Source organism: Eretmochelys imbricata, chromosome 19, assembly GCF_965152235.1.
Source record: "Eretmochelys imbricata isolate rEreImb1 chromosome 19, rEreImb1.hap1, whole genome shotgun sequence".
NCBI classification, from domain to species: domain Eukaryota; kingdom Metazoa; phylum Chordata; order Testudines; family Cheloniidae; genus Eretmochelys; species Eretmochelys imbricata.
The window spans coordinates 7,375,407-7,943,340 of record NC_135590.1 but is presented as its reverse complement, the minus strand read 5'-3'; the positions used below and the strand labels follow the sequence as shown (position 1 = coordinate 7,943,340).

Sequence of the window (567,934 nt, the reverse complement as noted above, 5' to 3'; positions counted from 1 at the left end):
CCGAGGACAGGCTCTTCTAGGCCATAACCTCAGTACCGCTGGGCTTGTGTAAGTTGTAATATACATACAGGCCCAGGGACTGTCTCTTCTTTCATTCACACCCTTGTAACTTCAGCAGGGTTTCTCCCAGTTTGCACCTAAGTGAGGGGAGAATCAGGATCTGCAGCCAACTGACATAAGAAAGGCCAGACTGGGTCAGACCAATGGTCCAGGTAGCCCCATGTCCCATCCTCTGACAGTGGCCAAGGCCAGGTGCTTCAGAGGGAATGAACAGACAAGGTGACCATCCAGGTGGGAGAACCCAGGATGGTGAGGGAGATAGTTCTGAAAACTTCCAAACTTTCTTTTAAGGGTGGGGTTCTTTCTGACACAGACTACAAATGAAAACAATGGTTCCTTCAGTTCTTCTTACCTTGGCTACGGCCTATGGAATTGAAAGTTTGGATGAATCCAGAAACTCAGACTTAATCTTAAATGGATATTTAACATTTCAATGCAAACCAAAGGGAAAGGCCTCCAGGCATCTAACAAACTACAACACAATAGCGGCATGCTCCACAAAGGCAGATACTTCAGTGATGGGGCCACCTAAGTACCTAGATATAAAAAGGATTGAGTATGGCACTGAATGCCCGGCAGTCCTGAGTTCTAATCCCTTCTCTACCACTGATACAGTGGGTAGCCTTGGGCATATCAGTTAACTGTTCCCTTTTATCTGTACAAAGGGGATATTAATACTTACCTGTTTCCAAGGGGGTTAGTTGCTCTCTGAAGAGAGGACACTGCTATGAAGTGTCCCATTTTAGTAAGACTCTTTGGCTTTGAATATTTTTATGTATTTTATCTCCAGAGCAGCTCTTTCCACCTTGTGCACCTGCTGCAATGGTTTGGCTCAATGGAAGGTCCCAGGTGCAATTGTTGGGGGGGGGGGGAATTAGTGATCCCAGGTGGAACAGAAGCAGTGATAGTGGATTGGTTTGGAGTGATTTAATTTATTATCAGTGATAGTTGTCTCACCTGCAGTTGGTCGGGTCAGGGCTAGGTAGGGGTTTCATGCCTGTACTAGGAAGTACTGGTGAGCCCTCACCTGTAAGAGGATATGACATAGGGAACAAAGAAGCCTGGGAAATTTTAGGGAAAGCTTTCTCTTGATGCTGTACTGTCTGTCTGACTCCGAGGGACAATTTGCGTGAGTGCAGATTCTGAGGACTGGTTTCAGAGTAGCAGCCGTGTTAGTCTGTATCCGCAAAAAGAAAAGGAGGACTTAGAGACTAACAAATTTATTTGAGCATAAGCTTTTGTGAGCTACAGCTCACTTCATCAGATGCATTCAGTGGAAAATACAGTGAGGAGATTTATATACATAGAGAACATGAAACAATGGGTGTTACCATACAGACTGTAACCAGAGTGATCACTTAAGGTGAGCTATGACCAGCAGGAGAAGGGGGAGGGGGGAACCTTTTGTAGTGATAATCAAGGTGGGCCATTTCCAGCAGTTGACAAGAATGTCTGAGGAACAGTGGGGGGGAGGGGGGAAATAAACATGGGGAAATAGTTTTACTTTGTGTAATGACCCATCCACTCCCAGTCTCTATTCAAGCCTAAGTTAATTGTATCCAGTTTGCAAATTAATTACAATTCAGCAGTCTCTCCTTGGAGTCTGTTTCTGAAGTTTTTTTTGTTGAAGAATTGCAACTTTTAGGTCTGTAATCGAGTGACCAAAGAGAGTGAACTGTTCTCCAATTGGTTTTTGAATGTTATAATTCTTGACGTCTGATTTGTGTCCATTTATTCTTTTACGTAGAGACTGTCCAGTTTGACCAATGGACATGGCAGAGGGGCATTGCTGGCACATGATGGCATAGATCACATAGGTAGATGTGCAGGTGAATGAGCCTCTGATAGTGTGGCTGATGTGATTAGGCCCTATGATGGTGTCCCCTGAACACATATGTGGACACAGTTGGCAACAGGCTTTGTTGCAAGGATAGGTTCCTGGGTTAGTGGTTCTGTTGTGTGATGTGTGGTTGCTGGTGAGTATTCGCTTCAAGTTGGGGGGCTGTCTGTAAGCAAGGACTGGCCTGTCTCCCAAGGTCTGTGAGAGTGATGGGTCGTCTTTCAGGATAAGTTGTAGATCCTTGATGATGCGTTGGAGAGGTTTTAGTTGGGGGCTGAAGGTGAGGGCTAGTGGCGTTCTGTTGTTTTCTTTGTTGGGCCTGTCCCGTAGTAGGTGACTTCTGGGTACTCTTCTGGCTCTGTCAATTTGTTTCTTCATTTCAGCAGGTGGGTATTGTAGTTGTAAGAATGCTTGATAGAGATGTTGTAGGTGTTTGGCTCTGTCTGAGGGGTTGGAGCAAATGCAGTTGTATCATAGAGCTTGGCTGTAAACAATGGATCGTGTGGTGTGGTCTGGATGAATGCTGGACGCATGTAGGTAGGAATAGTGGTCAGTAGGTTTCCGGTATAGGGTGGTGTTTATGTGACCATCGCTCATTAGCACCATAGTGTCCAGGAAGTGGATTTTTTGTGTGGACTGGTCCAGGCTGAGGTTGATGGTGGGCCCATCTGCTCTGCTCACCTGTCTTATCTATCTTAGCAAGTGAACTGCATCCATGGGCAAGCAAACACTGCAATCGCATGTTGCATTTGAGAGCTTTTTCACATGTCAGATGAGCCAGACCTTCTTTAAGGCCTAATGTATGATCCACCCTTTTGCACAAGCCTTCTTTCAGTGACCAAGGCAGAAGCACAGAGTCTGTGGAGGTTTACGATAGACCAACGGCAGCAAGGTAAGTAACGGGCTAAAACAGGACATGCTAGAGAGTGGGTGACCTTTGCACATGGAATAAGGCAATTCTCCTTTCTGACCTTGGAGCCTAGATGTTATACGGATGATGCTTGAGAAATACCTAGGACGAGACTCTCTGATCTGTCCAAATGTTCTGCAATCCTCAGTCCTAACAGCTGCTCACTCTTCCTCCCATGTGAATGGATTATGGAATGGATTATTCCCATTTTGCTGGTGAGTACAATGAGGCATTAAGTGACTTTCACATGGAATCAGTGTGGCAGAATCAGGAATAGAATCTAGGAGTATCGGATTCCTAGTCCACCCCCTTCTCTAACCACCAGATCCCACGCCTGCTCCAACAAGCCGGGAATAGAACCCTAGGGTCCTGGCTTCTAGTCCCCTTCTCTAACCACCAGATCCCATGCCTCCTCCCACAACCCAGGAATAGAACCCTGGAGTCCTGGCTTCTAGTCCTTTTCTCTAACCACCAGCCAACGCACACACTAGATCTCACAAATGCATTGACTATGTCTACACAGCTTTCTTTTTTACTCAGAAGAATCCCAATGTCAAAAACTAGGGATTTTAAGCATTAACTCCTTTAGGAATATTTCCGCTAAAATACCCATGACATCCGGTTTCCCCTTCTTTCCTTCTCAGTGAGGCTACAGCCCAATTGTACATAGGAATTTGGAGAACCATTTCTGGGAAAGGGGTAGAACGTGACTTTGTAACAACCCCAGGCATTACTGCTCGGCCACCGCCGATCACATTCCGTGCTCTGAGCACCTGTCAAGGGTTAGCAGGTGGCTCCTGGGAGGTTCATCTTTCTGTCTTTTAGCTCTGCAAAGCTAGAATTTCCACTTGACGTCAGCCAATGACTGTGCCCTCATCCCCCGCAGTTGTTCTATTGAAGACCTGACCAGAATGTTCCACCAGAAAATATGGAGTTTCCTCCAAATGCCTGTTAGTTTCACTTGAAATTCTGCTTTTAACTGCAGTGAAGCCTAGATTTTTGTGCCAAATGCTTCTTTTATTGTGGTCATCGTGCATAAGTGGGATTCTTTTTTGGAAGGGTGACGGGATAAGGAGAGACAGGGCAGGAACGGGAGGGGATCTGAAAATACTTAAATTCAAATTCTTTATTCTCTGCGATGAAATGCTCCTGCCACTTCCTAGTTCAGAACACATCAGCCTGTGACAACCATGAATGACAGTGAGATTTCAGTTACCCAAGACAGCACAGAATGACGTGGGCTGTGTTCTATTTAGCAATCTAGGAAATGAGCCCATTTCAGAGGGAAGTGAAAATGGATGATGTAATAATATCTAGCTCTTTATAGAGCACTTTTCATCACTAGATCTTACAAAGGTGATACTGTTATCTCCATTTTACCGATGGGGAAACTGAGGCACAGAGCTGAAATGAGTTGCCTAAGGTCACCCAGCAGGCCAGTGGCAGAGCCAGGAATAAAACCTAGGTCTCCTGAATCCCAGTCCAGTGCTTTACTCACTAGGCCACACTGCCTGAAACCTGTTTGTATGCCCATGTCCCTGCAGAGCCCGGGCAGTGGGGGCATTTGGTACATACACCTGAGTTTAACCTCATTTCCACTCATCTCGAAGGGCTGGTCTGCAGACATATGCTTTCACATGGCTTCAGCTGATATCCCACAGTGCGGAAATGTCACCCTGTGGGCTGGGTGGGTCGTGACCGCCGAGGCCTCAGTGAGATCAAACCTCCTGGAAATATTGCCTTCTTCATTTGTTGGTACCGTGTGCATCTATCTGTCCTAATTCAGGAAACATAATTGGCCCAAACGTCAGCCCAGACTCTGAACCTGAAATGTTTACAATGTTCAGATTAGTTTGAAGAAAGACTCTCTCTTCTCCCTGACTTTCCACATGGCTCTGACCCTTCCCTAGACCTGTTCAGCAAGCTTTTGGCTTTCTCTGGACCCTCTCACGCCCTTCCCAGCATAAGATCCCTCCCTGGTCCCCCCCAGTGAGCCTCATGTTCCTTCAAGCCTACTTGCAGGTGAAGATCCCACCTCTAGTGGCCTCTGAAGGGTGCGGTGCACAAAGCTTGAGTTCTGGGCTAGCTGGGAGTCTGCCAGAACTACCATGTCCTGCAGAGAACTAATTAAAGGTAGGAGAGGCCTGTGTGGAAGGGAAGGAAAGCTCTATGGACCCGTTGATAGGTTGTGCATTGGGAAGAGCTGGGACTTGTTTGTGGGATGGGAAGGAAGCTGAAGGCATATTGGAGGATCACACCCGAGGAGGGGGCTGGGGCAGGGGGTCCATTAGAGAAGGAACGGAAAGGGGCCCAGGAGCTTCATGAGGAATAAGGGTCCAGCTTTAGAGCCACAGCCGAACTTTTGTCCACTAAGCTTACTGGAAGCAACACAAGTCTCATGAGCGTCCCCCTTTGTCACTAGTTCACACAGCAGATCATGAGGCTTAGTCACCAAACCTATCTAGGAGCCATCAGCTTCGTTCTTGTTGGTGAGGAGCCAGAGGAAATCACCGTGACTGGCGCCCAGTTACAAGAGCAAAGAAAACCTGTGAACTCCTTCAGGCTGAGATCTGGCCACGTTGCACTGGGGTCTTCCTCAGCAGCAACCGCACTCACTCAGCCGACCTGCTGCTGCAGGGGCCCTCAAGGCTTCAACTGGAGACTCTGGTGTGCTTAGAAAATAGCCCACATGCAGCATAACAGGTGGAAGGTCAACTGCAGGGTTCAGCACAGCCGGGCTGAGGTCAAGCTCCAGGACAGTCCAATTGCCCATGTTCCTTTTATAGTCCACAAGAAGGTCCAAGGTTTGCCTCAGCCACAGGCCCGCAGTGACCGAAGAAGAAGATGGTGACGCTCATCGTGCAGCCTGCAACAGAGAGATGTGCTCCCTCTAGCTTCCAGTTCTTCCTCCTTCTCAGCACCCTTCCTCTAGACTGGCATCCCCTGTCCCGCCAAAGAGACTCATCAGCACACCTGATGGAGACACCTGCCCAACCAGCCATTGCTGGCATTTGGCCGTTGACATCTATAGCCCCAGGATCAAACTTCCTTTCAGCAAAATATACGGGTGGGAGGAAGAGAAGTTTTGACACCCTCCCCACCCCCCACTCCTTTCCAGAATCTGCCTGGGGTCCTAACAACTTGCTGCTCTCTGTGCTGTTGTCACGTGTTGTTGCGGCCATTCCGGGGAACCATTGGGCTGTTGTACGGCCTTTTTTAGCACAGTGGCCGTGGCTCTCCCGCAGCATTCCAGCGAGGATACAGTTTCTGAGTTGTGAGAACTCAGCTGATAGAAAGCATGCCGCTGGGAAGAAAACTTCCTCTCGCTCCCCCCCCCCCCCCCCACCGGCACACATGGAGCTTTTGTTTCAATGAGGCTCAAGGATTTATTTTTCAAGTCAACTGGGGATTACGTCCCTTCTCTTATCATGGTGATTTCCCAGGGTTTAAACCCAGCTTGGCTCAGTTTCCATGCTGATCTCATTTCCAAGAGATGGATGGACTGACTGACCAGCGAGGGTGCACGTGTGTCCAGGGGCCCCTCTGAAATAGGCCGGGGGAAAATCCCTAGCTTGTTGGATGTCAAAGGAGGGTGATGGTAGAATTCCTGTGCTTGTGAAAGGCTCTGGTGGCAGTCGTGCCTTAGAACCCGCGTCTGCGCTGTGATGCCTGCCAGCGGACCCTGGTCCATGGGGGATCCAAGCGGGCCCATCACATTGCAGGATCAGGGCCTTAGACTGTAATCTCTGCAGGGCAGGGGCTGCTTCTTCCCTTGTGCATGTACAGAGTTGAGTATAATGGGTCCCTGTTCTGGTCTAGGGCTTTGGGCGCTACGGCAGTAGAAATGACGTAACATTAATACTGACTGGGCCAGACTGGTTGAAGTCTCCATTTCATCCCTAGAGCGGGGATGGCACAAGCCGTGGCATTGCAGACTCCTTCACACTGCCCCTCTTGTGCGTCATCCCTGGTCTGCAGAGACTCCTCTAGGGCTGAGTGGGGAGTTCTGTCTCCATGGCCTTAGGCCTCTCTGCTGAGTTATGCAACGAGGGGAGCCGTGAATGCTAACTGGGATGGTGCAATTTGGGAGGTGGGGTTGGCCTCTGAGAACCGGGCTGAGACGCACCAAACTCATGTCACGCAGGCCCCCCCTGCCATCAGAGGGTAAGGGCTTGAGGTAAAAAGGCTCTTCGGAGCCTTTTGTCTGGAAGGATCGTGTGTATGTGTGTGCAAATGTGAATGGGTGGGTGCACTTGTGGGTCTGGAGCCTGTGTGTGTTTGTGAGTACGGACTGTCTGAATGTAGAAAAAGGACCCCAGGACAGACTGGGGTGGTGCGGGACACAGGTTGGGATGGGCTAGTGCTGGGCATGGCAGTCGCCATCTGGGGTGACCAGATGTCCCAATATTAGGGGCTTTGTCTTCTATATGCAGCTATATCCTACACCCCGAAAAAGAAGGTGTCCTGATTTTTCACACTTGCTATCTGCTCACCCTATAGCTGGGACAGGATTCCTAGTGCCTTCCTTTTCGCTGCTGCGTTTTGTACCTGGGAACATTGTCTCTCCACCCGGCTATGTGCTCCTTTCTCCTCCTGATAGGACTCCCCCAGCCTGCAGGCTTGGAGCACGGACCCCCTCTTTCCAGCTCCTGTCCCAGCATCAGCCCCATAGTGCTGGCAGCTGACAGCCCCGCAGGGTCTCTTGCCTAGGCTGAAGGGCTGGGATGCTTGACGCTGGACTATCCAAGCATGGTGGTTGTTTGGATGCAGTCGCACCTGCAGGACTGGCCTGTGACTGGGCCCCATTTGTGCCGGGCGCTGCACAGCGAGAGACAGTCTGTGCCCAAAGAGCTCCCAGGAAGCATTTCTAATGCACCCTTCCTGGGGTACCTGGGCTTCAGTTGGAAGCCCCCTGACCTGATGTCCAGAGGCATAAGCTCCTTCCGCCCCCGAGCCGTTCCCAAGTGGTGCTGGCTCTGGGAACGAGAAGACGCAACGCTGGCCCCTGTCAATAGAGAATTTGCTTGTGTTTAGATAGTTCTGAATGGCTTACGGTTTGGACAAAGGGGGCTGCGGGAGGGCCAGCAGAGAGTTGCTGGGAACCCACTTCAGAGCCTACCTTATCACGCTACCCTCCCTTGACACGGGGACGCTGCCCTTTGTCCTTCCACCTGTCCCAGATGGCCATGTGTACAGTGAACCGCATGGTTTGTCTCTGGTGAGATCGTGCAGCGATTTGTTGATCAACCAGCCAGGTATTTGTGTGGAAGCTCCTGCTGCTGTCTTAACCCTGTGTCAGGAGGTGGAAGCTTTGCCACGCCGAGCCATGATAATCAAACTCTGCTCAGCTCAGGCCACCGGAGTCCAAAGATCCCAGCTTCTGATTTGCTGAAGATTTGTTAGTGTAACGCTGGTAGCGGGGGGGGCAAAGACCAGCCTGGGCTTTGTGTGTCAAAGATGCATTCACCTAGTAGGTCAAAGTCAAGCTCCTGAAGGCTCAAATCTCCCTGTGGGATCTAAAATACCCTCTAATAATGTGCTGGAGCCCTGGAGAGGCAGAGGGTCGAGTGGAGGGGAAGGCAACACTCTGGGGCTGGTTGGGTGATGAGTAGGAATGGAAGCTTGCTGAGATCTGGCCAGCTTGCAGAGTGCTATGAAGACTCTTGTCCCAGCAGTAGGGTGGGTGAGGGTGGGATTCCCTGTGGCCTAAGCCGTAGGTCATAGGTGTAGCTTGACTTCTACATCTGGGGGGGGGGCAGCTCCAGCCAGGCCAACAGGATTGCATGTGGGAGGCAAATTCTGCACCTGCCCAAGGCTTGCACTTTGGGGGGAGCAACACCCAACCCCCATGCCCCTCCCCAACTACACCCATGCCGTAGGTGTATGCTTGTGTGCTCATCCTCACCTCTAACCATGGACATAGGCCAAGAGCTCTCCCTGGCATTAGCCATGGGCATAGGCAACATCTCGCTCTTGCCCTAACTCAAGAATATGCCAGGAGAGACTAAGTCTTGCTCCTCCCCATGGTTGGATGCCCATGGGGCTTCATACAACATGGCCAACCTTTTCGGAAGCAGCCACTGATTTTGCAAGCCCGACTCAGGGTGCTTTGTACTGCAGTAGTATTTACAAACTCCAGCCAAGAGCAGGGCCTCGTTGTGCTGGGTGCTACAGAGACGGTCCCTGCCCCAACGAGCATCCAGTCCTGGCTCCAGAGTCAGGAGCAGTAGACCAATCCTCTGTACAGAGCACTTTACAAACCCCGAGCAGTTAACCCTCGCAGCACTGTCCTGCGTGGTTAGGTAGATAGCACCCCTACTTTACAGATGGGGAAACCGAGGCACAGCATGCAAAAGGGATCAGGAAGAGAAGTCCGGCATTCTAGTGTCCAATCCTAATGTCCAGGGACCAGAACGTGCTGTTAAAAGTAAATTGCTTTATCATTCTGAACTTTCTTTTCCCTCTGCTGACCCCACCTCCTCCGCTCTTGTGGTTCCATGCGCTGTGTTAACAGAGGAAGCATGCGTTAGCCGTTAAAGCACAAGTCAGCAGCTTCCACTGGTCTTGGCCCAGCTACCGATTTCCTGTGTGACCTTGGGCAAGCCATTTAACTGCTCAGCCCCTCAGTGGCACTGGCTGTGGAAAGAGGATGAGCCAATACACGGGGGGTGTTATGATACTTAACTGAATTGGAATTAATCTGCAAATTGGATACAATTAATTTAGGCTTGAATAGAGACTGGGAGTGGTTGAGTCATTACACAAAGTAAAACTATTTCCCCTTGTTTATTCCCCCCCCCCCCCACACACACTGTTCCTCAGATGTTCTTGTCAACTGCTGGAAATGGCCCACCTTGATTATCACTACAAAGCATTCCCCCCCCCGCACCCCTCCTGCTGGTAATAGCTCATCTTAAGTGATCACTCTCCTTACTGTGTGCATGATAAACACCGATTTTTTCATGTTCTGTGTGTATATAAATCTCCTCACTGTATTTTCCACTGAATGCATCCAATGAAGTGAGCCTTAGCTCATGAAAGCTTATGCTCAAATAAATTGGTTAGTCTCTAAGGTGCCACAAGTCCTCCTTTTCTTTTAACTCCTCAACGTTGCTCTGAGATCTTCTGATGGATGGTGCAATAGGCCGGAGAGGTATCGACAATGTTGTATCATTCCTGCAAAAGGTCGAGGTTAGAATTCTGCATCCCTCTCATTGCCCTGGAAGCAAACTTAGCTCAAGGCCTGCTAGCTCCCAGTGCTTCAATAGGGAAAGCACCTTTGAGGAGCTGGCTGAATAACTTGAGAGGCCCAAGCTGCACAATGGATGAAATTAACACCCAGTTGGAAACCTCTTTTTGTATGTTTAATAATTAGACCGTAAACAAGTGTAAGAAGTTGAACTGCCTCTTGCGACCTTCACCGGGCTTGGATTGCGCCATTCATTAATGACACCCAGGCTGCTGGAACAGTTGACGGCGAGCACAAAACCCGAGATCTCTGCATCTACAAACTTACACATGTGAACAGCAGCAGCTGCTCCCAATTCTATCACTTTCATCCCAAAGGATCCCAAAGCACTAAGGTCTTTAATGATCAGTGTAGACAGCACCTCCATCAATAGGAAGTGTTGTACCTTTATCTCAGTACTAAGTTGTTATCTTGTTTCAATATAATGTTGTTGTGTTTGATGGGGGAGAGGGTTAATAAGGAGCTTTAGTCCTGCCTGTGAGTGCTGGAGTTGATACTGGCAGTGTCCTGTTAATTCCTTGATGTTTATGAGCAAGTATTACAGATTTCTTCACTCACTACTTCTTGGGTGAAGCAAAGCAGCTGTCTGTGTGATTAGAACTAGTGAGTGGGAGCCAGGACTCCTGGGTTCTTTTCCTGGCTCTGGTACTGACCTTTGGCAAATCACTTAACCTCCACGGCTCATTTCTTTCTTTCCTTAGTTCCAGTCCTGGCTCTAGCACTGATCTTGATTGGAGTCCTTGGACAAGTGCCATAATCAACTTGTGCCTCGGTTTTCCCATCTATAAAGCAGTGATAATGAGACTGGAGAGCAGTGAGGGAACAACCGGTTAGTGTTTGCACAGCACTTTGTGAGCACTGGATGGAAGGTGCTGCAGAAAGATCAAATATCCTTTGTGTTAGGGTACTCATTTTATTTGCACTCATTGTTACTCCTGCGATTCCCGTGTCACATAGACTCGTCAGCTCCTGATAGTGCTCTTAGCTTCATTTATTAATATTGAGCCCCCACAGTGCAAAGAACCAGCCCCTTAGGTTAATGTATCTGCAACTGCATCAGATCTAATCTATAAAGGGATAGAAACGTCCCTGCTTCAGGAAATAAACCAACCACTAAATGCATGGGATTAGAAAGTAACTTCTCTCTTGGGTCTGCTGTTGCATAAATGCCTATTGAAGGGGTTTCACACCTGAGTCTGAAGCAGCTGGTGCTGATGCTCCTTCAGAGATTGAACTTGATGGTTCCCCGGTCTGATCCAGTCTGGTCATACCTATGTTCCCAAGAGAACAAGCAGAGGAGGAATAGGCCTAACCATAGGCCCATGCTCAGATCTGGAGGCAAAATTCCCCCCATAGTTCAGAGGAGCTGGGGGTCCTGAGCCATTATGAAGCCAGGTGACAGCCACTTAATTTGGATTCAGATCCTGATCTGATTATCCCCATAAGTCAAGGGCTCAGTTTTGCAGATCCCAAGAAATCAAAAATCATGACTCACAAATAACATACGGTGGGTTCCTTTTATTTTCTGAACAGGTAGGGCCCTGTTCTCAAGCTTTTCTTTGCAACTACAAAGCCTAGAAGCTTTTTGGTTTGAACTGAAAGATGAGAGTCCCATCCAATCACATGCCTCCAGGAGCTGGGGCTTGAAAACAAACCCCAAATACTGTGAGAGTTGGCAACACTGGGGGAGGGGTGCCCTTTTGACCTAGGCCGAAGGCAGCCAGGAGACACGGGGATTGGTATGAGCTGGAGGTGGTGAGGTCCTTTCTGAGGGGCTCCAAGACAGCCGCAGTGCTGAAAGGGAGGATTTGGAGAAAGAGGAGGAGGTGGTTTGGTGCATGGGACTTGTCCACAGCACAGTGTGGCTGTGGAAGGGTTAAGATCCCTTCTAGTCTTTCCACAGCCCTGTGGTTAAATGCTCCCCGCACCCTCCTGACTCCACCCAGGGAGACGGGGCGGACTAGGATTGGCTCCCCTGAGGGGATCATCTCCATACCAAACATAGACAGGGCAGGGAGCAGACACAGGGCAGGTGCTCAGAGGCCAGGGAATGTGCTGCTAGGCTGGGTTTGGGTGGAGGTGGCTCTTTGCCGGGGTGATGGGGAAATGACAAACGCAATTCCCCTGACCAGCTCCCTCCTCCCCAGCTCTGCACACTAAGGACATTTATTCTGCTTTCTGCAGCGGAAGTGGGGGCATGTTTACCTGCCCTGGGGGCCTGTTTCTTGGTGGGCCGCATTATCCACAGCAGAGCCGAGCCCAGATTCTCTGGCCTGGGCAGGCTGCACTTGATGCAGGGAGCAGAGAGGGCGCAAAGGTAGCCCTAGGTCAATCCTAGCACCGTCTGGGTGCCAGGCTGGTCCTTGGCATAAAGCAGAGCTGCCTCAGGGCTTCTCTGTTCAACACTTGGCTGCCTTTGCCCGCAAGGGGTCGTTCTAGGAGCTGGGATCATCAGAGGCAGGGACACCTATCGACACCTGTCTTTCCTCCAGCCGCACACCCTGGAAGGTTTCTGTATGGCGGGAGAATCCTCCCCCGGCCTTCTAAGGCTGTTTTGCACCATCAGCAAAGTGCAAAGCAACCCTCACGGGCCGGCCAACGGAGCCCTGCTCCCCCGTGAAATCTGTGTGCAGCCGGTGGCTCCCCTGCGTCCCAAGGCAGAGCTGCCATTGCGTACAGTCAGCTCGGTTCGAGGGTACCTTATTGGCTTGCCAAGCTACGCGTGCATTGGGCAGGCAGCGCAGGTACCTGTCAGAGGCAGGTGCGGTATATGCCCCCGTCTCCATTTGTTAACACTGGCCAAGTCTGATCCAGCGGCAGATGTCCTGCGAGACCCTCTCGGCAGCTTCCTCCCGTCCCCTCGGGTTAGGCACAACCCGGTCCCCTAAGTCTTTGGCCTGGAAAGTCTCCTCGCACTTCCGGTAGGATGAATGACTAGCGCTGGATCTTCGATAGGGGAAAGCACGCACCTGAGAACGCTGAGCGCTGTCCTGAATCAGGACCAGAGGGGAGCTTTCACCCCAGAAGCTCAGACCGCTGCGGCTGCTTTGGGTCTGTGCAACGTGCCTTAGGTGGCACCTGACCAAGGTTCCTCACCGAATTTGATCCGCTGGTTGGATCATTAGCTTGCCCGGGCCGGGTGCTGACAGGGAGCGCGACGTGACTGCTGAGCCATGCCCCCCGGGGAGCTGGTGCGGAGAGGCAAAGCAGCTTGCCCAACGTCCCACCGTAGCAGAGCGGGGAGTAGAACCCGGGTTTGCTGGATTGCTTAGGGCAGGGGCGGCTCTTCAGAGGTTAATCTGCGGCTCCTTGTCGAGGCACCGACTCCGGGGCTGGAGCTGCAGGTGCCAACTTCCCAATGTGCCGGGGGTGGGGCTCACCGCTCAACCCCTGGCTCTGCCCCAGGCCCTGCCCCCACCCCACCCCTTCCTGCCCCCTCCCCTGAGCCTGCCGTGCCCTCGCTCCCCCCCCCACCCCAAGCCTCCTGCATGCCACGAACCAGCTGATCGGGAGGTGCGGGGAGGGAGGGGGAGGCGCTGATCGGCGGGGCTGCCAGCGGGCAGGAGGCACTGGGAACGGGGGGTAATGGGGGGCTGCTGACCAGGCGGCAGCGAGGCCAGGCAGCGGTTTGGCTTGGGAAAGCAGCCCGGCTGGCTGCTCCCTAGCAATCGATGGTGTGATCCAGCCAATACTGTGGCTTTTTGGCAATGTACACTGATAAATTCTGGCTCCTTCTCAGGCTCAGGTTGGCCACCCCGACTTAGGGGTTCCGGTCGTGGCCAGACCCCATTTGGGCACATCCGGGAACTGCAGGGCGGAGGGTCGGTGCAGTCTTTGCTGAAGACCCTGCACCTCCCACATGTATTTGTGTCTCTTTCATTCATCCATTTGCCTGTGGTGGCTTTCCTCCGCTTCCAGGCTCCGGCGAGGAGGCTGGTTGCAGGAAGTGTCAGGCCAGCGCACAAGCAGAGGTGAGGCAGCTGTGACTGTACAAGAAACCAGACAGCTCTGTTGGCAGCCCCGGAGGGATGGGTCGTGCGCAGGCCAGGGGAAGTGAATAATGAGTAGAGCTGGGTGGGAAAAGGCTTTCCTGACCCATGAGAGCTTGCAAGATTTTGAAACATTTTCCTGTCCCGAATAGGGATAAAAAGTCAAAAACCTCAACGTTTTCACGAACGGATGAAAAATGGCATCCGACTGAGCAAAACTTTTGTTTCAATTTCAACCTTTTTTTAAAAAAATACTTTTTTTTTTAGTATAAATTAACTAAAAGTTCAAAACAAAGTTGCTTTGCACAGAAAAAAAAACCCCAAGAAACTTTTCACTTAGAAAACGCCCAGTTTTTCTTCTTTTTTTTTTTGGAATCGGGAGATTCGTTAGAACCGGCCCTTTTCTGCGAACGGTTCTGGAGTCGACGAATCAGCGTTTTCTGATTGGGGAAAAAAACCTTTCATCGGAAAATTCCCAGCCAGCCCCGTTAATGAGCAAAGGGTTCTGGGGCAAAAAAAAACCAGGCGGCAGCTAGGTCAGGCAGCGGGTTGGCTTGGGAAAGCAGCACGGCTGGCTGCTCCCGAGCAATCGATGGTGTGATCCAGCCAACACGCCTGCATCCTGGCTGCTGAACTGGTTGACCAGCAGAGTCCGACTCTGATACATGAAAGTAAAAGTTAAAGAAGTCGCTTGGCAACGGAATCATTGTTATAAGTAATAACGTTAATCCGAAGTATTACCTATATGGCACCTTGGCAGCATGCTAGGTGCCATAAACACAGGTCCCTGCCTCAGAGAGCTTCCAGTCAGTCACTTCAAGGCAGTTACTCTTGATTTACACCAGTGTAACCTCCATCAGGATCTGGCCCGAGATGTTTCATTCTTCTACCCTGTGTCCAGTTTAAAAATCAAAGACAACCTGCCTTCCTTGCTCCTTTTGTTTGGTGATTTCTAGGAGGTCATTCCTGCCCCCTTGCCTCCCAACTGCCCGATGGATTGTAGCCCCAGACCCATGGTTATATAGACCCAGATTGAAAAGGGATCATTTTCCTTTCTTGCCCTTTCCTAATCACAGTGTAGCTTGAGTTTTGCTTTTAACTCTTTCCTGTGTAATTAATATTTTCTTCCCTATGTAGCTAATGTTTTCTTTTTTCATTAATAATTTGTTACCTTTTCCCTCTTTTTTTTTTTTTTTTTTAACATTTCCTAACATTTGCCAATTTGTTAGCCCTTTCTCGGTAAGATTTTTCGTTTTTCTTGTCTCACCCCCTTTACTTTTAGTGCTGGTTCCGACATCACCTCCCCCGCTTCCTTCCTGTTGGTTCTGCTCTGTCTTCCACCATAGTCAAGGCGACTTCCATTGACTTCAGTGGGAGCTGGATGGCTTCCTACGTGGATGCTGCATGATCCAGTGAAAATGGGCCCAACCATTGTCCTAGCTCCTTCCCTCTTAAGTCAAGTGGAACTTTGCACGTCTAGGCCTGTGGGTTCAAGGTGGCCGAGCACATTCGTGACTGACCCTCATCCCCCTTTGGTAGGGGTGGGGGGGCCGGTGTGAATTAAGATCTCAGTCTGGTTCTCTGTGGGGGCAGGCGTGTCTGCACTGCAAAAACCAGCCCCACCGGTGGCACTAAATGGCCCCATTTTAGCAGCCTCAGCAAAGAGACCCCAGGGCTGAATGAACCCTGAAGGCTTAACCCCAGACCACTATTTAGACACGTTGCTGGAGTAACTTCCCCGTGGGGCTGGGGGCGCGGAGGGCGACAAAAGAAGTACCCAACAGAGGGGATAAGAATGCACCTGAAGGGGATCCCCTCCTACTTTATACTACACCCGCTGTGGCCCCCTGCCATAAATTACATGCCCTCAGACTTCCTCCTGGCTACACATGGTATCTCACACCCTCACCTCTGGAGTTAGTATTAGACGCTTGTGCTGTCCCTCCTATCCCTGCCCTGGAGTCTGCAGGGGGATGGGTTGTAACCTTTTCTCTTACACAACAAGAATAATGTGAAGAAACCCCAGGAACGCAGTTGGGTCCCAAAGAACCGGGTTTACTAGCTAGTCACAAACACGCCATGTCTAGCCATGCGCACACCGAGTGGCTCTGACTGGTTTCGGGAGGCTTCCAAAATATAGAACACAGTCAAAGTCTAGCCCCCCACCACCACCCACCCACCCCGTGCTCTGGCGGGTTTCTGACAGCTTCTAAGGCGTAGCACACAGACCGCGCCATTAGAGGGCTCACAAACTATTTAAAGGGTTACTACCCTTTTCTGATGCACTCCAGGATGTCCGCACGAAACGTCAAAGGAAAAACGTCTGTCCCGCTGCCTGTTGTTTTCCGTCATTTAAACGGCGCGAGTCATGGGGTCTATAGTACTGGGCGTTGAGGGACAGGGAGTTTGCTTTGCCGTAGAAGGGAAGTAGAAAGTGTGAAGGGGGGAAGCGGTGTTGATGCCGATTGCTGTCCCAGACCCTCCCGGCTCAGGCTGGGAGCAGAAAGATGCTGGGTAGACTGTACGGAGGATCCATCGTGTCTACCCAAGGTAGGGTGACCAGAGAGCAAGTGTGAAAAATCAGGACCGGGTGTGGGGAATAACAATGGGACATTTGGTCATCCTAATGCCAGGGCTAAAGTCCAGATGCCTCCGGAGTTCCTGGCGCTTGTCCTGGGCGGTGTTTGTTTTGGTGGCTAAGGACCCCTCCCTGGGACATCATGCTGGAATGCTTGGTTATAGCCAGAGTAAATAATTCAGTCTGTGGTGCAATTTTTTCTGGGAAAGCATCATTTCCTGCACCAATCGGGGCCTGGGCATGTAGGTCATGGAGCCCTTCTCCCCACTAATGTCCAATGACAATTGAAAGAGTTTTCTCTCCTCCTGGCTTGTTGGACCAGCTATTTCCAGGCAGCCCCAGGGGCCTTCCTGGAACATGCTGCCTGGGTCATTGTGTCCGGGGAGCTGTGTGTCCGGGGGTCTGGCAGAGGACGCTGTAGGTAAGGAATGCAGGCCACCCTCTTCCAGTCCTATTGCAGAGAGCGGAACGGTCTACCTCTCTGGGTGGTTGGCTGGTCTTGTTAAGGCACCAGACTGGGGATCGGAAAATGTGAGCACAGTTCCTGGGTCTGCCGCTGACTCCCTGTGTGGCAAGTCAGTTAAACTTCTCTGGGCCTGGGTTTCCTCTCTGTAGAATGGGGATCTGGATAGTTCCTTACCTCCCAGGGGCCATGTGACAGATTTATCAGTTTGTGAGTTGCTCAGCACTGTGGCAATGGGGGGGCCCCTATGAGCAATGTAGATAGATTCCACGCTGCCCCCCAAATACCTGCCACTGTCACGACCTAGCTGGGCTGGCTTTAAATCAGCACCAGGGCTAGAGGCAGCTGCCCCCAACTCCAGTTCCCTGTATTTTACCCTATCTATCTAAAAATAGCCCTTAGCTGCCATGTTCCAATACAGATCCCAGCTTTCCCCATATTTGAGGGTGCTGGGAGTTGTGCCCCCCTCCCAATAAAGCTGGATCAGGATGTGAACCTTCCCAAAGTTTGGAGGGCCAACTCTGGGGTCCTGCTTTGAGCCTATCTTTAAGCACACCAGGGCTGGGGTCTGTGATGTAGCCGTTTATGGCCTGAGCTCGTGCTGCTCTGTGGGATGGATCTGACAGACAGGAGCTAAAAAAACCTGTTTCATAGCCTGTGAAATTGGCTGCATCTGTCACCGTCCTTAACAAAGTGGTGAGACACCAGAGCGGGTCTTGTGATCAAGGTGTAAAGAGCAATGCATGGGCCCGGAGCTGCCCCTACTCCCATCCCAGCGCGTGACAGCTGTGATGTGGGATGGGCCCCGAAAGGGACAGCGGCCAGAGAGCCCCTCTGCCAGGTGAATGAGCCAAAGGGAGAAAAGGGGGCCTGGCAGATGGGATGAGTGAGCGGTGTAGGGAGAAGCAGCATGTCAGGGGAGGGATAGAGGCAGCAGTGGGAGAATTGTACAGTACCAAGCAGAGGCTCCAAAGTCCCTCCAGACTGTCAGCCACCTTCCAAAGGGCACCGGGAAATGTTCAGCGCTCAGAGAAGACGTATCGTGTAATAGCTCTAGCTCCCGGGGCCTGGCGGGACACTGGGCTAACGAAGCCGCCTCGCCTCCTATGCAAATCCTGGCACAAAAAGCCCCAAATGAAATGGATTTAATGGGCATGTCCTACCCTAGCATCCTCAAGGCTAACGCTCTCCAGCCTCCCTGTCCTTCCCTAGCACAGAGCTGGCTGGGTGCACCCTGGCCTGGAAGAGTGGAGGGGCTTCAGCTCCAGCACTGGGGGCCCCAGCAGAGCTGCACAAGGGGCTCAGGTTGGCCTAGCAAATAGGGTTGCAGGGCAGGGGTCAGGGGCAGGGCATGGGGAGGCCCAGTCGGGACCAGCAAGGGACGCGGCAGGTCAGGACTGAGCTGCCTTGAGGGAGCTTGTGCTGAGCCTACCGGAGGCCGGTCCTACTTGACCCTTCCTCCTCCCTGCACTTTTCACTGCTGCTGTCCTTGTCCCTACTGCGGCTGTTTCTCCGGGGTCACGCGGCTCGACCTCCCACTCCTGTTAGCTGAGCTCTTTAGAGATGCCAGTGCTATTGAAGGGGGAGAGACCTGTGCCAAGAACTGGCCCTGAGCCACCCCAGCCTGTGAGCTGGAGAGGAAACGCTGAGCCAGCTGCTCCCAAATCCTGCCGGGACGATCAATCAGCAGAGGCAGAAGCTGGTCACTGAGGACCCTTGGAATCTCCATGCCAACCCAACTCCATGCCTAGGCCGGTGTCCTGCCGGACAGCCGCCAACCCCGGACGGGCACTCCCGGGAGTGAAGACTTCTGGGTTCCATGCCCGGCTCGGCCGCCATCTTGCTGTGTGACCTGGGGCGAATCACACCTGGAGGATCCATTAACCAATGTTTGCAAAGCCTGCCGAGTGCTCTGCAAACAGGCAAATGCTCCTCACTGCACTGAGTGGGAAGCTCTCTGGGCGGAGGTTTGAAAGAGCTCTGAGAGGCTGGGGGTTGCTTTGAAGTAGCTGCTTGATCCCCTGGCGGATGCTTCGGCACCTTCAAAGCATTCCAGGGCCTGGCACAAGTGTTCAGAGAGCTCCTCCTGCCCAGCTCTGGGCTGGGGGGACACACCCCGAGGAAGGCATCCCAGAGGACTATTCCACACAGTCCCCAAGGTCTTTGATGGGCTGGGGATGAAGGAAGCAGAACTGATAGCAACAATAACGCTAATCATTAATTGTACTTCTAAAGTCTCTGCCCAGAGCCCATGGGGTGCTAGACTGGCAAGGAGAAGGAAAACCCAGGAGTAAGTAAATAGCACGCGCTCCAAACTCTAGATGCTGGCAGAATCTCAGCACTGCAAAGCAGCAGCCTCCTCTGGGAAGGGGGGGAAGGGGAACATTTCTGTCTCCGTCGCCCATTCGCTCCTTGACCCCCCTGCTCTGGGGGCAGATGAGCCCGCCTGCCAATTGTCACCACACCTGGGCTGATACCCCCTGATGGCCGCTCACGGGGGGGGGGGGGGGGCGGCGTTTTCATTCACTGCTAGTATTGACCTGGCCTGGATTAGAACCACCTGCAAGGGAAAGGTTCTGGGATGCACGTTGCTGAGAGAGGGTGGTTGTATGGTGCAGGCCAGGCCTGGGAGTCAGGAAACTGCGTTCAGTTCCTGCCTCTGCCACACTGTGACCTTAGGCAAATTCCTTAATCTGTTTGTGCTTCTCTTCCCCATGGGCCGAATAGGGATGCTCCTTCACTTCTCCCACTCTCAGGCTATTTAGGCTCTCAGCTTTTCAGGGCAGGGACCGGCTCTTCTGAGAATTTATGATGGATCTGTGCAGCACCTCCTAGCACAATTGGGTCATGCTCAGAGTCCGGGGCAATGCAAGTAATGAAGACTCTAAAATCAGTCCCATTCTCAGGCTACGTGGGGCGGTCAGTCCCTCTGAGCCAGTGTTTAATACCTAAGCAAAGTCTTTACTCTTTCAGCTGTCGGGGGCTGTCATTGCCGTGGCAGGATGGAAACTGACCCTGGGCTTGAGGACGGCTGGAGTGTCAGGGAAAGGTTCAGGGGTGAGGTTTTCTTCTGATGTTATTTGAGCCCATCTCTCCTTTGGCTCCTCAGCAGAATCTGCTACAGGTTAGGCAGATCATAGAACTGTATGTAACCAGTGGCTGGTACAGTTTAGGCATGGAATAATTCTGCTGGACAGACCCCTAACATAGCAGCTCTTTGGCTGGTTGACAGCAGCTCATTCCCTTCAGTCAGCGGCTGGCTAGCTCTGTGTTTCTCTGATCACATGGCCCTGCGTGTGTTGTTGTGTCATTGTTCCCTATCTCCCTAGACACATCATCACACAACTTGCCAAAGGTTACGTTGCTCTCTGCCCACTGACCTGTTTCCTTTTTCAAAGACCGGGGACGGGATTCCTGGGACAAACCTGGAGAGTTTGTTTAGCCTGGGCCCCTGTCCCAGCCAGAGAAGCGTGCAGCCCAAAGCCTGGCCCTGGGAGTGCAAACAGCCTCGCGCTCCTGCTCAGCCTCCTGTCTTTTCAGGGCTGCACAGCAACCAAGGAGCAGGTCAAACGGGGCTGCGGAAAGCAGCGTGGCCGCTCCTTGGGTTTGCTTTCAGCCAGAGCCTCTCGGCTACTGGAGATGGCCACAAGGTTCATTTAAAGGGGACCTGGGAAGGGAAGGAAAACGAGGCTTGTGTCCTTCTTCAAGGCTTCTTTGTCGTGGCTAAAGAAGGGCCTGAAGATTTTTCATACACACGCTCTCACACTCACTCACTCTCTCAGAGGCAGGGATGCATTTTGTCAATTTTCGCTGAAGTTCTCCTTGGAGGACCTAGAGAAGTGGACTGGGAGATTTCACAGGCCTTAAATGATGGGCAGGACTTTGAATCTTTAACAAAGAGCTTCCCTGCCCAGTATCTGTTTGACATTTGAGTTAAATACAGTAGAACCCTATTTATCCAGCCCTGCATTATCGGGCTCTCTGTGTTAACCGAACAGCCAGTGCATACAGGATCGTTACAAAGCATGAAAACATCCCCCCTTCTTTACTGACAGCACACACGTGCCATTGTTTTGAGTAAAGCACCTGTCCTTAAAAATGCAGAAATGATAAGCTCGAGCAACTCAAAACTAGACCCGTATTGCGGTTGTTGCCACTTCAAATGATCATTTCTGCATTTTTAAAGGGGGTGGGGTGTGTGTGTGTGTGTGTGTGTGTGTTAGGAAGTCTTTTACCTGCACGAATGTGGGGGCGGTGGGGGAGAAGGGATAGCTCAGTGGTTTGAGCATTGGCCTGCTAAACCCAGGGTTGTGAGTTCAATCCTTGAGGGGGCCATTTAGGGATCTGGGGTCAAAATTGGGGATTGGTCCTGCTTTGAGCTGAGGTCCCTTCCAACCCTGAGATTCTATGAATCTGGCAGGGAGGTTTGGGGCCAAGATTGTCAAGAGTGGCCACTGATCATTAGGGCCTCCCTGTCTGAGAGCCCATCTTGAGACCCCTTAAGGGACCTAGTTCTCAGAAGCACGGAGCACTTCCACTGACACCAACTTCTGCAAATCAGGCCTCTCTAAGGTGTCACAAGCTGAGCCCCCAAAATCTGAGGCCAGTTCTACACTTACAAGGCTTTGCTGGTAGAGCTACACTGGTGTACTATACTGGCTAAGCAACGCACACCCAGTGTGGACGCAATTTATACCAGCCAAACTGTGCTGCTTCCAGTATTCCAGCCCCTCCCAGTGGCCTAAGACAGACTGGCAAAACTGCAGTTTTGCTGGTATAACTGTGTCTACACTAGGGATTTCTACCGGCCCAGTTATGTCAGTCAGGGACCCCACCTCTTCATACCCCAACTGACACAGCTGTGCCAGCAGAAGTTTGCCATGTAGTCCTGGCCTGAGGCACCCAAAGGTGAGTAGAAACTAGATAATTTCAACCTTCGGCCCAGATCCTCTCAGGTGTTTTGGTGCCTAACTCAAATTGATTTCAAAGGGACGTAGGCACCTAAGTATCTTTGAGAATCTGGGCCCAAATAACTTGTTAGAGGCTCCAGAAGGAGCAGCAGGGTTGGAGCCAGGATTAGAATTTAGGATCTCCTGGCTCCCAAGCTTATGGTCAGCCCACTGGGCCACCCTTAACCACAGCCAGGGGATTTCATTGTACACAGCTAAACTGAGGTGGAGAAAGCGCCAAGAGGGGTGTGTTCAAACCCAGGCCATTCTAAATATAGTCCTGACCGTAACAGGAGAGATGGCACCTCAATCAGGGACGTCATATCAGATTTTCTCTGATGGGGGTGGGGCAACTTTAACCATGTTTCCAGGGGCTACTTACGCACCTGAAAACTCAAGGGGTTTTTTTGTTTTGTTTTTTTTCAGATAACTTAGAAATTAGCTGACAGGAGCATTGTATCTAATTCCTATATAAAGAGAGAATTAAATAAATATTAGACCCACTCAGCTCTAATATTAACATGTTCTCACATCTTGTGCCAAGTCACTTAAGGGACACTGGTTAGGTTTAAAATTTTAATGTATATTCTTACTTTGTTACTAGCTCTCGAATACGACTGTAGAAAAAATCTAGATGACTTTCTATCACTTTTTTCCAGTTCACTGAGCTTGGACTAGATCATTTAACTTTGGAAACACCCTACTAGGGCAAGGCCCTGTGAGATTTCCCCTGCACCTGCCTGGGTTCTAGGTGTGTTACCTCACGATAAATGATAGACTAGAAACTGACCTTCAACAAGAGTGAAACTGAGGACTTGTGGCACCTTAGAGACTAACCAATTTATTTGAGCATAAGCTTTCGTGAGCTACAGCTCACTTCATCGGATGTATTCAGTGGGACTAACAAATTTATTTGAGCATAAGCTTTTGTGAGCTACAGCTCACTTCATCGGATGTATTCAGTGGTATTTTCCACTGCATGCATCCGATGAAGTGAGCTGTAGCTCAGGAAAGCTTATGCTCAGATAAATTTGTTAGTCTCTAAGGTGCCACAAGTACTCCTTTTCTTTTCTCCTCTCCCCCTAGGGGTTCCTCTTTTACAGCCTAGACTTCCAGATCCTTAATTTAATCACCAGCCCTTTCTCATCTTAATCACCTCGCCTCTGTTTGTAAACAAAACATTGCCTCCCTGCCCCAGGGACATCTCTCCTCTGCAGAACTTACCTTTCTCACTAATGCTGGGCTGTAGTTAAGAGATCCCCCTGGGAGCTCCCACACCTCCTGTAGGAAACTTGGGGGAGGCGGTGGGAAGGCTTTGTCTGTAAACTTTTTGGGGCAGAGACCATCTTTTGGATCAATGTTTGTCCAGCCCCTAGCACCAGGGAGTCTTGGTCCTTGGCCAGGGGTCCTGGGTGCTACAATAATGCACATCATAAATCATCATCACGTCTCTGGCAGCGACTTCCTGCCTTTTGCCTGCTCAGGGGAGCTCCTATTAATACTCATCATGAGGACTCTGCCCGGTGCTTAATTTGTAATGAAAGAGGCATCAGGGCTCAAGCAAGTCTTCTACACTCCTAACCGATGCAGCAAGTGCCGGGGCTACGAACTGCCAAGCCTAGAGGTGCCGGGGCTTCGGCCTGGCACAAATTAAGCCCTGACTCTGCACCCTGCACGTTGAGGACCTCAAAGCGTTTGACAAGCAGCAGGAGATAGGATGTCTCAGCAGCTGTTAGGGGTGGGGAGGGGCTCATCATGTCATTAGCCCCGGAAAGCTTCAAATAAAAGCACCTCCTGGTGAACTCAGTGTGCACGAGAAGTGAGCGGCTTTTTACCCTGCATCGCCTCCTAGTGGCCAAGTACATGAACTAACTTCAACCGCCTCTTCATACTCTGCAAGGTCATGCTGGCTAAACTTTCCTGGAGCGCTCTCTGCTTGCACGGGGCCTCTGCTTTCGGGAGTCCAACCTGAGGCACCTAGGCCCAGATCCTCAAAGATATTTAGGTGTCTACCTCCCATCTTGGAGGATCTGGACCCTACTGCCTGGCATTTGGCATGGCCCACGACCTGCGGCTCCCCGTCCTCAGCCAGGCAGGGTGGGTATCAGGTGCAAGAGGCCAGCTTGTCAAGTTTCCCCACCTGTAATTGATGCTCATCCCCCACCAGCTTCACTACAGCCAGCTTCTTTGAAAATCTGGCCCAGTGTCCGAAATGGGGCATCCCAGAATCAGTGATCACCTCTGGACATGGAGTTGTAAGCAAATGTGGTACCTTCCTCCCCAACAAACCCGCACCCAGGCTGGATTCAGAGCCACATCTCCTGAGAGTAGGGACTATGGTGAATGTTTCTTGCTCTTTGCTCCTTTGAGCCCTGCAGACCAACAAAGGGAGACGAGAGTGAATTGGAGCCAGATCCTCAAAAGTATTTCGGTGCCTCACTCTCATTGAAATCAGTGGGAATCTGGGCCTCGGAGGAGCCTATGCCTTCTTGTGCAGCATCAAGCAAATTGCTGACAAAGTTCCGGTCACCGGGCTAACCTGATCCACCTGCGCTGTCCGTGAAGGGGCCGTACAGCTGTAAACAAGCCAGGATTTGGGGAGCAGAATCTCTAGAACTGGTGATGATGAGTAAGGAGGAAAGAATCCAGCTTCATTCTCCAGCGGGAGGGGGAATTGTGTTATTTGCAAGCAGAGCGGGTGTGATTGGGAGTCCCTGAGAGACACGCAGCCCAGGTCCCTTCAGAGGCGGTTTTGCAGAGTCACTGAGGAGCAGAGCTGTGTTTTGATTTAGAACGTGGAATCAAAGGCAAAAGAGGAAGAGCGCTGAGGGAGGAGGCCTGGCTGTATGGAAGAGACAGGTACAGTTAGAGTTCCCATCATTTCAGTGGCTCTGGGACACTTTTAATAGTGGGGGTGTTGAAAGCAGTTTTTACTTTTTGCCTCCTGCCCCTCCTTATTCCTGGGTCCAGGAGCAGGGTTGTGTCTCCAGGGGGACCAGGACAGGGGTAAGGGGGCTGAGGCTGGGGATCGGCACAGGGCCAGGAGTGGAGCCCTGGGTGCAGGGCTGGTGACTGGGACCCTGGGAGTGGAGCCCCAGCTGCAGGGCCGGGAGCGAAGCCCTGGGAGCAGGGGACTGGTGCAGGGCCCTGGGAGCAGAACCCCAGGAGCAGGGCGCCGGACTAGGAGCGGGGCCCCAGGCACAGGGCCAGCAGTCGGGGAGCGGGGCTGGGGCCCCAGGATCGGGGGCCCAGGAGCAGAGCCCCAGCTGCGGAACTGGGAGCAGGGTGCTGGGCACTGAGTCCCAGGCATAGGGTCAGTGGATGGGGAGTGGGGCGTGGGGCTGGTGACCAGGGCCCAGTGTAAAACCTGCAGCACCCCCCGCATCCCTAGTTTCCATGCCTTTGCATCATTTAAATAATGATGGTGTATAATCGAACAATAAGAGAGTTCAAAGGAATTCTGTTCCCTGCATATAATAGGTCTCTGCTCCCAGGATTGCTGTCCTAACTGCTAGACAACACTTCCTATTTATGGAGATAGTTCCTCCTGCTGACTGCAGCACGGGGAACCAAACAGGTATGGTGATTTGAAATATCACAGGCCAGATTGTCTGTGAGACTTTCAGAAGCTTTGTATCGCATTGCAATAAAAAAGAAATTAAATGCATTTTGCATGGGTTTTTTTTTTTTTAAATAAAACGAACAGGATCCACTTTTTTTGTAGATGGTCTGTATCTTTAGATGCAAAGGCGGTGTCCTGTACAGCTTAGGAGCCTGGGAGCCAGGACTCCTGGGTTCTATTCCCAGCTCCTGGGGTCATTGATTCTGTGAATCTGGGCAAGTCACTTAACTCTGTGCCTCAGTTTCCCCATTGATAAGGTGGGTTATACTCATGCTCTTGCAGGGATGCTGGAAGGACTGAGGTTGCAAAGTGCTTTGAGATCTTCCAATGAGGCGTGGGATAATGTGATAATACTGCCTAGCCGTCAGGCAGGCTGCCAGACCCCGGCCTGTTCTCTCACTGCGTGCTAGGACTGCTCACGTTCTCCACCTAAGAGTTTGATGCCGGTGTGTTTGAGGTGGCTGTTCTAGGCTGCGGCTGCTGCCTGTCTGATTCTTGTTGTAACGTCTGCTCTTTCCACAGGGTGCCAGCAGGTGGCATGTCTCCCTCGCAAGTCGGCCAGCTCTGGCGAACTGGGCAACAGCCAGGGGTTGACACCAGTGGCCTGGGTTGTTTGGGGGCCTGTGTGAGCCTGAAGCCTTCTGCTCTTATCCACCCCGTGTCTCTAGCTCCTAGCTCGCACTTTTCATCGGCAAGGCAGCATGCTTCACAACAGACATCAGTGTCATCATCCCCATCCCGCAGAGGGGGAAACTGAGGCGCAGAGGGGGACTTGACTAAGGTCACCCGGCAAAGCAGTAGCAGAGCTGAGAATTGACTCCAGGTCTCCTGATTCCCAGTGTGGTGTCCTATCCATTACCATGGTACCTCCCCAGGCTGGGCTGGAAGGACTCAGCCCGGTAGGCCTCACTGACACTCAACCTGTTCTGCTCCAGTACGGCAGGGGACAGCCTGATACCTCCGAGAACAAGCACCTCTAAGCTCTACTCTACACGCTGTGGGCTGCAGCTCTGCTCAGCCCAAAACTCTGCCCCAGAGCCCAGTGCCATCTTCCTCCTGCCGCTTGAGATGCCTCTAGGTCACGATTGATCTTTTCCCCCTCCAGGGTAAAGAAGCAGTTTGACTTGCTGCTCACCCCTGCACAGCTCGGCGCACTGCTGCCCTGGCAGCTGCCGGCTGGAATCCAGACCCGATCGGCCGAGTGAAACAGCTGCAGCGGGAATAGCAAAGGGGCTGGCGAAGTGGTGGAGCTAAATCTCAACTGCGCGGACTAAGCAACGGGGGGAGAGTGCTCTCAGAGGCCTCTGTGAGGGACGGGATGCTGCGGGGGAGAAGCTGTAGGAGTCCCTGGAGCTGCATGGTCAACTCTCCGCCCTTCATCCTGCTGAGTAGGGAGATAACCCTGCAGAGCCAGGGCCCCACGCTGTGGACAATGGGGCCATGGGCTGCATTTCAGCAGCACTGTCTGTAGGGAGGGGGCCGATCCTGAGCCCAGCGGAGGTTTTGCCCTTGACTCTGGTGGGATCAGGATGGGGCCCAAAGGTTGTAAGGTGCAGTGGGAGACAGATGTTAAGTGGCCTCTGTTATTTGTCAGTCTACACATCTGTCTGGGCTAGTGGTCGTGGGGGGCGCGGAGCTCGTGTATCTCGCTCGTGCATTTGGGGCAGGGCAAGGTGGGGGGGCGGGTGTCATCCCTTTGACTCCTTGTTAGTGCGAGACATGCTGACTGCCTCACAGGCTGCCAAGGACAGTTGGCCAGAACATCAGGCTGGATTCTGCCCTGCCCCCGTGTAACGTGGCTGGTGGCCATGGCGTCCCGCCTGGTTCTCATCAGCTGAACTGGGTCCAGCGCCTTTCTGTTTTCACACCGCCCCTTGCTCTAGGCAGGGCTCTGTGCTTCCTAGAGCGAGGGGGGGCTTTGTTATCCCCTGGCCTGTGCTGGAGGGGGTCTCTCTGCACCCACAAACTGTTCTTTTTTGGAGCCCTTATAGCCAGTAAATGGAACCATGTCTGGGGTTCAGGCCAGGGCGCCAGGCAGGCCAAGTGGCATGCATCTGGGCGCTGCTGACTGGGCTGCCTCCCTCTGCCGAGAGATCTGTCCTGGGGAGGTTGGGGGTGGGGTGGGAGAGAAATCGGGGAGTGGTGCTGAGCTGGAAGCGTCTGCCCAGGTGGGAGAGGGCCAGTCGTCCCGCTTGGGTCCCAAGACAACATAATTTTTGCTTTAATATCCAGCACACCCTGCCTGAGCAGAAACCAGGGCTGCTGGATTGGTGGACCTAAGCGCCGACCTGGCCTGATCCAGCTCAAGCTGCAGCAATGAGAGAGCCCCTGTCCTCTCCCTGGGGCCTTGACCTGCGCCCATCTCTCCGGGAGTCTCCAGCAGGGCCCGAGCCCCGCATTCCTCTGGTCTCCTGCCCTTCCTCCCTGATGGATGGGACAGGCAGGGGGAGGGGCAGGGGGAACAGCCCCTCTTCCTTCATGTGCCATTGTTGGTTCCCTTTTCTCCAGCCAGCAATCTGCTCCCTGCATGCCAGCAGACAAAGGCTCTAGCTTCAGGGCTCTTCACTCCCCCTATTGTGCCCTGGGGAAGGCATTTGGCCATAAAGATTTACCGTTTGCATCTCAATGCAGCCTCCTTCCCCACCCTCCACCTCCCACCACAGATCCTGAGACGCAAACCCCCAAGATGGGCCTGCAGCCCAGGGGAACCCCAGCAGGAGGGTCCTTTTCCATGGAATCAGGACCCTGCGGCATGGAACAAGCCCAGACTCAACCCGCTGTGCCCAGGAGGTTGTGGGTGGGCTGGGTCATCAGCATGGACTTTGCCAGCTATGAACCCCCCAGATCCTAAGGGATCAGTACAGGGGAGTCTTGTGAGCCGTGTTTCTGCTTGACAGAAGAGCTTGAACTGAAGTTCACCTGCTTTGAAACCGCTGAGAGTCAGTGTTGCTGAGCTGTTAGTTCTGTCTGTGTGCGCAGGGCCGGGGATAAGGGGAGGAAAATTCAGGGGGCCTTGGTCAATATTTCCCCTCTGCCTAACGTTGGACAAGGTGCGGTGTGCCTGTTGACTTTCAGCCGCCCCGCCCCAGAGCTGGCTGCATTTCAGTGGTGCTGTCCGTAGGTTGCGAAGTGCTTTGGGATCTTTCGGGATGAGAGGCACAATAGAAGTGTGTGGAGAGGGTGGGGGCAGGGGAGAGACCAAACGTTCAGCTCATTACAACACATAGTGACAAGCTACAAACTTCGGGACAGGAGCCAGGCGTTCCCCCAACGTTTGGAGGGGAAGGGGATTGGATCGGGGGGATGGATTGGTTTGGCCCACCTTTAATATTGATCTGTTTGTATATTTCGTGTGTGTGTACGCATGTGTAGATTGGAGTGTGTGTTTGTGCTGGGGGGGTGTTTATACTGGGGGGCTGAAAGGCTCATGTCTTTGTTCTTCCCGGTCGGTTGAAATACAATCTTAACCTTGTCGGCCTTGACAGCTCCCCCTCGGTTTCTTTTTGAGCCCTTCAGTTTCAGTCTTGCTGGGAGGCTGCTGTTCACGGATCCCACTAAAAACCAAGTGGATTAGGGCCATGCCTGCCTGGGCCACCCCTCGACCCCCGTGTTCTCAGAGCTCCCAGGGGGAACCACACTGCATCCTGGGAGTGCACGGTCTGCAATATGTTGGGGCTTGTTTTAGGCAACATTGCTGCTCAGGGACCCCGAACTCCATGGCTCTGCCACTGAATGGTCCCTGGGCACCGCGTTGACAGTGGGCGTGGTCACAGCCTGCTTCCATTTCGGAGCACAGACGGACCTAGCCACACTGAAAGGTGTTTTCAACAGGGCCAAAGCCTTGGTTGTCGCCCAGGTCTCGCTCTCTGCACAGTTCAGGGAGCACGGTTAAGGTGTCTATGGGTCTGTGCTGTAGTTGCTTGTGGACCGTTGCAAGAGTGGGGCCACTTATTCACAACCACCAGCTTCTCCATGAAGTTTAAACCTTCAGTGCTCCCAGATTGTCCTGTCCATGCTCAGACCGTGATTCTCATCAACGTGCTTGTTGTCTCTGGTGGGACGGTCGCACAGTTCAGACTACGGGCGACTTGCGGACTGGTGGGGGTGTCTGTTCCTTGGAGGAGTCAAGCCTCACCATTGTGTGTGGTTTGCCTGTGTTTCTGTCCTCTGATGGGATGATGTAACCTTTTGAAACAGAAGGAAGATCTGCTGAGACAACCGGATTTTATTCTCTCAGGGAGAGGAGTAATGGAGGGAGGTGATGCGAGACTCGGGTGGTGGGGGCAGGATAAGTAGCTAGATAACAGGTAATTAACCATGCACATGAGATTTTCTTTTCTCAAGAAATTATTTGCCTCTGTGGATTTAAAACCCCTTGGAATCTTCCCTGACACAGACACAGACGCACACACAGATGCCACTGAAAGGTTTATTTGTTAGACTTCACACTCCCCCGCCCTCGTTGCTTTCACACAAAATAACTGCATGTGTCTTTACATGCCTAGTTCTATGCATGAAGGATACTCAGTGGTCTCACAGCTGTATCTCTTCTTTGAATAATTATCTCAGTGCTGGGGGTCTGGCTGGGGGTTTTGCAGACCTGCTATGTTCAGGATCCCACCCTATTTGCTAAGGGATTGCTTGAATTGTTGGTCCCTATCAGTCACCTACCATCATTACTGCAGGTACTTCAGTAGTTTGTTCGCCTAGGAATTTATATTACACCCATCAGTGAGGAATCCGAGTGCTTTCCAAAGGGACTAGAGCGTATGCATGATAATAATTAGCACAATTTTGCAAAGGGGGTAGTCACATCTCTTTGGCGCTATGCTTTTGGCCAGGGAGAGCTGGGAACCGGCTGGGTGTGAAGCTGTCCATGCCATGCACAGCAATTGCTCTTTCACTTCTCTCCCTTTTCTGTTACATCAGCTCTGCTGGCAGGGTGGCAGTGAATCACTCATAGTTGCATCATGGTTTGCTTTCACTCAGTACAGATCAGCTTGGGCTCCATGCTCTGCTCAGCCAGCTGTTCAGAAAGCGTGAGCGAAAGGGATTGTGAATAACATCTCCAAGAGAATGCGGGGTGGAGTGGTGGGGGGTGGTTTGATTCAAAAGCATATTTGCAAATACCGGGGGCAGCATTCACCCACCTCAGTGATAAGTATAGTGTGGATGGGCCCTTGACTTCACTGTGCCTCAGTTTACCCATCTGTGAGGACAGCTAACAATTCACGAAATCGCTCTTGAGATGGTTCTCCCTGATTTGGAAGGCTGGGTTTGAGCTACTGCCATCCCCAGGGCCTTTGTCAGTCTGCTGAAAAGCCCTTATGTTATCGCCTAGACACACAACTATTTTAGTGTAGTAAATAAATCCCTCCTCCCCCTCCCTTTGCTCTCTTCACCAGTGAATTGCCAGTCGGAGTGGATTTTACAGGCCCTGAAAGTGATGGGGTTGTAAACTGACTCCCAGCTGGTGAGAAGGAAGAGTTTCCCCTTGATTATGCAGTACACAATTGGATGCATTATAGCAGGGCTGGTCCTTTCCTTTTTAAGGGACACTGTCAAATTAAAAATGACACATCTGACTGAATATTTAACTCCTGTTGTTCCAAGGAACCCCTGTGATCTTTCCAGAACAGTGATTTTTGATCAGTTTGTTTCCTTTGTGCATTTGACAGCACTTTGCCTGCTGTCAATTTCACTGTATTCCCCTGTCTGGTCAGTTACTTTCCCTAGTTTGTGTGGGTCTTTCGCACAGTCATAGGGGATAGTAAAAACCATTTAAAAACAGGATGGTGTGATTGCAAAACCACAAAAATTGGCTAGGAGGACTTGGGGCAGGTGAAAAATTTGCGACTACTTTCAACTTTCTTTTCTTTTTTCCCGACTAACCATTAAATTGATGGTTTCCCTTTAAACCATCCAGTGCTGGTGGGTGGGTCGTTGTCAGAGACAGAATACCAGATCAGAGAGACAATTGCTCTCTCCCAGCTGGCCAATTTTATGGCTTTAAAGAAACAAACATTAAATGCAGATATGTAAAGCCGGTAAATGATCAGAAGATCAGTTGAAGGTCAGAGTGTCTTGGTCTCCCACCCACCTTGGTCACCCAGCCAGAGCCCAGCAGGCCTGGCCAGCTTTAATAAGCTGCCAAAAGTTACATTTAGAAATGCCTATGTTTGATTTAGATGTCAGGGAATGGGGGGTTTGTATTTCTAATCTGTAGGTGGATAGGTGAAAATACACCCATGCAAGGCCACGTGAGGTCTTTGAACCATTGTGAGCTTCAGTGTAGGTCTTACTTGGATTTAAGAAATACGTAGTGTATAAGCATCTTCTTTCTAAGGTAATTAACTTGGCTCCCGTAGAGCAGACAATCTGGTCATAGTATCAGATCGTGCTGTAGGTCTTTTCTAAGCTAGCTAGCTGCATGGGGATACAGACTGAATGAGACCTTTGTATTACAGCAGTAACCCTTCGTGATGGTTTTCGCACCGCTCGGCTTCCAGGTGGCTTTGCGGCTATGATCTAATAGCTCTATATCACCTTTATCCTACTCTGATTAAATGTAACCTAATGATCAGACATTTGTGTGTGAAGCAGATTGGTATGTGCCCTCACCTTTGATTGACCAAATATATCAGCAACTAGCTTTGTTTATTTGGAGGGGAGAAAATAAACCATGTGAACTTGGTACCCCTAGTCGCAATATTGTTTATGTTGTTGTTGTGCCTAGGAGCCGCATTGTGCTAGGTGCTGTAGAAACAGAGCAAAAAGACACTCTGTGCCCCAGAGAGCAATACGGGATTCCTTTCTCCCCTTCGTTCTGCCATGTTGAAAAGATCGGTCTTCTGTATCAGTGGTCTCCAAACTGCGGAGGGCGGGTGCGTGAAGTCTTCCGGTCTTCTTCCTTCGGCAGTGCATCTGCAGCTGGTCTTCTGGTCTTCACCCTGGGCGGTGCGCAAGCCAAAAAGTTCAGAGACCACTGTTCTCTATAGATGCTTTGTCACCTTCTGGAGGAGCAAGCATTATCACGGATGTATATGTCATTATTAATGAGCCCTGGCCTGGAGTGTTCTGGAGGGTTGCCGCACACCGTCTCCAGTTGCTGTGCTCCACCCCAGCAATGGTTGCATTTCAGAATCGGTCAGCGTCGTGGCCTCTGTTTGCATGAAAGGGCTGTAGTTCACTTTCATGTTCTGGAGACTTTCCGCCTGTATCATTCTAACTGTGACAAAGCCTGAACTGGTACTGACTGACATGGCATCTTCTTCCTGGATACAGTGCCTGTAATTTAAAACGATATCTTAGCAACAACTAGTGATTGAAAGAGGTATCCATGGTCTGTTCTTCTTGCTCCAGGTGGACTTTATAATCAGACCCTGTTTAATGCTCAGGATATAGTCATCATCATTAGCTCTCCTTGTGCATGAGGGTGAATCCCCTTTCTCTGTTTTCACAATAACCGTTACAGTCATTGGCCCCAGTCTGTCAAGAGGCTCCGCCCGGATGGACCCTGGCACCCACGCAGAGCAACCTGGGTTCACGTTGGGTGTGGCTTTGGCTCTCTGAGATGTGGTTAAACGTCAGTGCCTCTGGAGGCCAGGTTTCAGTAAATGAGCTGGGATTGGGGATGACACAGCTGCCACTGGCATTCCCATCTCCAGGTGCAAGCAGGATCCCAAGTGTTGGATGCAGGAGCGGGTTGCATTTAATTCCTCCCTCCCCACCTCAGCTTTACTGATAAAGGCCTGAAATGGACTCATCGTGGCTATGAGCTTATTTGCAAATGGACATCTCCTGTTGCATAACATGTGCCTAATGGGCCACGTGGGATTATTCTAATAGACGCATTCAGCTGCCAGTGTCATGGGGTCTTCAGACACCATGGCTAACTTACTACTCAGTCTCCCAGCTTGGTCTCTTGCGGCATCAGTGGCCAAAAATGGACTCTTGATACACCACCAGAAGAAGTGCGTGGAGTAGACAGAGCTCTGGCTGTTACAGCAGATGATCCTAGTTCCTGAGCCCTGTCAACACGAGCGCCTCCCCCCTCCCCCCGTTGTTACCAGCAGGGGTATATTGCGGTGCAGATTGTGAGCGAAGTAGGGGAAACAGTCTCAAATGTGCCCGTATTGGATCTCCCGGCTCCGGAGGATTTGTGGCTCACAGGTGTTTGACAGGAGGCTGAGGTGGTAAACTGGCCCATGTGGGTGGGTGGGCCAAGGGCCCTCAGGGCTTCGGCCGTAGGGTTTTGGTTTTTAACCCCGTGCCTAACTGAAGTCACAGGCAGCCCCTGAATGCAAGGTCCTGTGTTCCCAGGCTGCACCTGTGTGGCTCTCTGGATCCAGTTGGTCTTCTGTTCTGTACGTCAATAGACTCCATTGAGCTCCTGGCTATGGCCCATTATCCGTTTCTCCACTTGCCTGCCTGGGTATTCCCAGTAGCTACCTCCCTCCTGGCAGCTCAAGGTTCCCAAATGTGCATCCGATTCATGTTTCAGAGGGCCAGTTGTTACATTATCACTTACAGATGTGGCTCTCTTCTGTGGGGGACATGACGGGGTTCCACACGGTTCTCTCTGCTGCCCCCAAATGCCTCTCATCACGGCAACCCCTCACATGGCTAAGGCTCATCCCCATGGGGAAATGTACCATCATGGCTAGATCAGTATAATTACCCTGACCACAGATTCTCCTCTCTGCCCTACCTGACACCACCTGGGGATACAGGTAAGAGCCCCCCACCCCCATGGACTCTTGTAACAGAATAAGAGTACTTTATTCCAGTGGTTTGTCACTTTGTAAGTGGTATAAGCTGAATCAGAAAAAGGCCCTCTTATTCCAGAACAAGTGTGTCCACACGGGGGGTGTCACCAGCATTGCCATGTTGATATAATTATACTGGTATAGCTAGTCAATTTCCGCACTTAGACAAGCCCTAAGAAGAGCTGCTGGCTGTTAAACCAGAGCCCATTGAGGCAATTACGCCTAGGCTAAGGGGGGAAACTAAAGAGCAACGTGATGTTACTGCTCCTCGCCGAGCTGGGAGATCTGCCCATGTGGTTCTGTTGGCCCCTATCAGCCTGGAATACTTGGAACAATGTCCAGGCCCCAAGACAGCGGCGGTGCCTGGAGGACATGCTCTCCTCTAACCTTGATCTGCCCTCCCCGCCCTGAGACCACGAAGTCCAACTGTCCAGCCCCTGGGACCATGCAGTCTGGCTGGACCCTACAGAGGCAGCCTTGAGAATGCAGAACCCTGGACCTGCTAACTCTGAAGAATTATGAATGGGCCAAGTCGCACCGTGGCACCTCCCCTTTGTAGTTGCACGGAAACTGGTTATTCGTGGAGCTAATTAGCAGGCTAATGGGAACTGACAAAGGAACAGTCCATCCAGTCCTGATCCTCGCTCCAACAACCACCAGCCTTCAGCGGAAGGCAAGGCAGTGACACTGTGTAGGGCCATAGATGGAGGAGGTGGGGGATTCCCACCCCATGTCCTGAGGCTTTCTTAGCCCAGCTCGGGTTCAAGCAGCTGTTCCTAGAAATATTGCTTTTCTATCTGACTCTCTAAGGCCTTGTCTGCACCAGGGGAATTCTCAATAAACCTTCCCACCATTCAATTCCACTGCGCCTAACAACGGTAAGAGCCTTGCTGGGGTTGGGCCCCTGGTTTCCTCTGCTGCGTGCCCACGCGACCTGCTTTGAGCAGTGTTATGAGGGGTGGTGTTCAGGGCAAGCCGTCTGTCAGGCCTAGAGTCCCCAGCATTGCTTGGACGGGTGCCACTGGACTGGGGTTAGCAATGGAGGGCTTCAGTGTCCCCTCTCCCCTAGGAAATCCGCTTGTTACAACTGCTCCCCTCCCCCATTACAGGCTCCAACCAACGTTCTTCTGTAGGGATCTCAGGCAACAACTCCTTCTCTCCGCCAGTCGCCAGGCCTCAAGATCTGGGGACTGATCCAAAACCATTGAAGTCCATGGCAAGGCTCCCGCTGACTCCACAGGGCTTTGAATCAAGCTGTCTATGCAGTACTAGATCTTACTTTCCCTTCCCAGGCCTGTGATCAGTGTTGTTCCTTCCTTCCTTCAAAACTGTGTCCAGTTTTGGGCCCCACACTACAAGAAGGATGTGGATAAATTGGAGAGAGTCCAGCGAAGGGCAACAAAAATGATTAGGGGTCTGGAACACATGACTTATGAGGAGAGGCTGAGGGAACTGGGATTGTTTAGTCTGCAGAAGAGAAGAATGAGGGGGGATTTGATAGCTGCTTTCAACTACCTGAGAGGTGGTTCCAGAGAGGATGGTTCTAGACTATTCTCAGTGGTAGAAGAGGACAGGACAAGGAGTAATGGTCTCAAGTTGCAGTGGGGGAGGTTTAGGTTGGATATTAGGAAAAACTTTTTCACTAGGAGGGTGGTGAAATACTGGAATGCGTTACCTAGGGAGGTGGTAGAATCTGCTTCCTTAGAAGTTTTTAAGGTCAGGCTTGACAAAGCCCTGGCTGGGATGATTTAATTGGGGATTGGTCCTGCTTTGAGCAGGGGGTTGGACTAGATGACCTCCTGAGGTCCCTTCCAACCCTGATATTCTATGATTCTATGATTCCTCCTGGCCCCCAGCTTTCCCTCGGTGCCTCCCCAATATCTGCCACTGCTCCTGGCAATAACAGCAAGTCACGTTCACTTGGGTGGATCAGCAGCAAGAAAGTTACCGTCGGCCTTCAAGCTGTCACCTCAGCCTTTACTGAGATGAGTGGGTGCACGTCACACTTCCCGGAGCTCTTGTGTCAGGGTGTCTCCAGCCGGCAGGGTTTATCTCCACAGCCAGAACAACAACTTTTAAAATAAAATACATTCTGCAGAAACGGATGGGAGCTGAGGTCGTCCAAACCCCCAGCATAGCACTGTCCCGGTGAAGAAGGCCAGTCATTATGACTGGTGCAGGTAGCGATGCCTGGAGTTGAAGAAGCCTGACACTTTCCATTGCAAGATCCTGTTTTCAGATCCTTGATTGTAGTCTTGTGCATTCCCAAGCATTAGCGTAGTCTTTGATGGTGTGAAATTTACCAGATGATGCTGGTGAGTGAATCTCTGCCAACTGCTCTCTCATATGGGCCTCCCCAGGAACACCACCGGCAGCTCATAAATTATAAATCACCCTGATGCTTCTGGTAGGGGATGTTGCCTGGAGGCCTGTCTTCTCCTGCTAAACTGTTCTGCTTATAAAGGTGAAGCCATTCAAATGAAGACTCCCCATTCCAGACCTTGAGGAAGCAATTAAGGAGCAATGATGCAAATATTTGTGCTGCAGTCGGAGGGGTTGGCTAATTGCCTCCCCTTAAATCTGTTATCCCAGGCTTTTGTCCTGGAGTCAAATTAACTCTTTGCACTCCCAGCCCCCTCCTGTTAATGAATAAAGAGGAAATTGTGGCGCAAATGATGGAAAGATTTGAAAGAGATAGAGGCTGCCCTGCATTTGCTAGCTAGACCTGGTCTGCAGCACTCCTGCAACACCGATGCTAGGATGTAGTCAGGAGGACCATCGGTGTCCTCTCTCTGTGGTCTAGATGAGCCTAGGGCCAGATCCTCAGCTGCTGTAAACGGATGTAGCTTTATTGAATTAAGTGGAGCTGTCAGGATCTCACCCACAGTGGTTAAAATACTGGAGTCCTGCCTGTAACAGCACTCCCACCATCCCCTACTGCGCCAATGGGAAAGTTGAAGAAAAATGCCAATTGTAGGCAAAGCCAAAGTAGGTTTAGTTCCTATTTTGTGACAATGTTATGAGCTTCCTCAGGGAGACTTGCTGATATATTGAATTGCAACACTTAACATTTGAACCCCCAAATGCAATGCCAGTCTCCTTCCTACCGAAAATCCTCAATGAAGGTAATTTTACTGATGACGTTATTTAATCTCAAAGGGCTTTTACCTTCCATGTTGGCTCACAATCACTTTCTTTAAGCTTTAAATATTCCTCAATTTCTTGCGACTGTTTAATCTGCCTAACTTGAAACTTCTCATTGCTTAGATACTACGCCGATGGATAGATATAAATACTGCCAACTGTCAAGACAATGAATGAGACAATGCCCCTGATAAAAATGTAACACAGTATTAGATAATAAACAGTATTAGATAATAATGGTCCCAAATGCTTCCTATTATATTGTGGTGATCTGGGGCTAGAACACTGGAGGGTTTTTTTAAATAGAAATATGGGCCTTGAATGAATTTGGCCTAATGTGCTAATTCAGATTAAGATCTTTCTGGTATGGCTCAGCCTTCACTTTCCAGAGCGTGTCAGTTGAGGGCCTGCCAGTTTGAGACTTTAACGTTCCATGTTCTGTCTGCTGTCCCTGGATGTTTAAAAATCTCTTGGCAGTTTTCATATTTGTAGCGGTTTGTCCAATATTTACCAAAACATTTCCCTCCTACTCCTGTTCTGTAGGGTGTTCGTGTCAGTTGATCTCCTGGTTGGTGCACTCCAGAAGTGGGCAGCCGTTCGGGGTGGTTTCCTCAAGTCCCTGTCCACTTTGGGGGTCCAGAAGCTAGAAAGCGGCTATGTTTATTTAAACTAAAAATCTTATTTACCTCTCCAATTAAGTTTCTTTTTCTCTTTCCCCTTCTTTCTCTTGTCAATGTTATTCCTTCAACCAACAGGGAGTTTCCATCCCATCTCAACCTAACTTTTAGAATTAACTGAAAATAGTTCTTTGGTAACATCCACTTCCTTTTTTGTGTGACCAACTTTTTAATTAACCTTATGTAACTTCAGTTACAAAAGAGGAACCTTTTGGGGGGTGCCATTTCAGCTACTTGCCAGGTGGTGGCGCGTCTTAATACTGTAGTCCTGTCTGGGATAAATCAGAGATGCTGATCCAGTAAGACGTTTGGGGGGGGTGGTGGGTATTGGTGGGATTTGTTCATTACGTTGTATTCCATGTAGATTTGATTGTAAATTGGTTCTGGATTCAGTGTGGGGTCTTGATCTGGCACGGTCCATTTTAGTACCTGCCTGTTGCTCTGTGAAAAATAATGGAAGTGGGATTAGCTTGAAGTGTCCCCTATACAGCAATGTGCGTTGTTCAATATAAAGTAGCTGAGATCAGCTGCGGGCAGTACCCACGCTCTGTATTCCCTTGAGTAGGTGATCATTTTTCTGGCTGTCTTAGGAACAGGTTTATATGGCCCCTCTTATCAGCGTATCTGAGCGCTTTATGAACTTTTAAAATATTTGATCCCCACAGTACCCCTGAGAGGTAGGGATTATTGCCATGTTGCCAATAAAGAATTGAGGGACAGAGGGTATGTCCACACGGGGATAAAAGCCTCGGAACCCGAGTTAGCTGACTCAGAGCAGCTGCCGGATTTTTATCCCCATGATGATGTAGACATACCCCGAGAGGCTCAGGCTCAGAAACCAGTGGGAGCTAGATGCCAACACGCCTTTGAGGATCTGGGGTCATGCATAGCGCTCTAACCGCTGCACCATCCTCCTTTCACCTCCCACTCCGGAAGCACTGAGAGTTCTTGGACCCTAGTTCATCTTCATGACAGGACATTAGCTGCATTTGAGAAGAAATTTAGTTCTTTAGTGGAAATAAGAGTATTCTCTGGAAGGATGAATGGACGTAAAGCAGAAGGCTTCCAAGCATGTGTCAGTCCAAAACTGAATGGGGAAGAGGGTGCAAATGACAGCTGGAGCGTGTTGCCTGAGTTTAAAACAAGACAGGGAAGTACCAAAGTGTTCTTTAGTATTTAAAGGTTTCAGAGTAACAGCCGTGTTAGTCTGTATTCGCAAAAAGAAAAGGAGTACTTGTGGCACCTTAGAGACTAACCAATTTATTTGAGCATAAGCTTTCGTGAGCTACAGCTCACTTCATCGGATGCATGAAAGCTTATGATCAAATAAATTGATTAGTCTCTAAGGTGCCACAAGTCCTCCTTTTCTTTTAGTATTTAAAGAACAAATCAATATATGCTCCATGCACAGCATTCCACCAAGAGATTTGCCTGGGAATTTGCAAACTCCATCTTTGTATTAATGGGAGAAACTTCATGCCTTGAACAGGCCTTTCCTCTCTAACTACTGTAATCCTATGTGTTTGTTTCTTAAATGACATGCTACATCCAACAGCCTCTGATATTCAACCAACCAACCACACACCATGCAAATTTAAACCTTTTTACAAAAACAAATACACATGATGACACAAATAGTCAAAAAATATTAAAATAGTGTCATTTGCAAGCTCTATTGCGACATCATAGGCTCTGCGGTGTAGACATAGGCGTAATAAGTGTCCCTTGACTATGCTGCCCTAGAAATTTATTCTGCCACTGTGGGAACGCCGCCTCCCTGAACACAGTTAGCTAGGCCTACAGTGCTCTTCTGTCTGCGGAGCTGCGTCTACCCTGGGGGCTTTGTCAGCATGGTTATATTGGGCAGGGGGGTTTTGTTTTTATATCCCAGCCTGACAGAGGCTCTGTAGTAGACATAGGCTATGTACAGCCCCGTGCACAACAGTGCCCAGCTCTCAGCTGGGACCTCTCAGTACAATATAAACAATCAACTCATGAGTAAGTCAGGCAACTAACTTTGCAGAAAAGTGAGTATACACCGAACACACCACTCTGAGGCAGGATCCACCGCTCCCACAGCATCAGCCGCTGAACTACAGGCTAAAAGTCTCTGAAACGCTTGCTTTTACTTTGTAGGCCTTCAGCGCTCCTTAGATCGCCAAGTGTTTTGTTTGTTTTTTTTTGAAGCAAAGCAAAGCTAGCCTTGTTTGTAGGGAGGGGAAAAGGAGTCACAGACAGGTCAAGCCCGAGTCGGTACCAGAGCTGGAGAAGAGGACTCAGGGCTCTTTCATCCACAGCTGCCCTAAATCTGCTAGGGCTGAAAGATTAGCCAGGGGGGTTGTATCAGCGTTGGGGGCGGGGGGGTCACTTCGGGCGTGTTTCTAGTGCAGGGAAGAGTCAATTGCTCTTTCAGTGCCGGCGAGTAAACGCTCCCTGACGCTGCCCCCGGGAAGTGGGCTGCGGTGGGACCCCCAGGGCCGGCCAGGGCTTGGGGCAGTCGGCTGCTCCGCCGTGCCGCGGCCGGGGCCGGGAGGGAGCTGCCGCCGGAACAGCTGAGCTGGGCGGCGCGCCGCGGTGATTTACACGGGCGCGCCCCGCCCATTATGCAAATCCCAGCCCCCTGGTTGGGGGTCCGCTTGCCGGTGGCTGGGCCAGCCGCTGCAGACGGGATATAAGGCGGTGGGGGAACAATACATCCGAGTCCCCGCTCGGCCGCTGTGATTGCGGGAGGCGGCCCCGGGGGTGCAGGCTGCAGCCAGAGCGAGCCGCCCGCTTGGAGCCACCGCAGGACGCCGCTGGGGAAAGGTGACTCCAGGGGGTGGGCCCTGGGGCTGGGCCCCCCCCCGCTCAGGGGCTGTAGTTTGGTGACCCTAGGAAACTTGGAGGCAGCGCGGCTTCCCCCCCCCCCAGCGCCTCTGCCTTGCTCCAAGCCGGGCAGCAGGGACCGACCTGCTTGTCACTTACCCGCCCCACGTGCGTGGGGGGCCGCTGGGCGGCGGGTGGGTGGGAGCAGCTCCGCGCGTGGGGGTGCGCAATGGTCTCCATGGGGGGGGTGTGACTCCGGTTTAGGGCTTTGGGGTCTCTTGTGGGCGCGGTCAGCTTCCCCGGTGGGTGGGTGGGTGGGGGATTGGGACCCCCTTGGTGGCTGCCTTCAATGGGGACGTGATGACACACGGGAAGATGCCGCGAACGCCCCGTCATTACAGATTGGGGGGTGGCCACGCTACAGTGGCTGATGTTGGGGTGTTTCCCTGCCTGGCTTGGGGTGGGGGCTTACCCCCCCCCCCCCCGGGTTAGGAGCGTGCCCTTGCCTGCATGATGCTGACCCTGCGCTTTGGGATCCCCAGGCGTCCCGCTCCCGAGATGGAGTTCGACTCTTACCAGCATTACTTCTACGACCACGACTCGGAGGAGGATTTCTACCGATCCACCGCCCCCAGCGAAGACATCTGGAAGAAATTCGAGCTGGTGCCCACTCCCCCCACGTCGCCTCTGTGCAGCGCGGCGGGGAAAGCCTGTTGCCCCGGGGCAGAGGAGAGGTCAGACTGGCTCTCCCACTGCTGCCTGGCCGGGGAGGAGCCGGAGTATCTGATCGGCACCGGGGAGATCTTCGGGAACCTGAGCGCCTTCGTCCTCCAGGATTGCATGTGGAGCGGCTTCTCCGCCCGGGAGAGACTGGAGAAAGTTATGACCGAGAAACTCTCCACGGGCACGCAAAGGGTTAATCCGCCCAAGCCCTCCTTTGCCCAGGAGTTCGGGTTCAACAACTCGGTGAGCGAGTGCGTGGATCCTGCTGCCGTCTTCCCCTGCCCCTTGGCCGAGAACAAACCCCCCCCCGCCGCCGCCCCCGGGGCCGAGAGGCGCTGTGATTCTGGTAAGGGAGTAGCAGAACAACCCACGCGTTCCCTTGCTCCAAATCAGGGTGTGGGCTGGTCCCAGCAACCCAGTGAACTTCCCGCTTTCTCCAGCATTGCAAAACCGCTCTCCCGTTCACACACGGGTGTTGGTAAACAGTCTGGGACCGGCGCTCTGGAAGCCCAGCCCCCTTTTGTGGGGACTCCAAGCTAGCGTAAAGCCCACGGACAAGAACAAAGGGAAGCTGAACCGTCTTTTTCCCGCTAGGATTTTTGCTGGGGAAACCCCTGCCCTTTGCAGGGCGGGGGTGGCCCTGGAGGGACCCCGGATTCCAGATTTCTGCTGCTTTAAAAAAAAAAATCTTTCCCTCCTGCTGCGAGACAGCGCTGGGGAACGCGCTCTGAGCCTGGAAGCTCGCTGCCTGGGGAAGTTTGCAGCTCGCTTTAGATCCTGTTGCAATGCTTTCCATCGCAGCCATATTGCTGTTCTTTCGGCTTGATTTGGAGCACCCAGCCTGAGGTGCTCCCCCATGACTAGGTTTCAGCTGATCAGGCCGCTCCCCTTTGCAGCCTGGCAAGGAAAGTCTGTCTCTGAGGGCCTCCTAGGTCAAAAGGCAAAATCTGTTTGTGGGCTTTGGCCGTCACAAAACAATTGTTCACGTCTCTGGGGTCATCCCACGTACTGGTATGTGGGGGGAGGCAAGCGACTAGATGCATCTCCTAATTCTTCGTAGCACCCTAGCGCTTCCTCTGCAAAAGGGTCCTGTCTCCTTGGCCCTGTCCAGTCTCCCAATCTAGGAAAACTGGTCTAAATACTAGACTGAGGCTTGAAGGTGAAAAGTGATAAAGGAAATGGTGTGTCAAGCCACCAAAACTAAGTCTGAACCTTGATCTGTAGGGGTGGAAGTTTCATGCATGCAATTCTTTAATTTTTTTTTTTTTTTTAAAAAAAAGCCCTTGTTTTAAATTTGTTGCTTAATGGTAGGCAAAAATCCTCCCAAATCAGCAATTTTTTTTCTGCTCCTTCTAGAAATGAACAGTTGGCGGTGGTGTGATTTCAATACACCTAAACTTGGGGCAAGATTTAAATGACTGCCCTCTGAAACGAAGGGGGTATGGTGGAAGTGCTGACACAATCTTGGGGGTGCAGGGCTAGACACCTCATTATCTTGACCCTAATACTAGTCTGACTGATGAATCAGGGATGAGTAATTTGGTTATGACTCATTCCAGGGATGAGGATAGCTGGGCCAAGAAGCACCTTTAGGACTAAGATTTAATTACATTAGGATGATGGAGATAGTAAGGAGGCTGCGGGCTCTAAAGGGCTTAATCTCAATTAGTGGGGGGGACGGACGGATGACTGAATTCATTATTTCTACTTTCATCTTGCTACTTTGCTGACCTGCTCTTTACCTGATCTGAATCCAGGGCCCTTGTGCACATGCTCCTGTCCACATGGTCCCAGAACAAAAAGCAACAGATTGTAGCAAACAATGAGGGGGGCCCTCAGTGAGTGACTCAGGCATTGGCCAATGAGGGGTGGGTAGCTTTGCAGTAGCAACATTCCAACTGCCTGCTGAGGCAGCCAATGGCCACCTGGCTGGGAGGTGGGGCCCAGCCCGTCAGATTTTTATTAATGGAGAAATGATACTATTGTCTGCACAATGGAAGTTTGTGACAAAAGAAGGGCATAAAAAGTGCACCGTACAAAGCAACCAGGAAATAGCATTGAATATCAGGAGGGGTGGGGGGGTGTGTGTTCTAAAACAATAAAACCACAGTAGCAAATTCTAGACTGCTGATCACCAAGTGGTGCAAGACCTCTGAAGGATAATCTCTCTAGCATTAGGGGCACATGGGAGACGATGCGGTCTAATGCATAGAGCAGAGGATTGGGAGTCAAGAGCCCTGGGTGCCTCTCCTCTGATTTAACAATAATCTGTTGGCATGATGAGTATTGGCAAAATGCAAAAAGACAGACCTCCACTATCTGCTAGGCTAGAGCTTCACTCTGTGTTGAGGGTCTTATTCCCTGATGAGCTGCGTGACCGTGGGCAAGTATATTAAACAGCTCTGCCTCCGTTTCCCCAACTGTGAAATGAAGGCAATACCCATCTCAGTGAAGTGTTTTGACCGAGTGAAAGGCATTGCTAATGCAATGTATTACTAAGCCAGTTGGAATGCCATGCGCAAGGGATATGTGCTTTCTTTTGAGCTTCACAATCTCTTTGGGAAAGACCAAGTGACTTTGGGAAGTGGCGGGGAGTGAATTTATAGTAGCTGCTGTAATTCATGGATGGCTAGAGTGGAGTTTTAAAGAGTTGGGTCTGTTCCTCTGTTTACAGCTTTGATAACCTTTCCCCTCCAACCCTTTCTTTAAGGTTGAACATGTTTAGAGGTGGTGAGGGGAGGAATGTTAAATGGTGGATGGCTTAGAGGTTCATTGAGCTGATGGCAAAATGTCCCCCCTCCCCACTGTGTAAGAGGGGAGGATTGTCTCCCTCTTCTCTCTTTTCCCCTCCTCTCCCCATTCAGCTGGAGGGGGGGAATACCAGGGTGGGGGATGAATAGGATTTATAACTTGTGAAAAGTAACAAAAAGTCACTAAAGTGCGAAACTGCAGTGAACAGGAACAAAGGGCAACTCAGCCCCCAGATCCCTCATTTACAATTCCAATGGGCCATGAAAGAGCCCGACAATCAGGAGCGGGCGGGGTGGGGGGGGGAGATCTTCAACTCTGTCCCCAGCCACTAAGGCTCTTGCTCCCCTCCTTTCTGCTGGGGGAGGTGAGGACTGGTGCAGCAGTGGGAGCTGGGGGTGCAGGAATTTCTTGCCTGTTGGGTCTTTGCTTTTAATAAGTGTTGCCCATAGTGTGTAAGGGAAACAGTAAAAAAAAAATCCACATCCCATTTCCTGGGACACGGAGCCTGAAGCTAAGGAGAGAAATCTCAGTCCTATGACTGGGATTAGGTGATGTGGGATCGACCATTTCAATCATCCTTCTGGGAGCAGAATTGTTTTGTCCAATGCACTGCGGGATCCATGCAATATGATCCTCTTCCTGATAAGTTTAACCTAATCTCCAGAACATAAAAAGGTACTGGAGATCCAGGCATGGTGCTGCACCATGGTCTCTTCCTTGGGCATGTCGCTGCGCCATTCTAAGAGGCTGGGCCAAGGGGTAGCTGAAGGGAATAGTTGAATGATTTCCAAGTGATGGGTTGTTTTGCTTGCATCTGTTTTGAACAGAGGGTGAAGAGATTGATGTGGTGACAGTAGAGAAGAGACAATCGCTCAGCATGAGGAAGCCGGTCACCATCACGGTGCGAGCCGACCCCCTGGACCCCTGCATGAAACACTTCCACATCTCCATCCATCAGCAACAGCACAACTATGCTGCCCGCTCTCCACCAGACGCCTGCTCCCAGGAGGAGGCCTCGGAGAAGGAGATCAAGGAGGAGCCCCTGAGCAGCCCAGAGCAAGCCACAGAGAGTTCATCGCCTGAGCCTTGCCTGCTGAAAACCGGGAGCGCCCCGAGCTCAGATAGCGAGGACATGGCCAAGAGGAAAAACCACAACTACTTAGAACGCAAGAGGCGAAACGATCTGCGCTCACGCTTCCTGGCACTGAGGGATCAGGTCCCCGGTCTGGCTAACTGTCCCAAAACCCCCAAAGTGGTGATCCTGAGCAAAGCTTCAGAGTACCTGCAGTCGCTAGTTAGTGCAGAGAGGAGGATGGCTGCAGAGAAAAGGCAGCTGAAGTTGAGACAGCATCAGCTGCTGAAACGAATCGCCCATCTCAAGGGACGTTAGCTACCAAAAACTCGACACCTTTCCAATATTGATTTGCACATTTTTGGTTATTGTGAAACCTCCAAACTACATATCCCGGAATGCACTGCAGCCAGCGCACACAAATATGGCTTGCGTTCTAGGAAATTTAAACTGTGTGTGCGGGGGGTGGGTTCTTTGTCTCCCTTATCCACGTCTGGTCTTGGGTTCCTCCTTTAACAGAGCAGGGAGTTGCCAGCTGTGGGCTGAGTTAACTCTTAGCCTTTGGGGATGCTGGTATGTTGGCACCGGAGTAATGTAGACACTGGATTTTGCAAGACCCTTGGGCTGAAATTTTCAAAAGTGACCATTGAGTTTTGGGTGTCTCATTTTGAGGGTGTCCAGCTTGAAGCACCTGGGCCCTGACTTCCAGAGATGCTGAGCATCTGAACAGAGATGTGGAACAATGCCTGCTGAGGCCTACAGGAGGTGCCTCTGAACTTCAGGCCTCAGATGCCTGAAATTGGGCACTCAAAAATTGAGGCCATTTTCCAAAATAAGGGCCCGAGTGGACGACCTAACCTAGAGATGGCAGGATCCTCCTTCAGACAGATAGGACCTGTCACTGAATCCAACTATTCTGTGAATTTACTTTCATACACACAATTTTGGGTGGATCACTAACATGGCCGTTGCTGCCATGCACCTAGTAAGTTTGATTCCACTCCTGTCATTCAACCCAACCCCAGCACCGGTTCCCCTGATGCGGTACTCTTCCACCATCCCTTCCCTAACCCACCCTCGGTGTCTGTACTGGTCCGCCTCCCCAGTCACTAGCCGGCACAACATCCCACATCCGATTCTACATCAGGGGGGACTGAGAACATGTGCCCAACACATCCCCTCCAGAAGAAGTCATTACATTCTCAAGTGGCTCCCACTCCACTGCACCTGGGTAGAGAGAATCTAGGCCAGGGTGTTCGGATCCAGAATGCAAGGGGGTTGCAATCCAGTGGTTCAGTTTGGGTCCATCTCTCTAGAAGCAGTGACAGTTAGGGACTGCCTAGAGGTGGGTTGGGGCCAGGGCTGCTGTTAAAGACCCTTTTTCTCCCAGGGGTGGGTGGATGCATGGATAAACGCCTATCACTGGAGAAGAACCAAGACCAGCTTGACATGGGCTATACCTCACTTTCTTACCACTTTACACAGTAGCTCGTCTTGAGGTTTGTGTTCTAGAAGCTGCTGCTGTAACTGCCTGAGTCTTGTACTGGAGGACCTTTTTTTTAATACTGTATTTTTGTACAACTTTTTGGAAGAGTATTGTTAAAGATTTGTCTCTTTTGTAAACCTTTTTTTGGGGGGAGTGTGTGCATTGTCCCTGCTGCAGCGTGGAGAGTATGTGTTTGGGGGACAGGGAGTGTTCCTGATGCCTTTCTAGGGGAGTCCAAGAAGGGTCCTATGTTCTGATTTACTCTTTGGAATTTAAGTGAGAGATTCCTCATGGGATGATGTTAGCTGGGGCCCAGCTCCTCAAGCAGTACAATGGGCTATTGAATGGGGTTTCTCTCTCTCTTGCAATGAGGGTGAAAATTATCCTGTTTGCCTGACTTTCACATATTCCCCAAAAGCAGGCTCTTAGGAGCTGTGCTGCCGAAGATCCCAGGTGTAGCCCAGGACTGACAGCAAGGGCTGATCTAATTGCTGCCTGGAGTTACTTTGTCTTTACTAGGTGGGTAGGCACCACCTCTTTGGAGGGATCTGATCAGACCTTAACCTCTTTTTTGTTTGCTGACCTGCAGCTATACTCCCTGAAATAGCATTTGTTCAGCTGGCCAAGTGTTGCCTTCTCTCCTCCCCACAAGTCTCCCTCTGATGTGAATACTAACCAGTTGACTCAGGGACTGGGGGGAGAGGAGTAGGACCAGTGGCCTTCGTCTCCCTTGGGCCTGGTGGGGCTGACCCTCTACTTTGCAGCAGAGATGCACAGAGCAGCCAGTGAGCTGTCTGGCTCCTAACTGACCTATTGAGAAACTTTAGAGTTAACACTGTGGTCGGATTTAGCACTTTCTTCATTACCTCACACTTCATAAATAAATAAGTTACAAAGACAGACTGGATTGGCTTCTTCCGTAGAGTTGTTCTAGGGGGGATAACTGCCACTTGCAGCTGCCCTAACTAACTTACTTGCCCAGCGTTGAGTCTTCTCGGGGCCCTGGAGAAGGGAACAGTGGGGTTGTTATTGCATGAGCGGTTGAGATGAGCTATAAGCAATGCACAAAGCTAAGGAGGGCTGCTGTGACCCAGCTCCCTTTGTGTGGACAGTCTCACAAAATTTAAAATGTGGAATGGCTACAGCAGAAGGTCCTGGGAAACATCACCTGGAGTAATTTCTCTTTAAGTGGTTTTATTGAGGAAGAGGGGCTGAGAGCTGAGTTCCTCTAATGAGGGACTCAATGTAATTTTAAACTCTTCTAATGGCACTACAGAACAGTCAGCATGTGGAATTCACTGCCCCTGAAGGTCATCAAGATGAATATGATGATGAATTGTCAGTGAGTAACTAGAGGAAAGCTTAGATGGGGAATGAAATTGCTTGCTGGGGTGGGAGGGGGGTGAGACTTCCCTTTAGGGGCTACTAAAGAATTCCCTACATCCCCATATGCAGAGTTTCAAATATTTTTTTACCTTAATTTGAAGCATGTTTATTACTCATGAACAATCCCAGGTTATTGGTTTTAACTCCTGGAGGCAAAATCCTGTACTAAATGCAATGGAGCGCAGGCATCATGTTACTGTTAAGGCAGAGTCTAGAATGGGGCTAAAATGCCATTTCAAGAGAGGTTTAGTTGTCTGAATGAAGGAAGTCTTTTAAAGAATGATTAATCAATCAAGAGCTTAAAATGCTCCTTTTGGTTCCTGAAATAGCTGTCATGTTTTACACTTCTATTGTGTGTTGCATCAGATGAGGTCAAAGCATTGTACAGACACGAGAGTTCAACTTTCCGTACTCTGCCGTGACTTGCTAATGGTTACATAGCAAAACTGGGAGTCAAACTCAGGTGTTCTGACTCCTAATCCCTTGCTCTCACCTCTCCACAAAACACTATGGTAAATAATATAGGTTCAAAGTGTCTAGATTTATTTCTACAGGAGTGTTCCAAGGGGCAGGGTGGGAAGGAATAGATGCAAAAAGAACAGGAGTACTTGTGGCACTTTAGAGACTAATAAATTTATTAGAGCATAAGCTTTCGTGGGCTTCAGCCCACTTCATCAGATGCATAGAACTGAACATACAGTAAGAAGTGTGTGTGTGTTTATATATATACACACACATACATACATACAGAGAAGGTGAAAGTTGCCATAAAACTGTAAGAGGCTAATTAATTTAGATGAGCTATTATCAGCAGGAGAAAAAAACGTTTGTAGTGATAATCAAGATGCACTCTTCAATGAAGCAGTAGTGGGTTGAGTTGATCCTCTTATTCATACAGAGTCTGCTTGTCCCAGAGCATGACAAGAAAAAGATGGAAGGTGGGATTTTTACATGAATCTTTGTGAGTTAGCACAAGTTTAATTGAAAGTCAATGGGGACTTGTGCTGCTAAGCCATTTAGGCATCTAACTCTGATTGATTTCAGTAACAGTTAGGAGTCTAAATACCTTTGAGGATCTGGGGTTTTAAATGCTTTGGAAATCTCACCCAGAGACTCCATTTAGTTCAGTTTAGCAGTTGGATCGTACACAGGCAAAAACCAACTTCTGGAGACAGCATCTCTGTAAAGTTGTGCACTGAGTTGGCTTGGAAGCATAAGTGCTGGAACTAAGGGTGCTGGGGGGTACTGTCGCACATTCTGGCTTGAAGTAGAAGTAACAAGCCAAATACATGGTTTCTGCCTTCAGCACCCCCAGTATAAAAATGATTTCAGCACCATTGCTCGGAAGGCTACAAAAGTACTGGACGGTAATTAGATGAGACAGCACTGTAAGACCACAGCAGTGGGGTCAGGATAACTTTTAAACCAAAGTGCAAAAGCCTGTAGAGATATAGAAATTCATTATATGCCTGTTTAGAGGGAGAACAGCTGAGCTAGATCTGGCTAGGGATAAGTCTGAGCATATTACAAAAATATTAGGGTTGCATAAAACACTCAGACATCAAATCACAACCCACTGTTGAAGAGGATGGTTAGTGGAGTAAGCATCATGTTTGAAATAGACCCACTGGAAGCACAGGTTAAAAATACATCAGGATTAACTAAACCTGACATCTACTCAGAGCAGACAAACCAAATAAAGTGTGCATGGATGAGTGGGTCTCTTGAATGAAGCTTTCTGTGTACACATTAAAGATGCCAGAGTATTTGTATAAGGATGGTGTTTCGCTCTGTTAAAATTACCTACAGAGAGGTTTTTAAAGGGGTTTCTGGGTTTTTTTTTGGGGGGGGGGCAGAGGCTTAATGACAGAAGGCATGAAAGATATTTAAATGAAACAAACGAGCTGTTTGTGTTTGGAAGTTACAAGTTGTTCTGGGATCAGTCAATTTGAAATCTAGTCAATTTCAAAACCAAGTTTAAAAGTAAATGTAGATGTTAGACCTGTCCCTGAATCTTCCTGCCATTTTTGTCGGTTTTCAAGTACAGCTTCCTACCCTTAAAAATGCTTTTCCTAGTATTACTACATGAAGGACCCATGGCAACTGACATTAGAAGGTAAATATGGAAACTGACTATACACACAGTGCTGCCAAAAGCCCATAATAAACAAAGGGAGAGCATATTTCCCCCTATAATCTCCTTCAGCAATCAGACTCTCGGGTGTTAACTGTAATAATAGTAAACTGTTACAGACAAAAGCCAAATTTTTAAGTTCACATTGTCCTGTTAACACCAAGCCTTTTAGGGGGTCACCCCAATTCATATTGCATGTATTCTACCATTCCCTGGACCATGCTTTTCTCTGCAGCTGTAACTGGTTTACTACTCTTGCAAAATTCTTCTTGTACAGGGTGAGTAATTTGTTCTGGGTGAGTAAAGAATCATGTTTTTTTCCATGCTTATCATGCTGAAGGGTGGCGTGTGGGGGTTTGCGCCTGGGTTGGTAAAGTTTGTGACAGTGGGGCAAACCTGCTATAATCTCATCTCCTCCAATGACACGTCTCCTTGCTGCCTCTTGCTTTCCCTGTTGCTATGCCAAAAGATGTATGTTGCTAGGATAAGAGCCATTTCCGCTCCCTCTTCCATATCTGTTGCTGCAGTAGAAGTCACAAAACCCCCTCTGTTACCTTGGTAACAGTCTCCTCCTACTATTTCCCTGGTAACAGTCTCCCCATCTTTCTCTTCCTTCTTCTCTCTGTTGCTACAGTAACAGTTGCCTGCTCCCCATCTCTCCCTGTTGCCTGTGTTGCAGCTTTAGCTCTTTATCCCTCTGTAGGGCCTGCACTCAGTCACCAGGGTAACATTTCCTCTGTTGCTATGGTAACATTCTCCCACTCTCCCCCCAGTCCGCTTCTCACCTTCCCTTCTACCTCTCCGCTTCCCTGGTGCTAGACTGCCAGTGCCCCTCCCCCCCCGCCCCATAACTTAGCCTAAAGGGAGACCCCTGTAGGGGCTTCGTGCTCTCACTGCCAGGGAGGAGGGTCATGCTCCGGCCCGGGTGCTGGTCTCTCGGGATGGGACATGTCTGGGGGATGGTTACCCGGGGTGCGGTCGGGCGCTGGTCTCTAGGGATGGGACATGTCTGGGGGATGGTTACCCGGGGTGCGGTCGGGCGCTGGTCTCTAGGGATGGGACATGTCTGGGGGATGGTTACCCGGGGTGCGGTCGGGCGCTGGTCTCTAGGGATGGGACATGTCTGGGGGATGGTTACCCGGGGTATGGTCGGGCGCTGGTCTCTAGGGATGGGACATGTCTGGGGGATGGTTACCCGGGGTATGGTCGGGCGCTGGTCTCTAGGGATGGGACATGTCTGGGGGATGGTTACCCGGGGTACGGTCGGGCGCTGGGTCTAGGGATGGGACATGTCTGGGGGATGGTTGCCCGGGGTACGGTCGGGCGCTGGTCTCTAGAGATGGGACATGTCCGGGGGATGGTTAGCTGGGGTGCGGTCGGGCGCTGGTCTCTAGGGATGGGACATGTCTGGGGGATGGTTACCCGGGGTATGGTCGGACGCTGGTCTCTAGGGATGGGACATGTCTGGGGGATGGTTACCCGGGGTGCAGTCGGGCGCTGGGTCTAGGGATGGGACATGTCCGGGGGATGGTTACCCAGGGTGTGGTCGGGCGCTGGGTCTAGGGATGGGACATGTCTGGGGGATGGTTGCCAGGGGTGCGGTCGGACGCTGGTCTCTGGGGATGGGACATGTCTGGGGGATGGTTACCCGGGGTGCGGTCGGGCTCTGGTCTCTAGGGATGGGACATGTCTGGGGGATGGTTACCCGGGGTACAGTCGGGCGCTGGGTCTAGGGATGGGACATGTCTGGGGGATGGTTACCCGGGGTACGGTCGGGCGCTGAGTCTAGCGATGGGACATGTCCGGGGGATGGTTACCCGGGGTGCGGTCGGGCGCTGGTCTCTAGGGATGGGACATGTCTGGGGGATGGTTACCCGGGGTGCGGTCGGGCGCTGGTCTCTAGGGATGGGACATGTCTGGGGGATGGTTAGCTGGGGTGTGGTCGGGCGCTGGTCTCTAGGGATGGGACATGTCTGGGGGATGGTTACCCGGGGTACGGTCGGGCGCTGGTCTCTAGGGATGGGACATGTCTGGGGGATGGTTACCCGGGGTACGGTCGGACGCTGGGTCTAGGGATGGGACATGTCTGGGGGATGGTTACCCGGGGTATGGTCGGACGCTGGTCTCTAGGGATGGGACATGTCTGGGGGATGGTTAGCCGGGGTATGGTCGGGCGCTGGTCTCTAGGGATGGGACATGTCTGGGGGATGGTTAGCCGGGGTATGGTCGGGCACTGGTCTCTAGGGATGGGACGTGTCTGGGGGATGGTTACCCGGGGTGCGGTTGGGCGCTGGGTCTAGGGATGGGACATGTCTGGGGGATGGTTGCCAGGGGTGCGGTCGGGTGCTGGTCTCTGGGGATGGGACATGTCCGGGGGATGGTTACCCGGGGTGCGGTCGGGCGCTGGTCTCTGGGGATGGGACATGTCCGGGGGATGGTTACCCGGGGTGCGGTCGGGCGCTGGTCTCTGGGGATGGGACATGTCCGGGGCATGGTTACCCGGGGTGCGGTCGGACGCTGGTCTCTGGGGATGGGACATGTCCGGGGTATGGTTACCCGGGGTGCGGTCGGGCGCTGGTCTCTAGGGATGGGACATGTCCGGGGGATGGTTACCCGGGGTGCGGTCGGGCGCTGGTCTCTAGGGATGGGACATGTCCGGGGGATGGTTACCCGGCGTACGGTCGGACGCTGGTCTCTGGGGATGGGACATGTCCGGGGGATGGTTACCCAGGGTGCGGTCGGGCGCTGGGTCTAGGGATGGGACATGTCTGGGGGATGGTTGCCAGGGGTGCGGTCGGGCGCTGGTCTCTGGGGATGGGACATGTCCGGGGGATGGTTACCCGGGGTGCGGTCGGGCGCTGGTCTCTGGGGATGCGACATGTCCGTGGGATGGTTAGCTGGGGTGCGGTCGGGCGCTGGTCTCTAGGGATGGGACATGTCTGGGGGATGGTTACCCGGGGTACGGTCGGGCGCTGGTCTCTAGAGATGGGACATGTCCGGGGGATGGTTACCCGGGGTACGGTCGGGCGCTGGGTCTAGGGATGGGACATGTCTGGGGGATGGTTAGCTGGGGTGCGGTCGGGTGCTGGTCTCTAGAGATGGGACATGTCTGGGGATGGTTGCCCGGGGTACGGTCGGGTGCTGGTCTCTAGAGATGGGACATGTCTGGGGGATGGTTACCCGGGGTACGGTCGGGCGCTGGGTCTAGGGATGGGACATGTCCGGGGGATGGTTACCCGGGGTGCGGTCGGGCGCTGGTCTCTAGGGATGGGACATGTCCGGGGGATGGTTACCCGGCGTACGGTCGGACGCTGGTCTCTGGGGATGGGACATGTCCGGGGGATGGTTATCCGGGGTACGGTTGGGCGCTGGGTCTAGGGATGGGACATGTCTGGGGGATGGTTGCCAGGGGTGCGGTCGGGCGCTGGTCTCTGGGGATGGGACATGTCCGGGGGATGGTTACCCGGGGTGCGGTCGGGCGCTGGTCGCTAGGGATGGGACATGTCTGGGGGATGGTTAGCTGGGGTGCGGTCGGGCGCTGGTCTCTAGGGATGGGACATGTCTGGGGGATGGTTAGCCGGGGTACGGTCAGACGCTGGTCTCTAGGGATGGGACATGTCCGGGGGATGGTTACCCGGGGTATGGTCGGACGCTGGTCTCTAGGGATGGGACATGTCTGGGGGATGGTTAGCCGGGGTACGGTCGGGCGCTGGTCTCTAGGGATGGGACATGTCTGGGGGATGGTTAGCCGGGGTACGGTCGGGCGCTGGTCTCTAGGGATGGGACATGTCTGGGGGATGGTTACCCGGGGTACGGTCGGGCGCTGGTCTCTAGAGATGGGACATGTCTGGGGGATGGTTACCCGGGGTGTGGTCGGGCGCTGGGTCTAGGGATGGGACATGTCCGGGGGATGGTTACCCGGGGTACGGTCGGGCGCTGGGTCTAGGGATGGGACATGTCTGGGGGATGGTTACCCGGGGTGCGGTCGGGCTCTGGTCTCTAGGGATGGGACATGTCTGGGGGATGGTTACCCGGGGTACAGTCGGACGCTGGGTCTAGGGATGGGACATGTCTGGGGGATGGTTACCCGGGGTACGGTCGGGCGCTGAGTCTAGCGATGGGACATGTCCGGGGGATGGTTAGCTGGGGTGTGGTCGGGCGCTGGTCTCTAGGGATGGGACATGTCTGGGGGATGGTTACCCGGGGTACGGTCGGGCGCTGGTCTCTAGGGATGGGACATGTCTGGGGGATGGTTACCCGGGGTACGGTCGGACGCTGGGTCTAGGGATGGGACATGTCTGGGGGATGGTTACCCGGGGTATGGTCGGACGCTGGTCTCTAGGGATGGGACATGTCTGGGGGATGGTTAGCCGGGGTATGGTCGGGCGCTGGTCTCTAGGGATGGGACATGTCTGGGGGATGGTTAGCCGGGGTATGGTCGGGCGCTGGTCTCTAGGGATGGGACATGTCTGGGGGATGGTTACCCGGGGTGCGGTCGGGCGCTGGGTCTAGGGATGGGACATGTCTGGGGGATGGTTGCCAGGGGTGCGGTCGGGCGCTGGTCTCTGGGGATGGGACATGTCCGGGGGATGGTTACCCGGGGTGCGGTCGGGCGCTGGTCTCTGGGGATGGGACATGTCCGGGGCATGGTTACCCGGGGTGCGGTCGGATGCTGGTCTCTGGGGATGGGACATGTCCGGGGTATGGTTACCCGGGGTGCGGTCGGGCGCTGGTCTCTGGGGATGGGACATGTCTGGGGGATGGTTACCCGGGGTGCGGTCAGGCGCTGGTCTCTGGGGATGGGACATGTCCGTGGGATGGTTAGCTGGGGTGCGGTCGGGCGCTGGTCTCTAGGGATGGGACATGTCTGGGGGATGGTTAGCTGGGGTGCGGTCGGGCGCTGGTCTCTAGGGATGGGACATGACTGGGGGATGGTTACCCGGGGTACGGTCAGGCGCTGGTCTCTAGAGATGGGACATGTCCGGGGGATGGTTACCCGGGGTACGGTCGGGCGCTGGGTCTAGGGATGGGACATGTCTGGGGGATGGTTAGCTGGGGTGCGGTCGGGCGCTGGTCTCTAGAGATGGGACATGTCTGGGGATGGTTGCCCGGGGTACGGTCGGGTGCTGGTCTCTAGAGATGGGACATGTCTGGGGGATGGTTACCCGGGGTACGGTCGGGCGCTGGGTCTAGGGATGGGACATGTCCGGGGGATGGTTACCCGGGGTGCGGTCGGGCGCTGGTCTCTAGGGATGGGACATGTCCGGGGGATGGTTACCCGGCGTACGGTCGGACGCTGGTCTCTGGGGATGGGACATGTCCGGGGGATGGTTACCCGGGGTACGGTTGGGCGCTGGGTCTAGGGATGGGACATGTCCGGGGGATGGTTACCCAGGGTGCGGTCGGGCGCTGGGTCTAGGGATGGGACATGTCTGGGGGATGGTTGCCAGGGGTGCGGTCGGGCGCTGGTCTCTGGGGATGGGACATGTCCGGGGGATGGTTGCCCGGGGTGCGGTCGGGCGCTGGGTCTAGGGATGGGACATGTCCGGGGGATGGTTGCCCGGGGTGCGGTCGGGCGCTGGGTCTAGGGATGGGGCATGTCTGGGGGATGGTTACGCGGGGTGCGGTCGGGCGCTGGTCTCTAGAGATGGGACATGGCCGGGGGATGGTTGCCCGGGGTGCGGTCGGGCGCTGGGTCTAGGGATGGGACATGTCCGGGGGATGGTTGCCCGGGGTGCGGTCGGGCGCTGGGTCTAGAGATGGGACATGTCTGGGGAATGGTTACGCGGGGTACGGTCGGGCGCTGGTCTCTGGGGATGGGACATGTCGGGGGATGGTTACCCGGGGTACGGTCGGGCCCACGCTGGGCCCCCCTCGCGCGGGGCTCTGCACAAGCCCATAGAAACAGGGCCCTGCCCCGCAGCGCGGAGGACGCCATTGAATCATAGACTATCCGGCTGGGAAGGGCCCGCCGGAGCTCATCTAGTCCAGTCCCCTGTCCGAAGCAGGACCAATCCCTCCTTTTTGCCCCCGATCCCTAAACGGCCCCCTCAAGGATCGAACGCACGAGCCGGGGTCTAGCAGGCCACGCTCACGCCACGGAGCTCCCCCTCCGCCCCAGCTTAAGGTCCCCAGCCGCCCAAGGGGCCCCCTCTTAATTATGAGTGGGGGGGGGGATATTCCTGTGTGGGGCTCAGCCCGGGAGCGGGCAGCGAGGGGGGGGCCCGGTGGGGAAAGGGCCTGGCTTGGCTGGGAGAGCCCGCCCCGGGCTCCAGCTCTTCCCCACCCGCGAGGCCCAGGGGCGCAGCCCTGCCCCCTCCCCCTCCGGCCCTCCCCTTCTCCCGCCCCCCCACAGCCCGCCATGGCCGCGGCCGCCGCCGCCGCGCGCTCCCTCTCCGGGCCCGGCCGCCGGGCGCTGCCGCTGGTGGTGATCCTGGGAGCCACGGGCACCGGCAAGTCCGACCTGGCGCTGCAGCTGGGCCTGCGGCTGGGCGGCGAGATCGTGGGCGCCGACTCCATGCAGGTAGCGCCGGGGGGAGGCCGGGAGGGGGGCTCGGAAGGGATCGGGGCCTGGCCGGCGTGGGGGCGGGGAGAAGGGGAGCGATGAAGGCCTGCGGAGCCGGGGCCTCCCGCAGGACGAGGGGCCGGGAGAGCCGGGGCCCCGTGAGGGGATGGGGGAGGTGGGGGGGGGAAGGAGCGAGCTAACTGACGCTGCATCGCGGAGGGGAGCCAGGAGACCCCCAGCTACTGCCCCCGCCCCTACCTTGGTTCTGGTTCTCGGCTTTGTGGGGTGAACTCGGGCAGGCCCCCCAAAGACCCACTGCAGGTGCGGGGGGGGGGGGTTGCTCTCGCTCCGCAGCTCCTAGTTCTCCCCGCCGCTGGGGCCCCTTATTGTTTGTTAAGTACCGTACATGCCACGCTTCACTCTGGTTTGCAGCCGGGAGACCCTGGTATGGCTTCCCCTAACTCACCGAGGTGGGTGCAACACCCCCCCGCCCCCAGTTACACACACACCAGAGGGAAATAATCCCACCAGGCTGACTGGACCGTGTAATTGCAGTTTTTTTTTTCTAAGAGCCGACACTTGCTTACTTAAGATGTGCTAGGTGAAACAACCTGGAGAGCTTTCTGTTCAATCAAATGAAATTTCCCTGTCTGTGAAATATACGGCAAGTGTCTTTTTAAAAAAATGAACTTGCCTGCTGAATAGAGGCTCTGGGTTAATGTTTACAAGCTGGGAAAGCTTCAGCCTCCAGTGGCTGCCCAGATGTGCTCTTGAGAATGACCCCTGGCCTAGCCCAAAACAGGGCCTGGAAACTCTTAGGATAGGAGTCAACACATAACTTTAAAACTGTTTGGGACGTCTTTGTTCTTTGTTCACCGGATCTTGGTGCGATCTCTAAAAACAAGCCAAGTTTGACTTTTCTACCCTCTGCAGTTTTTTGAGTGACTAAGATTTCTCATCAAGATCCTGGGGGAGGGGGAGTGCGAGCTGTTTCTTTGTTTTTTAACACATGCATACTCAAAAATGGTGGGACTGATTTTGTTCAATTCCCGCCCCGCCAAAAATAATTTCACCTTTGGAATGAGACTGGGCCTGGACAGTTGAAACCCAAAAGGAATCAGTATGAGAAGTAATGAGCTCAGGGAATGCAGAATGGAAGTTGAACCTCACATGAGCTGTAGCTCAGGAAAGCTTATGCTCAAATAAATTGGTTAGTCTCTAAGGTGCCACAAGTACTCCTTTTCTTTTTGCGAATACAGACTAACACGGCTGTTACTCTGAAACCTGTCATGCTTGCTCTTATAAGCACTGCTTCCAATCAGGATCCGCTAGCATGGACTCTTGGGCGTTTGTTGTGTCTCATCGAAGTGAATAAGGCTCTGCAGAGCACGTGAGACCTCCTTAAGTGAATCCCAGTGCAAGGTCAGGGTCTTACAATGTTAAATAAAACAGGATAGTAGCTCAAGGCCCTGTTCCTGCACTGAGCTCTGTGTAGGTGGTCTCCTGCATTTGCATGGAGCCCTGTTACTCTGTGGGGGGGTGGGGTCTGTCACTGGAGAGGTCATTGTAGGAGGAGGGTCCAAATGCAGATAATGATCTAATCTGGAAGCTCAGTCGGTGGGCTTCTATCACTGCTTATTAAAGGGACTGGCTGGATAAATAGGCTTGGCAGAATTCAAATGTTATATTTTTATAATTTTGACAGATAATGTGCGTATTTTAAGCAGTTTTTCTATTTTCATCTATTTGCATTTTCATATTGCAGAAAATTATAGGTTTTAAGTAATTTTATTTTCAATTTTTATCAATTTAAATTTTCACATACATTTTTTGAGGGAGGGTCAGACAATAATTATTTAATATCAGTAGATGTTGAGATTCAAAAAGTTAAAGTTTATAACTGTTAAAACACACATTGCCAACATCACATGTCAAATTCTACAAAGTAAATATCCTTAAATCAAACTCTGACAAGTGTTTAAGCAGCATTTTTCTTCTTTTGCCTATCTGAAAATTTCTGTTATCATTGGAAATACTTTTTTGTGTGTGTGTGTGTGTGTGTGTGTGTGGTAAAATCAGTGTTTACTGACATTTACCAACAAAAGACGAGTCCTTTTTAGCCTAAAGATAAATAATATTAAAAACAATTCCTTATTAGTCGCTAATGACACCAGAGATCATGAAAGGGACAATGTCATCTTAAAAATCCCATGTAAGCAAATTCATTTTTTTAGCTATCTTACTTATAACATCTTAGTTTATTACAAATGAAAGATGTTAATGCTTCCATTGTACCTGTCACTGTGTTTTATTTACTTTTTGGATTTCTGTTAGCTTGTACAAGGAAAATCAATGAAGTAAGTTTTGCTTTAGTTTAGAGTCTCTTTCACTGAGGTTCGTAGTGTTGTGATGTTTGGATTTAAAACACTGCTTTAAATTACTTTAAATTTTTTCATTGTTTTGTATTAAATTGTGGCAATATTCTGATAAGCTTCTTTTTTACAGTATTTTAATTTGGTGCCAAATTTAAGGTGTTGGTTTTTACCTTTTAATCCTGAAATAATTTTTTAAAACTGTGAATGTGTTTCCCTCCCATCTTTGCTATTGTTTGTTGTCTTTTTGCACCTCACACAGTTTAGATGTTGAAACTGGACTTGTTGTTTTTACTTTCTGGTTCTTGTGTATTAGCTCACGGCTGCTGTTTGGGTTCTGAACACGGAAGGGGGGATAGTCTAGAAACTCTTTCTACTGAATTTAAAACAAATAATGAAAACGCTTTTGCTCATATGGGAGTTTTTAAAACGCAGGGAGGTGGGGCTGGGGAGTCTTAGGCCTGAACTAAGTTGGCATGACCAAATGAACGTAACACTTGTGAAGCTTTGTGCAGCATGTCATGGTGTCTTTGAGCTACCATCAATTCAAGCGCTTGACCTAGCTATGTTAGAAAGCCACATGGGTGTGGAAATATCTGCTGGAGTTACAAGGTGACTTAGAACAGTTTTTAGGAGGCCAAGCATATTCCTGGTGAATGGTCTGCTAGTCCTTTAGAACGGTTGTTATAACATTTGGGGTTCTGACTCCATGGTAGATCGTAGAGGGAGGAGGTAACCTATTTTCTCTGGAATCTAAGGCCCTGTCTAGGTTAGTGCAAGTTAAGTTATTGGGGATAAATCTCTCTAGTATAGTGTCTTCATTAGGGGTTTCTACGAGTGTCACAAAGGCTACGTTTCCACCATGAGCCAGGGGTTTGATTCCTCTGCCCGCATACACCTACTTGCGCTAGTTCTCATTGGGCTAGTAGGAGTATAAATAGCAGCATAGCTGCGGTAGCCTGGCTGGTCCAGGTAGCTCTGCCGTGACTTCTGCAGTCTTGGCTACACTGCGATTTGTGCTCAGGCTAGCTTGCTGGGTGCTCGCTCGGGTATGTGTAGACGTAGTGTATACGGATGTCGTTGCACTAGTACAAATGTTTCCAGTCTAAACAAGCCCGGAGCTCTCACTGGAATGATTCTAGCCCAGCTAGCCATGAGGAAAGCTTTACAAGGGTAACGTGCAATGATCAAATGAATGTGCGCTGGATGTGAATGCCGATTTAGGGCACAGTGAACTTGAACGAGCTATTGGGTCCTGGGACTTGTTTTGGCCGGCGTAGCAGAAATGAGTCTGAGTCATGGGGGTCACAGGAGGAAAACTGAGTGTTGTGGGAGGGGGAAACCATTGGCACCCCTGTTTTAGGAATACGGCAGGTTTTTTATGGCCAAGGCGAGATGTTTCTGCTCATGGAAGTCAATGGGAAAACAAGAGATCCTGGCTCTGTCTTGACTTCTCTGTTTCTCTGCAGAATTGGCTGGGACTGGCTGCCACAGTTTGAGGCTTCTAGATGTTCTGGGACCTAAACTATAGTTTGTGCTCTGGTTATCTCCGTTGCCCCTGTGGGAATGGGTCTACTCGGAAAATTCTGACGCCAGGCAGCCAGTGGAATCCAGGCGCTCGCTGTCGGCCTGCTTTCCTTTGAACCTCATCCTAGCAGGACTACGGAGGGAGAGCGGAGCAGCTCTGCTGCTTTTATCCTGTAATGCGGCCTGCTCTCCGCGTGGCCCCTTGAGGCTGCCAGACACCGGGGCAAAGGGTGCGTCTTGGAGGTACTGGGCAGCCTGAAGGCATAGTGTTGATTGGACCTTGTGTCCCACACGGCATGGTGGCTCTCGTAGGCATTAGCAGTTGGAAGGATGCGTCTCCCTTCTTTCTGGTATTGTTCCTGTGGCACGTGCCTCCCCGCTGGGTGTCCCAGAGCTGGCTGTAGCATTCAGGCTGAAGGATCCTGGTGAGTTGCTGCTTAGGGCTGAGTTTGGGTTTCTCTGTCCCCGTCCCTCGTTCCTAATTGACAGCCACACATTAACGCGTCTATCCAGTCACGGAAGGCACCCAGCAAACATCTAACGAATGCTGCCAGTGTTTAGGCAGCTGTTTGAGTCAAAGCAGTGCCCCGAGACCACCTGCTCTGGTGATAGTGTGGCCAAGGCCTGGCTCACAGGGACCCTTGTATTTCCCAAGTGTTCTTGGTGCCTGTGGATCCTGGTAGCTGAGTTATGGATTCACAGCCCCCTCTTTGCGTGGCTCAGGATGTCAGGATCATCTAAAGGGGCTTTTACTTTTTTCATTCTGTGTTGTCATTTCCCTTGGTTTTATAATCCTAATGAACCTTCTTTAAGAGTAACGGCAGCTCTCTACGGTTGCCCCGGAGAAAACAGACAGACACCTACCAGGTGCTTTGCGAAGGGTGTGCTTTGTTGTAACCCTGTTTGCGGTGCCAGCTAATGGGAGACAGCTGAAGAAACAAGTGGACCTTTCACATCAGGCTGCTGAGTATCCTCTTTCCCCGTACCACATGTGGGGAAAATTCCCAGCCAAAAACTTCATGCCCCTCTTCAGAATTGTATCTATCTTAGGTACTCAGATGGCCCTGTTACCATGGGGTCTGAGCAAGCACCTCCCAATCTGTAACTTTATCCTCACACACCCTGCTGAAGTAGGGAAGTGCTCTTTTCCCCATTGTACAGATGGGGAAGAAGGAGGCTGGGGCCCAGCTTCCACTGAAATCAGTGGAAGTTACACCCCTAAATACCTTTGAGGATCTGGGCCTAAGTGACTTGTCCATCGTCACCTATGAAATCTGGGGTGGAGCAGGGACTTGAACCCAGATCTTATGAATTCCAGGCGATAGTGCAAACCACTGGACCATCCTTCCTTTCATAATGCCAACAATCTCATAGAGGCTAGGCCGCTGTTGAGTTGTGCCCACCACTCCTGATAGGCTAGAAATGGCACACGTCCTGTTATTGTGTTACCCCATCACCCCCACCCTGATGTGCCCATTGTGAGGTCTTATCTTCTAGACTGGAAGCCCTTTGGGACAGGGATTGTCATTTACTGTGTGTTTTTAATAGTGATTGGCATGATGACTTTCACATCAGCTCTCTTTGCCTCAGTTTCCCCACCTCGTTACTCTCCCATCTCTTTAAGATCTAGGGATGAATCTATCTAGGTATTTACGTGGCCCCCAGCTGAGTGCTCTAGCAGTATTGTTCTTCCTGGTGTTGCACACAGAGGGCTGGTGCTCCAGGCTGCTGCTAATCTGTTTTGGGGCCTTAGACAGTAACAAAGTCTTATCTGAAACCTTGCAGAAAATAGACAGGAGTCTACAGTGCGAGGATATCTCAGCTGCGAGGCCCTGAAGCCAGCCAGCTGGTGGAATCTTTCTTTTCTCTTTTCTCTGTGTGTGTAAAAGGCTCCCTTTGTTCCGCTCCCAGCCCACACACTGACACCACATTCCTCCTCCTCTTGTTTCCAGATATCTAGGGAGCCTCTCCCTCCGTGTTTATTCTCAGGAGAACCTTGAAGGATTGAGCATGGCCTGAAAATCCCAGCTCTGCCCATGTAGGGCGCTGGGGCTCCAGCCGCCTCCCTGCAGCTAGTCAAGTCCTGCCATTAGCAAGAGATTTGTGTGTATCGCTATGATTTCGGGGAAACAGGTGTGAACCAGGGGAGCTGAAAGGCTGATGGGCCTTGCCTGGGCAGGGCATCTTTCCATCGGCTTTGTATCAAGCCACAGCAGGCCTGAATTGCACCAAGCAATTACCTCCTCTGGGTCTGACTGTATTAGATAATGGAAGGTAATCAATAGGCTGCAGCCAGCCATGGGGTTTGCCGGCAGGGAGCTGGCTCCTGGGTATCTCCTTCTGTCTGCTCAGAGCCCTGTTTGTGTTTGTGCTCAGAGCTGGCTGCATTTCCATCCCTTTCCTCGGGCACAGCTTTGTCACCCTCCTGCCCCTTCCTCCCCTACAGAGACTGCCTGCAGGCAGCCGCTACCTTCTTGATGCTGTTAAGGGGGTGCCAGTGGGTGGCTGGGGAGGGGCCTGGTGCTTTCAAAGCATGGCCCCCAAGGGGCAAATTAAACAAGCAAATGAATCTTGTTTCTCTCTGCAGCTTCCCTGAGATGTGATATGACACTAGAAGGACCACAATCCCCCCTCTCCCCGTCATGGGGTCCAGTGGAGGAATGAGGCCCAAAGAATTCAGTAAATATTGGCAATGGTCCTTCCCAATGTGCTGACTGTCTTGCAGGGGCCAACATAAATTCCTTCTTCCTCCCTGCCCTCCATCTCCTGAGCATCCCATGTCATTCCAGGGGATTATTATTAGGAGACCACCTCAGAAGCCCAGCTGAGATCAGGCCCCTCACTGTGCCTGGTGCTGCACAAACAGATGATTGCTGCCCTGAAGAGCTAGTGATCTAAATGGACCAACACAGGGTTAAGGGAGAAGGGCTGTAACACAGGAGCAAGGGTGACAGATGGTACCTGTCAAGTTAGTGCCATGGTTTGGTGGTTTTGTTTTGAATTGTTTGGGTGTGGTTGTCCTGGGAGGAGAATTAGCTAATTAGAGACTGGGGGGCGAGGGGGGCTAAGGAGAATAGGGGAAAGGAAAAGAAGGGGTGCGGGGAGGACAGATGGAATGAGCTTGAGCCAAAGAAGCTGTGGAGGGTGTTGGAGCAAACGGCCAATCAGCTCAGGGAGAGAATGGCCAGAGTCAAAAGGAGCGGAAAAAGCGACCGGGCACAGCTTACCTCGCCAGAGTCCGCAGGTCCTGCCACAGCTGCTTGTCTGTGCTCCCACCGGCTGAGGCCAGGGCTGCACAATGCAAGGTTTGCTGGGGCGGTTATACCTGTATAACTCCGCCGGCAAACTCTCCGCATGGAGACCCAGCTTATCCCCGTGTCACTTATCGCTTGAATGAGCGATACCAGCAAAAGGACTCTTGTGCTGGTCGAACTGTAACCACGCTAGGGCTTTTGCCCTACAGACGTGTTGCAAAAAGTCACCTCCCTACCTGCCATTGCTATACCGCCAAGGTTTCCAGGGTAGACGTGGCCTGAGTCTCTGGGCAGCCCTTCCCTGAGCTGGCGTGGTTGGGGGACAGGGCGGGCCTTCCTTCCTTTCTCCCTGTTGTGTGCTCTGGGAGTTGCTCCAGGGCCCACTCTGCAGGAAAGCAGCACATCTACAAACTAGAGGGAGGCCCCAGGCTGAAGGTGTGCAGGTTGGCTTTCTGCAAGCCGGGGAGGGAGATGTTTTGCTCCAGTAACCTCACATTGTTCTTCTCCATGGCCCTCCACCTCTCCCTAGCAAGTCACCAACGCGATCCATTGAGCATCACTTGCAGGAGACTGGTGGGCGGGGGGGCTGAACGGTTGGCAGCTAGCAGAAGTAAAGTGGGAATGAATCTGGCTCTGTGAGTCTGGCTCTCCAGTGTTACAGGCTGCTCTCGCCTCACCAAGCCAGGCTGACAGGGCCTTATTCCAGCGCAGACTCTAACCTGAGGCCTGGCATGTGCAGAAAACTCCAGCCTGCGCCGTGCTCAGTGCATCCTCCCAGGGGCTGAACCCCGTGGTTACAAAGCAGGGCCTCAGTGGGTGTCTCACACAAAGAAGGCACAGTCCCCCTTAAAGCGTTGAAATCTGATTTCCGAACAGAGGGGCTGCTTTATGAGCAGTGTCTTCGCCCACGCCCACAGCGCTGAGCGTCCTGGGGGAGCGCTGGGCTATAGAACCCGACTCTGATCGGGGTTTGTTTGCAGGCTCTTTAGAGCAGTGGCCCAGCTGCTTCTCAGCACGGGCTGCCAACAGCATCCGAGGCTCTTTGTGCCGTGCCAGGCCAGTGCCAGGTCCGTGGGCATACATCACCGAAGAGACTTGTATTTGCACAGTGCCCGTGAAGCATGCAAGGGACACACCCACCGATGTAACAACACGCTCTTCTGAAAGAGCTCTCCTCAGGGGACCCTCCTAATTCCTTAGATCCGGAGCTCGAAATCGTAAGTAAGGCTCTGATATTTACACTGGGTAGTTCCTTAGTTTTGGCCATGACTGGGTATTTACACACCCCAGATGGTGGATCCTGGGTATGACCTTGATGTTTGTGCTGCCTGGATGCAGAGCGTGGCGATTTACAAAGAGCCCTGCAGAAGGGTTGGCCTGTTTTTAAAAAAACTCTGTTCCTAAATCAAGGAATGCGATCCAGCGGCTAGTCACCAGCCCGGGAGCCAGGCTATCTCCCTTGCTGCTCCCTTGCTGTGTGATGGGCAGGTCCCTCCTGAGTTCCTCCATTTCACTAGGGAGTACTCCTCTAGCTCACAGGGGATGTAATGACGTGAGGTGCTTTGAGATCTTCACATGAAAAGTGCCCTGAAGTCTGTTTCCTGGTTCCGCAAGGAAGGAGTAGGAGAAGAGGGGGGATTGAATAGCCCAGCGATACTAGACTGCCTAGCTGAGGGATGTTCTTATCAGGGGCTTAGAAAATAATCAGATCCAATAGTGCCATCTGCACAGTGAGTTTGATGACTGTGGTAGCACGGTTTTTGCTGTTCCTGAAGGGGTGTGGTGCATTGGGTTTGATCGGTGATTGTGCATTTTCTTTCGGTAACTACCCAAAACACAGATCTTCCAGGGTGCACCGTGCACTGTATTACATCACTGCAGGAAAGGATACAGGTAAGTCTGTACGTCCACTCAGCTGCAGGAGCAGCTGCAGACGGTATGTGCAGAGGTGCGTGTGTGTGTGTGTGTTAAAGACACATCCGCAGAGATCAGTGTGGTATCACCCGATCAGCACGTGGGCTTGACATGACTGGGATGCTCTTCTCTGCGCTGATAATCCAGGGCATTGGTGGATTTGGTCTCTGAAGCATCCAGGGAGCTGAATTGCTACCTCAGTGTATGTTTCTGCCATGTGAAGTGTTGTCAGCTGGGACTCTGAGCTGGGGTGGGGGAGGGCTGACGCTTACGCAGGGTGGAAAAGAGCAGCTGCAGCCATAGTGGAGAATTTCTTACTCCTGATTGTCTTCTGTCTTTTTCTCTACCTTGCCAGCTTTTTTGATCAGATTTCCACTGTAGGCCTGCAGCCCTTTTAGACCGGGGAGATAAACTCTGATATGGGATCACTCCAAAGAGAACGCAGCAGTCAGAGCAGCTGGCTCTGGATAATCTCATGTTCCTTTTGTATTAGACAGAATATAATAATTTGTCCACCCTTTGCAGTGCCTTCCACCTGAAAAGATTGGTGTGCTTTACAAAAGTTGGGAGGCACTGTCTGCGTTTTACAGGGAAATAGGCATGAAGATGCAAAGTAACTTGCCCAAAGGTCACCCAGCAAGTCAGTGGCACGGCTAGGAATGGGACCCAGGAGTCCTGACCCCCAGTCCCATGATAGGAAACATTACAAAGCTGACAGGAATGGGTCATATGCAAACACCCAAAGCTCCCCGAGTTGGACTTTCTGGTCAAACGTTTATTTCTGCCAAAGGCCCCTTGAATTTTCAGCAAACATTGAAAACCGAAGGGCCCCAGCTGAAGGTGAGGAACCCAGTGTGTCTTTGATCTTCCCAGAATAACAATCTGGTGCAGGTGCTTTGCCCTTCCTGTACACAGGCAGGATTTTCTCTTCCCCAGGGGCTACCCACCCTTGCTAGCTTAGCCCTGCGGGGCATAGGCACTGCATATTCCAAACACCCATTATGCCTCACTCATTAGGTACTAGGAGGTAGGGGAGTATTGTCCCTGATTTCACTGATGGGGATACTGAGGTGAAGGGGACTTGTCCAAGGCCACGCACAGGGTCAGAGTCATGAGTTCCTGGCTCCCAGTCCTGTGCTTTAGACCCTGTCTCCCCTCCAAAGGGAACTGTGTATCTTTTTAGAATTGGGGAGCTAACTGATCAGGCACTACACTGGGCCAGAGAAGACCTGAGTTCTATTCCCAGCTCTGCCACTGACCTGCTGGCTGACTGTGGGCAAGTCACGCCAGTGCATTGTGCCTCAGTTTCCGCAGCTGTGAAGTGGGGAGGATACTGACCATCTGCTGTAAAATATTTTGAAATCTGCTGATGAAAAGTGGGGTTTCCTGTTAACATGATTGTAGCCTAGACTAAGGATGGCCGTGTGGTCACTGGTCTACTTTACAATTTACAATTGTGTTCAAATGTGATTGGGGATCCTAGTGTAAGCAAAATCTCAGCCTCCAGCTCTCTGGTCATTTCCTCTGTGCCGCTCCCTTACTGCTCTCCCCTCCCTTGTTGTCCTCTCACTGGTTCTTGGGGCTTGCACTCGGGACCCTTTGAAATCCAGAATTCCCATTGTCTGGGTGCTGAGATTTGGTAAATAATCAGTTTACCAGTAAATCTAGAGTTTTTGATTCTATTATAAAGGCCTGTAATCCTGTGGCAGAACTAATTCAACTCCAGGGAGTGGCTGTTTCCTCTCTTTGGGGGTTGTTGACCTGGGCTGATGTATAACTTTTTTCCTTCGGGTACCTGGAGGGACGTGTCACCGAGCAGGGGAAAGGGGTGATAAGCTCAGCTTTTACTGGGTGTGAGAGCTCCGACTGTCACGGGGCTCCATGGTGTTTGCAGAAGGATCTCCTCCCCAAACAAGACTTTGTGCTCTGTTAGGGACCCTGCATTTGGACAGAGCTGCACCTGAACGTTTACCAGCAGAAGTGCCCGGTGGGGTTCATGAAAACAGGCTGTTGTCTGAGGGCTGCAGTTTGGAGCTGGACTCGGCGAGGTTACCCTGATCAGTGGCTCTGCCCTGGCTCTCCGATCACTGGGTCATTGGAACACGCTTGTGTCAGCAACGCACGTGGGGCTGTATTTGGCCCCAGCACAAGCAGATGCTGCCCTGATTGGCGAGTCCGCTTACGCCAGGGCTGAAGCTGGCCTTCCTTCGCATGGCCTGTGTCCTGTCTCTGCCTGGTCAGAGGGAAGAAGGGGATGTCTCCAGAGTATGAAGGATTAGCTGAAGTGGTCTGTGGTCATGGGGCTGAGGAGGGAGAGCAAATTCCTCCCTTCTCCTATGTGGCGGGGGTGGGGACAGCTCTGTGATTAACGAGCGGGGATTCGGACTCTTATCTCCTGCTCTCTGTGTCCCAGGTGTACAAGGGGCTGGACATCATCACAAACAAGATCTCTCCCCAGGAGCAGGCTTTGTGCAGACACCACATGATCAGCTTTGTGGATCCCTTGGTCTCTAACTACACTGTGGTGGACTTCCGGAACAAAGCAGCGGCCCTGATATCCTTTCACAGAGCAGCCCGACTGGCCAGACAAATACACACCGGGCTCTTCTGTTCTCTCCCTGGCCCCTTCCCTGGGCCCGGGCCATTGCCTGGATCAGCCATTCGTTGTCTTCCAGGAGTGACTTCCTTAAAAACTGGAGCTGGTGAGAGAATGTTAAAGGCGGTGGGAAGTTGAGCTAATGCTGTACGAGAAGCATTAGCTTGTCCAAACCCCTCTTTGTCCATGTGTGGACGTCTGGGCGTCGTGTGTCAGGCCAGACTCCGTAGCCAGCAAGAGGAGCAGCTCGGAAACCAGCCTTTGATGAAGGCAGTGCTGCTGGCGTGATCAAAGCCACTCGAATTTGGGGTTCCCCGGGCAGCTGTCGGGTAGAGCCCTCTACCTCGCTGCATGCCACCTGCAGCATTAGTGTCTGGGGCGGACGTGGCTAGTGGGGAGAAGTGGAGAGGGGGATGATGATCTAATCCAGGGGTGGGCAAACGACGGCCCGCGAGCCGTTTTAAGCCGTCCCGCGAGCTCCCGGTCTGGGGCGGCTCCATGTGTAGGAGCTGGAGAAGGGACATGCCGCTGCTTCCAGGAGTTGCTTGAGGTAAGCGCTGCTCGGAACCTGCACCCCTGAGCCTCTCCCCATGCCCCTGCCCCGATCCCCCTCTCCAAACCCCTCGATCCCAGCACGGAGCACCCTCCTGTATCCCAAACCTCTCATCTTCTTCCCCACCCCAGAGCCTGCACTCCCAGCCAGAACCTGCACCCCTTCCCGCACCCCTCATCCCCCTCCAGCCCTCCGAACCCCTCGGTCCCACCCCAGAGCCCGCACCCGCAACAAGAGCCCTCACCCGCTCCTGTGCTCCAACCCCAATTTTGTGAGCATTCGTGGCCCGCCATACAATTTCTATTCCCCGAGGTGGCCCTCAGGCCAAAAAGTTTGCCCACCCGTGATATAATCCCAAACCCAAGATGGTCAGGTTTGAAATAGATCAGTGAAATCATGCCGGGAGCCCAGGAGTGAGAGTAGGTGCTGGTCTGCTTTATACCCAGGTACATCAAGAGACGCAGTCAGAGCGCTGTTGTCCGTTGTCAGATTAAAGAATAAGTTTAGTTTGTACTGCAGAGAGGCTCGAACGAATGTATCGGTGTCCCTGAGACCTGCTATGACCCAGTAGGAGCAGGGCTCCGGCTCAGCCTGGTTCAGTCCTGTCTACGCTACGAGACCAGACTGGATTTCAGGAGACGTGTGGGTAGCAGCAAGACACGGTTGTTTCCATGGTGTAGATGGCCTGTGAGAAGCTCCCTTTCCCTCCATCGAATGCTGAGATTTTGCAGAGCTTTCTAGGCCCCTCTGTGTCTCGCCTCGCGCTCCTTAACCGTGCACATTGAAGATATATTTGCTCGAGAGAAGATCCCAATCGTTGTGGGAGGCACCAACTATTACATCGAGTCCCTGCTCTGGAAGGTCCTTGTCGATACCAAGGTAGGAGCTCTGGGGGGCAGCAATTCCTGGGCGAGGCAGGTCCCCTCCTCACGGCTGGGCTTGCTGTGATTGGAAGCAAATTCGCCTTCCTCCCTTGGATGCTACACTAGGCCTGTGTAACCCCCTTCTTGCAGAGCAACATACCAAGTGCATCCAGGTAATGCCCTCCCTCGGGAGCAGCCTAAGGCACTCGCCGAGAGGTGAGGACATGCTTTCCTTGCATTAGCGGCTTGTTAGCTGAGTCAGCACCAAGCAGGTGCCTGGAGGCAGATTACCGGTGCTGTGGGTGTTACTCTATCCGATGAAGTGAGCTGTAGCTCAGGAAAGCTTATGCTCAAATAGATTTGTTGGTCTCTAAGGTGCCACAAGTCCTCCTGTTCTTTCTATTGCAGAAGGCTCTTGCGGCAATCCCTAGCCAATGGCGGGGAGCTGGTGCCCCGTGCGAGGTGGTAGACTTGTGAGTCCTTTGGTACGCTCGTAGGCAGCAGCTCTGCTTGAAGCTGGGCCTGAGACATGACGTTTGGGTCTGGCTCTGCACTGCCCCAGAGCTCGGGGAGATTTGGGCTGCCTGGTTTTGATTTGGGCTCCTTTCTGATCCATCCCACCATCCTCAGGGAGCGGAGGGTCCCAGATGCAGCAGGTTTGAGCGGGGTCTTGCTTTGTCCTGCAGGAACATTCGCAGAGGTTTGACTTGGGCGGGCTGATCTGTGCCCCACAGGAGAAGACCAGCCCTTCCCCTGGGCGAGCAGCCGACCGGAAGGTGGAACTGGAGCAGCTGGATGGCCGTGAGCTCCATTGCCGGCTGAGCCACGTGGACCCGGAGATGGCTGCCAAGCTGCATCCCCATGATAAGCGCAAAGTAGCCAGGTGAGCTTGTCTAGCTGGAGAGCGCTGACCTCGGGGGCGCTGCGGCCGCTGTAGACGGTCGCCTCGTGCCGTTTGCGGCCTCTCTTGCCATTGCAGTTAGAGTCCAGCTGAGGTTTGTGCCTCTCTGCAGATCTGCCATGGTTGGGCCCCTCGCGGGGAAGTGGACACAGTCGCCTCTTGTCTGCCACCCGATGAACAAACTTCGCTGGCCTCTCGTCGGTTTCCATTGCCACTCACTAGACTAGCACCAGGTCACATGTGGAGGCTGGACAGAGAAGGGAGAGGAGTGTGAGGGGCAGGGCTTGCATGGAGTGACATTGCAGACAGGGAGGAGGAATTGGATCTGACCTCTTGGTTCCAGCTGATGCAGAGAGATTGTGGGGTGCCGGAGGAGGGTGTTTTCATCTCTCTGCCATTGGATGAAGAGCAGTCTCTGGTTCTTGGAGTCTGTCAGATCAGCAAAAGGCTGGGTGGTTCGTGAGGGTCGAATACCAATATCCAGAGAGACGGGGCAGAGCCATTCTTTGAAAGGCCCTGATCTCTGCTCTGGGCTGTGTGGAAGTGATCTGACAGGGAGCGGGAGTGAAAGTGACTCACGTGCTTTCCCAGCTGCTCCCTGTGACACCAGGGCATCCAGCTAGTGGGTGCAATTCCTCGGGGCGGTTTGCGTTTATTTGGGGGCTTATGAAACACGCTGCTCAGTCGGCAGGGAGACATCTGGAAACAGGCAATAGAAGCGACTTGCTGCCCAAAGCCAGAGCGAGCAGGCTCCCGTTCCCCACCCCTGAGTGGCTGGAGAGACCTAGCACTATGCCTTGGACATCACCCAGCTCGGGCTCTGAAGGGACCAATATGAGAGCCGAAGCCCAGGCCCTCTGCAGTGAAGGCCCAGCCCTGACTTGCAAACCTAGGGCCTGTTAGCAGGAGCATCCCTGCTGCAATCAGAGGCATCAGCGAGGGTGGCCAGGACCCAGCCTGGCGATCGTCGTTCACGCCTCCGGCGGCCCTGAATAGGGTGGCCTTTGGCAACCGGTAAAATGCTGCCCACGGGCCCACAGCGCGCTGCCGGCTCAACCTGGGGAGCCCACGCAGGCCGGGAGAGCAGCAGCAGCTTCGCTGGAGCGATTTAAAAAGAAAGCTGCCGTGCTGGCTGAGTAACATACCGCGGAGCTGTGGGAACGGGGCGCGGCGAGATTGGACTTGTCGCCTCGAACAGACTCTCCCAACCCAGCCCTGCCCGCAGGTTAAGCGGGGCAACGCCCACCCCGTTCGCACGGGAGAGACGCAGTCATTGTTCTGCCGGCTGCTTCTGTTGCTCTGTGACCTTTCTGATCCGTGGTACCAACCCCTTCCCTGCAGGGACTCTAGACGGGAAGAGGCAGGAGGCATGCCAGCACCTCTCCCCTAGCCCCATAGGGGCTGTCTCAGCGTCATTAGTGGGGGGTGGTTCTTATGGTCAGCCAGCTAGGTGCTCCATGTCTTACACCCACCCCCTGGCCTCTTCCCCCAGGAGCTGGTAGTCGGCTCTGGGCATACTCAGTACATCATGCTCCTGAAAGGGGCAGATGCTTTTTCCCCAGGTGGGAGGGTTGGGTTTTCCTGTGCGTTCATGGTTCCCTCTGGCTGTATCCGCGAGGGCACTGGGCAGATGGAAATCTGCTCCGAACCCGGCTTCTGAGCTGTCTCTGTCCATCTGTTGTACAGGAGCCTGCAAGTATTTGAAGAAACTGGGATCCCCCATAGCGAGTTCCTGCATTGGCAGCGAGAGGAGGAAGGCGGGGGCCCGTTGGGGGGGCCCCTGAAGTACCCAAACTCCTGTATCCTGTGGCTTTATGCAGACCAGGCAGGTAAAGAGAGGGTTCTGACCAGGGGCCGTCTGGCTGAATGGGCAGAGCCGTCCTGGGGCGAAACGTAGGCAGGGCCTCTCTCGTCCCAAATGCAGTCTCCTCATTGAGCGGTGCCTGGTCTGAGCCTGGGAGGGGTCCTCAGCAAGGAGAGACCCCAGCTGAGCAGCGTGTTCAGTGTGGTGTTAATGTGAGCCCCCCCGCCCCGATTGTCATGGTGCCCTCCCTTTAGCCCTGGCAAGTCCCACTCGTACCCTCCAAAGCAATCCTCTTTCCTTGGGGTTCACCCCCTCGTGCCCTGGGTCACGCCCATGGGCCCAGCAGAATAGGAGTCCTGCACCGTCAGAATCCCAAGAGTTCTTAGTGCATCACCCAACAGGAGGCCGGATCCGTCAAAAATGATCGGAGTTTTGCCTTTAGCTTTAATGAGAGCAGGATCTGCCCATTACTACCCTGTAATTCTTGTAACCTCCCGTCAGTAGAATTATTCCAATTTTACAGATGGGGAAACTGAGGCAGGGAGAAGTGAAGTGGCTTGTCTAGGATCATACAGTGGGATTGTGGCGACATTGGGAATAGAACCCAGGAATCCTGTCCCCAGCTCCTGTCCATTGGCCTAGCCCTTGGCAAGCGTGGAATGGCCCAGTGCTGCCCTCCAGGGATCAGAGCGCGAGTTCAGTGCTCAGGTCCTTGGTTGCCAGTCCCTCTTCAGGAGCTTTGTGAATGGTGCTCCATGCTCCAGCAGGGAGGGGGCATTCGAGGTGGGAGTCACACAGTGAGAGGGGCAGCAGGTTTGTGAGTATGGAGATGTCTGGGGTGGAGTGTAGGGCTTGCACTACCCCTCCTCCCCCGCAAGGATTTAGGGTGCCTGGCGATGGAGCCATTCGCATGGTCCTCGGGAGGTCCGGGATGCAGCCTGCTACCGTGGGTGTATGTGGCTGGGAAGCCATGCGCTCTCGGTGCCAGGACTCTCCATCCTGCGAATGCGGCTCGGGGTGTTTGAATCGCTGTTATGATCTCTGCCAGCTCTAGATGAGCGGCTGGACAAGCGGGTGGATGACATGGTAGCAGCGGGGCTCCTGGAGGAGCTGCGGGACTTCCACCGGCGTTACAACCAGGAGAAGGTGGCTGAGAACTGGTGAGTGTTCGGCTGGCTGCTTCGCACTCAATCAATCCCCTGTTGTTGCAGGGGCCTTGGGCGTTGGAGCACCTCAATCCTCCTGTTCACTGCCTGTGGCCTGTAATACGTGAGTCCCCCTGAGAGCTGAGTCCTTGGGCCGATTGTGGCTGAAAGGCTTGGTGTGGGGGTAGTTAGAGGGTGTTTAGTGGCCTGTGACATCCAGGATTGGGCTGGTGTGATGGTACCTCCCAGGTGTAACCTCTGATGCCAAGCTCCTCGTGTGGGCACCTGGAAATCCCCCGCCCCACCCCACTGATCCAGGACATTGCTGGGGTCGCTCCCATGTGGCTGGCGATGGCTTTGCTGTTCTAAACACATGGGAGCTGATGTTGTGGGGACACAGCACAGAGGGGGGCAGCTCCTTGCTGCAACCAACAGGTGTTGACCTGCTGTCTGACCTTCTCTAGCCAGGATTATCAGCACGGCATTTTCCAATCTATTGGCTTCAAGGAGTTCCACGAGTACCTTATCACGGAGGGGAACTGCCCTCAGGAGACCAGCGCCTTGCTGCTGGAGAAAGGTGGGAATGGCATGCCCAGGAGGCTGTCACTTGCTCACACCTGGTAGCCCATGAAGGGGAGTCTCGTGTCTACCCCTAGCAGCACTGTGCAATGGCCCAGGAGGTCCCAGCCACCCATGCCTGACAAGCCTTGCAACTCGGGAGGTGCTGGTGTCACTTGGCAGAGCCTTGAGCAGGGTCTGGTGCCCCTTGGCCAGCTGAACCAGGCTGTCTCCCTGGGGAAGGGCTCCTTGGAGCTGGGCTGCAGAGTGTCTCCCATGCTTAGAGATTGAGGGAGATGGAGACTCCTTTACCCTTGCTTGGTGAGCCAGGGATTTGCTCACTTGTCCCTTAGTTGGATCCAAAGATGGAGAAGATCTGTTGAGGCCTCCAGTCCATCCCCTTGGAACCCTCTGTAGGATCGTCCCTAGAGTCTGTTCCTCAGGGCTTGGCCCAGTTGAGTTTTAACTGTCCCCCATGATGGTGTTTCCATCACTTCCCTTTGGAGACTCCTCCCCCTGCTGAGAGACCTCCCTGATCTTCAGCCTAGTGGTCACCCTCCCGTTAGTCCGGCCACCCCCCCTCCTCCCTTGGGGTTCGCACCTTCCCACATCCTGCCCCACTTAGTTCCCACTGGCTTCTTTAACATCCATGGAGTCTAATTCACAGGTGCTTTGTTACCTTAATTTGAAAGGGATCCAGGCCCTGAAACTAGTGACAAAGAGATACGCCCGGAAGCAGAACAAGTGGGTCCGAAACCGCTTCTTGAGACGTAAGTGTTTATACCCCTTCTTCGCCCCACCCCCAGCTGCCCTGGGAGCATCCCCTCCCCTCTCATCCCTCCGCCCCATTCACGCCCCACTCCCGGATCTGCTCTGGGGAGTGTCCCAGCCCTCCGCTTTCTCCTCCATCCCTCGGAGCAGTGTCCTCTGCCCTCCTGACTGGAGAAGGGAACCTGGCTGCCATTGGTGGCCAGGCGAACTCTGGTTTGTCAGGTGCTGTCCAGCCCGTGGGGGGCTCCGAGTTCTCCCAAGGGGGGGTGAGTTGCGTACAGGGCACGCTCTGACCCTGCTCCCTGCAGTCCCCTCTCCCTGTGAAGAGCTCTCCTTTGCCATTGTGGCTCTACGGCCAAGGCAGCCCTCTGGAGGGAGGGGGCCGTACACGATGGGGCAGCTGGATAAATAGCAACGTCTCCGGGCGCAGGCCATATCCAAGGACAGTTATGTAACACGGCTCTCCAAGGGCCACCGAGGGAACCGTTCCCGTGTGAATTCCCTCTGCTGAGTCACGTGGACATTCTCCGCCTGAGTTTGAGGCCGCCCGCCCCCCAAATTACCGGGATCTGTCCAGCAGCCTCTTCAGTGAATAACCTTTGGGTGTGTCCTGTCTTCAGGCTGCCGAGAGGGCTGGGCACATCGGGACGTGCTGTTCCTGCTTTTCTCCCGGCCCATCAGGACCAGGCCTGCACAAGACCTTGCTGCCCCGGCCTTGTCTGTGCTCATTCCCCCTCCCACCTGAAGTGGACGTTCCTGAGCTCCCTTCCCAGGCCCTCTTCGGTGTGCTTGCTCCCTAATTGTCCAGCTGTGACAGGGAAGTCTCCACCCCTCCCAGGAAAAGCTCCCTCCTTGCTGGCTAAAATCCCAGCAGAACAAAGCCCCACGCGCCACCTATCCCTCCATACGTCCCCTCCTCCTGCACTAGCTGTTGCTGGCAGTCAGATCCCTGGCTGCCTACAGGCCAGCTCTTTCCTGAAAGGGGCTACAGGGGATCTGCCCATCGTGTTTACCTCTCCCCATGAGCCCACACGCGCGCCGGGCTGGAGCGAAAAGCCCAACGGACAGCTGCCCTCCAGATTAGGAGCTGCAGCCGATTGGTTGTTACAGGCCTGCCGTGGACACCACGATGGCAAGAAGCCAATGGGACTTCCCTCGCCCTGGAGCAGGGCCAGGATCAGCAGCTGGGAGCCGAGCATTTGTTGAAAGGTGGCTGGTAGGGGCAAGAAAAAGAAAAAGAAACCCAACCAGGCCAAAAGACTGGCTTTGAACTGGGTGCAGGGCTTTCCCGGGGCCAGGTGCGCAGCATCCGCGTCTCACCTTTCTGCCGAGCAGCAGATGGGACAGGTGTGCCTTCGATCGGCCTCTTAAGAGCCTTCTTTGTGGCTGGAGCAATAAAAGGCAGCACCTGCCGGATGCCGCAGCCTTTGATGACTTTGTCTGAGTGATTAGGCGCTCGCTCTGCCGGCTGGCAGGTGAGCGACATCGCTGGGGAGTGTGCGCTGTCTGGCTTGCAGACATCTCTGCGCTCTGAGTGCCGGCTGGGCCTCTGGAAGCACCAAACGCCCTCACGTTGGCTTAAGGAGGCAGATGGGTTGGTTTTAAAATAGTCCCACACCAAATGCAGGTGTTCAGATAAAGCACACCCATTGCTACGTGCGCGTCCACCTCTTGTCCTTCCGTGACAGCTGTAAATAAAGCAACCAGGCTGAGACCCTCAAAAGCAAATACCCGATCCAAGCACCAGGCTCGAGTCTCCCTAGAAGAACAGCTGCACCTCACGTAATTGCTGTGTGCTGAAGCCATCTGGGTCTCCGTCTGACTCTTCCGCTGGCTGAGTGAGCCTGGACCTTTCCAGTGGACCGGGCAGGTGGGAAGTGGGTTCTTGTTATGTTGGGAGCACAATTTGCTTGGCTCTTGCCAAGCTCTAGATGTTGGGTTTCTTTCCTGCCCCTGGATTGCAAACTGCCCTGCTGGACGCTGGGATTGAGGATGTGCAGTTCCTAGCAAACCAAGGGCTCCGGTAATCCTGTCTCAGGACCACTCTGTCTCGGAATATCTGTCTCGGAAGGACAAGCTGGTGAGGATAATGTGGGACGTCTCCCAGGGATGTTAGGGTCCTGCAGCCACACCGCTCAGGAGTAACGTGACTGGCTAGGATACTGCTGGCAGCTAATTGCTTCTGCTCTGTGTTTCTCCCCAGGCCCTGGACCCAATGTGCCCCCAGTGTATGGTTTGGAGGTGTCTGATCTCTCACGGTGGGATGAGAATGTATTGAAACCTGCCCTTCAGATTGTGGAGAGCGTCATCCAGGTGAGCTTCATCCATGGGCCTGTGTGAGCAGTTGCTTAGGAGCCACTTATTTTGGTGTGTGTCTGATCTCTCTGTCCTGCCCTGGGTGGGGACTTTTGCCAGAACTGCAGCCTGTCCCTTCCACAAGCTGCCACTGTCGCTAGAGATCTTCTCCCCAGAGCTCCACCCAGGGAGATTGCGGTCTCCATGCTTCTAAACTAGAGCTCCCTCTCTCCCTACTCCTCTAGCCTCCAGGCTTGCCCCTCTCAGGCTGGCCAAGGGTTATTGCTATGTCTCTAACTCCAGGTTTCCGATTGTGTCCCGCTGTTACTGAGGAACCCCCAAACACACAGCATGCCCCTTGTCTCATACTGGGAGGAGACTGACTCTGTAGCTCTGACCCTCGAAGGTCAGTAGGAAAGCCTACAAATCCCGTGGCAGTGGCAGTGACGAGAGAAACCTCGCTGAATAGAAACTGACCTGACACCTTTTTAACCTCAGGGGCAGCAGCCATCGGCAGACCCTGTAAAGATGGAGAGTGAGATAAATGAGGACAAACGGAGTCATCACATGTGTGAGCTCTGCAACAGAGTCATCATTGGGGACAGAGAATGGGCAGGTAGGATCCAGAGGGGGGGGAAATATATATGGGATAACTTCAATGTGGAATTGCAGTTTGTGTCAAGGGAACAAAATGAGTCCATAGATACCTGCTCTTGGTCATATGACCTTCATTACATGATCTCAGGCTTCCTAGGACTGTTTACAGCCCTCTGATAAAAGCAGCCGCTTGCAAGCCTGGAGGGGTGTAAGCCATGCCACAGTAGCCATCTGTCAGCTCTTACCACCGGGCTTGGGGGAGGGAAACAGGAAAACTCATGTTCTCTTCTGGCACTGGGTGGTGGGAGCCCTCTCGGTCAAAACACTCTTCTTAGCGCATCACTTCTGAATTTCCATGTTCGTTCTGAGCTGCTGGTTCTTGTTAGCAATTCAGGAGGGTTAGCGAACCAGCACCGAGAATCTTGTTTCTCTTACAATCTATTTTTTTTCTTTAAAACAAACAATAATATATCCTGGAAAGTTTTTAAAAAGTTGGGTTTGCGCCAACATTTAGGTTTTGTAAAACTAAAGCTTTTCCCAGATCTAATGTTGACAGGAACATTTCCATGAGTTTGAAAATTGAATTTTAATCCCATTGGAATCAAAATATTTTAAAACAAATTAACATTTCCGGGAAGCTCAGAACCTCAAATTGAGATTGGCTAGAAACTGACTAGCAACAAACATGAAACTGACACGTCTATCTTCATTGTGCAAACTGAGTGAAATGCTGAAAGCAAATGCAGTATTAATAGCGAGAAGTAGATTTTAAAGATTCATTTAGTTTTATTGATCCAGGGAGCGGTTTATAACGTAGGTAGGGAAGTTGGTGTTTTGCATTAGTAATTCTCTTTAATATGCTTAGATCATAAAAGTAGTTATCTGGTTTTTAGTAGATCTGTGTATTGTACTAGTTTGAAAACATTTTAAAAGACATGCATACACACCAAGGAGAGAGAGTCTGAAAGATTTGAGAGCTCACTCCATGCTGCTAGGGCACAGGAAGCATTATGACCAAGAGTGGTCCTTTTGTAAGGTACGGTTACGGGGCAATAGATTCCTTTCCTGGGGGTGTCGCCCAAGTTCCCAGTTGTTAATATTTATTTATCCTAGATCAATGCTGCATCCCCTATATCCAGCCATACTTGGCATGAACCCATAAATGGTGCAAGAGCAGTGTTAGGGGGAGGGAGGGCGCATGTAGAACTGAACTGAAATGTTGCCATTAAATGCAACCTTAAAGCTACAAATTTAAACACATGAGGCAGGAAATGAAAACACCGGGGGCCCAGAGTCAACTTGAAATCTAGTCAGTTTCTAAAGATGAGTTAGAAATAGTTTCAGAAACTGCTCCTGGCCCTGATGGTCCTCTCAGTTTTTGTGGTTTTTTTTTTTTTTTTTACAATTGCACTTTCATGTTGTTTAAAACGAAAGACTCTCACAAATGACAGGAGAGATGTGTACTGTTTCAGTTAAACTTTGGTATCACTTGTAACAAAATTTCAGAGAACTGTGATTTCATTGCAACCTGATGGTGTTCCAATAACACTGCGATAAAGTACCAAATGTGCATATAATTTTCTTTCAAAGGAGGCCAAAGGAAAAAAAGTCTGGAAAACGTCCTAGGGCCCCCATCCTGCAAACACATATGCACATGCTTAGCGAAGGCCTTGTCTACACTGAAGTATTGCTGTCGTAACTATGCCGGCATGGCTAGGGCTGCGAAAACCCCCTAGTGTGGAGGCTGTTATACCGGGATAAAAGTGCTTATACGGCCGTTGCTATTCTGGTTCGGTGAATCACCTCACACCGATATAACTGCATGTACACTGCTGCTTTGTAACTGTGTTGTAAATTAATCATACCTCGTACGGACCTAGTAATGCCAGTAAAACTTTGCGCGTAGGCCAGGCCTAAGCAACGGGACTGCTTGTGTGCTTAAAGGAAAGCACAAGCGTGAGTGTTTGCAGGATCAGGGCCTACCTGTGCTTTTGCACAACTCCGTAGGTGTTAACTTCATCCAGTCTATAGACCCACAAAACACCCAGCTATGGCATATTGCATGTAAAGACACATTTTTGGCACCGCTTCGTGGTGCTGCAGACAATTGTCCAACTTCACGACGTAACGAGATACGAAAACCGGTTTGTGATATGAGGCTCACAGCAGCTGTTCCTCACTGAGGGCTAGACTCGTCAGCAATGTAGAGGTCACCCATTTGTGAGTCTTTAGGCACAAAAATGGTTTTGCATCTCTCTTTACAGGGCAGTGTGCGTGTGTATAATATGATATAATGTTTATCCATCTGGATTATTCGAGTAGGTGGCAGGATTTTAAACAAACCGAGGCCTTTCCCTCTAGTGCTAAGAATGAGTGTGAATTGGTTTGGCCTGAAAGGAATACTTCTATGAGTGACTGGAACAGGGGCTGCTGGATCCTACGAGGTAATGAACATCCTCATCCCCCCCATAGTAGTGAATGGGAGTTGAGGGTGCTCAGCACATCACAGGATTGGATGAGTTGGGTATTTGAGTCGCATGCTCTGTTTGTCTTTGCCCTCAGCTCACACAAAGTCGAAGTCCCATCTGCACCACCTGAAGAAAAGACGGAAGCTGCACGCGAAGCTTAGTGCTGTGGAAAGCCAAGTTAATGTCACAGGGACTCAAGGAGATAGTGACGGGACACAGAACTTGGGACAGGACAGAACGTAGGCTCAGTTCTGCATCCCCCAGCCAGCTGGGGAGCAGGGTCAGCAGTTGTTCTGCCCCCAGTGGAATCAAGACAGAACGGAGCAGAGCGCAGGAAGGATCTGGGGATAAGCTGGGTGTCTTGCTTTCAGCATCCTGCTGCAGGCAAGAGCGTATCTTCTTCACGCGGCACGAATGGGGTGAGGATCCCCAAACTTCTCCAGCCCAGCCTGAAAACGGCTGAACCTCCAAGCAAGCTCATCAGGAGCAACCAAGCTGAGTTGTGTTTTTAATTCTAGGCAGTGATGCAGCATCCCAGCCTTGGGATTTGATCTAGTTTGCTGGCATTTGAGCGAGGTGTTCTCAGGGACAGAAATACTGTGTCCATTCCAGCCTGGGCCAAAAGCATAGAGCCACACGCTAGGGAATTCTCGCTATCTTTATTTATTGTTTATGAAGGCGATTTTTTTTTTTTTTTTTAAACATCTAAATAAAGTAGAAACGTTGGCCCCCTCTTTCTGGTGAAAATGATTAGCCCTCTGGTTTGGTAGCTCCGATCTGTTCCAGGCTTCCCTGGACTGCCCGTGGGCCTGCATGTTACTCCAGGTCCAGCCCTTTTCTCCAGAGCCTCAGTCTCCACCTGGCCTTTGTATGCGGTGGGCAGAAGGTAGTCTTATCTCTCTGCATACTGCTGGCAGTGAAAGCTCCAGCACCTGTTAGAGAGCACCTTTGAAATGATCTTGACAATGGGCTAGAACTAAGTTCCCTGGAGTTGACAACAGGTGATTCTATCCTAGCTAAACCCTGATTCCCAGGGGTTTATACTGTGGTTTGAGGTCCATTGATGCCTGGGGATGAGTGCCGTACTCGGAGCAGATGTACTCCTGTGGGTTTCTATGTGGTAACGAATGCCTCTGAGCTTCATTCTGATGGATCACAGAGAGATCCAGCTACGCTGCCTTATTTCCCTGTGTAAAAACCATTCTGGGCTTGTGGGATTCTTGTTGCAAAGGGAGCAGCCTTTATTTTGGCTAAGGTTTCTCCCATGGGGCTTCTAACCTTCAAAGTGCAAGGTGTTCCTGCAGCTGCCACAGAATCACTTAATGTGGCCGAGATGAGATGAACGCCCCAGGGCTCTGCCCATTTGGGAATGGATTGAGTTACTAAAAAAGTATCTCTGGACAGATTCCCTATCGCAGGCTCTGGGGATGGATCTTTGGTTGGGGATTAGGTTGAATTGCCGGGACATGCTCTCTGGGTCCCCCTATGTTTAATTGTTTCTGTAATACCCTGAAAAGCAGTATCATTGATTTGTTTGACCCACTGGGGGAAGCTCAGTCAAGATAAATCCAAGGAGAAGTTGCAAATAATGTGTCGCTCTTTTGCCCTGGAATCAGCAAGAGCTGGACGCTGGCTTTGAAACCTTCAGACGCTGCTGTTTTGTAAGGACTCTTCCCTCCCACTCTCCCTGTCTTCCCAGCCAGGGTTGGGATCCTTAGGGCAAACTCTGTGAATGAGGCAGGGATTACGGGGGGGGGGCATACAGTTTGCCTCACGGAGCATGTGCTGTCAGATGACCACACTGTTAAAAATGGATTTAATGGGCCTAATCGGTTTAATATTAACGCCCCATCTCCAAAGATTAACAGTGTTATGCGACCCAAATAGCGGCTGCTAGTCTGCATATTCCACTGACGATCCCATTAGCAATGGATGCTGAGCTGCAGGTGGGGACTGTGCCGGTGAAAGCTTTTTCCTTCTCCTCGATGTTGTGTTTGCGATGCTCAGACTTCCTCTCAGGCTCTCTCGTGGCAGGCGTCAGAGGATATGGCCCTCGTGACCGTAGGTTCTGTTTCACTATCTCATCCCTCCCGTGACAGAGCTGGGAAATGAATCCACTGGTGGAAATGCAAAGAGTCATAGATTCCTAGATTCCAAGGCCAGCAGGAACCATTGTGGTCATCTAGTGTGTCCTCCTGCATAGCCCACGCCAGAGACTGTCCCCAGAATAATTCCTGGAGCAGCTTTTTCCACTTGCAATTTTAAAATTTTCCGTGATGGAGAATCCACCTCGAGCCTGGGTAAATTTTTTTATTGCTCTCACCGTTAAAAATTGTTGTCTTATTTCCAGGATTAATTTTTAAGCTTCAACTTCCAGCCACTGGATCATATTAGACCTTTGTCTGCTACACTGAAGAGCCCCTGATTAAATATTTGCTCCCCGCGTGCATGCTACAGACTAAACTCAAGTCACTCTTTAACCTTCTCTTCATTAAGGGCTAAGCCTGAGAGATGCCCCCTTGATTCCTGGAGTAGAAAGGGCTCAGCATCTCGAAGGGTCAGGTGCAAGGTTCGTTTCCCTGTCACTGTTTGGCCCATGGAGGCCTCCCTGGAGCATCTTCCCTTGAGCAGATAGAAAACACCCCTCTTGTAGGTTCTGTACTGCCGCAGTATTTGAGCATCCTGCAAGTAAAGTCTCTAGTGAACTTCAGACTTTCAGGATCCTCACCAGGCTGCAGATTCAGCTGGGGCAGTGGAAATGCTCCATACACAGGGGAAAGTTCTGAGGCTGTCTTGGCTCTGGATTGCTAGTGTCCTTTTGGATGCTCTGAGTCTCGAATGGGGAGGAGTTAATACTTCTTTGATCTTCCTAGTTAGCTGTTGCCCTGAGAGGCCAGTGGGGAAACTGCGGGCAGCTCCTCACCGTTGAACTTAGCCAGCAAACAGCGCACGTTACCCCTAGGCATAAAAAAACACCATAGGGTATTTTTATTCCCCGCATTAGGTAAGTGCCAGCTTGCAGGCCTGGCATGAAGGCGGTTCTGGCGAGGACCTGAACGGGTTCCTGCTGCCATGTTGCGTGGCCTTTGTTCAGATTTCCCTCGCTTGGTTTTGTTGCTCCCGGCCCCCTCTCTGCCTCTTTCAGCTAAGAGCACAGTTAAAAATCAGCCTCCCTGAGAAAGTTGTTGTCGGTTTTGAGTGGAATGAGGATGAGGAATGCCACTTCGCTCCATCTGCCCTCCGCTAATCCCCAGACAAATGCAGCCTCCCCATCTGTGCTGCTGAGTCTCAGGGCCTATCACACCAGGCACTTTATCTAAATGACTTTGGCCAAAGATAAGGTAATTAATTACAGTGGGATTAGAAAACAGCCCAGGCCTGGCTTTGGCTATCAGTAAAAACCTATGCTAGGCTGGCCCTGACCCTGCACTAGAAGTGCAGGTCATTGTTGCCCAAAGAGAGAGGTTTGAGGAAATGCGCTGCCTGCCTTAGGGACAGTCCTCCCTTGGATGTATGAACGCCCTGATCATCAGCAATTAACACGGAGCTCCTGCATTGCTCCCGCTGCCCAGCTGTATCCTTCCATCACAGGGGCTGTTAGTGCTCAGGAGAGAGGCTAGCAGGAGGAGCCTGGAGAGTGAAGCCCCCGAAGAGAGAGCAGCTGTAAGAGTAAGGGGGAATTCATCCATCGTGCCCTGCTCAGTTCTTAATACCTCTGCTGAGGCCCCCAGCAAAGGGGTCATGCAAGTGCCAAGTGTGCTGGTGGTTCTGAGTTACTCACTGTGACTTGGACTGAGACCCACAGTGCTCGTTACATGGATGTCCCCATCCGTTCATTGGATTCCCGCTGTCTCCATGGTAAACAGTTTATATGAGTCAATCACAAATTATTGGGCTTGATGGATGAAATTTGATGACCTGTTATCCAGGGTCAGACTAGATAATTACAACGGTTGCTTCTAAAATGTCTGTCTCTGTCTCTTGCAATCTCTGAAACTCGTTGTATGTTTTATTTAAGTTGCCCCACACCCTGGGGAACCAGCTGACCTGGTGGCTCTTCCATCTCTCCGTGATATTTACCGTCCTGGCAGATCCTCCATCTTTACTCCTCTTTGGATTAAATTCCCTTTCCTTGTAAGGTTTCGCTTGTGCTCTTCCTCAGCATTGATCCCCTGTCCCCGTCAAGAGTTTCTTATTCACCCATACAAAGCTCTGTCACTGGGTTCAGCGTTCCTTTTGTCACCTCACATGTGTCATCTCAGCCTTTCTCGGCCCTGCAGATGTTTGTGACTCAGGGATTGCCAGGGTTGAGCCATCTCTGAGAACCTAAACGGGTGAAAGCTGATAGAAACCAGCCTGGTCACCTAGTTGTGGTCTGTGCAGTTAATCCCTTTGCTTTTGTGCTGTATCCATTTCATTGGTGTGAGCACTGAGGCATGGGGAAATGGCATGACTCGGGATGGCCACACAGTGAGTCAGTGGCAACATCGGGCATTCATCCCAGACTCTCAGCCCCGGGCTGATTCTCTAGATTGCAGCTGTCCCTTCAGTCTTTTTTTTTTTTTTTAATTGTTGTATCACCTGGTCACCTGCAAGAACCAGGTCTCTTTGCATTATTGCTAAGTTGCAAACTCCGAGGTGCCACATTTGATACTGTACGTGAAAGTGACCGGACGGAAATGCAGCCGGTACCTGCCCGTATGTGAACGAAGCGTCCGGAGAGGGCCCAGCTACGCTGCCAAAATGGGATCTGTGGTGCCATAATGCTGTACTCCTGCCCACTTTCTAATGGAGCTGTGTCGCTGGGGGGCGGAATTTGGCTGGGCTCTGCCAGGTTTGGGGCAGGCCTATTCCCCTGGGAAATCCCACCTCTCCTCCTGCTCCTGCCCCCCAACTGAGCAGTGGGGGGGGATTGCCATGGAGACCTCTTACCCCAGAGTCCCCTCCTGCAGGTTCCACTGAAGGGGATGAGCTGGGCCTTTGTTACAGAACATATAGTCCTGGCGTGTAGTTCTGACGGCCCCTCAGGCTACCCGTCGTCAGCAAAGCAGCCCGATCCATTCCAGCTCCATCCGGGCTGGGATCAGAACAGTGCCAGCATCCGCCTCGTTTACAGCTGGCCGCAGTCAGCAGGATGCTAGCATACTCTTCCCACCTCTGGTGGGCATGGCCCGGGTTATAAACCCACCCTGGACTGCAGCATAACCCTCAATGAGAGCGAGTTACAGAAACCACGGAGGGACTCGAACCCCAAGCAGGGAAATGGGGCTAGAGCCCAGCTCAGATGTCTGGACCAGTCTGATTGCGGCAGGGTGAGAGCCTGGTGCAGAAGTCAAGCCCACAGGTTTCTGTACAATAGCCATTCAGTCGAGCTGAGAACACAGCAGAGACCCCTCCTGTTGCTACTCCAACCTGTCCTCTCTCGCCTAAGGAAAAGACATCAGGTAACATTGTGGCAACAGGTGCTGGAGGAAAGAGGTCAAGAGATTGTGTTACATAAACCCAGCCAGAGCGCTGCTCCGGCAAAGAGCCTATGTGAAGAGAACATCAAGAAACTTAGAACAATGGAGAGGGACAACAGCTGGTAGCTCACTCCAAGACCACCTGTGGCTGGATTACCAGGTGGCCCTTGCCCCATGTAACGTGCACCTAGGTGAGGCAGGTGCTGCCGAAAGAGCCTCCGCGTTGATTATGGGGAAATGCCCACTTGCAATTCCTGTGCAAAGGGAAGGGAACCTTCTGCATAAATCGTTATAATTGAGCCTTTGCTGGTTTTAGTTTAAAGGGTGACACTGGTGTCATGTGGCTACAGCAGGGTTCTAATAGTCAGGATTCAACCACTTTGATCCCCTTCTCTGCCACTGACTTGCTAGGCAATCTTGGTCAAGTCACTTACCCTCTCTGTGCCTCTGTTTTCCAATCTGTAAAATGGGGCTAATGCCCACTGCGCCAGGGGGCGGTGAAACGTACAGGACTCTGTGGATTTTAAGGCCAGAAGAGACTGTTTATGAGCATCTAGTCTGACCTGTAGAACACAGACCATGGGACCCTACCCAGTGGTTTAGTATTTGCAAAGTACTTTGAGATTCTCCAACGGAAGGTGCTGGGGAAGTGACGCTATGTATAGGATTAGTTTTATTGAAAGCATCAGCTCCTGTTTTGAGAAGACATTCTGCAGGGTCTCCAATGCAGCTGCTGTGTTCATTGTACCACTGGCATCAGGCCTGTCTCATTCGCCAGGCCGGTAAGTTCTCCAGTTTGTTCCTCCTGAGGCGTGCAGGGAAATGTCTGCAGATGGGCACCCACCGTGGCGGACAGTTCTACATCCTGTGCGCTCTGGGGAACGAAGCCTCAGAGCAGTTGGAAGCGAGCGCTGGCTGCCTTTGCTGATTTCCCAGTAATCCTGCGCTGCTGATCGTCAAAGGGGAAATGTGGTGAGCCCGTATTTGCATGAGCCCTTGGGAAGGGGGTTTGGTGCGTCCATTGTGCTGTCTTTGAGCACCGTCTCCTGTCATGTGATCAAAGGGATTAGCAGCCAGGGGATCATTCTTCTTTGCTGCTGAAGGCCTTGATCTCTCTCTGCTGGCTGGAGAATGCCTCTCAGCCTGTGGCAGAGGGTGTGGGGATGGGCCTGGCTGGCCAGAAGCCTGGGTTTTGTCTTCAGGATGCTGTCCAATCTGCCTTGAATGTGGGTGGAAATAGCTTCTTTCCCCTTTGGTGTCATCATCTGGTGGTTGCGTGTGGGAGGGAAGAGGGGTGGAGGTTTGAGAGACGGCCCAATTCTGATCTCTCTAGGGCCAATCCCGCAGCAGTCAACGGAGAGAAGTCAGAAGAGGATCTAGTGCACAGGTGTTCATGGGACCAATCTTCAGCCTTCCTGACCCTTTAGCTCCCACTTGGCAGCTGCCTGGCGGTACAATGTGCCCTGCCTGGGGAGTGTTCCCACGCTGGTCCCTGGCCCAGGCAGACTCCGACCTGGCAGGAGGCTGTCTGGGGGATGGTGTCACCTGGGGATGCACATTTGTTGCAGACACATGGCAGCTGCAAGATACAAACTGAAACCGACTGTGGATTAGCAGCGCCGCTCGCTTGATCTTTAGTTCCCAAATTGGATTTTGGTGCAGCCGGGGACTGGGAGGAGATAGCACTGTTTCAGCTTCCCTTCTTACGCTTGGCATGCCCCTGCCCCGCCCATCCTGGAGAGCAGGGAAGCTATCGGTGCCTCCAAATCACGGGTGTCTCTTCTATTGCCACTCCGTTCCCCAACCCCACCACGCAGGCTGGTGTTGGTTTGTGCCTGTATCCAGCATGACCACGTTAATCCTCCTTATGCCAACTTGGGGAGGGGTCGGAAGGAGATGCCCTGTCTGTCTGGGTCTCTCCTGTTGGTGGATGGACTCCAAGTCGAGGGCTTTTGTGCAGATTTTCCATGTGGGTTGAGTCCCCACAGCTGAGACGGGAGCAACCGTGGACAGTAGAAAGCAGCCACTGGGGTGACCAGGCGGAGCTGAGGTTAGGCACCAGACCAGAATGTTCCTTGTAATAGTAACGTAGCCGGTGATAACTGCCTTTGCTTTCCAGTTAGGTCACTCCCTTGCAAACCCTAGGGCACCAGCGCTGAGGATTTCCCAGTGCTGGTTCCTGACCCCAGATCTCCTTTTCCAATCTGCTCCTGACTTGTGTGCTGAAAATAGCAACGCCCCAGAGCCAAGGGGCAACTAGCAGCCGTGCTCGCTCCCGCTCCTGCCATTGCATTGCGGGACTCGGGACAGGCTGCTCTTTGATGCACATGGGATCCTAGAATATCAGGGTTGGGAGAGACCTCAGGAGGTCATCTAGTCCAACCCCCTGCTCAAAGCAGGACCAATCCCCAACTAAATCATCCCAGCCAGGGCTTTGTCAAGCCGGGCCTTAAAAACTTCTAAGGAAGGAGATTCCACCACCTCCCTAGGTAACGCATTCCAGTGCTTCACCATCCTCCTAGTGAAATAGTGTTTCCTCATATCCAACCTAGACCTCCCCCACTGCAACTTGAGACCATTGCTCCTCATTCTGTCATCTGCTACCACTGAGAACAGCTGAGCTCCATCCTCTTTGGAACCCCCCCTTCAGGTAGTTGAAGGCTGCTATCAAATCCCCCCCCATTCTTCTCTTCTGCAGACTAAATAACCCCAGTTCCCTCAGCCTCTCCTCATAAGTCATAACTCCAGCCCCCTGATCATTTTCGTTGCCCTCCGCTGGACTCTCTCCAATTTGTCCACAACCCTTCTGTAGGGCGGGGACCAAAACTGGACGCAATACTCCAGACATGGCCTCACCAGCGCCAAATAGAGGGGAATAATCACTTCCCTTGATCTGCTGGCAAGGCTCCTACTTATACAGCCCAATATGCTGTTGGCCTTCCTGTCAACAAGGGCACACCGCTGACTCATATCCAGCTTCTTGTCCACTGTAACCCCTAGGTCCTTTTCTGCAGAACTGCTGCCGAGCCAGTCGGTCCCTAGTCTGTAGCGGTGCATGGGATTCTTCCTTCCTAAGTGCAGGACTCTGCCGCTCTTTGATAGACTAGTGATGATACTGCTTATACAAGGCTTTCCATCTTCAAAGTCCTCTGTCAGTATTCGCTCGTTGCCCACCTCAGGCGCTTTGTGGGGGTTCGGTGCATTGCTGTGAACCAGATGGGCAAACTGTGGCACAGAGGTGACATGTCCAAGGTCAGACAGTGAGTCAGTGGCAGAGCTGGGATTAGAACTCGGGTGCAGCCGGCTCCCAGTGCTGTGTTCGGACCTCTGTGTGCATAGACAGCCGCATCGAAACATGTCTGTGCGGGTTAGCGAGGGGGCCACCCTGCGGCTCGGGAGCCAAGCATCCCCAAACTTTGGGGAAGCTCTGGAGTCCTGTCAGGAAACTGGGATTTTATCTTTTTCATGGGCCCAGCCGATCTCTCAGATCTGAGCTTCCCAAACACTGGGCAAGTCTCAGTGCCCATCTGTTCTCATCACACCTCCTCGACCCCTTGTCCCTCGCCCAGCCAGAGCTGCCAGCTCCGCTCAGGGCTGGGACGCAATCCCTGCACTTCTTGCCTTGCACCGATTGTCCCGGAGCCGGGGCTTTGCCTCGGTTGCTAGGATTCGCGGCTGACTCAAGCCCCACCATGTGGGGGTGGAACAAGGAGTGAATTATAGAGAGCTCAGTCGCTCGCTGGGAGCCAGCAGCCAGTTCTCCCGCCAGAGCACAGAGCAAACAAAGGTGCGGCGGAAGCACTCCCTGCGTGCAGCTATTAGAGACGCTTTCTGAAGCTACAGCTGCAATTGCCGGCCCTCGGGTTGATTTGGGAAATGCACCAGTTGCTCGCTCTTGTCTCCTGCCACATCTTGTCCCATTTTCGTTGAGCCAGGGGGCAGTTCCCTGCATGCACCGTTCAGGCTGGAAGCAGAGGGGACACACCAGACTGGCAAGTGCATCTCAGGGGTGCAAAGCTCCCGGCGTGTAGGGATCACAAATCCTTGGCAAGCTGAAGACGGGACAGGGGATGGTGTAGGGGGAGGAAGGACAGTTTAGTGGGTAGGGCACTAGCCTGGGCCTTAAGGAGACCCAGGCTCAAGTCTCTGCTACACCATAGGGACCCTGTGTGACCTTACATGAGTCACTTCGGGCTTGTCTACACTGCGAGTTACTGCACCGCAAGCCTGGGAGTGAACCCGGTGTGCCGGCTCGCCGTGCAGTAACTCGCTGTGTAGACAGGCCCCCGGTTTCTGGGCCTTAGCTTCCTCTCTGTTCAGTGGGGATAACAGCATCTCCAAGCCTCCCAGAGGTGGTGTGAGGCCAAATACAGTAAGGACGGTGAGGTGCTCCCGTGCAGTGGGATGCGGCCATAGGAAGGACCTTAAAGCAATGGAAGTTTCACTCCTGCCAAGGGGCTGCGGGGGCAAGAGGAGCTCTCGGGCTCCATGGCCCATCTAGGGCCAGCTCTGGGGGCGATCCTTGGGACATGGAGGCCTGTCTGTTAGCAAGCAAGGACGTGGAGGCCTAGACTGTGTCCCAAGCAAACGCGCTTCCCAAAGGCCATGCCACCAAGCAGCTCCCAGACGGCATGGGGTGGCTCCCGGCAGCTACTGCCCTGGGCCTGATTGCAGCGAGTGACCGAGCTGCCAAAGTCTCTGGGTCCCTGCGAACAGTGGGCCTGGGGAGCAGGCTGAGGAACCTGCAACTGAGAGGCTGGCTTGGGTGGTCTCTGCTGGGCTGCTAGCTAGCTAATCATCTCTGCACTTAGCCGGCCCTGGGCTCTGTGGGATCTGAGCCTGCGCTCAAGTGACAGGGGAGAGGCACTCAGCAGGGGCAGCTCTTCCCGGGCACCTTTTAACCCTTTCTGCTCCTGCTCAGCCCTGATTCCTTTCCTATCGGGAGAGATTTTACAGCTTGTTGGGTCGAACAGGAGACCGGATTGCGGCTCCAGCACGGGTGGATTCCCCACGCCCACTTGTAATCTTTGCTGGGACTTTTCTAGCCTTGTGGGAATCGGCTTCCCCCAGGTGTTGGGGGTCGGGTGCTTCCTTTAGCGCTTGCTCCAAGTGCCGAGGGAGTCCCATGCCGTGGCAGTGAGCAGTGGCCGTGGGCTCTGCTGAGCGTGGGCGCTTGGTGTGGTTCTCGTGACTGTACTAAGGTTGTCTCCAGCGGGCAGAGAGCTGGGCCTGTTTCTGCTCAGCCATGCTCCAGACTGTCAGTGTCTGCGCCAGGATTTAGGACGGATGGGTAGAGCAGGGGCATGTAAGGAGGAGCAACTGCCTTCCCCCAAACCTGGCTGACATAGAGGGAACAAACAGGCTGTTTACATGATGCCTGGGAGTTTTCTGACCAGGTGCCAACTTCCCTGTTCAAAAAGTTCCTTCAAGTTGCTCTAAGGCTGGGTCATGAGAGCCGCATTTCCTCCTCGACGCAGTGTTTTGCCAACAGCTGTTGATCACCCAGGTTGCACCATGCACCCAGTGCCAGAGGCTGGTACGTTCGCCACACACCTGAGGCCGATGCGATTGCATTCAGCTACAGGTGCCCTTCTCAGTCCCAAGTGCAAACAGTGCAGGACACAAACCCACAGCCTTCAGGAGCCCCAACGCAGCTCAGCCACCTGCGTCCTCTCCCCCACGGCTGTGGGTCCCAGGGTATCTAGCACCATCAGCATCCGACACACCACAAGGCACCGGCTCTCCTTGGACTTACCGAGCCACAGGGAGCAGCAGCCCTGCGGATCTGCCAAGCGTTGGCTCTGTGGTCTGGTTGTGATGCCCAGAATGAGGCGTCTTCACCCCAGCTGCTGATGTCTCTGGTGCCTTCTCCCCAGGCTTCATTGCTACACGGGGTCTATCCCACAATGCTTTGCTTCGTAGTTGGAAATTACCTAGAAGCCCCGGATCCCGGCACCGTGTCTGGGCGCTAGATGTTCCAGAATGCACTGGGCCGGCCCCGGAGGCGTGGCACTCGTTCTGACACAAACGGCGGCCTGCCGCGGAACTGATGTGCCCGGGGCAGTCTCCTGCCGTCGCGTGCGGGGGCATCTGGGCAGGCCCTGTGCTCCAGGCAAGCGTCCCATGAATAGTGATGAATACCCAGCTGTTAGCTCGCACTTTTCATCCCTCGCTCTCGCCGCTGCTTTGCAAGGGGGGGTCGCTGCCATTCGCCCCGTTTCGCAGACGGGGAAACGGCGGCCCAGAGCGGGGAAGTGACTTGCCCAAGGTCACCCCGCGACAGGACCAGGATCAGAACCCAGGCCTCCTGAGGCCCCGCTCCTGTGCTCCACCCACTACAGCTATTGCCCCGGTCTCAGGAGCCCGAAGCCCCGACAGCAGTAACCCCACGGGGCCCAAAACAGGTCGGATGCAATCGGTACCGTCTGCCCGTTGCAGCATCCAGCCTCCTGAGGGCCAGGGCTGCGTCGCTGGGGAGGGAAGAGCCGCTCGGCCCCCCGCTCCCCTCCGGCAGGCTAGGGCAAGAGCAGAGTACGTTCTCCTGCACTTTCAGGCCATTAGATAAGCGTGTGGTTCCCACACTATAAAGCATTTGAAGCCAACTGTTTTCCCTGCAGGGGCGATAAGAGCTGGGGAGCGCCCTGCCTCCCCAAGGGCTACGGGCGGCTGATGTCCCTGTTATGTTACTGTGGGTGGGACAGATTTATAGATCCCTGGCAGAGCGGGAAACTGCCACTGGGTGAAACAGATACGGTTTGGCGGCAAAGCCCGGGTGTTGTTGTTTTTTTTGAGTGTGGAGAGAATTTAGAGAGACTCCCTGGATCCTGGCTGCAGGCCCAGTGAGCAGCAGTTCAGGGAATGCCAGTAACAAAGGAATTATTCTCTTCTCCCACCCGCCATTCTCTGCTCCTTCCCCTCCCCGGGCTGGTACTTTCCTAGGCAGCTGTTGGAAAGCATTGGCCTGCAGCAGGAGACTTCATCCCAGCCCCAACCCTCCCACCTGCTCTCACCCCAGGAATGGGGGGCTGTCCTCTTCCCGCCGGGTCCCCTTCTCCAGGCCAAAGCTGAGGCAGATCCGTTAGTCTCAGGGTCTGATAGGCCGTCGTGCCGCTGTGCAGAGCCGGTGTCGCGGTGTGGCTGGGTTGTACCCACGCCAGAGCACCATGTTGCCCCTGGATGCAGCCCTCTTTGGGCTTAGGGACAAGCGCTGAGCTCTGCCAGCTTTGCCCAGTGGATGCAGGGTTTTCCCTGGCCCCGCTGAGACACGTGGTGTCAGCGGGAAACCTGGCCTGGGCAGGCAGAGATTTGCTGGGATTCGTGGGCATCCTGCCTGGTTGTAGCTGCGATTCCGAAGGGGTCGCTAGCAGCTGCCTGACGTGGAGGGGCCCTTCCCTGTCTCCAGAGAGAGACTTTGCTTAACCACTTGCAGTCTATAACCCTTGTGTTGAGAATGACCCTGAGCTGGGCTCTGCTAGTTTCTCTGGGCTGGGCTGCTTCTTGACTGGGAAAATCAGTGGGGTTGGCACCTCTCACCTGCCGCCCACCAAAAGGAGGTGTCAGTTGGAGTGAATTGGGCCACTCTGTGACCCTCCCACCCCTTCCTCACATGAGCAATGAAATAGTTAACACTGGCAAACTTGCATCATTGCCCGGCTGTCCGAGTTAAGTCATGGAGATGACTGGGGCAGTTCACATGTCTCCAAGCTATTGAGCCGCTGTCTGCTTCCGTTCCACTCAAGTCACGTTTTTTGATTTTTTCTGTGCAATCGGCTCGGTCTGTCTTAACCAAAAAAAAAAAAAAAAAAGCAGAGATCCTGGAGAACGTGACAGTAACTTCAGGGCCGTTCCAAGGCCTGATTCTAGTTCCCAGGGGAAATACGCCACTTGAGAGGTCTGTGACATTCTTTCACGAGCCACAAACAGAGGCCAACATTTTCAAACCTAGGAGCCTACGCTTAAGGCTCGGCTCCCAAGTGCATATTTAGACGCTGAAGTACCAGTGGCCTGCAGAGCTGCTGAAGGCCCCTGGCCCCCAGCACAGTCCCGGGGGCTGCAGGAAGTTCACGTCTTTGGAAATCAAGCCTCCATGGATTCAGGAGCTACCCGTTCAGTCTGAGGATGCCTGCCGCAGTCCTTGAGTTGGACCACGGGACGCCCTTCAGGTCAGAGCCCCTTCTTTGTTGGATTCTTTCACCTGAGGATCTCCAAGCCCTTTACAAAGGTAGGTGAGCACCGGGGGTCCCCATTTTTCAGATGGAGAAGCTGAGCCACGGAGACATGACGTGACTTGCCTGAGGACCAGAGCCCATGACTCCTGGCTCCCAGCCCCTTCCTCTTGCCATTCGTCTCTCTAGCGGAGAAGTGGCTGAAGTGATGCAGAGGGAATGGCACACGGTGGGGGTCAGGGACATGGGGCGGGAGGATGTGCTGTATATTCCAGGCCCCCCCCAGAGAAACGCAGCTGGGGAAGCTGGAGAGCCTGAGCAGAAAGGCTCTTGCCAACAGCTCGTGCAGGGCAGAGGAATCAGAAAGTTGCCAAAGGGAGTGAGAGCTGCAGTTTGCGCCGGTTTGGATTGCTATGATCCGGCGGGCGGGGGAGGGAGGTAATCTGAGCGTCGCGGCGGGAAAGGCTCTGGGGCTTCGCGGCAAAACTGGCCGGGGGAAAGGCCTTTTCCACAATGAAAAACCTCTTGGAATTTGGACTCTTGCCCTGTGGCGCGAGAGTGGCGGTTGGGAGCGGAGCCGTTGGGTGACTGAGGGGGATTTGGCGGCAGGGTCCCTGGGAAAGCCGCCAGCATCTGCTGCCCAAGGTGTGTCCCTGCAGCAGGGGTGGCAGGGTTTGGGCAGGGCTCGGCTGTGCTTCCGTGCACCCAAGACTTGGTCCCCGCCTCTGTCAGAGCACCCTGGAGCACGGAGCATGTTACAAACATGACACTGAATTTTCAAGAGACAAGTGATTTTGGGGCTCCCCAGCAGGAAACATTGTCAAAGGGCCCAGATTGCCGGAAAATGCAGCTCCCCCTCACCCTGAATATCAGGCCTGTCTTGAGGGCCCCAAAGCTCTAGTCACCCAAGGTGTCTGAAGGCTTAACACCTAGGATTCCCAGGCCTTTGCTCTAACCACCAGATCCGCCCCCTCCAGGCCTATGAGGTTGGTTATTTGCTTTTGTTTTTTCCTTCCATTCAGGACTTTCCTTTGCGATTAACATAACCCACAGATGGCTTCTTATTTCCTGGAGTCCGGTGCCGTTTGCTGTCTTTGCAGCAGCTGGCGTGAGGTGCTGGGTCCACCTGGCAAACAAACCCACCAAAGGGTGAAGTCTGGGCCTGATCCTGCATTGCTGATGCCCTTGCAGCCAATGGGAGCTCTGCTTGGGCCGGTGTTGTAGGACAGGGCCCTTGGCAAACCATTTCAAAGCGTCCCAAACACGGGACTGGTGATTTGATAGGTAAGGTTCGTTTTAAGGCTCCCTCTCCTCCCCCCCCCCCCCACTTTTTTTCAATTTTGCAAAGTGCTTAGTTTGCTAGGTGACGCTTTCGCTGCATAAGGCAAGTTCGCTGCCCCGAGGAGTGTGCAGTGGAGGTGGGGCAGATACCCCAGTGTGCGCTGCGGGGGGCACTGGCAGAGCGAGGGGGGAAACGCTCCAGAGAGGGTTTCTGGGGTTGCACTCAGCTGGCCTGTCTTGCTGTGTGCGGTTTTATCAGTGCATTTCCACCTGGCGTTGAGCAGTGTGTGCGGGGGGGGGGGGGGGGGGCGATCAGCTAGGGAACGTGTGGGGGGGGGGGGCGCAAAGGGGAGGCTGTGCTGGTGCGGGGTGGTATGGAGCCCAGAGGGGCAGAGCGGAGGGCCCGGGAAGAGCAGCCGGAGGAAACGCGAGCTGAGATGCAGGTAGCAGCAGAGGCTCCAAAATGGGCGGGTGGGGGGGTGTTTTTTTGTCACTGGAGGGATGTGGCTGGGCTGGCGGTGAAGGACAGAGAGCCTGGCATGGCTAGAGAAGAGCAGGAGGAGGGAGGCCTTGTGGCGGGGGGTTAGCGGCGGGAATGGAGAGGAGACGCTGCATGGAGGAGCTTGTTGACGGGGGGTGGCCCCAAGGCTGGTGTGAACCGGGCGAGCGGGTTGTGGTCTGTGCTAGAGAAGAGTGGGGGGTGGGATGGGGCTAGTTGGGTTGGAGTTGGTGGATCATGGTGGGATGTCCTGCCTGAGGTACCGGAAAGGCAGCTGAGGAAGAGACCAAAGAAGTCGAGGTGGGAGTCATCGGTGGAGAGGCAGGAGCTGAAAGCAGCGGGGGCAGGTGGGAGGGGCACAGTCCTGTGGGCTGGGGGAGACGAGCCCCCCAGTGTGCTGATGACTGGGAGTCTGGTGCGGAAAGATAAATGGGTTGGGGGTTGAAGTCTGTACAAACCCTGATTCCCCCCACCGGGCCCTGCTGTACATCCAGAAATGATGGGGCAGGTTCCATTTCAACCAATGCGTCCGGGCGAGGAGTGTCCCCAGGGGGCCTTTTGGCTGCTGTCTCTGAGGGGCGCTGGGCTGAAGCGCGGTGCCCTGGGTCAGCTGCTAGGTCTGGCATGGCCTTCTGCCTGCCCTGGGCTCGCTGATTCTCGCTTTGCCGCTGCTGACTGGGGTCTGCGGGGTGGAAATTCCCACCCATTCGTCACCAGTGTCCAGGGCACTCATAGAATCATAGAATATCAGGATTGGAAGGGACCTCAGGAGGTCATCTAGGCCAAACCCCTGCTCAAAGCAGGGCCAGTCCCCAATTTTTGCCCCAGATCCCTAAATGGCCCCCTCAAGGATTGAACTCACAAGCCTGGGTTTAGCAGACCAATGCTCAAACCACTGAGCTATCCCTCCCGCACTGGTCCCCCATGGCTGGGTACCGAGTCACGGGAACGGCCCCATCCTAATGGCAGGCCTGTTCTTCTGCTTCTTTAATACAAACTTGCGCAGAGAATTCACGGCTTCAGCTCTGGGAGCTGCCTCTCATCAGGTGCCCCCAGGGCTTGGATTTCTCTGGCGCTGCTGAGGCCGAGCATCCGATCTGGGCTTGGGGCTCGGCTCCTGGGGCTCTGGGCTGGGAGCTTTTGGGCAAACGAGCCGAGAGGCAATTAACGGCCAGCTTCCGATAGTATCGTGGGGCCACCTGCTGGACAAGAGACGCAGAGCACACACCGGCTGAAAGGAGCCGGGCAACCTCAGTGAGCCAATGGGATCAGTGGCACGGGTCCAGTTTGTGTCCCCTGGCTGCAAATGGGCACCGCTCCCAGCTTCCCCTGCTGCAGGCCACCGGAGCGACTCCGGCCGTCGCCGGCACTGCTGCAGGGCCCAGCATTGCTACTCCGGTAGTAGCCTTTGGCAGGTGGAATCAGGAGTGGACAAAGGCCAGAGTGCTGGATCCTGGGCCCCCAAGTCCCCATGTTGGAGGGGACCCAGCTGCGACAGGAAGGCAGCGTCACAGGTGGAAGGGGTTAGGAAGATCAAGGACTCTGGCGTGAGGAAGACGGTGCCTCTCCGTGGGGGGCGAGGGGGTCAAGCCTGTTGGGAGCCCTCAACGTTTTGCAGTGAAAGGGGATGAAATACTGGTGGATCTTTATAGAGCATGGCCTGGCACTGCTAGATCGTAGGGAATGCTGTGTTGTCGCCCTCTCCCGGCAGCTAGCAGGGGAAGCAATGACCAGGGGGCGGTGGACAGCTGATTGCAGGGGGGGTTGCGCGTGACCCCTTTCCCCCGGTGGAGGAAGCCCCGGCGAGGCCAAGCAACAGAGACGGCGCCAGTCTGGCAATAAACAGATTAAATGTTATTTTATTTCACACAAAAATGTACAAAATAACAGGTGAGTGGCTTTTAATTGTTTTATATTAAAAATCTAAGAGGTGCACTGAGCTATTTTCAATGGACTCAGTGCGGGAGGGTTTCAAGATGATGTCTTTTTCTTCTTCTTCATCGTCGTCGTTGTCATCGTTGTCACAGTCGGACCCTTGGAGTGATTCACGCACATTATTTACATCTGTCAGGAGAGGCGGCTTCCTGCCGGCCATGCCCTGGACCCCTCCCTTCGCACTTGGGGGGGTGTAGTCCAGATAAAGTGACCCTACACTGTACCCCTGTGGGAACCATGGGACGCCCCCCTTGCTCCTGGGCTTCTATCCCCGAGCCCCCACCCCAAGCTCAGGCAGGCTAAGAACTGGGCATGTCACATCGCCACTGAGGGGGTGCTGGGGGTGGGAAACGGAACGGAGACGCACGGAGTGGGTGGCACGCAGCCTGCCAGAGTTGGACACTGATCTTCTCTGGAGGGAGGCGGGGGGCGTTGGGGAGGGCGGATTTGTGGGCTGCTTAGTTTGTTCTTGTATTTCTGCATTTTTATTTTTTAAAAACTTTTTTCCCTTTCTTTACAAAATGAGGACTATGATCATGGTTATTTATAGCAACATGGCAACATTTAAAATTTTCTGCTGACAGTTCTAAGTTAAGCCTCCAGGCCTCAGCTGCACAGATCTCCCCCACCCCACCGCTCTCGAGGCGCTCACTGCAACAGGGCCCGGATCTGCTTGGACGTGGTGTCGTCGTTGAGGTGCCGGGTGGTGTACCTGCAAATGGAGGAGGGGGATTTATGCTATTGAAGAGTCCACGTGGTGCTTTTCAAGCCATTAAGTCTCCTCTCTGTCTCCCAGAACCAACCGTCGTGACGAGCTCAGGCCAAACCATTTTGATCGCATTGTGGTGTTTATGCTGACTCCACATTTTAATCCTGTCCCACCAGGAAACCTCTGAACAGTGAATGCTCAGGACAAAGAAGGGAATGGCAAGGCACAGACAGGAATCTCAGGCAAGCAACGGAGCAGGAATTTACCACGCAAGGGAGGACTAATGCCCCTTATGAAGGAGCCATTTATCTTATGAAGTGGGATTTAGACTGAGAACCTGTGTGTGACAAGGGGTCTAATCCAAGGGTTGGGAATTGTGCTATATAACACAGAGGCCAGCCACAAGAAATGCGCCTCGAAGCACACCTGAACCCTGACCCTTTCCCCAGACACAAGGCCAGCAGCCTAGCTGCTTCAGGCATCAGATTCAAATATGCTGGAGACCAGCACTCCAAAGGATCTATCTAATGGGAGCAGATCCCAAGCACAGTTGAGATCAACCTAAACATCTGTCGGAGAACGCCTCCGAGTCCATGGGTGTGCTTCAGCTGACACTCAAAAGGAAGCTCGGTGGACCTGGAACCAAGAGTTTTAGCCCCGTGCATTTCGGATCCATGCCTCAGAGAGCAATGGGCACGCACCAGAAACACAATCTTTGCACTGGCTGATTCAGGGACTTGAAAGCATGATTACTATGGGTATTACTGCCGTGCCTGGGGGCCTTCACTGCGATTGTGTTAGGTGCTGCACATACGCATAGTAAGAGATGGTCTTTGCCTCATAGAGCTCAGTCTAAATAGACAAGACAGGTGAGAGAAAGGGCCGTATTATTACCCTCCTTTTACAGATGGGGAAACTAAGGCATAAAGTGACTAGTCTGGAGTTGGACAGGTTGTCAGCAGTAGAGGTGGGAGTGTGAACCTGGATCTCCTGAGGCCCATTCAGGGCCAAAACCAACCTGCCTGTCTGTAGAGACAAGGCGCCTTGAATCTGTAGGTCACTGGCTCACACCCAACCTAGCTCAGTAGCAATCTATAGGGGCTACCACCAGACAGCGGTTTGGTGACCTGTCTGAAATGAGTTGGAGAGTTCTCAGAGGGCAGGTGTCTCCACGACAGGAAAACATCCAGCACAGCTGATGGAAAATCAGCCTCCCTGTTGGCACTTTCTTCAGCAGAGTCAAGGACTGAACAAGCCATAAAGTCTGAGTTGCTCCCACCCTTCTGGGAGTTCGGGGGGCATCTGCTACTGGACTAGTCTTGTAGTGGAATGGATTTGAGCCCCCAGGTCTGTCAGCCTGGCACCTTGAAATGCCCAGGGAAACATTAAATCAAGGGAGAACCAAAGCCATTCTAGTTATTGCCGGTCTGTCTGCTGAATGCACTGTCTGATCTCAGCTTGGCTCCTGGAGGCTTTGAGCTGTATTCTGTGCAAGTGTTTTCGAGAAGAGAGTTCTCAGCAGGGGAGGAGATGGGGCAGACGAGCCTCTCTTACCAAAACAGTCACAGAGGGTGGACTTTATACTAATTCATAAAGAAGAGAACAAACGTGTGTGTGTGTGTGATCATCTGCTCTGACCTCTCGTCCATCACAGGCCAGAGAACTCCTCCAAAATAATTCCTAGAGCGGATCTTTTAGAAAAACATCCACTCTTGATTTTAAAATGGTCAGTGATGGGGACTCCATCACAATCCTGGGTAAATTGTTCCAATGGTTAATTACCCTCCTTGTGAAAAATGTATGCCTTATTTCCAGTCTGAGTATGTCTAGTGTCAACTTCCAGCCATTGGTTCATGTTAGACCTTTCTCTGAGAGATCGAATACACACGCACCCCAGTGAGCCGAGCTGACAAGGGGATGGAGCATGCGCCTACTCAGCAAGTGAAGCTGTGGTTGTAGCATGGGTCACGTCCCCGCTAGTTTTAACCTAGTTCATGTGGGCAACAATAGCAGTGAAAACATAGCAGCACAGACCCTGGCCAGCGACCTCAGGGTGTACCCAGAGTCCCCAGCAGGCTGGTGCTGGGGTCAGCAAGCCCATGTCACCATGTCTTCATGACCACCGGTCCCTGCACCAGCTGCATTTGCTAGGTATGCCAACCTGCACTATGATCACACTTTCATTTGCTGTGTAGATGTAACCAAAGACATATGACTCCCGTTGACGTTCCCCAGCTGGCCATGAAAATCTTGTCTCTCTCTGATACAGCTGCTGAAATCCCTGTCAGCACGGTGGAATTTCCACCTTCTCAGCATTACCGCTCGTATTAGCAATGCTGTTTCTGCACTGGGGATGTGTTTCCACCGGGAACTGGCGCCAAACCTGACCAGCTAGTCCCTGCCCTCGATTGTGATCTGAGCTGGCTCTGAGCGGGGAAGAAGAATCTTGAGGCTTTTTGGCAGCGAAGAAGGAAAGGAAAGGCATCTCATGTGACCACATCTCCTGTTTCGGCCCCACCCTCCTTCTCAGCGCGAAGGCAGCTGTTGGTCCGGTAGGACAGAGCTATACATACCTCAGTGCGTTCAGGAGCCCCTCTGTGCTGGTTGAAGGCTGATCTTTCAAGACTTTGATGCATCCTTTCATCTACCAGGATTAGAGAGAGAGAGCCAGGCGGGTCAGCGCTCAAATGAAAAGAGCACATGGCAGGTGGGAGCAGGGAATGGCAGCCCCCTGACCCACACCTTCTGAGGAAGGACTGAGTGTTCTCTCTTAGCCCGTCCTTCTCACACTTCCCAGCTGTGTCTTGGCTTCCCTGTCCCTCTCCTTTTTGGCTTTGTCGCCACCCAGCAGATGAAGGGGTGATTGTCGCATAGGTAGATACAAGCACCCTTGCCTCAGTCTAGCTAGCATGGTTAAGAACAGCTGGGAAGACGTGGTGGGCCAGCAACCTGAATGCGTACCGAGGATCCCCTGCCGGGCAGATTAAAGCACTGAAATCACACCTTCATTTGCTGTGTAGACATACCCTTTGTTTCTTAAAATGTCCCACCCCTGCTGCTATTGGTTGCAGCACTGCAGTGGTGGGAACTCCAGTGTAGACAAGGCCCCAGGTATATTAACCGCAATTCTAAGACCTCCTCTGAGAAGAGTTAAAATACCAGCCACTGACCACCTCTAGGTTTCTCACCAGTGCTATCCCCAGTGGAGCTGCATCCAGTGGTGGGAAATGTTTAGTCTTGAGACAGCCTTGCTTTCTTCCTCCATCTGTCTCTTTATCTCCAGTACTTCCTTCCTACCTTATTCATAAAATCTTGGACTGGGAATTATCCTGCACCCGCACTGCGTTCTAGGCTGACCGCTGAGTCTCTTAGCTGGCTGCCAGCTGCTCAAGTGCGGTGCCTGGAGGCCCCTGTCCTGCGGTGTGTCTCGTGCACATTACCGCAGATGGGAATCTAGCTGTGGTACGACTCCTGGTCTTTGGGCAACTAGGAAAGCCAAAAGTGAGCCGCCACCCAGGCTGGCTGGTAAGTGCTGTGCTAAGAGTGACTCTGCTGGATGTCACCCCTTGCGTATCTCACGCTGACCAAGACCTCATTGCTCAGAGGTAGGAGAGCAGGAGCGATTCTTGCTCGGCTACTTGTGATGGGCTCATCCAGCCCAGAAGAACCAACAGAACCTGGGTGGAGGTGAAGCAACTTCTCTCTGACTCTGCCCTGATCCAGGGGGTGGCTAGCAGGACCGCTCCTGCTAACCACCAAACCTATGCCTGTAGGCCCCATAGCACTCCCCATCTCTGGCTTCACTGCCTCGTGATTTTCTTCTCGTGCTCTTTTGCTGGGCAATGCACCATCTATTGAGACCAAGGTGTCACTCACGTCAATTTTGGAGGTCTTTGCGAAAGCCCCGACGGGGTGAACGTGATCGTAGAGGATAATGACTCCAACCATCACTCGCATGCAGAAGAGAAGAGTCTCAGTGTTGGTAAACCGGCTCCTGTATTCCCTGAAATCAAGAGCGGGGTCAAAGTGACAAGCCGAGGGAAGTCTGGCAGGGTCTGACTTAGTGTCCTTATTGCTGCTGGCAAGTGAAGGGAGATGAGAAGGAGCATCCCATGGGGGGGGTCACAGGTGGGAGAGCTTCTACCTGTACATTCCCCTTCTATATGGGTGCCTATATGTGTTTACAAGCTGGGCTTGGGGACCTGCAAGGATCTCTCAGCGCTCAGGAACTGCATGGATTCACTCCTGGTAGGGTGACTGCTTAGTCCCGGTCTTCCCAGTGTACGTTGATGGAATTCCCTCCCTTGGCTTCCTGCTGGCCTGTGATTTTAGAAGCCATCTGCCAGCCCGGGTTCCACGCCTAGGCACACGGGCCAGGATGAAATACTCACGGGGTCTCCAGCATCACCCTGCAGACACAGGCCATGGTGCTCAGACAGTCAGTTGTGTCCTCAATGGGGAGGGTCTTGTTCTGAAAGGAGAGAATGTGAGAGACACTAGATTTGCCTCCTGATCCCCTGTGCCCCTCGCTGGAGGGGAGGGATCAGTTAGGGACTGAATCACTTCATCGTATTGCTATTTCCCTAACCCCTGTTCAGTTGGTCTCCCTCTATAAACTCCTGTGCCTATGCTGCTATGGACAACACACCTGTTTCTTATGACAAAGGATGTCCATGACCACGGATGTTGGAAACGTGCTGAATTCGTGAAGGAATCCTTCCAAAGCTCGCATCCTGTTTTCTCTCATGGTGAATCATTGGGCCAAATTTACTGCTGGGCACAGCTTGATTGACTTCAATGGTGTCTCACTGGTTTACCCAACAGGTACATCTAGGCTATTGTCTATATTTCTCTCCTCCAGCCCCCCTCCCCTTCTCTCGGCTTTTGGTTTCTCTTTCTGTCTTTGGGGCTCACTCACCTCTGAAACAAACTTGGTTGTGGCGTTGCTTAGAGTTTTAAGCATAGGCGTGGCCTCTGCATAGAAGAGAGACATCCTGTTGGCCATTTCATTGTTAACGTCACTCTCGGCCTCCAACTGCAGGACATGAGATGCGAAAGACGGCTTGGTCACTAATCCCAACAGGACTGGGCAAATGCTGAAAATGTCTGAGCCCATCCTAATCTGCCCTGTTGGAATGTGCTGAACAGACCCAGACTATAACCTCACCAGCTCACACCTCCCAGTTCAGGTCTGGGTTTGCTGAACTTGGGGGCTCAACCCGGACCGCCTTCAGGTTTGTTCACCCCAAGCCTTGCTGGTGCGGCAGAGAGGCGAGGGGACCTAACGCAGCCGTCCTCCGGTTCATTCTGCGCATCACTTTATGAGAGGCCCACCTACTGCTTGTGTCCTCCACAGCTTGCTCCTCGAGATGTTTAGTTCTGCCAACCATCTGGTAGAGCATCGAGTGACAAGCACTGCCCCTGCAGGAATCTCTCATCTTACTTTTCTAGCAGTTTATGTAGAGTTCACCCCCAAAGCTTTTTACCCAGTGTTAACCCGGGCTAGCAGGGCTAAACAGACCTCCATATCCACGCTCATTCCACGCTCATTCCATCCCACACTGCTCTGACAAGGAACTCAAACCCTTTGGGAGGGGGACCGACCTCTTACCTGTAAATTGTTAATGCGATTTCGGCTGAGGGTTCTTCTGTAGTAGCTAAAATCATTCTGGATGGCAGGGTTGGTCATCTGCAGCAAACATGGACAGAGAAGATTGGAGGTCTGGTAAACTGCTCTTGGTAACGCTCCCATAGGGCAGAATGGGCCTTAGATCTGGATTTGTTAGACTGGGGGCCAGTTTCCAAGAGATGGTTGAAAGAGGAGTGGATAAACCTCTCAAAATCTAGCATAAGGGATGATACCCCAGTGGCGATTGGTGGGAATGGTCCAGAGGACCTAGTGTAGGCTAGTTCCACTGCCCGTTTGTCTGAGTGGTTCGTTTGGTTTACGCTTGCATGTCAAGTAAAGCAGAGCTAATTCACCAAGTCACAATTTAGCATTACAAGGAGGAACATGCCAGGGAATATTGACTCCCTGAAGAGCATGGCTTGTGTTGGGCTGTTACTGCGTCATGCAGCATTGGTTCTCTAAACCAACAGACCATCACTGGGAAAGCCGAGTTTCCGAGCTCCCGTGTTCTGTCTCCAGCGGGACATGCAAAGCTTCCCTACCTTGAACTCGTCGAAGCTGAGGGTGAAGTGTAGGATTTCTGCAAACTGCTTTGCTAGGGCTTGTTCTCTCTCAAGGTGCTGAGTCGGCGCATAGGGCGGGCTAGTCAGAGCTTCCAGCAAGCTGCGCAAAGCATTCTCTGGGAGCGGGAGGAGAGAAAAAGGTGTATTACAGGGTGGCATGTCACCCAGCGATTGCCAGCGCTCAGGCTTAACCCTCCCCCACCCCGCATGGAGCAGTTCAGCCTTAGCTGGCAGCAGATTTAACTGCAGGTTCTGGGCTATAACCTCCCCATCTCCCGCGCTCAGGGGCTTTTCTACCTCTCCTGACCCAGGGACACGCACCAGCGGTGTTTCCCCTCCCTGCAAGCTGCTGGAAGCAAATCTCTTCATTCTCGTTTAACAGCGGGGTTATTTCCTGGGTGAATCCCCTTGATCTCATTCCAAAGGTGAGCAGCCTCTGGATGGCTCAGCAAAGGAAGGGAGCTGGCCTATTTCAGCCACCCAATCACTTGATGTCACTGGAACAGAGCTGATAATCTGATCTGTTGTGTCCACTTCAGCCCCTTCCAGCCAATCTGCTTTTCAAATATTGGTGAATCTAGCCTCTTCTTCTCCCCACCCCAGTGAGTGAGATCTGTTTCGCAATCCCCATTTTACAGATGGGGAAACTGAGGCACAGAGTGTCACAGTGACTTGCCTTAGACACGCAAGTCAGTGGCAGAATCCGGACTTGAACCCAGGGCGGAGCCCCACTCCTGAGCCTTAACTACTAGACCATCCTCCCCTCTGAAGCCCAAGGCCAAATGCTGCAGTCCTTGCTGAGGCAACGCGCCGGTTGTTCTGAATGAAGGACAGGTGGGTGCGGCCCAGTGATAGCGTTTGGAGTGACATGCGGGGCAGGGAGCTGGATGTGGGCTGAGGGCAGCAGGTTTGTGCAGGTGTTCGGGGGACAGGAACGGAGATTGCGTTATTAATGGAGCTGGGGCTCACCCAGTCGAAGAGAGAACTCATAGAAGCGTTTCAGCTTTGCCACTAGAGGGCACACGGCGTTCCAGGCCTTCTCCTGTAGCTGGAGGTCATTGGGATTTTGGATTGCCTACAAGGAACCGAGATGGCAAGCTCATCGTTCGTGCCTGAATCCCTGCCCGTGTCCCCAGGCCAATGGCTGGAGGAGCTGAAGAGCTTTACCTCTCTGATCTCCAGCCCAGCCCCCGTGTAGGACTGCAGTTCAGCCAGGATTGTCTGTGCTTCCTCTAGCACGGCATTGACCTGGTTCCACACAGCTGTCTCGGCTTCCGTGGGCTGAGCATCTGCATCGGATCACCCCCCCCAAGAAAGCAACATTTCAGCGTGTGCGTCGGACAGCGAGAGTGAGGGCTCTTTGGCGGCCGGTCCCCGAGCAGTCTTAGACCCGGGGAAACGCACTGGCTTGTCTGGGGCGCAAGGGCAGACAGAGCGATTCCTCTGCCTAAGGCTGTGGAGAAAGTGCCGACGAAAGATGTGCGAAAGGGAAATTAGAAAACCTCCCACCAGTAGGGCCAGGCCCCGTCTAGTGCTAGGCCTCATCTATCCGCTAGTCAGATCTGAACCTTCTGGAGACCTGGCTCTCCTCTCCCCAGTGATCTAGTCACACACGCAGGCTCCCAACGGAAAAGAAACGTGTGCAAAGGAAACAACACAAAGCAAACCAAAGGGAAGAAACGTCTCCTGCTGAGAGAACAACCCAATTGGAATGAGATGCTTTGGAATATGACTCCCCTCCACGGGCTTGGTTCTGATCCCATAGCAAATCAGGAGTCAGTGGACCTACAGAAGCATCATACTGGTGTAGGGAGGGAATGGGGCCCTTTCTTTCCTGACTGGGCCAGATTCTGGGCTCAACTTCCAATCTTACTGCTCCTGAATGGGCCCATCAGATCCCTTCCTGCCTCACTTCGCACGGGAAAACAGCTCCCTGTTAACTAACATTGTCTCTCTGGAATAATGGGTGGGACTGAGAGGATTTACATGGCAGGTAAATGTTAAGAATTCAGGCTTCTGGCTGGGACCTGAATGCCTGGCTGAGCTTCTGGCTTTGGGTTATAATCAACAGAGCAGAAACCAGAAGGAGAAGATAACCTTACAGGGATGGGACAGGCACTAGGGATGGAGAGCTAAGCCCACCTCCAGCTCTGAAATGCCCCTACCAAAACCCTGAATGGCCTGACAGCCCTTTCTGCCGCCCCTTTGGAAACCAGCCTTTTAAATCCCCCAACATCTGGCAAGACCAGCTTCCTGAGAAATCGCCTACGGGAGACCAAGCGGGATGGTGAGTGGGGAAGAAATCGCTACAATTTCTGGAATGGGTACGATGCCATGGGAGATTAACTGAGACGACAACTTAAAATGACATGAATGTGGGGGGAAAAAAAATAAAAAATAAAATAAAAATCCCATCTCACGTTCAAAGTCAAGGAAAAAATTAGGGCCTTGTTCAAGGTCGTTATAAGTCAACACTTTAAGAAGGTTCCCCATGTGACACCTGCAAGAGAAGAGACAAGAGGAAAAAAATACGATGGGTAGTGAGGTGGCGTTCATGGAAGGAAGCAGTGGGAGCACTAGCCTGAGGGAAACATCTGGGCAGCAGGAAGAGCCCCTCGGGCATCAGAGCGTCAAGGGGTTTGGCCGGCTGTGTCACTCCGGAATCTTTGTGGCCGCACGTAAGAGGTGCCAGTTGTTGGCTCTTCGTAAGCAAGAGCCTAAGGGAGGCAAAGGCTATTGAGCCCAGCAACTTTGCAGCACGCGGCAATTCTAACCTTAAAGAGCCGTGCTGCTCAGTTAGAACGAGCTGAGGCTCATTAGAGACTCTCCCAAGATCTTGATGGCGACTGCAGCCATACGTGGCTCACGGGCGGGCGGCCCAGCAGCTGCTCCCAGCCCAATGAGCTGCAGCCTCTTCCTGCCCTCAGATGGAGATGAGCGTTGGCTGATGAGGGTGGTGACCAACAGTAACAAGCAAAGTGAGGGAGAGCCGCTGTTCTCCAGGAGGGAGAGGGGGGGGAATGGTCCCAGGGCTTCCTGGAGTCCCGCTGCATGGGGTGGGTATGTCTCATTTCATCTCCAAAGCCAATACCTGCCCCTTGAGTCTCAGGGAGGTAATTACCCAGCAGCGTGGAACATCCATCTACCCCACAGTTACAGCCAGCTCCGGGGACCCGGAGGCAACATGGTTCCGATGAGACTTTAACCTCCTGGCCCATACCCAGGCTGAAGCTTTGGACGTGTCCAGCCCTGGTCCCAGAACATGGGTCTGGGCCAGGCTCTGCTACAAATTGGCAGCTTGTTTGGAAGGGAATCTCCTGGCTTGCTCACAGTCAGGAGGTACCTGGGGCCCTGCTGGGGGAATTGCTCTTGTGACAACCAGGAAAGGTCCTTGAATGGGGCCTTAGGGCTGAGCCATCCCTCCTGGCCCCATCTCCAGCCTCACGCTGCAAGGGCCTCCCCAGTGCTGCAGAGCCAGAGGACTATTTTGGGCTCCCCCCGAGGCCTCTCTGAGCCAGACTCTGTGGTGAACAGAGCCCTTGCCTCTCAGCCCCCGCCGGGAGGCAGCGTGTGAGCTGTGCTCCCTTGCACTATTTTTACACCCCTCGGGTTTTCCTGAGTGCTGACTCTGAGCTGCTTCTCTGAGTGGACGAGGAGGGGCAGCCATGGGGGCTCTTGTCTCGCTGGTTTGCCCAGGTTAGTCAAAGGCAGGTGGGTTATTTTAGGAGTGACCCCAGCTTTCCGTCCTCCTTGTTCCCTTTCCTACCCACTTGGGAGCGCCGGACCCATCTTCAGCACTGGTGCAGCTTACAGAGCGAGCTCCAGCCTGGATGTGTTTTGACCATGGGGGCCTCTCACCCCACGGCGAGCAGTGGGGTGGCGTTGCCAGCGTGAACAAGTCTCTGTTTTAGTTCTCACTGTGCTGCTCCCTGATCCTCCAGCTCCAGGGGCTGGGGCCAAAGGGAGTTTGGCTCCCTGAAGCTGTTGGATGTTGCCTGCAGTACAATGAGGCAGCACAAATCCTTCCTTCCTCCTTCTGCGGCAGCATGTGACCAGCCATTACAGGCAGACGGGCTCTTTGGGGGCTTATTGGCCTTCCGGGAGGCTTATTAGCGGTCCAAGTCCTACAGGCTTGTGAGCAGCGAAGGGGATTCAGGCATCATGGGGCAGACCAGGCAGCTGCCTCGGGAGAGCGTGTTTGGGGCTGAGATCCTAGTGTGGACGGCAATGGCCTCTCTCTCTCCCAAATATCCTCTGGGGGAATGTCACCTCTCCTCCACGGCTGCCATAAATGAATTGCCCAGGTTGCTGGGAAGCCTCGCTCCATAGCAAATCTGTCTCGGCACCTGGATCCTAGAGCCATGGGTGCTGGATAAATAAAGAGAGCCAGTGGGCTGGGGCCTCTCCGTTCGGGCAGCGGCCGGGGAGCGGTGGGTGCTCCAGCGTGGAGGAACCTCCCCCCCCGTTAAGGATAAAACCAGGAAAGCCCCTGAGCTCTCCATTGGCATCTGCAGGGTGAGGCCGGAGCTGCTCGTTTGATGGGAGGACGTAAGATTTCCCTCCCCGGACCTGGCTGGCGATGGAGATGGGATGTGACAGGCGGCAGGGAAATCACATGGTGGTTTCACGTGGGAGAGAGTCTATTTAATGCCCCCACCCCATTCCCCTGCTCAGTGGCGACGCAGGGCCGGCCTTAGGGAAAATGGCGACCTGGGCAAAAATGTATTTTGGCGCCTCTGGTTCACGCTGCCTCCCTGGGCTCCAAACACATCGCCCCCATCCCCCCTGGTCCCTGCCACCTCCCCAGGCTCCAAACACATCACCCCCATCCCCCCTGGTCCCTGCCACCTCCCCAGGCTCCCAACCCATCCCCCACATCACCCCTGGGCCAGCAGCCTCCCCATCTATCCCCCCATCCCCTCTGGTCCCCACAGCCTCCCTGGGCTCTCCACCCATCGCCCATGGCACCCACCACCTTCCCAGGCTCCCAACCCATCCCCCCATCTCCTCTGGCTCCTGCTACCTCCCCGGGCTCCCTACCCACCCATCCGCCCTGGCTCCTGCTACCTCCCCAGGCTCCCCATCAACCCTGGCCCCCACTGCCTCCCCCAGGCTCCGCACCCATCCCTCTGGCTCCTGTTGCCTCTCCTGGCCCCCTCATCCATCACCCCTAGTGCTGCTGCCTCCCTGGGCTCCCCACTCATCACCCCAGGCCCTGCAACCTCCCCTCCCACCCATTGCCCTGAGCTCCCTTCTGCAGCCTCGCACCCCGGGCTTGCACCCACTCCTTGCCTCTCGACCCTGGTGCACCCCCCTGATCACGGTGCCCCGGGTGGTCGCCCACATTGCCCACCAGTAAGGCCGGCCCTGTGTCCACCTGTCCAGCCTAGCCTACGGGAGCTGCCAGTGCCAGCCTATCCCAAGCTAGGGAACTGTTTCCCACTGTTCGTTTGGCTGCGGCTGCCCTCGCTCAGAGAGGTCTCTAGGGATGTTACCAAACGTAATAAGGCCCATCAGTCAAGCCCATTGCAGGGACCAGTGTGAATGTATGGTCATCTTTAGAGAGCAGCGGCTTTTCCTCCTGCCAGGCACAGAAATCCCCCGGCCCTGAGCGCGGGACTTACTTTCAAAATCCAGGAAAAAATGAGGACAGTTTTCTAAATCTTTGCCCAATACCTTTATCAGGTTGCCCATGGCCAGCAGACCTGAGCGAGAGAAAGAACAGAATGGAACAGCACAAGCACTGAGAGCTACAGCATGCCACCGCCCGGAGCACGGCGCTCCTCCTCCCACCTGGCCCAGAGCCATCCACCCTCTTGCACCTCTCAGACGGCCCACGCCCGGCGGAGAGCCCCTGGCCAAAGGCTCCCTCGCAGTCATCCCCTCTTACCAGAGGGTGACACTACCAAGCCTGGGCCGACTTACCTGCCTGCGCCAGATACAGCTGGTATCGGCTCTGCAAATACAGGGGAGTCTCCCTCTGCCTCCCCACCTGGCTATGGACTTTGGGATGCAAGAGCAGGTGAGCGGCGGTGAAAGCTGGGCATGCTACTGTCCGCAGCACAGCCGTCTGCTCCACCTGCGTCCCTCTCCTGCTGGGTGTCTGCGTGAGGACGCGGAAACGCGACTGCTCTCCCCGCCACTTCTGTTTTTTCTATTTTTGAGGCCGGAGGGGAAGCGGAGAGCTTGTTCCGTGCCTCGAATTTCCTGTGTGAGCCTCTCGCATCTTCCCCTCCACCCGAGCTATTCTGCCTTTCAGGACTTCCTCCTAGCCCAGCAGAACGGCAGAGGCCCCCTGACTTCCCTAACGCTTGCTGCTGCTATTTCTTGGCGCCCCTTCAGCTGCACTGAGAACCTGTTCCCCTGACTGGCTGGGGTCAGAAGGCAGGAGCCCTTATTGGGCCCACCTAGCATCTGTCTGCCACTGAGGGCACTGGGATGGGAAAACACCCGTCCCCATAACACCACGACCCTTACACTTCCTTAAACGGAGCTGCAGGCAAACCAGTCCCTGTGAAGCTGCACGGGACAGTTCCACAAACGAATGGGAACAGGTCTCCCTGAGCACCAGTTTGCATGCGCCCCTTGGGTTTACATACTGCTACTTGAGAGGTCTGGGCTAAGGCCTGGCATGCTTCAGTTGTTCAGCTCTGGGCAGTTCACAATCATCATGAAGTCTCGTTATTCCCATTAAGCAGAGGGGGAACCTGAGCAGTGAAGTGACTTGCCCAGCATTGCACAGTGAGTCAGTGGCAGAGTAGGAATGGAAGCTGCATTTCCCAACTCCATGTCCAGTGCCCTACCCCCTGGGCAGTCTTGCTCCTTGTCTGTCCCACCACGAGACTCCACCACCTTCATGAATGACCCAGTCTGACCTGCCATCGAGGGGCACCAGAGCTCGGTGCTGGGGTCCCTGCTGTCAGTCCAGCACTGGTTTGCTTTGCAGTCCAGAAACACAGCGTAAGAATCCTTGTGCTGGAGTGGAACGCTGTGACCTGAAACCTCCATCTGCTGCTCTCCTAATGTGCTCTCCACTTGCTGCAGCCCATCAAGGACCCCTCATCCTCTCTCAATTGCAATTTTAAGATACACTAGCCCCCTCACAACCAGGGGTCTCTCAATCTTCTTCTCCAGTCTATTGCTGTCACTGATTGTCCCCCAGAGGATGGCTAGGGCAGGGGCAGTATCAACTCCAGGGGTCAAGGAGCCCAACTCCAGGGTACCAAGGCCCTAGTTGCTAGGGCTAACTTGATAACAGACATTGAGCAGAGGCCTAGGACAGCCTGGGTGACTATACGCTGTGTCTGTAAAAATGACTCCATCGGGGGGGCAGGGAGCACCAGGACCCCGGCTAGCAGAGCTCCTCTGCCATTAACTATCTGGCTGATGCTGGCAGGAGTCGGGGATGGAAGCTGTCCTCTTGCATAACTTCCTTCAGTGACTCCTGCTATAGCTAGGGTAGCTGGTTATTCCCCTTTTCACCCGCTCAGTACAGTGCCTCCTGTTGAAACTGAAGTGCTAGCCCCATGCCCATCCAGTGCCTGCTCGGGGAATTAGACTTAAACGGGTGCTCTTACATCCTGCTGAGAGGGGCTGGGCCTAGACTGTCTGTGAGCTCCCACTAGTAAACACTGCAACCTCCTCTCTAAGGTTGTAACCTCCTCCCAGTTGGGTCTGCTAGGAACAAGAAGAGATGATGGTCTTTACCTTGATTTCTGATGCTTCAGTGACCTCTATGGCAGGAACCGGGGCTGTGTATTGCTCATAAATCACTTCATCGGCTGGCAGAAATCTGCAGTGAGAAGGAGAGGGACGGAACATCACTGGAGGCTTCCAAATTTCAACCATCTTCATGAGTTAAGCAGTTCCCTATAAACCTGCTGATAGTGAGGGCCAGGTGTCCTTGTTGGAACCCAGGGAGTGACTACCTGAGCCCAGGCCTTGCCCATTCATCCAGGGAAAGCTACCAAGGAGCTCAGCAAAGGCCTACACAAAGGTCTCAGGAAAAACTGCCTGGAGTGGGTCATATGGAGGAAGCTATTAGGGTAACGCCAATTAAAATTCTGCCTCTGCAGGCCACATCATGGGGGTTTGCCCAGGGAGTGGACTCATTGGACACTTCATTCATTTGTACTCTGGCTCCCCCAGTTCAGATCACCACCTTGGATGTGTCTCCAAACATGATGTGTTCTCTGACAGTAAATGTTCCTGTGAATCAAAGCGGTGACCCTGTGGCTTGGGGCAAGTGTTTGCTCAGGAATTAAACCCAGGATCTGTAGCTGATGACAGCTAGCCATGACTCTGTCTCTTTCACAGGCTGGCTTAGATACCAGATTCATCCTCATCACATCGGGACCAACCCCATCACACCCTCCATTAACTCCTACTTTGGATCCTGCGCCTTCCTGGTCCTCAAGGCAGCATGGCCAATCTTTGTGACGGGGAGGGAATTCTGAGTGCGAGATCAAGTTGCAGTACAGACTCTGCATCTCTGCCTGGTTTCCATCTTGGTGCTGAGCTCTCCACATCGCTATGGCAACAGCTAAAATGTCTCCTTAAGACATCCTCCCCTAGCCCCATATCGAGTGCATAAGGGGCCTATTGCTCCTCTGTCTGTCGAGAGCAACAAGGGGTAAATGCCCAAGCAATTGGCCCTTTAAGATGACAACAGGGAGTTTCTAATCATGCCGTGACGTGTCTACAATCCAAACTTTCCTTTTCTCATCCAGGGCTGCATGGGATTTGAACTCATTTCATGATGCAATTTCCTATCGTTGGCCATTTCGTTTGCAAGATGCAAATGAAGAGGCATCCGTTACCGCTAGCCCAGGGAGAAGTCAAGCTATGGCAATTGATTACTGCCGCTCGGCAGAGATGAGTTATGGTTTCTGTACTGGGGATGAACTGCCTTCTGCAGATGTCTAAAACCTGTATGTCAATGAGAATGGCAGAGAGGCCCCTTCAACATCTCATAAAGTTGCAGGCTGAAGGTCTGCAGTGTTGTGGCATCCATCACTAAATATACAATGGGACCAAGAGTATTTTTGCCTCTGAGTCTGACCCTTATCTAAAGGTTAGAATGGAGCAGTGGTCAGGAAGGGTCTTTCCTCTTTGCATTTAGAATTAAGTTGCTTCCAAAGGATCTGTGTAATCTCTCTAAAATATTGTTAACAGGCCATCAGCAGTTCAGCACAGTATCTAGGCAATTAATAAATTATCATTAAGAATGGCTACATAGACAAACAGAAGTGGATGGTAATGGACCAGTTATCAGTAATGGACTATGCATGCTCTTTGACACTCCTTGATGTTACCATTCCAGTCTACCAAATAAATACCAGGCATCCCATAAATACCACTGCAATGCTCCCATGCACCCACGAAGCAGCCCAAAGCTTGGGCCAGTCAGCAGGAGAGGTGCAAAACTTTCTTTGGTTTTGGTTCACATGGGCTCAGAGTACAGTTGTGTGATTTAGGTTTGAATCTGCGCAAACACTCAGTGTGAAATGCCATCAGAGCCATCCCTTGAAACAGGAAACGTGTCAAGGGTAAGTTTTGAACAGAGCTGGTTCATGGCGGTATGACTTACCAGCACTGCACCAACCAAGGGCTGGTGGCATGATGGTTGCTTAAAAAAACAACCTCCTCTTCTGAATATGACCCAGTACAGGGCTGTCTTCCTGAGCCTACAGACAGAGTGAGTCATTAGCTTGAAGAGGTGTGAACTGGTTCCATTAATCTCTTACCTATTTACGATTGATCATTTGACCGAAACCTTTAGCCACACTGGGATTTGGCTAGTGTTGGGATTGTGGGCAGGACATTTTGCTAGTCTGCTTCTTCTCACATGATTCTCTCCTGAAACCATAATTCAGCCCAGGATCATATGAACCATAGCAAACTGAACAGAATTTTAGGATTGAAACCTAACTATGAACATATTGCAGAACTTCGCTCACTGAGTAAAGGATTTAAAATACCCTTTTACTTCTGTTTTCTCTTGTATTTATTTTCAGCACCATTTCAAGTTGTCAGGGAAGATTCCACACAATATGAACATAAGAAGAGCCACACTGGGTCCATCCAGCCCAGTATCCTGTCTTTGACAGTGACCAATGCCAGGTGCCCCAGAGGGAATGAACAGAACAGGGAATCATCAAGTGATCCATCCCCTGTCGCCCATTCCCAGCTTCTGGCAAACAGAGGCTAGGATACTTCAGAGCATGGTTTTGCATCCCGGCCCATCCTGGCTAATAACCATTGATGGACCTATCCTCCATGAATGTATCTAGTTCTTTTTTGAACTCTGTTATAGTCTTGGCCGTCACAACGTCCTCTGGCAAGGAGTTCCACAGGTATGGGTATGGATTTTACTATGTTTGCCCCTTAAAAACAAGAATATGCCCTGCTCTTTTCCTAAAGGAAACTTCCCAGTCCTGGGAAGCCACTTTGCCACAGGGCCACCTATTCTTCATTCTTGCACAGCTCGGAGGGGAGCGAAGTCTTGGAGATTCTTTAGCAATTTTGGGTGGCACAGAGGAAAAAGTACAAACAGATGGAGAAAGAAGAGCTAAGCTAGAGATCCTTGCCATCCCACCATCCTGAGCGAACAGCTGGGTAGTGATGCTTCAGCAACACTCTGTCTAATTTGAGGCGGAAATACTCTTTGCACGAGGTCAGTGAGATGCTAAGGCATAAAGAAACAGCTGTCATAAACCCCTCCGTTCTCTCCAGAGATCCAGTCTGCAACTAGCCGCAAACCATCGGGGAGTGTCACACTCTGAGCAAACGTGCTCTGGCTGAGTCCTTCAGTTTAAGGAACTGTATGCCACTATATGAGTGGTGAGCCCAAAAGTCATGACCATCGACTTCAGCAGCATCCTTTCAAAATGGAACCATACTCTCCCTTCTGGGCATGTGGGGGGAAAAAGTCCTCTCCCATAATCTAGACGCGAAAGGCTGGGTGGACTTGTGGTGAACGCACTGGCCTCAGTTCCTCGCCCTGCCACAGCCTCCCTTTACCTCTCAGTGTCTTAGTTCCCCAGCTGTAAAATGAAGGTCGTAGTATTTCCTTTCTCCCACCCTTTGTCTCCCTGGATTGTACATTTTTGGGGGCAGGGCCTATCTGATATTACGTTTGTGCAGCACCTACCATGAGGTGACCTCAAGTTCATATGCAGCCTCTAGTTGCTACTACAATGCAACTCACATTAAGCATTCCTACTCTTTTCACTTTGGAAAAGTCCAAGACACTTAAATTCATGGACTCCATTGTGAAGCGTGTGGCTTTCGTGATATTAACAGCAGCTTGGAAGCCACACCCATCTTTCCTCCTGCTTTTACTTTCTCTCCCCCCCCCCCCCCCCGTTCTCGGCTAGTCGTCCTTTTGCTAAGTTTTAACATTTCATAGTTAATATTAGGAGAGGAAATACAGCATGTATGAGAGTCGCTGCAGCTTCTTTCCGAAGGGAATCAGAATGTGATGACTAGATCTATCTTTCTTACAAATTGGTTTATTGCTTATAAAATCCATTTAAAAAAAAAAGTTCTGTGTTTGTACGTCGCCTAGCACACCAGGTACTGCAGTACAAATTCTCACTAGCATTCAGTGCAGCTTTTTTACTTAGCGCTGGCAAAAACGATGCCATTTATCTGTGGTGGGAATCCATTTTTTTTTTTAATTCTCTGTAAATTATTATTATTATTTTGACAAAACCCCAAAATTGTGAACGGGGAAAATGTTTGCTCTTGGAACCTGGTTTTTTGTTTTGTTTTTTAAAATCAGGTTTTGGGAGAAATGTTCAATTTCTGAAACCAAACTGTTTGACTGAAAACCTTTTATTTATTTTTTTTTACTGGAAACGGACCATTTTTATAAAAAGAAAAGCACTCCATGCCGGGTTTCCCTTTGAAAAACGGGAAACCTTTGACCAAAATGAAATGTTCTGCAAAAATGGCTGAGCTGAAAAGCAAATGTTTCAACAAAAACTGCCACCCCACTCTCGTTCGAATATGTTTCCTGATCAGAACCAATGTGGAATGTTGTAACTCCTGTTGACATCGATGGGACTTGGGCATTGTTAGCATCTCTCAGGCCCACACCTTGCCGGTGCAAATCTCAAAATGCAGGTATCAAATAAATGCCCAGTAATGTTAGGTGAACAGTACGCACAGATTCAGACCAGTCGCTGTCCGCATCTTCCACTGCATTCAGTCCCATTGCTTTCTGACCTTCACTCCTCTTTTACAAAGGTCACTACTTCCTCTGAGGTGCTCCGAGAGTTCAGTCCTGCTCTGAGAAATGACTCCGTGGGAGCAGCACTGTTGAGTCTGGGTTGGTCTCAGCAATTCTTTAGCAGTTTTCTTCAGCTTGCAGGTTCAAAAGACGTTTCTTTTTTCAGCTGCCAGCCCTGCCAACTCCCCCTGAGATCTGGGTTCTCTCAGTCTTTGTATCATCACCAGTAATAATCATTCTGCCACGGGGACTAGCTTAATAATTTTCTTGATGATGCATGAGCCAGGATTGCATCCAACTCGCTCTCCTCTAGCTGTACCCGCTCTGCAGGCTGAACGGGAATAAAAAGCACTAAAAGCATAGTTTTGTCACTAGGGTCAGCAGATCTGACTGTGATGACGCCTAGCTGAGAAAGAAGGTACCGTTTGTACGCAATCACCTTTTCTGTGACTACCCCTCGCTATACCGGGACATTAAATACCAAAATAAAGGCAACCACAGCTCAGTCCAGAGCCATAGAGCACGGAGATTGGGTGTTAGGCCCAGATCCTCAAAGATATGGAGATGCCTAGCTCTCATTGATTTTAGTGGGAGTTAAGTGCCTTTGAGGAGCTGGGGCCTGCATCCTGCAATACTGCCTGCTCTCAGTTTCTAATTTGTCTGATGTTATCCATACGGGCATTTGGTTCCTCCTAGCTGTGAGTGAGGACAACCTGCGCCTCTGTGCTCTGTGCCTTGAAGGTTCACCGTATTTGCCTCTATTAATTGTTTTTCCACCAGCAGTCAGTGGCTTTTCGAAGCCAGCCAGCCTTTCATGGAAGGAATCCGTTCTTTTTACTATCATCTCCTTCAGCTCTTCCAGCTGACATCTGAGCAGAATCCCCCCAGGAAAGGAATGAGCCCTGTGTTTGTTTAATAATACTGAGCCTTTACATAGCATTCAGAGCACCTCCTGGAAATGTTCTAGCTAATCCTCACAGCACCTCTGTGTGAGACAGGTGGCTGATCCCCATTTCTTAAGTGGCTACACTGAGCTTGGAAGGTGAAGTGACTTGCCCAGGCCCGTCCAGTGCATAAATTGTGGAGCTAGGATTAGCACTCGGGACCACCTGCTTCCTACCCATGGGCTTGGTCCCCTCAGACCACGCTGCTTTCCTGCAAGCATTGGGATGTGTCTACTCAAACGTCCTTCCAGGCAGGATGCTCACCTTTCAGCCTGGCTAGGGCGTTGGAAAGCTTGGTGACATGAAGCCAATGGAGGGACAACAGGAATGAATTTCGCCTATTTTTCTATGGGATTTTGTTTGCGATTTTCCTTGCCTCACAAGAAGCTCCCTGTGATGAAGTGGGGATTTTCCCTTGTTTTGTGGTATGTAAGCCTATGTGAGTCTTACCGTTTTGCATGAAGGCGGTGTGTGCCTCAGTTTCCCTATGTGTTGCACCAATATCTAGGTGGTGGGAATAAGCGTGTGTGATTTTTGCGGGGCCTGCTCCAGCTGCCTGCACATATGCTATGGCCGCCCCTTCGTAACCTGAGACCCAGGAGGAGATGCGACCAGGTGACCCTTGGCCTGGGAAGCGAGACAAAGGCCGGAGGAGGAGCAACGGGCAGGACAGGGGCCAGGCAGCATGAAGCGGAGTCAGTCTCGGCTGGCTTGGGGTGCAGGGGGAGGGCCAGAGCCCTGGCTCCCCTCCCCCCAAGATGGACTTGGCTGAAAGTCACTGATTTCTGTGCTAACGTTCTGTTCTACGCTGTGTTCCTGTCGACTAACAAACCTTCTGTTTTACCGGCTGGCTGAGAGTCACGTCTGACTGCGGAGTTGGGGTGCAGGGCCCTCTGGCTTCCCCAGGAGCCCTGCCTGGGCGGTCTCACTGTGGGAAGCACGCGGTGTGGAAGGGGCTGCTGAATGCTCCGAGGTCAGACCCAGGAAGGTGGAAGCTGTGTAAGCTTCTTGCCCGGGAGACAGTCTGCTCAGAGAGAGGAGGCTCCCGCAGAGTCCTGGCTGGCCTCATATGGCGTAGTTCCAGAGCATCGCTCCGGTGACTCCATGACACTCCCCTGGCTCTGGTATGTCAGCCCTGAACCAAACTACGGCTATTTCCACCACCAGCTCCCCGGATACCCCCGCAGTTAATATTTGATTGCTCATTTCCTGTGTTCTATATCCCAGGACAGCCTGAATTCCCCAGCTGGCTGCCATCGGCTACTGGTCTTTAACAAAACGTCCTCTCCAGCATGCTGTCATTTGCCACTGACCCAGGTGCAAAATGCCCTCCCTCCACCCAAAAATCAACCAGCGAAGGGTGAGTTTTATTTTTATGGGGTTTTTCATTTCTTTACAAAATAAGAATACAAAAAAAAAAAAAAAATCACTACATTGGGCCCAATTTGTCCCTGGTGTAACTCCACTGATATTGATACAGCGATGCGGGGGCAAATTTGGCCCAGTATCGATCTTAAGGTTCGGCTCCACCGCACAGTCCCTTCTGTGGCATGTCGGGTGCTTACACTGTGTGCCCCGGAGCGCAGGTGTAAATAGCAATGTCGATGGTGAGGCATTGTGTCGATGAGTCGCGTTAGGACAGACCTGAGTCCGGTGGGAGTGTAACCTGCACACCCAAGCAGTGCCTGGTCTACACTGCCATTTCAAACAGCGTGGCGTCCTGCTCCCACTCTGCTGCCAGAGCCTTTCCCCGCCACAGGGAAGGACTCCGGTAGCTCCCCACTGCTGAGCCTTTCCCCACTGCCGTCCCCCGCCAGAGCCTTTCCCCGACGCGCGTGTAGCTATGCACCACAGCGTGAAATCAGCCTGCTTTTCCCTGCGGGGGGTAGCTACGGCCTGCCGCAAGTGGTGTGCAGTCTTAGGTTCTTATATGGTCCCTGACACCATATTATCTGAGCTCTTCCCGGCACCCCTGTGAGGTAGGGAAGTACCAGTATCCCATGGGACAGATGGGGAACTAAGGTTCCAAGAGGCTAAGTGACTAGCCAAGGTCACACCGGATGTTTGTGGCAGAGCAGGGGCCTGAGCCCAGGTCCTAAGCTAGTGCTTGAACCACTGGACTGTCCTTCCCCTCTATCATTTACTAGAAAACTGATTGTAACTGGACTGTGTGAGACTGTTTATTTCCAGTGACATGGAACTAAATTTCCAAACACGTCTCCAAGTCATTGGTTTTCTGTGATTTATGCCTCTGTTAGGTAAGTTTTTCATCACCAGCAGTCCCCACAAGTCATCAGACCCAGAGGGGAGAATCTCTCGCCATCCAGAGATTGACGGCGGACGCTCGAGCCACAGCTAGTACACGGGATTGTTATTCTTTGCTATGCTATGCTAATGGGATTGTTATTCTTTGCTATTTTAAAGATGCATGTTTCCAGTGAGCAGGGCTGTCACGTAGGACCAGTGTGTCCCCTGGAAAATGGCATTTGGTAATGAGGAAACCAATGAAGAATCTGACATCGGAGTTGGCTTCAGAATACAGCCCAAGCAGCAACCAGGGTAAGGTCACCAGATTATTATAATTACTATTAATTTATATTGCAGTAGCAATCAAGAGCCTTAGTCATGGGCCAAGCCCCCCCCTTGTGCGAGGCACGGTACAGACACAGAACACAAAGACATTCCCTCCCCCAAAGAACTTACAGCCTACGTACAAGACAAGAGACAACTGGCGGAGACAGGAAACCATGGCTTCTCCTAGGGGGTCTCCCATAGCTGCTCCATTGACTTTAATGGGAGCAGTATTAGGTCCTGTGTCAGTAGCAAACCCTCTGCATAATCACCAACCTGCTAGTTGCTTGATGTAGATGGGGATGGGGATCAGTGATGTGCTGGTGGGGGCATTGGTTAAAATTCCACCACTGGGTTTTGTGGGGGTGAAATCCAGCCCCATTCCCACCCCTTGCTCCCATCCCTGTTTTTGATACATCATCCCTGCAGGCCAGGCTTGTCACTGGGGCCCACAGTCCCAATGGAACAGATTGCACCAAGCAGTAGGTAAGAAAAAAATCATCTCCAGGTTGGGGAGAGGAGGAACTTCCCTGCAAGCCAACACCTGGTTTGCTCAGCAAAAGACCACAGGGTGGGGCCTGGTCCTCTGAGTCAAATTCTGCTCTGAGGCACTGGTGTGAACCCATTGACTTCAGTGGTGTTCCTGCAGATTGGTGTAGCTGAGGGCAGACCAAAGCCCTCCCCTTACACCTCCCCCGGAGTTGCTTTCTCATTCATTCTTTCACTCGTGGGTAAGAGGCGGAGGAAGCATCAGCCCTGGGTTAGGGTTTTGTGTTTTTTTTCTCTCTTTGGGCCACACCCTTATTGAAAGCTAGATTTTGCATGTAACAGGCCAACTGCTCAGGTTTAATTAACGCGGGGGAAGATCTGAAAGGGAAAGGGCCTAGGGTTGATGATGCAATTTGCACCCAGGTCTCCATGGCGAATGATCCCTCTTGTGTGTTTGAGAAACACATTCAGGGAGGGGCTCTGCATGAATGCAAGGCAGCTGCTACCCCGCCAGAGAGCCAACCTCACTGAAACTCTCAGATGGCTGCAGTGTTCTCCAGGGCAAGAAGGGAGCTCTCAGCTTCTCACAAGGACCCTATTCTCACCTGGGTAAGAGGTGATGTTACACTATGCCAGTAGAGATGCCAGGCCGGAATTGTAATAGAACACAGTGCAAAGGGATTTGGCCTTATTTATAGTAAAGGCTACAAGGGTCTGACTCCTTATTCAAACAGCTCTCGCAAAATAAAACCTGGTTTCCTTTAGGACTAAATTACTTTTGTCCCTTCTGGGAATGTTGTGTTGCTGGAGAATTAAATGAGGTTTTGACAAAATCTTTAAGGTGAGGCAAATTATTCATTCGCCTAGACACTGCCACGTAGAGATAGTTCTCGTCTCTCCCTGCAGTAAGATACCAAACCTAATGCAGCCATCCCTCATCTCTGCATGTTCCCAGATGCTGCTGTAACACCCCAGGGCCAGATCCTCAAGTGGTGTAAATTGGCGTAGCTTCTCGGTTGATAAGCCAGTTTACACTAGCTGAGGAGCTGGCCCGAGATGTTAAGTTATGCTGTAGTAGATCCAAGGGGAGACAGATGTTTCCCAAAGCCAGAGCCCCATGGGTCCCATTCTGAAATACAAGGGGTCACTCCTGCTACATCTCAGTGCTTGTCTCTAATGCCAAGTGTTGAATAATTCTCTCTGGGACAGATCTTTGCCCTCAGCCTGGGGAGGCTGTGGGCAAAGATCTACAGTGCATCCTGGCACCTTCCCACTCCAAAGCACAAGAGAGCCCGGGCAAACGCCATCCCAGCCGTTTGTCTGGCCCCTCTCCATGCCAAGTTATCTCAGGCAGGCTGATTTCCCTTAGTCATTTGCCTTCCGAGCGGCATTACACAGTGCGGCGGGGGGAGCAGCGGAGTGGCGCTGTATGAGAATGGAGATGCTTGTTCCCAGGTTATCACTCTAGCCCCGTTTTTATTCTCAGCAGCCCACGGCTTCTTTCCTGTTCTGCCGTGAACAGGTTTCTGGGAGCCCTGTGGCGTCCAGCTCCGTATCCATTGCCACCGTCTCAACTCCAGCACAGTCGGTACCGTTGCTACCAGCGCCGTCAGCCTTCACGCAGGTATTCGCGCCTGCCGAACAATCAGCCACTCCGGCACGGCTGCCACTGCTTCCAGCCTCATGGGTCTCCTTGACCCCGGGATTAGCTCCGCCAAGACCAGCTCCCCGTGACAGGCGGTTCGACTGCAAGCCGCGCTTTTGAATGCCTTAATGAGCACCTCGCTGCCGCGGTGACAGGGCGCTCCGTAAGCTAATTAAATAAATAACAAATCGCCGGCAACGTGGCAGCTCCGCATAGATGCTTGTTAATTCAGGGCAGTTTGGAAAGTGCCGTTTTTGTGCACGGTTGTAGCTGGCAGGCCCGGTGAAGGAACCCCTGTGACAGCTGCTTTGGAGCCCCCTAACAGGACGTGGGCACTGTACCCGCCAGGGCTTTGGGCTGAAGGGGGGCAGCGTTCCCAATTGAGGGCACTGGGCCGTAGGCAGTCTGGAGCAGCTGCCCTCCACCATCTGGAAGAGCAATTCTGTGAAACAAACAGCTGTGAGGGTGACCTCGAATGAGGTTAAATCAAATTGACTCTGATTCTGTTTCCTCATCTTTGCGAATGGGGCAAGGGCACCAGCTGCCCCAACAGCCGGATTGCCACTGCTCCCAAACCAGCATAAACTTCCTCCTGGGCACCTCAACCACTCTCATCCTCCTTGCTGACACCGCCCCATCAGAGACAATAGCGTCACCCAGTTCCCACCACCACAACTGCCAACACTTCCATCACCATGATTATCAACTTGGGTACCGCCCATACCATAACCACGGTCAGTTACCCGAACAAACTGCCCATACCCAAGTGGGAAGGGACCTCTTCCACATGTGAAGACAGCCCAATAGCCTGGACACAGACACGCGACAGGAGAAATGAAGGAATTAAGTGGAGAAGCAGAGCGGATGGGGAGTAAAAATCCAGGCCAGCATTTTCACAGCTGGGCCCCTTAAGTTAGACACTTCCACCTGTGTTTAGACACGTAGATAATTTGATTTTCAGAGGTGTTGAGCACCAGCGGGAGCTGCCAATGTCCTGCGCTGCTGAGAATCAGGCCACTGATTCAGGTACTTGAATATAGATTTTGGTGCCTCTCGTTGTTTGTTTATGGGGGTGCCTGCAGTAGGGTAGGTGCTTTTCAAACACTAAAGAAGGACAGTCTCTGCTTCGAGGACAGACGGGTTAGACCATGGTTAGAGAAAGGGGAACAACAACAGGCAATGTTTATACCGGTCAGTTTGATTCACCATAAGCAGCACAGCCGAAGTGGGTCTTTAAGAGGGATTTAAATGTGGCCAGGGCAGGAGCTCCATGGATGAGTTCTATGCAAAGGGGGTCAGGTAGATCTAAGTTACGTCACCCAACTTTGAGAAGACTGGTGCTCTCTGTCCCTGTCTTTTCTTGCAAGGAGGAATACCTGAGGGGAGAGACTTTGGAGGGTGACCTTTAGTCATTGCAAAGCACTTAATTTCTTTGCAACCCTCCATGATACTTGGTTCCAAACGTTCCCCACACCCTGTTCCGTTAGGACTAAGAACCGGCCTGAACTGCAGCAGTCATATCCTGTCTGATTCGGATCAGGTCACTTGCTGAGAACGGTGCTTAACGAACCACCCTCCAATCAGCCAGTAGTCTCGACTCAGGAAAGTCTTTAGCCGGCCTTCTGCTTTTGCTTTCTGAATGGCAGACACCATGTAAACAAACCACAAGCGCAAGAAAAAGTGTGAGGTCTCTGTTTCGAAAGGGCTGCAAGGGAAGCTAGAAAAACAGCCCCGCTCTTTCCTGACGTCTGCAGGATGTTAACGGGCGGTTGGAAACAAATGATGCTCTTTGCACTCCCCGCCAACTAACCATTTCTAACCCGGGTAACTTCCAGTCGTGCCAGTGACACAGTATTCATACTTCAACTTTGAGACTGCAAACCAGATGCCAGGGTGAGGGGTGCCTTTTAAAACCATGATGGGTGGGTGGAGGTCCTCCATCGCTGCCAGTCTTGTCATCCTTTCTTCCTCTCTTTTCCATTCTCTCCCTTTCTTGCATCTCCTTGAATTGCAGTTCCAGGGGCACTTAAAAGTGCATGAGTGAGGAAGTTGCTTTAATTACTGTGCTCTGAATTACCAGCCAAATAGCTGCATCCCTCTAGCTCCCGCCAGACACCGGTATACCCCCAAATACCTAGGGAGCATGTCCTCAGGGCTGGCTTACAGATGTGTGAATCTCTCTACCAAGCAACATATGCCAGAACCCCATCTTTCCTGGGTATGGACTCCCCCAGTTGTGCATGCTTATGACACCTCTCCAGCAGCTTCTCTGTCTACACTAGGGTCGTCCCCACAACCTGATGTGGGGCTCTGCATCTTCTGGTAATGCCCCCACACCTTCCAACACATGGGTAGGGCAGCCAAGAGATCGGGCCAGTCTTTTCCAAACAGGGACTGATGGGACTCCAATCTCGATGGTGGCTAAGTAGCCCCCCAGCATTGATGGGTGTCTGGGTGGTTGGATCTGGGTGTGCCTGACTTTGGTTTTTCTCCCGGTTCAGGCACTGACTTCCTATTATTTTACGTCCTAACGTGAACTGGTCGTTTTTTCGGCTGATTGGGTCAGCCCTCCGTGGTTGATTCTTCCCACCGTGCGTCCCAGCCGTGTTATGGTAATCGCATGTCCTGGGAGCGCTCAGTGAATGTTTCCTGTGTGTCATCCTAGAGAAGAGATTCTCTGCAGCAGATTCCTGGGCAGCCAACGGGATGATGAGCAAATTCGACTGAGGAGCTTCCCGATCCAAAGCTCATTGTAGTTATTATCACGGATCCTAATCATCTTGCCTCTGAGACATGATCAGCCTCAGAGATGTAGCAGGGGCTAATGGGAAAGCAGATGATGAGCTGGCCACAGTGATCCATCAGAAATGGCCACACTGACCACAAAGCAACGCCAGCTGGTCCAGCTTTCAGCACTGCTGGTCACCAAGGCCCAGCGTCTCAAAAGCATTTAGACAGGTTTCAGAGTAGCAGCCATGTTAGTCTGTATCTGCAAAAAGCTCACAAAAGCTTATGCTCAAATAAATTTGTTAGTCTCTCAGGTGCCACAAGTACTCCTTTTCTAAAAGCATTTAGGTGCCCAGTTCTACTGGGAGTTAAGCACCCAAATACCTTGAACAATCTGGATCCAAGAGCCCACCCCTGCGCTTCCCTTGCTCTGCACTCTCCTCATGCAGAGGGGCATATTCACAATCCTGGCTTTTCTCATGAAGGCCACTCTGTGGTATCAGCCCTCCCTACCTAACATCTTTCACTCAGAGACCACATCCTCCCTTGACAGCTTCATTTCACAGCCACTATAAAGCTGCAGACCCCAGGCATTGAGCACATGAGCGATGGGGACATGTCTGTCTTGTGAGCAGGTCTGAAGCTGTGGGAACTCCCTTGGAGGAGGTGAGAGATGACCACAGATCTCAGCTCTCCCAATGAAGTGCAATGCTGGCTGCTGTGACCAAGCCTTCCAGGCAACACCTCCTGCAGAGGTGCTAAATACCATTTCAAAGCTTTTCCAGGTGCTCCTGGAGCAGGGAGGAATCTAGACCAGGTGGAGGACATTTCGTGCATGCAAATGTTGATTTGCACCGCACACGCGGATGCTGTGGGGAGGAGCATGGTATACACAGGTAGACAGATGTCACCAAATGGCTGTTGCACTATCCCTTGTCTGCTTGTTGGATCCACCTGTTGTCTCTCATCTTCGATTGCCAGCGCTTTGGGGTAAGGGCTGTATTTCTGTTATCTGCATGTACAGCACCTAGCGCAATGAGGCCTTATCCCTGTAGGTGCTACCACAATATGTGGTGATAACTTGCACTTCCTGCAGAATTGGGTTGGATTTGAACTAGCCACATAGGGGGAAGTTTCCATATCCCCCTCAGATCCCCTGAGCGCCATCTAGTTCCTCCATTTAGGGTCCTTTTTTGTCCACCCTTGCACAGCAATTAAGTTCTGTGAGCCTCTGCCTCAGGTTGCTATGACAAACTAACTTACCACCCCAGACGTGGTGTTTTTCTATCTGGGGCTCGCTACGGAGTTAAAATAACCTGAAAAAGAACAGCCGTCTCTTTGTCAAATTAGAAGCCAGTGCTGATATTCAGAAGCACTAAATTAATGGGAACCTTAAATCGCCAAGGGGCCCTGTTTTTTTTTGTTGTTTGTTACATCAGTACATCCACAGGCCCCGTAAACTATCTGACACTCCTCATTAAACCGTAATGCGGCAGCTGCTGCGGCATGTTCTGTCCCTGCCCAGGGCCGGGCCCTAAGCACTCTGTTTGAAGCTACAGGGGTGGGAAGGGTATTGCCCGCTCGTTTCTTCAGTCCCTGAGCAAGGGACAAGGGCTCAGCTCCTGCAGAACCAACACGTTTTATCCCATAAAGTGACAGAAGAAGCCCTGAGGGTAAATCCAGGCTTAGCGAAACTAGAGAGCTGGACAGCTTGGTTCCAAGCAGGTTTGTGGTGTCTGCACACGGCCTGCTGGATGGCTTTGGAGCGTGGGTAGGGGTGTGATGGGACTAGTGCCTTCTCTGCCGAGTTTTTTTTTTTTACATATGGATTGTTTCTTATTTCTCTGTTTAAAAAATATATAAAAACCCCAAACCGCTTCATTAAATAAGCCAGAAGCCCAGAAAGAATCCCCAACCCCGCCTGCTCAAGGAGATTTTAGTGCCCTGCTGACGCGGAGATGAATTCCCCATCTGGAATCTCTCTGCGCGGCTCTGGTCGCTTGCAGTGTGGGAACTGTAGGCGCAGGGCTGGGCTGCTGATTAAGGCCTGAGCAATTGTTGGAAGGGGCAGGGCTAACTCCGTTCTTACAAAGCCAACCTGTCCTCTGCCTCATTGAGAGCACTTGGGCCCGCCAAGCTTTTACCTATTTTATGCCAGGTGCTTTGGGTGCAGCCCTTTTCTCTCTCTTCCCATCCCAACATGTCCAGCTTTTAATGGGCTTTATGTGGCAGAAACCAGAGTTGAATAAATAACAAGCAAGGAATAATTTATAAACCATATTCAGCCTCTTTTATCCACCATCTGATGGCAATTCCCTCCAGCTGATTCCATTAAAGCCTCTTCAGTGGGTTTGCTTTCTGGACCAAATACAGAAAAGTCCAAATTCCAGCTCCGCCGGGATTGGTAAGAAAGGTCGCATGGGATTCTTTCTCTGCTCTGATTGGATCAGTGGGTGAATGGTTCTGTAGTGTATATGTGCACGTGCAAATTTAAAATCTGGTGTCTGCAGGTACTTGTGCACATGGCTTTGAAATGCCCTTTCCATGGACCACTTTTGCCAGTAAAATTGCTCAGATGTCTGCCTGAAAAAGGGGAGCAAATGCAGCTGAAGCAAATCCCTTTAAAGGTTCAAACAAGCATCCATGGAACCAAATGTCTGCAGTATCCCTCTCCCCGTAAGAGAGGCAAGGAGCGTTCTTGGAACGGGTGGATTTCTTGGAAACCCCAATCCATGCAAACCATCTATTGTTTATTGGCAGTCAGGCTGCATGACCAGAGTGGTCCCTTCTGGCCTTAAAAGCTAAAGTTGTTCTCAGCACTTTTTCCTAGTCCTCTGACCTGTGCAATGCTGCTTTGGCTTACTCGTTTCCCTCCTGGCAGCCTTTGGGCTTGAGTGTGTCCCTCCGCAGAGCGGCTAGGTGCCAATCATTTGAAGGGTGTTAGGAAGGAAGGTGCAGTGAATAGGAACAGCTTGGTGATACTCTGGCGGTTCTTATTCTGTGCAGGGCTGAGGGGAGAGGAGGGTAGGGGGGGACAATTGGACTGAGGCCTCAAGCTCAGTTGCCCCCCCAAAACGACTGTAACTGAGGTGAAATGGGAGGGGGTGATACCTCAGCCCCCAAATTTTTCTCAGCGGGCCTGTTTCTGTGGCTCTGCTGCATGCAATGCTAGGGCAGTGCGAAGAGATGAAACAGCAGCAAAAATGTTTTCCCCCTTTACCATTGAAATGTCTCTTCAGCTTCTAGCGGGCTCTGGTCTCTCCTCAGGACGTTGCTTGGTTGCCGTTCTTTGATTGAAGGCCACCAGAAACCAGAGCCTAGACTCAAAGGGATTTAGGCTCTGAACTGGTGGAAGTTAGGATCCTAAATACTTCTGACAATCTGCGCCCATGTGTCTATGTCCCACTCACTGGCTTTTACATATGCAGAGGGGTGCTGCAGGAATCCAGGTTCTAGCAAGATCCCCGATGTATAATTACAGTTTAAAAGGCAAAGGTGAGGGGGAAGAATGATCTCGTTTAACGGCCCTTCCACACTGCAGAGCAATGACTCGCCCTTGAATGATTTTAGGCCCAGTCAGTCTCTCCCGATTCCCGCAAGGCTCTGGAAGGAACCTGGGGCTCGCTCTCCAGAGCCTATATACAGTCTCCTCTGGCTCGGCTCTGCCTGCCATGGTGGAGTCCATTGCCGCCTGAGGAGGTTTAGTGGATTCATTGTCTCTTCTGAGAGTTCTGTCAGGCCGCCTCCAGAATGTCTGAGGTGGGAACTGAAGGAGATAAAGCTAGGAAGGCAGGGAGGGAAGATTCACCCCAATATTTGATCCTCAAGCACCAAAACCCCATGTCTTTTCCAGCGGAGTGTTGCAAGCTCAGGCAACCAACCTCAGCAAGGGTAGCGGAGAAGCTGGGGTCTGCCTGAGCAAAGTTCGTGGGGAAAGGTCAGTCGGGCTGGAGCGCCAGCTTCCACTCCAGATGCCCAAGTGCCCGGGGACGGCCGCAGAATAGGGCAAGTAGGCAGGAGAGCGCAGATAGGGCTGTGCGAAGCTGCTCTGCGCCCTCCCGCCATCCGTCCCCGGTTATCTTCAAAGGCTGTCTATGCTTCTGCTCTGTTGTCTGCCTTTGGGTCTCTGCTACATCCCAGAATCCTCCTGGCTGGCCGTCTCCTTTTGAAGCAGGGCAGCAGCCAGCGCTAGGTTCTGGGCACGGCAGGGGAGCGGAGGCTCCAGCTGCAGGTGACAGAGCAGAAGCCAGGAGGAAGGAGTGACCTATGGAGGGGATGGAGCTGTTTATGGAGCTGGGTGCCTGGGAGGGGCAGGAGGGGCCAGCCCTCTCTTTGGCCTGGATGCCAGGTAAGGCAGGTCCTGCTCCTGCTTTTATGGGTGGTAGGAATGTCTCTGATGGTAGTGGTGGGGGGTGTCTCTGCCTCTCGGAGAGGAGAATGAGACCCCCAAAGAGGGAGGGTTCTCGGGGCCTGTGGCACGCGGCTGTCAGCTGAACAGGTCTGCTCTGCTCTGCCCAGTAGGTGCTGCTCCCTGCGAGGGGATATAATACAGGGATGGGAGTGAATTGCTAGGTCAGGCACACAGTGTGCGGAGGACACTGTGGAAGGAAAAGTGCATTGGGCTAAATCTTTTTACAGGTCCCTGCCTCTGAAATCACCGCTTAATTTACTTCAGCGGTTGAGCTGAGGCTTTGCCATGTGTGGGGAACACTTCTCGGAATCAGAGTTGGGAGCTAGGACTCCTGGGTTCTGTTCCTGGCTTTGCCACTGACTTGCTGTGTGATCTCAGCCCAGTCACTTAATTTCTCTGTACCTCCATTTCCTCAGCTGTAAAATGGGTATGAAAATACTTACTGAGGGGTGCATCTCACAAGACTGCTGGGAGGTGTAATTAATTCATCCTTGCTAAGCACTTTGAGGCTCTCAGGGGAAAGGTAAGTAACACAAGCACCAGGCCTTGGTAATTAGCTACAGAACTGCATTATTTTGTAACTTATTTTCGGATCTAGATCTCACGAGTGTCCCACGGTTTGCACTGCTGGCTGATCACCAGCATGATGAACTGAAAACCTACCTTCTGGGTTGGTGGGGGCCCTGCTGTACCACCCGGTGCCCTTCTCTGTTCTCTCTGAAGGGAGAGCCTGTGATGTACCTTCCGTCTACAGAAAGGCACATGTATGGGGTTCACGTGGCTCCTCATTCCCCTTTGCACTGAGCTCATCTTTCTACCGGGCGCCTCTTGGGGCCTGTGTTAGTGAAGAAAGAACACGGCAGAGATGCCCTCGGGACGGGGGGTGGTCGGCACAAGAAACCGCACCCAGGAGCCTTGCTTGGAGAGGGCTCCCTGCAGACTGAGGATGCAGGAGCGGAACTCCCCAGAGGAAGAACAAAGTGGAGGGGGGGACGGGGAGGGGAGAGCAGATGGGGGGTGGTGCAAGAGAAGGAAAGTGAGGGAGGGAAGGGAGTAAGGCAGTGGGGAGGCAAAAGAGGAGAAAGCCGCAGAACCAGGGGATGGGGAAGGAAGAGGGTAAGGGCAGCGGGATGCAGGGGATGCTCTCCAAGGGGCGAGCGGGGCAGCTGAGCTGGGAGCATGCTCTCCTGTTTTGGCGGAGTTTCCAAACGCATCGTGTACAGCTCCCCCAGCTCTTCCTGGCCAGGTGCTTCACTCCAGCAGCCGTCCCACGCCCGGCCTTTGGATCCAGCGGCGAGGAAGCGGTGCTGCTGGTTTTGCCCCGTCGAGACACTCGCGTGGCATGAAGGGGCGATGGGAGGCGGCTCAGGTTCTCAGCATCCATTCTACGACCCGCTCCAGCCTGACGCGGAGCAGGCCCCGGGAACTGAGTGTATTGTCTCTGAGGTGAAACGTTTTAAATCCACGCATGCATATTTAATGCTGATTTGCACCCGAGAGACAGGCGAGGCGGTTTAAAGGAGACGCACGGACCTGCCCTTCAGTAACCACGCTGCGGCTTGTCTCCACAGGGCTTTCCAGGGAGCGAATCAACGCAGGCCCGAGCCGATGGGCTCAATTATAGGGCAAGAGGCGGACGGGTTCAACGGTGTCTGGGTGCAGCACACAATGGACAAAGCGGAGTGGAGACAGACTCACGGAGGTGCACCGGTGGTGGGGGTCAGAGCAGGCCAGTGCAGCCCCAGCGGAGTTGGGCAGATCAGAGCTGTACGACCGGAAGGCCGAGCAGGGGGATGTCAGTGCGGCCCCAGAACACGGCGCTAATTCAAGGGCAATGGTGACTGCAGAGGCGGGTCAGTGGCTAGCAGAGAGCCCCAGTCCAAGAGCAGTATGAATCAGAGGAGCTCTTCTATAGCAGTGTATGGACTCGACAGGACCAGCCCAAGGGCAATATCGACTTGGCAGGCTCAGTACAAGCGCACTCTGAGGTCCTATCCTTTGTACAGGTGAATTCAGTGCTGGTGAAAGGGGCTAGGCTGGCAGCCCCAGACTGCAGCATGGGAATTTCCAGCGGAAGCGTCACGGAGCTGACCTGCTAACGTGTCTCATCGGGTCAAAGCAGGGATGGCACAGGAACCGTTGAACTGCAGGCATCGGAAAGTGGCCAGGATCTAGGAGGGGCTGCATGGGGATCAGGTCAAGGGCAGTATGATGGTGGACCTACTAGAAAAACAGCTATTGCACGAACTGGAGGTGTCTAGACTCCATCGAGTACAGTCGAGGCTAGATGCAGCCAGCACTAACGCTGCCCAGTAAACACCTGCTCAGTGGAGACTTGCTTTCCCTTCCTGCTCCCTTCAGTGCACTGAATGTGTCTGACAGGAGCTGCGTACAAATATGGGGGAGGGGAACTGCCCAGCTTAGGGAAGGCTATGGCTGTGGGGGTGAGTGGGGAAGACCTATCGCCTGTTCCCCAAGGGGCTGTTCTGAGTAAGATCCTGAAGATGGAGGCATTTGGGGTATGATTCCCCTTCAAAGGGAAGCAGTGGGAGCCAAACTGAGTCTGGAGATGTTTTATCCAGCCACGCCGAGTCTTCCTCCCCCCACACCCTCGCCCCGCAATGCTCCAGGACCCAGGGAGCGCAGAGATGACAGAAGAGCAGATGCAAAGGATTTCAGTTTTTCAAGAGCACCCTGGGAGCTGCTGGTGGTGCCCCCCAGTCCTCCTCTCCCTCTGTACCCCTTTGAGCTCCAGGGAATGGGGCAGGGCACCCCAGCTGTACCCGTGAAGAGTGTGTGACCCTGCAAAGTGCAAAGGAGCAAGCTCAGCAGAGGAGCCCAAGAAGAGCCAGGAGGGCAGCATGTGAGCGACCCCCTTGCAGACAGAGTAAGCTCATTCTACATCAGATTGGAAGCAATTCCTAGATAGGCTACTTGGAACTCAGCTGACCTCCTTCCCTCTCCAGCCCACCCCTGGTCAGTCCCACTCCCTCCAGATCTGCTAGGGGAAACGGGGGCACTCAAGTGGATCCCTGCAAGCAACAAGGGCCTGGAGTCTACTGGGCTCACCCCACTTCTCTCGAGCAGAGCTGCAGCCATAGCTCACCCTCACTGGAGTTCTTGGAACTGCTTCTGGAATCCCTAAGGCTGCCAGCCCCTGCTACGTCCAACACTACCTCACCTAGGACCAGCCTCTGCCCAGGTGAGAGGTGGCAACAGCCCAGGGCTTCGTCTATAACAGGGGTGGCCAAACTGTGGCTCGTGAGCCGCAGGTGGCTATTTTACCATTAAAGTTGGGCTTGCGGAGCCTCACACGCCCTCCCATTCTTCACCTACCAGGCTGGTGGGGGAGGGAGCTCAGGATCTCTGCCTTGTAGCAGGGTGGTGTGGTAGGGGCTTCTGCCGAGCCAGGGAGGGGGGTCTTGGGGCATCAGCCCTGTGGGGCACACCTGCCAGGGTTCAGGGCTTCAGCAGGAGCAGGGCTCAGAGGGCCAGTAAGTTTGGCCACCCTGGTCTATAATATTCCATCATAGCACCCTGATGTGGACGAACCCTCCTTTCCTGGCAATCTTCATGTTCATTCATTGCTGGGCTGCACATCCACCCCCTGGACTGACCGCCCTGTCCCAAGGCCAGTGAGCACTGCTCCCTCAGTGGACCACCTCTGTCTGGAGAAACCCCTGTGCTGGGATGGGCCAGAAACACGACTATGTTCTTGTTCTTTAGGGATCCTGACTTAGCTGCGTGTAGTTTTGGTCTGTGTTGCTTTCTTGCTGACGCTCAGGGTAGGTGGTGCATTGAGCCTGAAAGCCTGCATCACTGAATTTGAATCCGACTCCCCTGTATCGTGCCAGAAAGCTAAGCCACGGAGGATACCTAGGTACCAGAATGCTGGCGTATTCCCACCAGACACAGCACAGAGAAGAGAATCTACAAGCCCCAAACCCACGGGAGAAGTGGAAGCTCCGAGTGGCCTGATCCCCTCCCCTATGCCCAATATCCCCCCACCCAGATCCCATCAAGGGCAGAGATAGATTAATACCTCCTCCTTCCCAGGTCTTGTTTTGCAGGAGATTAATAAACACTCCTTGGAAGGCAACCTGGGAATGAATTTCACTGCATTTCCTGAAATTCTCTCACCCCTCCCAGAAGCTGTCTCCATTGTCCTATTCTCCAGGCCAGCCAGGACCCAGGCACTGGCCCAGAAGAAGGCATCACAACAACAGCTGGAAGTCACCCTCACCAACAAGAAGCCCCTTTGATCAAGAGAAGGCAGCTACAGACCAAACATCTCCTGACACTTTGGGAGATGGACGCTGGGCTCTACTGGGGGGAAGTGGGGGGGGCATCTCTGGGTCCTGGGAGCTGTGATCTCTGGGAGATGCCAGAAGCAGGAGGTAAGGTAACAGGGATGGGCACGATGTCACCCCGTTCTCTTGTCCCCAAGCAGGCAGCTCCCACTTTGCTTGACAGCAGCACCCTGGTGGGTCTTGCTCTCCCTTGGCCAGAGCAGGTGAGGGGCCACGCTCCTCGCAGCCAGGCCGCTGGTGCCTCCATACAGCCTCCTTCCCAGCCCTTCTGGGAACTTGTGGCAAAGGCCACCATGGACCCCAGAGGAGCCGCTCGGGCCCCAGCACAGCTGGAGAGGGAGAGGGAAAGCTGGCCCCCAAGCCAGGGCGCTCAGCCTGCGCCTCAGTGCCAAGCCGGCCAGCAGCGCGCTCGCCTCTCTCATTGCCTGCTACTGCAGGAGAATTTACCGCAGGGGAGCTGAGGAGGGAGATGCAGCGCCCAGCTGCCGGCAGCGGGGGATGCACCGACCCCCAGCTTGCAGAGCGAGACCCCCCCCCCCTTGGAGGGGCCCGTTGTGTGCAGGGGGAGGAGGGGGACCCAGCTTGCCTGCAAAGAGCACGGACCTCCCCCCCCAACCCCTCCGTGCCTGGCATGGAGTCACCTTCAGCTCCCACCCAGCGCAGGGGCAGAGCAGTGCAAACAGGGCAGGCTGGGAGACGGCAAGCCTGGCATCGGTAGCCGTGGGGGAGCACAGAGACCCCCCCCCCCCCGTTGCAAAGAGACTTGAGGGGCTCCATGGAGGCAGGCGGCGGATTGCTGAATAGGGAGACCAGGGGAGCCCGCAGCGGGCAGCTTCCTGCGGGCTCTGCGCCCACCCCAGCCTTGCTGCTCCCCACCCCCAGCCCTGCTGCCCCCCACCCCTTGTCTCCTTCCCTGGCACTCACCGCTCGCCAGCCCGGTGCTCAGGGGGAGGCAGCCGCGAGGACAGAGGCTGGGTCCCAGGTCCCTGCAGAGCCCAGGAGGAGTGAGGCGCGGCTGGGGAGCTCAGCCGCCCCGGCCCCTGGGTGTGTGTGAGCGAGCGTGTGCCTCGCTGATGAAAGCAGGCTCAGTGCAGCAGCTGCTGCTATCAGTAGAAAATGCATCACAAAGACCACCATAGACCACTGCTCCCCCCCCCCCCCCCCCCAAGACAGCGGTGACGTCTAAAGTGCAGGGAAGCCAGGGCCGTTTAACCCTCTGCTCGCCGGGCTGCCCGTGCCTCGGGTCCCGCTGCGCCCTGGAGACCCTGGAGCGGGTGGGGGAGCCGCAGGGCATTAGGAGCCGGGAGACCCATTTCTCAGAGCTCTCCTGCCCCTGCTAGGGGTCTGCCAAGCTGGCTCGCTAGCTCACAGCTCGGGCTGCCTGACCCTTGTAGGGGGCCAGCTCTTTCTTTCCAAACCCCGGCTGTCAATTTGTCTGGCAACGGATCTAGTGGCTGGAGCACTAGCCTGGGAGCCAGGCATTCGCCTCCCAGCTCTGCCCCCGAGCTGCTGCGTCAGGCCAGGGGAGGCATGTCATCCGTGTGCCTCTGTTTCCCCTCTCGCCATGGGCCAATCCTGCTTAGCTCCATTGTAAGGGCTCCAGGGCAGAGGCTGCCTCTCACGCTGCTCCTGGTGCAATGGAGTTCCCACCCCCGCTGGAGCCCTGGACACTGCTCTGACAGAGACCATGATAATCCCGCTCACCACTAGAATACTGGCTAGCCCATGCAGCGAGCAGGCTATTTACCGCTTGTCCCCAGGGCTCCCTCTTGGCCAGAGGTGCTGGGGGTGCGGCCACACCCCCTGGCTTGAAGTGGTTCCCATCATATGCAGGGTTTACAGTTTGGTTCAGTGGCTCTGAGCACCCTCACCTCAGCACCAACTGTTCCAGCCCCCCTGCTCTTAGCCAGCCTGCCCTCACCCTGGCTGCTGTGTCCGTCCTGCATCTGGCAGGTGACAGGTTCTGCAGCTCGTGTGGCCCTGGGCTAAGAGCGGCTGGCTGGGAAATGATCACAAGGGAAGGCTGGCGTAGAGCAGACAGGCACTGGGGGAAGGAGAGAGAGGCCCCTCTCCGTCGGGAAGGGTGGGCCAAGGATACAGGCTGAGAAGCTGGACTATGGCGGGAGATGGGAGGACAGGAAGCCATGGAAACGTTCAAAGGATGAGATCTGCCGGGCGCGTGCATTGACTCCCAAGGGCAGTGGTTGAGGCGCCGTCCCAGTGGGGATTCTGGAGTGGAATAGATAAGACAGCAGAAGGAATGACGCGGGGGGCCTTGCTTCGTGGATGAAGCAGGTGGTCCCTTTTGGGCCAATTGCACTGCTGCAGCTATGGACTTGCCCACTCTGGCGGAGGTCTCAGAGTTGGGTTTGAAGGAACCTCCCTTCCTTCCCCCTTGCTACCAGGTCCTAACGTCTCCCCCACACTTCCTACAGCTCTGTGAAAACTCTTCCTCTCCTAGCAATCTGATGAGATTCCTGCCACCCAGTCCAGAGCCCGGCTGGTAAGATGCAAACCCACCTTCTTCTGCCTCTGTAGCAGTCTCCTCTCCACCTACCTGCCTCTTGCTACTCATCCTCCAAAGCTTTGCCCCCGCGCCATTTCCAGCCTTCTCCGTCTACACCTAGTCCCAATCCATCTCCCCCCACTTCTCGCCTTTGGCTTGCTCTTCGTCGGGCTTGGCTGCTGTCCGTTCTTGGGAGTCTCGCAGACGTGGTGCAGTCATATTAGAGTGGAGGATCTTGTATGTCCAGCTGTTTTAAGGGAGGCCACCCAGCCCTGGGTCAGTACAACAGCCCTCGCGGTTCCTAGATGCTGGGCTGTAACACGCTGGCTGGAACACAGTCATTTCTCAGCTCTGTAGGTTTCCAGATGTTGTGCTGTGAAACCGTGGAACTAATGCAGTCTCAGGGCTGGAAGTTCCCAGCTGTTCAGCTTGGCACTGCCATTCTGCAGACTAAGAACGAAGGACAGCGCGGGCCCCAGAAATGTGGCACATTTTCCATTGAAGGGAGTCTTCTTTGTTTTTGTGGCTAAACGCTGAGCATCACTACAGTCTGGACAGAGACCAGCTCCCTTCCCAGCCACAAGGTTAGTGCTGTGTGATCACAATGGCTGCCACTGAGGACTGGCAAAGAGGCTAGGAGGACTATGGGGTACGTGGCACAGATGCGGTGGCTGTGAGCCCTTGGACCCTCACTCAGATGGGCTAATGTCCTGAGACCTCGTGATGCCCTCTTATGGCAGGACTGTTCAAAAAGGGAAGCTGGGGTGAGTGGAGGAGGGGGCATGTCCTGTTTGCTCCAGGGCCTGATTCGGCTGCACCAATCCCCTGCACTAGATTCCTCCGCTCAGGAATGTGGCCCAGGGTGATTTTGATCAACTTTGACAAGCCGCCATCCTTCCACGCTCTGTCTCTGAACCCAGCCAGCGATGCGTGCGGCATGCCAGCCCCGATGGCAAAAGGAGGTAGGAAATACTCTCCAGGCCCTTCGCCCTGAGGGGTTCACATCAGGGGCCAGGGTAGCCGACTGAATCCAAGATGGCGGCTCCTGAGCAAGAGCCGGGACAACGGGTTTCTGGCAAATTGACCAATCTCCTCAGGTAAAGAAGCAATTTGGTTTTTCCACCCAGGAGCTCCCTAGGCTGGGAGCATGAGACAGTGGCCATGCTAGGTAGGTTAATCTGTTGGGCAGGAGAACTGGGGTGAGCGACAGAGGTGCCTGAGGCCGGGGCCTCGTCCACCCCACGTTATGCTCACATGGCACTGGGGAAACGTGTCAGGACTCTGTCCCCAGCCGCTTCCAATCACACCGGAGGAGGAGACCAAGACGGGCTGGCCGGTGTGTCACTCACAGATTCACCCACCAGTGGGAGCTCAAACCTCCTTGTATTTCCATAGAGACAGCCAATCACAGGGATATCTTCACCTCACGCTGGACAGGCCCCTCATTCATGGCTTAGGTGGTGGGAGACACCAAACCAATTGCTGCTCATCAGAACTAGGTTTCACTGTGTGGGGGGTGGGAGAGCCCCATACGACTGGGACAAAGAAGAGGGATTTCTCCTCACAGGGCATTGCTTCAGGAGGATCTCAGCTCTGGAGAGCACTGGGGTGCAGCTTCCCAGAGCCTAGAAAGGGCTGTTATTAGGGGTAGATGTGGTTAGGAGCGTGGGCGTTTTGCATTGCTACACCGCATAGATGGAAAAGGGCTTGCTGGTGATATGTGACTGTACAGCTCACGGTATTTGACTACGCAGAAGAGGAGGCTATCCTAGCACTATATTTAGCTGCACAGATGATATGGGGAGTTGACGTTTGTGATGTATATGTGCCTATGCACAATAGAAGGAGGAGTGATTGTGGCGATTCAGAATAGACTGCAAGAACGGGGTAGCTGGAGGATCTAGGTGACTTTCCAGAATATAAGACCAGGTGCTGTTGGGGATGCAGATAACTATACAGTATTAATATGGGTGTAGCTGGGGATCTATGTGGCTGTGCAGATAAGAACAAGTGGTGACTACACAACGTACTGTAATAAGTGTGTAGCTGGGGAAATCTGCAGCTATACAGTTCATATGAACAGGTAGGTGGAGCTTCAGGTGCTAGACAGAGTAGTAGAATAAGTTTAGATGAGCTTCACTTTGCTATAAAGTCATGGGACCTGTTCCAGCTCCCTCTGACCTCAGGGGAGTTTTGCCTTTGATGTGCCAGGGATCAGCATCAGGCCGGTGGAAATGGGAGGGTGGTTAATGGAATTATGACTTCCTGCGCTTGGCTCATGCTGGAAAGAGTTCCTGTTCTTTTATCAGAGGGTACGTTATAGGCTGGTTGTGTCGCTGACAGGTTTTGTAAAATGACACAAGCTGTTATAGAGGGAGAAGCAGGGCTGTACCCATTACTAGGTGTGTCTCCTTAAGGCTAGAGATCCAACCCCTCCAACTGTGACTTCCGGGGGCAGGTTGCCTTGATTTCCCGGTAGGGTTTTTTCCCATAAAGGTGCCGATGGTGGACGTAAGAATAGGAAGCTGGCAATGTCTCCTAGGGTAGGGGAGGATGGGTTGTTCTCAGAACATGATCATTCATGAAGGGGAACTCTGCGAGACCAAGCTTGAAGGTTCATTACATGACTCTCATCCTCTCTGGAGAGTGCTGACCCTTCGGGGCTGTTCTACAGGGGAAAGGACTGCCAGGGAAGAGTCATTAGGGAAGGGTTACTCCTCGGACAATAGAATTCAGGTCTCTTCCTTAGCAAGCAGCAGCAGATCCTACTGCATCATGCTGCATCCCATAGTTGTATGTATTTCATTTGAACATGTGCATGAAAACCCCTGGAAGGTCTTAGGGTACATGTACCCTGCAAAAGAAATGCCCAACAACCCACAGCAGTGAGTCTCAGAGCCTGGATCGACTGACTCGGGCTTGCAGGGATCACGCTACTGGGCTGAAAATAGCCAGGTAGATGTTCCCACTTGGGCCGGAGCTTGAGCTCTGCCTCCCCTTCTGCCTCCCCGCCAGGTTTCGGAGCCTGAGTGGGAACATCTTCACAGCTAATTTTTGCCCTATAGTGTGAGCCTGAGTCAGCCGACCTGGGCTCTGAGACTCGTTGCCGCAGGTTTGGTTTGGGTTTGTTCGGCAGCGTAGATGTGCCCTTTGAGGTCTCCGTGCTATTGATTTCTGAACTAGAACAAGGTTTGTTCATTTTCTGCCAGGGACAGCCCACAGACCAAGCGGGGCCCAAGGAGTAACCCACAATGCGCACTGCCATCAATCCGATTTTGTTAGAGCAGCTGAGTCCGGGACTCATTGGAGAGTTCAGGCCCGAGCAGTGCTTGATCTTGAGTGGAGGCCAGTGGAAGGTGTTGTAAAAGAGTGTAGTGTTACTAGTATTTAATGCACCAACCTTCCCTGACTGTCAGTATCTTGCTTAGCTCCAAAACTCCATCTCCAGTTCACCTCCGGGGTACTGAGCCTACCTGCAGAGTGGTCCAATGGTTAGGGCACTGCATTACGATTCATGCAACCTGGGTCCTATTCCTGGATTTGCCACTAACCTGCCCTTGGGCTAGTCATTTCTCCTCCCTATGACCCTTTGCCCTGTCTATTAAGATTTGTAAGCTTTTGGGGGTAGGGACTGTCTCTCACCATGTGTCTGCACGACACTGTTCACAGTAGGGCCCTGATCTCAGTTGTGGCCCCTGCATGGTAGTGTAATATAAATAATAAATCCTTATTGCGTCAATTGTGAATCTGGCCCATCATTTCTACATTGAACAACTTGCTTCCAATCTCAGCCTCTTTAGCTTCCTGTGAGACTGACTGGCTCATCGTGACACCTGCTCAAATCAGACACAGTCCTGTTCCGCGGATGGTCCATGTCACTGGGCTTGGAGTAGGAAAGAACATTCACGTTTGGTCCATTAATGTTGTTTGGAGTAGATCAAGGGTTGGCTGTTTCCACTGCTCTCATCGTTGCTGTATCTGATTGACCCGGTTGCAGTTTTCCTAGCTGCCCCGTGCTGAATGCCGCCTTCTTCCTGTGTTTGTCTGTGCACATGTTCTAATGAAATACCTTGGGCTATTCGATGCAGCAGCATGTAGAATCCAGTGCTGTTTGCCAAGGCAGAGATCTGAATTCCATTGTGCAGGGAGTAACCCTTCCCTAACGACTTCCCTGGCACTTTCTCCTTGTAGAGCTGTCCCAAAGAGTCTGCACCCTCCAGAGGGGGAGGTAGGTCAAATAATCAACTTACAAACCTGTTTTTGCAGAGTCCCCCCCCATGGCTAATTGTGTTGTGTTAACTCCCCATCTCATGCAAAGCGGCTCTTTGGTGGGATTAACGCAGGGTGCTAACCCTGGGCCTCCATACGGAGGAGGAGGAGATTACCTCTTGCTTGTGAACTAGCTGATTGTGCATAGCAAAGCTGCACAGTGACACAGAAAACTGTCCACCAGGGACCGCCCCCACCTCTGGTGTTGCAGCTGCGAACAGCTCGTCTCTCACTCTCTCTCTCCCATATATGGTCATAACTGCACTGAGCGAAGCTGTGTAAAAGCCGTGTTTGTGTGCAATGTATGCAGCCTATCAGGAACCCGGCTCCAAGGAAATCAGGTCAGATCCTGGCAGGGCATTTGCTGGAGAACGACCCCATGCTGAGGTATCAGCACTCCCGTCTAACCCCGGGCCTCATCCTGGGATAGCTACCCACGCCTCACCACTCGCCTTCTGTTCTGGGACGGAGGTGCAGGGCTGCTCACTTAAACAAATACTCGGAAGAGGAAAAAGGACCCGTTAAAGGAATAAAGTGCCTGGACCAGATGGGAAGCTGGCGAGACCATTTAAAGGGCAACCCTGATCCAGGGGACAGACCAATGAACAGGAATAAACTTCCCAGGCATCAAGTTTAAAAAAAAATCAATGTTCTGATAAAGAAGCCTCCCCAAATTAGTAATACACACACATATAGGTTCTCCGCAAGCCACCTGACCCTGTAGGTTACCTGTGTGAGAGGAACAGGGCCAGCTCCTCAGCTGCTGGAAATCCACTTCAATGGAGCTGTGCTGATCTACACCCCGAGAGAATCTAGCCCATAGGTGTCCTCCAAGAATCCCATTTTGATGCACCGAAGTGATTGGGAGTTTTCTTCCCTGTATGAATTTTCTCCCTTGTGCTTTATCCCGGGATAGCACCCTCCCCCCCCCTTGAGTTTGGCCCCCTAAGGGTCAGTTAGGAAGCTGCCTGTCTCGTCTCCCTGGCTGCACTGTGTTCTGGATCACTGGGAAGTCAAGATTCTCATTGTTTCATCAGCTGAGTCTCTCTTTGCCCCCCTTTCTCTGCTGATTTTCTTCTCGGGAAACCATTTTGCTCCTGACAGCTGCATTCCCTCAAAACAGTCAGTCAAAAAGCCAGCCTGGAGGGAGGGGCAGGTGCGAGGCTAGAGGTGTCCAGGAGGCTCTGTGCACTGGAGCTGAGGAGCATGAGTTTGTTGTGTTTGCAGAGAATACCTTGGACGCACGCCTGAGTGCATGTGGACATGCCGGAGGGGTTTCGGATTGAGGTGGCAAATAGCAATGCTCTGGTTGTAGATGTTTGAGAATGCGCCGAAATCTGTGCCTTGGAGGGGTGAGGGTGCCTGCCGGCATGTGCATGCATTGGTTGTGGACTTGGGAGGGTGCCTGGTTGCAACGGTGGGTGTGTGGCGGCATTGTGCGTGCTTAGAGGTGCATGCATGGTTTTGCGTGTGTTTTGTGGCCGAGCAGGCAATCGGTTCCTCCATCGGGGCATTCGTTCTTTACTGATTCGCTGCCCCACCCCACCTGGGACTGTCCCAGGTAATTTCCCAGGAGGGTGATGCTCTCTGCCTTCTGTGACAATGGCTGCCCTCTAAGCACATCCCGAGCTGCAGCACACACAAGCTGCAGAGGAGTAACCGGCTGAGCGAGCGACTGCAGAAGGGGCAGAGGAAGCAGGGAAGAAGAGAGAGGGCCGATGGGCTTGTAACGGAGGGAGAGAGGAAAGGAAGGGGGGGCGAGGGAGGGGCTGCAGGCCTGAGGGGAAGGTGGAGGTACCAACAGAGCCAGAGAACGAAGCAGCAGCTGGTGCAGGCAGTGATGCAGGGGTAATGCTCATTGGTCCAGTAGCCTGTGATGTGATGTGGGAATAGTCATGTTGCCAACCTGCACATAAGGAAGTGCTCCAGTCCCTTATCCCCATCCCATCCCTTGGCTGAGATGGGACAGGGCCGAGCGGAGGTCCTCCCAATCCTTTCCAAAAGGCAGGCTGGAGCCTCCCCATCTCCCCTCCAAGCTCCCCGGTCGGGGGAGGCCCAGACGGCTGCGGAGCTGCCGAAACAGCAGATTTCCCTGGGGCCAGGGAACTGCACACACGAGATCTGTAGCTCACGAAAGCTCATGCTCAAATAAATTGGTTAGTCTCTAAGGTGCCACAAGTACTCCTTTTCTTTTTGAGATCTAAAGAGCGGCTCAGAGGAGGAGTTGCGAGGAGGCCAGGACTTCCTTGGAATCAGGTTAGGTTATGCTGCACCTTGCAGAGCCTTTGCCAAGAGAGGGGTTTTCCCTGACTCCCCCCACCCCCACCCCTACCCCAAGGACAGGTGTTTAGCCTCAAGGACACCCCTCCAGGGAAACTGTGCTAGTCACAGGACTGGACCCAGTCTTTGTTTGGCAGAGGCTGAGGAGTGGAGCAGGAGAGGGGTTGCAGGTCAGGATTGAGGGGCAAAAGCTTACACAGTTCCTGCCTGATTTGTGTTTAGCACCAGCCAACGCTATTAGTTCCTTGTTTTCACCAGTGCTAAATTCACACGCATTTAAAAACAGAGGCACCCGTTTCTTACTTTCTTGTCCTGGACTGCTGTTGCTGTGTGCTGTTAAAGAGCAGCCTGTTCCACCTCAGAAGTGGCTGCTTTCCATGGTGGATAAAAGTGATCCCTCCAAACGTACTATGAGAGCCTTCGGGATGAGAGCTGCTACGTGATGGTAGGGTGATGTAATGAGAGGGAGCAAATTGTCAAGAGGGGTGCGTATGGCGTGATGACTTGTGTTTGTCAGAATTGGAGTTTAAATATTTCATGGTATTTTTTTTCAGTGCCTCGGGGAGCTATTTATAGAATCCAATTAATGTGAAATCTTTCCCCGGTGAGTGAAAAGACCAGGCTTTCTATTTCTGACTTCCTGAGGCACCAAACCCCAAACCAAAGGAGGATGTTGTGATCTTGAGGTTGATTTGGGTTCCCCTGGGAGCTGAATGCCCAGCACTGAGTGGCCAAGTCTTGGGTCCTGGCCAAGTCGCTGAACCTTGAAGGTGGCTCTTAAAAAAAGAGCCACTTATCTGCCCCGTGGAGCTGAGCAATGTGAGGAATTAAGGGGACACCCTGTGGCAAAGTGTGTGCCCCGATACCAGGGTGAAGGACGTTGTGTAGGAATAAAAGGGCTTGATCCCCAACATCCAGAGCTGGATCTGAACAGTTGGGAGGTGGGGTGTTGGATCCCAGAGGAGTTGGCTCAGGCCCCTGATCTCTCAGTACTAGTGACGGGCCAGTCCCGTGACTTGATGAGATTCAAGTTTTAGGCTGATAGAGGTGGCTGCGTAGATACAATATACATGGCCGATTGTAAGGTGTTTGCCTTAGTACCGCATGACATTCCGATGTTAAAATTAGCACTACGCGATATCCAGAGAGCACCCACTGAATGGGTTGAGAACTGGCTAACTAACTGTCCGGTCTCCAAAAGTCGTTGAAATGAATGAGGGTGTTTCGAAGGGGGCCCTGCAGGGAGTGTGACTAGTAAGCAGGCCCAATGCTATTCAACATGTCATCATTTGGTCTTCAAGTCCATACGAAATCACTGCTGATAAAATTTGCGGGTGACGCAAAAATTGGGGGACGGGTAAATGATGACGAGGACAGGGTTATCAGGGGATGGCTGGTCCCTTTAAGAGGGGGCAGAGATTCAGTGCCCCCATGATGGATTCCTGGCTGACCAACTGGGTTTGAGGGAAGGCCCCTGGGCCTTGCAAAAGAGGAAGCTGCAGCAAAGCGAAGCTGCAGAGAACAGATGGCTCCAGCTGCGTCTGAGGCTCCAGGACCCGGAAGATTCTTGCTAGATTGGGCTGTGAGTCCTTTCCTGGAAAACAGGGTCCGCTTCTGGGGCCCACATTTCAGGAAGGACGTTGAAAAGCTGAAGAGGGCGCAGAAAAGAATCACAAAAATTGTTGGCAGGGAGGAGAAAATGCCAGCAAACAGAGATTGAAGGAGCTCTGAGCTGTTTAGTTTACCAGAAAGAACATGGCGAGGTGGCTGGATTCCAGGGTATGGGCCCTTCCGTGGCAAGGGACGACCAGGTCCTCGAGGGCTCCTTAAGCGAATGGAGAAGGGCAGAACACAAGCCAGTGGCTGGAAGTTGACGCCAGACAAAGTCAAATGGGAAATAAGGCCAAATTTTGGACCAGTGAGGTTGGTTCACCATTGGAACAAACCATCAAGGGGAGGGGGGGCTTCTCCATCTCTTGATGTCTTCAGCCTCTGGCCTGGCTGGAAGGGGCGCAGTAGCCAAACGCAAAGTTGAATGGTCTGTGCTGACCAGGAGGTCAGACTAGACCTGCTGGCCTTAAACTCGAGGGGTACGTCTACACAGAAAACCAAACCTGCAGCAGCATGTCTCAGAGCCTGGATCGACTGACTGGGGCTTGCGCTATGGGACTAACCATAATCGTGTAGATATTGGGGCTGGAGCCCCAGCTCTGAGACCCACCCCCTGGCCAGGTTCCAGAGCCCAGGCTCCAGCCTGAGCCTAGACGAATACACCGAGTCAGTTGACCAGGGCTCCGAGACTGGCTGCTGCAGGGTTTTTTTCCTGCCGTGTAGTAGGGTGACCATATTTCCCTATGCTGAATACGGGGCACCTGGTAAAATTACTCATCTTCAAGTGAGTTCAACGGCAATCGATCAGAACTATGCAGTACAAATGTTCAAATTAACATCAAGTTGACTGAGCCCCTGTTAAAAAGAAATACCGTGTAGTTGGATTCTTTTTATTTACCTTCTTATCTTTAAGGCTTTAGGGAGAGATGACACACACACACACTTACATACACCATCTGACCTGACCCTCTCTGCCCAGTGCCCTCTGCCCTCCATGCCTAGCTGGGCCCCCGGGACAGACCTGGCTCTCCTGGTATCTGGCGCCATGTCTTCCTGAGGCAATGCTTGGGGAGGGAGGGCATGCAGGGTCACATTTCTGCCAGGGTTCACACCAGAGTGGGGCTAGGAGCAGCCTTTCGGCCCTGTGTGGGAGGGAAGGGATGAGAGCTGCTTCCAGCCGCAGGGGAAGGGGGAAGGGATGACCTGGCCTGTGTCTTTGCAGAGCTCATCTCTTCCCCCCCATCCTCCAGTGTGGCTGGAAGCAGCTTGTGCCTTCTTGCCCACACCGTGTGGAAAGGCAGCTAGCACCTCCGGGCTGCTGCTGGCCACAGCTGGCCTCCGGCTACAGCGCAGGCAGGAAGGGGTTAAGCCCCGAGGATGCATTGTGCACCAGGGCCCAGGGAACCCAGCCCGAGAGGTGGTTCAGCAGGGGATGGTGCCTAGAGGACGGAGCAGCCCCGCACTCCCTGGGGGCAGGACCCAGAGGTGCGGGGGTGAAGAGGGTGCTAAGCCCCTGCCCCAGGGGCTGCTGTGGAACCTGCAGGTTCCCACTCCAGAACTTCGCTGAGGGGCGGAGAAGCTTCCCCATGCCAGCGCTGTGCAGAGCTCGGCTCCTCCTGGCCAGCACCCTGGGCCGGAGGGCCTTGGGCTTTCCCCGGGGCGCTGGCCCCGCCAGAGGCAGTGAGGGAAGGAAGGAGCTGCAGCCAGGCTGTTGGTGAGCTGAGCTCTCCCCACAGCGCTGGGAGTGGGACACGTCCCACCACGGGGGATATGGAGGAGCAGCGGGACTAGGTCGGGAGTGAAGGGGCAAAGCAGGGAGCGGACGGTGAGGGGGGAGCATGGAGAGGGCTGATGGGTGGGCAGCAGAGGTGACGCGTAACCGGTCGCTGCCTGGTGCCTACCTGCACTTACCAGCCACTGCACGGGATGGGGGGGGGCAGCACGCAGCGGGGGCTGCGCTGATGGACCAGCAAGGGGAGGGGCCAGTCCCGCGTGCTGTATCTTCGCCCCGCCAACAGCCTTACACCCCCACCTCCATCATCGGCCACTGGACCCCCCCCCCACCACTGGTGGGCAGGGAGCTGGCGAGCAGGGATCTGGCCAGCAGCAGGACCTGCCAATACTTGGGGGGAGACAGAAAATATGGGACAATTTGCCCATTTTTAAGAAAAGGAGGGCTTAAATATGGGACTGTCCCTTTTAAAAACGGGACGTCTGGTCAGCGTACCGTGTCGACGCACCCTAGGACTCTATGAATGTTTATGTCTTTTACTCTCCTCACATCTTCTCTTTGCATTGCCTCACATAAAGGCCATGCCGTGGGTCTGGATCATTTCACGCACCCCAATTTGGGGCCAGTCACCCCACTTCTCCCCCTCTCCCCCAACAAGACCCAGTTCCCATCTGCTCTGCTTCTACCAGCAGGAGCAGACTTCCCCCTCTCTGATACCTGCCGCAGACAGACTGTGTGGGCCTTTTACAACGGCTTATTAACCCTCTCCTGGCCCCATTGCACTCCAGACACTGGGGATCATTCTCAGAACAGGCATGAGCCCCAACCAGTGTTGTGTGGGATGAGGCCAGGCTCCCAGGGACTGGGATAAAGGGTGTTCTCCCTAGGAGCTGCTCACACACCCTGCGTGAATCTGTACCGTCAGGATCTGTTCGTTCCCACACACCAGATCCATATGGCCCATACCAGATGTGAGTTCACACATGTACCCACACAACCTATGTATAGATATGAACATGAGCATATGTATGCTGTTCGAAATCACACAGCTCCCCGGCCTCATCGACCTGTCCCTGATCCCTTTGCCTTCTGGTCCCTATATTCTGACTCTCACTCTCTCTCTTTATGGCCTCTTCTCTGCCACCCTTTCTCCATTCCCTCAGTTTCCCCATGACTGAGTCTCTCAAGGAGAGCAGAGGCCTCTCTGATGCCAAGAACACTGTGCCGTGTTCCTCTGATCCTCTCTCTGGCTTCTTTCCTGCTCAGGGCTTCCTGTACAACAATTTCCTCATGTCCAGCAGCACTGAGGGGCGAGGTTCCATTCTGCTAACAGGTCTTGCAGTCAGACCCCAGGTTCAAGCCCAGCTGGACTCACTCCGTAATCGGCAAATTCACTGAATGGGTCTATAAGGAACATTGTGCCATATGCAGCCTTGGTCAGGCTCCTTAGGCCTGGAAATAGGCGTCGGTGCTCTTCATCTGTGTGTTTCCATCCTCTGCTTCTCAGAAAGGAACTGGGTCTGCTATGTCCAGCTGCAGGATGGAACAGGAACCAAAGGGCTGACAAGAGCTTGGTAGAGCTGGGCATCTCTCCGATGCTGCATTCAGAGCCGGATTTTCAAAGGCTCTCCGCTCCCGTGTGGGCGCCTAAATAAAAGCCAGATTCTTAAAGTGCCGGGTGCGTTGGGTGCAGAGATCCTGGGTGCAGGGGAGATGCCAAGGGAGATATTTGTGCCAACCTTCGGGCTCTGCTTGGAGATCTGATTTCTAGTAGTGATGGGCAGGATCTTCTGAGTTACTGCAGGGCCCCTCAGTCTTGATCTGTCTGTGGCCTGTGACACCCTTCCCCGCCAGCGCTGTCTCCCTCCATCCCCTTCCACTGCAACAGCAGGACAGCGATCTCCGCAACCCTGCAGGTGGCCACAAGGGGCAGCTGCAGCCTTTGCATTTGGCCAGACGAGCAGATATAAATGCAAGGAGGCCACAGGTCTCATCTGCCTTGGAAACAATTTCTAGAAGGGAGCAAGGATGGACTGCTAATGTGGGAATCCTTCAAGGGGACAACCCGTTCAGAGACACTAAGGTCCCAGGTTCAGCAGCACTTGGACAGCTGACGAGATAGCACTCCTGCTCCAAGATGCACTGGGGACAAACCCCGCGTGTGTCTGGAAGGGGATTCTGCATAATTCAGGCCCAGAGGTTCTGATAGTTCTGGGTGGCTTCTGTGTCCCCCCCCCACTTCCCACAGCTTCCCTGAATGCTCCAGCACCACAGCGAGCCAGCTGGCCTGCGGGGCTGCGCTCATTCTGCTCAGGAGCTGCTCTGAGACGCGGCCCGATCCTGCGGCTGAGCCTTCCCCGCTGCTGCAAGGCAGTGCTGTGGCTGCATGGCTGCTGCCTGGAGACTGCCCGTGGTCGCGAGCTCCTTAGGGCCTGCTCTTGCCCTGCCGTCCTGAGGCTTTTTGGACTAGGCCACTTTAGCCTGGCGTGGACTCTGCTGCTGCAGACTCCATGGGGCTGCTGCCCCCAGTGCTGCACGGACCCTGCTGCCCCGAAGGGCAGCTCCTGCTTCTCCGGCACTGCTGTCCCAAAGCTGTCTGACGCGGGGATGCCAGCGCCCCCCAGACGACGGATAACACCTCCTGGCGCTGTCCAAACACTGCAGCCCTGAAGCACTTGGACGGTCCCCTCCCTGTGCTGCACGGATGCTGGGGCCTCGGTATCCTCCAACCTGATCGAGTGCCGGTGTCTTAAAACTTCCGTGCTCCTTGTTCTTTGCAGCCTCTTGGCTGCACAGCTGCTGCTGAGCCAGTGACTGGAAGCCTGGACGTCGGAGGGGGTGGGCACCCATTGACTTCTGGTTGAGCTGTGGGCGCTCAGCACTTCTGAAAATCAGGGCCTACATCTCGAACCACAGTTGGCCCCTTTGTCAGCAAAGAGCCCAGGGAACAACAGGACCTGGACTCTGGTGGAAGCTCTCAGACCCGGAGAGGAGTGGGTGGTCCCGGCAGGTCAGGACAGAGGCACAAGGCCAGTGTGAAGGGGGAACTTTGCACTGCTGTGCTTGTTCTGTGTCTACACGGAGGCCTTCATTATCCAGGGCTGTCAGTCTAGCATAGGGTGACCACATGTCCCGATTTTATAGGGACAGTCCCGGTTTTGGGATCTTTTTCTTATATAGGCTCCTATTATCCCCCACCCCCATCCCAATTTTTCACATTTTCTGTCTGGTCACCTTAGTCTAGCACCTTTCACTAGCGGTGAATTCACATTAAAAATGCAATGGGCATTCCTGCAGTAACTATGCCTCTGAGTATTTAAATATGAAATATGTATGCCCTACTGTGCCCCCTGCTGGCAATGTACAGTGCATTACATCCCTAGCTACAAAAAGAAAAGGAGTACTTGTGGCACCTTAGAGACTAACCAATTTATTTGAGCATGAGCTTTCGTGAGCTACAGCTCACTTCATCAGATGCATACCGTGGAAACTGCACACGGTATGCATCTGATGAAGTGAGCTGTAGCTCACGAAAGCTCATGCTCAAATAAATTGGTTAGTCTCTAAGGTGCCACAAGTACTCCTTTTCTTTTTGCGAATACAGACTAACACGGCTGCTACTCTGATCCCTAGCTACGACATACTGTGCAATGTGCTACCTTTCAAACTCAGGAGACCCACCTGTTTTCAAACCCCCTTTTTGACACAAATCTCTACATTCACCTTGTCAGGGAGCCAGTCCTGGCTAGCAGCTATTCAGCCTTTCATGTCTGAGGAATCGGTTGTTATGGAAATGGCTGGACTGTCCTAAACAGACAAGTTAGACACCAGTCTGCAGTGGGGGGGTGGGGGGAAGAGGAATTCACAGGATGTTTGCACAATTGCAGACACGTACGGGGATTAAAAATCGTGGGCCCGATCCTCACCTGCTGTAAATGAACTAAGCTCCAATGACACCCCTGAAGCTGATTGCATTTGCACCAGCGAAGGACCTGGGCCCATATACATATAATTCCTTTGAGTTGCAAAGAGCATCAGAGTTTATTAAAACTGACATGTAAAAAACATTAGGGCCGGATTCACCACTGTATTACTCCAGCTTTAAAGCAGTTCAGTGCCCCAGAAATCAATAGAGTTGCAGTGGGTGTAAAACTGGAGTAATGTAGGGATCAGGCCCTTCATTCTTCATGCTGTTCGTGCAGAGCATCCATAGCTTCTGCCCCACGGGAGGTGTGACGGCTCAAGGTGGTGCTGTCAACATTTACATGCCACTATTCAGGGTGGCCACCAGGGGGCATATAGCAAGGCGGTGAGGATCTGTGTAAACAGAAAACAAAGTCTTACATTCGCCCCAACCATAGTGTCCTGGACTCTAATCTCTCCAGGGTGCCAGTGGTGGGATCGAATAAAAACCCAGCAGAACGGCCCTGGGAAAAGATGAGGAAAGGAAAACAGACAAGCAGTCTCTGGGGTCTTTGTAATCTGTACACTCAGCATCTTTGACAATCAGGCTCTCTGTTCCTAGCCAGCATCTTTCTCAAGTCCTGCATTCACTTGGGCTTTGTCTAGACTAGGATTTAAAGATGTGAGGTGAGATCTAATTAGATAGTTCAATCTAATCAATGCTTTCTAAAATTCTGGTCAAGACAATGCCTAGGGCTGCCCTCTAAGCTTTCCTTTGACCAGTTTAGCAGCAGGTGCTAAAATACAATTGCTTTGCCTTGATTTGAGTTTTTGGCTATGTCGTTCACTGCAGGAAGGGAGTGGGTTTTGCATGGTGACAGCTAGCTCAACGTATAATCCCAGGGGAGACAAGGCACAGGTAGTTTTTACCTTGATGTCACCAGTCCAAGTCTACACTATACCCCCTCACCTGGGGTTGACCTCAGCCAGCTACATGGAGGTAAAAACGACAGTGCCTTATCTCCACTAGGGCTTCACATGAAGTTGGCGTCTGCCGTTAGCTATTATTTAGCTACTACTTTTTGCAGCAAAGAGTTGTAGAAGAGTTTTGGGAGGAGGGATAGCTCAGTGGTTTGAGCATTGGCCTGCTAAACCCAGGGTTGTGAGTTCAATCCTTGAGGGGGCCGTTTAGGGACCGGGGGCAAAAATTGGGGATTGGTCCTGTTTTGAGCAGGGGGTTGGACTAGATGACCTCCTGAGGTCCCTTCCAACCCTAATATTCTATGATTCTATAAGATGCTAATTAGATTGAGCTAGTTAACCCAATCTAACATCACACCTTTAAATCATAGTCCAGACAAAGCCAAATAGAAAAAGTGCAACCTTGTAACGTCAAGACCCTTTGCCAGTGTCTAGACTGGGATTTAAGGTGTGTTGTCAGCATGTGCTAACTAACATATTATAATCTAGACGAGGAAGTGTGCCGTTAACAGTTACTAAACTGGTCAAGTTAAAGCCCTGACTCCCCTCTAGGCTGTGGTTTGACCAGTTTAACATGGTAAAGGCAGCGTACTGTGTCTAGACTCGACTTTTAAAACGTGGTAGCTAATACGTGCTAGCTACCATCACACTGTCAGACCCTAGTCACCTCAAGATCTTTGGGCTTGTTTACACTTGAAATGCTGCCGCATGTAGCCACCACCGGCACTTCTGCGGCGTAGGTAATCCACCTCCCCGAGAGGCAGCTGCTAGGTTGAGGGAAGAATTCTTCCATCAACCTACCGCTGTCTACACCAAGGGTTAGGTTGGCTTAACTACATCACAACTCAAGGGGTGTGGCTTTTTCACATCCCTGAGCTACATAGCTAGGTCAACTTAACCTTTTCGTGTAGACCAGGCCTTAGTTCCCTCTGGGTTCTGTTACTATATAAGGCACTACAGGGGTATTCCGGCTCAAAATACAGATTTAACAACTTGTTAATTAGTAACCCTCAGGTAACTAGAAATATTTCCATGATTTTTTTAGAAAAATTCAAACTGAAGGAGTTTTATACCTCTGTTTATTAATATAATCAATTTGTCAGTGTTACTGAGACCAGGTCTACACTACAAACTTTTGCTGGTGTAGCAATGTTGGTTAGGGGTGTGGTCTTTTTACAATATGTCTATACTGGCAAAATCCCTAGAATAGATGCACTTTTGCTGACATGAAAGTGCTTTTGCTGCTTTTGCTTATTTTGCTCACTGAATCCGGTATAAACTATACCCACAAAATCACTTTTTTTGCTGGTATAACCTGTGTTTACACTAGCAGAGTAGGGTTGTGCGAAACAGTTCACAAACGAGCACTGGATTTCCCCAATTTGTTTTCTGTCAAAAACAAAACAAAAAAGTCCCACACAAACCAAATGATTTGTTTCAATATTTTTTCCAAATGAAACGTTTGGACTCAAAAATGACGTTTTGGTTTGAATTTTCACTCAGTTTTGCTCTTTTTTTAAAGTTTTATAAAAACCCACCCCCCTCAAAACCAAAATGAAATCTCTCACTTTGGGTTGAACAAATGTTTTGTTCAGCCGGTTCCATGCCGCATGACTGCAGTACACACAGATGAGGGGTCTTTGCCCGCTGCAATGGGTTTTGCTAGGCAGGCACTGGACGGAGCTCACCAATGCTTCTCACATACGCTGCCAAAGAGCCAGCAGGTGGGAATGACCTTTATTTGAGCCACACCTGGGCTAGAGCGGGTGGGCTCCATATCACCTTAATCCCTCTCTTCCCAGGGGCTGGTGTACAGGCAGTGACAGGGGTCACAGCCCTGGTAGGCTCTGAGCACTCGGAAGACGTACTTCCTGGGATGCAAAAGCTGTGGTCAAAACGCTCCTTTTGGGTAGTGGGGGGAAGGGTCTGCTGTCTTTTCTCTGCTCTTGGATCCCTGACCAAACCTGCTGGGGAAGGACTGAACAGGTCACTTTAGAGATGCAGGTAAAGAACTGAGCCTGCAGCTTTAGTGGGGGTTAAGTTTGGAGGAAGGAGGCTCTGCTTGGGTAGAGAAGGAGAAGCCAAGAGAATGGGAAAGGGGGTGTAGTGGAAAGGGCGAGGTCTCAGTGCACTGAACGTAACCAGACCTCACTTTTCTATGGTGCTCTCCAGCTGAGGAGCTCACAGCATTTTCCAAATGCCAGTGCATTAACCCTCACAATGCCCCTGCCTCATTTTACAGGTAGGGAAACTGAGGCACCAGGTTATTTGTTCTACCTCGCAGGTAGCAGAGAGAGCCTAGAAAGACCGATGTCCACACCTGTGTGCTAACCACTAGTCATGCTACCTCCTTTGGATCTCTCTTGCAGGACTACAGGGTAACAAGCAAATTGTCGTCCAATTAAATTCATCATATGCTGGTCATCTAGCACCCTTGGGAGCTGGAAGTCACCCCTTTAACACATAGGCTTTTGTTCTCTCTAAAGGATGCAATACCAGAGATATTTCCATCCTGTGTATGTTGGATTTTTGGGCGGAGCTTGGGTTCTTCTGAGTGTTAATTTCCTTCCTGCATTGATTGGGCGGGTGGTGGGAGATTATAGGAATATCATTAAAGCCTAGTTATCCCAGTACAGTCACCCAGCGCAGCTGGTGTCGCTCCCTGGAGGTGACAGCCTCGGAGCACTACCAAGCTGTAGGCTCACTGTCTTGCTGGGTGGCTTTCACGTTATCCATAGATCTGCAGCTTCAATGACTGGGGGAATGTCAATTGCTAGGATGCAAAGGAGAAATATCAGTGTAGAATCGGGGAAATGGGGAGAAAGTGGACAAGGAAGTGAAAACGGAGAAGAGAAAGAGGAAGGAAAGATTTAAGGAGAAGAGCTCGAGTAATGAGGGAAGATGATTCTATGCGGAATCCTCTGATTTGGCCCAGAAAGGGGTTTACAGATTAAGCTTTAATTAAGATCCTGACAGATAACCAACTGCCCTAGAACTGTTCAGGAAGCACTAGGTTGTTTGGAGACAGTGTAATTCATTGATCTAACAAGGCATATCCAGATGTATCCACAGCAGCCCAGAGCTGGTTCTGATTAACACCGAGGCCATCTGACTGGGTGATTCTGAGTGATTGTCCAGCACATTAGCATCCTGCACCGTAGGATTTAAGCCCTGATCCTTAATCTAAATACACAGGGCCAGATTTCTAAAGGTACCTAGGCACCTAGTGGGATGGTCAAAAGCATCTGAGCAAGTTAGGCACCTGACACCCATTGATTTCAAAGCTGGCCTAGTGTCTGGAGGCAAATACCCAAGCAGCCTGGCTGGGGGCTGAGTTGCTTTCTCGCCTGTTGAGGGTGGCAGGCTGGCTCCAGGCATGAGGCTTTGCTTTGCTGCCTGTTCAGAAGTGTGCGGCATGTAAATAAATATGGAGCAGGGGGCAATAGATCCTATCCCGAAATCCACCCACTTCCAGCTCAGCAAGGAACTAGCCCAGTGCTGAAGTCCAGGCCCCTCTGCCCACAAGGGACCAGATTTTCAGAAGTGCTCAGCTGCTACTTAGCCACCAAAATATGGCCCAGATGCTTCTAATATGCTCAGCATGCAGCAGGACACATTCCTGCCAAGAGCATTACTGGCCAGGCACAAGAATTGCCAGCAGTTATTTAGGAGCAGAAGGCTGGCCCAGGGGTTAGGATGCTCACCTGTAACTTGCATGGCAGATGTTCAATTCCTAGCTCTGCCACACCTTGGTCAAGTCACTTAGGCTCAGATCCATAAACGTGCTTAGGCTCCTAACTTCCATTGAGGATCTGGGCCTTAGCCACTCTGTGCCTCAGTTTCCCAGCTGGGGTATTAGCCTAGCCCTGCCTCCCAGGGAGGCTCTGAGGTGCTCAGATATGGGGGCCACGCAAGTACCTAAGCTAGATAGTTGTCCATAACCCTAAATAACTAGGCTGAGGCCTCACTCTGCTTGGTTCATGCTCTTTGGGTGTGTAGCCAGGAGAATCTCGAGCAGGAGTAGAGAGGTTATTTTACCCCTGGATTTGGTGCTGATACAACCATTGCTGGAATACAATTCAAGAAGGATGTTGATAAACTGCAGAGGGTTCAGAGAAGAGCCAGGAGAATGACTAAAGGATAAGAATATGTGCGTTGCAAGGGTAGACTCAAGGAGCTCAATCCAGTTAGCCTTAACAAAGAGAAAGTTCAGGGGTCATTTGATCACAGTCTGTAATTATCTTCATGGGGAACAAATATTTGACAATGGGCTCTTAGATCTAGCAGAGGAAGGTATAACGGGATCCAATGGCTGGAAGATCAAGCTAGATAAATTCAGACTGGAAATAAGGTGTACATTTTTAACAGGGAGGGTAATGAACCATTGGAACAACTTCCCCAGGGTCGTGGTGGATTCTCCGTTACTGGTAGTTTTTAAATCAAGATCGGAGGTTTCTCTGAAAGCTCTTCTCTAGGAATTGTTTTGGGGACGTTCTCTGACCTGTACCATACAGGAGGTCAGACTAGATGATCCCGATGGTCCCTTCTGGCCTTAGAATCTACGAATCTCTGCTCGACATGCGCGGGAGGGATGGAAGGAAGCGGGCTCTGCGCGACGGCGGGTCTTTCTTTGGGACGCTCCCATTCCCCTCTCGTGGGAGGTGGTTCTGATGCCCAAGTGGCCGCCCCCGCAGATGCATGAAGTCCCCGGTGCCGGCCCAGGCTGTGCTGCTAATTGCCAGAGTTGTCAGAGGAGGATCCTGGCCTTGCTGTTGGTGGGAGTGGGGTACCGGTCTCCCCAGGGCTCAGCCATTACACGGTTTCAATTAATCGCTCATTAATTTTTCAGGCCCTTGAAGAATCCTTCGAGGGAGAGGAAAAAAGCGTGCTGTCTTTTTAATTGACGCCGCTTCTCTTTTTAAGTGGGCTGTAAATGGAAGAGGAATCGCTGCTGGGGGGAGAGGGGGGCATAGTTTTCCTCTCCTTTGGGGAGCGCTCGCAGTGGGAGGGCTCAGCTGTGCTGGGGGCGGGGGGAATGGCAGGGGGAGACCCAAGCCTGAGCATGGATTCTGACCTTTCTCCCCTCTGCCAGGAAAGAGGGTGCAGCTGTTTAGAGCAGGGGGAGGGGGCTTTGGGTAGAACCCCTCCCCCCAAACCTGGAGCCTGAACTCTCCCCTGGCCTCAAGGGAGATTCCCTAGTGAGACAATGTGGACAGCATGTACCATGCTGAAGGGATGAAGATCTGGATTCCTTTAAGGTGTAAGCCTCTAGCTGGTGGGGTGATCCTGTGCAACGTGAGCTTTTAGAGGGCAGAGGCGAAATCCTGGGGAGATGTGAATCCGTAGGTGGTGATGGGGGAGGGTCCCAGAATAGACGAGCCTCTAGCTGCTGGATAGGGGGATGCTGGGGAGGTGAGCCCCTAACCAGTAGGCTGTGGGGGGAGTTGAGCCCCTAGCTAGCGGGTTGGGGGGGTGGAGATGAGCCCCTAACCACCAGGGACACTGATTTCAGGCTAGACAGCAGTTCCTGCATGATGTGTTTCTGGAAGAGAAAACAGATCTTTTCCTGTTGGGTTTTGCTTTCTGGTTTTCCAGCCCTGTGTGGGACAGCTGGAATGATGGATGGATTCCTGTCCAGGCTCAGGATAAATTGCTTTCAGGATCTGTATCCTCCTTTGTAAACCATTTTCTTCCTTGGCTGGGTGCAATCTAGACGCTGCATCTGTAGATGCTTCGTTGTGGGCACAGGAACTAGGGGTGTGGGGGTGCTGCAGCTTCATTTCTTAAATACCCCAATGAACTGAACAGGGAAAGGCTGGGGTTAATGGGCCTCTTTCCCCAGAAGTGTCACTTCTTTGCATCAGCAGTGACTAGTCTGAACTCTAAAGGTGTTTAAACAGAAGGCATTTCAAAGCCACCATTCCACCTCATTAACCAGTGCAATGTCCCAAGCCTCTGGCTGGGGCTGTTCCCTAGAGGGGGTGAGAGAGTTCTCCAGCTTTGCAATAGGGGCGTTCAGGGCTGATTGCTAAAGTAAGCTACCTGTTTCAGTGGGACGCTTTCACACAAAAAGTCTCTCCCTGCCGGCGCAGTGATTAGGGCACTAGCTGGAGACCTGTGTTCAATTCTCTGGTCTGCCACAGCCTTCCTGTGTGATCTTGGGCAAGTTACTTAGTTGCTCTGTGCCTCAGTTTCCCCTCTGTACATGGGGATAACAGCACTGCTTTGCCTCACAAGGGTGCTGGGAGGCCGAACACATTAAAGACATAAGTACTTTAAACCCTTTTCTGAAGGGAAGGCCCCTTCAGAGCAGGGCTGGTGATCAGTGTGGGAGACCGAGCAACATCCCAGGAGAAAGCGGTACCCATCTGGTACCTTGTGTGAGCTCATGCCGCAAAGCAATGTGGGACACAGTAGGAAAAATGCACAAAATAAAGTTGTGTTGCATCACATACGCTGACCTCAGCTCAGCCACGCTGACCGTGCTTGCTGGCCGTGCTTGCTATGATCTTGGCTTCTTAGATGAAGAGCTCTGTCTGGGAAGCTTAGTCCCCCCTGACCCCGCCATCCTCCTAGACCATGGGCCACGTCAACTCAGCTCTGTACACTCCCAGGAAACTGCTCAAAGCATGGGCCACACCCTCAACTCCTTATAATGCAGAGACCCCTGGGACACTGGGACTTAGCCCTCCAGAGTCCCAGGACCCCATTTGTCCAGAGCAGTGGGCATATCCCCTATTTCTCCAGATGGTAGTGAGCTTCATTCGACACAGACCTAGCCTTGTGCCCCATCTGAGCAATGAGGGCATCTTCATCTCTCAGGAGCACCGAACAATGCCAGCCGGCTCCCCTGTTTTTTTCAACCCCTCAGTCCATCTCTAGTCCCTCGTACGAGACACCATCTGCCTCATTTCTGGGGGAAGAAGCTGCCCCCCAAGATGGATCCTCCCCACTGCCGTCTCCAGCCAGAAGCCTGTAGCGGTCTCCTCTCTCCGTGTCGTGTCTTGTGGGCAGGGTTGCCACCTGTCCAGGTTTTCCCCGGCTCGTCCCTTTTGTGAAGTAGCTGTCCTGGGAGATCTGCAAGGGGGAGCTCAATGCACCCTGTCAGCTGCCCCATTGTTTTGTACCCTACTTGTGGAAGGCACATTTCCGCGTGACAGGAATGATCTCCACGGGGTGGGGCCACCGAACCCAGCTGGCCGGAGCCTTTCCTCTCCCTGACAGGTGGAGCCGCTCCCCCGTGGCCACTGCAGCAGGGCCCTGTTAGATATGGGCTCGGCAGCCCTGGGGACACACAGCAGCATCTGAGAAGTAAGGACACCAGGAGACACATCCTCCTGTTGCTGGCAGTCACCATGGAAACCATTTGCCTTTGTTTCTGAAATCAGTTGGTCTCTCTCTGGTTTTTTTATCGGCTCTTCCCCACAAAAGCTCCTCTCTCGCCAGGGCATGAAAGGGGCAGGGCATGTTGTGGAGAACCGGTGTGCCCATCAAGACCTGGGCACAATCCTCCCCCTGCTAAGGAAATGCTGAGCTACCCACTGCCCTCTTAGCCTCCCCTCCTGGGAGCAGCATTTCAGCTCGGGGTGGCTTCCCCCTCACTCCCCGCCCTGCTCATCACTTTGGATCTTGAGCTCCTAGACCCAGCATGGCACCTCCTGGGCAGGGCAGAGCTCTGGGCTCAAACCAAGGAGATCTTGAACAATCCACCTTCACGTGTTAAAGACCAGCCCCCACCAGGCGGAAATTCCCACCGCAGCTGAATGGGGGGCTGGGCTGGCTGCAGCGAGATGCCACGGTTAGCATATGTCCTAGCACGGAGCAGTTGCCTTCAAAACTGGAATCCCAGCCTTCTACCCAGTAGTGCATTAAGGGGCCTGGGAAGAGGAGACTGTAACGTGACTGACTTCCCTGGTGCCTGAAAACAAATAATTCATATGCCCAGACTTCCCTTCTGCTGCCGGTGCTGTCTCCATCATACCCCAGGCTGAGGGGGTCCCTGGCACAGCCTGGCATAAGTGCCAATGATCTTATCTAAACCTCAGTCCCCTGGGAGAGTGCGGATTTCCCTGCACGGCACCTCCTTGTTCTGTGAGATGTCAGGATGGCTCAGAATCCATCTCTCTGTATCCAAAGGATGCTGTATTTATTATCATCAACCCAGCTTTATGGGTGGGCAGGACGCTTTACAGATCAGTGGAATATGACAGGCCCCAGCTCTGAACAAGCTCCAAGAACATGATTTGTAGGGGCTGAGCACCCACACCTCTCTCTGACCTCCAGGGTGCTTGGTGCAGGTCAGGATCACACACTAAATTAGCCCTAACTCACTCAAGGACAGAGTAGGGCAGAGCTGGTCCTAGCCCACTGGGGGCCCTAAGCAGGAATACTTTTTCCACCCCACCCCCCCAGTATTAAAACAGGCAAGTTCTTAGATTAAAAAGCAAATGGGGGGCCCCTTGAGCTGCTCAGGGGCCTATGCAATTGCTTAGGCTATGCCTACACTACAGACCTTCAGCTGCGCTGCTGTAAGGGCTCCTGTGTAGCCGCTCTATGCCGACGGGAGAGAACTCTCTGGTTGGCATAATTAAACCACCCCCAATGAGCAGCAGAAGCTATGTCACTGGGAGAGCGTCTCCTGGAAGAGACCTTGAGAGGTCATCTAGTCCAGTCCCCTGCACTCAAGGCAGGACTAAATATTATCTAGACTATCCCTGACAGGTGTGTGTCCAGCCTGCTCTTAAAAATCCCCCATGATGGACATTCCACCACCTCCCTAGGCAATTTATTCCAGTGCTTAACCACTCTGGCAGGGAGGAAGTTTTTCCTAATGTCCAACCTAAACCACCCTTGCTGCAATTTAAGCCCATTGCTTCTTGTCCCATCTTCAGAGGTTAAGAAGAACAATTTCTCTCCCTCCTCCTTGTAACAACCTTTTATGTACTTGACATAGTGCTGTCCACACCAGCGTTTCTGTCGGTGACACTTGTGTCGGTCGGCAGGGTGTGTGTGTTTTTTCACACCCTGAACGACAAAAGTTTTACTGACAAAAGTGCAAGGGTAGACATAGCCTCAGTCTTCTTATGCTGAGTGCCGGCTCTGCACTAGAGGAAGAGAGGATGAGGGCTGCGACAGCAAATGAGCAGGAGTTACGTTTGTTGTTATGCATTCCCCACTAGACCCCTGGCCAGGACTCTGGGGCAACACCCCTGAGACTCCATCGCAGACTTTATGCTGAATCCAGTGCATGAGGGGACAGGCCTTTGGGCACAGACACAGGAATGATCAATGAAGTTCAGCCATCTATCTTGCTAGCAAGGCTCCGTGACTTGATATAAGGAGCTGCCTGTAAGTAGGGCCACAGGTGGGCTCCGTGTCAGCCCCTCCTTGGAGTATTTACTGCCATGTACCTGGACTGCAGGCCGAGGTGAGGGAAGCGCCCTGACTCACCAAGGCCAGGAGAGCGCCAAGGCGAGCAGAACGGACAGCATGTCAGCGCCCACCCTGGGGCTGCTTTTGGCAGAGCCAGGGGAGCCGCCTGCTCCCCCCCCCGCAGCAGGGCAGCGCTTTGGGGCAGCCCTGGGTGGCATGGGATGCTGCAGTGGGGCGGGGCGGGGGGCAGGGGAAGGGGAAGGGAACAACCACCAGGTGTGGTGTCGCTGGCAGGAACCAGCTGCAGAAGAGCCCGGGGTGGGCTGGAAAGCTCGCCTCTCTCCCCCCAGAAGTTGGTCTAATGAAAGGTATCCCCCCCCCCCACCTTTGTCTCCCTATAATATCCTGCATCTCTCCCAGTCCCACCAGGCCCTTATCCGGGAGAAGACACAGCACAGGCCACCCCCTGTGAACCCGGGAGCAAACTCCCCGCGCCCCTGAGCAAAGCGGGCACGATTCAGCCCAGCGGCCAGGCAGCCCGGCAGCATGTCCCCAGCCCCAGCTGAAGCAGGCTCTGCTGACTGACACCCTCCTCTCCCAATCAGCCTGCCGGCGGGACCAATCCGGCGCCTCCCTTCCGAGCGGGGCGGGGCACATAGGGATACAAGAGAGAGGGAGCCGCAGCCCGCGGGCAGATCAGGTGGGGGAAAGCCGGGGCTCTCTTGAGTGCATGGGCAGGAGGCGTCCCCCCCTCTCCTGAGACACCGCCCCTGGGGCTGACACCTCGCTGGCCCAGAGGGACGACGGCCGCTTCCCCTGCATCCCAGCCCAGCTGCAAGGTAAGAGGCACCTGGGAGGGTGAGAAATGCCCCAGGGGCTCCTCTAGCCCCTGTGGGGTTGGGGGACAAAAGGGGGTTTGCTGGAAATAAAATGGAGGTTTAGCAATAGCTGATGATCACACGATGTGTTGTGATTCAAGTGGCGGGGATGGAGGTGGGGGGGGGGGGAGCAGTGGGTCTGCTCGGCCAGCTGGCCCTGTCATGTGGCCTGCTCTGCTTGCCCCCCTCTGCTTGCCCCCTTCTTCTGGCTCAGAGCCCCTCGCTGAGCGAGCTGTGTCTGGGGCATCGCAGGAGCTGGTCCCAGCCAGGTGCTGTACTGGTAGCATCTATTGCAAAGGGGTGGGGGGGGTGTGTGTGTTTGGGTCCTTGGCTCAAGTGCCCTATAGGCTCTGTCTCTGAGCTTGCCCCAGGCTGGCATCAACCCAGAACTCTTGCTGCTCCTTCTGCAAAGTTTCCCACCGCTCTGGCAGCGGGTTTAGTGCGTGCAGCGCCCGATCTAAAATCCCAGTGTGGCTGACAGGTGTGGGGAGCCCTTCCTTTGGGAAATGGAGGTGGGGTATGGGTTGGCTCTCAGGAGGGGGCTGTTCTGCAAATAAACCCAGGGGAGCCTCCAAACCCAACCTCAGTCAAAAGACCCTTACGAGCTTTGGGGAGACATGTGCACAGATGCCCCTCTCTACCCCATCCCTTTGTTTGTCTCCTACTAGGACAGTGTCGTGCCCCAGCAGTGTGATTTTATGAGTGTATGTGGGGGAGGTGGGCTGGGCTGGGGGGAGGTACTGTAAGGGTTGCTTTGATTTATGCTTTATTGTATGGGGGGGCAGTAAGGGGGTCATTCCTGCACATACACTAGTGCTAGTTAGTTCCTCTATGTACCAAAGCTTTAAATTCTCTCCCCCAACCATAAAAGCAGCCATCTTGTCATTGCCCTGGGAAAGCCCTGGTTTGGGAGGGGAATCTCAGTAAGAGGTATTGTAACTGGCCCGTGTAAGTGTGGCATTGCTATTCTGGAAGCCAGTGTCTCCAAAAAAACAGTCTCTGCAATCCAGAGCCCCATGTTTGGTCACAACAACAAGCCAGCTCACCAGGGTTTCAACCCACCAGGGTGCTTGCCATGGTTTTTTGTTTGTTTGTTTTTTCCTATTCCTCACGGCCTGCAGCAGGTACTGTGAGGAGCACGCAGGCAGCTGGTCACAGGGAGATTTGTTTTATCGAGGTCCTGTTATCTTTTCACCAATCCAAACTCTGGAGGCATGTGGGCTGGGTTCTCCTTATCTCGGAGAACCCTCAGAAAGTGCCATTGCATGACGGAGAACGAACAATGTAACACACGCTCCAGCCCGTGGAATGGAGGAGCCCTTTCCAAACTCAACCATGTGCCCGCATCTTTGGGTTGCACACGGTGTAATGTGTGTGTCTAGGCACGCACAGTGCCGATGTCCCCACAATGGAACGTACACAGCTCACAAACGATGTCTTGCATCAGTCCGTTGCTATGGTTTTTTAACTGTTTGTGCAGCAGCTTGCGTGGGGACACGATGATAAATTCTACAGCTCCTTTCATCCTGCACAGTCCCACAGGCAACCATGAATGTCTCCACGTAATCCCTTGTTCTAGTGATCAAGATGTAATTTCCTGCCTCTGGGGTTCACTCCCCTTCCCTGGACAAAATGGAATTATCCCAGCCTGGGATGGCTCTTTATTCCCTGGCTCTTAAAATTTGCATCAAATGGCAGCCTCAGAAATATGGCTTTAGTGTCCCTTCTCTACACATTCCCATCTTGTGTGTGTACACCCATGCACACAGCCCTTGTACGCTCCCCTCTACGCACACAATGGATATGAGTGCACAACTTGAACATACGCATTCTTTGTGTGTGTGTAACCTGGCTAGATATTACATACACAGGTGTGTTACACTCCTAACAGACCTACACATGAAATGTCTGCCTGCCCAAACCCACAGGGCTGATCACATGCTGCAATCTCCTGTCACCTCTTCCTGCTGCTCCCAGGGTGCTGGCTCTGCTCCTGCTGAATAGTGACCATGCAAATACCACCTGTACCCTGCGGCATTCCTCAAACAGGTCTCACTGTTCTTATGCAAAGTGTGCCCACTCCAGCCGACATAGGCATCTACTGGGAAGGATCGTCCTTCCTGTCTCTGCACACTGGAGGGAATCCCTCAAGCCCAGCCATCTCCCTTACTTTGAACCCACCTGCCCAGCAATTCTTCTGCCTTTGTTCATAGCAATGACTCTTGCACCAGGAAAACCCTGACTACTTTAGGAGCAAGAGGGTTAATTCTCTCAGTAGCAGAGCTGGCCTGTGCCTAGAATCAATCCAGAACTTGTGATGATCTGCAGAGAAACACGGTCCCACTAAACGGAAGGAAGGGGGACTCCAGGAGACCATCTGAGCCCCACAATCAGAGGGACTGGGGGGGGGGGGGGGGCAGAACAGCTGTATCTAAGGCCTTTCTCTGACATTCAGAATAATAAATCTCTGCAGCAAGATGGAAAACACAGAGAATGGAGAATTTCCATGCACCACGTGAGTCCAAAAGAATCACTCTTGTGCTTTGGCTTCCTGTGTCTAGCAAATACACTCACACCACATCTTTCAGCCCACAGCACTCTGCAGGCGTAAACTGATTTACTGGCTGTAGCTTGGGATCCTGTCACTTGGTGGCTGAAATACAGCCACTTCTGGGGTGGAGCATAGCTATTGTGAAAGGGCATAATTGCACCACAGTTTAGAAGGAAAACTGAGACAGGTAAGCGTCTTCCCATTTTGCAGATGGAGGACTCGGGAAGCACGGAGAGGTGACGTGACTTGCTCAAGGCAGCATGGCTGGAACGAGCACTGCCGTGTTCCTGGCTCCCAGACTTATGCTCTGGCCACTGCTCTCAATTAGCACTGCAGGGAGAACTAGAAGTGGGAAGAAAGGAATTGACCCAAGTCCAGTTTCAGCCAGGGCATGAGTTTAACGCTGATCTCTTCACACACACACCCCGCCCCCCCCCATCTCCTTTCCACCCCAAGAAACATACAGCCTTTAATAGTAACAAGGAATTGGGACTTTCTTGCAAACGGCATGTGACAGGTGGCATATCTCCCAGTAGCAGCACCAAGCTGGGATATGTGACCAGTTTTGGCTCAGAAGAATCCTCAACAGCACGTCCTGCACTCTGCTGTTCCTGGGAGATCTCCCATCCAAGTGGTACTGGCCCAGGCCAGTTCTGTTTAGCACACGTGACCCTGTTAGATTTCCCAGACCCAGGTCTGCAGGCTCGTTAAGCTTTCTGGAGAACAGATGCACTCCCCAAGGCAGTGGCTGTGACCCCCCCCCCCCCCCCCCCGTGAAATGAAGCTGGACTCTAAGATTGTTATGCAGGTCTTTAGGAAGACGGGTCTGTGAGCATGCAGCAGGGACTCACACGTTTTCCTGCTTTGAACTTCTCAGGCTGAGTCTTGGCATAAGAGTGGGGTGGGGAGGGGGGCACAGGGAGCTTCCCCTTGGCATGGACTTTTGTCCCCTCTGAAGCTGATGGTGCTGGCCATGGAGTGGCTGAGATCAAGCATTGCAGCATTTGATCTCCTTCATCAGGATCAAAGGATCCACCCCTTTAAAATATGGGGGCAGGTAGCCCTGAAGCGAAAGGTGCAGACCGCTTTACATGAGGGACCCAAAGATCTCGAAAGCCAGATGCTCTACTTCAAGTCTCGGGGGACAAGCACTGGTGAGGGATGTAGAAGGAACCTGATTTTGCTTTGACCTCCCAGTTGGGACCACTAGCCATGATTTCCCCACCCCCCCTTCTTGCTCCAAAGAGTGATTTAATCTTGTGGTTTTTGGCTGAAGCGCGAAGGTCTGTGGAAGTAAAAGGCACAGGGGGAAGAATTGGCTGGTAGCTTTGGGAATGCTGCTACTGTTGGCAACCATCTCTCCACAGCGGAGCTGTCGCCATGGCAACCTCCTCAGCACCAGCTCCTATATGTACCAGAGTAATGCGGAGATTGTCCCTGCCCCCCTTCAGCGTGAGCACAAACAGACCTGGGGGAAGGGGAGTGAAGGGGGTGGCTTGGCCTCCGTCCCCTTGCAGCTGCGCCTCCCTATGCTTGACCCGGGGAGGGATGTCGGAGACCAGGAATTTGGGCAGTGTCTGCCCCACTTGGGCCTGGAGACAGTCCAGTGCAGGGGAGGGTGTAGAGGTGGTTTTTTGGGAGGTGGGGGAAGCTGCATTGACATGCCCTTCCATTGTGTGTTGCTTCTGCAGTGGGTGAAGTTGCAGGGATGGGAAGTCGCTGGGGGGGGGGGGGGGAATTAGACAGAAAAGACCCAAGCTAGGGCAAGGCCAGGTCCTTCATGATGCTAAGTGCCCTCTGCTCCCATTGATGTCTGTGGCAGTCAAGGCACTTGGCTCGGGGATGCTGAGAAGGATTGAGTTTGGCTGCAGCTATTCTGGGGTGTGACAGGGTGGGGGCCATCAGTTGCCAGGCTTGAAAGGGGTGGGTGGGGGGCTCTAGGAAAGCAAAGCTTGGAATTTCGAAACGGGGGTTCTTGAAACATCCGAACTCTGCTTAGAGATCCTTCCACTTTGTCTAAGCCAAATGCCCATTGCCGAGCAAGAGCTCCAAGGCTGTGGCATCGTTCTAGCCCATTCGTGCAGTAAAGATTGGGGGGGCGTGAGGGGCCAGGCAGGATACAAACCCAAAACTCCACCTGCAGAATGGGGAGAGCAGTAACTGGGTGGCTTGGAGCATTTAGGCCCTCAGGGAGAGCTCCCCACCCCCCTCAGAGGAGATGAGGGAATCTGCATCATATGGTGTCATGACTGGGTCCCTGCCTGTCACTAACCCAGGTCTCATTTCAATCAGTAACTCTCTGGGATCAGCTCTGAGCTTGGTGATGAAGTGTCCGTACCAAGCACGCAGTTGCTGGTGTTCTGCCTTCTGTTCCCAGATGGTGCCACAGAGTCCCATGATAAAATCCCCTGGCCCACGTGTGTTGGAGCAAAATCCACCTCTGCTGAGACCCCTGCTGAGGTTCAAGGGGTGATTCCAAGACAAGGGCTGGGTAGAGCTTATGCTCTTCCAGGAGCCTGCTTCTCCCCATCCAGCAGTTCTCCACCATGCCTCATTGGGAGAGAGTGCAAAGCGGAGAGTGTGGGTTGAGCTAGGCGGCAGTTGATGTGAGATGGGGGGTGAACTTGGCCTAGTGTAATTGGGAAGTCCTCCTCTTGTTCAGCAATGGGGCAGCCCCTGTGCCATACTTGGGGGGAGGCATCAGAAATCAAAGGACCCAGTGACATCACTCCCAGGCCCTGAGCTCTCTGAAGGTTAAACTTGCAGATCTAGACTCCTACGTTTGTCTCCAATCGCTCAACAGCGAGAATCACTGGAGGAGAACACCGCAGCAGGGGACTAGATGCCTGACGCACCTTCTCTTGTGCAGGGTGGGACGGTCCCTCCGCCAGCCAGCCCTGCTTATAGGGAAAGCGCTCTTCCTGCATGCCTGATTGCACAGTATCCAGGACACAGAAATTAACATCCATACCAAGAGACTTAAACGACTGGCCTGTGATCCCAAACAAGGTTGGCTCAGCCTCTGATCTTCACTGAAATCAATGGCAAAACTTCTGATTGCACTGGGGCATTTATCCGCTCCGTCACTTCTGTAGACGGTTGCAGGTTCGAGACTTGGGCCGGGAAATGCCAATGGCACAGAGAAGCAGGAAGGAGTTTAGCTGCTGAGGTCTATGCTAGGAAGGAGCATCCCTTTTTTGACTAACCAATTTATTTGAGCATAAGCTTTCGTGAGCTACAGCTCACTTCATCCACAGTATGCATCCGATGAAGTGAGCTGTAGCTCACGAAAGCTTATGCTCAAATTGGTTAGTCTCTAAGGTGCCACAAGTCCTCCTTTTTCTTTTTGCGAATACAGACTAACACGGCTGTTACTCTGAAACATCCCTTTTTTGTGAGTATTTTGAGACTCGGTGACCATCTCTCGCTTATCTTGGGGCAAGGAACAAGATGTCCTGGGTTTCCCAGGACAGTACAGGAAGAGGCAGGCATAGAGGGGGAAGCTGGTTGGGGAGACAAAGGAGTGCCAAAGCGGATGTCTGTAAATCACTTGCACTTAAAGTGCCATATTTTGGAAGATGCATCAAACTGAGATCTGGGCTTGTCTGTTCCGGTCTGTCTCTTGGTGAATTTAAAGATCTAATTTTTTTTGAGCATATAAGGTAACACCAGTGTCCTCCTGGCCAACCATCTGCCATTCGATTAAACAGCAAATAATGACCCAGGATGTGTGGGAGCGGTTGCTGAAAGCTGGGCAGATTCTTTCTTTGCCTAGGCATTCCCTGATTTGCCAGTATTTTGCTTCTCTGTAGTGCTGTGGGAGAGCCTGAGGATGGAAGGAGCTGCCTGAAAGCTCGTGCCCTTTTATAAAGGGCTGACTGATGCAGAAAGGCAAATGTCAGAGCTGCCCCAACACACTTTTGAAATCCTGACATCCACAATACTGCAGCCTAGGGTAACACTTGCTAAATGGTGTCGCCCTCTGCTGGTTGGTACATGAGGGATGAGAGCTTACTACTTCTACTTGTTCATAGATTTACTCCATGTTTGCTCAAGTATCTGCTTTAGAATTGAAAGTCTTGGGCTGTGCCTTGGGACCTATGTCTGGGGTGGTTGTGCTAGGAATGACCTCTCTGGAGCACCTCTACCCCCTCCTTTGCTCTCTAGTTAACCGCCCACAGTGGGGGTTTGGTATCTATGGCTGGAATTCATTAGACACAGGTTCCCCACTCAGGAATTTGTCAAGCAGTAAATACTTTGCCCTTCTATTGCACCTGTAATATAAGAATCTCAAAGCATTTCCCAGGCACTGATTAAGACTAACAGTGCTCCACTTGGAGAGGTATAACAGCTGTTCTACAGATGGGGAAACTAAGGCACAAAGGCTGACCTGACTTGCCTGAGCTTGGAGAGCAATGCAGAGTCATGAATAGAAGTCGGAAATCCTGCCTCCCTGCTCTGACTACAGCAAACTGCACCAGATTATTATCCATGGCTACTCGGATATTTTGCTGCAGGCCTATTTGTTCCCTGAGCCCTTCCCTCCGGATCTAGTCTATTGACACTTGCATTGGGAGGAAAAAGCAGCCGGCCTTATGTGGAGAAGGAGGGTGTGTTCTGGGTGCGGCGATGTCTCAAATTCCTCCCTAGGTCCATGCTGGCGACGCCATTATCTGGAATTCTTAGATGTGGCCCAAGGGCACGCCTTTTGGACTAAAAGGTGGGTCGTTCTGTCTGAGCAAAGTAATGGGGGGGAGTGGGGGGAAGCTCAGGATTGCCAGCCCCAAACATTCAAAAATCACAGATTTTTGTCTTTAAACAAAAAACAAACCACACACAGGACTCTTTTCTCTAGTCTGTTTTTGGTGTTCTTGGTTCCGAGTTTCTTGGGATACTCATGTGACTTTTTTCCCCCCCCCAAGCTCTCCCTCTGCATCCATGAGGGCTAGAAACGTACTTTTAAAAAACCGTAAAAAGCAGAGCTCCTTCTGTACACGCGGGACTGCCGGCACCAGGGCTTCAAATTCAACCTCAAATAGCAGGAGTCTCGCAGTAAACCCAAGAGAGTAGTGGGCAAGGTCACACTGTTGCCAACTCTATCCTGAATGGGAACCTCACAGGTGAGACTGTTCCAAGAACATCCTCTTCTCCCTCCCTTGCCTCTCCCTGCCTTGGAAAGTTGGGGGTGACACCACCCCCAAAACACTGACAAGGGCTCCCCTGGGCTCTGCCCCACCCCTTTCATTTTCTCAATGAATACTAGTTTTATTTAACCCTTCATAACACAGACCACCAAATGCTCTGACTTCACAGCTTTGGCTTGTTCTTCTTTTTAAACATTTTCATGGAAAGCCTCCCCCCCCGCAACCCCTTGCTGCTGCAGGTACCACCAGCCACCCACCCCCCCCGCTCCCACTCCCCCATAGGCATTCTGGCCTTGCCCCAGCACTGGGGGGAAGCTGGCTCTCTTGGCCAAGAGACCTTCTAGCACTGTTAGAACCGACAGTGTTGGATGATTGCTGGAGGCTTCCTTACTGGGCAGATCTGATGCCTTCCTGACTCCATTCCCAGAGGTATGTGCCAGAGCGCACGGCATTAAGGTGCCCTGCTCTTTCTTCCAGCTAGAGGGAGGGTGTTCCGGCCACGTGGTGGCCGGTTTGGCCCTCAACAGCCATGGGGAAGAGAGGAAAAGGGTTCCCAGCTGCTACTTCAACTCCCTGGCAGTGAGACATGTCCTCAAAATTCCACCCAGTCGTGCTGCTTTTGGGGGCTTATGAAATCATCCCAGGAAAAACTCTGAACAAGATGATTCTTAACGGCCTTGCGATTCCAGCAGGAGTCCGATATTGTGAGCTTCTCAGCTGCTCCTAAAACCTATCTTACGCTGTGGCAGGTGCCATGAGACAGAGTCACTGGGTGCTGAGGTTTTACTGGCCATGAGGGCAGGTGCCATGACTGGCAGGTGAGGTGTTGGCTGAGGTCTCATGGTGTCCAGACAAGTTTTAGAATGATGTCAGATGGCACTCCTGGGATCAGCTGTCTAGTCTCTTCTCTGTAGGAGCCAGGGTGGCCCTAGTCACAAAACCAGCAACACTTGTAGTAGCATGAAGCATGGTTAGTATGGAAACATCCAAGCCCCAAACAACCCCACCGAGTGGTGGGGAGGGCAGGCAGGTCTTCTCAGGGCTTGAGTCACATTCATCAGTCACTGGCTTTTCCAGTAGTGTTTCTGTCTCCTCTGAAATGTTGGTCATGTTGATACTTGTTGCTTCCAGGACCTTTGACAACACCAGTGCTTTGTACCAAGCTTAACTTGCAAACCCTCCCATGCACACCCATGAGGCTGGTCAGCATGACAACCCTCACTTTGCAGAGAGGGAACTGGGGAAACTGGTACAGAGATGGAGATGTGGCAGAGTTGGGAAGGGAGCCCAAGAATGCCTGTCTCGCGGCCCTCTCCCCAACACGGTTAGTACTTCAGCATCTAAGAACTGCTGATCTTTCCAGAGTCCGTGATGGGAAAACACAACAGTAAGCTGGCCCCTGAGATGCTGGACGACCTGGTGAGAAGCACAGAGTTCAGTGAGCAAGAGCTAAAGCAGTGGTATAAGGGCTTCCTGAAGGACTGTCCCACCGGCATCCTCAACCTGGATGAATTCCAGCAGCTCTACATCAAGGTACAGGGGAGGGAAGAAGATGGTCAGTGTTGGGTGGATGGGGGCAGGCAGTGAGTAAGCTGCCAGGAAACATGGGGCTACAGCTGTTTAAAAGGCTGCATTTGGTAACTAGCTGAGACCACTAACTCACCTGGGTGACGGCAAAGCAAACGGGTAGTGCTAGACCAACTAGAAGTCCAGAGCACCACTGAACCGCCCCCTTCACTGCTGGTGCTGTCTGGGCCCAGGAGAGTTTTATGGTTAGGATGAAATTGGTACTTGTTGCTGGCCATGGCTGGCACAGCACAGCCTGAGGGATGGATTGTGGTTGCAAAGATCTAGTCGATCTCCCTCTGCTAGCAGGATCCTGGGCTGGAGCCACAGAACCCCTGACTGCTCTAAGCTACAGAATGTTTGATTGTTCCTTCCAAGTCCAGTCAGAGCCAGATCATAACCCCCTGCCCCTAAAACCTTCTGTGCTACCCTCTGTCTGCAGGCTGAGAGATGCCCTGAATTTGTCTCCTGAAGTGTGATTGCCCGGGTGTCTTTCCACACCCCTTTCTCTGCAGTGATAGAAAGTGGCCATATTTAGAGCTCAGATTCCTTTAAAAGTTAGATAAGCCTTTTACCATAGTGGCATACATCTGATGAAGTGAGCTGTAGCTCACGAAAGCTTATGCTGAAATAAATTTGTTAGTCTCTAAGGTGCCACAAGTACTCCAGTTCTTTTTGCAGATACAGACTAACACAGCTGCTACTCAGAAACTTACCATAGTGGTGGGGGCTAAAGAAGTCCTCTAAAGTTCTTGGTTCGGCCAGGCCTTCACAGATTTGTGCCTAGAATCAAATAGGTCCGACTCTTACTCCTTGTCCCCCGCAGCTATTCTCTCTAAGTTGATGATGCCCTCTATCTCTCTATACTAGAAATACAGATTCTGTGTAGCTCGGTCTCTAAGCAGCAATGAATCCCATATGCTCCCTTGCACTGCAGGTCCTCTATCTCTAGATCTCTTACTAGCCTCTTCTCACCCTGCAGTTTTTCCCATATGGAGATGCTTCCAAGTTTGCTCAGCACGCCTTCCGCACATTTGATAAGAACGGTGATGGGACGATCGACTTCCGGGAGTTCATCTGTGCCCTGTCAGTCACCTCCAGGGGAAGCTTTGAGCAGAAGCTGAACTGGGCCTTCGAGATGTATGACCTAGATGGAGATGGGAAGATAACGCGCTTGGAGATGCTAGAAATAATTGAGGTATCAGACTGCACCGGCCTCTCTGTCTCTGTGAAGACAGTGGGGTCAGACGCTGCAGTGGGCTCGTTCTGATCGTTCACCCCAGCACTGATGGGAGGTTGGAGAGCAGGACCAAGCAACTAGAATAGAAGGCCCCTTCAAAACATTGCAGCTCATGAGTGTTCAGACTCAAAAGCAGCTCCAGTGTGCCCTGAACCATAGGTAATAAACACTCCGGGGCCCCTAGCGGTAAATCCATATCCCCCAGAGCATTCGCCCTCCCCTCCAGGCTACTCTGACCTTCCTACATCCCTCCCAAGAACAAAGTCCCTATGCTCTGGCAATGAATGCCCTGCTTCAGGTGCAGACTGGGCCCTGAAGGCATGCCAGGCCAGATCTGCCGGTGTTAACTGATGTGGCTCTGTGCTGACTGGAATGGCACCAGGTGACATCAGCAGACAGTTTGGCCCACAATCACTCACCCGCCAGTCTCGTCTTCCCTGCTGCCGTATGTCTACACTGCAGCCTAGGGTGTAACTTTTGGCAAAGGTAGATCTAGCATATTGCAAAATAGCTGTGTAACCATGGCTACATGGGTGGTGGTACAGGGTTGCCACCTGATACCATCACACCTGTCCCCCAGTATCTACTTGCATGACTCTACTCTTTAAAGCACACTAGCTCAGTCCAAGCTGGAAGTTACCCATGGCTGCAGGTGCAGCCATAGACCTCGCCGGGGGGGGGGTCTCTACACTGCAGTCAGTAAGGTGTGACTGGAGCATGTGTCCACCTACCTGTGCTAGATCAAAGCTAGCTCAAGGAACAGCAGTCCTGAAGCTGCAGCAGCATGGGTGGGGGCCGTTCAAGTAGGTGGGTGGGCAGGGCTTCAGGTGAAGGGGTGGCTTGTAGCACAGGTAGGCCTAGCCTTTAATCCAGTTAGTGTGGCTAACAGTAGCTGTGTGGCTGTGGAGGCATGGGCTTGCAATCCAGTACAAGCCCATGCCTCCCTGTGCCATGCTATTGTTACTCGCGCTAGCTGGATTAAAGCTAGCGTGGGTACACCTGTCTGTGCTCCAACCACCCCTTCACTTGCTGTGTGGACCTACTCAGCCCTGCCCCTGCTAGCATGGTGTTACTGCCGTGCAGAAGGGGCCCTCTTCACTTCACCCTTCTTCCCTCTGTCCTTCATGCCTCAGGCTATTTACAAGATGGTGGGGACGGTCATCATGATGAGAATGAACCAGGACGGGCTGACGCCCCAGCAGCGGGTTGACAAGATCTTCACCAAGATGGACAAGGACAAGGATGACCAGATCACCCTGGAAGAGTTCAAGGAAGCTGCCAAGAGCGACCCCTCTATTGTCCTCCTCCTGCAGTGCGACATGCAGAAATAGCCTTTCCCCGCAGACTCCAGCTGGACTGTCCGAGGCCGCGTGCCCCAGCATACCGGTTACCGCCCTCCCCAGAACCATGCACCCAGCCCCTGCTTCCCAGAGCTGTGCACTTGGCTGCCTGGGGCAGAGTTCGTTCTGCTTGCAGCCTTCCACTTCCTCACCTCTACATCCCACCCCCAAAGGGACTGCCTGAGCCACATTAGAACCCCCCCACCCAACAATCCCTCCCCACAAAAATCCCTGGAGTGTGTTCAACCCCACAGCCCCTCCCCTATCAATCCATCCTGGGATCACACTGCCAGGAGCTCATCTGCTCTTCTTTTCCCACCTAGCCCCCAATACCAGTTTAAGCCTCCTCAGTACTTAAATTCCCCTGACCCCAGAGCCCTGAAGTGCACTGTCCAAGGCAGTGTTCACCCCATAACCAACATCAAGCCTTCTGGCTCCCCCAAAGTGCTGCTTTCTCATCCCTAGTTCCAGTTCCTACAGCCCCAGCTGGGTTATCCTGTCAGGGCCTATTTGAAACCAGCAAATTTCTCCCTCCCTCCCCCCTTCCCCAAACCTGATTCCTGGTGATGCCCCAAACTAGGCTGTTGCAGTACCCCTTGCTGCCAGTCCTGACTGTCTCTTCTCTCCCACACGACATACCCCAGTCCACGGAGCCCCAAATTGAACTAGCCCAAACTGGGCCCTGACAGAATAGAGCTCCCGAGCTCAGTGCCCTGGGCCCCAATCCTTAGCCTCACAATAGAGTTGCCGTCCTGCAGTCTCCACCTCCCTCCAGCACCCACCTTTCGGCCTCTCCTTTCACTGCAGCCAGCATTGGTTGCAGGGCTCCCATAGATGAGGCACTTGCGGCATTGTGAGACGTTTAGAAATAACTGATTTCTGCCTCCTCTTTCCATATGGTCTCGCTGTAAAATCCCAGAGTGCCGTGTTCTGTCTGGCTAACACGTAGCATTGCAGAGCCAGCAGCTTTTGGGTTCAGATGCATTTCCATGCACCCCTCTTTTCATCTTGAAATTAATCTGTATTTAAACTGCCCCCTCTGTTCCCCAGGCCAACCAGAAATCAAAGCAACCTTTGAATACAGGCCTTCTCAGTGGGCTAAGGAAGGAGCTATTGATACTGTATGCTCCCGTCAAAGACAGCCCTGAAATCAAGCCATTGCCCATCTAATCTCAAGGGTCCCTTTTCCTGTTGCCCTGGCATGTTGGGGCTGGTCCTGTGTTCAAATTGCTCTTGGGTCCGAGGGAGGCCAGAGCTGAGTAGACGTCTCGCTGTTCACATGAACGCTCACTGCGAATGTTAGTGCAGGTTCGTAGAAGTGAGTTCCTTGTGATTTGGGTGGGGTGGGTTTGTCATTAATGGTAAGTACAGGCTTGAGACCTCTGCTGAGGGTGGAATACAGAGATTCTGCCCATTGGTGGCATTGCTAGAGGTGGGTATCTTCTGCCTTTATCTCCTCGGGGCAGGAAGAGTCTTAGGCCAGTCTAGCTTAGTTGGAAGAGACTGGCTCGATTTTCTGTTTGAGTCCTGGGTGTTGCTTCTGCTCCTGAGCACAGCAGGGCAGAGGGACAACCTGCAGCGCAGGCCAGAGTACCAGGCGTTGCTCAGCACTTATGTGACCTTTGCAGCTGGGTGGTGGTGTTACCTCTCGGCAGCAGCATCCCACCTGGAGAGGGTATAAAGTGAGGGGGGAAGATAGAAGGGGCTGTCTGAAGCTGGGGGACAACAGCACAGGTGTGATGGGGTGAAATGTGGTGAGAGTCTGGGTCAGGGGTGTTCTCCAGGGAGAAGATTCCCACAGGCCGGGGGTTGGTGGTGGAGGGCAGAGAGACGCAGTGGCAGGTTGTGGGAGTGTCCTGGGGAGCAGCTGACTAGCTGGGATCAGGTGGTGGTTGTCTCCAAAGGACCTATCCAGCCAGGAGGCTGCGCTTCACAGAGTAGGTTTGAGGGCCTGGGAGTGATTTAATATGAGACCTTTTTAACAGCATCTCCCCTCCCCAGCCTGCTGCCTCCGCCCTTCTCCAACCCCAGGACAGTTGTTTGTTCACAGATGTGTATCTAGTCTGCTCATTGTGGTTTTGATTATTGTAATAACTGTTAGGAAGCCGTGGAGTTGTTTATATATTTTTTTAACTGAAAAATAAAATGTGTCCCACAAGGGTTTCCACGGAGCCGTTATTGGTAACGCCGGGGCAGCGTAACCGCCTGCTGCAATAATCACCAGCGTCCGCTTGGTTTCCCCTGTGGCTTTTTCTTCTCAGTGGTCAACAAAATTCTGACCACTGCACCGGCTCCATCCTGTTGCCCATTCCTGCCACGGGCCGTTCCACCTGGAGCGAGGCTGATGGAGGATTTGTGGAAAGGGCCAGCCCTGGGATGTTACGTGACTCCTCCTAGAATCCTTGCTGGGCTCTTGAGCCCCTGGGGAGCTGCAGCCAGCTACAGGCCTGAGGTGAGGAGGTAACTGAGAGGTGAGACTTCTTAACTTCTCCCAAGGGAGGGAGGTGGGCTGATGTGGGCAGCAAGAGTTCTCACTAGACCCACCCCCCCCCAAAAAAAAAACTCATCAAGGGGGGGGACCCAAAACACACACCATGATCAGCGTCTGCCTCTGAGACTTGAGTCTGGCCTGGGAATAACACTGAGCTCGCCCCTGCCCTGTGAGTAAGGTCCATGGCAGCTGAGTGAAGGGGGAAACGGTCTTTCCTCAGGCAACTTCACTCGGTTGGTTTGTTTGTGGGCGTTCTGAATGTGGGTACCCTGAATGTGGGGGTTGAAATGCCCCTGACAACTCTGAGCAAAAATTCCCCAAGGCTCCTGCATTTTCTCTGTCCCCACCAAAGCAGCACCCTGGCTTGGCTGTGGATGAACCTTATTTCCACGCTCTCTGGCAGAGTCCTGCCTGCTACGAAGCCAAATGTAGGGCCAGATCCTACCCCTTGCTCCATGTGCACGGTGGGCATAGAGCCTATTCCCCAAAGGGGATGTCTATAAAAACACCTCTGCACTGAGGGTCCAAGCTCAGGGCCATTTACACAGGCTCAGGCTTTGGGGCTAAACGTTGCCCTGTAGACGTTTTTGAGATTGGGGTGGAGTCTGGGCTGTGAGGCCCATCCCCCTCTGGGGGGGAGGGGGGGTCCCTAGAGTCCAGGCACCAGCCCAAGCCCAAATGTCTACATGGCAATGTTTAGACCCAAGCCCCGTGACCTCCAGCCTTTGCAGGGCTGTCCCATGGGTCCTTTAGGGCCGTGTACCTGTCCCTAAAGAGACTTTTGGGGTGCCAGCTGCTTCAGGGCATGCTCCAGAAGGGCCTGATCCCCTGAGCAGGGGGAGTGCACCTAGCCTCAAGGGCCCCTCAGGCCCTACTGTAATCAACATGATTAACAATTAAGGGCTGGGCTGTAGCCGCAGAACCCAAAATTCATAGAGCCACTACCCAAGCCCTCAGGGTAGGGGGTGAGGTGGGTGCAGGGGCTGCTAACATCACTGTAGCCGTGGGTTGCTGTGCATCTCTCTGCAGGGGTTGGAGTTCCTGGAGGGGGTGGGCATTTATATTCCCCAGCTTACCCCTGTACGAAGCCCATTCAGTCAGCCCTTCCGAAGGGGGCAGGGGGAAGGATGGATAGAACCTGGAGCTGCTTGGTGCTGGCTCAGGGCAGTTGCCCCAGCTGGAGCGGAAGCACCAGTTTCTTGGCTAGTTGCAGGGGGCTGGTGGCCCAGCCCAGAGCTCTTGCGGAACAATGCCTAGCATGCCCCTTAGCCGGCTTTCCTGCAGAGCTCACTAGAGCAGAGTGTCCAGGAGAGGGATAGTGATGGCCCAAAGGCCACTTGGTCACCTATTAAATTCCTGAAAGGGAAAAATGAGCAGAGCATCCAAGACATGGGGGGGGGAATAAGAGGCTTTAAAATAAGGTCTCTGAGCTTTTGAATGGAATTCATACTGTGCCCTGCTGTAGCACTATTGCCTAGCAGTCATATAGTCTGTTCTTGACATTTTAATTGTACAAAGTGAAACACAGGGAGCGTGGGAGTTGCCTAAAACCAGAGCATGAATCAGTGGCAGAGCTGGGCCTAGAACTCACCACTCGATCAATCGGCACTTCCTCTCCATGTCACCTCTGCTCGGCTCCATTTGTGTGAGCATCACTGGTAGAACTGTCCCAGATCTGCACTATAGACCTTAATGCTGGATTGTGCCTTGGCCCCCAGAGGCACCCACACTTTGCAGCACCAAGAGCTGTCCTGGCAGCTTGCAACCCCCCCCCCCAAGTGTCACACCCATATGCCATGTTCACAACACATACAGCTTGTGCCAAAGGATCACAAAGCTAGTTTTATCTGATTAAAGTCAGCACCTGGGCTTGGCTTTGCGCTGCTCCATCACCCAGACAGGAAGCTGTGTAGGTCTGGGTTCTCCTGAGCAAATCATGCGAGCAGCCCTTGGACTGTACCTGCCCCTGGCTCTTGCTTTTCTGTTCGGCAGCAAGGAATCCCCCTTCCCAAGCTGAAGATCCTAGAAAATAAGGAGATGCAATAACAAGCCTGGAGCAATGTGTGAAAATTCTTGCATTTTGTATTTGTTCCTCCCAGCTCACTCTGCGTGAGCAGTGATGGGACCAGACATGTCCCCAGATCCCTTGTTCCGAGGGGAAGGTGCAGCATCCTCCAGCTGGGAGATGTTTTGATGACCTCTTATAACCAACTAGTCCAAGAGGCCAGGGTATCACTACCACCTCCATATTTTGTTTCAGATGCCAGCGTGTTCTTACATAGCAAAGAATTAGGCAGAGGTAGTTCCTCCACTCATATATACCACCTGGCACAACAGCAGAGACAGAGAGCCCAAGAGCAGCCGTTGGCCTGGTTCCCTATGATTATTATTACAGTAGAGCCTAGGGACCACCCGGGAATGGAGTCCCATTGTGTTTGTAGAGTACCTAGCACAGGCTGAGAGATTTTACAGTCCCATGTGGGTCCAGGGCTGTACCTTGACTTCCCATGCCCTATCCCTCTCCCAGTCAATTTCTCCATGTAGACAATCCCTGAAACAGCTATTCCAGAATAGCTCCCTGTGTGGACACTCTACTCTGGAAGAAAAGTCACTTGATTCTGGAATAATTAGTGTCCCAAAGCAGAGTAATCATTGTGGAATAAAATCCCATTTATGCAGGGACAGAGCATCCACCCAAGGAGCTACTGCAAATTGTCTATTCCACAGTAGCTAGTGGGGTCAGTTTTCCCATGTGGCCAAACCTGGGTGCAGCTCCAGTTTGCTACGGCTTTAGCTCCTGCCTCTTCACCTCTCCACCTTCACCTCACCTGCCTCAGTGGCGCTCCAGTCACGCACGCTGCTCGAGGGAGCCGGCTGGGATAAGGAACCGCAACAGTGTCACGCAGCGGAGAACCTGGCTTGTTTTCCAGTCCTGGCCTTGCTCCCTTCACTGACTTTCCCTGTAAAAGAGAGGCCAGGGGAAAGGCTCCCTGCTGCCCACCCCCAAAACTGGATGCGAATTACTTTAGAGGAGGGAGGGAATGTAATTCTTATGGGAGAGGGCAGTTGTCCATTATAAATGGGGAGTGGCAACCACAACAGGCAAGGTCAAGCGAAGGGCAAGCTGACGTGCACTCCTGCGTTTCTGTCTGCAAGGAATTGATGACAGATGCTGATGTGATCGGAGACAGGGCTGACTGCAGCCCAAGACACCACTGAAGGGCCCATGCTGCTCTGCTCATTGAGCTCAGCCGGTATAACAAATCCAAGACAGGCAAAGGAGCCCCAGCACGTTGCCACTAATGTGCGGCTAGCAGGACGTGGCTCAAAATATCTACCAAAGAGGATAACTGGGCTGTTGAGAGTGGTGGAAGCCTCACCCCCACCTCTGGGAGGTAGGTGAGTATCAGCCCCATTTCACACATGGCAAAACTGAGGCCCAGAGAGGTTAACGGCCTTGTCTGAGGTGAGGCAGGGTTGGGATGCAACCCCGCCCCCCAGCAGCCGTGACTCCCTGCTCTAACCACTTAACGGCGCTTTCTTCCTGAAAGAAAACGCAAACTCGTAGCAAGGACCGAGGGCGCCGGGGGCAAATGCACTGAGCCTTCTGATGGGAGCGGCCTGTTTTAATACCCCCGCTCCTGTGGAAGGAACCCCTCGGTCATTTGCTGCTCGGTCACAGGACCTGCGCATGGGACTCTTGTTCCACTAGAGGGCAGTGGAACACCCAGGCACAGAAGGAGCTTTCTGAGTCCCGCTGCCAGGCGGCCTGCAGCCCACTCCTCTCGGGCTGGGCCAGCTTCTCGCTGTGTCATTCCCTTTCGCTCTCCTCCGGCTTTTAGCTTGCAATGAATTTAGGGCTCATGGGAGTTGTCAGACAGCTCCGGGGCCAGAGATGATGCCAGTCTCATCGTCATGTGCCCACCCCCCCCCCAAGGCAGGAAGGGCCCCAGCACAGGCATTCTGCTGAGCTTGCTAGGAGTGGGCCGGTTGTCCTTGGGCCCCTGGGAACTGGATGGAGACCCAGCAAACTCCTCTCCCAGGGGGGCTACCAGACTGCCACTGCATGATACCAGCACCCAGTCATTGCTAACCTGGGCTGGAGAACAGTGCTCTTGTATGTACAGCGCCTAGCACAGCAGGGCCTGGACTCTACCTGGGACTCCTAGGCACGACTACACTATAAATAGCTATAAGCGACGGTGGGGGAAGACTTCATTGCTCATTGGTGAGCCATCCCCAGGCTCTGCAGTTCTTCTCCCCCCCCCCCCCGCCTTTTTTTTTCCCTTCCTTCTTTTCAGTCTCCTTCCCTTGGCTGCCTCATTCTTCCTTCTGTTTTGATCTCTTCTTTCCCCCATTTCCCCCCCCCCCATCACATACTTGTTAAGATAATGACTGAGCCCCAGTTGCTAGGGAACTCTTGTTGTATTAGCATCTTAAAAGACTTTTATTTTTTTTAAAAAAAAGGTCCTGGCACGTCTTCAGCAGCGAAGTGCCCACAGGGTTCCCCGCAGCGTGGGTGCTCAGCCACGCTTTGAGGCGCTGAGGCAGGCTGACTTGGCAAACCCCGCTCTCCCCCGACTGCCGCCCTCCTTTCTTGCTCAGTTCCAACAGCGTGTGCGGGGCTGGGCGACGAAGGGCTGATCCTGAGAGGGGTTGAGTTGCTGCCCCGGGGCACGTACAGTCGAAGAAGAGAGACGGCCAAGCCTGGGCGCCAGTGGTATTTTTTCAGGAACTCTCCAGTTATTCCACTGGCAGTAGTGCAGCTGGCCGCCCTAGTGTAGATGGGACTCCGGCGCCTTTCCCACCGTCACCTAGACGGGAGTTAGATCCATTGTTTTTCAAGCTGTGATGCGTGAACCCTGGGGATCTGCACACTATGCCTAAGATTTCCAAAGGGGGCCGCAGGCTGCTTGCAGGTCACAGTGGGTGCCTTCGCCCGGCCAGTTGTCTGGGTCACGGGTGAGCTGCAGTTACAAAAGCTTTGGGCATGAATACGAGTCGGGGACGGGGTCAGGGGAACTTGAAAGCTTTGCCCCAACAAAATAGTCTCCTGAGCATAGCGGGGGATGAGGTCAGTTAGATGGGGTTGCCTTGAACTTTCCATGCGGGGGTAGCTCTGCAAGTGTCTGGGGAAGGAGAAACTATACAGATCACACAACCGTATTATTCTGTGTGCAAGCCCCAGACCTTGATCCTGGTAATGAGCCAGAGATGCTATTAGAAAGGGCAGTAACTTAAGCCTTGGCCTGGAATAGCTGGATCTGTTCCAGGAGGGATGGTGAAGTAGCTTCTTCTCTCAGTGGCCACCCTCCCACTCCTGCACTGGTGTAGTTGCTGTGTATGGAGACTAGCAAAGCACTTCCTGAGGTCCTTTGTCAAGGGCAAACTGTTACCAAACGGAGAGGATTTCCAAGCAGTTCAGGATCAACACAGCACGGGAGCCAGCTCTGAAGCCAGTGATGTTCTCCAGCAGCACCCTGTGCAGCACCATTGTCCCCAGCCTTAGGTGCCAGTTAGAACATGAGATGCAACAGTGTCTTGGGTTTTGTCCATTCCCTGGTGCTTCTAGCTCACAAGAAGAGAGCAGGCACCTGCTGGTCTGATTAGCCCCTGGGCAATCAGCTCTGAAAATGAACCCTTAATTGCTCGATGAAATATTGTGCAAAATGCATATCTAAGGACCTTGTTGCATCTCACAGGCAGAAAGGGTGAGTCCTGGCACTAGGACAGTGCCCCATTCTAAGGGAGAGGATGGGATCCTTGACAACAGTCCCTTGCTACACTCAAAGTCCATGAGTGGGGGTCCAGACTAAAATTCCTCATGGCTGCCAAAGTGTAAATAGGCCAACACCCTCAGGGTCCTGTCAGAGACCAATACAATTCACCCAGCATGGCGCTGCCCACGGGGTTGGGGGCCTTATCCGCTGGGTCTATTTGTCACCATAGCCCATTTTGACTGATCCAGTAGCAGGTTGCTGTGTGGTGGGGTGTTGTCTCTCATCCTCGTGCCTTCCTGCCAGGGTTGTGCTTTGTGATGTTCAGTTTCCATCCCTAATGGACGGGCCCTGATTCTGTATTTGGTTTGAGTTCTACACATTTCACTGTGATGAGGCTGCTGGGCCATCCAGGTGTCCCTAACAGCCTGGTTTGTTGGTTTTGATCTGTTCTTCCCAGTGACTCATATACGGTTGTTTCACAGGTCTTGATCTAGCGCCTTGAGGATCATTTAGTTTAGGGGGAGGTTGTTGACTCCCTTGGTCTGAAGTGGACTTGGGCAGAAAATGGGATTTCTGTCCCGTGGAAAATTCTGACCTTTTGAAATTTGTTTTGTCCCAAATCTGGACAAAAGGTTGAACTATTCACAGAAGGGAAGAGTCTGAAGCATTTTGATTTAGAAACCTTGAAACAACTGTTGAAATGAAATGTTACAGCATAATATAGAATGTTATATATGATGACGATCCAATAATAAATAGTGTAAATGCGGAAGTTGAAATGAAACACTCCACTTTGATTTTGAAACTTTTCTAATGGTTCACCAAAGTCGACAGGTGCCTGGGAAACATTTTGATTTCAGGGAAACAGCATTTTCCTATGGAAAACTTCCATCTGAATTTTTCTGACCAGCTCTAGTCTGAAGGTTCAGCTCAGCAGAGCCTTTGCAGTGACCCTCTCCAGGGGCGGGTTAGGGTGTGGCTCGGTTCCAGGCTTTGCAATAAAGGGGCATTTGCCGTTTCAGATAACGTTGAAGCAGAAGCTGCTTTCTTTTATCGTGTGTTCAGTGAGAGGGGGGGTCAGCCTCCTGCTGCTCTGCAGCCCGGATTCAGTGGGTTCTGGGCTTTGCATTTAGGGCAAAGAGTTTCCTTTTACAGTTTGTCCCAAAAGGTGTTTTTAGCAGTTACAGTTGGGCCTCCAACGTCACTCAGAGGGGCTGGGTTATACAAATGAATCCACTTGGGAGATGATTTATTAGCTAATGAGTAAGATTAATAATTCCATTCACTAATGCACAGCTATGGTCCCCCCTGCAGGGACTCAGAGGACGAGTGGGTGAATCCTGCTGAGTGCACTGCAGTGTCTCCATCTCAGGCTGCCAAGCCATGGATCTGTTTGTCCCCGAGTAGCCTGCTGGAGGATGATGGACTTACGCCGTTCCCACCGGGGTTTCAAGTCTCCCTGACATTTACCCAGCACTGGGTTTGCAGCAACTACTCTGGGTAATTTGCAGCCCCTTGCAGTCCACCAGCAGGACTAAACCTGCCATTCATCAGCTTATCTAAACGTGGGCAGGTCTCCGTCACTGCCAAGAACTCCATCACCCTCCCTGGCCCCCAGCTTCACAATGTGGGGTTCCTCTCTGCTGCCCCCAGATAGACCCTTGCCAAATTCTAGTTTCCTGCCTCATCCATCCTCTAGATTCCAATCTTTCCTCTCTCCACCCCTTATGCCTTGACTAGCACAACCTGCCTGCATCTCATCTCCCCAAAATATCACTGCTTAGCTCATCTTCCTCTCCCAGGGCTCCAACCCTGGCAGTCCTTGCACCAACACCCTCTCTGCTGCAGCACCCAATGGAAGCTCCTCTTCTCTTGCAGGGCTTTGCATAACTCCACCCTAAATGGTTAAGGCCATATCCCAGCACTTGGCAGGCTCAGGTGCAATTCCTAGCTCTGCCACAGATGTCCTGTGTGACTTTGGGCAAGTCACTTAGCCTCTCTGGGTCTCAGTTCCCTGTTTGCACATCAGGGATAACCCTCCTGCTCACAGGGGTTGTGTGAAGATAAATACATTAAAGATGGTGAAGCATTGGGGGATCGACTGACGACAAGCACTATACAGAGTTAGGTTTTATTATTACCATTTCATCCCTCCTGCTCCTTTGTACCCCCTCTTCTATCCCTTCCCTTTGCCTCCTTCCCCCACTCTCAGCTTTGAGCCATCTTTCCTGCCATCCTCGATTTTGGGAGCACCCTCCTATCCCCAGGCACCCTTCCTCTCTTACTCGGGATCTTTCCTTAAAACGCACTCCATTTGCCAAACCTCCTGCACTGATCTGCAGCCTCTGAGTTAGCTCCTCGGGGCAGGGGCCTTGGCTTAGATCTTCAAAGGTTAATTAGGCTCCTAACTCCCATTGACTCCAGTAGAGGTTAGAAGCCCGAATACCTTTGCAGATCTCGGGGGGTATGTCTTTTCTTAGAGCCCCGACTACCCTTGCACCCCTCTCCCTTGAACAGCATCTATGTCCCAGATAAAAAGAAGGGCAAAGTTATTGCTGTAGCCCCCCAGGGGCTCCGACAGGGATCAAGACCCCAGGGGCCTAGGTGCGGTGCATACACATAATAAAAGAGTCCCTGGGCTTACGGTCTAAAGCAGCCATACTCGGACCTCAGGGGTTCAGGAGCCAAATCAGCGATCAGCATTACCCCAAAGGGCCCCCCCAGTGGTGTGAATTCATGGCTTCAGATACTCGAGTGCCAGATACCCACTCAAGGGCCTTTGAATACCGTGTGCTGCGAAGAGCCGCAGGAGACCCATTAAAGCGCTTGCAAAGCCTTAGCCTGAGTACCGCGGATCTCAAGAGGGGAAACAGAGGCACGGGCAGCAGGTGACTGGCCCGAGGTCACACCGGGGCGGACCCAGCCGGGGAACCCAGGCGGCCTGAGTCCCAGCCAGGTGCCCTGCCCGGGGCGCCGAAGGACGAGCCGGGGGGGGCCCTGCCTGGGTCTGCAGCGCCGGTCCCCCGAGGCGCAGCCCGGCCCGGCGCTGGGCTTGCGGGGCAGGGCCGGGCTGGGCGGGAAGAGCCCGGCAGGCTCCAGCGCCGCACGGGTTAAGCCAGCTGGCCCCTGCGATCTCGGCGCAGGGCGGGCGGCCCCTATAAAGCGCCCCCGCCCAGCCGAGCGGCGCGCGCCGCGTCCCGGGGAGACCCAGCAGCGCAGCCGCTCGCGCTCCGGGCCGGCGAGATGGAGCCGGCCGCCGCTGGGGAGGGCTCGTCCGCGGGCGGCCAGGAGGCCGGGACGCCGCAGCGCTGGGAGGAAGCCAAGACTTTCTATGACAGCCTGACCCCTAGAAAGAAACCCAAACCAGTAAGAGCCTTTCCTTTCCGGCTGGGGCTGGGGCTGGGACCTGGGGGGCTGGGGCAGCAAACCCTCCCCGTGCCGGGAGCAGGGGCCAACCCCCAGGATTTGAGCCACCTGGGCACCCCCACCTTCCCCCCGACCTGTTGCATCGATCCGCTGCGATGCCTTTGCAGGCTGGCTTGCCGGGGCCCCACCTGCCTGGGCCCTGGGAGGACGGGACCCTGAGCTAGGTTGCTCCTGCCCCGCTCCCTGGCCGCAGGGGAGCGGCTGGACGCGTGCCAGGTCCCCTGGGTGCCTGTCACAGGCAGAGCACGCCCGATATGCCATCGTAGCCAAGGCAGGAGATGCCCAGCCCAGGCCCAAGCTCCGTCTGTGACCCACCTTCTCGTCCCTGTTGCTGGAGTGTGGGCGCCCACGTAAAAGGGGGTGGGTTGAGGATGGGTGAGGCTGAATCTCCTGGCAGCTCCAGTCGGGCAGCTAATGTCATTTGAACTTGGCTGCTCCTGTTCAGTCTCATTGGCCCGTGCCCTTCGGCTAAGAGCCCTGTGTTATCTAATGGGCACTGAGCTGTAAACCCCTCCGGCACAAGTTTAATAATAGAAACTCCCACAACCAGCAGAACCTCCACAGGAACCGTGGGCTGGAAAACAAGGTGTAGAAACCCGCCTGCCTCCAGTTACCTGTGGTCGGGAATAAACTTCCCTGCCGGCTGCTTGTTTGTTAAATGCTCCTTCTGGGGTTCTTACGCCTGCCTCTGGAGCATTAGCTACTGGCCACTGACTGAGAGAGACAAGGTCCTGGAGCCAATGGACCCCCCGCCCCCCTCCCGGCCGCCCCGCCGTCTGGTCCAGTCTGGAAATTCCTGTGTTCATGGTGCTGCAGGCCTGCCCCGTGATAAGCCCGGAGCGCATGTCCTAGCGGCTCCCAGTTAACACTTCTGTCTCACACCTGTAACCTCAGGTGTGAACTCAGACAGAGAGAGACTTGGCAGGCTGTAGTTCTGTGGAGCCCTGCCAGCCCTGGGCATCGTCTCCGGCAGACACATTCCTTGCGTGGAAATCTTGTTTGGCTCCTTGAATCCTGCAAATGGATGATGGTCGCTGGCTTTAGCCTTCACAGCTGTAGTGGGAACTGAGAGGGGATAAGCTAGCCTGGGTTATAACAATGATCCTCTGCCCCCTTTCATGCCAGGCTCTCAGACAGCTTCAGCCATTAATGCGGCCTCTCAACACCCTCAGAAGTGAGTAATCAGTATTATCATCTCCATTTGACAGATGGGGAAACTGAGGCATGGAGCAGTTAAGTGAGTTGCCCACAGTCAGTGGCAGAGCTGGGACCAAAAGCCAGGCATCCTGATTCCTAGTCCTGGGGTCTGGAAAACACACCCTCTCTCTGACCACATTGCCAGGAATCTTCTCTGTGGGATCTGCCATGACTCCATGCCCAGCTCACACTCCTGCCCCAGGGGCTGGCTTCCTGCAGGCTGTGAGGAGCAGGCGCCAAAGCCATGCAGAGAGCTCCCATTGCAGCTCCGTTGCACTCAGACACAGCTGGGCACGCCCTGAGAGGCAGCTGTCACAGCCCATGATGAATGGGTGCAAGGCATTTCCCTGTCTTATTTATACAGTGTTTTGAAAACCCATAAACATCCCAGCCATTGCAGTGAACTTTAATCTGACCCCCGAGTGCTTGGGGGGGGGGCAGGGATTTGTGGTCTGTTTAACAGATATTTCTAGGTATCTGTCTGTCATCTGTTCTGTCCCTCCATCTGGCCGCTGCCTTTGCAGGCCCAGGGGACATGCCTGTCCTCTCTGCTGGGAGCGGTCTCCATGTCCAAGCTGGGATCCTGGAATGACGCCAGCTGACCCCACAGCTCTGCTGCTTGTTGGATACAAGACCAGGCGAGAGAGACGGGTGAAGAGACTTGGGGGCTTCTTACAGTCCCAGGAGCAGGTTGTGGGGGCGCAGGTGGGGAGGGGGCTGATGATGCTTATAGTAAGCCCTTGATTTCCATAGCCTCGGAAGTGAATGCGGAGTAGGTAGGAAGAGGGTGACGTCGTGGGGCTGTAAACCGCTAACGGGGGTCACGGGTGCATTAAATTGGGCCCAGAGGCACCTAGGCTTTGAGGCACCATTCCGTCCAGCCCCGCCACTTCTTCCAGGCCCCATCTAGTCTCTTCCTCCCAAATCCACTCCTTTTTAGTGCTCTTCCCAGTGGGCCCCTGTCAGCCCCCACTCCCCACGGCAGTGATGGTTCTCACTGCTGCCTTGGGTCTCCCTCCAACCACTAGGGCTGGGTCAGGAATTAGACCCATCATTCCATGATGCTTACAATGCCTTTTAATGGCCTCATAACCCTCTCCAGTGACCAAGGGGCAAAAATTATCCATCTGTAAATAGCGTACAGAACCAAGGCAGTCCCTGGGGAAAATGAGTTTTCCCTTCAGGTGCTGCTCCCTTCCCCTCTCTCCTTAGCAGAGTCCCACCTCTGCCACCAAGTATAACTGTCCCCTTGCCCAAAGTCACACCGCTCCGGCCTTTCCCTGAAGAATAAATCCTCTTCACCCTCCTCAGAGGGCTGACCCCTTGTCCATGTCTCCAAAGGATCTGAACCCATTTGTCTTTGCTACCACCTGGTGCTGATGCTGCCTGCCCCCCGTCCCCCCCGCCGCCCCCGCCCCGGTTGGCATACAACTGGTCCCAAGACAGGACCCTGGAACTAAATCCTCCTTGGATTTAGTTGGAGAAGGAGCTGGAATCCAGAGCTGGACTGGATCCAGATTTCACACCGGATCCCTATCCCTCTAATGGACCAAACCAAAATGCCAGATTCAGGCATCTCTGAACTTGCAGGGAGGGGAGGGTCTGAATCCAGATCAACGTCTCAGTTGTGTTGGTCAGGCCCTTCGTTACACAGAAGCCTTTGAGAACTACTCTGCAGGGATTGATGGGTGCAAAGCGTCTGGAGATGGGAAAGAAACAAGCTCCAGCAGTCTGGGGGCCCCTGCTGAGAAGAAGAGTCAGTAAGAGTCACTCACAGCTATGCAGTGGTGGTCCTGTTACAGCTTGTGGCTTGGCTCGGGGCAGCTGTCCCCCAACTCCTGCAACTGACATCCCAGAGAGAGGGTTTTCTTGAGGGTGCATTTGCATTCCTCAGAGTGACACTGGCACAGCTGGGCTCCAGCCTCAGGTCGTATTAATTTTTCATCATTTTTGTGTTCATAAATATAGGCCCAGATTCTCAGCTGGGGTAAATTGGATATTGTGACAGCCCAGTTCTGGCCGACACGCCAATGACTGAACCGCCAATCTCTTGAGCTAAAAGCGTGAGCTGCTACGGCTTGAGCTAAAGCTTTCTAAGGGGCATTATCACAGATTAATTTTCCCTGTGGATCAGACACAGCCCTGGGCCCTGGAACGCACGCTCATCGGTGTTGCGTCACACCAGCTGAGGCTCTGGCCCACAGCATATAAATAAAAAACACGTTAATTTAGTAGTAACAATAAATGACTGTGACCCTAACACTGGTTTAAAAGAGCACGTTTTCATTCCCCTGGGGAATACAGTGTTCAGTTCTGCACCCCTGGTGATCAGAAGGTTATTGACAAACTGGAGGGACTTCAGAGAAGAGCAAGAGAAATGATCCGAGAGGTTAAGGCACTTGCGAGGAAAGCATGGAAATGCCTATTGTGGTGATGGCCCCCAGTGGGGAGACAAGTTTGCAACTATTTGAGAGGAGGATGAGGGATGACATAGGCTGGCATGAAGGGTAGAACCAGGGGAAGTTGGGTGGGGTGGGGGGGGGGGGGGGAAGGGGATGAATTAAGAAAGGGAAAATGTAGGGTGAATGCCCAGAGAAACTTCCTGACAGTGAGACGATGGAATCGGGTCCCGGAGGAAGGGAAGAATGCCCCATTGCTTGGAACAGTTAAAACAAGACTGGACAATGTACTAGTCATTAGGTGCTAGGGAACGGACATACCCCAGCTGGAAGGACCTTATGGGTTTTGTCCTATCGGTGAACAGCCTATCGGTGCCAATTCAGATCGGGCTGCCCGCTCCTGAGCTGTCTGGGAGATGCCAGGCTGGACACCTGCAGGCTCTCTCAGGAGCTGCCCAAGGCCATGGCAGCTGCCCACTGAGTGGCAAACACAAGTCCTATCTGGAGATACCAAGTCAGGGCAGTGCTTTGTGCTACAATGCTCCATTTTCCCAGGATGTCGTCTGCCTGCTTCTCAATTCGTCACCTTCAGCCTTGCCTGCTCCTTGCCTATGTTCAAGGCTCTGTCTGGCTGTATGGGACGTGTCTCCCACGAGTTGGGATTTCCCCTCAGTTCCTGTAAAGTTCAGGGATCTCTGCACGTTCCTTGGTGCCCTCATGGGAGCCAGCACCATATATGCTCCAAACTCCTGTATTGACTGGAAGTCATATCTCCGGTCTGGGTTTTCGGTGGCATCCGGGATTTCCGGGGCTTGGCCATCAACTCTTGGCAGGGTAGTTAGGAATTGTAACCACAGCAGCTCTCGTGTAACAGGATTAGGTGACCGGATTAGAGGAGTGCCATCTGGTGCAATGTTTGAAGCTGCCTTTGCTGGAAGGGATCACTTGCAGTTATAAGTATCAAGGTTGAAATACATAGACTCCCTGGAAATCCTGGCAGAATTGTCTCAGCCCTTCATCCTTTGGAGGAGGATAAAGCTGTGCTGGGTCTTTCAGATGAAACCTTTGTTCTGCCTGTCCTTGGAGGATGTTAATGCTCCCTTGGTGCTTTTTTTAAGAGCATGTGCCCCCTTCCCCCTCTCTGGGATCCTGGCCAAAATTCCTGTTCTGTGTGCCGCTGGCTATCGTTCTCCACCCCAGAGTTGGCTGCATTTCAGCGGTACTGAGTATACATCATCTGTGAAGTGCTGTGGGATGAGAGGTGCTTAACATACAATATTATAGTTTTAATAATTCCCCCTATCATTTCTCCATTTTTTTTCTGTATTTGAAGGGTTTTTATGTTAACATAGCTCTGTTTAGGGATTCAAGCTTGTCTAAGAAAATACAGACTGCGTGGGAGGGTAGGGGCGACTGGTAAGCAATTATGGGAGCTGTTGGCTAACACTGGGATAGTGGCTTAAAGGCAGCAGGTACTTTCCAGACCGCTAGCCCAATGACTGCTTGGGAGGAGGATTAGACCTACGTCTGCAGTTCCCAAAGGTTTAAATCCCCTTTTAGCATCTCCCTGCATTGCACTGTTTGCTGATGGCTAGTGCTTCCTACCTGGTTGCCCTTCTGTCCTTGTCTTAAGATGCTGAGTCCAGACATGAACAGAACCCTAGAAGACAGCTCCATCTTCCCCTTCACTATCCTCCTATAATATTTCTGTTAAGCTCTTTATTAATCCTCTGCTGAAAGGGGCTAGATGGAGCCTTTGGTCTGATCCTCCAATGGCAAAGGAAGAGGATAGAACAGCTGACCTATTTTTTTAAAATTCCAAAATGCAGAATTCAGTTTGATTCAGCTCAGCAAAGCCCTCGAGCTGCTTTCCAGACACTGTTTGATGACCAGCATTAACTGACCTTGAGGATAAACAGTGTTTGTTCTGAACTATCCAGTCTCCTGGCCCCAAGGATCCCCACTCGGCTGATGGTCACGCTGGGGTGGGATGCTGCGTAGGGTCCCATGTGGTCTGACAGCGAATATGAAGTGTGGCTAGGAGGTCACTAAAGAAGACAACTGTTTGTTAGGAGGAGAAGAAGCGCAGTCTAGTGGTTAAAGCACAGGAATGGGAGTGTGCGCTCCTGGGTTCTTTTCTTGCTTCTGCCCCAGGATTGCCATATGACTGTAGGCAAATATCTTGCTCTCCAAGCCTTGGTTGCCCATTTGTAAAGTAGAGATAAGAGCTGACTTCCCCCAGACGGAAAGGTTGTAAATAGAGCAGGTAAAAAATAATCAATGGAACAATTTTATATTAAAAAGGCAGTTTTATCATATTCAAAATGTGTCTTGGGGGGTGGGCTGATTTTGTGACACTTCTTGATGGGGGCGGGGGGGAAGTTGAAACATGTCAATAGTGCCCCTTTGATTTAATTTGGACTTGTATTAAAATGTGAATTTAAATATTCTGTTAATGTGATGTGTATAGCGGTCACTTAATATTGCAATATAAAAGTTGCATTGAGGTGACTTATTGAAACATTTAGTTTTTTTGCTCCCAAAATCAAAATTTTGGGCCTATTTGTCTTGTGGGGACTTCAAAATTTCTGACTTTGCTCCGAATTGGAACAAAAATGTAACGGTTGGCATTTCCTACAGAAGGGGGAATTCCGTGAAGTGACCAGCCCGAATTGTGACGCTTAATTCATGAACATGTACAGTCCTCCTGCAGAAAGTGGTCTAGAGGTGCACAGTATTTAGCAGGCGTGAACAGGATTCGACAGGTGATATGTTCCCAGATGGTGGAAGAGGGATGATGCCGGACAGCTCTGCCTGCCCACTGACGCGCTACAAAACAGCAGGGACTATGTCAGAAATGTAGGGTGGGATACAACTCAGTATCTGGCTTAATGATCCATTTCTTGCTGCGCTTATTACCTCTGAAATTTACCTTTGGGGGGGGCCTGTACCTTTAAATGGCAAGGAGCGAACCGGGAGCATCTTGTAAATAGCTACACAAGACGAGGGCGTAATTGGCGCATAGACCTACAGGCAAGGTGTGGGCAGCACAGAGATCCATGCATGTATGAAAGCACAGCCAGATTTCTCTGTGCCATACCACGCCAATCCCAGTGTCTTTGAAAAGGCATGTGGAATGGCTTTCCAGAGCCCCCTGAGTTTGTCTGATCAAACTAAGTGGTTGTGACATTCACAACACTGACCCAGTTTCATCTTGCAGGAAATTCTTAAACAGCTATAAGTGGAGGATGCATTTCCCTGCTGTCCGTCATGTACCAGGAAGCGGATACAAATGTCCTATAGCCCATCTTGGTTTACCCAGAAAACTAATTTAGGTAATAGCAGCTGTGCCCATGAACTGGATTAACTGCCAAAGGCTAGTGACGAACTGACTTGGGATCTCTAATAGTTATTAATTAATGTCTTCGCTCATAAATGACCCATGACACTGGAGTTATTAATGCAAATTAGAGTTAAGAGCTGGCCCATGACTAGTTAATAACTGACTAAGGCCCCCTGGGTAACCGATCTTAAAATGGTAAATTTGCTACTATTTGCCACATGTGAATTATGTATTTGGTGTGCTATGCTACTAGGCCAAAATCCTGGGCTAGTGGGAGTGAATGAATTCTCCCCTCTATCTTACATTCTGTTGTGGTCCCCCATGACCGTAATATCTGCGGTCCTAGATAGCCACGCCAGCAAAGCCCAGGAAAAGTCATTTTAGGGAACAACAGTCCATGCGCATCCCTGCAGAACAATCCCGAATCCTCTCTGGTGCATCTGTGAAGCTCGGTGGAGTGCTGGAGAGGAGAATTTTGTCCCATTGTTTCAGCTATATGGAGAGGGTCCTGTTGGTTTCAGATAACTGTCCTGGTGCATGAACACTGCTTAGGGACACTTTCAGTGTTTATTGTCTGCAAGGCGGTTTTCTGGGCTGTATAATTAGCCTGGCAGCATCTGCCTAAATCGCTCTGTTAGCTGGCCTTGATCCTACTGAGAGAGGAGTAGGTGGATTGTGCAAATGCACGGAGGCAGGTGACTCTTCATCCCAGCTGGCTGCAAGGGAGGTGGGAGTGACTCTCTCGGGGTGGTAGAGGATCAGGGCTGAGCAGGCTGGAGAGAAGGCCCAAGCCTTCAGAGCAGCCGAGCCTGCAGAGAATCGTTGAGCTAATCTCTGTTCTCGTGTTGCTGTTTTTAATAAAGCCAAATGCTGGGGGGTGAGTTTGGACTTTGCAGAGCATGTGGACTGTGTTCGTATAGCAGGCTGGGAAAGACACCAGCTTACCTACCTATACCAACAGCAAAATAACAATACTGGCCAGGACAACCTAGTAAACAGGAAGTCTAGAAATCGGAGCTGAAATAAACCAAGAGGAACATTGAAAATCTCGCACTTAGGTACTTTTGAAAAAAGTCTTTAAGCACCTAAGTGCCTAAATCCCATTGGAAATCTTGCTAGGTGCCAGTCTGCATTGCTAGATGCCTGAATCTCTTTGAAAATCTGACCCTTAAGCACGTCAGTTCCTAAACTCCATTGACTTTCAATGGGACCGGCTCTTAAGTGCCCAAATGACATCTGAAAATGGGACTGAGGCACTTAAATCACTTAGGCACGTTGGCAAATTTTGCCCCTATTGGGGTTGGTCCCATCTAACACACTGTTCCGTACTGTCTGGTTTCTAGTTTTCACTGTCTCCGTGTAATAACCCACACCCTAAGATACCCCCCCCCCCCAAAAAATCTTAACCTCTTGCCATAGGTTTTCATCCAGGTTCAGCTCCCCGCTCCCAAACCTCTTTACATGAAATCACGGGAAACCTCAAATCTGACATGTATGCTGCAGTTCACTGAACACACACACACTCGCATTTCAAATCGGCTCTGATAACAATGCACCCAGCCCCCTTAGCTGGTGCCTCGAGATGAACGATAAGACGGTTGTAGCCCGGCCATGTCATCTCTCTAATATTGATTTAAGCTAAAAATTCCTAAACAAAGAGTGGGATCAGTCAAGCCAATGCACTCAGCATAATGCATCAGTAATACCCTGCAATCAGCTAAGCTGCTGTGTCCCAGAGCATAAAAATCCCTTACCCTACGTCTCTGTATGTGCCCGAGATGTCACATTCAGATTTTGGGGCCGTTTTGAAAGCCCAGTGGGCCTGATTCTGCTCTCAGCTATGCCGCTGCAACTCCACTGGTGAAATTGGGAGCAGGGTTTGGCCCAGTCTTTCTCAGGACAAAGGAACACAAGAAGGTAGATTGTTCCCCAGCGTCAACCTGATTTATTGCATTGGGTTTGTTTCCAAGGAGTGGGCCAGAGAAATCCATGGCAGCATTGTTCAGCTGTTGTCTGACCTAGGATTCAGAGATTCTCTGCCAGTTCTGGCCCTCTCCCCCTGTAGACGGTCTCTGATGTGCCGGAGGGAACTCTGAAAGTGGCAGGGGGGTGTCTCATTTAAAATTTCCCCACCAAATGAAAGAGGCCAGGCTGGTTTCCCTGTCTCAGGTGGAGTTCTCTTCCTCCTCCTCCTGGACACTGCTAAACCATGAGTGGTAGGGATGACTTATTCCTGGAGGCCATAAAAATACTGCCCAGGAGCCAGGCTTTGCTTTCTCTGCAAGTGCCTCTCTTTTTCTCTCCCCCCGCTCCCAATACTGTCACAGGCTTTACTGCAGGCAAGGAGGGATCGGCTTTGTTAGATTCTTGGCAGCACATCGCTGGGGTGTCTGCAGAAGAGTCACCGTTCAGGCTTCGCTTCCAATTATTTTGTCAACCAGCGAGTTGCCGCGGAGAAGCCATTTTGCTTTTGAGAAGCCACAAGCCCATCACAACTTCGCCTCCGTGGCTGGCGTGAGATTAATATCCTCTCGCCGACTCAGAGCTGAGAGTGTAAACTCCTCTGGGGGAGATGGTGTCTTCATCCCCTCTGCAAGATGCCAATGCCACTTCCAGCACAATAGACATGTCAGGGCCCAAGCCACGCCTAATGGAAATCCATGAAAAGCCTCTTCTTGATTTCTTCCGTGGGCTGTAGATCAAGTCTTTAAAGATTAATAACAATTGCTAATCAATGGTGGTTTGGCTCACCCTGGGCTTGTAATACCTGTTCACTGCCTTCCAGCCAGACACAACAGCCTTTCTCAGGCACTTTCCAGGCATCGCCGGCACTGGTTGGTTTTGATGCCTGGGACACAGTCTTTATAATAGCTCAGTTCTGGCTGAACTGGCATGGTCTGTAATGGTTTCTTCCCAGTGTTGATGGGAAGCCCCAAGCATTGCTAATGCACTGTGTCAAGTAGTTTTCCTGACTCCCTTCCCAACGCAGTGCTTAGTGTTTTAAAATTACCCAGAAGCCCCTGTTTGCAGCACCGTGAATGCCAGGTGCCCCGTGAATGCCAGAATGAGGGGGAGGGATACTTCTATCTGTTGAAGTTTTGCAGCGTCCCAGGAGACAACCAGCTATTCTGTTCATTTGATGCCCCTGCCATAACTTCATAATTTGGTATAGAGACACCCTAGGGAACAAATTATGCTTGTTGTAATCAGGTGCCATGCATGGTCTTCAGCTGAGTTGCACTCATGGACACCAGGTCTGAATTTGGCCTTTAACGTCAAAGGACACTAGATGCTGCATGAAACCAGGAGGCAAAAACCCATCACATTCTATGTGAGATGGCCCCCAGAGTTTCTTCAACTGGAAACATGGAGAGGTTTTTCAACAGTTGGGTGGGTGCCAAGTGACCGCTGATGAAGAGTGCAGGGAATGGAAATGTCTCCACTCAGAGGGGCCATGGGACTGAGGATGCTGATCCTAGAAATCTCTTGGCTCAGAGAAGCCCCAGAATGCAAGGAATGGAAATGTTCCAGCTCAGAATGAACTCTGGGGTGAAGTGCTGACAAGCATTGGCTCCCTGCCTATAACCTTAAAGCAAGCAATATAGATTTGTGTGTGATTCCCAGCACACAGTCGCCCCCCCCCCACCCAAGTGAAATGGAAGCAATCTGTGTATGTGAATCTTGGGCCCAGAGGGCTATGCTAGATGGAGTTTAATCGGAAGTGAGAAGATTGGGATGGGTTTGTTTTTAATAGATACATGCCCAATCCCTACATTCTGATCTAGAGAACGATCCAGAACTGATGTTCCTCGACTTTGGAGAGGGGTGGACTTGGTGCTCCATTTCTGGCCTGGCATTTGATGATACCCCTGCATGCTGGAACTGGGTCCATAATCATGTGACCATTGATGGAAAATAAGTATTAGTGATGCAATTTCTGTCTTTCTCTGTCATGCAGCCAAAGCCTGAGAATGCAATAACAATCGCAGTCTCCTCGCGGGCTCTGTTTCGCATGGAGGAAGAGCAGAAGATTTACACAGAGCATGGGGTGGAGGCATATGTGAAATACCAGCTGGACCATGAGAATGAACCCTTCCTACCTGGCGCTGCCTTCCCATTTGTCAAGGTGAGCAACATTGCTCCAGCTCCCTGAGATCCTCTGCCTTTCCAAGCTCCCCCACCACCAGAGCAAGGCACAAGGACTTAGGCTCATGGTGTCCTGGATAAAACTGAGGGTAAACACCAACCTTAGAGAATTCTGCTCTCATCACTGTGTTATCAATCCAGAATGGGAACTGCTCTGGATTCCCACTGGTGTAAGAGAGAGAGCAGAATTCAGTTCAAAGAATCTAGAAAACCTTGGGAGAGAAGGAAAATACTCTGAGAAAACTTTAAGGGTAATGGCTTCCACTGAACAGCACGGATTAGAACTGAAAAATTCATCTTGGGTAAAAATCTTCCCAGCGGCCAGCTTTTTAGATGTGCCCAAGGAGTCATGGGCTGTACTTGTTTTGTGTCATGTAGAAGATTTGATTAGACCCTTCCTCTGCCTTTTGAAGGCCATGGAGGAAGGAGATATGGATGCTCTTCTGGCAGGGCTGTCTTCTCTGAAAGCACCTGAGCATCCGTATTTCAGAGAGAAAGCAATGGAGTTAGTGGATGGATGGATGGAGTATGGGGAAGATGGGGCAGAAGCAGGAGTAGCTAATACTGTCGAATTTATTTTTAAAAGATGAGAACTTAGGAGACACATACATCATGGGGAAACAAATTGCTAACTCCCCTTGAGGGACAGACCTAAATGGGTTCCTTCCAACCTTTGGTATCCTCTGTTCATGGACACGCAGATAGTAGTAGAGGGCAGATAGGAACACGTTGACTATAAGCAGACAGAGCCACATGTAAATCAGTGGGCATCAGGTTTCAGCTCGTCCACTTCTCTTGTTAAGGAGCATGTGCATGAGCTGGTGGCTAGATCACTCTTCCCTCTTTCTTTGGACTTGTAGGCCCTTGAAGCTGTCAACACTCAGTTGCGAGAGCTCTACCCCGACGGTGAAGAACTCTTTGATATTGTCCTCATGACTAATAACCACGCCCAGGTCGGGGTCCGCCTGATCAACAGCATCAATCATCACGGTAAGCACCGAATGACCCTGAGCCGGAACCATTTAAATGACCTGGGAGCTGGTGGCCACTGGGTCTTAGGTTAGTGGCTGTGATGATGGAGAAACTGGAGGGCAAAGCTTTATCTTCTGTCCCCCGCGCTATTCCGTTAAACCACCCAGCAAGCCCCAGTCTCCTGTGGCTTAGGCTAAAGATGGTTGTAGACTAACCCTCTCCAGTCTTCAAGGGTACCAATAAAATGTGATCCAGCTCTGAATCAACCTTGCTTCTGGTTTGGTAAATGGGGGTTTGGCAACATCTGCCCCATTTTGGGCCATCTCTTCTTGGGACGATTAAGCCAAAATCAGAACAGCGTATGCAGTTCCTGGGCACTTGGATGGAATGAGACCTGGATCAAACCACACCTGGGTACTTTCCAGGGTCAAAAGCCATCTGATGAGTTTCTGCCAAACTCAAACCAACCTTGATTTTGCCATCTCCCTAGTTTAGATCTGAGTTCTTGGTGTGAATAACCCTGGGAACGGAAGGAATGATAGGAGGGTAGAGAAGCAGTATAATAATAATTAGCTCTTGTCTAGCACTTTGCATCGGTAGAGCTCAAAATGCTTTACAAGCAGGTCAGTGACATTATCCCCATTTTACATATGGGGAAACTGAGGCAAGGGGCAGTGAAGTGATTTGCCCAAAGTCACTCCACAGGCTAGTGGCAGAGCTGGGATTAGCGCCCAGGCCTCCTGAGTCACAGCCTATTCTTCTAGCCACTAGGCCGCCCTGTCTCTATAGATGTCAATATTGAAATAATACCATGTGCCCCTTTGGGGCTTTCCTGGGTCTGGGAGGAGGATGGCTCACAGGAGGACACTGCTAAGTGTAGTGTGGTGCAGGGGCTCGGTGAAGGGGTTATTGACAGGTGTCGGGAAACCAGTGTCAACAGCTGCTAGGTATGAGGCGTTGTGTCCAAGCGGAACTACTGCGTCAGTATCTGTGACAGGGCTGGCCTGGGCATCACCGTTGCCAGCAGTCACAGGGCCCCCACCCTTCTGGTGGCCAGGCTGCCCTGTGCCCATTTGCCGTCTCTTTCCTCTGGCCTGGCATCAGAGGGGGAGCAAATCCCCACTCTGGTTCACTCCCCCACCAATGGCAGCTGCTGGGGCCCCCTGCACGCCATAGGGCTGGATAGCTGTCTGGGCCCTCGCTGGGCCATGCCAGCTAATCTGGTGCATCCGGCCATCCTCAGATCTGTTCATCGAGAGGTTCTGCATGACGGGAGGGAACAGCCCCACTTGCTACCTGAAGGCCTATCACACCAACCTGTACCTCTCCTCTGATGCCGAGAAAGTGAGTGAGGCCATTGAACAGGGTGAGTCTGCCGGTCAAACCCTGGGTGGCAGCGGGTGGGGGGCACCGCCCACATCCCATTGCTCTAGGAGAGCGGTGTAAGGACCAGCAGCCCCGGGATCTCCATCCAGCGGGGTAGCGGAGGCGTCCCACACCCTGCCTCCATCACACCCCTGCCCTTGCTGAGGCGACGTGGGCCCTCTCGTTTCCATGGAAACGGCAGCATTCGCTGACATCTATAGCTTCTCAAAGTGCAGGTGGGCTGCTCTCCTCAGCTGGCTGCTGGATGGATTCTGACTCCTTCCGTGCTGGTGGGAACAGCTGAGGAGCTGAAAGCACCTATAAGATACGCAGAGACAAATGCTGGAAACCCATGTACGTTCTGCAATCTTTGCTCCCCCCGGCCGCCCCCAAATCCCCACTAAATACATGGAGGGAGGCTGGCACCTAAACAGAACACTAGACCCTTTATCCAGAGGCTCACGTCTTCACCTAGGTATCTAAGTGCCTCTGGCTTTCCTAAATGCTGATGTGAAGGTCCAGATGCAAGTGTCCAACGTAAGGACTGGTGTTGGAGTGTCTCTGCTCTGTAAAAACAACGAGGAGTCCTTGTGGCACCTTAGAGACTCGCAGATGTATTTGGGCGTAAGCTGCTCTGTGTGTGTGTCCAGTTCTGTTGCTCGGCTCCGCAGTAGGAGGACCTGGGAAGCGCAGTCGGGAGGAGCCTTGCCGCCTGCCACGTTTTTCTCTCTCGTTCCCTCCCCCAAGGAATCGCCGCAGCCACCATGTTCAGCCCCAGCAAAGACGTGAAAGTGTCGGACAGCCAGCTGCGGGTGGCGTTCGACGGGGACGCCGTCCTCTTCTCGGACGAGTCAGAGCAGATTGTGAAGGCGCACGGCCTCGACATGTTTTTTGAACATGAAAAGGCTTATGAGAACAAGCCGCTGGCCCAGGTACGGCCGATCGCCCCCCGACCCGCCAGCCCCAGGAACCAGGTCTGGGACAGGCAGCGCTGGGAATGGGCTGACGGCTCCAGCAATTCCCACTCCATTAGCCCTGAGCACAAGCCGAGGGGCCAGAGCGGGATGAGGCTGATGCTGGGTTTCTGAGGCGATGGCTTCGAAAGACAGGGGAGCTCAATGGGAGTTAGGTGCCTAAATAGCTCTGAGGATCTGGGCCTTGGTTCCTATACGCTTGGCTAGAGGATTCTCACAGCAGGGTTAGGGCCTTTCCCAAAGCATGGGGAGTGGGGAAGGGATGAAGGTAGCTGTGAATGACCGTGTCCCTTTGCTTGGGTAGGGGCCACTGAAGGGCTTTCTGGAATCCCTGGGGAAGCTGCAGAAGAAGTTCTACTCCAAGGGGCTGAGACTGGAGTGTCCGATTCGCACCTACCTGGTCACTGCCCGGAGCGCTGCCAGCTCTGGGGCTCGTGCCCTAAAGACTCTCCGCAGCTGGGGACTAGAAACAGACGAAGCCCTGTTCCTGGCCGGAGCCCCCAAGGGTCCGCTGCTGGAGAAGATCCGTCCACACATCTTCTTCGACGACCAGATGTTCCAGGTGGAGGGGGCGAAGGAGAGTGGCACCATTGCGGCCCACGTCCCGTACGGTGTAGCCCAGAAGCAGAGGCGGATGGCTCAAGAGAAACAAACCAAGAACAGCAAGTAGCCGTAGCTGGCGGTGGCAACTGTGACTGTAGGTGCTCGCTGACCAGGGCACCGCTTGCGGATTGATATCCGGGTCTGAGCGTCTTTGATTAGTATTGAAGTTGCAGCTGCCTTGTCTGGGTGGGTTGAAGGAAAGGTTTCCTTTTGCCTTTGTGTTGCACTTTATTGACTGTCTCTGTCCCGCCAGCCCCGCATCACCACCCATGCCCCATGCATAAAGGTCAGAAGGGTCAACCAATGCCTGAACCCAACTCTGCTACCTTTGCTCCTGTGTCTCCGAATCAGCCATTGCTGACTTGTGCCCCATCGGCTGTCGCCTCTCTGCCCTCGTGCCTAAACCAGCACCAGCCATTCTGATCCTGCTATGCCTCCCCTGTGTTTCAGGGGCCCATAGAAACCCAGAGGAGCTCACACTTAAGTTCTGCACCAGATGTTGACCACAAAGCTTGGAGAACTTAAACCGAAACCCAGCCAGACTCGAGAAGCCCACAGGAGGGGGGACCTTGCGTTGGACAGGATCTGTGAGAACAGGGCTCTCCTTCTGGGGAACTCATATGCCAGCCCAATTTAAACTTTTGGTGCTCATTAAAAAAAACAAACAGGGAAATTCCCAATCCAAGAACTTTGATATATTAAAAAAAAAAAAAGTCAAGGCTGACAATGTTTCAATGGAATCCAGCTTACGCGCAGAAACAATGTTACAATATTGTTACAAACCACTTACAGGTTTAAACATTAAATGGTCTGGAAATGAGGTTAAAAGATGCAGCCAATTTCCCACCGCTGTTGCTGCACCCACCCAAACTTAAGTTTGTCTGTGAACGTTTGGGGAAATAGAAAGACTGGTCAACGCTAGATAAGAAAATCTCAAGCCCTATTTCCTAGTCAGTGTTTTGGGCCAATATGTTATGGCCCAAATTCGGGTGCTACTATTAGATACCTAAATCCATAAGGTTGCAGAGGGGTAGCTGTGTTAGTCTGTATCAGCAAAAACAACAAGGAGTCCTTGTGGCACCTTAGAGATGAGAAAAATTTATTTGGGCCCAAGCTTCCATGGGCTAAAACCCACTTCATTAGATGCATGGAGTGGAAAATACAGTAGGAAGGTATAAATACACAGCACATGAATATACACATGTACATGTGCTGTGTATTTATACCTCCCTACTGTATTTTCCACTGCATGCATCTGATGAAGTGGGTTTTAGCCCACGGAAGCTTAGGCCCAAATAAATTTTTTTCATCTCTAAGGTGCCACAAGGACTCCTTGTTGTTTTTGCTAAACGCATAAGTATCGCCTGGAAAAAAGGCATCTCAAGTTGAGCATCTGAAAATTGAGCCACACAAAGTCAGAAGCCACTTTTCAATATGTGGTTTCCCGGCCTCTGGACCTAGGCTGGGCATTTGTGTAAGTTGAAAGACAGTCCTAACCTATGGGGGGGGGGGGGAGACACACTTTCTCGAAATCGACAATTACATCAGCTGAGAATATGAGCCTGAGTGTTTCGTTAGCCATAGCAAAATTCAAGTTTCATTCAACCTGAGGCTACTGGGCAATTGATAACCCTGCTCCTGGCACTTTCCTAAGACCTGTGGTGACTCCTGCAATTGAAAGATGCTGCTAACACAATGGGAAAGAATTAAATCCCCAATTCAGAAAGGAATCCGAGAGCTGTTCTGAAGCCATGTATGGAATTCATTCAACAACATTCTTACTTGAAGGTGCAGCCTGGAGGAACAATAGAAGGTTAAAGATCATTTTAAAAAATACTCCTTCCCCGTTGGTGTGTTCTAGGTAGCACAAGTAGCAATGCCCATGGTTAAGATTGCCTGGCTCTTACCGTTATAAGACCACGTTTTCAATTGCTTAGAACTTAGACCGTTTCATTTGGGCTGAAATTTTCCACGTGAGGTGGCTGCCTCTGGCTGACTTTTTTTTTGCACATTTTCAGTTACAATGGTTTGGCCATTTCCAAGGATGAGGGTTCTTATATATCAACTGAAATAATATTAACAATCAACCGCACGCTTCGCCACCAATCCTGTATGTTTGTTCCGTGCACTAAATCCTGCTTGGACAATGAAAGCACTGGTAAGTTTTAGCTTGTTTCTCTGGTCAGTTTCCCGTTGAGATCCACTCTGCTGCCCTGCTGGGGTTGCAGACACCTCGGGGAAGATTTTAAATCCAAACCAAGAAGCTTTAAAGAAATGAACTATCACGAAACCATTTCTATTAATATTCAGTTTTATCAAAAGTAGGAGGCGGTTGGGGACGAAACTGTCTGACAGGGACCCTTCCAACCAGCCTGTCGGGATACGTGCAGGGCTTTCATGTGAACATCCAAGGTGCTTCCTGTAGATTGGCATTGACTGACATCTGTGGAAGTTCTGCCAAGTGCAAGCAGTCCAAGTCAGATCGTCGCCCAAGTCTAGAAAGTGACCTTGCAACAGGAACTTCAAGTTGTAATGAAGACCAGAACAGTCAGCTAACACTTATGAAATTGTATTTCTCTGGGTCTGGGACTTGTTGAAATATTGGCATGGGGACAGGGGGAGTGTGTGAGTGAGCATAGCCATCTGCGTGTGTATATGGGAGAGTGATTGTAACGGGTGGTCTTGAGAGTGTGTGTTTGAAAGAGAGAGATTGTACATGGATGCGTGTGAGTGTGTGTGAGAGAGAGATTGTACATGGATGCAGGTATCTGATTGTGCATGTGCACGATAGTGTTACTTGCGGGGGGTGAGTGAGTGAGAGAGATTATTTAAAAACAGCACTCTGGGGTCGAGAGAGCTTGCCGCTCTCAAAAGAAACCCCAGGCGCCGGGGTTTGACCTGCTTGGCAAGCAGAGCTCGGGTCTAAGGTGCCTCTAGCTCAGGGAAAGAGCCTGTGCCCCAGTTCTGGTGGAGACAGGGGAAGCACGCGGCCGTCAGAGTGCTGCGTGACTTGCACTTTAATTTTGTTTCCAACGCTTAAGACAAACAAAAGAGAGAGAGAAATGCAGAGGGCCGGGAACAAGTGTATTGGGCAACTCCTGCGTTGCCTCTTCTCATTCGCTGTCAGCACGAGGCAAGTAGACCCAGAACTCGCTTCCCGGCTTGTATTGGGGGGAGGCCCCAGGGGACTCCCCCGAGAAATGAGGATTCCCCACTGTAGTGTGTGGATCCTGCCTGCATTGAATGGGTTTATTGCCCTACTCATGTTTGACAGCCACCATTCAGGTTTATCCATACTGCTTTCTATGGTGCACCATCGTTGGCTGAATTGGATTTCACTGCTTTTGTGGCTTGCTTGCTTGTGTCCATCTGTCATCTCCTGGTTCGGGATGGATTTTCCGTCCTGCCAGCAGCCCCCTTGAAATGTCTCTTAGCTCATCGCACACTTGGATGGCTTGGTGGCGTTTCTTGCATCGAACCAGCGGCTACTGGGCCCTCCTGGCTGTTGTAGTGTTGTGTGCGTTTCACTCCTGTGTCCTCTGATGGTTTTATCTGTGAATGAACTGGTGTAGCAAGGGAAATTCCTATGCGTGTTTGTCTGTAATAAACTACAGCTGGTCCTACTTCCTTGTCTCCTGCTGGAATTCTTTTTTTTGGGGGGGGGCAGGGAATGACAGGCCGCAGAAGTTCTATTTGGTGGCCAGCAAGGAAGGAGTTAACCCCCTGCTTAGGATCCCCAGCCCTGGGATCCCCAGCCCTATAAGCCACCCAGAGGGAAGGTGGGAACTGGTTTAAAGCAGCATTCTGGGCGCTGTAGAAGCATTGGGAAGAGCTGAGGCTCTCCAGACAGTGACTGGAGAAGTGGTGTGTAACCCAAGGTGTCTGGCTCTGTCTGAGCAGCCATCTCCTGTTGTAATTTAGACTCATGCCTCAAGCCCTGGATAAAAATAGCACTTGGCAAAAGACTTCTGTCGAGCAGACCCTCTACCAGTCACTAGAGGGGGATGGGGAGAAAAGGCCTTTTGGGAGGAGATTCGTTTAGAAGCACCAGATTCGTCTAAACAGCACCGTTGTAGTTAATGTGAGCACCACCTACCGCTTCCCCCTGCCCAAGTACAGTATCGTCAGCATTGGTCAGCCTAAAGCAAATGGGAGATTAGTGGAAAGCATTCTTATGTACGTTTGTTTTTAGTGCTATTCCTTTCACGCATCCCTCCCCGGCCCTGCGTATTCTCATACCAACCATCTGAAGCTAATTAAACTACACAACTGGGAGTGTTCAGAGTGCACTAGCAAAGATACAGCCGACGTCCCTGCCTGTGTTCAAGATCTTCCGGTCTCAACCTCCAGCCTTGGAAACTCCAATGTGCAGGTGGACACCGCCACTCAGACAGAGCTCCACTGAGCGCAGCATGCAGGAGCGGGGCCCAACTGGACAACGGCCTGACGAAGCCTGGGAGTGAATGGGATGCAATGGCAGGCATGTGACTGAGCAGTGACGTTAACTGCCACTAGACCCATGGTTTTGTGTGCAGAGGGTTAATCGTTAGTCCGCTGCCTGTTTCTCACCTTTCTTTAGAGCACCAGAATTCAAGGGGGTTTTGCAACAAACCTATTTTAAAAAGGGATTCTGCAGAAGACCGGGTGGGTGGGGGGGAGCAGATTGATGATTATGCTGTCAGCCATACCCTGTCAGAACCGATGTTAACAAGGTAATCGGTTCTTAGCGTGTGAATAGGCTAAACAACAAGCCGCCCGCGGTGCTGAGACTGGAACTGAAGGTCAAGGTTCTGGTGAGGCTCATTTCCCCTAGAGTGAAACACCACCAATGTCCACGAGGCAGTCGGAGTACAGGCCCGGGCCTGGTCTCGTAGTTCCAGTCCTGGCTCTGCCACTGGCTTGGTTAACATACAGGCAAACTGAGGGGAATATTTACCTGCCTCCAGGTGGGCTGGGGGCATAGATGTGATGTTTGTAAAGCACTTGGAGATCCTCCTGTGAGAGGTGGTGCATAAACCAAGAGAGAGAGACATGTAACCTGTCTGTTCTTTGTATCCCTGTAGCACCTCAAACCCCAGTCCTGGCTCAGGACCCCCTTGTGCAAGGTGCAGTGCAAATACTGAATGACAAGGTGAGCCCTGCCCCATGGAGCTCACCATGTACGTAATGGAACTTCTGTCTTCACAAGCGCCCAGTGACCTGTGGTTCTGTTCCACAGCCGCTTGCCGGTGTAACAACACGCCCTTAGGTGAGCGAAAGCTTTCGTGAGCTACTGCTCACTTCATCGGATGCATGAAGTGAGCTGTAGCTCACGAAAGCTTATGCTTAAATAAATTGGTTCGTCTCTAAGGTGCCACAAGTCCTCCTGTTCTTTTTGCGAATACAGACTAACACGGCTGCTACTCTGAAACCTTAGGTGAGCGGTCAGCTGTAGGACATCTGACCTAAAAGTGCAGCCCTCTACGGGCCTGAACGAAAGGGTCCCCCTTTGTTAGCTCATTGCCCATAGCAAAGCCCCAAACCTCTGTGTGCAGTTCAGGCCTGGAGGGGGCCGAGAGCCAGACAGCGAGCGTGGGTTACACCAGGTGCGCTGTGCTATCAGAGGGCAGGTCCACGTCCTCAAACCCACCTTACATCCCTCTGCCCTCTGGGCAGCAAATGTGGGGAGGGGAGCATGTGCATTGCAGCAGTCTCTAATGCAACCACCCGGATTAGCGGGGAAAGGCCATTGATTGATTGAAGGAACCCCAGGGATGTCTCTGTGGTCAGAGACCAGGCCGCGGGCACCAGCTTTCAGCACGAGCAGGGCTGCTGCCGGTATCCAGACAGCCTGGCCATCTCGTTCCTTTGATACGGCTATTTATAGCTGTGCTTGCTGATGCCTCTGTCAGGGGAGCCCGCAAATGGTTTCTCAGCCCAAGCTCGGGCGGGCTGGGCTGGGGGTGGGGTACGGGAGGGGGCTGTCTGTGGAGCCAGGTCACAACAGAGCACGTGTGGAACTGCTTCGTGCCGCTGACGCAGGAAACCAGTTTCTCCCGCTCCAAGGGTCGGCTCCGTGGTGAGTCCAGCTCCAAAGGAGGATTTACCACCATCCTGTAACCAGCTTCCTCCCTAGTGCCCTCGGGAGAGAGCCAGGGGGGTGGACGAACCTGTGACCATCCTGTGGGCGGGGTGATCGTGTTTGTGAACAGTTGGTTTAGACAGCGTCAAGCTGACCATGACTTAGCCAGCGGTGTAGACCGGGGTGGGTTGTGTACAGCCTGGTGTCCACACCATTAGATAATCACCCTTTAGCTACCAAACTGAAATCAAACATGGTTTGTTTTTTTTTTCTTGTCCTCTCACCTTTGCTTCAGGGCATTGCTTGGAAGCTGGGCAGAGTGCCAGCATGCTGTCTGAAGCTATGTTGTGATCACGGCCCGGGCATGCTGCTCTTATATGGCGCTAAAGCCAGGAGCCAGTGCAGCACTGAGTGTCCCTAAAGCAGTGCTCGATTAAGGCACTGTGGGGCCCTAGGCATGGGTCTGTAATGCCCTAGCCTTAAACCAGCCCTATCCTAAAGTCGAACTGAGGTGTCTGCCTTTTCGAAGGGTGGCTGATGGTACAGACCACTGGTTGTCTGAGATGAGGGGTAACATATAGGACAAAAAGAAAAACCCTTTTAGGCAGGAGGCATGATCATCATTCACCTTTGGTCAGAAACCAGAGAGATACTCGCGTCCCAAACTCGGCAGGGCTCAGATAATCTCACCCAGAGCAAACCTAACTGACTTCCTCCAGGTGACCAGAGATTTGCCTTTGTGGAAGTTTGTTTAATTCAACTGCAATCCAATGAGTGACAGAGATTTTTGTTCCTGGGAGTTTTATTCATGACTCGAGTGCAAGGTTTATCCCTTGGTGCCGGGCTTCGGTCTGGGGTTTGCGGCTTTCTTTAAAATCACTGACATTTCTAAGGTTTCAGAGTACCAGCTGTGTTAGTCTGTATCTGCAAAAAGAACAGGAGTACTTGTGGCACCTTAGAGACTAACAAATTTATTTGAGCATAAGCCCCTGAAAGCTTATGATCAAACAAATTTGTTAATCTCTAAGGTGCCACAAGTCCTCCTGTTCTTTTTGACATTTCTAAGGGTTGATTTTTGGAAGTTGGGAAATTACAACGGTGGCCACCAGGGGGACCTAGTGAGTCTCCAGAATGCAGGGAGAATGGCACAATAGGTTTTCAGATTCCTGAATGAAGGGCATCACTTGATGGTCGTAGTTTAAGTTCAAAAAGAAAATCCGTAAAGTGCTTGGAACAATCCTGCCCCTCCATGGTGCTTTCCCTCCCTCAGCCCACTGCATTCTTCTATTTCCTCTCTCCTGACAATCTCTCCTTGCTGATCCTTTTCTACAAAAAGGAACCCATAATTCAGCCCCTGGGGGGGTTCCATTTTTGCAGTTCTGGTGCAGCCCTGGGAGCTGAACTGTGTTAGCTACACTCCTCTTTAAATCCAGTTGTTGGTAGCACAGGGCCCTGGATCATTTTGGGTGTGGACTGTGAAAAGTCATACCAATAAACCTGGAATTTGTCTCAGCTCTGTTTGTTCCCCTTTTGCGGTCACTTTCCATAAGTATTCTACTCAACAAATTTACAGGCAGGAATGTTCATGGAAACAGTAAATATTAAGTGATGGTTACTGAATGTTCAGGGAAATGAATTCTGACCTTATAAGTGCAAGTAACAGCATCAGAAATCTGATTCTAAATTACACTTATCCAATCAGGGATTGGAAACATACCATGGGACTTGTTCCCAATCAAGTCAGTTTTAAAACCCTGCTCATAAGCAGTCTGTGGAGCATGATCATTCTGTAGATCAAGAAACATCCAGAGAAATTCTCTGGCAAATAATTTTGAACAAATTATAAATGAGAGAAAATTTAAACTGAGTGTTTCACAAATATAATGTGGCTTCATTTATTAAATGAGTGTGTATGTGTCATTTATGCATCTATTGCATATGTGATTCCTACACAAATACTGTGAAAGCCCTTTATAATGTTTATAGTGATGGGCACTCCAATATTAAAATAGAGGAACTAGGTATTATTATTGTTACTGTGAAAGTTTTGTTCCATTAGATGAGGTCACTCTCAGCAGAAGTTCATTATAATCAAATTACTATTTGCAGACTGCAGTGAGTGAAATTAACATGCGACTTTCACTTTACTTCACTCTAAACAGAGTTTCCAACTCTACACAACAAGCCCAAGCTGATCTCTGTTGTTGTGACCACCGGGATATTTGTGTGTCCTCTGCATGTGGCTGGGGAGAGGTGTGCCATTAGACATCCACCAGGAGGCATGAATCATTGCAGAGCTCTGAGTCCTCCTCCCTCAAAGGCTCTCTGCTGTCACTCAATGGGCAAGCCGGGAGAGGAAAACGGGAGAACAGTGGGAAAGGCCTAAACTCGTTTCTTTCACTCCCGCTGGTGGGTTCTTGTCCCCTGCCGGTGAGAATGGCAGCGCCCCAGGACAGAGCTCTAAAGCCGGTGCTCTGAGTGGGGCGGGAGCTTCGTGTTGTGTCCACTGCTCCCAATGGAAAATTCCTCCCTTCCCATGATCTGCCCCAGTGTGGGGCGCAATTGGGGAGGAGGCAGGCGGCTTGGCGTGGGGCACATGGGGCGGGGCAGCCGTCTCCCTGCTGGGCTCTGTGGCATGGTACCTTTGGGATAGGGGGACCAGACAGCAAATGTGAAAAATCGGGATGGGGGTGGGGGGTAATAGGAGCCTATATAAGAAAAAGAGTCAAAAATCGGGACTGTCCCTATAAAATCGGGACATCTGGTCACCCTACTTTGGGATGGCACCGGGACGAGCTCCACACAAGCTGTGTGTGCACCTGGGCGGCTGGCCGGAGAGTGGGGCCGTTGGGTTGGGGGGTTGTCTCTGGCGTGAGGCGCTTTGGAGAAGGGGCAGCTGCCCTGGCCATGGCTTGCGCTGGGTGCTGCATACGGGAGATGGTAGCTGGCTCGGCACCAGAGCATGTTGTAATGGGGATAGGGTGGCTGGGTCACCAACTGGCTCCGGCACGCCGGGCATTTGAGATGGGGCGACTCCGTCAATGGCTGCGCCGGGGAGGGGCTGCTCCTGCACCAAGAGCTTTTCCCATCCGTTTATAAATAGCCCCGGTTTCCTCCCCGGCCCTGTCAGCCCGGGCTGCCTCCTCCAGGTGCGGCTGGGAATGATTACCAGATTCTGCAGCGGCTGGCGGAGTGTGGGAACTGGAAGGGAAAGCTGGAGCGAGTCCCTCTTTCATCTCCCCCTCCCTCCTCCCCCCACAGCTGCCAGGCCTGGTTTCCTTTTGAATCCTTTCGTTTGTGCCAAACGTGGTGGGGGGGGGGGACCCACAAGAATGTGCCTGGGGATCTGGCTTCATTCAAACTGCTGGGCCGTGAATACCCGCCACTTCCAGCTCGGGGAGGAGGCCAGTGCCAGAGACACAGAGCAAACAAACAGGGAAACAGCCTTCGAGGCCGCGGCTCCGTTACCACAGTGACTGTCTGGAAGGAGGCCCCGGAGAAGAGTCCCCTACAGCGGGGGGCTGGGGAGTGTCACGGCATCCCCAGGGTGCGAGGAGGAAGGAAAGGGCCCGGCGGCTGGATGAAGCGAGGGCTCTGTTTCATCCTTGTGTGGGGGACATTGTGCGCAGACAGACGCCCTTGTGTCAGCCTGGCTAGGCACAAAGGTGACAGGGTCGCTCGGCGGGGGTCTTGTCTTTGGCCTTTCGGAACGATGGATTTTTGACTCGCTGCCGACTCTATCCCGGCCAATTAATTCTTTCCTCTTGCAGAGACAACGTCGCTCTGTGTGTGTGTCTTGGTGTCTCCCTCCCCCTCCCTGTGACACACACACACACACACGGGCCTGCTCCTTTCACAGCGAGCTTCCTCTTGCTCTCGCCCTCAGCTGGGCCACCAGCTGCACCTGACCAGCAAACTCAGCCCAGCTGGGACAGCTGCTGCCTGGCAGCTCGAGAGATTCGCACGGGGGTGGGGGCTGGCCTGAGCCTGCTGTCTGGTGAGCTAATGGTGCAAGGGCAGCGCAGGGCTGGGGGGCGGGGCGAGAACAGGGGATTCCAGGACGGCGCTTTGTTTTTAAATGTACTGAAGAGCGAGACTGCGGCAACGTCTAAAGTTGGCGAATTAACAGTTAACAGGCAAACCCACAGTTGTGTCTACGTGTCGCACACCAGTGCAGCCTTGCAGATACTCACAAGTTTGCACACTCTTGTGCAGCCATGCCACGTCCCCCTGCAGCCTTCCATGACATGCTTGCACCCACAGGCACGCAGTTGTGTATACAGACCACACACCAGCAGACGCTGGCATAGACTCACACATTTGCGCACAGTTGTGTATACCTGTTGCGTGCCAGAACACACTTGCTGATACTGATCCCTTGCACACGAACACAGTTGTGTGTACAGGCCACACGCTCACATCCAAGCACACAGTTGCATTTGCTCCACACAAGCATAATGGCATAAACAAGCACCCTCCCCACCACACACTTGTCGATGTGCATCCATCCATGCAGATGCAGGCTCATTCTGTTGCCTCTGGGGGCTGAAATGCAGTCCCGGCTGGCAGGCATCCACTGTCACCAGTCCACACTTTCACGCATAGATGTCCACAGTACCCAGCACTCTCTCTCCTGAGGTTGGACAGTGTCTGGCGATCCTCTGGGCATGCAGAGTCCTCTGCCAGCGCTGTATTCATTCCTTATTTATACCCTGGGACAGTGCTACAGGTGGGCAATTGTTCCAGCCAACAGAGTAGAATGCAAAGAAACAAGATTTAACTTCCTGCTATTCAATTAGAGAAAGTAGCCATTCATCACCAGCCACTGGCTGCTGGCAGAAGAGAGACCCACCCACCATGCTTAGCTCAGCTTGGCTCTGAGTCGCGGGCACTGAAGCTCCCAGCGCTGGGGTCTCAGCTGGCACTGGCAGGGCACTGCAAGGAGGAAGCTCACAGCGCCGGGGTCCCAGCTGGCACTGGCAGGGCACTGCAAGGAGGAAGCTCACAGCACTGGGGTCTCAGCTGGCAGGGCACTGCGAGGAGAAAGCTCACAGCACTGGGGTCCCAGCTGACACCGGCGGGGCACTGCAAGGAGGAAGCTCACAGCACTGGGGTCCCAGCTGACACTGGCGGTGCACTGCAAGGAGGAAGCTCACAGCACTGGGGTCCCAGCTGACACTGGCAGGGCACTGCAAGGAGGAAGCTCACAGCGCTGGGATCCCAGCTGGCAGGGCACTGCGAGGAGAAAGCTCACAGCACTGGGGTCCCAGCTGACATTGGCAGGGCACTGCAAGGAGGAAGCTCACAGCGCTGGGGTCCCAGCTGGCACTGGCAGGGCACTACAAGGAGGAAGCTCACAGCGCTGGGGTCCCAGCTGGCAGAGCACTGCGAGGAGAAAGCTCACAGCACTGGGGTCCCAGCTGACACTGGCAGGGCACTGCAAGGAGGAAGCTCACAGCACTGGGGTCCCAGCTGGCACTGGCAGGGCACTGCAAGGAGGAAGCTCACAGCACTGGGGTCCCAGCTGACACTGGTGGGGCACTGCAAGGAGTAAGCTCACAGCGCTGGGGTCCCAGCTGACACTGGCGGGGCACTGCAAGGAGTAAGCTCACAGCGCTGGGGTCCCAGCTGACACTGGCGGGGCACTGCAAGGAGGGAGCTCACAGTGCTGGGGTCCCAGCTGGCAGGGCACTGCGAGGAGAAAGCTCACAGCACTGGGGTCCCAGCTGACACTGGCGGGGCACTGCAAGGAGGAAGCTCACAGTGCTAAGGTCAGTTTTCCCCAGGAATTGAAATTACGGTGGGTGTTCAAATTTACAGGGCTGGGGAGGCAGGGACGATGAGGGGTGAGACCATGAGGGTGAAGGTGGGCTGTATGGCACCATAGTAAAAACTGAAAAATGTTTCATGACCATTTTATTAGATTTTAAAATCATCACACAAATTAAAGTTGGCTACTCAAGCCATCTATGAAGCACTACGTCTACATCCTTCTTGGTTTCTTGTTATAATTTTGCACGACTCCGTTAATGAACTTCTTGAATGCAATGTGTTCATCTTTGGTGGCTTCTCGTGTGTCCGGTACTTCCATCCACGGGGGGGAGGGATAGCTCAGTGGTGTGAGCACTGGCCTGCTAAACCCAGGTTTGTGAGTTCAATCCTTGAGGGGGCCATTTAGGGATCCGGGGAAAAAATCGGGGATTGGTCCTGCTTTGAGCAGGGGGTTGGACAAGATGACCTCCTGAAGTTCCTTCCAACCCTGATATTCTATGATTCCTTCAATTGATATGCTCATTAGTTCATTCACATGATCAGGCGGAAGGTGACTTCTTTCAAAACTCAAAATTCTATTCAATGTTTAAAAAGAACACTCTGCTGTAGCTGTGACTGGGAGTAGCAAGAGATGAATTCCTACTTCTTTCAGCCCAGGAAACAGAGCGTAAAGATCGGGTCAAGCCACTAGTGATGATAAAAGAGAAGTTGAAGTCAAATCTTCATTCATTCGTCAGATGATATTCCACTCTGTGTTCAAATTCTCTGTTCTGTCCTGAGCACATGGCAGCCCATTTGCTGGTAGTGCCTCACTCCACTCAACTGTCGTGTTTTATAAGACAGGGATCTGTAAAAGCTACGTAGAGGTTGAGTAGAATCTAGAAGTCGTTGTTGTAGATTTTTAAGAATCAAGTCTGTGCACTTTTTTAGTTGTCTTAACAAACACTTCTTGTCCTCTTCACTTAAGGATTCAATATAAATGCCTTCATTAGTCAACTTCTGGACTGAAGTCTTTGCTTCTTCCAGTACTTTTTCAGTGGATAGCTCTCGGATTGATCCAAATGTAGCTTCTATTGCTGGACAAAGATCTACTAGTGTTGTAGCAGATGCCTGGATGGCATTGTTTAGTGACCCAAGTGGTTTCAACAGTAGACTTACAAGAGAGAGAACGGCAATAGTCTTCTCTGAACGTAGTAGCAAAAGTAATCCACCAGCCTCGCTACTTAGATCCATCTTGGTAGATACTTTCCAAAGCCAGTAATAATGGCTGGAGTAATTTTAAGACAACAGCCAAGGATCGCTCTTAAGAAAGCCAGAGGGTTTTCCCAGGTTGGACTAATTTGAACTTCAGTCCCAGTGTATCTTCTATATTTTCCAAAATATTCCGGTTTTTTTGTACTCTTGCTGAAAAAGGAATATAATGAAGACATTAAATTTATAGCTTTTTTAATGTCTTTTGAAGAGTCTGCAGCTTGTACTAGCGCTGGTTGGAGTAGATGGCCTCTGCAGTGTGTATAGGAGAGACCAGGGTTACTCTTTTCTCTGAGCAAAGCTTGTGCTCCACCATGTCTTCCAGAGAAGTTTGCAGCTCCATCAAATGCACAAGCAGCCATCTGTTTGGGATCCAATTGACAAGCATTTAACTCTTCTAAGATGTGGATTGTCACAGATGCAGCCAATCTGTCTTCTATCACTTGAACATCTAGAAATGCATCTACTGGCCTACCCCTGATATCAACATACACAATGACTTAATACTTGATGACCATTTGCACTGGTGCACTCAGTGATTTCAGCTGTAGTGGTCACTTAACAAAACAAAGACTATCTAGGGAGCCAAATCAACTCTGTCTTTAAACAGTGGAGGGGGCAGGTCAAACAGTACTTGGGACTCAGGCAGACCATCAAGCAAAACACCTGTCCCCACCATCTCTCTTGATGCCCTCAATCAGCACAGGCTAAGGACAGTTCTACTGCCCTTTACTCCTACAATAAGAATAACAACATTTCATTCCCCCCTCCCCCATTCAAGTGATTTATAACCCAACCCCAGCCAAAATCTATCACTTGGGCAACAGTGCTCTGTTTGCTGGATACCTAGGTAGATTACGTGTGAATATAAATACAATCTGGTCCTGAAGCCTTTCCCCCCAGCTCATCACTGGCTGTCAGGGAGAGCTCATTTAGACTTTGCTTATAAATCATAATCTGAAATTATTAGGTTGGCCAATATCACCGAAATGAATGCACTGACATGTTCATAAAAACAACAGCTGTACAAGGAAGCTAAGAGACTAACCAATTTATTTGAGCATAAACTTTTGTGAGCTACAGCTGCATGCATCCGATGAAGTGAGCTGTAGCTCACGAAAGCTTCTGCTCAAATAAATTGGTTAGTCTCTAAGGTGCCACAAGTCCTCCTTTTCTTTTTGCGAATACAGACTAACACGGCTGCTACTCTGAAACAAGGAAGCTAGTCCATGTTCATACTTTTCAAATCTATTCTACTTTTTCAGATACACGTACTTTATCATACACTGTATATGCTTTTAAAGTGTGTATTAATGTTTCAATTTCAATTCAAATTTCCAAACAATCACTAAATTGGCAACACTGCATGTAACTAGTTCACAAAACTGGGGGGGGGTTGGGGAAATTCAGGGGAGGTAAAATCTGGGGGAGGTGTAGGGAAATCCCTGGCTGGGGTCCCAGTTGGCACTGGCAGGGCACTGCAGGAAGGAAGCTCACTAGGTAAGCCACTCCTCCCGTTCATACTCCTAACAGAGCCATGTATAGTTGACACTTTGACCTTAGGTCATATATGTTCTTTTTAAAATGGTGAACCATCCTGCTTAAAGCACTCAGGAGCCACCCATGCTTTGACAGGGACAGCCTGGTGGAGAGTAGCCATGGGTGGTAGGGGAGTGGCCATCTTCACAGGGACAGTATTGTCCTTTGAGCTCTGTTCACAGGGGTTAGAAGCCATGAGAAAGTCACAACGTGCATGGGGGGACCTCTGGCAAGGTAGCTTCTACCTGGGCCAGCTGAACTGTTTCAGATCAAACGAGAACTGACTTGAATCATAGAATAGCAGGGTTGGAAGGGACCTCAGGAGGTCATCTAGTCCAACCCCCTGCTCAAAGCAGGACCAATCCCCAATTTTTGCCCCAGATCCCTAAATGGCCCCCTCAAGGATTGAGCTCACAACCCTGAGTTTAGCAGGCTAATGCTCAAACCACTGAGCTATCCTTTCCCAGTCTGTGCCCTGACCTCACACTGAGCCCTGACCTCTTTGGCAAGGAACACCACGCCCTTGCCCGTGTCCAGCATATCACTGAGAGTCCCCAATTGGGGGCAGCATGACCTTCACCTGCTTCTCCTCCATTCTTCGCCACTCTGGCCTTCTGTTGTCAGACTTGCTGCTTCTGCCCAGTTGAGGTTCTTTCGGGAGGCTGATTTGTCTGGGCCCCTGGCTCCAGGTCTTAGTCATTAAACTTCAGCACAGCCTCCCCGGGCCTGCAACGGGCAGGGTATTTCGAAAAGCCCAGAGGAATGATGTGGCTCCTGCAGAACCTACTTTCTGATCGCTGCCCGTCTGGAATTGTGGACTCCTGTGTGCGCTGGAGGAGTGGAGACGCGTGAGGCGCTGTCAGGATGCCCCTTCTTTATGACACAGGGAGCCCAGAGCTTCCCTGCCCCCAGGCTCCCTTCCTCTGCGTTAGAGAGTTTCCAAATGTTCGTCTTTTGAAATCCCTCCACGCTGGTCCCACAACAAACGCAGCTGAGCCGGAGAGAAGCTGGTGGATTTGGGCCGCTGCGGGGAGGCGAATGTGGAGGGTGGGAGGAGACTACCTGGAAAGTATTAATTAAAGGCGGGGGGAGGGGGAGAGAAGGCCCCGTCCCCTCATTCCTTACGGAGAGCTGGAGTCACTGGCCAGGCCCAAGTTGCAGGTGCAGGTCCTGAGGAAACAGAAGCTCTCCCTGCTTCAGGGGAAAGCCACCTGGGCTCCCGAAAGAACCAACCTCACGTCAGTTATGGGCTGCCCCCATGAACACGCAGTGATCTCTGCTGATGAAACCCATCTCCACCTCTCCCGGTGCTGGAGCCCACACAATGGCTTGCTTTGGACCCTGCTTGGTGAAGCCCACCCCTTACCCGCGAAATCTCCACAACTCCCAGCTTGGCTTCCCAACCCCCTCATTGCAGTAGCGAGACCCCAAGCTTTTGAGGACCCTCTGGTGACTTCATTGCTTAGGGTCCCTAAGGGCGCTAGCTCTCTCTCTCCTTTCATCCCTTCAAGCCCCCTTCAATTCCAATCCAAGTCAAGGAAAAGATTCCCGGTGATTTCAGTGGGAGCTGGCTCTGCTTCTGGGACTCTTTCTCCTATTCGCTTTCCCCATATTGTGTAAGCCAGGTGCTGGGACAACGCTACAGTACTAAGTGTGTTCATTCAGCAGCTCCATGCTGTTGGTGTCTCTGTTAAAGCCGCCTTTCATGGCTCTTCGCTGGCTCGTTATCTTTAACCTCCTCTCGTCCCAGAGACTCGCACAGGCTTGGTCTTCCCAGCTGGCTTTGACCCCTCAGTGATGCAATTAGAATCAATGCTGTCTGCACAAACTCACCCACACACACTTGCTTCCTTTCCAAGTGCTGCGGTAATAGTTACTAGGGTATTGGGTAGTATTGATCCAAGCTCTGACTGTGACAAGAGTGTCACTTCGGTGTCCTCTGGATCAGGAATGCATATGATTATGTAGCATGTAGGAGCCCCACTCCCAGACCAGGCCTCCAGAGGGCTAGGTGCTGTAGAAACATGGAACAAGAAGACAGTCCCTGACCCAAATTGCTTATAGTCTAATGCTGTGACCACGACATTCGAAAGTGTCTCGACATTCTGGGTGCTCAGCTGAGGTTCCATTTGCTGAGCACTCAGCTTGGGGTCTCAAGGAAACTGAGATGCCCTCAGGGACGCTGGGGGTATAGCAGCTCCCCTCCCCCCCCCCAGCTTGAAGTGGTTTCCATCACATCCAGGGTTTACAGTTTTGTTCAATGGCTCTCAGCACCCCACACTATACACATTTTCCCAACGCCCCTGCATGCCCCAAATCGTGAGTCACTTCTGAGAAGCTTGGGCTGTGGGTCGTCTTTCGGGGAGGATGTGGGCAATAAAATACGTGGGTGCTCACGTGCACACCCTGTAAATGCACGTGCCCTCGTTACCTTTCCAACGCCATCTGGCCAGCAGCTACGCAACTAGGATCGGGGCTGGAGGCAGAAGAACGTTTTACCACTGAAAGTAATTAACCAAATAAATCCCTTTTTAAAACCCAGTAATTAAAAACAGCCCCAGCCTCTTTGTTTGCCGTTCAAGCTAAGCTGATGTTTACTAATTTGCTTTACAAAGTGGGCCTTCTTGTGACTTCAGAAGAAACAAAAGTTTGAAGTGGTCAGAGAAGAAAGGCTAGGGAATTGATGTGTTCCATCTGGGGTGGGATACCGCCTGTCTGTGTTTGCCTACACGCAAGATCTATGAATGCAAACTTAACAAGCGGTGAAACTGTCTACCAGGCTGAGCTCTTCCACAGCTAATGAGAGGGGACTGGAGAATTATCACTTGGGTAGGGAGGAGGGAACCATCCCTCTTGGATGGTTGGTATTTGGGGGCTGAGGTAGGTTCAGGGCAAACGCACACGTTCTGGCATTGTGTTCTCTGGAGTCCCTCAGGGCTGGCTCCAGAAGGGTGCCTAGGCCTTGTCTATACTAGACTTTTTTTCTGGCAGGGCAGTAATGGACACCTGCTGGCATTCGAACCAGTGAGCTCCGGTACAGCTTCCCAGGAGCCAGGTGGCTGAGCCCATTCTGCTCGCTGCGGGACTCATCTTCACCTGGAAAATCCTTATCCCACTGCCCTCCAGGGTCCCCCTGAGGCCCCATCATTACTGCTTGGCATGGTTCCCAGGTGAGGGAGGGGCAGCCCTGTTTCCACCCAGTAAGTTCCTTGGGGCAGGGACTGTCCGTTTGTTTTAGGTTTGCTCGATGCTCTCAGCTCACGCAGGGCCCTGAGCTCTTCTGGGGCCTTGGATGCTACTGTAACGCTAGTAATGGGGATCTTTCCTAGAATAATAATACTACCTAGCAATTTTCGTCAGCTCTCAGAGCACTTGACCGAGGAGGTCAGTATCATTACCCCAATCTAACAGCTAGGGAAACTGAGGCACCGAGAGGGGCAGTGACTCACCTAAGGTCACCCAGCAGGCCAGTGGCTGAGCTGGGACTAGAAACCAGGTCCTTCTGAGTCCCAGTCAGCTATCCACAAGGCCACACTGCCTCTATAGACAGTTTGGGGTGGAGCTTTGGGCTCATCCCACTGTTCTGTCTTGTATTACACCTCATCTGTGCGGTGCAGTGAGAGCTGCCAGCCGCTCCGTGTCAGGCAGTTTGGGCCAGTGCTGGTGACAGACACTTTGAAGTGGGTTCTAGACAGGCCCTGGGCGCTGGCTCTGAGGGGCAAGCGCTGTCTTATCAGGCAGAATTCCTCTCCCCGGTACCGTGATAACAGAACCTTCCACACTGCCCCCGCACGCCAGGGGGTGAGAGCCCGACAGGTGGAGTTTCACACTTCCTGTGCCAGGGGGCTTAGGGCTGATCGGCCTGACTGGTGATGCCAGGAGCAGGGATGTGCTCAGAAGCCAGACCCAGCCACGGTCACTGCCTGCAAGGACACATGCACACAACATGACAACACAGCCGTGCCGAAAGGAGAATGGCGCCAATCATTTCAGCTGTGTGCTCTGCAGCCACAGATCTTGGTAAGCATTCACCTTATGCTCAAATAAATTTGTTAGTCTCTAAGGTGCCACAAGTCCTCCTTTTCTTTTTGTGGCTACAGACTAACACGGCTGCTACTCCGAAACCTGTCACCTTGGGAAAGGTGATCTTGTGCACAGCTGTCTTAGGGGGTTTAATTTTCTCTCTTGTCTGTCTCTGATAGTTTACTGTGCCTTCTCCATACTGTGTTGGTGTGTGGGCCGTGGGAGTTTAACATTTTGAGCGTCCCTGGATCTGTGTCACTGTAAGCAATCTCCCTCTGGCAGTGTCCCAGACCTGACCAAACACAGAGATTAAATTTTGTCCATTCAAGAAAATTTTCATCCAAAAATCATCTAATAGCCTGTATGTTTCCTCTCAAAAACAACGAGGAGTCCGGTGGCACTCTAAAGACTAACAGATTTATTTGGGCATAAGCTTTCGTGGGTAAAAAACCCACTTCTTCAGATGACTTCTCTCAGCTCCCATGAAGGCCTGTTTAGCCACAGAACACGAATAGCACTGAATAAGAAAGTTTCCCCACCGTGATGCCATGCTTGCAGCCAGGAATCCTGTCCCAAAGACCCCTGTGAGGCCCCCACTCTTGACATTACAGCTGTTGATCTGGCAGTCCATGGTGGAACCTGAGGTTAGGAGTTGATGTTGACAGAAGATGTGTGGACAGGGTATTCCAGGCATGTACGGGGTTAAACCGGAGGTGTCGGTTCACCAGAAGGTAACAGATATGCTCTGCTTGCCCCCTCTTTTATTTCCATCAGCTCTGCCCTCACTCCCACATTCCAGCTGCTGCAGCTTTTCACAGCTGGCAGCTCTCTGGGGACATTTCCCAGAGCTGAAGGGGGGGAGGAGGGGAGGCAGGAATCCCAAAGCTATGGCTGGTTTGTTTGTCTAATTGTAGTGCCAGCGAAAGGTGCCAGCTTGAAAAGTCCTGGGGGTTGGAATCATTTACTTCTACTTCTCCAGCAAGTGGGGGGGTCATGCATCTTGGTGGCTTCTTCATTCCTTGGCATTCTGGCCTTGGAAATGGGCTTGCTATTTAGAGCCGGTTGTGATTGATGGGTAGATTCTATGCTGCTGCTACCCATCCCCTAGAAACTGAACTTACAATCAACAACTTGTTTCACCTTGGGCAACACTGACTGTTACTACCCACCTAATCCCAATATGCACTAGAGATAGCGGTGAAGGACTCCGTATTCCGTGGCCAGTTCCCTGAGACATTAAGTCCCCTAATAATGAGGGTTTTTCATGAGCAATTCTAACACTGGTCTCCCTTTACCTGTGAGGTCACTTGTATTGCTGTCTTGATGGACAATTAAAACCAAATTTTTTTTTGAGATGGTGACCCCGCAATGGTGGTCTTGGTGAGCCAATGCACATGGGACATTGCCACACAGCTGGGGGCGGGAGAGGCACAAGGTGGGGCCAGGGATCATATGGTGATGGGCACTCTAGAAACACCCGGGATAGGTTGTGAAATGAGGAAAGTCACTGGAGAGGGAAGAGCATTTAGGAAGGAGAAGTTCCTAAAAACATCAGGGGAAGCTGCTCCCATACCTGAAAGTTCAAAAGTTTGACGAGAGACCTGCCTGTCAGTGGGAATGAGCCAGGAAAACTCATTGCCTTGGTGACTGAGTTTCTTCTCTGGCAGGTTGTTGAAAACTCTGACTAATCTTCTATTCTGCTGGCGTATGGAGTTCTAAGAGCTTCGTAATGAGCTGCGCTGATCTCCTTTTGTCTACGGTCCTGTTGAACGTGGGAACGAGCTTCTCACAAATCCACTTCTCTTCTAGAGACACTGGGAACTCCAAGAGCTCGCGTTCCTTGAATACACCCTACTGCAGGCAAAGAGGTGGCAGGCCCCTATAGTGATGGATAAGAGCAGGTCAGTAGTGGTCGGAGGCATTTTTCATGATTTAGTGACTCGAACTAGCCATTTAATAGCAGCAAAAGACGTTTTGAGCCAGTGGATCCTTAGCCCCCAGGTGAGGAACAGTATGCAAAGCCAGATTTCTGTTCTCTTCTTAGCCTTGGTGGGAATCTTACCCAGCCTGGCTCAAAACAGCACAAAAGAAAGCACCGAAAGCACCGGGAGTGGACAACAAAATAAGTGTTTCACCTCAGACCCCTCACTGATTTCTCCGTGTGTCCAGTGTGTACATTTACACACACTCCCTAGCCAGACAAAGGAACAATAGTTATTTACACCTGCACCCCACTGTCCTGCAGCTAATTCCCCGTAATCTTTCCCTGTAGTCTCTATTGAACCCAGCTGTGAGTGGGCTCAGCACAGTATCTGTTTCCTGCTGTTCTACAGAGCGGCTAATCCTGGGGTGGCTCGGATCACTCTAACAATCCCCAACGATTTAGCAGGAGTGATTATAAATTACTCTCCAGGAGCACAGGCTAGACTAGGGATCTGATTACAAGAGAAGTGACTTTCATGGCCTCTGCTCCGTCCATAATGAAGAGTAATCCTAGAAGAACATGTTGCCAATTACTCTACGATTGAACCCAGATAATGATGCTTAGAGAAGGCCCAGGAATGAATGAGCATGGAGGGTGAATTCCCTTCTTACCCAGAAGGGAGGCCCTCCAAGGCAGGATGGGACACGCGGGTGCAGGACTGAATGAACAAGGGTGCTGAAATAACCCAACCTGTCTCTATAGCCCATTGAAATAGAAAGTAGGGCGTGAGACAGATTCCCCCGTATATCCTGGCACTAACCTAATTAGATATGGGATTGCCATGTAGACGACAGTAACTGAACTAGCGTTCAAAGCAGTAACACGATATCCATCCTAGGGCTGATATTCCTAGGAGTGAGAGGGTTGCAAATTGTTCCAACCACTGGTGACTGACATTTTCTTTTGCCATTACATCATTACTTGTGAGTGGGTAAATCATAAGTGAGTTATGCAGATGGACCCAAAGAAGGGGCAAGGGACCCTGTATGAGACAGCACACCCTTCTTCATTCTGTTTATGACATGCCTTTTATGTACAGCCTGGTTTGGAGAGTTTTGAAAAAGTTAGGTGCACTATTTTTCATAACCTTCTGCATAGAAATCCAAGGGCTGTAGTAACATGAGTCTAGATGCCCAAGCCTCAGGTAGAGAGAAAATGTACAACTAGAAACCTCATGAAAAGAGCTTTTCTGTAACTTGTGTCATGCTTTTAAGGGCCAATACCTCCCAATTTATCCTGTCTAGAAACAAATACTCTATCCCATTGGATAGTGGGGAATCCCAGCTCCTCTCTGTCGGAATGAAGCCCTGATTCCTCTTCTGAATGGTTCATGAGTTACCAAACCTTAAATCAGCCCTGAATGGAGCTGGTTGGGAATTTTTCCATAAAATGCTGTGGTTTTTTTCATCAGAAAATGCCAAATCATCAGAAATGAAGCGTTTTGCAGGTCAGTTGCAATGTATTGTTCTACTCAAAAAAAAAAAAAAGTTTTAAAATTGTTGACATGTTTCATTTTGACATTTTTAGAATGAAGCAGTCTGGCTTTCCAGTTTGAAACAGCTTATTGTTTTCAAATTTAAGCTAAAATATAGTTTTAAAAAGGGGGGGGGGTCAAAATTGAAAACACACCAGTTCAAAATTATTGAGGCAAAACATTTTGATTGACCCAAACTGTTGTTTTTTTTCCCCCCAGTGGCCAAAAATGTTTGAGATTTTGACTTTAGGTCCCAATTCAGGGTGGGAACAATTTCCAAAATATCAAAAACTTCCACGAGGGGGGAAAATAATCCCCCACCCAGCTCTGTGGAATGTGACACTGATCTGAGATGTATGCTGAGTAATTCTGGAGGAAAGGCCCCATTTGCAGGAAAGAAGGTAGAAATTAGTTGGCAGGTTTCTTTGCTTTAATAGCAGCTGCTTGGAAGCTGCTCAAGGATTTGAGAGGTTAGAGTGCGCAGGGTTAGAGGGCAGAGTGCAGGTGAGGTGGCCAAGAAGAGATGAAAAAAGCCATTTATCACAGGGGCCTGTGGTTTTTCACAAGAGAATACAAAGGGTAGGGAGCTAGGCTCTTAACTCCCAATGAGTGCAATGGAAATTAGGAACCTACGTACCTCTGAGGATCGGGGCCCCAGTGTCATGAAGGAAGAGCCGCAAGCCAAGAGAGGTGGGGCAGGGAGAGCGGGCTGGGAAGAATACCTGATCTGAACTGCAGCTAGATGGGGTTCGGAGTGTCTCAGCCCCAGAGGCTGCTGGAGCTCCAGTCCTGGGCACCTGACATGAGGGATGGCCGGGTGATTCCCTGTTCTGTTCACTCCCTCTGGGGCACCTGGCCTTGGCCGGTCAGAGGACAGGAGGCTGGGCTAGCTGGACCTTTGGTCTGACCCCGTCTGGCCCTTCTTATGTTCTTATGACCTGATTAGGACTGAAAGCACCAGCCCAGCCTCTGCCCTTTGAAAACCGCCCAGAGCTTAGGCCAAGCTGGTTTGCATCTGAATCCCAGGGCTCCGGACCCGCTGGAGCCCCGCCGACGGCTGTGCGTGAGGGGCGGGATGTTGATTTTTCCCTGCAACAAGCCAGGCCTTTATCAGGCCCATCGCTTTCCCACGGTTTTCTGTTGCCAGTGAGATCACTGGTCCCTTTAAACCGCGGCGGGGACCAATCACCGAGGCGGGCAGGGGGGCGAGGGGAAGGGGGGGGGGCCCGGGCCGGTTCACACGGGCTGCTCCTTTGACAGGAAGGCGGGGGCAGGGAGGGGAGTGGGAACCTGGGAAAGCCGGAGCAGCCGAGCGATCCGACGCTGCGGGGCGAGGGACGTGCCGGGCAGAGCGAGACGGGGCCGGACGGGAGCGGGCGGAGGAGCTGCCCGTAGGCGTCGGGGGCGATTTCCTCTTCCCAGCCCGGCGAGGGGGGGGGGGGCTTGGGTCTGTTCCCTTCCTACAGCCAGAAGGGGAGCAGGGCCGCGGAGACGGGACCGATCGCACAGCGCCCGGCCAGGGTGGGACAGCTCCCAACTCCCCTTTCCGCCCCCCCCCGACGGACCCTATCCACCCCCGCGGGTGCGGGACAGCCATTCCCCCCCCCATAGACCCCCGATCGCCCCCACGTGCGGGGAGGGTGCGGGACAACCTTCCCCCCATAGACCCCCGGTCGCCCTCACGGGTGCTGGACAGCCACTCCTCCCCATACACGTGCGGGGGACCCTCTAACCCCCCATAAACCCCCGATCGCCCCACGTGCGGGGAGGGTGCGGGATAGCCTCCCCCACATAGACCCCCCCGATCGCCCCACGTGCGGGGAGGGTGCGGGATAGCCTCCCCCCCATAGACCCCCGATCGCCCCACGTGCGGGACAACCCCCCCATAGACCCCAACGTGCGGGGAGGCTGTTTGCCCGCCGCTGTCTCGGAGGATGAAGCGGCTGAGCGAGGAGAGCTGGTCGGGCTCGGAGTCGGACGGGACCATAGACGTGGGCAAAGAGGAGGAATACAGGTAAGGAGGGACAGGTAAGGGCGCGGGGGGGGGGCTGGCATGGGGGTCAGGGTGCACTGGGGCAGGGAGGGCTGGAGCAATTTGCACAGTAGGGGGGCTGAGAGCCCCTGAACCAAACTGTAAACCCTGGAGATGATGGAGGCCACTTCCAGGGGGTGGGGGGCAGCCACCCCCCTAGTTCCAGCACCTAAGCACCGGGGAGGTGGGTTTAGAGCCCAGCAGGGTCCTTCCAGCAGCTCCAGAGCCAAGCACTGGGAGTTCCCATCTCAGCCAGGCCACCCACTTGGGGCCACAGGCTGACCCGCCTCTGTGAACTTGGGCTAATCCCAGAATGGCCAGGGAGGGTGTGAGGATGATTTGTGCAATGCTCTGGGGCTGGAAAGTGCGAATGACCAGGGTTAATCATCATCATAAACCTCACAGCTGGAAAGCAAGGGACAGAAACTCACCCCAGCCCCCAGTGAAGGGATAGTGAACTGCCAGCCTTGGAGGAAATGCCAAACTAAGGCTAATGCAACTGATTTCCCACTCTCCCATCATGGCTAAGGGAAAGGAATAATCTCACCTTCTTTAACCCGAGCTCCTAGCTCCCCAAGAGACAGCTATGTATGCTCCCCCAATGCAAGGGCCAGTATCTATAATCTGCAGCGCTGTTTATCTGAAACCTCCCAAAGAATTTTGGATGAGTGAGTTTGTCCTGTACTAGACACTCTGCCCGTGGAGTCATAATGCACCCATCGCCCAGTTAGGCCAAGGTTCATTTGCTCTTTATTGAATGCGGGAGGGATTGTGGTTTTCCCGCGGTACGAGTTTTTTACATTGTACAAACCAAATAATGTTAGCAATGGACATTACCCATTAAGGGAGCTGAGTTTCAGCACCTGGGCTCCTCTCAGGCTCGAGCACTCTGCAGCTTGGGAAGACGGTTAAAGGAAAGGAGCTGGCCCTGTGCGATTTCCCCCTCTACGGTGCTATTTTAATTCTTTGCAAGGTCCCTGATCACTGCAGTTCTGTATGTTAAGGGAGCCTTGCTGCTGTTCCTCAAAGCACTGTGTTCCCACGCTGTGTCATCTGTTTGCCAGCAGCCCAGGCACTGCCCGTGGAAACAGACAGAGGAGGAATGTGCAAAGCACTCTGAAACTTGTTTTCTTCTCTGTCTTATGCATCAGTTGCATGTGAACACTCATGTCTACAGCCCAGTATCCCCCAGTGCACCCGTAGAAATAAACCCTTCGCTGCTTGATAGCTTGAATACAGAAATCACCCATGGTCTCATTCTGTGAGCATCTCTTGCTAGGTGCCTCAGCGGGATATGCTCAGGTTCTCGCAGAATTAGGCCCTAAAGAACATTAGTACTTGCTGATATTAGCACTCAGCGTTACACGGCATCGTACAGGCAACAGAGAGCAATTTACCCAACACATAACACACGTTAGTGGCGTTAGACAAATACATAGCACACATGCATCCAGCGGTAACACAACTATGGAGTATATCTGTATATCATCCACCCTCCCAACGAACATGTCATATATCACATCACAGATCTATACAGCACAACGCCACAGTCTGTCTTACAACACACTGATGGACATAACAGTACGTAGTGGAACCGTCTCAATCATTTATGTCAGGGAACAACCATAGAGATAGGGTTGATCTCTGTTGCAATTGAAAATGTGTATTTCCAAAGCAAGATGTAAAACCTAACACTATGATTGTTATATTATTTATTATTCTGTGGGTGGTGTGTAGGGGCCCCATTGTGTTTGTACAGCACCCAGCACGTAACGAAAGGACAGTTCCTGCCCTGACAAGTTTACAACCTAAGTAATGTACTAGTGTAAGAAATGTAGCAGGCAAAGAGAAACACCGCCAAGTGGGGAGTGTTGCCTAGAGCTTGGAGTAATTTGGGACAGTAAGTCAGGAGTTTGGGGTTTGATTCCCAACTCCACCACTGATTTGCTGTGTGACTTTGGGGATAAGCTGCTGGCATTGCAAAGCATAATTAACTCGGGTTTGTAAACGGCAGAGATCCTGAGCTGAAGGTTGGTACAGATTGAAAGTGATTATTTTTGTTTATTAAATAGCCAGCTGAACAATACTACAAATGACAAAGTCAGACAACAAGAAATGTATCAGTCATAGTCCTCCAGAAACTTAGACCAAATCGCCTTAAATTCCTCAGTCAAATGGAAGAAACCCTTTTGAAGTAAGCCAAATCCATCCGTCCAGTGTCTGGAACTGCAGTTTGCAAAGAGCAATGCATTCAAACAAAATGGGACTTTCTACTTTCCTACAAATGGAGGTTCAGGGTATTCAAACTGACTGTTAGTGAGTTCTATTGGACACATACACCACACACCCATACTGCACATCAAATCACATCCCTGTACCATATATACACACACAATCCCACATACAACAGTACAAATAAGAGTAAATACTCCTTGCTGTGAGCACATGCAAATGCTCTCCCATGTCCACTCTCTCACCATGCACACACACAAACACAGTATACACATAGACACAGGGAAAACACGCAGCAGGCATGGAAAGACTACAAAAAATGGGGTATATGAGATGGTACTTAAGGTAAGAGTTTGTCATTATGTGTGATTTATGTGAAACATTGTTACTCGTACTGAGAGATCAACAAATCCATGTCCAGTAGCCTTTTGACGACATTCATTGTGTTAATCAATAACATATAACAGACGCACCATGTGAAGGTTGCCCTCTTGCCCCGGCTCACTAATGTGGACTTGGTTATTTGAATGTTGCTAATCACCTCTCTTGCCATATGGAAGAAGAATTATAGTGAATCAACTTCTGGAAACCCCCCACCTTGTGCCTAACAAAATGTACTTTTAATGGACCGTGCTCATTCTAGGTTTTGGCCTGTTATGCAGAACACACTCTGCCTACAGAGATTTATTTAACAGGTTCTGCCATTAAAATGCTCTGTCAAACTGAAAAATATTGTGGTTTGATGGAGTGAACCCAAACCCCTTTCCAGACGTATATTTCTTATTTGCTCTTCAGGTCCCTTGGGATGTCTGTACTGGAGAATGTTGTAAACTGTGTTTAGATTTTATCATCTTTGCTTCAAATGTCTCAAGAGGCAGGAACAGTCCAGCAGTTGGTCAGTTTCAGGAGCTGGGGTTGAGAGAAAAGTCTCCCAAGGACCACGGGAGATAAGTCAAGCAGAGGACTTTTGTAGCTTCTCTCTCAAACATACACATGGGTTCCACATCTGTGAAGTCCCCCATCTTCTAACTGTCTGTCCCTCTAAAGGATATGCTTCCTTTGAAATCCAAACATACCTATGTCCCATGCAAAGCTGCTCTTATCCTGCATTTATTTTCCTGCATTATACAGCAGAATTGTAACAGTGAGATGATGAAAATGTTGTTTATATTAAAGATTTGACCTCCCCTTGTATTGTGCTTCCTGCACCATTACTTTGGGTCTTTTGTCTCACCTTTGGGTCTCAGCTGATGAAAGGTCTGAAGAGCATTCTCCCCTAGTTTTTCCCATTCTAGATCTCTTTTTCCGGGGCTTCTACACTGCAGCTTGTGACATCTGGTTGGGGACAACAGCGCCTTCAGGGACTGTCTATTGGCAGGCAGTGATCACTGTGCTGAGTAATGTAACGAGGCATTTTCCACCTACTTCCGCCTTCACAGCTGAGCTCCATCTCTGTGGTGCTCCAGTCCCTCTAATTATGGGGAGCAACTGGTTTTGTCCGTTTAAAAGTTTACCTTTCAGCTGTTTGCTGTGTAACCAGATACTGCCCTGGGGAATCCGGGATAACTTTATGTCTGTCACAGGAGAAGCAAACATGCAGCTGCAAGAAGTGTTCTTCTCAGGGAAATAATTGCATGATCCAGGAAAGCTCTGACCAACCACATAAATGCTGTCACCAGGCCTGATCCTGAAGCATGAGTTCCCTAACTTCTCCTTACATCAGTGGGAGTTGTGGGTGCTCGGATCCATTATCACAATGATGGTATAAAATGCTGCAGGTTTATAAAAGAGATCTGAAATCTGGAAGAACAGAGAAAACCAGGGACTCTAAAGATCAGATCTTTGCTTTTGCAACAAGTCAGGAAGATGCTGTCTATTTTGATACTAAAAGACAATATATGCCTCTTAGCAGAACGGCCTGCCAGAAATCTCTTGCAGTCTGATGGGCACTTTCAGGGAGGAGAGATCCCAAGTCCCGCCCAGCTCCCCTTGCCACCTCCCGCTTTACTTAGCTCTAAGTAGACTGTGCTTAAAATGGTACAGAAATCTCAAGACTCCCTTCTACGTGGGAAATCCCATGTGGTGAGTGGGTGTAAAGTCTGTGTGTGTGGTTAACAAATAGACAGCAGCTGAAACACCTCCCCACTCCCTTTTTTTCTTCTTCTTCTTTCTATACAGCCAAGTATCCAGGGCTGTTTCTCCCACCACCACATCTCAGATACAAGCCAGGAAGAAGCGGAGAGGGGTGAGTAGCATTTATGCTACAAAACCTAACAGCCATATTGTGCCCATCAGTGGCATGCACAGATTGAGGACATGTGAATGCTGTAAGGTTTTTAATGCTCATTACCGAGTAAGCTATAGTTCAGCAAAGAAATGGGCCGTTGTAACCCTTCTGTCTCATGGATCTCTATTGTTAACGAAGGTGAGCTCCATATCCCAAGGGAGAAGCAGTGTTAGAACAGTATAGGAAAGAGGCTTCTATTTCCAACTCTACAACACCAGGGATGGGCTCTTCTGGTGGCTGGGCTCTTCTGTGGCCTGGAGAGGCTCCAGGCATAACTTAGCTTTGGTGGCCTAAGTCACAGCATCCTCCCTGAGCTGCCCTCTGGACCCTGCACTGGCTGGAATCTCCCTAGGGCTGCATGATGCTGCCCTGTGTCTAGCACGTCCCTTGTGATGGGGTCCTCTGAAGGTACAGCTTTTCCTCCACCCTGCCTTCACTGGGGAAATTGTCCTCAGTGGCAACTGGGGCTTGTCGGGCATGTTAATGCTGCTCTGGCCCTTTTATCCACCCTATAGGGGTTGGGATCCCACCCCAAGTGTTGTTGGGCAAGTCATTTAACTCCCCCCACCCCCATGCCTCAGTTTCTCCATTGGTAACACTGATTTATTTCATTTGATGAAAAGTGCCTATCTAAAATTGTAGATATTAAAAATGGGGGACAATCTGTACCCCATGGAGGGCTATGAGGCTCCATTAACCAGTGCTTGTTAAAGAATTTGAGATCCCTGGATGGAAGGCATTCTAGAAATGGGAGGTATAAGTCTAAAAATGATTATGGGATATGGGGCCCAGCTACGCTCCTCTGAATGGAATTATTTTGTAGATCATTGAGAAGCGGCGCCGTGACCGTATTAACAGCAGCCTGTCTGAACTGCGGCGTTTAGTCCCCACTGCCTTTGAGAAGCAGGTACGTGAAGAATGTTAGACGTGACCATTTTCCCCCCAGGGGCTTATAGTTTTAAGAAAGGCAATGGTGTCCCTAGCTTCTGTCTGCCAGAATCTGGGAATGAGCAACAGGGGATGGATCACTTGATGATGACCTGTTCTGTTCACTCCCTCTGGGGCACCTGGCATTGGCCAGAGTCAGAAGACAGGATACTGGGCTAGATGGACCCTTGATTTGGCCCAGTAGGGCCATTCTTTTATGTTCTTATGTTAAAGAAAAGACCTTCTGGTGCTTATGAACAAACATTCAGAGAGGGGTCATATCAGCAGAGTAAATTATCTTCAGGCAGCCCAAATCAGGGTTGTGGTTCAATGGTTGGGAGGCATCTTGCTTTTACAGCCATTTCACCCTAGGCATTAATTTAATTAGCTCTCATTAGCTGAGCAGGGTTTGGGTTGGACAGCGGTCAGAGCTTGGGTAGGAGATCTGAGGACCACCAGCTGGTGCTGCAGAAAGAGATGCTGGTGATGGAGTAGGTAGCATTCCTCTCTCTGAGTCGCCAATGCTGCCCTAATGCTTAAGCAGCTGCTGTCTTCTGGATGAGATCTAAAAACAAGGTCCTGCCCATTCTCTGTGAAAAGATCTCCTGAAATCCAAGTCACATGTCCGGCATATGTGATTGTTGTTTCTTTTTGTCCCCTGTTAACATCTGTTTATCTAAAGGCCCCAAACCTCTCAGGGTACTTTTCCCAGTTGGGGTGCTAAACCCAAGAGTCGTGCTCAGATTGTAACTTGGGTAATGCCATTCTGTTTACCTAAATTCCTTCTGCAACTACATTTGGAGATGTTATTCTTCATTGGTCCAGCTCCAAAGTGTTACGTAATGTCAACGGCGCACAATGACTGCTGCATTCCACCCCAGAGGTGTCTGCATTTCACTGATGGGTAATTGTTAAATACAGTCTGTAGATCCTGTTAGGATTCTTCAGGGTTGAAAACCCCATAAACGCTCTAAATTATTATCACCCAGAGGATAAGTAGGTGGTAAAATAGGGTGGTAATAAATCTTCCAGTAAACCTTATGGAGAATAAAAGACATTTAGCTGCAGCAGGGACGAACGGAAACAGAGATTTTCAGTTTGCCTCACAGCATCTTTTGAGGGGAGATCCATTTTCCTTACCACTTGATTCGAGATGAGTCTGAATCCAAACCCTGAATCTGTTCATCTGCCCATTTCTGGAAAGTTCAGGTCCCCTTGCTGATGGCTCCCTTAATGAGATGGAATCCTAGATTTTAAAACAGTGGATTGATAGTCTCTCTTTCTCTGCCCCTCCCTGCTTTCAATACACAGGGCTCCTCCAAGCTGGAGAAGGCAGAGATCCTGCAAATGACAGTGGACCATTTAAAAATGCTTCATGCCACTGGAGGAACAGGTGAGAACCGCTTCTGTAAACGTGTGTACTGAGGGTGAAATCCCGGCTGTATTAAAAGCAATGGCAAGACTCCCACTGACCCCCCCCAGGGGGACAGGATTTCTTTTGAGGGGAGGAAAATTCACCCTTGACTCTGAGAGCAGCGTCCCATTCTTATTGTCCGTTGTTTACTCCAGAAATCATTAACATGAAGGTTATAGAAATTATTTGGTGTTTGCTTTTGAAAGGAAGCGGCTCTCCCATGGGGAGACTTTCCACTTCCGGTGCTACTATTTGTTCTCCTGCATATGGGTCAGGGTCTCACATTTAGGCCTTGGCAGACTGAGGTGTGCCATATGGTGTGTCCCGTGTAACCACAGAAAAGGCAGCCAACTCCCAGAACAGCGACAGCTATGCACACAGACCCGGGCAAGGCTACACACTTAGTCATGCTTGCAAATGGACCTGGCTTCCAAACCAAAGTCTGCCTCCTCCACATCCCATTGGGATACATTTCCTGGCACTGCCTGGAGTCTGGTTAGTGACTCGGCATAGAAACATGCCTTTTTCCACCCCCCCATCTAACAGTTTGTAACACACAAGGGGATACACGTCGTCCGCAAGAGCAAAGTTCCCATTCTCCGCTTGCCCAGTGACTCTGGCGGGGATCTGAGTTTCAACACAGTAAACCTCTGACTCGATTAAAACACAGTTCTGTCTCGCTGGGTAGATGGGACTAGACTGTGGACTTTAGCAGAGTTACATCATGGTCTAGGAACATTGTTTAAATACTCAGCTTGACTATGCTACAAGGCTGAAACATGGTGTCAACAGGGTCCCCAAAATGTGAAGTGGTGCAGTATTTTGTCCATGCTGGTTGCGCTCTCTGGTTTATTGCCCATCCTCTCGGGAAGCCCAAGAAGGAAAGAGACTGAAGGAACAATTGGTAGTTTTATTGTGCCTCATTGATCGTCTCCACAATCCAAGGCTTTGGGCCCTCTAGAGCCAATAGTTTTGGGTCTGAGACTGTCTCGTATCCTCCAGTTGGACATCTGTTTAAATAAAATATGAGTAACAGAGTCAAACAGTTGTCTCTAAATGCAGGGAGGGGCCATTAAGCTGTCCATTGCGAAGTAGACACCACACAACCTGCTGGTCTAGGAATGGCCATACCAGAAGAGACCCAGCTAGTCCAGAATATTGCCTCCAGTAGCAGCCAGTGACAGAATTCAAAGGAAATTACTTCCTGATCCCGGCTGGTGATCAGTTTATGCCCTGAACCAAGAACATTGATGGCCCTGATCATTTTATCCTAGCTAGAGTAACTGCAGATGCTAGTCTTATTCATGTAAACATCAAATTCTTTTTTCAAGCTCACCCGGCTATTTGCTTCAATAATATCATGGGGTGGCAAATTCCTCAGGTTAAATGCACAATTACGTTAAAATTTGTAGTGAAATCAGTTGTCTGTGCTCTTGGTGGACATGCTGCTATATATGTCTTTTTCTCCCAGGGTTCTTAGATGCCCGAGCCCTGGCTGTGGATTACAGGAGTATTGGCTTCCGTGAATGCCTCACTGAAGTTGTCAGATACCTTGGTATCCTTGAGGGACAAAACGGTGCTGATCCTATCCGGCTACGACTCCTCTCCCACCTGAATAATTATGTTGCTGAAATGGAGCCTTCGCCTATGGCCACTTCCCTTCTGCCCTTTCAGATGTGGCCCTGGTCATTCCTCCACAATTCCACAGCCCCCGCCAATCAAGTACTAATACCCAGGAGGGAGGTTGTCCCGGGTCTAGCTGTCTTGACTGCTTCCCCCCTGGCTTATCCAAGTACCACCATGAGAAGGGCTCCCGTTCGCCGAATTCCTAGTGCCATCATGCCAGCCCGCCGAAACTTCCTGTCCAATAGGATGGCCTCTTCGTCCCGGAGGGCTAGACCCACAGTGACATCAACAACCCCATGTGCCATGTCCAGTGTGCCATCAGCAAGTGGTGCCCTGAGAGATGCCACCTCTAGGAGCAGCCAGATTGCAACGTTCCTGCTCTCCTCCACCTCTCCTGGAGTTCCCATACCACCTGCTTCTTACACAGCTCCTCCTGCTTTGAATGATTCTCCCCAGGGGCCAGGGACCAGAGGTGGAACTTCCAGACTCTGCCGCTCCTGGGCTACTGAAATTGGGGCTTTCTGATCCCTCCCTGACAAAATCCTAATGGAGACAAAAATCATCAGCAGCCACTGCTCAGAAAGCATGCTTCGATGAACAGCTTCTTTCCTGCTTTGCAGAAATAAAGGATCCTCTCCTCACCTTGCCATCCCTTCTTATTCCTCACGTCATCTTCCCTCCCTCCCCATCACACTGTCTCCCTCTTTTCCATTTCAGGTTTGCAGATTTTTTATTGAACTGAATGTATTTGTCTGTGTACAGCTCCACTAAAGGTTATGGGTGAGGTTTATACACAGATCCTAATTCAGATCTTTCCCTTCCCCAGCCCAGGCCCTGGTAGAGCTGACTGTTGCAGTCTGAAAAATGTACACCAGCCTTGGCACTGATTTGACTTTGCTGGAGACACAGAGCTCCCAAGCAGTGACACTTTCTAACACTTGTATGCAGTGGTGTTGTAGCCATGAAGGTCCCAGAATGTTAGCAAGACAATATGGGGGAGGGAATATCTTTTATTGGACCAACTTCTGTTGGTGACCAAGACAAGCTTTCCATCTTATACAGAGCTCTTCCTCAGGCCAGCCCTGAAGAAGAATTCTGTGTCAGCTCGAAAGCTTGTCTCTCTCACCAACAGAAGTTGGTCCAATAAAAGATATTCCCTCCTGCACCTTGACTTTCAAACATTGACTTCCTCCTAGCTTCAGCATGTTGTTTGACACGCTCTAAGTGAGGTGAGACATGTCGGCGAGTAATAGAGACAATCTACCACACGTACACAAACTGTCCTTTGATAACTGAACCCAACCCCCATCAGGATTGCCGTAAACAGTCAGGACACTTGGGAGGTTCCTCTCCGTTGGCCAGCCCCATTCTGTTGATCTCTAAAAATGGAGAGCTTGACATTATGCGTAACAAGCTGATTCAAAACCACAGAACCCTGAGGGACGACTTGGCTGAAAACGTAACAGTTCCCCATCTCCCTCTGAACTGACACCCTGTGATACCCAGTACGCATTCCTGCTGCAAAGAATTATCCCAGCACAGGACTTCCTGTACTTAAGACCTAAATACTATGTGCAGTCCACATTTTCATTTCCCGTCGCTCGGCTTTTACCTAAAACCAGGGCCTTCCCAAGTGTCACTAGTGAACTTGATTTACGGAAACATTTGCCTGATCCTGTGCTTAGATCAATGCAGTTATCAGAATGTTTTCAGGAGGGAGTATCAGACATTACTGTGCAAAATGCCTTTGCCAGCTGCTGTTTGGGATTCCCTATGTAGATAATTCAGATGTCTGTGAGAGAGACAGACCTTGCTCATCCAGTGAAGCATTACAGAGTAAGGGAGCAGGTTTCCGAAGTGACACCTGTCATGGAGGGGAGGACTTGGGAGCTGAACTACGAGGGAAAAGGATACCCTTCCTTCTCTCTTCCCCTCTTCAGCCATCAATCCTCCCTCCCCATATGAAAATACATTACCATAAAGGGAAGAGTGGAAGAAAGCATCCTTTACCCCAGGCTCCTCCTTTGTTTTCACCAACTTCCAGATCCTTAATTAAATTTTCTAGCCTGTTCCGCCAGGCCCACCTCTACTCTTTTTCTTTATCGCCATGTTCTCTGCATGGACTTGATCCCAAACCCACTGAAGTCAATGGCAGTCTTTCCACTGACTTAATGGGCTTTTGACCAGCCCCTAGAATGTCCTCTGTCTCTTGAAAGCTTTCTCTGCCTTTGTCTTCTCTCTGTGCGATCCTATATAAATGCCAAGGATGATGATTATTATTTGGTTCCTTCTGCAATCAGCTGAGAAGCGGCAGTAGTAAGAGAGTGCTCAGAAGTTGCCCGAATGGGTGTAGGAAATGCTGTTTATATAAAACAGAAGCATAGGAAGGGCAGTTGGTGTGATCTGGTGACCAGATGGCCATGGAGTCTATGAGAACCAGGGCCTGTTTCCACAGAAGGGGTTGGGAGACTAGAACAGTTCCTCCCAACCAAGACATCTGGCCACCCTAGCCACAGGCTGTCTATTGCCCCAGTGCACTTCTCCTGGCATTATTATTTTATATAACATATAAGAAGGCAGTATACCTCCACTTAAACCAACGCAAGACCCCTCTTCCCTGAACCAGTGTTTTTATTTTCTTGGATTTATGCAGAAGCTGGCATTGGTCCAGTTGAATACCCTCTAATTGCATCAACGTGACCCTTGCCTGAGTCAGTGGTGCCATGCCAGGAAGGGCAAAGCAGAGAAAGGAACAAAGGGGGAACAGTGAGTAGTGTCTTTTTATGTAACAGACCCTCCCCATCCCAGACGTCAAGCAAGTGGCCAGTTGGGTATTGAACTGGTGGCTCAGCAGTGGCATTGATACAGCTGTGTACTGACATACGTATGTTAAATGTATATGGGTCAGACAGACTTGTTTTGGAAGTGAGTCCCTCCTGATTGCTCTCAATACACATAAATGCCCCTGGCCCCCGGTACTTGTCCTCACTCATTTCCTGAGGTGGCAGAGTCAATCAGGAATGCAATATTCCAGCTCGGAGAAGTTCCCTGTGGACTGGTTGTTCCTGGAGCTAGTCTGTGCCTTAGAGCCCACCCTTAGCACTGCGCAGAGCTGTTAACATTGTGAGCTGTCAGACATCCAGCAAAAGGTGTCAAATAAAGTCTTCCAAACCCATGTCATGGTTGTGAAATGTGCTGTTGTGTCACAGTCTATTTTGCTGGAGATGTCACATGAGATCCCTTTGCAACTCTTCAGTCAGCTTTGGACTTGAAGATGATTCCAAATTACTGAAAATAGTTGAGTTTTGCCACCTCACTTTTCCAGATCATTTATGAATATGATGAACAGCACAGGTCCCAGTACAGATTCTTGGAGAACCCCGCTATTTATCTCTCTCCATTGTGAAAACTGACTATTTATTCCTACACCTTGTCTTCTATCTTTTACCCAGTTACTGATCCATGAGAGGACCTTCCCTCTTAACCCATGACAGCTTACTTTGCTTGAGAGCCTTTGGTAAGGGATCTTGTCAAAGGCTTTCAGAAAATCTACGTACACTATATCCACTGGATCACCCTTGTCCACATGTTTGTTGACCCCCTCAAGGAGTTCTAGTAGATTGGTGAGGCATGATTTCCCTTTACAAAAACCATGTTGACTCTTCCCCAACAAATCATGTTCATCTATGTATCTGTTCTTTGCTGTAGTTTCAATCAATTTGCCCGGAACTGAAGTTAGGCTTACTGGCCTGTAATTGGATAGCCTCTGGAGCATTTTTTAAAAATTGGTGTCACATTAGCTATCCTCCAGTCATCTGGTACAGAAGCTGATTTAAATGATAGGTTACATATAACAGACAAGAGACAAGGTGAATGAGGCAATATCTTTTATTGGACCAACTTCTGTTGGTGAGAGAGCCAAGCTTTTGAGCTATACAGAGCTCTTCCTCAAGACTGGGCAAGAGGAGACATTCGTTATATTGCAGATGCTCTGATTAGGGTTGCCAGTTTTGGTTGGAGGTTTCATCACATGACGTAATCTTTAATTATAGATTCATCTTTAATTCCTGGAGACTCCAGGACAATCCTGGAGGGCTAGCAATCCTAGCTCTGATTGTAAAGAGTAACTATATTTATTTGCCAAAGTTTCCGTGCGTGAATAATTTTGCCCACCTATGTTCTCCCGTTTTAAATGGATGAAATGATCGTCCCCATCTCCTGACCCTTCTTCCAGTCAAATGCAGGAGGAAGCACTTCTGCTTTTAATATGATTCAGGTCTGCCCCCTAATGGTAAAGCCAAAAAGTTAATGAGAAATCCTGACTCAGGCTCAGAGGATACAATAAGACATAGAGTCTATGGCTACCACTGATGAAATGTGACCTTCCAGCATCCAACTGAAAATTCATATTAAAAAAATAGCCTACCTCTTACCATAGTGTACAGTGCCAGTACTTAATGAAAAGGAGGATTTGTGGCACCTTTAGAGACTAACCAATTTATTTGAGCATGAGCTTTCGTGAGCTACAGCTCACTTCAATAAATTGGTTAGTCTCTAAGGTGCCACAAGCCCTCCTTTTCTTTTTGCGAATACAGACTAACATGGCTGCTACTCTGAAACCTGTACATAATGAATTACTTTTCAGAATCATGACAAATAAATGACCTTGGAAGACCACAGGGCAAAGGGTCTTGCACTGACCTGCCATCACTAGGAGCATACTCGGAGAATAAGGAATATTAAGAGAACATAATCAGAAACCTTTGCTCCAGCCACCTCTGAAGGCCTGAAGAGTGCAGATAGAGAAAGCTCTCTGGGATCCAGGCCCCACAGTCAGAGGGAGCCCGGAAGCATCTGGAATCAGCCAGATGATCTTCTGAGGTCCCTTCCAACTCTGATAGTCTATGAGTCTATGAGAGCAGTAGGATCCATTTGACTCACCAACTGTTTTGGGCACAGAAAGCAGAAGATGGATCTTGTGTGCCCTCCCCCCACCCCATGTCAATTCACTTTGTGATATAACCTTCACGTATAAGGAGACAGCATGTGGGAGTCATGTGACTCCAACTTCATGGAAGGGGACACAAAGTTATAATGAATATGCATCTAGAATAATCTTAATATACTCAAGCCCAGGGATCTGGATGCTCAAACAGCTAAAGCAAATGCTGCATTCAGAATGGTTTCCAAGGTACCAAGACCACTGCAGCCCTAGTTTTTGAGGATGTCTGGGCCATTTAAAACTGTATTCTTTCAAGAAAGTTTAATCAGGAGCACTAAACTCTGGGCCAAATTTTTCAAATAGAAATTGCAGGTTGACAGTGTTCTGATCCAGAGCAGGCAGGTGGGCAGTGTACAAACCTCAGAGTGAACATAATGGCAAGTGGAAAGGAAACAGACAATAACATTGTGTCAGGCTTTGCTACCCACTCCCAGGTGCCACCAGAGTCCAATGATCTTGTGAGGCGTTGGGAATCTGGCTGCTGAGTTGGGAGGACATGAGATCCGAAGCAGAAAATGCCAGAGGGCTGGAAAGGGGTTACAACCAAAAAATATTGTAAAACAAGATATTTTATTAATCCATTGATTCCTTTTACTCTTCCACTGTAAATTATTTACCATAGTGGAAGGATAGTTTACCAATAAATAGAAACAACGATTGGTTTTATCGAGGATTAAAGAAAATTAAATGTGCTGTATAACTGAAAAGCCATATTATAACCGCAACAAGACCCTGGAGGATATGTTAGGTTCTCTTAACTTGCACATCATTAATGCCCTGATGTGTCTAACTCTTATACTAAAGAGTCTGCGTAATTATGGATCTCCAGAGCATTGATTCTAGTGAGTCTGGAGTTGGGACATGTTTCAGCAGTTTTCTTCTCCATTCATTGCTGTTCAACCCTCACCCTTTTACTCACCTGGTGAATGGAGAATGACAACGGGCATCCATAGGGAGATGTTGAAGCACATTGGTCCTGCTCCAGGGCAACGTATGATGCGAACTGGCGTTTTCTTCAGGAACTAGCCCTTGTTCAAGGAAAAGTGATGTTCTAAATACTAGAAGGCAGATTGCTATGGGAACAACTCCAGCTACAGTCACTCCTGATCTCAGTGCTGTGAGGGTATCTCCAAAACCATAGCTAAGAGCCACGCACTTCCAGGGCAGTGAGATAGAATAGTCAGGCGCACACCCTGTCTTCAGGTGCATTTCACTGGCTGCTTTTCTTTCTCTGCTCCCCCTTTCTTCCTGACTCAGTTGGTTTCCTCCTTTTTCACCTCAGTTTCAATCCCATGACACTGTTCCTCTCCTGTGTTTCATCAGCTGCCTAGTAACCCTCTGTTCAATGATTGTCACAGCACCACAGAACATCTTCATTCCAGTCCCTTCATGGACTGAAGAGAGACCCTCATCGCAGTCCTCCTCTGCACTGTTTGCAGGGGAGAGGACAAGAATTTCTCTCAAGTGCCATTAAAAATAATCACCCCATATTGACCCAGACTCATGTCCTTATGACCCATTCCCAACTGCCCCTTCCAATGGCCCAACCCCAACTGCCATGGAATCTTCTGGCTCCAACATTTCCATCTCTTCACTGGCGAACGGGATGGCATCGCCTCCTGGCTACGAATTTATCTCAGTGCCATTACAAATATTCAGCTCCGCTTTCCCAATGCAGAAGCAACATGCTTTTGGTATAACTTGAGTGAAGGGGGGATTGGTATGGGGGGGTATATTTTGTTGCCATGCGGCTGACAGGAGGGTTGGAACGACTGTCAGGACTTGTGTGGTGGGTTGTCCTTAGCCCAGTGGAGGCATGGGGGAGGTTATTGGTAGGAGTTTGCCCCAGAATTGGCATGGGGGGTAGACTGACAGGATTTGAGGTGGGGATGGCCTTTGACAGTTGGAAGGAGGGCAAAAATGGCCAAGTTAAAGGGAGTTGCCAGGATTTGGGTGGGGTTTTGTAGGGGAAAAGTGAATGTCAGGACTTTGCCTGTGTGTTTTGTGGAGTGAAGGGGAAGGGTGTCAGAATTAGTCAGGGGATTTTCCCCTATTTGGTGTGGGAATGATAATCAGGAGATGAATGAAAGTGGCTTTGCCCTTGGACTTTTGAAGAAGTGGGAATGACAGAATGTGTACGCAGGGTGGGCAATGTTGTTCTGGGATTGTCAGGATTTTGGTGGGAAATTGTCCCCTGACTGCAGGGATCAGATTTTAGGAGCAGGTAGATTAGCAAGATTTTTTGGGGGGCAGGGGGTAGGAATTGACCTCTGTTGTCTGAGGGGTGGTGTCAAGATTTGGGATTTTGCCCCTGGACTGCTGGGGAAAGGGGGGGATGTCAGAATTTGGGGGCGGGATTTTACCTTCTGCATTGTTGGTGAGCAGTTCTTATCATTTGAGTGGGGTCATGTCCCTGGATTCTCAGGGATGCGCTGCTCAGGATTTGAGTGTAGGTGTTGCCCCTGGATTGGGGTGAGTGAGAGAGGGAGAGAGGGTTTGCCTGCTTTGTTGAAGAGAGTCAGGTTTTGGGGTGGCTGCCTGGATAGGTTACCCAGGATTGTTGGGGAAGAAGAATCCAAGTTTTTGGGGGGTGGGGTGGGGTTGATGTGTGCACGAAGGTTTGGGCATGAGGTCACCCCAGATTATTGGAGGAGGGAGTCAGGGTTTGAGGGGGCTACCCTGATGTGTTTGTGATGTTTGGGAGGGTCAACCTGGATTATTAGCAAGGAGGTCCTGATTTTGGGGGTCTGTCCTAAAGGTGTGTGAGGTTTGGATGGAGGGGGTTGCCCTGGATTATTGGAGAGAGGGTCCTGATTTGTGGGGCTGCCCAGATGTGTGGAGAGGTTGGGTGTGAGGTTACCCCCAGATTACTGGAGGGGCGGGCTCATGGTTTGGGGGTGCTGCCCATATGTGGGCGGTGAGGTTACCCCCATATTAGTGGAGGGGGGTTCATGATTTGGGGGTGCTGCCCAGATATGGGGGGTGAGGTTACCCCCAGATTACTGGAGGGGGGCTCATGATTTGGGGGGGCTGCCCAGATGTGGGGGGTTGAGTGTGAGGTTACCCCCAGATTACTGGAGGGGGGTTCATGATTTGGGGGTGCTGCCCAGATGTGGGGAGTGAGGTTACCCCCAGATTCCTGGAGGGGGGGGGCTCATGATTTGGGGGTGGCTGACCAGCTGCGGGGGGTTGGGCGTGAGGTGACCGGGGGGCTCATGATTTTGGGGGGCCTGCCCAGACTGGGGGGAGGCTGCCGTGTGGACTCCTTGCGGCGGTGCCCGCAGGGGCAGGGGCCGGGCGCGATCCCGGGCGGCTGGGAGCCGCTCCTGCCCCGGCAGGGGTCGCTGCAGCGGGCGGCCCAGGCCTGCGGGGCGGCGGCGGGTCGCTCCCCGCCGGCCCGTGTCCTCTCCGCGGCACGGCGGCCCTTTCACCCCGGGGAGCGGGCTATAAAGGGGGCTCCCCGGGCCCCGGGCCGCCTCTCTGCTCGCCTGGCCGCCGCGCGTGAGTCGGTGTCGGGCCCAGCCGCGCTCCCGCCGCCCCGCGGAAAAACAAAAAAAACCCCAAAAAAATCGCAAAAACCCGAGGAAAAAAAAAAAACGAGCCAGCGCCGGGGCGAGAGCGGCGCCCCCCGGTCCGCGTGTCGGTCCTGTCCGTGGGTCCGCCCGGCCCCTTCGCCCCCCCTCCCCGGTCCGTGTGTCCGTCCGGCTCCCCCCCCACTCTCCGGTCCGTGGGTCTGTCCGGCCCCTTCGCCCCCCCACTCGGTCCGTGGGTCCGTCCGGCTCCCCCCCCCCCCTCCCCGGTCCGTGGGTCCGTCCGGCTCCCCCCGCACTCTCCGGTCCGTGGGTCCGTCCGGCTCCCCCCCTCCTCCGGTCCGTGGGTCTGTCTGGCCCCTTAGCGCCCCCCCCCCCCCCAGGTCCGCGTGTCCGTCCGGCCCCTTCGCCCTCCGGTCCGTGTGTCTGTCCGGCTCCCCCCCCTCCGGTCCGTCCGGCCCCTTCGCCCCCCGGTCAGTCCGTGGGTCCGTCCGGCTCTCACCCCTCCCCCCCCCCGGTCCCTGTGTCCGTCGCCCCCGGTCCGTGGGTCTGTCCGGTTCCCTCCAGTCCGTGGGTCTGTTTGTCTGTCCGGGTCCCACGTTTCTCTCCCACCCGCCTATCGGGTGTGTCCGTCTCCCAGACCCGGGTCCGGCTGTCTGGCCCTTTGGCCCCTCGGTGTTTGTTCTCGGCCCCCGGACCCTTTCCCCGCCTCTGGCCCGCGGGTCCCCACCCTCGGCTGTCTGTCTGTCTGTCCGTCCGCTCCCTCTTCGCTCCACGTGGGTCTCTGCCCTTCCCCCCCCCTCCCGGGTGTGTGTCTGTCTGTCTGTCTGTGCCCTCCATCGCACCGCCTGTCCTCCCCTCGGGAAAGGAACTGCCCGTGCCGCCCTGCCTGGCTCCTCCAAACCGGTGTTTAGTGTTCTAGTCTGAGGAGCCGGGGTGTATTTTATATAAAAATAAGGACATATCCTTTTCCTTTTAAAGAAAAGGAGGGGGGGGAACCCCTATCACTATATATTGCAAAGTTTATTTTATTTTTGTCCAAGTTTTTTTTCTCAGAAAATAAAACAAAACAGTGGCCTCAGACTTTGGGTCTGAAGGATTTGGAAGAAGAAATAATAATATATTAAAAAAAAGAGAAATACTTTTTTTTTTTTAATTGGCACATTTTGCTTTTGGACACTAAGGCAAGGTGGAAAAACTCTACTGTGTGGTTTTGGTTGTTGGGTGGGTGGCGGGGTTTGGACTCCTTGCTTGTGGAAGTCTTAATTTTTTTGTGTGCCTATTTCTAGGCCTTTTCTCTATCCTGCTGCTTCCCCTCTTCCTCTCTCAGGGCCTGAGATCATCAAACACACCTCTTCCACACAGTTCTGTCTCCACCCCCCCCCCAATCCCCACAAGCTTCTCTTGCACTGGACTCCCAGCCTGCTGTTCTGACTTTCCAATCCCCAGAGCACTCTGATCTTATTCGGACTTCCCATTGGCCTCTACTTTCTTCTGCGACTCTTCTAGTCTTTTCTCCTGCCCTGAGTGGGACCCCCCCACCCCTTGTTCCCACTTCAGCTTCCGTTAGTCCAAAATTAGTGATTTTTAAAAAAATATATATAATTGTAAATACCCTGTTTTAGTTTCTAAAACTTTTGTTTGTTTAAAAAAAAAAACTTAAAAAACCAAATTAGTTTCTGGTGGGAGTGCGTGCTAGGTGGAAGATGAATACGGCTGCTAGTAGCTACCCGATGGCGTCATTGTATGTGGGCGACCTGCACCCTGATGTCACCGAGGCCATGTTATATGAGAAGTTCAGCCCTGCTGGGCCTGTACTCTCCATCCGAGTCTGCAGGGATATGATCACCCGTCGCTCCCTGGGATATGCCTATGTCAACTTCCAGCAGCCAGCTGATGGTAAGTTGGACATAAATGCCTTTTCTCTGAACTGTTTTGCTGTTTGTATAAGTCTCCATACAATCACCTAGCTGTGAATTACAATGGCAGGGGTAAGCAACTTCATGGCCACTCTGCTACTCCTTATGAAGTTGGAATGATATTAACCACTTCACATCTTCAGAGTCTTTTGCAATCATTAACTAATCTTCACAACACCTCTGGGAAGCAGTTAAGTAGTATTTCTGTTTGCCAAAAATCAGCTTCTATGGACTTGCTTTTTCTGACTCATTTGAGAATGAAATCTTCCTCAGCTTCCCTCCCTGAATTGTCCTGCGTTAAGCTGCGTGCCTGGGTCTTTATCCAATCAGTCACCTTGAAGGAAGCTGAAGGCTAGTCGGACCTTCACTCTGAATGACTGTAAAGGAGTCTTCCCACTCCCACCCTCTAAGTGAGACTTGGGCGGTGCAGTGAGCTGAGGATTGTAGTGTCTGGGGGTATATCTACACTGAGTTGTAAAACCATGGCAGCGAGACTGAGACTGGATCCTCAGACTGGGGCTCTTGCAACAGCACTATAAACAGCAGTGTAGATGTTTGGGCTCAGGCCCTGAAGCCCACCCCCTTCCCTGTCTCTAAGACGCTGTCACGGTTTTAAAATGCAGTATAGACATACTGTGGGTAAACTGTCTGTTGGCTGATCTAGTTTGCTATTGGTTGTGAAGTTGAAATGCAGCATTTACTGATGCCTTTTCTACCCTTTTAAAAAGGAATACACGCCCAGCTCACATGATGTGCTGATGGTGCCTTGCCTGGCTTAGGCTCTGTTCAAGGAGGTATCCTTGGCCCACAGCAGCCAGAGCTTTGAGAAGGATGGGGCAGAGGAGGTCAATGTTTAGTATGTCCATACCCAGAGAAAAAGCTGGGTCAGCATTTTCTGCCCTAGTTCCCACAGTCTTGCATTACAGACACCTAAGGGCTAAGTGTGGTCTGGTGCTGTGGCTTAGCAGCATCTTTACATGATGTAAGCCTCTAGGGTGGTGAACTTTTAACTTTCATCCAGAATTAATTTGCAACTGCACAAACTTCAGCTACATGTGAACTCTACTGTATCCTTAGATTCAGGTTTAAGAATACAGTCTTGTCGGTACACTAAGGAATACATGGTCCTTGAATCATGAGCTTTCTAATCTGTAATAAATAGAATAGTTACTACATAACAGATATATTCCTCTAAACCGATTGAGAAGCAGAGCCTATTGGGCTGAATTCTTGTCTAGAATAGTGAGGCCCTGATTTTATGCTGCCCTGGGTTTTCATCCTGTCTCCTGATACATGAGACCCCAGGGTAGCATCTTCGCCTTCTTCCCCAGTGGTGCTGATTGCTTTAAATGGCTCTTCTGCTCCTACCTATTGATGTTTTACTAAAAAGCTGCCTCATAGCCCAGTTATTTTTTTCATACATGGAGCCTTTGAAGTTGCTTTATACACAGGCCAAGCAATGTACGATGTGGTTTAAGACTTAACAGCAAGAAGGGATGGATTTGAGAGAGTCTGAGGTTGTACACATGGTTCTCTTCTTAGTCCTGTAACTTCCTGTGTTATTACCATTTATAGAACATTTTTGTGTTCACAGCACCTTGTAAACATTAACTGATCCTCATAAGCTGGGAGAGGTAGGTGTTATCTCCCCTCTCAGGGTTGGGGGAAAAGCGGGCAGTGGAAACAAGGCCAAGTGAGAGTCAGATTTGATGAACAGAGACATAGTCTGAGTATTCATTAGAAGAAAGGAAGAGATGCAGGAAAATGTAGCTATGTAAACCTTTTTCTCACTTTAGCTTCCCTAAAGCTGAGAAGGGGATAGAGCAGAGGACAATTTTAAAGCGGCCCTTGAGTACTATGAAAGTAGACATGAAACTATAAGGGGCAAAGTGTTGCTTTTTTAGAGCGTATATGAGTGATTAGTTATGTGTTCTCTTTGATCTATTAAAAAAAATGCCCTGTCATGCATAAAAAGTAGAAGACAGGTGGCTTTCCAATATACTTTAAGATCACTTTTCACTGCAATAAATAGGCAGGTATTTGAGGGTGGGGTTGCTTCATACTTGGCTCCCAGTGAGGCAGCAGGCATTCTAGAAAGTCTCTGCTGAAGTAATACTCTGGCACAGTAGAAGGTGTCTAGTTACTTCTAGGTTAAGGAGGCCAAATGACTAAAACATGGGAAGCCTAGTCACTGAGAAATGTATTGGAAGGAGAAACCCCCAAATCCCCATTGTTTCATGAAAAGGATCTCTTCTGAAGAGCTTTAAATTTCTGCTACTTGGTGATCCCCACTACACATGCTGTTTGGCTGCATGAGCAAGAGACAGCTACTCCATGAAACAGAATATTGTCACACACTTTGGAAAGACAAGGCCATTGGTGGCACATCACGATCTCTTTGTAACCAAGACTTGTCATGGAAGAGCAGAAAAAAAGTTCTTGTTTTCCCCTTTAAAGATGGCACCCACCGCACACTGCATGAAAGGACAAATTGGTGTCAGCACAGAGAAGGAAGGATGCTCATGTAGTACTGGCCACTTTGTTGCTGTAAGCGATCTCTGTTACGGTTTGAATATTATTGTAAGATGTTCCAGAGTAGCATTTTAGCACAAGGTAAAAGTATTTCACCAGAGTTATAGGGAGAACAGACTGCTTGTTTAGAAGTTGTATTCAAAGTACTTGCAGATGTTTTTTCAATGCATATGAAATAGTAATAAATAATTGAGGAAAGAATCTATAATAGTCCATAGCACCTTCCATTCAAGGATCAAAGTGCTTTACAGATACAGATCAATCATGCCTCTACCTCTCTGTGAGGAAAGTATTCTCATTTTGCAGGTCCAGAAGCTATGGCTCAGAAGTTGACTTGCCCAAGGTCATGTGGCAAGTCTTTATCAGAACAAGGAATCTGAGTCAGAACTCACTCTTGTGTGGTAATCACTAGCCCATGCTTCCTATACCCAGGACACTTGCATCTCAAGTGCAGACCTTCTGCTTTTTTACAGACTTTTTTGTTAGCTAGTTACATGGTACCAGGCAGTGGAATAGTGATCTTCTGTGTGGGCACTGTGTTAGCTGGGCAACATCAAAGATCTGCCTGTTGGAGAAGGGTTGTTCTTGGGGAAAGAGTAATACTGCCTTAGATTACACATCTCTATGGCATAGTAATGGGTGACTGTCGAATCCTGAGCATGTTGTACTGTGGTAGGTAGACTGACCAAGAGAATGCTCCAGTATTCTGGCTGGTGGTTAGGTTGGTTATATAACCATGGCCTTTCACTTGGTTCTTTTTCTGACTAAAACACTGAAGAAAATTCTTTCAGCTTCATAATTAGAAGAGGAATTGAATGTGTCATGTGTGTTTAGCTGTAGTTCAGCTTTCATAGTCTGTCATGGCCAGGGGCATTTTTTGTTTGTTTTAAAAACACATTAATAATTCAACAGACAAACTTTCATATGGACTTGTGTGTATAGCTAAGTTGTTACAGAAGCCCATGGGAAGAGAAATCATCCCCCCAAAGAATCTTAACGAAAAGTCAACAGATGGAATGCAGTGTGACCAGTCTGTTGACTTTTGGTTCTTATTGCTGAGACAGTGAGTGTATTTCCAGAAATCTCTGAAGGGAGGCTTTTCCAGAACTGTACAATGTGATCGGCTTGCAAAAGGTCCCAGGATATTAGGGAGTCAAGGTGGGTGAGGTAATATATTTTATTGCAAGTTGGTGCAATAAAAGCTATTACCTCACCTACTTTGTCTCTCTAATAAGAATGTAGGTACTCCACCTCCCTGACATGCTGTCTACGCTGGGAATTAGGTTGGTATAATTGTGTCACTCAGGGGTGTGGACTTCCACACCTCTGAGCAACGCAGTAATACCAATATAAGGCTATATCTACACTAGGCAGCTTTTAGCGACATGGCTGTGTTGATACAGCCGTGCTGCTAAAAGTCGTGCAGTGTAGCCGCTGTTTGTCGGCTCTCCTGCCGACAAGAAACTTCCACCTCCCACGAGTGGCCTTTGTGTTGTCGGCAGGAGCTCTTGCTGTTGACACTGGCACTTGTCGTGGCAAAACTTTTGTCTTTCAGGGGGTGGGGGTTTAACATCTCTGAAAGACAAAAGCTTTGTCATTCAATTGCCAGCGTAGACATAGCCTAACTTTGTAGTGTAGACCAGGGCTAAGAAAGCCTGGGGAAGTTTGTATGCAAAGGACTTCTTACCTCATTCAGTGTCCTCCTCTAACTGAGCCCCACCACCACTTGTCATGGGCCCCATGAATTATTCATGTCCAGTTATTCCTTCTCCTTCAGTGTCCCTGACAATACCCAACATTTTGTCTACAAAGAAATTCTTTTGCAAGCCTCCCCCATTAGGATGACCCAAACTGTATATGAAATCTTTCTTCAAGGACATTAAATGAAGAATCAATTCATTGACTTTCCAGAGTTTAACATATGAGCTGTGATCAAGGAACATACAGAAAAGCAGAGAGAATGAGCCTAACCAGTCTTAAACTCACCAATGGTAAATAAATCAGAGTGGATAAACTCTGGCTCTCTTTTTTTTTTTAGACATAGTGGTAATGAACAGGGACAAAAGGTCCCTGGGGCAGCTATCCTTACAGAGTAAAACTCTAGTACTGGCTTTCTGATGGCTGAAACTTTGCATTGTAGTTACCCACCTTTATGGGCCTTCATTACGGTAGCTAACTCCAGCATTGTTTCAGTACTTGAGCAGAGAGCGGGGAAGGGGGCATTACTGTGAAGTCTCAGGCAGGGAGTGTCTCAGTCGTTTTCACCAGGAACAGGCATGAAACAGAAAAGAGTGGTGGGTTAAGCAGTTAGAAAAGGGAGTGTGTACTGCAGCACTGTGTCAGCTGCAGCTGATTCTGCTGGAAGGATGCCAGGAATCAGTAGGAGAGAAACAGACACAGGGATTGAAATGGCTGAAGCTTTGGCCTAAATAGAAGTAAATGTGGAAGTGTTTTTCTAGATCAGGGAAAGGAATCAGAGGTAGGGTTTTTGGCAAATTCAAGCCACTCATGCCCATTCACTAAAATGGTGTGACTGTGCCTTGTCATATCCACGGATGGAGATGTAAACTTCCCTAAAGCACCGGGAGAATCTATTTTGGACCCTCACTGTAATGCTTACAATGGGTCTTTAAGCCGACTTCAAGCCGCAGACAGCGATACTGTGGCCTAATCTATTAACAGAGACAGCAGCACAATAAGTTCTGCTCCTAGCTACTAACAGTAGAAGAGCTGAAATAATGCGAATAGGGTCCTAACTAGTCTGTGGCTCAGTAATTGCCGTAGAGTTTCAGAATTCATTCTGATTGCATGCCTTTGCTTCAAACTGCTTGTCACCTTTCAACAAAAACCCTGTTTCAACTACAAATGGTATATACTATTAGTTTGTGTCCTTGCCAACACATGCCTCTGGAGGACCTCTCCCTGCTATAAATAAATGCTGGCAAATTCAACAAGCTGGACTGAGTTGCCTTTTGAAGTGCCCACTGGAAATGGACTGTGGTAAACTCCACATTGCCGAAAGGATGGCGTTGATTCAGACTGTAGCAGTTGAGGAATAAATTGAGGACACCAGTTGGTTCAATTTAACCCTTTTGACTAAACAAAGTTAGCCGAGCCCCTATGGCAAAGGTATTTTTCTCTCTTATACAGTTTTACATGTTCCCTTTCCTTTGCAAGCGTGTAGTTCAGGAGCAAGTGAGAGGGGAGTTTCAGCTGTGTGAGGAGAATGGGAGCCTGTGACATCATGCAAATAGAAAAGCCATTTCTGAGCAGATGGAAACTTCTCATTTAAGAAACATTTCTACAAATAGGAATTCAAACAGACTAATATTTCAAGGGGGTCTTGGTCACTTTTATTGCAAATTTTGTGGTGGTTGAGCTCCATGCAGACAAGAAGATAATCCATGAGATAATTTGTTGTATAGAAAATGTTGGATTCTCTAGATTCTCCTTCATCTGCAGCTAGAGATCAGTAAGCGGCATGTGTAGCCAGCAGACAATCAAAATCACATTTCTCTTGAATTTGCTGCTGCTACGGTTTAGCCAACAATTTTCACTTCTTTGAGGCCCTGAATCTAAATATGGAAAATCATCCATCAGAAAAAAACATGGAACCTCAAATCCAGTTCAGAGTTTTTTACTCTAGTATGTGGGTGAAGGTGGGCTGAGAGGAAGCCAAACAAACCTGGGAAAGTAGGTTTCTTATCTCATGAGTATTCTTTGATTTAATGCAGGTCCATCGTCTTTTTTCCCCCTGCCTCATACTGGGAATTAGTGTCCTCTTTCTCTTCCCCTGCATACTGTGGGAGTATTTTCTGGCATAGAAGTGTCCTGAGCATCTTAATTTTATGAACAAGATCCTGATGTGCATATGTAATGGTCCTTTTAATACACCAGTGGATAACAGAAATAGAATCTCGTAGGGGGGTTACAGTGGGTTAAAAGTCAATCTACACTGCTGAGGTTTTAGAATTTAGATGGATACGCTTCTCTATTTACAATATGCAGATTTATTTCTGATTTTTCTTATCCCTCTCTGATGCGATCTTTAGAATGGGTTGCTAAAGCACCATTTTTGCCCCATAGGCTACGTGGGCGTCTCAAACTTCCTTCCCAGCATATTACACATGTTTATGTACCTCTCCCTGTCCCTGCACCAACAAGAAGAACAATCCCTCTTCTCTTAGGCCTCGTTTACCCATAACAGGGTTTGCCAGCATAGATATACTGGTAGAACTATACCAGGAAATCCCCTTGTGAAAATACAGCTTCAACTGGCAAAGGAATTCTTTCTGGTAAAGCTTAAACTAGTTCCCCAAACAGAATAAACAATGCTAGCAAAAGGACTTTTTTGCTGGTATAACTGCAGCTACACTGGTATAGCAATGTTGGTTAGGGGTATGATTTTTTTGCAACATTTTTAAGTTGGCAGAAGTCCTAGTGTAGACTGTTATACTGGCAAAGTGCTTTTGTGGTAGGGTTTATTTCTTTGGGGGAGCTGGTATAAGCCATGCTGGCAGAAGCACTCTCAATGGTGTAAGCTGTGCCTTCGTATAGCTATACTGGCAAATCATTTCTAGTGTAAGCTAGGCCTTACAAGGCATTAGGAGGATTTTGTGCAGAGTATTGAATATTAGGGCTGTCAAGCAATTAAAAAAATTAACTGTGCGATTAAGCAGACTGTTAATAATGGAATACCATTTATTTAAATATTTTAGATGTTTTCTGCATTTTCAAATATATTGATTTCAATTACAACGAAACACAAAGTATGCACTTTATGTTTATTTTTTATTACAAGTATTTGCACTGTAAAAAACAAAAGAAATAGTATTTTTCAGTTCACCTAACACAAGTACTGTAGTGCAATCTCTTTATCATGAAAGTAGAACTTACAAATGTAGAATTATGTTCAAAATAACTGCATTCAAAAATAAAACAATGTAAAACTTTAGAGCCTATGAATCTACTCAGTCCTATTTCTTGTTCAGCCAATCGCTCAGACAAACAAGTTTGTTTACATTTGCAGGAGATAATGCTGCCGGCTTCTTGTTCACAATGTCACCTGAAAGTGAGAACAGGCATTTGCAAAGCACTGTTGCAGCCAGAGTTGCAAGATACTTTACATGCCAGATGAGCTAAAGATTCATATGTCCCTTCATCCACCATTCCAGGGGACATGCATCCATGCTGATGACAGGTTCTGCTCGATAACAATCCAAAGCCGTGCAGACCGACACATGTTCATTTTAATAATCTGAGTCAGATGCCACCAGCAGAAGGCTGATTTTCTTTTTTGGTGGTTCGGGTTCTGTAGTTTCCGCATCGGAGTGTTGCTCTTTTAAGATTTCTGAAAGGATGCTCCACACCTTGACCCTCTCAGATTTTGGAAGGCACTTCAGATTCTTAAACCTTGGCTCTGGTGCTGTAGCTATCTTTAGAAATCTCACACTGATACCCTCTTTGCTTTCTGTCAAATCTGCAGTGAAAGTGTTCTTAAAGTGAACAACATGCGCTGAGTCATCATCCAAGACTACTATAACATGAAATATATAGCAGAATTCGGGTAAAACAGAGCTGGAGACATACAGTTCTCCCCCAAGGAGTTCAGTCACAAATTTTAATTAATGCATTATCAGCATGGAATCATGTCCTCTGGAATGGTGGCTGAAGCATGAAGGGGCATACAAATGTTTGGCATATCTGGAACGTAAATACCATGCGAATGCCTGTTTTCACTTTCTGGTGATATTGTAAATAAGATGTGGGCAGCATTATCTCACATAAATGTAAACAAACTTGTTTGTCTTATCAGTTGGCTGAACAAGAAGTAGGACTTAGTGGACATGGAGGCTCTAAAGTTTGCATTGTTTTAGTTTTGAGTGCAGTTATGTAACCAAAAAAAATCTACATTTGTAAGTTGCATTTTCACGATAAAGAGGTTGCACTACAGTACTTGTATGAGGTGAATTGAAAAATGCTATTTCTTTTGTTTATCATTTTTACAGAGCAAATATTTGTAATCAAAAATAATAATATAAAGTGAGCAGTGTACACTTTGTATTCTGTGTTGTAATTGAAATCAATATATTTGTAAATGTAGAAAAAGATCCAAAAATATTTAATACATTTCAATTGGTGTTCTGTTTAACAGTGTAATTAAAACTGATTAATCACAATTCATTTTTTTGAGTTAATCATGTGAGTTAACTGTGATTAATCAACAGCCCTACTGAATATGTATAAATATTAAAGATGCATCATCCTGTCTGTCCACTTGGTCCCTACCACCATGCCTTCCCTCTCCCCCAGGAAAACAACTTCTCCCATCTGTCTCCATGTAGAAGAAAAAGACCTTCCTGATTCACTACGTCCTCACCCCTCCTTGTATTCATGACATGTTTCACCCCAGATATCAAAGCACTTTACAAAAGTGGGTAAATACCTGCATTTTGCGTAGAGAGACGCTAAGGCTCACAATTATTCAGTGAGTTAGTGGTAGAACAGTGGCCATGTCTAGACTAGGAAAACAGGCCTTTATTTTCAACCAAGTTAGCTCAAACTGGATTGACAAAAGAATTTTGTTTTTCCTAGGTGAGACAAGGCCAAGGTGTCTTGATTCCCAGTCCTGTCTTCTGATTGCTAAACCATGCTATCACTCTTGTGAAAAATAATCTGTACTAAACCCCTTGTAATGTAGTCTTGTAAACATGTCTAATGACCTAGCTGCAAAGACGTCAATTTAAAATAGGCAGTGGAGTCTCTTTTTTTTTTTTTTAATTTTTAAATGTCTAATCTTACAATAAAGGTCAGTTAGCTAATGGAATTACTGGCCAAAGGATATCACCTAGGCCTTGTCCCTTAAGTGTTCAGAAGGAGACGACATAAACTGAAAGTGATTCAAAGAAAGTTGTAGGACTAATGCAGCGGCGACCTTTCTCCTTTGTCATGCTGCAGAAGCTTGTTCTTCCTGACTTTCTTCTCTTCACAGCTGAGCGTGCTCTAGACACCATGAACTTTGATGTGATCAAAGGCAAACCCATCCGCATTATGTGGTCTCAGCGGGACCCCTCTCTGAGGAAGTCAGGGGTTGGGAATGTCTTCATCAAGAATCTGGACAAATCCATAGACAACAAGGCACTTTATGACACATTCTCAGCATTTGGGAATATCTTGTCCTGCAAGGTGAGACTTGGTACCTTCCCTGAACACCCATCTTTGTCTCAGAATCCACCTTCCATCGCCCTTACTTGACCCAATAAACACACACAACAAGGGATGGAAAGCGGGGATGTCCACCATGCTTGGGCAAGGGAATCTCCAAAAGCAGAACAGAAAAGGACATCACTGAGCAGAAGAGGGAGGATCATTAAAGTTAGATTTGATCTTGATCATCAAGGCACAAAGCTGTTCACAGCTTTGAAAGCCTCTTCTTAAAATGCCTTGCCAACTCTGTCCCTTGGCATGACTTGTTTTCCCTTGTTGACATGCCACTTGTGCAAACACAACAAATGGAAAAGCTTCTGTTCTCTGCAGTTGAAGAGACTAGCAAAAGCACAAGTTCCAGGCTGTGAAAGGGTGGGTTAATGTTTGGGTTGTAGCTGGCATATGATTTAAATCTGGGATTCTGGCTTTTGCATGTAGTACATCAGCAATACTAGGTCCGGGTTATCCTTGTGGAGAGCACTTCATTCACAGATATGAATGCTTCACAAGAGGGAATACGTATCAGCCTTCCTTCACAGAACAAAAAGCTGAGGAAGGAAGATGAAGTACCCTTGCTCAAAGTCACATAACAGCTAAGTGGCACATTGTGGACCAGAACCCAAGTCTCTTGACTCCTAGCCTAACTTCCTATCCACAGGACCATGCTTCTCTTCAGTATTTAGTCTTCGTTATTTATTTGTATTGTGCCAAGGAGCCCTAGTCAAGAACCAGGACCCCATTTTCTTATTCATACCTTCTGTGTAAATCAAGGGAAACAGAGGACGTCTCTGCTGTTATCCTGTAACTAATATTGTCTGTCTTAATGCAGAGCTGATGATCTGATCTGTTCCATCACTTGTAGGTGGTGTGTGATGAGAATGGCTCTAAGGGCTACGCATTTGTGCACTTTGAGACCCAGGATGCTGCAGACAGAGCCATCGAGAAGATGAATGGCATGCTGCTAAACGACCGCAAAGTGTGAGTGTCACAGCCAGAAGCAGCAACGATCGCATGAACCATGATGCATCTCGGTATTAACAGGGGACACACAAGGCTACTGGTTCTCCTGGCCCAAGCCTTGGCCTGCTACCTCTCCACTACAGGGCTGGTGAGTTTCCCTGCCCAAGCCATGGCCTGTTACCTCTCCATTACAGGGCTGGTGGATCTCCCTGGCCAAGCCTTGACCTGCTACCTCTCCACTAATGGGCTGGGTGGGTATCCTTGCCCTACACTCTCCACTGCAGAGCTGGGTGGGCACCTTTGGCCTGCCGCCTCTCTACCATAGGACAGTTGATTCTTCTGCTTGATCTCTGGCCTGCTACATCTTCCCCCAGCTCCTAGCAGACACTCATTTTTAGCCCACTGCAAATCACACATCCACCCTTGAAAATGAGTTTTTCTCACCAAGACTCCCGCTTTTTCTTTTCAGATTTGTTGGGAGATTCAAGTCACGTAAGGAGCGGGAGGCTGAGCTGGGAGCCAAAGCAAAGGAGTTCACCAATGTTTATATTAAAAATTTTGGGGATGACATGGATGATGAGAGACTAAAGGAGCTCTTCAGCAAATACGGTAAATACGCTCTTGCTGCAGCGGCAAACCTTGTACCCCCATCGTAATTCTCGGGGGCACTGCCAACCGCGGTGCTACTTCTGAGTCGCTCTGAGGGCAGAGAAGCAGGATAATCCCGAGAGAGTGGGCAGCTGTCAGGCAGGAGGCAGAGGCTGGGACACAGTGAATGACAGAAGGCCGGGCGCTATATGCGGCTTTAGTTTTGATTTTGAAAAGCTCTCCTGGAAACGTAGTGTAGCTAATGCCCTGCTAACTCTGTCCCTTGGCAACAGGCAAGACACTGAGTGTTAAGGTGATGACAGATCCCACTGGAAAGTCCAAAGGCTTTGGGTTTGTGAGCTTCGAAAAACATGAAGATGCCAACAAGGTACGAAACTGCTTTCATTCTAGTCAGGTGTTTATATGGAAATAAGGGTGGGAAGCCATCATCTAGAGTAGGGATGGAGAACACTGGTCCTCAGAAAAGCTTAGAGCTGAAAGTGTCCAGAGTTGGGTTGAACAGCTTCTGCACTTCACCAAGTTGGATATTCAAGGTTAAAGCCCACATTCCCCCCAGACTACTAGATCTGCACAGTATCCTGTTGGATCAATAGCAGGAATTTTATCTAATCAGGGACCATTACACCAGGAGACAAAGTGCGGGGAAGTTGGGGAGGTGTCTGGAGCTGGCATGGTGCTCAGAAATGCTCTTCCCTCAGAGTAGGTCTTACAAGATTTGGCCCTGTAGTCAAGGGTTGAATAATTGTCTGTAAGTTCACATATCTCTGCTGTGAGTCTAGAATTTAGAGTGAGCTGTGTGAGGATGGTTCCTGCTGACAACTTCAGTTTGTATTTTACCAGGCCTTTATTTAGATGCAACACAAATGTAATGGTACAGGAGAGGGGGATGGATTGTTGGCACTCAAACTGGTAGTAATAGGAGTAGCTGCCACTTTGTTTCACTATTTGACAGGAATTTTCTGTTTGAACCCCTGTCCAGGCAGTGGAAGAAATGAATGGAAAGGATATTAATGGAAAAATGGTATTTGTAGGCCGGGCACAGAAGAAAGTAGAGCGCCAGGCAGAGCTGAAACGGAAGTTTGAGCAGCTGAAACAAGAGAGAATCAGCCGGTACCAGGTAAGAGAGTGTGTGCGCTGGTTCTGGATGCAGGGACCCATCTTCAGGCAGAAGTGTACTGGTGGACTTAAAGGGAACATGCCTATGCTTATTCAATTGTCATCTTGCAATACTGACCTCTAGAGGTAAAGGCAGTCACCTAGTATTGGCAGAGGGAACTCCAAGGGTCAGAGCTATGGCAACAGATTGAAATTTTTAGTGGGATGTGAGAATAAAGTCTGGGTTTTGTAAGGACTATCAACATAAAGTCTCACGCATGTAGTCTCCTTGTAATGATGAAGACTGACACCTTACATGGATGACAAAAGGTAGCAGAGATCAGGCCACCTTCTGTGGTTGTGGTTTATGGTAAAGCTAGGTCAGGCTATAGTTTGCATCTAAATCTTTCCTGCTCCTTGCAGTGCAGTACAGGACTGGGGACACATGATGCTACAGCAAAGCAGAGGAAATCCAGACAGGCTCCTTTCCATTTGCTCTGGGACTGGTCTCTGCAACTCTGCAACATTTCATGCCCATAGTTATTAGGGGAGAGAGCTCTGGGTTTGGATCATTTCCACAGCTTAATGGGTTTGGCAGCTCAATGTGGTTGCTCAATATTCCCTAAATATGCAATTTCTTCATTGGTATGGCTGCCTTCCATATTGTTAGCCTCATGTATTAGTATTCTCTCTTTTAGGGCGTTAATCTGTACATTAAGAACCTAGATGACACTATTGATGATGAAAAACTGAGGAAGGAGTTTTCGCCTTTTGGGTCTATTACAAGTGCCAAGGTATTGTCAGGGTTTATAGATTCTTAGATTTCAAGGCCGTTATCTAATCTGGGCCTGGGGCTGAGGGTGATTCTTAGATCTGTGGTTCTCTTAAGCACTGAAAACATTTTGACCAGTCAAGATGTGGATTTCAGTGGGACTAAAATGTGTTTTAACTTGAGAATTGTATTGAATACTTGCTTCATCCCTAATGAGGTGAGGAGGTGGGAAATGGCAAACTCGCTTGTGTGTCAAGTGACTCCTGACCTATATGAGATGCCCAGGAATGCAGTGTTGAGTCATGCAGTTTAAAAGGTGCACCTGAATCTTTCCCATTCCTTGCAGTACAGTGTGGGCCTGGGGACACACGGTGCTAACAGCAAAGCAGAGTAAATCCAGACAGGTGGTTTTCCTCCCTCATTGAGGGCTTGTCTCTACAACTCTGCAACATTCCTCCTCTGACCGCAGGTTGTGGAGATTCACTAGGGTAAAACATACAGCTTCTCTTTATTGGCAGGGAATAGGAAGGAAGTAGAGGTTTCATTGAAAGTAGCAATAATTGACGCATTACTGGCTGACCCACTCCCTATAGACAGCAGTCCCTTCCTGTGTGATACACATGAAAGATCCCTGAGTACTTGAGTCCCCTGAATTGTGACTAGATTGCTATGACTCTAGCCAAGCCCTCATGACATGGACCTGCCTTCACAATGCTGCCACTCTGTCAATCCTCGTTTTAGGTGATGCTGGAGGATGGACGAAGCAAAGGGTTTGGCTTCGTCTGCTTTTCCTCTCCAGAAGAAGCTACCAAAGCTGTGACTGAGATGAATGGCCGTATCGTGGGCTCCAAGCCATTGTATGTTGCGCTGGCACAGAGGAAAGAGGAGCGAAAGGCCCACCTCACTAATCAGTATATGCAGCGTATTGCTGGAATGAGAGCCCTGCCTGCCAACACAATCATTAACCAGTTCCAGCCAGCTGCTGGGGGGTACTTCATGCCTGCTGTGCCCCAGGTAAGCCCAGCTGAGTAAGTCAGTGTGGCTTTATTACCAGCATCACCTGGCTTGGATCTCTGACACTGCAGCTGCAAGGACTCCACTGAGTCTTTCTGCTGTGCCTTTCGCCAGGCTGCAGCTCCCAGTGTTAGGTACCAAGTCCATGGGATTCGTTCTGTGGCTTCCCAGCTGCCTGCTATTGTCATGTGACTCTGGGGCACAGAGCACTGAGCTCAGGGTATCAAATCCAGTTGTAAACAACATTTTACATCACTGGCTTAGATATGGCTCCTTCATTGTCTGTTTTTGTCCTCCTTTCAGGCTCAGAGCAGACCAACTTACTATGCACCCAATCAGATGACGCAGATGAGACCTAACCCACGCTGGCAGCAAGGGGGGAGACCTCAAGGTGAGTGTGCTGGAAACAGAGCTGTGGCTTTAAGACACCTGTTTGTCTTACTCTCTGATTATCCTCCACACTACCTGTTGATCCTGTGTCTGATGCTCTTGTGTGCCACTAGACGTTGGAAGAAAAGTGTAATTGTTCCCCTGCAAAGAACAGACTAGACGTCATTCTTGGTCATAGCTGGGCTGCCCGGTGGCGAGGGACACCCACTCGTGCTGGTGACGGAAATCCCTGCTAGGCAATATCCACACACCTGATTACATCTGTTGTCAATCTGGGCTCTGCCATGCCAGTCCCTGAGAAATACCATGTGTCTCATCAGGGCATACTCTGTAGCCTCCTGTGTGTTCATACAAGTGTAGCCTGCTGGGGTTTCTAGAGCCACAATTCCCCCTCTCTTTCCAAAGTGGGCAAGGATGACAGCAACAACGAAGACTTCTCCATTGAATCCCCTTCCTTGACTCCCTCGTTCAAGACATGCGTGCACACGTCTCCCAGCTGGTGGGCCGGGAATTGCTAATCATTTTGTATTTTGAGAATTTCCTCTCATTGCCCTTCTCTCAGGATTCCAAGGAATGCCGAATGCCATGCGCCAGTCCGGACCGCGCCCCGCCCTGCGCCATCTGGCGCCTACTGGCAATGCTCAGGCCTCTCGTGGCCTTCCTGCTGCCCAGAGAGTTGGTAAGCAGTCCGGCTCTCACTTTCTTCTCCACGTCTGAGTGGAGAAGCAAGAGCTGCAGAGTCTCTCGTGTTTCTGAAGACTGATGCCGGATGTGGATGGCAAGAGGCAGCATGGAGCACACAGTTGAACTAGGGCCCCACATTAGGGTGGCATAAGTTAGGATAAAGAGAGCACCTCAATCTTTCCCATTCCTCGCGGTGCAGTGCCGGTCTGGGGACAGTTGGTGCTAAAACACAGCAGAGGAAATCCAGACAGGTTGCTTTGCACTTTAATTGGGACTTGTCTCTACAACTCTGCAACACTTGCTACCCTCTGTATGATTATGGAGGTTTCTCCAGAGTTAGAGGTCCAGCTCACTCTGTCGGAAGGGATGTAAGTAGAAAATAGTGTCACAAGCAGCATCTATCACTGGTTTAGGGTGCTGGAGAAAAGCCCCTTCCTAAGGTGGCCCAGTGCTTTCTGGGGTATAACTCTAGAGAGGTGATGATGGCTCTCTTCCACTGTAGTACAAAAGGAACTAATCTCTGACTGGGGCCCCGGGTTAGAAGCTGCAGGATGAAACACACGCAGCAGGATAATTAACCTCTTCCCCACCTGTGTCTAACACGGCAAACTGAATATTACACAGCTCGGAATAATTTGGCAGGTAAGGAGCCTGCTCAGCCGCTGGTTCTGTTGTGTTAGTGCAGCGCCTCACAAAATTTTAGTTCCAAGTGTGTGTATTATGAGGATGCACTGTGCAAAACAGGGCTGGGTCCAGCATGATCCAGAACTGAGCTCTAGCTTGGTACCACTGCCTCCTAGTCAATGAAGAAGACAGGTTCTGCACCAGTGTTTGGCTCTGCATTGAATGAACTCTGCTGCTGGAAGGTGGTGGTGCTTAGCTGTGGTTGTTCACAAATTCCACGCTGTTAGCATCAAGCTAGAAGCACAGTGGGCTTTAGACTTGTGTGCCACACTTCTGTGGACGTGTATAATCTGGTGTCCTATTCTTCCTTTGCAGGCGTTGCCACTGCAGCTCAGAATTTAGCTCCTCGTCCGCCTGTAACCGCCCCGGCTCCCAGAGCAGTTCCCCCTTATAAATATGCCTCAACTGTCCGCAGCCCACACCCAGCAGTACAGCCTTTGCAGGTAATACGAGGGGCTGTCTTGCAGTTAGCAATGGTAAAGTTAGACCGTAGTAGCTACAGGAGCAGCTTTTACAGCTAAACTTGACTGTAAAGTGGATTTTTTTTCTAGAAAGGCCAGATTACTTTGATAACAGAGATGGCAGAATTTGGGAAGCTGGCTGTACTCCGCCATGTACTTAGCTCTGCTTGTACAGCTCAAGCCAATCATCTTTAGCCTGGCAGGCCCTTTATTTGTTCGTTTTTTCCAGGGATGCTCTTGGGTCCTTGCCCCCAACTTTTGTCTCTGGCCTCAACTGCACCTCATTGTCTCTTAGCCAGGCTGGGTAGCGTACAGCCTTTGTCGAGGGATCCTTGAAGATGCAGCTAGACCCCTCTACAGAGGTCACCAGGCACATCTCTGCATTGTTGAACAGATTGTGAACTAAGTGCCACCCTGTCAGTCCTGCACTGAACCAGTCTTGTCCACAGGCCTTTCCAGCTGCACAGGCTCTGCCATGGACTTGTGTGTCCTTAAGAAGGACCTATGTATTCTCTTGCTGACTCTAAACAAAAAACCCAACCCTCCTCTTCTACACGTCACTACTGAATTCTCCTGTTGCTTCTTACAGGCACCTCAGCCTGCAGTACACGTACAGGGACAGGAGCCTTTAACTGCTTCCATGCTAGCTGCTGCTCCTCCCCAGGAGCAGAAACAGATGCTGGGTAAGTGACACTATAGTTCTTGAGGAAGAAAGGCCTCCAGGGCTGTAAGGAAGCTAAACACATTCCTTGTGAGCATATTCTAATTCAGGACACTTCACGGGAGTTGGAAAGCATCAGTCTTTCACAAACAAGGACACTCCAGCCAGTTTTGTGAGAGCAACTGGACACTTTTGTAGCTAAATCCCTTCTGTAACGTGTGTACAGATAATGGTTAAAAGTGCAGGGGGTGTAACGTTCATTTCATTGGAACCACCACTTCCAATTCCAGTAGCATTGCCTCAGCCCTGTTGAACTGCATTCAGTTTGTTTACATGGAGATCTTTCCAGTGTCTTGTCTGCTCTACATGGACGTTAAAGTTCCTTTGGCATTTCTGGGCCAAAATTTTCCACAGCCTTCACTGCTGTCTATCTGGTGGCTGCCCTTCTCTCTGAATTTGGCAGCATCCCACAGTGGTACTCTGTGCATATACTTGGTAAAGTTTTTGAGATGAGGTGCTACAGAAATGGAAAGTTAATGCTCTGGATTTACCTTCCCTCTTTGTCATAATTGCTGCAAAGCCCCTCAGAGCACTCTACAAAGACCATCTGTTTGACCTTTGCTTTCCTAGGAGAACGTTTATTCCCCCTGATCCAAGCTATGCACCCCAGCCTTGCGGGGAAGATCACAGGAATGCTACTAGAGATTGACAATTCAGAGCTACTGCACATGCTGGAGTCTCCAGAATCCCTCCGGTCAAAGGTAAATTCCCACGCTCTTCCTGGCAGGCTTGGCTGGAGAGTGATAATGGATCTTATTTGATCATTTGTCTACCCCAGGTGGAGGAGGCTGTTGCAGTGTTGCAGGCTCACCAAGCCAAGAAAGAAGCTGCCCAGAAGGTGGGCGTGGTTGCTGCTACCTCTTAAACCAGGAAGACTGGTGAGTGCATACCTGCTCTCCTCTTCAATCCGAAGCTTTCAGTATCAGAGTTACTAGAATATTGTTTGTAGGGAGTGCAGCCTGCCAAGAAGTGGGGTCAGGGCTCCAGCACAATGGCAGCAGAATTTCAGTCCACTCCTTGTAGATCAGTGCAGTTTTGCATACAGAAATTCCTGAGGATAAAAGCTTCAGAACTTCTCTTTTAGAGATCCAGTCACATTTAATCTTCAAACAGGTTTCTTGAGTTCCTGAAGTAGCTCCAGCAGCTAGTGTGTCAGGGAAGGATAAAATGAGATTTGTGAAGACCATTAAATTATTAACCCATGTCAAAGAATAGAATCCATCAGAATAAGAGCAAAGCCACAAGACATTTCAGTCATTTTTGGGCAGGGCAAAATGGAGACATATCACACCTAAATGCCCAGGTTTATCCAAGTTGACAAGTACCTTTACTTAAAATTACCTACTGTGTCTTCAATTCACGGTTGCCAGTGATTCTTGTCAATTAGCTGCTAAGTAAGGCGTTTAGTTTCTCTGAATGCCCCTGTGGATGGGTGGCTTAAACGCCATCTAGATTTACACATGCCTTTCCATAGCAGCTTCCCCTCATAAATTCCCTAATGTGGATTAGTCTGGAATTACTGTGGTCCAGTAAAAGATATTACCTCACCTACATTGTGTGTGTCATATCCTGGGACCAACTCGGCTATGACACTGACCATTAAGGCACTTTATCCTGTCAACTCCCTCGTATATCACCACTTCTGGCACTAAAGATTTATAGGAAATCTCTTTCGGGAGGCACTGTTGCTTTAAAATGACAACAACCAATCTGGCAATTCGTTATAAAGGACAAATGTAGTAGTAGTATGCAGATTAGATAGTAAATTTGCCCCTTAGGCTTTTTAATGGGTTGGTAATTTTGGATATTGGCACGCTGGGCTGGATTGAGCTATGTTCCCTGTAGACAGTTTAGTATTTTCTTAACCTTTTTTTCCCTCCCACAGGATGCAAAGAAGCCAAATAGCTCCTTCACAGACATCCGCTCAAGATGTTTGTAGATACCCTGTGCTGACCTGCGGATCTCAACACCATGCAACATATCACATAACTATACTGCATTTTGTAAATTAATCTTTAAAAATCTTGTTTCAAAAGTCAATTCCATGAAACTTTAGGTTTCCAAGACCAGGATTAAGTTTGCAAGCTTTTCCTTTGTGGCCAGGACAGAGCTAATCTTTGTCTTTTCTAAGCAGGACTTTGAGGATTTCTGATTGAAAGTTTTTTGTGGGTTTGGTTTTTAACTGAACAATCCAGTTTGCGAAGTCTGGAAAGAGTTTATCAATAAAGGAATAAAACCTTTCATTAAATGAGTCTTTTCTCCCGCCTATTGTGCCAAACCACATGAATTTCTTTTGCTTGTCGGAAGTAAACTGTTAAGCAATTGTCACATGATTTAAACACTTAAAGTTGTGATTCAATGGCACTATTCTCTCTCTCTCTCAACCTCAACATGACAATCCCTGCTATCAAGCAGCCATGCTAAAATACCACTTGACATTTTGACTTCAAACTGTGCAGTGTTGGGTCTGGTTGGTATTTGAAAGGCAGACCTTTAAAGAAAGCCCATTGTATTGGAAATGGTGTTGATTTCATAGGTGGGATGCAGCCCTCTAAAATGGTATTGAGAGACATTTTTCAGATGAAGGATAGAGAAGGGGTTCAGATTACGTTCCATATAAAAATCCCAGGGCACTCTGCAAGAGTGGAAAAGACCCAGCCATTCTTCACGCTGGATGACTACATACTGTGTCCCTCTGTTCCTCCTGCATATTCAACTGGATATTTTATTTCCCTTCCTTGTAACCATTGTATAGTGTCGTACTGTGCTAGTAAAACTATCCTGCACCTTAGAGATCCCTGCAGGTCAGTGGTTTTGATGTGTGCTTTACAGTGGTTTGGGGGCATTCTTTGGCGGGGAAGGTATTATATAAATGACTTAGAGGAACAGCCCAACAAGGTAGGGTTAGTACTATCAAAGGATTTAAGAGAATCTCACCTAAAGGAAAACCGCCAAGCTGGAAAGCACACTTCCGTTTCTCTGCAAAAGGAGGATGATGCCTACTTCACAGGGGAGGTAAACCTTACTACAGAATTGCAAAGCATTTTTAGATCCTTGGAAGAATGGTGCTAGAAAAGTATAAAGTGCTCTCTTGGCTTCTAGATTTAAATGCTACCTCGATTTTCCACTTTGCCAATTTGCCTTGTTTTTGAGAGCAGACCAAGGTATTGAAATATACAAGACTCTGAAATCTGGATTCTGGTCTATAACACTCAGTACCTAAACCCTAAGAGTAGAAGAAGCTAGGAGAGTGCAAGTGAAGAAATGCAGTGCCCTGCATCTCTTGAGGGCAAGTCACAAAGCAGAGAATTTTAATTCTAATGATATGGACTCCTTTGTATGGGGGATTGAACAATATATTGTAACAAGATCCTGAAAAGGCTTGTAGCTCTTAAAGGCTACATGTTGGACCTGTTATCTTAGCTGACCACTCTAATTCCGTTTCTGCTTCCCAGCTGCAGTACCAGATTTCATAAATTTAAAGCAGGAAAATGGTTACTTTGCAGTCTGGTGGTATGACACTTAGCACAGTAACTTACGGATTATTTGGAAATGCAGCTGTACCTTACTGAGCATCCCAGAGAGTCAGGGCAGGGGCCTATGAAACACAGGCAAAGGCAGCTGGCATTGGACTCCGACTCAAACAGCTCTTGCAAGCACCTTTAAGTTCTGTGATCACTGGACACCCGGCCGTTCAGGATCAGGGCTCCCGTGGGGTAAGTCTTATAACCCCATTTACATTGTATCCTCAGTCAGTTTGCATTAACTCCTATAGCTAAACCACATGTACATAAACTGCTGAACTACTGGCTGTAATGCTAGCTGCAGCCACAGAAACTCCTCAGAAGCTGCACTGTCACCATCCTGGTTTGCAATAGCAACTGGCTGATAAGGATGGTTGGAAAAAACAAACACCTCTAACTCAGGGGTTGCTTCAATAATCTTGGGTTTCAGAGTAGCAGTTATGTTAGTCTGTATCCGCAAAAAGAAAAGGACTTGTGGCACCTTCGAGACTAACCAATTTATTTGAGCATAAGCTTTCGTGAGCTACAGCTCACTTCATCGGATGCATTCAGTGGAAAATATAGTGGGGAGATTTATATATAGAGAGAACATGAAACAATGGGTGTTACCATACACACTGTAACCAGAGTGATCGCTTAAGGTGAGCTATGACCAGCAGGAGAGTGGGGAGGGGAAAGGGGGGAGCCTTTTGTAGTGATAATCAAGGTGGGCCATTTCCAGCAGTTGACAAGAATGTCTGAGGAACGGTGGGGGTGGGGGAAATAAACATGGGGAAATAGTTTTACTTTGTGTAATGACCCATCCACTCCCAGTCTTTATTCAAGCCTAAGTTAATTGTATCCAGTTTGCAAATTAATTCCAATTCAACAGTCTCTTGTTGGAGTCTCGTTTTGAAGTTTTTTTGTTGAAGAATTGCCACTTTTAGGTCTGCAATCAAGTGACCAAAGAGCGTGAAGTGTTCTCTAACTGGTTTTTGAATGTTATAATTCTTGACGTCTGATTTGTGTCCATTTATTCTTTTACGTAGAGACTGTCCAGTTTGACCAATGGACATGGCAAGGGGCATTGCTGGCACATGATGGCATATATCACATTGATGGATGTGCAGGTGAACGAGCCTCTGATAGTGTGGCTGATGTGATTAGGCCCTATGATGGTGTCCCCTGAATAGATATGTGGGCACAGTTGGCAACGGGCTTTGTTGCAAGGATAGGTTCCTGGGTTAGTGGTTCTGTTGTGTGGTATGTGGTTGCTGGTGAGTATTTGCTTCAGGTTGGGGAGCTGTCTGTAGGCAAGGACTGGCCTGTCTCCCAAGATCTGTGAGAGTGATGGGTCGTCCTTCAGGACAGGTTGTCGATCCTTGATGATGCATTGGAGAGGTTTTAGTTGGGGGCTGAAGGTGAGGGCTAGTGGCGTTCTGTTATTACCTCCCTCTCCTAGACGGAAGAGCCAAGTGTATCCCCCATGTAGGTCCTTTCAGCCGGCGATCAAGCCGCCCCTGTGTTAATCTGAACGGCTGGCGCTCCTTGCCACTCTCACGGCTGTTAACGAAGCCTTGTGCCTCTTGCTCCTGGGTCTAGGGGCAATTTTTGAATTGGACCCCCCCACACACACACACGAGCGGCAGCCCCCCCCCGGGCAGGCTTGTGAGTGAAACGACCTGCCTGGGGCAGCGGGAGCGCTCGCTGCTACCGGACCGGAGCGATTTCCAACCACTCGCACGGCAAACCCTGCACCCGGAGGCCGGGAAAGGGCCGGCGGCGGCCGCCGCCGCCTCCCGCAGCGGAGCAGCGCGGTGAGCGCCCGGCCCCGGGAACCAGCCGCGGCCGCGTGTCTCGGCGGGGGCGGGCCGGGCCGAGGGGCGGGCCGGGCGGAGGGCCGGGTGAGGTTCCGGGGCAAGGGCAGGGTTTGGGGCGGGAAGATGGCTTCCACCAAGAGGGTGCTGTACGTGGGTGAGTCGCGGCGGGAGCGGGGGTCTCGCAGCTCCCCAGGGCGGGGCGGGGCGGGGCGGGAGGGGGGGTAAAGCGCGCCACGCGTCCCCCCCCCCCCCCCGCAACCAGCGCGTCCCCCCGGGGAGTCCTGTGGCGAGAGCAGCCCTGTCCCGTCCCCCCCCGCTATCCCCGCCTTGCCCTGCGTCCCCCCCCGCCTTGCCCTGTGTCGTCCCCCCACCGCTATCCCCGCCTTGCCCTGCGTCCCCCCCCCCGCCTTGCCCTGTGTCGTCGTCGTCCCCCCCGCTATCCCCGCCTTGCCCTGCGTCCCCCCCCGCTATCCCCGCCTTGCCCTGCGTCCCCCCCCCCGCTATCCCCGCCTTGCCCTGCGTCCCCCCCCAGCTATCCCCGCCTTGCCCCGCGTCCCCCCCCGCCTTGCCCTGCTCCGCTCCGGGGCTGGCTTCTCCCTCCCGCGTCCTCTGGCGCTTGCCGGGTTGCGCAGGGCGCCTCTCCTGTTGCCTTGGCCCAGCGCGGGGAGAGGCTGGGGGGATTACAAACCCCACCCGAAATTATTGGGTTAAACGTCGTTATGGGGGCGGGGGGGGGGGCGTTGCGATTATCAAAGGCTCAAAGCCTGTTTAGCTTTAGGGTTCCCCGCTTGTCCCTGCAGGGCTGGAAACATGCTGGCTCTCCTTCTTGTTGAAGGGCTCCTGTTCTCAGACTCCCTGGAGTCCCGGAGCTGGGGCTTTTGGGATGACGCAAAAGAGCAGGAGACTCAGTAAAATGGGTCACACTCAGCTGAAGGGAAAACGAAATGGCACTTTAAGGTAGTCTCCTTCCTTTGACTAGTGGGAAGTGTGCACCTCTCATGCATGAACCGAATGGGATGAATGCCCGCTTAGGTCATAATGTTTTAACTCTGATGCCTAAACCCCTGTAGGCCTGGTCTTCAGGGGGGTTCCTGAGAGCAGCTGCTCTTACTTATGAAAAATCAGGCCTCTTATTATGGTGCCTAACTCCAGGCACCTGAGTTCAAGCACTCTGGCTGTACGCCATGTGTGTTTCCTGCCCGGGGAGGTCCTGTTCGCAGGTTGGGATGCGTACCCAAACAACTTGGCAGCTCAGATGTTACTCAATCCTTTGCCCAACTTTTTAATATCTGCTTGCTCTCCCCCTCAACCAAGCTGCAGGGCTCATGTATTCTTGCCCTCCCCTGACCTCCAAATGACTTGCTAAATTAATGTTGTCCCTGGTGCTTAGCTGCATCTGCACTGATCCATGGCACCTGTCTGCAGCAGGTGTGGAAGACTGAGACTTGGGGGGTGCTACTCCACTTCCTAGTGTCTGAGCTGCTCGTTTGTGCTGGGCAATGTGTGTTTGTGTAGCTGCTAGCTTGGGCAGGGCAAGTGCAGCTTGCAAAGGTCAGTTCATCTGACCCGCCAGCAGGAGCAGGTGATGCGATGGTTCTGGTCCACTTCCTCGTATGTGCCCTGTCAGCGTAGGCAAAGGTTCCCCCTTTTACCATGGAAATCTGCCTGCATTTCAGTTTCCAGCCAGGTCTCCATGTTACTGTATTTGGATCTATTCCTGAGCTAGCGGGTGAGTTGTACAGAGCTTGTAGTTCTCTCTCCCTTGTACGATTTCACGCCAAGATGGTGTTGGTGTGGGTAAGGTCAGGTTTGTGATACAACAAGTCTGATTAAAGTTTGTCTGATCAGACTCTGCCATGCGGTGCACAAAACCTTCCCTTTGGTCACTGTCTTTGGCTCAGTACATCTGGCAGGTCTGTTTTTGCTCATGTGCCTATCTGTTGCCATTTGGGGAGCTGAAGAATCTGGTCCTGGGATGGGATTAGCAGTTTGTTTGGTTTTTTGGGGGCGGGGTGTGTGTGTGTATTTGGTCCGAGCCAGATGTAGATTAAGAAGCAGAAAAGGAGCAGGAACTGGTTGTGAATTCAAGTGGTACCTGCATTCTTCATTTTTTCAAAAGGGTTTTTAAAAAGTTAGGGGGTTGGAATGGGTTCCCTTATTTAGGGTCCTTATTTGCTGATGGGGAGGGTGGTGTCTCTTATAGGGTCCTTATTTGCTGATGGGGAGGGTGGTGTCTCTCATACAGAAGGGATTTTCTTTGAGGCCACTGGAGGGTTTTGAAAACAGTGTAGAAGCCACTGGAGAAACTTCAGATCTTTCCCCAAACCGCTGGCCCCAATCCTGCATAGACCTAGCCACGTGTTTAATTCTAAGTGTGTGAGTATCCCCAGGACTAAGATAGGACTCAGGCTATAAGCCACTTTGTAGATCAAAACCAGCACTCTGAATAGCACCTGCACATGGCTTGGAAACCAGGGTGGTCTCTAGAGCACTGATTTGCTATGCTACTTGTGGGAAGCTCCGCTGAAAAAAAAAGCGACTGCATTCTGCGCTAGCTGTAAGTTTACAAGCTGTCTGTAATCAGCAGGCCATCCTTTCCTCTGCACTGAGGCCAAGTTTCTGCACTGGGCAGTCTTAGTGGGCAAACAGGCTGCACAGGTAGAGAACACTCTATGTGACTTGCAGGTGGACTTGCGGAAGAGGTGGATGAGAGAGTTCTTCATGCTGCCTTTATTCCCTTTGGAGATATCACTGATATTCAGATACCTCTGGACTATGAAACTGGTGAGTCCTGTTTTGGTCTGTCTTGTTTCTTGCCCTGTGTGGATCTCTGTGTCAGGAATCATGTCCAAGAATTCGAGAGAAGTGTCAAGTTGCCCTCTTCAGCTGCTCTGTCCTTGGGGTTTGCTGCTTCCCAAGAAACCATGGCTTGCGAGGCTCTCTTGAAGAGAGAACCCTGCATAATGATAACTGTAGAGGTTTGTGCTTCTGTAACATCAAAATCTGGGGGCAGCATTTTCCCAGTGCACCAGGACCACTGCGGTTCATAGTGCTCTGGATGTGCTGGGTAACATGCTGTCTTTGGAATGTGCAAAACTTTAGAGGCTTGAGTTTTCCAATGAACTTGACCAGTTTCTTAGCATCTTCTGAATCACACCGGGACAATTTACAATCCCGACCCTCAGAAATCACCTAGAAACCACTGTCCTCTCCCTGCTTCATAGCAAAGATTCAATAGCGGTTGCAGTCAGATCTGTTATTACTGAAAGTCCATTCTCTGACAACATATTCTCCAGGGCATGTGCTCGAACTCCCTGATATATTTGCGTGAACAATTAAAACTAAATTACAGTTTTCAAAATAGATGAACACCGTGTATTTTGCAATGTCTTCTTTAAATCATGTTTGTTTATTTATTTCATAAATAGCAACTTTCAGTACTTAGCAAAGGGATTTTCCTGTCATTACATGCTACTGTGTGCCTTTTCTCTATCTCGGTTGTGAACTAAAACTCCAAACCTGCAGTGATTTCCACATGCACAGACTTGACTTCAGTGAGTCTGCATGGATCCAGGTGCCCTGGAGCTTATTTCAGGATGACGGTGTAAAGCTAGCTCTTCTTTCTGTACAACAAATTGTTTAAATTCATTACTTGAGAATTACCTTGATGGAGATTTAGCTTTGTTAACATCAGAGCCATAAAGAACAGTTTAATGTTTCTGTACAACTTGAACTAATTAAAAATGGGCCATTTCGTAACCCCTGATGTTGCCAGTTCTTTGCACCAGCCTCTGAAAACATTAGTGTGTCTGAAACAAAGTCTGAATTCTCAAATGGGGAAGGAGCAGCAGAGAAATTAATTTCCCTTCGCAGCACGAGTGACTTGTTGTCAAATCTCTTGTTCTCTGGCTTTCCTGGCGGCTGTAACTGTTCGTTATCTTTCCACAGAAAAGCACCGGGGATTTGCTTTCATCGAATTTGAGTTGGCAGAGGTGAGAAAGGAGCAAATTTTAATACTGAGTTTGAAATCTCTTCCTCCTCCACCATTTTTCACCGAGTCCTGCTCCCACTGAAGTCATTGGTAGTTTTGCAGTTGACGTCAGTGGAAATCGGATCACACCCTTTGTTACTGACTCCTTCAAGGTTAACAGCCATGGCTACATACGGTTCTCCTTCGGCTGGAGTTGCTGTCCCACTTCTGGGTCCAGTTTTGCCATCTCTGTTTTTTCTGCTTTCTTTGGATGATCCATCTCCGTCTTGGAAAATCTTTGTGGTCCAAAATCTTGACCAGGGCTGTCTCAGTCCATGATGCCAGTGGTGGTTTTAGTTCAGTAGATACCATGTGCTGGCACCTCTTTGTGGCCCGACGACCCTATCGCAGGCGTCAAAAAATAAAAACCAGCATAACACGGGACCCAAATGGTGTGCAATTTGGAGGCATTAGCTGATTGGATCGATGGGGCGAAAACCAGGAATGCGTCTGCCCCTTTGTCTGAAAACACTTGTGAAGGTCCACGTGAGATGTGGCAAGAAGCTACAGGCTTTGCATTGAGGAGCAAGCCTTATTTTTGGGTTAGACCATTTCTGCCAGCCCAGGCTATGCATTGGTATGAAATCCTCGCAGCCTTCCATGCGTCTAGGGTGGGTTTGTTTTTTTTTTTTACATGAATAGAGGAGTAATGGCTGAATTAGCAATAACGTATTTTCTCTTGCTCTTCCCTTAGGACGCTGCAGCTGCTATTGACAATATGGTATGGATTACAATCCCCTTTACTGAACCTTCTTGGGGGAAGTGTTGCCCTTTCTCTATCCCCTGCATCATTTGGCTTTGCTCTGCTCCCAGTACGATGAGAGATGACCAAATGTCTCACCATTGTCTGGAGATTTCTGTTAATCTCTTATATCTAATGACCCTCATCCCCTTGACAGCTGATCATAGCTCCTAGGCCAAGAAAGGGAAACATGGATCTGATACCCTCTGGGGTGGGTGGTTTTTTTTAAGTAACTCGGTTCTGGATCCTCCCCGTATAACAGCGGTCGGGAATGGACACAAGTAGAGAGGAATCCCATCAGTGTGTTGCACTAGCTGCAGGTTCTTCGAGTGTAAAGGGAATTGCCGGCTAAAATGGGGGGTAGTGGCTGGTTTTGCATATCCTTGGAGGCGGGCCTTTGTTCCACCGTTAGGCCGCTGGTGTGTCAAGACCACTGCCTCTCGTGCTTGCCGATATTGTCTCCTCGTTGCCTCGTGCTCCTCCCTGTCTCCCTCTTTTTCTCTTGTCTCACGCTTCGTAAGCTCTTTGGGGCAGGGCTGTCTGTTTGTTCTGTGTTTGTCCATCACCTAGCCCTGGGGCGGCCAACCTGGGGCTCCGGAGCCACGGGCGGCTCTTCAGAGGTTAATATGCGGCTCCTTGTAAAGGCACCGACTCTGGGGCCGGAGGTACAGGTGCCAACTTCTTAATGTGCCGGGGGGGTGCTCACTGCTCAACCTCTGGCCCTGCCCCCGCTCCATCCCTTCCTGCCCCCTCCCCAGAGCCTGCCATGCCCTTGCTCCTCCCCCTCCCTCCCCAGAACCTCCTGCATGCCGCAAAGCAGCTGATCGGGAGGTGCTGATCGGTGGGGCCGCCGGTGGGCTGGGGGAGCTGATGCGGGGCCGCTGATGTGTTACTGTGGCTTTTTGGCAGGGCACATTGGTAAATTCTGACTCCTTCTCAGGCTCAGGTTGGCCACTCCTAACCTAGCCCAATGCGCTCTCGGTCCATGACTGGGGTTGCTATGGTAATTCAAATAATCAGTACTCTCAGATAGCGGGCGGGAAGGTCTGTGTTTCTCTTGACTCTCTCTCGGAGCCCGGCAGGGATTTGGAGAACGTAGGAATTTCTCAGCTTTTTCTCTTTCGTTCTCCTTAGAATGAATCTGAGCTTTTTGGCAGGACGATTCGTGTCAACTTGGCCAAGCCAATGCGGATTAAGGAAGGTTCTTCCAGACCCGGTGAGTCGGTGAATGAGAAGGCGGTGGGGGGGTACCTCAATGTCCTGCTGTCAGTACTGCCTGGCTGTGTCGGATTCTGTTTGCTTGCTGAATGTCTCCCTTCTCCATCGCTTTGCTGAGGGCCTGTGTCACACGTTACGTGGGCAGAGTAGCCATTAGGGAAGACTGAGTGGGCTGATTCTGTTGGTAATTTTAGAGAGCTGACTCTAATGGGAGGTTTTACTAGGCTGCAGATACTGACTCAGTGACCATCACTTTCTCATTCACCTGTGTAATGGGTCTAAATTCTCTATGCTGCGGGCTCTGTGTCCTTAGGGTTCTCCTACTGGGGACTGAGTGCTCCTGCACCTTCAATGTCTTAAAGCTGTCCTAGAACACACTGTGTTCAGACCTGGCTGCTCATGCCACAGAAGAACACGTGATTTGGTTTAGACCCTGTTCTGATCCCTTCTTCTCTCTGTCCCAGTCTGGTCGGATGATGACTGGTTGAAGAAGTTTTCGGGGAAGACGCTTGAGGAGAATGCAGAGGAAGAGGGAGCAGAGCCTTCCAAATCAGAGACGCAGGAGGTAAACGGCAGGACTCTCTCTCTTTCTGTGGGGAGAAGGAAGGAATCGAGCGATGGATTTGAATTGTTCCTTTTGTGTCGATGGAAAGGAGGAGTTGAACATGGTCAGGGTTTGGGGGAGTCGTCGGTTAAAACGCTGTCCGAGTTGCAGCAGGTCAGGCATGAGGGCAGGAGATGCATTAGTGCCACAATATTTTTGCAGCTTCAGAAATTCCTTTCAGATGCCACAGATACTGAAAAAGGCAAGTTCAAAGCTAGCTCGAGTCACGAGGGCAGCGTCCGTGGGCATGGGCTAGACTCCGGAGCCCAGCCCTGCCCGGCACCCCGGGTACGTTCTCAAGCAGCTAACTCAGGCTGTCTATGCTGTTGGAGCTTCGCTGCTATTGTTACTCGAGCTAGCTTACCTCTAGCTATATTAAAGCTAGCTCAGGTACGTCTACACGAGCAGCAGTCACGCCTCCTGATTGGTGTGTTGACGTTCCCTGTGTGAGGGGGAGCAGCCCCGGCCCCAGGTGGAATTGTCACAGCCTGCTGTCCCACTGAAGGCTGAGAACTCGGGGCTGGAGGCCTCTGTAAGAAGAACCTATGGGAACATCACTTTGTTTCTCTTCCCTAGGGTGAGCCTCCTGCTAAGAAATCCAGGGCCAATCCTCAGGTGTACATGGACATCAAGATTGGAAACAAGCCTGCTGGTCGAATCCAGATTCTCCTGCGCTCGGACATTGTGCCCATGACAGCAGGTGAGAGAGAGTGCCACGCCTCTAAGGCGCTTTCTAAGATGAACTTTAGCATATAGCGCCATTGCTGGCATTTTGAACTTTGATTTTGCTTTCTTTCCTCCCCTATCCCGCCCCGTCCTGCCCCCCCCCAACACACACAGAGAATTTCCGCTGCTTATGCACCCACGAAAAGAACTTTGGCTTCAAGGGAAGCAGTTTCCATCGCATCATCCCCCAGTTCATGTGTCAGGCTGGAGATTTCACCAACCACAACGGCACCGGAGGCAAATCGATCTATGGGAAGAAATTTGACGATGAAAACTTTATTCTGAAGCACACGGGACCAGGTAAGGCCAGATCCTGTGGGTGCAGGAGCAGGCTGGCTTAGTGGGGCAGCTCGGGCAAAGGTTGCTGCGACTGCATGGGGCAGATTGCTGGAATTTGGGACTTTTGGGGTGTGACTGAGTTCATTATCAGTAAATGGTGCTGGATTCTCAGCCTTTAAAGCTATGTCTACACTAGGGGTGGGCAAACTACAGCCTGCGGGATTGCCACCCCTGTGGCATGGCAGGGCTAAGGCAGGCTCCCCGCCTGCCCTGGCCCCGTGCCACTCCCGGAAGCGCCCAGCACCACATCCCTGCAGCCCCTGGGGGGAGGGGGCAGAGGGCTCCGTAGCCATAGGGTGAAGCTCTTGCGTCGGGCACAGATTGGGTACAGCTCCCCCCACATTGCACCACTGATGTGCTGCAAACTTGACTCGGAAAGAGCATCTCTACAAGTGGGAGAGGATTTCATTGTCCGTGGCCAGTTCAGCCCCTTGCTTCTTGGCTGAGCTTTTCAGCAAATGGAGACAGTGTTAACCCTGTGGGTGGGGTTTGTGATGTGGACACCTTTCCTCTAGGAAGTGACCTATGTCACCTACGTACGTTGTCAGGCCACTGATGTATTTTACACAGGCCAATAAGCAGCTGCCTAGTAGCCATCCGCTGATGGCAACAGTTGGTCCCAGCTGACGTAGGCTGGATTTGCAGTAGCGACCCAGAAGTAAGAGTTTGAGCGGGATGCTACGAGGGGTTGCTTGGGATAGCGGGACTGGAGCTGGTGACCCAAGAGGTCATTTCCAGTCCTGTGTCCCTAAGAGGCTCAATATCAGCCATTCGGCTCTCCCGCTGTCACTGAGCGTAGTCAATTTCGTACTTGTTGCGTTCAGAGCTCAGTGTCTGGTGCACTAATATGATGCTGGGTTGTAAACACAGTAGGGAATGTTGATTTGGATTTTTTATTTCCATTGGGTGGTAATATTACATGGGAGAGTTTCGATGGATCCTATATTTTATAAAAAATCTACACTCGTGTTTTACAACATCTAAACTTGCGACCAAATCTGGCCTGACGTTCTCCTTGTAATATGTATTGTTTCGATGCACGCGGTGGGAGGGTACATGATCGTATCGAACACTGTGGGGCAATGTGTAATGGGCGTACCATGAATGGGACGGATGAAGCCTGAGACAGGAGGAGAAAGGAAGCAGAGGGCAGCACTGTATTATAACCTGAAAACATACCAGCCAACAGACCGTCTCTCTCTGGGGGTGGGATAGCTCAGTGGTTTGAGCATTGGCCTGCTAAACCCAGGGCTGTGAGTTCAATCCTTGAGGGGCCATTTAGGGATCTGGGGCAAAAACTGGGGATTGGTCCTGCTTTGAACAGGGGGTTGGACTAGACGACCTCTTGAGGTCCCTTCCAACCCTGATATTCTATGAGTCTCTTGATCCTTGTGGCTGTCCTGTGATGACGGGGCTGCTGAAGGAGTATTTGTATTAGGCAGCCGATGTGGTGATGCGCTGAGCATAGAGCAGATCTATGATAAATGGCATACTGGTCACTCGTATTTGTCAGCTGTTTGGGGCAGGGACCATCCTGCAGCGCACCCAGCACAGTCGGGTCCTGCTCCGTGACTGGACCTCAGTACAATAATAATATTTTGTCCCCAGGGTTGTTATCGATGGCAAACTCTGGCCCAAACACCAACGGCTCCCAATTCTTCATTACTTGTGATAAAACGGACTGGCTGGATGGCAAGCATGTGGTCTTTGGAGAGGTGACGGAAGGGATTGAGGTGGTGCGGCAGATCGAGGTAGGAGTCTGGGGAGCAGACAACGGGATGTTTCCCCAGTTGTTTCTTTGGTCTGACTTGGAGATTTATCTTTACTTCTTGTTTCCTTTTTCTTAAGGCTCAAGGCAGCAAAGATGGGAAACCCAAGGAGAAAGTGATCATTTCAGACTGTGGGGAGTATGTGTGAGCCCGTCTGGATGGAGTGACCAGAGGAGCAGTGAAGGCTGGAAGTTGTTCTGGATGGGGAAAACAGAACTGGAGACTGCCAGGGAGAAAAGTCACCTTGTTACTCCACAAGTCCCACTTGCTGCATAGTTTCTTTAGAAACTACCATACAGGCTTGGGCTGAACAGTCTGGTCAGCAGACAGGACTAGGTCCATCAGCGGGTGCTTTTTCACCCGGCGGGTCACAGGAAGCATCCTTTAAAAAAGCCGTGCAAATAGTTTGACCAATCTGGAGTGGATCCTGTGTCCCTCCTCTGCGAGGCATCGCCAGTCCTGCCGGTGCCTTCCATAGAGAATTTTTTCTTGTTTAAAATAAACCAGAGCTTGTATAAAATACCGAAAATGTGTCCCTTACCTTGGAATTCTCACAATGTTGTGTTGTTTAGCACACAGATCATGGTAACATCTAGAGGTCAACGAAGTACAAACGTCGCCACCTGTTTCTTACAATCTAAGAAAGAGTTGTTGTCATGGGAAAGGTTTGAAGAAGCAGGAGTCTGCCTTGTGTTTTATGGAGTTACTTGTGGACCCTACTGTTCAGCCAGCTGCTTTGGGTTTGTGTGTTTAACAGCCAGCGGGTGAGTCTGTTTAACAGCCTTTCTAGCCGACCTTAGACTTTACCTCCCTATGCCTTGGTTTCCCCTTCTGTAAAATGGGTGTATTGAGCTGCATCGTAAAATGCTTTGAGATCTCTGGATGAAAAGAGCTAGGCAGTATCATCAGTTAGTTAATCTCATGCACAGCCATAGCAAAGGACTGTCCTCTGCACCAAAATCCCTACCAGCGTTTTGTCTAGTGTTGCACTCGTGCACCCCTTCAGTGCTGATGTGGTGCAGGCGGATTGGAGTTACAAACAGCGGGACAGTTGGCCTTTACGGTGATTGTGAATGGGTTTTAGGTCTTGAAAGGCCCTTTGAAAAGCTTCCCCTGACACTGATCATAGAATCATAGAATATCAGGGCTGGAAGGGACCTCAGGAGGTCATCTAGTCCAACCCCCTGCTCAAAGCAGGACCAATCCCCAATTTTTGCCCCAGATCCCAAATGGCCCCCTCAAGGATTGAACTCACAACCCTGGGTTTAGCAGGCCAATGCTCAAACCACTGAGCTATCCCTCTCCCCTGTCCATGTTTACGCTCTGCATCTGTGTTTGTTCGTTCCCGCCTGACGGCATCAGAGCAGCTCTCAGGAAAGCCTCGCTCGCAAATGGCCTTGGGCTCTGTTTTTGTGAAAATGCTCATCCTCCGAGAAACTGACCCCGCTAATTGCGCTAAGCGAGGGAACGTAACTGAGGTGTAAGTACTGGGGCCCATACGAAAGGTTACACCCAGAAAGGGACGCACCTCTGTAATTCCTGCAGCAAGGTGGCTGTGTCTAAGCACAAACATCCTGAATGTGCAGGATCCTGCTCTAGGCAATGTCCTAGTGTTTGCTCAAATAGCATTTAGCTGTTCATGTATGTCACAGGTCGTTATTAGTGGCTACCATTTGCATGACAGAGGAAAGGCACTTCAGTCTCGCCTTTGGTTCAGCGCTGAAATAATAGACACAAGAAGTCTAAGAGCACACAAAGCGAAGCTAGTGTCCTTAGCAGAAATAACATTTTCTGTAACCCCCATTTTGTTGTCATTCATTTTTTTTTAAATTATTTTTTGAATGTAAACATGAAATGAGAGAGTGCCCGTCGGGTTTGTGTGGGTTGGAGATCCCTCAGAATCTCGGCGGAGAGCTGATTTAAATACGGTTTGGAATGGCAGAATGAGAAGTCCTGTGTCTGAAAAAGGAGCTCCCGTTCACACTGGCAGGGGATGAATATGGGCAGAGCAGTAAGTGTGGCTTTGTCTCCAATTAGGGCCTAGCTTGTTTTGCCTTTAAATTCGAGGTAGTTGCTTTGATACTACTGAATAAATGTGGCATTGTCACTTACAAAAGTATCCTTACGGAGACTGCTCTGCTACAGCGTCTCAGGCGTGTTCTTCTTTTATAGTTTGCAGTGGGGTTGGTTGTAGCTGTGTGGGTCCCAGCACAGGACTCTCTGGCTTTAAGATTAAACTCGATAAGTTTATGGCGGAGATGGTATGATGGGATAACATGGTTTTGGCAATTAATTGATCTTTAACTATTCATGGTAAATAGGCCCAATGGCCTGTGATGGGATGTTAGATCGGGTGGGATCTGAGTTACTACAGAGAATTCTTTCCTGGGTGTCTGGCTGGTGAATCTTGCCCATATGCTCAAGGTTTAGCTGATCGCCATATTTGGGGTCAGGAAGGCATTTTCCTCCAGGGCAGATTGGAAGAGGCCCTGGAGGTTTTTCGCCTTCCTCTGTAGCATGGGGCATGGGTCACTTGCTGGAGGATTCTCTGCTCCTTGAAGTCTTTAAACCATGATTTGAGGATTTCAATAGCTCAGACATAGGTGAGAGGTTTATCACAGGAGTGGGTGGGTGAGAGAGATTCGGTGGCCTGCATTGTGCAGGAGGTCAGACTAGATGATCATAATGGTCCCTTCTGACCTTAATGTCTACGATGGAAGGTGCAAACGTTTGACCTACACAAAGTAGGTCTTTTATCTACAATAAAAGATATTCCCTCACCCACCGTATTTTTTTTTTGAGAGAGACAGACAGACAGACACAAGGCAGCTGTGGTGGTATTTTCTATTGGACCTGTTACACATGCATTTTTGCATTTATTTAGTGATTTACATATTTTAAAATGTACAGAACTGTTGATATTAGACACTGTACATGGTGTGGCATTTTACAAATATCCAGGTTGACCTCTTCATTTGCTGTGATCCTTCAGATGAAAAGTAGCTACGAATCTATTCTAAAAGTCAGGTGGTCTTTAGTATTGAGTGGCTGGTGTGTTAATCTAAAACCAGTAATACGTAGCTTTTATATGGCACTTTTAATCGGTAGATGTCAAAGCGTTTTATAAAGAGAGGGTTAGTATCATTATTCCTGTTTTACAGAGCGGGAAACTGAGGCACAGAGACTTGCCTAAAGTCACCCAGCAGGCCAGTGGTGGAAATAGAACCCAGGCCTCATAGTCCATCCACTAGGAACACCACCTCTCTGACTAAAAAAACCTGTCATTCTGATGAGCAGTAACCCCAAACGTTTGTAGTTACAGGCTATTGGCTTTGAAAAGTTTAGGACTGAAATAAATTGTTGGTGATCATTCAGTGAACCTTTGTTTCATGTCCTTCGAGGACCGCAGGCAGGGTTTTAATATGAAATGTGTTTAAGGGCTTTTTCCTTTATGTCACACTTCAAATTAATATGCACCTGTGGAGGCCCAGCAAAGAAGCTGTAATGAACGTGACATGGATGTAGAATATAGGAAGCACTAGCTGGGACTATTGCAGATCAAAACTGTAAGTATGTTGAAATGTTTTTTGCCTTTAATACTAGCTGCCATAGCATACACTGACAGTTGCCTAACTAGGCTTAAGTGTTTTGATCTGGAAAAAAATCACTTCTGTGTTTTTCTGTATTTATACTTCCATTATCTCAAATTTTTTCATTTGGGATCTGATCCTGTATTCATTGAAGCCACATTGACTTGGGTCATGTCCTCCTGGAATGCGTCTGTGATAGCTCATGCTATTTTTCAGTGCAAGTCTCCTCTGTCTTGGGCCTGGCTTGTGAGATTTCTCTTTGAGCTGCTGGTAAGGTCACTGAACAGGCCTTTGTCTCTCAAGGGACCTGACTAGCATAGCTTTTCTGGTATAACTTTTCCACAGTAACTCCACAGGTGGGAGTTATTCCAAAACAGCTATGGTAGTCAGTTTTAGCTCTGTGGAGTAATAGTTTAAGGCCAGCAGGGACCCTTGGATCAAGCTGGTCTGACAACCTACAGTTCCATGGTCCTTAATTTCATCCAGTTAAGTGTGTTTAGCTAACATTGCTAGTACCTACAGCACAAGGCCTTAGGGATCCTGGAGAGTTAAGTACAGAGTTAATCAGATAGGGGCTGCTTTCCAAAATACAGTCTCCTAGCTGAGCTGTTGTCACAGCACCATGCTGACAGGATCTCATTAGAGAAGACAGACTGTTCCTTATTCTAATAGTCCCCCTTCAGGTTCTGGAATAGGAATGATTGCGGCATTAAAACTTTACCCTCTTCTCCTAAGTGTGCAAAAAAAGGAGTTCTTGAAAAGCTGCAGTAGGTGTGAGTTTGCACAGCTTCCCCTTTCTGAATTCAATAAATCACAGTACACAATCGGGGCTTAAAATAAGGTGTGTTTTAATCTTTTCATTCCAGAATCAAGCATGACCACAATACTTTCCCTCACCCACCCTATAAAGATGACTGTTCTAAGCCTAATTTGGTAACTTGTTTTTCAAATGAAAGACTATGTAGTACTAAAAGCACCTAGCTGTTCCTCAGTTGATGATTTCTTACATCAGTTCTGTTTACTTACAATAATGGCTCACTTTTTCCAAGCAGTTATCACATTAACTGCCCTAGACACTAGGTGATCCCTTAGTCTTAGTTAATTGGGTTGTTTATGAAGCTTTGTAAGTGCCTATTTTCTCACTCAAATTTTGTGGAACATGAGAATAAAGCTTTAGGATCAGACCCTGAGGCCAGCTAATCCAATATCCTGTCTCTGATAGGAGCTGGTACTGGGTGCTCTAGAGAAAGTGGTTAGAATGAAGGATAATTTTAGGATTACAGGAGGAGAATATGTGCTCCAGCCCTGAAACAGGATGTCTAACAGGATTATTGGTTACAATTTATTTATAATGTTTATGGCAGGACCCTGGAGCAAGGGTGTTTTCCCACAGAGGAAGAGGTGTACTGCTGTTCTTCAGGTCAAATCATGCAGCCCTGTGGCTATACAAGCAGGAGCATTAGAGGCCCAGAGAATTCAGCATCTTTCAGAGTTCAGGACTGGGGGAGAAGGTGCAGGGCCATGGAGCAGACTTTCCATCTGCTAGCTGGCCAAGTCACGTTGGGGCTGCACGGAAGCATTCATGGGCAATTCCAGCAGCAGTTACTGCTGCTGGAATTGGTAGTAACCTCCAGTTCTGTTTCTGAGGGGAAAACTGGGGCAGCAGTAGGGAATACAACTGGAACAAGCACCTAGGCTGTTGTCACCTCCAGCTACCTCAACCCATCCCATACCCTGGTGTGGAGCCCTTATTCCATCAACCTCAAGGAGCAGAGCAACCAGAGAACCCCAAACTAGTCTGCTGTCATTTGACCCTTGAGGACTCTGTAGTGCCCCAGTTCCACCAGCAGAGGGCATTAAGTTCCTGTCCATTCAACACCTCATGTAAACCATCACCAGAACGCCTTAATGGAAACTTCAACCCAGCTACATTGTACTTTAAGGGGATCTCCATTCTCTGCCATTGGTACACATAGTAGGCTACCCATTCAGAGCTAAGCAAGTTCAAGGAGGAAAAAAAATGCAGAAACCACTGAGTGTTCAGGTAGCAAACATTATTATTAACATAATAGCCCCCTAAGCATCAACACTTTGACTGGCTAATGCTGCGTGTACTTCATAAAGGCATCCCCTTGGCTGTGCGAAGAGTGATGCTGTAACAGGGCACCTGGACAGCTCAGCCCCTAACTCTAGGCACTTCTGACCAAAAGTTGAAATCCTCCCATAATTCTGGGAGCTGGCACTTTAAGGAACAGCCCAGCTAGCATGAGACTTGCAGTAAAAAGCAGGACAATGGGCAACAGTCAGACTTCAGGGGGGATTGTGGGTTCTCAGCATTTGTCAGGCACTTTGACACATACCCTGAAGAATTAGTCTCTGACCTGCTGAGGAAATAGTGAACCAAAACCACCATCTACAGCGAGTGACCTAGGGTCCCTTAGACTACATGTTAACTTCTGCTAAACTAGCTGTTCGCCCTTGGAGTGAGCAGTGACCCGCTCAGTACCTTTCCCAGACCTGAGGAAGCGCTCGGTGTAGCTTGAAAGCTTGTCTCGGTCACCCACAGCACGTGGGCCAATAAATTATATTACTGCCTTCCCCCCCAAGTCTCTGAAATAAGATTGGCACATTCAATTTCCATGAAAAGGAGAGCTGGCGATCAAGGAACGCTTTCCCAGGTACGGGGAAAGCAGATTTCTAGGGGGAACATTCTAGCTCAGTATGCAAGTCCTGGGCTGGGAGTCGGTCCCTTTGAAGAGGCTGGCCAGTAAAGGTGGGAGTATAGCACAGGTAGGCGTACCCCAGGGAGCTTTAATCAACCTAGCACAGGTAACAATAGCAGCGAAGGCACAGACTTTGTCACGCCCTCTACTCCCTTGCCACCCTTCGGTGCTGCCACTGATGGCGGCACTGCCCTCAGAGCTGGGCGGCCGGAGAGCCGTGGCTGGGGCGTTCACGGGGTTTGCAGAGCGGGAGACTATTTTTTGAAAAATCCTGCACCTGCCCCATAATCTATTTTTATCCTGCTCATGGTAGTGGGACCCCAGTTTCTTGCACACCACTCGTTTAAGCAGTACACTGCCCCCTAGTGAGGATGCAGGAAAGCAAATGATATTACTTAATTCCTATATAGCACTTTTCATCTGTAGATCTCAAAGCACTTTACACCAAAAAAAAAAGGAGAGCATCATTATCCCCATTTTTACAGATGGGGAAACTGAGGCAGAGCTAAAAACTAGAACGTGGTCCCCATAGGATAAGGCAACATTAAAGGGATCCTTTCCTTAGAGCTCTCTTTTTTTACCCTGACACCCTCATTTAGCCGTCACCCCAAATGAATTAGCCCATAGAAAACAAATTGACATGAAGATGTCACACAATAATGGATTCTCCCCCCCCCCCCCTAGCAAATACTTACTAGGTACAATTTTAGCAGACCCCTGGGGCTTTCGCTGAGAAATAGCATCCATGCTGCTGGGTCATGACTTTTACTAAAAACAAACAGTAAATGTTTACTTTCCAAACTAGGGGGTTTATTTTATAACTGTGGCTTGACATTTTTTTTCCAATTGGATAAATTTTCAAGCTTTAAATGGGAGGGTAGGGGAGAGGAGAGCTAGCTAGCCAGCCAGCTCTAACTGGCTGACCGCGTATCATTTAGAGAACTAGAAGTGCTTGTTAAAACTATGATACTTGGCCATAAGTGAGTAGATACTGATAGATTTATAAGCAACTCAAGTCCTGCCTTCCTTGGCCTAGTCACTTGTGCAGTCTAAACTTCATCCAAGAATAATGAATAATCCAGGAGCCAGCTAGCCACAGTTCTATAACAAAACCCAATAGCCAGAAACACAACGTGTACTTAAGCAGCCCCCGATTTGCTCTCTCTAGTTTCATGAAGTATAGTAGGATAATAAAAGTTTTGTCTTATCTACAACTAGGTGTTTGACTCTTACGGACTTTGGCAACATAGATGGGATTCAGACCTGTTAAAATAGTTCTTTTTCCTCGCCAAGAAACCAGCGATCGCATTTCCTCAGGGGCTTCAGTGGCAGCCGCATGATTTCACCACCATGTTGCGGTGTTTTTTGAGGATCACATTGTTGTTGCTGTCATAATAGAGGACAGAGGTTGCGCTGAGCTTGGTTGGAGCACAACAGGCCTTGGGAACTGCCTCGGGTTTCATCAGATGGACCTGTAGAGGCAAACAAGCTAGTGTGAGAATTTTCATTTTTGACGAATGGCTGCTCCTCTGCAGGCTCCAGGCAGGATAAGGAATTTGTAGCGGGGAGTAACGAGCTATCTCAAGGTAAACATGTGGTTTTTCGATTTAGTGAAAAGAGAAAGCTTCAAAGAGAGCAGCTCTTACCTGTAAAAAGGCTCTGATTGAATGGGTAGATTATTTTCAGCTTTCATCCAAATATTTATTCTAAACTTTTTGGCAGCTCTGGCTGCAGTTTATATTGGACTCATTCTCATGGCTCCACTCCTGCAGGGCAACTCATCAGTTAAACTGAGATTTCTGTGCAGCGCCCTTGTCACGAAATATACTAACCTCAGTTAGAAAATACGCAGGAAAGAGAATGCAGCTTTAAAACTTTTTGTTTTTGTTACCCAGGAATAAAATATTTTGTTTAGATCAGCTTCTAGGAGCAAGTGGAACGTAGGCCCTCCCCCGTGGATATTCGGTGTCCAAACTGAAAATTAATGTTGTTCAAAAAGTACTAAGTACACAACCTTGTCTCCCTTCTGAAAGTGACACTGCCTTGACTCATTCTCCGGGTGACAAGGAATTCTTCCAGTAACTCCCCATATAATATAAGGCTAGTAGCCTGCAAGTCATTCTACACACACCCCACACGGGCCTGCCAAATACGTGCAATTAATTTATTTCAGCGCAATTCAGAATCTCCATTTACAGAAGCTGGTGTTTTGGTGTCATGCTGCATTATTTCAGGACAGAAGACTGGCTGGCACTGGGGCCCAGATTCTCAAAGGTATTGATTCTGAAATCAATGGGAGTTAGGAACCTAAATATCTCTGAGAATCTTGGCTTTGATTTTTTTTTTTTTATTATTTATTTATTTTTTTTTACTTCCGGTTCATTTTGCCCCTCACAACTGGATGCTATTCACATCAGTCCCCGGAAGGTCCAATCCTGAAGAGCAGTGGAACGGATACATTTCCACACACTTCAAGGGTTTGCTCTACATAATACGTTCCTGGAATTGTGGAAGATTTAAGTTTAAAGGCAAAGTATAAGGACATCCAGAACAGGAGGATCAGTCATACATTTTTTGGTGTTAGAAAACACAGGTGAAATCCTGGCCCCACTGAAAACACTACCATTGACTTCATTGAGGCAAGGATTTCCCTGTGTCTTTGTACTGTGGCCTGATCCTGAGTGGGGCTTCTGGATGCTCCCATATATGAATATTAACAAACAATAATATTTTGTATCACAAAACTGCACTCTCTCAGCCAAATGCAGTGGAGCAATCTGTCTACACCCTAAATGCTAAAATGAGAATCAATGCAACTCTAGCTTGAGAAATCAAGCACTCGCTAGTCAGGAAATCCCAGAAGTTAAAGCATGTCCTGCCACGTGTAGTGTGCTTGGGAAAATGTTGTATTAGAAAACCTTTCCGCTAGGAATTTCCTGCCTAGTGAGTGCTTTGGTTTCCGAACTATAATGGTGCATTAAATGTCTCAAGATTTTTTGTTAAATCCCCATGGTGCCTCCTAATCTTGGAAAAGATGTGTACTCTTATATGTGCACGTGGGCAAGAGGGTTATCTCCTATTGGGCATATGCATCAAGCAGCATTTTCAAGGTGTCCTAAAGGCAGAGACTGTTTTCAGTCTAACAAAGGCAACACACCTCCCTGAAGACTCGTTTCAGGTTTGCAAATGTTAACCATATTCTAGTTAACTGCTAGGTTGGGGGCGGGCAGGGCGGGGAATTAGCCAGAATAGGCAATTATCATTTTCACCACAGTTGGAAACTTTTAACCTTGAGAGATGATTTGTCTGAAAAATCAAGTGAAAAATGGAATCGGACCAGAAAGCATTTTGCAATGGGATAGCAGTTGCGAGTCTGCAAAGCACGTGAAGCTTAAAGCTGGCCAATCAGGTGTTCATTCCATTATTTCCTGTTGATTCCTTGATCTGCCCCTGTGGGCAAATCCTGACCAGATTAAAATAATTGTGTCATTAAAGGGGTTGGTGTGATGCAGATTTTTGATAGAAGAATCTGAGCTAGACTTCTGCATCCGAATGCCCTCAAACTTGTAAAAGGCCCAGATCCAGATCTGAATTTCAGGGACTGTCTATTTAAAAAAAACAAAACATCTCACCTCACTAGGGGGCCATGAAAAGATTCTTTTGTATCTAGTAGACCAGCCCTTGGACTGCATTTTTATCCTTCCATTGTGACCTGATTTATACACCACCAAGTTTCTGACAGCTACTTCAAATGTTAATGATCCTGTGCAGAGCCCAGGCCCCAACAAGCTATTAATGCACATACACATTAATAAACTACTGACTAGTGACTGCAGGATGGCGTGATTGGTTGCATTCATGCAGGAATCCAGAGGAAAGGCACATTCTCCTTCGCAGTAAAAAGCGGAATATCCTTGTGGTGCAATCACCCAATCCTGCAAAAGGAAAGATTTGTCGATAGTTAAGCTGCACGACTACACTTGTTCATTCAGTTCTCCGACATACACAGAAACAATCAGGCTACTCATAGTGGGGCGAGGGGAAATGTCAACAGTTAGGGTTTATTTTGATTTTTATATTGACTGGAGAGTTCCTCCTTCAGGGTCATTGATGGATTTCAGGTTGTATCAGTTCATGTTTTTCTTAGTAATGCCAATGATGTTGTTAAAGCAGGTTCCTGTGAAACCTCCCAGGTGAGATCAAAGTGAGGCAGAGTTCACATGCTCTAAATTGCCTTGTGTTTGTGAAGGAGTGGAGGGGAACCCCAAGGATGGGCTACTTTCACATTTTTCCCATTTAATTTTCTTGGGTATCAATTTACTGCTAAAGAAACAAGGGCAGGGGGTGGAATTACCAGCCATCCAAGGTCCTGAAAGCTGACATAGAGTTCATGCCTCCTGCAAACCTGTCTGCCTTCAGAGACATGAATGTCATCTAGAAAAAAAAAGGGGGGGGGAGGGAAGAGGGAGAGATGAGAAAATACCTGTCACTCAAAATAGCAAACAGAAAAACCTCACCGGTTACCCTATTTTATCCGAGTATTTGGTAGCACCAGTATAAGAAAGGCTGTTCCAAAAGAGCAACAGACGAATATTTAAAATCCCTCAGATTAGCCATATCCTTTGTCTTTGACATAGCCAGTGACAGGAGCTGTTTCTGCAACACCCTGACCCATTGGGACCTCTGATTCAAAGTCTTAGATACTGATGCTACGTCTAGGCTCACCCTGACCCAGATTCCTCTCAGTCTGGATTTAATAATTCAGCTGGAGGATTACTAGAGAAAGCACCGAAGGATTCCTAGGACCTCAGCGGGCTGCTGCTGCAGCCAGGAGCTCCTCACTGGGACACTGGTTCTGATTCCAGGAGTACCTGCCCAGCTTGCTGGATTCACCAACTCCGTGGCAAAAGCCAACAGTGTGAAACCTTCGAGCTTCAAAATCCTCTGGGGTCTCGGAACGTCTTTTGGCAACTCTAGCTATGCCTGACAATGAAGCCCCCCTGGCCTCAGAGCCCATCTCCTTAGTGAGAAGGCTTAAGAGTTTCTTTAGCTTTTAGACTCTTTCCACTTCTCACAGACGGTGGTGTGTGGGCATCTTGAAATAGTCTGAGCTCACTACCTAGCTGAGTTCCTAGATTGCCCCTCCTCACATCTCTACCCTACATTTCTGCATTTTTCAAAACTACATGCTTGCACAGAAAGCCTGGAGAAGCTACAGTCTCTAGAAACATTGGCTCCCTTGAAGAGTGGGGCCAGAAAACATTATCCCAGATTCTTTGGGTCACCCAAAGAAGTGAAGGCTTCAGACTGGATCTAGATGTATCACTCTGAGATCAAGAAACAGCGATTCAGCATGGAGAAATCTAACCCCAATCATTCAGGAATGGGCCCTAAATGACTCCCTAATCCCAGAAGGAATTTGAAAGAAGCATATCTGTGTGTTCCTAACCAACTCCTCTACTGATGCTTGGCCATGCATCAAAAGCATCTCAGGTTCATCGGGATGCCTTTCAGGGTCTCTTCCACTCTAAGGATGTTTTGAAGCGGATGCTATTATTAATAGCATACTTAAAGGGTTCAGTATTCAGATATACCACTACCTAGAAAGTCTAATAAAGCCCTTTCCTTCAGGAAGCCATTGCGGACAGTACAATCTCTTTGTTTTTTGGCTTCATAATCCACTTAACGGTCCCTATTCCAAAAGCTCTCTCAAACCCTAGTTCATCTGGAATTCACTTCAGAACACATCAGAGCCATATGTTTCAACCAGAACAGAAATTCCTGAAGGAGGGAGGGGCTAACAAAATATACCATGATTAGCGCAGCAGAGGAAAATGGTATTTTAGATAAAGATCATTTTCTTTACTGTAAGTACAGGCTTTGTGCTACCTCTAGCTAGCTGGGTCTCTAACCCAAAGCTCTTACCAAAAATCCCTGGAAGCTTGTTTGGATGCGGTAAGTCGTTCGTTTTCTTGGGCTGCCTCTTCTTCAGCTGCTTGACGGCTCGAGTGACTCGGACCGGATTTTGGCTTGCCCGGAAAAAAGTGACCATGAAAGGTTGCTTGGAGCGTGGCCCGCGCCGACCCAGCAGTCCTGCTAAGCCCGGATCGATGCTCTGCCCTACGATGGGCCGAAAACACAAGTTTGTTTCACCGCATATGCAAGTTAGGCTGTAAAACTAAGCTCTTTAGTCAAAGGGGGAGAAAAAACAAATCAGATGTACATTAAAAAAAAAAACAATAAAAACAAACCCCAATAAAGTCCAAGGATTTTTCTAGTGTAACATCTCCTTGCACCTTCACCAGTTGCTGCATTCTATTATTTCTACTCAGCCAGCATCTTCCCTCCCTCCCCCTCTGTGTTGTTCATAATCCACATTTTGGCATCAAGAGACAAGAGCACCCAGGGCTGCCAGGTGCTCCTTTGGTAGAGCCAGAGCAAATGAATGGGCCTCTTCATGCCTGGACTGGAAGTGCGACCTGCCTCCACACAACACATTAAAGAGACACTTCCGGTCATTGTCCAATCAGAGGACACGCTTTGTGAGCTAAATCGTTCTGCTCGGAAGACCAGACAAATGAGAGTAATCATTCTAATCCAGGATTGAAAGAGAGAAGCGATAATTGTGGGGAGGGTGAAACGGGGTAGAAAAGACAAGGAAATGAGAGATCCAAAGGAAATCCAAACAGCTGCGAGTTCCTCGAATTATTTCGAGTTTTTCAGTCTTTTCTAAGGAAGAGAACACTCTCCTCCGATCTCAAAGTTTCCCTGGTCCAGAATGTCACCATTACAGTCTTGGATTTTCTCCATAGAGCAAGTGAGGCGAAATGGCAGTGCTCCATTCAGTCCTAGGACTCCCTCCCACTTTGCATTCATAGAGCCTGGCTTCCAAACACGAACATCAGGTCAGAGGTGAAGTCTCATGCGCTCCTAAGTCACTTTTGAAAATGGGAATTAGGCTCCTAACTCACTCAGGCAGTTCTGGAAAAAATCTCCCCCCAGGACATGAGACCCTCTGCAAAGGAGGACAGTCTCACATGTAGGGATCCAGCTTTGGACAAGAGGGCACAAGAGAGGTTTCATTTGCAACAGGACTTCATTGCAACAGGATAGAATTTGCAAAAAGAAAAGGAGGACTTGTGGCACCTTAGAGACTAACCAATTTATTTGAGCATAAGCTTTCGTGAGCTACAGCTCACTTCATCGGATGCATACTGTGGAAAGTGTAGAAGATCTTTTTGTACACACAAAGCATGAAAAAATACCTCCCCCCACCCCACTCTCCTGCTGGTAATAGCTTATCTAAAGAGGACCACTCTCCTCTCCTTCTGCCCCTCCACCCTCACGAACATGATACAGTTCTGTGGTGACCTAGAATCCTATTTTCAATGTCTCCGACTCAAGGAATATTTCCAACGTACCTCTGAACAACATACTAATCCACAGAGACCTCCCTACCAACACTACAAAAAGAAGGATTCTAGGTGGACTCCTCCTGAAGGTCAAAACAGCAGACTGGAGTTCTACATAGAGTGCTTCCGCCGATGTGCACGGGCTGAAATTGTGGAAAAGCAGCATCACTTGCCCCATAACCTCAGCCGTGCGGAACGCAATGCCATCCACAGCCTCAAAAACAACTCTGACATCATAATAAAAAAGGCTGACAAAGGAGGTGCTGTTGTCATCATGAATAGGTCGGAATATGAACAAGAGGCTGCTTGGCAGCTCTCCAACACCACTTTCTACAAGCCATTACCCTCTGATCCCACTGAGAGTTACCAAAAGAAACTACAGCATTTGCTCAAGAAACTCCCTGAAAAAGCACAAGATCAAATCTGCACAGACACACCCCTGGAGCCCCAACCTGGGATATTCTATCTACTACCCAAGATCCATAAACCTGGAAATCCTGGGCGCCCCATCATCTCAGGCATTGGCACCCTGACAGCAGGATTGTCTGGCTATGTAGACTCCCTCCTCAGGCCTATGCTACCATCACTCCCAGCTATCTTCGAGACACCACTGACTTCCTGAGGAAACTACAATCCATCAGTGATCTTCCTGATAACACCATCTTGGCCACTATGGATGTAGAAGCCCTCTACACCAACATTCCACACAAAGATGGCCTACAAGCTGTCAAGAACACTATCCCCGATAATGTCACGGCTAACCTGGTGGCTGAACTTTGTGACTTTGTCCTTACCCATAACTATTTTACATTTGGGGACAATGTATACCTTCAAATCAGCGGCACTGCTATGGGTATCCACATGGCCCCACAGTATGCCAACATTTTAATGGCTGACTTAGAACAACGCTTTCTCAGCTCTCGTCCCCTAACGCCCCTACTCTACTTGCGCTATATTGATGACATCTTCATCATTTGGACCCATGGAAAAGAAGCCCTTGAGGAATTCCACCATGATTTCAACAATTTCCATCCCACCATCAACCTCAGCCTGGTCCAGTCCACACAAGAGATCCACTTTCTGGACACTACAGTGCTAATAAACGATGGTCACATAAACACCACCCTCTACCGGAAACCTACTGACCTCTATTCCTACCTACATGCCTCCAGCTTTCACCCTGACCACACCACACGATCCATCGTCTACAGCCAAGCTCTGCGATACAACCGCATTTGCTCCAACCCCTCAGACAGAGACAAACACCTACAAGATCTCTGTCAAGCATTCTTACAACTACAATACCCACCTGCGGAAGTGAAGAAACAGATTGATAGAGCCAGAAGAGTTCCCAGAAGTTACCTACTACAGGACAGGCCTAACAAAGAAAATAACAGAACGCCACTAGCCATCACCTTCAGCCCCCAACTAAAACCCCTCCAGTGCATTATTAAGGATCTACAACCTATCCTGAAGGATGACCCAACACTCTCACAAATCTTGGGAGACAGGCCAGTCCTTGCCTACAGACAGCCCCCCAACCTGAAGCAAATACTCACCAGCAACCACATACCACACAACAGAACCACTAACCCAGGAACCTATCCTTGCAACAAAGCCCATTGCCAACTGTGCCCACATATCTATTCAGGGAACACCATCACAGGGCCTAATAACATCAGCCACACTATCAGAGGCTCGTTCACCTGCACATCCACCAATGTGATATATGCCATCATGTGCCAGCAATGCCCCTTTGCCATGTACATTGGTCAAACTGGACAGTCTCTACGTAAAAGAATAAATGGACACAAATCAGACGTCAAGAATTATAACATTCATAAACCAGTCGGAGAACACTTCAATCTCTCTGGTCACGCGATTACAGACATGAAAGTTGCGATATTACAACAAAAAAACTTCAAATTCAGACTCCAGCGAGAGACTGTTGAATTGGAATTCATTTGCAAATTGAATACAATCAACTTAGGCTTGAATAGAGACTGGGAGTGGCTAAGTCATTATGCAAAGTAACCTATTTCCCCTTGTTTTTTCCTACCCTGCCCCCTTCAGACGTTCTTGTTAAACCCTGGATTTGTGCTGGAAATGGCCCACCTTGATTATCATACACATTGTAAGGAGAGTGATCACTTTAGATAAGCTATTACCAACAGGAGAGTGGGGTGGGGGGAGGTATTTTTTCATGCTTTGTGTGTATAAAAAGATCTTCTACACTTTCCACAGTATGCATCCAATGAAGTGAACTGTAGCTCACGAAAGCTTATGCTCAAATAAATTGGTTAGTCTCTAAGGTGCCACAAGTACTCCTTTTCTTTTTGCGAATAGAGACTAACACGGCTGTTACTCTGAAACCAGGATAGAATTTAAGCACATGCCTTGTTGAACGAGACTAACAGCCAAAGCATCAGTCGTCTGAGGAAGACCTGAGGGGAAGCATTTTCCTCCCTAAACTCCTGATCAGTTGGAAGGAGGATTTTTGAGGGATTTCCATTGCACATTAAATCCAAATTGGCTCAATCATTGGTCACCAACCTCAAAGGACAGGGAGCCCATCTGAGTCCTCATTCAGGAGAGCTCACTGGGGCTTCTGTCAATGCAGCGAAAATAAAATCAGGTATTGAGAGCAATTCAGCTAGCACCGTTACCTCAATAACCAAGCGTAACGGACCAGCTCATGAGTGACTGGCAAGGTGATCACAGTCTCAGATGGCAACTGGCGGCACAAAGGGAGTCCTCTGTGTTTTAAGAGGCCATGTTCTTGGTTAGCTGACAGAGACTATCCTTAAACTAAGAGCTATGCATATAAAATAACCCAGGAACATACGGGCTGAGCAGAAGGGCCATCTGCAAAGGGGAAAGGTAATTTACACAGCTCAGTATTGCGGTGATCAATCTTTACTGTCAGGCCATCCTCGGAACAGCACAGCTCAAAACCAACTCATCGCAGGAAAAGGACCACACGGTACGAGCAGTCGCTGCAGTGTCTCGGCTGTCCCTAGACCAGATCCTCAAAGGCACCTAGCTCCTATTGATTTGAATGGGAATTAGATGCTGAATACCTCTGAGGATCTGGGCCTGATATCGGACATCTGTTCTGCTGCTAGCGTGGGTAGTTAAAAGAGAGAAATCCTGTGATGCAGATTGTTTCAGGCTGACTGAAAAACAACAACAGGGGCCAGATCCTCAGCTAGCATAAGATGGCATAGTTCCACTGAAGTCACCAATTTACACCAGCTGTGGTTCTGGCCCTTGCTGTTTAGAGCTAGTGTTGATCTATCCACCCACCCACCCCGGGCAGTTTCCAGACAGAGGACACATTTACTCAAGGTTTTGTGCACCACCTCAAACCAAAATAGCCTAACCTTAGCAGCATGCTTATTGAAAGGGAAATATTGCGGAGAGAGGGGACCAACAAGCGCAATTATATTCCCCGAGCCTCAAGGACGATCTCTGAAGTACACCTTTCGAGGTAGCACTTGGAATGGATTTTATCCATGGGTGAAATTAGGAAAGGTTAATCCAGCGAAACACAGGTGAGAATCCCTTCAGGCGAGGATTACTTTAAACCTATCCTATTAGTATAGCCTTGTCAAGGTTCCCTCCCCACTCTGAACTCTGGGGTACAGATGTGAGGACCCACATGAAAGACCCCCTAAGCTTATTCCCACCAGTTTAGGTTAAAAACTTCCCCAAGGCAAAAATCCTTTCCTTGTCCTTGGACAGTATTGCTGCCACCACCAAGTGATTTAGACAAAGACTCAGGAAAAGGACCACTTGGAGTTCCCGTTTCCCCAAAATATCCCCCCAAGCCCCTTCACCCCCTTTCCTGGGGAGGCTTGAGAATAATCTACCAACCAATAGGTTAACAAAGTGAGCACAGACCAGACCCTTGGGTTTTTAGGACACTAAAAACTAATCAGGTTCTTAAAAGAAGAACTTTATTATAAAGAAAAAAGTAAAAGCAGCACCTCAGTAAAATCAGGATGGAAGGTTAATTTTACAGGGTAATAAAAGATTTAAAACACAGAGGATTCCCCCTCTGGGCTCAACTTCAAAATTACAAAAACAGGAATAAACCTCTCTCTTAGCATAGGGAAAATTCACAAGCTAAAACAAAAGATAATCTAATGCATTTCCTTGCTTTATTTACAATTTTTGTAATCTTAGTTGCTTATTTCAGGTAGGGTTTTAGGAGAGATTTTTTTCCTGCCTGGTCCCTCTTTCTGTCCCGAGAGAGCACAACAAAGAGAGCCCAAACAAACCCAACCCCCTCCCCAGATTTGAAAGTATCTTCTTTTCTTATTGGTCCTTTTGGTCAGGTGCCAACCAGTTTATTTGAGCTTCTTAACCCCTTACAGGTAAAGGAGGGATTTTATGCTACCCATAGCTGTATGTTTATGACAAGCCTACACTAGGAAGTGCATTAGCATCAATGCCTTTAAAAGGCCTAGAGGCGAACTTTATATTGGGATATTCTCCTTACACCCAGCTGCATCACACCAAGATCTAGCTAGATTTTTACAAGCAGCAGGAATTTTAAATCCTTCCAGTGCTTCAGTTAGTCTTACCGTCATCTGTCTCCACATAAAGTCTCAGGCCCAGGTTGTGTTTACGGTTTACTAACCAGTGATTACTGGCAGCTGTGACATCAAAAACCAACCAGCCTTCGGCCCCAGCCTGGAGCTCCTGAAGGTCTAACAGGAATAAGTCAGACTCCCTACAGAAACGGAAAAAATAGATAAGCAAAGTCAACTGAACGTAGATAATGCAAACTGCTTAGATTGTCTGCTCTCCGGGGCAGGGTTTGTCTTTTTGTTCTGTGTCTGTGTAGCACTGAGGACACGGGGGGTCTGATCGATGGGTAGGACTCCTAGCTGCTACTGCAGTATTAATTATTAATAATAATGGGTGGCATCATTTCTGACATTTGCTCTGAAAAAGCATGCTCCCCACTGTCGGAGAGTGAAAAAGCTTGACGGTGCCCTTGGTCCATATAGGACAGGTATACCCACTACCTATTAAATTACTACCACCTATTGAAATACATGGGAATGATTTTCCCACAGCTGAAAAAGTAGAATCAGAATTTCTCACGGTCCAAGTTGGACACAGGCTTGCACATAAACTGAACGTCGTGAAGCGAAAAAGCAGCATTTCAATTTTGGCTCGTAAGAACCCAGATTTGTGTCTCGTTCTACAGAAGAAAAAACCATTTGTTCTGTTTCCAGCTCAAAGGCACTGGTCGGTTTCGCCGCACCTGTTGGAATACTCCTTCATGATCTCATAGATGCTGATGTGAAGAGTTTTGTTGACATCACGAGTGAAACTTCGCAGCTTATAAATTCGGAATTCGGCAGCCGTTACAGATTCTCCAGTTGGAATCTGGGTCAGGTCAAATCGAAATTCCTTCCAGTAAGGCTTCTGGTAGAAGATGTCTCTGTCATGCTCAACTGGAAAATAAAGGATTGGGAAAAATGATACAAATGATTCCCCGAACATTTATCAATCTTACCAGCAGACCATTGTTACACCCCAGTCTGATGAGAAACATGCCCCAAAGCTACTGGGTTTTAATAGGATCCTCTAGAATTAATCTACCTTGCATTCAGTGACAAAAATCTCCCTAATATCTTGCTTTTTTAGCATTCTGTGTGAAATTGCTCATGAAGTGTTCCTGTTCTTAACTTATTGTTCGGGCTCTGTGTCTGTCACAGAGGTCGCGGAAGTCATGGATGCCGTGACTTTCCGCAAACCTCCATGACTTCTGCAGCGGCCCGAGCAGCGGTCCCTGGGGTGGCCAGAGCAGCCATTGCTCCAATGGCCCCAGGCAGCTGGAGCCACTGGCCCTGACCCCCCACCCCCAGCAACAGCCCCACAGGGCACCCACACACACACAGCAGTGGCCCCCCAGGGTGCACCCGCCCCCTGCCCACACACACACCCCAGCAGTTCACAGAAAAGCTGGAGTAGCTGCTGCTCTGGGCAGCCCCCAGCAGCTGGTGCCCCTGGCCCTGGCCCCCTGGGGCTCCCCTCCCCCTTCAGTAGCAGCCACCCCAAGATTTAGTCACGGGTATTTTTAGTAAAAGTTATGGACAGTTCACGGGCCGTGAATTTTTGTTTATTGCCCGTGAACTGTCCATGACTTTTACTAAAAATACCCGTGACTAAATCGTAACCTTACTTATTGTCACAGTGACTGCCCATTGGGGCAGGGACCATCTTTTTGTTCCATGTCTGCACAGTGCCTGACACAGTGGGTCTTGGCCCGTGACCAGAACTCCTGGGCGTTATGGTAATACAAATAGGAGATCATTAATCATAATAGATGACAGGGCTAGGTTCAGTGTTGCCAAATGTTTCTTGCCCTCATGCTTGCAGAGAAAAGCTTGAAAACATGACCCAAAGACTCAATCAGAAGGCAATTGAGGAGAACCCACCGTTAAAAACAAAAACAAAACACCACCACCACTAATGATTTTGGGGGGGCTGGATTCTCAATTTTTGAATGTTGTTGGGACTGTAAATTTAAAACCAGGATTAGCATTGGGAAGGCAGCGTGACCTCATGGCTAAAGCACTGGACTGAGACTTGGGAGACATGACTTCTATTCCCAGCTCTGCTGCTGGGTGTGTTTAGGCAAGTCACTTCATTTATCTCTGCCTTGGTTTCCCCATCTGTAAAATGGGGAGAATGATGCCGGCCTCTTTGGGAAAGTCCTTTGAGATCTACAGATGAAAAGCACGACACAAGATCTAGGGGTAAAAGTTTTATTTTGGGATTTTAAATTTAGCTGGGAAGAGGCAGTGTCGTCGATGTGGATCTTCATGGGCTTCCCATCTCTAGACGTGACACTTCTCTCTCTCCCCTCCCCTTCTCCTTCCCCTATTTCTTATTAAAAAAGTGCCCCTGCCTGCCAGTATCGGCCTGGAATACAGCTGCACATCAAAGAGAGTCCTCAAATGGTTTTGACTTTGCCTACATCATGCTGGGTGCCCCATCCAGGGAGGCCCCCGGCACAACAAGTATTCTCAGGGAGCTGTTTCCACCCCTTTCTTCAAGGTTCCTTTCTTCTTTGCAGGTAAGGTTCCCAGACCCCCTACAGTGGGTCTTCCCCTCTTTGCAGCCTGCTGGAGGCAGAACCAGACCCATCAGTCAAGGCAGGATGGGCAGGGCCACGTTCCTGAAGAATCTCCCAGTTTTTGTTCTACTTCCTTAGCTGTTGGCCAGCTTCCCCAGACTCTCCCTGCTACAGAGCAGCAGCTGAAAGCTAACAAACCCCAAAGCAGAGTGGGATGTTTGTTGCTTCTGATGTTCAGCTTCCTGGATCCTAAGCTTTCACTGAGCTGTTGGTTAGACTCTGGGGATCTACAGACACCTTCCTAGAAACCCCCTCTGCCGATCCTGAATGCTAACTGGCTCCCAGCCCAAAGGCACAGAGAATCGGGCAGAAGACATACCGCTGGCAGTCAAGGGAACTAAAACATGGCCATTGTAATATCGGAGATAAGCAAGCACCCTCTCTCTACAGCTGATTTGCATGCTACAGTGCTGTTGGCTGCAACGAGTCAGATAGGGGAGTGAGGCTGGACTTGTGTCAAGAATTCTCATTGAGAGATGTCTTGGCCTAGCTGTCCTTGCTTCGTGGCCTCATGCTAGCTCAGGTAGCACTGCTTGCCTCCCCCATGGCACTGCTGCCTTGGAGGCACTGCCCACCTACGTGGCACCATCAGGGAAACTGAGGCAGGAGTGCCGGGGTAGCCCTTAAGGCATGGGGACCTTGGGACTGGGCTCCTTCCTCCCCACTCACTTCAAGTAGCACCAGTCTCCCTAACAAACACACCCTTTCCCCCCCCACCCCAGGCCCATGCAAATTCTGTTTCCTCTTGCCCTCCCAAATCTCCACTTCCTCCCCCTCAGCTGTAATATTTCTACTTATCTGTTTGTCCTCTTCAAACACAACTCCCCTGCTCTTGACTGAGGCCATGAGCGAAAGATACTTTTTTAAAAAAAATGTATTGTGTATCAATGTAATTTAATCCGGGACCACAAACTCAAAACACATTAGTCCTAATTGTCTGCTTATTGGGTGGCTTCACTATGGGGCAGAGTTAAGGTTGCTAGGGTACCTTAACATCGTCAGATTTCTGTTAATTTTAACCTGAACTCTGACTTTCTGGATTTGTAATGCCCGTTTGTGGAATAATTGCAACATCCCTGTAATGTTATTTACCTTCATGCTACTGATAGGTCTCCCAACCTTAACTCCATTTTAACATAGTATTTTGCCTGGTTACGTCTGAAAGACGTGCCTATTTAAAAAGGCCGTGCGTTCTCATGGCAGGAATTGTTTCCTAAAAATACTGGTATGCTTTTGAGAGTCTAAGCTGTATTTAAAAGGCCAAATATTGCAAAGGTGGAAACACACTCACAATTGGTTTAAAAAAATCTCTTCAGATTAAGAGATTATGTAAAAGAAATTCTTCTTAATTAAAAATTATTGGATTTGGGGACCATTAAAAAGGGAGTCTTAAAGCTCTTTCAGCCATTCTCCCTCCGACAGAATTTGAGTCTACGAACTATTTGCAATGCATCTGCACCATCTACTGGATACTACAGGAATGCAACTCCAAAATCCAGACGGAGGCTAGTACATGATCACCAGATATATGGCTCGTAGCCAGTGAAATATGGATCGCCTAAACCCCTGGGATTTAGGCATAAAAGCCAAATGGCCACATGGTCTCTCTCTCTTTGATTTATTCACTTTCCTGTATAAATAAAGCACCCTGGAAGAAAGAGGTTGAAGACACTAACTCTGGAACCTGCTGTATGCCCTGCTGCAAAACTAAAAACCAACTGAATTTGTGCCCTCCTCCTCTCTGGACATCAAGCAGCAAAGTGCAGAGCAACCAATCCTGAACTTGCTCCAGCAAGTTACAAAGGCGCCAAAAGGACCCTAGTAAAACCACAGCAGATTATTCATGGATTAATGCATTCCACAGCCAGACAGGACCATTGTTTTTATTCATCCTGCTTTCCTGCATAACACAAGCCACAGAACTTCCCCCAGATAATTCCAGTTTGAACTAGAGTCTCCAATCTCAATTTCAAAATGGCCCGTGGTGGAGAATCCACCACGATCCTTGGTCAGTTGTTCCAATGGTTAATTACTCTCACAATTAAACATGTCCACCTTATTTCCGGTCTGAATGTGTCTAGCTCCAAAGTCCAGGCATTGGTTATTGTTATACCTTTTTCTGCTATATTGAAGAACCCCATCAAAATATTTGTTCGTCCTGTAGGTGCTTATAGACTGTTGTCAAGTCACCCGTGAACCATCTCTTTGTGAAGCTAAATAGATTGAGCTCTTTGTGTTGATCATTGTAAGGCAGATTTTCTAATCCTTGAATCATTCTCGTGGCTCTTCTTTGGACCCTCTCCAATTTATCAACATCCTTCTTGAACTGTGGACACCGGTAGAAATCCAGGAACCTCTAAAACAAGCAAGCAAGCAAGCAAGCAGTAACATCCCTTTAAACAAACAAGCAAACCTGCCACAGGACAACCTGCAATCAATGAGGTTATTGGTGAAAGTGTTAACTTTGTTAAATTGTGTTAAAATATACTTAAAGTTAATTAATTGGATCACTAAATTGTTAAATTAATAAGATTTGGGTCAGCCAGAGCCTGATCTCTGACTGAGGTGCTTCGTGTTACTGTAATAAAATAATAAGAATAATGATAAATCAAATATTGACCCATCTCCTCCTGTGAGCCCTGATAAACCTGGCAAAGAGCGGAAAGAAGAAATCCTGTTTAAACAAATTATTTGGTTTGATTTTTCAATAGAAGGTCTTGCATAGGACTGAAAACAACAGTCTCTTCCTTCTATTTTATGAAACATGTGTGGGAACGTCTATGTGGTTTTGAACCCAAGTTCTTTTGGGAGCACATATGGGAAGCCACCTGGGAGTTGAAAGTGGCCTGTTTCCCAGCCAGTCAGCTGCACTTTCAGTTTAATATTCGTGAGAAATTCTATCAACGCTCAGCTGATTGATTTGTGAGACAGGGTGGGTGAGGAAATATCTTTTATTGGATCAACTTCTGTTCTACCGGTTACCTGCGGAAGAGCTCCGTACGACTCAAAAGCTCATCTCTCTCACCAACAGAAACTGGTCCTATAAAAGTTATTACCCCACCCATCTCTCGAACATCCTGGGACCAACACAGCTACACCACCACCGCATACAATGTCAAACTGATCTGTTCTCATTTACTTTTATTATTGCCACACAACAATTTGGAAAAAATCAAAGAAAAACCTGATCTGTTCGTCCTTTTCTCCCCCAGCTGTATAACTTGTTTAGGACTGGTTGACATTTTCCCATTAAAACTGCTTTTTGAGAGAAAATTATGTTTTTGGCACAATGAACATTTTCACAGAAAGTGTCTGGTTTCTGTGGAAATGCAGCATTTTGTTGAAAAACCAAAAGACTTCCTGGTGTTTTGAGGAAAAGTCAAAAGTTTACACACACCCACACCCCCACCCCCACCCCCTGATCAGCTCTAATCTTAGCATATACGCTATCTGATCAAAAGATTCTCTTTTAACGGCTGGTTAGAAATGCCATGGTCGTAACGAAAGGATAGAATTAAATGATTAAAAACCAAAAAAGTCCTATTTCTGAAATACAAGTAACTTCTTACACAAACCCAGTGTTAAAATAGTGAGCAGTTCTTCTTGGAGTCAGCCAAAAAGGGGTGTTAAAATTAATTATTTATAAAAATCAAATAATAATAATACATTAAGCAAATTATTATTAAAACCAAAAACTATTAAACCAATCTAGTTTGCAGATTTCATTTTAAAACCTAGCTGGCATCCCAATATATTATTAATTTAGAAACCATTCTCACCTGCACATCCATAAACCACTTACAACACATCTCTCCAAGTCACTTCTAATTAACAAAGCGTTTAAATGAAACGTTCTAGAGCCATTAATATCTATTCAGTTTCAGTAATGAACAAATATGGTTTAAGGGTTAGATGGTTTTGAAAATTTTACCCTAAATGATCTAAGATCCTAAATCCCATTTTCAAAAACGAATTAGGCACTTGGGACTCTAAAGTCTAGCAAAGTCAAAATGCCTAAGTCACTTCTGAAAATAGAACATGCGGTCTCACTTAGCTGGTTTTGAAAATTTTATCCATAATCTTCATAACAGGCACTTGAATGTATGGTATCTCATTTATAAATCTGACATTATAAACAGGGAATATAAATATAACATAAGCAACTGAATATTGACAAAATGTACAAGTGCTAGAAGGCTAAATGCTAAGATGGGTGAACTAGAGTGCCTGGCATCATGGCAACTTGGAGGAATGAGGATAAATTGATGGGTCACGGTAATACCAGGATACAAGATATATAGGAATGACAGAGTAGGTCGTGCCAGTGGGGAAGTGGCACTGTATAGGAAAGAGAAAGCATAGAGTCAAATAAAGTAAGCATCTTAAATGAATCAAACTACCCTAGAATCTCAATGGATATTAATTCCACGCTTGACCAATGAGACTATAGCAGTAAGAATATACTAATGACCACCAGAGCAGGATGGTGACTGTGATTGTGAAATGCTCAGGGGGGTTAGAGAGGCTACAAAGGAAGAAAATGCAATAATAATGGGGGATTTCAACTATCTCATCTCTAGAAGGGATGCAGAGATAAAATTTCTAGACACCATAAATTACTGTCCTGGAACCCACAAGGGGAGAGGAAATTCTTAATTTAGTCCTAAGTGGAGCACAGGATCTGGTCCAAGAGGTGAATATAGCTGAACCACTAGGTAATAGCAACCATAATGAAATTAAATTTATCATCCTTGCAGGGGGAAACGTGCCAAAGAAACCCACCACAGTTGCATTTAATTTCAAAAAGGGAAACTTCACAAAAATGAAGAAGTTAGTTAAATGGAAATTAAAAGGAACCATCACGAGGGTGAAATGCCTACAAACCGCATGGAGACTATTTAAAAAACACAATAATTGGAGGTTCAAACTAAATGTATACCCCAATTTAAAAAAACAAAACACACACACACACACACACACACACACACAGAGTAAGAGGACCAAAGAAAGGGCACCATGGCTAACCAGCAGAGTAATGGAGGTGGTTAGAGGCAAAAAGGCATCTTTTAAAAATTGGAAGTCAAATACTAGTGAGAAAAATAGAAAGGAGCATAAACTCTGGCAAGTCAAGGCAAGTGTAGAAGTGTAACTGGGCAGGGTAGGCCAAGAAAGAATCACAAGACCAACTAGCTAAAGACACAAAAACTAATAGCAAATTTTTTTTAAAGTACATCAGAAGCAGGAAGCCTGCCAAACATCCACTGGGGCCACTCGACTACCGAGGTGCTAAAGAAGCAATCAGGGAAGACAAGGCCATTGCAAAGAAGCTAAAGGCAGTGAAGCCCAATGGAAAGAATTCAGATGAGGGGGAGATTCCCACAGCTGAATCAGTCTTTTTAGGTGACAAATCTCTATTGATACCTCCATCTGGACAATTCCTCAGGAGGTTTTGGAACAAATTGATAAATTAAACAGCAATAGCTCGCCAGGACCAGATGATATTCACCCAAGAGTTCTGAAGGAACTCAGATACAAAATTGCAGGACTGTGGTATGTAACCTATCACTTAAATTGGCCTCTCCCTTAGATGACTGGAGGGTAGCTAATGTAGCACCGATTTTTGGAAAAAAACAGCTCCAGAAGCGATCCTGGTAACAACAGGCTGGTAAGCCTAACCTCAGTACCAGGCAAATTGGTTGAAATGATAGTAAATAACAGAATGATCAGACACATAGATAAACACAATATGTTGGGGAAGAGTCAAAATGGCTTTTGTAAAGGGAAATCCTACCTCACCAATCTATTTGAATTCTTGAGTGTATCAACAAGCACGTGGACAAGGGTGATGCAGTAGAATTAGTGTACTTGGATTTTCAGAAAGCCTTTGACAAGATCCGTTACCTAAGGCTCTTAAGCAAAGTAATGAGTCATGGGATAAGAGGGAAGGTCCTCTTATGGATCAGTAACTAGGTAAAAGATAGGAGGCAAAGTGAAGGAATAAATAGTCAGTTTTCACAATAGAAAGAGAAATAGTGGGGTCCCCCAAGGATCTGTACTGGGAACTGTGCTGTTCATGATATTCATAAATGATCTGGAAAAGTGGGTGAACAGTGAGGTGGCAAAACTTGCAGATGACACCAAATTACTGAAAATAGTTAAGTCCATAGCCGACTGTGAGGAGTTGCAAAGAGATCCCATGTAAGTGGGCAACAAAATAGCAGATGAAATTCAATGTTTAATGAGGGCAGAGTAACGCACATTGGGGAAAAATAATCCTAACTGTACATACAAAATGATGGGGTCTAAATTAGCTGACACCGCTCAAGGAAGAGATTGTAGGGACATCATGGCTAGGTCTCTGAAAACATCTGCTCAATGTGCAACAATCAAAAAAGCGAACAGAGCGTTAGGAACCATTAGAAAAGGGATAGATAATAAAACAGAAAATATCACAATGCCACTCTACAAACCCCTGGTGCGCCCACACCTTGGTTGCCCCCCCTCTCAAAAAAGATCTACAAGGATTGGAAAAGGTACAGCGAAGGGTCTGGAACAGCTTCCATATGAGGAGAGATTTAAAAGACTGGGACTGTCCAGCTTTAAGAGGGGATCTGATCGAGGTCTATGAAATCCTGACTGGTGGGGAGAAAGTGAATAAGGAAGTGCTAGTTACCCCTTTACATAAGAACTAGGGGTTGCCCAATTAAATTAATAGGCAGCCGGTTTAAAAAAAAACATAAGGGAATACTTCTTCATACAATGCACAGTCAACCTGTGGAACTCCTTGCCAGGGGATGTTGTGAAGGCCAAAAGTATAACTGGATTTCAAAAAAGAATTAGGTAAGTTCCTGGAGGGTAGTTTTATCAGTGACTGGTAGCCAGGAAAATCAGGGTCGCAACCCCATACTCTGGGTGTCCCTAAATCTCCAGCTGCCAGAAGCTGGGACTGGATGACAGGGGAAGGATCACTAAATAATTGCCCTGTTATGTTCATTCCCGCTGAAGTGTCTGGCACTGGCCACTGTCGGAAGACAGGATACTGGGCTAGATGGACCATTGGTCTGACCCAGTCTGGCCCTTCTTAAGTTCTTAATATAAAACAGTGGGAAAATCTGCTAAGAGAATGTCCAAAGAATGTTTATATAAGGGGCGTGAACAGCAAAATGCACTTCTCCAAAACGAAACACTAAGATTTTAATTATCCATCCGTGTGTCTTTAAAAAATGTTCCCTCCAGCTACTGGGCTCACCACAAGCTACATTTTATAAAAAGCACCAGGCAAGGCCAGCCTGGGGCGGATGTGGAAAGCACTTCCTGTTCTCGTGGTGTGGGCCTGGCACCGAGGGATGGACAGCTGTGCTGTGGAAGGATGTTAAAGAATACATTTGGTGAGGAGAAACCTGCATTTTGATCTCGCCCTACAACAACACAAAACAAAAATCACCACCACGCGAACCTCTGCACACTTGCTCCAAAGCCGCGGGACTAATTTAAATTTTTTTTAAACCCATCCATGTCCATGACAAGGAGAGTCACGACTTGTCAAGAAGGAGTTCTGCATACAATGCTCAAAGCGCATGGGGGTCTTATAAAGCTGTTCTTAAACTTAGTCTACTCCCCCACCCCAATTAACAGAGAATGTTCTACTAGGACTGAATGCCTCATTTATAACAGCAGAGGGAGCGTCACGACAAAACGAACAAAGGCCTTTGATTTTGGTCCAGACAGCTTGCAGGGATCCATTTCTTTCCACTGACCAAGCATCCATGCTGAAAACATGGCCCTGAAAGCACTCTCACTGGCCCTGCCAAAGTGTGTTAAGGTCTGGTAGGTCTTTATTATGATCTGCTATTATATAATGCATCAACGTTCAGCTGTAGCAGTTGTCGGGCTTACAGCTGCTCAAATCGTGTTGGGATTAAAGTTAAGGAAGGAAGAAGCAAGACGATGCTCAGAATGATATGACTATAGTGTCCAATATCTAATGACCAGCCAAGTCTTATAGATAAACGGTGTATACCTTTGAAAAGCTGAAGTTCTCAGTTTTCCATTGGAATAAAGTATTTGTATCTGTCCTTAACAATTCACAAGATACTGGACTTTAAATAGGTCACTGACTCCTCCGCTTAGCGGTGTTTTTTTGGCAGAGAACAAGGATGGAGTATTGCAAGTCTTGGATCTCAAATCAATGTAGTTTTCATGCCCTGAGTTTATACCAAAATTTCTGCTAGTGAGGACTTGATATACCATTACTCTTAAGAAATCTATACATAGGAAATCTACCATGTGCTAGGTGGAGACAAGAGCTAGAATACACAAAATAAGACAGAAACCCACATGTATACATACATGTTTGAGTACATAGAAATCAATGCGAGATCTGATCATGTGATTGTATTTCTATCAAGAAAGTTATGTTGGACAGCAGTAAGATTTCTCTCTTTCCTCCTTTCATCTGTTGTTATTTATGGACACAGTGCTATGGAATACGGTTACTTTCCTCGTTCTCCAATACAGAAACAGACAAGAGATACAGGAACAGCATCAGCAACTTGCTAATAAAATCCATACTAACGACTTAGAAAACTATAAACAACTGTAATTCGAGGTTTTCCCAGAATACTTGAAATTTGTCATCTATCTGATGTATAAACATGCATTCAGGGAAGGGCAATAGGAATTCTTGTGGCAAAAATCAAGGAGGTTTGTCTGGTAACGTTACAAGGACGTGGCTAAATGTGAAATTTCTTCTGGGTGTTTTTCAGTGCTATAATTATTCCAAATTTGGTTTCGTTTAGTGCATTGCAGGGGATCGGACGAGTTATAAAGCAGAAGGGTTAGGGATGCTCAGCTTCATTGGAGAAGTCATCTCAGTTCCAGCTGATGTCTTATCATTTGTATGTAGTGGGGCACAAAGCTGTGGAAACTGGGCTTCACAAGTCTGGTCCCACTGAAGACATTGTTCGTGCCTTAGTTCATGCAGAAGAAGAGCTTCGTATAAGCTCGAAAGCTTGTCTCTCTCAACAAGAAGTTGCTCCAATAAAAGATATTCCCTCCCCCACCTTGTCCCGCTTAGTTCCTCCAGGGCATAAGCAATAGAAGGACATTATGAAGTGTGGCCCAGGGAGCCATGGAGCCCGTCCTGACCTGGAAACGTCTTTTATACACAACCAGGTGTGTGGATACCTATGCTGACCACGAAAAGCAGCATGTACCTGTCTGAGGGGTGGTTAGAGATTATTACACCACACTTTTCAGAATTTGTCTTGTGTCAGGTTTCAGAGTAACAGCCGTGTTAGTCTGTATTCGCAAAAAGAAAAGGAGTACTTGTGGCACCTTAGAGACTAACCAGTTTATTTGAGCATGAGCTTTCGTGAGCTACAGCTCACTTCATCAGATACATACCGTGGAAACTGCAGCAGACTTTATATATACACAGAGAATATGAAACAATACCTCCTCCGGGGTGGGAGGAGGTATTGTTTCATATTCTCTGTGTATATATAAAGTCTGCTGCAGTTTCCACGGTATGTATCTGATGAAGTGAGCTGTAGCTCACGAAAGCTCATGCTCAAATAAACTGGTTAGTCTCTAAGGTGCCACAAGTACTCCTTTTCTTTTTGTCTTGTGTCAGAGGCTCAACTCTCTTGCTGATTTCTATCTGTGATTGAGAGCGCGTTTGTGGGTGGATTTTCAAATCCCTGGGAACTGGCCATCCAAATCTTTTAGGCTGCATTTAAAAAAGAAATCTCAGTCCGAATCTGTGTCTGTCAGTGTGCATATAAGTATGTGTGTAAGCGCCATAGGATTATTAATTTTAAAGCACTGTGGTCAGACAAGGACTGATGCAGTGATGTGTCTGCTAGGGTATAGGGTTGTTTTTGTTAAATGGATGTCAAGCGACATTTTCCTATTTAAAGTTCTGTGGTTCAAAATTCTGCTTGGCTCCTTCCATCACTGGCTTCATCGTTACATATTCACCAACATTTAATCCATCTACCCAACTGCCATTCTTCACCCTGAGTGAAGTAGGACAGACCTGCTGCCTCTGTACAGCATCTAGAACAAGGGAGCCCTAGTCAAGGACCAGGACCCCCAAAGTGCTACAGTGACACAAATAAATAATAGTGTTCCAGTCTTCCCTCTTCTTAGGAGATTTTTAAACCTCTTCTCACCTCTTTTCCTCTCTTTGTTCTGTTCTAATCCCCCTGACTGAAATCTAATGAAGGGTTTCCAATGAAAGGAGGACAGCCATCCTCGCCTGTGTTGCTTTCATCGGGCGTCCTCCTGCCCAGGAACAGGCCCTCAACGAGCCTGTGCTCACTCACAGATAGGCGCAATTAACACAGCTGGTCTCTAGGTACCTTTTATGTTTATTTGCTGTAAAACTTAAAATAATGCTCCAAAAGCCCATGATTGGTTCCTCCCGGGGGGAAATGTGTAATGAGTATACTTGGCAGGCTGCTTTCATGCCGTGCATGGAAAACTAAACAACTTGCTAATCACCCACATGTGTTGGGTACATGTTTGCTGCATATAGGAGGATGGGAATCCCTATAAGCATAATCATCTAATTATAGCAGTTCTGAAAGACACCGATTCACTTAAGAAGTCTCCTTATGGCTTATGATAAAAAAATCTCAGGCTTTGACATTTATTTATTTGGTGTAGGCAATCCACTCAAGCAAAGCCACAGCATTCTTATCAACATCATTCAAGGCACGAAGACCTCCAGGAAGTTGAGTCATTTTGCAGTCCTCAACAATATGCGCCATGGTTTGTGGCTGTCCACATTGACAAAGGGGACAGTCTCTGAAATGCCACCGAAATTCAGCTGCAGCACAAATTCCAGGTCTGGTACAAAACCGGTTCAGAAGGCTCCATTGCCTTCGTGGTCAATCAGACCTGGGAGGATGTTGAATGGGGTCCAAGACAAGATTTGTCACTTTCTCTGCAGACGATGAAGCTCACCAAATGTCTTCTACCATAAATCTCCCACCCAGTAAACTTATCCACAAAAAGGCGATGTGAGGGCAGGCAAGGGCAGCTTTGACAATAATGGAGGAATCACCCATCCAGACAGTGGAAAGGATTGCTATGCTTAGCACGTACCTTATGGGTCAGTCAAGTCTTCTTCAGGGTCATAGTGTTCACACTTTTGAAAGGATTTGAGGTATCTGAGACATGTATCGGCTCATATTTTATAGGGGTTGAACCAAACAAAGATTTTGAAGTCATCAGGTACAGAAAGAAAAACCATGAGGATGTGAGACCAGTCTTCGAGAAGGAATACTAGTTCGAGGATTCCTAATGGCAGATATATTTAACCCTTTTCTTCAGTCTCCGGGAGAAGAAAAAGGCAACAGTGATGAGAAAGGTTTGGAAGTTGATATAGAAGATACTTTAATAAATGGAACCTGTCTCAGTCAGCTTTGCCTGATGATTTTCTTCTAAGTAATCTGGAAGAAGTAGTGAAGAAAATACAACTAGTCAGAATTTCTAGTTAATTACTAAGGACAAAGGGCCGTGTCAGAGGGCTGGAGAACGTAGACCTAGTCATCAAAAGGAGGCCAAAAGTTAATCTTGGAAACTCTGGACCCATTACCCTAAATTCAATACAGGGAAAACTAGTAGGGCACACTGAAATGAAAACATGGTGAACAGCAACACAGGTTTATGAGACAGATCATGGTAGGCAAATGTTGTTATGTTCTTCACTAATTTACAAATTGGGTGTGTCAGGGAAACGGACACTAAGCAGTAGATCTAGATTTTTATAAAGCCTTTGATAAGGCCACCCAAGAGAGCTGAAAAATTGACAGATTATCAATTTTAATTAAATCCTAGCGTAACAAGGAACCTGGCAATGGGAAAAGAGACATTGAACATGAGTTTACACAAACACAAACAGCCATTCTGGGTATGGTCTAGTCCAGAGGTTCTCAAACTGGTCTGTGGACCACCAGTGGCCCGTGAGCCCCATTCAGGTGGTCCACAGATAGTTCCCTTGAAGGTGTGCGCCTGGGTGGCCACACACGAGAGAATGAAGGGCCACCTACCTAATTAGTGGAGCTATGCAGGCATGCCTACACTAATTAGGTGCCTGGACCCTGGAGAAGATGCACATGGCCTTGGGGGTAATAGGGGGTAGTGGGGTCAGAAGAGGGGGTGAGAGTATTTGGGATGTGCAGGGCTGCGGTGGCCAGAGAAAAAGAGGCAACTTTCCTAAGCTCCAGGGTTGCGGCTGCCGGGGAAAGATGGCCCTCTACCCCAGCCCCAGCTCGGGAGCTGCTGCAGCAGGAAGGAGAGGGAGACGCCCCGCTCCTTCCCAGCCCCAGCTCGGGGGCCGCCATGGCAGGGGGAGAGGGCACATCCATCGCATTAGAAAGGTAAGACTACAGATATTAAAATATGAGTTGTGTGCTTTATCTGTAGAACAAAAATCGTTCCAAAGTGCTTTACAATAGTTAGCTGATGCGACAAACAACATTTGGAAAGATCATTAAGTGGTCTGCCAAGACCCTCAGCAATTTTCAAGTGGTCCGTGGAAAAAAAAAAAAAAAAAAAAAGCTTGAGAACCACTGCTCTAGTCAGTCGAGTAAGAGTCCAATAGTCAAGACTCCTGGGTTCAATTTAGAGTCTGCTACAGAATCTCTGTCTGAGACCTTGCTAAGTCATTTAACCTCTTTCCCAGTTGACTCATCTGGAAATTGTGTATAATACCTCCCCCTCCTGGGAGCGTTCCAAGCCTTTAAATAATGTTTGTAAAAATACACCGAGATCCTTGAATGAGAGATTTTTGAATGATAAGTCCAAATAATTACAATTATTGATTGGGTGGGAATGGCTGGCTTAGCTAAGCATCAGGCTGATAGTCCAGACTCCCAGGAACCATGGTTTTGATTTGACCAGACTAACAGGGCTGCATTTCTTTTCGGAGGTAAACTGCAAAAATAGCTGAGTTGTTTTGAGGTTTCTTTATTGAACGGCTGGATAAACATTTAAAGTCAGCCGTCCCGTTTGTTCAGTGTGGACATTAACAATCCTATGGCCATCTTCATAACATGAGGGGCTTTACCCTCATGTCCTTGGTCAAAAAATTTCCCTTTACTGTGCTGCCTTGTGCTATACATTGGTTGATGCTTCCCTGTAACACAGAGACAGCTCAAAGATAGGGCCCAATCCTGCGGCCACCTACTACTGGGAGTAGCGTTTACTACCCAGAGAGATACCATGGAGGTCAATGGCCAGCGCTCACATTTGTATCACTACATCTGGTAACAGAGGGTCTGTAGGATTTGGGAAATAGTCTTTGGGCATGACAGGCACCCTACACATGGAAAATAGAATCCTGTTAAGTATAGGGAGAGGGATCACTTGTGAAATCAGATAGCGGCTTGCTTTGTACATGCCCTTAGTAAAACCACATCTAGGGTTCTCTTTCCCGTTCTAGATGCCTCACTAGAGAAGGGGTCTGAATAATTCAGAGTTCAAGTCACACACAGACAGTTAAGATATGTCCTTATTAATATTTAACAAGTCCTTTGCTCTAAGTAGCTTGGCCATTTGCTTTTACACACCTCGTGAGCAAATTGCTTGAGAAACACGATGACCCCCAGCAGAAAGAGCTCTGGTGGTTGTTCTGTGCCACACCTTAACTGGCTAAGAAAGGAGAAGGAAATAAAAGACGAGATGCTGTTTCTCACGGACAGTGACACTGTTCAGACATCCCGGCAGCACTTAGACCAGGGGTAGGCAACCTGCGGCATGCAAGCGGATTTTCAGTGGTCCGGGGGGCTCTGCATTTTAATTTAATTTTAAATGAAGCTTCTTAAACATTTTAAAACCCTTATTTACTTGACATACAACAATAGCTTTGTGATACATTATAGACTTATAGAAAGAGACCTTCTAAAAACGTTAAAATGTATTCCCGGCACACGAAGCTTTAAATTAGAGTGAATAAATGAAGACTCGGCACACCCCTTCTGAAAGGTTGCCGACCCCTGATTTAGACTATATCTTCACTGCAGTCAGGGGGTATGATTCAGCTCGTGTAGACATGCCTGCACTAGTTTTCACATAGCCAGCTCAGGCTCTGGAGGAGGGAAGCCACGGCGGTGGGGACTAGCTGTCTGAGTCACACCGGGGGTTCTGGGCAGGCTTGGACAGAGGTTGAGAGAGAGTCACACTGCTGAACGCACCCCTTGGAGGTGTTCGGGTAGCGTGGTGCAAACGTGGTTTAAGAACCTATATACAACAGGCCAGAGGTGTCTCGGGGCTCTCTCTCTTCTCGTGCTGGACTGAACCCTTTACCAAATGATCCCAGCCAAACACTGGACCAGCACCACTCTCGTACCATCTCAGCACCTCCGAGTAAAGGCTAAGCTTGTGCGAGGAGGTGTTTAGTCTCTGGCAGGCCTGTTTTACAGCATGTAGAGCGGCAGCTTCCCTTGGGATCAAAATCCTTCTGCTCCTTTGCATGCCCTCTTCCCCCCGCCAACACCCCACTTTTATTTTTCAGGCTCACTCTGATTTTTAAAAGTCAATAGGTAAAAGGAAAAAAAAAAAAAAAAAAAAAAAAGACGGCCAGACTTGCTTAACTGAGCTTTTCAGAGATGCCTTTCATTTGTCACATGCTCGGTTATTTTAATTCGGGGAAGGGCAGACAGAGAGAGACCCTGGGGGAACAAAGTGAAGTTCAGTGTGAGAAAGCTGGGCTGCCGTTTTTCTCAAGCAGCTGCAGACGCAAGGAAGGGTTGAAATTGCCCCTTGTATCTAATAAAAGCACTTTCTGAAGGAGCCTCTCCCCATAGCGAAGCAAAGCACCAGACGTGCTAGTGGGTTCTCCTTGCTTCTCCAACCTCAGCACCTTACAGAGGGTAGAGGTGGGATCACGCAATCTCTACTGGTTCTTCCAGGCCGCCTTCTTAGCATTCTCACAGAATTCCAGTTTCTTTCTTTTTCAGTCCTTTCAACCCTCCTCCCAGCCAGAAATCTCCGCAATGCTGAAGAGCAGGTCTTCAAGTCTCTACTGTTTGCAAGATATTTTTAGGCACTTTTTTTTAATTGTAAAACTTTGTGTGTGCGCCATTTCTATAAACTACACATCAGTTGTAATTACTAGTCCTGGCTGCCTCCGAATGGGCCAGATGACCATTTCAGACCCTAAATTAGAAGGAGATGCCAGCATATTCAACCACATCAAGTATTCCGAGTCTTAAAATATATTTAAATGAGATGCAAGAAGGATGCTACCCTTCAGCTGAAACCAGGAAAAAATAAACTACAGAAGCTTTCCAAAGGGGAAAAAGGGATTTAGAAATACTCCCGAACACTGCAAACTGTGGCAGATAAGCAGCTGGGTTTGGCTCCTCATTTCCTAAACAATTCCTGGCTCCTTCTGTGGCAGACTTTAGGAGCAAAAGGCCATGGGATCCCTCCAATGGAGGCACCTATTCATTCACAATTGGATCTGAAATTCTGTTGCATTTGATCATAATGCCGTTTTGCTTGGATCCCTTAATTTCCAAGACACGTAACGTTACTGCAATTCCCAAACAAAAACTTTGTGAAGTTCAAAAGTATGTTTCAGTGGAGTCTGGCTAATATTTCCTTTATCCCCTCTCCAAAAAATTATACTTTCTTGATGAAAATTCTGCACATTTAAAGGAAGCAAGCAAGCACACACCCACCCTTCATCCAGTTTGGTGAGAAAGCTTTGCCACAAAATAAAACAATTACCCCAGTCCGTGTCTTGATCTATTGAGCCACTGTAGCTGAAATTCAACTGAGGAACTAGGGAGGGAGTCTGAGCCCTTAGAGAACGAAGGGAACAGCAGGAGTGGGAAAACAGCAGTTTTTAATATTGAAGGTAATTTGTCTTCACTAATAATTGGCCTCGAAGTAAAAACTTGCTGTACTGATGAAATACTCCATAGGTGGCAACATTGAGCGCTCAGACCTTGCATTTGGCTTTTGCTGTCAGCTGCTAAGAGGGAGCTGGGAACCAGTCAAGAACTCTGCCCTCAGTAAGTGACCAGGCTGAATGGAAATTCTTTCTGCTCACTTTTAGCAGCGGTCAGCTAAAGATCGCACATCAGTTTTTGTAAGGACTATAGCCAGCATCCCATCGCCCTGCAAGAGGACGTGAGAGATGCGCTGCAAGGCTGTCTAGAATCCGGAAGCACTCCGGGTTTCCTTTCATATCGAAGAGCGCTCTCTTAAAACCAAGTGCAGCGACGTCGGTCCCGAATGCTACTTGCAATCTCTTTGGTTAATGCGAGGTGATACTTAAGTCTCCCTAAGATTTCCCATCTCTCGGATATTAACTTTCCTTACATTAAGTGGCCACCTATGAAAAGCATTTCCAGCCACACACCAGACCCACCCAGCTGTTTCAGCTGCACTGCAGCTGACTTGCTAAAATGGTTGGAAGGGAAACTGCTCCACCCGGATTCGTAATCAGAGGCCAACAGCTCAAGCGCTGGGAGCCCTGGTGAGCTGGCTGGCCCAATATCAAATGGCCACCTGTTATAATGGCTGGAAAAAAACTTGGAGTCCTGAAGGTGGTTATTTCATTAAATGCTTTCAGTGTGGTACTTGGTCTGTGTTGTTAGTGTGCCAAACAACTGCATATAATTATAAAGATGGAAATGAGACACAAGAATATAGTGTGAAAATTGGAAAAATGGAACATTTTCTTGGTTGTATTGTGCAGTCTTGTAAAGGGACATTGCCAATTGGAGAAAAAAAATTCAGACACCTCACTTGAAAAAAACAAACACTTAACTCTGTTCGACACTGGTGAGGCCTCATCTGGAGTACTGTGTCCAGTTTTGGGCCCCACACTACAAGAAGGATGTGGAAAAATTGGAAAGAGTCCAGCTGTGGGCAACAAAAACAATTAGGGGGCTGGAGCAGATGATTTACGAGGAGAGGCTGAGGGAACTGGGCTTGTTTAGTCTGCGGAAGAGAAGAGTAAGGAGGGGGATTTGATAGCTGCTTTCAACTACCTGAAAGGGGGTTCCAAAGAGGATGGCTCTAGACTGTTCTCAGTGGTAGCAGATGACAGAATGAGGAGTAATGGTCTCAAGTTGCAGTGGGGCAGGTTTAGGTTGGATATTAGGAAAAACTTTTTCACAAAGAGGATGATGAAGCACTGGAATGTGTTACCCAGGGAGGTGGTGGAATCTCCTTTCTTAGAGGTTTTTAAGGTCAGGCTTGACAAAGCCCTGGCTGGGATGGTTTAGTTGGGGATTAGTCCTGCTTTGAGCAGGGGGTTGGACTAGATGACCTCCTGAGGTCCCTTCCAACCCTGATATTCTATGATTCTAACTCAATATTGTTGCACCTGGCATTTGAGAAACTGACGAAACGTGTTTAGTTTGCTCCATGTATCTGACAACACTTTGTACACAAGCAGGTTTACTGTCAGGGGAGTCTCTGGCCCTCACATTTAATTTGTGCAAGGCTCGCACATAGCAGTGGGGGAGATGAACACATTTTAGAACTAGGACAATGTTATTATAGACCCACAAAAAACCTCCTTTTTGAAACTGACTTGATTGTGCCCCTTACATGCCTTTCTGCAGGTGAGTTTACGGGGTAAACATGGAGGGTTCTGCTGTCTCCTCCTTTTGTGTGTGTTTGTAGTGAAATAGCTACACGGCTCAGAGAAGACATGTCTTCATTCTCTGGCTCTGCGGGGGGAGGAGGCATTTTCAGGCAGATTCATTCTACAACTGGCAGGTAGAAAAACCCCTCTTTAAAACAGTCAGAGCTGCAGAAGCCTCAGAAAGGGGCTGCATTTCTATTGTCAGAAAGTCATGTCCAGATCATTTTATAGAACATGCATCCAGGCCACCCTGTCTTGGTACTATGAATCCCAGTTTGTCCTAAAATGGCTCGACCCTTCACCACGTAACACTCTTGTTTGTGGAGTGACTACCCCAGACTGGTTCTTACTGACCGGGCTTACCCACTGAGTGTGACAAAAAAGAAAGAAAATATCCTTAGTAGGTACTGGGCTGCCCAGCTCAAATTCCTGGGTCATAAGTAAATCATTAAAATGGGTGGCTCCTCGTCTGTATTTCCCAAAATAACCGGAGTGGATAGTAACTCCCTGAAGGCTGCATCAGGTTCCTGCAGCTCCTCTTGGCTTCTGCTCTCGCTGGCTCTGTGGTTGGGAGCGTGAGGCAGCCTTTAGTTTCCTTTTGAAATGAAGGTGACTGGAATCTTAAATTAAAAGTTCTGAACATGCTGATTGTGCAATAAACCTCCTGGTCCTATAGCAAACAGTAGTAAAGCTGAGCTTGCCCTGCAGGCAGTGGGTGTGGAAGGTTTGTAAGGGAGGGACTAAAAGAAGGTGTGTCTGTTTTGATGTGTACAGGAGACAGGAGTTGGGGTGGGGTGTTACAGACAGGGGCATGCATTAATGCTGCTAAGGTTCTCTGACAGCCTCTCATTATACACGTCATTCTTCTACTAGTACAACTCCCATAACACACAAGTGCAGGGCTAGCATCTGTAATTTTTTTTTTCTTTAATTCTGACGGATATAAAGTACTTTCATTTTAAAACCAAGTCATTTTGCCGTGTATTAGCGAATCAGACCTTTCGTTATTTTTGTTTGTTAGTGAAATGGTTGGGTTACAACCATCTAAACCACAGATCACCGCACGTGCGTCCACCTATCCAGCAAACCCCGCCCCGGACACATCACAGCCAGGCTCTAGGTACCCCAGAATCTGCTCCGAAGTAGTAGTCCGGGGTACACACCTAAATGCATCTTCACTAAACAAGGACACGCCACCAGAGTAGATTGTGTCATAGAACAGGTCACCCAACTACCCCAGAAGAACCTGCTTCAGCACAGGGGGGAAAAACCCCACCCACTGTACCCCTCTAGTTGTCCCTGCCACCCCACCCTAGAACCCATATGGGTACCATCAAACAGTTACAACCTATACTTGATGGGGTCCACAGCCTGAAATAAATCTTTCACGAACCCACTCTTCTGGCCTTCAAACAACCCTCTCCCCCTGCCCCAAAATCTCACCCAGCTCCTCATCACCAGGACACAGCAATTCAAAGCGGCACCAGACCCTGCCAGAACAACAGATGTGAAACCTGCAGACATATCTCCCCTGCTACGATGATCCATATCCCTCACCCCCAACACAACTTTCACGATCCAGGGGTCCTACACAAGCCTAACATGACTAAGGCTAAGATTTAGTCATGCATATTTTTAGTAAACGTCACGGACAGGTCACGGGCAATAAAGAAAAATTCACGGAAGCCTGTGACCTGTCCGTGACGTTTACTAAAAATACGTGACACAAAATGACGAACTGTGGGGTCTCCATACCGTCTGCGGGGGGGGACCAGTTTGGAGCTGCGGGATCCCCGCACCTTGCATGGCTCAGAGCTGTGGGATCCCCTGCCACCCATGGCTCTAAGCTTCCGGGGGCCCTGCCGCCTGCAGCGGCCAGGAGTTGTGGGGTCCCCCGGCTGCCCACAGAAGGGCAGTGGAGGGACCCTGCAGGCAGCTCCCAAGCACTGGGGGCTCAAGTCATGGAGGTCTTTGGAAGTCACAGATTCCATGATATTCGCCTTCCTCTACGATGACAAAAATAGTAGCCTTAATCATGGCATATGGAGCACCTTGTCCAGCACATCAAATGCCCTCCCCACCCACCACCACCTGGGTGAAACCAGACAGTTGAATGAATGTCACAGACAAAAAACACCCTGTCACCCATGGGCAAACTTTTCACAAAACAATCAGTCCATAGCTGACCTCTCACAGAATCACAGGACTGGAAGGGACCTCGAGAGGTCGTCTAGTCCAGTCCCCTGTACTCATGGCAGGACTGAATATTATCTCTGTCATCATCCTGAAAGGAAACCTGTTCAAAACCTTCACAAGACCAGCCTGGGAACTTAAACTCATTACTCTGCTGGACACTAAAAACTATGGACTTGACAGAGACACTAGGTTGATGGCTTATTAGAATAATTTGTCACACACCTTACTGCAGAGGTCTCCAAACTGTGAGGCACACCTCCCTTAAGGGGACACAGAGGAACACTCAGGGGGGCCCAGGCCACCCCCCAGGGAGGTGCGGAGGGAGTGCCACCCAGCCCCACCCCGTCCCCAACCTCGGCACCCAACTCTGACCTGGCTGCAGCTCTGTTTCCAGCCCTGCCCTGGCTCCCAGCCCCAGCCTTGCCCCCAGCCTCAGCCTCCTTACTCCTGTCGGCGTCCCGTCCCCCCAACACAGGACTCATGTCCCTGTTCCTGGAGCAGGGGGGCACATCCCTGAAAAGTTTGGGGACCACTGTCTCATGATAAGCTTTAATCACCCACTTCATTTAAAGTGGTCTCTTATAGCACGTGTGAACCCGTTGTGCTTAAAACAATCTGTCCCACCTTGTATGTAGCTGGGACACTCTGGTTGCCTTCTCCAGACCTAAGAAAGAGCTCTGCAAAGCTCAAAGGCTTGTCCCTTCTACCAACTGAAGTTGGCCCAATAAGAAATATGACCTCATCCACCTTGTCCATCTAAAACCAACTAATTCTCCCCACCCACATATTGAAGTGGACGAATCAACATGGGCCCGATCCTTCAAGTTATTCCACAATACGCAGAACTCTAAACAGAACAGTTTACAGGATCAGCACGTCATACAATTAACCCAATTCATGGTCCAGGTGCACTTAATGCTGCCTCAGCAAGAGAGGAGGGACTAGATAAGAGAGGTCCCTTCCAGCCCTACATTTCTACTGATGCTATGAGAGATTCTCTCCTTCATATTTCCATACAGAGGCTAATTTTTCTAACCTGTGCAAATGTAACTGCTTGCACGGAAATGCATGCCCCGTTGTACATCTAATGGACGGCAAATAAAGAAGTGTAACTGCCCATGAGAGCACCAAATTACCCAATGTTCATGTACTACCAGGATAACGGCACAAGCAAATCAGGCAGCCAAATTAATGCAAATCTGCCCTCGGAAGCATTTAGTTAATGAGAAGTTGAATTTTTACAGGCAAAGCTGGAATTGGCGTAGGGGGCAGGTGGAGAGATTGGCACCTACCCCAAGCTGCCATCTTGTTCTCCAGAATCTGAGCTTTAGTTTTCTTTTTAAAGTCTCTAGCCTGGTTACAAAGAAAACCTTCACAATGTGAATCGAGTGTAACCAAGAGAGCAACTTCTGCCCGAGTCTGCAGAGAGCCTGAAACAATAGCTTGGAAAGGCGCAAGCTGCCCTCATTGGCCTCAGGGAGGCGATAACCCACATGCCCAATGCTGAGGCTTTAACCATTTCACTTCTGATGGAGCACATAAGAAAAAGACAGGCAGGAGAGAAAATCTGCACAATCTACTCATTTTGCTGTCTCAGGTTAGTGGAACTTATTTTGTGAGTGGGAGAGTTCCTCTGCCTTTTTGTCCCCAATTCAAGCCTTCTTTCCCACAGAGTATATTTTAATTTTTAAATGGTTCTCTCTTTCTCCAGGACTGTCTTTCTGCCAGCATTCAGCAGTAGGCACTAAACAATATATATTGCCATTGCTAAAGCACCTGGGTGCCTTACATCATTTATAGATGGCAACAAGACGCACCCGAATGCTAAGAGGGCAACAAAAATGTCCTACAATTAGTCAGCCTAGACGGATTTGCCTGATACGGTCTTGAAGCATGCAGAGCAGCTGGCTCTGATGGACTGAGCAGGTAACATTACAGTAGCGTGAGCACCTCAGTCCTTTACGTATTAATCCATCAGGTAGGGAACTACTCTAACCTCCATTGTACGGATGGGAAACCGAAGCAAAGCAAAGCTAAGTGACTTTCCCCAAGATCACATTGGAAGTCTATGGTGGAGCAGGAACTGAACCCTGGTCTCCAGCTTGCAACCTAACCACTGGGCCACCCTTCCTCTAAGATGCCCATCCCTTCCCCTTCACTGCTGAAGGCTCCAGGCCTGGGGAGTTGATTCTGACAGCAGTGCCTGGCCTTTCCTGGCACTGATTTCAGCACTAGCTTGAATGGAATTGTGCAGGGTGTGTTTCAGGTTGCGCAGGAGAAGAAAGCAGCCCTCAGATGCTCCACAGACATCAGGTGTCTTTGCAAGGCAGCTTTCCCCCTGCCCTTCTCGCTGTTACATGCCATTGGATGCAGTCCGGTGCATACAAAGGCCGAAAATGAGCCCTTGTTCCTGAGAAGTATCTCCAAGCCACGGATTCAAGCCATGCCTGGGATCTCTGAGGGCCAAGTCATCTCTGAATCAGGCCCGTCGACCACCATCTGCAATGCACTGTTCCACGCTAAGTAACTTGGGTCAGAATAATGTTCTCGAGGGGCCCTTCCCTCCCTCTGTTCCTCAGAACTCCTTTGTATTAAAGCATCATAGATAAAATAAATAACTGTCTTGAGAAAGCTCAGCCCAGGCTGGGGAGCTTTCAGCATTACTTAAAGAGGGGAGATGACTAGTGTCAAAGGCAGGACAAAGCCAGACAGCTCTTGCTTTCTCTCCATTTGCATATCTCGTTAGAGAGCGTTCAGGGCGTAATGGGGGCCCAGGTCCTCAAAGGTATTTAAGCTCCTAATGCCCACTGATTTCAATGGAAGTTAGGACGCTAAATACGTTTGAGGGCCATCTAGTCCAGCCCCTTGCGCTGAGGCAGGACCAAATAAACCTAGACCTTCCCGGATAGGAAAGTGTACAACCTGGTCTCAAAAACCTCCAGTAGTGGGATTCCACAACCTCCCTTGGAAGTCTATTCCAGAGCTTAACTATCCTTATATTGTAGTTAGAAAGTTTTTCCCGTTATCTAACCTAGATCTCCCTAGCTGCGGATTAAGCCCATTAATTCTCGTCCTACCTTCAGTGGACATGGAGAGCCACCATCCTCTTTATAACAGCCCTTAACATGCTTGAAGACTGCTCACCAGGGCGGAATAGAGCAGGATAATTACCTCCTGTGTCTTGCATACAACACTCCTGTTATTACACCCCAGAAAGATATTAGCCTTTTTCACAGCGACATCACAGTCTTGGCTCCGATTCAATTTGTGATTCAGTCTAACACCCAGATCCTTTTCAGCGGTAGCCAGTTAGTTTCCATTTTGTAATTGTACATTTGATTTTTCTTTCCTCAGTGAAGTACTTTGCACTTACCTTTATCGAATTTCATCTTCTTGATTTCAGACCAGTTCTCCAGTTTGTCAAGGACGTTTGGAATTCTAATCCTGTCGTCCAAAATGCTAGCAATCCCTCCCCGCTTGATATCAGCCACAGATTTCATAAGCATACTCTCCACTCTATCTAAGTCATTAATGAAAATACTGAAAAACAGCAGACCCAGGAGTGACCCTGTGGGACCCCACTAGATACATCCTCCCAGTTTGACAGCAAGCCATTGGTAACTACTCTTTGAGTACGGTCTTTCAACCAGTTTTGCACCCACCTTATAGTAATTTCATCTAGACCACATTTCCCTAGTTTTCTTATGAGAATGTCATGTAGGACTGTGCCCAAAGCCTTACTAAAAATCAAGATATATCACATCTACCACTTCCCCTCCCTCTCCCCATCCACTAGGCCAATAGGAAATTAGGTTGGTTTGCCATGGTTTGTTCTTGATAAATCCATGTTGGATATTACTTATAACCCTATTATCCTCTAAGACTTGTGCCCACTTACATCAGGGCAGATCTGGCCCTGTATTTTGAAGTCAGTTCTGATAAGGGTGAATTACTAATAAACTGCTGCTGAAAATTAGGTGATTTTATCATCATAGTCCGCTTCCACGACGCACAGACGCTGTCATGTATTGGAACAGATCTGAACCTGAATCCATCCTGCATCATCAGACATTACTCAGGGCACAAAAGGCCCTGTCTATCCTGGGCCAATCCTTGCACATCCTCTATGTTGTTACGTCCCGCAAGTGTTCCCTCTCTGGGTACGTCTACAATAAAAAAAACCCCACAGCACCAAGTCTCAGCACCTGGGTCAGTTAACTTGGGCACAGGCTGCGGGGCTAAAAATTACAGTGTCACATTCAAGCTTGGGCTAGACCCTCTCCCCTCGCAGGGTCTCAGAGGCCGGATGTCTACACCGCAACTTTGAGCCCCGCAGGCAGAGCCCAAGTCAGCTGACCTGGGCCGGTGGCAGCTGTGCCATGGCCCTTTTATTGCCATGTAGACGGCCTCTCTGAGCACTGTTCGACAGAGGAATTCTTTCAGCAGCCTCTTTTACATGTTCCTCCTCCAGCTGCTTAATGGCAGGCCTGCCACAGCAAACACTCAGTCTTCACTCTTAACGCACCTCCCCAATATTTCCACCTCCTTTTCTGCTGGATACATTTGGAGCTCACGGGTTGCTGAACTTGCCGACCGAAAGTCAGCATTTGTTATAAATCCATTCCATTTAATAGCCAGCCTTTCCCCGAGGCCGTTGCTTTTGAAGGCATTTGTCGCCGTTGGTGGCTTTCCACCTTTCCACATCCACATGTTAAGGTGGAAATCACTCTTGGCTTACAGTTTCACAACCTGGTCTTTAAACTGGAGATCATAGAAGAGACGAACTTGCTTAGACTCACCCAGGGCTGTCCCCAGCAGGGACCAAGTTACAGCCGAATTTGGGCCAAACAGGCATTTGCCGTGCTAGTTTCTCCCCCTCCACATCCCACCCCATTTTAGCAGGCTTCTCACTAACAACAATGCTAACAGGCTAACAACAATGTATTTATTTCCGGGACCACTGTGATACCTTTTGACACTGAAATAGAGTCTACACCATAGGAGGCCCTCTGACCCACGGGCCACCACAAGTCACTTGTGAAGTCAGCTTTATAAACAGGGGATAGCATCTGGAGGTACCGGCCAGCCTCCTAAAGGCTTTGTCTCACAAGGATGCTGACCAAGAGCCACATCTGTGTATAGGATGCCAGCAAGCTACTGGTAGAACTACTAGAATTAGCCAGCTCTTTATGTAGCTCTACAATAAAGCTGAGAGGTTTCCATTAGTCGCGAGGTTTGGTCTGTGGGGTTTAGGATGAAGTTAAATTTAGTAGCGAGGTTTCTGCTCCTGGGGAAGATCTGGTGCGTGGAGAGAGCAGCCCGGTACGGGAGGTGAAGCACATAGCGATAGTACACAAGTAACAAAGTGTACGGTTGTCGCAAGGATGCATCGTGGAACCTCCCAAGACCGACACAGTCGCATGGATTCAAATTATTTGTGTGTCCTAAACTCACACAGCGGCAGCCCTGCTAGATTTATGGACAGTAAAAGCGTAACCCTGGCAGAATAATGTCATTCTATCATCTCGCGAGTTTAGCCAGGCTACCTGCTGCTGCTTTTGTGATGCCATCCAGCCATGTTTTGCCTCCTGCATGCCTGGACACAGGCACACAGAACCGTTCAGGACCCTTGGCTAATGGGATCTTAGTGAGTTCTAGTAGGTTTAAATTAGTTTTAAGTTATACACCAGTCTAACAGTAAATAACCCTACCAGGTTATTATTGTGTTTCCCTGTGGGGTGCTGAGAATAAAGTTTTAGGATCACAGGAATTGCCAGATTGGATCAGACTCAAGATCCATTTAGTCCAGCTAATTCAGAGGAAGGTTCAAGAACCCGGCAGTAGGCAGATGTGGTGCAATCTGCCCCCCTCCCCCCACCACACACACACACATTAGGTCTCACCCTGATCTGCAACAGGGATTGGCTTATGTCCTGATGCATTAGGTTTAATATGCCTTCCACAAAATTTGTTTCAATTAATTATGATGATAACACTGGATCTTCCTATTATTCAGATGAAGGTCTAATTCCATTTTGTTAAACTTCTGGCCTCATTGACTTCCTGTGGCAATGAGTTCCAGAGTCTAATCGTTCTTGTCAGGTGTTATATAGCACTTTTCATCAGAAGGGCTCAACGCACTTGACAAAAGGAGGGTCATGATCATTGTTCCCATTTCACAGATGGGGAAACTGAGGCACAACGAAGGGACGTGACTTGCCCAAGGTCACCCAGCAGGCCAGCGATGAGCCAGGAAGAGACATATCTTTCCAATCCAGTGCTCTAGCCATTAGGCCATATATTAGATCTAGCACATTGCAGAGTCATGTAAGACTGGAAGCAGTCAACAGGCCCTTCATATCTACGATGGTTTGAGGACAAAGCTGTCATCTCCACATTACATCACCTTTGATATCACAAGTATCCAGAGGCTTAACAGACTACAGAGTAACCGGCAAGTAAGTCCATGCAAATCATCATAAACCAGACCTCATGTGAGGAAATAGCCAGGAGAGAAGCGTTGTTAGCTTAGCTTGAAATAAAGGGACAGAAATCTACCCGCAATCTGGGACAACAGGGAAAAACACTGGCCTTTAGAACCGGGCCCCAAGCTAAAGGTTGAGAGGTGGGTCCAACACAGATGAGAAGTAACAGGTGTCAAGGATTTGGGGGGTGGGGCTGTGCGGGGGCATAAGTGTCAGAAAAATAATTTGAAGGCACCCAACTTTGAAGGGAGGGAAATTAGAACAATGGGGGGGGGGGAAATGACAGAAAAGAGCCAGACCAATCAGCCAGGAGACCCGGCACCAATTTCAAGGCAATCTGAGGATTTTAGAGCCCCAAGGAGAGTTGTGATTTAAAGGCAAAGCTGCTCTAAAAACCTTAACCCCTGTATGGTAGAACTGCCCGTGCACTGGGGTGAAGAAAGCCCTGCAATCAGACAGCTGCTCGGGGGCATTTGGATACAGCCAGAGGGTGGCTGTTCCCTCTCAGAGCTGCGCTGGGAATTCCCTGGGGGAAGTTCTGTGCTATCCAGGGGCTCAGGCCAGGCCAGAGACTCCCAATGGTCCCCACTGGCCTGGGAACCGGTGAATCTAGTACCTGGAGCCTGTGGGTGGACCGAGATGAGGTGAAGAAAGTCCCCTGAGCAAATGGGGGCAGGTGCCCAAGCCCGGGCAGGCCCCACCCGCCCTCCGGGGTCCTTGTCTCTCCAGCCGCTTGGGCGCTCAGCACTTACCCATGTTGACAAAGCTCATGACCGTGTCCGCCCGGCTGATGACTCTTCCCAAAGGAGGCGCCTGGATGCTCAAGCTGGTTAGCACGGGCCGGGAGACCCCCCGGCCCCAGCCCACCTGATCTTCCTCTTCGTCCTCCTCCTCCTCCTCCCTGGCCATGGCGTGGTAAAGGTCCAGCATGAAGAGGGGAGCGGAGGAGGGCAGCTTGCCCCCGGCGGAGGCCTTGGGTCGGGGTCTGCCCGGCAGCCCGAGGATGGACAGGATCTCCCGCTGCATCTCCCGCTTCTCCCGGCCGCTTAGCCGGCGCTGCAGGAAGCTGGAGGCATGGAGATGGCTCCGGAGAAAGCTGCTGTTACCCAGGTCACACAAGAGCCCCAGGAGCCAGAGCAGAGCCCCGCAGAGCAGCCGCATCGCCTCTGCCGGCCGGGGCCGTGCGCTCCGCTCCCGGGGGCGCACGGGCTGCGCCGCGCCGCGCCGGCCTCACCAGCTGCCCATTGGCCGGCGCGCGTGGGAACGGGCGGCCGGGGCTTGGGATGGGTCGTGGCCAGACAAGCGCCAGGTGCGGGGCCTTGCGGGAGCCTCCTCTCCGAAGGCGGAAGCTGGAAAACGGAGCCAAGCCGCAGCAGCGCCTGGCTCAGGCTCTCCCCGCCGGGCCCGGGACGCGGAGCTGCCGCGGAGTCATTCAGCCCGCCCGGGGGAGCCCCGGCCAGCGAGGCGTCGACAGCAGGCGGGCACCCCTCTGCCCTGGGGCTTTACGCGGGGAGCTGTTGCTGGGTGTGCGCTTTAACCATCGCCAGCACCCGGAGCACGTGTTTGTACAGCAAAACCCTCGGCCCGCCCCCGGGCTAAAGGGGCCCCCGGCCGGGCGGCTGAGCGCAAGCGGAGGCGAGCTGGGGTAGCTCAGGGCGCAGCTCTCCAAACACCTGGGGAGGAGCGCGCCTGGCGCGCTGGAAATACCGAGCGAGGTGGCGCCCCGCAGCGCTCCCTCCCAGCCCAGCACCCCCGGGCTCCGCTCGGCCGCTGCCCTCCTCCTGCCTCCCAGGGGTTGGCTCTTGCGCTGGCCGCGCAGCTGTGCGGGATTTTCATCCCCCTCCCCCGCGCGAAGGGGCGCACAGAGAGGAGGGCTGCCGGGAGGCCAGCGGTTCTGCGGGCGCAGCGCTGGGCCCCGCCGAGCGAGCAGCGAGGGGCTGGCCCTGGCCCCGGCCCCGGCCCCGGCCCCAGTCTTTCGTCCACGGCAATCGGGGTTTCCAGCGAAACGCTGAGCCTCAGGGGCCAGTGCTCCGTGATCCGGCTTTCCCTGCGGCACAGGGCCCTGCTTCCCACCAAGGCAGCCGTGTCGGGACGGGGACGACAAAAGCCCATTTTGACCCCAGAACGTCTCTGCTCTGCCACCCCCTCCAGCCCCGCTCTGCTGCCGGCATGGCAATAAGCCCCACCCCGCGAAGGGGGGCTTTCCTGGGCCGGTCGGTCCGGGGTGAAGGTGGGCTGGGTGGGTTGGTATCCACTGCCCTCTCCTGGCTCGGCTCTTAACTAGGACACTTCGCCCTCCTGCCTGGAACTGGGGGTAGAGGCCCAGGGGATGCTGAGCGGAGACGTGTTTCTTATACCGACCTGCTATTGAAAGGGAGAGGCTGGGTGGGTCTGGACAATCTGCACAGCAGACAGGGAGGTAGGCAAACGTTTCTCCACCCCAGTTTCTTACAAAAATGCAGATTTCGAGCATACATTCATGCCCTCTCCCCTCCCTTTTAAAATCGAACCTGCTGTTCCCACGGTTTCCAAACGAAACATTTCATTTTTTTATTCAAAAGCGACTTGTTTAAAATTTTACTTTTTATTTAAATCTTAAAAACCTCAGAACCACAGCGAAACACTTCAGTAGAGGTGGAAATGAAGCTGGGCTCCTCCTGAACCAACTTAACAACAACAACTGGTGTGCTGAGTTTTGGGTTGAGCCAAAACAAAACTTATTTATTAGTGCAAGCCACCAAACGGAGAGGGGGAAATAGGGTTTGCTCAGGTCTATGTAGAATGTCATTCCCAAAGGCGAGAAAATGTGTAAATGAGACTACACCCTATAGGCAATACTGTACTTTTCAATTCTACCAGTGGGTTAGCCTAGGAGGAGTTCCTGGGAACCACTGGATTTCCATCCATGAATGTGTTTGGTTTACAATGCCCACACAGGACAATCTGAAATGATGGGGTGCAAGAACAGTGTTCAACAAGTGAAAACTGGAGTGTAGACTAGTGTTCAACAAGTGAAAACTGGATATATTCAAGATCAGAATCCATGGGCGTCTTAGCAAAGATAAGCACATTTTGAAATGAACTGCAGGCCCATTTTACAGCCTGGTTCTGCTGCAGTGACCTTTGCTTAAAGAAAGAGCTTTTAAAAATGTGTCACTAAACCGGGGCAGGTGCTAGTGACAAGTACTGCTCAATGCAACCACAATCAGTAGTCAAGGGACAACATTTAAGACCCTGACAATTTCAAATCACCCCATGTTTAAAAAACATTGCTTTGCTTGGAGGAGCGCTGACTCTCAGGAATGCAGAACTGTTTATGCTGTTGCACGGTGGTTAGGTACCTGAAGTGACCGAGACAGACACCAAATGCAGTTCTGAAAACAGGAAACTTGCAAAGCCATACCCGGTTCAGCTTGTATTGCATCAAGCCCATTGGCAACACTTCAACAACAACATTGAGGAAGCTAGGCTTTGAAGGGACAATGCTAGTACATCATCTGTGACGCGTGTGTATCACAGACACTTCAAAATGGATTTGTTACATAGATTAGAGGGAAGGGATAGCTCAGTGGTTTGAGCATTGGCCTGCTAAACCCAGGGTTGTGAGTTCAATCCTTGTGGGGGCCATTTAGGGATTTGGGGCAAAAATTGGGGATTGGCCCTGCTTTGAGCAGGGGGTTGGACTAGATGACGTCCCTTCCAATCCTGATATTCTATGATTAGAGGGTTAAGAGGAACTTGACCAGAAGAATTCTGCTCAGCAGCTGCAGACTTGTGTAGTCTAATGTACATTTTTACACACACTGACATCTGAAAAGCAGGTCCCCAAGGGTTGAATTTAGGGAATTATCAAGTTTTCTGACATCGATAGCCAAATGTATTAATATTTTACAGGGGCCATAAGTGTGCTCGGTGCCTCTCCGCTAACACTGAGCCACAACCCTGCCTCGGGGGCTTGCAATATAAATGATGGACCTGAGATTATACTTCAGATGAGAATGTCACTTTCATTAGGAAGCACATAGGTTACAGATACCACAGCGGATGTAGCAAACAACTTTGATGCAGATACGCTGAGTGTACAGTGAGCTCGGGGGGAGGATTTTGGAGTTCTCAGATATTCTCTTGAAAGAATTCACTTTAATTTTTTCCTTCAATGCATTTTCCCCCTTATATGATAAACCTTTCATGCAATCTTTCTGAGGCACAACACAGCACAGATTTACATTCAGGTAGACAGTCAATACATTCAAGTACAAATAAAACAACCATAGCTGTGGGAAGGAGAGTTGCAGTAAACAGAATGGCTCACGGAGTAGAATGCGTAGTCATTAGAGACAGGCCCTTCCAGGAAGGTTCAGGAATCAAGAGTTCCTTGTTCCTGTTTAGCTTAACCCGCTTTGAAAACGGGTTCAAATAAACAGGAACAAGTCACTTTTATTCCAGATTGAATGCCCGCATCTGGAATTAGTCAAGAATAGCTACTGCACTTTAAATTTACACCCTAGCTTAATCTATAACCACTTTCATGCAGAGACAAGCCCTTGAAATGAGATTTGACTCAAGGAAACAAATTAGCCTGAAGCAGGGGGCTGGGGTCAGATGTTAAAGGCAGCATTCACCACTTGTGAGGAGGAGAGAGAAGGAAGGAATCTGTTTTTGAGCACCACGTAACAGGAGCATTAGAGATACGTTCGGAGAAATATTGCCCTTTCTCCTTGCCTGCTAAATCCAGGGAAGGCCTTGAAGACTTTTGGACCAGATTCCGTATGAGAGGAAGCCAGGGAAGACTTGTGGGAAATAGGAGCAGCAAATTATACTATACTGAGCTCAAGAAACAAGCCAGTGTCTTGGAAAGTAGGAATTACTGGCATTGGGAGACTTCAGCATGAAGATACAATGGGGTGAGACAGGGTTAAAAGAAGTGAAAAGAGTTTTGAGTTGAGTGCACCTAAGCTCCTGCCACTAAGGGTAAATCTGGAATTGGGGGTGGGGTGGGAGTCAAGTTTGGGATGAAGATGGTTTGGTTACTAGAGACAGATTTACCCCTGGCATTAGTTAATGCCCAGGCTTGTAAGCAGCCACACGATCAGCTGCTGTGCACCTTACAAGCCAGGTGCACCACGTTCTCACTCCCCTCAGTGCAGACATAGGAAGAGGGAATGTGATAGGAAGGGGGCGAAAAAACTTGGGTTTTCCAAGTCAACTAGATCTAGATTTTAGTGCCTTGCTCCCCTAGGGCTAGTACTGACTTTACACAGCTTGGGCTAGAGGGACTTGAAAACCCAGTACATCCCACAGCAGGATACAAATTGCATTAATTTCCCTGGTCCCATGCAGCAGTATGGACAAGCTGGACTCTTGGCAATGACAGGCACCTTAAGACAACACATTGCTTTACTTCCCATAGTACAGCCGCATGCAGCTTTTAAACTGGAACAAGGTTTGGCTGGATCAGCTGTATAACCTTAGATTGCTCCCCGCTGTTCTTGTGCTTTGCAAGACAATTTCCCCCTGAGCTTTCACTTTCTATGGCTCACATTATTCACCTCCGTCTTTAACGACTGCACGTTCTTATGTATTGCTCCACTGTGGAACCGACCACTTATCTCTCCCCAGACAGTCCATCGTTACATCATACAGAAGATATTAGCATGCTTCCCTGGGATACACATGTAAAAAAAGGGAAAGAAACTAATAAGGATAGGAAAAGGAACTAATAAGGATCTCAAGACCATATTTTGCAAAGTAATTAAATAACCCAAACCATCAAACATCTCCCTACCTGGCAAGCAAGCAGCTCATTCCTCTTAAGTGTGGACCTTGCAGCAGTTATCCAGACCCTTGGTAGCTCCAGGCTAAATTAGTGCAATACACTTCACCTGGAGTTCACCCAGAAACTCTTGGCAGCACGGAGCACAGCTGCTTGCTTTCTGAGTGATGGAGGATGGTGTGAATTCATAACCTACACAAGTCTCTGCACCGATTTCTATTCACTTGATACCACTCAGTGGGTTGAGTGATTGTTAGAGTCCTGATGTCTTATGCAATAGTTATTGGAGAATCCACCACAGCACGTGGTTTGATTGTGAAATGCCTAGATGGCAAAGGAATAGGAAGCACAGGAATGAAAGAGCGGTGAACCATACATTCTAAGCAGGTCTCCCACATGTGCTCTCAAAGGCAACTTTTGCTGTCTTATAGATGCATTCAAAATACATTTTTATCCAGCCATGCTGCTTTTGCCTTGTAAGAAAACGCTGAAGCTTGAATACTTGTGTTTATAAAGCTCGCACTGTGGAATAAAAGACGAAGCAAGATTGTTATTACTGCAAGCAATTTTAATACAAAAAAACTGTTTTAAACAGTTCATTGGTTGAGCTTCAGTTTCTGCCTCAATTAAACCAATTGAGAGAATCACACAGCAATATGGTCAGAGCTGAAGAGGAACAATATTTAATAAATACAGGAAGTCCAGATAGCCCCTCCCCAGACCCACCCGCATGGTCACTTGGTCAGTTGTTTTTATCACAAAGAAAAGTCGCATACAAAAGCGAGATAGGACTTGCTAGCAAGTGCGCTGGTGAGACTCATTTAAAGGACAAGCAACGGTGCATGTAAGTCCCAGGTTTCTTCTAGGAGCAGAGGTGACGTAAATCTCAGTCTGGTTTGAAGTCGAATGACCAGTCAAATAATAAATAGGAAAAGAGGTGCAGATAAATAGCAATTCTGTAACAAACAACGTGAGTCAGTCTCTTATGCGAACTGACTGGGTGGCCATCCAGAAGAGTCTTCTAACGGGTAGGACAGGAAGTGACAGAAGCACCTTTCCGTCCCATCCTCTAAAGGACGTATCTGTAGGGTTGCCAACCCAGCGCTCTCTTCTGGACAGCTTTAAAGTTCTACCCCCCAAACCCATCACTATTATTTGCTCTTTAAAAGCATAAGTGCTGGGACAGTATTTTAAAGACAGCATTTGTAATGAACCCCATTACTGTAGCATGTGCAAATGTTATTAATTCAAACAAACTCCGATTTCTTCAGGTAAAATCACATAACCTTTAAAAAAATGGAAGCAGACGCCCCAAATCCCCTCACCTCATGTGTCTCTGTTTGAGGTATCCATGATTCACAAAAAAAGAGAGTTCCTTGAACACTGTAGGATTCCGGTTTTTTTGTTTTTTAAATATAATTTATCTCGCTGAGACAGCAAGTCAAGTTTATAAAGAGGCATTTAGGAACAATCCTAAAAGATAAAGCAGGTTCACACCCTGCACCGCGCAGAAATCCTATGTATAATTTTTTTCTTAACTTTTTTTTTTTTTTTTTTTTACACTTTCACATCTTGACTTTTTTTGCTTGCTTTCCCTCTCCCACATTTCAGTTTTCTGGGCCCCACTGTGAATAGGGGTGACCAGGAGGCAAATTTTATCTACATAAATATTCACATGAAAATAGTAACTTACAAAAAAGAAAAAAAACAAAACAAAACCCAAATAAGGCAGCTTCATAACACAATTATTCTTTTACACTTTTAACAATATAATTTTTCCCGTTTAGAATAAATATACATCCAATGTACGTGGCAGGGTTAAAAACTGGACACAGGTTTTTGTTTTGTTTTAGGGGGTCTTGGTACAGTATTATCTCTTGGGGCCTGGAGTTTTGGGGGTGGCAGTAGTAGTTTTCTTGGACATGGTTGGGATTTTGGAAGGTTTTGCCAACCCCCGTCGTGAACTGCCTTGACCCCCTGCCGCACTGCTTTCTGAAGTGTCTGAACAGGCTGACTGAGTTTCCAGAAGGTCAAAATCGGAGGCATCACTTCCCCGCCGGCTGCTGGCCCGACTCCCTGCCCGACTTCCAGCGCGACTTGTGGGACGACTGGCTGTTTTTTTAGGATCTGAAATTAAATCCAGGTATTTGTGACCCCGCTGAAACACCTCCCCCTTCTAACCCTTAGCAAATGGACCCCACCTCCCTTCAGTACCGCCACCAGTCTGCAGACCCAACAATAGCAGCAATGTTATTAGAAGACTGTGCAATCAATACAGGATCACTGATCGCTCTATGATCTACGATGACAGTGAGCAACTTTGCCTAAAACTTTAAGACTCGCTGGAGAATGTCACAGCTTGTTTCTGGCTGTTCTCACTCCAGGCTCTGGGAGACAGAGGGTCTGTGGTATGAAGCTTTTATTCTGAACACAATTTAAAGGAAACGCCTCTTAAAATGCATCCCAAACTACTCAGGGTCCATCTCTACTATAAGTGGATAAACAGACCAGCCTGTATAACCATGTCCTTTCGTTTATCCTAAGCTATTACAGATGGTCAGTATCTTATCCTTTCTCTCGACTGCAATCCATAGACAGGGACAGCTATGAAAGAAGATACCACATATTTTAGCATCCATTACAGGTAAAACGGTCGACCTAGCACTTACCAGCCCGATTGGTTCTGGCACCTGTAGAGACTGGAGAGGAACTATTACTGGTATCACCCGCAAGAGAAGTTCGACTAGAGTGAAAAGTTGGTCGCTTCAGCTTGCTGCCTGCAGACGGAGTCACCTTGGAATAAAGAACGCATCGAGAGTCTTTTAGACGTCATGGTATAATTCACTTTGTAATGGGTTAATATCAGAGGTAGATCTCGGCAACAGGATTCCAATATATAAATACCACCATCATCGTAAAGGTCAAGGAGAACACATACAGTAATTGTTTTATTGTTCCACCAAAGCCTCGTCCCTGAAAACATCATACCCATGGTGGCTTTGGGCCCTCAGGATAGCACTACATGCTAGTGCTTTTCCCTGCAAACCCATTGTTAATTATTTTGTTTAGTTTGACGTGTTTTTATATCTATATCGATCCATCTCTGACTAAGCTACAGATCTATTTCAAAATACCTGAAATCTGTCGTCCATCTTAAGGTCCAAGTACTGTTTTGGGTCAAAAGCCACACAAAAAGTCACATGAAATCCTGGGAAATTTCTAGTATTTAAAAAGTCCAGAACAATGATAAAGGTTAGTTATGTTTTGGTGAAAATATGCTGGGTTTTTTTTGGTGAAAGTGTGCCAAATTTCAGCCCCAAGTGACATAATAGGGCCAAGGGATTTCAGCCTAATGTATATAAATTGGGACAGACAACCAACAAAGAGAATTTTAAATATTTTTTTAAAAAAAATCCAAGACATTCGTTCAAGCACTAGTGGTGAATGAACACGGGAAATGCAGGCCAGAAGTTCTCCACCATAACTGAAAGCTTCTCAGTGAAGCTTTATATGCTACTCGCACTCTGTTTTCTGCTAAACAGTGTGCTCTGTGACCTTTACGATGTTGCAAATAAACACTAGAGGAAGCAACACACACAAAGCTTTCTCCCACTGTTACTTCTCTTGCCACAGAAATAGGAAGCCAAAGAAAGCATGACTGTAAGTCAGAATAACATCTCTGAAGAAGAGAGGACTCCTGAGTCCTATTGGAAAGAGCAGCTCCAAGTTTCTAAAATAAACCTAGTGCTGGTTTTAAGACAACATAAAATAATTGCAGGAAAACAGCCACCCAAGGTGTTACATCCAAGCCTGCAGGTACTGGGATTCTGGCATTTTACATAAGAAAAGCCATACTGGGTCAGACCAATGGTCCGTCTAGCCCAGTATCCTGCCTTCTGACAGTGGCCAATGCCAGGTGCTTCAGAGGGAATGAACAGAACAGGTAATCAAGTGATCCATCCCCTGTCGCCCATTCCCAGCTTCTGGCAAACAGAGGCTAGGGACACCATCCCTGCCCATCTTGGCTAATAGCCATTGATGGACCTATCCTCCATGAACTTGTCTAGTTCCTTTTGGAACCCTGTTATAGTCTTGGACTTCACAACATCCTCTGGCAATGAGTTCCACAGGTTGACTGTGCATTGTGTGAAGAAATATTTCCTTTTGTTTGTTTTTAAACTTGCTGCCTATTAATTTCATTTGGTGACCCCTAGTTCTTGTGTTATGATGAGTAAACAACACTTTCTCCACACCAGACCCTCTATCATATCCCCCCCTTGGTTGTCTCTTTTCCAAGCTGAAGAGTCCCAGTCTTATTAATCTCTCCTCACATGGAAGCTGTTCCAGGCCCCTTATCATTTTTGTTGCCCTTTTCTGAACCTTTTCCAATTCAAATATATCTTTTTTGAGATACGGTGACCACATCTGCATGCAGTATTCAAGATGCGGGTGTACCAAGGATTTATATAGAGGCAGTATGACATTTTCTGTCTTACTATCTATCCCTTTCCTAATGATTCCCAAAATTCTGTCGGCATTTTTGACGGCCGCTGCCCATTGAGTGGATGGTTTTCAGAGAACTCTCCACAATGACTCCGAGATCTCTTTCTTGAGTAGTAACAGCTAATTTAGACCTGATTGGTTTTTTACGTATAGGTGGGATTAGAGTTTTCGATGCATTTATCAGCGTTGAATTTCATCTGCCAAGTTGTTGCCCAGTCACCCAATTTTGTGAGTTTACCAGCACAATGGGCAGACTGATTCAGCAGCAGCTAGCTATCCTTTTACAATTTTCAGTTTGTGTCACCGTAAAAAGAAATGCCTTTTAATAGTTGGAGGGTCGCTTTGGAATAAATCTTCTGACAAACAGCTGGAGAGAGATTCTCCCAAACGCCCTCTGATGTGAACTGGAGAGATTTTAATTTCTTTTTGTCTCGTGAAGCTACAGCAAAGGGAGAGGAAGCAAAGGGAAAGTCAAGGAAGAGGACAGATGCCTCCTTGGATACATGGCAGTTAAGTTCCATTAACACATTTTAAAGTGCTGGACAAGCCTTTGAACAGGACCAAAAACAAACCGTGGAACGAGGTTTTAAGAAATTTGAAAGTAGCTCCCTCTACATGCATTTCTCTCTGGCACTTTTTTGTTTTGAGAGCGACTCTCCAACATTGTCAGTAAATCCTGGAGCTTTTGATCCTGGCCCTTGATCGTACTTTATAACAAAATGCAGTATCTTCCCAAAGTCTTTCTTATGGCAACATGTGGATCATTTCTTACATTTCAGGAACTACACCTGACTTTTTGATAACAAAACTTCGGAAACTATTTTCAAGAGAAGATCAAGAATGGGAGACATGACAAACTGCCGGTACGTTAAACCTCCAAAATCTACGTTAAAATTCTGAACCACCACCAATTCCCAGAGGTCAGAAAATTCTATGTTCAGGCTGGAACTTCAGCCTGAATTCACTCCGCTGTATGAAAGTATTGCAGAGGCCTCGCATCAGTGTGTGACGTTATAGGACACAGTAGATCTGCCGAAATACGCCGAGAGATATATGTACTGCAGAAACCTATGGTAAAAGTGGTTACTGGGCATGCGCTGTAGCTGATTTTCAAGTGCTAACTCGGTGATTTTATTCCTATTTTTAATATTAAGAGATCCCTAGTTTTCATTATGGTCTTTTTTTGAATGCTAAAAAAAAAAAAAAAAAAAAAAAGTGGCTAAAGCCAGGAAGTTACATTGAGTTTTGCAATCTGATAAATTACTTGTTTTAAAATTGCTCAAAAGGGGTAAAAATTGATTTCAGGCATCTTGTACATTGAGTTTCATTCTTGTGTGAATTTCTTTTTTGATCCGAGTTAGGAACGCCTGAAAAACGCCCACAGTCTTAGCGTTAGCTGTGCTAACAAGCGCTGCTATAATAAAAGAAAAGCATTCAGCAGGAAAAGGAAGCAGCCGCGTTCCTTCCTTTCAACAGGTCCTTTGACCAGCAGAGCCATACTCTACCTCGGAGCTGGACAGGTGGGAGTCGGAATTATCGAAGCCCCTGTGAGGGGTGCCAGCTTTACTGTTTACCAACCAGGGTTTGTCATAACAGCGAGAGAAGTGATGTGGAGTCTGTGAAATGGAAAATCCAAAGGAAGGGTAGGGAGAAAGGGGGGGAAAAGAGGTGAAAAGTGAGTGAAAATGGAACAGAAAAGTATCCGAAATGGGAATAACAAACAGAAAATACATAAATTCCAAAAGAAACAGACGACAAAATAAAATGCACATTGGCACAATGTGGTGAAAAGGAGACACAAAAAGGCAGCCACTTCCTCCTTCATGCTAGCCGGCTGCTCGTGTGAGCAGTGATGTCCAAGATAAGTCTGCTCCTATCGCACAGAGAGATGGCAGGGGAAATTCGGACTGGTGGAAGATAGGAGAATCAGGAATGGTCCCAAGAGTTACAATGTGAGAACGTAAAAATAAAAACAACCTCAATCGGCAACTCAGCCTTTCCTGAGACGTGTTTACGTTCTCTCTACGAATGGTCACCTACCTGCAGGTGTAGTGTATACAAAGCGGGAAGAAACTTGTGGCATGAATGATTTAAATATATCGACTGTGCAGTCAATGGGTTTATCCCTGCCTCAAGTATCAGTTTTAAGCCAAGTTCTGCCATTCAGGTGTCCACCAATGAAGCATACATTCGCCTATTTTCGGAGTCTCCCCGCAAAAACCTCTCCTACCTAATGCTTCAGCTCCTGGTCTCCTTGGAATGGGGTCTGAGTAGGCATGAGCATCAGGAAAGCAAAGGAGTATCAGCCTTACCTTGGCTCCACTCGCAGGCGTTGCTGGAGAGGACGGCACAGATGCGCAGCTGTGATTACTCTGGCTTGCACTAGAGCTGGAGCGCGTTGGGGAGGCAGCCCGGGAGGAGGGTTTCGACCTTCGACCCCGTGACCTGAAAGGCGTCATTCCCTGCGAGGCTCCCTCTGGTAAAATAAACTTCTCTCTAAGTTCGAGGTTGGTCCTTCCTCGTGCTGAAAGAGGAAACAAAGCATCTCCTGAAAAAAAACCACCCGAGGCGTTTCACCCAAGTCCTGCTTAGCCCCAGGAGGACATCCCTCAGACATCCACGAGACTCCATCTCTGACCTACAATGGACGTCTTGCTCTCATCCTGGCCACAGCAGAGCGAGACCAGTGCAGCATTCTCGCTCCGTTGCGACGATGTAACTTTGCTGATTGGTTTTTGAAGACTTGTGATAGGCGAAAGAACCCTAGAGGTCCAGGAGTTCAGACAGAATTATGCAACTTTTATGCATGTCCTGGGCCTATTATACAAGTCTAGTTAAAATTAGCACGAGCAGCTGATGACATTCTTAGGACAGGTTAAAAATACTGAATAGAACAGCTCGGAAAGGTCGTACTCCTGCTCTCACACCCAGCGCATGACTATGTGGAGCATGACCAATTTTCCAAGCTACAACTCCTCATATCAGACGGCAAATGTAAAATTTGGATCTGAAAGTCCCAGGAACTGGAGGGTCTCTCTGCAACTAGCAATGGGGTAACAATGCAGTTGGAAGTTTTACGTCCTGAGATACTAAGAAGATCAGCCTAGGCCAGTATCTCAGAAACTCACCAGGTATATAGACAGAAAATTCATTAAAGTAGGTAGGAGCAAGGCCATGCGCAAAGCCTTACAGGACAAAGGAGCAATATTAGATTCAATGTGTTAGACTTGAAAGACAAAGAAGCCACTGCAGGGTAGAAGCCTTGTTCTGTGATAACCTAGGGATGGGAAGAACCCTGGCACCCACACCCTAAAACACCCGTAGCAAAGCATTAACAGTAGAGACGAAGAAGCAGAGTTGCACTAGTAAATTCAAGAGCTTACAGAAAGCAAGCCGCACCGCTTCCGAATCATGCTGATTTCAGCAACAAGCCGCAGGTGACAGAAGCAAAGAATATTTAGCATGGGCTTCAAAAGATAATCAGAACCAATTAAAGTCTCAAAGTCTGTGTTGAGATAAAGGGACGTATTGACTACTACCAAACCTAAGCTGTTTCACGTAAGGAAGAGACTGTAGTGAGTAAGGACTGTTAAACATTTCCTTTTTTCTTTCTTCCAGAGGGCTGGGTGCGGGGAAAGACGGTTTCCAGTCCCAGACCCCTCACACAGACACACAGTTTACTCTCCCTGGCAAAGAAGTCCTTGTGTTGCAGTTGCTTTCCTTCCAGACAAAATGGGCTGGAAGCTTTTCTCCTCTGGAGTTCCTCAGCTTGGCAACATGCATCAGTCCCCGCTTCCCTTGGGAGAGGATTTCACATTCTAACAAGCTTTGTTCTTGGGAACTTGTTCTCGATACACACTCTCTATTCGCCTTTATATTTCTCCACTTGATTATGCCCTAAACAACCCTCCTCTCTGCTTGGTGCTTATATCTTCTAAGCAATGTACCTGCTTATTATGGCCCTTACTTAATCAAGATCTAGTTAAGCTATCTTATTTTGTTAATGCCTTTCCTCACAAGTCAATTCTTCCAGCCCTCTAATCATTTTTACTGCTCTTCTATGAACTCCTTCTGGTTGGCTGACATCTATCTAATACCGACATGCCCAGAACCACATGGAGTTATTACAGGTAGGCTCCTCCGTGGTGTATAGTGGAACTAACACACCCTTCTTCCAAGATATAATGTACCGCAGCCAAAAATATCAGTGGCTTTTTTTTGCTGCCATAGATTTATATGTTACAAAGGCCAGAAGGAACCATTGTGATTGTCTCGTCCGACCTCCTGTACAACACAGGCCATAGGACTTCCCTGAACTGATTCCTGTTTGAACTAGAGCAGGTCTTTTAGAGAAACATCCATTCTTGATTTAAACGTGGCCAGTGACGGAGAATCCATTGTTCCGTTGTTCCAATGGTTAATTACCCTCATTGTTAAACAAATGCAGGCTTGAATCCTAGTCTGAAATTACACACTCTCACTCAGTTGGGTGTGGCTCATTCCCCTTTCGGAGAATCCCAGCCGCTGAATGCTGGTTGTGGCCACGCTACACCATGGGCCTCTCTCACTCCCTGTACCGAGCTCTCCGGCAGAGGGAAAATGGAGAAAACCGTTCAAGTCCCACTAGAAGCAGGAGTACTGTCTTTTTAATGAAGCGTTAGCGACATGTATCTCAACTGTTGCTCTGCATGCTGTGGTTTCCAGTGCTACCGTGCGGACGTTCATTGCCATTAGAGGTCCTTTGTGGCATCTGAAAGCCACAAGCAAGAAACACAGCAGAGATTCCTTTAGTACACATGGGGAATTCTCCAGCTTATGGCAAAGAACACTAAGAAAAATAATGTAATGTGCCAAGGCAAAAAACACACCGACAACAAAAAGGCCCAGGTTGACCTTACACAGACCTGGCTGTTCAGCTATGAAATACAGGGGAGTCAGATTTTTGTCTTGAGGGAACATCCTTTATCCCTTGTAAAATTCTTCCTACCTTGAGGCTGGATTTAACACAACATTTTCATTAACAAATCCATCATATAAGATGGTTGGCACTGGACTGGGAGATTGAGAAGACCTGGGTTCTATTCCCAGCTCTGCCACTGACTTGCTGTGTGACCTTGGGCAAGTCACTTTTCCCCGGGCCTCTATTTCCACCCCCCTCCCCTTTGTTTTGTCTATTTAGATTTGGAACAAGGACTGTATCTTTATGCACTTGCATAGGACCTCGCAGGTAGGCGTTTCTAAGCACTCTTGTAATACAAATTATTTTTTAAAAGGAAGATGTCCAGAAATGGTCTGAAGAAACCACTCTCTGCAATTCACCTCAAGACAGGTAGCATCTGGCCATAGTATATTGTACAGCACAATCACAAGCTGCTTCACTGTCTGCACAGAATAGGAATACATGAGGTACAAGGCGAGCTTCCAGGCTGTCTACACAAGCACATGAAAACTAAACCCAAGACAACCAAGTGTTTTTGAAACTCACTGTGGAGTAGGTTTTTGAAACTCCAGCCTCATGTACCATCACCATAGTCTATTTTGACATCTAGAAACATCTAAAAAGGAATAATAGGAGCTGAAATACAGTATGACGGTGTCCAGGACTTGACGTGGGAACTTCTCTTATTTTATCAATAGAAATAAATATGTAAACTGAAGAACTGGGTTCATCTTATTAATTTCAAATGAAAGTCACACATCAAGCCCCAATGAACTCTCTCTGTATCAAGACGTCTGAGAAAGGGACCGACTGTGATTAACTCTGACCTTTTTCTACCACAGAAAAATACTGATCCAGGAGAATCTCACCGATGCAACATTTCAAAATCCAGAGAAAAATCACTGTCTCCAATTTTTCCATGCAGTACATGGTTCAGTATTCCAGTCATAAAAATTGTTAAGCTTCCCTTGTTTATTTCCAAATGTTTCTGATTAAAAAAATCAACTCTTTTCAGATAAACTGAAATAAGATCCCTGGGAGCTGAACTCAGTAAAAAAGGAAGGATGGTCCAGTGAGTAGGGCACTAGCTTTAGACATGGGAGAGCTGGGTTCAATTCTCAGTTCTGCCACAACTGCTCTGTGACACCTTGGTCAACTCAATTAATCCATCTGCCTCAGTTTCCCATCCGTAATTGGGACTACTACCACAATACCTCACAAGGAAATATATTAAGATTGTGAGGTATTCAGATACTGCGGTAATGGAGGCCAGATAAGTATCTAAGATATAGAAAGCACAATGATCCATATGTCTAACTATGAATCTGAGTTTGAACAGACATATAGTGCGTGTGTTTTTTCCGGTTTCTGACATGCCACTCAATTTTTGGAGAGTCGATTTAGTTAAAACCTGTTTAAAAATGTCTCGACTAGAATATTCTTGATATTATCAACACTGTCTCAGCATCACAAAGGCAGCAGATGTGGTGGGGCAGGCGGGCTGGTTAAGAAGCAAAGCCATTCTTAATGATGGGAGAGGGGGGGTGCTGGCAAGAGTGATAAAGCAAAAGTAACGCCAACCTATCGGAGACTGACTGGCAATCGAAGAGCTGGAATCAGAGCGCTTTATTTTACTTCCAGGGTGGTGAACTAGAACAAAGAAAAACACACACATACAAGGAAACTGAGAGCAGGAGAAAGCAGAAACTGGTCAAGAAAGAAATGCACAGTTGAAGGACAGTTCTTTTTCACCCCATGCAGCGCTGCCATTTTGAGAGGCGGGGAAGGAAGAGTTGGCAACCGCAATCTTGCAGGAAATTTTTTAGGCATACACACACAGAGCTTCTGGAAACAGCACCATTGTCCCTAAAAACACAATGTGAGGGTTTTCTTTCTGGAGGGTGCAGCACATTAGAATCACATTTATCAGCAAGAGAGATTATATTCTTGTCTAGAGGCTTCTTACACCTGATTTTACCTACATTTGTATGGAATTGGAACGGTTTTTATTAGATTTCTCTAACACACTGGTCATCTATCAGCACATTGGATTTGTAACAGTAACATTTACAGTGGAATCCACACTGACAACTGTTTGTTGTAAAAGACACACAAGTCCACGAAGGCAGGAGTTCTGCTGAATTCGGCACATGCCAGCAACGCAAAGGAAAACACACAGAAGACACCAGCTTTTGGCCATCGTCGAAGAGTGCAGACAACAAATCAAAATGAGGGGTTTGAACTACGAAAAAGAAATGGCCAGCAAATTTGTATGGAAAAAAAAAAGGATGTTAACAAAATAATTTTTAGTAAAAGGGATTTTCTTTTTATTCAGGGTAACTAATTTTAACTCCTTGATGCTCAAGGTTTGGATTTTCTGGAAGACCCTTTGCAAAGGGTTCATACTGCAATACTGCCATCCCCAGGTGCTCAAAAATTATGCAATTGGCTTAAAATCATGTGATTTTACACAAACAATACACAGAGGTTTTTTTTATTTGCTTTCTGATTTTTGAACTTTCAGGTGCACTCAGATCACATTTTCAAGCTTTTCTCAGCAACCAGGAGGGCGCCGAACTTGTTTGTTTCCTCTGAAATGAAAACTGAGATTCTCACCTATTCACATGACTCCAGAAGCTGGGGCTTTAAGAACACGACCAAATATTGAGAGACTTGCAATAAATAAGCTTGGGGTTTTTTTTAGTGCCCATTTTCTCCAGATCTTCCTTTATTTGCACAAGCCCACAGATTGATGAGATCTGCTTCAATGAAGCATCTTGTGCTACCTGGCAACTTCACAACTATTGTGGAGATGAAAGGTCCCTGAGAAACAGGTTCTTTCTTACCTCTGCAAGGGTCATTTTTCACTAAAAATTCATCCAGGGCCATCCATCCTCCTCCAACTCGAACCATGACAGTGCTGCGCAAAATACGGACCAGTCGCAACTGCTGGGAATCACCAAACTGTGGAACCAACAGAGAAGCAGTTCAAGCAATAGGGCTATAAAATGGAGACACTGCTCCTCTCCAAAACAGACTGCGTCAGGGTTAGTAATATAACTGCACTGGGGACTATTTGAAGTGCTACCTGTAACCCTAAACATTTTCAAAGCTCTTATTAATGTTTAAGGCTTCTCCAAATATATCAAAAGGCTATATGTTATGTGGGAATCAATTCACTTTGGTGTCAATTTATGAGAATTTTTTCATCTAAAGAAACTCAGGATAAGGCTACTAACAAGATTCTCTAGGGCTAATGCCAAAAAAAGAAAGCTGAGAAATTCAAATGCAGGTCAAAGGATGGCCAGGTAGCAAATGAGAGTTTCTAAATTTGATGTTTTGAGGGTTTTACCCAAAGAAACAGAATTTTATTGCTCTGCCTTTCATTTCATGAATAATAATAATAATAGCACTTAGCTCTTATGTAGTGCTTTCATTAGTAGATCTCAAAGCACTTTACAAAGTGGGAGGACATAGCACCATCGTCCCCATTTTACAGATGAGGACACTGAGGCACAGGGTGGGGAAGTGACTTGCCTCTGGTCATGTAGCAGGCCAGTGGCAGAGCCCAGAATAGAGCCCAGCCACCGGAGTCCCGCTCCCAGTGCTCTATCCATTAGACCACACTGCCCACCGACACTCCCGACACAGTCCGCTTTGAAAAGAGACATCTGACACGTCACTGAAGGCTGGCATAGCAAATGCTAGCAGTGCAGCATCAGCACTGTGAATGAAACCTCTTCACCAAGTCTGAGGTGTGAGCATTTCACCGAGCCTCAACCAGCCAGAGAACTCCCACAGGAGAGTCACCCAATTATAGTGAATCTAGAACGTAGAAATCTAAGGTTCGAGTCCCAGAATGCTTATTAGTGATTGTAATAAAAAGAAAAGGAGTACTAGTGGCACCTTAGAGACTAACCAACTTATTTGAGCATAAGCTTTCGTGAGCTACAGCTCACTTCATTGGATGCATCATCGGATGTACTCCTTTTCTTTTTGCGAATACAGACTAACACGGCTGCTACTCTGAAACCAGTGATTATAATGTTCATTAGGAATTTAAAATCTCCCCAATTTCAAACAATCATCAAGTGTGCCCCTGAATCAACAAAATCACACATCTCTTTCCAGTTCCCCCGTGCTACCGTTTATGAGACATTTTCATCCACCACCATGCACGTGCTTCTCTTCAGAGCCATCTTCTCCTAATATTTACATGGACATTCAGACATCTAGCAGAACCCCACCTGGACTACTGTGAACAGTACTGGTCCATGTACCACACAGGCTATCATAAAGAGCAGCAAAAATTCCACCCTGTCTTAGGAGCTGAAGCAATGAGGGAAAACGAAGGAGACTGGGTTGATTGCCTTTGAAAAGGGGGATACTTCAACATGATCTAATAGAGGATTTCAGAATTATGAAGGCATTGATAAATTAGACTCTCTTTTTAACATGGAGAAGGAATTAAAAAAACAGGAGACATAATGGAAACCTTAGGAAATGAGGAGTAACTAGGGGAAACTTGGGCAGAATTACTTCATGCAAATGATGCTAAACACTTACTGGGGAGGTAACTGAGGTAAAAAAAAATTACAGATGAGTTCAAGACACATCTAGATTGATTTCTGCAGAAAGAGAGTGCTAGGGGGTATTGGAATAAGGCAGGATTAAGGGTTCCTTTTCCTGTTCCAAACATCTCACATGCCCCCTACTCTCCTGAGACTACAACTCTCCCCTGTTCTGCACAGCCCTTTCTCAAAGAGTTTCATGCATGAGCCTCTTTTCAGATTTCCCCTTTGCTCTCAGGCTTGGGACTGAGCTATGGGCATCTCTAGGGCTCTCTTTCAATCTGTAGCTGCAGGCCGTGTCTGTTCATGAAGGGATCCTGCTTCCATGCTCTCCCCAGCAAGTGGAGGCTGGAGTTTAGTTAGTTTTAGAGCAGTAGGATTCTCAGTTCTGCTCTCTGGAGAACCAATGAGCCACAGAATGGAAGATCTTTAGTGCTAAGCAGTCAGGAGCTGGAGTGCTGGAAAGGTAGGCTGTCTGGCTTCAGAGACAATGATTTTTGGTCTCAAAGTTTCTAGGCTAAATTCTCAGCTGCACCCAGTGTGTGATGGGCACACCTGGGGCAACACACCTCTCCTGGCGCAGCTGCTACGCCAACTCGCTATAGCCAGAAAGAGCTATTTATGCCTGCTGAGGCTCACTGGAGGACAAGGGCTCTCTGGCTATGCCCCTTTGCTGCACTGGTTCTATACTAACTGAGTAATTCCTCCATGCTAGGGGAATCCTCAGTTAGCTGGATACACTAATTTTGTAGCCCCTTCACTCCAACATAGCAGAGTGGAGAATCTGCATAATTTGCTCCAGTCTTGTAACATTAATTAAAAATTTATTGTTAATAATCAGATACAGTTTTATAGTTCCCTTCAAAGATTTGTCTAGTCACCTAGCTAGAATAAACGGGGAACTGGTTTCTATCCTTTCCTTCACTCAAGAAATTCATTATTTATGAATATTTATTTTATCCTTATTTCATGGCACCACATTTAGAGTCCAGCTCTTCAAGTTAAAAATCCTCAGTAGTTAAAATAAATGGATTTCCTTCGTTGTTCAAACGGAGGCTGCATTTTTGTGATGAAACACATTACTCCAGTCCCTTTATCAATGGGGTTCCTGTGTTCTTGTCAGCCTTCAGTTACCATAATATTAATCACAGAACAGAATATAAGAGTAGGTACATGCAATTTTTCACGAACTTTCTTCCAGTTATGAGTTACTCAAAGTCGGTGAAGCAGGGGATGAGGGTTTAGTTATTGTTACCTAAGAGACTGATCATGTGAATGCAGCATTCTCATTCCATAGTGACTGCGTTATAGTCAAACCCATCCAGATCCTGGTATACAGTCTGTGTTCAGAAAATGTTAGCCTGGATAAATTTTGTGAAGAGTGTTACAATAGAATAATTAGTCCTGCCTTCAGTGCAGGGGACCGGACTAGATGACCTCTCAAGGTCCCTTCCAGTCCTATGATTCCTCTAGCAGTAGAGTTAGAAGCGTGAGACAATGTTCTTTGACAATTCCACCATGAGCACTGGGACCTTACACGTTCCCTTTCACATGAATGATGCCATAACCTCTAATACCACTGGGGCATCAGAGGAAGAAGCAATTTGGAGGCTAAATCTCTCCATCTTTGTAGATTTCTGATTTTCCCATTAAACATTTTAATTCTTTCCTCCAAGGAGTTTTGCCATTTGGTATCGCATTTTCAGGTAAACATCACTCTGTATACCATACTCTGCCAAGTAACACAACCAACTCTAACACACCATTCTTTAGATCACATCTTCCCACAGCAACAAGAGAAAGATTGGTATTATAAACACACACCAAGCCATGTTTGTTAAAAGAATGAGAGACAGCATTGCAAGGCACACTGTACCTGATTGCCGAGGAAGAACTACGGAGAGAAAGAATTTGGGTGGGGAGAAGATCAGATGGAGAAAAGAGGAAGAGGGGGAGAAAAACAAGAAAACATTTTATAGGATTTAACAATGCAACAATCATGAAAATCTTAGTTAACTACAGGTAGTTAAAAATCAGGGTACTTGATGTTATTTGACATGCTAACTGTTCTTTTCTGTCCCTACAGCAGAAGTTGTAATTCATCGCTTCAAAATTCACAAATAAGGGCTCGTTTACACAACCGTGTGACAAAGCCACCCCCCTCCCCCACAAGAGACGTAAGTTACATCGACCTAAGCGCTGTCCACACTGGCGCTATGTCGGTGGGAGACATAGCTTCTGCCTCTCATGGAGGAGTAATTATGCTGATTGGAGAGTGCTCACCGATCAGCATAGTGCGTCTTCACCAGACGCCCTGGTGCAGCTGCGCCGATGTAGCATGGTAGTGTAGACTTGCCCTAAGTCTGATATTTGAATGTGCACAAGTGTTGCTATTTTAACTCCTCGATGCCCAAAGCATGCAGGAAACCTGGATGGTTTGCTGCCGGTCCATCCCAGTGAATAATTTGAAATGAAAACATGAAGTACCTTAAAACAGATCCATTACACAAATATTTTGAATACCTTTTTAGAAATGAGCTACATGAAGTGAAGAAAACCATAGGTGTAAGGTACACACATAAAACTTTGAGGTAGTTATTGTCTACAGGTATCTACAGATACAACATCCCCGCCAGTGAGTGGGCTAAGCTCTCTCAGAACACTGCCACATCTATGTTTGTCTTGTTCTTGTGCTATTAGGCACATGCAAGATTTAATGCACCAGGAAAGCATGCTGACCCTTAGCCTTCCCTCTTCTCAAAAAGTCACAGGAGAATCTCACAGACCATCTATCATCATCTGTCCATGTATATCCTCTCCATTACACGCTCATGTGATAGAGAAACCACTTGCAAGCTCCCCACCAATAGGATCATACAGTTATGACTACTATCAAGGAATCAGTGTGCTCCATTAAGGGCATATTGCTGCAGTTTCCCCAGAAAGTCTCATCTCTAGAGACCCTCAGATCAACTTGGGGAAGAAGGAACTAGTCTCTAAACTCTTCATGTTATTCCCTCATCACAGAGCCCAAGATAAGTCTATGTCTCAGGTTCCTGAGTGCACGTTATTGGTCTAATCTCTGGACTTAACATCTCAGAAGGCAAGAGGTTAGCATAGGTAAAAATTCTGATTTAATCTTTTAAAAAGTAAGATCTCTATACAGTACGACAGAATCAGGTTGCTTCAGTAGAAGTTAAAATGGACACTTCTCCCTGGTAGGATCACACATGAGCTAGGAATTAGGAGAACTTGTGCTATTATGGCAAAGGTGGATGTCTTCCTCTTACCCGATACTTATTCTCTCCAATCTGCTCCACTTGAAACCTCTTTGCACACTTACACTGGGCCACCTGCCTTGTGACCTGTTGCAAACAAAAGGGGCAAAGGTCAGGGATCCGTAGTTTGCATCTCTTGTACTGGATACATGGGACACAACATATTGTGCACAAAATACAGATTATAACAACCTTCACTTTAAAATGTTTTGAATATCCAAATATTTGAACATTGATCTCAAGTCAGTACCACTGTGATTCTCTGGGTGCTCATCAAGGCACAAGTTTCCCCCTTTGGATAGGTATTTTGAGAAGTTGACACATTGAAAAACTGAAGCCCTACATAATGCCCACTAAAATACCAACTCTCCTTAGAATCTCCTTTACCTCATCCTCAATTTTGTCGGCATCTGTGGTTGGCCGGTAAGCATCTTTGTTAGGATGGAGAGCAGCCACAAACTCATAGTAATCAATATAGCCATCCCCATCCCGGTCAAAGATGTCAGCCACAGCAGTCATCTCTAACTTAGTGGTGGGGAATTCTGGAATGAAGAAGAAAAACAAATAACAGAGATGTATTACAGTCTGAGAATAGATAACTCCTTGTATCCTCTCACCATCTGTGCAAAGAGCATATACTCTATATCCCCCCTCCCCACACACACACACGCTTCCATACCTGGGGTCTCCACCACAATAGTCACAGGAAAGGAAACAGGCTACATGACTACTTGAGTTTCAAAGCATCCGATGAAGTGAGCTGTAGCTCACGAAAGCTTATGCTCTAATAAATTGGTTAGTCTCTAAGGTGCCACAAGTCCTCCTTTTCTTTTTGCAGATACAGACTAACAAAAGTATGGCTGCTACTCTGAAAAGTATAATATAGATTCCAGGCCTCAAGCAATGACAGCCTCTTGGCATATCGCTACAATAGCAAACATGTGGGGTGGGATTGCCAAGCTATCATTTCACAGCTGTCTTCTCCTGACAGAGGAGCAAGAAACGTGCCTTGCATTTGCCTCGTAAAGGGTGGGAGCAAACAAAGTTTCTCGGAGATGGGTTTATAGGGTTTTGCGGAAGGATGGGATGAAACAGATCGAGACTTACTAGATGCTAAGATTCCATCAATAAACTCCTGCCGGGTGATTTTTCCATCCTGATCTTTGTCAATACGCCGGAAGAAGTCCATCACCCGTGATTTCTTGTGATTCATCCAGCGCATGTATTTCTTTCTCCAGATGTCAAAATCAAAGTTCGCAAACTCCTTCAACTGGAAGAAGACCAATTAGAGTCAACGGGAATTGAAAGTACAGACAGAAAACATCCCCTGCTCTACAGAAGATCTTGCTGAGCTAAGATTTCAGCGACTAAGTCAAACTGTGCATAGCCTTTGGGGGCTGGCTGTCACTTTCTCAATATTCTACACCTCTTCAAAGCAATTCTTGGAAACAGAGGCATAATTAGGCCACTCCTCTTAAAACCATAGCCATGGGCACAGTTTCCATAACAGAACACGGCACACAATGCATCAGACAGCCACCATGTCGAATACATGTCACACACTCATAGACACAGAAAAAAGTGAAGTATCCTCCAAACTTTTAAACATACATGTATGCCGATATAACAGATTTACACACATACACACAGACGCATACAAAAATAGCATCTTTGCAGGCGTCTAAGAACACGGTTCTCTCCCCAGACTTGTCCTAAGGATGCCCTAGTTCCTTTATTTTTGAAACTCCATTTCCTTTCCCACTCTGCACATCTGCATTGTTCTCTCTCGCTTTTCGCCTAAGCAGCTGAGAACAGAGCTTCCTGCTTGGTTTTTTTGCAGGAAGGACAGCAGTTTCTCCTCTGAGATGGATAGCAATGTTGCTCCATGGATAAACTAACAAGTAATGCTTATTCAGCCGTCAGCCTGCCTTCTCCCCACACCAACTTGACTCTTGACACGACACCTCTGCGGACCTGGGCAGCAAGACCCCAAAATGCTTCCAAATTCAGTTCTCTGGAACTGCAGTGCCAAGACTATACCAATGGCCAAGACTAGCTTAAATCACTGCTCATGAGAAGACTGTTCAGTTAGTGAAGCACATTTAGGACGGATTTTCAGGAGCCCTTCAGCTAAGAAGAGCTCAGGGTGACTCAAAACAACGACATCTTAGTGCTTTTAAAAAAGCCCCCGAGTTAAAAGTCACAAAGAAAAACGTTCATACGGATAAACCAAACTGACCTACAGAAAAAGCAACAAAAAACAAACACACTCACTTCTGGGCATAGCTGCTTTGTTAAGCATAAACGAAAACAAAAATTACATTAGAGGTTTTGAAAAAAAATATACATCATAGCACTATATTTGCCAGACTATTATTATTGCTTCCAACCAGGTCTGACTTTCATTAGCAGCAGAACTGACTTCAGTAGCGCAGAGCAGTCAGGTTAACCTGCAGTTACTACGGAATATGGTTTTCAGCCGCACTATTTTAGTGGAGACTTTTCTGTTTGGCATTTTTAGGACAAGGGCAGTCAGAGCCCATGACATGCCCAACGCCGTTCAAAAGGCAGTTCTCCGCCCTTCTCTCTTGGGAGTACAGTAAACGACTCTTTTCCACCACAGACTACCCCTTGTGTACCAGCATCATGGGGTCATTACCTCCTCCAGCCTATCGAGAGCGTCATTGAGCTTCCGCTGGCGTTCCAATGCCAGCAGCCACACCTGCTGCCAGCGTGCGGAGAGCTGGTTAATCCGGGGGTTCTTTGTTTCCGACTGGGAGAGAACTGGCATGGGAGGAGGGGCAGGGTGACTCAAGGATTTCCCTAGAGAAAGACAAATATGCCACATGGGATATTGCAGGATGGGGGGTTTGGATGATCCAAGAAAAAAAAAGACAACAGCTTTGTTTGTTTCTCAAATAGAAAATCTCTCACAGGCTTTCCCATAAGGACTGAGCTGGCAGCTTTTAAAAAAAGAAAAGACGAGGTTAAGAACGTTCAGCACAACCGTCCTGGTGGTATTGCAGTTTTACAGACACCATTAATCTGTGGTCCCCACCCCCACCAACTCCTGTCTTCCTTGTCCCTTTGTTTTCATCTTCCTGAACTCGCGCCAGTAGGACTTTCTGCTGCAAGAATCAGACATGAGGAAACGGTCATGCGAGAGAAACTAGAATAGTAACCGGACCAGTTAAATACAGCACAAACTTTTCAGTACGCTTAAAATAGCAAAATCTCTGTAAACTCAAATCAGAGCCATCAGGAGTCTTCGGATGGCAGAAAGGCAAAGAATAATAAAGCTCCTGGCATATGTCAGACACTATTGCAAATGCCACCTCATTTCCCCCTTCTCATTCCCTGGCAATTCCCAGCCAATTTCAAGTGGTTGGCAAAGCAGGGTGTATTTCTAATTGAGAATTAGAGCCAGACTAATTAGTTTCCTGTGTGTTTTTCCCTCTCTCTCAGAATGCATTCCTGTAGAGGATGCACAGAGCAAGAACCTGCAAACATACTGTTGCTGCGGGATTTCTCAATGAAAGGTCCGTGAGCTGGTTCTGTGGCTTTCCTCTTGTACGTCTTAGTGACCCGGTCCACGTCCGGCTGTTTTTGTGTCATCTCCTCCATAAAGGACTGTTAAAGGCAAAAGGGAGAAGTGAACTGTAACATTTATCATCTTCTCAACTTCAGGCTGCTGCTGCTCTAGATTCTTGCTGAGAAACTCCAAGCCCGTAGCAGACACACAAGTACATACTGAATACTAGCTATGTGGCTTTGCGGTAAAACTATTCCACAGTTGTGGCTGTCATTTCCACTCCTGATATTTTCCTCCCTGGGCTGAGTGGAACACAGGTCCTAGACTTGTTTAAAAGTGACAGGTCTGGATGACTAACATGTGGCTGTAATAAGATCATAAAAGTAAACTCTTCTTCCCCAAAGGTGGTTGTTACAAAAAGTTCGGCCTCCCTGCTGCCTGTCAGACTCACAATCCCTGCCCCAGAAGCAGGGTAGACAGGAAGTTAACAGATCTCAGCAATGGAGTTACCTGGTGTTCAAAGATGAGGGCTTTGACCTGATCGATATTTTGTGGCATTGGTTCTTGATCCCGCTGGATCAGTGTGGTCTCAGCCCACTGAATCCACGCTAAGAGTTCCTCCAAGAGCTCCGCATTAGCCACCAATTCTGAAAGCGCAGTCTCGAGCCTCTGCTGGTGCTGCTTTGCCCAGGTCAGAACCTGATGGAAACATCCACAAGACTAGCCGTCAGCATGGGAAACAAAGGCACTTACTCTGTGACGTTTTCCCTCAGGAGAAGGAAAACAATACCCATAAGGAAAACAAGGCAGCCACCACTCTTGCTGGTTCACTGGCTGATGCACATTGACTTGTGAGAACTGATCCAAGTGGACAGGACTAGGACATCTATAGTTCAGGAGAGTAACCCATTTACATGTCCTGCTGCTTCATAGGTTCCAAGGAAGGAAGGTTCCACTGTGATCATCTTGTCCGACCGCCTGCATAATACAGGCTGGAGAACTTCCCCACAAAGAAAAGTCCAAAAGAAGAGATTGATCACTGATTCTATTACTGGCCCTATTTCCCGGCAGTGACGAGAAAGACCTTCCCTCTGCTCAAGTAGACCGGGTCCTCTGTGACTCACCTCCTCAAACCTGGCTCGGATGATGGTGATCCAGTGTTTAATTGTGGTAATGCAGTCTGGGTGGCATGCAGCTAGGATAACTTCTCCCATCCCCACCGCCGCGTTCACATCCACTCTCTTTTCCTCCACTTTCTTCATGAACTCCTAGACAGCAGGATTGCACAGAAACAACAACGGTTGTCATACCAACAGAGACAATCTGGTCCCTTTAACCTGACCCTAAAATCCCCTCATTTAAACTCAAAAATAAAGTGACTTGCGAGTTTTGGATTAAAGTTATTTTCATTCTAGGTTTATAGCGCACAAGTAATTTTCCCTACCCACCAGTGCCTGGTATTACAACTCCAGCCCAACTCAGGCCATGTAGCTATTTAACAAGATCTAAATCTCTTGTTTGGAAAAATCTCTTGCCCAAGTGTCTCACTCCTGCTGCCTAACAGTGAGACATTAGTTACTGCCCTTTGTTCCTGGCACACATCTTCTCATGAAGGGCTGCTCTGGATATGTCAGCACAGCAGTGTAAGCCCAGGGTTTGAACTCAGGCTCAAGCCTAACCCCCATTCCGGCGACACACAAATTGCACTAACCCAGAGCTTGGACCCAGGACCCAAGGGGGACGGGGAGTCCAAGCCTGAGTCAAGCTGGGACCCAGGGTTTAAGCCCTATTGCCCTGCAACACAGGCGTAGCCCCCACTGGACTCGTGATCTGGGAGTCTGCTTAAAATATCCCCCAAGCCCACGGACCGACTTTCTTTGTCCTCTGGACAGTCAAGTTTTCCCACGCTGCACCACAAACAGAGGCTAGAGCAGACACACCTTTGGGAAGTCTGGGACATGGGGGGGGGGGTTGGACTTGGGCCTGCATAATATTGGAGCCCCAGAAAGGGACCCAGGTTCAACAGTTCCTAACCTGGGGTTACAAATGAGTGTAGAAGACCAAGCCCTAAGCTAACAAAGGCAGGGTCTGCGAACTCGAAGTTCTGCTAACCCTGGCCTTGCACTGCAGTGTAGACACACCTGCTCAATCCATGTTTTCTCACATTCCTGAGTGACCGGTTACCTTGTGTATGTCGATGAGCGAGTGCAGCGCTTCAGCATCATCAGGCAGAGCTCCCCTAAAGCGCAGGGTCTGTTCTGCCTCGGAAAGCCACTCCAACAGCATGTGGACTGCAGTCCGGAATTCCTCTGCCTGAAACGGCACCAAGAGACAGATGCAATGAGTGACTCCTAGGGTCTCTGCCCGGCCTGAGTCTCTACCCACCACTCAAGAAGCAAGGCACAGCAGGGTCTCTAATAGGAACAGAGGCAATAAAAGACCAGACTGTCTTTGCTCTGTGTTTGTACAGCGCCTAGCACGATGAGATCCTGCTGCATGCCTGGGGCGTGTAGGTGCTGCAGTGACACAAATCAACAAAACAACTGAGTTGGTCAAGTAGCCTGTCCCCTTCCCTTTGAGTTCGCTGCACTGAAAAAGGGAACAAACTCCCTTTTAAAACCATTTGTGTACTCTGCTCAGTTTACCTTTGGTCATTTATTCCATATACTAACTACTATGTATCAAAATACCACCTTGGCATCTTTTATCCTTCCTAGGCTTACGTTTAGTCCACCCTCTCGTATTGTTCATATAGCTCTGAATAGTTTATCACCATTCCCTTCTGATTTGCCAAAACTGCATATCAACACGGCTCTCTCTTGAGATGGTAGGGATGTATTATCCCAATTTCACAAAAGCAGAACTGAGACAAAGATTAAGTGATTTGCCACAGGCCACACAAGGTGTCTGGCAGACCTGGGAATTGTATCTATATCTCCTGAGCCTTCGTCCAGGATCGTAACCACAGTGGGGCAGAGAGCGCGTCCCATAACATTTCCCCCCCAGGAAGATGGCAAATGCTTGTAAAGAGCTCCAGAACACAAATTTCTGGTTCATTTCTTGACAAGACTCACCCTTTAATTTGTACAGGTTCAGAGCTACATATAAAAGCCTGAAAGTGAAAGCGAACTTGGAAGCCTCTTTCTCCTTACCTGCTTCAAGGCCTGCTCCAGCCGGGTTTGTTTGGACACCGACAGCTTGCACACCGTGTCCCAACGATTGCTCAACTCTTGAAGCTGCCCTTTAACCCAGGTAGTATCATCCCGGCTGCTCTCGATGAGCTCTCGGCCTGAGCGTTTGAGCACCTGCACGGTGCCCGTCCGCTTCCCCAGTTCCTTCTGGAAAACCTACGAAGGGAGAAGAGAAAGGTCCATCACGGGTCTTCGTGCTGTGGGTTTTACTCTTGTTCTCTAGAGAAGGGGGGCAGCATAGGCTTGAAGTGTTTCAAGTCTGACAATAGGGGGTATATAAAGTTGAACTGGTGGTTTGCTTTCTTCCACCAAACCCCATTTGAAATGCTTCAGTTTCGGCATTTTTCCGCTAGTGTAATTTATTTTCCTTGACACAGAATTGGTTATATGTAGGTACATATTATAACCCACTGGTGAGCGTACGTTACAGATCCGCTCACAGTCAGGTTACACACGCACCAGTGGGTTACACTATAACACAGTCACACCATCAGCAGTACATCACACAAAGCTGGAGACAGCTGAGCTTGTTTTATTGAGACTGTCCACCTGGATACCAAAGTGGATATCCTGGATATCCTCTACTCTTTCTGAGAGCAGTATGGGAATCTTTAACTTGCATCTGGGCACCATCAGAGCATTGCAGAAGGAATCCTGGTTTAATTTCTCGCCCGAAGGATGGCATGTTCAATAGGACACCATCATTCATGCCAATGCAGTGGCTGTTTGGAACAGGAGCCCAAGTTCTAGCCTGGGATTTGAACCTCTGACCTAACCCAGAAGTGAAAGCACTTACATCTGAGACCTCCTGATGAATACTGCCGAAGTGGAGTTTACAGAAGGATAAAAACTTTACCCCCTCTCTCCCACTCCAAAAACAGAGAGATCTTTCTGATAAAAGCCAAGGTGGAACAAAGCAGAACTGAAGGTTTATGTGATAATTCCAAAATAGTGATACCATCTTTCAAATCAGTCTCCCAGGCATTTACTCAATGGAAATCAACCTGCACAGCAGGATATGCAGCTCAACAGCACACATCTTGCCAAGATGCTATAAGCCTGGTACGTCTGTTATGCAGTGGATGGGGAACTAAAGTTACTTTTGCTTCCCAAAGGGCAACTGGTAAACCCCCCACTCTTACCTTATGAGCATCCATCAAGTTCATGACCAGATCCAGATCACCATGGACTGGTTGGTCTTCAGCCAACTGGGGCTCCACCTTGTACAGCCAGTCCACCAAGGCCTGAAGCGCATCCATGAATTGACCAGAGAACAGCAGGGCTTCTTCCAGCTTGTGCTGCCTGCAAAGAGAGCATCAAAGGATGTTTGAACAAACTTTCCATCCAGAATATCAACGCTGCTTGCAGTTCAATTGGAAAGCGTTTCTTTTTCCACCCATCTTTCTGATGCTATCATCGTCATGACAAATCCCCAAAAGACATAGCCTCCTTGCAGATTGAGCATCACCCGGATCGATCTCCTTACGGAAGTCTGGCTGGACATTCAGTTTACATTTCTGATGCCATGCTTGGCATCATCTCTGCTCTGTGATCTACGTCCATATTCTCAACAGCACATTTACAGTGTGTGATATAAATCAAGCTCACAGGGTCATCCCATCTCCGGTCCTTCACTGTTGCAACAGTATTCTGCAACAAATGTTCCTCTCACCTTTCCACAGATTTGCCGCAGACTGTGTCCCACTTGTCCCGGACTTCTCCAAGGAGGTTGTCCAGTTTCTGAGTGTCATCTGGCAACACGGCTTTTTCTTTGAGGGCTCTGCCAGTCCGGATCGTGGTGTCGTAAACAGGCTGTTTTCCACCGAGGGTCTTTTGGAACTCCTGAATTTTACAACCAGAGAAGAGCACAAAGGAAATGTCTTTAGAATGCATAAAAACTTGTGAGTGAATAGCTTAGTGGGGATAAATGCCTCTCTCGTACAACTTTGTAACTATACTATTGTAACGTTAAACTAACGCGTGGAGTATGCCGTTCCTCTGATTGGATCATCTCTTCCCTCTGATTTTAGAAAAATGACTGTGTTGCACTGCTTTGACTGGAAGCAGATTTCTCTTCCTTTCCAACTAACCCACACTTGAGGGCATTAATCACAGCTGGAATGAAAACAAACCCTCTACCTTGTGCTTGGAGAGCTGCAATTTGATTTTGTCTGGATCGTTGGAAATCTCCAGCTCAGAGTCCAGGTGATTCTCTGCATCTTCCAGCCAATCAACCAGCTTTTTCCAAGCTTCGTGGAACTGAAATTGCACAAAAGGTGAGAGCAGTTAGAGCTTGGTGTTTGTGTCTTCCAGGCCTTCTGAAGGCTTGAGACACTTGGATTCTGAAAGCTAGAGAATAAGCAATATCGCCGGGTGCTCTACAACCATTTTCACATCCCTCACCTGTTTAGCCCGTTTCCTTGCATCATCAAGAGCTCGGCCTCTATCCACAGAACGCTGGACTACTTTCTCCCAGCGGGACTGGACACTGACCAAAAGGTTCTTTATCAAAACTACATCTTGCTTTTGACTGAGGAACTTCAGCTTGTTCCCTGTTTGATCCAGCTCAATGATCTGGTCCCGGTGAGCATTGACTTCATTGGCAAAAACCTAGAGTAACGAAGATTTACTCTCATTTAAAGAAAAAGCATGGAAATGTCTCCTAGTTTCTTCCAGACACAGAAAGCACTGAGCATGGCTTACAACAAACTTTTGCTTTGTAAAACAGAATCAGAGTGTTACCTTGTGTTCATCTATCTGAGACAGCACGGTATTTAGGATAAGGCTGGGTGGAGGTGCAATGTTTAAACTCTGCTCTGCGAGGGTCAGCCAGTTAATGAAGTCCTGTAGGGAATTCTGGAACTCTGTTGCCTGGTTGAGAGCGTCTTCCAGCTTCGACTGCATTTTAATAAGGGTGGCAGGGGGAGAGAAAACACAAGAGAGCACCAAGTTCACAATGTGAGGCTTTGCAGACAAAGACATGTATTGTAAGCTAAGATGAAATGAGCTCTCTAATGGGAACTCATCAATTCAGTCAAAGAACATGACTTGTTTACCAAGAAGAGGAGATTTCAGTGAAAGTGGCTGTTTCAGAATCAGTTTCTTCTGAAACAAACGGACAGGAATTGTACATGAAAGAGGAGACTGCTCAATAATCACCATCAGAGCTTCCTAGGAAACAAGCCTCCCTGAGACAAGCTGCTCTGCGGCAGGGAGACGACACTTCAGTGGGGACAGCTGCAGAACCAGAAATTCAGCCCGGGTAGAGGCCAGCTTCTCTGATTTCATGAGAGAACTTATTGCTGATCAAAGTACCAGCGCAACGGAGTTCGGTCAGCAGAGAATTTGGCCTGCTGTCTCTTAAAAAGCAGCAGTGTCTCTTTGCTTTTCAGAACTGGATAATGCTCTTCATACCTTCTTTTATTTCTTGTGTAACAGCCTCTCTCTTATGTTCACTCACATTTAATTTTACTTTAATTTTCTCTCTAAGATTTACCCTGCTCTGGTAACTTGCTGTACAGTTAACACTTTGATGTCAGACATCACTGATAACACCTATGTCAGAAGGCATGCTAAGCAGATGTAAACAGGAGAGAAATTATCTAAAAGAACTGATCTAAAAGCACTGATCTTGGATGTCTGAAGCACATGGCTGATTCTGCATATTGCAATCGACCTGCGTTCTGGAGAGAGCATTACCGCAGCAGGGAGCTAATGGCATTTTACTTTCAAGCCATGTCTTTCGTAGTAAACAGGGATCATATTTTAGCTCAACACATTACCTTCCTCTCCTCCATTTTGTTGCTGACCAGGTTCCATTTCTGTTCCAACAGAGTGACACTCTGCTCCGTCTTTGAGCCAGAGCCAGAGTCATCGCGGCTTAGCAGGATCAATCGCCCCTTGGCCAACAGCTGACTGTAGACCTCTTCGTTGGCTTTGAATTGGGCATACAGCTCCTACACCAAACCACCATCAAAATATTAGAGACAGAGACTGTATCGGGAATTTGCAGTTCACTAGACTCCATGTTTGTGGAGACACTGGGGTTAGGACTGACAGCAAACTGACAGTGAGATATTTATCATCATGCTATCAGTAGAGATAAGCAGTTCATTCATTAAGATAGTGGCAAATTCTGTCCACAGCCATCATCTGCAAACCTAATGTCCCCTGTAACCTTGGCGAGAGAGAAGTGACAAAAGAAACACTCATCCCATTCCCCATTAGACTTACACCATGTGGCACAGACATATTTCCGTGCTGACATTTCAGAGAGAAGTTAGTTGAATTAGAGGCATTTGAAATCTTTACCATATGGGCATTGAGTTGTTCACGGGCAGTTTCTGGCAAACCTCCTGTGGGTTTTGATGCAGACAGTTGGCTCTCCATTCTTGCTAGCCAGAGGAGGAAGTCTTCAATCTCCCCATGGAAACCCTGGGCCTGTTAAGGAACACAAAATCAGCCAGGGATCAGATGACAGCAGCAACCATTGCCTGGCTTTCAGGTTTAACACTGGGGTTCCTGACACGGTGGATAAGGAGGCAGAGAAGAGTTTTACAAAGACACTAAAAAGAGGGGGTGTATTGTCATTTATTTATTTATTTATTTATTAACAATATACCCATTTCAGCAAGTTCACACACACACAGTTGACTTCTCAAAGAGAAAAGGCTCGTCCTAAAGAGCAGGACTTCCCCTCGGAACAAATGCATCTCTGGTTTGGAAAGAAGTAACTTGCTATTTACAGACCATTTGTGCCTCCCGTCTATGGCCTGGTCTTCACTGCTGAAAAAGGTGTACTTCTTACTGGGATGGAGGTGGCGTAACTAATGTGTGAGAGTTCTCCCCAGATCAAAAGACAGTGAAGACAGGGTATTTTATAGTTTCATCATGAGGTAAACGAGGCGAGGTTAATCTCAGGTGGGGACATAGTGCTGTCCTCATCTAGTTTACCTCAAGGTAAAACTAAAGAGCCCTGTCATCTTACGACAGCTCACACAAGTCACTTACCCCGAGGTAGCAATACCTTTCCCAGCAGTGAAGACAACACTATACATCACCTCCTCTACCCTTCACCCGGGAAAGAGAGATGCCAAGCCAGCACTAGACACCCTCTGCAGATCTCTTCTGCAAGCACAAACGTTTCTGTCTCCAGAACAAGCTCATTGACCTGCTGAAGCGTTGACTGCAGCTGCTGCTCCCTCTCCTCCGTTTTCTGCAGGACAGACTCCCAGCACGAATTCAATTTCTCCAGGCGGTTCCGCAGGCTGCTTGCATCGTCTCCCGCACTGGATTCCAGGAGCTCATTGCCGGCTTTATTTACTGTCTCCACAGTTGCTTGGTGAGCCAACACATCGTTCTTCAGCACCTGCACAGGGTGGATTGGGTCACTTTAGACATTTGCCTCTACAATGTTTTGTTAACTCCAACCCTATCCCAAGGAAACAAATCAATGCAAATAACTTCCAGGGAGCCATTGTCCCCTTTAAGGCCAGACAAAAAGGCAGAACACAGAGTACGTACATGGTGTTTGGCAAGTTCTACTTCAATGACCCTTGGGTCGCCATTGATTGGTCTTTGTGCATCTAACAACTCTTCTGTATGGGTCAGCCAGGCCATCAGTTCTGCTAACGCATGCTGGAACTGACCAAGTGCCAGCAGAGCAGTTTCTAACTTGTGCTGTTCAAAGGTAGCAAAGAAAAACGTTAATCAGGAGGGAGCAGGAAGAGGAGGAGGATGCTGACGACTTACAGGTTTATTTTCAGCCCTGGGTTTTGGCAGCTCTCCTTCACCATACCTGTCTGTGAGCAATCTTCTCGCCCAAGTTCTCCCAGAGATGTTTCAGCTCTGTCAGCGGTTCCCTGATGATGTCTCTGTCTGTCTCATCCGTCGCTTTTTTTAGCATCAGTTCGCCTTGGTGATTAAGCTTCTCCATTTCAATCTGCTGCTGGTAAACCTCCATTTTAAACTCCTGCCAAAGCGTGGAGGGGGAAACAAAAAAAAAAACCACAAACAAACTGCAGAACTCTGCCTCCAACACAGAACAAGCCCTGAAGAACCGTGTCTAATGTAGCACGCTTACCTTCATCTCATTCAGCTGCTCCTTAACAGTGTTGAGGTCAGTGCCGACCGGTGGCATGTTGCACAGCTTAATCACGGTGTTATCCAGCCAATCAAACATTGCCTAAGAGGAACACATACATAACTAGGAAAACCAGACCTCCATGATCATTGGACAAGGAAAGCACACCCACTCCACAGGCCATCAGCAGAGCTTGGGGGCAGACTGTGCCATCCTTGGACCAATCAACAGAACTTCTCTTTCCAGGCAAACAGATGGGTAGTTTTCATGCACACTGCTTAGTGATCTCCTTCCTTCCACAGACTGCAGCATAAGCAGCAGACTAGGATCAGGCACATTTCCTCCATCCCTTGCCGCCCCCACCCCAAAGAGGGGTGTATTTGAGAAGGTGAACGCAGGCTGGGTCAATTTCAAATTGTCATCAGAGAAGCAGAAGAAATGCTGATTGAATGGACGGCATTCAGTGGGTCATTTGTACCCAGGGCCTACCTTAGATTGTCAGCTCTTTGGGGGCAGTGACTGTCTTTTTGTTCTCTGCTCATGCAGCGACAAGCACAATGGGCTGCTGGTCCACACAATACAAGTAACTACCGACAGCTGCCTCACCTGTAACGTATCCTGATACTGCACAGCAGACTGCATAGCGTCCTCGAGTTTCTCTAGCCTCTCCTTCCAGGTTTTGCTTAGGTTTTCCCATGCATTGTTCATCTGCAAAACACAGGATTGCCCCCAAATTCAGTAGACGATTCCATCTGAACCAACACTGCCCTTCACATGGCTTGTACCCCACCTCTGAGCTGCTGGTTTTCCTACCTCGTCAATGCTTTTCTTCACTTCTGGTTTCTCAGTTTCACCACAGGCCATAATTAATTCAGCTCCAAGCACACGAATAAACTCCAGTTCTTCATGCACGCCATCAGTTTCCTCTTTGATAGTCTAAATTCAGAGAGGGTGATAAATTAAAAAATAGGCTTGTTTAGTAAATGCTATTCCAAAACTCCATTTGACGGTGCATGCAGTGGGAGTTAGAGTATGGCGATTACACTGGCTAGCTAATGTTTTGCATTCTGGTTGAAGACTGAGATCAATGAGCCCTCAACCCAACAGGTGAACATCACATTAAGAAGCAGGTATGTGTTTTCAGGTAACTGAGTCCAATCCACACTTCTTCCATTGTCCGATGCATGGGATGCCATCACCATTTGCAAGCAGATGGGAATAACAAGGTAAAAACCGCATCTGCATTTGTCTGAACTGGAAAGATGGTGACCCCCATCTGCAAGTTATAGAGTTTTCAGAGAGTTTTACGAAACCAGGAATTAAACGGGTTGTCAGAGAGCCAGTATGTCTAAACCAAAGTCAGACTAGTTATAAAATGGGAGTGGCACATACAAGTAAACGGGGGTGAGATGAATACATATTAAAAAAAAAAAACCCTGAGTCAAACTAAAGTCAACTATGCAAACATCCAAAGCGGACTCTACCACATGATTTCAAATAGAGATAAGTGTTGCTGTCCATCCACTATTATCGTTTTATTCTACAGTAGCCTTAGGTCTAACTGGAATGTAATCTGCATCTCACAATCTGGACAGATCCAGCCCACATTGGGAGCAGAACCATGGTAACAATTATGCTCTAAACAGGGCAGCGGACAGCTCTGAACACTTGCTTGACAAGCGTTTCCCCAGCGTAGTTACAGCTAAGATGATTTTAGCACCATTTCAGGCTCTGGTACAGGCTGTTGTTTTTTCCACTTGAAACGAAACAATATCCTGAAATTCCGCGCCCCCAAACCACGGCTCTCCCATGGTTTCTAAATAAAATGAGAGCATGATTTGTAACCATGTTGGGTGCTCACAAAACTGGGGTACAACAACATTTGGCTGTATCTGCATTTGAGACCCAAACGTGGTTACAAGCTGTAGCACAGACAAGGCCAATGTGGAATGACATGTCCACAGTCCTTACCTCTGCGGCCTCCACCTGCTGCTTGATGATTGATGGGTCAATGCCTGGGCTCTCCAGGTCGTGAACAATATCCTGTGTCTCTTTGACAGTAGTCAGGAGTGTTGCCATTTCGTACCAGAATTTCTCTGCCAGCTCCAGGACATCAAGGAACTTACTTTCACGTCCCTCTGCCTGAGCCTTGATGTCTTCCCAGAAAAACACCATCTGATTCAGCTTATCCTGGATTTCTGGAGGGGGGGGGAGAAAAAACAAAACAAGTCAGGACTCTTTATTCTTCACCTGTTCTGACCCGCAATCTCCAGTTACTAATCAAAGCATCTGCATACAAATGTGATGATGAGAAAGGTTTACAGGTTTGTCTACACAGCAAAAAAAAAACCCTTCCACAACCTGCAGCACTGAGTCTCAGAGCCCAGATCTGCAGACTCAGGCTTTGGACGATGGGGACACTCACAGCCGTGGAGATTTGCAGGCTCAGGCTGGCCGAAGACGGGGGTGGGTTTCAGAGCCTGAGCGCCAGCCGAACCCCCAGCGTTTGCAGGGCTATATTTAGCACCGTAGCTTGAGCCTGAACCTGAAGACCTGGTCTCCAAGACTCGTGCCGCGGGGGCCTTTTTGCCGTGTAAACTTAACCTGAGGGAACCTTCAAATAAGAACTGAAGTGGCCAAGAGTGCCAGAAATATGAACGTAGAAAGAAGCTGGATGAATATGTGACAAACACCAAGATACAGAAATACAGTCTTTATTGATCCAGAGAACAGTTACAAACCTGCCCACGTGCCCACCCCACACCTGACCACCTCCCTCTGCTCATTCAGTCCATGGGCTTGTGTCCAAGACTGCCAACAAAGGTGCCAATCATATTGGTGGTTTTGTGATGTGGACATTTCCGCCCCCCCCTTCAGGGCCTGAACTGAAACCAAGTCACTGGGAATAGACCCCCCTGAGAGCTGCCACGGGGTAACAGTCTGCAGTTCCCTCTGAACGGGGCTGGATTTGGACCTATCACTGAGCAGTCAAATGCTCCTTATTGCTCTATCAATGCCAGTCCCCCGATAAACAAGATACATTTTGGTTATATGAGAAACTTGCCATCCTAGATACGCTAAATATAACAAACTGCCTCTCCGAGCAGACGTGAGATGTCTCCGGCACTTCCGTGCGGTACCTTTGGCTGCCAGGTCCTTGTCTGCCCCCTGCGATCGCCCGATCAGCTCTTCCCCACGGCGTTTCAGCGCTTCGAAGGTTGGCTGCAGTTTTTCCAGCTCCATGGTGGAATTTTTGTTTTCACTGATGCACTCCCTGATTTTATCAACTTCGGCTGGGATCACGGGCGGCATGCGCAGGCGGGAGGAAAGGTTCTCCAGCGTCTCCAGCATAGGCTCAATCTTATCGTGGAACTGAACAAAGGCAAGTCCATCAGGCAGGTTAGAGGACTGTACAGTACTGAATTACTCCAATGTATGCGGCATAATGTTCAGAGCATGCAAACTGCTCTCTTTTCTCAAAGAGAATTCATCTTCCCTAGAATGCCCATTACACCTGCAGCCTCCAATTTGATGTCTGTCACTGGTTTTGTCACTAACAACTGCATTCTGCAGCGGCTGCGGGAGTTAAACCAGATTGCAGTTAGCTAAGCCTACAGAGAGAGCACAGGAAACCGTGAACCAAATGCAGCAGCAGCTTGTTATTGTACCCAAACCCACAGAATTCAAGTCTGATTGACATCTCCTTCTCTCCAAAGGGACGTGCCACAGGGTGGGCATAGGAAAACTCAGTCACACTAGTCCTGACCCATGGGCCACCACATTAGCCGTAACCTGCATGTGTTTGGCGACGCAGGGGCCTCAGCTCAGGGGAGCCTGGCATAGAAACCACCTCAACTCCCAACCTGACTGCAACCACCGGGTGGAAAGCATGTGTGTATAGGAAAGAAGAGAGAATGGGACGCTGTGTTGCTTTGGCTTCAGGTTTCTGCTGTTGCTTTGGCTGATCTTACTGATAAAGGAAGGAGATTTGGCATTGTTAAAGTTAGCGTTAAAGATAATCTAGTATTTACAAGACAGAATGAAGGGCAATAAGGGAAAGTTATTCTAACTAGATGTCTGCTCATGGAACTGGACCTGCTACTCGCACAATAGGAGAGCCTCTTGTTTCCACTGAGTTTCACATTATAACGGCAGCGAAAAAGAAGGAAATAGGTCCTAGGTGCAAACTCTATCGTCACTAGACTGTCTTAAAACTAACAAACTTGGGTGAACCAACCAGTCCCTCCCGCTAAGGCAGAATATGCTTCAGCGTAGATCTCTTTTATAGCAGTAAAATGTTTTTTTTCCCTACGGAACACTTGAATTTCTAAGCAGAAGCTCACTACCAAAGTGGAACTTCAATTTGCACATTGCAATAAAACGAAAGAGTTAAGGACTTTAATTCTTCAACCGAAATGGAATTTCCCTGTGTCTGAGTTTGTTCTTAGCAGGTTCCATTGAACTGCATAAAGAGATATAATACAGTAGGAATCTGGGTATCAAATGAATTAAGACTCATCTAGCCCAAAGAATGAGAATGTAAACGAACGGCGAACGTGGTGAGGCTTACCTCTGAGATCTGCAATGGTGGGGCGCAGTCAACACAACAATGAAATGGGACCAGGTGGGGAAGACAGGAACAGGCAGCAACACACAAAGATAACACATTCCACAATGTGAGTGAGAGATGAGACGGAAGGAGTGTGTGTGTGGGGGGAAAAACTTGGAGTTAATACAAGTGCAAACCAAGAGAAGTGACTAAACAACGCAGGAATAAATAACCCAGACGTGACGACAAAACTGCTACAGTAAATATTAGCTGAAGTGAAACATAGCTACAAACACTAATCCCCGTTGCATGCAACGAAAGTTCTTCACATCCTTTCTTCACTTCAATTTGTACAATCTCTGCCCTTCCCTTCACATAGTTCTTCCCTTTTAGGACTCCTCCACAGAGCCTATATACAAGGGAAGATGATTACCTCTCCTATGTAAATGATCTTGTAGTTGTTCATTATACGTACAGTAGTTTCCTGCTTATCAGGAACAAGATCCAGTTCTCTAAGCGCTACTCACAGTCTTGCCAGACCCGTCCATCATGGGCAGATGCCAAAAAGCCCTTTTAATGAGGAACATTATTAAGTCTGTAAACATTTATTACCCTGTTTACATCAGGATTCAATCTCTTTCTGTACAGCTTTTGCAAATCTATCAGCACCAGCCTTCCCAGACGCCCCTGGACAGGCAAGCACTATGCAGATCAACCCACCACGCACCAGCCTGCCAGCAAATGGCTTCCTAGAACAGATCTGAACAGTAATGGGCATTTAGTTGTAAGCAACGGTACAGAAGTAAACTTCAGAGCCTGCCTTCCCCAGGGAGCTGTGATAAACACGAATACAAAACTGCAGCTTCTTTGTGCGCAAGGAGAAACGTACCTGAGTGGATTGTGAAACAGCCTCATCTAGTGCCAGAGCTCGCTGGCGCACCTCCTCTTTGATTCTGGCATACATGGCCTCTGTGGTCAAATATTTCTCCTGTACCATCGCCCCTTCCTCAAGGTTGAGCTCCTTCAGCTGCGGTCCAATTTTCAGCAGCTTGTCAATATGAGGCTTATGTTCAGCTATAGACTCTCTTAGTTGCTATAGGATGGAAAAAATAGATGTGTATTCAAATTCACAGCGTATTTACTTCACGCCATCGATTTCCTGGGCATCTCTTGGCCCAGCATGGGTCAGCTACATGGTGCCTGGGTATTTCTAACATGCCAATCCCCATTATAGTCAGCCATCATGCTTGATCTTTGTCCAGCCTGTTACGGGAAGGCTTCCCCACTGACCTCAGCAGTATTTCCCCACCTTCAACCCCCTGCCCCAAGAAGCTGATATTCCCACACCCTCCAGGTGATAACTCTGATAAAGAGCTGCTCTTTCTTTGCCCATCTGTTCTTTTAAGCAGAACGCACACACACCCTATGGCATCATCACACCCAGAGGACAAATACATAGACGATCCATCTCCCATGGGTTTACAATCAAAATTTCTATTTAAAATACAAACTCTTAGGGGTGTGACACCTGAGCTGGATTAGATTTCTACAGATGTCATTGTGACAGACAGGTGGAAACTCCAAAAAGTGGAGCGCTTAGATAGTTGCCTGCCACCTACTGGTCTGCAAACTACACTCGTGGGTAAGGCTAAGGTTTTGCCGAATCTGTGACTTCCAGAGACCTCCGTGACGTTTTCGCTTCAGCCCCAATGCAGTGGAGTTGGAGCTGTCAGCTGGAGGAGCCTCCCTGCAACTCCCAGCCGCTGCAGGAGCGGGGACCCCGGCAGCTCCCAGCTGCTGCCAGCGGGGACAAAATCGTAGCCTTATTCATCGGCCCTTTTACCTTGAAGCCTCCATTTTATACAGAGGGCGGAATCAGTTCTACCTGGTGTAAATGATACAAACACAAACCTCTCCCCCTTACCCTCATATCCTCTTGCTGCTGTTTGAGCTGCTCATGATCAATAGCTGGAGGGGGTAACTGTGCTAGAAGCACCTGTATTTCTTCAGTCCACGGGTTGAGCTCTTCATACGTCTCCCAGAACTGGCTCACCAAGGCCTGCGCACGCTCTAAGCACGCGTAGCGCTCGGAGTTGAGTTGGCTAACAGCATCGTACTGCTCCACAAGAGACTCCGTTTTCTCCTAGAGGGAATAGGAGGAGGGTGTGGAGTTGGTGACAGATGCAAGGGCAGAGAAAACGAGCCGGCCGCATGCCGTGAACGGAAACGATGGAGTCCCACGCCTGCACACTGTAACGCCAACCAAAATGGTATCTGAGATCCCTACAATTTTGCCTTTATAAACACTGCAACAAAACTAGAAAATTAATAAATGGGAAACGACCCCCGTGGGTACTATTGTTTGGCACAATTAGAGATGGAATAATTTTAAATCAAGGAGAAAGATACAAGGAAACAGACAGATGCAGGAAATGTGCACTCTACTTTTCTCCCTCCCGTATTTAATCCATTACTTGCCAGGAGGAGCTCTGCTGTGTAAGACTCTCTCATGAGGTCTTCATGTATCAAAGACATGGATTTACCTGTAGCATAGCTTTCTGTTCTTCTCCACATGTTCCAAAGATCTCATTACGCTGGCTGAACAGCTCATCCATAGAATCTTTGTGTCGAATGATGTCTATGGAGAAAGCCTGTAGGAAGGAAATGTTCAGAATGATCTCCAAGCCACAAAACTTCTTGTCTTCCCACAGTGCTTGTACTGGGGGGGGATGGAGTTCAGAAACTCTGCCAAAGTGGCCAGATGACTGGTGAAAATGACCACCAGGTGGTCGAGTAAATCAGAGACTGTAAACACTCAATCAAATATCCCCTGACATCCTCGTAATCTGACTTCACCTGCAGATTACTGCGTTTTCTTCTAAACTGTGTTTTGGAATTTCACTCTTAATAAATTAACATCTCTTTCAGAAGCCTGGAAAAAGCCAAGTGAAATTAAAGACTGGTTCAGACTTGGAGCATCAAGTTCATTTTTACTGCCCATGAACCCAGCCGCGCCTCACACCTTACACAGAAACTCCAGGGGGGCGATAGAACCCATCGCAATAGGCTGACCTTTGCACCCGACAGAAGAGTCAGGGAACTATTCCGAGTTCTGCCAGTAATTTGAGTGTGACTTTAGGCAAGTCACTTTCCTAGCTCTGTCCCTCAGTTTCCCCACCTGCCATGAGATACGACCACTGACCCACTTCACAGGGGTGTTGTGAGGCTGAATTACATTTCATACAAGTAAAGCACTCTGAGACAAGACTGTTGATGAAAGGTGCTGTAGGACAACTATAATTTATATTCCGAAGGGCCATATGATTAACAATAGACCCACAACAGCGGAAAGCCAAGCTGAGCTCAATTTAACATCACATGTGACAGTCCTCTCTTTATGATAACACGGATTCTTTTTTCTTTCCTTTTTTTGCAAAAGCCGATGAGACTTTCTATTTCTATTGCTGTCAAGTCTGGGAAAGGATACAAAACTCTTTATTTCAAGCTACACCTGAGACAGTTGTTATTAGCTTATTTATCAATGAAGTCTTTTTTCCTTTGCACTCTTTATTTGGCCTCAATTGTATTGTAGTGGTCAGCTCTTAACAACGATACAAAATCCAGGACATTTTTGTCCCAATTTTGGCCACCAGGAAGGAAAAAAGGACACCAAAGATGATTTTCCACTGAAGAGAGCAGTCAGTGATATGCAGATCTAAAATATGTACAGGTAGCCTCACTATTTGAAGTTCACTCTTCTCTAATGGCATTAACGTTGCAGCTTTTCATGACATTCGGACTTAGACTGCCCAGGTGGTTATGTCTATGCTAGAAGCCTCAAACTGACTTGTGTGTTGACAGAAGCCTAGAAGCCACCATGATCTAACCATGATTTTTAACGTTGGGCACCCAAAACCAAGTGGTTACTAAGATGTCTAAACACTCTGAACTCACAGCTCAGGGGTGTGAGCTGGCACCAGACTGACCATGTAAAATTGACAGTACATGGTATCAATTCCAGTAATAACTGCTATTAATGCAATACCATCTGGACTCTGAACATCACTGTTTCACAGAAAATCACTCCCTGAGGCTAAGCTAGATCCGAGAACGTGCAAAAGGAAAAAAACACCTATTCCGTGTTAAGGTCAGAAAATGTTTGCTAGCAAACCAGTGGAAGGGGATGGAAACTGGGCTACATACACCTACACAAACTAATTACAGATATGATTTAAGGTGGGTGACAAGGGAAGCTAATAAACCCGTGAAGGAAATGTGTGGAATATCATAGCTTCTAAGACATCTAAAAACATGGATGTCTAAACAACTGGAAATTAGCCTAAAGTGGAGCTGGAGTGCTGGCAGGCCTGCAGTTAGAGGGCTAGATACCTTTATACGAAGAGTTGTATGTCTGTCTAATTCAGCCACATTTTAAACCTGCAGGTCTTGTGGTATCTCGAAAATTCAGGTATATCTTGTCCTGGAGGGATCATTCTTAACTGACCACCTCAGTGACTCTATTACTTAAAAACCCAGCTGAATTGCTATTCTCTGGATAGGTCCATTCTCAGCTCTATAAAACTAACGTGCCTCCCTAGAGAAAGATCGTGCTTGTACCCTAACCAATAAACTCTCCATCCCTTCACACAAATGACTCACCCCCATGACTGAGCTTCACCCGTCCTACTCTAGCTCATCACAGCCACCCCCAGCTCAATCCTAGCTAATAAATTACCAACTTCCTTTCCTACATGATCAATGATTTGCCCTACTCCAGGCAAATGAATTAATATCACCCTGACATACCAATTAGCTGTTCCATTTCACTCACCACCTCTATTCAAGGAGCAATTTTCTTCTCCCCGCTGCTGCAGACAATGAGTAAGGTCTTGCCCATCCTTTCACCCAACAAGCAAAAGTAGTGCACGCATATTGCACGTACCTTTTGGACCTGCAGCTGGGCTGTTGTCTGGTCTTGCTCCAGACGAATTGGACCAAGTGCCATCAATTTCCGTTTGGTCTCAGCAACCCAGGCTAATTCTGCATCAGCAGCTTGCTCATACTAGCGGATAGGGAGAGGAGACCGAGCGCAACAAGTTAGCGACACACACAGAGCAAGGACAGCATTTACACAGATGCACAAACCAACACGACAGCAACAGCGACACACACAGAGAGAGAGACATCCTCTGAAGCAAGGACAATGGTCTCATAGATACATATCTCCATACTACAAACAGCAAGGTGGACTCACAACTGGAAAAAGAGAAATGTACAGCCATGTGCAAAGGTAATAGGCACAGACCGAGCAGGCCTGATGCTGGACAAAGCAACCCCAAGGAAGAGACAGCCAGACAATGAGATGCCGTCACATACGTACAAAGAAAGACATGGAAAAACAACATAACCTTAACGCCAACACACACCAGTAGGTCTTATTCCCACATTTGATTTGAGGAAAATTACCAGGTTGTTGTTGTTTTTTTTAAAAAGCTTCCCCCCCAAAATTGAAAACAATTGCAGTTCTACTCTGAGTAATGTGGCAATAATTGCTCAACAATCCTGAGGTAACGTTTCCACAGAGAGATGCCTAGGACGAGGCTTAGCAGAATTCACTTTTTTAATCATTTTGAGGGATAACATCTATGTTTATTTTTAAGCAATTATGGGGAAAGGGTCAGGCAATAATTACATAATGACCCGTGGAAGCTGAGATGCATAAAGTGAAAGATTTAAAACTTAAAACACAAACTGTCAACATCAAATACAGACAAAGTAAACAGCCTTAAATCTGCCTCTGACAAATTCCTAAGAAGATTTTTTCTTCCTTTGCTTATCTTAAATTTTGATGCTCATGGATGGAAATATTCTTCACCAGTTTGTGCGTAGGGTGAAATGGAAGTTTTCTGACATTTACCAATAAAAGCCGAATCCTTCCAAACCTACCTATGCAGCAGCAGACAGCTGTCCTAAAGGGACGCCATCCCTTTCAACAGCTATTTGCTTTTGCTCTGTGGAGACCCCAGGAGAGAACACACACTTTTTTACATGGTGAAAGTGAAACACAAGCTACATTTCCCCCTCTTTTAGCAAACATTTAAAGAGACAGTACCCCCTTCTGCAAGAGAAATAAAAACAGCCCTGGGTTTTATCCGCAGGACTCCTATGAAACAGGCCAACAGTGGAAAGAGCTAAACAGACACATATCTGAATCCTCATAGGATTTAAAGCAGACATGACCAACTTCGCTAACCATAGTCCAAAATGTTGGTCAGCATAGTCCATTACACGCTGGGTGTTTGATGAATAGCTGCCATCAGGTGACATAATTAACACATTGTTGCCTGGAAGAGGGTACTGGCTTCTTTAGCAGGTTTTAAAGCACAGAGCAGCACGGCAACTTGCAAGTTTAGCGCTACAGAGTATAACGAAGCAAGCCCCTTAAATGCCCTTTCTGTCCGCGGGGGAAGAGACTGCTCTTTCACACCGCAGGTTTGTCTGGGTGAGTTCTGCTTGTGTTACCTGGGCGCAAAGCTACTGGCGAAGAGTTTAGCTCCTCACTGTCCTCAGTCCCCAAAGAATAAGGTGTTAGAAAGATTCTTATTCTGAAATAAATCCCCGGGCTGTCAGAATTATGGATTACATTTCTGGGCCTGAGAGTCGCCCGCCATCAGTTTTAGACACAATCCACTCGTGCCGCAACCCAAAAGCCAGGAGCACTAAGTTAAAACAGAACTTCTCTAAGAGGCACCGAACTATCACCAAAACCATTATGAAGGCAGCCTGTTCAGAAACCAGCTAGACTCTGTCGCCAGTTCTACCACACAAACTCCCAAATCTGTTCATTTCTCAGCATTAGCTGGTGCTTCCCCATCATGCAATTCTCACGTCTATAGCTCAAGTTACGTTGCTACTTAGAGGGAAGCTGTGGTGAATCAGCTGGCATGCAGCCCCCGCCAAACCCCCTCCTGAGTGAGCCACAAGAGACTATAACGTTACCTGTTGTGACCTTTGTATAGCAGCATCTATCTCTTCCACTCTCTGCCGGACAGTGTCACTGACCATCTTGTACTGCTCGTTGGTATCTGACACGAGTTTGTCCAGCCCTTCACGGGCTCGCCAAGGCACCAGTCCCAAGAGGGCGCGGCTCACCTCATTCACAGTATCCAGAACAAGCCTGTGCTCCATAACCTCCTTCTTAAGCTCCTGAGGAAGACACGGAGCGAGAGCATATACAGTACATCTCAGTTAACATCCCCGATACATAGTTGGCAAGAGGCTGTTCCTACATTTGAATCGTAATGGTCTTGCGGCCAAGTTCCCTTCATTCTTTTCACCGGTACAAGATCCCCAGTGGAGCTGTTCACCGGTACAAGATCCCCAGTGGAGCTGTTCACCAGGTTATTGTTTAGCAGGACTGCCCGTTTGCCAGGTGCTGTTTGAACCCACAGGGGAAAGGAGAATAAGGCAGCATTCGTAAGAAGGCAGATACATGCACTAGCTAGGTGCACGTCTTGATGGGTCCAAGTAATTTGAAAGAGCGTTTTCAGCGAAAGGCTGGCATCCTTGGGGGAAACTGGCAGGGACAACACGATAAGAGACAAGTGTGGATGAGCAGGGAGGGGCAGCTGCGAAGGGCACTGAAGGCAAGGACTTGTAGCTTGAATTTGATGGGGTGAACACTGGGGAATCAGTCAATCAGAAGGATTCAAAGGGAGAGCAATGGGGTCAAAGTGAGGGAAGGGAAGATGAACTTGACAGCTGTATTTTCTATGGGGGGGGCCCGATGTGGATGATAGAGAGGCTATAAGTGAGGAGATTACAGGCAGCGTGTTACCTTCTGCTTTGTTAAGATAATTTTAATGTATTAACTGATCTTTAAGATTTCTGAGCTGCAGCCTCCCATAAGCCGGAAAAGGATGGTGCCTCATTGGCTTCTTAAAGCGAAACATTGTTGCTATTATTTGTATTCCCGTCGTGCCGACGAGCCCTCGTCACGGACCGAACGGATATTTTCCCTTCCGTTACCCCCTGCTTCTAGGCGTTGCACTCTTAAGAGCAAATTCTCTCTCAAAGAGAATAATAGCAACAATATGTCGCTTGAAGAAGCCACTGAGGCACCACCTCTGCGGTGCATTCTCAATGCAGTGCGCAAGCTCCCACAGCTCTCTGGCTCTGGTGCATTCCCAGCTTTTGACATTGAGCTCAGTATTTCAAAAGTTCTGACCTTCTGCCTCTGCTGGAATTGGGGTATCTGCTCTCCAATAGGCGACTGCCCCCCACTGGACATCAGCTCCTCCTCCACCTCACTCATCCAGCTGGTCAGTTCCTCATGCGTGGACTGGAACTTGGTGGCCAGCTGCCGAGCCTGCTCCAACGTCCTGAGAGCCTTAGAGCTAGTGGCTGTGATGTCCGAGTAACGAGTCTTGATGCCATCCAGCTTCTCCTGGATTAGCAACACCTCTTCCCCTGAGAGATGGAGACACAGTTAGTTATGCATGTCCAAAGTTGGTTTTCTTTTAAAGTAGCCTGTTTTCCTGCTTTCTGATTTAAATGGCTACTTTCAGAGTCCCTTTTCATCAAGTCAATGTAAGCAAGAAGCCGTTTTCACAACCATGGAGCTAATTTTGCAACTGATATTTTCCTTCCAGCCAGGGAAAATTCCTCCTTCTTCCCACCATTGAAATGAAACCTGCAACGAAGTCTTTTTTGCTTGCGGTTCCAATAAAACCCTGACCTTACCAGTACTTTGTTCTTGACTAACGCGTGACACCTCTGAGAAAGAGGGAGTCATTTCTCAGAGGACAGGAAACGGAGGAGCTGGTTTTTTGTTATATCAACTTTTCTAGAACATTTGTTCATAATGCAGACTACCTCTTAGTAAACAGACTGCCTTAAGCACCACCTCTCCTCCCACTCACAAACGGATGACATCCACATGGCAACTGCAGCAATGGCTTACATAGAAAGTAATATTAGGAAAATGCTTGGTGTATTTTTAGCCTCTTTTAATGTGATTTAGCAGCTGGAAAGAAGGCGTTGAGCCTGTGCTGGGTTGCAAGCCAGGTCTGTGGAGATCACCAAAAGGTGAACCACCCAGAACTCTATTCGGGAACTTCTGCTCGACAGCCGTCGGCATGTTCAAGGGGAGGGCACGTCTACTGCTCTGTGTTTGTTCAGTGCCTAGCACAGTGGGTTGACCCTTAGGCACCACCATAACAAACATATTAAATACTAACTCATGGCCTACCACACAGAATGAATGTGTGTGGAACACCATCCGGCTCAGCAGCGTCTTAAAAGAAGCCAACATCAACAGCCTACTCTGAACCAATTATTGCAATCAAGAACAACCAGGCTTCTCAGGTAGGCCAAAGCTTGGCTGCGGGGAAGTGTCTTTATCAGACCAGGCGTTGCAGTCTGTTCATCTCTTCCGGTACCTGTGGTTTGTTTCAGAAGTGCTTGCCCGTTTTTAATGGCTTGGTCCACATTCTTCTTTCTGTTCACGATCTCCTCGTTCAGGGCCTGAAGGGAAAGAACCAACAGCAGTTACCCTCTCCAAGAAGAGGCCCTTCAGCTGCGCAGGTGACCGAGTGCAGGAGAGAGAGGAGACGGACCCCAGGGAAAGCATAACTTTCTCTTTCTCTGTATTCCCCATGGATCAGAACCAGGTAGGTTGCATGTCCTTCCTGCTCCCCCACCACTACACTTCCCTGACAGGCTTAAGGTCTTGTAACTCAGGGCTAAGCACAGTTCTTTACCACCCTCCGCCTTTGGATCTGTATTCATGAAGCATCCACTCTTGTATTAGAAATTAACCAAAGACTAAATTTACTGTGCAAAGACTGGCATATGCTTAAAAACTTATACTGGCCTAGGTATGTTGCCCAGGAGTCTGGGAAAAAAACCACACCCCCCCAGCAACATAGCTATGCCTGATAAACCCCCTAGTGTAGACGCAGCTATGCCAACAGACGAGTGCTTCTGTCAGCATAGGTAATGTAATTCGGGGAGATGGTGTTACTACACTGGCAGACAAAACCCTGTCAGCATATGCTACATCTACACTGGAGGGTTATGCTGATATGGCCTATGTCTACACTACAGAGCCTATGAATGAGCGGAAACAGACCTTGCCTCTCAGAAGAGGTGTTCAATGCTGGACTATGGCACATTCCCATGCTCTTTAAATTCACTTATTGCAGGGAGAAAGACTGGAAGCTCTAAAGAAAAGTCCTGGCAGGTCTTGTTTATTTAGCCCAGGAGTTGGATGCAAAACGTCTGAATAATTTACAGTCTATGGGACACCAGGACACCCTTTTTATTTTTTTTGGGGTGGAGGGGGTGGGTAGGAAGGATTTGAGGGGAGGAGAGTTGTTTTTAATAAATGAAATAAGTTTATTTTATCCAACTTGAGAAAAGAGAGGCTTGTTTTGATGTTGGTTAAAATTAGAGTCAACAGAAACAAAAATGGATCAAAACAGTTGCTCTATAGCTAAATAAATAAATAAACAAACAAATAAATATGAAAAAATGGAAAATGGCAATACCAGCTGGTCGGCATGCTGCTTTTGCAGGACGTCCCGTTTATAATCCTTTACGAATACCAAGCTGAGCTTGTCCTCAACCTCGGCCAGCCAGTTGAGCACTTCCACCTCATCCTCCCCAAAGAGCCTAGCGTTGGACAACGCCTGATCAAGCAGGGCTGCCTTCCGGCAGCACCGATCTTGAATCTCGCTGTACCGGGCCTGCAGCGAGTCTAGCTTCTCTGCCAGCAAGCCCTGTTCAGCTACGCAACTCAGGGAGGTGAGAGACTGCCCAAGACTGACTGCCTGATTCACGTCAGCCGCGCGACTCTCTATGTCTTCCTCTAGTGCCTGAAAATCCAGGGTGACAAAATGGACAACAGACACAAATGATTGAAAATGGAATAAAATGGGGGAGAAAAACTAAAAGAATGAATTTAATTCATGATCAAACAAAGTAAAGACAAAACCCACCAAGAAGGGCACAAACTATAACAAATAAAAGGTTTAAGTTGGTTGCAAAGAGTAAAAGACACAACAGTTACATAGTTACATTATGACCAGAAGCAAACAAGGGGCCACCCATGTTGTGATTTCTCACATTCTCTATTTCAAAAGCCTGTAACAGCTGCCCCCATCACCATGCAGACAGCTTTCTGCACATCTATGTGTAACAATGGCCGACGTCTTCCATCAACAGTTTTGTGTTTGCTTGGGGACCATTTCCTACCTTGTGACGGGTGATCTGCTGCTGGATTTTAGCTGTCTGAGTACCAATGGGCTCAGAATTTGACAGTTTTTTCTCCGTCAAAGATAGCCAGTCTGAAATAGGCTCAGTGGTCTCATGGAATTGTTTAGCCAGAACCAGGATATCTTCCAGTTGTTTTTGCCTACATCAAGATAACCACAAAGCTGCTAATTAGGCGTTAGATCTTTTGTTAAAAAAAAAAAATCAGCAAAGTTAAGCAACTTAATGTTTGAGTGTCACCTTAACCATAAAGATTTTATTGCACTATGAAGCTTTTAACATGCTGCAGTGACTAGAGGTCTGAGTGCAAGGAAGAGAAACACCTCTCTTCAGTCCAGGTGTAACATCTTGTCAGGCAAACCGGAAATGAAAACACACAGGTTCCCTAGCAACTGCAGAACAAGGCCCTTTTCACTGATGTTGTGTAAGGGGCCAAGACAACTCCCACTGAAGTCAATAAAAAAGGCTTCCGTTCTACACGATTAGCTTTTCTGCCATCAACAGCACTGTCATAGAAATCTCCCGAAATGACAAGGGGTATTGCTAGAATCCTTAAATGTCAGGCTTGTAAGGTGCTGGTGAAAGGTTCCAGATTGACAGTCCTTGAGACCGCGGCCTATTGATTCAGCTGGAATTTCAAATACTGTAAACTGAGGTTGGCCCTTATGGGTGGCTCGACACATCATTATACTAACTAGACCATGCAGCAAACTGCATCTTGTAAATGAAATTTGTGCAGCAGAAAGGTGCAAGCAGTTCTCTGGAGCTGAAAGTCAAACTAGGAGGAATAAAAATAAACCCGCACCGCGAAGAGAATTAATTTCATTTAAGCATCTCCACAGCACTATAAAACTGTGCCATCTGTTTCACCCTCCCAACACACATTTTAGTTTGGCGTGTTTTCTGGTTGACACTTGCTGTTTCCAGGATAGTCCCGTAAAGGAATCTCACTGAACTTCCCAAGCGTTGCTATCTGATGATTACAAACAGCCCACAACAGCGGCCAGTGGATTAACACTGGCTGCAAACCCAAAGTGCTGTACTAGCAAGAACTATTCTAAAGATCTGATTAGCTGACTGCTGGATGGCCAACCAACGCACACTGAAAACAGTTTAAAAACACATGCACAAATGCTTCCGTCAGTCAGAAAGCAGCTTGTAAGTGTAGAGTGTAATACAAACAAACAATAATAAACTGGTCTTAGTCTAAAGTACCCAGGACAGCGAGCTCTGTAAACAATTCCAAAATACTGATCATTAATGGACATGGGAGAAATTGCCACTACACTTTGCCAATGCGTCAATAAGACGAGGAAACAGATCATTGCCAGACTGATAAGCAGTTTAAGGCAAACTCTGGGCCTTTTACATGACTTTACAATGAAGTAGGATATCCCAGCAAAATACAGATTCTAAGGCTGGAAGGACCACTGTGATCATCTAGTCTAGAGCAGAAAAGAAATTCAGAAGCTTTCCAGTGACAATATGTTTCATGCTTGTCCTCCACCCTTAAACAGGCAGCATATTCTACCAGATACATTGGTGGAAAGAACATGTTTCATGCTGGGCACAGAGGAATTTCTCCGCTTTCAAAGCTGAGACAAAATGAAGTCACTTCTTTCCCACTTCTCTTCCTTACCTGGCTGCTGCCTTGCCAAGCAGTCCTGCCCATCTATTTTCAAGACTCTCCAGCTGGCAAACAATCTTCTCTCGGTCCGTTGGCTCGGCCGACTGCGCTATCCTTCCGCCCTCTGCCTGAATCATCTCGACAGTGGCCTTGCGATCATCCAAGAGACGCTGGAGCAGCTTTTACATAAACATTAAAACAAAGAGGGATAAAAGTTACCAAATTGAGTCAGCAGAGCTACTTCTGCCTCCAAACACACCAACCCTCTAATTGTGTCTGAAAACTATTAATAAACACTGGGCTGCATCCAAACCCAGCTGAGCAAATCAACAACAACAAGATTTTTTTTTCCCTCCCAAACTCAAAAGACCATAAAAATGCCTCCAACAAATCCAACACACTTGATTCAACAGAGAAACTTGAAACTTGCTCCCCAAACTGTAAACGTTATGTTTTAACGTTCGCTCGAATCTCCTATTAAAAAAAATCTCACCGTACGTGATGAAGTTTTGTAGTTTTTTTAACTTTGTTTTACCATTATTAACATTTATGAACGTTCCATATGTTAACAAGTCTTATTCATAACCTGTATGTGTTACCTAAAGATAGGGTGACCAGCTAGCAAGTGTGAAAAATCGGGACAGGGGATAGGGGGTAATAGGCGCCTATATAAGACAAAGCCCCCAAAATCGGGACTGCAGCCGGTCACCCTACCTAAAGACCAATTTGTGTTTAGGCAACCCTCTTCTCTGTTTTTTTATTTTGTTCAAATTCCAAAACCGAAACCATACACTACAAAATCTATTTGATCCGGATATAAAATAGTTGTCAGCATGAGCAAAAACAAATGTGCTGTTGTTGAAGAAAAAGAAACAGGCAGCGAATTTCACGACAGTATGAAAGCAAAATAGTACTGGAGCTAGAGAGCCAATCTGCCTGTCCTTCATACAACTCTCATTATTAGCCTGTTAAGATGGCAGGCATGGGGAACAAGACCAGAACCCATACAGTATAATGGTAGAACGTGAGAAAGCCACAGCTGCGGAATGGCTGCCGTAAACTAGCAGAATTACATGAAATCACAGTTACCATTTATATTTTTAAAATGATGGAGCAGACACACTTGTTCGGCTACGAGCAGCCTCCTGGATGTGGTTTGGCGTTCACTATCTCCAGGTCACTTACCTTCTGCTCTTGGATCTGAGCTTTCACCACTTTGTATTCAGCAGAGGGAGGTTTCTGATTGGAGATGAGCTCCTCTGTGTCTACCAACCAGCTCAGCAATGGCTCCAAAGCGTCCTGAAACTTCCCACAATGCAACAGGGCCTCTTGTAGCTGTGTGATTCTCTGTGCCACCTGCATTGTACATACACACATGTCACTAGAGGAAAAGCGTCCTCAAGTTACACTAGGTGACAACAGAGCAACTGCTCATGGTCTTTGGCACTGTTACAGAATCAATGGCTCTGCTTCAACTCTAGATGCTGTTCCCTTTATGTCAGCTGGCTTACCTGAGCCAAGACAACGGCTTACTGCATTAAGCAACGAAGGCTCCTCTCTCCAGAGGTGCTTACCTTTTTGTTGAGAGTGTTCCAGCGGGCGTTGATCTCCTCCATGTCATGTTCCAATCCCTGTACGTCGCAATTTTTTCCTGCACTCTGGATGAGTCCCTGACCCAGTCCGTTTACTTGTTGCAGTTTTACCTGAATGGGATCCACTTGCTCCTTCTGAAACATCTGAACAAGAAGGGGGAATTGATTTATAACCTTCAGTTCCCTTACGCAGCACCGCCTCATCTGCTAATGGATACACTTTAGACTACAGTTCCCAACCTTCTCCAGAGAGCAAGCAGAACATTTTCCTTTCGCTTCTTCTGGTGCAGTTACTTATTTTTTTTAAAGGAGGTTTGTTTGTTAGTTTGTTTAAATCTTTCATCTGCCCATATCCAGTATAATCATAGAATCACAGGACTGGAAGGGACCTCGAGAGGCCATCTAGTCCAGTCCCCTGCACTCATGGCAGGACTAAGTATTATCTAGACCAGGGGTCTCAAACTCAAATGACCACGAGGGCCACATGAGGACTAGTACATTGGCCCGAGGGCCATACCACTGACCACCCACACCCCCGCTGCCCCAGCCCCACCCCTTCCCATCCCTTTCCCCATTCCAACCCCTTCCCTGAAATCCCCACCCCAACTCCACCCCCTCCCTACCCCCGGGGAGTGCAGGAGGGGTGCGGGGTGTGGCAGGGGGCTCAGGGCAGGGGGTTCGGCTGCAGGAACGATTTGGGGGGTGGATCCAGCCCACCGCGCACTGGAGACAGGGCAGGGGCCCTGCCTGCCTGCCCTGCCCCCGCGCAGTCCCAGCCGCTTCCCGGAGCGGTGCAGGGGCAGGGCAGGCAGGCAGGCAGGGAGGGAGGGAGCCTGCCCTGCCCCCGGTGCGCACCGAGCCAGAGCCGCTCTAGGTAAATGCTGGGGTGGCCGCGGGGAGCTGGTGGGCTGCAGAAAATAACCCTGCAGGCCGCGTGTTTGAGACCCCTGATCTAGACCATCCCTGACAGCTGTTTGTCTAACCTGCTCTTAAAAATCTCCAATGACGAGCACTTCAAGTATCTACAGGTCTCAGGCATAGATTATGTCTCAGACGCAGCCATACAGTCTTTTAAATCTGTAAATCCCATGGAGAAGCCCCACCTAGATAGCCAAGACCCAGTCGCTTATGTGACTTATACCAAGACCCAGTCAGATGCTCAATAACAGAAATCAAAGCAAATCTTATCATGGCAGCGTTGAATTGGGATGGGCTCTACACTATATGAGTTTTGTCAAACGATCGAAACTTTAGACACTGGGAAGCATACTGTATTTGTAAAGACCAAGGGAACAAGAGAAAGGCAATGGACGATTAATGTGTTAGCTGTTTATCTGAGATCATCCCATGTATTTGGCAGAATCCTAGTCTGCAAGTCCTGTGGGGAAAGCATTCCAACCAAAAAAGGGGTTTTGGAAATGAAGGAAGGAACCTTGCCGTTGGGAGGAAGAACAGCAGGGAAAATCCCATTTTTCAAGGAGATAAGTGCCCTTATCAAAGACTCAAATCTCCTGTAATTAGCTGATGATAAGCCAGACCCTAGCAGTGTGTATTCATTTCCTTTCCTCCACAATAGTGTCATTCAGTCTCAATGAGACAAGGCAGCCAACCAAGGCCACACTGTGCAGGAAACGCTGGAACATGAAAGGCAAATTCTGAGCAAAATTTGAGAGGTAGGACCAGCTCTGCTTCATCATAATGAATAATACAATCCAAAACAGGGATGGATACATTGTTCAAACAGGGCCTTGGGCTGCTAGCTAGAACAGATCATAGGTCAAACGCTGACAAATAGAAGAACAGGAAAGATTACAGTGCTCTCTCTGTACTCACAACCATCTTCCTCAGAGATAAATGCAGACAACCTCTCTTTCTTTTTCAAGTATGCTTGAAAAAAAACACCATGTACCCAAGGATATGGATATTGACAAAGTCTAAACATTCCATTTCAGATAGACTTGTGTCAAAAACTCCTGAGAAGCAAGCACTCGAGGAAGGTTTGGAAAAGGTCTCTGGTATCAGACAATTGCTTTATCTCCGAAGGGAAGAAAGTCAGTGACACACTGCCTATAAAGACAGCCTGCCTTCTGTTGCTTTGCCACATTTTCAAAGAAAAATCTTTTCCTCCCCAACTGAAGTTCAGCAGCTTGTCTACATCGTGGGACTATGCCAGGAATATTAACTCAAGAGTGCTGGAAGACACAGTCCAGAGCTATACGCTCGTGCAGAATTATTCTATGGTTATAAGAAGTGATGGTGACATGAAATAGCTAATTCTCCAAACACTTCTGTTACTGCTCTTATATGGAGCTGGCTGCCTTACATGAAAGGATCAGACTGATAAGTCAGGCATGCAAACATTTGACTGGAGCACTGTGCCTCTTCCAGTGTACTCTGACCTAAGCCTTTAATATAAAACTGGCCTTTTTTTTTTTTTTGGTAACTAGAAGCTTTAAAACATTTTTTTTTCCAGGATCCAAATGCACAGCTCCTGACACCCAGCAATGAATAACTGCAAGGTGTGTACGCACAATCCAGAAACCAAAGCCCATTTCATGAGGATCATTTAAAACGCAATCACATGCATAATCGCATTCAGAGCGAATACTTCTAACACATTTATTCTTCAAAGCCAATATGCATACACAAGATTCCAATGTTTTAATTTATTAAGCTTCACTGGGACTCAAATTTGAAACAAATATTTAATGTGCAATCTATCTTTTACATAGAAAAACATGATGAGTGAAGTTTCTGAGAAGCTGTATTTGGTTAACTGCATGGACTGACATTCTCGACTAAAGGCCCTGGATCTGTTCAGGTACGTCCCTCTCATTTTGAGAGCCACTTTCCAATGACTCTCTTTAAATTCTACTTTGTTCCTATCATGGATGACTGCATCCTGTGATCTCACTCCACTTCTTAACCCTTTTATTGCCGAACACAAAAACAGGCATTATTTGGTGATTTCCTGTAGGAGTGCCAGCACTCCCTCGGAACAAACATTTCAAAGGGAACATATGAGGATACGTGTTACAACATTGGGAGTACTTTTTTGCTTCACGCCCCTGGTACTTTAGCCATAACTCAGCTGGTTAATGCTAAGATACTCAAGGTACAGGGCATTTTCCTAATGCAAACCTAAACCTATCAATGGCTCGAGGCATCACTGGTTCCCAAGGGTTAATAACTAGAAACATTTAATGTAAAATACAGTCCCAATGGAGAAGCAACAATGAAACTGAAGCAGTAAATCCCAGATAATAGCCACATGAAGTCAGTACCTTGATGTCTCTCTTTCTTTCCTAATTTACTGACTGGAACTTGGTTTGGCAGTGAAGGCTGCACTTGAAGCAAAAACTCAGTATAAACTGATTGCCCTCTCCTTGGGTTCCCCTCCATTTCAAAGCAGTTCTCTGATGCTGAGGTGGCTGTGGGGTTTTTAAATGGGTGGCATAGTGCAAAGGATGAAGAATTGCCGGTGAATCAGGTTTATGGGCTGGGCAATTGGGAATGTCTTCCCAATACTTGTTCTTCTAACCTACATGGCTGATCAATTAGGGTTCAGATATGGGAATACCATGCATTAAAAAAACCCTGATACTCTTTATAGCATTTTTAAAATTTTCTTAATACAAATGTTGTTAGTAAAATACTGAAAAGAATTACACTTATTTTTCTCCTGATATTTCAGAACCTCTTTGCCCCTCTTTATCATTTAAGAAAACCTTAAATGAGCGCCTATTGTATAACATGTATGCATTGTTTTCACTCCATTTGCTTTACAAATTCTCTTTAGTAACAGAATTTTGTATTTGAAATGGTGCATCTAACTCCAGCAAGAAAAATCTTCCCGTAGCAATCTCTAATTTACTTTTGAGTAAGCATAATGTATTTGAATAAGTAAGTCACTTGAAAAGTTTAGGGAAAGAATTTTCATAATCTAACAATTGTCATAGTTTACTTCCCATGCTTGCAAAAGATATATATTTCCAACCCCCAAAGCATTGGCCTACAAAATTGAACTCTTTTTAATTGGGAAAAGACCTACCTCAAGGTTTACAATACAGAAAACTGATATGACAGAGGGGACAATCAGTGCAGTTTGTACCCCACAAAAAGTGTGAGCAAACTGTCAGCTAGGTAGGAGTCAGGACTTCTTCTCCCCACCCCCACAAATGAAGGGATTTCCTGTCTGACACACCCTGCGTAAGTAACTGAGTAACAAATACCTCATTATCTGGAACTAATCCATCTGTTACAGCAGGAGCCCCTTCCGCCACAAGAACTGTGATAGGACGCCCTTCTGTGTCCGTCACTGTGGTAGCCAACGCTTTCACTCCAGATGCTGTAGAAGATAGTTCTTTTGCTAGGAGGTTTAAGAGAGGAGGGGGGTCTTCCATTCCCAACGCTGCTGCAGGAAGCATCTGTGTGCTGTGCTCTGAGGCACATGATGCCCTGGGTGCCTGGCCAGAGGCAACAGGCTCCTCCAGCCCAGGTGATGCAGCAGCAAGCTCCTCCATGCTGAATGGCAAGGCCGTGGCCAGCTCTTCCATCTCTTGTGGGGACGCAGCATGCTCCTTTGTGCTGGACACTGCAGCAGCGTTAAGCTCTTCTGGTCTGGATGCTGCAAGGACGGGAAACCCTTCCACACCCAGAGTGTCAGTGGGAAGCTCCTCCATGCTGGATGGCATGGCAATAGTAGCATGTTCCTCGGTATCTGGCACTCCTAGTATAGGCTCCTCCGCAGCTGGCAATGCTGTGGGGAGCGTCTCTGTGCTGTCTAGATTGCGGGGGGCAAGCTGCTCTATGCTAAATGCGGCTGCAAGCTCCTCCTCAGAGGTGGCGACCATGGAAGGACGCTCCCCTGCGCCAGCACACGCGTGTTCCACGCAAACTGGAGAGCGAGTATTCCCACGTGCAAACTGTATACCAGCCACACAACTTATTAACTCATCTGCCCAGCTGGGTTCAAACAGCCAGGCCAGGTCTCCTGGTTCCCAGGTATCGGCCTCCCCTGTGGAAACATCCAGCATTACCTCTCCAACCATTCCTGGCACGTCCTCCTGAACAACATGGGCACTTGGGAACTCTTCACCAGGAGTAATCCCTTCCACATGCAGCAGCTGACCCAGAGGCACTATTTCTTCTGACTGCAGGTCCTCAGTGGACTCCACCCATGCCTCAGAGTCCTGCTCGGACATAGAATCACTTGGAAAAGTTGCTTGAGAAAAACAGTAAGTATCTAACTGTTCCGCTCCATGAATTTGGCCCTCCAATCGATCGCTCTCTCTGTCCAAGTCTGTGACTTCATCCTCAGAGGCCAGTTCTGAGACACCCCAGTTTGAGAATTCAGTCCTTTCAGACAGAGGGTGCTCCTTCTCTTCAGAACGATTAGCCCCCTCAGCACTGACCTCATCTTTCAGCCAGTAAAAATCCTGCTGGGAATGCAGTTCCTCCGCACTTGTGGCAGGAACTAATGGCTGACAGTGGAAGGAATGGCTTGAGGATGCTCTCCCTGTATACTCTTCAGAGGTCCTCTCTATTTTACCGTAGGTTTCCAATGAGGCTTGATCTCCTTGGGGCATTAACAAACCACCATTGGGATGGGGAAATGTTCCTTCACAACAGGGCATTTCCATTGTATTTGCCTCAGGAGACACTGTCGCTTCACAGCTCAGTATTGCTCCTACTACACAATCTTCCACTGGCTCTTGATCTGTCAGCAGGTCAGTTTCACATTCTTTAGCATCCTCTAAGTGACTTATTGGCAAGAGCTGCTGTGGCGATATTGTCTCCTCTGCAACCCTAGGACTGGGAACCCCCACTTCTTCAGAGTCTGTCTGGGTGACAGAGGAGGTTTCCTTTTCAGAGTAAGGCTCTGTAGTGGGTTCTATTGTACTCACCACCTGAGAACTGTATGTGACATCCAAGTCCTCGAGATCTGACACAATAGCAGAGTCTGCAGCACTGACTTCGAAAGGAGCGGTCTGCTGACACTCTTCCGTTTCAGCCTCTGCAAGCTTTTCTGATGAGTCTGTTTGTGAGTCCAGCCCTTCTGAGCACATCCCAGAGACCGGGCCCTCTAGATCTACTGAAGCAGCTCCATCTCCTTCTTCACTCAAACACTGCTTTTCTAGTTCCAGGAACATCTGCACAGAATCTGTGTCAGAGAACTGCTCTGGGACAACAGGACTGACACCGTGCTCTGGATTTGGAGTGAAGTCCTCAGCTTCAAATTGAACGGTTATGTCTTCAGTATGACACACGTTAGCTGTAAAAGCACAGTTTAAATCCTGGTATGTTTCCTGGGGAAAAGAAGCTGAGCAGTTATCCTGCAACTGTGAGTCATCACAGTGCACTGGATGGTGAACTGGGTGGTTAGAGGTCCCCAGGACACCAGCAGAAGAGTCTTCTGTCTCTACTGTCACTGCTGTAGCAGATAATTGTTCCCTTTCTTCAGAAATATCTGCCAAGCAACAGTTCCTTTTCTCATCTGTCAATAGAACAGTCTTTCCTCCCTCTGACAGCATCTCCTCCTCCCACTCCTCCTCAGCCTCCATCATTATCCATCTCTCATCCTCTTCAAATCGCAGCTCAGACTCCGTTTTTTCTCTAAGGCTGGGGGTGATGAGAATATTCATTCCTGAATCCAGCATCTCTTCACTGAGGCAGGGAGATAGCTGTACAGTTTCTACAGTGCAGTCTGCTTGGGGCGATTCCAATGTTTCATGATGCCCATCACTAAGGCTTCCTTTAATAACATTTCTTCTTGCTCTTGGCCATGTTGCACTTGAGAGTTTCTGGTCCCGTGTGATAACCATGGATGTTGCAGGTGTATCTTCTGGTTTCAGAAGGGGTTGGCATTCATCCTGGAAACAGTCATAGCAGTCTTCACTTAACTGTTTCGCCTCCTGAACTTCTGGAATGCCAGACGATTTGGAGACATGTTCCAAAGTTAGTGATTCTGACATCGGTTCCCTGTGGTCTGAATGTCCAGAGTTCTCAGCTAACATGGCACTTGACTCCCTTTTTTCTTGTAAAGAAGTATTTGATGCACCAGCTTCTGAGACCTCACTCAAGGAGGCCTCAATCCTTTCTGCAAATTCAGGGAAGTTTGGTGGCATAAAAGATTTCCACGATCTCCTGTTTACATTCTCTTTTCTTTCCGGGTTTGGCCTTCTTCTAGGTGGAGCTGGTGCTGACTTCGAGACATCGCTGCTGAGTTTCAGTGCATCAAAAATGACTCTTTCGTCTAACTTTTTACTTTCCGGCGCCCTTGATTCAAAGACATTGGATGCTCCTAAAGTCCCATTGCTAGACATAGTACTGGCATCCACCTTATCTATGGTGCTTTTGGAAGGCTGATTAAGTTTAGATCCCTGATCAATTTGTTCATTTATTCTCATTGTGTCATATATAGACCTCTGGGGGACATAGCAGTCCTCTATATACCCATCCTCTTCCTCACCTTTCCCCAGGCAAGCGGGATTCTGCCGTAAACAGTCTGGCCTGCTTAGTGGCTTGCCCATACTTCCTTAATTCAGGAAGAAACAATCTTGTTAACTTTTTATCCACAACAAAAAGAAATGCATTCTGTGTCAGTTAAAATCCCTTTCGATTTTAGACTGTAATCCTAAAAAGAACTCGGACACTGAAATTTGTATTCCACAGAAGTCAAATGGCAATCCGCACAGAAGCAAATCTCCATTGTAGTAAGGCTCCCACAAAGTCGCATTCCATAGCCCCTCCCGTAATCCTGGTGGTCCCAAGATGATAAACACATCTCTTAAAAAATCATTAGCCAAATAATTCCTTCTCGGGGTTGCTTTTAAGGTAAGGTTCCTTTCTCCTGGCAACTCTGTCAGCAAAAACCGTCCGAGTATGACAACTTCTATTCAATAAATACTCCCAATCATTATTTCCGGCAGAAGCTGCAGATGAGTTTGAAGCTGTTCATTTAATACTGAGGGTGGCCTTCTTTAATAACAAAGGCAAAGCTTCCCCAGCCTCTTCATGTATCGCAGTTCAGGCGCCTAGATGCCTCTCATTTTCTTCCCGGCTCTAGTCCTGTAAAGTCCAGCTGGTCTGAATTAGCCTCTCCCTCCACAGCACGAGTGTTTTCATTTGAACTGAGCTTGGGAGCGGATATTCCTGCAAGTTTAAACACAGGAAGTTCTTCCTTCAGGGCAAACTCAGGGTCTTCCTGTCTCAAAACCATGATGGCATTGCTGTTCCTTGTACCCAAGCGGGCCGATCAAGCCATAACGATCAGAATAAAAGAAAATGACCAAAAAAAACACCCCCCCCCCCCCAGCTTCTCGGTGAAACGTACAGGGCAGATTCCTTCATGGGCAGCTTTTTTTTTTTAATGGCTTTAAAACGCACCAGACACGGAGAGAGGGGGTGGGCTCAGCAGATCTGCAAAGATTTCCCAAGTTCCCGACAGCAACGGAGGAATATTTGTGGGGGGGAAAGCGAGCAGCAGAGAGGCCAGCGGGACTAACTTTCCCAGGTCCTGCCGATTGCAGCCCATTGCTTTCCCCGTTTCCACTCGGCTCCCGGAGAGACTCCCTTCGGTTTTGCCATGCTGCGTCCCCCCGGGGGGGGCTCTCTGAAGAGGAATCCCAGCTGCAGAGCCGCACAATCCCCTCCAGTGTCCCAGCTCCAGGGAGAAGGGGGGGGGCAGGACTTTCTCCCCCCAACCCCGAATGCAGGTGGCCGCTTCGGAGAGGGGGCTGCGGGCAAGTCTCCAGGAAGTTAGTTCCCTTTCCTCCCTCTCGCCTTTTGTGTGGCTCAGCTCCGGCTGGTGCGGCGGCGGCGGCCGGGCTGCGAGCGGAAAGCGCCCCGCCTCCCCCTCGGCGAGTCCCCGGCCAGCGCTGCTCCTCGCCGCCGCTCCGTGGGATGCATGTCAAGCAGCCGCCGCTATTCTCCTCCTCCTGCCGCCGTGCCCAGCGCGGAGGCTGCAGCTGTCAGGGGCCTTTGCGCACAAACTTCTTGCCGGGGGAACAAAAGGCTTCGCGGGAAGGCCGGGGCTCGCCGGCCGCCCCCACTCCGGCTCTCGGCTGGGGCTCAGGGAGCCATTCCCGCCCGCTGCCGGGGCAAAGCCGCGACCCCCCCCGCCGCCCCCGCGGACCCGGCCCCAGGCGCTGAGCCGGACCTGCCCGCTGCGCGGGGCTGGAGACGGCGCTGGAAGAGCGAGGCTCCCAGCAAGCTGCCAACTCTGGAGAGGGGGTCGGGGGCTGGCGGGGAAGGGAGGGCGGGGACCGGCGGGGTGGGAAGGACAGCCCGGGAGAAGGGGAGGGGCGAAGAGACGGGCAGGGGCCGGGAGACAAGGGAGGGCGGCCCCGGCGCGCCCCGGGCACGGGCAGGAGGGCGGCCCCGGCGCGCCCCGGGCATGGAGCGGGGGCGGCCCTTGCGCCTCCGCGGGGAAGAAAGAAACGCGGCTCAGCGGCTCGATAAAGGCACACCCTCCCCGCGGGGCTGGGGGTGAAGCTGCGGCCGCCCGCCTCCGCTCTTCACGGCTCCCGGGGCCACCGTGGGCTGAAGGAAACGCGAGGCCGGGGGCAAAGCGACACGGCGGGCTTCACGGCGGGTTTCGCGCCGGCTCCCGCGGGGGGGGGGCTGGAAATACCAGGCGCTGCGCTGCGCTTCCCTTCCCCCTGCCTTGTCTCGGGTAGCTCCTCCTCTCGGGGGGAGGGGGCAGAGTGCAAATCCCCCGACAAAGAGAAGCAACGCCCTGTCTCCCTGCCTGTGGCTGGGCTCGGGTATCCCCCCGTGCCCAGCCCCGGCGCGCAAGGCACCGTGCGCCCTGCCCGCCGCTCTCCCCCTCCGGCAAGGTGTCCTGCAAACAGCTGCACCAGGAGGGGGACAGGGCGGGGGGAGGATGGCTTGCTACCCCGTTGTGACTGCCATGAAACCCGAGCACAGAGCCACTCGTCAGTGTAAACGCGCGGGGTTACATTCGCACGGCTGCAGGAGTTTCCCGCACAGCCCACGGGTGCGGCCATCACCTCCCGGGACCACCACTCGCCGTCCCGGCCTCGGGGATTCCCTGGCCTGCCCCTAGCTGCTGAGCTTCTTTGCACCATTGCTTAGGAACGCCTCCTACACGCACCATGCAAGCACTGGAAACAACACACACACACACACAGTGCTGCACAGAACTGCCCTGGGAAGCTAGGCTAGGTGACCCACTGGGTCTTCTCTAATTCTACTTCCAGCATTGTCATGCTCTCCAGGGTCACACTCAGCCCGAGGGGGGTTCGTTCTCCTTTGATGGTAAGGTTTGCAACACACTTTGTTGCAGCCGGGGGAAGGATCCCTGGTCCAAGTAAATCTGTTGTACCCAGGGGTCCCTGCCATCTCCCCCCGCCCCCCGACCATTTTAAGGTTTTAATTGGGGACTGGAGGGAGTTTTGCAGAAGAGGACCACAGGATACATAATACTCTCACGAAAGCTCATGCTCAAATAAATTGGTTAGTCTCTAAGGTGCCACAAGTACTCCTTTTCTTTTTGCGAATACAGACTAACACGGCTGTTACTCTGAAACCTGTCATAATACTCTCACAGACTCCCTCCATAGTTTATTACAAGATGTCACTGGGGAATCTTGCAACCTAACTGTTCAATAAACTGCGGTGATATCTTGGCACAACATCCCAGAACCCACTTTTTGTTGACTGACATGCATTAAAAAAAATTCTATCAGCACATCTTCATTAACAACAAGAGACTAATCAGACTATATACTTCCCCATACTTATTTTATTAGTCACTTTAATATAAAGTTATAGTCATATTTTCATTTCAAGTTACCCTAAAACTGCATTCCTTTCCCAGCACTACTAGCTCTCATTCCAAAAACCTGGGAAGTTTGTCAGAAATGGGTTTAGGCTGCTTAATCCTAAAAGAAATAATGACACCATATGTTTTACCATTCTTTTTTCTCTTGAGACTGTGGATTCCTGCTCTGGAGATCCACTGCTCCACAACCTTTGCATCACATGTTGACCACACTCTCCCTCTTTGTTCTTTTTCATTTTCGATTTAAAATGGTTAAATGGGGCAAATTTAAAAAGTCCTCTGGGGGGCTGGAAGAGGGAGGTAAGCTGAATGTGTGACTCACTAAGGAGAGGGCTGCTAAGAGCCATGGTAGGCTTTGAGAGAAAACAGGAGGGTTCTGAAAAAGCTTCAGCACAGCTCCCAGTAACATCCAACAACCCAGCCAAGGCCTGACAACCCCACAAGACACACGTCCTCCTGGGTTTTATGGATGACTTAGAAAATGGCCTAGAAATTAGAACACGACAATACTAACAACAGGGGGCTGAGAGATACCAGTGCTACTAAATTATATTTTATATAGGTCTATTGCCATCTACTTACTTACTCCCATCACCATGGTATCAGAGCTTCACAAACATTCACATTCTCATAATGGCCTGGTGAGCAATCTCCATTTTACAGAGGAGAAACTGAAGCAAACGTTTTCAGAATTTCTGCACACCTACTAACAACCGAGATCAGACAGAGCTGCAGGTGTCCCGCTGACAACATCTAGACTTGCCCGAAGTCAAAGAGAGAGCTTGTGGCAGAGTTGTGAGTTGAACTCAGATCTCCAACCCCTGTGCTTTAAATGCACCTCCATCTTTCCACATTAACTGAGCAAGTCCACCCCCTCTTTTTGAGCAGATCCACATGTCTAACACTTGTCCTCGTCTCACAAGCAAAAGTCTATAAACAATCAGTAGCGTGAAGGCTAAATTACAGTGAACACCAACTGCATAAAACATCCTATACAACCATCCTTAAGAGCTTGTTCTCCTTCTGAAAAATGAAAACACATTTTCCAAGGGTAACTTTTCCACATTTATGAACATAAAAAACTTGTTAAATTTCCTATACTGTCCAGTTGAGTTGGGTAAAAATGAAAGAAGCCTTTGGGGAAAAAACGTTATTTCCATTAATAAAATAGGTATCATTCTGAGAAGAGGGGGAAAGAGACCTGACAGCCAAATCACGCCTGAGCCATGTGCAGCAAGACACCCTACTAATATGGATGTAGTTGGCAATCTGAATTAATCACCTGAGAGCTCCTTTAAGTAGCAGAATCTATCCTAGGCTGCACCTTTCACTGAAATATATCAACCCTCTGACATAGACCTCCAGAGGATTAATATGGTTGGCACACATCTTGTACCCAGCTTGGTCTGCCAGTATTTTCTCTCTCTCTCTCTCTCTCACACAAACACACACATTCCAAGACCAGTCTAGCCCATCTCTGGTTCTGTGCGTAAGCACAGATTTTACAGTTAAGGGAGAGCAGGAGTTTAATGGTTTACTTTAATAATTCAACACAGCTGAAACAACACAAGAAAGGCCAGCCCCACCGTTTCACCAATAAACCCACTTTCCTGCCCCCCCCCCCACACACACACCTTCACTGTGCAAACTCTCTCTGAGTGGGACTGTTAAATACTTTAGGGCCCCTTCTGCAGGAGGAATTCCAGGAATCCAGGCTGGGGGTGCTGAGGGTTTTTGTTCCATTATAAAGAATGATCTCGATGTGGAACTGCCAGCTTCAGAGCCAGAAATTCTTTTCCTATTTCCTCACCAAGTCACGTGCGGAGAGCAGGTCAGTTATCCTCCATCACATCCCCTATCTCTAAGACCATTAAAAAACCAGATGGTTATTAAAGCAGATGCAGCCGACTACAAACCCACGGTACTGGCCTTTCAACGGAGGTTTGGGCTCAAATATTATCAGGTCCTCAAAAGTCATAATCAGACTGCTCACGAAAAGACTCTAAAGCAAGGCTTGACAGGTTACTGGGTGTCATACAGTTGGGAGCAGTCCTGGGGTTGAAGAGTCCTAACTGAGAGCCATGCAGCGGTTCCTAACTCAAATGGCCCTCCTCCAATTTTATACTTGCTATGTGGTGTGTGAAGGGAGGGAGCCTATAGTCCTCTGTCTGAATTTTTGTCCTTTCAGATTTCTCTCAATGGTTTTGGTATGTGGAGGCTTGCCAGGAGCAATCTCTGTTACTGAAATAAACATCTGATAGAGCTTCCAGACTCTACCCCACAGCTCAAAAAAAAAAAAAAAGGGGGGGGGGAGCGGGGTGTTCATTTCACAGCTAGATGAGACCTATATCCTGGTTTTTAAAGAAAATGTAGCAGGGATGGACTGGGAGGAACCTGAAATGTGATGTTGATTTAATTCTCAAATCTGCTTTTATCTGCCCCATTAGGAACACACATCTTAGCCAATTACAAAATCAGTTCCCAGTCAGCAGGTGAACAAGAAGTATGTTCTTTGTGAATTCCTAGAGAGGAATGAGATGCCAACTCTCCCTTCAGTAACCCTGCTCTCAAAAGAAGAGCCAGCTGGGGCATATTAGCCCTCTTCTGCCAGCTCCCTGCGAAAAAGCCCAAAGGACATTACCCAACCCTACCCAAAGTCATAACAACTCTTGGTATGCCTGTACACAGCGCTGATATACAGAGCAATGCCAGTTCTCAGGCACTGATCAGCAGCTAAGAATTTATGTTAGAGGTTTGCTTTATTCTTAATTCTTCTCAAAAATTCTTGTCCTCCCCTTCAAGACCCTTTGCAACCAAGCTTCCAGCTACATGTCTGCCCATTTTCTCTTCCTCTCCTCACTCAGGATATTCCTCCCAATCTTCTCTTCATTGCTACTTTTCTCTCCTCCTTCTCTCATTCGACCTGTCCCCTGGGTTTGGATCAGTCTCACACTTCCTTCCCACCAAGTGTTCCCTTTTTCTTTCAAATCCCTCAAAGTCTATTCTATTTTTTAAATTATGTATGTTATGGTAGATATCTGGGAGCACCCAAGATGACAAGGTGCTGTAAAGACATACAGGAAGACGGCCCCCTGCTCTGAATTACCGCTTTTTCCTTACTGCTGAGCCCTCTTCCCGATTTTCCCTACCCACGTTGCTCTGTGCTTTGTCTAGTTTTTTATTAAATTGCAATGCTCTCTCGATATTCTGTGAAGCATCATGCATGCTGGCAGTGCTGTATAATGTTAATTTCCTACTAATAAACGATCTCTGCTAAAATTCATTCTGAGGGTTGTTTCAGACTTACCGAGAAACAGCTGTGTTTAAAAAAAAGCTTTGCCAAGAGACTCGTCTGAAGTGGGAGCACCTGCTTTTGGAACTTGAGGTCTGTGGTTCTCCAACCTTTCTAACACGGACTGCATTTTTCAGACAGTGATTGTCTCACGGACCACCTATCTTCTCGTTCACAATTGCATAAAATCCCTCTGGCAACTACAGAAATTGCTTATGTGGAAAAGTAACATTAGGAAGACATTTAATATATTTTTAGCTGTCTTTTAATGTAATTTAGCAGCTGGAAATAAAGAGTGCATCATATGACCAGCTAGCTTGCTGCAGGCCCCCAAGTTGGCTACCTATCAGCTTGTGACTGTCTGATCCAATGAGCCCGGAGTGCAGAGCAGGGTGATGACTGGATTAACTGAGGGAGAGGAATGAGCCAATGGATAGAGGATGGTCCAGTAGTCAGGGAACTAGCTGGGTATTTGGGAAACTTGGATTACATGTGACCCTCGGCAAGTTATCTAGCCTCTCTGTGCCTCAGTTCCCCATGTGTGCAATGGGGATAATAGCATTGCCCTACCTCCCAGGGATGTGGTGAAGGTACACACCTTACAGACTGTGAAAGGCACTCGGATACTACATTGATGGGGCCCCATAAGCGGGGGGGGGGGAAGGGCGGGAGAGAGAGAGAGCAAACAGCATTCCTAGTAAAGCCACCAGGCCTGGAAAGAGGGATACAGATTCAGAGAGGCAGGGAAGAAAGCAAAGTCAGGAGACCAAAATGCAAGTCTCCCTCCAGGATTGTGCAAACTTCCCATAACCTTCTTCCTGGAACTTGGCACTCTGTTGTTTTGAAATGCTTCATCTTTTTGTGGGTCTTATCCTGTCCCCGATGGACACACTTCATTCTCGAAATTTAGCAGCAAGAAATCTGGCCCCAAACCTGCAGTGGAGAATGCAAGTGCAACTCCTCCCACAGGTACTGGTAGCCGCACAACACTCGTGCATGATGGTCGGGAAGAGCTGTGGTCCCAGGAAAAAAGGGCTGTATAAATGAATTACACTATTTCCAACTTTACCCTAAGCTGCCGCTCTAGGTGTTGACAGGATTTTTATGGTGGGGTTTTTGTTTTTTTTTGGCTTCTTCACACCCCTCCCCCAGACCAAAATCCTAGGGGATTTAGTTATCTCTACTCCCTTGCTGCCTCTTTCCTCCTAGATTCACTGGTTTCCCCAAATCTTGGAAATTGACATTTCTGTGTGTTGCAAGGTTAGTAGCACTGTGTGGTTAAACCTCACGTTGTAGACAAAGGCTGTGGGGATAATCCTATCCAACTGTGCTGTGGTGGTGGTTCTTTTATCCACTTGGCTTACAGCGGACTTCAAACTGATTTCATGTCGGACCTCAGCCAGCATACAATCCCACTCTTCAAATCAGAAAAGCTGGTTCCATTTATAAAGCAGGGAGATGGTCCCACCAAAGCACCTATGCTAGAATGTACATCCCCCTGAGAATACAGCCTCCGACAGCTCTACATTTCCCACAAAAGTTTGCAAGTTCCATTTTAACTATTTATTTGCATGGCAGCTAACAAGGATCTCGCTAAATTCTTCTTTTTTAAAAAAACAATAAAGCCTATTGCCTACACACTATAGCAGCGATTAACACAGCTTTACACAACCTAATGTGCCAAATACCATGGCACTTCTGTGCTTAATCGTTGTGAGAACTGGCGCTCCCACAATGCACTATTAATCTTCCCCCCACAGAAGGAGGTGGAAGACACCCTGAAACAGGCGTAAGAATAAGCCTATTTCAGATGGTAGGTTCAAGGTAAAAATCCACCTGCTGGAATGGTATGTCTTGATGGCTGGGAGGGTGCTTATTTTATAAAAACTTGCCAACTGCCATTTTTTTATATAACAATTGCCCAGTTCCCCACAAAATCTCCTGCTCTGCTCACAGGGGATCTCTTTGTTCCAAAGAGCATACGCTGCATATAGGACTGAACAGAGATTTTAGTCTGTCTGATAAAACAACAACGAGACCTCTTCACTATAAACAACTCCCTGCTCCCAGCTGCTGACAGGGCCCATGCCATTCTCTAACACGCCCTGCAGGAAACCGCCCAAGCTAAACAGCTGATTGATTGTCACAGCAGGAGAGGCACGGCAGGGTGTGGTAGAAAACTGCGGCCAGGCAGCAATGAAGTATCCCACTTGTACAGACTAAGTTTAGGGAGATCTGAACAGTGTCCACTCTGGGGTCCCAAATCTAGACACAACAAAGGTCTTTTCGCCTGGAGATCTCAAATCACCTTAATAAATATGGAGACCTACAAGCACCCTGGAAGGTATATAGGTATTAACCCTATTTAGCCAATGGAGAAACTAAATTACTTGCTCAGTCACATAGTGAGTCAGCAACTTAGTAGGAGCCCCAAAGAGATGAGCACTATTAGCTGACAACAACTTTCTGGACTCTAGGAAGTGAGGTAACAGTATTATGGGGATCCTTTGGATGGAAGGAGGATTGGAAGGTCATTCGCTTTCTTTTAGTTAGGCAGAAGAGTGGTGGTCATTCTTTAAGTGCCAGGGACAAATCAACTAAAATATCATCAGCTGCTCTACAATACTGAATCTTCTACTGGCGACCGTCACCCACACCCTTTCCCTTGCAAGTCAAATAGTTACTACTGGTTTTTGAACCGTAAGATCACACAAAGTATTGTGGGAAAATGCAGTCAGAGACGGCATGATGAATACACACATGCATGTAACTAAGTAGATGCTCGATCTCACACTTCTCCATGCATCTGCACAGCGCTGGCAAACAGAGAAGCAAATCTATCCTTCAGACCAGCAATGCCCAACACCTTCCTTTTCTGCTCCGCCAGTTTTAGACAAACCTCATCCCCTCTCCCCTCCCTTCTTAAAGAGCCCAACATTCCTGGTATTAGAGGATGTTGGTATTTTTAGCACCGCCTGGATCAGAGATGGACCACGGATGCAGAGTATTTCATTTCAAGTATCAATACAACCAGGTTAGGAATATTCCTTTGAAAGGGAGACATTCCCATGGCAGTGGTTCCCAGAACAGGACAGCTGAGACCCAGCAAACCGATTCGTCTACACAGCATGTGTGAGTGGGAGGGTTTGGAACAGTGACCCAAGCTGACTCCCAAAAGGGACTCACTTTATTACTGAACCAACAAGCCAATTATGGCAAAACCACCTCAATATTACTTGATTACATCTCTCAGCAGCTTTCAGTTCAATTTACTCCACTCTGAGCTTTCACTTGCACATGATGTTCTGCTCAAGAGAGATGAAAATGCTTTCCTGACTTTCCACTGACCGGTCAAGGTCACCGCTATTCAGTTGTTTTTAGATGAACAATTGCGAGCCATTTCTGCTCCAAGTATCTCTAGAGGTCTGATCTATTTGCTCCTCCTCTGTTCATGAGGAATCAGAACACTGACCACCACAAGGGCCCCTAAGACTCAAGTGTCCCTCTGCAAACAGGTTTATTTACAATACTCTCAGACTACCAAATCAGAAGTACACAAGAGCTATGACACTCACACCAGTGACACTTCTCAGCTACCCTCCAGCACCTCAGCCAGGGCTGATCTTACTCCCCTCGTAAAGATTACCGTAGATTTGTAACCATCAGCTCTTACCTTTCATGTTGAAGCCTACAACATGCAATGCACGATGCTTATCTGAGCTTTCTTCCTAGTTTTCTTGTTCCTCAGTCTAATATCACTTCCCCTCAACAGGGACGTTGTGCCTTTAAGATGATTTAACAGCTGTGAAAGAGGAGGCATTTTTGCTTGTGTTGCTGGTGCTCAAAATACTAGCCAGCAACGCTTTAAGCAGGTCTGGAAAGTGTTCAACAAGGAGAAAGCATTGCTTCCCTCCCACCCCATTCCCATCCAGCTGCTCGGAGAAATACGACAGTAAGGAGCCACGTGCATTCCTTTGGGGTCACATAAGGGTTAAAAATACCACCAGCTGGACCGTGAGATCAGCCAAGGCAGGAGAACAAGAGACAGATTGTCCCCTCCCTGTTCCATTAAAGACACTGCATTCTGATGGGACATTCATACAGGAAGTTTACCTCCCCCCTTCCACCCACATCTCAAAGCCACCGACCAGCCAGGCACGCTACAACTTGAGCCCGAAGTTATGTTGGGGCTCCAGCAAATGATCAGGTGCTGAACCACCATCAAAACCGCTCAGAGACTAGCTCAGAAGGAGGCTCTGAGGTTGGGCTCTGGAGATGGTATCTTCAAGCACAGAAGCACGTTCATATATTGGGGCGTTGCTGCTAACAGGCTACCTCAAAATAATAGTCACAGTACGTTGCATAAATATTTTGACTCATCATCTAACAAACTCATTTCTGTTCTCGGGTTCCGACCTGCAATCCTGAAAGGGGTGTAGATTTTCCTTTCCAGTGCACAGGCATAAACCATCCTGGAGATAGGTGCTAAAACCAGCTCAAAGAACTAGAGAGCAAATCCTGCTGCTAATACTTAAGGGGTGAAGGAAGAGTGCAAGACATCATCCTTGTGAGTTGGCGACCCCTCTTCTGCATGCCTCCGTGAACAGGTATTCAATAAAGGTAATAATCAATAGTAGAATGGGCAATAGGTGTGAGGAAACACCAAGATTCAATCTTTCTGTAGGCCGTGTCACTGAAATGCTATTTTACACTGTTACTGAACGGTACTTACAATCAGTCAACTCCATCCATCTAGTCCCTTTCACTCTGTTCACCGTAACAGCAACTTTACTGGGTGACGAGTGTTTCCCCTCCCTCTTCCAAGCATGGCTTCCCTTTGCATTTATATGCACCTGATGCCATGTTGGTGCAGTCAGGTATGCAACAGGGCCTTTCTATTCAAAATGGTCACCCTTTCACACATTTCTATTTTGACAGTGGCATGCTTTCCGGCTATGGAGACATAGTGAGCTACTTTTTTGGAGACGGTCTTCCGTGTTGCACTTATTCTTCCTAGCCACATAGTGCAGTACTGGTTCTAAGACATCTAGAAAGCATCATAGTGACTTTTACCTGCAGCTTTCAGACAGGTGTCTTGGGCATGGACTACACTATAAAGTTTTGTCAGCAAAGCTGTCGGGTAGGAGTGCGGAAAAAAAATCAAACCCACAGCTGACATAGCTATGTTGGCACCCGCCCCCCCCCACCCCCACCCCCCCCGGTGTGTAGGCACAACTGTTACATCAGAAGAGTGCTTCTGCTGGCATAGCTAATGTCATCTGGAGAGGTGATGTAGCTATGCCAGCAGAAATCTGGCCTAAGTCTAGGGGGCTAGACCAGCAAAGGCTCTGTAGTGTTGACATGGCCTTGATCTACAGTAAATGCTAACTCCTTTGGGTGCCAAAATCCAAATTCCTAAACTTGCACGAGTCTCCTCTCTCTCTAAAACAGCATCGTCTTGGGCAGCGGTCCTCAAACGAAGACCTGCCGTACCACATCTAAAACTCAGAAAGTTCTAGGTAGGTCACCTTCCCGATTCTAATCGGTGCGGTTAGAATAGATTCCTCCTCCAATACTGCACTTTAATCCAATCTACATACCGCTTGGTCGTGGCTCTCATGCCACCAGTGCCACAGATTGAGAACCTCTGGTCTATGGCACCAAGCACAGGGCTAGAAAACAGACCCAGATTAGAATTCAGGCATGCTTGCTGGAGAATTCACTTAACCTCTATGTGGCTCTGCTACCTGGATTTTAAAATGAGGGGGTTGGGGGGAACTAAGGGAGCTATTCCTACTTATTCACTCCTGGGGGTGTCACAAGAGCTAGTAAATGTGTGTACTGCACTTGGAAAATGGAAAGTAGTATAAAAGTGCAAAATATTCTTATAAACAGTGGTACTGTTGACAGTGTCATGGAATCAGTCACCCTCCCAAAAAGTTGAGAGAATAATACAAAGAAAACAACCACTCTTTTCACCAAAAGAAGGTTTTGTGGAGTATTTTGGTGGGGGCGGGGGGGGGGGGTTCCTTGATGTGTTACAATGTCAGATTTGGTAAATATTTTGCAAAGGGCAAAGCGGAGGTATTAGAAAGAGCAGCCTCTGAATGAAAAGGTGACTAGAATGGTTTTATTCACTCCCTCTGAGTGCATCATGAATTCTTCTGGGGTTTTTACAGCCAGAGAGGGTGCCAGAGGCAAGAAGGATCTGTGAGCCCCTACTCTGTAAAATAAATTCAAGGTGTTGCTTAAGTTATTTCTGGCTAGGGATTTCTCTCGGTCTCTCACATGCTCAAGCTCAAAATCATTATTGGCCTGAAAAGTAAGTATTGCGTAAGTTAAAGAATACAGTACATTGGGAAACTCTGGTTTCAAATAACCCATCACAAGGATTTATTACATGAGGACAAAAGTCATAGAGAACGTTTTTAGGGATTTGCACAACAGTGTTTAGATTTACCTTAAAATATGGTTTGATTATTATAATTTTATCTACAAAATTTGAAAATAGGTGGCAGAAGTCCCACCCCTAATGCGCCACCAATTCAGAACTCAAGGGCTGCACTCTTGCCAGGATTGACAAGTGGCACGCACCAATGGCAGCATGTCATTTTTGGCTCTTTTTCCTTTGCTTTTCCCCCTCAGAGCTGAATATCTCTGGTGCTCACTAGGCCTTTACGGGGACTGCTCATGGCAGGCTGGCACTCCAGTCTGAGAATTCCTCCTTCTCCGCCATAATTTCTCAATAAACTAAGAAAGGGGAGGAATGTAGAGGTGGAAAGCCCTTTGCTGCAGCTGACCTTTGCTGGTTTGAAGTCACTGATTCAGTCAATATGTTTAAACCATCATATAGCAGAGATTTTTCAGCCCCTTTCCTCCCCAAACATATTTCTCTGGCAGAGGGATAGATGACAACTCCTTGGAAGAAGTGATGACCATCTTTAACGGGTCTTCTTGGAGGCCAGGGTCCAGTCAGTCTGGCCTTGGACGACATGGTTTGCCAACATGGGATTCTCTGTAACTAATCCTTTGTCTCAGTCACCTGACCCACTGCCCAATCTCATTCAAACGACCGTGGATCAATCTAGAGACCTTTGTCCTCATGGGTGAGACGGGGAAATTAGCAGTAACTAGTACGGAGCTTTTCCCACCATGTTAGGTTCCGGCCAGGAATTTCAATTCTTGGGCACATGAAAGAGTATGGATAAAGTCTTTGGTTTTGTAACAATCGAAACAGCGCCTGGCTTGTATGTGTTCCTTTCTTATTGTTCTGGACATTTTCAAGAAGATGCTGGACAAAATAAGGTCTTTAGCCATACTGGGGATGGGGGGTTCTAATATTCACTGCCCTTGGAGTGTAGAATGGGAAGGTGGTTCAGCTGTAACACATCTCCTAGCTATATGTCTCTTTACGTGGTTCCCCTTGTTTAAGTCTGTTGAATTAGCCTAATACCAGTCTCGGCATCCATATACGCCTCTCTTTAAGCCAGTTGGAAAAGCACCTTGAATACTAAGGCAATCAGTTTACTTTCGATTATAGCATCAGCAATTTAGATGCTTTCTGTTTCCCATTAAAATAATACAGATCTTCGGACTCTCCCAGACTTAATTTTTAAGGCTGCTCCTCAGCACAACTTTGAAAAAAAAGGGAGTCTGCCAAATTTTTGATCTAATCTTTCCATGAGAAGAAACTGCGATTCTCTCAATATGCAAAAACTCTGAAATGTTGTTTAGGAAAGGCCAAGGGAAAGGTGACTGGGGCTCCCAGGTGTTAGGATAATACAGATGAAGAGCAACAACAACAACATTATTTTGTAGAAAGGAGAAAAGACCTTTAATTCATGTAACAACTTTTGTGTAAAGACCTCAACGTACTTTGTCAAGTACCTTTTTCTGCTTTGCAGACGAGGAAACTAGGGAGCAGAGAGATTACATGACTTGCCCAAGGTCACACAATGAGTCAAATGGCAAAACCAAAACCAGGATCCAGGTCTCCCAACTCACAGTTCCCAGCTCTAACCACTAGGGAAGTGTCTAAATCACTTAGGCAAGGTACATTATGTGATGTATTTTGGAGATCTATAGAGCAGATGAAATTGCTGGCTTAGATTGAACTGGCGGCTCATCCATCTTCTTCGGAAGATATTTTAAAGAGGGATTCTAGATTGCAAGCTCTTTGAGGCAGGGACCATCTTTTTGTTCTGTGTTTGTACGGCGCCTAGCACAGTGGAGTCCTGGCCCACTGCTGGGGCTCTCAGACACCACCGCAATACTACAAAATAACAATAGGTCTATGTCCCCTTCATTTGCAGTCTTACACTAAAGATTAGGGTTTTTTGCATCAAATAATGTAGCTTTCAGCTTCTTTAATCTAAGCACATTGGTCTCTTGCCTAGTTTCTGGGTGGAAAGTTTGCAATTCAGGATCCTCTCAGTTTTGGACTGCTGGTGCCTGAGAGTGCACAAATAAAAACCCATTACCTGTTCAGTATGTTTCCTGCATCTCCAGTGTGCAAGTCTGGAAAGACTCGCCCCGAAGAGTCTGCTGCTTGTTAAGGCTTAGCTGGATTAGCTGTTCTGTTTATTGACGTTTTAACTGGAGCTTGTTTGAATTCAATCGTTAGCATTAATACTATGGAAAATTTCATCTGAGAAAACCGAGCTGACAGCAGAAAGAGCCAAGGAAATATGCCAATAACTGAAAGCTCATATGAGCAGCTGCCATTGGCGGATGTTTCCTGTCAATCTTCCTGTCGAAAGAGTGCAACCCATCAGTTTCACGCAGGTGGAACTGGAATGCAGAAAGGATATTAAATAGGTTGCAAAGTCTCTTCGTAATGAAGAAAATGGACTCCACAGAGAGGCTGGTGCGTGACTCTGCCAAGCAGGTCTGTCTTTCTCTAAAGTAGAATCATACACTGTGTGTTCCTAATGCTGTGCTCAAACCTTTTAGACAGGGCTGATGTTTGCTCTTTACAAGAAGGCCACAAACTTCCATCACGCTCATGTGCTAGACGCGATATAGTTATAATGATATTCCAGACGGATCAGCTGTGTCCATATGCTCACAGACTCGTTACACCATAGACCTGAAGACACAATTCTCTAAGCTAAGGGTAGGTCTTCACTGAAGCTGGATGGTGTCATTTCCAGCTCGAGCAGACATATCTGCACTAGCTCTGATTGAGCTGGAGCCTAAAAACAGGGTGTCGAAGTGGTGGCACGACTGGCTAGCTGCCCCAAGGACAGTCCCATCTGAAACCCTAGGCACACGCACCAGCAGCTAGCCCGTTCTGCCACCATGGCTACACTTCTAACTTTAGCATGCTGGCTGGATCAGAGCAACCGTCCCTTCAAGCTGGAAATTACGTCTCCGGCCGCAGAGTAGACATACCCCGAGTCTCCACTTTCTTCTTTAAAAGAAAGGCGGCCTCTTTGCATCTACCATCAAAGGATGCTAGTGGCACGAATAATTCAGAAAGTTGGGATATATGCACAAAGATGACCTTTGGTGCCTTCAGTCCTCTATTCCAATCTCCCTCCCTCACCCCCCCAAAAACACTTCTGCTGTAAACAGCAATTTCTTCGGTCAAGATCTGGCAGGTGTTTTTCAGCTTCTTCACTGGATTTAAAATAATCTGGAAATGTTGCACTCAGACCCATCTCTTCTAACTCCTGTGCCTGAGCTTGTGGTGTGAAACTGGCAAGGGATAGAACAAAATGGACAAGGAGCGTGGGGACTGGGAAACAGCAGTATTAGAAGGTTTTTTGCAGCTAGTTCTCTTTTTGAACAGGTTTGGTGGGTGTTTGTTGGGGGAAAAAAACCTTGGGAAGTGCCAGGTTCATTTGAATCACCTGTACGTAGTCTCTGAAAGTCCGATTTCAATATCTCTTGGTCCTTATGCAAACCACTCTAGCCCTGGAGACCACAGGCAGATGATTTACATAGTTGTTCGTAAAATTAGTGCATTAAGACATCGTATCTAGTTATACTTGTGTCTTCTGGACAGATAAATAAATAGGGCTTCTTGGTGCCCCAGCCATCAAATCCTGTAAGCGATCAGCTTTGTTCTCTACATACAGTTCCGAGGAGGAGCCATCTGGGGGAGGCATTATTTCATGATGCTAAAGGCTGCCTCTAGCCCCTAGGCCACACACTGTGCACCTCTCTGATCTCCAATCCAGTGGTGAGACACTGTTTTGATACTGTGCATTGAAAGATCGCAGCCAGTTTTAAGCACCAAAAAAAAAAAAAAAAAAAAAGTTTCCCAACTTGCACACACTCTTTTCTGGCTTCCACCAGAGCACCTCTAAGAGAACAGATGCCCCTGCAGTCAGACCAAAACTCACTGCTTTCCGTTTGTTAGAAGCTGTGGCAGCATAATGATGCGGGACCCCACCATGAAGCTCTGGGTGTGAGTGCAGATAAATCTGCCATGCACTTCACGTTGCATTTCAGCTCAGGAACTAAACTCTTGACCCATGGAAATGAACCAAAATATTGTTACTCGGTCTTGAGAACAGGGCCCAAAGAGATTTCCCTTCCCTGACCCTCTAGGGTGTAAATGTGGCTGACACACTCAGATTCTTTCCTTTCATTGTTTTAGCTTCCCATGAGCTCAGCAAAAGCTGGACCTGTAGATCACCCTTCCCCCACTGCAAAGTCTGGCTCCAAATCACAACAACATCAGCAAGCCATGAACTTTCAAAAGGTTTGCTAGTGCTGTAGAAGTTTCTAGTTTGGCTACACCACTCTCTCTCTCTCTCTCTGAAGGGAACATTCATGACTTCAGCTCGATTGTCTGTGCTGTTTTACAGATCAGCCGTGGGGCAGGCTTCCAGGTTCATTTCTTTCTGCTCAGTTCACATGGATTGGATCACAGGGCAGGGTGCGCGCTCTCTCAACGCCCCTGCCAAGTTCTGTAAAGCCTTGCGGGAGAAAGGACACTCAACACTGCAATGTGAACGGACAATTTATGACACATTTTCCTAAAAGCTTGCTCTGGACAACCTGATCCTCTCTTCCTAATTCCCATTAAGGTTGGACAAGCCAGGATGCGTCATTACTCACTCCGGTCGGTGCACGTTTAATGACCTAGAACAAGATGGTCACTATTTATGCCTGTGATATCATTCAGTGTCCAGGCTGACACATGGGACATCTCTTTTTCCTGAGAGGCAAACCATAAAATTAGGCTTGAAAGTGTCTTCTCTCTAGGAAAGTTTTACCAGTTACACAGGTACAGTTTTACCGGGTCTAACCTGCCTTATGGACATTCATTTCCAGGATACATGTAGCTCTCTTAGTTTTAGCTTAAATCCTTTCCCAAGTGCCATAAACCAAAAAGCCACTCTTACCCTGGAATAAAAGTGTCCACACAAGGGTTGTACCAGCATAACTAGATTGGTTTAAGTTCACACCTCAGGTTATACTGGAAAACGTTCTCATGTAGACAAGGCCTAGGGGGTTGAGAGGACCATGATACTGCGATGGTGTATCCGAGGTATTAACTATCTGAATGGGATCAATTAGCTGTGTGATGAAAAGTAAATGGCTCGCCCTCTTATTGCTAGTCTCCGAGCAGCAAGATGCAAATCAGACCAATCACTAGCAGTGGAGTGCCCCAGTAATGGAGGTTTCACAGCATCTCAGAATCTCTAAGCAGTACTAACGTAATTACTGTAGTGTAAGAGCATGGCCTGACACCATAATACTACATACAATTTAAACACCTTGAAAACCTTCGCTCTTTGGGCTCAGTTAAAAGTTTTGCACACATACCTTGATGGGCTCCAGTGTTTCTCCACTGGCAATGTGAAAATCCTTTAGCAAAAAACTGATAAGACAAAGGGAATGACATGCCCCCGCCAGCTGTAATAGTTTAATACTATCTATCATTTTATCCAAAACCCAGAAACTGGAATGAGGCATCAGAGTCCAAGGTTCCTGAAAGACAGCTGGGATTCTGGGGTTGGGCAGACAGGCCCACTTAGCAGATACACTGATGGATCTGCACTGGACATCTCAGGAGATGCTGAAAATCATGATTCAAATAAAGTCAAGGAGCCAAAACACCCCTCTTCCCTGAAAAATATTGTACCGAAAAAGCCAAGAGAAGTTCTGATAGACTAATATTGTGTGCACTATGGGGAGTCGCGGGTGGGGGAGACAAGGAACAAGCTTTTCAAACCTGACCATGAGAGTTATCAACTCTTCCTTCCAGGTAGTCAACTCTTAAATGGCAGAGACCATCTCTGTCTCAAACAGCACCAAGGTCTCTGGTGGCATTTCAGCGATAAAGTTATATGAATTCTGCAAGGAATGCACTGCTTCAGAATAGCACAAGAGATCAGGTCAAATTGCAGATGAACCTTTAACCAGCAAATGCCACTTAAAACAACCCGCATCAGGAGCGCTCACCTTGAAATCTGCCAACTGCTGTCTGATGGTTTCCACCTCAGTCCCTACAATCCACTGCAGCGCCTCATTCTCCTCCGCTGCACTGGCCATGTGATTCAGCTCCTTCAGTTTGTCGTAAAAGTCCTCGACTCGAGAGAGTGTCGTTTCTACTTGCTCTTGGCGATTTTTGCCCCTTTCCGTCAGCTTGCTGCACTGTTTATTTAGAGTCTCCAGTTCACGTTTCAGCCCTAACAAGTCAGGGCTTCCTTCATCCTCCAGCATGTGCCTGCACTCCTCTTCAGAAGCTTCAATGTCTGACTTCAGCCCCTGAAGTCTGCCCAGGAATGTACGAACATCCTCGGCTTGAGACTGGAGGCTGTCAATGTCTCTCCCGATGGCACCCATGCTATCAAGTTCATCATCTAGATCTGCCAGTTGAGAGAACATCTCCCGGACATGGTTATTAAACTGGCCGATTCCTTCAAGCTTGGTCTCCATCAGCGAACAGCATTCATTTACTCTTTGTTTCACTATTTTAAAGTCCTGCTGGGAATCCTCGGCTTGCCGTAAGAGCTGTGAGCAGTCAGACCCATCTGGAGCATCTTCCACCAGGCCTTGTGTGAAGTTCTTCAGATAATCCACCTGCGGCTCCAGGGCCTGGAGCACTTCTTGCTGAGCCCTCAACTTCTCCAAGTTCTTATTGCTGCAGGCTTGAGGTCCTAGAGCATCATAGATTTCTAGCTGATGCTTTGCCCCTTCCAGCTTCTTCTCAATGTTCTTAAAGTTTTCTTGGAACTCCTTTAGCCTTTGCGACAGTTCTTCAGTGGACCCAGTCTTGGTTTGCAGCTCTTCTGTAATGGCATCCATCTTCTGATTGATTCCGGCTTTCTCATCCCGAACCTCATCCTCATCAGTCTGACAAGCATCTATCAAGATGTCAGCTGCACTGTTCAGCATCTCCAGAAGGGAGCGGCGCTTCTCCACATCACTGAGCATAGCCTTTGACCTCAGAAGGCCTGCCTCCAACTGCACAGGGTCCAGAGTTACTTCCAACTCCGACATCTTCGCCCTGCAGTCCTCAACCCAAGGAAGGAGGTCTTCCATGTGCCGCTGGTATTTCTGGGCCTTCTGCAAACAGTCCTTGAGTCTGGAGTTTCTATCTGTGACCTGTTTGCTGAGCTCATCCCAATGTGTTTTGAGGCCAATCAGCTGGCTTTGCAGGGCAGTCTTCTCCTCCCCAGGTTGAACCGAGAGAAGCAGAGACTCTCCCTCAGCCACAATCATCTCATAGGAGCCACTATGCTGGTTGAGACTCTTCTGGAACTCTTCTTGCTCCTGGATTTGACACTGCAGCCTCTCCAGTTTAGCAGAAATAGGCCGGCTCTGGGCTTGCTGGCACAGTTTGTCATCCAGCCAGGTCCTAAGCTCGTCAAACATGTGCTGGAACTGCTGGGAGCTTGCGAGCGCAGTCTGCAGTCGATTCATCCGGTCGGCTGAAATGGAAATAAGATTAGAATGTAACAATTAAGCTGGAATCTAATAAACTAGGTGAAATTGTTTTTTAAAAAAATCTCGAATGCGCAAGCTGCATTCTGACTAACTGAAACGAATTCCTCCCCTTGCACGTCAGCACCTTTCGCTCGTCAGGTCATGAACAACTTCAGAACAGAGTTAGGAGACAGTAAACACAATGGAGAGGTTTTTTGGGCTACGAGGCCTCTATATGCAAACCACTTGGGGAGCGAAGATGCCCCTCAGATGCCCACTCTCCTCTTCCCTCTTCTCAGACAGGAGATTGGGGCCAGATTCTTGTCAGACTCTTAAAATCAGAGTGCATAGGGTGCTGAAGGGCGAAATGAGCCCTACCCTTGTAATGAACACAGTACCGCGTAACCCTTTGTTAAACAGGAGGCAGAGAAGGTGAACTCCACAATCAGGTGTTTCATGGCATCTCACCTGCGAGGTCTTCCAAGCCTTTGAGCGGGAGAGCCACCGTCTCCAGGCGCTTTCTCAGCTCATCCTTGAGGTACTGCTCCCCAATCAGAACAGACAGCTCATCACACAGAGTCTGAGCCTCCATGATCTCCTCTTCCAACTGCCCCAGGTCAGACCGAATCTCACTCGTTTCCTCCAGCTGCTGCTTCACGGCATCTGGCTGGGTGCTGACGGCAGATTGGCTGCTGAATCGCTGCCCAACTGCCTTTACCTTCTCAGACAAGTCCTGCAGCAGCTCTTGGTATTGGGTACTCTTGACAATGGCTTGGTCAATCTGACTGGAACGGGAGTTGAGTCTTTCAGTTAACTCGGTCCATTTCTGATTCACGCCTTGGAGCTCCTCCCGCACCTGGTTTGATGATGGAGAATCATCTCCAGGGCTGATCAGTATCCCCTGAGCTGCCTGGTTCAGCTGTTCCTGCTGCTGTCTGCGAGCTTCAAATTCTTTCAGCATAAACTGGAACAGAAATAACATATAAGTGTTTGTATAAGAGTGACAGCACCGAATACACATCGTCAAAACAAAACCAAGCTCCAGGAGCTTTAAACTATCCACAGAATCACTGGAAACAAACCAGGAAATCCCTGGGACAGGACTACCAGTAGACTGCAAAGATCTGTTTATGATACCATTTCAGCTTAAAAAAAATTGGAAGCATCTGTGATTACATCCATAAAGTATTTCGCTTCTCTCCCTTATTTGTCCTATTGGTGTTCAACACAATGTAAACCAGTGACACAAGGAGATAAAATATCCTGGTTAATATATTATATTTTGTGGTTTGGCTGGTTACAGACATGTCAGCAATCTGATTTGTAATGAGAGGGTAGGGAGGAGGTAGATAGGAAGGCTCTCATGCAGCATTAACAGGTCCTGCATAGTATTAACATAGGTCTTTGTAGAGAGTGGAATTTTTTTTTTTTTTTAAACAAAGGAGCCAATACTGGAACCCTGTGCACAGAACAGGGATCAAAAAATCACATCAGTTTCAGTTAGGTGGAGTACTAGCCACACCCAACCTCTTCTGACATCTCTGTGAGAAGAGGTGTTAGCCCAGTGCTGTTGTGCAATGTGGTGTGTGCAGGACATTTCTGCTACAAAAGAAATGAGTTTCAGACAAGGGCTTGTCTACATGAACATTTAGCCTGCAGCAAGCTGGGGTGTAAATCTACCCCAAACTAGCCTGCCTTGCACTAAGTGTCTGTGTGGACTCCACTGATGTGGATTAGCAGTTCCTTAGCGTGCTTTGATCTCCCCAGCTTTGAAACAGGACTAGATCAAAGCACCCTAAGGAATCATTAGTGCCTGTCAGCAAGGTCCACACGGACACTTACTGCATGGCACGCTAGCACAGGGTAGGTTTACAACCCAGCTTGTTTGGGCAGACAAGCCCTAAGGGAGCATGTTCTGTAGCAGGAGAGGATACACACAGACACACACACGCTCACTGTACAAACTATACACAAGTGGAGGGGAGGGATAGCTCAGTGGTTTGAACATTGGCCTGCTAAACCCAGGGCTGTGAGTTTAATCCTTGAGGGGGCCGTTTAGGGATCTGGGGCAAAAACTGGGGATTGGTCCTGCTTTGAGCAGGGAGTTGGACTAGATGACCTCCTGAGGTCCCTTCCAACCCTGATATTCTATGATTCTAAGAATTTATCAATCACAACAGGAGTTTTGCACAAACTGGAACTGCCCACTCCTCATTCTTTAACCTACAAAGGAGGCACAGATACAGCCCCTTTCTCACCTGGACCTGCTGCTTTTGCGCATTCAGCATGTTAGGGTCAATGGAAAGGGGTCCCAGCACGCTCATCATTAGCTCCTTCTCCATCAGCCATGGGCGCAGCTGGGCTTCAGCTGCCTGGAAGCTTGCCAGTTGGTTCGCTGATTTCTCCAGCTTCTGCTGGCGCTCTGCTGTCACCTGATTGGCTCTTGCCCACCTGGAGTCTGAAAACAGGAAATGAAATAGCCGGTAATTTTACTGTTATTAGGAAACCTGTCCTTTGATTTAGCAGTTGTTTTTTCGTTTTCTTATGTGATATAGCAGTGTAATGCTTGATACACAATCAGTCTAGTAATATATTTTCCATTTTTAACTACTATGGTACTGTGGTTAGGACAGGAAATGTGGAAGCAGCGATCTACATCTAGCGGCAATTGTCACAGACTTGCCTGACCCTTGGGCAAGTAATTTAAGTTCTCTCTGCTTCAGATTCCATCTTTCAAGCAAAAATAATATAATGTGTATCAATTTTTGTCAAGCACTTTGAGAGCTTTGGATGGAGAAACACTGTACGTGCACTTTGCTTCTAGCAAGTTTTGAAATTTTCTTTTTTAAATACACAAGCTCATTTAATCATTTAAGTATCTAAAGTATTCTAAGTAATCAGACTTTTACTTTGACCAATGAAGCTTTTACTCAAAAAAAAAGCAATCAACTGATTTTATTGCAGAGTATTTTTTTAAGGTAACTTAAGAAAGCAAAGTCTCTGAAACGTAGAACCATCATGCAGACTTCATTAACTGAACAATGCTCATCCTGAAAACATCCTAGCATGCCAGACAGCTTGAAGGTACGTTCTCTATTTCCTGAATTCAATTACAAGTAACTCTGCTCTACTCTGACTTTTGGAATTGTCCTGGAAACTGGAATCATCCTTAAGGGATGTTAGAAACATCTAAAAATCACGCTACATCCCTAGGGAACTTACTGAGATCATCCAGCATCTTCTGCCAGTTTGCTGCTTCTGGAGAGTCAGGACACTTCTCCAGCAAGCCAGAAAGTGCTTCCTTTACTTTCTGGATCTTCCCTGAATTCTGTTCCAACTCAGCCAGGAATGCCTAGGAAGAAGAAAATTTTGGACATGCTAAGACATACAAGAATTCAAGCACAAGAGCTATATTGAGATGGGCTACAGTTTGAAGGAAGAAAGTAGGTACACTTGGAGTTGCGTAAGGCTTCATCTTTGGCCTTTCATGGAATCATTTCATCCAGTTACTAATACTTCGAGCTCCCTTGGGCCTTAAGAATAGAAGAAATGAAAAGTTCATCTTTCTCAGTGTAACATTAAACTGTGTGTTGCTTACCCAATGAATTTGGAATGACCTGAGAATTGGTGCTAAACATTATCAGCTTTTTTCTCTGAGACAACTGCCTATAAAGGATAGGTCTAAAATATCTAAAAGGATGAAGCTCACCACAGATTCACAGAATCACAGAAAGTAGGTCTGGAAGTGACCTCAAGAGGTCATCTAGTCCATTCCCCCCACACTGAGGCAGGATTAAGAATACTAGATCACCTCTGACAGGCGTTTGTCTCACCTGTTCTTCAAAACCTCCAGTGCCTGGGATTCCACAACACCCCAGGTAACCCGTCCCAGGGCGTAGCTATCCTTATAGTTAGAATGTTCTTCTTTATATCCAACCTAAATCTTCCTTGCTGCAAACTAAGGGTGTGTCTACACTTAAAATGTTACAGCGGCACAGCTGCGCCACAGTAGCACCTCAGTGTGGACACTACTCACACCGACAGAATGGATTCTCCCATCAGCATAGGTAATCCACCTCCCTGAGAGGCAGTAGCTAGGCTGACGGAAGAATTCTTCCCTTGGCCTAGTGTTGTCTATATGGGGACGTAGGTCGGTTTTATGCCACTCAGGGGTATGGATTTTTCACTACCCTGAGTGACTTAGCTACGCTGTCCTAATTTTCTAGAGCAGACCAGGCCTTGGTCGCTTCCTTCTTGTCCTACCCTGGGTGGACATGGAGAACAACTGAGCACAGTTCTCTTCATAACAAAACCTTGACATATCTGAAGATGTATGTTCTCCTCAGTCTTCCCTACACCGTGCTTCTTCATGCTACATTTAACGACCAAAATGAAATACGCTCTTTAGAAACAGGCTATTGCTGGTTCCTCCCAACCTAGTGCAGTAAAGCATGTCTCAGAGAATGATCTAGTCACTATGACAAACTTGGTCCTTATTCCTGCTCAGAGAGACAAGTTACCTTGTTATGCTCAGCCTGGGCTCTCATGGTCTCCGTTTTTGTAGGTGAGGAAGACGCTTCGAGTGCTGACAAGGTCCGTTCCTTTGACTCCAGCCACTTCAACACTGAACTTGCCTCCTCTTGGACTTCTAGCATCTTCTCCAGCATGGCTGACAGCTGCTCCTGGCGTTCCCGCAAGGCCATGCCAAGTCCCTCGTACTGCTGGTTCACATCAGACATGTCACACTGGATCTCAGTCAAATCTAATGACAAAGAAACAAACGTGAGCGGAAGGACGGCAACACCACTCCTACCTGGGCTGCTGGCACTGAGAATTCTGGGCAACCCTCACGCAGGCTGAGAGTGTCAGGGTACCAGAGGCTAGAATCACTGTCCTTCCATCTACTGAAGACCCAAAGATGTCAGGTTATCACCACTTGTCCTGCCAGAGGCTTGCTCTGTTGCATCACATATGAAGTTTGACAGTTAGCCCAACAAAGCAAATCACGTCCCATCAAATCAGCCTCATGCATGTTGTGCTCCCATGTTAACAGTGTCATATTTAATCCACCTCTCACAGTTTGAGTTCAACTTTTTACATCTGTTATCTCATTGAACCAATGAGCTCACAGCAGCTAACAAGTCATTTAAGTAGTACTTAAAATTCCAGGGTAAGATGGTCTCAGAATCCTCAGAACTAATAATCTTCATTGCATTTCTTAAAACAATCTCCCACTTAACAGCTCTCTAACACTAGCTGATCAGGGGTCAAGTTGTTGTCAATTCTGGAAGCTGGATTCCCCTCCTGCCATTTCTGTCCTTCAGTCTGTCCTACATCCTACATCACAATCAGCTGCCCATCTCACGGCCCCATTCTGGTTACTACACGGCGCTGCAGAGAAATAGGGTTTGCTATAGGATTCCGACAATGTCACATTGCAGTGTTTATCTCCTGGGGGAACATCCATACAGACTGCTGTTATCATGCACTGATGGAAACGTAAATGAACACACAGACACCGCTTTCTATTGCAACATGGAGTTGGCGATCTCACCTTTGCAGGTGTGGTATCCATTTACGCTGCCTACTGACACTCCTAGAGCGGGCAGCACAGAACCTGAGCAAGGGACAGAGAGACAAACAAAGGACAAGACAAACATGTTAGGAATACAGACATATTACCAACAAACGTACGCACTCAGCACTGACCCAACCGTTTCCAGCTGTCCACTGTCGATGACGGACATCATGGCAAAAGAAAAAACAAATCCTGAGCATGAGCAAATTAACACAGCACAAGACAACAGAGCTCTCCACAAGACGAACCACGTCAGCCACCAAGCAAATAGATGTCATTTGGAAGTGGCTAATTCTCTTCATCCCGATAAATCCACAGACCCTCTTAATGCTTAACGCTAAGGGATCAACATCGGGAATTCCCCACTCCTCACATCTCAATGCCCAGCTGGGACTCCCAATCAATTTTGCTTTTCATCTGTTTATTTTACCTTACTCTCTTCTAATTCCAAGTAGCTGAAAACAGAATAGCTGTCACTCCCTGCAGCCAACATCCCCCTTTTCCATTCCTCCAGCCACTCCTATAGGGACAGTTTAGAAGTAGCGTAGACGTTTAGGAGTAGCTGTGAAGTTCCCCAGAGCCCACAACAGTAGCCCCGCTAGTGGGCACGAAGTAGATATCAGCTCCCCACCTCACACTGCAAGCCTGTGACCACTGTATACATTTTTGCATTCAGTGGAGGCACCAGCATTCCCACAGGAGAACTAATATCCATGAGAATCATATTTAGAATACAGACTGATATTGCAGGAGCCAAAAGACCTTCATTGAAGAGATTAACTTCCTTACGTTCTTCTTTTCTTACGGGATGAAGCTCTTAAAGAAACAGACCTAAAAAATAAGCATCTTTTCTATGCAACTGGGCCCTGAAAATTATTCCTCAGAAAATCCTTCTCTTGGACTTCATTTTGGGATGATCCCAAGTCAATCCACATTCAAACCCGAATGCCCTGGAGATGTTATAGATCAGGCTTCTCATTTTCTAAGCAGCCAGAAACAGTCAGCATCATAATCATTATAATGTCCATTTATTTAGGAGATTGCAACGTAAAAACCTCTCAAAACTTTCACCGGGTATGTACAAGGGACTGCTCTCCTATTGCTTACATTCAGCTACCCCTCAGGAGGAACGCAGTAGCTATTCTGTGTCAGCAACACTCTACAACATGTCTGGGGATGCGAAGCAAAGGTTAATTTCTCCAGATGAAACGCCCATCAAGGTGTTAGGTAATTACCAATTTAGAAGTTAGCCGGCAATTGGAGTTAAGTCCCCTAACTCTTGCCCTGGGTTCTTAAATGGTCAGAAAAGCAGTCAACACATCCAATGTACATCGTATCTGAAAGCGAGCATCCTCCAGTGTTATCCTAGCACCATGTTGATGAACTGATTCAGTACCGATTCTTGGGCTAGGTCTACACTATGAGCGAGGGGTGTATCAAACTAGTGCGAGTATAAATAGCAACACAGCGGCGGTAGCGGGCTAGCGGCAGTGGACAAACGGCCGAGCCATGCAGAGCATCAGCCCGCGTGAAACAGTGGGTATGTACTCGGCACAGCTGAGCCGGAGCTCCATGCTCACGGCCTGTGTTACTGCAGCTGCCCTGCTATTTAGACTCAATGAGAGTTAACGTAGGAACAGGGGAATCACACCCCTAGCTCACAGTGTAGATGTAGCCTTAGAGCACCACCTACAGAAGCATCAGGACTATAGCCTGTAGCCTCTTCCTAGATGTTCCTTGGAGGTTTCCCATCCAAACGCTAACCAGGCTAACCCTGCTTAGTTTAGGGGCTGCGATCGTGCGTGGGTGGCGGTTACGAAATGTTAACAGCATTTCCTCAACAGGAGTCCGTACTCACAAGTTGGAAAACAGCCGTTTGGTATCTATGTTCATTCCCATATAAGACAGACAAACAGACAATCTCTCCAGAGGCTGAGCCCTCAGCCCCTAAATGCCTTGGAGCAAGGCTAAGGTACACAGGCTATTGCTGGCTCCTTTCCTTTCGTTTTGTAACGAGTTTAAAGCCATTTTCTATTTGATGATGGTTTAAATAAAAATATACCTAAAGAACAACAAAAGCAAACAATAGTGCAGAAAATGACAGGGCTCCTCCTCCAAGGACACTCCAGGTGTCCTCTGGCAGCACGGTTGTAACTCACCTGTCTTTGACTGAGCATCAGGGGCTGTGATTTCTATAATCAAATTCTCTAATGCAGTCCCTTTGTGATTGATTTCCTCCACCTGGGCCCCCTTTCCTGTCCATTCTTCCAGGAGGACCTATTAAAAAACCAGGATCAGATACCAGCATCCTACATTATATATTTCCCACACCAGAGGGCCTATGATTGAAACAAACACATTCTGCAGCTGAGAACGACAGGTGTGTGTTTGTTGTCTAGGCACTGTGAGTACTCCTCTAATACGCATGTAGGATCCAGCTTTAGCATGCTCAGCTGTCTAGTTCACAGGATGGTTCACTGACTCCCACAGAATAAACTGAATTACTGTTAAACAGCAGATTAAGAGCGTATCTCTATATTATGTCAAAGAGGGCAGTTTCTTTATAATGAATCAGCTATAGAGCATCAATCAGCAAATTAATAACTAGTGGGTCTCTCTTCAAACTAAGGTTCTAGGACCCTCCTTCCTAGCCTATACACCTAGCCCCCTACAGTATCCAGCATGCTAAACTTGCCACGTGGACCTTGTATAAATCAGTAGCTCGGAGAGCTCCTATATTTCTGTCTGAGATAAGACAGCTACAGGTGAGAAAACAGGACGTTGCACTCTCTCTTAAATCACAGCCCTTGACATATCTTGATTTAAGGTGTCATTTACCCTAGAGAAGAAATAGAGCGCCCAAGTGACCGGATGTAACCCCTGATGTCCAGCAGAGGGAATTTCACTGAAGATATAGACTAGCACACAGGGGTCCCCCTCCCAAATTCCTCTGAAAAGCAGAGGAGCGGTCGGATTTCTTTTAAAAATTAATAAAAGACTGCATAGATTTCACTGTGCATTGAAAGTGTGAGCGGCTATAGCGAACAGTGATGTGTATGATTGCGAGCACTGTCTCTCGACAGTCCCACACAGACAGGGGCTTCAGACCATCAGTGGTGCTGTTTTCAGAGCAAGTAAAGGCTCACTTATGAGAATCCATTGCACGGACATACAGCACCGCACTTCTGTACTTAAGCACATGGAAGCCCAGGCGTAGCTGGATTATTACAAGCATAAAACAGTTCACAGTATACCATGTCCTGCAAGTCATTACATGCTCCTTTGGTTTCCACACCAACTCCTCAGAGCGTTTCCGCTTTCCCTGCCCACCTTGATTTGCCTCATGCGCTTCTCCAGTTCCTGGGTGCCCAGGGAGGTCTCTGCAGATGGCACATTCCCTTCGCTTTCTTTCAGCCACTTCTTGATAGCTCCAACCAACTTTCGGAACTCGTCCAATTGTTCCTGGCAAGATGATGCATCCTTTTCTCTACGAGTGAAAAGGTGGAGAGAGTTAGCAGCTCGTGCTTCGCTTTGCAATTACCATACCCTGAATTGAGCACACCATGGTCTCTGTGATCTTGTGGGGTTTTGTTGTTGTTGCTTAGCAACAGCACTCACTAGTGGCCAAAACTGTGGCTATAGCTATGGTAAAGCGTGCTCAGTGAATGACCTTGGTGCACAAGTTCAGTGTTATCTTGACCCCTAGAAACCCAGACTCACATTCTTGGCAAAGTCCAGGTTAGCAGTTCTGAAACCATGATCCACACAGAGCACTTGTTAGTGGTCTGTAGCGAGCTGGCAGGTCACAGGGTGAGTGGAGTCACTTCCTTGCTATTAACTACTTGGACAAGGGTTCAGGCTCATCATTGGAAAGAAGAGCCTGGATGTTTGTAAAAACAGCTGGAAAAAAGGAGGAAGAGTTTGCCTGTCTACTTCTACCAGCAGCCACCACTCCATAAGAGAATAAGGAGCAACACTCAACGACAGAGATACTAAGGAACAGCTACAAATAATCAAACACTTTGTGACACAAAGGCACCTTGGCAATGGGTGCACAGGTCTTTGAAACCACTCTCATCTCAGACCTGACAAACTCACTACATCAAATACATTGTTCACAGGGTATCTATGCATACTGGGTACCATGTAAGGTCTTTATTGAAAGCTTGCAATTTATCAACACTCATAATCATGGTGTGATGTGCGTACAGGTAACACTAAAGGAATAAGGTAGATATATTGATGTTTATTCCCTTAGGGTCTTAAAGTTAAGGGGAGTCACCAGAGATTAACTACCTGGTGGCAGTTTATTCATGCAGGAGGGAGTTGCTCTCTCTCCTTAGTTAGCCAGGGATGTCATGCAAGGTTCAATTGTCTCTCACTGCCCCATCACAGAACAATCAATGGAAAACCAAGGAAGACAAGTGCAAACAATTGAAACCACTTGGAGGTAAAAACAAGAACATTACAACAGGCAGGGTATTGCCCTATGAATAGAGACAACAGACTTTCAGTATAAACACAGGTTTCAGAGTAAGGGGCAAGAGGCCTCTGCATCCATTCACTCAGGAGACATCTTGTGGAGCAGGGGTATTTTCATGACAGTTTGGATCCTGGTTTCTGTGAAGCCAGCCGTCTCTGCAACAGACTGAAATTTTTTTGAGGGGGGAAAACTATTTTATTAGATAGGAAAAGGAACTATTAATAAGCGTAGGCCCTAGTTCAGGTTTTATGATTTTGTTTGCATCATTTGTTTTCACCGCACTCCCTTGTTTCTAGCTGAATCTCTATCCTTTCTTAAATAAACCTACTTCTTTCTTAATGTCAGCGCTCACAAGTGCTGTGCGATATACAGGAGTGGTGGTTTAAGGTAAAACTAGCAAACTGGAGTACCCGGCTCCTTTGGGGGCAGAGGCTCGGGGATTATTGTGAGTAGCCAGTGTCAGGGCTGGGAGTCACAGAGGAATAGTTCAAAGGGACTCAAGGGGCACCTCTTGGTAAGCAGCAAGGCAAAGACAGGGAGCTAACAGCCAGCTTACTACAGCCAAGTCTACTCTCACTACAGCCGGAGGGTAACAAGGTGACCCTCAGTCCTGGGTATCCCGAGACCTGGGTACCACATGCTTCCTTTAATATTTCTCTTCCACAATTGTGTCGTCACCATTGGCATGTTGCATGCTAATCATAGAATCATAGAATATCAGGGTTGGAAGGGATCTCAGGAGATCATCTAGTCCAGTCCCCTGCTCAAAGCAGGACCAATCCCCAACTAAATCAAAGGTCAAGAGCAATAGGAATGAGCTCCACATGAATGAGCTTCAATGGAAGGGCAGATAATCTCTGTGGTTAAATATGCCACATGATCATGAGTGGAAGAGGAGGCTGAGGAGAGAGACACTATTAATCTGTGGCCCACCCCATGACAATCCCTGGCATGGAGAAGTAGAGCTGTCAGGAAAGTGGAGCTCATTCATATTGCTCTTGACTTTGTGACAACCACTTCTTGCCCCACTCCTCCAAGAACCGCTCGCATTCAGGGAAAGCAGGGAAGCACGGCAGGCCAAGGGTACGTCTACATGGCAATCACGGGGCGTAACTAGCTCATACAGACAGACCTGAACTAGGCTGGATACTAGAGCGGTGAAGTCATGGCAGCATGGGCCGTACAAGCCCACTTGGAACCCTGGGTAATTATTCGGGCAGCTAGCCCGCACTGCTGCGGCTTCACTGCTCCAGTTCTCGAGCTAGTGACGTTCCAGCTAGCTCCGGTACGTTTACACAAGTGCCATCAGATTCCCCACGGCTGCAGCGAAGCCAGACCTTTCCCTTGCCTCCCCACGTCACCAGCGGGATTTCTGTGGGAGGCGGTTACAACAGCACGCCCTTGCAGTAGCTCCCGTATGTGCGGTGCTGCGTAACCCATGAAATTCGTTGCCTTCTTCGCTGCCCTTACGGCAGTTCCGAAATCACTGTGGAATTTGAAGACAGGAGACCTCCTCACCCTTCGGAACGCAGCTGAGGTTCCTGGGCGTGCTGCTATTCGGTCAGGCATCTGAACGGAAGGGATGCCGAGCTCTGGCAGAGGCTTACAACATCACGTAGCAGTTTATTCCCCCCATCTCGTCGCTCTCCGTCGCGAACGAGGTCTCACGAACCCTCTTTAACTTAACCCTGTTTTAATGCCGCCCGTTCTCTGTAGACAGACCCTGCACTGTGGCAACCCCCTCGAGCTAGGGAAAACGAAGAGGCTCCTTCTGCAGCTATTGTCTGTCACGCCTTCGCTGGCCAATGAACCTCTGCCACACAATGCCATGCAATACAGTGATCCGCTCCTGGGGGGAGCAGGAGTGGGTTTGATTCGTGGCAGCCCCTGCATGCTGAGAAAGCACGGCTCTTGCAGCACACACATTTTCACAACGCCTCCAGCCGTCCTTTTTTAAAATGTCAGTGAGAGATGACGGCATTAAGTTTTGCGGCGTAGGAGGACAGCAGAGGTAGAAGTTAACGTACGGTCCCCAAAGCAAAAATGAACCTTAGTCAGCTCTCTCCCAATTGCTAAGTAACTTCCACCATCAGTGAGAAGCACATCCGCCAATTTTTAAGAGCTGTCTCCACAATCCAGCCCCTGAAGGATGGGAACAGGTGATCTCAGGTCTTACCTCTCCTTTGCTGCCTTCTGCAGCTGCACAAAATCCTGTTTTAGACTGTGCACCTTCGCTTGGTGCTGAGAGGAGCCCACTGGGAAACCAAAGGAGCTCAGCTCTGTGGTCAGACCCTCTATAGTATCCAGGTCCTCTTGGTGCTGCCTCATTTCTAAATTCAGCTCCTGTCAGGATAAACAAGAGCAGGGATGAAGCTCCTGTGTTTGTTCAAACAGGAGAAATGAACAGACACAGCTCTTGATACTGACTAGGGCACACAGTGCCCTCTACAGGGAAATAAGATGAATTATCCATAAATCAGCATGAAATACTCACCAGCAACTACACACCACAGAAACACTAACCCAGGAACCAATCCCTTTAGCAAACCTTGTTGCCTACTCTATCCCCATATCTACCCTAGAGACACCATCAGAGGACCCAACCACATCAGCCGCACCAGCAGAGGCTCATTCACCTGCACGTCTACTAATGTGATATAAGCCATCATGTGCCAGCAATGCCCCTCTGACATGTACATTGGCCAAACCGGACAGTCCCTACGTAAAAGAATAATAATGGACACAACTTGGACATCAGGAATGGTAACATACAAAAGCCAGTGGGAGAACACTTCAATCTTCCTGGACATTCTATAACAGATTTGAAAGTAGCTATACTTGAACAAAAAAACCTCAGAAACAGACTTCAGAGAGAAACAGCAGAACTAAAATTTATTTGCAGATTTAACACCATTAATTTGGGCTTGAATAGGGACTGGAAGAGGCTGGCTCATTACAAAAACAGCTTTGCCTCTCCTGGAATTGACACCTCCTCCTCTATTATTGGGAGTGGACTACATCCACCCCGATCGAGTTGGCCCTGTTAACACTGGTTCTTCACTTGTGAGGTAACTCCCTTCTCTTCGTGTGTCAGTGTATTTATGTCTGCGTCTGTAATTTTCACTCCGTGCATCTGAAGAAGTGGGGTTTTTACCTATGAAAGCTTATGCTCAAATAAATCTGTTAGTCTTTAAGGTGCCACCGGACTCCTTGTTGTTTTTGTGGATACAGACTACCATAGCCTACCCCCGATACCTGTCACCATGAATCAGAGCAACTTCTGAAACTCCCGCACATCAGAATTGGTAGAAAGGCTACAGGGAGAATCTAGGGCAGATACTGTTCCCAGCTAGCAGGAACCATGGTCTCCATGAAACCACTATGATTTTGTCCCATCCAGTGCAATGGACCCAGTCCTATACCCTAAACCACTGTCCTAGGGTAGCGATTCTACTTACTGACACGTAGGCATTGTGCAGTATTAACAGATGGGATTTTTAGCCAGTGAGGTCTAGCTATATTTGCCCTGGGTCTAATCCAACTGTTCAGAGTTCACTCCTTTAGTTCTCTGCCCCCAGCCAGCTGGACTGGGCAGAATTGCCTTTCTAGTCTAGAACTGCTCCTAGACTGTTCACGCAGGGCAGTGAAACAGCAATGAGCTACAAAGCCCCCATCTCGTTCCCTTTCTCCAATGGCTGAGCAAACAGCTACTGTAACTGCAGGTCCCAATGGCCTGGGATGAATGCAGGGGGTTATTTACTCTGCACAAATCCCTCCACTCTGCCTGCAAAGGGCTCCTCACAAAAGCCTCATAGTCTGGGCCTCCTTTCTTCTTTAGGCACAAAACCCGCTTCTCACCTGGATCTGCTGGGAGAAGTGAGCGATGTCACGATCCGGCTGGTTTCCGGAAGCCAGCATGCGAGCTCTGCTCTCCGTGAACTGCTGCAGCTTCTCGGAGAGGTGCTCGTACTGTTCCACCTTCGGGAGGAGGTCCTTCAGCACGTTCTCCTTCTCCTGCTGCTGCCGGCACAGCTTGTTGAAATGCTCAGTCACCTCGGCCAACTTGCCCTGCAGGGCTGAGGCTGCGGAGCTGCTGGCCGTTTCCATGAATCGAGTCACCATTTCTCGGGTGGCTTCTAGGCTGCTCTTCTGCCGGGCGATGTCCTGCTTCAACTTCTGTTGTCAGAATAGACACCGAGAAAACCGAAGTGGCATGAGTTGGCCGGGGGGCCCTTTGGAACTAGAAATCTTAAAGCAAATGACATTTCTAGACAACATTCACGTGCATTATTTTCACCCCCAGTCCTCCCTGTGCCCTCCTTCCCCACTGTGTCTGACTTTGGCTTTTCCCTGCCTCTGCTCATGCTGAACTGTCAGTCTATCCTCATCCACTGCTTCTGGACAGGGATTTCCTCTCAAGACTATGTGAATGTCTCTAAACGCTGCTCATTAGTTGAGGAGGGAGGTAAACTGTTTCGGTGGCTCTATTTCCTAGTTCAGCGAATTCAGGTAAAGGATGGATTTAACGCTTCCTTTTTAAATGGGTTTACTGCATTTAAATGACTTGAACATGCAATACAATTAAAGCACAAAATGTTTTAAGATGTCTGCCCCATTCAGAGGTTGGCGAGAGGCAGAGGAACCGTCTACCTAATGCAGGCTCTTTCTGAAAGGCAGTTAAGTGAACATCTCACAGCGTTTGTGGCGAGTGACTCCTGGATGGAGAGAGACGAGAGGGAAGCCAGCTGCTCTCCTTCCAGGCTCTTCTCAATCTCAGCCATCGACTGCACAAGAGTCTCCAGTCCTTCTTGAACGCTCTGGGACTGGGCGATGGACTTCTGCAGCAGATCTGAGCGCTCTGCCATCTGACCAGAAAGGCTCTGAAAACGGCTCACGATGGAATCTGGGGAATTCAGCACAGGATAAAAATAAATGACCAAGAGGGGCGAGTGATTGTCACCTCTGAGATTATCCCCAACACAAATAACTAGCCAAATCACCCAGAGGAGCCGGAGCTGCGAAGGTTCGATTACTGAACTCGTTAGAGAGAACAGGAAAAACCTCACTGGGTGAAGAAAAGAGAGAGCAGCAGCGTAGGAACTGACCCACGGTCCATCTATCCCAGTGTCCTGTCTGCGACAGCGGCCCACGCCAGATGCTACACAGGAAGGTGTAGGAACCCTGCAGTAGCAGAGGTGGGGTAACCTGCTCCCACTCTAGAGGTAAGGCACGTGGGTATAGGCTAACCAGAAACATACACAAAAGCACAGAAACAGGACTATGATAAGACCATTTCAGTGGGGTCTATTGTATTGTCTCGACTTTAAAACCAACAGGTCTCTTTCACTACTTGAGGCAGAAGCTGCCTGTTGCTCAAGACGTCCCTCCCTCCTCCCTTGTTTTCTCAACATAAAGAGAAGTGTGGATCCTCCGAAGGAAACAAACAGCCTCCGGAGGTGTTTTGGGAAGATGGTGAACTGCCCTATTGGTGCGTATGTGTGCGCACACAGGGATTGTAGACAAGTTGCTCTTCTACTTTGATCCCGTGTTCTTCTGAACTCATCTGACTTGGGGGCTTGAGTTCCCTTTTTAATTGTGGTCTGTCTTCACACTCGCACATGCTAATGGACACGGCTGCTTTGCCCAGTACCTGTGGTTTCCTGAATGTGTCTGCGATCAGGGGCTGGTTCTCCTTCTATCTCCAGGAGGGAACGTGCTGCTTTCTGCAGCTTCTCCACGGGCACCTGATGCTCAGCAAGATCTCCCTGTAGTTGCTGCTCCAACACAAGACAAGACCACTAACGTCAGCAATAACATACACCAAAGAGACTGCGACACACTGGTGAACTGGTCTAGCAGGTTCCATCCTTAATTTAACAGCCCCCCAGGTAACCCATATGACAGGAGATCGAAATCAGGATTTTAGGGTGAGATGTCTGGCCCACGAGGGTCGTACACTCAGCCTGGAGAAAGACAGTCTAAAGATCCCTTACCTTGGCATTGGTGAGCTGCTTCTGCAGAACCGCTGAGTCTGAGGAAACTGTCTCAGAGAGGACTTTTGCTACGGCTGCTTCACTCTCCTGCAGCCACGTCCTGAGAGTTTCTGCCACTTCCTGGAATTGCTGGTAGCGATCCAGCAAGGCGTTCAGATGGGAACCAAGCTTGGCACACTACACAGGAAAATAAAATCCGAGACAAGGATATGAACCATCACGGTCCGCAGCCTGCTCTTCCATGCCCCCTTAATTTGAAGAAAGGGGGGAAAACTCACCGAGGGCTTGTCTACACCGCAGGTTAGCGCGTGGCAAGCAGAGGTGTGAATGTACAGAGCACTAGCCTGCCAGACACAAAGTCGCTACGTGGATGCTACCAGTGAAGGTTCCAGTTTCGAAGGGGAATATGTCAAAGTGCACTAGAGAATTGTCAGCGCATTACAGCGAGTTAGCGCACAGCAAGCTAGGGTGCTGTAAATTCACACCCTGGCCTGCCACGCACCAACTTACCATTGAGCCAAGCCCTGAGGAAGAACTCAGTTTTAGCATGGGTGGAAGAACCATATAACACAGTCCCTGCCCTCTTCTGAGCTCACACCTTTAAAATGTTTGAACAGTATAAGTGTTCCTGATGTAGGAAGGTGGAGAACGGTCAGAGAGAAGGTAACAGGGCAGATTTGACAGGTAAATTCCCAGTTACATGCAGTACCGGCTACCACCATCCCTACAGCGCTGCACAGAGGAAACTCCATAAAAGCTTTATCCTATGGAGCTGGAAAGGGTTTCCTGTACCTTCGAGTGGAGAGCAGTGTATCTTTTTGTTGCATCATCCAGTTTGCTCTTGACTAAGTTTCCTGTGGCTAATGGCTCAGGCCCCTCTTCCTTGGCTGCACTCTCTGCGTCCAGCACCTTCTGTCCTGACATGGTAACAAACCGCAAATCCCCCTTGTGGGAGATCACATCTTCCGAGAAGCTTCCCTGCCGGAGAAGCATTGGTCTCAGCGATTCAGGGTCGCTGTCCGCCTTGTGCATCCGCTCCAGCTCCTGTTCCGCCTGCTCTAGCCAGGCCTCAAACTCCCCGTGATCCCGCATAAATTTCTGCAGCTCGTCCCGCAGCACCTGCACTTGCTTCAGCTGCTTCTCCGACTGCGACAGGTTGGCTGCGTATTGCTCCTTCAGCTCTGCCAGCCTCCCCTGAAGCCTCTGCCTCTCCTCTGGTGCTAGGTTGTGGCCCTGTTTGTCCAGGAAGGCCTGTGCTGTCTGTGTAGCTAGAATGACATCTTGCTGCTGGGAGAGCAGCTCCTGATGGCGTGCCTGAAACACACACACACCAAACATGCTGCCTTGTGACCGATCTAATGTCTCTAAGGACTTACCTACCTGGGGGAAAAGCCCTCAGTAGCTGGTGTGCACTAGCGACTCCCCACTAACTCCCAGTGCGGACACTGGTCTGGGCACTGAGAACCCCTCTGTGCTCGCTGTTGTGTGCGTGTCAGCCCCAGGACACTGGAGAGACACGGTGGGTGAGGGAATCCCTTTTACTGGACTCGCGCTCGTCTCTCTCCCCGACAGAAGTCGGTCCGATAAAAGAGATTACTCGCCCACCTTGTCTGTGTGCGCATGACCTTCATGCGCTTTGGAAGCGTGCTAAGCTAAACTGCCTGGAGGCATTCACAGTGCGCAGTAAGAGTGTTCACATGGGGAGTGGGTGTGGAGTCAGGAGTGCGCTTTACATTTACTCCTAGCCCACTGTGCACGAACTTCCCCATGCAGACAAGCCCTCAGCACCAGAACTACTGACAGACCTCTCTTCACTGTGCTGGCAAACAACTAACCCCCCCGCGAGTTACCCTGACAGCATCATCTTGCGACCTGACTGTAAAGTACTCTGCATTACTGATCACACCGCTAATAAATTACAGCTGAGGCAGACAAAAAACCACGTCTCTCCACTTTCACATCTCTATGTCCTTCTGTCTGCTGTGCCAGGAGGATCCCACAAGTTCAGGGGTCTCCCCTCCTAGCGCACCAGAGCCTTGATGCCCAGTTACACGGGAACACAACTGCGTGGCATGGTGAACACATCCATGCATTCAACGCCACTTGCTGGTGGCAGGGTCGTCACCGTGCTTGGCAGCACTAACATCTAACGTAATATCAGCCAGGTAGGTCGGACATGGCGGCATTCTAACCTTCAGCCTCTCATACTGCCCATCAAGGCTCTCTTCCACTCGGTCCACTTCCACCAAGTGACCGTCGAGGATGTCCTGGGTGCTTTTCCCCTGGATTGCTCCCAGAGCTTGTTCCTTTGGGCGAGGTTTGTGCTCAGAGAGCTCCCCCGTCTGTTCTAATGATGTCACCCACTTTAGAAGCGACTCAATCTTACTCCTGTTCTCCTCCAATTCTTTGGCAGCTTTCACCTGAAAAAACAACAAATATTCCGGATGAGGAGGGCTGTTCTTTTTGTATTTGTATAAGCTGCTGTATCAGGAGAGGGAGAATCCTGGCATCTGACTGATTTTGTGATTCTCAGCCCAGCACAACACATAGTCCACAGTCTTACTCAGCCAACACACGCCCCAAACTGGGCTTCTGATACAGAGTGAGTGAGTGAGTGCACGAGCAGTGTGCGCACACGGGTGAACACATCCAAGTGGTTCCTTGAGGTACACCCCTGGGGCTTATCTGGGGAGGTTGAGACACTGTTAGATTTTCAGAGGCACCAAATTACTTCAAAAAGCTGCACTGGAAGTTTATTACCAAGTCCTGACATCAGAGCAAGGCTCCTTTACTCTGCCCTGGGCTGCTTTACATTCCAATGAATATTGTATTAGTATTATAAATACCTAGCATGTCTAATCCATAGCTCTCAAAGTGCTTTACAAGGGGAGTCAATACCAACGTTTTACAGATGGGGAAACCGAGGCACAGAGTGGAGACAAGGTCACCAAGCAAAAACAATTGCAGAGCCAGGAACAGAATTTCTCAACTCAACAGGTTTCTCAACTCCCCGGCCAGCGGCATACCCACTAGGCCAAGCTGCCTCCCCACATTAAAAGTCCCCCCTCCTTTTGTTCTTTGTGTGTTACCTTTTCCGTCTCCTGTTGCATTGCAGCCGTCACTGTGCTCTCCAGTTCTTTCTGGGCCACTTCAGTCCTCTCCTGCAGAGACTGGAACTGCTCCTTGGCGAGGCGGAGTTTCTCTTGCAGGGCTGCCAGCTCCCCGGGGTTCATCTTGGCCCTGTTCTCCTCTAAGAACTCTTCGGTTGCTTTCAAGACACCCACGAAAGAGGCAGCCCGGCTCTGAATGTTCCTCTGCAGGTCCTACGAGCATTGTGGAAGAATCATACAACTTTTCTGTGCCATCTGACATCTCTTTTGCCCCCTTCTTGCCCCCCACAACTATTCTAGCACTGACCTTAACGTCACTTTGCCTTTGCTGCAGCATAGGTAGGTCCCCTTCATTGGCTGCTCTCTGCTGGTCCCTCAGTGTGTTCTCCGCCTGGCCCAGCCAGGTGTGGAGCTCCTCCAGCTTCCGACTGCGCATTGCTTGCTGCTCCTGGAGAGTCTGTATTGAGGGGAAGAGAAGAGAGGAGGCCGTTTAAGACACATCGTTCATTCAATGCCACCATGTCTCTGAAAAGCAAGGCAGAAGAGTTACAGTCTGAGCACCTGATAGGATAGGAGGCAGCACAGAAAACACCTTTTGAAGCCCTCTGCTCTCAGCCAGGCTGCATGAACGTGTATCAGAGCCCAACAGTATTTGAAGGACGGGATCTCTTTAAATACACTTTTTTTTGTCATTCAAGCTGTCTTCTCTCCTTAGATGGGAGACCATTCCACAAATGTTTAATAATTTCATAGGGGCAACAATCAAAGCACAGCCCTCCTTGGTACAATTAACCAAATGTTGCTCTGGCTTTGTCCTTCCTCTCAACCTCAAGAAATTTAAAATATACCAGAAACCCGTGTAATGCCATCTCTAGACAGGCTGGCCACGCGTAACGCACTGGCATCATGCAGGGCTGCGGCTTTGGAACATTGGCTGACCCGAGTCAGGTTTATTTTCACACCGGGGTTGGCGTGAGAGCCAAGGGAGACAAAATGTTTCTGTAGCTGATCCAATTCCTAGGTTTTGCCACTACCGCACAATACAGAAGCGCCTATTTGAGCAATTGAGCATGATGTGTGACCCTGACAGTCCTCACAAAAAACTTCTCTTTGCTAGCAGGGAAAAAACGGTTTCTTCTGGTGCCGTAGCAACTAAACATACAAACTTGTGCAAAATGCTGTGGTCATTTCTTTCAATCTTTAAGATAAACAACAGAAGCAATTCAAAAGAGCGCTCTTAAGAGCTCTTCGGCTGCAAAGCGAGATCTTCCTGGGTTAGGATGGGTGCACACTGAATCTGAAAAAGCAAAGCAAACTGGTTAATACACACACAGAGATGGCACAGGCAGAGTGTTATTGAGAGCAACTGTTAATAAAAACATTACAGTATTAATAGTGTCTGGAGTGAAAAGGTCCATGCAATTATGTGGGCTGCGGGAACACAGCAGAGTATCAGGAGCTTGTGTGGGTGGCTGCTGTGTGACACGACATTTAGATATTATTCAAAGGGCTGTTCTCCTGTGTCTACAGACCATTAACTGTGCAAGGAAAATGAGAAACTAGCAACACTGGTTATCATTCGGGTTGAACAATGCCAGTTTGTGCCATCATTTTCTGGTGTGGACCTTATAGGAACTAGGTTGAGTCCACTAAACCAATGCACATATGATCTCAGCTAGACTCAGGCAGGTTTCCAGAGCTGAAAGCCAAAGGGACTGACCAGCTGTCCCATCTAGAGCCCTCAAGAGCTTGGTTAGTTTGAATAAGGGAAGGCAAAGAAACTCAGTCCCTTGAAAGATGGGATGGGTAGGGTAATAGAAAGGAGCAATCGACTCTTTTTAAGAAACTCCTGCTGTGCCATGAATCATTTCAAAGTCACACACCCAAAACCGGAACACAGAATGGCAAGTGTTTCACGGCATGTCCTTGAAAACATCTCAGTTAACAAAACACAACAGGCCTCACGACCTTCACCTCATCAGTCTGCTCCACTTGCCGGAGACAGACCTGCAGGACCTCCACCTGAGCTGCCACACGCTCGGAAAGGTCCCGGAAAGACTTCTGCAGTTCATTGAGCAGTCTCAGCAGCTGCCTGCTCTGTTGCGGGGTCAAGTCCTGGGCGTGCTCAGAGATAAAGAACTGAATGTCGAAAGCAGCTGCATCGAGCTCAGACTTGGTGTGAGCAAGGGGATGTTTCAACTCCTGAACAGAAGAGCGAAAAAGCTAGTCAGTGAAGTGAGTCTGGTTTGTGTGCACTTTCCTAAGCTGCTGTTTTTGGACATGATCCATGGGCAAAGAGAATCCTACGGCACAGAAGCAGAGAGATTTCAGCCAGATCTTCATCGAGAGAACAAGATATTTCAGGCACCCAGCGATACACGAAGAGCTTGTCTAAGTGAACACTTAGTTCGCGGCAAGCTGGGTTGTAAAACTACCCCGCACTAGCCTGCTGCAAACTAAGTGTCCAAGTGAAGCCACCTGCCAAGCACTAGAAGTTCTGTAATGTACTTTAATCTACTCCTGTTCCAAAGCAGCTTAGATCAAAGCACCCGGACAATTTTTAGCACGCGGCAGGAGGGTCCGCACACACACTTTGTAAGCGGCAGGCTAGTGCGAGGTAGATGCATACCCCAGCTTCCCACCAGTAAGTGTTTGTACAGAGAAGCCCTAACAGAAGCGCGTACAGCAGCACACGAGTAAGACGATGTGTGGAAAGCAGCGGTTTCTCCTCCTTTCTCTTTATACCAGACCTCCCAACACCTTTGGAAAAAACCCCTCCTGTCACTGGCATCCGAGTCAGAGCCAGTTTCTCGATGCGTGTGCGGTGCAGCGCTGGAGATGTACCCAGATTCAGAAGCGACTGTTTATACTCTATATGCCAATCGCCCTCCAGCTTCCTCACTCTGCAGATCGTGGTGTAGCAGCAAAAACCACTCCTGGAGCTACCTCTTCTTCCAACACCTTAGCCCCCTGCCCCGCACTGCTTGGGTCTCAAAAGCATAGCTCTGTGAGCCGTGAGGACAGCTTCCACTGACCAGTGTGAGCACCACTCCCAAGAGAGCGTGGCACTCAGTAAAGGCTCCAGGTCGTGCTATGGAGGAGATTGTGACTTCTTTTTTTTATTTATTTCCCTATGTTCTTTGAAGGGCTGAGCAGCAATAGGATGTTTTACTTGTTGCTGAGACAAAACAGGAGAAAAAAAAACCCTTGGCTCCTTTCACCTCTGCATGGCATCATTACTCAAGCTCCCAAGAGCACAAGGACTGAAAAACAGGCTAGAATACTGGCATCTCCTTGCACAATAATCGACAAAGGGAAAGCCACAAAGAATCAAGGAGGAAGGCTGGATTAAAAGCAACCCCTGGAGGAGGCCACAGTTTGATCAGTCAGGATTAGGGGTGTTGCTATGGCTACCTCATAGTGTTGCAGGCAGCAAGTCAAGCTGTTCCCTTCAGTTGCATGGTGGTAATCACTGCTGTCCAGAGATAATGCGGTATCGCAGACCCAGTTCTGCAGCTCTTCCAGTTTGCCCTCAAGCGTCTTATGCCGTGTTAAGACTTTAGCCTGAAAATGAAAAGTACTCTAATTAAAACCAGGCAACTAACGAAGGAATGAATGTAGAGATCTCTCAGTATAGGGTTGAAGCAGCAAAGGGAGGACAAAAGTCTGTTTGTGAGTTGTACCTTTTCAGTTTCTGCAGCACCACGCAGGTTTAGCAGCCAGGCCTCCAAGGCATCGCTCACTGAGCTAAAAGACTTCTGGAGGTTCTTGGCATCTTTCTCCAAGGCTTTCAGCAATTGTTCAGGGACTTCTTGGGGCTGGTTGGCCACAATCCACTTCACAGAGTCCAGCTCTTGATTCACTGGAGAGGACAGATCCTTCAGTTCCACATCCAGGACCTGAGGCAAGACAGTATCTTTAAGTCCAAGACACAATGATTTCATACGCTCACTGCCAGCATTCACAGGGTACGCCTACACTGGAAAAAAAAAAAAAAAAAAAAAGCCAATTCTTGGCACTGAGTCTCAGACCCTGGGTCAACTGACTCACGCAGCATAGCAGTGTAGTCATTGGGCTCAGGCTGAGTGAGGGGGAGGGTCTCAGAGCCCAGCACCGGTCCTAGCCCGAATGTCTGCACTATCTGAGTCAACTGACCCGGGCTTTGGGACTCTATACCATGGGTTTTTTCTTTGCGGTGTAGACATAGCCACAGTAAAACAAAGGCTGGAAGAAACTGGATTCAAACAATCTGTGTATCTGTTACAATGATTCATTACCATCCACCAATTCATCCTACTATTCTCATCTGGCCAGGTTACAGTAATTCATTCCAGACAGCAAACCTAACTGTGAATTAAATGAATTTATTGTCTAAACATGGACGAAGACCTGAGCCAGAAAGAAAGATATCTTTTAGATCCCAGACTAAAGTTCCTCATCGTGCTCACAAGAGACAGTTAGCAGCTGCTAAAGCCCAGTGAGCCCGTGCATAAACCGCCCTAAAAGAACTAACCCAGAGAGAAGAGCACTGGAGCTGGACTAATTTTAGTACAGTGCCCCACCCTGACCTCAGCCTGATGCAGCAGGTCTTGCAGCGCTTCTAAATTCAGCTCCGCCGGTTGAACCTGTTTAATTTTCATCTCAATATCTCGGAGCATGGACAGATAAGACACCAGTTTCTCATCATGTTCCAGACAAAGCTGCTTGCTGAACACAGTCTGCGGAGTCAAAAGACAAAACATACTTCAGATTTTGAGAGAAAAGTAAATCAGAATGAGATTATTTTAAAGAACTCTTAGCATTCTCTCTCTCAGCAATTTTCCACATTAGGGACTGCTCCCTTGCTAATCTTATCTACAAGATTTACTACGGAGAAATAAAATGTACTCTTTTTCCAACAAACCTTAAAAATAGCAACAAATCTGCAGTGTTATCATCCAACTGCCAAACAATGGGCTTATGTATCTGTCATTTATAAGTAATGTTCTCATAAAATATAACTGAGGTACAAATGTTTCCCCCAATACATCACAGTTTCATTTGCCAAATCAACTCCAGCTACTATCTTCTGGGGCTGCAACTCCCAATAGGTGCTCTACATTCACTACCTTTATCCTTCTTGCTGTCAACTTTGTCCTAAATCATGCTCATTTATATCAAATATACATAAATACCCGGGAATTTAAAAAAAACAACACAACATTTACCTTGGCTGGTTTTGTAGATTCTCTTGAAGGTTCTTGCCATCTCTCCCTGTCTGCCATAGTTAAGCGTGGTTCTTGATCACCGTTGCTGTCATCTCTGGTTATTTCCTGGGGTGTCTTTCCTTCTGATTTGAAGGCTGTAGAGGACCTTGCTTCATCCATGGTGAACTCTGTGGTTGTTTCTTTCAGAGTCTGTTTCTCTAGTTCAGGGATTACAGAAGATTCTAGATCACCTGTGGATTCCTCTCCGGTAATTAACTCTGGAATTTTTCTCTCTGCAATACACACTGTGGTGGATACCAGATCTCTGGTTTCCTCTTTGGTCATTGTTTGGGGTATCTTTTCCTCTGATTTATCTGTTACAGAAGTGTCCTTGCCATTTCTGATCTCTCCGATTGTCTCTTGGAGTGCATCTCTCTTTGGGGCAATGGTGAATTTCTGATCACCTTTGATATTCTCTTTCAGGCCCAAAGCGGTCGCTTCCTTTTCTCTTTCAGGAACCTGTTTCTTGCTAATCTCTGTTTGCTTTTGTTCAGCAATGCTGCTCAGCAACCCACCAGCTGTTTTCTTGGTGGTGGTTTCACACGCTGATTCCTGAATACTTGAGATCAATTCCTCCTTGATCTTCCTCATCAACGTTTCTTTGGAATCTGGGATAGGAAGGGACTGTTTTTCCTTGGAAGATTTCCCTAGTTTAGTGGTTTCTCCTGGGATACTGATCTGCTTTGGATTCTTTATCTCAGTTTTCTTCTTTCCCATGGGTTTTAGATCAGCCTCACTCAACATTTCTGGAGCACCAAGACTTCCGATCTCAAGAATTTTTGCCTCTGGTCTCTGTGGTGTAGTTTCAGCATGCTTCACTGGTATTTCATCTACAGGTTTGTCTTCAATATGCTTATCGCCAATTGCAAGCTTGAAGGGTTCCTTAGCGTTTATGTAGACTATTTCTTCCTCTCCTTGATCCACAGAAACTGATTCTTTTGATACTGCCTCTACTGCTTTTGACCCCTCCATTCTCTCATCTAAGTTTCTTTGATCTACTTCAGAAGCCATAGCTGCAGCTTCTGTCTTTCCCAGAACCCCATCTTTACTGAAAAAGGCTCTCTCTATTCCTTCTTTGTCCCCATCACTTTGAGACATCATTTCACCAGCAAATGATTGCTTTCTCCCTGCCTCCAGTCTCTCTCTTTTCTCTTCTATCTCCTCAGCTACTTCTTCCCTCTCCCTCAATTTCTCTTTCCAGGGTTCCTTTGATCTGTTTTTCCTAATCTCTCTTTTCTGGGTCTTAAATGCTGGAGATACAGGCATTGTGGCTAATACTAAGGGAGGTTCAGGGGACAATTCAGCCTCTCCTAAGAGTTGACCCACTACACCTTCCTCTGAAGTTTCAGGAGGAAGTGATTTCAGCACCTCTTTTTTCATTATACTCATTGTCTTATGTGATCGATCAGAATCAGCATCTCCAGCTGCACTGTAGCCCATTGCTTCGCATCTAGCTTTGTGTTCATCATCATCAGTCATCTCCGTAGCAGGACTATCCATGGCCACACTTTCCTCTTTGGGTGTTCCATTTTGCAGTAGCTGCTGGGAGTGGCATTTATATTCTCTCCACTCTTCAGGATCAGATTTGTCATTGAGTATCCAAATGCCTTCCTGAACAGCCACAGTTAATTTTTGGCTGATTAGTCCTCTTTCAACAGCTTCCTTTAAGCTCTCCCCTATATTAGTGTCAACAATCCCTCCAGCCATCATCTGGTTCGATGCAATGATTCTCACCATTTCTTCATCCACCACTTCCCGTTCCAAAGCAGACATCAGAGACAGTCTTTTGCCCGTAGCACCATCCACAATGCCACCAGTGTCTGCTTGAGCCTGCAGTACTCTCAAGGTGGGCAACAGGTCTATTTCCCCCAGCTTCACAGCCTGAGCACACGTCAGAGCGTTCCCTGTCACCTTGTCCTTGATTGCTCGGAAAGGAACAAGCTCCAGATACCTTTGTCCAGATTCAATGTCAATTTTACATTTCTTTATAAATTCCGAATAGGGAATGATCATACAGCTCTCAGGATCTACAATTCCATGTTTCATATCGGAAGACAACACTGCCTTTTCCATAACTGGCTCAGATAACAATCCTTCCTTTACAGCTTTAGACAAAGCCAGCCTCTGTCCAGAAACAGGGTCAATAACACTTCCACTCAAAGCCTGTACTTCTTGGATTTCAGCGTGACAGTCCAAGTTAATTAGCCCTAATGACACTGCCTTGGGTAAGGATACAAGCTCCTTTCTTTCTGGATGAACATACTGGTGCAGACACACACTTTCAGACTTTACCAGTTCTTTGCACAAGTCTTGATCAATCAATCCATGTTTCATTGCATTATTTACTGAAAGTCTCATTCCAGACATGTGGTGAATAATTCCTCCATCTGCTATCTGTTTGGTCAAGAGTTGAAGGGCTTTCCCTTTATTGAGAAGCCCTTTTTCAACCGACTGGACAATAGTTAACGGTTCTTTAGTTTTAGGATCCATAATTCCACATGTTTCAGCCTGTAATCCAATGAGTTTCTGTCTAGTTTCATCTTCAGCATCTTTTCCTTTAGAAGCTTTCTCTAACTTTATAAGTTCCTCTTGACTGGAGGGCTCGATCAAGCCAAGATTTAAAGCCAAAGTGACTGATATTTTTTTGCCTCGTTTCAAGTCAACAATTCCTCCAGTAACTACTTGTCCTTCTAAAATTCTCAATGCTGTTTCCTCATCCAGTAGGCCAACCTCAGCCGCACCCTTGACAGAGTAGACAATATTACTACATGGGTCGAGAACACCACTTATAGCTTTATCAGATGTGAGCACCTCATGCAGAAGTTTCTCATCCATCAGACCTTCACTAATGACTTCTTCGGTGGTTAACGATTCACATGTGTGAGAGTCGAAGAAGCCATTGAACATTTTCATTTTCTCCATCAGTTTAACAGCTGTGTGGCTGGACACTACACCACAAGCTACGGCTTCATTCAGAAGAAGATTCTTGCCCATCTGCTCATGGTATATACCCCCACCTTGGAGTTGCGCCACCAGATTTGTTAAAGTGCAGTCTTCTCCCACTTCCATGGAATGTTTGGGTAGCACAGAAGTTTCACGAATACTGAAATCAACTGATAAATCTTCCACATCCGTTTCTTCTACTTCCAATACTCTTGCGCTTTCAGTTTTTTCTGTTTCTCTTTCTTCCATTTGCTTCTCATCTCCAGTTTTAAGAGGCACGATTTCCTCTCTTTTCACTGATCTGTTCTTAGCTTTTTCCTTATTCAACAAATTCTTATCCGTAATAGCTTGTGTCTCTATTTCAGATTCTACCCTTCTCTGAGTTTTCTCTTGCATGATTTGTGGTTTCTCAGTATTCTCTGATTCATCCACAGATATGTAGGTTTCTTTTCTCACACCATCTCTTACCATTTCAGGTGCTCTATCTTTGACTTCATCTATTAAAAGTTTAGCACCACTGGAATCTATCCCCATCTCCACCAGCATTTCCTTTGCTTCTCTGGGCTTTATCTCAAAGCTGATTCTAATGGGGTCATTAGCAGATTCTGGCCTAGACAATTCTATTTGATTTCCACTCCTGGTTATAGTCAGCCTTTGTTCTCTTGCAGATTCAGCATCAATTTCACTCTGAATAGAAGTTTGCTTTGCAGAAATCTCTTCCTGTTCCTTCAGATTCAGAGTTTTTTCTTTATACTTTGATGGAAAACTTCCAATTTGTATCACTGGATTTTTATCATCTAGAGACGTATTTTCTGACACTTCCTTCTCTTCTTTCAAAGCGGTAAATTGAAACTCAAGTTGCTTCAAAGCCAAATCATTACAGGGCTCCCTTTCAGTAGTTGCACTCTCCCAGTCTCCTATCTCCTCAAGAACTTCCAGACCTTTGTAACCATCCTTGTTAACGTCCAACAGGTGAGTACTTGATCCATTTTCTTGAGCTTGTATAACGGCTTTAGTGAGATCATTTAACTCCCCATCGACTAGGAGCAGCTTGTGGCCATTGTGGATGTTGATATAGCTGTGGGTCATCAAATGGAATATCAGCCTATCATCATCACTCCTTAGTAGAGGGTGACTTTGGTCTTCATGACTCCCTCCTGCAGAGCCCACGCTCAGTTTGCTTCTGGCTGCAGAGCCTGCCAGCTGCATACTGGGCATCATGTCAGGTATGACGGTAGATTTTAGCTTCTTGGCAACATCTCTCTCCAAGATGCCATGCTCTGCTGCTTTCTTCCAGGTCAAGACCTCTGTGGTTTCTGGTATGAAGAGCGCCTTGATGAGTTGCCTGTTACTAAGAATCTTATGAGCCAATTCAGTGGACAGGATGCCCTGCTCTAGGGCATCTGCAACTGGGAGGATCTCGCCTGACTCGGGCCACAACAGCCCCATAAAGGACCAAAGGGATTCCAGGATCACCAGCGCAATCCTTGAGGCTACTAAATCTCTCTTTACTGCTTCATCTATTGTCAGTCTCTCTCCCGTGACAGTATCTATAATGCCACCTGTCTGAAGTTGTCGGATCAAGAGTGCACATGCCATATCCTGGTCAATCAAATTATGTCTCACTGCCTCGTCCACAGTCAGTCTGTGCCCCGTTCTGGGGTCTACAATGCCCCCAGCAAAAAGCTGGGCTTCCAACAGCCGCACAGTGACCTGCCTATCTATTAGCCCCTCCTGGACAGCACGGAAGATGCTCACTTTCCTACCTGATTTCAGGCTCACCATCCCACCTGCCAGCTGCTTGATGGGCAGCAATCTCAGGCCAGTCTCTTGGTGAATGATACATCGCTGCATTAGCTCAGTCAAGCTGATTTTCTTGGCTGTGTTGGGGTCAATCAAATTCCTGCAAGATCTCAGGCGAGAGGCCAGTTTTGAGTGAAGCTGAGTAGTTATGAGGCCTTCTTGAACAGCCTTTTCCAAGCTGATCCGGCCTTGACCTGAAGGGTCTAGAAAACCCCCTGTAACAAGGTGAACTTCTAAAATCTTCAGTCCAACATCCTCACTGATCTTTCCCTCTTCTACTGCAGAAACTGTGGGCAGAAACCGTTTTCCTTCCAAGCGAATTTGACGTATCAGAAGAAGGGTATCCTGCAGCTCCTGTAGCAGCTGGAGAGTCCTGGGATCGATGATGTCTCTTGCCAGGCCTTCTGCCAAAGAGAGCTTCTCGTTGGTCTCAGGAACGACTAGGCCAGACGTGATAACCTGAGCCTCCAGCAGTACAAGGCCTGTGTCCTGGTCTATGAGACCTTTCTGCATGGCACCAAAGATAGGGAATATTTCCACTGTGCCCAAGTCTATCACTCCCGCAACTGTGTCACATCCCTAAAAATGGAGAGAGAAAATAAAAATCAAATCAGAACCACAGAGGCTGCTAAAAGCAAACCATCATTTCGAGTAACTACAGTGCATCAAGTCCAGGGATGTCTCAGATTCCAGGACAAGGAAAAACAAAACAAAAAGCCTAAAAAGACTAGAGAGCAGATCCCAACGGGTATGACATGCAACGCCGAGTGCATCTGAGCGAGACGCTCATGTAAACAACTCTATATTTTCTAACTTGCGTGTTGTTTTAGAGCTCATCTAGGCTCCTGTGCGGCAGCACTGAGACATTTCGACACCCATCATTACAACAACACAGCAAAGTGGCAAGCGGCAAAAGCCCAGCTTTCTAACGTCCCACGGAACGACCAACAGATAGAGAGAGACAGACATTTAGACAGACATGCATTTTAGCCTTTCAACACTTCAATGCAAAAGGGGACGGACAATATGAACCCAGTTTTGTGCTCCCTATGAGGCAACAGGACAAAAGGAAAAGCACCTTCAGTGGTTCAGAAATCTCCCACTGGTGTAGTTGCTCCCATAGTGCCTGCCATGCAGATCTGCAGTGCCAGCCACCAACAGGAAAGAGGGAACCCCGTGGCAGATACCAGCTCACCAGCGACAGCAGACCAGCCATGCACCAAAGGGCAGGGGAGTCCCCTCTGCCCGTGCAAGCAGGCTCTAGTGCAGCATTCTCTGGCACTGCCATCACAACTTCCCTCCCTGGAGTATTTCAGAAATGACCAACTCTCCAGTAGCTCAGGCCAGGCCTCGGGGAAAACATAGCTCCAGACTACACTAGGTGCCAGGGTGGAAAGCACCATGATCAGGACTGAGGCTCCAAAAATAGCACCCGCCTCAAGTATTTCTGGAAGGTCTTTTTTCTTGGTGTTATGAGCACAAGCAGGGGAATGCTCAGGAGGGAGCAGGATTCTCAAAGATGACGAAATGGGAATGAGCATCCCCTATAGTATGTACACCAGAGCTCCTGCTTTCTACACTCCCGTTGCTCAGGTATGAGAGCCTGGGACACTGGGAGATACCCCAGAGGGAATCCCATGCAGAGGGGAAATACGGGAATCTGGATTTTGTGAATAATGCAATCAGTTCAGTTCATATCTTTAAGACGCTCAAATTTCTGTATGCAGACGTGTCCCCTTACAGTCCCATGAGAATGTTCAATAGGACGTGGCAGCTTGGATATGGTACCCACAAACACACCACTTCCAGCGAGTTGGTCTGGATTTACCCTCACGCTCTTTTTTACAGGGTGGATGGGGGGGAACTATTAGAAGGCTCTTAAACTCTCTAAGAGCACTGTCAGAACCCAGCATGCACATTCCATCCTCAACAAGCCACAGAAAGACAGAGGAAGAGAGAGAGGACATAAAAGGCTTTTACTTACCAGAGTTGCAGGGTGTGCCTTGAGCAGTTAAAGACAGAGCCTTATGGAGCAGCTCAGCCGTATCACACACACAGTGTAAAGCTTGGTGTTAGCGTCCAGCATGCGACCGTTTTGTTTTGCAAAAAAGAACCCCCCACGCAGGTCGTCCTCGTTCTGCTTTGTGTGGGGTGTGTGTTTAAGGTTCCAGAGGGTTAGTTAAACTTGTAAGCAAGGATGTCAGTTAATCGTAACAATACTTGACATGAAACACAAACTGTACAGGGACACATCATGCTCAATGTAGCGCGGGCTGCAGTTTTGCTTTGGTTTCCTCTTTTTAATTTGATACCCTTTCGCTGAATCTCGGCTCTTTCCAGCGAGCAAATGTTAAAACTTCTCCATGGGCTCCCTTCTACAATGAAGCAACCATACCATGAAGCAATGATAGCCCTAAAGATACTCCCTCATACGGGCCAAGTATCCATAAGAGAAGCCCTAAAGTGCCTCTTATAAATAGTTCTAATCCCATCCCACTTTTGGGCTTCACAGAGAGTGCCAATGACTGCTCTCCGTGCTAATCTTGGTTAGTCGGGAGGCCACAAATCTGGGGGCCTGTCATAATTAGGAAGCAAAGTACATCCCTTTCAGCAAAACAGAAATGTAAAAGGAAACTGACACCCCCCAAATGTTTTCATGCTGTATAAATAAAACACAGCAAACTGTAGGGAAGACTTTTGTATGAAAGCATTTTTCTTTCTGCGGGAGGAGCGAGGAAAGGAAAGAATCCGCATCCCACTCGCTTTGGACCTGCAGGGCCATTTTTAGCTTCTTTTCTGGCAGCAGTGAGGTAGGTGGGATTAATGACATGACAATTTAACTGGGGAGAGTGCTACCTCTGAGCTCGGAGTCATTGCTGAAATGGCAGCATGACTTTTCTGCTGCTAGCAAAGTAAAAAAAAAAAAAAAATCATCACTGGACCGAGACGTCTGAACCAGGATAGAAATACGTCTCTTTAGATAGAAATATGTGTGCTTCATTTTTATGCATACAGCACTGAAAGTGTGGGAGTTTAGATTTCCCATAAATAAACTCAATGGCCTTGCCATCCTTTTCACTTGATCTGCTGGACTGGGACTTCACTATCTCCCATTTCAGTTTTGGCTATCACAAAATCACGTCCAACTTGGCCAGTGCTTCAAAATACAGGGAGCTAGCAAGCAAACACACAGAGATATCCATTGGACACATATATATACATTTACATACACATACAGGTATATCCATGAATGACTGAAGACAGCTAACACCAATAACAGAGGTGATAGGAAGGAACTTCAAACCCTTCCCACCTAGCGCATGAGTGTAACATGAAACGGAGATTGACAGGAACATTATCGGATGCAAATGGGAGATGGACAGGGGTCCAGCTACTCAGTCAGTGAAGGTTTCTCAGATTAGCTGAGGGTCTATCAAGGGGATGATGCAGGGCTGCATTCCACACAGAGAGGAACTCAATTTCCTACTATTCAAGGCAAGTCTACTTCTTAGTAGTGAATTCCACAATTTATGCCTGGAGGTGTGAAAAAGGTTGCCCATACACCAGTCTCTATGCAGCCGATCTTCTGGCAAGAGACGTAATCAAAATGTCCTTGCAGGAAGTGCTTAATTTGTGCCAGGGCTGAGACCCGGCACCTCTGAGCTTGCTGCATCAGCTATGAATGTAAAAAAAATGCTGGAGCCCCAGCACCTAATTGCTTGAGCCCTGGCACCTCTCACTGCAAATTAAGCACCACTTGCAGGTCTCACCCAGGTCCTACATGACTGTACGCTCTCTATTTTAAAAGAACTGAAAGGACACCCCCATGGCCACTCTGTCTCCTTAATAGATCAGATGTCCACCTCCCTTCCTTCCCATTACAAGATTAAGTCAACTCTGTAGCCTGGGGATCAGCCCTGATTAACAACACTGCAGAGGAGACCCATCCCCTAACAACCTGGAACAGAATACGAAAACCTCTTCTACTCAGCCTCCAATGACCAACTCAGCCCGGACCCCCGAGTGCAATGTATGGGACAAAATGGAAGAGTGGCTGATCACGTGAGATTAAGGACAAAGCAAACAGGCTGTGAATGGCCGGTGGTCATGAGACACGCAACCAAGCAAAGCCTCTTTCATGCCCTGAGGAAAGGTAACTCAGATCTATGCGATAGACTGGATGGGAAAAGGTACCTTGTGCTCCGTCTCCTGGGCCAGATGGCTCTGAAGCTGTTGGAACTGTTCCGCAGAGTCGCTGCAGAGCTGATGGTAAGTGTCCTTTAGGGCACTGAGTTGGGTGGAAATTTGTTCGTTCTCCTGGTCAGAAAGCCTGCAAGATGGGACAGGAAATCTCTTCATGGAGTCCAAGAAAGTGACATGCAGCTCCATGTATTTCAGATTTTCTCCTCCGAATAAAAAATGGCAAGCACATAATGGAATCCCCTTCTCACACTGCTCATGCCTCAGCTGAAGGGTTAAGTGCATTGCCATGCCAGTCACACTCGGCTGAGCACAGGGACCGAATCAGGAATGAAACTAAGCAAAATAGCTGAGATTGTGAATTACCAGGATGGGGTGAAACCCTCGCAAGAGAATTCAATGGTTTTGCATTCCATTTCAAATGCACAACAATGGTTCCATTTGGGGGGGGGGGGGGGGAGTGACAGTATGTCGCTTTCCTATACAAAAAATGGGCCTATTTTCATTCACATGGTCCAATTTTCAAGCTAAAATCCCCTAAATTATCAAAGCTCCTCAATTCTGTTCCCACTGAGATGCATTTGTATATTTAAACACACAAGATTTGAATTTTTATGCTTCAGGGCAAAATGGGTCATTTTAGCCAAAAGCAAAGTTTCTGGGTTGTAAAATGGCCGGGAACAAAATTGGGAATCTCTATTGGGGCGAATTTTTTGATAAAGCTTGCCATTTTCACATACACCTGGTCACCATTCACAACCGTCACCTGGATTCGAAGAATACCTGCCCACCCATGGAATCTCATCAGTGTGTTCGAGTAATCTGGCCATTAGAATAACTTGAGGTTAATTTCCTTTGTATTTACCATCACCTTTTCTTCTGACAAAGAGGTGTACTACCCTTCCCCACTCTCCTTTCTTTATTCACCACTATTTGTATTGTACTCACTTGTGGCTATGTTTTGCAAGGAAGATCTGTGCAGTTTTGATGGCCTCTGAGACCTGCTCTTTCCTTGCAGCCAGCTCCTCATTTAGAGCCTGTTGAGAACAAGAGGAAAGCTAAATTCCAGGTTGGAAAGAAGGGAAGCAATTCCCCTGAGGTTACAGCACATGCTCAGTGTTACACAGGAAGCATTAAGGTTGCTTTCCTTCAGTGGTTTTGGAAAGCTCAGTTGGAAATAGCAGGATAATGTAGTTTTAGTATGTATAACAGCAGTATGAAAATGACTAAGTACAGGTACCATGCACATATCAGAGAGAGGGAGGGACACAGGTCTCCTGATTTACCTGCTGCTCCGAGATGGATTTCTCAATGTCTCCCAGCTCTTTGCTCTTGAGTGGACCGGTCCTGACTTGCGTGCTCTGTTTCAAACCAGAGACCCAGCCCAGGAGTTCTTTCACCTTGTCCACATGCTCCTGCTTCTCTTCCTCTACTGCTTTCTACACATGGGGGAGACAGGAAAATATCCTGCATTAATGTACAGAGGGGCCCAGAATTACTGCAGCCAGAGCCCAGCACCAATCAGGCATATAGCCATTTGGTGGAAGGAACTGAAATATGCTCTAACCAGGAAACGGGAAGGGGGTCTGAAGCAGAGAAAGAATCACTGGCAGAAAATGACCACTGGTCCTGGGAGTTCTGAATGTATTAATTATGACTTTAGAATCACAGAATCGTAGGGCTGGAAGGAACCTCAGGAGGTCTCTAGTCCGGTCCCCCACACTCACGGCAGGACTGAGTATTATCTAGATACTACCTGACAGGTGTTTGTCTAACCTGCTCTTAAAAATCTCCAATGATGGCAATTCTACAACCTCCCTAGGCAATTTATTCCAGTGCTTAACCACCCTGACAGTTTTTCCTAATGTCCAACCTAAACCTCCCTTCCTGCAATTGAAGCCCATTGCTTCTTGTCCGATCCTCAGAGGTTAAGAAGAACAATTTTTCTCCCTCCTCCATGTAACAACATTTTATGTACTTGAAAACTGCTCTCATGTCCCCCCTCGGTCTTCTCTCCTCCATACTCAACAAACCCCATTTTTTCAATCTTCCCTCATAGGTCACGTTTTCTAGACCTTTAATCATTTTTGTTGCTCTACTCTGGACTTTCTCCAATTTGTCCACATCCTTCCTGAAATGTGGCACCCAGAACTGGACACCATACTCCAACTGAGCCCTAATCAGCACAGAGTAGAGCGGAAGAATTATTTCTCCTGTCTTGCTTACAACACTCTTGCTCATACATCCCAGAATAATGTTTGCTTTTTTTTTTTTGCATCAGAATTACACTTTCACTCATCTTTAGCTTATGATCCACTATCACCTGCAGATCCCTTTCCGCAGTACTCCTTCCTAGGCAGTCATTTCCCATTTTGTACTCCACTGATTGTTCCTTCCTACGTGGAGCACTTTGCATTTGTCCTTATTGAATTTCATCCTATTTTCTTCAGACCATTTCTCCAATTTGTCCAGATCATTTTGAATGTTGATCCGATCCTCCAAAGCACCTGCAACCCCACCCAGCGTGGTAATGGCTGCAAACTTTATCATTGTACTCTCTATGCCATGATCTAAATCATTGATGAAGATATTGAACAGAACCGGACTCAGAACTGATCCCTGTGGGACTCCACTCGTTTTGTCCTTCCATCTTGACTGTGAATCACTGATAATTACTCTCTGGGAACGGTTTTCCAATCAGTTCTGCACCCACTGTATAGTAGCTCCATCTAGGTTGTATTTTCCTACTTTGTTTATGAGAAGGTCATGCGAGACAGTATCAAAAGACTTACTAAAGTCAAGATCTACCATATCTACCGCTTCCTCCCCATCCACAAGGCTTGTTACCATGTCAAAGAAAGCTATCACGTTGATTTGCCACGATTTGTTCTTGACAAATCCATGCTGACTGTTACTTATCACCTTATTGTCTTCTAGATGTTTGCAAATTGATTGCTTAATTATTTGTTTCATTATCTTTCCGGGTACTGAAATGAAGCAGACTGGTCTGTAATCCCCTGGCTATCAAATATCCTTACTTCCTCTTCTTCCAGCCGCCGGAGAGCATCACTGATGTACTTCACGTGCTGCGTGGTTAACGTTACCAACGCTGTATAGCGAGTCCGTAAATCCATGAACTAAAAATAACAAACAAAAAAACAAACCACCATGCGTCAGTCGGAACTCTGGCTTATACAACCACAGTACTTTACAGGGTGAGAAATGGATACAGAACCTCTCATTTGGAAAGATCCCCAAGCACTTCACAGACTAGATACGTTACAGTACCACTGAAATGCAGCAACTCTGAGACGGAGAGTGGCAGCCACCTGACGCACTGCATGCTGCACAACAGCGAGGGGGGAGGGGAAGTTTTGGTCGAGGACACTGGGGAAAACCTTCTACTCTTATAAAAAGACCATGGGATCTTTAATATCCACACGGAGCAGACAGGACCTTGGTTTTTAAAGGTCTCATCCAAAAGATCCACACACAGTATACTGCATGGTACTCTGTTTATTTACCTTGGAAGGATGAAGGGCTGAGTCGACCCTGTTGGGATTTGAACCTGTGGTTCCAAGGAGTCTAGGTATTTCATACCTGAAGCTTAGAGCACTAAGCCATCCTCTCTGGCTAATAAAAAAAACAGTGAGGGTGGAAATTTTTATATAAGAGTTCAGCAGAAAGGAGCTATTTTCACAGACAGGCCGCTCGTCTGTCTTCTAGGAGCAGAGGAACCTCTCCCCACTCCTCTCCCATGCAAGGCCAGGCAGGCAGGCAGGCTGCTTACCTCTTGAGTGATCGCATCCGAGGAGGAAAGCATGCGTCTGCGTTTCATGGGAGATTTCTGCTGTGATTCCACAAACGCCCTGTATGTCATGAGCTGCAGCTCATAGTCCTGGAAATAAAAGAAAGCGGGGTGTGGGGGGGGGAGGATTTTGAATTGTTACCTATTTATTCTAAGATTGGCATTTTCAATTCTCTCCACACACAGAGCCAGAACACCAAAGCCAACAATAGAGGAGTTTTGCCTCTCTCCTGGCTTAGGAGAACGGAATATGCAGGCAATGATTGTGCAGTTGACACCAAGCTCTCTGTTCGCCTCGGATTTAAGAAACATGTCATTACCTTGACAGCAGCAGAGTATTGCTGTGAGAATTTCTGACACTGGTCCAGCTTGGCTTGATTTCTGTCGATTACCACAACCAAAGCCTTTGACAAAAAAAGAAAAAAAAGAAAAAAAGATTTTTCCCCCCTGCCTTTTAAATGAAATTTTCCGCTTATTTCCTCTTTGACTCCTGACCACGTCACTTTCATATTGAACTTGTTCTCTAGAGTCCTCCAGCAACAGAACATTCCTGCCCTTCCATCTGCCTATACATTAAAGAGACACTATGCAAGGTTTGTGATCCTCTAAGTCTGACCTCCTGTATAACAGACCATAGAACTTCCCCAAAACAATTCCCCAAGCATGTCTTTTAGTAAAACAACTAGTCTTGATCTAACACTTGTCAGTGATGGAAAATCCACCTTGACCCTTGGTCAATTGTTTCAATAGTTAATTATATTCACTGCTAAAAATTTATACCTTATTTCCAGTTTGAATTTGTCTAATTTCAACTTCCATGTATTGAATCATGTGAGATCTTCCTCTGGTAGATCAAAGAGCCCATCATTAAATATTTGTTTCCCATGAAGATAGCTATAGACTGTCATCAAGTCACCTCTTAACCTTCTCTTGGTTAAGCTAAATAGATGGAGCTCTTTGAGTCTATTACTTTAAGGCATGCTTCTTACTCCTTTTAATCATTCTTCTGGCTCTTTTCTGAACCTTCTCCAATTTATCAACATCCTTCCTGAATTGCGGGCACCAAAACTGGATATAGTATTCCAGAAGCAGTCGCACCAGTGCCAAATACAGTTGTTAAAAAAACGCTCTTCTCCTACTCAAGATTCCCCTGTGTATGCATCCCAGGATCGCATTATCTTTTGGCCACAGCATCACATTGGGAGCTCACGTTCAGCTGATTGTCCACCATGATCCCCAAATCCTTTTCAGAGTCACTGCTTCCTAGGATAGAGTCCCCTATTCTGTGAGTATGGCCCACACTCTTTGCTCCTAGATGTACACATTTACATTTAACAGTCTTAAAACACGTATTGTTTGCTTTCACCACGTGATCCAGATCATTCTGAATCAATGACCTGTCCTCTTCTTTATTCACCTCTCCCCCACAAGTTTGTGCCCTTCGCACACTTCATCAGTGATGAATCTCTATAATCTGCATAAGCCCTCCTGATGCTTAAAGATTCTTTGCTATGATGAAGTGGCTTATATTTCTTGTTAAACAGCCATTTTAATTTCAGCTCTTTCAGTACAGAGAGGAAGACATCAGTGTTTGTCAAACAAGAAACACCCAATCAACAGGGGGAAAACATTGTCCTTTCTTTAAAGCCCATTCAGAGTATTTATTTTCTGCTCACGGAAGGAGCTGGACTAAGACCAGTGAAGACACACAACTTACTTACAGAACAGGTACAGGGGCACGCTTCTCCCACAACGTCCCACCATGCCTCAGCACTTCCAGGAGTGGAGAAGGTAGCTCAGCCTCTGTGGCCATTTTACGGAGATGAGAAGGGAGTATTATCTAGATCTCTCTCTTCCTTAGGTACTGTAGCATGAGCGCTTCACCATCTTTAATGCATTTATTCTCACCACACCCCTGTGAGGCAGAGCAGTGCTACTATCCCCATTGTGGGGATGCGGAACTGAGGCACAGAGAAGCTAAGGCCCAGATTTAAACCCCTAACTCCACTGAAATCAATGGAAGTTACGCACCTAAATACCTTCAAAAATCTGTCCCTGAGTGACTTGCCCAAGGTCACCCAGGCAATCTGTGGTGGAGCAGAGGCTTGTACCCAGGTCTCCCATGCCCCAGGCTAGCACCCTAACCACTAGCCCTTTGTTCCTCGGTGCCTCTGATGGAACCACTAGGCGCTACCAGGAGACCACAGGTGAATGAACTGCTGACAGTGGTAACATTCAGTTATTACCCTTCTGGGGGGCCAGCTGCTCTGGTAAGCTATAAATGAATGCACACACATTATTGCATATCCCGTGAGTCATTCAGCCCTTAAGAGAACAAAGATTTGAAGCTGACAAGACAAAAGATTTATTTAAAAAAACAATACTTGTCCAACTCCTTTCAGCAACCCTATTCCAGTTAGAAAAGCACCATTTTCTCTCTCACCGTCTGCTGGCTCAGCTGCTCAGAGAGCACTTTGCTGTCCTCTGCTTGCCCAGGTTTCATCAATTCCTGCTGGGCAGTGGTCTCCTCAATCCACTGGATCAGCTCTCCGTGACACTCCCTGTAATCCCCCAGCACCTCCTGGATACTCTCCAGATCTGAACAGCTGAAAGGACCAATGCAAAAAGGAAACCATCACCAAACTCAAATCATTGCATCAAAACAATGGCTCCAGGTCCAGCCACATGCAGAGAAACCGCTAAAGCCGATGCTTCCCCGGGGATATTTATAGAAGCCACAGGTACAGCTCTGCAGGACAGGGAGCATGAGGGGTGTTTCCAGCCAAGCTATGGTTTGTTAAGGGTTACAATGTCTCCAACCAGTAAAGATCCAGATCAGAACTGAAAGGGGTTCCACAGAATCAGCCTGGCAAAGGTTAGCAGCTGCTAAGGGAGCTGTAGGATAGGCTGGGGGTGTTAAAGCAGGGAAAGAGAGTCAAGAACTCAAAAGATGGAGTTGCAGAAGCAGAAGAGAGAAAGAGAACGAAGTCCTGCCATTCCCTCAGATGGGAATAGTTCCTATATTTAATGGTGGCATTTGCCACCCTGGCTGCGAGCAGAAGTTACAACTGGAAAAAGGCAACTGCTATTTCCAAGTCTGGCACAAGCTTCCATCAGAGGCACAGCCAGCAAAGCAGCAAGCACAAGAAGGGAGTGACTCACCGGGTTTCAATCTGAGAGCAAACTCTCTGCCAGCGATCCCACAGCTGGGCTCCCTTCTCCTGGTACCGCTCTAGGTCCATGCTGCGCTCTTGCTTCAGACGATACAGCTGCTCTCCCGTGATTTTAGCCTTTGCCACATCCTCTTCCAACGTCGAGAACACAGCGCTCTTGTTCTTCGCATCACCGAGCCATTGCTTTAACAAACAACAAGACAGCTAAATCCATATTACCACGACCAGAAAGTTTAGCTGCATTTGCTGTTGCGAATGTACAACATGGAATTCTCCAATCAAACGTAAGCAGCTAAATGTACAGAACAGTTAAGACAGGAGAAAGAAATATCTAGCTCTGCCTTGCGTTGCCCTGTGGAGTTTAGGAACAACGATCAGCTCCATCATCTCCACCATCTGGCTGGATCTAGGACCAGGAGGTGCAAAATGTAGGGATCTGTAGCCCAGCCCAGAGCAAGTCATAACGGTGCATTTGGCATCGCAGAGTTACGCACGCTGCGGCTGCCAAGTGCAGTTAGCACCAGCCGTGCAAAAAAGCCAAGGCAGCTGTTCTACCTACAGTTCACAAAGCAGTAAGGATTTTGTCGACTCAATTAAAGCCTCCAATCACTCACCAACGAGCAGGTGGGGTGGACCACAATGCAAATTCAGTAAGGAAAGGGGAGAGTGCCAGAGCTCAAGACTGGAGTGATGCTAGTTTCTACTGGATGCTATTGGAAGCATAATGTTACCAACCTGTAATGTAGCTCTGTGAGACTGAATAGCTGTTAGATCAGCAGGGACTGCCTCCTCTTGGCTCAGTTTAACTTCATATCCTTTGACCAGGGACTCTGCTCCTTGGGTACTACGAACAATAACATCCACCGTCTTTAACCTATCGTGTAAAGACAAGAAAGAAACGTGACTTCTCGAACTGAGGATATTCTGTATTGTAAAGTCATTTGGATCATAAGCTGCGGAGAGGAACAGAACAGCTCGCTCTGGATCATACCCAACATTCACATTTGAATAGCAGGAAGAGAGATCCATAATGGAATCTAGATTCTCAGGGGAGAAGCCAGTGAACACAAGCCCCTGTATATGCCCCTGAAATTCTAAAACACCTTCAAGTAAAACGGAAGGGATCAAACAGAACAGAACACAGAAGCAGCATAATCTAGTGGTCTGAGTTCTAGGACGAGAGACTGGAATACCAGCATTTAACCCCAGTTCTAACAGCAACTCCAAGTCACTTCATCTCAGCGTTCCCATCCCCAAAGTGGGAATAATTAGTTACTTTTGTACAACACTCTGAAAGGGAAAAGTGCTATATAAATGCTACGTGTACTTACTGCTTACCTCCCTCATGGGCTATCATGAGGATTAGTGCTTGGGAAGTACAAGCATAGTAGGGATACTATTGGCAAGCAAACTACAGATACCAGCTCTAAGGATCACCCTTAAAGTAAAGCCCAGTGCGAAGCAACCTCAATGTTCCCAGTACATATTGTCTGGCCTTCAATTAATAAGTTGCCAGAGAACCTGTTTTTGTTGGTGTTTTGGGAGGTGCCTTATTACAGTTTTCACGGTGTATCTCAGAACAAGAAATGCATGCTTGGCTGTGTCATGTTAGGGTCCTACAGCAGTGAGTCAGTGAGAACTCCTCCATCCTTCCCTATTCTTTGCTGGCCAATATTGTTTCATTGGTTCCTTGCACTCCCTCATCTGTCTGTCTGTATCCGTCAGTTGTCTCTTGTCTTATACCCAGCCTGTAAGCTCTTTGGGGCTGGAACCATATTTCTGTTTTGTTTCCATAGAGCCTAGCACAACGAGGTCTGGTCCATGCCTATGGCTACTAGGTGCTAAATAATAACAACTTCTTAGGCAGGGTCACCCTTGTCAACTGCCTGCTTTTTTCAGCTCTTGATTGTGCTGATGAGAAGTTTGGATGTAATAGCACTGAACATAGCAAGCTGTAATAGCAAGAGGTGTTCTGTACATTTTTCCCACCCAGCTCTGACAATGCACCTCAACCCTGACCTACAATGGCCCTGGGTATTCCAGCCCTGCACCAACTTCCACCCCCACGTACTATACCCCCAGCCACATAACACCTGATCACAGATTGTTCATCATGGTGAATTTTGCCAGACTGATAGCTCAACTTGAACCATTTCCCAGTTGAATGCTGTATCTGAAACCCAGCTGTCTGGAGCACTGAGTCACCTCAACACTAACACTTAAATATTCTGGAGCACCACTGCCTGGCACCCCTTGCAGCTCTTGAATTTGCAGCATCTCCTAGACATTCCTAAGCCCCATTCAGAAGCATGAGAGCAATTCCCACCCTCACCCAGTTTCAGAGAAGGGAGCCATGCAAATTCTGCCCATATAGAATTCTCTCAACTCCAGAAAATAGGCATGTTCTGACTCACTTATCCAGGTAGATGGAAGAAAGTCCATACACGTGATCCATCTTCTCTACCAGTAGATTGAGCTCAGAACGCAAGTGTGGGGCACTGGACCCAATTGGAGACTTGTGTAGGAAGCTGTCACATTTCTCAGAAACGTGCTGCAAGTCGGACTTCAAGTGCCGTAAATCCTCCTGCATACGCTGTGTGGAAACAGAGAATTAACATCAGAATAAAGTGCAGACACTCAGGAGACGGAAGCAAAAGTGAACAGGATAAGATGCAGGAGCGCCTGGTATCAGACATTTCCAGCTTAAAATTCTATTTAGCAGAATCATTTCAAGTCTAAATGGGCTTGTAAATTCTGCAGAATTCACCATTTTCTTCATTCCTTTCCATTATCAGATCAGGATGCTCTGGTCTCAGTGGGTGCAAAGGCCACCTGCAGTCAGTGCTTTGGAAACTGTTGCTTTTTATAACTTTTTAAAGAAGGAAGACTTTATGCAATGGATGTTTGCCCAGCCAGCCTATGAAAAAGGACATAAAAAGGAGAGAGATCTTTGCAGATTTCTTCCGGGGGTTTATATTTCTCCTCAAGTGGCCGCCCAGTGGACTGAGGGATAGGCCCAGGTTATATGACCACAGACATTTTCCCCTTGGGGATCTGAAGCGAGGAGACATCATGGGGTGGGTGAAGGTGTAAAATGCAAAAGGGCGGCGAGGCAAGAGAACAAAGATACCTTCATTGTCTTTCTGACCTAAGAGTAAAACGTTCCATCTACAAGATTGCTATGTGAAGCAGGCGAAGATGAGAGGGGAGTTCCCTATATGAAATTTATGCCAGGGTATCAATGACCTGTGAAGCAGTTCTCTTAAGACCAACAGTGGGTTCCCTCAAACACTACCTTCCTTCAGGAAGTACTGACCTCCTGCTCTGCAATGTGGAAGGTGTTTTCCTGGATAGCATCACCGTCTGTTCTGGTGCTGCTTGGAGCCTGGATTCGCCTCACTAGTCTCTGTTCACACTCCTCCAGGCGCAGACGGATGTTCTTTAGCTCAGAGAGATATGCCCTGGCAATGGTCTCATCTTTGTCCTCTGTTAAGTGACAAACATACCAAAAAAAAAAACAAACCACCTAGGATTAGTCTCTATTAGGAACTGTAGACCCAAGTGGCTGCATTCTTCTGCCCAGAGAGAAGCGAACACAGAGGTCTCTACTCAGATGGAAACCAATTTTGCCAAAGGCCTGTCAAGAGATGTGAGGACCTAATGTTTAACCACTAGCAGCAAAGCAAGGACCCCACTACCCAGATCTAATTGGCACCATTTGCCAGTGCTATTTCTCCCCAACAAAAGCCGCACATTCGAATGAACAGCAGAGAAGAGAACAGCCATTTGCAAAGCTAACACTCACAAGCTAGTCTAAAAATTAAGAGCACCTGTAAATCCCTTGTCTCTATCAGCCCCCACAGCTCCATGTCAGTCTATTAACCCTTCCAGCTCACCATTCTCCATGGACTCCAGCAGATGTTGGAAGTGCTCCTTGCAGGACTTAACTTCTTCCTCCAAGCATAGCTGATCAGCCCCAGAAAAGAGCTCTGAGTCCTGGCTGTCGTGCAAGAAGTCCTCATAGTGTGCCTGGAGGCTCTTCATGGCTTGCTGGCACTCTCCTTGGGCCAGAGATCTCAGCTGTGGAAAACCAAAGACTAACTAGAAGGAACCAGGCTCCAAACTGCCCTGACCAAGCTCCCAGTTACTGAAAATTACCCGGATGCTTCCCCCATTTCTCACACACAGCAGTAAACATTAATTCACACGCTCCTTTCCTAGCATGCATCTTTTCAAGGGTGACAATCACTGCCAGGCCACCCCTGGAGCCAGATACTAGTGAGTCCCCCCTTCTCGGACAGGACAGCTCTTCTTGTCACGCTATGCTGCAGCACGGCCTCTGCCTTGCCTGGGTTTTTATCTCGCTCCCCCGCACTACAATAATCTTTATTGCCTGAACAGAGCTCTCCCATGATTTCAAGGAAAGATATTATGAGGAGTTTGCTTTCCCTGGATCTTTCTTCTGCTTCCTCATTCCTCTCACCTCCACCTCTGTTCACTCCTAAGTAAAAAGGAGCATCCATCCTAGGACACCCTAGCTGATTATAGCTCAGGAGCAAACAGCTGATGCTACAGTCATTGCACCTTTCTCTCTTTGCTCTGAACGCCCCAGAGCTCAGACTGTCTTACACTATGCCCCTCAGGCTGACCCCTCAGTTGCCCTAACCCTTCACCCTTGAATCATCTCTTACTATTTTCCTTGTATTCCCTACCCAGGCGAGGAAGCCTTGGCATCATTTCCAACTCCAGCCAAGCGGCTGGGACTACACTTAATGCCAAAGCAAGTTAGCTTTCTACATTGCTGGAGAAGACCAGCCTACACTGCAGTGACATGGACACATGGATTTGTTGGGATGCTTTGTATGGTACCTTCTCCATATTCCAGCCTTGCACCAGGGCAATGTCCTTCCGCAGGTAGTTCCAGGAGATCAGGCTCTTCGTGTTCACATGGAGCTGGTGCCAGAGGGCCATCACCTTCTGGTACAGCTGTTCGACCCTACGACAGGACAGCAGTTCCATCACTACCCAGCTCCCCCAGCATGCTCAGTTACGCATGGAGCCAGGCCTGTGCTTATTCAAATTCAGCCTTTAACTTTTAGCTCATTAAGATAACAACCCAAGGTCGAGCCTAACCGAGTAGAACGAATAGGAAGGCTTGCAGAATGCCCTGATCAGAATCAGACGGAAACCTTATATCTCTCTCATTCACATGCATTAGATCCTCACTGGGGAATCCCCCCTCCTGCGTGTTGCCATCTCCAACCACCCAGAAATATTTCATCGCGTGTTCTTGTGGAGTTAGCAGCAGGAGCACTGGAAGAGCTGCCTCCTCTGCCAGGCAGGCCAGCCACACCCCGGGGGCCCCTGGCCCCTCTGCCAGGCAGGCCAGCCACACCCCGGGGGCCCCTGGCCCCTCTGCCAGGCAGGCCAGCCACACCCCGGGGGCCCCTGGCCCCTCTGCCAGGCAGGCCAGCCACACCCTGGAGGCCCCTGGCCCCTCTGCCAGGCAGGCCAGCCACACCCCGGAGGCCCCTGGCCCCTCTGCCAGGCAGGCCAGCCACACCCCGGAGGCCCCTGGCCCCTCTGCCAGGCAGGCCAGCCATGGGTGTTCAGCTTTTTTCCCATTCCCATTAATTTTATTGTTTGTGAAGTCACTAAAAAACACCTCCTCGTTAGCCACACAACAAGCAGGGCAAGGGAACCACCTTGCCCTCATGGCTCATCCCTACCTAGAGAGTAGCTCAGTTTCCAGACCCACTTAGACCTTGTCCACACTGGGGTTTTTGCACTGGTGTGGACAGCATTGGTGCAAACCCCTAGTGAGGAAAGGCTGCACCATGAGTTTGATCGTTTGAAGCCAAGATAAGCAGCACAAGTCATGCTTTATATTGGTGCAGGCGCATCTAACACCAGGGACTTGCACTAGTGCAAAAGGCTAGACAGTCTAGATGAGGCACCCTTGGTCTCCCTGCTGATACTGTCGCAAGGGAGTCGATCACAGGAACAGGTTTTGTGACACTGGTCCACTGGGAACTGAAACAGCAAACCCAACAGCCATCAGACTAAGTACTTCTGGGTACAGCTCACCAAGCCTGGATTTCAGCTCGTAACCAGAAGACTCCAAATCACCACCAATCCCCTGAACCCTCCCCATCACCTGCAACTGAGCCCCACCACATTAATGAGCTAGCCACCTGTTGCAATTAATATTAACAACATGAAGCCCCAACTCCCAGCAAAGATGGGGGGGGTTAAACTTTCCCCCAATCAAAACAGATCTGGATGGTCTCAGTATAAATAACCCAGAACATAACAAACAGCTAGAGGCATCTCTTGGTCATTCTAGCTTTGGAATTCCAACCCACAGCGAGCAGCAAGCAGTGAATTGCAGAGCTTAGTTACCTGTTAGCAATGTCAATTGCCTCTTTGTTAGGAGGGGGGATCAGGAAGCACACAGATGGTACCATGGCCTCATTGCCTGTGGGGCTGATCACCTTCCATTTGGTCCTCTGGGAATTATCTTCCAGCACACACTCATCGTTCTTACAGATGGTGATCTACGTAGGCAACAAAAATAAGATTGCATTCCAACACCTGACCCATCATTGCCTTCTGTTGTGGCCAGATCCCTTTCTGGGAGACTCCAGTAGGGCTACCTGAGGAAAGGAGGTTTTCAGCCAACTCACTTTAAAATCGAGCAAAAGCGAAGTAAATTGTGAATCACCTCAAAGAGCTGTCTAGAGAGGAAGGGAGGAGAAATTCAGTGATGCCAGGATGCTACCCCGGAAAGTCTTTAGCTAGAAGGTATCAATTCCACCCTCCTATGGGAATGGAACGTTTGCTACTGCTCAGAGAAAAACCAGGACCATTGGAGAAGCTATTTCAAAAGAGGCAATTGCGCTGCCCGCCTCCTTATACATCCCCTCCCTACCTCGCTGTTGTTTCTTACCGTCAAGTGCCATAGAAGTGGTCCAAGTTTCTCTGTTTCCTACTTCCCCACTATTCCCCCAACCCTCTGCACAAGCCTGGATTCTTCTCCTCCCTTCACTCCAAAGCCCGCAGGCTCCTTGCCGTCAGCTCACCTCGATTTGGCGATAGTCACAAACAGCCTTGACCGAGATGGTGCTCTTCAGGACATGGTCCGGATTTCTTGGCTTTAGCTGAACGATGGTTTTGGACCGCCCAACCAAGCTGGCAACAGAGCTCTTCGACTGAATAAGCTGCTCCTTTTCATCCTGGCAAGAATGAAAGTGTGTCTAGTGCAGGTGGCAAAAGAGAACCACTAAATCCCTTAGAGTTGTTGCAACAACCCTCTTGCCCCCTGAAAGGTGAGGGTTCTCCAGGGCTGGGCTGGGCTGGGCTCTCAAGAGCTGAATGGATATGCCAAGAGAGTCCCTCTCACCCCAGCTGTGGGGGAACACACCCCAAATCAGGGCTGGAATCTTTCCTTTCATTTTTGTGCCATTCCAGACAACTCACTTGCTTACCCCCACCCCACCAAGCTGCATGCAGAGCATTAATTTCTTTTGCTGCTAGAGACAAGAAAATAACAGTCTTCTACAAAATTTAAATTGCAGCGTGTATAAAACCGTGACCAGCAGGACACACCCTCATTGAGGAGGAATTTCTTTTTTGCTGCTTTGGGAAGGCTGCAGAACCCTGTTTAATTCCTCATTTTTATAAAGCAAGGAATGAAGGCACGTTTAAAAACAACACTCAGGATGTAGGTGCAAAGAGTTAAGAAGATAAAACATCCCAGAGAAATGGCTCAGAAACATATCTTCACTAAAGACTTTCCACTACGGTTAGTGGTGAAGCAATCAGAGTTATTAGATATTTTGATAGAAATTTGCCAGCTGGGGTAAATGATATTGCATAATTGGTTTCTGTCAGTCACTGCTGGTCTGATGCTCTGAGATCGCAGTGGTTCTCCATTTTCAGAGCATCCTCAAAAACAATCTACAGCCATTCCAGTGTAGAAGTGTGGGTAACATTACAGAAATCACAGCCTGAATAATTTATTATGGTCCAGCCCACTTTGACTTATGAAGTCAGAAAAACCATCCAACAGAGAACTTTAACACTCATGCTTTCCACTCTGAGCCCATTAAAGGGTCAATTAGTGCACTAGGAAGGGTGAACGGTCTGAGTTATTTAATGGTTAAAAAAAAAAGAATAAGTGCTTAAATAAACTACCTGTGCCTGTCCCAGGGAGCATGATTGGAAGAAATACAACTTTAACTCATTAGTTACCAAAGAATAATAGCACATGTCAGGGAGATAGCTGGACTTCACCGTTCCTGAGACGTCGGTTACTTTTCAAAACAAGGAGTGACCCACTATCATGCCAGAGTCCTAGTATTTGTGGATACAGTTCTAAGAACCTGCAGCTAGTACAGCTGGATTACAAAGGGCCTGACCACCTGAAACTGGGAGGAGGGAATGCGCCACACGGACCCTTAAGAAGAGAGGACAATGAGTCCAGAAGATTTATCCTACATGACTCCCCAATAACAGCACCCATGTTTTTTTGCTGCAGAACCTCTGGATCAAAGGAATCCCATAAGTAAGAGACTGAATATGGCAATGGGATTTCATGCATCTGAGTTTGTTAACCTCCACTAATACGTTAGTACTTAATCAGTCCAATCTGAACAAGTGTATAAATGTTAACATTTAAACTTTATCAGAGGATTAGCAATTAAATACTTAAGTAAGCCCGCACTAATTAGATATACCAAATCAGTAGCTGGTTGACAGTTCACTCCTTGTGTTTTATTATACCAATTTACACTGAGCGGTTATAAAGTTATCTTATTGTTTGGACTGCTCTATATTATTCCATTTGCATCAGGTCACGAGGCCTAAAGATTAATCTGCCAAAGAGCAGCCTGCTACTGATGTCTTGATTACTGAATATAAACATACACAATTACCCTTATGCTCACTGCTTTGATTTTATCGTTAGCAACTTTCTGGAACTGGCATAACAGATTAATGACAGATTTGATCTGGATTAAGAGTGAGCATTTCCCACCATCCTTCCCTGCACCGGCTAAACAACCAACTGGATGCAGCCTCCAGCTGCATTTGACCAGATCAGAGTAACCATCTTGGACAACAAAACTCACCCATCACCGTATTTCTACGCACAGAAAGATAGTGTGGTAGATGGTGATGGTGAAACATCTGGACTTCATTTTCCTGTGGTATAAAAGGTCTCTAACCAGCCTGTTTGCACAGCTGGCTCCTCTTCCCTTCAGCAAGGGTGCAAGGATACAGAGAGCCTTGTGCTCTATAAGAGTCCTTTACTGCAGTCACTGATCTTCCATTATAGCTATTAAATTAAAATCAGATTAGTGTAGACAGTGTTCAGTAAACAGAAAGCGGCACAGTTAAGGTCACACAGCCTGTACTCGGACAGACACACACAATCAAAATGCAAAGAGTGGCCTGAGACAGGATAGGCAAAGAACATTCAACTTAACTGTGCTGTTGTAGGAATAAACAAATATACCCATTTTCCCCTGTAACACAAAAGCCAGCAAGCAGTGCTGCTCCACAATACTGATTGTGTATTGCACCAAGCCCATGGTGTTGGGGCTTATACAGAACACCCACCATGGAATCCTGGAGCAGATCTTCCAGGCGGGTCAGGCTGGTGTTCTGGTCACAAGAATACTTCCGTTTGATAGAGTCCTGGAGACTCCGCAGGTACATTTCTGACTCTCGGGCGTCGCTGAAGAACTGCAAAGCCAAAAAGCATTACAGAAAGCTGTGCAATACAACACACCAAAGGCTATTCATTGCCACAGGCAACACTGAAAGGAACCAACCAAAAATCTCATTAGGCAAGTTTCTGCTGCATTTCTCTCCATCTTTGTGCTGTTGGAGCTGTAAGCACCACCACAGGCATGGCCTGGGCTATAGCGAGAAATCACATCCCACTATATAAAGTGCCCAGAGGACCCGGCAGAAGGGAAAGAAACACATGGGAACAAACTCAGAAGTCCTTCATTTAAAGCTGTGTTCAGGATAAAGCCTATACTGCCCTGCAAAAGGATAAGTGCGTTGTGGGGCTCAAACATCAGGGTCAGTTGATGCTATACCATAACCACGGTGCACAACCAGGTTTGGGTCTCTGAACCATAGATCAGGGACAGAAACGCAGGACTGTCCCTCCCTACTATACCTGGAAGTAAGCAGCATTCTCCTTCACGTGCTGGTCTACACATAAGCAGAGCTGTTTGATCCATTGCCACTGGGACTGGACAGCTGCACTATATGCCTGGAAAATACACACATACAAAGAAAACCACAAGTTACAACAACAAAGGAACAAGGTGCATCTGTCAACGAAGGGGCTTGAGTCAGTGTTCGGCTAGTTCACTCAACTAGCTTACAACGTTCACATAAGGAAGGAAGGATTTGGTTGTAATGAGATGTCGTGGGAAGTGCCCTGGAATAGAGACCAAAGGAAATAAATTAAAGAAAGGAGGCTCCTCAAGTGGCACTTCCAAGGTAGTTTCGCTCCATCCCCAGGAATTGGTGGAGGGGCTTGTCAGTAAAAAACCCTGCCCTAAGAACCCTTTGCTCCACAGACATGTTTGCTCCATCACTCTCATAACCATGAATAATTCAAAGCGAGCTCAGGGCCACTGGCTCTCTTATCTTACCACAGGACCTTGGGCCTGGGCCCGGTACACACAAACATTTATCTTTATTATCTTGGGAAGGGCACTGTGTAGAAGTGTCTCCCTTGTCCTCACAATAGGCAACCTTATAAATAAAGCTGTTTACGTCTACTTGGAGTTGATAAGAGCAGTTCAGGGTGGAGGTGGATATGTGGTGTGTCTACAGCATGTCTCCCAATAAGCTGGGTTCAATTGATATGGCTTGGCGTGACACTCTCCAACTCCCCAGCGTATCTGCCCTTCAAGTGATCAGTTACCTCTACGGTCTGTTTGGCCGGGTGATTCTCCAATGACAGCAGCTCCGCCGTATCTTGTAGAGACCGGAACACATCCTGTTTCTCTTCCAGTTCCATTGTCAGCTCCTGAGTAGCAGACACAAGCAAAGACTCAAATCAAAATCAATCGTACATTTCTGTGGAAGCTGTACTTGAGTCATTACATATCCAGGCCAGGCTGAAGAGGAGCAGGGATGTGGGGCAGGGTTAAAGCCGGTGTTGGGAACAGCACTGAACATTTCTTCAGTTCCTAGCATGTAGGTTTTGAATGGTAACACCTTATTAATATTGTCTTGAAGGGCAGTCTCCTTAACCTTAACTGAGAATTTCTGCCTTGGAATTTCCTTAATTTTGAATGGATACAGCTATAAATAAAACATTATTCAGGAAGTTATCGTTCAAAAACTAGATGCTAGGAGCTGAGGGAATTCGCAGCCAAGTTTTCAACTCCAGCTTTAACCCTGCCCCACCGGATATTTATTACATGCTCACAAAACTGGAAACCCTGCTGAACAGATTTAGCTGGTCCCTTTGCCTCCTACGCCAGCCACAGTTCGCCAGTGGTGATCGTGACTGCGGCAAGCGGAGGGCTGAGCTGTGGGAGCTCAGAATCCTGGGAAGCCTTAATTTGAGAGCTTGTAAGCCAGCTGGACATTTTACAGAAATTGAAAAGCAATACCAGTGTAATCAGCGGTGCTTGTAACTAGGCAGCCCTGTTCTGATGGGTGCCCTGTGCCTGCACTATACTCACTGAGAAGTAATTCCTTTTGGCAGCAATATTGGGGTTGTTGTCACTCCAGTCATACGCCAGCTCCTCTTCCTCCTTTTCATTCAGCCAGATTAACTCGGCAGTGGCTCGGGACACAAACCCGTACAGGCTCTGGAGATGCCGCAGTCGGAAGCTCGACATTTCCTGCATTCCATGAAATAACCCACTCATCTCATGATCCATAAATGGATGCTTCTCAGACTCTTCTCTCTTCCAGTGCCCCTGAAGGGGGCTGAGGACATACAGTTACAGTACTACGAAGATGTCTGAAAAGTGTGTAAGTGAAAACCACCACCCCCGAGATGATGACTCCAGCTGTGACGAGTTGCTCCAAACTGGGAAACATTTCTCATGTCATGTAAGTCAAGCAAATAAGGACAATGAGAACAGCTTAGGAAATTTGGATCCTTTGCCTTGGACACTCAGGGTTACAGGCTGAGTAAAGCCATGGCCTCCATAGCACACAGGCCAACCTTGCCAAAATAACCTGGTTTGCCATAAACAGGTTTCCTCTGAATTCTGAAGAAGACACTAACGTGTCTGCTCTTCTCTCAGCTCTCAATGATTACTGCTGTTCCCTCTCCCAATCCTCACCACCAGCAGAGTATAGATCCTGTATTCTGCATCCTGTGCCAGGGGAATATGGTGCTGGGTGGAGGGGTGGGACTCTCAGGCACCAGAGCATGCTGTGGACATGGATAATGCCTACTCACCATCAGCTTGCAGTACTGTGTCTCCAGCTTGCCGAGCGTTTCTGTGTAGCTAGTGCGGAAATTCTGAGACATTTTACCCTAAGAAGGAAAAAATGGTTCACGTTGCCAGTATATAGCTTCAATTTCAGAGCATCGCACCCCATACCAGCCACTTCCCCTGAGTTTTCCTTGAGCGGTAAGGACCAGAAGCGAGAATCCTAGCTGTGGCAAGTGGTCTCTTCTCTGAAGCAGGGGGTTGGGGGAGCGGGGGGGCAGAGGAGAGAAAGAGGAGAGGGAAATCAGGCGGTTTCCCTTAGTGAAGGAATAGGGCTCCAAGAGAAAATAAAAAGAACAATTTATGAGAAATTGGGCTTAAGACAACAAATCAATGAGGATCAAATCTGAACAGTAGCCGCAGCACTTAAGCCTCTTTGGTTTGAGCTTTGCCTGCAGAATAAGCTAATGGTGATACATTAAAATCCTGGTTCAATGGGACACACCTTAGATTCACAGATTCTAAGGGCAGAGGGGACCATACAGCACAGGTCACAGAACTTCCCCAAAGTAATTCCTAGAGCAGAGCTTTTGGAGACAGATCCAACCTTGATTTAACAATTGTCAGAGATGTGGAATTCACCATGACCCTTGGAAAATTACTCACACTGTTAACTACTCACACTGTTAAAACTACATTATTTCCAGACTGAATTTGTCGAGCTTCAATTTCCAGTCATTGGATCGTGTTAGCCCTTTCTCTGCTCCACTGAAGAGCCCATTATTAAATGTTTGCTCCCCATGTACATAGTTATGAACTTTATTTAAGTGACCCCTCTTTGTTAAACTCAATAGATTGAGCTCTTTGAGCCTATCGCTAGAAGGCAGGTTTTCTAATCCAATCATTCTTGGGGTTCTTCTCTGAACCTTCTTGAATTTATCAACACTCCTTGAATTGTGGGCATCAGAACTGGACACACCATTCTGGAAGGAGTCACACCAGTTCCAAATACAGAGATAACATAACCTCTCTACTCCTACCTTTAATGAGTCTTGATAGTTGAGAGTGCTGGTAGAGCTGGCTGCACCATATACCTTCAAAGATGCCTCACTGCAGCAGCTTCAAGTGTATTCACACTCAAAAGCCACCAAACACTCACAGGATCTGATGTCATGCCCCTCCTCATCACTCCTCCGAGCACTGGCAAACTCTAGTGCCCTCAGTTACACTATCAAGTCTGTGTCCCCTCACCTCGTACATCCTGGCCTCCTTCACACTGGCGCCCAGATCCTCCACGCTGGAGTGGACGTGCCGCTGTGTCTCCAGCTGAGATTCCACACTCGGCAAATCACTGCCCCACTCCGCCCGCTCCAGCTTCATCTGAAACAGCCACCAATAGGCCCAGTCAATGTTCGCCATCCCAAAGAGCATGCTCAAAAGCACAGGATCCTGGAGGTGACATCACCTCCTAGCTCACTATTGTAGCAACAGATGCAAAGCCCAGCCCCAGTGCAGTGTGCTCCTTAAGAGACTGACCCTAACAGCGCTCAGGTCAATGTCCAAACTCACACTGACTTCAGGGGCAGCTGGCTCAAGCCCTATGCTCACGTCAAACAGGAGGAGCTTGTCAGGCTGAATTAGTCTTGAGCCCTGCTTTGGAGACAGCCTTCCACTATTCCCTGCAAACAGCAGGAGCATCAATATGGGAAACCAAACCCAGCTCAGGGCAAGAGGGACTTCTCAGAAACAAGAGTATCTGGAAACCAACGGCATTCCCTGTGCCCCAGGGACCAGTTGCACCGTCACAACATTTGTGGTTTAAAGGAAAAAAAAAAAAAAAAAAGACAGAAACCCCCTCCACATTTTTCAGTTTCTGACTTTGTTTTAGTGTCAATGCATGCAGCTAAATCGGCCTGTAGAGCTAGTTAAAGCCCAGGGCACGCACGCACCTGCATCTCTTCCACCCAGGACAGCAGCTCGTACACAAATCGGAGGTTGCCTTCATCTTCAGAAGAGGAGATGGCCACCAGCTCCGCCCGGGTCATGGGCTTCCGGAACCAGGAGGTAGAGGAGGTGTGCGTGCCCTTTGTCAAGGGCTCTGCCTTCAGGTGTGTAGTGGTCAGGGTGGACGGCTGTACCAGCTCCAAGGTAGAGAAGTGACCCTTCCGGTACAGGTTAGTGCATTCCAGCCTCAGCGTGACCAGCTCATCTTGCAGCCGGACGATCCTGGAGCAGAGAGGGGGAGGGAAGACAGGAGCTGAGTTACCGATGTCTGGACTCCAGCAGATATATGGAATGACACCTGTTCTCCACAAGGATCCTGCTTATCAAGGGTTTGTCTATCTGCTGAAGGAATCCCACCTCACGGGAAGCCCACGGAGAGCATGACGCACTCAGCTGGGCACAGCCAAAACCACCAGGACTCGCATACCTTGCTGCTTAATGCAGCATATGAATGTGTTTCAGTCTATATCCCCCAGTCAGCGATGCTTCCTCATACACACAGCCCCTCACCTGAAGACCAGCTCCTCCAGCTGGTAGTAATTCTCATCTCGGAGGATCTGCACATCCACCTGCAGCTGCCGGATGAGCCCCTCGCATTCCTGCAGGTACATGACCACATCGGATTCGTACTGCACTGGCTGGCCAGACTCCAGGTGAGCAGCATCCTGCAGCGAGAGGTCAGAGTTACCAGGGGGATAGGTCATCCCCGCTGTACTGTAAGGGACATGCAAGGCAAGAGGGCTGTGTTCTGGTTCAACATTCAAAGGATTCGTAGATGTTGTGGCCAGAAGGGACCATTTATGATCATCTAGCCTGACCTCTGCGTAACACAAGCCAAAGAACCTCCCCTACTGGCTTGTGCATCAAGCCCATAACTTCTGTTTGAGCCAGTGCAACGTCTTTTAGGAAGACATCCAGTCTCGCTGTAAAGACTCCAAGTGGTGGAGAATCCACCCACCCCTAGACAAGTTATTCAAATATTTAGTTACCCTCCCTTTAAAACGTGCACCTTGTTTCCAGTCTGAATTTGTCTAGCTTCAACGACTGGCTCTGGTTACGTCATTCCCTGCTAGCTTAAAGGGCCGTCAACGATCAGAAATCATTTCCCCACATAGGTACCTCGATGCTTTAGGTACGTCTACGGTGCAATCGGGGCGTGACCGCAGCACGCGTAGACAAACCCGAGCTACGGCTGAACCAGCTCAAACAGCAGCGAGACCGCAGCAGGACAGGCGATACGACCAACCCAGGCCCTGCGCACGTCCTCCAGCGGCTAACCTGTGCTACCGCAGCTTCGCTGCTCTTGGCATTCAAGCTAGCTCGCCCAAAGCCAGCCTGGATCTCTCACACGTCTGACTGCCCTGTAGACTTGCCATAGCCAGTCACCTCAGAACCTTCTCTTGGATCACCAGAATAGATTGAACCTCTTAAGACTCATTATAAGGCATTCATTCCCAGACTGAATCATTCTCGTAGCTCTTTGCCGAACCCTTTCCAATTTTTCAGCATCCTTTTGGAAGCATGGACACCTGATTGGACACAAGGACTAGTAACTGTCTGACTGATGCCATATACCAAAGTAACACCACCTCCGTACTCTTACGTGATGCTCCCCCTGCTTATACATCCAACGATCGCATTCACCTTCTTAGCTAGCACAGTACTGGGCGCTCCCGTTCCACCACGAACCCCACGCCCTATTCAGAATAAGCTCAACATCCCAAGGGTGAGGTGCTGAGGTCTAAGCAGAAAGGCAGCTGCTCTGCCAGGCTATAGAGGCGAGTGAGGTGGGTTCGAGGGAAGGAACGAGGACAATAGACACAAAGCAGGAGGTGATCCTGGGAGACTAACACCAACACTCACGGCTTGCAGCGTGTTCCTTGCCAGAGTGAGTTTTTCTTCACAGCTCAGAGCACCATTCTGAATTTTGTTAGCGATTTGTAGCAGCAATTCCAGCCTGCGACAAAAGAAACAATCAGAGACATGAGCCTCTCCGGGACACCTTCAGCCACCATAGCGGTGGCAGAAGAGAATTCTCAACAGGGATCCAGCGAGCTCTGCCTTCCCACAGTTCAATACCAACCTCTCCACTGCTGGCCGCAACGACTTCTCGCGCTCCAGCATCTCTATGATCAGCTTGCCCCATTCCTCCTCCACGTCATTGGGGTGGTAACCTTGGGGCAGCTTGATGCGGCCGAATTCAATCCATACCTGGAAACATAGTAGTAGAACAGTGTCTCTTACCCCGCTGTATTACACCATTGACCGCATCTGAGTGACTTATTCCACTGACATCTCTTGGGAGAGGAGGGCACCAGTCTTCTTGGTTATAGCCCTGCATACCCCTAACCTGAATGTAGCTCCCCCTACACCACCTTGAGAGGGGCTGCCTCGGTCATCAGACCACTCTCTCTGCACCACGCCGCCAAGGGGCTAACACACTGCTGGGAGGTGCTAGGATACCACAGCGATCAGAGCAGCAGAACCACCCATGCCTCAGTCGGGTTGGCTCAGCGACGCTGCTGGCATTATAATAACCCTCAGGGTCATTTTTGTTTCTCTGTTTCAAAACAAATCCAGACTGAACGTACAGTAAATCTTGAAAAACCAAATGTTCCCAGCGACCAGTCACGCAGCTGAGAAGTCTCTTACCTCTAGTAGTTTATACAACTCCTCTATCCTCCCTTTTTCTTGTTCTTTTGTTGGGATTTCTGTTTCTTTGAAGTGTATGTACTGATTATAAAGTGCCTGCAACGGGAGACAGCTGTATCAGCACACAGCCCAAGGCACCATCTCACGCTACCACCAGTTAAGCCCAAAGCCACAACTGGCACCAGACACTCCAAGGAAACCCTTACCTTTAGCTCAACAGGGTTCTGGGGGAAGGATGTATCTGACATCAGTATCGTGTGCTGTTTGATCCACGGGATGAGGGAGTCCACGCGGTTCTGGTACTCTAGCCACCTTGAATCCACCTCCTGGGAGGAGAAGGGGGAGCCATTTGAAGTGCTAATGCTGGAAAGCAGCTACACAAAGCAACAGGCAAAATATCGCAGCTGGGCCCCAGTACGTTGCCAGCCAAAGCAGGGGAGAGAACAAACGGAACATGCATCCTTGCGACTCAGACCGGTGACATCTGCTGCCCAACCCCAGCTGAAAGTGCCTCCCCTCTTGTGATGCAGTTACACCGGCACAGAGGGAAAAGCAGGACCTTGCTATAAGCTGCTGTCTCCAGGGCACAACAGAGCTAGGTTACGCCGCTGCCCAGATCTGAGACTTCAGTGCACCGCCTCAGGCTGGTCACACGTACCCACGGAGAACCAAGTGACTTTGCATGGTGCACAGGAGAATTAAAGGGCAGCCCAACCTGACTGGGGAAACTGTAAATTGCCCCACACTGCTCCAGCAGCAGCAAGCTGACATGAGCTCCAACCCCCACTTCCCTCTCCTGATTCCAGTCTCCATGCTGGGAGAACCCTGCTAAACAGCACAAACTTCCACTGCCTTTTTTTTTTTTTTTTTGGAGACACCATCTTTTGTAGTTGGAGATGGAAGCCTCCAAACTTTTCTCCTGGAGACGAGGCAGACAACTCACACCACCCCCAGTCACGACACAAGGTGCTTACAGACCCGCCTTCCATAGAATTCAGGGTCAGAAGGTGTAAAAAGCAGCCGTTCTTACTATCGCACTGATCCCGTCTCCTCCCTCGGGGACCTTGGGAAAGGCATCGTAGATTGAAGACACATACGTTATCACAGACTTCTCATCTGGAGATGGGACATCCACATCTGGGGCAAGGGGACAAAGAAATCTAAGTCAGAGGGGGAAGAGGGGAAGAGGTAATCTTCTACCCAGATGGGCCAATCACCATAGTCTCTCACCTTCGGCATCCAGCAACCGGGTGACTCCAAGCCTCTCTGCAACCTCAAAGGCCTGTTCCAGATTCTCCCGGTTACTCTGTATCTGCACCCGCTCCATGTCCACCATATCCGGCCTGTAAGACACACCCAACAGCTCAGAGACAGCCACCGTCACACCTAGCCAAGGTGACACTCTGCTTCTGGTACAGCACCGTGCGTTCACAGCCAGATACCGCTAACCATACAAGATACACAGGTACATGGAGACCAAGGAGGAGGAGGGAGGCTCCTAACACTACAAAGGGGGTCACCAGTGATTCCCCCAACGTGCCAGGAGCAAGCACTGTTCATGCAAGCAGGTATGCAAAGTTACAATAGGACATAAAGTGCAAATGAGGATTAGGACCAGAAGATCTTCACGTTCAAGGCAAGAAAAGCAGAGATTTCCTGGCTAGTTCTTTGAATCTGCTACACCCAGCTCAGTGCTGGGGTACACACTGCTTAGGACTCCTAACCCCACAAACAGTTACTCCCTTGTTTTCCATCTTCCTTCTGCAGAGTGACTCATGACCCCACTCCTTTCCATTTAGGGGGTTGCCCGTGATCAGTCAGTCACAGCCTGACAAAGGGTAATCCAGGTGACAGATGCTGTCTGGAGACATCTGATGATGCTTTGACCTTACTGACAATTTTTGCTCATCTCCTTCACCCTCAACAGCGTGGTCTAGTGGTCAAAGCCAGGGGCGGGGGAGCAGGAGTCAGCCCTGCTGAGTTCTAATCCCAGCTCTGCCACCAACTCACTGTGCAGCCGGCAAGCGTCAGAGAGAGATAATACCACTTGCCTAGCTAGCTCACAAGGAGTTTTGTGAGCCGCTTAATTGCTGCTTCAAGAGAGCCTGGAGATGCTTAGATGGAAGGTGCCACTGAAGTGCTAAGTATTATTATTCACTGAGAGCAGAGCGGGAAATGACAACATTTACAGCACAGCAGCGCCTCCATAATCTGGTTTTAAAGCTTTTTTCCCCTTTGTTAAAAGGCCAACACTACTTGCAACTGTGTGCGTGCTCAGCTTCTTCTGCTACGCGGGGCCCGAAGCAGAACGCCCATCCTCCATTATTCTAGGTCGGGCAGAACTAGGATTTCAAGGTGCAGACTATTAAATGCAAAGAGAGAACAAAGAGCCTTAACCTCCCCCGTAGCCAAGCCAGACTCCTCTCTGCGTACCTGTATCTGTGAATGAGTGCATTGAACATCTTCCCGTCGCTCCAGCACGAAGAGAAGTTGGTGCACTTCACTCCCACGTAACCTGCAGTCACCTTCTGGGTCCACAGAAGCAGCTTCTCCTTCGCGGACATGTCCCCTGACTCCCCGCTGATGTAGATATCGGAGATCTGTAAAGACATGGTGTCGCTGGTGACACGGCACTTTGGAAGCGGGAAGAACCCTGTTGGGCAAGTTATGCAGATTTTATTTCGATACATACACACCGTATAAGGGCTCTCAGGAGCTAGTCTCATATGAAAAGTCCAAGCCAGGGATCCATGTCTAAAGACAGGTTATAGGCGTACAGCACCTCAATTTTTACTGCCACAATTGCTTGGATCGGTGCGGACTAAAATCAGCTGAAAGCTGAGGTCAGGGCAAATTCAGCGTAGCTGCACGTAACTCGGCTGAAGGCTTTTCAGAGCAAAGGACGTTTGGTTAAAGGGATACTATAGCCTGAGAGCTTTGAAAAGGACGAATATTGCATCCTGGGATGCACAAACAGGGGAACCTGGAGTAGGAGTGGAGAGGTTATTTTACCTCTGTATTTGGTGCTGGTGCAACTGCTGCTGAAATACTCTGCCCAGTTCTAGTGCCCACAATCCAAGAAGGAGGTTGACAAATTGGACATAGTTCAGAGAAGAGCCACGAGAACTATTAGAAAACCTGCCTTCTAGTGATAAATGAAATCGATGGAGTTCTTTGAGTCTAACAAAGAGAAGGTTAAGGGGTCACATGATTTTATCCTATAAGTACCTACATGGGGAACAACCATTTAATAATGGGCTCTTCAGTCTAGCAGAGAAACATCTAACATGATCCAATGGTTGGAAGTTGAAGCTAGACAAATTCAGACTGGAAATAAGGTGTACATTTTTGACAGTGAGAACACTGAACCATTGGAACAACTGACGAAGGATCATGGGGGATTCTCCATCACTGACACTTTTAAAATTATGGTTGGATGTTTCTCTAAACCGTACACTCTAGGAATTATTTGGGGGCAGTACCATTATTGCCTGTGCTATACAGGAGGTCAGGTCACCACAGTGGGCCCCTCTGGCCCTGCAATCTATGAATATCAAGCATTCCGATTTTTAACAACCCCCATCCCCTTCCCCTGTAAGTAGTCTCCCCTGAAATGCGTTCATGTCATTTTTTTTTTAATTCTAAAAAAAGCTAAAGGTTTTTTTGCTCCCCTGGTGAGATTTAGTGGGGTCTTCTGGGCAGCCCCATCAGGCACACTTGCTCATCCCCTTTCTCTGTACACACTCCTGCCTGCTGCTTCTGTTACAGGGGAAGGGTAAGCACCAACAACAGTGAAACGGACTACGCACAAAGCGCTGTCAAATGCAGGAAGCTAACAACATGAAAAAAAGCAAAGAAAAGATACCTTTCTTTAAGCTCTTTCAGTTATTGTGATTTTAGAGGCTACCTGTAACAATGGTAAGTGTGACATTTTCAGCTGGAAGTGCAATTTTTCCCTTTAATTCATCCAGCCAGTCAACACAGCCTACCTACAAGTCATCGTTTCTGCACTTCTCCCAGAGAGCATCACAAGAGAGCACAACCCAGATAATCACAGTGATGAGCGCTTTGGAAATACCTGAGACAGACAGACAGGGCAGTGGGGTGAAGGTGTTGGAAGACAGAGAGAAGAATGCCCTTCATTTGCCCCTGTGTTTAAGAGCCAGACCCCACACACTGTTAGCATGTCTTGGTGATTTACACTGAGCCGTTTGAAATGTATCTTTCTGCGGGATGTGCATGGAGAACAAGATACTCCAGAAAAACAAACAAATTCCAAGGCATCAGCAGCAGGTGGAGATGGGAGAAGCCGCTAAACCTGGTCTTAGAATGGTTTTCCTACAAGCACAAAGTCTTGCTTGGCTAGGTGGCTGTATACCAAGCCCAGCTACAGTCAGCATTGCAGATAACATCTTCCAACAGAGACTGCCAGTCAGAGCATCTCTACCTCCTATGATGACTACAGACAGATTATCAGAACAGCTTTTCCTCCCATGCTGAATTCAGAGAAGCAGCAAGAAATCGTGTCTGGCTGAGCACTCTGGGGTAAAGTACTGGGGCATGGACTGGATCCATCTACTGCCAGGAGACTGCAGAACTGGGCCTGTTCTTACAGTCTAGCTGCGCTCCCTCTGTGCTGCTGAAGACTCCCAGGCTCACTTCAGCATAAGATTCACCCAAGCTCTGACAGCAACGCCCTGCTTTTGCCTAACAATGAATGCCTTCATTCATAGATCCAAGACACAGAGCTCTAGACAGAGTCCCCTGGAATAGGGGATACTAAACTAAGTGTTACTGGCTAGACATTGCCAGGGGTCAGGGTTTCTCCCTATTATCACCTTGAACATACAGCACCTACAGCTGACCTCCGACCGCTTGTTTACTCAGCCTGCTCTCCTCCCATCCCTCACTCACTTATTTGTCCAGCCACCCCTTAGGTCTACTCTGTTTAGGCTGTAAACCAGGGACTGTCGTGGACTATGTGTCTGCACAGTGCCTACCATGGCAGACAGGGCAGCTTTGAGCAATATCTTTGGAAGACTATATTGTATTAAATGTATGGCCAGTTTATATCTCATTGTGAGCCAGGGATTGTATTCACCCCGGGGTGGGCAGGGGTTACCACAGCTCCAGCAGGAATTAAACCCAGCAAGGGGTGATTAACGTCTCCAGAGAGGTACCGCCTCCTGGGGAGGCTCACATTTTCTGGCTCAAAGGGGATTCTCCAGAGACCCAAAGAAAAAGGACCGTGGAATAAATAGCCCAAGCTTAAACTGACTTAGGGCCTTTGTTCTGGTTCCTGATCTAAAAACTGATATTGACTTGTAACCACAGGGAAAATCCAGTTAGGGGGATCTGTAGGACTGACACCTACCAGAGCCCTAGGTTGGAGTTGGGGGGTCATCTCTGATAAGCTTTTTAGCATGTGTGTAGGTTCTTTTATTGTTTTTAATCTGATTTTTCTGTAATGCTTTTACCTTAAGAATAAATGTGCTTGCTTAGATGGAGGTGTGTAACAACTTGTAACTGCTGGCAATACACTGATCATAGCGCTTCGAGAGAAACCGAAGTGCAAGCACTGGTCTTTTTAGGCAGACTGGCTTGCTAGGAATATCATAGAGTAGATCAGAGTGTATGTGTTCGAGACTATGCCAGTGTCTCTCTCAGCTTTCCACAATTAGTAGAATTACTGTCCATCAACTCAAGCAGGACAGGGACAAACAAAAGGGGGAATCTAAATTTTCACCGTGGAGGAAAGGTGCCTGTAGAATGTTAAACCAGCTGATTTGCTCCCCTCACTGAAGCCCTGCTCAGCGCTGCAGAAAATCATGTGTCCAGGATCAAGCCCTTATATGTCGCTCCCTTCTGTGCTCCTCTCTCCCTGAACATCCCCCTGCTTCATTAAACTTAACTAACTGGGAGCACAGGAACTTGATCACGAGCTACCCGCTCACTGCAGTCCTTTAGGAAGGTTACTGGAGGGGAAATATTTTCACTAGAGCTGTCGATTAATTGCAGTTAACTCACGCAATTAACTCAAAAAAATTAATTGTGATTAAAAAAATTAATCACGATTGATCGCGCTGTTAAACAATAGAATACCAATTGAAATTTATTAAATATTTTGGATGGTTTTCTACATTTTCAAATATATCAATTTCAGTTACAACACAGAATACACAGTGTACAGTACTCACTTCATATAATTTTCATTACAAATATTTGCACTGTAAAAATGATAAACAAAAGAAATAATATTTTTTCAATTCACCTCATACAACTACTGTCATGCAATCTCTTTATCATGAAAGTGCAACTTACAAATGCAGGGGTTTTTTTGGTTACACAACTGCACTCAAAAGCAAAACAATATAAAACTTTAGAGCCTAAAAGTCCACTCAGTCCTACTTCTTGTTCAGCCAATAGCTAAGCGAAACAAGTTTGTTTACATTTACGGGAGATAATGCTGCCCACTTCTTAATTACAATGTCACCTGAAAGTCACCAATGTCACCTGAAAGTGAGAAAAGGCGTTCGCATGGCCCGTTTGTAACTGGCGTCGCACTAAAGATTCATATGTTTCTTCATGCTTCGGCCATTGTTCCAGAGGACATGCTTCCATGCTGATGATGCTCATCAAAAAAAATTCATTAAATTTGTGACCAAACTCCTTAGGGGAGAATTGTATGTCTCCTTCTCTGTTTTACCCATATTCTGTCATATATTTCATGTTATAGCCATCTCGGATGATGACCCAGCACATGTTGTTTGTTTTAAGAACATTTTTACTGCAAATTTGACAAAATACAAAGAAGGTACCAATGTGAAATTTCTAAAGATAGCTACAGCACTCGACCCAAGATTTAAGAATCTGAAGTGCCTTCCAAAATCTGAGAGGGATGAGGTGTGGCGCATGCTTTCAGAAGTCATAAAAGAGCAACACACTGATGCGGAAACTACCGAACCCAAACTGCCAAAAAAAGAAAATCAACCTTCTGCTGGTGGCATCTGACTCAGGTAATGAAAATGAACATGTGTTGGTCCGCACTGCTTTGGATCGTTATTGAGCCGAACCCATCATCAGCACGGACACATGTCCTCTGGAACGGTGGTTGAAGCATCAAGGGACATATGAATCTTTAGCACATCTGGCATGCAAGTATCTTGCAACGCCGGCTACAACAGTGCCTGTTCTCACTTTCAGGTGCCATTGTAAACGAGAAGCAGGCAGCATTATCTTCTGAAAATGTAAAACAAACTTGTTTGTTTGAGCAATTGGCTGAACAAGAAGTAGGATTGAGTGGACTTATAGGCTCTAAAGTTTTACATTGTTTTATTTTTGAATGCAGGATTTTTTTGTACATAATTCTACATTTGTAAGTTCAACTTTCAGTATAAAGCAGTTGCACTATAGTACTTGTATGAGGTGAATTGAAAAATGCTATTTCTTTTGTTTTTTACAGTGCAAATACTTGTAATCAAAAATAAATATCAAGTGAGCACTGTACACACTTTGTATCTGTGTTGTAATTGAAATCAAGATATTTGAACATGTAGAAAACATCCAAAATATTTATATAAACGGTATTCTATTATTAACAGCGCAATTAATCAAGTTTGATTTTTTTAATCGCTAGACAGCCCTAATTTTCACCTGGCTTCTACTGCTCACAGCGTCCAGCTCCAGTGAAGATTCCCCTTGCAGGGAAGAGAAAGGAAGCTGCAGGGCTGGAGGCAAAGGATCCTCCCTCCCCCAGACATCTGAGGAAGACTCTGTGGAAGCACAGAGAGGAGTGGCAGCAGTAATGTAATTGGTATGCCGCTGCTCACCTCCCTCTCTGGAGTCTGACATGCTTATCACACAGAAAACTGCTCTTTTTCGGTTGCTGCCACACAGCCGGCTTTGGCGTTAACTCTTCTGGACCCAAAGCAGGGATTTCCTTGAAGCAACGGGCTGATAGACTGACATGATCACATGCCCACAGCCACAACAAATGCACGATGCACCTCGCGTACCATCTAAATAACAAACAACATAGTCGTCCATCCCCAGATTATTAGGCCTTTGCCTGCCCCACTCCCCAGGCTGGAAGAAGGGACAGAAAAGGCAGCTGCATCCGCAGGATCCCGACATGCCCCACACATGCTCCACTGTACTACTGATACTGAGAGGCGGTACCACCTCCTCCTTGAAGAGCCTGCTCTTGGCACGAAGGAATCTGAGAAAGGGGCTGATGAGCAAATGGAACCGGGAGCACAAGCACAGAACCTTCCTTACTCACTGATCAGCTCACAAAATTCCTCTGAAATTTTTTTTTAAAGATCAACCACTTTTATCAGGACAGCTCTGCTCCCACCGAGCTTGGCATCTAAATACAGAGCTGCCTTCTCCAGTACATCAAGGTAATGGCCTTGGCCCAACAAGCCAAAATATTCAGCATCGAGCTCCTTTTGCCTACTGATTCCTACCTTTCATGGGCCAAGCCCCATCCCCAGCAGCCCAAACTGCGCTGAGAATCTGGACCGAGGTACTCACGTCCATCACAAATCAGAGGTGGCCCTTCTGCTCCCCAAATGGCAGAGAATAGTGACGTCCTCATCTGAAGCAACCCCCAAAACAAATGCAGCATCTTCTGCCACCCACAACTCCAAATACAGACACAAGAGACCTCTGGCCTCAAGCCCAAAATACAAGGAGACAATTTCACTGCCCCCAAGCGTAACACCCAATAACCAATCTCTTCCAGCAACCCTGCCTATATCACCATGGCCTCAAGCCAAAAACCCAGCGTACACTCATCTAGTCCTTCCCAGTCCAAAATACATCCCACTAGCCCAAGGGTGGGCAAACGTTTTGGCCCAAGGGCCACATCAGGATGTGAAACTGTATGGAGGCCCAGGTAGGGAAGGCTGTGCCCCGCAACAGCCTGGCCCTGCCCCCTATCTACCCCCACCCACTTCCCACCCCGATTGCCTGTCCTCAGAACCTCCAACCCATCCACCCCTCCCCCCTGCTCCTTGTCCCCTGACCGCCCCCTCCCAGCACCCCCCACACCTAACCACTGCCCCCCTCGGGACCCCACCCCCATCTAACCCCCCTGCTCCCTGTTCCCTGACTACCTCCCTGACCCCTATCCACACCCCCGCCCCCTGACAGGCCCTCCCGGGACCCCACCCCCTATCCAACCCCCCCTGCTCCCTGTCCCCAGACTGCCCCAACCCTTATCCACACCCCTGCCCCGACAGGCCCCCCGGACTCCCACACCCTATCCAACCCGCCCTGTTCCCCAACCCCTGACCGCTCGCCCCCCAGAACCTCTGCCCCATCCAACCGCCCCGCCAGATGTGACCCGCGGGCCATAGTTTGCCCACCTCTGCACTAGCCGATGCCCCCTTTGACTATCCGAGGCACAGCACTCCCTCCAATAACTCCGTTTTCTGTTCGCGTTCCCCTGGACCACAAATGGCACTGCTGCACCAGGGCAGGATTCTACTGCCCGAGAGGAGATGGACTCGAACTGGCTGAGTTCACCTTCGCCCCGGAGAAGTGGGGCCGCTTTTCCTCTTTGGAAACATGCTGGGTTGACAGGAACTAGACTGGACACCTGTAATGATCTGGAGGATGGCATGGATTGCGCCCTCAGCAAGTTTGCAGATGACACTAAACTGGGAGGAGAGGTAGATACGCTGGAGGGTAGAGATAGGATACAGAGGGACCTAGACAAATTGGAGGATTGGGCCAAAAGAAATCTGATGAGGTTCAACAAGGACAAGTGCAGAGTCCTGCACTTAGGATGGAAGAATCCCATGTACCGCTACAGACTAGGGACCGACTGGCTAGGCAGCAGTTCTGCAGAAAAGGACCTGGGGTTACATTGGACGAGAAGCTGGATATGAGTCAACAGTGTGCCCTTGTTGCCAAGAAGGCCAATGGCATTTTGGGATGTATAAGTCGGGGCACTGCCAGCAGATCGAGGGACGTGATCGTTCCCCTCTATTTGACAATCGTGAGGCCACATCTGGAGTACTGTGTCCAGTTTTGGGCCCCACAATACAAGAAGGATGAGGAAAAATTGGAAAGCGTCCAGCGGAGGGCAACAAAAATGATTAGGGGACTGGAGCACATGACTTATGAGGAGAGGCTGAGGGAACTGGGATTGTTTAGTCTGCAGAAGAGAAGAATGAGGGGGCATTTGATAGCTGCTTTCAACTACCTGAAAGGGGGTTCCAAAGAGGATGGATCTAGACTGTTCTCAGTGGTAGCAGATGACAGAACAAGGAGTAATGGTCTCAAGTTACAGTGGGGGAGGTTTAGGTTGGATATTAAGAAAAACTTTTTCACTAGGAGGGTGGTGAAACACTGGAATGCGTTACCTAGGGAGGTGGTGACATCTCCTTCCTTAGCGATTTTTAAGGTCAGGCTTGACAAAGCCCTGGCTGGGATGATTTAGTTGGGGATTGGTCCTGCTTTGAGCAGGAGGTTGGACTAGATGACCTCCTGAGGTCCCTTCCAATCCTGATATTCTATGATTCTATGAACACTAGCACCTTCCCTCTCTCAGCTGATTAACGACCCTGTCGCTCTTCTCTGTTTGAATTGCTCTCTGCCCTGCCCCGCTACAGGTTTGAGGCTGAATCAGGGGGTGTCTCCCACCATTTCAATCATGTTCCCTATACGCTCTACCGGTCTCTGCCCCCTTTCCACCCCACAGACTGACAGCAGTCAACAAAGGTACTTGGTAAGTCTCTCTCTCTCTCTCACACACACACACACAGATAAATGCTAGAAAGTGCTACTAATGCCAGGGACATCACTACTGAAAGTTGCTGCCTTGGCCTGTCTGGCTGCAATGCACCTGTTTCTGGGACCATTCTAACAAGCCTCCTTCCTAACCAACACACTTTGCAAACTGCCCCTTCCCCCATTTTTAATCAGTGCCAACATTTCACAGAAATGTTAAATGCATGCAGACAAAGGGGGGAGCGTGCACGCCACACAAGTGTGAGATCGGAGGGAATGTGCTGTTAGCAACCCCTTGAAAGTGGGTGAACATGCTAACTGTAGTCAGTGCATCTCGAGTGACACACAGGCAATTACACCTAAAACACAAGTAATTGCCTTCCCACATCCTGCTTCTCCATCGAGTGCTGCTCCAGCTCTTTACCTGCACACTCTAGGTAAATTACAGGGTAGAGGCAGCAAAGTACAAACAGGGTCAGTCCACAAGCAAACAGCCCATGCAGTCCCCGCTCTCCTCATCTGACATTCCTAACAGATCTCCATGCAAATTACACCTGAGGGCTATCAGAGTCATGCAGCTCCTCAGGCTGGAGCATTCTAACTTGGCTTTAACCTGCCACTTCTCCATATGTATGGCTGTAATTCACAGTGCTAGACACAGGGCTAAGCAGACTGGAGTCAACTGGGAAGAAAACTCTCCCAGGGAAATGGAGGGCTGGGCTGGATCACTGATATTCAGGAGAGCATCCCCCCCGCCTCTGAAAGACGGTTCAGTAAATGAATACGAGCACTGACCTTTCCTCCAGAAGGCTTCACGGCCTTCTCCGTCCTGCCCCTCTGAACCTGGCTGCCCTTTTGTGCAGGGAGTGGGCAGCCATCTTCCAAGATCGACCCCGAGATCTGACTGGCTACAGTATCCCTGGTGGGCTGATGGGACGAGTCACTCCCATATCCTGAGGAGCGCTGGGCAGTGCTGATGGTCGGCCCGCTGAACGAAGAGTCGCTCTGAGAGGCAGACAGTTTAGTGCCAGGCTGAATCCAGGTGCCCTCTCCCCCCTTGAGGGCAGGTTTCTCCCGTGACAATGACAGCCTCTGGGGCTTCTCAAAGCCTTGGTTTTCCACCTGGTCCACCATGGGCGACGGTGTGGACAATTCTGAGATGGTGCCTGGCTCTACGAACCACGAACCTGTCCACGTGGCACTTGAAATACTTTCATTCCCTTCTTCTGCATCCCAGACCTCCGGAGACCCGCCAGCTTCCACCAAAGCTGCAGGCTTCTCCGGCCCGCGTCCGCCCGCTGGCTCCTCTCTAGACACCGCGTGACACCTGGACACAAGCTGGTCTTCATCCCTCCTCTTGTAGTCTTTGACTGCGGTCTCCCTTTGTAAAGGCAACAGCACAGCTCTGCTGCTGCCAGCTCCTGTCCTTTGAAATTCAACCAGCCTGCTCACAGCCTTCTCACAGTTCTTCTCCGCAGGGTTGTCTAGCAGGCGTGCAATGACTGTGGTGCCCTCCTCAGGGGAACCCCTCCTGCCCCCAGACCCCGAGGGCCAGTGCTCGACCACCAGCTGAGCCTTCCGGACTTCCCCTTGAAATCTCTCTTTCACCTGTACAAGGAGACCCTGAGGCAGTGCCTCTGGACTTGAGCTGGGATTAGGATCCAGGGGCTGTGAGGTGCCTTGGTGCAGGGTCTTGGCAATTTCCTCTCCTCCCTCCTGCTGAGGCTGTACTTTGAACTTCTCCAGTGCCTCATCATCCTCAGCAATCTCCGCGCCAGGCAAGGGCTGCTCCTTGGGATTTGCCTCTGGCACCGTTCTCTTCTTCCCCCTCCGCTTCCGTTTAAAGCGAACCCTCTTTTGGGGGGACAGAGGAGCCTTTCCTGGGCCAGCAGCCTGCTCTTTTGGTTCCTTAACGCAGCCCAGAGAATTCCCCATCTCCTTTGAGCAGAAAATGCCAGCAATAATGCAGCTAAGCTGGTCCCAGGCCCCTGGATAAATCCTGACCTTAGCTTCATCAGCTTAGACGCACATTTTAAAACACGGAGCACTGTGGGCGATCCCCCATATTCTCTCTCTCGCCCTCACTCACACACACGGAGTCTCTCCCAGCTGCTGCTGTTCCAGACAGCCATCTTACAGACTAGGAGCTGCAACAAGACAAATTCAAAGCATCTCACTGCAGTTCAGAAATCACTTGACCTAAAAGCAGACAGAGACTGGATTGGTTGCAGCTTTCTCTCTCCAAATATGAGGTAATTGGAGCACTGCCCTCGGTAACACAAACAGAAAGCAAGAACCAGACAGAAATCGGGGGGGGGGGGGGAGGGAGGGAGAGAGAGGCTGGGGGAGGATGTGGGGGGAGAGAAAGGAGGGTGGGAAGTCAGAAGAAGGGAGGTTGAGCAAAGGTAGCATAAAGAAAAGGGTGGGGAGAAGTAGGGAGAAGCACGGAGAAGATGAGGAGACTCAGCACGCATACTAACAGAAAATCCCATGGCCAACGCTGCGTGGGAAGCCCACAAATTCCTGCCCCTGCACGGAAACAGATTCCTCCGGGCTACGGTCAAGGCGTTTCGGAGGGTCTGCTCACACTGCCTGATGTTTACTCTATTCCTGACTGTTGTCAAATAAACAGCCTCCGACTGCTCCACTCTGGCCATAGGCAGGCTGCTTTTCCTCCAATCACAGCGGAGGAGCATACGGCGGGAGTGGAACCTCCCCAAAGGGTTAATTGTCCTTATCGCTGCACAGGACAGCCAAGGAATCCAGAGCAGCTTGGGCACCCGTTAGAGAAGGGGAGTCTCTGGGTGCTGAAACGGTAGGTCAGCAGCACACACCCTGGTGTGATTTCCGATGGCGGAGCAGCAGAGGGCTCTTAGTGCCCATCCTACCTTCTTCCTGCATCCCCAAGGGGAACTCAAGCCCCCTTGCCCAGTGCTACTACACCGATGTCACACCAGCATCCTTCCACCCTAGGCAGAGTCACGCCATGGGGACCAGAGCCCCCCCAGGACTCAGTGCTCACCTTCTCCACAACACACACACGCACTTTGGGACTAAAACCCAGCACCCTGCCTGCCCCACCCCTCCCCAGAGAGAGGGGATTTGGCTGGGTTGGTACAGGGAGCTCTGACCATTCCCTTCCTTGTAGCAAAATGCACGCCACGCACTAGACACCTGCAACAGCCACCCCGCCCTCTGCCCGCCAAACAGACCCCACTAGCAGAGCAGCAAACAGCTCAGTGGCCAGCTACAGCCTTCCAAACCCAGAGACACCAGCTCCCAGGGCTGCTCCCTCCTAGTGCCCCTGAGCTGAGGTTTCATTCGTTCCCTTCCAAGCCTCCTCTCAACCAGCAAGGGGCTTGTTCACTTCTAGGTAAAAGGCAAAACAAACTACAGGCCCACATCTCCCAAGCAGGGTTTGCACCAGCCCCCCAGCAAACGGGGAGACAAGTCATGGTCACTAGGCCTGCAGTGCAGAGATGGCACCAGGAGCTCGAAGCACAGGACACTGCACTGCCCCTTGGCTGTTTCTTTGCAGCAGTGGGCTATGGACTTTCAAATATGGAAGACATGAACGAGATTAAGGGGTTAGCAATAGAGCTACATTCCTAGAAGAAATCTCCTTATTCCAGGCAGAGAGGCAGTGTACAACAGGGAGTGTGTAAGGCCAGGGAGCAGGCCCAGCTGTAAGCACTTAATCTCCCTGGGCCAGACCAGCTATCCTCAACAAATCCTCACGGCTGGTAGGTTTTCACTTCTTGACTGCGGAGGGAGCAAGCCCGAAACAGCTCCAGGACAGTGCCGTGGGATGGCTCCTGCGCTCCCATCCGCCTGCCTCAGAACTGCAGTACGCTCCCTTTGAAACCCGGCTCCTTCAGGCCAACTGCAGTGCAGCAGCACCACCTAGCGTCCCCCGAGACATCCGAAACGAGCCGAAAAAACAGGAACCATGTCGGAGATTTGGCCAAGGGGCCCCTTTTTATCCTCGCCTCTGAATTTTAGCACCTCACTTTGTGCGGTCTTAGGAAATAGGGAGAGGAGGTGGTCACATACAGACAGGGATAGTTCATTCACCTTCTACTTAGGGCTTGAATTCACTCGTTTTGTTTCTCACTGCTGGAGTGAGGTCAGTGCCCGAGCTGATGGTCACACAGGAGAAAGAAATAATTATGGCCGAAAAAGAACATGAGGCTGGACCCCTCACATGCCCGTAAGAGTTATCAGTCTGCTTTGCATTCTGACCCTGCTCAACTCTTACACTTCCAAAGGCCACAGCGCTCGCTCTAGTGAGAGTCTAGTCAACACATTCAGGACCAGATTTATAGATAAACTCGTGCATCCAATTTAGGGAGTGCAAATCTGCTATAGAAGTGGCCTGAGAACACACCCCCAGAAGCCAAGATTCAAGTTCCCAAGAGTTAACCAAGTTAACCAATAGGTGCTTGAAGGGAATATGTTAAACTCTTCACCACATCGCATCTCTAGCTGTGCATTCTTGTGAACTCTGACTAGAGATGAGTGTGAACACCTCAAACTTTGCAAAGCCCAGGCTCAGAGGCGGCCCATCTATTTCTTCCCAGCGAACAGGGAGGGTGTCGTTCAGAACAGATTGCTGACCACAGAAACGCGTATGGATGCTCCAGCTCTTCCCCCCTTGTACCAGCCAGGAAGGTTTCACTCTAAAAGAGGGAGCAGGATTTTCACAAGTAACTAGTGACTCCTTTAACTTGAGGCCTTGATTGTTTAGACCCCAGGCTAACACTTTCAAAAGAGATTAGTGATTTCAGACTCCCTATTTAAGACACTATAAAGGGGCCTGGTTTTCAGGAAGTGCTGAGCACTTGCCCTCTGAAAATCAAGCCCCCTTTAAGATGTCTCAAACTGAGCACCCAAAAATCATTTGTCTCTTTTCAGAGTGTTCGCTAGGAGTCTCCCCAGTGGGTTCACTGAATTGAACAGTTCTCAGGAATTTGTTCACACAGGCACAGAGACTGCAGCGAAGGCCTGTTGGTCTCACACTACACACCTCTAGCCAGTGCTCAGGGCCCCCTCCGGAAGGCACAAGCAGACAAATGGACGGAAACAGGCAGACACTTGTACTGACAATGAAGGCAAGTGACTGATGAAGTGGTGTTAATTCCTCATCAATATACAGCCTCTCACGTCCACCCCACCGATTGCAGAAGCAGGGAGCCGACCAGTATAAACACACCGTGCCCTAGAGACATGCTTCTCAAGCTCTCTGATGTGGGGGACCGGCAAGTTTTTTTTTCCAGAGCGCGCAGACCGGCAGCTGATGGCTCGCAGACCAGCACCGGTCCATGGACCACCACTTTGAGTAGCACTGTCCTAGAGAGCTGCCCAGGCTGAACCAAACAAGAACACAGCCATAAGACAGGCAAAAACTTAATCACAATCTATACACACAGGCAGAAATGCAATAATTAGCCAAGTCAGTGACCCCAACACAGCTCCAGAGTGCCCTGCATCACAGAAGGGCAACAGCTGCCAAGGGAGACTGGCAAGGACTGCTCAGGACATGCTAATACACACCACCTGGACTTGCATATATGCCCCGAGAACTGAAAGCAAAACTGGTTTTGTTACAGGTGGCTCCAAGGCGCTGGATTCAGAGAGGCCTGCTCTGTGAAAACCTTCTGCTTCCTCCCAGGCAGCTGTGGCCACTGGGCCGCCATCAACAAATAAAACTCCACAGAACCAATTTAGTCTTCAGTCAGCTAGCGCTGGGATTGCCCTCGCAGAGCAGAATGATTCAGTTCCTGTCAGTGGGAAAGCGGGGGGCTGGATTACCCCTATTACATGCGTGTGGATCTAGCACTCCCGTTAACAATGGTCACCCACAGCGAGAGGAGCTCTGCAGTGAGGAATGCCACTCAGAAACTCATCTGTCCACCCAAAGAGCCTCGGTGAGGAAAACTCAAATCCTATGGAAAACGGCTGCCAACAAAGGGCTATTATCCGGCTTTGCAGGAAGCACAGGAGCTCCCGAGGCCACCCCGTAGTGCTGGCGTTCCCTCTATCCCGACCCCACCAGCATGCCAGTGCCGTGCCTGACAGCACCCGGGCGCTCTGAGATTGCGGCTCCACCTAACACACTCAGTCACACCAAATCCCACAGCCAGCACGTCAGGGCAGCAGCTCACATGCCTGGCACGACGCACTCCCCACGCACCTGCTCAGCCTCGAACATGGGGATCCGAGCCGACACAGAACCAACGCGCCAGCGTGACGTTAAGGGCCCTATGCTGCCGCACGTGCTGCCTTTCTGCTGACATCTAAGACAGATGCCCTGACGGCCTGTGGCACTGGAGACCCTGTGATGTGGTTTGTAAGAACAGCGGTGCTAATCTCAGTGTCATGGTCAACTCCCACTTGGGCAGTTACACTCTGCCAACCTAAATTCCTCCTGCCACCTCAGACGGACGGGCTATTCTCTTCCACTCACGTCCTGAACTGCCAAGTTGCATTGCCACACAGCTGCTGTCTTCCACCCGAGACAAAGGAGGTGCGATTACTAATTGACTGTACAAACTATACATAGAGGAGAGTGTGTGAAGGACAGGGAGCTTTTGGAAGGAAAGTTGCTGTAAAAACATGAGATCGCTGTAACCAAATGCACCCTATATTCAAACCCGACACACTATCGTAATAATCTTTGTACACAATATGCCTTGTACTGTGAAAACTAATAACTCGCGCGTCAATATCAAGGTGAAATGTGTGTAGCAGCATTATATGTAAAATTATGAATCCCCCCTGAATGATGTTGGCAGTACATGTTCAAACCCACTTAGCCCAACTAGGCAGAAGTGATTAAGCCGTCCTATCTTAAACACAAATCAGATGTCAAGAATTATAACATTCATAAACCAGTCGGAGAACACTTCAATCTCTCTGGTCATGCGATTACAGACATGAAAGTTGCGATATTACAACAGAAAAACTTCAAATCCAGACTCCAGCGAGAGACTGCTGAATTGGAATTCATTTGCAAATTGGATACAATTAACTTAGGCTTGAATAGAGACTGGGAGTGGCTAAGTCATTATGCAAGGTAACCTATTTCCCCTTGTTTTTTCCTACCCCCCGCACCCCCATTCCTAAGATGTTCTTGTTAAACCCTGGATTTGTGCTGGAAATGGCCCACCTTGATTATCATACACATTGTAAGGAGAGTCATCACTTTAGATAAGCTATTACCAACAGGAGAGTGGGTTTGTTGGGGAGGGTGGGGAGAAAACCTGGATTTGTGCTGGAAATGGCCCACCTTGATAATCATACACATTGTAAGGAGAGTGATCACTTTACATAAGCTATTACCAGCAGGAGAGTGGGATGGGGGAAGAGAAAACCTTTGTAGTGATAAACACCCATTTTTTCATGGTTTGTGTGTATAAAAACATCTTCTGTATTTTCCACAGTATACATCCGATGAAGTGAGCTGTAGCTCACGAAAGCTCATGCTCAAATAAATTGGTTAGTCTCTAAGGTGCCACAAGTCCTCCTTTTCTTTTTTTTAAAGGAATATGTGTTTACCTCAATTTACATATAAGTAGTAAACAAGGTCTTTGAGACAGCAAAGGGGCAGGAACAGACCGAGCTGCATTTTAGCAAACAGCATCATGGAACCTCTTTCACTACCAAAAAGTCTCTCTCTTCACAGCTGGAATGAACTTTATCTAGGGGTAACCCTCAGGAAAATGCATTTTAAAGGGTGACTGGACTGTACAAGTGAGGGGCAAAAACACACCATGTTATCTCTCCCTATCCATCTCTCTCTTTCATCAAAGAAGACAAAAGAAACCAGCCCTTTGGGGGCAGATCCTGACTTGAGAATGTTCTCAGCAATGTTGCTGGGAACCTGTGGTAAGAATTTACTTTGTATCAAGTCTAGTTGGTTAAATTTAGTTACTGGGAAGTTTCTCTTAATTTCTCTTTTAACCATTTCGGACTTTAACGCCTTGAACTTGCAATCTCTTAAAATCTCTCTCCTTGTAATTAAATAAACGTGTTTTATTCTTTAATCAAAACTAAGCCAGTGTTGTCTTTAAACTGAACTATGAGGGTAACTCCATTTATGGTAGCAGACTGTTGTACATTGACCGCTTGACCTCCAATATCTGGACTGTCCAGGAAAGGGCTGGACAATGCAGAACACATATTTTTGGGAGGAAATCTGGAACTGGGAGTATGTTGGGGTCACTGCAGGTGGTAACCCAGGCTGGTGGAAGTCAGAGTGTGACTGGAGTGTGCTGGCAGGGTGCAGCTATACACAGACAATCCGGGGGTGACCTGCATGCTGTTTGCAAAGGGCCCAGGTTGGGACTTAAAGCAGCAAAGCATTGCAAGGCACCCAAGGTTACAGGGCAAGTGGGGATCCAGCTCCTCACTGGTCTGGACTGCATCCCAGAATGTCATAATCACACACTCCCCAGACACCCTTCTCCAAATCTACTCTCCCCTTTCCCCTGCTCAATGCACTGAAGAGCCCTGGAGGGCTCAGCTTTCCAGCTCAGCTGAGCAAATAGCAACTGCCAATAACCTTGGTGCCAATCAAAGGGCCACAGCACACATAATCCATCATTAGTGATTTAATTATGTAAATGACCAGAGAAGGGAATTCTTATTCTCTCTGGCCTGGTCTCCATGACACTGTTATATATGCTAATCTTCCTGACCAACCTGTATGAAGGCATTACCATTAAATATACTCATGTTCTCCAGACAGATGCCAGAGCCCTTGGGACTCAACATGCCCCTTTTTCCGCTCTGTGCCCTTCAAAAAGTCACTTCCCTACCTGAAAGTGGAGAATAATGGTCCATATGAGACCCAGGGTCAGCTTCGGGTTGCCATCTGTAATGTCATCATTGCGAATGTTCACCAGCTTCACCTGTGGGGAAGCACCAGGGACTGTCAAAACTTCAAATCAGATGCTTCAACAAAGACAGGAGGGACTTTTCTCTCCAACCACTCCACCACCACCCTGCCCTCCCCAAACCAGTCATGTGCACCTAGCAGGTGCAATCAATTGGCCAGAGAATGGGACAGGGTCTCAAGGCTCCAGCATTCTATTCCCAGCCCTGCCACTGACTCACTGGGTGATGAGGAGCAAAAAAATCAATCCTTGCCTTTTCTGCAAAAGAAGGATTGAAATAACCATTTTTCAATTCCCTAGTGCCTTCTGCTGAAGGGCCTTCACGTGTTTTACTAGCATTTCTTATTTCGGTTTCTACAAAGAGTGTCATGCCCCTACAGCCTCAGGCACTTGTGCATAATTTAAAATCTACAAAGCACATCACGTAGCTAGGAGAGCACACCCAAACCCAATCACCCCCACCTGCACCGCAAAAATCAATCAGCTCAGGAATTAAGCCTGAGATCACAGCACCCTCAAGAGGCAGGCAAGCACCTGTGATCCCCACGTTCACAGCTGGGGAGACAGGGAGAGGTGAAGTGCCTTGTTCAAGGTCACATGGGAAGCTTGTAACACAGCAGGGAATGAAACCCACTCTTGATACCCAAACCTGTGGCTACACTGGGATTTTACTCGCCCATCTCACAAGAGCCTTCTGAGGGGGAGCCAGTGTGCGTAGCTGAGATGCTCGGCATAAAAGATTGCCAGAAATACATGAAGTATCACCACCATCTTCAGAGCTACCAGCAAACAGAAACCGGGGTGTGCATCGGTAGGTCTGGATACTCCCGCTTACCTCTCAGCTCTCCACTCACAGCTTCCACTTGTTTCAGACTCCTCTCTGCCCTCCATTGTCTCAACGGCCCCTCCCCGCTACCATCTGGCTCCCAGAAGGAGGGGAGTCTCTGACGGGAGGGTGAGTGATGCTCCCCACTTCCAGGCACAGGATCTCAGCAGCAAGAGCCTGCGACACCGGCAGTTCTTCTCCGCCCACCCCCAAACTCTGCACCTTTGACGTTCCAGGGCATCACTAAGAGAGCATTCGGAGTAAGGCGTGTCCCAGCATGCACTCTGCTGCGATGCCATAGCACTGAAGAGGAGCAATGGGGGGGAGGGGTGGGTGTGTGGGGGTGTGTGTGTGTAGAGAGAAACATGCTCCTTAGAACCTCTGGCAAAACATTTCTGCATCTCTACCAAGAAGCTAGGGAGCCGTTAAGTTACGCGCCCTCCCTAGGGAAGGGCAGGTCTATTCAGTGCGCCTTCAGCTAGCCAGAGGAGTTAATCTCTGCTTCGGCACAACCGATACAATTCAGCATCGTCATTCATCATGAGTGTGTCATGACTGAAGACTGACAGAACAGGCAGGACAGAACTCCCCACCCCGTGAGCCGCAGGAACTGCTGGAAACATCCCTCTGCTTAGGGGCTGAGAGTTCTGGCTGGTTAGAAGGAGGGTCTATTACATCCACTTGAGGAAATGCCCGACAGAGACCAGACGGACCTCTTAGGAGCCCAGCACTTCCTGAATGCTGGGAAGGGGGAGAAACATAGGATCGAAAGGGACCTCCTGGGTCATCGGATCTAGCCCCTAGTTATCTCAGGCAACCCTGACATAAAACTCACCAAGCTCCATCTTCAAACTAGTTTGGTTGGCTCCCAATCCTCCCACTGGGAGGCTGTTCCAGAACCTCACTCCGGCAATGGCTAGAAACCGTCTTCTAACTTCTAGCCTAAACCTATTCATGGCCAGGTCACACACATCTGTTCCTGTGCCAACATTATCCTAAGGACACCAGAAGAGCTCCCAAGCATACAGTGCACTCAGAGCTGACCAAGTCAGTTCCTGGGACACAGGAAGCCTGCGGGGCTCTAGGGGTTGTATCCATCTGAGACACTTGCAACGGCTTCCTGGAAAGAAAGAGTCCTAACTCCTCATTCTGACCTAGGGTGACCAGATTTAATGGAGAAAATATCGGGACACATGGGGGAAACAACAACAACAACAACAGCGGCCAGAGTTCCCAAAGCAAAACGAAAAACAAACGCCGGAGTGGCCAAAGCCAGAATTTTGGGACAAATGGCTTCCCGACCATGCATCGGTCGAGACGCGGGACAAAGACCTAAAAATCGGGACAGTCCCGATTTTATCGGGACGTCTGGTCACCCTATTCTGACCACCACCACCCCCTCCCCCCAGGAGGCGTGGATAGCACTGAGGGCTCTCAGCGCCCACAAGGGAAGGTACTCTCTTCAGTACTGACACTGACGGGCATCTAGATGCCCTAGGGATGGGCCCAGCAGAAATAAACGGATAGTGCTTCGTTACGCCCCACTGGATGCCCATGGCGCAAGCTGCAGCAGGAACCAGAGCACACCCCGCAGGTGTGCAGTGAGAACACTCCGAATACGTTCAAAACTGGAATGTGACCTGTGAGCATCAGACTGGCTCTTACCTGTCGCTGCTTCAGGAAGTCCAGAGCAATCTGCACATTCTGTAACCTGTGGAAACGCATCCTGCCCTTCTCACGTGGCTGCAAAACAGAGGCAGTGCGTCAGTCCAGCCATCCCATGGAGGCAGAACTAGGGCGTCTTTGCTACACATGCACAGACCCAGTTCCACCCCTTCCCCCAGGTGCACTTCCTAAGCCTCCTACAGGAAGTACTGGAACCCAGAGAGACCCTCCCTCTCGCGGAGGACTGGGGGAGCTCACTTCATTCCAACCACCAGCCTAATTATGTTCCCTCTAAGTCTAAGCAAAGACCACGACATTCAATACACTTGCTTGGCCTACCGCATTCAATGTGCCACCTAGGACGGCCATTTCCTCCTCTCTCAGCCCCAACCTAACAGCCAAGGCACAGACAGATGTGAGCAGGAGACAACAATTCGCTCCCAGAGTGCGCCACCGTAACAGCAAAGCAAGGGCCGAAAGGAGGAAGATGCAGATCATAAAGATTTCTGGATATGGTGAACATACTCCACCAGCATGAGTCTGTCTTTCCTGCTAATACACTGCCACGTCCTCTTGCCCCCTTCTGGCTGCTTAACACTGTCCTGTTCTATGCAGAGGGTCTTTATTATCCCACAAATCCCCTACGCTGGGGCGTGGAGCTAGGAAAACCCTCCAATAACTATCTCCTGCTCCCAGCCCATCCATCGACCCATGGTCCTGACCACAGACACCGACTTGTGACCTCAACATTTGCCCCTAGTTTCAGTATCACACTTTGTTCCCCGGCCTTTGCAGGCAACAAGCTAGTGCTGCCCACACACAGAGCTAAACCGGAGACAGCCACAGCCACTGAGGGCTCTTGCAGTCCGGCCAGCCCGCTCCACCACAGGGGTGTGCTTGGGTGTACACCCTATACTCACCTACCAGCACAACTGCTTGAACAGGGGAGAGGACAATTTGAGATAAAGTGAACCACCTTGCTGCCAACCTGCCTGCAGGTGGGGGAGTCCTGCCGGCCCAGGGGAGAGCAACAGCAGCCTTGTGATTTGCCAACCCTTGAAATGGTAGGTGTGTCCTGCAATAGCTAATCGGCTATTAGGGCAGGGACTGCTCCGCTGGAGGAGAAAGCAGAGTCTCAGGACCAGCTGTGTCTGTTTCACTGCTACATGGACTCCAGTGTTTTCTGTCTCCAAGGGAGCTGACCAATCACAGTCAGGCTACTGACCAATGTACACAGCAGCATCCATGCTGGGCTACTGCTCTGAATCTCTCTCTAATGGACAAGGAGGGGCGGCTGCTCCAGTGAGAGCCTGTGATCCAACCAGGAGCAAACGGTCACGTTCAGTCACCAGCCCCACCCAGCTCCAACACCTACATTTAATCCGATTCATTTACAAATAGCAACTCTGTGCTGAACAAGGGCTTGGGGAAGAGGTAGGAGCTCTGCTGAAGGGCGGATCGTGGTGCAGAAGCTCAGAGCCAGCACACAAACCCAGCTCTGCAATGAATCAATAAGAAAGGAAAGGAGTTGGGGCTGGGAAAATCAAAAGAAGCAATGGCTTCTAAATACAAACGAGAGGAGTGAATTGTCTGAGGAATCAGGAGCAGCAAAGAGACTCTCTGGGTCAGCAAAGACAAAGGACGTTTCATTCTTTGTTTTAGGACAAAAGCCACAGGAAGGTCTCCCTATGCTCCAGCCCCTGGCAGAGAGGTGCAACAGGCGAGTCATTTCCTGTGCCACGCCACTGCGGCTGCCAGAGTGGCTCGGGAGGGGGAGCAGAGAAGAGAGCTGTAGAGAAGGAAGACACAGCCCAGATCGAGAGGGTTGGTAAGAAATGTGATCATTTCTACCAGCCAGAATGCTCTCGTTCTTACTTGGGGGAGGTGCAATCCCCTTTGGGTAATCCTTGGCTTGGGTAAGGTTGGGCCTGCCGGGAGCTGGGTCCGCTCCACATCAGAAACACTGAGAATATGTTGCTTAAAAACAGATCTGTTATCATGCAAGGTTAATCCTTGCTGTCTGACAGCAAAGCCACTGCACCCAGTACACATGGGTGTGGTACACAAGGCAGAGCATCCCCATGCAGTGAGAACTGTTAGCAAACATCAGATGATTCATCCTAAAGGTTGTTTGCGCCGTGTGAGTGGAGAGAACACCATGTCCCATCCAAGAGCGTGCAGGACCCCAGCGGCTTTATCTGGGGATGCGTGAGAGCCAGGGGTTCATCTAGGAGCGTGCGCCCTTCCCATCCCCGTGAATAGACTGATTTCATGCTCTCACAGCAAGTGGGTCAGCATTCTCACACTGCAGACCACCAACACTGTAATGCACTCTCAGATAATCCAGTTAACTTTAACAAAGCACTGTCCAGAAGGAATATGGGATTAGCTGCCTTTTCATTTTCGCTTCTCACTCTCCACTTCTCAGGTACACACCCCACATATCACTCCTCTATTCTAACGTGCTTCCGGGAAATTTATTATCCGGGATCAAGAACCAGCTGCTAGTGGAAAGGAGCTATGGCAAATTCTCCATTAACCCACCTGAACCAGAGGGAGGGGAAGGCCAGAGGCCACTATGGTATGTCTACACAGCAACTAGACACCATGGCTCAGGCTCGTGGGGCTTGGGCTGGGGGCTCTTTCGTTGCTGTGTAGAGATCAGGGCTCAAACTGGAGCCCGGGCTCTAGGACCCTGAGAGGTTGGAGGGTCACAGAGCTCGAGCTCCAGCCCGAACCCAGAAGCCTACACAGCAATGAAACAGCCCCGAGTCAGCTGGCCTGTACAGGCCAGCCACGGGTTTTTCTTTGCTGTCTAGACGTACCCTGTGTGCCCTATGCAAAGCTTGATTACATCTGGACTATCTGATGGCACTCCAGTGTCAGTCTGTATTACATTGCTCCCAGGAGGGAGTCAACCTACTGCATCACCATCCTCCTCCTCCTCCTGCTCTTCACTGCTCGTGCGACGCCAGGAGGGCGCTTTTGCCAGGCGGAGGGTCTTCTGGCCTGAAGGGTCCTTTTGCTAACAAACGTGGCACAGACAACACCAGTGGGATAGTCACAGAAAAACAGAAAGGAACTAAAAATGCAGCACATGGGAAAAGAAAAAGAAACACATTGCTCACCAGCCTCCCTCCCCTGAAAAGGAACATGAAGACTAGCTGGTTATCCTGGATCCTGCCTGCGTCTCCCCTGGGGACCCTACCAGGGCTTGATTCAGACACAAGAGGTAGACACAATGGCAAGAGCTAAAGTAGATTTTGAAAGAGCTGGGAACTCAGAGACAACTTGTTTTAGGTCAAATACTCGTTTCTGGGCTCAGCTGAGGAGTAACTGGATGAAATTTTATGGCCTGTATTATACAGAAGGTCATGTGTAATGGTCCCTTCTGGCCTTAAAGCCTATGAGACAGCGCCATCAACGTTTAGGGCAGAATAGTCTAAGATTTCCTCCTGTCTTAGCTGCAGCAAACGATACCGCAGTATCTATAACAGTCCAACCACTTCTGCCTACCTCCATGTGATTTTCAGTATAGGGTGCCTAAGCAGAGAGATTTCCCTAGGATAAAACTCAATCCGAAAATCAAAAATGTTGTGGAGAGGGACATGATAGGCCTGTGAAGCATCTAAATCCAACACCCACAAAGCGTAGCTTGGCATTTCAGGAGGGCAGCTGAGTAACTTCACACATCATCTCACAGATCCTATTTTAGGGGTTACTAAAATAATTCCCTCCGAGCTGCGCTACTGCACCAAAAAAGTATCTTCCAAGAGCTAATTAGGCTTGTTGGCCTAAAAAAGGGGCAAGTGATTCTACTCTCCCCAGATGCAAGGGAAGATGTTTGCATCCTGCAGAACTATCTACCTCTACAGATCCAGCTTGTAGAGTGGTTGCAAAGCACATGACAGGAAAGCCTAACATGCTACTGAAGAAAATAGATGGAAAAGCATGGACACCAGAAACCTGGTGTCTAAATTGAGAATGAACACAAGCAGGAAAATCCAAACTGGCAGCTAAATGGCTCAAGGCAAGTTTATCTGCAGCTGCACTGATGCACCTAGCCCCACTGATTTTCAACATTTAGGCAATTCTTGTAAGATTCTGAAAAGACCTATCTTTGGACGTGCCTGGAGCTGCACCCAGCTTTCATGCTAGAATGGTCATGTGTACACCTCTGAAAAAGCATGGCTCACACAGATCTCATCTGCTGAATTAAGGGACTGTCTTTAAACACCATTCCAGCTAAAAAACATCTAGTATGGCCCTCTCCTGTGCCTACACCCCGCGGCAGCGAGTCTCTGAGCCCAGGTCAAGTGTCTTGAGCTCACTGCGCTCCTGCTGTAGGGCTAGAAACAGCAGTGTAGAGGTTTGGGCCAGGGATGGCTCCAGGGCTTTGAAACCCGGCGAGGAGGTAGGGTGTCAGAGCTCAGGCTCCAGCCCCAGTGGGAATGTCTATTCTGCTATTTTTAGCGAGATCCCGAGTCAGTTGCTCCAAAAATGTGTTCTGTCAAGGCATAGAATAACCACGTAAATCAGTTTTGCCCCATCCACACTAGCTGGACAAACCGTGTTAAAAACAGTTTCAGCTTGAACCACCATTGTTATTTAAATACACAGAGATGCAGTGCAGCAGTATTTAAGCACTGGTTTCAGAGTAGCAGCCGAGTTAGTCTGTATTCGCAAAAAGAACAGGAGGACTTGTGGCACCTTAGAGACTAACCAATTTATTTGAGCATAAGCTTTCGTGAGCATAAGCAGCATCCGATGAAGTGAGCTGTAGCTCACGAAAGCTTATGCTCAAATAAATTGGTTAGTCTCTAAGGTGCCACAAGTCCTCCTTTTCTATTTAAGCACCGTTTCCGAATATGTTTGGCAGTCCCAAGGAGGTTGGAGAAGCTGGTCAGATTGTCTCAGTTCTCCTCTTCAACTTATAGGGCAGGTCGGCACAGCAAAAACAACAAGTGAATCTCCTCGCCCAGGTCAACTGACTTGGGCTCTCGCTACAGGGCTTAAAGTAGCAGAACAGACACTCCCTCGAGAGCTGGAGCACGAGCCCCGAGACCCTACCTCCTTGCTAGATTTCAGAGCCCCGGCCCGAACACCTACACTGCTGTCTCTAGCCCTACAGCACAAGCCCAGTGAGCTCCAGTCACTTGACCTGGGCTCAGAGACTCACCACTGCAGGTCTGGGTTTTTCTTTTTTTTCCGCTGTGTCGATGTATCCACAGACAGAAAGGCTCATATTCATCCCTGCTCGTGCACCACTGAAGTCAATGGCCTTAATGCCAGGAATGATTTGGACACGACGAGTAAAGTTTTCAAAAGCACCTACGCGGCGTAGGCACCTAAGCCTCACAGAAACTCAGTGAGATTTAGGCTGTTAAGCACCTAGGTCATTTCTGAAAATGGGACTCAGGTTCCTAAGCCATTTAGGTCCTTTTGAAAATGTTAACCAATGCCTGTAAAAGAGACAAACAAATATTTAGAGTGGTCTATTGTGAAAATCAGCAGGCAGCGCTGGAGGAGGGGAAGCTAAGCTAATATCCCCTCTTGGAGAGGGGAAAGTGACGCTAAACCTGCCCTTTTGTCTTCACCCAGCGTATTGAGTAGATAGTCCCAAACGCATATGAGCCTCACAAAGAGATTGAATACACCTGTATCCTAGGCACCTTTAACCTAATCACATAGTTAGGTGTTATCCAGGAAACCAGCATGATGAAGATGTAAAAAAATAAATTTAACACAAAACCAACAAAGGCCTTGATGTGACAAGGAACGCTGGTCAGCCTAGCACAGCAGAAGGCAGCGAGGAGGAGAAGGCAGTACGTGGATCCAGTCTCTGGTGGTGAAAGCCACAGCAGGGTGGCTAAGCAAACTTGGAAACTCACCAGTTTCACTCCTGACAGAACCTCCAGCAGAGAGATCAGGTTATGCCCATCTCGCAGGTCTTCATACAGGTCATTGATGTGCTTGCGCACCTGCGGGGCAGAGAAGGAGGGTGCATTTTCAGGGATTTCATTCATTTAAAATGGTTATTCCAATATTCTCTCTATGGGAATCGGGCTCCAATTGCCAAAGGACCCCAGCAGAGGCAGTTACCGATTTCAGGCACAGAACAGATCACTATAAAGCCAGCATTACTCCATGCAATTCTAAAAGGTTCCCATGCAGCCACTTTGCTATAAAGCAAGGGGATGAGAGCAAATGGCAGCTGTGTACAGGATTGGGCCTTGTGTAATGGCAGCTTTCACATCAACAGCAGGAGTATCCTGTTAAAAAGACAGCAAAAGGAGCCAATTTTTCCTGTTTCTTCCAAGATAAGCCACTCTTCACAAAACTCACTGGCAACCCGGTCAGACCAAATCTTTACCTTTGCCACACACGGACTGAGACTCTGGGTTCAACTCCCAGCCCTGCCACTTATTTTCTTCATGACTTTGGGCTAGTTACTTAGTCTCTTGCTGCTTCAGTTTCCCAGCTACAAAACGGGGCTCATGAACCTTCCCTTCCCCCTCCCTTTGTCTTATCTGTTTACAATGTAAACTCTGAGGCAGGGATTTACACCACCACTTAGCACAAGGGGACCCCAAATCTCAGTTGAGTCCCCATGTGCTACTGTCATTCTAATAGCAATAATAAATAATGCAGTGATTCTCTCACACAATTTTTTAAAACATTACCACACCAGCTTATATTATCCTCCAGGAATGTCACATGGCGTTTGCCTTCTGTTAAGGGCAGTCAGGTGTTTTTCCCTTTCTTTGTTGCGGGAGGGGATGTGTGAATAGGGTGATTGTCTCTCTCTAATTAATGTATAAGGCATTGGCTAATGTCAGTAGAGACTTGACTCCCACGCTGCCTTCTTTACCCATAAAGTTATTTTTGGGGTGGGGGAGGCGTGCAGCTTAAAGATTAGTGCACAGACCTGCAGTTTCCCTGGCCTCACCGCAGTCCACAGCAGGCTGAAAAGTACAATGGCAACACCTTTAAAGTCCAAGCCAAAAACTTTCAGTTGATGGAAAACATTAATTAAAAAATACCTGGCAGTTAACCAAGATGACTGGGAGGCACCTCAAAATACTGCATTAACCCTGCTTAGCTACTCAAGATACAAACCTCCCATTGCAGACAACACGTGAGAGACCAGCCCCACTGCACAGAATATAACAGATGGGCACCCCTGGATTCAAACCCAGCAATCTTTCATGGCAGAACTGGCTGTGTTAAGCCATCTAGATCCTGGTCCTGATCAAGTTCACATGAATGTAAGTGTGTAGAGGTGTGTATCCCATCAGTGATGGACAAACAGGCAGAGCTGCCAGGAGTCTTCTGGAAGGCCACAGTCTCTGAACAGGTAATTTGATGCACAGTGAAGGCAGAGATCCCAGAAAGCAACTGAAGGTTTGCGTGTGGGCTCCAGGAACTTTAACCTGGAGTTCTGAGTGACTATTGCATCCATGGTGAATGGTAAATCAGGGGGCTCCAGTGACTTGGCACCAGTGGGTGGGAAAAGGTACCGGATTCTCCCCAGAAAGGATCTTCCAAGCCTCTTGAATGTTAAAAACAAAAACCATCAATCATGTGGCTGGCTCAGAATAAAATCGGACACAACAATGTTTAGTACAAACAGCTGGAGTTACTGACTTGGCCTGCTAATAGCTCTGATCTCAGCCGCAAGCCCCATGCCCTGTGTACTGCTGCAGAGGTGCGCAGCTGGAAAACGGACAGAACTAAGGAAACAGGCTCTTCACTCTTTTCGGCGACAAACGTCTTTCTTTTAAAAGACAGAGACTAGTCACCGCTCTGTTCAGATTGGTACCGGACACCTTCCAACAGGCAGGATCCCAGTAAGTTTACAAAGCCATCGCTAACCAGTCAGGCAGCCTGCCCGGATACAGAACCCCTGAGCCCCTTCCCACCTCACTCATTTACACACACAGCCCACTGCAACTCCCTGGTTACCAAACCACCACTTAGAAACCAGCCTCCGCTTTTGCTGGTGCAACAAGCAGCGGGGTCTGAGAAACAGCAGTACGGCCCCAAGGACTGAAAAGATCCAGGAGCTGAGCACATCAACTTAGATCCTCAACTTTCACGGAGGGGTGACAGCGTCCCTGCCTCTGAAATCCTTCACTGTGTTGTGGGATCTCAGGCTCCCCAGCTCCTCCTGTGTCACCCCTCATTGGCATCTGATGGGGGTCTACAGAATTCTAATAGTACCCCTGCCACCGCAAACTCAACCAAGAGCCCAGCTGCCTCTAGAAAGCAGAACAATGGTGTAAGGCAGGAAAGGAGAGACAGATACTGAGGAGGGAAAGAGAGGGGAATGGTGGAAAGAGATCTGATGGGTAGAGACTTTGTCCCAAAGGCAGCTTTCTGTCACTTTTCTGCTAAGAAACAGAGACAGAGAAAGAGACTCTGCTCTGGATAAAAGCAGAGATCTGCCCGGCCTCCCAGCATTAACAATGACACGATGTATTCCGCTGGTTTCCCTCTTTCACAGCGTTTTGCCATCACAGAAGGATCTGACTGGCAGCACCAGCTTGCACTGGGCAGCAGCCACCAAAGAATTTCTCGTTCAAGCAAGCCAGACGTCAAGCAAGGTGCTCAGGAGGGCTCCGGGCCCAAACACAGAAGAGCCGGTGTCTATGCTCTGGGAAGGAGCGGCCCCTCCCCTGAGAGGGAGAAGGGCAGGGTGCTAGTGGAACAACCAATACGGCTCTATGAATAAAGGGGAACAAGCGAGCTTGGGAGGGGAAGGGGGAACAGTCCCTCTCATCCCACCATGCATGGTAACTCCCAAAACACCCCCTCTCCAAAGGATTTCAGGGAGACGTGGGGTACAGTTCTCTTTCAGGGCGTCATTGCCAAGATTTTTACATGCTCTTTTCTGGAGCAAACGATTTTTCAATTCAGAGGTTAATGACATGGTAGGGGAACGTTTGCTGAATGCTTTAGGACAGTCCCAAGAGGTCGCCGTAACATCCAGTTCTGCCCCTGGGGGTCAGATCAAGCAAACGTTCCAGTACCTCTAAACCCCTTCAGAACTCTTCTCCGAGGCCAAAGCAATGCCAGCTAGTGCCGGTCCAGAACAGGCAAGGCCAGACCGGAGCGAGTTAGGAAATTGTGCGAAGTAAGGCATGACTCTCACCTTCATCAGGTGCTTATTGACCCACTTGGTGAAAGTTTTCTTCTGGACTCGGTCCCGTTCATCTGTTAAGAGAACACACAGATGGGTCTCAGTTAGCGTTGCTCAGGTGAAATCTCACCAACTGGCCACACACCCCTTCCCCATTCAGCCCAACTCTCCCACCTTTGGATCCCACCACACCCTGCTAACAGCCTCCTTCCATGTTCTGCTGGGACTACTCCAGGAACGCGCAGGACACGGGTGCAAGTAAGCAGGTACAGTCAGGTACGCCGTACCATTAAAGTATTTATTACCGGTACGCCGTACTGGAAAGACACATGGTCAGACCTGCAGGGCTCTCCAGGGAACCACAGCGGCGAAAGGAGCAGAACGTAAGGCCGCCGCTCCCAGAAGCCAGCGCCTTACGTTCCTCCTCTCGCACAGCTGTACCGGTACCGTCACCCAGCACCGTCCTCTAGTGCGGCTGTACCACCCCAGCCCAGCCCCCAGCCCTGTCCTCTGGTGGGGCTGTACCGGTACCGCCGCCCAGCCCAGCCCCCAGCCCTGTCCTCTGGTGGGGCTGTACCGGTACCGTCACCCAGCCCCGTCCTCTGGTGGGGCTGTACCGGTACCGTCACCCAGCCCCGTCCTCTGGTGCGGCTGTACCGGTACCGTCACCCAGCCCCGTCCTCTGGTGCGGCTGTACCGGTACCGTCACCCAGCCCCGTCCTCTGGTGCGGCTGTACCGGTACCGTCACCCAGCCCCGTCCTCTGGTGCGGCTGTACCGGTACCGTCACCCAGCCCCGTCCTCTGGCGCGGCTGTACCGTCCCCAGCCCAGCCCCCAGCCCTGTCCTCTGGCAGGGCTGTACAGACCCCAGACAGGAGACGCCACTACGTGGAAGGGCTGGGGGCAGGGCCGGGGGCAGAACAGCCGCGCCGGAGGAGCTGCTGGCGTGGGGCCACCTGGCGGCACCACATTCTGCTCCTTTTGCCGCTGCGGTTCCTGGGGGAGCCCTGGGGCTCAGAAATCCATGTCCAGCGCAGCAGGACAGAACACACTCACGCGCACACACACCCCCGGTAATGTGGGATGGGGAGAGCGCGGGGGCCTCAGGCCGGGGGCAGGGAGAAGTCACATGGAAGGGTCACATGGGGAGGTCACTTGCCCCCCTTTAGCTGGTGCCCCCCTTTGTGTCCCTCCCGTGCGTCACCTATGTGTACCGGTAAGAATTAAAATCTCCTTGCACCACTGCGGCCGGAAATCGGAGACCTTGGGAGCACATCTACCCCACATCAGAACGGAGGCTACTTCGTCCCGGGTTAGCCATGGACAGCGCAGCACAGAAGTGTAAGTGGGCCTACAGAGGCACACGAAATGAATCGACAAAGTCACGTTCCCTCTATCCCACATGTCAACGTCAGTTCTCTCCTCCTCCCAGCTCTGCTTACAACTGAACAGCCACACGGAGAAAAATGCTCCTAACACACTCACCCTGGTGAAATTAAATGTCCAGGTCATTTTAAAAGTTTCAGACGGGCAAAAACAAGTTTGATTTGAACAGGTGATGTCCAAGTTGCTACAATGGGAATAACCACTACGTACTTCTCCTTCCCCAGAGACAGGGCCTCTTACCAGCACAGTGAGGGTATAAGGCTCTTCCGAAAGGGCCTATAAAGAATTTCTAGCCCCTAACTGGGAAATTCCTTTAAGGAACCCATCTACAGTACCTGCTCGGTCACTTACAGTGAGGTTCCCTAAGCAAACATGACAGTAGAAGAGGATGAGAAGCTATAGGAATAAGACTCTCCCTTAATAATCCAACAGATTGCCACTAGCTACAGCCACATGGCAATGGAGAAACACACAGGCTGCACCAGAGGAAGAGGAGAACCTGTCATGGCCCAGGCCTGTGGAATGACATACCAGCATAGCACAGAGAAACCAGTAGGAGACCGTGAGACTTACCAGACCCAGAAATCTCACTGTCCTTCGTGTAACATGCTGCACCCACGAGGCATCCCCAGCCCTCACTAATGTGTGGCGATACTGGGGTTCATTAGGAAAGGGAAGAGAGGCTTCTTCCAATACTGAGTCCCTGGACCCCCTTGTCAGTAGAGGTACACCCTCTCCCCAACTCTCCAGAGAGGGTGAGTTTTCATGGGCCTGTGTTATGCAGGAGATCAGACTACATAATCACTGTGTATGGTCCCTTCTGGCTTTAGGATCTGAACCTATGTTCAAAAGACACAGAGATCTGTTCAAAGGCCCTGCTTGGGTCTGCCAATATATGCAATTAGCAGCTTATTCTTTCATTGTATTTTTGGTTCATTGGCTTTTAAAGATTGAATGCTTATTTCAGTCTCTGAGCTCAGCCGGGGACACCCTGGCTGGGTCCCTGAGAGCTTTAATGTCCCAACAGTTTAGCAGGAGCAACTGGCTCATCCCCACACACACCCAACGGTTCACTTCTCAATGCAGTTCCTTGTAGCTGGACATCCGACAGGTCCGTCCCACCAAAAGGGCCACAGCACTAATGAGATCTGAGACCTTAAAGACTTCTGTAAAGAAACCTCTGACAGGTTTCCTGGTTTTGAGGCCCAGGTGCTCAACGGGGGAACTAAATGCTCTTCCCACGAAGGAAATTGGGGTTAGATCAAACTTCAAATGGAAACATGGGAGGGAGACGTCTGGCAGGGTTTGTTCTACCAGTTCTCAGTTAAAAGATACATTAAACAAAGGGGAGAACAATCCAGGAGATAGACGCCGGCAAAAGCACAAGCATAAGAACTGGCCAGCAGGACCCACCCTTTACTACTTCAGGTAGGAGAAGAATAAACAGACATTGGACGTTATTTGGAAAACTCTTGTGAGCAGTCTCTGGCAATCACACTGACGAGAGAACGAGATCTACCAGGTATATATTTCTTTCTGAGCCCCCCCTCGCCCCCCGCAACATGCTATAAAAACTCCACAGCCCACCTGTGCCACGACTGTTTTTCTGCATATAAAAGCCAGGGCCAGCATTAGGTGGTAGCAAGCAGGGCAACTGACCCAGGGCGCTACACCACAGGGGGCCCCGCCAAGCTAAATTGCTCAGGCTTTGGCTTCAGCCTTGGGCGGTGGGGCCCAGGGATTCAGCTCTGCATGGCGGGGCTTTGGCTTTCTGCCCTGGGCCCCAGTAAATCTAATGTTGGCCTGCTTGGCGGCCCCCCTAAAACCTGCTCGTGGCTCCCCAGGGGGCCCTGGACCCCTGGTTGAGAACTACAGCTCTAGACAAAACACTCTCCTCCCTTCCCTTCCCCTCTCTTTATCACACCTGTAAAGAAGAAAGGGATCAGGGTAAATCCCCTCAGCAGCTCTGCCAGCTCCTGCCTCAAATGGGATTTTCTGGTTTTACCAGTTTAATCTGGAGAGAAAACTGGCGCCTCCGTACAGGACCAGGGCAGGCAGCACCTAGAGGGTGCTTACTTCACAGTCTCTGCAGTATGCAACATTCGTAAGTGGTGGCTTCCCTGTGTTCGGCTTTACTGAAACACCACAAACAAGCAGCAATAATGATTCGTAGCATTTTTCATCTGTAGAGCTCAAAGAGCTTTAACAAAGGTCAGTAGTATTAGCCCCATTCTACAAATGGGGAAACTGGGGCACAGAGAAGTGAAGTGATTTGCCCAAGGTCACCCAGCAGGCCAGTGGCAGAGCTAGGAACAGAACTGAGGTCTTTTAGGTTCCCCAGGCCAGTGCTCCCTCCACTAGGCCACATTGCCTCTCCTACAATGCTTGGCATTGCACCAAGCAAATCTCTGGCAGACAATTAGATTCCTGAGTGGTTGAATGTTATCTACTGATAAGGGTTATAAATGCTTCAGGCAATCAGAACTAAGCCTGATCATGGAATAATATAAACAAAGATTACCCTCTCCCATGGCCCTGACCAGGTCTCATCCAAACCCCAATCCCTTCTCTGGCTTCCACAGCGTTCCAGCATCAGCTACAAGCTATTCACTTTCACAGCTGTGCACAAATCCACCCCTGCCTGCACCTCCGTTTTCAACTTCACCTACACCTCTTTGCAAATGCTCCCTTTGTCTCCTTCACCCCCCAGCCCTTCTTTCCCAATGCCCCTAATGCTTACAAGATCCTCCCAGTTAAGGTTCTCCAAGCATTCCCCAAGTCCTCTTCCAAAAACTCCTGAAAACCTCCCTGTACACCTTGAAGCATCCCTGCTACAAAGACCAAACTCCACTCTGCCTTCTGCTCAAGAGCATCCTCTATAAATGGGATGGGTGTTGTTTTCCAGCACCCTTCTCTTTGCAGGTATTTACACTGTGCTCATCACCATGATATGTGAGAGTCTCAAATGTGTCCTGAACATCTCCAGCACTCTCAACTTTTCTGGACTCACTGCAGACAGAAACATCCATCCATCCCCCACACCCACACTCCCTGGACATTTCACGATTGCTCCCTCTAGTATATTTCCCAAGACTTGGTCCTGCCTTGTTTTTAAATTCCCAAGAGATAGGACTTCCACCACTTTCCTTAGGCACTATTCATATTTCTGTTACAACAGCACCTGGAGGCCCCAGTCCTGGTTGCCGTCCCATTGGGATGGGCATTGGACAATCTAACCTAATGACAGAGATGAATCACTGAGTTGCTGAGGCACATTTATCTGCTGGCCAGCCCAAATCCCACCGAAGCTGCTCACTAGTGATAAGATGGGCCGAGTGGCATTGCACTGCACTAGTGACCTTTACATGTCTGAGGCACCTCTCCCCCTGAAGGTGCTACACAAACTCCACACATACAGTGGCAGCTGAAAGGCACATGGTATATTGCTGTGGGGGGGAGGGGGAAGGAATTTAAATTTGGGGCAATACAAAAGCAAATCCCTACTCTTACGAAAAGTGCCAGAGGACCATGAGCACAAATAACCCCAGGTTTTAAGGTCCTGATTATTTGTTATCTTAAACCTATGGTTGCCAACCCTCCAGGATCGTCCTGGAATTTCCAGGAATTAAAGATTACGTCATGTGATTAAACCTCCAGGAATACATCCAACCAAAATTGGCAACCCTAATTCCAGAGAATAAATCTGGTGAAAGGCCCGTTCTCAGAAGATCCACGTTGCCCGTCCTACCACTGAATTGGGAGTGGGAGACTATTGTCATCACTTTCTGATCCAGCTGAGCTCAGACTACTGTCAAACACCCAGTCTGAACCAATCTACCCACATAACAACGCACACTGAGTTTAGATCCTCTGTAAACAGCAAAATGGACAGTGCACCCGTGACAGTGGGCATGCATATTCGTGGGTCTGCACAAGTGTGTGAACAGTGCAAGTTTCAGCCCAACCCCCCCACCCCCCCCCCAGTGTTCACATTCAGTGACCCCATGGTGCACATGACCCTTGGCCTCCCTGCTGGCAATGGGGGGAGGGAAGAAGGCTCATAGACCTCTACAGTTCACTTTGACTTGTGTTCATCCTCACTACTCTCAGTAACTGCTCCAGGCCAGTTCCCTGCACTGGTTTCATCCAGCAGTAAGTGGCTCCTTCCTTAATGGGTCCCTGTATTGATTTCTGAGCATCCACAGATTCCAATGTGACAGATTTCAGAGTGGCAGCCGTGTTAGTCTGTATCAGCAAAAAGGAGGAGTCCTTGTGGTACCTTAGAGACAAACAAATTCATTTGGGCATAAGCTGTTACTGAGTCAGTGCAGGAGGAGGAGGAGGGGCAGTCAGTTACTGTAGCTCTCTGGGGAGAGATCTGACTGATACGCAGGAAGCCAGTTCTCAACACAAGGAAGAGACCAAACACCAGTTTAAGAAGAGGAGCAAACTATTTCTTAAAGACAGAAAGAAAAAGCAAGCAAGCATCTCCCTCCCTTAAAATTCCTCCAGACGATAGCAGACAATTTGTGACCGGCCTGATTTGCATCTTGACCGGACAGTACCCTATAGCACTCTATGCTATTTAGTCTCTTCCGTGGTCACAGCACTTGACACAGCCACAGAGCCAAGGCCCTGAGATTTTGGAGGCAGCCCCACAAGCCTGAGAAACCTCATCCCATCCCACCCCTCCAAAAAAAAAAAAAAAAAAAAAAGAAAAGAAAAGAAAAGGCTGGAAGGTCTGTAAGCACCATCTTCATCTTTTAATCTCCTTTCCCTTCCCACACTCCAACCAGCTGCACAGTCTGCTCTTGTGCCAGAGACTATCTATATACTCCCAGGACATCCCCATTCCTTTTAAACCTGGTCAGTATCATTCCATCTCCTATGGAATACCTCCTGCCTTCTTTATGATGTATTTTTTCTGGGGGCTGCCGTGAGAAAATTCAACGGCACTGCAATGTCACTGCAGCCGGGTCCGAAATGGAGTCCTCCAGGTTTTTTACCCCTCTGAACTATTCCTCCCCCTTGTAGCACAGCCAGGAAATCAGGAGTTGAAAACATCCAACAGCCTGTTAAAAATACAGCCCTGCCCTTGCCATGTGAGATTATTGCTTAAGCATGGCTTCCTGGTAAAGCAGCAAGCAGTGTAGTGAAGCATACGGACCCAGAAGAGGGCAGCTAATGGGCACTGGAGTCCAACTATTGAGATATAAAACTGAGTCGTCATACTCTCCCCCCTGCTTGAAATACCACCCTTCTCCCAAAGCCCAGCCCTCAGCCCCACATCTCTTCCTGCCTGCCCTGCTCTACATGCTATCAAGACCTTGACGATAACCCAGGCTGGTTAAAGCATGAGAAGACGCCTGCGTTGTAGCAGATTCCTCCCTGTGAGTCAGAGGAGAGCAATGCATTTCAGATTCTCTCCAGCCCTCCAGGCACTAAAGAAGTAGACTCAAGATACTAACCAATGCAGCACATCCGGCACACCAGGTGTGCGTTCAGCTCCCTCTCCCCTCTGTAGATGTGCCACATCTCCACTGCTTGCTCTCAGCGCCAGCAGAGCTAGGTCCTCAGTGCGCCCCGGGGCTTTTGCACTGGCATCCTCCACAACCGAAACAGGAAAAGTATCTTCAAGTCAGTCTTGCGTGCTGGCTGGGTCTGTCCCAAGCAAATGTCTCTTCAGGTCTCCGCTGGGGCTCCTCCCACCATTTCCTACCGCCTGCTTTAAGACACAGTTCCCTTTCAGGATCTCTTTCAGGGTTCTCCTCACCCCTTGGAGAGGAGTTCTCCCCTCATCAACAGGAGAGCCCAGAGGCTGTCACTCTTCCAGCCGCTCCCAGCTTGGAATGGCAGGGGAAGCACCAAGATCCAGAAGCAAAGGGGACTGCCTTGTAGAACAACTTTACACAGCCACTGGGCACAACAGACCTGCGCCTGCAAAACCCCAAACAGCCACCGCTGGGGCAGTTAAACTTGCCACTGATCATTCAGAATCAGCACAGACATTGCCTAATATCCTGCTGAGCCATGCATTAGGCTAGTCCTCATCAGGTAACATCCTGTGTGAAGCAGTCACAGTCCCCAGTGTCTTCTCTGACCCAGGCAGATGCAGACTAGAACCCCTTGCAGAAGGGGGCTTCAATCAATATGAAAATTCAGTGCCCACATGCTGCAGACAAAGCCCCCTGACTTGTCAGGCTGATGCTGTTCTTCCACACAACCAGGAAAAAGAAAGTTACTCTCCACTCCAAGGCTCCTGAAACATGCAAGAGGCATTTCACAGAACCGCATAGCTCCAGGCCATAACAGGAAGGCAGAGGGGGTAGCTCACAGTGCAGGTCACACTGACTCCACGTACCTGGGAGGTGACTTTCCAGTATATCAGCTTTGCATCTGAAAGCCCAATAGGTCCAGCTTACTGTCCCACCGCGCCTGAGAGCAGCGCCCTGAATGCAGCAAGGCCCAGAGTCTGCACTAACCTGGCACACAGGCTGTTGGTTTGTTTTTCCAACTTGTTTTTCAGTTCTTGGTTAATTGCACCAGTCTCGCAAACTATGACGTGAGAGAACAATAAAGGGCTTTTTCATCCACACCGGCCAGCCAGCGGCTTCTTCACAAATGATTTCCCCTGCCTCCAAGTTCCAGAGCTCAGCATCAAACCCTTTGGCTGAAGGCTGGGATCCTGCACACAGCAAACTCAGAACGGTGGCAGGAGAGATAACAAGGGCTGCTTTATAGCTGATCTTTCCTTTCTTCGTCTAAATATAATTCCTCTTCAGACCTTAGGCTGGTTTGAGCCCTGCCGTCCTCTCCAGAGAGGAAAAGACACTTTGCCCAGGAGCCAGATACAGCATGCTCGGGGCAGACCAGAGCAGGCAGGTCGAGTAAAACTCTAGATTTTCTTCTCCTGTGGAGCGTTTGCAGGGGGCAGCTTCAGGGACCTTCCCTTGGAGATTTCTGCAGGCAAGTAGCTCCTGAGCTGGATCTCTCATCTCTGGTGTGCTTTCATAATTTCACACAGAAGATTCTTTTGCCCTGTTTTACCACCTCTCGGTAGTTCTTTAATTCTAATTACATTACACCTCCCCCACCACAACTACCCCAAGAGCTAATAATAATGCCCTGTTACTTCTTGCTAACAATATTAAGTCATTGAAAGCTTATCTCTCGCTGGCTAATCTTTTCCAGAGTCACCCTGATAAGCAACCTGTTACAGCTCCCCCTCCGCTCCTCTCAGTTCTCCCTCCTGCCTAACAGAGGCTCTCTGGCTGGCTTTCCTCTGGCCACCCCAGCCCTGTTCCCTCACCACCCAGAAGATATCCAATCAACGGGCCTTGCATTCCAGACGAGAATAGCGGGCAGGGGCAAAGCAAAGCTGCTATTGTCAGCGACCTGCCCAGCATGCAGGGAAAGGACAAGAGCAGAAGAAAGATTCCAGCAGCAGAGAAATGTCATACAGGACACCAGTCAGGACCAAGGAAACTAACGAGATAGATCCTGGCACTGAGTCTAGTAAAATTTGATAGCCTTAATTCATCTGAAATATAATGGTCAAAAGCATAGAGAGGGAAAGGAGGGGTGAGCGGGTAGGGCACCAGCCTAGGACTTGGCAGATGTGGGGTCAAGTCCCTGCTCCACATGTGACTTTGGTCAAGTCACTCATCCACTCGGTGTCTCCGTTGCACATCGGTAAAACAGGGGTAAACAGCACTTCCCTACCTCACGGGAGTGTGATGTGCACAGACACATTAAGAATCAGGAGGCATTCAGATACTGAGATATCTGAGGCCATATAAATACCCAAGTTAGAGCGAATCCTTAGCACGCAGCACGCTCAGCTGGATAGGGTCAGACACTCTGGTAAAAAGGCCCTGTATCTCCTGTCTCTGCTGCATGCTGGTGGAGCCGCACTGGTGCAGAAAAATTCTTTCAGGTGTGTATTTCATGTATAATGCTTTCAGCTGTAGAGGAATCCTTCCACACCAACCGCGCCTGGAGCAGAACCAGACTAGCTTTAAGCACAGTTGCATAACAGTTTATCTCACTGGCATGGACAAGGAGTTTTTGTTTGTTTATAACAATCTATAATATAATTATGTGTGGCTGGCACAGCTGTGAGCCCACTGTGGACAGAACCTAAGAGAAACTCCCGACAAATGTCCCAGCAGATATAATCTGGGCTAAATGAGCATCAAGCAACAATTCCAGGAAACAAATTCATGCTGCTCCATGTACTAACCGGGCTTCACTTAGCAGTTTGTTCCGGAGGTCAGAGCCTTTGCTGGACCAAGCACTCCTGTCCTCCTGATCATTTAATAGATGAAACCCTGCTGCTTTGGCCATGGCCACCTCCTCTCTACCTTTTCTATATCAAATCTCATTCCAAGGACATTCCAAGGAAGGTGCTAAAATGAAGATCAAAGACAAGTGAGAGGCACCATCTGTTCACCTCTGCAGGCATCCTTAGTGCGGACAGCTCTACCAGTCACCAGAAGTAACAGAGCTTGGGGAGGGGAGATGATCACCCTTAAGGGAGGAAGGCATTTAGTTCCATTGTCAGTCACTGATGCAAACCCAGCTAGAGAGAGAACCTGAGCTGCATTAAAATGGAGCTTCTTTGGGTACAGTGTGGGAAAGCAAGAGGAAAGGTTTCTCCTCTCTCCCTAGCAATGGAGTCTAGCTAGGAAAGTCAAAGCTAAACTTCCCTCTCACCCCAGACGAGGGCCCTGCCTTCCAGGTTGGGGTTGGTGGAGTGGTGTAGGGAGAAGACCAAGACTGAAATGAACAGGGTGAATTCCTCTTCACACCCTCCCCCACAACAGAGCCACCTCCTGGTCAAGATTGTGACTACAGCCCTGCATGGATACAAAATTCATATCTGCATCCGATCCAAGAGCTGCAAAAATGGTCTGTGAATATAATGTGGATATTGGCAGATTTTCAGGACTCGAGTTGTGACCAACACAAGGGAGAAGGATTTGACACTGCTCATGCATACAGTTTTCTATCTTTCAGATCCCGATCCCAAAGTTCAGGTGTGCTCTGCTCTGCGGGGGACAGGTGAGGGGAGTGAGCCCTGCATGGACGTCCCTGTACACGTTTTTCCTAACACTATTTCAACAGGCACATCGCAGACCAATCATTTGCCACAAGGAGAAGAGCTTAGATCCAGTTGCATTCCCAACACAAAGCCAAACCCCCACTAGGGGCTGCAGAGACAGTAATTCTGCACTGGGAAAGGAAGGCCTGTGGCCTATTCTCCCTGCCAGAAGCAATTCATAACTAGCCTCTTCTAAGCTGTCGCTCCCCACATCAGCTTTTCCCCATTTGTTTCAGAAAAACGCCTTCCAAGCCTGCCAGCTATCACCATTGTCCACACGATGGCTGGGCTCCCTGGCTTCTTTCAAGTACTGATGGCAATCTGAGGAGGAGTCTCGCCCTCCCTGGACGGAGCGGGAGTTGTATTTATCAGTCGGGTCAATTTTCAAAATTTGGCCAGTTTGGAGAAATCCACTGAGTACCTGGGCAGGCAGGCAATTTTACTTAAAGGAGACGTGAACAGGATTTTAAAACTTCAGCTTGCCCTTTGGGGCTTCTTTATCGAGGAGAAAGGCAGCCTGAAATATATGCAGAAGTGCTTTGTTCTAATCTTAAATATATCAGGGACACCAAGTCTGCTCTCCCCTAGCTTCGCCGGAGCATCTCTCAGCAGCCCCAAGATTGGCTACTGAGCAACAACTCCTTCTCTGAAGGAGTGGTGCTGTTCACTAACTTCAGTGACCCAAGGAAGTTTTTCTTAAATAGATGTTGATAAAAACAACAAAAGTTTTAAACATCTGACTAAAAATCCCACCTCCTCTCAATTGCTCAAGTTTTGCTCTGGATTTGGGTGGTGTCACCATTTCACTAGTTCTCCAGTCACCATATTTTTCAGTCTAGAGGATTTGAATGACTAAGGTAAAAAACAAGCAAGAATAAAAAATACTTTGGGGAAAAACTCTTCTGCCCTTCTATAGAAACTTATTTTAAAAGGGCATATATTCTATTTTGTAGGTCAGCTTTTAACTGTTCTGGAATATGGGGGGAAATGGAATGGCTCAGGAATACAGGGGTGATTAAAACCTGTATTTGCTACTAATTTGAACGGTGGCATGAACACCACTGAAAGCAGAGAGCTAAATGAAGAGGATATAGAGTTTAGAAATATGGATGGGAAATAATGTGATTCAACCTGGAAAAAATGTAAACACACCTGGTGGAAAATCAGCCAGCAAGAGATGCCAGAGAGACAGGAGTTGGAAGGCATGTACAATAACTATATGGCAGAGGATGTAAATGCAACAGAGGAGTTTATTTATACCAGGTAAGCTACTATGAGATTACCCCGATCTTCCTGTAGGCTTGGAAGGGAGCGAGTGTGCAATATGCAGAGCTAGGGGAGGATAAGACATGATCTATACCAAAAAGGGAAAATTAGGCTGTTTATTAATGTAAAGGAAAACATGGATCAGATGCGGCTCACTTTTTCCATCACCTACAGTGCAATAGTTTTTAAAAGAGGAGGAACAGATTCCTCTGATACACTAAAGAATAGAGATTGCTGAGTTATGCTGGGATCTCGGAGACTGGGAACAGATAGTATCTCTAAAGAAATTAAATGCACACGTGGTGTGGAGACAAACATACTGCCAAGCAAATCTGTCTGAGGCAGCTTTGACACTGAAAAGATTAAGTGGGGAAGGGTGACTGGGTTAACTAGAGACATTACAGCTAATGCTCTGTTTAGAGGCGTATACTGTATAGTGTACAAAAGATGCAAAGGAAGGCATTTAGTTCCATTGTCAGTCACTGATGCAAACCCAGCTAGAGAGAGAACCTGAAGACAAAATTCACCTCAAGGAGTCTAAGCCAATCTATATGGTGTTTCCCCCCTGATGCCTTAGAAACCAGTGTCTTCACCCATCTGGTTTGGGAAATGGCCTTTTAGGTTTAATTTTTGGAAGAATGAAAGAAATACTCTGAGATGTTACCAAAAGGGTTGGTGCACTGCAATACGCAGGGTGAGACAAAACCATCCCCCAGCCGTTGGCTCCAGGACCACGGCCTAGAGCCAACGTGCAGCTTTTGAGGAAGTAACACAGGAAAAGACTCAAGGTGGGCAAACCGAGCGAAATGTGGCTGCAGGTCGTAACCGATGCTTCAGCTGCATGTATGCAACAAAACAGTCCCAGGCAAGGACGTGACAATGGTGCGACTCCAGTCAATACAGGAGCACCATCAACAAGGATGTTTGAGGAGAAAACCAGGGCTGCACCTTTTAACTCCATTGAAATACATGGGACCGGAAGAAAGGGATAGGAGAAACATGGGAACAACTGCTGTGTTTGGATAAAAAGCTAAAATAGACCCAGTGTGCAGGGAGAGAATGGACTGAATTATTATTACTGTTTAACAATCTAGCATTTCCATTTCTAGGTGCATTAGGTGCAGAAAAGAAAACAACACACCCTGTTCTCATAATAAAATATCCATTTGACTAGAAAGCTGTGAGGTTCATTCACAAGAAAGGCACGATGGCCTTCCCACCTAGTGTGTACAGGCTGACTGCCCCTGGGGACTCACTCCACTCACTTCCTGGCCCTCCTTTCCCTGAGAAGTCCAACTTGTCAGCCATTTCAGTCTATGAGCAACAGGTGGTCCCAAACCAAGCTTTGGAGGGGTTTGATCCAGATCCAAATTTTGATCCAGACTCTGTAACAGGCTGAAAACCACAACCCCAGATCCAAACACTTCCAAGCTTTGGGAGCTCAGACCCATCTTTACAATAAGCATGTTATTCAGCAACATGCTCCGTGCATCTGTTAATTGCTGTTACTCAGCACCTGGATTGGGTAGGTTTGCTAAGGGATGCCATAGCTGCTGCTCAGCAGACTCTGAGCCAGAGCAGCAAGGATCATCACTCACCATCCCCAGCCATTAGATAGGGCTGCACTCTGGTTCCTCCACTTCCTCTCAGGCAGGTAAAGGGCTGTCGCTCTATACTGCTCTACCTGGTGACCTGCCCATGAGAGATCACCAAACAGCTGGGGCATGGTAGCCACACAGGGAACCGGGAAAGGTAGGTAGCCTCTTCCCACCTCCCGGAGTATGGGAAGGAGTCCTTTTGGGTTGCCTCCTGGACATGCTAACTGCAGAGAATGTAGGTGAGAGGGGAAGCCCAATTTCCTTGGAGGGGTAAGAAATGTAAATGGACAAAGAGTGAAAGCTGAAGGAGTGGGGGGGTTGGGGGGGAGAAGGATGGGAGGCAGAGATATGGACTGGAGGGGAGAGAAAACAGGAAACATCCAGAAGAAGAAAAAAGACTGGCTTGGAGTGAAAAGGACAGTGTGGAAGTGCAAGATAGGACAATATTTAGCACTTGTCTAAGACTTTACATTTTCAAAGTGCTTTATCATCAGCTGATGAATCCTCATGGCCGTGTGACATGGGCTCATATAATCCCTATTTTGGGAAACTGAGGCAGACAGCCTCAAAACTGCACAGTGAGTCAATGGCAGAACATAAACTGAAAATCAGGAGTCCTGCCAGAACTGTGTCCCCACAACAGGACTACGCTCTGTGGTGTATGTTCTGACAAACATCTATTTTATTGTAACAAAGGGCTCTGGAATGGATTGTCTGTAAAAGAAAATGGCACAATGAACATTTTGAGCATGCCCCTACGGCCCCTTCCCTTCCCATCCACCCTCTCCACACCAAGCCTCCTCAGAGACCCTCACTCTTTTCCCAGTGCTTCCAAGCAACTCCCTCTCCTGCGCCTCTCACACCCAAGCAGAGAGATCAGAAGAAAGTTTAGTAACAATTATGTAGTTATCTTTGTGCCCGGACTCTCACAGTGCCAGCCCTGACTCCACCCCACAGCAGGAGGAGATGCTGCCTCCCGCAAGGGGAGAGGAGAACAGAAAGCAAGAAATTCAGAGTAACTCCCTGTGCTGGGAGACACCAGAAGCAGCAGCCAGTCCGGAAAGCGTGTGCACTCTTTTACCAAAGCTGTTGCTCCCAGATGATGCTAGACCCCACACGGGGCTGCAGAACTCAGCCCTGTGTCTCAAATGCCATCAGGAATCACCACCACTTCCTGGAGGAAGGAACAAAATCCGTACACTTTTAACAAGTGGATGACAGCCATCTTGGTTCCTCACTCTCCCCCTCCTGCAGGCCCATGCCACATGACCATCCACCCCCTTCGCACTTCTGGGGACTTCCTGGACTCTGCTCGCAGCCAAAGCGTGACGAAGGGAGGCAGGAGGTGGGAGATATAAACCCGATACTCTAAGGGCAGGAAGAACTGTACCTTCTCTCCTCCGTCTCCTCAAGTACAAGATCCCAGCGATGCCAAGAACATGACTCAGAACAACGACCATGGGCGGCAGAAAGGTCCCATCCAAAAGAGGCATTGTCACCTCTTCCCAACCTGGAGGCCTCCGTCCCGTTTCCACAAGCCCTGGGCTCTGGGTACGGCTCTACGTTCTTTTCTGCTGAGGTTACAGCTGCATGGTTTGAGCATCACAAGGGAAAGGCAGCAAGAGGCAGGCGTGGAGCTCACAGAAAGCCGTCACCCGCGGTAACTACAGAAACTTCCTGTCGGTTTACACCAGGCAACCCTCCCTCTTGAGAGCTCCTGAGCCAGTCGCCCTCGCCCCCTCCCTAGGCAGGCACAGTTATAGCCGAAGTATTAGATAAAGCCCCGGATCTCTCCACACAGGGCTCAGCGAGAGGGAGAGAGAAAGTGACTCAAACATCTTTCCTTGGCATCCACTGACGTGCTGAAGTGATCTGACTTCAACCCCCCTTCAAGAGAGGGACGTCATGCTCCTAAATTTCCATGCCTAACCCCATTGGAATGCCTGCTCTCCGCGAACACGGGCCTAGCCAGGGAAAGAGGAGGAACTCTGCCAGAACAGTGAGCAGCGTCCGCCTGCGGGATACAGCCTTCAAGGCCTGAGGCCTGTCTCAGTGGCCCAGATTGGCCTGGTCAGAAACTCACCTGGCTCCTGGATCAGAGACTCAAGTTCAAGAGGAGAAGGGGGGGAACACACAGTTATTAGATCACTTTTAAACATTTGCATGCGTGCTGAATGCCGGCCTCGGGCTGATTCCATCACTGGAGTAGGCTGGGGCGATTCCTCCGACTTCCGCAGAACTGCACCCTGCTTACATCAGCACTGAATTTGGCCCATCGTGTTCCCAAACCTTTATCTTAAAGATAAACTCTCTCACACCAATTGGCTGTAGGACAAACCCAGTTTGTTGCAGCTCTGGGGCCAGCACTGAACAAGGAGCAGCCGATTCAGAAACGAAGGTAGCAGTTTGGTATCTTTCAAAGACAGTGGAGGGACACTGCACCCTTTGTTTGCACTGGCTACTCTGAGTCACCAGGCAGATTCGCCCTCTGAATTGGTGCCAGGCAAGCTACGAGACAGCGCACCATTGTTTCAAATAGCTTGGCTGGGAGCCCACTGGAGAGTGTGTGTGTCTTAAGGACATCTCCTGGTCATGAACAGGAAACAACCGAGATCTGATCATTTTAGTGTCAGGACATCCTGCTCCAAGCGACAGTAACATAAGCGGTGAAGCAGTTGCAGCTTCATTTGCAGTTCTCTCTCTCTCACACGCACACACAAAAATACCAGGTTGGCTAGCCGGGCTCTCCATTGTTCCACACTTCTCCCTACAATTCTCACTCATGTCCACGGGGCCCTTCTTCCTCATCATCCATTGTGTAGAAGTGGTGGTGCCTTTCACAGCACAGGGTTGGACAATAAGCTGAGAGAGGAGGACTAACCCTAAAGGCTGTAGCATTTAGGAGAGATTTATTGTTTGGAAGAGTCATTTACAGTTCATACATTTCCTGTTTAATCTTGTACATTAGAGACAATTTCCATAAAGATACATGAACCAGGAAGGAAAATACAGAGCACACCATGCTGGTGTTAAACCTCTCCATGAATAAAAATGGGGACAGACCACTTACCCAGAGTGGTTAGATAAGCTGCCCAATAGGGAACAGATGGAAAAGAGAGGAAACAGCTGGGAGAAATGTAATCCTTAGAGATGGGCCAAAGAGACTGGAGTTTGGGTTTGCAAAATCGCATAGGTGGATCAAACTTTAGGGTTGTACCAGCAAGGCGGGGTTCCAATCTCGGTTCAGTGTCATCAGAAACCCCAAAGTTCCGGGCAGGGTTTCAGATAAGAGCTGGGATTTCCCCCATCTCTGCAACAGAATCTGCGGTGATCTGCAACACCAGAAGTAGGGTTTAGTCTGGATCTATGTTCCATTTTATCTGGACCATGAAAGGCTTAGAGGGAAGAGTGTTTGGATAAAAGGTTCCAGTTTAGATCCATTTCTAATCGCTCTGCTTGGAGCGGCAATATGGGAACGAGCACATACCACCCTCATTTTTGCCCCTGTATTAATCTTCGTGCTCTCAGCTATTTTAGTAGTTGACCATAGCTGGCATTTAACTGGGTCTCTCTGATGTCCAATTCGCCATGAATGCACTGTGAACATGCAAAATGAGACACATCATTCTGCGCAGAAGTCATTCTATTAAGAGTTAGTATCTAACAATGTCCTCTGATTACTTGAATTCTCATTTCTCCTTCGCTTTGCACAGGTGTTATTTGGGACAGAGAATCCCAAATAGTCTAGCCTCAAGAACAAGCCGCACATCGGGATCCCGTTTCTAATCCTGATGCCCCAATATTTAAGCTCTCACAGATCATTCATCTTTGTAAGTACAGGCAGAGAGAATGGAGACCCCAGTTCTGGGATATAGCTCAATTTCCCACCCCCCAAGTTGATGATCATACACTCCGATATCCAATTGTTCCAACCTCACTCCAGTAAAGGCAACCTCTCCAAAGTCTACTGAACACATGACCCTCTAAACAACCAGTTTCTTCTTCAATGTGGATTTTCTACCCTTTTTTTTTTTTTTTCTTTTTTAAACAGATTCAGGCTCTGGTCTGAGATGAAACTTGAAGGAAGTGGTCTGATGACGAAACAGCAGTTGATCCTTCTGAAGAATTTTTGAACGGAAGGGGAAAGCTCTCCCCATCCCATTAACACGCAAGCCTGTTCCTTGTAAGCAAGAAACAGTGAATGAAACCACTAACTCAGACTGCTCTCGCCTACAACTTAATTAAGACAGGAACTTCTGCTCACTAAGACCGAGAATTTAGAGCTTCCCACATGGTCAGAATCTGTCTCAGGTTTGATTCAATCAGCCCAAGTGACAATGCTGCACACAACTGTTAAACCAAAAGAGCCTCAATCAGTCTAACAGCCTCAACCAAAGCCAGAGGCCGGGCCGGCCCAGCAGCACTTCAACCTCAAAACCTCAGTGTGCGGCCAAAGCCGGCAAAACCATTATTCTGTATTACACAGAGTAGCGGCATTTCATTCATACACAGCAACACAGAGGCGGGGAGACTTGCATGCAGTAGATGCTTGGAACTTCCCTGAATCAAAACGTGGGCTCACTTCCTCCTACCCACTTAATGTGGAGACCCACCATGGGGCAAAGTGCAGGGTCATTCCTGCTGTAGGATGTTTTCTAGAGCTTTGTTCTGTCTGACTTCAACTATCCCAAGAGACAGGCCTTCCCCACTCCCAGAGGGACTATTCCACAGTGTCTGTGATCGTCTTTTTTTTACAGCGCTGGGTGTTTTCAGAGGAACAACCTGTCCGAAAGTCTTCCTCATCTTCAGTCTATGTTGTCCCTTTAATTCCAGCCTACTGCTAGCTCTCTGTGCCGCCCTAAAAAAACCCACTCCCTCCTTGGTGATCCTACATCCACCTCCTACTTCTGAGGTATTGGGTGTTCCCTTTTCTGTCGTAGCCAAACTCCATATGTGGAGCTGTTTTAGCCTCTCCAGCATTGCTATCACCCCCCGCTGGAGGGAGGCAAGGAACACGGTGCTCATCAGGGCACTGTCCGGATGATGCTGTCAGTCTCTTGGACAGAGGGCAGAGAAAGCAGGAACCCAAGTGTGTGTACCTTGATTTAAACCTGAATTTGATGGATCCCCTCCACAGTTAAGGCTCAAAACGGGTGTAGGCGTACAGCAGTTGTCCAACGAGACAGGCAGTGTCTGAAAGCAGCAACACCGATGCATCTAAGAAACTCCTGCAATTCTCTCACCTTCTGTTGATTTATACACAGCTGGGTCAAAAAGCCTGGCCTCAGGCAGGTGCAATTATGCAACAGAGTCACCTGGCCAGGACTAGCAGAGCTCTCTTTGCCCAGGAGGGCAGAGCCTCCATATGGACTGGAAACAGCAAGCTTCTGGCACCTGGTAGAGGAGAAACAGAACGGAAAGGTGCTCGACAAAGGCTAGAAATGGAAAGAGGGAAAGGCAGGTGCATTGAGTGAAATGAAAGATAACTCTAGCCACCAGGTTCTGTTCTTGCAGAGAGCTGAGCTCCATCTACGTGCCCCCAATGGTGTTCCACGCAATGCCGCTTCCCTGAGAGTGACGGAGCCCGCAGTCCAAGCTGTAGGGAACGAAGGAGACACCCGGAGAATTTAGGAAGCTCATAGGATCCCACCAGACTAGCTGGAACAGCAGCGTGGCAGAGAAACAGCCACCAGGTCAAAGAAATTCACTCTGTGTAACACAGAGAAAAGGCTGGAATGGAGACAATTGCACACACTTCTAGGAGGCCTTCCCATGGGCTGAGTTATGGCCCGTGTGTGTGCGTACCTATGGCACTATTCACAAACAACCGGACTGCCAACCCCGAGCTTTTCAAAATCTGAGTCAGACGGCCCAAAATCATAAAATTGGCTTAAGCCCCTACTACTTTTCAAAATAACCCATGGTGGGTTCTTTTTATTGATTGTCTAGTGTCTGGGTCACCTTTTCAAGTGTCTCTCGGCAAGCACGAAACACCAAATGTTGTGAGACTCACATGAAAACAGCGAGAACGGGCCACGCTGGCTTTAGAACAATAGAGCTGAGAAAGTACAGGAAGACAGAGCGCAGCATGAATGGAAAGGTGGGGAAGGACTAGGTGGTGAGGGAGAGAGAATAAGAGAGAGGAGGACAATAGCAGCAGCAATAAGGGAACGAAGGCAGGGAGTAAAGGAGGGAGGAGGCAGCCAGCTGCAGGGAGGGGGAGCTCTGACTCTTTGCTGTGGTGTATAATTAACTGCTCCATCACATAGGGATGTAGACAATACAATAAGTAGATACTGTGCGCTGTGCCACCCTCTGCCACTTCCAGCTCCCCTGTGGGCCCTGCCACCTGCAGCAGAGATGGCATTGAGCAAGCACAGCGCCAGAGGGCACAGAAGGGCAGCAGTTTAAGTCCGAGATCCTCCCGGATCCTCCAGCCATGCCGTCGTGTCCGCCTGCAGTGGGCAGAGTGCCCACGTTTCTGGAGAGGCCCAACGATCTCCGCTCACCGCAGCCCCATGGGAACAGCCAGGCCAGATTTGAAAGAGACAGGCTGACTGAGCAGCCAATCGGGTTTCAGAGGGAGGACCAGCCGTAGCAGACGTATCAGTGGATGTGAACATTTAATCTGCTAACCCCTTGTGTCCTTTATTTGCAGCCTGCAGCAAGTTGTTTGCCCCAGCTGATCCATGTCCACAACAGGCCCTTCCAGCCAGCACGGGAGGGACAGCACAGCGCAAAGGAATGAATTATGCCCTTAAGGGGGCAGTGCACTCTTCTGCAGAGTCTGGACTAGGGACAATGCTGGTTCACAGGAGCACGGCTCCGTCTGGAGTGGGCGTACTGCATGGGGCTGAGTGAAAGGACCAGAGTGCACTTAATTCCACTCAATTTAACTCCATTTCCTTTTTCTCTTTTAATAAAATAAAAATATCGACCGCATTCAGCGTAAGCGAGTTTCAAGCATTTTCTGGCTGCTGCAGGAAACCGATAACAGGCTGTAATTCATCTGGCTGCGGGTGACGCTGGACAAGGAGGACGCGGGAAATACCGGGAAGTCACAGAAATCTTATCTTTCACTCCGCTGTCACACACTGTCAAACACTCTTCAGCGAGCCAGTTCAGGGGGCTACGGAAACGCCAGCTGGACGCTCCAGGCCCTATTCAGAGCCCGGCAGTAGTGCTCAGACGGTGGCAGTGATAGGAGCCGTGCCAGACAGGGCCCTTCTTACACCGCCCAGCCATGGAAACCACGCTACACATACAAAAACAGACTGCTAATTTTAGTTGCCTTCACAGCGGCTTCTTGGGCCGAGACGGCAGTCGTTCTACTGGAAAGGAAATGGATGGCGGAAGAATGTGCATCTTAGAATTAAACAAGAACCCAAGGAGAGGAGAGAGATGTTGACTCCACACATGGGATTGTTCTGCACTTACAGCGTTGTCTAAAACAGGCCCGGAGCACACTCCAAATGCAAACCAATCCAGGAGCCGCAGCTGGGTTCTGTCACCAGGTTCACAGCCACAAGGGGCCTGTGCTTCTCAGCGGGGCCTGACAGCTTATTTTACACCCTGCACATCCCTTCTCAGAGGCAGGACACTGTCTCGCCCATAGAACCAACATTAACAAGCGTGGCCCCTCCTACCACGCTCTGCCCTCCAGTGGCCCCTTTTCTCCCGTCATAGCCTTACTCCCCATGGATTTTCAAGCCACACCTGCAACACATCTCTTTTCTCCAAGTACAGTCTCTTAATTTCTCCCTCTGCTAGTCCTAGGTGGAGTACTCTATATTATACAGTTTTCAGAGTAGCAGCCGTGTTAGTCTGTATTCACAAAAAGAAAAGGTGGACTTGTGGCACCTTAGAGACTAACAAATTTATTTGAGCATAAGCTTTCGTGAGCTACAGCTCACTTCATCAGATGTAGCTCATGAAAGCTTATCTCAAATAAATTTGTTAGTCTCTAAGGTGCCACAAGTCCTCCTTTTCTTTTTATATTATACAGTGTTCTTCTGCAACTATTCGCTCGGTCCCCGAATTCTGTCATTATACACATCCGTAATGCATTGTGACTAATCTAAAACCAATCCTCCTCTGCCCGAAAATACCGCCTTTCATCAGAGAACCTCAGCACGCTTCACCAGTCCCACTCTGTCCCGATGGGAGCCAGGGCTGGACTTTTAAGGAGGACATGCACCCCACAAGCACAAACCACCACCACAACCGCCCCTAGCTGCTGTTCGTGCTTTTCATCCCTAGCACTCCAAGCGCTTTACAACAGAGGGTAACTGAGGCATAGCACTATAAAGTGACTCACTCAGCCAGACCAGTGGCAGAGCTGGGAACAGAACCCAGGCCTCCTCAGCCCCAGTCCAGTGTTCTATTTATTGCACGACATTGCCTCCCATCCGTCCCCTACAGACCAGGGCCTGAGGCTGTGCCCAGTGAAGTCAATGGGAGCATTTCCGTTCATTTCAATGGGCTTTGGATCAGGCCCTAACATAACAGCCAGTGGGAATGCTCCCAGCACAAAACACAAGACAAACCCATTTCCCGCTCTGTCTCACTGCACAGGGTTTAACAGAGCAGCTCTTCTGGGTGAAGGTCGCATTGCCCCCGTTTTACAGAAGGGGTAACCGAGGCACAGAGAGGTGAAGAGACTCATCCAAGGCCACACGCTAAGGTAGCGGCAGAGCTGGGAACAGAGCACAAGAGTCCCATCACCACTGGACCATGCAGCATGTCATACGGATAAGTACAGCGCTCTCCTGAGTTTCTAACGTTGGTGTTTCTGATCCCTAGGCACTTCCCCAATCGGAGGCACTTGGAGAGATAGCAGAGGATGACGGCAGTCTGGTCAGGGAGCCTGTGTCTCATGCACCAGCCCAGCCACGTTATCCCTGCCTCACAGTGCCGCCTACAGGGAGAGACTGGGACAGCTGACCAGGTATCCCAGGCTTCAGCCACCACTGGACGGGCCATCCCACCCACTGTCAGTCTTTGCACGAGCCGGATCCCCCCACAGCACAGCTTGCTCTGCGCCCTCGAGAGAGAGCAAGCAGCCACAGGCCTTCCCTTCCACTGAACAATCCCCTGTCCGAGTGCAGTCTTTCCATTCCAGAGTAGAGTCATACCTTGGCTCAGGCCAAGTCTTCCCCCTTTTACTGTGTGTTTTCCTGGTGAGTCATGCTTCCCCGTCGCATTCCCGCAGCGGCTGTCGGCTTATGCAGCATCACGTCTCCTTATATGACTCGGGAAGTCGCCTGCCAGCAACTCAAAGCAACCAGAAAGCAATCACCACCCTGAAAAAACAGGAGCTCTGCTCCCAGCCCCTCACACAGAGAGGGGGCAGATGTTCCATAGCCCCTAAGCCACCCTGCCCACCTTTCTGCATAGCAAAGGATGGCCCCAGGAGCCAGGGCTGCTGTAATGAGGGTCTACATACTCCAAGCCCAGGGCAGCTCTCTGCATAAACCATATTCTTTATTGCAAGCGGTTGGTTGCCCCCAACCTATGGTTGCAATGGACTCACTTCCCATCCGGTATGCTGCATGGGGAAGGGACCTAGGTGCATTCTCGGTCCAAGGCAGCTGTAGCAGGTTCCCGCCCAACCTAGCGTCAGACACAGGAAGTGACCCCCTGCCTGATGGTTGCAGGAGCCGGGCCTTACCTAGTATGCTGCACAGAAAGGGATGTAAACAAAGGTATATTAATAAAGTACAGAAAGGGATCCCAATGCCCATGTGCTCAGTGCATTCCCGCCCGTGGCAGCCAGGTGGCGCCGCAGAAACACCAAAAACCGAAGCATCTCTGATTCAGGGAAACAGTCAGAAAACAGCTCCTGTTTCTGGATGGAGACGAGAGAGAAGAGAACTAGCACAGAAGCCGAAAGATTCAGCCTAGTTTCCAGTCCTGACACATTTGCACAATGGCTGGTGCCTAGCTAGCAGCGGAGCTGCATATTAAATGGATGGAGGTGGAAAGAAAACCCCACCAAAGATGATCAAGGGTCTGCAGTACAGCTCCCATCAGAACCAGCCCCCAGTTACTCTGGTAACCCCGACTCCCCCCTCAGCTCTTGATCTCAATTCTGCAGCACCCTGGGAACACAACGGCCCTTTTCAATAAGCACAACTAGTCGAGACTATACAAAAAAGCTCCATCTCCTCCAGTGTATCAAGCTGAACATAAAAGCAGCCACGAACACACTAGGGAAATTCTTGTCCCTTGGCTGGGGAAGGCAGGGATGATACTGATGCTGCTGTATTCATTTGACAGGGAGGTTTCACTACACAGAACAATGGAGAGGAATCACACACAGCTGAGTCATTCCACGGCTCACCCAGAGAATACTCGGTTCACCATTCAGTCTGGCATCTTTGCGAGGGAGCCGTTTAAACAAAATCATCTGACACGGGGTGTTGTGTTTTGCAAAAGCCTGCGTCTCAAACAAACACCACAATGGCTCCCGCTTCCCCCAAGGAGCTACCAGGTACCCCTGTTTCATTCCAGGAAGCCAGCCTGGGTCGCAGGAAGGGCCGTGGGCAGCCGCTGAACGATGAGCCACCAGCACAAGGGCAGAATCCAACTCATGTCTCCTGACTCAGCTCTCCTCTGGCATCTTTTCCACACCTCCAGGCCTTTTTTTTAGTCCTGACACTGCAATGGTGCTGACCGAAGATGTAACTCATGACTGTCTGGACAGAATGACCAGCAGGCTTCCCATCCGGAAAGATTTCAGAGTAACAGCCGTGTTAGTCTGTATTCGCAAAAAGAAAAGGAGTACTTGTGGCACCTTAGAGACTAACCAATTTATTTGAGCATGAGCTTTCGTGAGCTACAGCTCACTTCATCAGATGCATACCGTGGAAACTGCAGCAGACTTTATATATACACAGAGCCTCTCTTTTCTTTCCCTGGATCGCTCTCATATCCAGTGGGTTTGAGGCATTTTGAGAGTCTCTGCCATTTTATGGCAGCTGATCAGAACCACCAAGGGACTCAGGATGGAAGGGGCCACTTGACATCAGGAATGCCCAGCTCATCCTGAAAGAGCGACATCATTTCACTTCCCAGAAGTCTTCCCGCTGGAAGCAAGCAAGTGCCAAGCCAACCCTGGGAAACAAAGCAGCCTAAGGCAGTTGTTTTTTCAGGGCTTTGCCCCTCAGCATTCAGAGGTCACTGGACAGAAACACACACCTTACACAGGCACAGAAAGAAAAATAATCAGTTCTCTGCATACCCCGTAACGCACCAACTTGGCAACCCGAGCACCTGACCCATTCCAGGACTCCAAACCTTCACTAACACACATGAAAAGCCCAAGAATCTGATCTCTTCCCTGCATGACTGCACCTCTCCACTCCTGTAGACGTCATCCTCAGGCAGACCCGTAACCCATCTACCCTTCTGCCATCAGGGTTTCTACTTAGCACTGTGGGAATGAGGAAGGAGGTGCCAGACTCAGGTTGGATTTGCTTTATGCCCAGGACCATGCACCCACTGCCACGGCCCAGGCAGAGATGCTGAGAGGAGCAACCCTGGACCGCATCAGCAGAGCGGAGCGCCTCTGGCTTGGGCTTCTAAATACCTCAGTAGGATGCAGTAACTAAACATGAGTAAAGGCAAACACCGCACCTTCACAGCAACTGTCATTAGGTACAGCCAGAGCTAGCAAGACAAAAGAGACACCTCCATGAACAAGAGACAAAGCACCCTCAGAAAGGCAGGCTCGCTCTCTCTCTCTCTCTCTCTCTCTCACACACACACAGTGCAGCAAACCATCTGGCTCTCTCTGACATTCACACACACTACACCCTCCTGCAAGCAGAGACAGGACTGTGAACCATTCCAAGGCACACGAGCCAACACCACCCCTGGCACCCATAGCGGGAGTTACAGGAAAGAAAATGAAGAGAACAAAGCTGACATTCCCTATGATCTATGTTGTTAAACAGGAGATGAGCAGACCCTGGCCAGCACTTCCCTTGGGGCCTGCTAGTCTGGCAACTACCCACCAGTGCATTCTCTTTGAAATTCCTTCTACTGCAGGTGAATCACTAATTCCTACATGCACAGACAAAAATTCTGTCTTCCTCCACTTATGTCACCACCAAACAAACACGAAGGAAAGAGCGCAAAGGAGCAAGGTGTGGCCTACCCCCGATTTCAGATGCATTCTCCCAGCAGCCTTACCTACACTGGAACAAATGCCTAACAAACACATTTGCTGCCCCCCAGTTCTGTCCAAGTGACAGCACCAACATTGAAGCACTTGTGTCGGTAAGGTGCCAGAGACCACCATGTGGTCTGAGCAAGGTTAGATGACAGAGTGCAGAATACCTGGAGACCTCGCCATGTTAGCACTCTCACCATCGCTACAACTGGCTGAGCCAAAGCTACAGGTAGCAAAGCACATTTTATGGGTCTGGGAGGAAATCTTCCCAGCGTAGATGGGAATTATGCACCTCGGTGCAGTGACCTTGCAGACCCAGGGCTCAAATGCAGACTCTGTTTCAGAATCCTGGCCCGGCAGTAACTGCGGGCGCTTGTGAAATCATGATGCTTCTCACTACTTTTTGCACTTCTCAGCCAAAATCCAAGCTGCAAGGCGTTCACTCGCCCCCACTCTCTTTCTGGTTGCTGCTTTAGGTAGCGCTGGACAGGGTTTACCTGTGGCAGGAGCAGAGGGAAAACGGTTTCAGGAGGCACCAGCCATTTTTTACTAACCGCTTACAAGCTTTTCAACTGAATGTTCCGCTCCACTGCAAGAACATTAGGAGTGAATGTTTAACTGCAAGGATCCCTACACAGGGCCAGCTGAAGGGCTACAGTTTCACCAACAAAGGCCAACCAGACAGAAAGCAAAACACCCTCCGTCCGACAGTAGAAAATATTTAAAAGCACCACACAGGGAATGCTCCCTCCCACACTCCCACAAGCCTGACCAGCCCACCATGCTCCGAACTGAGCAGCAACGTCAGCCCTCGGACATTAAGAGCTAAACCTGCCAGCTGTCCAACCGGTGGTTAACATTAAAAAAAACCTGAACTCACAGGAACTCTGGCAGGGAAGTTGCTGGAAATAAGGACTGACACGTTTAGCATCAATTCCTCTTTTCAACCAGCGCTTGGCACCAAAATAACTATTATATTTTTAAAAGACTTCCCTTTCCAACATGAAATTGACCAGTCCACACACACAAACTGCAGTGCTTTAACCACAGGTGCAATGTTGCATTGATTTAACTACATCAGTGCAACATCCCACTTTTAGTTAAGCCAGTGCGACTCTGGGTACACCCACACTTCGAACTGGAGCTGAAGCTTCCAGCTCGAGGAGACACATGTGCTACCTCTGATCTGGCTAGTGCACTAAATATAGACACAGAGCCAGGGTGGCGTGAGCAAGGGGAGGGCTAGCTGCCCAAATACGATGCCATCCGAGACTCTAGACACATGCTCAGGTTGCCAGCTCTTCCCACCACTCACACCACTGTGGCTACACTTCAGTTTTTAGCATGTTAGCTCAGAGTGCAGCTGTCTCTTCTCGAGCTGGAAATGTAGACACACAAGAGAAATATGCAGGAAAGTGTAGGTCCTCTAAGCAGGGATGGAGAACTAAAAATGGACATCAAGAAGGTGGAGGTGTTTGATGCCTGTTTGCTTCAGTCTTCACTAAAAAAATTAATGGTGACCAGATACTCAACACAATTAATATTAACTATTAGGGGAAAGGAACAGGTTAACGAATATTTAGATAAGTTGGATGCATTCAAGTTGGCAGGGTCTGACGAAATTCATCCTCAGGTGCATAAGGAACTAGCTGAAGCAATCTTAGAACACTTAGCAATTATCTTCAGGAACGCATGGAGGATGGGTGAGGTCCCAGAGGACTGGAGAAGGGCAAACATAGAACCTAGCTTTTAAAAGAGGAACAAAGAGGATCTGGGGAATTATAGACTAGTCAGCATAACTTCAATACCTGGAAAGACAAGGAACAAATTATTAAACCATCAATTTGTAAGCACCTAGAGGATAAGGAATAGCCAGCATGGATTTGTCAAGAACAGATCATGCTGAACTGACCTAATTTTCCTCTTTGACAGCATTACTGGCCTAGTGGACAGGGGAAACCAATAGACATGGCATATCTTTATGTCAGTAAGGCTTTTGACACAGTCCGACATTACTTTCTCATAAGAAAACTAGGGAAATGTGATCTACATTAAATTACTATAAGGTGGGTATAAAACTGGTTGAAAGGGTAGTTACCAATGGTTTGCTGTCAAACTGGGAGGGTGTATTTAGTGGGGTTCCACGGGGTCAGTCCTGGGTCCAGGACTAGTCAATATTTTCATTAATGACTTGGATAATAGACTGGAGAGTATGCTTATAAAAATCTGTGGATGACACAAAGCTGGAAGGGGTTGCAAACATTCTGGAGGACAGGATCAGACTTCAAAATAACCTTGACAAACTGGAGAATTGGTCTGAATTCAGCAAGATTAAATTCAATAAAGATAAGTGCAAAGTACTTCACTTAGGAACAAAAATCAAACACACAACTCAGAATGGGGACCAACTGGCTAGGCAGTAGTGCTGCTGAAAAGGATCTGGGGGTTCTAGTGGATCGCAAATTGACCATGAGTCAATACGTGATGCAGCTGCGAAAAAGGCGAACTTCATTCTGCGGTGTATTAACAGCAGTGTCGGAGGTAAGACACGGGAAGTCATTGTCCCACTCTGCTTGGCACTGGTGAGGCCTCAAATGGAGTCCTGTGTCCAACTCCCGGCAACACACTTCAGGAAAGATGTGGACAAATGGGAGAGTGGCCAGAGGAGGGCAACAAAAAGGATAAAAGGCTTAGAAAACCTGACCTCTGAGGAAAGGTTTAAAAAAAAGGCAATGTTTAGTCTTGAGAAAAGAAGACTTAGGGGGGAGCTGATAACAGTCTTCAAATATGTTAAAGGCTGTTACACAGGGGATGGGAATCAATTGTTCTCTGTGTCCACGGGAGGGAAGGACAAAAAGTAATGGCTTAATCTGTAGGTCAGGAGATTTAGGTTAGATATTAGGAAAATCTTCCTAACTCTAAGGGTAATTAAGCTCTGGGATAGGCTTCCAAGGAAGGTTGTGGACTCCCCACACTGGCAGTTTTTAAGAACAGGTTGGACAAACACCTGTCAGGTACGATCTGAGTTTACTTGGTTCTGCCTCAGTGCAGGGAGCTGGATGACTTCTCGAGGTCCCGTCGAGCCCTACTTTTCTATTGCTCTAACCCTCACCAGTGAGACAGAGACAACTCAGGGGCCGGGAGGTCTGGAACTATCCCAGTGCGGGCAGCACTCAGAGATTGGGGTACAGAGGCAGCTTGCTCCCAGAGTAGGGCAAAGGGATTCCTGTGGGACAGATTCCTGGTGGCCGTTGCCCTTTGGGCTGGACCTGAAATGAAGCAATAAGTGAAACTGATTTGTGCATGACGGTGTAACAACACGTCAACAATGCCTTTCTCCCACAATTCCAGCTAACCTTCCTGAGCACACCTGTGTGAGACCAGCCCCCACACCACCTACAAAAAGCCAGTACAGGGATAATCTGAGCAACAAAGGGATGTGGAAGGACAGAGATGCAGCAGAGGGCAATAAGGTTCACCTTGCTGCTGAAAAGAAAGGGAAGGTAGGCGGCCCAGGGCTGGAGAGATAAAATGGTTTGTGTTAAAGCTGGAAACAAACATTATTCCTGATGATTTTCATTCCACAAAGCAAACAGCAAAGCTGAGCCACCACCTGGACACGGCTTAATCATTCTCTAAAAACAAAACTTGCCGTTAACCCTTCGTCTGACCATGCTGGCAGCAATGGTGCTGGACAGCCAGAGCAGACCAGGGAGCTCTCGGGGTTCCTGGGAAGGAGACAGTTTCAAGAACAGGAGGGCTTTCTGCCCTGGGCAGATATCGGCTTGGACAGTATTTACCCAGCAATACTTGTGTCCTGTCTCATGCCAAAAGGTAGACCAGGCTGAAGTGCCTGGCCTTTCTCTGGCCACACTGGAAACGTACTATAAGCCAGCCATACAGGCCATCACTTCCAGTGGTCTGAAAAAAGTGGGAGGTCTCTCTTAACCTGGAGCAACAGCTTTGGTAAGCTAGTGTGTAAAGTGCCCCCTGCCGTGACCTGGCTTGATTTAAAACCACTGCGGGGTCTGTGACCCTTCGTGACCCCCACACACTTTAAGCACTGCCCACTGCAACTTCCAGCTCAACGTCTCCTGCCTGCTCTCTACAGACCGAGTGGGAACTGTTTGCTCTGTTCGGGTAGGTGTGGTATAGCAGAATCCGGCTCACAGTTTAAAGGACACAATACAAAAGAAAGGCAAGGGGGAAGGTATCCAACACGCGATGGATGACTGGCACATGCTGTGTTTTGTTTGTGGTACACACACAGATGCCCTTGGTGAGCTCTTTGTTGCAGGGGCCCATGGCAGATGTGGTTGGGACTTACAGGAAGAGGGGTGGGGCCTGGTGTACCAGCTCAAGAAGGTTGTTCCAGGAGCAGCCTGGAGATGGCCAGGGGACAGTCCTGCTGGCCACTATTTCAGAACAGCCAGAATATTTGCAATCGGGGCTGGCAGCATGTCTAGGCAGGGGAATTTAGTAAGACAATGATTCTGCTTATCTGGGATGCATGGGGCTAAGAGGAGGAGAAATCCCTAAACACATGAGCAAGGATTTCCAGTTGAGAGATAGATCAGTGGTTTGAGCATTAGCCTGCTAAACCCAGGGTTGTGAGTTCAATCCTTGAGGGGGCCATTTAGGGATCTGGAGTAAAATTGGGGATTGGCCCTGCTTTGAGCAGGGGGTTGGACTAGATGACCTCCTGAGGTCCCTTCCAATCCTGATATTCTATGATTCTATGAGAGGTTTATGGGAATGTGAAATCCAGACTGGGGCTGTCTGGATGGTCCTGTTCTTTTGCTTGTGATCTCACAGGGACAGGGGGGCAGGAGCCTGAAAAGTGGGAAAGACTGGCCAGACGAGCTTCTGAAAATGAGCTTTGGAAACACTGGTTGTATTTCCTTATCTATCGAGAGAACATATAACCAGGCAGCACCTGTAACAGGCCATGCAGCCGGAGAGAGCCCAGTGACGCCCAGCGCTTAGCTCGGCACACAGAGTAGCATGGCTAGCCACGGGGTAGTAGGAGCCACTACAAATCCACCCTCCTTCCCAGCGGCTGAGAAAGGAAGAGGAGGATCCTGCCCACTAGCATGCAGGGCTGTGAATGGCTGCACAGCCCAACTGCTTCCAGAAGTCCCCACTGAGGATGCACCCTTCCCGCGTGGGGGTCTCTGCAATACTGCCTTCTCTTCCCCCGGAAGGTGCCGATCCTCGCAGTACAAGGACGACTCTCCCTGCAGACAGCTGCTCACCCCACAGAGCGCTTTCCCCTAGGTCATACCTCTCATAAGTGACCCCACAGCCACAGGAAGTGTTACGATAACTTGGCAGGACCCCGTTTTCCTTATCAAAAGCAACACAAAGGGAACTCTTCCGAAGGCATGTCGGGAAAATCCACCCGGTCCCTAGCGCCCTGCAGCTTGTAAACTGGAGCACACACGCGAGAGGAGCCAGCATCCCCTGAGGCTCCAGGAAGCTGCTCAAACCTCCTTTTCTTGGGGAAACTTGCTTTTCCATGACCTAGATTCTTTGGGCTTCCAAGGGGCTGCCTCAGCATCGGCAGCTCTGCCAGCTCCCCTCCCTGCAGCAGTGCAGCGCCATGACAGACATGGTGCAAGTTCGGACCCCAGAGCCTGCATGCTTCATCCACAGGCAGCTCCCTGCACGCCCTTTCCTTTCAGAGCTTTCACGGCTTTGGTGCTCGAGGGGGGCCAGTGGGAAAACATTCTGCAAGTGAAACGTCAGCCACTGCCCAAAGACCTCCAAGTGCCCACCCCACCTTGGTGCAGCAGCGCCTCCCCACACCACTGCGGCTTTCCCCACAACACAGACAGCGTCTCCAGGATCCCTGCATACGGCTTGCTTCTCTCCCAAGCCAGGACTTGGGTCATCTTCTCTCGGACTGCAAAGGCCTGGCAAACTGTTCCTGGCCACAAGCCCTGCACCATCCCGGATTACTGCACAGGAGTTAGGAGACCTGCAAGATGGTCGTCTCACTTTGGGTCCTCTCTGAAATCACACGGGCCTCAACCCTTACCCTCCAGCATGAAATGTAATGGTCTGCACTATACAGGAATCCAGGCTAGATGAGCAAATGGTCCCTTTCTGGACTTAAACTTTATGCATCTATGAGCTCTGCACCACCCCAGATTACCACATAGACCCATTAGATTTCTTTGCCGATGCCAGAGTTCAATCTTTATGACTAAGCCCTTTTGTATCTCTCAAGCCCCCTCTTGTTCCTTAGCTCTGACGATGCTTGAGCTGGCAGGAAGTCACGCGCTATGTCTGCCCATCAAATAGTGTCAAGGAACTCCTGCCTATTCACCCCAGGTCTCCATCTACTCCCTGGAATCACAAAGAAAGGTCAGGGGAAGTTGGCTTCCAACCCAATGAAATGAGCAGAGGAGGAAGGGGAGGGGGAGTCCTCTGTGCACACAGGGATAAAGAGAAAGAAGCAGGTTGAGAAAAAGAGACAGCAAAGAAGTGAGGGGGCTCTGGACCCGGAGGGAGAGAGAGGGAGATGTGGAGTGACAGAAAGGAGGGAGGGCTGGATGCAGACAGTAATACACAGATGCAGGATGACAGTGAGCAAGAAGAGGGGAGAACATGCTGAGGAGGAGGAAGAGAAGGAGGAGGAGGAGTACAGCAAGATGCATGCTATGAGGGCAAGAAAGGGTGAAGGGGCTCGAGATGCACACAGGAACACAGGAAAAAAACAGGCTGATGGGGGAGGGAAGGGCAGTGCCAGAATCTGGAGACAAGAGGGACGCAGACTGACAGGGAATTAATTAAGTTCCGAGAAAGCGGCAGCAAAGTCTGATCCTTTGTGTGGCTCTCAGAGGCCTCGATCTCCAGAAACTAATCGCAGCTTTCACCAGAGCTTTGAAAGCTGCCAGCTTGGGGGGGTCCCTCTGGAAGGCAGGAGGTCTGAGACCAGCCACTTGTGCTATTTTCAATGCTTTGGCATAGCTCCTCCTGCCTCAATTAACTGCGTTTACGATGATAATGCTCCCGCTCAGTGGGGTTTGTGAGCTCATCCGTCCTGCTGAGCAAAAAAAGCTCCCACCGGAGGCTGCACTGAGAGCACCCACTTGCACAAGTCTGTGCCACACAGATGTGCAAAACAAACACTGGGCACCACAGCCAGCTCTCCCAGTGCTCACGCTACTTTGGTTGGCTCAGCATCTCTCCTAGAGGAGGGGAAAGCAGGAAGCACGGGACTTTTCCAGAGGCACTGCCCATCTTTTCAATCCACACCGTAATAAAGATACTACTGCTCAGCGTTTATATAGCACCTGGGCTTCAAAACACTGTGCAGCTATTGGCCAGTTAATCCCCCCCAGGTCCCTGCCAGGCCCAGATGGAAAAAATGATGCAAAAGTAGAGAAGTGACTTGTTCCCAGCCACAGCGGGAGCCAGTGGCAGAGCCAGGGTTAGAGCGTGGGAGCTCTTGGCGCTCAGGCCTGGGCTCAGAATATTAGCCCAAGCCTCAGAATATTAATGCAAAGACAGGTCACCACAAGGTACAGTTAACAGCCCCCTAGCTGGACTCGGCTGCTTCCGCCATGCGGCCAGCTAAGATGGGGAAACTGATCCAAACTCAGCCCAAAGCATCCCGATTCCCGTCCAGGTCCAGAATGCACATTCAAGCCAAACAACAGAGAGGAAATGGTGCCTCCTTGAATCCCCTTCTGGCCTACCAAGGGCCTTCACACTGGAGGGTCCTATCTGAACTGTCCCATGGCTGACCCAATGAGCATTGTAATCCCCCTTGTCTTGGGGGAGAACAAGCCAGACCCCCTTCTTGAGGACAGGGCTTTAGATATCCAATCCAGAGCACAGTCCTCTGCACTCCAGCTGCCAGGAGCAGGTAGACTTGAGGAATCTCAAAAAAAGACATTCCCACCTTCACTTGTTCCCTCTCTATCCTCCCTCCACCCCAACAGGGTTGAATGAACTGGCAAGTAATGTCAGGCCGCTTCCCTCCCTCCCCATGCTACCGAGGCAGCGTCTCTCAATGCAGGATCTTCAGAGGTCGCCCAGAGCCAGGCTTTCCACAGCAACCTTCCCACAGCAGCTTAGGAAACAGGAAAGCCAGGAGAAAGAGCGAGACTGCTTGAATCAAAACCCCTTTTCTGCTGGCTAACAAAAGGCCTGGTGTCTGCACAAACAGGCCTGTTATTCTAACGCCGACCAGAGGCTTCTTGGCAGCGAAAGAAATATGAAAATGTTAGGCTTGTGGGAACTATCTGCACTTTGTTTTGGGTGCGTTTGCTCCTTTGTATATTTATACTGCGCTCCACACAGGAAGCCCACTTCAGCCAGAACACACAGGGCACTTTGGCGAGTCAAAAATCACTTCTGCCTCTTTGCAAAAGTACGCTGCCCTCTAACAACTTTTTGTGCTGACAACCGTGCCTGGGAAAGGGGCTTTACCCTCCTCCAGCCCCAGCAGAACCTTCTCCCCTTGCCCACCTCTCAGACAAGAGGGTAGCACTTGCAGTTTGTTTGGAAACACTGGTGCAATGCAACAAGTGAAGAGACAGCGTGTGCGCGCTTACGTGTGTTTTTAAGAGACCTACCAACAAAGGACAACTGACAGAAGGTCTCCTGTAACAGGCAGAACGTCATTAACTCCATCACTGCCCTTCCACAAGCTCCAGCTGGGCATCCTAAACCTGGGTCTGAGCAGAGGGTTTGTTCTTCAAGTGAAGGGTAGAGCAGCATGTGGGAAAATTCACAACATACATGAAACCTGCTCAGGATGCAAGATGTGCAAAGCGTCAACCTGAAAGGGAGGTCAAAAAAGACACACGCACTCCCGTGGGGCTCTTGTTTTCCCTTACTAATAAATTGGAAGCATCCATAAAACCTTGAGCTGTGATCTCATTAGACCTCACAAGCTAAGCAGTGTCCAACCTGGTTACTACTTCGATGGGAGACCTGCAGGAAGATGCTGCTGATTTAATAGATGGCACTCTTCCCTCCCTTTGAATCAGTACTGAACCAATACGTCAGCAAGGAGCCAGGAATCACAAAAGAAAGCAGGCCACTCTTAGAAGAGCAGGTGTCAAAACTTGAAGGCCTGGCCAAATTCTATCGCATCTGTGACTAATTGGAATGCTGTGCTCTTCTTCACTTCAGACATGTCTACACTGTGCACTAAGCCTGCACTGCGACTCAGGTTTGAGCCCAAGCCCCATTCTATCCACACACAAATCAGTCTAACTCAGGTCATCAAGCAATCAGGACCCATGCTTTAGGCCTGGTTGGGAGGTGGGTCAGAGCCTGATTTCCACTGGGACTGGAGTCCAAGCCCCATCATTTTGCAGTGTGGACACAGGTCAAGTTGCAGACCCAAGTCAGAAGGTCTGCGTAGTGCTGTAGGTACACACCGGCATGGCTGTGGGACCCAGGTCCAGCAATTGTAACCCGGGGTTTGCAATGCAGTGTGAACACTCAAACATAGGCTTGGAACCAACAAGTCCACAAGGCCAGGTCCCACAGGCCAAGGCTTAGTGTGTAGTGTAGACATACCCTTCGTGGCCTACACTGTTAAACAGCTGCTGTGTTCCAGAGGTAGGCAAAGCCAGCTCTGTATATACAGTCTGTAACTGCTTTGGCTTGAAAAAGGGTTGTCTAAATGCAAGGCATCAGCACATTGGCATCTGACTTAAGATGCCAGTTAAAGGTTCAGACTCTTGCATCATCTCTGACTGAAATAGAAAGTCCTGTTCTTTCCACACTTGTTCTCCAGGAGCAGAAACATGCCCCCTTTGTTTGAGTATGTGCTGCTCAGCTTGGGCTTCACTTATTACTTCACAGCCAATTTTCAACTGTATTTAATCTCCAGGTGCTAGAGTCAGCTCCTCTCTGAACTAGGCCTTGAAGTGTCATGGCAGCGAGGAATTTGAGATTAAAAAATAAATAAAAAGGGCTGAAATCTCCGTTCCCTGCAGATCCGCTCTCCTGCAGCGAAACTTAATCGGCATTAAAAAACAAATTAAATCATCTAGTTGCTAACATTTCCCTGCCTGTTTTGTCAGAGCACCAGGGCAGCATCATTCATTAGAGCAGCACCGGCTGATCCAGTCCCCCTAGCCCTATTCCAGAACATGGCACGTTCCTGCAGGGCTCAGCCAGACCCTTCCAGGATGCGCATATCTTCCCCATCTGGAGCATTTACACCAGGGATCCAGAGTATCATCAAGGTTTTTCTGGAACCCAGACACGGTGAGCACCTCGCCAGGAACACAGGAGCCTGCAGAGTGCCGTCACGGCAGTACACTCGCACCTTCCAGGGCCTGTGAAGGATGGAACTTAACCCTCCCAAGGCACACAATAAACCGTAATAAAAGCTCAAAGTCACTCTGAGATTTCGTCTTCGTTTTGACAGGTGCCCCTCTGCCTGCATCCAAGACCCCATCACTTTATCGCCTCCCCACAAAAAAGAAAACACCCTATGTGGTACAGGTGACATCTGTTCGATTCGGTCCAAAATACCAGGCAACAAGCAAGTGACTCAGCTCCTTCCTCCGTCACATTAGGTGAATTTTTCCTGCATCAACTATTTGTCCTGTTTTCACATGAAAGCTGCTCAGATACTACGGTGAGCGGGGACAGCAAACAACTGAGCAGACAGGATACGGCAGGTGCACGTCCCCAGTGCTGATGGGCATCGTCATCCGTCTAGCCGCAGCAAGCAGTCGAATTCCCGTTTCTCTCTCTCCTGCCCTTCCCCAATCAGAACGCTAGGCGGGGGTTACACTCGACACTCCTCCATAACACCCAGTCCCACCAGTACACAATGCTGGGGTAGAACGAGCCGGAATTGCGTGCCATGTTTCAGAGAAAAATGGGCCCCACCCAGTGTTGGCTCGGAGAGATCTCCAGCTCAGACCTCTTATCACTCGCCAGCACCTTGCATGGCTCAACTGCAGACACAGGACCAGTGCTCCAAGTCAACGAAGCTATCACATGACCGGCCCAAAGTAAACACTGATGGGAACACCAGAACGCAGGGGAGATGGCCTGACCTGCCCCCTGCCACTCTCTTTCCCCCTTCTCCCGTCCCCATTTGCCAGCCATTCAGCTAGCATCACCCCGCTCCCCTTCTGGGGCTTTCAGTGGCTGAATTCAGTGCCAAGTCAGAATGCAACTTCTCGCTGTGTGTCAGGATCAGAGTGGCCCAGACAGACAGGATTCCACGCTCCCTTTTTTCCCCTCCACTAAGGCATTAAGACAAAGAAAATGTTCTTCACAGAAGAAACCAAATGGGTGACTCAGTTCATTTCCCAAGAGGTTACTTGCAGCATTTACTGCCTACAATGTTCTAGTCCTTCAACCAGCCTACTGGTCAATGCCCAAACGATGCGGCTTCCACCACTGCCCTTGATTCTCTTACAACTATTAGCAGACCCAGGAACACCCTCCTCATGCTGGATTCACAATTCCACCCTTTCCACACTCCCAGAATGAGCAAGAGACTCCTACGAAACCTCAGCGCTCCAAATCACAGCTATGTACAACCGCAGCCACGTGGCCTGCCCGTCTCCCTCCCAGCTATTATTGCTAGAATTGCTTGCAGCCAGGACATGCAAGACTAATCAGGGCTATTGTCACCCATTACCCTGAGCCTGGAGCATGACACACAACTGAGGCGTATCAAAGGAGGGCCACTTCTGGAAGGTCAGCTTTGAGCGGATGAGGTGCTGGAAACAAGAGGAGCAAGTCCAACCAAGTAGTTGTTTGGTGTGAGTAGATGACATGTTATTGTTGGCCCAATGGATAGAGCCCCAGACTGGGACTCAGGAGACCTCGGTTCTATTCCCAGCTCTGCCACTGGCCGGCTGGATGACCTTGAGCAAGTCATTTCATGGCTCTGTGCCTCAGTTTCCCCTTCTGTAAAATGGGGTAAGGATACTTATTTCCTTTGGCCAGGTGCTCTGAGATCTGCTGGTCTAGGTATTATTATTCTCTCTCTCTCTCTCTCCACAGAGCTGGATCTGGGGGAAAGCAGGATTCTGCAGTGCCTGACAACTAGGCTTGTAAAGGGGACACCATGTTGAACATATGGTGCTGTCGCCGGAGAACAGATGGGGGGTTTCATCCCCCATGACAGCAGATTCATCCTGGAACCCTGCATGGCACAGGGGAGCTGCTACTGATCCCCTCTAGCATCACTCCGAGCATTTGGCAATCTCCTCTTCCAAGGGCACGTAAACGGAACGAGTGACTCATCAGAAACTACTGGTTACCTTTCTGACCCCTCTCCAGTGCTACAAGGCACAGATTTAGCAGCAGGGCTGAAAGCAGCAGATTCACAGAGACACATTTTATAGAAGAATTCCTTCTTGTCACTCGAATCATGGGGGAGGAGGAAGAGAAGAACAGCTCTCGCTCTGAAGAACACGCAGGTTTGACTGTGATCTTAGATCCCACCCAGGCAGAGGATAAAAAGTGCCGTGCAAGGGGACCTGAAGAGGAGAGACAGAGCCTTTCACCTCTCAGTCCCCAGGTCAAATCCAGCTTGTGGCAACAAAGTCATGACCATCTGCAGGCTATTCGGTGGCTTCTGTGAAAGTGGCTCAGGGGTCTCAAGCCAGAGCCTATGCCACCGCCAATGCCTCCCTTTGCTATCAGCCTCAACCAGCGGTGGATTAGGGATTTGTGGGGCCCTGGGCCAGAGCAAGTGGAGGCCCCTCCCCACTCCTTCCGCCTGCAGTCCCCCCACCTGGCACTCCTGCCAGGGAGCTGGGTCGGGGCGCGGGGGCTTCCCCAGCCCGCCCAGTGCTCCTGCCGGGGAGTGGGTTCAGGGCAGGGCTTGCCCCGTTCCACCCACCCGGTGCTCCTGCCAGGGAGCTGGGTTGGGGCATGGGGGCTTCCCTAGCCCACCTGGAGCTCCTGCTAGGGAGCATGGTGTGCCGGGGAACTGGGTCGGGGCATGGGAGCTTCCCCCACAGGCCTGGCACTCCTGCTGGGGAACTGGGTCAGGGTGCACGGTGGACGGGCAGAGTGGGTTGGGGTGCGGGGGGCCCCCCAAGTTGGCCAGGGGCCCCTGGGTATGGACCCCATTCACCCAGTGGCTAATCTGCCACTGGCCTCAGCAGAGAGAGAGAGAGAGAGAGAGAGAGAGAGAGAGAGAGGCTGAGCAGGCCATAGAGACGATTACATCTCCATCCAAGAGGTGGTCCCCTCCAGGACAGGATGACGCACGCTGGTAGGGGAGCCTGGTATGCATTGGGCACGGACGGCAGTCTCCAGGCAACGTCATTCTGGCAACTTTTAGAAACACTATAAGTTTGGACTGTCAGTGCTGTTCAGCTGTCCCCAATGCCAGCTCCATCACTGCCCAGGTGCGAGTGGATTGCGTACGTGAACACCCCCGTTCCACGCTCGGGGGGCTAGTCGTGGAGAAAAATCAGAAACCTTCCTGGGCCAGCAACCACTGCCGCCCACCACCCTCGGCCCGTCCATCTGTAGCTGACCAATTAAGTGAGCAAGTTATTCGGACAATTCTCAAGGCATGCTGGGAAAGGCCTGGAAAGTGCCTGTTTACATTTGGCTGCCAGCAAGCCACAAGCTTCTGAGAAAGTGAAACTGCTGCTTGTGACATGGGAGATAAAATTAACCCTGTAATAAATTCGTAGTCAGCCTCCCTGTGCTAAGTCTGTGGCGGCAGTCACCTTGGGCAGCGTCCATCGGCTGCACTGGGAAATGTGAGACAGGACATTTTCAGGGAAGGCTCCTTGACTTACACATTATCCAATCCACTCTCCAAAACAATCTCCAGTCTAAGAACAAACGAGGCTATTAAAGGAAAACCTGTTTCCTCTGGCCCCCTGCTCCAACAAGGGAAGGAAACAGGACACCGCAGGCTCAGAGGGACAGCCCATCTCTTCCACCTTGCCTGAAAGGCAGGGCTCCCTCTCTCCTCCCAGGCAGAGAAGGCAGACAGCTGGATGCATTTCAAAAAGCACCAAATCGGAACTGCAGTGGCTACTGAGGCAAAAGGCTCACCCCAGTTCTGCATGGCTCGGAGATGTCAAGGAACAGGCATCCATCGTCCCCAGCGGGGCGGGAATGGAGCCACTCTTCAATAAAGGAGCTAGCCATGCTACTACCTCCAGCATCTCTCCAGGCCAAGCAGGCCCTGGGTCTCAGGGGAGAGGGGAAGCGTTCCAGCCCTTTGCTCAAACTCTGCATCACCGAGAGCTGCGCTGGCAACTTGCCCGGGGTCAGAGAACTGCACTCATGGACATTTACATATGAAATGCTCCCAACCCCAATATCCGCTGCTGCTTGTACCTCCCTGGCAGATGAATAGAGATGGTGCAGCTCGCCAGCAATAAAAACTTGCTTTTCACCAGCTTTGTCCCAGCTCTGCAGCTACAGGAAGAGGCCGAGTGCCACGTTTCAGCACAATGGGAGCATTTGGTCACTGAGCACCCAGGCTCTACAGCTAACACCTAGATACCATGGTGATGGGTGCGTTACAAATATCTCGGAGTAGACAGACAGGAAGACTCCGGGTACTAACAAACAAAATAACTAGAGTAAGACAAGTATGTGTCTGTATCTGTCCTCTTCGGTACTTCTAAGGGCCCCATCACCATGGCACCTGAATACAGAACAACAGTAAAGCATTGAGCACAACCACAAAGGAAATTCTTTCACTTTCTTAATAGATCCTTTATAGTCATCCTTTATTCTCCACCTCCTCCTCTCAGCCTTTGTGGAGCTCTTCGTATCTACCTGTTCCTCAAACTGGCATTAATGTCTCCAGAGGATGATGGGAGAAGGGGGCACAGTAAAAACAAGGTGCGTTTGTTACCCTCCTGGGAGCAGGGCTGGGCGGACACTACACACAAAACAGGCAAAAAGAAAAGGAGGACTTGTGGCACCTTAGAGACTAACCAATTTATTTGAGCATGAGCTTTCATGAGCTACAGCTCACTTCATCGGATGCAAAACAGGCAGACACTTGGTTGAATAAGAACTCCAGATCTGCTCTGTGCAGGATTTTATTTTATTTTTTATTGCTACTTGTACAAGCATATTTTGGTTTGCAAAAGCAAGGTTTGTGAAAAAAGGAAAGCATGGCGTGTTCCTGTGCATACATTTTTTGGCGGCACTGCTCACGCATGAAGCACAGTTACCTTGAAAGCTTCCTGCGGATTTGGGAGTCACCTGGTCAAGGAGCTGAAATACTGTGGGACCTTGGTGATCAATAATGCAGCCTGAATAGCAAATATTCAAAAGAGCAGTCTTGCTGACTGGTTTGTGAGTGGCCCAAAGGCTGAATTATGTCTGTGAAATAGCTGAATACCTCCCAGCAACCAAGGAATTTGTTTTAAAAAAAATATTTTTTTTTTTTAAAAATCTACGTTCGCATGCAATTCTCCCACACAAATGGGTTAAATTTGACAAATCAATTGTATGTTTTGCATTGCTCTAATCAAGAGACGGGGAACAAGATCTGAGGATCGGAGTGTTTTTAGCAGGGAGCCCCAGAACAAGGATGGAAACACATGACTCGAGTACCCGCAACAGCTTGCTGACGTGCGTCCTCCACTTCTCTCTCTGCACAGTACTCCAAGAACAGGCTGCAAGGTTCTACAGGACTATGCGCCAATGAAAAACTGGAAGGGCCTTGGATAGAAGTAACCTGACAGAGGCCTTATCTCCCCCAAAACTCAGCAGGAACCCCAATACCTTTCCCATCTCTATTCCACAGCTCAGAGGCAGCAGCAGCAGCCAGGCTTATGAGAAGGGGGAGGCTCAAGAAGCAAGGGAAAGAGATAGCTAAGAAGGAGAAACGCCCCCACTCCCGAAAGAATGACCTAAGAACTCAAGGCAGCCAGCTGAAGCCGACAGCAAGGCAGCACCCTGGCCCAGCCCAACGCCCATTTGTGCTACAGCTGCTTAAGCGCTCAAGAATGGGAGGAAGCGTGCTGGCCGCGGGGGGTGGGAGACAGAGCCAGCGAGGGGTCCGCCTGTTGCCTCAGCTGCAGCGCCTCCTTGCTCAGCAGCGAGCAGTATGGGGTTCGTTTTACATGGATTCCCAGTGCCAGCTGCAGAGAGGATAAGGAGAAATTTATGATGGACACTGCACCAGCATAAAAACGTGCGTTACGTTACTCCTGGACACGATAACTCAGGCAGCTGTCGCAGCACGAAGGGGGTTAGATTTAACCCCTCATGTGATCAACACCAAACCCTGGCAGTTGTGGGCCTAGAGCCTGTACAGCCAAGCAAGGGAAAGTAGGTGAGGATACCGAGAGCCTTTGCAATGACATCTCCCTTGGCTCCCTGCTAAGTTAAACATGGAATTCACTCACACTTGTTACACAAGGCCCCAGGATCAGCTGGGAAAGCCCAGAAGTACAGAGGAAGTGCTGTAAAGGGAGAAGCCAATAAAACCGCCATGGGCGGACAGGCAGCTGAATCCCACCGGAATTGTTCCCCTCTCTCTAGTTAAATCCCAAGGCCCATCCACACCCTCCTGCTTAGTGCCACAAAGCTCAGAGCGCTGCTACCTCCCTAACCCACCCAATTGACCATAGCCGGAATAAAGACAGGGTGACTACCCAGCCCCAGCTATCGCACTCTGCTTTGCCACAGGCCAGGACCAAGTCAGATCCTGTTGCGGGATGTCCCTCTGCCCACACCCAGTCAGCAGGAAACGGAGGGGCGGGAGAGTTAAGCATGCATCCGCTGCTGGATCCAGAGAGAAATGCCCGGGCTGTTCCCCCGGGGCCAGGCTACGCTGCTGAACCAGGGAGATGCCCCGGCTGTATCGTGACTGACATGCAGGAGTGAGCTGCTATGGGCGAAGCAGCCAAGGATAAGCAGCAGTTCCTACAGGAACTGGCAAAAACTCGCCAGCTCCCTCCAAGTGCAGGCTGACATCCTGAATCCCAGGTACCACCTCTGTGTCCCACCCTCAATTCATAGACTACGAACCACCACCATCATCTGGAGAGCCACCACAAACACAGCCACCTCTCCCCCATCTTTCCTTTCACTTGCAGGCTAGGTTGCTTCATCAGTCACTTTCTCTCTATGGGGAACTGCGTCTCTCTCGCTGCCTATCAGCCACCTGCTGTCAGAGGCCCCAGAGAGCCCGATCAAATATCCAGTTAACCGATTCCTTTCCCAGCCTCCCCAGTCAACCTTGGGATGAAGGGAAACAGAGCTGACAGTCAGTCAGTAGCTGAAGGAAAGGAAACCGCTAGGGGAAGTTGAGTGTTCTGCCCTGTGCAGTTGGAAAGAGAAAATCACCACATCCAGGCTTCTCTGGGGAGGGAGGAAGGATGGCCCAGTGGTTAGGGTGCTAGTCTGAGACGTGAAAGACCCAGCGTCAATTCCTTGCTCCACCCTCGATGCCTTTGTGACGTGGTGCAGGTCACTCAGGCTCTCTGTCCCTTGGCTCCCAACCTGTAAAATGGGAGTAATGGCACTGTCCTACCTCCCAGGGACGCTGGGAGGAGAAACACATTACAGATTGTGAGGCATTCAAACACTATAGTACCGGGGGACATACCAGTCCACATAGGAAGTGAAAGGAACTAGAGTGGGTGCCAAATTGCAAATCCAAGGCCCCTGTTTCCTCCCTTTGCCCGCCATACTCTGATTCAGAGCAGAGCTTGACACATCCCCTAACCACACCAAGATGCAATCACACACATAGAAGCGCCTGGTTAACACATCCTCAACCAGCAGAAGACACAAAGCCACGGGAGGAGAGAGCTCGCTTCATTTAAGTTGTACAAACCACCTTGAGTGCAGCAGGGGACTCAGCGGAACCTCTCCCCACTAACTCCCTTCGGTCTGCACTCCACATCCAACTTGTCAAAGAGTTACAGTAACAGAGCTTTTGTGTGTGTGTGTGTGGCTGTGTTATTTCTAACGCAGCCTCTGCTTGTCTCAGCCACTGGAGAGCTCCATGTTTCAACTCTAACGCACTGCTAACGAAAACAATGAGGAGTCCTTGTGGCACCTTAGAGACTAACAAACGCATCTGGGTATAAGCTTTCGTGGGCTAAAACCCACTTCATCAGATGCATCGACTGCTAACTAAGAATCAATACAAGAGACAGACGCAAGAAATAAGACAGGGTCATAGGTTGGTGCACAGTAAGGCCTTTGCTTGCTTCCTATGGTCAGAGAATGCAGAGCTGCCTTAAACAGAGGCCAGAAAGTCCCTGGTCTCCCAGGAGGACTGGCTTTCCCCAATGCATGACAGAGAGCAGGTGGCCCGACACGGCCAGGGACCCAGGGAATACACTAGAGCAGAACTCCTTACGCTCTGCTCCCCCTCCTACAATCCTGTTCATTAACTGTTTGTCTTCTATTCAGCCCCAAGAACACCGGTTGCGAACACCCCCTAGTCCTGCAAGTTAAAGGACGAGACAGTCAGACACTCAGTGGGTGCTGGTGCAGCTGCCTGTCCCCTTCTGCATGCCCAGCAGGGAGGTCTACAAATACCTTTCAGGTTGTTGAGCCCATCCAGGAACTTCCTGTACTTCTCCGCATTCATTGCCCTGCCGAGCCTGCCCCGCTTCAGCCGTGAGGAGTCGTGACCATAGCGCCACAGTGCTGAGAAAGCAGAGACCCTGATTTGTCTCGGATCCTCCTCTTCTCTGCTCCGCATCCACAGCCAGTCACTCACACAAGAATTGCACTTTGACCACCCTTCCGTAGTGATGTCACCGAAGAGCCTCACTGCATTAGGGGCCCTTTGTGGTTTCTTATTTGATGAAGTGCATTAAAACCTCCCCAGCCTAAGCCAGCCCCCTTTGTGCAAATTAGCCATGAAACTACAGACCAACCTCCTGCATGTAACTGGCTGGTTCTACCCCATCCACCTCTCTCTCTCCCCCTCCCACACACAGGCATTGGATTTCAAGGACCATTTGTATTGGAGATATTGCACACAAGAGCACAGCTGACTGATAAGTGGACTGGGGAGAAGTTTCTTTATTTTATTTTTTTATGTCTGTATATATCTGTAAAAAGGAAAGCAAAACTCATGGGTGCAATGTCAAAGAGGAGGAGGAGGAGGGAGGGAATGCACTTATTAGTCAGAACACAGGGCTCCGGGCTTCTGTTGCAACCTTTGGTCTTGCAGTCACTGGGAAAACCATGGGAAAGTCACTTTGGTTCTCAGTGATTCAATAAAACGGCAATAAGGACCCCTGGCTAACAGGGAATAAGAATGACAAATGTTTATAAAGTGCTAAGAAAGAGTTGGATGTGAAGCGTGTCATCAAAGGGGCAAAGTATTGTAATAAAGAAGCACACTAAAAGCTTGCCAGTTGCTTATCTTCTCCTGTCTTGTGCCTTGTGGATGGAAATCCGATAAGGCCGCATCGCTAACCATATGCTTCAGGGAGATGCTCCCTCGTGCATGGATGGCGAAAGAGTTACAAAATCAAAAAGGAGATTTACTTGTTTTCGAAGAATTTTGGCAACAAATAATAGCCTGGAGTGATCTGAGTGGAATGCGACTGAGGGTAAGCTCTGGAGCGTGCCGCACGTTCCCCTTTCGTAACTCGACGCCTTCAGCAGAACAGAGGCCAGAGTGGAACTGAACAGGAGAAATGTGATCAAATATAAACTCAACCAAATGCAAAACAATCAAATGAAACCCACCCCGAGAGAGATGGAGAGAACGAACACACGATCGTTTGCTGAAGAGCCCTGAAGCGCAGGGCAGAAGGAACGAGGTGGAATCAAAAAATCCACCCTATGCACCATAACCTGCTCCCATTCCTTACTGGTCCCCTCATCTCCCCTTCTCCTACTCAGCCTTACACCTTGCTGCATGCAGCCCTGGCACTCAGAATAGGCTCCCACTCCTCCCTATCTCCTGCTCCTTCCAGAAAGTCTCTGAGCTAGTCTGTAAACTCTTCAGGGCAGGGACCTTGCCTGCTTACTCAGGCTGTAAATACCAAGTACCTCCGCAGAATTACACAATAACCAGCATTTCAGGACCTGGATGGACTGAGCTTTGCTCTGGCAGTTGATGCTGTCAGTGCCTCGCCTCCTCGTTCATAGCCATTGGTGCTGAAGGTTCGTGGATCACTGTACAGTAACAGACTATTTTTACACTCTGAAATGAGTGGTGTCCAAGGCACTGGATGCTGGTTTGTCGCTTGCTTCATATTTCCTCCTAATTCCTTTCCAAAGGATTTTGTCAGATTAAATAACGGCGCAAACAGCTGTTGAGAGGTCCCGTTCTGGCGATTCTAGTTTTATCAACCACAAAACCCTTCTCTGAGATTACAGCCGTCGGTGACCCCTCTCCCGTCTTTCCTCAAGCCACGCAAAGCAGGAGACATTTGAACAACTGCGCCAGAGAACAATGCACACACTCAGTGGCCGGCCCCAGGCCGCAGCATGCCTCCAAGCTGCCCCGTCGCTAGAGGACAGGATGAACCTGTAGGGTGCCATACAAGAGACAGCTCTGTGCGCACAACGGGCATGGATAGCATTGCTCCTGAAGACAAACCCGCGAGAACGACTCGAAGCAGCAGGGACAGCAGAGCAGGGACATTCCTTTCCGCCTGAACCACGGTTATTCTTTAGCAACGCACACGATGTGTGGATACCACGAGAGATGGGCACGCGAACAGACGCTGTAGATCAGAGGGGGCAAACTACGGCCCGCGGGCCACATCCGGCTCGCAGGACCCTCCCCTCTGGCCCCCCGAGCTCCCCTGCCAGGGAGCGGGGTCAGGACAGGCTTGCAGAGGAGCCAGCCCAACTCCCCCGCCGCGTGGTGAGCCGGGCGGAGGCTAGCTCCTGGCCCCTCCCCGCCTCCCTCCTTCGCAGTCACGGTTCCCCCAGCACCAGGGCATCGTGACTGCAGCTACGGCTGGGCGGCACGGCTCTAGTGGCACCAGACCTGGTGCACCAGGGTGGCGCGGTCAGGGGGAGTTCGGGGGTGAGGTGAGGAGCCGGGGGAGGGGGGGGCGGCGGTCAAGGGGCCTGGGCCCTGCTGCCAGGGACAGGGGCAGAGCAAACCAGGGCCTCCCTCCACCTCCAGCATGCTTGGCCCCTGTCCCCAAGCCCAGACAGGGAGTGAACCCTGCCCGACTGCCAGGGAGAGAAGCCAAACGAGCAGGGGAAACACACAGGGAAAGGACTGAGCCCCCCCTTTCTCCCACCCCACAGGTAACATGGGGCAGGGAGAGCAGGGAGGGTTGGATAAGGGGCCGGGGGGGGCTCCAGGGGGGCAGTCAAGGGAGGGGAGCAGGGGAGATTGGATGGGGCGGGGGTCCCGGGGGTAGTCAGGGGGCAAGATTAGATGGGATACCCGTCCCCGGTGGATGGTCAGGGCGCAGAGAGCAGGGGTGTTTGGATAGGATACAGGAGTCCCAGGGGGCAGTCAGGGGTGGGGAGCTGGGGGGGTTGGATGGAGGTGGGAGTTCTGGGGGGCTGGAATGGAGGCAAGGGCCAGGCCACGCCTTGCTGTTTGGGGAAGCATAGCCTCCCCCAGCCTTCCATACAATTTCTGTACCTGATGTGGCCCTAGGGCCAAAAAGTTTGCTCATCCCTGCTGTAGATAGACAGATATTCAGAAGCTGCCCGCAGTCGCAGAGGGCTCTCCTCAAAGTGACAGACTCTAGGACCTCAATCTATTTAGCTCAACAAAGAGAAGGTTCAGGGGTGATTTGATCACAGTCTATAAATACTTACCTGAGGAACAAATATTTAATAAAGGGCTCTTCTATCTAGCAGAGGAAGGTCTAGCACGATCCAATGGCTGGAAGTTGAAACTAGACTAATTCAGACTGGAAATAAGGCATAAATTTTTAACACTAAGAGTAATGAACCATTGAAACAATTTACCAAGGGTCATGGTGGATTCTCCATCACTGACAATTTTTAAAGCAAGACTGGATGGTCTTCTAAAAGCTCTGCCCTAGGAATTAATTTGGGAATGTTCTCTGGCCTGTGCTGTACAGGGGGTCAGACTAGATGATCCCAATGGTCCCTCCTGGCCTTAGAACGATGAAACTCCACACACCCCAGATCTGCAGCCCCCCCAGCAGGCCCCACAAGCATGACTGCTCCATCCCAGTTTATAACAGAAGCCAAAAAGATTGCAGGGCTAGTTTGGGTGAAAAGGGTCTGGCGAGTTAGCATTAACCCAGGGGGTACACCCTGAAAGCATCAGCCCCAGTGACTCACAAACCCAGGGCAGCAACCCCACGTGTCTCTCTGCAACACAAATCAGTAGGCAGGTCAGCACAGCACGCAGGGAAGGGGCTATTCATAGCAGACAGGACAGGGCATTGTGGGATCTAACCACAGAGCAGGTCGGGATGCTTCCTCCCCCTTAAAAGAACCTGTGTGGTATATTTCACTCTGAGCAGTGAGCATAATGCACTGAGTTATTCAGGTTGGCACTGGAGTAAAATCAGTTCCCTCTGGTACAAATTTTACCAACAGAGGAAAAGGCAGTGACAAAGCATCAGCATAGTAGAACAGAGGAATTCATAGTGGAAGTTGGTCCCTGTCCTTCTGGCAGCCACAGCTCCAACAGGGATGGGATCGACTCGCCTCCCTCCTGCCCGCCCTCCTCAATCCACAACCCAGCTGGGATCACCACAGGCTCCCAAGCAGCCTAGGGAGAGACAGACACATGCAGACCATATCAGTTTCATTTGAAATGGAACAAATCCCGGAGGCCAGTTGCCACTTTCACCCCACAACAGCTGTTTGTCCAGGAAGGGATGAGCCAAAATTGCTCCAGCGCCTCTAAAAACCACAGTGACAAAAGCAGGTGTTATGTTAACAGTCCATTTGTTCTACAACAATGATCCTTCCCCCCACCATTGTCTGGGGTGCAGGCAGGAATGTCATAGGGAGCAGATGGAGGGGTTGAATTACACCTTGTCCCCCTGGTCTGCTTAAGGGAAAGCAAGTTTGCAACATGGAGAGGGAGGCCGATCTCCCTCTGGGACTGGAAAACAGAAGGGGCAGAGGGGGGAGGCAAAACCATAACATCTCCAGTCTTCACAACTAGCTTAGGAAATGTTTCTACAGATTCTCTAACAACGGGTTCTTTGTGAGAGTTTCTGCAGCTCACACCAGCCTGGTAGGCAGAGGCCAGCTCTGAACCTCTGACCCCCAGAAACATGGCTCAGCCACCAGCTCTGTACATGCTTCACATTAATTCGTTATCCTTCCAAACCGTCCCAGTCTTAGCAGTCTCCCAGGCTTCAGAGGAGCACGTGCTTTCAGCAGGAGGCTGGCCCGGCAGCTTGGCTTACTGTTTTCAACACTAAACTTGATAACAGCACAGGCTTGTGATGTTTCGGTTTGCATTATTTGTGTGAAAGGTAAAGGAGCAGCCCTCTGACCTCTGAACACAGATTATTACTTGCACAGCCGTAGAACCATAGGAGTCACGGACACGGACCCCGTTGCGCTAGGCACTGTACGGACCCAGAACAAAACAGAGTCCAGGCAGGGATGCAGACAAGATACTGTCACCTTTGGACAACAATTCCCATCTGCAAATGCACAGGCCCCTCCTTGACTTGCATCTCCCACTCAAAAGCACAGCTGGAATAGTCCATCCTCTCTTGGCACAAGCTACGAATGCAGCCTTTGACATCCCCTAAGGTACAAGTTAATGCAAAGTTGTCCCTTGTGGGGTTTACACACCTTCCTCTAGCTTCTGGTACTGGCCAGTGCTGGAGATGGGATTAGACAAGCCATTGGTGTGACCCTGTATTGCAGTTCTGATGCTCCTGCATGTGCAGGTCAGACAACTTGTCTATACCACTCCCTCTACGCCTCCTTTGCACTGGGAAGAAGCAAACTGAACCCCACCCTCTTCCCCCAAAAATGTTACTTTTAGTCCAAAGACTGAGGGAGGCTCACAGCAACCACAGCCCAGGATCAGGGCGACACAGATTTTAAGATCTGCTGCACAGTAAGGGAAGCTGCCCTAACACAGGGATTGATTTATTGATCTGCAGCGGTAAGGGATGGAATTAATTCATGTTCATGAGAGAGAGCAGACCTGAGCGCTCGCGAGTGGCCATGTGGAACAGGGAATAGAGCAACTGCTCCAGGCTCCATGCAGCCAGTGACACGTAATTTACCCCCCTTTCCACCAGGACATAGTGAATTTATACCACAAAAGCATTGGACAAAGCCAGCAGAGGTGCCTAAGGCACACAATACTTGGATATAGTCATAACTACTGAAATACAGCAGCCTCGGCCCTGTCCCCCTAACCTTCAGTGACACCCTCCTCCCATTCTCCCTCTAGGAGGCCCTCAGCTCCCGGCAACATTCCTCCATTGCCTCTAGGCAGAGGAAGGAGGAAAAATAAGTTATTTCAAGAAGCCAAGTTACCACTAAAAATAGAACAATGGAATTTTCCTCGGCAAGGCTGCTTCTTACTAACAAACTTGCTTTCATTACAATAAAGAAGGAAACTGAGATGTGACAGCACAGAGAGCTTGGAGGGTAGGGGGCAAAAAAGAGACAAAACAGGAGGCCACAGCGAAAACTGGAGGAGGTTTCCCACTCCGGGTCTCCCAGGATTCCTCAGACCCTGCTCAGATGCCCTCATTTCCATATGCAGATTGGATCTAAACCTCAACACCACCCCTCAAAAAAACGCCGCTCCCCGGAGGTTTGGGATGCCACCCAACCCATTATCCCAATGCCACCAGCAGGCTACATCCAGTAAGCGCCCAAAGCTCTCCAGAACCAACAGGGGAATTTCCCGTTTTATTCATTTCCATTCTGTCCCCGCCTCCCGACCAAGAGAGATTAGAACACAACCAGATGTGGTAGCAAATGAGGGAAGCAGAGGACTAGTTACCTACAACAACAACTATTGACCTAGAGGGAGAAAGAAACTTGGCTGACTTCTTTGCTTTTATTGATGACCCGAACCAGGACGAGGCTACCACAGTGACTGGTGCCCTCAGCCCGCTTTTCTCCTGGGCCCTGTTGAACACTTTAACGTTGTGCCCCGCGGAATGATAAAAAGTAACTCTAAACGTTCCAGCCTGGCTTCACTTTCCCCTCCTCTCCCTGCTCACAAACACTCGACTGTAACAGGAAAATAGGTCAGTGACTTGCAGAGCAGCTGGTGAGAGTGCTCCTGCTCAGCCCCGGTCCTCAGGCTCCAACAGGTCGGGGAGGGGGAAGGCAAAATATCGCCTAGGAGACCTAAAGCAAGGAACGAGCCCAGTGCAAGCAGCACCCAGACTTGTGCAGTTCCAAACAGGTGACGCCGAGAGGCCAGATGACAGGTTTCCATTCACCACTTGGATTCAGGTCTCTCGCATCTTCATCTCCTGAAGGGTTCTAAGCCCATTTTCACAAAGACCAGAGGGAACCCTGCTAGCTAAAACCCATAGATCCGTGTCATTACCCCTCTTGTTCAGCATTTGCTCCCTCACTCCAGATGGAGCAATGAAATGCACAACTGCTATCTGCAGGAACTTGAGGCTTGGAAGAGAGCTAGATGGTTGTGTCTGTAGGAACTTAAGGCTCGGAAGAGAGCTAGATGGTTGAGACTTAGTCTGGACGGGACGGAGACCACATTGGAGGAGACAAAGTTGGCAGAACTTAAAGCAGCACTCAATTCAGGAAGTGTGACTGCCGTTTACAAGAGAGTCAAGGTGGGGGAGGTAACATCTAGACCCCTGTGCAGATACAAAATTTGTATCCGCATCCAATCTGCAATCCGCAAAACATGGTCCGCAGCTATCCAGCGGATTTCCACAGATTTGCAGGGCTCTCGTAATATATTTTATTGGACCAACTTCTGTTGGAGAGAGAGACAAGCTTGGTCCAATAAAAGATATTACCTCACCCACTTTTTCTCTCTAACATCCTGGGACTGACACAGCTATGACAACTCTGCATAATTACCAGACATGCATGCAACTTAGGCTAGTTATTAGACTCTGCACTACCCATAAGCTTCCAGGTGCAATTCAAGGTGTTGGTGTTAACACATAAAGCCCCACACCCTCTGGGAGAGGTTTGTGTAGGAGACGCCCATTGCCCTGGGCCATATGGCTGCAGCCAGCAGATACGCTCAAACTGGAGCTCCCTTCTTATGAACTGGAGGGAGCTGCTGATCAGGCATTCTCCATGAGGCTCCCTCAGCTCTCGATCTCACACCTTCTGCTGGTCTTACTGAGCAGGGTTAGTCAACATGACGGGGCGGGGATGGCCACGGCTGTTCCACACAAGAGCTCCCACTACTGGGTCTGACCAGCTGGTGGGAGACACCCCCCCCCCATACCTCCCCCAGTTCTGCTCAGGAGGCCCATGCACGGAGGGAGCAGCTGACCTAGCTGAAGTCACGCAGCAGCTCCAGCAGGGTGAGTAAATAAGTTAGCGCCGAGTGCAAACTCAAAGCGCCACAACCGTGCTCGGGCAAAATCATGTCCAAAAACAGCTTGAAACAGCACTAGTAGGAACAGGACTTCCATGGCCACAGGGAGGGGTGGGGTGCTAGAAGACAGCTCAGCTATGAGGATACATGAGTAGGGGGAAAGGAATGAGAACTGAACTCCTTCCCTCCCCAATCCTTTATGGGGGTGCAAGAGGACAGTGCTGGACTCTTCCCCACTCCTTACTCTGCCCTCACACTTCCCAGCCTTGCCGGGACACCCCAGTTCTCTGAGACGGTTTAAACAACTCATCCGGAGCATTTAAGTCACTTTCCGTGAGCTGTGTTTGTGCCTTCTCGTCTGAGTGAAAGGTTGTTTGCGCCCCTCTGGTCCAGAAAGGGTTAACGGAGCATGCCTGAAGCCTGCCAGATCCCATTCATAAGCACAAACTCCAAGGGAGCGACTGAAATTCCAGGGCTGGGAGAGATTGCTCCAGCTGCCCTTGGAAAGCTGCGGCCGATTCCGCGCAGAGGATATTATGGCCTGCTCAGCGTCCCATGTGTAACCGTCTGAGAGGCTGGAAGGGGAGAGATGAGAAGAAATGGGAAGGGAGCCTGTAGACTTCTGGAATAGCTACTGTACATCCAGCTGTCTGCCTGCCTGCGGAATCCCAAGATCTCCCAGCCCGACAACTGCCCTCCGCAGCAAGAATCAAAAGCATCTCAAACAGCCGGTGAGGATGAAATATCCCAGTCCGCTGATATTGGCTCCAACGGAGCCACCTGCAATAATCCCCTGAGTGATCACAACTATCTTGAATCCACTGACCTTGCTCAACAGGTGACACCTGGAAGCAGCCTCGGTGCTATGGATCTCCAGAGCCCCACCAAAGTCACCTTTAAGGGTCGGGATACGGTAGCAAGAATGGATTTAACTTCCCTGACTTAGCACCAATGACATTGTCACCAGAGCGACACAGCTCCTGGGGAAAGGCTCAGAGTAAGCATGCTGCAGAGAGCTTCCTCTGAACCTAGGGCAGAGATAAGCAACGCCCAGAGCAGCAAGGGAAGCCTGAGCCTTGTCTACATGAGGAGGGTATAGTCATAGTGGTATAGTTGGACCCGCAAAACCTTCTAGCACGAGCACCGTTGTGCCGGTGTAAAAGGGTTTATACTGGTACAGCTGATCAATTATGTTGGTTCCTCTAACTGGTGTAAGCACAGTTATAATGGCATAATAGTGTCTACACCAGGGTTTCTACTGACCTATCTGTGGCAGTAAAATAAATCACGTCCCTAACCAACATAGATCCAAGTGTGGACCAGGTCCTAGACTACACTAGAGAAGATTTGTTGGCATAGCTGCACCAGCATAGCTATATGGCCCCAGTGTCGCATCTGAGGCCGGAAGGGGTGGAGGGGAGAGGAGCAGAAAAAGGTTATACCAATATACCTATCCCGACAAATCCTCCTAGTGTAGGTACCACCTATACTGGTAAAAGCATGCTACAGATGGTTTAGCTTCTACCGATTCCCTGAATGAAGTAAGCTACAAGAGCCAAAGCACTTTTATGCCAGTATAAACTGTGTCTACACTAAGGCTTTGGCTGGTGCAGAAACGCTGTATAAAAAAAAAAAAATCATTTCACTAACTGCACTGGCACAAGATTCTGACACCGACCTGGCCTGCGGGTCTTGCAGACAGAGGAGGAAGCAGCAGAACCAGCTTGAGAAGGAGGGTGGAGAAGTGAAAGAAAAGGAGACTCGCCTCTGGGGCGGAGGGGGGAGCATGAGCCTGTGAACAGACCTGGACTGGGACTCAGGAAATCTGGATTCTAGTCCCAGCTCTGTCACGGACCCTGCGCAAGTCACTTCCCTGTCTGGGCTTCTGCATTTGCCCTCTATGAAAGAGGGCAAGCAATACTGATATCACTTCCCTTCCTTTGTAAAAAACCCCTTTCAGGTCTGTGGCTGAAGGAAAAAACTCTCTCTTCTCACTTGCACCTGGTTCAGGCTCTAGGTAGTGGGGAAGGGAGGCTTGCTGAGTTTGGGAGAGGTTAGTAGAAGCTCAGATGGGGAGGGGGACGGGGTAGGGCAGAATAGGGCAAACCCAGCCCTGGGGAGGAGGGAAGAGACAGAGGGATGGAGAGAGAAGTAGCTCAGAACAGAGAGGCTCTCTCAGGCTCTGCTCTTGGCCCCAGTGCAGTGACCGCCAGTATAAAACCGTCCTGCCCCACAGGCCTTTGCACTTTGCTGTGTGCGAAGAATTTGGGAAGGAGACCGTTTGGTCGCAGCCACACTCAGGCCCTGCCAAGGCAGAGCAGATTGTGCTGCTAACAGACAGCCCATGGAACTCCAGTCCGCTAACCCCACAAACCCACCGTACCACAGCCAAAGCGGGCCACAAATCATCAGCCCACAGGAGACGGAGCAGGGCCACGGCTAGTATTTCCTCATTTCGTCTTCCCTGGTCTCACTCCTGTCACAGACACACAGGCAGCAAAGGAACAAGCCAGGACGAGAACTTCTTAAATATTCATTAGAGAGTCATTCAATATGCCACTAAACTTACCATCTAGCCCCTTAGGTTCACTAATGAGAGAACTCCAGACAAACAGGAGGAAAGCGGTAGAGACGCGAGGTGAGAAGCAAAGGCAGTGGAAGGGGGAATCGATGCAGGAAGGTGCTCACCCAAGGGGCCCAGCATGCTTTACCAACATTGCTGACACATGCGACATAACCCTCGCAGGTGGAAATTCGACCCATTTTGTAGATGGGGAAACTGAGGCAGAGACAGGTGCTGTGACTTGCTCAAGATCATACAGCCAGTCAGTGGCAGAGCTGGCACAACCCAGGGGTCCCCTGCTGTTCACTTTAAGCGCCAGCATCTCTCTCCATTGTGCAATGCAGCACATTGATACATTCCAGTGACCCTGAACTTTGCTTGCAGTGTCAGAGGGGCAGGAAGTGCCAACGGGAATAAAGCTCCACAAGGTATATTTCACAGGTGCCAAGCTGCCCCAGAAAGTGGAGGAGCAGAGAGGTGTGCAAGAAAGCCCCCTTGTAGGCATGGCCAGACCCTGAAGGTCTCTAGCAGGGCATTCTAAGTTCATTGGAGGGAAACAGAATCAACTAGGAAATGGAAAAACAGCTACATTTCATACACAGAAAAAATTAATTATGCCTCCTAAGTGACACAGCCCAGCAGCCCAGAATGAGCTGATCAGGGTCTCTGACAAGCAGAGGAAATTACAGGGCAGATATGAACTCAAGGGACTGTATAAAACCCATATAAAATCCTCGCTCATTAGGACACAGAAAAAAACAGAAGCTAGCCTCACCCCAAAACCCACATCCCCTGCACGTGCTGCCAACTCACTCATGTCCCCACAGCTCGTGTCCACAGATCCAAGCTCTCCATCCCCAAGGTCAGAGCCCACCACAGTTCTGTGTCTACCTGCATCTCTGCACTAGTTTTCTCCCATCTGCCCTCTCTTCTGCTTCCTCAGTCTCCCCTTCTACCACTCTCGGCTTCACACCTTCTAGCCCTTATGCTTGGAACAGCCGCTCACTTATCATCTGCCAAACTTCCCCCTTTCTCCTTCAAATCCAGCTTAAAACCCTTCTGCCCAGAAGTCCTTTTCCCCTTGCTCCTCTCTCCACACCCTTCCTACCTATAGTTAGCTAAAAGAAAAGGAGGACTTGTGGCACTTCGTTAGTCTCTAAGGTGCCACAAGTCCTCCTTTTCTTTTTGCGGATACAGATTAACACGGCTGCTACTCTGAAACCTATAGCTAGCTAGTGGCCAATTAAGCTTAGACTGAAACTTCTTTGGGACAGGGAACAGGCCTAACTTCACATTTTGCAGAGTGCCTTGTAAGTCTGCAGAAAGATGTAACCTATGCCAGGAATCCAAAGGCTGGAAGGAATTCACATACAAAAAACAACAAACTTTTATTAAAGTGGAGTGGAAGTTCCCAGTTGATTAACACAAACATTTGCCCTGCTCAGCAAGTGCTCAATGGGTGCCTGATGGAGAGAGAACAGTCTCCCTAGGTCTTTCTCTTTAGGGGTTTCTTTCTTTATGGGTTCAGCCTTTAGAACTGCTCTGAATGCTGGCAACAATCCTAGCCCACCAGACAAGCAAGGACAACTCTAGGAGTCAGAGCAGCAGTCTTTCAGCAATGCCCATAGACAATCATCTGGAACCAAAGAGAGCTCAGGGTCAGTTCCTAAAAAACCCAGTGAATTCAGTAAGCCCAGCTCCCCAAGATCAAAGGATAATGTTTTTGCAGGTAGAATGATTCAGAAGGAGAGAGATGAAGGGATACAAATCTGAGGCCTAGCGCAGACGTTGCTATGTATCCTCCCTATTCCAGAGCCAAATGTGCACCATGTGGGCTGGAGTTGACATGATCCCATCAGGACAGAGACATCAGTTAGCTCTGCCCAAACACCCACCGCAATGTGCACTGTTTATAGGAGAGGTACAGTACTGAACAATGACTGCTCCCAAGGAGCTCCCCCCAACCCACCTTCAGCAGGTGCAAACCAGGAAGAATTCCCACAAGAGGTCTCATAACCCCTATATTAGAAAAGCCAAGCCTTCTAGCATCAGCATCTGTAGTTCCAGAGACAATGGAGAACACGTGGACTGTGTGTTCCCCAGAACTATCCCCCCCCACCCCAAAAAGAACAGCTCGGATGTCCCAGTAACCTGGCACTTGCAATAAGTAATAAGGCAGTATTACTATTTAGCACTTTTCAATCCAAACAGCTGCCTTGCTCTGAGAGGTAGCGAAGTTTTATGCCCACTTTACAGATGGGGAAACCGAGGCTCTCAAGACCACACAGTGACAGAACTCCGACTAGAACCCAGGCATCCTGACTCTTAATGCCTCGCTCAGACCACATGCATCTCCTACGCTATGTGCTGCCACGTTGAGGACAGCAGTTTACAAAAAAAGTCTCATGCTCCCTGAACTGCTGGCCATGCAGAGTGAGCTCAGCTCCCTGCAGAGAATGAAAGCCTGGTACTGCTGCACTGGTGACCCCCTTCTTGCTGAATGGGAAGTGACCGAGTGGGGTCCAGAGAAAGCCACCCTGAGGCCTTTAGGCTGGAGTATGTTATGGAGTGAAAATGCTGCTGACACACAGGCCCATGGGCTCTGCAACAGTAGGAGCAGGTGGCAATCACTGAGGAAGCTGATATTCCCTCTGCAGGCAGGAAAGAGCCTGCTCTGCCTCTCACCACACCCTCCAGATCCCACTGACAGCTCAGGAACGGGGCAGCTGATGCACCCCGCACCACCTCCCCGCTGAATAATCACACAGGACAAAAGCAGCAGTGGCTGGTGCAATTTTGCTGCAGGTGGGAAAGGCACGAACAACCTGTTGCTGGTAGGAAAGAAGCTGGTTTTCTCTGGCCAGCCTGCGCGTCTCACAATGCCTCACGTTTAGGTCACTGTACAGCGTAGCTTTTCTAAGGCTCTCAGCCCAAGACACCTTCAAGAGGGCTCTTCACAAGCGCCAAACTCAGCAGGATAGGCTGTAACCAGTCCTGGTAATTACAGCTCCCGCTGCCACCCCCACCCTGTTCCGCTCCCAGCAAGTCTCCTTCCTCCACCCCAAGGTGTGCAACGTACACTATCATTACACCAACCGCTGCTTCTCTTTACCGAGCACCCCGCCCTGACCGGCAGCCAGCGATTGCCTCACCAGCCTTGGAAAGCTCAGCTGGCATATGACAGGATCCGCTCCCCGCTGCAGAACTTCATGAGGCAGCCCCGTGCCAAATGAAGCAAACAAAGTGCACTGCGGAGAGGAGCCTGAGAGGCTGTTAGAAATGTTTAGAGGCAGAGCAGACAGACCGAGACAGGGATGAGCAGAGGGGTTCGTCTGATATTAAATGAAAGGAGACAGGTCCCCAGCGAGCATGTCCAGGAAAAGCACACATCTTGTGCACCACAGTCCACTGGGGCAGCCAAGAAACACTGCCCAGGTAATGCCCAGGGCAGGCAGACACACCCCTCGCCCCGATGAGACAGTTACAAGCAATCCTGAGGGGAGCACCGGCTGCAGAAAAGGCTTTGTTAATCCCATCCCTACACTGAAGCATACCCCAGGTGCTGCTTTCACGTGTGTTTCCTGGGGAATATTAACCAGGATGCTAGAAAGACAGACAGACAGAAAAAGAAAGTCTAAGCTTTATTTCAGAAAATCACTGGACTCAGTATTGGAACATTTGCAACGGACCAGGAACAAGCAATTAATTCCCTGTAATCATCCTCTGTCAAAGACATTTGACTGATGGAAAACAAAGCCAGGCCAATCACTAATCTTCCCCCACAGAGCTGGGCACCATCGCCCTGTGCACCTCCCTCACCCCACCCCACCCCACCCCACCCCAAGCCTGGCATTCACAGAATACATCTACATGGGGATTCATCTTCCTCCTGGAACAGAGGCCTGTATTATCCAGCTTCCTCGATTCTCCGCATGACAACATCCCCAGCAACCCTTGCGCCAGCACCTGCTTTGCTAAGAGGGCCCTAAATGGCTGTAAGGGGAATTGCCCAGTTCAGGTTAAACCGGCACCACATTGTAGTCACAAGGTAATTTATTACAGCACTAGGTTCAATGGTTTAACCTCCGGCAGGACCCAGCAACTCTGAGGCTCCTTTCAAGTGAAAGCTCCGAAGAACCACCTAGTTTCCCGGAGAAGGGCAGTAATGATTTACTGAAGGTCTCTTACAATCCATGTGTTATTCTCCTTCCACATTCTTTACTTGTTGCTTTGTCTCTTTAACCCACTCTCCCTCCACCTCCCTTTAAAGCCCCCCCCCCCCCACCTTGCTCTCAGACAGGTGGGACTTGAAAATTGAAGGCCCTGGCATGTATAACAGACACAGAACATCTCAATAACATTTCAGCCTCGCTAGTTTAACTCTACTCAGAAAGGTGGGTGGAGAGAGCAGAGCGTCCCTAAAAGTTGCAGCCAAACAGCTATGGGCAACGAATGACGCGATCCCAACAGACACGCTGCTTTTTGAGGAAGTTACTCGATTCTTCTTAAGCAACCCGAGTTGCTCAAATCAGTGTTGGTACCGTGATTTGCCAGCCATCCTGATTGCTGCTTTCAGGGACTTAAGCTGCTGCCTTGTTCCTAGAGAATGGTTCGTTGCTGAGGGACTCATCATTCCCTTTGCCACAATGCACTGCTTAGAGTGAAACCTTCCCTCACTTCCAATAAGCAACCCGCTTGCCATATCCCCCAGGATTTCCAATCCAATTTTGTCCAGTCTTTACTCAAGACCACTTCACCCTTCCTCCTCCCCCCAAGTTCTCATGGGTAGCTGCTTACGACGGACTTCGCTGTAACCTGCCAAAGCCAACAGGAAAGACCATGTTCGATGACCTCACTGCAGTCAGACACACCTGCTCCAGTTTGTAAATCTTTCAGCACTCAAAACCTGGGAATGCAAGTCGTGGCTCAGGTGCTCTGGTATGCAGCTCCGGCTGAGCTCAGAGGTGGGGTGTGTGAATCCCAACCCTATTGCCTCACAACACATTCAGAGGCACTAATCAGCCGGAGCAGAATTGAGACGCACAGCAGATTAGCTTGCAGACCTGGGAGAAAGAGTTTGAAAAGGGGGTTGCACCTAAGGGATGGAGCACGTCATCTTTCGGCAGGTGCCAAAGGAAAAATGAGGGACAAGCTTCAGAGGACCAGTCATGCATGGACAGAGGGGATTTTACTGGGGCTGCCAAGGAGCATTATATTAACCCCAGCAACCAGAAAGTTGCTTACTGCATCGAGTATATTTTTTTTTGGCTGCAATTTCCTCCCCTAATCCTGCACTCCTGTCCCTGGCCCATGCTTGCCTGCGCTCTATAACACAGCAGCTTGCGCTCGTGTTGGCAGGGGAACACTGCCCCATACCAGGAACCCAGCTGGGCGGCAGCAGAGACCCACTCAGGTGCACGCTGCCACTCACCAGGGTAATCAGATACCCTCATGACCCTGGAGAGAGAATCCAAAAACCTCCTCAGAACAGGGGAGGCCGCCAAAGCTTTCACAACACTGGGGGTGCAACAGGGCTAATGCCTCTTTCCAAAGAGCCCTGTTCATGAAACCCGCTGGGATTCCTCTGGACAAAAATTATGCCGGCCACAGTAAGTGGAACTGGTTTAACAGAGTCCCATCCCTCTTCCTTTTAACACCATTGTTCTCACACTGACCTCTGTTAAGGCCAGCACTGGTGCCTGCTCAGATTTTGCAGTGTGCCAATGTTTACGGCAAAACTGGGATGAGCCTCCTTAAACTGCATCCCACACAGAGAAGAGAGGTCTCAGAGTTCTACTCCATGTGCTCCTGAGACGGCTGCGGATGGAAACTGAAATCTCCTGCTGCAGCCACAAACTGGAGTTATCCATTTTAGATATTTATACAGCACCTATCACTGTGGTATCAAAACAATCGAGTTATACGCACTTGCAGGAGTCAACAAAGAGATTCTTTTCATGCTCGCCTCTTAAGAGAGGCTGGAGTGATTTCTTCATCATGTTGGCTTGTCTTGGTATCTCCAGGGCAGCCTAAACAGAGCTGATCAAATGTGACTAGCTTGTGAGGAGAATGGTCAGAAACTAGCAGATCTGAGGCATCAAAGATCATCCCACACTTCAGGGTAGTGTGGAGAAGAGGAAAGGCCCAGATGAGAAGTCACACACACATACCCCTTTTTAGGTGGTGTAGCACTGTGACAAAACTCAACAGGACAAGCCATTTCTAAACACTTTGGTTGCCAGCAATCTATTAAATCAGCCATTGAAGAGAGATCAAAGATTTTCTGAATCACCTACTGGCAACGCACCTTCCACTCCCAGCATGAGTCATGCCACGTCTATCTGCCTCAGAATCTAAACCTACTGTCTGAGCAAAGGGAGGCAAACAGGTTCACCATGACCACTGTGAAGGCACCTGATACGAAGACCGAACACACAGACATGACGTGAGTCAGTGGGTCTCAGTCCAGCTTCTAGAGGACACACTAACCACCTCAACTGGCAGCAATCGGACTGAACAGGTCCTGGAGAGTGGACACTGCTTTGGCCCCCTCAAGGTGATCTCTGCAGATCAGGGTTGAGACACCTGGATGAGGCAATGTGAAAGTAACCAACTCCCACTACTGCCCAGAATTGTACCAGTTCTGTGGCTAAAGCCAGACCTGCAGGCGTTAGGGCTGATAATCTGGCACTTTTCACCAGGCCTAAATATATTTTCTCTCTCTCACACACACACACACATACTCACACACAGTAAAAAGAGCAATAGGAGAAACTGTGTCTAGAGACATCAGAACTCAGGGGACGTGATTCCCCCTTAGACAGGTGGTCATTATACTGGGAAGGCAGCAGGAACCTGGGGAGGCAAGGCAGGGTGGATCCCCGTCACGAGAACAAACCACAACAGTTATTGCCTTGCCCAAAACAAACAAGAGTAAAACAGCGTCTTCCATAGACACCTCAAGTTCCATCCTGAGTAAAAATAAAAGCCGCACATAGGCTCACACCCCAGCACAAGTTGCTGTGACCCCTGATTCAAACAGCCTGGGCAACACAGCCATACCAGGGTCACACAAAATCTCAAAGCCACTGCATCCTTCTGAAGTCCCTCAGTCCGCTGCCCCTCCATGCTGGAACATAGTCACTCGCGTAATTCTGGGCTGCAGGCGGATACCAAGGCCAACAGGAGGGGTGGATTTAAAGGAAGGGGCTAGACAATTTTGTGACCCACGCACAGCACTGCACAACTGTCTGCTCTACCTAAGGAGATAGGTCTTTCTCTGGAGCACCAGGCAGTGCTTGCTACTGGGGGACAGGGTACTGGACTCGAGGAGGCAAGGTCTGATCTGTTATAGCAAATCCCATACCACGGTTACTGTCGGGAAAGCATGGCTGACCCTACACCTATTGGGGTAGGGGCATGCAATACAGCTGCTGCAACTGTTCCTGCAGGAGAGAGGCGCATTCAAAACAGGGTCTCAAAAAAAGGTGGGGGAAGGGGGAGAGATTTCAGCTCAGTCTTCAACACTCAGCAGCTGGGAAAACCACCACTTCCCATCCAGGAGAGGGGAGCCATTGCCACATGGCCAGCCCACTCCTGCAGGCTCCAAAGAATACTCACAACCAAGACAGTCCTTTCATCACCAGGAAGGGACTGTGTTGATCTTTGCAGGACAAAATAATCACTACTACAGCTATTCCAAAGTCAGGAGACGGGCTGCCCTCCCCCTAGTCCAGACTGGAGGAGCTGAGTGACCTATTCACCTCTGCAGAGAGGCATCAAAATCCAAATGCCCTGGTCCTGCAGTGTCAAGGCAAGACCCCAGCACAGGGTTCTCTCTCTCATAGCTGTTTTATGGGTGTCAAGAGGAAGAGAGGGCCAACTACAGAGTAGGGCAGCAGCCCATTGGAAAGAACGCTCAAGCACCAGGAGAGAGGTAGGCTGAGGCTAAGGGCCTTAGGCATTGCTCAGTGTCTATAAAACATATGTATTGTTCCTCCAGTATCAGCCAGCGCAATCCCTTCCCCAGGGAGGCAGTACCGGGCATTGCAGCCCCTAATGTTGAAGGGTCCTTACTGGAACAATCTGCCTCCCCTTGGAGGGATCCCCACGTCAAAGGGGGACTGCCACTGCCCGACAAAGCAGCCAGGGAGGAGGGAGGTTAGGCGACTGAGGTGACCATGTCATCACCTCTCATACCAGTCCAAACAGCTGTAATTAAAGCATCAACGCACTGCGGGCAAAGATCAGCCTCACTGACCTTCCTAGCAGAGGGCATTCCAGAGCTCCTTCCAGTCGATGGCAGAGCAGTTCTTGATGCTACAGAGCCGCCCGGGGTAACTGGGAGCAATGCAAGTGAAAAACCAATGTACGCCTGCCACAGAACAGAGACCACACAGCATCGAATAAACCATGGAAAGAAATGGCCTCCCTGGGAACAGAGGGCTAGGAACCTCCAAATGCTAATCCTGACTCCAACACAGATCCATTCTGTGGGCCTTGGGCAAGTCACTTGCCCCGTCTGCCTCAGTTTCCCCATCTGTAAAGTGGGGCTAATGATAGTTACCACCAAGGTACGATTTAGTGGAGATTAATTAGCTAATATTTAAAATGCTTGGAACAGGAAAAGCACCGTATACATGCTAATGACGTTTAATGCTATGTGGTACAAGGTATGCAATAACATGAATCATGACTCTCTGGGCCAACCTGGGACTGTAACTAACGGTTTTGCATTTGCAGCACTTTTCCTCACAATGCAACACTTCTCTTCATTTCTTCAAACATCTAACTGAGAGTTAAGCACGGGAACAGGTGACCGAGGGAGGTTGTGGAATCTCTGTCCCTGAAGGTTGTTAAGCATGGGTTTACTCCTAAGGGCATTCTATGCCAAAAAATAAAAAATTCTGTGCCAAAATATCAAAAAATTCTGCGCAAAATATTGTAAAATTCTGCAAGTTTTATTTGTCAATAAATAAATGCAGAGGCTCCAGCATGGCAGTGCATGACCGTGGGAGATCACCCTGCAGCCTACCCATCTTGGGGACATGGACTCAGTGGTGAGGCTGCACCTGACCCTGACTCTGCATAAGGTCTGGGCCTGCCCCAGAAACACCCTGGGGTCCTGCCCCTCTGTGCCAGGTGCATCAGGTGTGGGACAGGCAGGCTCAACCAAACAGGATCCAAGTGTGGAGGGGATCAGTGAGGGGGGATCCAGGAGTGGGACAAGAGGATTCTGTGTGGGACAATCTGGGTGCAGGCAGTTCAGTGGGGAGCCTCGGTGTGGGGGGATCTGGATGCTCAGAGGCTCGTTGTGGGGTTTCCAGTTGCAGGGGCACTGGGACTCTTCAGGGGCTTCCAAGTGAAAGCTGTCAGGGGTCAGTAGAGGGGCCTGGGCGAGGGAGTCTCAGCAGGGGGGTCTGGGTGCTGGGTGAGTGGGGCTTGGTGGGGTGCAGCTAATTGGGGTCAGTGGCATGGGGGTCTGGATGTGGGGGGTCAGGATGGTGCAGGGCTCATCAGAGTGGGGGGTTGAGTGCAGGGAGCTCAATGTGGGGTGGTCTGGGTGCAAGGGTAGGGGTCCGGAGGTAGGGGGTCTGGGCACAGGGGACTCCAGATGCAGGGGTTGAGGTTCAATGGGGTGGGGTTTGGTATGAAGGACAAGGGGGGTTCTGGGTGTATGGGGTGACATCTGGGTATGGGAGATCTGGATGCACGGGGATTGGGCGGATGGGAGCACAGCTGAGGAGCGATGAGGGTTGGAAGCAGAGGATGATGCTGAGCTTCATGCAGCTGGGGGAGGTTTCTGGGAGTGGGACTGACACAGACCCAGCCACTCCTTTCCGAGGGAAGAGGAAGTCCCATCCTCTCCTGCTTCCAGACTAGCTGGGATTAGCAGCTGATCCTGGCTCAGGGTAGGAGCCACAGTCTGGGATGTCCCCAGCCCTACAGTGATTTACCTCTCCACCAGCTGCCTGAAACTATGTACCTGTGCAGCTAGGGAGTGGTGCGTGACTGCTCTTGCAAATTACCTGTCAGAAAGTCATTTTTCTGCGGGGAAGCAAAGAAATCTGCAGGGGACATGAATTCTGCACACATGCAGTGGTGCAGAATTCCCCCAGGAGTATGGGTTAGACATCTGTTAGAGGTGGTCTAGGTATACCTAATCTTGTCTCAGTGTGAGGATAATGGACTATAGGACCTCTTGAGATCCCTTCCAACCTTACATTTCTATGATACCAAAATGTTATCATGGAATCCAAGTCTCATCTCCTCCTTCCAACATGACTCTGATTTTGAATCAGAACACAGAACCCACTCTGCTCTGCACTCGTACATTTGTGTGGCATTACCTCGAATAGCTCATTGCTGGCTGGTCTCCGCAGACACTGCCTAGCACACGTGCATAATATTTTATTATTCATCAGCAGAAAGTTGGCCAAAACTTCCCTTTTCTCTGGAAGCTACCTCTCTGGTTTTCTATGCCACTTCAGAGTCATGGCATCAGCATCCAAAGGGAGTAACTCAGGGACAAAGAGCTACCTAACTACTACATCTCTCAATGCCTTGGCTCAGGGGTGTGACACGTGGAGCTCTGTAAAGCCGCTCAGAGCTGCTTTCATCATTATCACGGACACATGGCCTGCAGAAGCTACATGGCCCAGCATGTGGTGCTCCATCTTGATGTGGGTAGCCAAGCAATGAGACAAAGGTGGCTGAAATCTGCCCTACTCTGTGCATATTAGGTGTGGTCCTGGGGCTCCTGAGAAATCGCCCATACAGTTCTCAGTTGGACAACGTATTGGCACCTCTGGGTTAGGCAAGTCACACACCCCTCAGTATCCTGTGGAATTTTAACTGGTGTGAGTCTAGGGGCTTTTGTTCTCAATTATGGCCACCCTCGGCTATTCCTCAGGTAGCCGAGACCTTTGGGACCATTCTAGTAGAGGGTGACTGGCTTCAAAAGTGCAGCTCTGAATTCAGAGCCCTGGGATGCCAGCACACAAGAGGACTAAGGCAATGGGAACAGCTTGGTACCACACACAACACAGCAGGGTGGAACTTGGGCCTTGTCATTATCTGCCAGTCATTTCCCCTCCTTAACACTCCCACCAGTCATGCTGCAGGCTAACCACCCTTGCCGATTAGTCATCAGAATGCCTTCAGTTCACACCTCCGCTCAGTCAAACATTTCCCCCACTACTGTATGGACATCACCACCCACGGCAGACCAGGAATCAAACAGAAGCAGGTTAAAGCGGTGCAGGCCACTGACCCAGCATGGCTTTGACTCGACTGACTCGACACGCAGCACAAATCACGTCACCTTCCATCAGCCGTGCTCACAGACTAACGCCTTGTTGTGTAAACTAGATTTTTAGCCACTGGTACAAACCCCTAGCGAAAAAGTATTGCATACTGAAGTAGCATAGTTACGAGGGAAGCAAAAACCCAGTGCCAACAATGTCTAGATCTGTCCATCTGAGCTCTTTTCATCAGTCTACAATGAAAGGCATGAAAAGTAACAGATCACAGAAACTGCGCTCTGATGGACCCAAACTACCCAGATAAAGGCAAGGTTTGTAAATGGGACAAAAGCACCTGAAACATCCGTCCCAGGGAAGGTACACGCACATAGGGACCCTTTGTACTCCAGATCTCACTGCACCCAGACCTGCCCAGTCTTGCTCCTTGAATGGAAGGTGCTGTGGTTGAGATTAATTTTAATAGCAGTTTTTAAAGTACCTCACTGTTATTATGAAAGATTTCTCCGAGTGATTCAACCAGGCATTTACATTCTCACGCAGGCTGTCAACTTGAACAACGTCAGGTGTCCTTCCTCCCTGCCCTCCAAAGAGAAGGATCACTGCCACTGAACCATGGGGTCAATTGCACCCAGACAAAACGAAAGCCCAGAGGGGTCAGAGCCTGTTCATTGACTCTGTGGAACTATAATCTCATCAGCTGCTCCACCCTGCAGGCCAGATGACACACGACAACCTCAAATATGCTCTAGAATCATCCACTCTCAAACATTCACGTTCTCAATTCACATTTCACCGAGAATTCGCCACTGGAGGAAGGGGCTAGTGGAAAACTGGTTCTGGACAGGAGAAGCTGAACTGTTTATCACAAAATGTGGGGGGGAGGGGAGAATGAATGGAAAGAAGTGAGAGAACAGGCCCTATGACTCTCCAGGGAGAATGTAACGTTCTCTTGCCCAGCCCCCACAGCCAAGCAATGAATGCCATGCTGAAAAAAGGCCATTTTACAGTTTAAACATTAATTTCCCTTCATTGAGCAGGCATCGTAAACAGGTTTATTCCCACATGGAATCGGTCACTTTCTACACTGACAATTCCTGCCGAGGTAGCTATTGGCTTTCATTAGCCAGCAAGCCAACCACACTAGCCTAAGTGGGGCTTTCATCTTTGCCAGGAAAGTCTCAAATGTCCACTAAATAGAGCAATTTACAGTTTGAGCATGAAAGCTAACTAATGGGGTGGGGGTGAGCAATTGCCCATCCCTGGATTATCAACCTTCACTAGTAGGTCTGAGTCAGACTAGAGCAGGCAAAGGTAGCCTTGTGATTTTACTTTCCTTTTGCAACATAATAGTCTGTACAAAGTGGTATGGATTTATTCAACTTAAAGTCAAGACTCTGTGGTTCTAGTCCCAGATCTGCCACTGGCTCTCTGCAACACTGAACAAGTTATCTGGGCCTCAGTTTCTCTACCTAACAAGCAGTTTACTGCATTTACCTCACTGCGGTTACAGGGGTTAACTAATGAATACGTGCGATGCACTGAAATCTTCAGATTCCATTATTAGACACCTTTCTGGGAGGATACTCCCAGACGCTGTACAAGGCTTTTATTCCCAGAGCCCTGTTAAGCATAGACACTGGAGCTGTGTTTTCCTCACCTCTGGAATTTCTGAATGGCACCCCTTGAATCAGAGGACTGGAGAATCAATTATATCCCAGTCTCAGCATGCAAAGAGGAAACGGAAGCATATGCTGTTAGTGCCTGGCTCCTTTGGACAGGACAGTCCCCGTTTCAAGAGACTTGGCTGCAAAACTTACAAAACAGAAACACTGTGATAGGAGCCCTGTGGGGCAGAAATCTGGGCTCACAGACAAGTCTATCTCTGCGGGGAAAAATAAAAACGCGCACAACAAGGAGGCCGACGATGTACATCAAAACTGCACACTCACTGCCTGTGCCATACACCCCCAGCAGCTGCCTAAAAGATGCAGGCAACGGCTTCAGAAATCCAGGGCCCTCACGTCAGCATCCACACACTCACTAGTGACTGCGTGGGGAGGGAGAACCACCCTCCTTTTAAAGAGACCTTAAACGAAGCTACCTCAGTGACAGCCCCTCTGGGTGGGAAGTAATTTAGGGTTACCGGTGCCACCCCCTCCGGCTAAGCAGAGCATCTTTGCTGGGACTATCCAAGAGTTTATCTCTGATAAACAAACTGACCAAGCCACACAAAGTGAGACCCTGTTTATAACAGTCACCCATAAAGTGTTTATGGCTTTGGATTCCCACAGACAAGCCTCTGGCTGGCTTTGCGCCATCACCACCTCCCAGGAGATGCTCGTGGGAGGTGTGCGAGCCTACAAGAGAAAGGCAGATCGCAAGGGGCCAGCGTCCACCCCCGATGATGCGACTGTGTGCGCAGGGATGAATAATAAAAGGAGAGACAGATCCAGCCAGGGGAGCTGCCCCCCAATGCTCATTACTCCAGTGAGATACGGGGGGGGGGGGGGGACAAACAAGCCGTCCAGGCTAGAGTCCCTGTAGGAGGCAGGGGCCGAGTTGGGAGCTGGGGGCTCCATCCTCCTCCCCCAACCCAGCCTTTGCCCCATTGATCTTCCCAGCTGGGACAGGGCCCGGGGCAACGGGCAGGCTGAGCAGCCGGCGGAAACTGCTACATGGAGCCGTGTCCCCGCAGCGGCGCGCCTGAGCCTGCGGGAGCGGCCGGCCAAGGCTGCGGCAGGCCGGGGCTCCCTCCCCACCCCACCGGGAGGGGGGGAACCGGGCCCGCCCCGGGCTCCGGGCTCAGGCCACTCGCCCGCTGTTTCCCCCAGCCCCGGCTCTCTGGCCCCGGGGCCCCGCCGCCCCCGCTACCTTTGTACCGCTCCAGCACATCCTCGTACGCCTGCACGAACTCCTTCTCCTGGCTGCGGTTGGCCGGCAGCAGCCCGGGCACGTAGCCGGCCATGGCGCTCCCCTGCCGGGCCTCGGCGGCGGGCTGGCTGCGGGCAGGCTCCGTCCCGCTCTCGGCCCGGCTCCGCGCGCTGCAGCGGCCAGGGCCGGTGTCCGCCGCTCGCGTTTCCGCCGCGCCTCTTCCCTCCGCCCGGCCGGCGGCGGCGGCTCCTCCCGCTGTCAGCCGCGGCTCGGCCCCAGCCCCCGGCCCACCCCCGCCGGGCCCGGCCGGCCCGGCCCAGCCGAGCGGCGGCGCCACCTGGCGGCCGGCCGGGGACGTGCGGGGGGCAAGGCCGGGCCAGGGGCAGGAGGGGGCGGCGGAGCTGGGGGTCGGGGGCTGCCCAGGAGATGGGAGCTGGGGGTGCTGCTGATGCTGTGCCCACGGGCCGGGGAAGGACACCAGAGCCGGATCAGAACCCGGGAGCGGAGAGAGGCGCCAGATCCAGATCACACCCGGGGGAGGAGAGAAGCACCAGATCCGGATCAGAACCCGGGAGAGGAGAGAGGCGCCAGATCCGGATCAGAACCCGGGAGCGGAGAGGTACCAGAGCCTGGGAGTTGCAGGTCCAAAACAGTGGGGCCTTGAAAAGGAGAGTGAAGGGGATCGGACCGATGGAAGAGAGAAAGGGATCGGAACCTGAACCTAGGGGGACTCTACTTCTGGAATCAGAAATGGAGATGGAAAAGAACTGGACTGAGATCCAGCCCTTGTCACAAGGGTAAGTACTGGAACTAAGCCCGAACATACAGCACAGACCAGAACCACAGAAGGAACTGCAGCAATATAAAAACAAGAAAAGAACAGAACACACCCTAGATTGACAAGCACTTTGAGTATCCAGACTCAGTGGAGAGTTAAGGAAAAAATATTTTAGAGGCCTGGACCATAACAAAATGCAGAAATGGAGAGAAGGGGTAAGGAGAAAAGAACAGACTCTGGATCAGGGTCAAAACCTGTGAGTTTGGCTTGAGAAACAGGAGTACTTTAAAGATAGCCTGCCTGAAATCTGAGGGTCAGCAGCTGGGACAGAAAAAAGAGCAGGACCCTAAAGTCATATTGGGGCAGAGTTTCTGTCTGCTAAAAATCCCCAGAGGAACTTGGGTTCAGATTAGCAATTTTCCATTTCCCTACACTGCTTATATAGGCTCAGTCCTGCAGTCAGATCCATGTAGGTAGAGCCTTGTGCCTTGGCACAATTCATCCATGCAGATCAGAGAGCCTATAAAGACATAAACATGCTTAACTTTACATACTGTAGGTGAAACTTTGGCTTCATTGCAGTCAATGGCAAGTGGGGCGGGGGGCATGGATCAGTGTTCACATTGCACTCCCCATCAGTACCCAGCCCAAGCCAGGGAAGCTAATGATCCAACCAGTGGACCAAATTCGATGTGAATCCTGGTCATGTGCCACTTGAAGCACATTGCGCATATGCTAAGAAGAATGGCAAAAGCCACACTGACAGCATGCGCATATGCTAAGAAGAATGGCAAAAGCCACACTGACAGCAACAGAACCAGAATTTCACCCTGACAATACTCCCATTGACTTCACTGGAATTACTCACTGGTCAAGCTCCTTGGGGTGAGGACCTTCTGACCTATGTGTTTTGTACAGTGCTGGCCACATTTTCAGGGCTTAAAAATAAATAATACCTGCACCAATGCTGTAGTAATTTTCCATGAAATTATTCTGCCCCTGTTTGTTTAAAATTTACTTTCAGGATTATGGAGCCACCTGCATTAAACAGAAACATGATGATTCTGGTGATATTTTGCACCCCAGGTCTGTGGATGATTCAAGTGACATTTCAACCTTGACAGAACAGGGAACTTTAAGCCAGTTTTCAGAGTAGCAGCCGTGTTCGTCTGTATTCGCAAAAAGAAAAGAAGTACTAGGGACTAACCAATTTATTTGAGCGTAAGGTTTTGTGAGCTACAGCTCACTTCATCGGATGCATTCAGTGGAAAATACAGTGAGGAGATTTACCAGTTTTGCAGGTATATGCAAATTAAGCTAATAATGGCACATTAGCAGGCGTGAATGCCTAAACATTAGCACACTGTTCCTGCAACAAACTGGGCTTCAGGCTTCCATTCCCTAGCTCAGTGCTTCTCTGCAAACTTTAACAAGAGGCCACCAGTTTTGGTTATCACCACAATTCGGTGATAACCAAACTGAGATAACTTGGCTCTAACTTTCAAGAGTGCTAAGCACCCAAACAAAAAAGTCAATGGGAGATGTTGGTGTTCAGCACTTCTTCAAAAATCAGTTCCATGGTGCCTCAAATTTCATCACCCAAAAATGGAGGCATCAAAAATTAGAGGCCAGCTGTGAAAATATAGCTGCGTGCTGCCCAGCGCCCCCTTCCAGATGGTTTGTACATAAGCTTGCCGCAGTACACATACACCTTCTCAACTCGAAACGTCTGTATTGGCATTACATATTCTACAAGTCTTGCCAAAGTGTAAGTGACAGTAATAAGGCATATTGGTCAGGAGATGGTTTAATAGATCAGGTTTCAGAGTAGCAGCCCTGTTAGTCTGTATTCGCAAAAAGAAAAGGAGGACTTGTGGCACCTCAGAGACTAACAAATTTATTAGCACATAAGCTTTCGTGAGCTAGCTATCAGGTATCATACCAGCACAGGGTTTCATATTAAATAAGCAGTGTGACAGGTAAGTCCTGTCTGGGATGGCTGGTGTGCTAAGAACCCAGCATAGGAAAATAAGGAGTGGAGGGAAAACAAGCAGCAGATAATCAATGATTTTCAGTTTTCGAAGTGCCTTAACTCCAATTGAGTGTTTGTTTGGTAGATGGCCTGGTCTTAATAACACTGGCTTCTAAATGGTCCAGGTAGGCTTTGAAATTAACATCTCAGTATGATAAATGGGTAGGCAGAGGTCAGATTGGTTGCTGACACTATTATTTACCTTTGAGTCTTGGAAGCTATTTGTGTAACCGAAGAGTGTACACACTAGCAATTGGAAAAACACCAGAGGGGTTGGTTTTGCAAAACCTCCTCGGTCTGGGATTGATTTTGAAATAATTTGTCAGTCCACTTTTGATTTTGCAAAATCAAAAACCAGGGTGGGGCATGAATTCAGGCCAGATCATCATTGATGCAAAACCTTCACATTCATCCTTTGAGTTTTGTCCCACAGCCTAATTAGACTAGTATAATATGCAGCAAAACCCCAAAGTCACAGGATCTCCAGTTCCTTGTGGCTCTGTTTTTTGGAGACCCTTGCAAATCTCTGAAACATGGTTATTGTTACAATGTTTCTCTTCCCACACCCTCTGACTAACTCAGCAGGTGTGGAAAGAAAAAGGAAATGCAGCTTGAGCAGCACCTAGTGGGGAACATTGGGTTATGCAAGAAAACCCACCCCAGGCTTTAATCTTCACTCAATCACCAGCTGCTCTCTGGAGAAGCATGAGTGAACATAGAAGAGAGACAGTTACAATCATCAGAGGTCACTGGGGATTATGGGAGGCATCCAGACAATTCAGAAGGGTTGTCACTGAAAAGTGGCCAGGGCACAAGACAATTGTGGAGGGACTTCTTCACTGGATCCCACATTCCCTCTTTCCTGGTGCTTTGAGTTTTTGCACTGTAAAGTAAATGACATTCCTCCTACTCCTTGCAGTAGAAAATGGAACCAACCTAGGCAGCCAGACATAGGATCTACTCCCACTTTTCCTGGGCACCACCAGCCCCCATCCCATCCCCTGGAAAGGTCAGCTCCCACAACCATTCTTGGACAGCCAAACATGCTGCCCACACCTTCCTCTCCTGACCAAACAAATATGTAATCAAATTCCCTCTTTACCCTAGCAGGCAGGTCTGGATTAACCAATGTGCACTGACTTGCACAGGGCCCCCATCTAAGGGGAGGTCACAACCATGGGGGACCCACCCACGCACAAAAGATCAAAAACAACTGAGGGCCAGGAAGGGGGCAGGGCATCACAGGAGGAGGGCCCCGCCTGCATGCTATGGCCAGCAAGGAACCAAGCCAGCCCCACCCCATGGGACAGGAGCTGCTGCAGGGTGAGTGCAGGGCGGGGTCACTCCCCAACTCTCTCCCCGGGCCTCCCACCCACCCACTCCCCAGGGCAGGGAAGGTGGGGCCCCCAATTGCCGTAGTGCACAGGACTGCAACATTCTTTAATCTGGCCCTGCCAGCAGGGAGTCTGAAGCAATTTGCTTGTCATCACTTGCTCAAGGCAATATCCAGGGCATAGATAGAGATGGGCCCATTAGGGACATAGGACTGGAAGAACCAAGACTAGTCCAATGCTACTGCAAGAAACCCCATCACACAATCCACTTCATAAATGTATCAAGAATCATTTTACAACTAGTTGGGTTTATTTCATCATTTTCTTGCACTCCCCCATTTGTCTCTCTGTCTCCATCTGTTATATCTTGTCTCATGCGTTGATTGTAAGCTCTTTGGGGCAGGAACCGCTACAGCTTTTCCTGACCCCTTCACTGGGTACCAGGGACTCTTTTGCTAACTGCTGGCCTAGTTCCACACATGCAACATAATCTCTGGTCTGGACTTGTCCTCGCAAAGCTGCGAGGGTGCCATATGGGCCATTGACCCCTTTCTCTCGTGGATACGCACTTCGTGGCTGAGTCTGTGCCCCTCCTAGGCAGCTCCACAAACAAAAATCCACCCTGAAATTGCTCCTGACCCCACGTCTCCCACTGGCCAGCAGAGCGCTCCCATCGCCAGCCTGCTCGCCATGCTGGTTTCCAAGATGAGATGGAGGAAATCAGTCTCCTGCCACTAGGCCGGGCCCCGCCCCTTGGCCTGGCTCCGCTCGGCTAATCCCTTTTCATATGGCAGACTTTTTCCCTTCTTGTCAGATTCACCACCACCCCGTCCCCAGCCATGCCACCTCATTCTGCCTCTCTGGACAGTTTTGTGCCTTGACAAGAGGAGAAGGTTTCTGCTGGATCCAGACCCCTGCTCCAGAGCTGGGAGTTGGAGAAATCCTGGTGGGTTGCTGGTTTTTTTGCCGCTGTAAGATTTGGCCTTGGCCTGTCAGAGACACGCACACCTTGGGACCCGGTGTCCCGGATGGGGGCAGGCAGCCCGAGAGACATTCCCTGCTCCAGGGCTCTGTAACCATGGCAACCAGCAGAATGGTTACTCAGCCATCTGGGTTACCGTGGCAACATGAAAAGCC

General features: G+C 49.4%; 10 protein-coding genes, 1 long non-coding RNA gene and 3 other non-coding genes across 28 annotated transcripts; 11 read left to right on the top strand and 3 right to left on the bottom strand.

The window, feature by feature from the left end:
- The first annotated feature begins 41,612 nt into the window (after positions 1 to 41,612).
- Positions 41,613 to 45,918, top strand: MYCL (MYCL proto-oncogene, bHLH transcription factor). Its single transcript, XM_077838066.1, has 2 exons — positions 41,613 to 42,123; positions 45,356 to 45,918. Exons 1-2 carry the CDS (start codon positions 41,613 to 41,615, stop codon positions 45,916 to 45,918), a joined length of 1,074 nt encoding a protein of 357 aa, XP_077694192.1.
- Positions 45,919 to 56,961: 11,043 nt separating this feature from the next.
- On the top strand, positions 56,962 to 81,463 carry TRIT1 (tRNA isopentenyltransferase 1). 5 transcript variants are annotated; one of them, XM_077837730.1, is made up of 12 exons: positions 56,962 to 57,129; positions 68,592 to 68,734; positions 70,110 to 70,206; positions 70,925 to 71,073; positions 72,778 to 72,920; positions 73,944 to 74,055; positions 74,505 to 74,617; positions 75,291 to 75,368; positions 76,480 to 76,578; positions 77,573 to 77,682; positions 78,163 to 78,280; positions 80,824 to 81,463. In XM_077837730.1, exons 1-12 carry the CDS (start codon positions 56,968 to 56,970, stop codon positions 80,970 to 80,972), a joined length of 1,473 nt encoding a protein of 490 aa, XP_077693856.1. In that variant the 5' UTR covers positions 56,962 to 56,967; the 3' UTR covers positions 80,973 to 81,463. The 5 variants fall into 5 exon arrangements, 4 of the variants coding, with proteins under 4 accessions (XP_077693856.1, XP_077693855.1, XP_077693857.1 ...); XM_077837729.1 differs by having other exon boundaries at positions 70,877 to 71,073; XR_013348401.1 differs by lacking the exon at positions 80,824 to 81,463 and having other exon boundaries at positions 70,877 to 71,073; positions 76,480 to 76,585.
- Positions 81,464 to 97,988: 16,525 nt separating this feature from the next.
- Positions 97,989 to 111,007, bottom strand: LOC144277324 (CYFIP-related Rac1 interactor A-like). 4 transcript variants are annotated; one of them, XM_077838048.1, is made up of 12 exons: positions 110,898 to 110,923; positions 110,597 to 110,677; positions 107,393 to 107,472; positions 106,140 to 106,261; positions 105,942 to 106,047; positions 104,952 to 105,088; positions 104,392 to 104,469; positions 103,699 to 103,815; positions 103,172 to 103,251; positions 102,657 to 102,783; positions 101,354 to 101,424; positions 97,989 to 98,783 (listed from the first exon to the last, which is right to left on the bottom strand). In XM_077838048.1, the coding sequence occupies exons 3-12, from the start codon at positions 107,463 to 107,465 to the stop codon at positions 98,720 to 98,722; spliced, it is 975 nt and encodes a 324-aa protein (XP_077694174.1). In that variant the 5' UTR covers positions 107,466 to 107,472; positions 110,597 to 110,677; positions 110,898 to 110,923; the 3' UTR covers positions 97,989 to 98,719. The 4 variants fall into 4 exon arrangements, with proteins under 4 accessions (XP_077694174.1, XP_077694173.1, XP_077694176.1 ...); XM_077838047.1 differs by lacking the exon at positions 110,597 to 110,677 and having other exon boundaries at positions 110,898 to 111,007; XM_077838050.1 differs by lacking the exon at positions 110,898 to 110,923 and having other exon boundaries at positions 110,593 to 110,877.
- Positions 111,008 to 119,262: 8,255 nt separating this feature from the next.
- LOC144277353 (uncharacterized) lies at positions 119,263 to 121,977 on the top strand. Its single transcript, XR_013348436.1, has 3 exons — positions 119,263 to 119,511; positions 120,576 to 120,710; positions 121,635 to 121,977. It is a non-coding gene; the product is annotated as an uncharacterized LOC144277353 (long non-coding RNA).
- Positions 121,978 to 170,902: 48,925 nt separating this feature from the next.
- Positions 170,903 to 173,668, top strand: HPCAL4 (hippocalcin like 4). Of its 2 annotated transcripts, XM_077837859.1 has the most exons (3): positions 170,903 to 171,064; positions 172,080 to 172,295; positions 173,471 to 173,668. In XM_077837859.1, exons 1-3 carry the CDS (start codon positions 170,903 to 170,905, stop codon positions 173,666 to 173,668), a joined length of 576 nt encoding a protein of 191 aa, XP_077693985.1. The 2 variants fall into 2 exon arrangements, with proteins under 2 accessions (XP_077693985.1, XP_077693986.1); XM_077837860.1 differs by lacking the exon at positions 172,080 to 172,295.
- An 11,454-nt stretch (positions 173,669 to 185,122) lies between these two features.
- On the top strand, positions 185,123 to 201,388 carry NT5C1A (5'-nucleotidase, cytosolic IA). The gene is made up of 6 exons (XM_077837906.1): positions 185,123 to 185,254; positions 196,212 to 196,379; positions 197,260 to 197,389; positions 198,615 to 198,737; positions 199,484 to 199,668; positions 200,015 to 201,388. The coding sequence occupies exons 1-6, from the start codon at positions 185,132 to 185,134 to the stop codon at positions 200,378 to 200,380; spliced, it is 1,095 nt and encodes a 364-aa protein (XP_077694032.1). The 5' UTR covers positions 185,123 to 185,131; the 3' UTR covers positions 200,381 to 201,388.
- A 22,963-nt stretch (positions 201,389 to 224,351) lies between these two features.
- HEYL (hes related family bHLH transcription factor with YRPW motif like) lies at positions 224,352 to 233,460 on the top strand. The gene is made up of 5 exons (XM_077838125.1): positions 224,352 to 224,431; positions 228,860 to 228,926; positions 229,792 to 229,875; positions 231,207 to 231,288; positions 232,781 to 233,460. Exons 1-5 carry the CDS (start codon positions 224,352 to 224,354, stop codon positions 233,458 to 233,460), a joined length of 993 nt encoding a protein of 330 aa, XP_077694251.1.
- Positions 233,461 to 242,689: 9,229 nt separating this feature from the next.
- On the top strand, positions 242,690 to 262,762 carry PABPC4 (poly(A) binding protein cytoplasmic 4). 3 transcript variants are annotated; one of them, XM_077837851.1, is made up of 15 exons: positions 242,710 to 243,366; positions 252,910 to 253,103; positions 253,987 to 254,102; positions 254,554 to 254,693; positions 254,966 to 255,060; positions 255,673 to 255,810; positions 256,487 to 256,582; positions 257,302 to 257,574; positions 257,878 to 257,965; positions 258,527 to 258,643; positions 259,648 to 259,775; positions 260,383 to 260,476; positions 261,085 to 261,215; positions 261,293 to 261,392; positions 262,400 to 262,762. In XM_077837851.1, exons 1-14 carry the CDS (start codon positions 243,174 to 243,176, stop codon positions 261,377 to 261,379), a joined length of 1,890 nt encoding a protein of 629 aa, XP_077693977.1. In that variant the 5' UTR covers positions 242,710 to 243,173; the 3' UTR covers positions 261,380 to 261,392; positions 262,400 to 262,762. The 3 variants fall into 3 exon arrangements, 2 of the variants coding, with proteins under 2 accessions (XP_077693977.1, XP_077693978.1); XM_077837852.1 differs by lacking the exon at positions 252,910 to 253,103 and having other exon boundaries at positions 243,232 to 243,366; XR_013348418.1 differs by lacking the exons at positions 260,383 to 260,476; positions 261,085 to 261,215; positions 261,293 to 261,392; positions 262,400 to 262,762 and adding an exon at positions 259,151 to 259,290 and having other exon boundaries at positions 242,690 to 243,366; positions 259,648 to 259,776.
- Positions 256,184 to 256,317, top strand: LOC144277420 (small nucleolar RNA SNORA55). Its single transcript, XR_013348452.1, has one exon. It is a non-coding gene; the product is annotated as a small nucleolar RNA SNORA55 (small nucleolar RNA).
- On the top strand, positions 256,879 to 257,014 carry LOC144277419 (small nucleolar RNA SNORA55). Its single transcript, XR_013348451.1, has one exon. It is a non-coding gene; the product is annotated as a small nucleolar RNA SNORA55 (small nucleolar RNA).
- LOC144277417 (small nucleolar RNA SNORA55) lies at positions 258,815 to 258,948 on the top strand. Its single transcript, XR_013348450.1, has one exon. It is a non-coding gene; the product is annotated as a small nucleolar RNA SNORA55 (small nucleolar RNA).
- A 3,186-nt stretch (positions 262,763 to 265,948) lies between the features above and the next one.
- PPIE (peptidylprolyl isomerase E) lies at positions 265,949 to 275,794 on the top strand. 2 transcript variants are annotated; one of them, XM_077837915.1, is made up of 10 exons: positions 265,949 to 265,991; positions 268,523 to 268,621; positions 269,786 to 269,829; positions 270,562 to 270,588; positions 271,744 to 271,825; positions 272,292 to 272,392; positions 273,008 to 273,131; positions 273,272 to 273,457; positions 275,105 to 275,247; positions 275,345 to 275,794. In XM_077837915.1, the coding sequence occupies exons 1-10, from the start codon at positions 265,961 to 265,963 to the stop codon at positions 275,411 to 275,413; spliced, it is 906 nt and encodes a 301-aa protein (XP_077694041.1). In that variant the 5' UTR covers positions 265,949 to 265,960; the 3' UTR covers positions 275,414 to 275,794. The 2 variants fall into 2 exon arrangements, with proteins under 2 accessions (XP_077694041.1, XP_077694042.1); XM_077837916.1 differs by lacking the exon at positions 265,949 to 265,991 and adding an exon at positions 266,935 to 267,265.
- A 7,106-nt stretch (positions 275,795 to 282,900) lies between these two features.
- Positions 282,901 to 323,608, bottom strand: LOC144277187 (bone morphogenetic protein 8A-like). Its single transcript, XM_077837835.1, has 7 exons — positions 323,200 to 323,608; positions 294,269 to 294,461; positions 293,580 to 293,728; positions 287,504 to 287,698; positions 285,933 to 286,012; positions 285,403 to 285,513; positions 282,901 to 283,050 (listed from the first exon to the last, which is right to left on the bottom strand). Exons 1-7 carry the CDS (start codon positions 323,606 to 323,608, stop codon positions 282,901 to 282,903), a joined length of 1,287 nt encoding a protein of 428 aa, XP_077693961.1.
- Positions 323,609 to 328,767: 5,159 nt separating this feature from the next.
- Positions 328,768 to 562,828, bottom strand: MACF1 (microtubule actin crosslinking factor 1). Of its 4 annotated transcripts, XM_077838112.1 has the most exons (99): positions 562,654 to 562,808; positions 494,045 to 494,106; positions 490,782 to 490,871; positions 484,891 to 484,968; positions 482,322 to 482,414; positions 465,196 to 465,362; positions 463,993 to 464,105; positions 463,793 to 463,899; positions 462,969 to 463,088; positions 462,763 to 462,858; positions 462,194 to 462,321; positions 461,974 to 462,067; positions 460,621 to 460,775; positions 460,056 to 460,332; positions 459,358 to 459,486; positions 458,133 to 458,210; positions 457,402 to 457,563; positions 456,633 to 456,737; positions 455,874 to 455,969; positions 455,303 to 455,428; positions 452,764 to 452,916; positions 452,084 to 452,238; positions 450,551 to 450,677; positions 449,578 to 449,761; positions 448,998 to 449,167; positions 448,096 to 448,274; positions 446,417 to 446,555; positions 445,671 to 445,864; positions 444,952 to 445,114; positions 442,829 to 442,912; positions 442,491 to 442,598; positions 441,739 to 441,837; positions 439,987 to 440,139; positions 439,649 to 439,737; positions 438,695 to 438,830; positions 429,716 to 435,079; positions 429,077 to 429,226; positions 428,192 to 428,407; positions 427,923 to 428,072; positions 426,483 to 426,710; positions 424,816 to 424,965; positions 424,488 to 424,721; positions 423,591 to 423,818; positions 422,191 to 422,712; positions 421,399 to 421,575; positions 421,056 to 421,179; positions 420,100 to 420,308; positions 419,264 to 419,581; positions 417,582 to 417,748; positions 414,253 to 414,409; positions 413,082 to 413,199; positions 410,899 to 410,961; positions 409,865 to 410,106; positions 408,567 to 408,696; positions 407,603 to 407,802; positions 405,813 to 406,308; positions 403,878 to 405,349; positions 377,341 to 377,502; positions 376,952 to 377,122; positions 375,779 to 375,945; positions 374,122 to 374,281; positions 373,416 to 373,742; positions 372,306 to 372,390; positions 371,093 to 371,334; positions 369,865 to 370,071; positions 367,808 to 367,927; positions 365,409 to 365,516; positions 364,790 to 365,008; positions 363,755 to 363,958; positions 361,457 to 361,688; positions 360,288 to 360,514; positions 359,130 to 359,252; positions 358,923 to 359,024; positions 358,317 to 358,418; positions 358,032 to 358,205; positions 357,758 to 357,913; positions 357,405 to 357,602; positions 356,546 to 356,674; positions 356,017 to 356,190; positions 354,977 to 355,132; positions 354,638 to 354,844; positions 354,374 to 354,493; positions 353,907 to 354,076; positions 353,377 to 353,536; positions 352,196 to 352,390; positions 351,228 to 351,356; positions 350,168 to 350,311; positions 349,554 to 349,742; positions 349,024 to 349,141; positions 348,171 to 348,334; positions 346,619 to 346,781; positions 345,899 to 346,053; positions 345,524 to 345,598; positions 344,110 to 344,127; positions 340,509 to 340,626; positions 335,036 to 335,247; positions 334,229 to 334,339; positions 330,890 to 331,013; positions 328,768 to 330,347 (listed from the first exon to the last, which is right to left on the bottom strand). In XM_077838112.1, the coding sequence occupies exons 1-99, from the start codon at positions 562,745 to 562,747 to the stop codon at positions 330,091 to 330,093; spliced, it is 22,392 nt and encodes a 7,463-aa protein (XP_077694238.1). In that variant the 5' UTR covers positions 562,748 to 562,808; the 3' UTR covers positions 328,768 to 330,090. The 4 variants fall into 4 exon arrangements, with proteins under 4 accessions (XP_077694238.1, XP_077694241.1, XP_077694240.1 ...); XM_077838115.1 differs by lacking the exon at positions 410,899 to 410,961 and having other exon boundaries at positions 562,654 to 562,828; XM_077838114.1 differs by lacking the exon at positions 344,110 to 344,127 and having other exon boundaries at positions 562,654 to 562,809.
- Between the last annotated feature and the right edge of the window lie 5,106 nt (positions 562,829 to 567,934).

What these genes read in the sequence shown, in the direction of transcription:
- MACF1 (XM_077838112.1), bottom strand. Translation starts at nt 562,747, where the DNA reads ATGGCCGGCTACGTGCCCGGGCTGCTGCCGGCCAACCGCAGCCAGGAG. An exon ending in ACAAAATGGAGGAGAGGAAG is followed by an intron (nt 355,133 to 356,016) that starts GTAATGTGTTGA and finishes ATTAAAATGCAG; the next exon opens with TCGAAGCTGGAAGACGCTCT. An exon ending in TGGAGCAGGCCTTGAAGCAG is followed by an intron (nt 351,357 to 352,195) that starts GTAAGGAGAAAG and finishes GTGCCGTTTCAG; the next exon opens with GCAGAGGAATTCCGGACTGC.
- HPCAL4 (XM_077837859.1), top strand. Translation starts at nt 170,903, where the DNA reads ATGGGAAAACACAACAGTAAGCTGGCCCCTGAGATGCTGGACGACCTG. An exon ending in TCCAGCAGCTCTACATCAAG is followed by an intron (nt 171,065 to 172,079) that starts GTACAGGGGAGG and finishes CTCACCCTGCAG; the next exon opens with TTTTTCCCATATGGAGATGC. An exon ending in AGATGCTAGAAATAATTGAG is followed by an intron (nt 172,296 to 173,470) that starts GTATCAGACTGC and finishes TTCATGCCTCAG; the next exon opens with GCTATTTACAAGATGGTGGG.
- PABPC4 (XM_077837851.1), top strand. Translation starts at nt 243,174, where the DNA reads ATGAATACGGCTGCTAGTAGCTACCCGATGGCGTCATTGTATGTGGGC. An exon ending in GGAATATCTTGTCCTGCAAG is followed by an intron (nt 253,104 to 253,986) that starts GTGAGACTTGGT and finishes CATCACTTGTAG; the next exon opens with GTGGTGTGTGATGAGAATGG. An exon ending in GGAGCAGAAACAGATGCTGG is followed by an intron (nt 260,477 to 261,084) that starts GTAAGTGACACT and finishes TTGCTTTCCTAG; the next exon opens with GAGAACGTTTATTCCCCCTG.
- LOC144277187 (XM_077837835.1), bottom strand. Translation starts at nt 323,608, where the DNA reads ATGCGGCTGCTCTGCGGGGCTCTGCTCTGGCTCCTGGGGCTCTTGTGT. An exon ending in ATGAAGGAGTATTCCAACAG is followed by an intron (nt 293,729 to 294,268) that starts GTGCGGCGAAAC and finishes CCGTTTCTGTAG; the next exon opens with GGAGTCTGACTTATTCCTGT. An exon ending in CAAGCTTCCAGGGATTTTTG is followed by an intron (nt 286,013 to 287,503) that starts GTAAGAGCTTTG and finishes TTTTTTTTCTAG; the next exon opens with ATGACATTCATGTCTCTGAA.
- PPIE (XM_077837916.1), top strand. Translation starts at nt 267,208, where the DNA reads ATGTTGTCCCTGGTGCTTAGCTGCATCTGCACTGATCCATGGCACCTG. An exon ending in ATGGCACCTGTCTGCAGCAG is followed by an intron (nt 267,266 to 268,522) that starts GTGTGGAAGACT and finishes TGTGACTTGCAG; the next exon opens with GTGGACTTGCGGAAGAGGTG. An exon ending in TCGAATTTGAGTTGGCAGAG is followed by an intron (nt 269,830 to 270,561) that starts GTGAGAAAGGAG and finishes CTCTTCCCTTAG; the next exon opens with GACGCTGCAGCTGCTATTGA.
- LOC144277324 (XM_077838050.1), bottom strand. Translation starts at nt 110,852, where the DNA reads ATGACTGCGAGGGAGCCTTTGGCCAGGGGCTCTCCGCCGGGCGTGGGC. An exon ending in CTGGGCTGGAGATCAGAGAG is followed by an intron (nt 106,048 to 106,139) that starts GTAAAGCTCTTC and finishes GGTTCCTTGTAG; the next exon opens with GCAATCCAAAATCCCAATGA. An exon ending in AGGGTGATGCTGGAGACCCC is followed by an intron (nt 102,784 to 103,171) that starts GTGAGTATTTCA and finishes TCTTGATTTCAG; the next exon opens with GGAATACAGGAGCCGGTTTA.
- MYCL (XM_077838066.1), top strand. Translation starts at nt 41,613, where the DNA reads ATGGAGTTCGACTCTTACCAGCATTACTTCTACGACCACGACTCGGAG. An exon ending in CGAGAGGCGCTGTGATTCTG is followed by an intron (nt 42,124 to 45,355) that starts GTAAGGGAGTAG and finishes TGTTTTGAACAG; the next exon opens with AGGGTGAAGAGATTGATGTG.
- HEYL (XM_077838125.1), top strand. Translation starts at nt 224,352, where the DNA reads ATGAAGCGGCTGAGCGAGGAGAGCTGGTCGGGCTCGGAGTCGGACGGG. An exon ending in GGCAAAGAGGAGGAATACAG is followed by an intron (nt 224,432 to 228,859) that starts GTAAGGAGGGAC and finishes CTTTCTATACAG; the next exon opens with CCAAGTATCCAGGGCTGTTT. An exon ending in TCATGCCACTGGAGGAACAG is followed by an intron (nt 231,289 to 232,780) that starts GTGAGAACCGCT and finishes TTTTTCTCCCAG; the next exon opens with GGTTCTTAGATGCCCGAGCC.
- TRIT1 (XM_077837729.1), top strand. Translation starts at nt 56,968, where the DNA reads ATGGCCGCGGCCGCCGCCGCCGCGCGCTCCCTCTCCGGGCCCGGCCGC. An exon ending in AGGTCCTTGTCGATACCAAG is followed by an intron (nt 70,207 to 70,876) that starts GTAGGAGCTCTG and finishes TTTGTCCTGCAG; the next exon opens with GAACATTCGCAGAGGTTTGA. An exon ending in GCTTTATGCAGACCAGGCAG is followed by an intron (nt 72,921 to 73,943) that starts GTAAAGAGAGGG and finishes GATCTCTGCCAG; the next exon opens with CTCTAGATGAGCGGCTGGAC.
- NT5C1A (XM_077837906.1), top strand. Translation starts at nt 185,132, where the DNA reads ATGGAGCCGGCCGCCGCTGGGGAGGGCTCGTCCGCGGGCGGCCAGGAG. An exon ending in CAACAGCATCAATCATCACG is followed by an intron (nt 197,390 to 198,614) that starts GTAAGCACCGAA and finishes GGCCATCCTCAG; the next exon opens with ATCTGTTCATCGAGAGGTTC. An exon ending in AGAACAAGCCGCTGGCCCAG is followed by an intron (nt 199,669 to 200,014) that starts GTACGGCCGATC and finishes TTGCTTGGGTAG; the next exon opens with GGGCCACTGAAGGGCTTTCT.